General features: G+C 44.9%; 16 protein-coding genes and 6 long non-coding RNA genes across 98 annotated transcripts; 10 read left to right on the top strand and 12 right to left on the bottom strand.

Moving 5' to 3' along the window:
• Nucleotides 1-7,496: 7,496 nt before the first annotated feature.
• Nucleotides 7,497-12,162, bottom strand: LOC111936389 (uncharacterized). The gene is made up of 3 exons (XR_002868127.2): nucleotides 11,988-12,162; nucleotides 9,354-9,528; nucleotides 7,497-8,790 (listed from the first exon to the last, which is right to left on the bottom strand). It is a non-coding gene; the product is annotated as an uncharacterized LOC111936389 (long non-coding RNA).
• A 37-nt stretch (nucleotides 12,163-12,199) lies between these two features.
• IFT81 (intraflagellar transport 81) lies at nucleotides 12,200-49,271 on the top strand. The gene is made up of 18 exons (XM_023937268.2): nucleotides 12,200-12,629; nucleotides 13,514-13,617; nucleotides 14,662-14,842; nucleotides 17,730-17,819; nucleotides 18,868-18,933; nucleotides 19,252-19,362; nucleotides 20,602-20,686; nucleotides 26,736-26,899; nucleotides 29,136-29,231; nucleotides 31,028-31,174; nucleotides 38,569-38,718; nucleotides 39,656-39,784; nucleotides 40,867-40,956; nucleotides 41,887-41,973; nucleotides 43,270-43,341; nucleotides 43,421-43,506; nucleotides 46,921-46,966; nucleotides 47,884-49,271. Exons 1-18 carry the CDS (start codon nucleotides 12,486-12,488, stop codon nucleotides 48,064-48,066), a joined length of 2,031 nt encoding a protein of 676 aa, XP_023793036.1. The 5' UTR covers nucleotides 12,200-12,485; the 3' UTR covers nucleotides 48,067-49,271.
• LOC111936384 (uncharacterized) lies at nucleotides 41,531-79,242 on the bottom strand. 5 transcript variants are annotated; one of them, XR_002868125.2, is made up of 6 exons: nucleotides 78,894-79,238; nucleotides 73,882-74,022; nucleotides 66,160-66,274; nucleotides 59,254-59,385; nucleotides 58,859-58,917; nucleotides 41,531-42,218 (listed from the first exon to the last, which is right to left on the bottom strand). It is a non-coding gene; the product is annotated as an uncharacterized LOC111936384 (long non-coding RNA). The 5 variants fall into 5 exon arrangements; XR_015277632.1 differs by lacking the exon at nucleotides 41,531-42,218 and adding an exon at nucleotides 50,362-52,171 and having other exon boundaries at nucleotides 58,854-58,921; XR_015277633.1 differs by lacking the exon at nucleotides 41,531-42,218 and adding an exon at nucleotides 52,096-52,171 and having other exon boundaries at nucleotides 58,854-58,917; nucleotides 78,894-79,242.
• ATP2A2 (ATPase sarcoplasmic/endoplasmic reticulum Ca2+ transporting 2) lies at nucleotides 79,000-123,700 on the top strand. 2 transcript variants are annotated; one of them, XM_086855362.1, is made up of 21 exons: nucleotides 79,000-80,148; nucleotides 81,233-81,250; nucleotides 81,342-81,424; nucleotides 88,214-88,318; nucleotides 91,679-91,817; nucleotides 102,632-102,712; nucleotides 104,118-104,203; nucleotides 105,152-105,616; nucleotides 107,871-107,959; nucleotides 111,167-111,269; nucleotides 111,770-111,901; nucleotides 111,990-112,112; nucleotides 112,295-112,513; nucleotides 113,279-113,614; nucleotides 113,839-114,059; nucleotides 115,007-115,209; nucleotides 115,386-115,471; nucleotides 115,838-115,971; nucleotides 116,972-117,089; nucleotides 117,204-118,764; nucleotides 122,592-123,700. In XM_086855362.1, the coding sequence occupies exons 1-20, from the start codon at nucleotides 80,031-80,033 to the stop codon at nucleotides 117,474-117,476; spliced, it is 3,132 nt and encodes a 1,043-aa protein (XP_086711488.1). In that variant the 5' UTR covers nucleotides 79,000-80,030; the 3' UTR covers nucleotides 117,477-118,764; nucleotides 122,592-123,700. The 2 variants fall into 2 exon arrangements, with proteins under 2 accessions (XP_086711488.1, XP_023793033.1); XM_023937265.2 differs by having other exon boundaries at nucleotides 79,192-80,148; nucleotides 117,204-117,324.
• Nucleotides 123,701-125,699: 1,999 nt separating this feature from the next.
• Nucleotides 125,700-126,549, bottom strand: LOC147649878 (uncharacterized). Its single transcript, XR_015277634.1, has 3 exons — nucleotides 126,383-126,549; nucleotides 126,012-126,292; nucleotides 125,700-125,875 (listed from the first exon to the last, which is right to left on the bottom strand). It is a non-coding gene; the product is annotated as an uncharacterized LOC147649878 (long non-coding RNA).
• A 1,928-nt stretch (nucleotides 126,550-128,477) lies between these two features.
• Nucleotides 128,478-136,897, bottom strand: ANAPC7 (anaphase promoting complex subunit 7). Of its 2 annotated transcripts, XR_015277624.1 has the most exons (12): nucleotides 136,565-136,848; nucleotides 135,276-135,462; nucleotides 134,687-134,806; nucleotides 133,144-133,255; nucleotides 132,771-132,924; nucleotides 132,522-132,664; nucleotides 132,188-132,305; nucleotides 131,617-131,813; nucleotides 130,734-130,958; nucleotides 130,183-130,333; nucleotides 128,859-129,330; nucleotides 128,478-128,637 (listed from the first exon to the last, which is right to left on the bottom strand). XR_015277624.1 is itself a non-coding variant. In XM_086855378.1 (11 exons), the coding sequence occupies exons 1-11, from the start codon at nucleotides 136,663-136,665 to the stop codon at nucleotides 129,141-129,143; spliced, it is 1,698 nt and encodes a 565-aa protein (XP_086711504.1). In that variant the 5' UTR covers nucleotides 136,666-136,897; the 3' UTR covers nucleotides 128,478-129,140. The 2 variants fall into 2 exon arrangements, 1 of the variants encoding a protein (XP_086711504.1); XM_086855378.1 differs by having other exon boundaries at nucleotides 128,478-129,330; nucleotides 136,565-136,897.
• A 1,218-nt stretch (nucleotides 136,898-138,115) lies between these two features.
• ARPC3 (actin related protein 2/3 complex subunit 3) lies at nucleotides 138,116-142,877 on the bottom strand. Its single transcript, XM_086855398.1, has 7 exons — nucleotides 142,749-142,877; nucleotides 141,583-141,682; nucleotides 140,552-140,628; nucleotides 140,218-140,286; nucleotides 139,818-139,944; nucleotides 139,417-139,511; nucleotides 138,116-138,649 (listed from the first exon to the last, which is right to left on the bottom strand). Exons 1-7 carry the CDS (start codon nucleotides 142,752-142,754, stop codon nucleotides 138,587-138,589), a joined length of 537 nt encoding a protein of 178 aa, XP_086711524.1. The 5' UTR covers nucleotides 142,755-142,877; the 3' UTR covers nucleotides 138,116-138,586.
• Nucleotides 142,878-143,602: 725 nt separating this feature from the next.
• Nucleotides 143,603-147,656, bottom strand: GPN3 (GPN-loop GTPase 3). Of its 2 annotated transcripts, XM_023937262.2 has the most exons (8): nucleotides 147,524-147,656; nucleotides 147,338-147,446; nucleotides 146,461-146,628; nucleotides 145,915-146,039; nucleotides 145,144-145,259; nucleotides 144,752-144,848; nucleotides 144,240-144,368; nucleotides 143,603-143,850 (listed from the first exon to the last, which is right to left on the bottom strand). In XM_023937262.2, the coding sequence occupies exons 1-8, from the start codon at nucleotides 147,569-147,571 to the stop codon at nucleotides 143,788-143,790; spliced, it is 855 nt and encodes a 284-aa protein (XP_023793030.2). In that variant the 5' UTR covers nucleotides 147,572-147,656; the 3' UTR covers nucleotides 143,603-143,787. The 2 variants fall into 2 exon arrangements, with proteins under 2 accessions (XP_023793030.2, XP_023793029.2); XM_023937261.2 differs by lacking the exons at nucleotides 147,338-147,446; nucleotides 147,524-147,656 and having other exon boundaries at nucleotides 146,461-146,902.
• On the top strand, nucleotides 147,570-154,350 carry DENR (density regulated re-initiation and release factor). Of its 3 annotated transcripts, XM_086855391.1 has the most exons (9): nucleotides 147,665-147,989; nucleotides 148,490-148,560; nucleotides 148,911-149,025; nucleotides 149,763-149,782; nucleotides 149,899-149,983; nucleotides 150,604-150,693; nucleotides 152,691-152,807; nucleotides 153,270-153,409; nucleotides 154,058-154,350. In XM_086855391.1, exons 2-9 carry the CDS (start codon nucleotides 148,531-148,533, stop codon nucleotides 154,100-154,102), a joined length of 642 nt encoding a protein of 213 aa, XP_086711517.1. In that variant the 5' UTR covers nucleotides 147,665-147,989; nucleotides 148,490-148,530; the 3' UTR covers nucleotides 154,103-154,350. The 3 variants fall into 3 exon arrangements, with proteins under 3 accessions (XP_086711515.1, XP_086711516.1, XP_086711517.1); XM_086855389.1 differs by lacking the exon at nucleotides 148,490-148,560 and having other exon boundaries at nucleotides 147,570-147,989; XM_086855390.1 differs by lacking the exons at nucleotides 148,490-148,560; nucleotides 148,911-149,025; nucleotides 149,763-149,782 and having other exon boundaries at nucleotides 147,570-147,989.
• On the top strand, nucleotides 153,927-168,930 carry CCDC62 (coiled-coil domain containing 62). Of its 5 annotated transcripts, XM_086855377.1 has the most exons (14): nucleotides 153,954-154,005; nucleotides 154,515-154,717; nucleotides 155,202-155,299; nucleotides 155,545-155,689; nucleotides 155,977-156,169; nucleotides 156,747-156,913; nucleotides 157,190-157,291; nucleotides 157,621-157,792; nucleotides 157,878-157,979; nucleotides 158,906-158,994; nucleotides 159,778-159,878; nucleotides 164,186-164,354; nucleotides 164,959-165,087; nucleotides 168,744-168,930. In XM_086855377.1, the coding sequence occupies exons 4-14, from the start codon at nucleotides 155,654-155,656 to the stop codon at nucleotides 168,771-168,773; spliced, it is 1,290 nt and encodes a 429-aa protein (XP_086711503.1). In that variant the 5' UTR covers nucleotides 153,954-154,005; nucleotides 154,515-154,717; nucleotides 155,202-155,299; nucleotides 155,545-155,653; the 3' UTR covers nucleotides 168,774-168,930. The 5 variants fall into 5 exon arrangements, with proteins under 5 accessions (XP_023793027.1, XP_086711502.1, XP_086711503.1 ...); XM_023937259.2 differs by lacking the exon at nucleotides 155,202-155,299 and having other exon boundaries at nucleotides 153,927-154,005; XM_086855375.1 differs by lacking the exons at nucleotides 164,186-164,354; nucleotides 164,959-165,087; nucleotides 168,744-168,930 and adding an exon at nucleotides 160,467-161,359 and having other exon boundaries at nucleotides 153,955-154,005.
• A 1,958-nt stretch (nucleotides 168,931-170,888) lies between these two features.
• HIP1R (huntingtin interacting protein 1 related) lies at nucleotides 170,889-189,212 on the top strand. The gene is made up of 32 exons (XM_086855373.1): nucleotides 170,889-171,120; nucleotides 176,236-176,299; nucleotides 176,717-176,859; nucleotides 177,169-177,225; nucleotides 177,447-177,527; nucleotides 177,627-177,703; nucleotides 177,993-178,054; nucleotides 179,105-179,245; nucleotides 179,694-179,751; nucleotides 179,842-179,917; nucleotides 180,095-180,232; nucleotides 180,307-180,365; nucleotides 180,431-180,503; nucleotides 180,834-181,017; nucleotides 181,142-181,230; nucleotides 181,830-181,946; nucleotides 182,369-182,470; nucleotides 182,703-182,897; nucleotides 183,097-183,244; nucleotides 183,506-183,592; nucleotides 183,862-183,969; nucleotides 184,254-184,390; nucleotides 184,939-185,049; nucleotides 185,169-185,227; nucleotides 185,378-185,408; nucleotides 185,528-185,590; nucleotides 186,042-186,142; nucleotides 186,800-186,905; nucleotides 187,597-187,720; nucleotides 187,873-187,934; nucleotides 188,042-188,233; nucleotides 188,319-189,212. Exons 1-32 carry the CDS (start codon nucleotides 171,028-171,030, stop codon nucleotides 188,322-188,324), a joined length of 3,144 nt encoding a protein of 1,047 aa, XP_086711499.1. The 5' UTR covers nucleotides 170,889-171,027; the 3' UTR covers nucleotides 188,325-189,212.
• Nucleotides 189,213-194,132: 4,920 nt separating this feature from the next.
• On the bottom strand, nucleotides 194,133-207,160 carry VPS37B (VPS37B subunit of ESCRT-I). The gene is made up of 4 exons (XM_086855393.1): nucleotides 206,989-207,160; nucleotides 199,092-199,263; nucleotides 198,438-198,520; nucleotides 194,133-197,315 (listed from the first exon to the last, which is right to left on the bottom strand). The coding sequence occupies exons 1-4, from the start codon at nucleotides 207,091-207,093 to the stop codon at nucleotides 196,812-196,814; spliced, it is 864 nt and encodes a 287-aa protein (XP_086711519.1). The 5' UTR covers nucleotides 207,094-207,160; the 3' UTR covers nucleotides 194,133-196,811.
• Nucleotides 207,161-207,270: 110 nt separating this feature from the next.
• LOC111936375 (uncharacterized) lies at nucleotides 207,271-213,650 on the top strand. Its single transcript, XR_002868122.2, has 3 exons — nucleotides 207,271-207,591; nucleotides 208,973-209,203; nucleotides 209,895-213,650. It is a non-coding gene; the product is annotated as an uncharacterized LOC111936375 (long non-coding RNA).
• On the bottom strand, nucleotides 212,954-226,476 carry ABCB9 (ATP binding cassette subfamily B member 9). 26 transcript variants are annotated; one of them, XM_086855312.1, is made up of 14 exons: nucleotides 226,351-226,422; nucleotides 225,861-225,905; nucleotides 225,643-225,788; nucleotides 224,183-224,874; nucleotides 223,708-223,822; nucleotides 223,117-223,247; nucleotides 221,890-222,095; nucleotides 221,296-221,493; nucleotides 219,614-219,742; nucleotides 218,287-218,475; nucleotides 217,584-217,757; nucleotides 216,014-216,173; nucleotides 215,787-215,923; nucleotides 212,954-214,705 (listed from the first exon to the last, which is right to left on the bottom strand). In XM_086855312.1, exons 4-14 carry the CDS (start codon nucleotides 224,793-224,795, stop codon nucleotides 214,367-214,369), a joined length of 2,391 nt encoding a protein of 796 aa, XP_086711438.1. In that variant the 5' UTR covers nucleotides 224,796-224,874; nucleotides 225,643-225,788; nucleotides 225,861-225,905; nucleotides 226,351-226,422; the 3' UTR covers nucleotides 212,954-214,366. The 26 variants fall into 26 exon arrangements, 25 of the variants coding, with proteins under 25 accessions (XP_086711438.1, XP_086711432.1, XP_086711439.1 ...); XM_086855306.1 differs by adding an exon at nucleotides 217,433-217,531 and having other exon boundaries at nucleotides 217,641-217,757; nucleotides 225,643-225,905; nucleotides 226,351-226,386; XM_086855313.1 differs by having other exon boundaries at nucleotides 224,183-224,871; nucleotides 226,351-226,386.
• Nucleotides 226,477-233,498: 7,022 nt separating this feature from the next.
• On the top strand, nucleotides 233,499-239,360 carry OGFOD2 (2-oxoglutarate and iron dependent oxygenase domain containing 2). Its single transcript, XM_086855344.1, has 7 exons — nucleotides 233,499-233,902; nucleotides 233,980-234,036; nucleotides 236,033-236,143; nucleotides 236,620-236,719; nucleotides 237,460-237,584; nucleotides 238,028-238,282; nucleotides 238,766-239,360. Exons 1-7 carry the CDS (start codon nucleotides 233,780-233,782, stop codon nucleotides 239,042-239,044), a joined length of 1,050 nt encoding a protein of 349 aa, XP_086711470.1. The 5' UTR covers nucleotides 233,499-233,779; the 3' UTR covers nucleotides 239,045-239,360.
• Nucleotides 234,921-236,137, bottom strand: LOC147649877 (uncharacterized). Its single transcript, XR_015277616.1, has 2 exons — nucleotides 236,031-236,137; nucleotides 234,921-235,825 (listed from the first exon to the last, which is right to left on the bottom strand). It is a non-coding gene; the product is annotated as an uncharacterized LOC147649877 (long non-coding RNA).
• Nucleotides 239,361-240,372: 1,012 nt separating the features above from the next.
• Nucleotides 240,373-245,720, top strand: ARL6IP4 (ARF like GTPase 6 interacting protein 4). Its single transcript, XM_086855343.1, has 6 exons — nucleotides 240,373-240,478; nucleotides 242,023-242,220; nucleotides 242,562-242,894; nucleotides 243,306-243,423; nucleotides 244,530-244,599; nucleotides 244,776-245,720. Exons 2-6 carry the CDS (start codon nucleotides 242,031-242,033, stop codon nucleotides 244,830-244,832), a joined length of 768 nt encoding a protein of 255 aa, XP_086711469.1. The 5' UTR covers nucleotides 240,373-240,478; nucleotides 242,023-242,030; the 3' UTR covers nucleotides 244,833-245,720.
• Nucleotides 245,721-245,781: 61 nt separating this feature from the next.
• PITPNM2 (phosphatidylinositol transfer protein membrane associated 2) lies at nucleotides 245,782-370,175 on the bottom strand. 21 transcript variants are annotated; one of them, XM_086855273.1, is made up of 27 exons: nucleotides 370,050-370,137; nucleotides 354,893-354,992; nucleotides 314,024-314,064; nucleotides 308,522-308,695; nucleotides 293,739-293,953; nucleotides 292,364-292,485; nucleotides 290,810-291,043; nucleotides 284,043-284,366; nucleotides 281,116-281,211; nucleotides 277,864-277,968; nucleotides 276,944-277,014; nucleotides 274,097-274,341; nucleotides 273,449-273,638; nucleotides 272,345-272,464; nucleotides 271,816-272,027; nucleotides 267,723-267,898; nucleotides 267,199-267,369; nucleotides 265,114-265,263; nucleotides 260,444-260,608; nucleotides 256,557-256,705; nucleotides 253,814-253,930; nucleotides 253,049-253,165; nucleotides 252,554-252,702; nucleotides 251,761-251,910; nucleotides 251,500-251,683; nucleotides 250,227-250,355; nucleotides 245,782-249,989 (listed from the first exon to the last, which is right to left on the bottom strand). In XM_086855273.1, exons 4-27 carry the CDS (start codon nucleotides 308,597-308,599, stop codon nucleotides 249,651-249,653), a joined length of 4,008 nt encoding a protein of 1,335 aa, XP_086711399.1. In that variant the 5' UTR covers nucleotides 308,600-308,695; nucleotides 314,024-314,064; nucleotides 354,893-354,992; nucleotides 370,050-370,137; the 3' UTR covers nucleotides 245,782-249,650. The 21 variants fall into 21 exon arrangements, with proteins under 21 accessions (XP_086711399.1, XP_086711397.1, XP_086711402.1 ...); XM_086855271.1 differs by having other exon boundaries at nucleotides 369,474-370,086; XM_086855276.1 differs by lacking the exon at nucleotides 314,024-314,064 and having other exon boundaries at nucleotides 370,050-370,163.
• Nucleotides 370,176-372,037: 1,862 nt separating this feature from the next.
• On the bottom strand, nucleotides 372,038-395,787 carry MPHOSPH9 (M-phase phosphoprotein 9). Of its 15 annotated transcripts, none has more exons than XR_015277610.1 (24): nucleotides 395,451-395,787; nucleotides 392,904-393,036; nucleotides 392,511-392,661; nucleotides 391,236-391,325; nucleotides 387,866-388,347; nucleotides 387,514-387,637; nucleotides 386,784-386,874; nucleotides 385,513-385,619; nucleotides 384,989-385,114; nucleotides 383,770-384,206; nucleotides 383,028-383,186; nucleotides 382,002-382,089; nucleotides 380,955-381,170; nucleotides 380,086-380,133; nucleotides 379,656-379,720; nucleotides 379,118-379,219; nucleotides 377,448-377,585; nucleotides 377,123-377,298; nucleotides 376,240-376,404; nucleotides 375,799-375,915; nucleotides 375,381-375,484; nucleotides 374,367-374,566; nucleotides 373,934-374,002; nucleotides 372,038-373,037 (listed from the first exon to the last, which is right to left on the bottom strand). XR_015277610.1 is itself a non-coding variant. In XM_086855294.1 (24 exons), exons 2-24 carry the CDS (start codon nucleotides 393,008-393,010, stop codon nucleotides 372,936-372,938), a joined length of 3,468 nt encoding a protein of 1,155 aa, XP_086711420.1. In that variant the 5' UTR covers nucleotides 393,011-393,036; nucleotides 395,451-395,787; the 3' UTR covers nucleotides 372,038-372,935. The 15 variants fall into 15 exon arrangements, 13 of the variants coding, with proteins under 13 accessions (XP_086711420.1, XP_086711422.1, XP_086711426.1 ...); XR_015277611.1 differs by lacking the exon at nucleotides 395,451-395,787 and adding an exon at nucleotides 395,113-395,234; XM_086855294.1 differs by having other exon boundaries at nucleotides 375,799-375,919.
• Nucleotides 395,730-399,389, top strand: MTRFR (mitochondrial translation release factor in rescue). 3 transcript variants are annotated; one of them, XM_086855351.1, is made up of 4 exons: nucleotides 395,730-395,852; nucleotides 396,912-397,222; nucleotides 397,912-398,154; nucleotides 399,084-399,389. In XM_086855351.1, the coding sequence occupies exons 2-3, from the start codon at nucleotides 396,947-396,949 to the stop codon at nucleotides 398,122-398,124; spliced, it is 489 nt and encodes a 162-aa protein (XP_086711477.1). In that variant the 5' UTR covers nucleotides 395,730-395,852; nucleotides 396,912-396,946; the 3' UTR covers nucleotides 398,125-398,154; nucleotides 399,084-399,389. The 3 variants fall into 3 exon arrangements, with proteins under 3 accessions (XP_086711477.1, XP_086711479.1, XP_086711478.1); XM_086855353.1 differs by having other exon boundaries at nucleotides 395,849-396,177; XM_086855352.1 differs by lacking the exon at nucleotides 395,730-395,852 and adding an exon at nucleotides 396,040-396,057.
• On the bottom strand, nucleotides 399,336-414,073 carry CDK2AP1 (cyclin dependent kinase 2 associated protein 1). Of its 3 annotated transcripts, none has more exons than XM_086855349.1 (4): nucleotides 413,751-414,073; nucleotides 403,725-403,831; nucleotides 402,900-403,026; nucleotides 399,336-400,196 (listed from the first exon to the last, which is right to left on the bottom strand). In XM_086855349.1, exons 1-4 carry the CDS (start codon nucleotides 413,956-413,958, stop codon nucleotides 400,129-400,131), a joined length of 510 nt encoding a protein of 169 aa, XP_086711475.1. In that variant the 5' UTR covers nucleotides 413,959-414,073; the 3' UTR covers nucleotides 399,336-400,128. The 3 variants fall into 3 exon arrangements, with proteins under 3 accessions (XP_086711475.1, XP_023773858.1, XP_086711476.1); XM_023918090.2 differs by lacking the exon at nucleotides 413,751-414,073 and adding an exon at nucleotides 411,280-411,383; XM_086855350.1 differs by lacking the exon at nucleotides 413,751-414,073 and adding an exon at nucleotides 406,467-406,611.
• Nucleotides 414,070-417,243, top strand: LOC147649876 (uncharacterized). Its single transcript, XR_015277617.1, has 2 exons — nucleotides 414,070-414,193; nucleotides 414,541-417,243. It is a non-coding gene; the product is annotated as an uncharacterized LOC147649876 (long non-coding RNA).
• Nucleotides 417,244-417,635: the final 392 nt, after the last annotated feature.

Genomic DNA, 417,635 nt, shown 5'->3' with positions numbered 1-417,635 from the left:
AACAGGCAAATCATCAGGAAGAGATGAAGTGAACTGACAAAGTGGCAGTGAGGATTTCAGGCAGTACAAAACTATTAAGACCCTTTAGTGTGACTATATATTAGTTAAATGTTTAATTTTTTACAAAACCAGCCGAAACAGAAAGGACCAGGAGAATGAAAGGATAGGAATATGAGTGAATATTCAGAATCACTTTCAGAAGAAGAATGAGTTCATAGGTTAGACCAGAGATGCATAAATGCCTACAATAGTATTTTCCCCCCCTAGATATATAAGATGCTGCAATATGAATATTAACACAATTAATGCATTTTTCAATTGAAGATATAAATACAAGTGGCATAATCTCCCAGCAATATATCTTAAAATGTATGTGGGAAATGGAAATGGCAAACTGCTGGGTTAGCTCAGAAAGAACAAAGCTTCGTTGAAAGGAGTGCAGAACACACCTGTTACATTCCTTCTCACCTTGTTCCTACAAAAATAGAACATGTCTAAATGTAACAAAAATAGAGAACAGAAAAGGTGTTGGAGCACAGATTAATTTACCCTGAATTTGCTGGTCCTTGGAGGTGCTCTGGCCTTACACATCACACAAAGCTGCTCACACAAGTTCAGGGAGAGAAGGGAAGGCCTGCTTGAAGCTAAGATCAAAGGAGGCCAAAGTCACACATTACAGTTCCAATAAGTATGAATGAAATGCCCAAAAATATTACACAAAAATGGTAAAAAATACTTTTCATTGTAATTCCTTGGTTCAAGCTAAAAAGAACAATACAAAGAGAACCCACTGGGCTTTTCAGAAAATGCTTTGTGTCACTGGAATCATCTAAAATGAGCGTGTTTGATCTGGCTGGACCATCAGGCCTTCAATGGTGAGCTATGAAACTCATTCAGTGGCCTCTTTCTAGAGCCTCACAATCCAGGGCTGTACAAAGCTGACAAGGCTGGGGCAGAAAAAAGCTCAGCACCACATTCTTTAGGTGATACATCCTTTGGGTTTCCTTCCTTCAGGGTCATGCTTTGAGGTGACTTCTGGCTTTCTCCAGGGTGCAATCAGACAGCACCAGGTGTTGAAACCAGTTCTGGTTGTGATGCACTGCCCATTTTATTTTCAGCAAAAGCTGCTCATGGTGCTTCTGAGTTGGTTGGCATTTGCAACAGCAGCACCACTTTTGGCAGTCTGGAGAAGAGGCTCCTTGTCTAAGGGTTAGCCCCAGCTCATATTCTTCATTATGATGGTTCTCATGGGGCTTACCAGTACACATTGGCTCAGATTCTTCATTTTCATGTCTCTCATCAGACTGGCTGGTGCAGCAGCACAAAATTTCATAGGGTGGCTCTGCAACAATTCCCAACATAAATCAAAGAAAACATTTGCTGCTTCATCCAACCACAGAGAGAATTTTCAACAGGGATCCTCACCATTGGGTTCTGCACTTGACAGAACACAATAGGGATAATCATGATGGATCAGCAGATCTGGAGGAGGATTGTTTTTCTGTGTTGCCATCACCCACCCCAGCAAAACCGAATCGACACCTCACGAGTTGTTTCAACACCGACGCACTCCTGCGGGCACGCACCCACCACAGGAAAGCAGCAATTTTTAGTTGACTCAAGAAAATGCATCTTCTGGTCACAGAGTGCCCATGCTCTGATAGGTTTAAAATCATGTTATTCTAGACCAAGTCTGAATTCCTGAGCACACTTCAGCATTCAGGACATCAGCATTTTCCATTCTCCGATCAGTAGAGTGTGGCAAGAATCATGGGAGCCTTAACCAACTTCCAGTTTTTTATTCTATCAAAACCTTGACTTTCCTGGTGCACAGCTCACATCAGCTTATGGATCAATAAGCAGTCACAGAGCTGAACAACAAGATCCTTTAAATGTGACAATGAAAAGCAGACAGTGCAGACAAAAATCCTTATATTTAACTGAAAGACCTACTACACCACACAATGACACTAATATCCAAGCTCTGATAACAACACCCATATGCCTTCTGTCTCAGACACACTGTCAGGACTTAAAGGGCTGTATTGTTCTTGACTAGTTTACTTGACTGATCTCTAAGCCCTGTTCACCTTCATTTAAATGAATAATTTGAATAGGAATTTGCTTAGCTGAAGGATCAGTTCCAGGAGCTGCAGATACTCGCAGATCCCTCTGCCATTGCTATTCAAAATTTGTTCTACAGTTGGTTGCCTGTTCAAGTACCAAAAGAGGAAACTGTTTAAGAGGATATGTGTGGTGTAAAAGGCAGCAGCTCAGCCTCCTGCTTGCTACCATCTCCAGGTATTCCAAAGATAGAGACATCTAAAGAAAAATACATTTTTCTCCTTTCTTTTTGGGTTCAGTCCCTGTTGCTCTGGTTTGCCATCTTGATGCCAACAAACCAGCACAGAGCAAGCTTTTAATTGATTCCACTCTCTCCTGCACATCCTACTGGAAGCTAAGTTTGGGAGACTGTGTGGTTCAATCAGAGTTCCTGAGATCACGAGATCGCTTGCTTCCCATTCACCAATATATGATTTGTATTCTCTGAAGGCAGTGAGTCACTCCTTACACCACACTGTGATATGTTCTTCTCTCTTCTCGCTTGCACAGACATGAAATGCCCTTTTTTCTGTGTTGAATGCTTCCAGAGATATGTTTTATGGGCCAGCTTTTAGCCTGCAGGTCAGTCAGGTTTTATTTGAGAGTTTTCCTAACTCTTTCCAGGATGAGAGGTTTTTTTCTAGCCCTCAGGGTAGAGGTTATTTCCCACCTGCCCTTGGTGGTATAGAAAGAAGCCTTCTCTGTGGCAACTTTGTTCTCAGAGCTGACCTGTTCAGAGCTGTCTTAGCTCTGTCTAGAACCTGTGATATACCTGCTCAGTTTGTGAACATGTGAATTTTTTTGTTTGCAGCTTCCAGATATATGTGCTCCTAACTGGGAATTAAGATGAATTCTTAACTCTTTGGATATTACCACCAGCAAAATTTTACCTGTGTAAACTAAACACTTTCACCTTATTTGAATCACACATCTTGTACTATAATGTTGTACTGTAATGATTTTAACCTAATATAAATCAGTATAGCTGAATAAGCAATAGTAGTGATGAGAACATGGGAGAAATAGTTATGTTGAAGGGCCATGTTTCCAAGCTTTCCTTGTTTCCCTTGGTTCCTGGAGGATTAATAAGACTAAAATATTATAGAAACTTTCTATTTGTAACTCAGGCAGATACAATCCTGAATGTACAGCCTTTTTGAGTCAAGAATGCAAATTTACACAACTTTTTCAGAGCACTACTACATACACTTTAGAAAGCATTAAAGGAATGTTTGCACTTACATGGCATAATTAAATTTTGGAAAGTGAATGTTGTGCTTATTGGCACAGTGAAATCTTCAGAACTCCTCAGAACCACAGGCCAAAAAAGAAATATCAAAGTAGCTAACTTCTTTTACTTAAATACATCAGTTAATGTTATGCCACTATACTATTACCTGGGAAGCTGTCAGTGGGAGGAATATGTTGCTAAGAATGACAGGGAGTTAGGTGGCTCAGGAGTGCAAGAAAGATATGAGTGGTTTTCTTAGTTTTGGGTATCAATTGTTCTCTCTTTATTGTACTTGTGTGGGCCAAGCCTAACCCGAGTCTCTAACTGCAGCTGAAATATGAACTCAGAAGGTTTCTGATATAAATCTTGCTATAGAATATGGTGAGAATTCACACTATTTGATAGCTGCTGATTTCTACCCTGTGAATTGGCAGTTTCACTGCTGGTCCCCACAGCCACGTGGTCATCAGCTACTAAAAGGGTAATAATGAGCCAGCTATAAGCTTGATCAGGAGTACTTGAATTTCCATGAGAGCAGGCATTCCAAGGGGGAAACCCAGTCTTCCAAGCAGTCATCCTTGTAAAGAACAGTGCTCCTAAGCTGGAAATACTTTTCCTATCATTGTATTTTGAGCAATGCCTCTGCACCCAAGGTCTGTGATGACAAGCAGCACGTTTAGCTGGATGATATGCAGCTTCCGTGAGGGACTTCCCATGTCTTCTAAACCAAGTTAATGAATAAGACTTAATTGCAAATCAAATCAACCTTTGTGCATGCTACCTGGGAAGGAAAGTCACTGATTAGTTTCACTGTATAACACTCAAGTTATTGATTTTGTGTGTTAATTTTTAAAGAACTAAAAAATAATGAACCTATGAAAGGAAATTGTTGATCATCATCCACTGGGGAGCATCTGGAATCTGAACCAAAAATCTTCTGAAAAAGGTGGTACAAACACCAATCCTTCAGCCAACTAATCCAACAATGGTGCCCTGCCTCAGGGAGAAGTGAACAATCCAAAATAAAAGAACCTTCTTGCCAACATGCAATTGTTCAGCTCCTGCCATAACTAACAGGAAGGAAAAGGAGGTCTCCTGTGTAGTTCATGAGATTTACCTTTGAAAGGAATTTGACCAATGAAGACAATCATGGGTGTAACTAAAGTCCAACATTGCTACCTCAGTATCTCAACCACATGGCAGAGCTTCCTGGGCTCTGACCTTGGTATTGTTCTGGTAGAAAATAAACACTCAGCTTTGTTTTTTAGCGATTCCTCCATTTTTTCTTCCTGCCAATGGAACTTGTGAAGGAACTTTATACATCAGATATTTGGACCAAACCTCTCATCACCAAACCATATTTTTGGTGTCTGTAGTGACCCACTCCTGGCATGTCAGAGGAGGGTTAGGGAACAGGGCAGAATGTATCAAGTGTGCCATGGAATTGAAAGCAAAACTCCCTTTGCAATATCCGAGCAGGAGCCTACACAGGGTGACATTTCAAAATGACTGGCAGTCACTGAAACTTTATAACGAACCCTTAGGATTTCACTAACTCAGGAAGCTCATGCATATCTTTCCCGGATACTGTATGAACAATTACAGCCTTCCTGTTGTTGGACAAAGCCTTTTTCAGATCATAACTCTGTCCACATGAGAAGGGAATGGAATTTGCTCTCGAGTGGTGAAAAACCTCAGCAGAAGGAGCTATAGGAGGCATTGTGGCCACTGGAGAGGACCTGGCAGTGGAAAAACTGCTGTTTCTGCAGAAAACTCCAAATTAGTGAGAAGATGAGATATAAATGTAGAAATTTATATGTATCCTATATTTTATACATATGGGCTTGTAAATGAGCTAATGAAAGTGCTAATTGACCTAGTTTCTTACACATATATTTCAAAGCTGGCTGAGAGGAACTAAAATTCATTACAATTTGCTTCCATAGAGTATTAATTCCATAATTTCAGTTGAAATTAAAGAGTTTATAATTTTTTTTTCATTCTTTAGCTGCTACAGATGAGAAATAGAACATTTTTATCTTGGATATTGTACAGTCATGGGGTTACAACAAAAGATGGCTACGAGGCCCTTCCATCCTACTCTAGGTCACAGCACCATTGTTCCATGGAGTCTTTCTCCTAGAGTTTTCTTATTTCACTGTTTGAGATTGCCAACACTGAGGTTTTCATGATCTATGTGGGGAGGATGAAGAGATTGTTCTTTGGTCTGAGGAAGATCCCCCAACACAAGCCTGCAGCACAAAGCACAGACAATCAATCTACTACACGGGGAAGTGGAAGGAACCTCAGTGTGATAAATGAACCCACAGAGAACTTCCACATCTTCTTTCTTTGCAGAAGAAAACCCCACATTAGGAAACTTTTTTTTTTTTTAAATTACAGTCCCTGATTGAAGCTCTTTTACGTTGATACATTTTCCTTGACATTTGAATTAATGAGCCAAATGTCTCCAGTGAATTCAAGATGAGCCTGTGACACCTAAAGCTGTTTCTATGGCAGCTGCATGATGGTACAAACTGGAGGCTATGACTTCACTGCAGGATCATGCAGCAGGGCAGCTTGGTAGAAGTCAATTATCTGGGTATTATAATGAGTGTCAACAGTACAGCTATGAGGGAAGGAGCTGCTTTACATACATGAGATCTACAAGTGCCTAGGCAGATGGAGTACCTTAAAATTTTATGATGTTGTCAATGTATCTTTCTTTCAACACAAAAAATGTAGGTATCTTTCACTTACTTAGGGAGGTTTTTCATGGATTCCACAGAGAACCCCTGACCTCACAGGATTTTAACAGTTGCATTACAATTCACACATCTGCCTGTTTAAATTCTTGTTAAGAAACAAGCTCTTACTCAAGGGTTTCTTACCACTTGGAGACAGTTTCAACCTGTCCTCCTCAAATGTAAGAGAGGGAACTTGACATTTCAGTTTGTTGCAGCTTTCTATAGGAGGAAGCTGCAGAAGGAACTACCCAAACCATGGTCCTGCCACACCTCATCAATCCTTATTTAGCCCTTTGCTTGGGTCAACAGTGCTTGTCATTGTTTGGGCTGAGGGTGAAGTAATTTCCTTCACAATTTTATATGAAGTTTCATATCTGGGTCTGGTGATAGATTGAGAAATCAAGTGTTCCAGCTAGAAGTTTAATTCAACAGCATGAACCAGTTAAAGGAGGATGTAAAAGCGGGCAGAAAATCTGAATTCTGAATATTGAACTGACATTAACTGCAGACTTGCCTGCATTGGTACAGTGTATTCTGCTGTATCCCAGATCCTGTTGGTTTTGTGAGCTGCTTCCTTCACACTGGTACTCACTGAGCTGTTAACATCATCCTCTCCTGACAGAGTCTGTGAGAAGTGGCTAGACAACTGTGTGGACAAAACAGAAAAACAAATAAGCCCGTAAGAATAAAATGTGTCAGCTTCTTTGTATCATTCTTGAACAAAATGCCCTCCAAGATAAAAGTCAGATGGGCATTTTCAAGTAGGTGAGAAAATTTTTGAGTGAGACACATCAGCTGTATCAAACTCTGCCTTGGTTTCACTTTCACAGCTTTTGGCTTTGAATTGACGTACACAAAAAGAGAATTTCTATTTTCCCATCCTCAATGACACAGACAACATGAGGTGACATCCTGACCCCTCAGATGCCATTTGGGAAACAGAAATTATCTGCAACAGGCCTTGATGTCATCCAAAATCTTTCCCCCACGCTGTGATGCTGTGGACCTAGACTCTGACTTTTTCTGTCACAAATTGTAGTGTCCTGTCCATGTTGTTTTTCTTTAAAAGAGCTTAAAAAACATAGGCTTTAATTTTCCAGAGTGACTATTTTTGTGCCTCATGCTGATTGCTTCAACAACCTTGGCCTAACATTTTCACTTTCTCATGAATTGAATGTGTTAAGGAGGAAGGACACCTCTGTTCTAAAGCTGACAGGAATGTCACCCAGCTCATCTAACTCATAAAAGCACTGTCAAGTTTGAAAAACTATTGTATGTTCAGAAGATACTTTCTACATTACATAAAAGTGATATAAAAGGCTTGCTTTGAAAAACATGCCACAAGCATTTGCACCAGTTCGGGTTAACAACAGACTTTTCTGGATGGAGATAAAATAGAATCTGAAGAACAGAAATACAAAGCAACTGATCAATGTTCCTTTATTTATATCCTCTATTTTGACAGCATTTCAGCCTTTTCCTCCTGGAGAACAGTGCTTTGGGATAACAATGTTGTTGGAAAGTGGCAGTGGGAACCCAGTTCTAAGTAGCAGAAGGTGGGCACAGAACCTTAGCAAGGCCACTTGGATTTCCTGCAGACTTGATCCTTGGTGCGATTGGGATTGGCGTGCGCAATGTCCTGGCCTGCTGCCCTCCATGAACCTCAGCAGACTTTGTTCAGCAAACTTATCACTGAGAACAGCCCTTGCTTGGCAGCACAGAGCAAAATTTGCCCTTTAGAGGCAATCAATTATGGCATATTCCTAAAACATCTTATTGTTCTTGGAATCTGCTGCAAGGGGTGACTCGCCATTTCATCTGACCTTGAACAGGAGGCTCTACAGAGCAGGCTCTAATCTCAGAAACGCTGGTGCAAACCTGAGACTAATCTATGGAGTTATTTTGGATTTTTCAGACAAGAAACAAAACAAGACAGCATGGCAAGAAACAAAACAGTGTTTTCTAAAGGAAGCTTAGTTAACTCTGCCCAACCAACCCCTCCTTGTTAAATAACATGCTATGCCACACTCCCACCTAGGAGTTCCCACAATCACATCCACCTCCAAGGTGGTCTAACACCAGTTCAAGGATCTTGTTTGGTCTTGTTTGCTGCCATAGTAGCAAACCTTAGTACTACCAGGCTTTGCCAGTCTGAAGCAATTCTGGGACAACTGGGGCTAAATGGATGGAAGCCAGCATCAGGCCAACCTCCTCTGGGCCTGATTCTGCACCCCCAACACTTCACACCTGAGCAAAGAAGGTGCAACACTCTTCTGGGCTGGGCAGATGCACACAACGCCCACTCCACAGGGCTGGCAGTGCCAGGCAGGGCACAGGGCAGTGGTGAAGCAGGTTCTGGGGTCATCAGTGGCCACAGACATCTCCAGCTTCTTATCTCATATTGCCTGGGACACCATTCTACGTGGTCTTAGTCTGGTTTTGCATCAGGTGCTGGGATCAAAAAGGAGTGATGAAGTCACTGCTCCTCTCAGCAGAGCCAGTCCATGGTACACACCTTGGCTGTGCCTCTCCTGCTGTGCAGAGTCACACAGAGCTGCAGCTGCTCAGTGTGTTCTGAGCCAACTGTGTGCATCTGGTCCAGGGGGCAGGGAGAGCTGTGAGGCCACCACTGACACTGTACACACAGGAGGTGAGGCTGGAAAGGTGCAGAGCCCTCAAGGTCCAACTTGTAAATCCCAGGCTCAGAGTCTGAAAGACACAAGTTTCAACCAGAATCCATTAGACCCAGACTTAAAGGACCAGGGTCCTCTCTCAAGCAATAGAAGACTCTAATAAATGCATAAAATATACAAACCCTACAACACAGATCTAGTATTTTTCTTCTAATCCTTTAGTACTTTAAATCACAACTGTAGACATGACAAAACATTCAGAACCAGACAGACTTCTTGGCTGATGGTACTGTCTTAAATGCCTCAGCTCACAGGAACAAGCCACATTCTGCACAAACAGGCTTAATTTTTTAAGACATCTGTGATCACTCCTTAGGCTTTAGCTGACCACAGTACAGCTGGAACTGGGAATCAGAAAGAGGCTGGGGATGCATTTAGGAACTAGAATAGCCACAAAGAAATTAATTTTTAATATAACACAGCCAGACCTATGTGTACACACACACAGCACAATATTTATAATAACAGAAACAAACAAACAGGATGGGTCAGATTGCTTGAGCAAAGCAGAAGTATCGTCTCCTCTTCCCAAATGCTCTTGTTTTCACGCTAACATCTTCCATCTGTTTGGGATCTGACCTCAGCAGCCGGCCGGATACGTTCATCCTCTTGTCCATGGTGTTCCCATATAAGGTGATCTCTCTTCAAGCAGGGAGCAGGATTCTCATTTGCTCAGGTTTCGTCCCACTCGGATTTGCTGCTCTCTGTGGTCGAGCTCTGTCACAGCTTTGCTCGGCAGCATCTGCTGCAGTGGCTGTAAAGGGAGGAGAAAGTCAGGAGGGAGCAGTGAAGCTGTGCCTGCAGACCCAGAGAGCTCTGGATTGTTTATTTCTATTCTCCTTCCTCCACAAGTTACCTCTGCAGGATGTCTTTGCAATAAGCAGCTTCCACAAGCCTTTCCCAAGCTAAATAAAAGACAAATTCTATCCAGAGAACTGGATGGAACTGTAGGGCTGAACTCTCACAATTCTCACGTCAAACTTTCCTTCAAAATCTGTATCACTCTCCATGCAAACTAATTTGGGACTGTGGAAAATGCTCCCAGAATTATACAGCAAATACACTGGAACACTGGCCCTCGAGTCTGTAAGACTTGACTCTGATAGCACATCACCCAAACTAAGATAACTTAAGACAAGTTAAGCATAAACAAATCTCAGCTGCTTCCTGTAATATTTACCCAAGGCTGCACTGAGAGTTTATAATCTCTTCCATGTCTGTGAAGATTCTCTTGTGATAAAGAGGTCAAGACACTGAGCTAAGCCTTGACTTTTTTTCTTTAAGGCAGTAGTTTTGAATATTCAGACACCACTGCAGGCTGTAAATACCAAGCAGCAGGGGGACAGCCAGGGACCTGCACATATGGAGAGCACAAAACTGGTGGCAGAAAGGATCATGATAACATAAAACTTAAAGGATGACATGGGAACTCTCTCACTCTCCCCAGGTTGGGAAGTCCTACAAAACTGGACTCCAATGTGTGATTTCGCTCCTTCCTCTGATCACTTGAGCTTTCAAACATGTCAACAAGTTCAGCCAGTCCAGTTCTAACAATGTCTGGTCATGGGAGGTCTCCTTTCCCAGAGTCAGAATAATCAGACTCCATAGGTTTCCATCTCACCATCTCTTCTTCTTACCTTAGCATCATCTAAAGTTTTCATGCCTCCTCTTCCTTAACATTACAGAGACACGAGAGGAGGGGAATGGTCCTTTCCTTTCTGGGAAGGTGTGAGGACTGGGATAGTCTTAACATAAAGCAAAATCTCAGAGCAGCAGCCTCCTATTGCACCCAGCCCAAGATCCCTCACCACACTTGGCTTCCCCTCAGCACTGAGGAAGAAAGGATGTGTATCAGTGTTTACAGAAACAGTGTTTGTCCAGGATTAAGTGATGGGGAACTCACAGGCACCTCCATCAGAAATACCATTCTCATCTGTTCTCTCTGTGTTCTACATGCTCAAAATACTCATCAGAGAAAACAGTAACTGATACCAGGAAAGCATGACAAGGGAAAGCAAATCTCTTCTGGGAACTTGTAGGTAAATATGATTCCTAAAGGTCAGTTTATGTACTGAAAGAACAAAGGAAACATGATCTGGTTTTAAAGTTCAAATCCAGGAGTCAGGAGACTTGGATTATGTTCCTGGCTCTACCACAGCTCTCATGCCCAACAATGAACCACAAGGCACCCACCCATCCCTTTTGTCACTTCATTTAACCAGTTAACAGCTTGGACACCAATCAGTGTCACTTCTCAGCCTTCCTGTGAAGACCACTACATTTTATGAAATTATTGTATGAAGCGTTTTCTGTTTCTCAGAAGGAAAAGAGGAGCTAATCCAAGATAGTCGCAGTGCTTAGAATTGCAAAGTATTACATTTATGCTTGCTACTTACTGAGTCAAATTCTGCAGTGATTTACAACCTGTGCATTTCAATTGGCACCAATTTAACATGACTCACTGCATATTTTAATCCATCATCTGAGGACTCACATGGGATTCTAAGACTATCCAAGAACCTAATTGAAATAGCAGAGAGGCCCCAAAATCCAACTATTTCAGGCCTAAGCATGGCTTTTGAAGGATCTGCGAGAACAAACTTGCAGACTGAGAGATTCCATGAGCAAGTTTGACTTGAATTTATAGTCTGCTTCAGATTGTTTGGTGTTTTTGAAGCTGCTGTCCTTGTTTCAGATTTATGCACTACATACTTATTGCTACTTTGAGGCACGCTGACAACTGATGTTCAGCCTCAAGGACATAAATTTGCCATTTGCCCCAGATGAAGGCTGGGCCCAGGACTGGCTGTTCCTGTTCCACACACATCCTCTGTGCACCTTTCCATTTCAAAGGAATTAGGTAACCATTCACCTGACACGTACATCAGACACACTTGACATCCCTTTGTGCTGTCAAAGGCTGCCAGAAATCTTAATTGGGTAACTGCAGCAATCTGTTTGTACATCTCCTACACATGCGACAACAACCTCCCTCGGAAGGAGCCGCAGAGCCAAGTTTATCCTCCAGAGGCTGAATCTCGGACCTATTTCTGCCACTCCTCGCACTTGTTCTGTGAAGGAGCCCCACGAGAGATCTGCCCTGTGCCGCGTCCGCCTCAGCGCGCCGTCAGCGGCCTCAGCCGCAGCTCCCGGCCTATCGGCGGCGGGAAGGGCACGGGACGGAGCTGCGTTTTCCAGCGGGAAAGGACTGACCGGGGCATGCTGTGGGGACACCGGGAGGGCTCCCAGTGCCGCAGCCGCCTGTGAGGGCAGCGATCCGCCAGAAGAGCCCGATGCCGGTCGCGGTCCCGGTGCAGGTCGCGGTCCCGGTGCCGGTCCCCTCACAGTTCGGCCGCGCCCCCTCACGACCAGGCCACGCCCCCTCATTATTCGAACCCCGCCCTGCCACCCTCGGCCACGCCCTCCAGGCCAGACCACACCCCCCTCGCCTCCCGGCCACGGCCCGGTTCGCGCCGCTCGGCGGTAACGCCGGAAGTGACGCCACTCCCGTGTCCTGGCAACCGTCCCCGCGGTAACGGCGCGCGCGAGGCTCCGGTCGAGGCCTCCCCGCCAGGGCCCGGCCCGGCCCCCCCCGATCCCGCAGCCCCGCCAGGGCCCGGCCTGGTCTGCCCCGATCCCTGCGCTGGGGGTCGGCCGGAGCCGGTCACCGCAGCCCCGGCATCTCTGCAGAGGTTTTCCCGGGACGCAGTTATGGGTGACCAAATGCAGTTCATTGTTGAGAAGCTCAATCAGGAGCCCTTCAGGAAGAACTACAGTTTGATCTCGTTTGACTCCCTGGAGTCGCTGCAGCTGCTGCAGCTGCTCAGTGATGTTCTGGGGGAGATTGACCCGAAGGTAAGGAGGGCACTCAGAGGTGCCCAGATCTCCTGAGGTGGCTTGACACTGGAATTTGCTTTTATTTAGGTCTGGCTCAGTATCATCCTGCGGCGTGTTTGTTTCACCAAAAGAATCTTGTATGAATCTTCCAGGAAATAAATGTGCCTGGCAAGAATCCTTCCTGCCTATACGTCTGAGTGCTCTTGGCAAACCAGCAAATGTTTCTTGGGGCAGGGCGGCAGCATCCCTGTTCCCCAGAGGCTGATGACGATGTTTTTCCTGTGAAATTAAGAATGCAGATCTTGGTTCATACTGACACTTGTGTTCAGTCAAAGTCAGGCTGTGTCTTGCACACACCCAGGGCAGCAGCTGATCAAGAACTGAACCTCACGATTGTGCTGTTGCAATGGAAATTATATCCCGCTCCTTGGAGGCTGCCAAAAGTGTGTGAGATGAGAAGGGACCATTCATGCATCTGGGGTGTGGATTCCTGTTTCTTGGAGTCCCAAGGTTTCCAACTTCCCTGGTAGATGTGGTCAGTGTGACTGCACAGATGAGATCCCATGAGAAGGGAGAAGGTATTCCTGCAGGAAATTGACCTGAATACTCATGTTGCAGGAAAATCTATTAGAGGAAAAGTTTGGTGATTTAAGGGATGTTCTGTACAAAGCATCTCACTATTGGTAAACTAATAAAGTCAATTCTTTCAGTGTTGTCAGATAATTAACATCATTTGGACAAACAAGTTTGTAAAAATAATATAATTGATTATAGTAAATAATATTGCGTTATCCTAATCACTACTAGTTATTAAATCGATTGTTTTATAATAGTTACAATAATTTTTACTATATGAATAATAATAAAGAATAACTACTTATTTAATTTTAAAACCTATTTAGCATGCTGTTGACATTAGAGAGGAGCTGCCAGAACAAACAGCTAAAAGAATGTTGAACCTCCTTGGAATCCTCAAATACAAACCTCCAGGGACTGTGTCAGACCTGTGAGTACCTTTTTGCCTACGAATCATGCTAAAACATCTTTTTTAGCTTATATGGCACCGACCTTTAGTTCGGGTGAGTGCTGCTGCACTGTTCCCATGGATGCTGGGATGGGATCCCAGCTGTGGCTGCTGCTGTGTCTGTGTGGATGTTTTGGGGTTCCAGGTGTGGCTGTTGCTGTGTCCGTGTGGATGTTTTTGGGGTCCCGGGTGTGGCTGTTGCTGTGTCCGTGTGGATGTTTTGGGGTCCCGGGTGTGGCTCCAGGTGGGCTCCCCGCACCTGCCCAGGTGCAGTGGCGGCTCTGGCCGGCAGAGGGCGCCGCACGCCCGGCCCGGTCCTGGTCCCGGTCTCGGTCCCGGTCACCTGTGCCAGGTGAGCCCAAATGTCAAATCCCGCGGTCTCCCCGCCCTGCCGGCATCCTCCAGGGCTCACAGGAAACGAGGAGTTGTCACTGCTGTCTTTATCCTTTCAGTGTGTCACTGTGGTTTTTATCTGACTCAAGGGAGAGGAATTGGGAGCCTGAATTGCAGACTTGCAGCTCAGAATGGGGTGGGTTGGAAGGGACCTAAAGATCATTTGCAGGGACACCTTCCACTATCCCAGATTGCTCAGAGCTCCATCCAACTTGACCTTGGACACTTCCAGGGATCCAGGGGAATCCACAGCTTCTCTGGGCACCCTTTGCCAGAGCCTCCCCACCTTCACAGGGAAGAATTACTTCCTAATATCTAATCCAACCCTGCCTTCTGTCACTGTGAGGCCAATCCCATTGTCCTGGCACATAAAACCCTGGTAAAAAGTTCCTTTCCATCTCTATTTTATGCTCCTTTCAGGTTCTGGAATGTGCAAGTCCCTCAGCCTTTGCTTTTCCAGGCTGATCAAAGTCAATTCTCAGCATCATCATGAGCGTTTTCTCTTCTAACAGCATTACAAAAATCATTAGGCAAGTGGAGAAGGAATGTCAAAACATTGGAGACTTCTTGTTCCAAGCCAGCATTCTTTTGCTTGAGATTTATTGGCATTTTCTCCTGGTTGGTTCCGTACAGGAGTGCTTTTCGCCAAGGGCTGGTTACTGGAAGCAAATCTGTAATTCATCCTGTCTTACATTGGCTTCTTCAGAGGACCAATGAACTCAAGACAAGAGCTTACCTGGCACGTTTCTTAGTGAAACTGGAAGTGCCAGCAGAGTTCCTACAGGATGATACTGTGGCTGACTTCAACAAACAGGTACCATTTCTCATGAATGCAAACATTTTATGTTAATTAAAGTGCCAGTGGGAGGAGGGATAAATGAATCAGGGAGTTAATGCTGGCATACATGTTCAAGTGACTTATATTAAAAGCTTGTTGGAATCAAGGATAAGCAAAGATTCATAATAAAAAGTTGATGTCTTGACCACTTTTCTTCCAATAACCCTGAAATTATGTAATAATAAGTAGCATTGAATTAAAAGGCCTTAAGCCTATTAAGCATTGGGTGCCAAATAATGTTCAGAGCCATGTTGGCTTAGACAGACTTCTAGTTCTTAAGTTTTGAACGGGTTTGGTCTTTTTTTTTCCTATGAAATATGACCTGGGTATTTTTAACTTTATAGAATTACCACTTCAAACAAGCCTGGAAAATGTTATGACCAAAAGTTGATGTCTCTACTAATTGTCCATTAATTGTATTTTTAGTCATGATAGTCCTTTGATAGTATTTCATACCTAATATTTGTAGGAGCCTTACTCCAGTTTTGCTTTAACCATTTATTTTTTTGTGAATAAAGAAAAGATTTCTTTTTCTCCGTGCTGACATTCCTACTTATTATGTTCCCACTTCTTTTGTGAGTATTAAATGTTGATTTTAGATAGTCAGACTGGGTGGGTTTGAAATGTAAAATTTGAAATGAACAAAGTTTTGGGTTTACTATCTGAGGTACATATTTACTTAATTTTTTTTCCAGTTTTCTGTGCCTTTTGTTCTGTAAAACCACAGTGGGTTTGAGTGTTTGTAAGAGGTAACTTGATCTGTTAACTCTGCACCAGCAAAGCTGAACAGTCTGACTGAGGCTTGACTAAGCCTTTTATTTTTTTGTTACCTCTAACAATATTGGATTTATACCTTGAAATAACTCAGTAGAAGTAGCAGAGAGAGAAAGGAATGCATATTGTATGTTTTGTTCAGTATGTCACAGTCTTAATGTGTATAAATATCCACCTCCATAATTTCCATTACGTAAGGTATGTTCCTTTTTGGGATTACAGTAATTGAACCATCTTATTAAACTAATACCCTGCTGATTAATTCAAAACAGAAGCTGGGGTAATAGAATGCCTTACTGCAATATAACATGACAGTGCAAATATTTAGATACTAATGAATTAAACAATTAGCCTGAATTATTTAGATACAGGCTTGCAATGGTGGCTTTTAAGGGAAAATTCAAAAATGAGAGTTTGGGCACCTTATAACACAGTCAGGTTTTGTGGGTGTGTAGAATTAAGCAAAAATGAACTTCTGTAAATTACTTAGAGAAGGTACTCAGCAAACCTGCCACCTTCCCAGCTGTGTTGTGATTTAGACATTGGACTGCCTGCAATATAGAATTTAAGAAATAAGCAACTTCAGGCATTAATCTCTTCGCTCAGGCTTCAGTGATTTGCTCTCAGGTGCCAGAGAATTCTCTTTCCATGCAGGAACCTGGGTCTTTTTCTGGTCATTTGAGTGTGTCCTTTATTTCAGGTGCATGTGGGACACCCAAAGGGAAAAGTGAGAACGTTTTTTTGTTATGATCCATCGAACTCTGCTCTGCCTTGTTTGAATTCTGCCACTGGCCTTGAAATTTCATGTTCCAACAGGGAGAAAGTGTTATGGAACTCCTCTTTTGACAGAGGTAGAGACACACAAAGGAAAACTCTTGGACAGCAGCAGTGGGAATGCAATTGCTCAGAGACCACCTGCTCATTTTCATTTTTGTTAATGGACTTCCAGAGTGCATAAGGGGTATCATGGAAGCCCAGTTGGGTTTTACTCCTGCATTTTGTAACTTGTTCCTCCTCATCCAGCCTGTGCATTCCTTGTCACTCCTTTATTTGCCACTTAATCCAGCTCTTTATGATATTATCTTGTCCTTAGCCATTTTATTGCTATTTTCTTGAATTCCTTCCAGCTTGTCAGTGTGTGGTTGATACTGAAACAACCAGAACTGAGCAGAGCGCTCTGGATGCTGCTTCCCCAGGGTTTTATAGAATGGAGTTGCTGCTTCACTGCTCAAGGCTCTGATACCTTTGTTTGAACTGGCCTTTGCTGTTGCCATTTGGTATTCACCTTTCATATCAACTGCTCTTTCCAGGAAGTAAAAAATTACTTGATACTCTCCTTTTAGATTTTTCCATCTCATTGAAGGGCTGTTTCTGTGGAGATTATCTTTCCTTATACCTCAGCTCGTGTTTCTCTGAGTTGAATCTAAATTTATTTCCTCTCCATATTTCTAAACTCTTGCTGTCCCCTGTTATTTCTCTACCCACACAGACTTTCACACTGCCTCTCAGTTTAAGATTCCTGGTGGGCAAAGTACTGGTGTGGAAGTAGCACACTGTCTCCTTGTCTCTGAGTGCTGAGCTGCATCTATCAATCTCTGGGATGTTCTGAGGGTTATGCAACGTGGCACAGCCATTTCTCACGTGTTCACTCAGTTCTGCTCTTGGGCCCCTGTGGAAACTCAAGCCCCATTCCATCAAAAGTGTTGTCAGAGCAAACTCTTCCTTTTGGGGCTGATACATTTATATATGGGATATACACAGGTGTATACTGAGAGAAAGTAATTTGTTAATTTGTCCTTCTCAAGTGACATCTTATCTTCCTGTTTTGCAAATACACTGTATTGCAAAAGGTAAAAATACTGAGGAAATTGTGAAGTTCTGATTGTCTCTTCAAATGGAAAATGATGCACTGTGATTTTTTTTTAATTTCTGCTTTATAAGTTGACAGGCTTTTGCAATGAGAAAATGCCTTTTTATCCTCACCATATTTCTGTGTCTACATTTACTGCCTTAGTAGTAAAACAGTGTGTTGATCTGAAAATCCTTAGACACAGCACTAATTCTGCACAATTTCCATTTCATTTCACAGTATGAAGAACTCATGGAAGCATTTAAAAACCTACATAAGGAGCACGAGCAGCTCAAAATATCTGGTTTATCAACTGCAGAAATCAGAAGGGTAAACAAACTCCACAATTTTTTATTTAGTGAATTTTTTGCATGTCAGTTCCATGTCTGTTGGCTTTGTGGACAGTGTGAAAGCCGTAGAGGCCTGAGCTGGTGGGCACTGCAGCTGCCTCTTGACACTGCTGTCTGTTGGCAAACACAGAGTCCTTGCTCATGTTTAGAGCTGAGCTTTCTGGAGCAGATTGGGGAACGAGGCTGCCAAGACTCTGTGCAGCATGATTTCCAAATATTAGAACTCCATTTCCTCTGAATGCAGACTGATACAAAGCCTTTTGCTTTCCTGATAACGCCTAATAATTCCAGAGGGTGTTGAATGAATTAAGAGCTTAAGTCAACAGAAATGATGAACCCACATGGCTCAAGTGTTAAGTAGAGATATTTGCTCTGTTTCAGCAAAATAATTAAGCTTGTGTACAGCTTTCCAGTGGACAAGCCAAGCAAATGTTGAGATAAGGTCTACATTTGGAGAATTCATTTTCCTTTCCCTCATAACTATCAATCTGTAGAGCCCTGCTGTTGTAAAATAAAACTCAAGGAGAATAATAATAATCAGATATGTGTTTCAGCACTAGAAAGTGTTTCTTTTAAGACAGTTTTAATACAAAAAGTGGCAGCAGACATCGCTTATAAGCAACTTCATGCAAATTGGTCTGCCAGGAAGCGGGTAATGCCTGTGACATTAAGAACATATGTCAGACTGCATCAGATATTTAATTCACACTGATTCGTTCCTTAGTGGTTTCTGTTTGTTTGTTTTTATTTTAGAGAAATCCACCTGCTTTTATTTTAAATGTTCACATTAATACTCCAGGATGCAGATGAAGAATGTTAGCATAAAGAGAGTGGGAACTGTGGGGGAAGTAAGAGAGAAGAGAGATTGGAATCCTGGATGTTTGATCATAGATCAATAAAATTATAACCGCCTCCATGTATTCAGAGAAGAATTCTGATTTTCATATTAATTTGAAGAGAATTTAGTCCAATTCAATATACATGGGAAATAAATTAATCTTTCTTTATCTGTTTTTCCTGCTTTTTAGGACATTGGTGCAATGGAAGAGGAGAAAGATCAACTGGCCAAAAGAGTAGAGCGTCTTAAGAAAAGGGTAATAAGAGAAGTAACACTCCTACATTTCAGTGTCATAATCCTTGGCCTGCAACTCCAATTTTGGAATGCAAACAAGGATTAAGATAAACACACTGTATGTCTAGGAAGGAATCAAGTAACTAATTGACCTACAGGGAATCTCCCCAGGCGTTGATCCAGAGCTTTTAAGAATCTCGAGTCCAGTACTTTGCTGTCATTTCTGAGTAGTAACGTGTATGGAAGGGAAGTGCTAAGTGGGCTTGTGAGACATATGATCTCTTTAATGTATTTCTCAGCTATCTGACAGCAACATGCACTATTTATCCACTTGCTGTAGGTGGAGACAGTACAAAATCATCAACGGATGCTTGAAATAGCAAGACAGCTTCGCTTAGAGAAAGAGAGAGAAGAATCTCTGGCTCAACAGAAACAAGAACAAAAAAGTCAGGTACCGGCATCACAACATACCTGTTAAAATAAAGAGCTGTCGGTGTTTGTTTGGGAATCATGCATTGAAAATCCATCAGGAACAACAGTAGCTGGGAGAATTTCTCCCAACCCCAGAAAATTAAATCCCATTTAAAAGATCTATGTGCATTTGAAGGGAAGAGGCTTGACCCTGCAAGTTTTGAACACCACAGTGAAGGTACTTGGCTGCCTCAGCTCCCACTGACATCATCCTTTAGCTTTCCCAGGAAATGTTCCATGACTTACTGCTGGAGCACCCGAAGGGAACTCTTCATATTTATGGTAGTGAGCAAATGTTTCCTTGATTTGATCTCTATCTCTATGATCTGCATGAAGATTTCAGGGGCTGAGCAACACAGCAAGTACCTCATCTTTTTCCTGGGTGGGGGCAATATGTATTCAGGAGCAACCTTGGGATTTAGGCCCCTGAATTTGGGGAAAATGATGTCCTGAGAAGCCCTGGGAGCAGTTGATATCCAGGTTTAAGGGTGGGTTTTATTCCTGTCCTGTGTTGTCAAAACGAGATACTTCAGTAGAATCCAGTTCCATTTTGTTACACTGTCTCACCAAATTCTGCAGCCTGAATTTCAACACTATTAAAATGGAAAAAGCCCTCAGATTTCTTATATTGCAGCCTTTGTCTGGAGATCAGTGGGAATCAGTCGCCTCTCAAGCTGTTGGGTCTTTGCTTGAGCCCGAGTAAGATCACAACTAAAATGAATGTGAATTCCAGTAAATTCCAGTTCTTACTACACATCTCTCCAAGTCACAAAAATGCAGATCAGCCGGGGCTTGTTTGGCAGGAAGCTTTCCAGGCTGCTCTCAGGATGGACAGTGGATTGCTGTGACAATGCAGCTGCATTGCAGGATAAGGAGGGTTATCTGCTGCAATCCTGATTCCTGCTGCATTTTGTTGGTGGTGTGATGCTCAAGCCGCTTGTATTTTTGATTGAAAATTGTTGGATGAATTTCTGCCATCAGAGAAAATATTGCTTGGGAGAGCAAGAACTCTTCTCAATTAACAGGAGGGAATATCAAGTAAACACAGGCCAAGTGTTGAAAATTTGGTCTGGCACATTCCCTTGTGAAACAGAAAATCACCAGATGTGAGAGCTGCCATGTTTTGTGTTTGGGGTTCTTTTGGGGCTCTGTTGGTTTAGTTGTTTGCACACAGATTTCCAAGGAATGACCCAGTGTGTGCCCAATTGTCTCTCCAAAGTTGTTCCTCGTGGAGCAGAAGCTGCAGAGAGCCCAGGTCCAGCTGAAGGAGATGAAGCAGGTGGTGGCAGATTCCAAACCAGAAAGTGAGTAGGGCTTTTCCTGTTGCATTCTAGGTTAGTGTGGTGCAAAACATGCCATAGAATGGTGTATAAATTACTTCAAAAATGGTAGAATCTGACTATTTCTCAATTAAATTTAGTAAACCAAGTCATTGCCCTGCTCTTTCAAGAACATTTACTATTTCAGTTGCATCACACAACTGCTTTGGCAGCTCTTCTGAGTTAAAGGATTTTTCTCAGTCACCACCTCATAGCATTGTTATTACTTTATAATTTTACTTTGATTTTTTTAATGATTCTCATCTGCCACTGAACCACAAGTGGAACTAAAGGACTATCTGAACCATCTCACAGGGACTTGCAGTGGATTTTATAACTGTTCCTTTTTTGCAGTAGCTATCAGAGAGTTTATACAGCAAAGCTGTGTCAACAATTCTATTTCAGTTCCTGGGTTTTTTTAAGGCCAATGGAAACTCTATGGGTTCAGTTCACAGAAGCAAAGGTAACATAATAAAAAGCCCAGTAAATATGTCATTTAATCATTGAGATGAAAATAAAGTTAACATATTTAATTTCCTTATCTCCAGTCCTGCTTGCAGGGGAGAAAACAAAAAGTATTTAGATGTTCCCAGTCAAAGCTTGGAGTCATTACTTAAGAAAACTAGTGTTGAAATTTTGCCCAAACAAAGACCTCAGGACTCAGCTTTGTAATTGCTTTCCCCAGTTACAAAGGCACTGCCTGTAGCAGCAATTACAGAATGCCAACTGTGGGTTTTTTTAATAATTGAAATTAGGTGACCACAGTGCACTGAATAAGTTCCATTTATTTTAAAAGCTTTGTTGGTCTGCAAGGTAGCACAATTTATTTCACTTTGAAGATTCCCTTTGGCTGCAGTTTGGAACCTCAGCTGCCTCCTGGTATCACTGTAGCCTTGTCTGCTGACAGTGCAACAGCTGGATTTTCACTGGGAGTCAGATCCTTCCTTTTAAAGGAAAATTCTTGCATTTTTAATACTTCAGGTGCTTTTACTTCCTAAACAAGATAAAATGTTCTGAGTTGTTGCTAATGTAAGCTTTGTTGTTTGTCTTATGGATTTGATTGCTTCACTTTCTAATTAATTTTATATTTAAAGAAATGTAAAGGAACTCTGTAAGGAATGCAACTAGCACATATTCATGAGTATCATTAGCATGCAATTAGCATCATCCTGCTTGAACTGTGCCAGGATAATACGCCTTGTGGTGGGTAGGATTTTAACTCTCAGAAACATCATATTTAGAAGACTTTGTGTTGTATCATTAATTGTTTTGAGCTGCTGCAAAACAGCTGAAAGTGATGCTGTAGGTTCACAGAACACTCCTTCCCTGCTTATTGACTTCAGTCCTTCCCTGTTTATTAACTTCAATTTTTCCCTTTTTAATAACTTGAGTACAACTCAGGATGTTTAACTAGAGAGGGATTTGCTGCTGGTAGCACTAAGTAACTTGAATTTTTGTATTCTGGAGGGGGTTTTTTGTGGTGTTTGTTGTACTGAATATGAACAGTGTTTTTATTAACACTGGCCTCTGGTCTGAATAACCACAACCCAGCTCACACTTGCTCTGCAAGACTAACAGAATTTTGCTTTGAGTGTCTCTGCTGCACAAACAGAAATTGATAACATGGTAATCACTGAATTCTTGGTCTCTGTCCATTTTACAGGACATTACTGGTTACTTTATTGGCAGAAATATGAAGAAGTGAATGAGTAGCTTGAAAATATTGATTAAAAGAATGTGTTAAAACAATTCGTTGATGAACAAAAAATGTGTAATTTATAAATTTCATTATTATGTAGAAATAGATTTAAAACATTGAGAACTTCAGAGATACTTGTCAAAGAGGATTTGTTTTCTACAGATGCCTATTTTCCTTCATTCTTGATGAAAACCTGAAATTTAGGAACCTATTACTTAAATATTACATTTGGTATAGAAAATGAATAGTTTTCTCTTCCATACAATCTTTTCCTAAAATTCCACGTTTAAATTATGTCCTCCAACACTGCAGACCACATTACAATTAAAGTTATAGAAGTACTTGGTAAAGGAAACTGGCTTAGGTGGAACATTATTTCATCTTCAAATGATTTTATTTATTATAAAGTCACTGTCAATTGATGCCAGGTTGTGATAAAGCACCTTTAAGATAATTTGATATCTGTATGAGAATACAAGTCTGGTTGGTGAGATTGATGGTGTTGCTGTAGTTGATTTTTTAAGGTCATTAACTCTTCTACCCCATTTTAAACAAACAAGGCAGCAAAAATTCAATGTGGTCTCTGTTAAAAGAATTAAAAGGAGTTTAGTGGAAGGTTTGGAGAAATGGAATGGGTGTTTTTTTTTGTTTGTTTGGTGTTTACACCAGATTCCTGAAAGAAAATAACAAATGATCACTGGTGAAATAAAAATAGGAAAGTGGGTGAATAATGAGGAGACTGTCGATTCCAAGTGACCATAATCACTTGGGAAGCCAAGCCTGTGCCAGCAGTGTTTTAAGGAATAACCAAATTCCAGGATATTCCTCCAGGAATAATGTATATGCAATGCATTTATGGCATGTGGGGCTCTTTCCTAACAAGTGTCTGAGAAGAATTTGTGGGTCAGGTGTGGGAATGGGAGAGCTGGAGCTCCCACTGCTGTGGATGAGGTGCCTTCCCTGCTTTTATTTCTGGGAGAAAATCCCAGACAAGTGTTTCTTTGCCTCTAGATTTGGCTCTGGCACATCCAGCCCTGCAGCCCCAGGCCAATTCAGCATTCAAGAAGAGCACTGAAAGATCAGAGAGGTTTCAAAGAGCTCTAATGATAATTATAAACATGGAAAGCAGAACTTAAAATCACAAATTCAGGAAGCTTTTTGATATTTCAAAGATATATGGAAGGGATGATTGATCTGCCAGTGTTTGCATGTCCTAGGCCTCTGTTTAAGAGAGGGAAAGTGGAAGTGGTGCTCCTGGAAGCTGTGGAGGAAATAATTTCAGCCCTTTCTTTGTGGCTGCAGAAAGAGAAGGGAAGGATTTGATGCTGGAAGTCTGTCCTAGACTTGGTCATGGCCTTTCCATGTGATATTAAAGAAATTGTTGGCAGAGAGTCTATGAAATGTGTGTCCCTCTCTCTTTTTGTACCCTTTTAAAAACTGAATTCCTGTTGCAAATGGTTCTGGTCCAGGATGCTCAGTTGGCAGCCTGTAGAGGGAAAAGCAGTGGGATTCTGAGCACAAGGTTAATCAAGTTTTAGCTCCATTAACAGAATTATGTAGAGAAAATTGCCTCTCTTCTACATGACTGAGCAAGCACGAATAAACTCTTTCTCCCATCCCTCTCTTTATAATAATCATAAAAAAAAATTGAATGGAAAACATGAGGAGTTGCTCTGAATAGCTCTCCACATGTAAATACGTGGTTGGCAGAAGCTTGCTAAAATAACCTGAGGGCACAGAGCCAGATTTCTGTGCCACTTACGTGTGTAGATTTTGTAACCATAAGTCAATGTTGAAACATTAAAAACAGAATTTATATGTGTAATGGAAAGATCTGAAGTATGCTGGCCTTTTTTTTCTTCTCTAGCCTGGGAATTTGCAAAAGAATGTTTTTCACTGTAATAAAACCCTGAACCAGGAGCTGTCCTGTGTTTTGGTTTTTGAGGTTCTGTTAAGCAGCAAAAGTAGCTCTTAGGTAGTTGCTTCTCCATGTGTTGAGTTATACAGGAGGAAAAATATATCCAGTGTATTCAGGAAAGAAATTCTATTACTCATAAAGGATGTTGACACAGTGTCTTTCCCCATCAAGAAATCAAGTTTTAACTCGTTTTGTTGCTCCATTAGGACTCAGCACAACACAGAACCACTCAGGGTAACAACAGCTCCGAGGTTATTTGAGAAATAAATCAGATTGTGATCAAGGTTATACCCCATGAAGTCAAAAGGTCTCTGCTCTTATCAAAGCTCTTGTGGTTCTTTGCTAAGTTTCTTATCATATCTACAACAAATCATTTAAAGCATGTACATTTTTATCAGAAAACTGGAGTAGCACATTAAATGAAATTTAGGTTATATATGCAGGGGTTTTTTGCTGCTAAAAACCTCAAGAAATTGATTTAATGTAAATATTAATATTTAGTGTCAGAATAATATAATTAATATCACATTGATTTCCACACCAAGGTTCTCAGTTACAAATACCAGGTTGGGAGTGGTGTTCCAGTCAGTTCTGAGGTGATAATTCAGCTCACAGGGTACGTGGGAAGCAGCTTTGCTGCATTTGCAGAAGTGGGAGATTTCTAGTGAGACATTAAAGTGTGGTCCCTCCTGCCCAGCTCTGCCATGGGCTGAGGAAGATGGGGACTGACTTCTCCTGGAGGAAAGAGTGGGAAGTCTCTCCCAGTAAGTCCCAGTGAGTTTTCCAGGGTGCAGCTGCAGTGCCAATGGCTGTTCCACAGGCAGAGTTTTCCCACTCCAAAACTGGTCTGGGGGCTGTTTGTTTTGATAAATGACCCCTCCACGAAGGGGAAAAGGTCCTGTAGTAGTGTTGCTTTCCATAAACACAGAAAGCAACAAACTGGGAAAGTGGAATTCCCACTCCTTTTAGTTTGTGTTGACTCGACTTTGTTGGCAGCGCTGCTTTCCCCAGGGCCTGTTTTTTCTCCCAGCTCCTGAGGTTTTCTCAAGAGCTGATGGCTTATTTCCCTTCTGGCAGCTTTCCTGTCAGAGTGGGCTGGGAGCAGGGCTCAGGAGGATCTCTCAGGACACTGATTTAGAGGTAAATAGCAGCAGAAAAACAGGGGGCCCTTTTCCTGGGCTCTTTCATTTTGTTCTGACCTTTTCCTTTGGCTTCTTAGCCTGAGAACCAAAAGCTGTTTTCATCTACATCCTTTCCCATCTCTGTTTCAGCAGCATCAGCTGCACTTTTCTATCTCTCTGCTCAACTTCTCCCTGCTTGTGTAGTCAATGAAAGAGATGGAGACTGTGAACTTCTTGTTTTTCTTGGTGTTTCATCACAATTCCATCTTCTCCCTGATACAGATTTAACCAAAATCCCAACCCTAGCAAGTTGTTTGAAAACTAAAAAGAACCCTGGATCACCTAGATCATGAAAAATACTCTGAAATATCCATTCCCACTCTCATGTGACATGCAGCTTCCAAATCTTGTAGTCCTTGGCACAGTTGTCTCTGAGGAATTATTGCACTGAACTGCCTGTTGTCAGTGGAGACTGTGCAGTGTAATTTAAATAGATGTTTCCTTTTATTCTGTTGCATTTTTCTATCTGTGAATTGTTCTTATCTGCACACACTTGTGTTTATTTAGAAATGATCTGTTAAGGAGCCTGAATTACTCTGCCTAGAAAGAGCCAAGTCCTCCTAAGCCTGGTAAGGTGTAGGTGCATCAGGCTGGTGTCCAGCAAAGCTTATAAATGGGCTTGTTTTTTTCTATTGGATTGTTATTTTCTGCATTCTCAGTCTATAAACTGTCCTGAGAGTAAATGTTCTTTCAAGAAGCAATCTTTACAGGGAGGCAGTCTGTGTTCCAGCAATGTAAAGGACCCTTAAATTAGGCATATATTAAACCTTGCCCATTTTAAGACCTTTTTAAATGCCAGACAGAAAAAAAAAAAAAAAGTTTTATTTTAAGCATGAATCTCTAAGGATATAATAAATATTAATTAATATTTTTTGACAGATAAAGGTTCAATGGCTGTTTATATCAGCAGTGTCTGTTGAATTGTGCATCTGATTCAGCTGGAGTTTCATGTGAGATGGGTTTTACTTGTTATTAATGAGAAGAATCTCTCAAGGAGCTGATAGTTACATGTTAGAGACAGAGGTGCATAATAAATCCTCTTACATTGTTTAAGATCCAGATTAAAAATTTAAATCAAGTAACTCCCCCTTTCTCTGAGCACCGAAAAGAAGACTCAAATGTTATGCTGTTGTTATTGTAATCAGCTGCTAAATACTTTAATGTGTTGGGGAAATCAAACTTAATTATCTGCTACATTGCTTTTATACACACTCACTGATTTAATTTGTTTTTAAGGTTTAATGAAGAAACTAGAAGAGGAGATAAATTTCAATTCCTACCTGGTAACTGAAAAAATACCCAGAGAGATGGAAAGTAAAAAGACTTCCGTGTATTTCTTACAAAAGGTGGTTGCAGAGCCAGCCATGACTCAAGCTGATCTCACTGCACTGGAAAGTGAGGTGAGGGACCAAGGTCACACTTCATTTGTAGCATGGTCTGAGCTTCCTGGACTCTGCAGTGTTCTTATCCCTGCTTCATACCCTGGAGAAAATGTTTCATTTCCAAAGGAACATCTCTTCAGTTGTAAAACCAAAGGCGTCTCAATCACTAAGTGCAAACTCTGATAAGATTTTTTTGAATACCCACAAAAGAGACACGAATAAACCAACCCCAAACCCAAACATACCCTTAGGTGCTATTGAGGAAATTGTATTAATTCAGCACTGAAGGGCTGATTTTTCTTCTCTTCAGATTTCACTTGTTTGAAACTCTCCCTGCCATCAAGGGGGTTTATCCCAGCACATCCAGAGCTTATGGAGGGAACAGCATTCCCTGAGGGATGTATCCTCACCAGATGATGCCTTAATCCATGTGCAATGGCTCAGAACTCCGCAGTGTTTGGAAGAGCCTTGCATTGTTTGGTTTAGTTTTTAAGAACAAAGAAAATATGGGCACAAAATACTTGATTTACCTTTCCAGGTTTTTTTGATAAGTTAAAAGCAAATAATCTTAGAAAAACCCTTATTTGTCCAATATATCCAGAATGTGCAGAGGGGTTTGTTGCCACAGAAGTAATTTATTTATTAACTCAGTGAAGTTTTCCTAATTGCACAGTCCTAAATAAAAGATTAAATATGAAATACTGTGTCCTAGAAGAATTTAGAGGAATGCTAGTTATTAGTATTTCTATTGATGATAATGATGAAGATTTAGAGCAATGTTAGAAGGAAGAAGAGTAGTCCTACATCCTAAATGTCTTCTCTTACCAGCTGGTGTTTAATACCCCTGGGATTTCCAACTCAGGCTTTGCCATGAAATAGAGATAATGAGGAAACAGAGTATCCATCTTAAGGGATGACAGCATTAATAAATGGCAGATTAGGGCTGAAATAATAAACCAGCTCTGTGATTCAGCCTCTGCTTTCCTAGATTAGTTCCTCTAATCAAAACAATATTTGTGGCTGCAGTTATGTCTTTCAGGCATGCTTGAAACCCTGTTTTGCACATTTCTTTTCCAAGAGTGTTGTTTGGTTTATTGCAATATTTTAAAAAACTTTTAAGTTTTTCTCTCTTTCTCCATGATGTAACCTTTGATTTGTTATGTTTTGGGAGTATCTTCTTCTTGAAGGATAATAAAAACATGTCATACACTTTGCTATTACCGCAGCATGGCCTTAGGCAGCTTTTTATTTTTGACATTGGCTTTTTATTAACTCAGTGCCTTAAAAAGGAGCTGAACTGCACCAAGCATGTTTCCAGCATGCATTTTATAATATAAAACCCAGGAATTTATTCACAGAAGGGAATTCTTATGCCATTTTCAAATTCAAGCCTGTTCTATCATTAATAGAATAGAATTCACAGGAGAGTTGGGTTTTTTTCCCAGGTGTTGGAGTATTTTTAGTCCTATTCAGCAATTTATTTGAGGTTCTCAGTTTTCCAAACACATGGATGTTGCTCCCAGAACATCCAGGGTGATGCCCAGCACTGTCCCTGTGTTCTGGTCTGACTCCCTGGGATTGCAGCACATTTTACACTGCTCCCTTAGCAGCAGCAGAGAATTAAAGGAAGGTTGCTGTGGCTGTGTTTTCCATGGCTGGTGGGAGTCCCAGTGCACTGGGAAAGCTGGAATCTGCACTCTGGTGTGGCTGAGAGCTCCAGAACTTTGGCTGGAATGAAGCTCAGCAGTTTGGGATTAAGGACAGCCAAGTGCATCTTGTGGCAGGAGGAGAAGGCACCACAGAGCTGGAGTACCATGGTCTGTGACTCCACAAAGTGTTGATGAAATCTTTATCACTTAATCTTCATTTGCTTCCCTTTGAACTTCTGTTAAATGGTTGAATGAAAGGGAATTTTAGTTCAAGTCAATAAAATTACATTTTTCACTCAGTATGTGGTAATTTTTTTTTCTATACCAACTCACTGCATTTTCTCTCCACATGCACCAATTTACTTCATTTTCAGGGCAAACATTATGGTCCTGCCTTATCATAAAGGCACAGAACTGGAAATCCAAAAACAGCCTCTTCCTGGCCAGTACTTAATGACTCACAGAGATTTTTGGGTCTGTTTCTCTGCTTAAAAAAAAAAAAAAAAAGGAACTGGCTGGATTGTAAATCTGGGTTTACATTTCAATTCTTGGAGAAGACAAAGACACCAAGCTCTCTTTCCTTATTTTTCCACTCTGTTTTGCAGATAAATGAAGTCAATACACAAATTAATCAGCTTGTTGAGAAAAGGATGATCAAGTATGAGCCAGCTGATAGTAAATTCTCCATGTATCGCCAGCAGGTAAGAAGGAACAAAATGTGTTTTAAGCAGAAGCAGGAGAAAGAAATCAGTCACTGATTGGTTGACATGCTGATTTTTGCCTTTGATTTATCTAGCATCATCAGTAGAAATATGTAATAATGGAGGTCAGAAGGAAAATAAAGAGCTGTTGAACGTATGTATGTTTAGGGCTGAGTCAAACTTGCTTTTAGTCGTGTCAGTTAATATTTTGACTGCTGTCTTTGCATCACAGCAGTTTTGGAAGGAGCATTTTACAGGAGCTATTTTGGTAAAGTTCCAGCTGTGGATGGATTCTTATGAGGCAGCATGAGGGCTGCCTGCTGCAGTTCTGTCCCTTCCTTGTGCCTGACCAAATGACATTTTTCTCTTTTGCATCTCTTAAGAAGAAATTCTTTGATTTCTCATCCTGAGGCTGTAGAATAATCTTGTTATAAAATAGGCTGTCTGGTCCAGTCTTAGTAAATTCCCAAGTTATAAAAAGGATTTATAAACTTGGAGATTTTCAGAGCTTACACAGGAACCCGAGCAATTCCTTTTCCAGGCAACCTGCACCACTGCTAATTTTATGGAAGATCTTCAGCATGATGCTTATGGTGAAGGCTTGACAAATAAAAAGGCTCAAGTAAAATGTATCAGTGGAAGGGGAAAAATGGTGATAGAGTACATAGTGCAGTTCAATTACAGACACAATGTCTGTTTTATTTTGGAAGAGGTGCTCTTCCTGAGAGAAAATCCTGCTCTGGAATGTGCTGGGAGCAAGGAGGATCCACCTCAGGACCTGAGGTTGCTGCTGGGAGCTCAGAGCCTGTGGAGCTCTTTGCTTTCTTCTGCCAGGGCCTGGGTTCTATTTCACAAAATAATCAGCTCTGTTGTCCCCTGGTTTGTCACCACAGACACCTCGTGCAGCAAAGAGCTGAGCTCCCACCCCAGCACAATTCTGTTGGAGATTTATTTAGGGAGAAAGCTGGTCCTCTCAGCTGAGTCTGAGAAAGCTGCTGTGTTTTGGCTTCATTTTTTTGTAAGTTTTCCCTTTCACTTGAAGAAACCAGCCATGCCTCAAATTCCTGCACCTGCATTTAAATGAATGTGTTGTGTTATTTTAGAGTATTTTTCAACAGGATGCTTTGGCAAGAGAAAAATGCTTTTTTTTTTTCCCTTCTTTTTAAATCCTTGAATTAATGGATTCGTATGTTACCAAATCTGTTCTGGTCAAAACTCAGGTACTGTTAAATATTCAGTCTTGTATAAAATATTATTTTTTAAGTGCTGTATCTTCTAGACTAAGAAAAAGAAAATTTAATCTGAAATCTACACTATTTCTGTGTTTTATTGCTTTATTCATCATCTTCTAGCTATTTGCCAAGATTTAGTGGCTCGGTTCTGCTTTAGTGTAACATATTTCTGTAGGTTGGAGTAGGTTGGAGTTATAAAAATCTGTATTATGACATTTGTGAAATCTTGGATAACTTTCCAGTTAAGCCATGTTGGTGTATCTTACATATGCACCAAGAGGGACTAAGCAGAAGAAATGGAGCAGCTAAAATGCCTGCCTTTTTCCTCAATGAAAATGAAAAAATGAGGTGAAGAAATGTAAATCTAAAATGTAAAATATATCATCTTGAATCTGGGCAAAAAGGCTGTGCTGGAAACCTCATCCATACTGGAGAATGTTGGGATGCTGCAGCCAACTTCAATGAGGTTGTGGTTTAACTTGCTGTATATGATTTATATATTTCATCTAAAAATCATTTTTCTCCTGGTTAAACAAGGCAATTTTTACATTAATGATCTTGCAGGCTTCTATAATTTCCCGGAAAAAAGAAGCAAAGGCAGAAGAGCTTCAGGCTGCCAAGGAGGAGATGTCCAGCCTGGAGAGGCAGGTGGAGCAGAGGAGCAGTCAGGCCCACGAGCTGGAAGGCTCCGAAGTCCTGACTGAGGATGAGGTAGGGATTTGTAGCTATTTTCAAATTATTCATTTCTCTTACTCAAATTGTGCCTAATCCATTGCAAGGTATACAAGACCTCAGTGTTATTATTAACATTAAATGTATTAATATTCCAGCCAAAATAATGACAGTATCATCACAGTGATGGGGAACAACTAACCATAAAGGTCAGTAGGATTATAAATAATATAAAAAATCTGTGTCATTATAAAGCACGATACCAGTGTTTATCAGAGATGCAATTAGTCCTGTGGTATTTATTACCCACAAAAGTTTTTTACTTAAAACCCAATTTCTCAGATCCTCCTGAAGTTCAGCTGTGGCACCAACTTTGGCTGGCACAGACAGCGTGGCCCAGGCACAGTGAGATTTGCAGCTGTTTTCAAAGCATCTTTTTCTGCTTCAAGAGTTTGCAAAGAAAAGGAAGCTGGAATTTGGCACTGGTTTGTCAGCAAATTAAATTGACTTTTCTTCAGCCAGTAGTTTTTCCCATTTGGGAAGAATCCTGCTAAGGGAATTTACAGGCAGAGTCACTAAACTAAAGAGAATTTTATCTGCATCAATCGCTGACTTAATATCATTCTCTCACACATTGTCTTTGCACTGCCATCACTTAGCCAGAGGCACACACTCTTTGCTTGCTTGTTCTTTGGTTTTGTGCTTTTTTTCCATACTACTAAATACAGGGAACGCCCTTTTCAGAAGGAACTCCCTTCCTAATCCCATAGGACGTGGCTGCTCCACAAAATCAGTTACTTTTAAAGGAGTCTGAAAGTGTGGATGAAGAGTTCAGGTGGGAGTAATGGCATGGAGATGTGGAAAATGAAGATGTTGGTTTCTCTTCCCATCACACACTGTACCCTTTCCCTTGGTAGCAATAATCAGGAACCCACTGCATTAGATTTCTCTCCACTCCAAGGTTTTCAGCTCCAGTGGGCACATTGCTGGAGCCTTTTGACAAGTTTTTAAGCAAAAATAAAAGCAGAAAGCTGACAATTTGTGTTTCATGACATGTGATGGAAAGAAGTGTTTAATTAATCAACAAGAATGTATTACCAAGACAGCAGCATATGTTTTACATTATCTGCACAGGCACTGTAAGGTAAGAAATAATTGTGCCTATTCTTTAGGAGACAAGAAACTGATCCATAGAAATTTGAGGAGAAGTGGGTAGGAAGGAAACCTCATAACCTTGTAAAAGGCTTATTAATGAAAAACTTAAGTTAATTGTCTGACACAAAGAAATGGCTCGAGACAGAAAAAGGACAAGATCTGTTTTGGACATGACCTGCATTCCTTTTGTTCAAATATGTTCTGCTTTTGATTTTTAAAATATTCTCAAGTCTTCATTTTGCAGAGTGAAGGATAAATGACTGAGCAATTTGGAAAAAAACACTGGCTTAAAATCAGAAGTGTTTGTCTTTTCATAAGAAGCATTTCCTGGTTTGTAGAATACTTTCTGCAAGGAAATGTGTACTGGCAAGGAAGCCAATATATAAATCCATGTCCTGTTCATGTTTATTACTTCCTTAGGTGAAGTGCAGTGGTACTCACAGGCACCAGTGCAAAGCAGTAAAAAGGGTGTTTCCTGTGCCTAAAGACTAGGAAAGGATTTGAATTCTTGATGGTTTTTGATCACTTCTGTTTCAAAGGTTACAGTTTCCTCATCTGGAAGGTGGAGACAGTTACATTTAATTCTTTATAAATGTCTGCTGCCAAAATTACTGCACAGGGCCTAGGTGCTGTAGATTCCATGGCAAATGCACAGAGCCAGTCCTGCCTCAGAGTGGGGGTGTGAGGAGCCAGGGCTGAGATGAGACAAGGCTGGCAGGGAAGAGGTGATGAAGCAAAAGTGGCATGAGCAGGTTCCCCCTCCCCAGTGAAAGTCTGGGTTCCCCAGTCCCAGCCAACCTCCAGCTGCAGGTTTGTTTCTGGTATGTTCTGCTTTAGGATTTGGATTTTCTGGTTCAGTGCTCTGAGCCAATAGCAAAGGAAATGTTGATTAATGTGGTGGTGAGTCAGTGCTGCAATTCATGGGGACAGGAGGAGTTTGTCCATTCAACCTTCACACTGACACCTGTGAGCCTCCTTACACTTTCCTCTTCCAGTCACACGTTTGGCATTTAGTTCCTCCATTTTTAAAAAGGCAAAAAAGAGGGGATTTTAACAAATGGCTTTGCTGTCTTAAATTTAAATGGATTTTTTAATCCTATCAAAGTGCTACAGTTAAATCAAAGCCTTATTTTTCTCCTATACCAAACATTTCTAATATTTGCTGTGTCTCATTTTGCTCTGTCCTATTACATCCCATGGCACTCTCAAGACTTGGCAGTGGAAGAATCAGCACCTTCCTAACTCGTGCCCCCAAACCAGCATTTGGATCTCCACTTGAGGTGGTTTTAGCCCTTCATTCACCAAAAGGTCAGGCCTGGCTTAGGTTTTTTTAGGTGCTGGTGTTTTGCTTTCCTTCATCGTCATGAAAAGCATTCCACTGGGTTTGAGAGGTTGTACACCTGGATAGAACTCAGGAGAAACAGCAGGGAATAAGCAATTCATTTACATCAAACACGAAAAAGCAGGAATAAATTGTCTGCTTCGGGGATTATGAAATCTTTTTAAGTACTTCAATCAAAGTGCAGTGAGCAGGGGGCACAGTTGGCAGCTCCTCACTGCAGCTGTCAGATCCTGAAAATTGGGGAATCACATGTTGACACTTGGAATGCTGGATGGTTCAATTACAAGTGATCCTAGGTAAAGCTGGGATATTTTTAGCCCTTTACACAACCCATTGTACTTTCCAGAGTCCAGCACAGGCCCCCAAGAATGCTGAGTTTCCCAACGATTTGGAGTTGTCTCAGAGCTGTGCTGAGCTGCAGGAGTGGGAATTAGTCTGGTTTTGAGAACAGGGCATGGGAAATCCTCTCACTCTGTGCATGGGTGTGTAAGGCTTGCACACACATTTACTTAAGGAGTTTAATATTTTTTCCGTGCAAATGCTCATCCATGCCTACCTGTCCCTGGGAAAACATTTCCATTTGCAAATAGAGAAAGCAGCCTCAGACCAAAGGTCTTGACACTTTTCCTCAAAAACTGTTGATCCACCTGAGTCTGCCAGATTTTTGCTGTGGGAAATTCCCTGTCACCTGAACCAAACGTATTCAGAGATCAGGGAAATCTCCCAGAGCTGAAAACTCCCTGCCATGGATAAATCCTGGATCTCATTGATCTGTGCATCTTCCCTGAGCACTGACAACGGGTTTTCATTATAAATATTTGGATTGATTCAAAGTATTAGCAATGACTGCTTTAATACTTCTTGCCTGACCAGCAGCAAGCACTCCTGGAAAATGCTAAGGAAGAGTTTTCCTGGCTGAGCTGTGCCATAAGCAGACTGCAGGATACTTTCATTTTATTAGACTGAGGTTCTATTGCTCTTATCTTTTAGAAGCTCGTCCTTCTGTGTCTGAGTTATTAACTCTGTCCAACACTGGTTGTACTAGCTTAAATTTAGAGCCTCTTAAGAAAAAATATGGAAAACCTGTCATGTTCAGGAACTTTCCTTAACTGAATTTTAATACTTTGGACAGTCTGTATCCCATTAATTAGTCTAGTTAGAAATTAAAACATCTGTTCCTCAGCTCTTAATGAAAATAGATATAGTCAGCTAAGATTTTCTGCAGTTATTGTGCTTATGCAAATAATTTTCTTAACTAATTTTTTTATTTGGAACCTTGTTTAGTTATGTGTTTCATAAAAAACCACTTTTTTTTGCAATTAATACTTTATTTTCTGTATTACTTTTGTATGAAGAATATTTTGACTACAATAACACAATCAAATTGCTACATTAATCCAGAAAATACTATTTTAAAAGATTAGACTCCAAAGTGAGTGATTTATCTGGGATTTTTCTTTGGAGAAAACAAGCTTTATCTATATTCTCTTTTAATGGTAATCTTGGAATAAAAACCTTGTGAAGACTTCTCCTGGGGCAAATGTGAGGTTAAAGGAGACGAGGTGAGAAGCTTGTAGTGAAAAGCCAAGGCTGCATAGAGGAGCTGGGCTCTGGTCCCAGTTGTGACCACAGAGGGCACGTGGTCACCAGGCTGGTGTCCTTTCCTGGAGGGGGATAACCTGCCAGGCTCTGGATGCCCCTGGAGAAGCCATTTCAACATCCCTGATTGGATTTTTATTTAGAACCGTAGAAGTAATTCCTTCTCTAAGTGTGGAGAGACTGAATCTGGTGATACCAACCTCTTCCAGATTCTTATAAATGGAGAAGCATAAAGTAGGGGCATTGCTGGATTCTTCCAATAAAAATGGAGCATAATCCAGGAAATCTGCCCAGGGATGGTGCATACCTGTGTTACATGAGAAACCAAAGTCCTGTTTTCATTCACTGTGTTCCATAATCTGCATTCCATGCTTGTTATGTTACAGTCACCCATAAAAATAGCTGAGTGAAAAGGCAGAATCTTTGCTTTCCCTTGGATGTTTTTTGTGTCCCCAGGGGCTCTGACTCGGCTGACATGGGCTCCAGGCTGGTTTGCTTCCACTGCTCCTTTAGTGCCAGCACTTGGTTCTTGTCCAGTCATTTAATCTTTGAAGCTGAAATAACTGCTTGTGTTAAATTGCTTAAGAAACAAAAGCTACTGGTGGACATGGCCTTGACTGGAACATCTCTGCACTGGCAGATCCATGGGAATTCCACAGGATGAGCCTGCTGAGTTTGGACACAGGGAGCAGTTGCCTTGGTCTATGGGAAAATGCTGCTGCTCAGAAGTGGATTCCTTTGGTTACTTAACTTGAAAGTGATGTGGCCAAACAATGTTATTTCTCTGTGAATTATTCAAATTATTGAGAAGACCTTTCACCACAGTAAAATGCAGTGTTTTGTGGCATTGATTTCTCATGTACACACGAGGTGTATAAAGCCTCAGAAGCAATGCTCACGCAGATGAAGACATTGGTATTTTATATTTTCTTTTAATTTTTGGAAACTTATGGAATGACTCCCAGCTTTTAGGCTGAAGAAACCTAATTTTGCTGTAAGATCCCTACAAGCTGCTGATTTAAGTAGAGTCAAATCTAAGAGCTCCAGCTCAGAACTTGGCCCTGGATCTAAAGGAGTCTTCAGTCAGTGAGATTTTGAGGGGCTAATCTGTGCTGCCCTTGGAGTAAATCAGGTCTTTTGAACATTTTGCCAAATTATAGATTGATTTTCTACACAGATGATCACTTTCCTACTGCTGTTTATATCTGTTTTACCTTGTTTGCTCCAATAAAAGCTGTGTGAAAGGTTAAGTTTGCTTTAAAAAGCCAGAGATTGTGCTGACATCCACCTCCTAAAAGGAACAGATTTCAGTTGTCACTGTGAGCAACTTGTAGTTCATTTGGGATGAAATTTGTATTATATAGTCCTAAGATAATCAACTAATAATAGAACAGTGGTGGAATTGGTTCGTTAATCAACAAGATCCTTTGACTTCCATTGTAAAATACATTATGCTTTGAATATTGAATATGCAAATATCCTACCTCCCACTCGAGCTATTTTCAAGACCTGAAAGTGAAGAGAATTATAGTTTGCTTTTTATCCTGGGATACACTGACAGAAGATCGTTCAGATTTGATAGCTCTGTGTGGTCACATATTAAATTTAATCCTTTACCTCATTCTTTATTATATTCCACTGGTCAAATGAAATGTCCCAAGGATCAAGACAGATGACTGTGCTTCCCTTAGATTTTCCTCATTTGATTGGAGAGATTATATTTATACTTTTGTAATCACTTGGAAATCACAGAAAGCTTGGTATTTTCTAAGCAATTAAAGGGGGGAAAAAAGCGCAGTATTTTATATTAATGAAGATGATGTGATTGAATTTGCTATGAAAAGGAATGAATTTGGTGCTACTGTATTAAATGTGCCAGTAATGAACCGGAGAGTGTGACAGGGGCTCAGGTGACCTTGTGTATCCTTGTCCTGGGTAGTAGCAGGATGTAGGATGTTATCCCAAAGCTTCACAGAGGCCAATCTGCATAGAGCACATTGAGTAATTTGTGGGTTTGTTCTTTCACCAAAAACGTTTATAGCTTTTGGCTTTAAAAATAGTTCTGGAGTGTAGCAAGAGAGAGGCAGCTTTGGCCTAGATATTGCACAGGATGGCAGATGAACAGGGTTGATTTCATTGTGGGCATTTTGCCCAGGACACTTTTTATAGAACATACAGTTACTCTGGGGGTTCTTAGCCTGTGGTCACATTGGGGGTTTGGATTTATTCTATAGAAGGAAGAGAGATAATTTCTCAAAAAGCAAAATTAATGTAAATTTTGAAATTTAAGTTATTTATGTTTGAAGCTCAAACCTGTATCAGTGGGAGTGGGATTAATTTTCCTCCTGGGGCTGCCTGGTCTGTGCTCCCTGCACACACTGAACGCCTCCTCATCCAGGAGCATTCTGAAGCCTGTTCTTACATCATTTACTCTCATAAATTTTATTTGCTTTCCATCTCTGGATCTGAATGCATTTTTTGAGCTGTGACTGGCGTTTACCTCGTAGCTCTCATGTAAAATCCAAGAATAAGAGCTGAGACTGCACAACAGATGGAAAACGTTAAAGCACAGAAAAATCTTACCTGTTTGTTTCAACCCCTGGTGCTCGTGTTACAAATTGAACACACACGGGTCTCTGTGTAAATTACCTAAGGCTGTTGAACTGTAAGGATTTTTATTATTTTACTCAATCTTTAAGAAAAATATAAATTCTCCATTGATTTAGATTTTGAGTGAAATAGATACTACATTTCTCTGTTTCTGTGTAAGGACTCTGCTTTTATTTTCCTGGGTTTGAAAACTTAGCCAGCAATACCACCTAGGTCTGCAGGAGTCAAGGAAAGAGAACAATTTTTAACTACTGAGAATATTTTAAAAAAAATAAAAATCTTTTCCCATGTCCTCTTCCCTTCCAATTTTGCTGCTGTCTGTGACCACGTTTTGGCCTGCAGAGCTGGGGCTGTGCAGTGCAGGGCTGGGGCTCTGCTACAAGTGCAAATTACTCTTGCATTAAGTTTTTATTATCCATGACTCCCATAACGTTTTGCAAGGAATATTTACTTTTCCAGCTGTCAGATGGTGGTGAGCAGAAGGGAGTGATATCAGTCCTGCAAATGAGTGAGCTGGAACAGAGAGCAGTGGAGCTGCCTTCCTTGATCTCTCTCAGTGAACGAACGCAGAGCTGAAAATAAATAGACCCTGGGAATCCTGAATTCCAGCCCTCTGTTCTAAACACTGCATTTTCAATGTGCAGGACAAAGAGGATAATTACATTTTATGCTGTGGTAAGGCCCTGCTTTGCTGTAAGTGAAGTGAGTTGCTGCTCTGTCCCCCCAGTTCAAGCAGTACGTGAGCAAGCTCCGGAGCAAGAACACCTTTTACAAAAAGAAGCGCCTGGAAATCGCAGAAATCACGGCCGAGTACGGGATCCTGCAGAGGACTGAGGAGCTCCTGAGGCAGCGCCACGAGGCCATTCAGCAGCAGTTGGTAACCTGAGCTTGTGCTGCTCCCCCTGCCCTGGGACAGCCTCAGCATCACAGGGATGCTGCTGGGGTCGTTCTAATGTGCATCACCCTCAGCTCCTGCTGCCCTTGCTGAAGGAGCCACTGGGGTATAAAAGGTATTTTTGTCTGTTGACTCTGAGGCTGCTGTACTTCGTGTCCATCAGGACTGGCCTGCAGCTTCTTTTTAGACTGAGGGGCCTGACCCTGCTTTTTAAAGTCACTGGTAAATCTGTACAAATGCTGCTTAGGGCAAGGCTGGATGCTTAAATTACTTTTTGATATCCATAGATGTAGTCAGGGCTTAGAGAATGACCAACAGCAAATAGGATCTAAGTTACTGCTGTAAAATATATATGAATAGTATTTAAAGAAAGAGCAGGCAAGAAGGAAACATTCTATCCCCAGGATATTTAGAAGAAAATACGTTTAAATTTAAAACTGGATGAATCTTCCCTAAGCCAGAACAGCAGCAGAAGGATTTCTGCTCTGGATAACTCTAAGCATCCCAAATGCAGGAACACTCTGTGGTATTTTCTTCCAATCCCTGTATTCTCGTTACCAAAATACTTTACAAAATAATTAGCTGCATCTTCTGATCAAGCAGACAGATTTTACACATTGAGCTTCTTCAGAGCCTGACCTCCAGCCCACTTCACTCTGTGGAAACTCTCTGTTCACTTCATTGAGCACTGGATGACCAAATATTGTATTTACAGAGGGTTTTTATTGTCCTGCTGTTCAGGCATGAGATAAAAATCTACTTTTCTAGAAGCTAGATTAATTATAATAAATTGATTAATAAAATAAATTAATTACAGTACTTACCCTTTTCACTTCTTCACAATATTTGGCTCCAAGAAGGAATTTGCTGTTTCTTGGTTAATGGACTCACATTCAGCATTTATTGTTTGCGTCTGCAGCAAGCAATTGAGGAGAAGAAAGGAATCTCTGGATACAGCTACACCCAGGAGGAGCTGGAAAGAGTCTCTGCAGTGAAGAGTGAAATGGATGAAGTGAAAGGGCAGACATTAGACAACATGTCTGAAATGGTGATTTTTGTCTTAAACTATTGCATTTCCTCACTTTGAGTATCTGGCTCCTCAGCATGTAAAACCCAATTTAATGCTTTTGTTTGGGGTTATAATTTTCCTTTAATATGTGTTTATACATATATATATAAATATTTCTAACAAATACATCTGCAAAGATAATCTTGACAAAGTTTACTAAAATGTGCATTTCTTTAAAATCCTACAGATAAACCCTTCTTTTCTCCTCTTCAGAAACTATAAGGATATCAAATATTCTTGTCTTTGATTTTTTACCTTTTTTTGGTTTCTTATTTATTCTTATTTGACACATTATTTGAAAGAGATGAATGGTTTGAATCTGTAATGGAGACTTTTCCTAAAATGTTTGTAAATCACTGGAGTTAAACATTTGTTAAAAAGATATGCTTACAGAGCTAAATAGCTTTTCTTTATAGTCTGATTTTCAATTGCCCTTAGAACTGTCATGTTTTAGTTTACCTTCCCACATAGCCATAGAAGCAAGAAAGAACTTGAATTTCTAATTTAAAAATATGATAAGAGAGCAAAAAATAACAAAATAGCATCTTTTTAACTCATTAGGGCACTTCTAAAATGAAAAGGTGTCACTAAAATAGAATTACTCTCAAACAGAAAGCTGGATGCAATTTGAATTTTCAGTCTAAATATATCAGAGTAACTCAGTTTTAGCATTTTTAAGCTTTATTTAACCCATGCAAGTGTATTTGTTTTCTGAAGGCTTTCTTCCTTTCTCTGAGCCCCCTCTGTGCATCCTCTTCATCTTCCCTACTCCTTCAGCTCTTTGGTGTCTGGCACATGGGCAGTGCCCTGGACTTCTTTGGGATGTTCTCAGTTGGAACAATGGGAGCAGAATTTGCCTCATTTGTGGGCATGATCCCACTGCCAGATGGGCTCTTTCCCTTTCTCAATTAGGCCTGAACTTCAATTGTATAATTAAGGTTTCATCAGACATTTTTTTTTCCCATGTTTTGGCTTACTTCCCTTTTTTTTCACATTCCTAATTACATAAATGTACAATTAGGGTCATAAAGTTAATGAATATTATTTTGTCCCTTTCTCAGGTGAAAAAACTGAACGCTATGGTGGCAGAGAAGAAGGCAAGCCTTGCTCCTGTCATCAAAGAGCTGAGGCAGCTGCGCCAGAACTGCCAGGTTTGTAGAAAAACTCCTCTCTGTCTGTATAAATCGAGTCAAACCCACAAATAAATCCAATTTACAGATCTCTGAAGAGCTCTACAAGGACATGATCAACTCTGAGGGAAAGCTGTAAATAGCAGAATGTGTCAACAGCGTTTGCAGAAGGCAACGTGCTAAAGGTTGGGATTTGTAAAAGCTGACATTGCAGGCACAAAATCAGTCCTTTATAGCAATTTTAAAAATCACTACATCAGGGGAAAATGTGAAAAGTCATAGTTCAAACCCAAAGCAAAGTTAGTTTCAGATTAGTTGCAAAGCTATTTCTGTATCTCAGCACTGGTGATCCCAACCAAAGCTGTCCTTTCTAGTGGATTGCAGGAAACTTCTCATCCAAGTGTTGGCTACATTGATCTAATTCCTGCTTTAGTTTGTGGCACTGACAAATTTGTCCATTTGTTCTCAAAATTTTATAGAGAGCTGGGGAAAAAAAAAAACCTTTTGGTTCTACAGCTGCCATAAGTTGGCTCATTACCATGGAATTAAATAAACTGATGCATTTATCTGTCAATGAAATTTCCAGAAAACCTACTTTTAATGCTTCCATTCAAAGTGTCAGCAGATGAAATCCAGCAAAGGGGTTGATTGTGCACGACTGGAAATCTGGCTTTTCATAGGGAGCACTTATATTGATCCTTTCTTAATGTCTATTTTTATAATTATTTGTTCTTTCTTCTTGCAAACACAGCCTCATTACCCTGGCAGGGTACAGAGGGAGTTTCCTTCTCTCTGATTCCCAGAATGGGAGGGGGTTGGTGGCTTCCCTGTGTAACCACAGCCAGTGAGGCTCATACCCCTGAGTGTGCCAGGGGCTGGGGCTGGTGTGTGAGGGGCCTGAGTGTCACGTGCCAGTCAAAGAAACATTTAGCTTTTGCTCTTTTCACCAAGGAATTAACTCAAGAATGTGATGAGAAGAAAATCCAGTATGACAGCTGTGCGGCCGGCTTGGAGACCAATCGCTCGGAGCTGGAGCAGGTGAGGTGGGGCTGGCTCCTGCAGGTGGAGAAATGCTGTGGTACAGAATTTCCCTGCCCTCCCTCAGGATGTGGAAAGTACAAATCCAGTGAGGGAGTCAGTGTGACCCACAGGTCATGCCTGAAGCTGCTGTGTGGGGTAGGTGCAGTCACACAGGTCCCGAACAGCAGCACACGGACTCAGGGTGTTTCATCCAGCTCTGATCAGCAGGGATCTGCCAGGAATCCTGCTGCCCTGGACAGTGTCTGTTGGGGAAGAATTTGACCATAAAATAAAGATTAATTGATCAAGACAAGTCTTTACATGCAGTTAGCAGTTTCACTGCATTAGCAACAAATTTAATGGATAATTAATGACTGAAACTGGTGGTGAGGAGACTTCATTAAATGGGACTGGCTTGTATTCCTGCTTTGTCTCACTCCATCACTCCTATGAATTTTGGGCTTGGTTTCTCAAGTCCTCACCCTCAAAAGAATATACTGCAAGATAAACAGGGAGTAGTGTGGGTGGATATATAGACAGTTATTTTCCTGCTCTAAAAGTTCCTGTGTAGGGTCCTTCATACTGGATGGACCTGGTATGAAATGGACCTACCAAAGGAACTATTTTACAGCAGCAATCGAGGCTTTTCTTCTTGGCAGACAACTCTTAGTCATTTTCTACCACGTGGTGACAATCACATCCACTGACTGAGCTGGACATGAGCTGAACTGTAGAATTCAGTTTTCCAGCTGATGGTCTGAAAATCACATAGTGACAGAGCTCTGGAATTGCAAATGCTGTGCAGCCTGGAATGTGTACAGGAATTCCATTGGGATCATGAGGTTTTTTGGGAATGGACCATTTAGAGATGGGAGCAAGCCACTGTCTCCAGACTCCTCCATATAATTATTGATTGGTGATTAACATACTGTCGGCATGTCTGTAGCTTCTAGCATGCACTTTGCAGATGTGTTACAGGAAATGCTTTTTCACAGCTGTGCCTGGCACTTCAGATGTGCTGAGGAACAGGAGTCTTGGCAGCACTGATGAAGTGTCTGTTAGAAGTCAGGCATTAATAAAAACCTGTTAACAGCCATTTTGCATCTCTGACTGTGACTGAAACTGCAAATCTAAAACCACTCAGTTGTCTTTCACTCTTTAAAAGAGACTTGTGAGAAGCCCAAATTATATAAACATTTGAGAAATTATCCATTCAGGATTATTATTAACTCTCATGGTTTATATGGCAACACAGGGCATCTCCTGGGAACTTGCAGTCACCATGTCCTTTGGAATTTTACTCTTTTCCCACAGGAAGTGAAAGGGCTTCTTGAGGAGTGTGCCCAGGAAGAGAGCAACTACCGCTACATTAACTGCATGAAAAGGGTGAGAGCACAAATTGTTCAAAATGGCAATTATAATACCTACACCCATCCATCTATTTCAATGGTGTATTTCTTTTCAGAGCCTGGAGATCCAGCTGCAGCGTGCCAAGGAGGAGATGAAGGCCTACGTGTCCCCAGACCCGCAGGAGCGGCGCAGGGCGGTTCGGTGAGCGGGGCAGGGCGCTCCCCTTGGGAGGATTCTCTCCTCTCGGGGTGACTTGAAGGAGATTCACAAACTGAGGCTGAAGTCAGGAATTTTCTCATTGGCATCTGGGCTGGAAGAGTTCACCTGATAAATTTAGAAGCACTATAATAATCTAAAAATAAGCGTCTCGGATTCCAGCCTATACTGCTTTAAATGTACAAGTTCTGTCAGACATGCAGGAGATTTGCACTTCCCATTGGAGATTCTCAGCCCAGGACAGGCTTTAACTGACAGCTCCACACTCTGAGGATGCTTCTGCACCGTCCCATGAACCTCCATCCTCACCCTCAGTTTCACTGACTCCAGTAAAAAGCCACTTCCTTCATCCCATGACTCTTTTCAGGACCCCTCGCCTTTGACTGACAGGGAGAGAAACAGGAAATACTATAAATTGAGCTGCTGATTATTTTTGGTGTAGTTTTCTATTTTAAATAGAATATTTTCCTGCCAAAGATGGAAATGTTTTCTGAGAATGAGATATTTCGGATTCATTATCTGTGCTAAGAAGTCTAAATGTTACCATGTGATAGAGATTTTTTACATTTAACTAAGTGAAACTTAACTAAATATTTTTGTAAAAGTATGCTGTTGAAAATTTTGTGTATGTTTAATCTTCCAATACACCGTAAAAGCTAAAACAAAATTCAGGCAACAGTCAACAAACTGTTTCAAAATTAGGCATCAGGAAAATCCAAAACATTTATAATTTCCAGCTGGTAAAAGTGTCAAAATACCCGGGGTTTATTTTTCATAATTAGTTTTTTGAAGTTTCAGAATATTGTATGAAATGGAAATTCTGTTTTCCAGAAAAGTAAATCTTAGATCCTTATCATCACCAAAATAATCCAGCTGGTGTCAGTGGTTTTACAAGGTGGGCTTTGCTTTCCCACCACAGTATTTCTCAGTCACAAAAACATTTATCAAAACAGTTTTAAAATTTGTGTTTGCTCAGTTTTATGGCCATTGATAGAGAAATGTGTCAAATAATGAGAAAACTCCAGGGATTCTCTCAGGAGAATCCATCAGACTTTTCCTGAAGCCCCTTGCACTGGTAGCAGTGGAGCTGCATCCCCGTGTTCTAGAACAGGAGGCAGAGATCAGCAGGAAGGGAAGGAGCAGAGTAACATCCATCACAGAAACCCCCTGCAAGGATGTGAGGCATGGCAATGTTCAAACACTGTAGTAAAGAGTGTAGGAAAGAAAGAGTAAGCAAAGAATCAAAACTACAAACTTTGGGGAGGGAGAAGAGAAGAACGAGGAGAGAGAAGGTGATGGAGGCTGAGAGGGCTCGTGCTCCATCTCACAAAATAATGAAAGGCTGTAGGAAATAAACATTTGTCTAATGAAGGAAAGATGAAATAGCACAATTAAGCAGAAGGCTGAACAGATCAAACCTTAAAGGCGATGTGAATATTCATGAAGATGAGGAGCAGCGGGGTCAGACAGCGGGAAGTGGGGAGCTCAGGTTGGTTCACTCCAACTCAAATAGTTGGGAATTGAACATCCAAGATGTGGGGATTCACAGAGAGCAGCCATCAGAGCCCAGTGCTGGAATGGAGCATGAGCCCAGCTATGCAATCCCAGGTATTGTGAGGGAATGTGAACAGGCTGTTGCCCCTCTGTGCTGTCCCTGTTTCACTTCCCGACTGTGGAAATTATCCTCCCACAGGGACCAGCCGCAGTCCTGACCTTTCTAAGAGGTCACAGAGCTGTCTCATTTCAATGAGTTACAGCAAAGTTCAATAGAGAGATCTTAGCAAAATATAAAATGAGACGATTACATTTTTCTCTAGACATCCCTGTAGAACCTGAATGTATTTTTCAGCAAGCGCTGGAATGTAAACGGAGTAAAAATGAACCATAAATAGAATTGCACTTTCCTAACAACGTATTGAACAAAAAATGTCTTAATTCAGACCCTTTTTATTGAATATAAACTCTCTGTTCCGTGGAGTCACTTGTTAGGAATGTGAAAAGTTAATTTTCTTTTCTAAAAATAGAAAGTTGTGGGGTTTTTAACAACGTTATTAAGTTACATTCTTTCCAGTCATCATTATAAATAGTAAAGAAAAACTTACTAGGAAAGACATAAAATCTTCTGATGATTACTTTGAAAACTCTACTTTAAAAAAAAAAAAAAGAGGGTGCTCTGGAGGCCAAATGTGTGAGAACATGTGCTGTGTGCCAGGGCAAAGAAGCAGCTTCAGCCTCACCTCCAGTTGGGTGAGGATTGCTGGGGTCAGTGGGACAGCACAGCACCTGGAGCAGCCTCAGCACAGCTCTGATCTGTTCTGGCTGGAATTGTCCAAGAGCAAGAGTTCCTAAAGTGATCCTGCTCCATTCCTGTGGGGGCAGGACCAGCTGGCCCCAGGCCCAAGTGTTCCAGTCAAAGTCCTGGAGTACTTGGGAGAAAGGGAAGGAATAAGGGAGCACGGTGCTTTGGGTCCACACAGCTGCTCTCACACTCCAGGAAACCTTCAGGCTCTGGCATTTCTTTCTGGAAATTAAGATTTCTGTACTCAGAGGCCTTCTACCCTGAGCACTTTGGAAAGCTCTTTAAATGAGCTGGATTATTTTGAATTCCACTAGCTGACTCTCACACCAGAAAAATTGAATAATTACACGCAAAATATAATTGATTTTTTTTTTTTCAAGTGGCTCAGTGCACAGGTTTTTTTCCTATTGTCACATTTCAGAAAAGCCAAAGTCCCTGTGCTGTCTGTGGACAGTGCTGTTGTGGTTTACATGTTTTACTGTCAGGGCTGATGTGGCCACTTGGTACAGACAGAGGTGGCCAGGCAGGGCTTTCTGTGCTGAATGTCAGCATTAACACTTCTCAGCCTGTACTTAGGCCCCAAAATGTGAGGGTTGCTTTCTGGGAGAGGAACATTGTCACTGCACTCACTGGACTTGTGAGGCCTGGGCTGAAATGCCATTATCCCTCATTCCTGGACTTTCCCACTCATTCCAACTCTGGACTCACAGCAGTTAAGGGCTGTGGGTCTGTAAACTCTGACACTCGTACGAGTGAGGCTGTGGCTCCCCTTGGGATGTCAGCAGGATAAATTAATTACAAAAAGGATCAGGATCTCATCTGCATGGTCTCGTTGCTGCCCTCAGGCTGGAAGGAGCAGTGACCATGCCTGCCTCAAAAATGTAAGAGACAGCCAGTATCACTTTTCCCAGCTGCACAGCTGAGACAAAGAGATCTGACCCTTCATATCAAGGGATTCAATGTCCAATGACAAAAACGTTTCCTCTTCTGTCTCATTTATGAACATCCCAATACTTCCATAATTTTCTATGTTTGCATGCTTATTCTGTCCCGTTACATAGAAGCAAATGATGATAAAAAATATTTTATGTTTCTTTTAGAGAACAGTATACACGAATAATTCTTGAACAAGAAAACCTTGGGAAGGTAAGAATGAGGCTTTTACCTTGTACAGCCATTGTACAGTTTGTATTTTTGTGGGACTTATTCCCAAAGGCTGTGGTCAGTCTTTTATAAAAAGCATTGTGCAGCCTACAAAGAAAATTCCATCACTGCTGGCATTGGTAATTAATACCCTGGAAAAGGATCCTGCTCCCTCCTCAGGGCTTGATTTCCTGCAGGGAATAGCACGAGCTGCTGTAAGGGATAGGCAGACAGCTCAATGTGACAGCACACTCCCTGAAAACCATTTGGATAAGACCCTGCAACAGGGGCATAAGGAACTGTGCCAGCTCAGATTTTCTGTTGTATATAAAGCAACCTGTTGAAGACAATAAATTCTGAGCCTGTCACCCTTATCACTGCTGCTAAAGGCCAGGGGATCAGCGGTGTCAGACAAAAGCAGTTGTCCAGTTTTAATCTTGTCTGAAGCTCAGATCAGCAGGGACGAGGCTGGGCTTAGCAAGTCACACCAAACAGCTTTTATTAATTTCCTTTTCTTAGTCAGTCTGAGTGATTTTTACAGGTCTGGGCTGCCTCTGTTAATAATCAGGAGGGAGTTTAATTGTCAGACATTGATTTCATGTGAAAGTATCATGATATGAATCCATTGCCGGTTGCACCTTGGTACTGCAAGAGCTCTGCATGGAAATGATGTCAGATTTTTAGCATAAGTTCTCAAATTGATAAGACTAATATTTAAACAGTTAAAAACCATGGAAATAGTTGTCAATCCATACAAAGATCCAAGTCCCAGGTGTTAATGCCTTTAGCACTTGCAGGGAGTGCTGTCAGTGTGAACAAAACAATTATTTCCATAGCATACAAAAATCTCTGTCATTCCAAGCTGCTTATGTGAGCAACTTCTGTGGTGTAGAAATCTGGTATTTTTGTATTTTTAACAGAAACTACGAGAGAAACAGAAAGTTGTACGGGAAAGTCATGGACTGAATATGAAGCAAATGAAAATGTGGCAGGACTTTGAGCAATTAATGGAATGTAAGAGAGATTGTTTTCTGAAACAACAAAATCAAGCAGCCATTGGTCAGATCATTCAGGAAGGAGGTAAAGATAGGCTTGTGTTATGAATTCTTCCTCCTGATACCCACATGAAGTAGGAGGACTCTTGTTAAATACTGTTGCTTTCATCAGTTCTGCAATTTTTATACATGGTTTGGTTTTGGTGCATAAACAGAGAGAGCAAAGACCCCCTCTGGAAGCTTTTGCTCCACTGTTTCAGTGACAATGTGCCATGGTTGGAAGCTGTTGGGAGGGCTGCACTGGGATGAACCTGCTTGTAAATCCATGTTTTATGAGGCCGGGAATGGCAGGCATCTGTAGGGAGATCAAAGGGAAACAAATCCTTCTGCAGGGTCACAGAAAACTCCCATAATTGCTCTGCCTCTCATTCTCTATCGATAAGGTTACATTTTTGCAGGGCCTGTGACTTGATCTTGTATAATTGTGGCCCTCCTGGCTTGGCCCTGTTGTCCCTATTGTCCTTACCCAGCCAGTGTGGCAGAAGGAGCGGGGCCGCTGTCGGCCTGGCCCCAACGCTCCTGGTCATTCTTTCCTTGCACAGTCAGGCTCAGCTGATTGCCTGGAGAACAATCACTTGGATTCAGAGCTTTTTCCTTTATCTTTTGCTGTTGCTGTTTTTTACAGAAGTTTTTTTCTTGCACATTTACCTCCTTTATATTTTCTGAGTTGCCGGTGTGAAAATGCACAGGGAGCTCAGCTGAAGCTTTCCCCAGGGAGGAGTTTTGAGCTGTTTTGTCTGCACGGTGCAATTCCAAAGGGATTACACACCCAAAGAGGGTCATCCCAGGGCTGAAGGTTATCCATGGGTGTAGATATGGCCCAGAGGTTCTTGCATCTGGCCTGGAGTGCAGCTGTCCCAGCCCTCCGAGGTGCCCCAGGGCTGAGCCAGGGGCACAGGGATGGAGGTGAGGACTGAGTGTCCCTCACATGTCACCATTCCTGTTGAGCAGCTCCTGGGCCCTGTCACAGATCAACAGCACAGAGAGAATTCTGTGGGACCAGAACTCCTGCTGTTCTCCTTTGGCTTACTGGATTCCTAGATAGGTTGGTGGGGTTTTTTATAGTTTTTCCTGCCTGAAGTAGAATGTCTTTTTTCACGATATAAAAAAAGTAATTTTGCTTTCTTTGATACCTAACTATGAGATCTGCTGGTTTCTATATCCAGACAGTATGGTAATTATAGAGTTCCTGGTTTGTCTTTGCATTAAATATATTTGTTAACAGGACTAAAATAAAAGCTGGCAAAACTACATTTTGACTGTATGGTATTCTTCTTTTTTACATTTTTTAGGTGAAAGAAGGAAATTGTTGGTGGCTGGGCCACAGGAAAAATAGGTTCTTTAATGACATTTATTTGAGAAGCTTCCAAAGGGCTCACAGTGTTAGGAGTGAGTCTCAGATCCCCAGATCCCAGGACATCCTCCTGCCAGCCCTCCCACGCTGCCAAATAGCTGGAGGTTTTTCCCAACAGCTGCACACTGACCCTTGCCAGGCCAGGGAGAAGAGCAGGGTGCCCCTGGCACAGGGTGGAAGGAAGGCACAGGCACAGGTAGAGCTGTGCCACCACCTGAGCTGATTGCTGCAGGATTTAGTGAGGCAGGGAAGGAATCTCTGGCAGGGAGAAGCTCAGGAAAGGCCAGGCTGTGTGGGGTGGGCACAGCCATCTCCAGAGACACCTGGGTGCTCTGTGTCTCCTGCCCTGTGCCATCATTCCCACACAGCACCTGCACAGGGCTGCAGAGCTGGAAAAGCCACGACAGTCCCATTCCTGGACTTCCAACGGAGGCGTTTGCTGAAGGCTTGACAGCAATAGTAAAATAACACAGACAAGGAGATGTGAGACGTGGGATAATCACCAAAAATGGACATTTAGGTTACTTAGGAATCAGCCTGTGGTTCAGAGTCACTAGACAGGGCAGGGAGAAAGGAGATTTCATAGACTTGAAGTCAAAATTTTAAACCAAACCTTAGAAATCCTATTTGACTGGACCATTTACACTAAGATGTATGACAGGGATTACCCTGCTGCCCAGGAAAAAGCAATGCCTTGGAAATTCACAGCAATGATGCGGGGTAAGACTGAGTACAATCATTTTCTGGTTTTCTGTTCAGTTACCCTAAAAATAGTTCATCTTTCTTCCTTATAAAAACAGTTTATTGCTAGTTACTCAAAGATGACGTGATTGTTGTTCTGATCTGATTAGTGCTCTGTCATTTGTGCTGCACCAAGAAAGGGCACACAGATTATACACTGCAGCAGCAGCAGCAAAATGACTTTCTGAGATGAAGCAGAAAATCATAATAACTGTTATCAAAGGAAAATTGGAAAAACTCAAACACTATTTTTAGCTTTTTATACAAGTGGACATTTAATAAATGCAGCTTTAATGGATTCTGTTCACTGGCTTTTCTACCTAGTTCAGGATTTGATGGGAGCATTCAAAAATCTTCAAATTTCACAGTTTTATCTTCCTATCTTGCAATAAAAAGCTAACTTCTCAGTTTTTTACTTTGTTATTACTAATAGCCTGGCTGGTTAATAAGATTTAACATCCCATATCGCAAAATATTTGCATTTCTATTGGGAAAGTGTAAATAAATAGAGAATTTAGGTAAACTTGGGGCAGCAGCACTTATCAAATTTGTCCCAGCTGGAACACTGATCTGAGCAGTCACATGAGCAGCAGCTCACTATGTTTCCAAAGGCTTCTTATCCCTATCCAGAACTGAATGAGGAGCCATCCCAGCTATAAAATTACTGTAATATTCTGCAGCTTTGGGGGATTTAGTGCTGTTGATTTCAGCTGTCCTTGGAGCTACAGCAAGATCCACATGGACCCGAGAGATGAAACAGTTCCAGGCATCAGAAACAGGCATGAGAAAGCATGAACATCCACTGTTTTATGGGAACAGCCATTTACCATTGGGGTATCAGATAATTTGGTTTATTTTAGATGTACCATCTTACTTCCATTTGACTTATAATAACTAAAATGGATGTTATGTTCGCTACCCAAATCTAGGATTGCTTATTTTCACCTCTTTACTCTCATGGAGATTACTACTGAGGATGTCACATGCATCTAGGTGCCCACAGTCATGAAGGGTATTGCTATTGTATTTAAATGTCCCAGTTTCCAGAACTTTCTTGGCAAGACTTCCCTACAGTGTGATGCTGCTCTCAGTTACAGAGCACGCTGCAGCAGAGGTGTCCATGATAATGGATCACCTATGGAATCAATGTGGGATCTGTTCTCCAGTGCTTGCTGCTTCAGGAGCTGCACCTTGGATCAGTGTGTGGTGTCTGGGTCAGAGGCAGCTGGGTGCTCTCTCTCTGGTGACTGTCCCCAGAGAGCCATCGATGCAGAGTCCTTTGGGCCAGCCCAGTGCCTGAATCCCTTTGCTGGCAGTGCTTGACCAGCCTGGAGGCAGATGGTGACTGACTGAAGGGACTGGAGTTGTCACCTGCAAGTGTCCCCTGGGGACAAGGGCGAGGGACACTTCTCCATCACCCTGCCTGGGACAAGGGCAGCTCTGGCTTCTCTCTCTGGCCCTGTGTTTGCTCAGAGCTCATCTAAAGCAAATCCCTGTGCCCGGTGTTATCAGTGCTGGCAGGAGGTTCCTGCCGAGGGAACGCCGTTAACCCTTCAGCTGCGGACTGACATTCTCATGGCTGTGCCAGCGTTCCGGTAAGGAAATATTACACGAATCAACAACTTTATCACAAGGTCCCACCTGTCTGGCAACACCCACGTGGGGAGTTGTTTAAAAACAATCAGAATCTGACCTATTTCCAGCTCATTTAAAGAGTTCTTTGAATTCTCAACGTGAATCTAAAGCGGGCTCTCTGAATTCTCAGTGCCTGTCTGCAGCAGCACTTTCACAGTCTCCAAACTCCCGACGTACAATCTGTGTTATTCCACGGGCAGTGGGTGAAAAGGGCATTTTCCACACTTGCCTGCCACCGATTTCCCTGATTCCCGTGGTGGTGTCACCCTGGATGAGCAGTTCTGGGGGCTTGGAGAGGGGGCAAACATGTCCCAAATAATCAGCAGGAACTGGGAGACAAACCTTACTTTCACAAAGCCCTGCCTGGCTTCAGTGGGAGTTTTGCCAAAACAAGGTCTGCTGCATTTAGCTCTGTTCTTCATCCTGACAGAACAAGCAGGAATTAAAGAGCCCATCATCAGATTTATAGCACACTGAAAATAAAAATAACAGTAATTATCTAAAATAATGACTTTCAGCCAACACAAATCAATGTTCCATTGGACATGTTCTAATTTATAACAAAACTTAAATGTTTGTGGAAGATTTTCTCAGCACAAACAATCGAAATAACAAGTCTTGAGCAAAGTGGTTTGATTTCTAGTAGACATTTATGAGAGGCTGTTGCACAAATCCAGTGCTGAAATATTTAGTGTTTATCTTTTTGATTAAAACTGCATTCTTTACTTTGTATTTAAAGGCATTATTTCTGTTTATTATTTAAAAGTGTATTTTTGCCTTTTTTTTGCACTTCCTTTCCACATAGTAACGAAAAACTCCATTTTTGCTAATTAGGATTCACACATCCAGCATTTGTTGAAAGCCAGGAGCTGGAATCCTTTTCCTGCAAATGGATCTACTCAAGCCAATGTCTATTTTCCTGCTTCAGTTCAGTTTCTTGATACACAATAAGATGTCATTTTTAAGCTTCTAAATTTTATTGCATCTGCTCAAGTTCTAAACCCACTCATTTATACAATAAGCACTTAATTAAGTCTGCTCTTGAAATAGGATAAAGCCAAATCCTGCACTTTTTGCTAATACCAGGAAAAATGCAGTTGACAGGAATATGGGAAATGAGATCTTACCAGCTATCAAAGATAAATTCCTTTCTCTCTCCCTACTTATTTTTCCTGGAATGGAATAGGACATATGCTTTGCTCTTTGGGAGCAACAACAACAAAACCATAAAGATTTACATCACATACAAATAATGACCAAATAAGGAAAATAATGAAGGAACCAATCTCCCAAATTCTTTATATATTTTAAAACTTATAATTTAATTTATACTTAAAATGAACTAAAAATCATTAAGATTCTCTGCAATTAAAAATTTTGGGGGGTTAATGTTTGGTGTTTTGAAACTGGATTACTCTTTTTAAAACATCAGTTAAAACTCTAAGGTTATAAAGAATGAATAATTCAGCAGTTTACTTGGTTTACACTACTACAGCATTTTCTGGTGAGTAAACCAGGGTTTAGGCACTTCTTTGCAGTTATAGAAATTTTAGAGCCATTAGTGAAGAATTACCAAGAGCAAAAAGGGCTGATTAATTTGGGATTCTAAAAATGGAAACATTTAAAATTAAAATCATATTAAAATGGTACATTTTGCTTATCAACTGCTATTTAAATGATGCAGTGCCCTAAAGCAGCTTTCTGTGGACTGCAGCATTAAAACCTTGGAGGTTTTATAAAGTATTTATAAAACACTGTCCCCATCTCCTTCATTCCATGCTTAGAGCCTGCCGTGTTTTTATAGCGCGTTAAAAAGCAAACAGAACTATCAGAGCACTGAAAGTCACCCACAGACAACCTGTTCCACGAATATTTTACATTTATTTTACATCTCCTGGCCCTAAGGGATTCTCTCCTTCGTTCTCCCTTCACGTGGGCTCAGCAAGGGAGCCAGTTCATGTTCCTGGGGCAGTGAGGGAAATTGGGCAGTGCCAGCATCATCCTGCCATTAATTCTCCTCCAGAAAACATCTCCCACGGCTCCCAGCCAGGCTCTGACAGCGAGGTGGAGCGTGGCTCACTCACTGTGGGCTCTTGCTGTTGTGTTATTGCTCCCTTTGTGGTTTTTATTTACTACTCTGCACTTCAAGATTTGTATGGGAAATGCACCACTGTAAAATCTCCTACCATGAAGGTTCTTTTCTGTCTCTTGGTTTAATTGAAGTTGATCATAAAACACAAAGAGAGGGAAAGAGGGAACTCATATACTGGAAAAAGCACTATAAATATTTTCCTGGGGTCATGAACACCACCTTGTATCACTTCACCCAGTGTTGTGGAAAGAATTAGACAACCCTTTAATGAGATGTCTAAAAGGTGTTTACAATTCAATCCCAAATTAACATAGCTTTTTTCTTTAAAGAAAACATCCCATCATTCTTAATTTTGTTATTTTGTTATATGTTGTATAATTTTGTTATTTTGTCAAATTTATTTTCAACCTTTGAAAATAGGTCACTGCCAGTAACTTGGCAGTGTCAGACAAATGTTTGACTTTTATTCTGACACTTGCTGAAGAATTTGATTGAAACTATATATGTCTAGATAACACCCAACAAAGTGCCCCTCTTGCGTTTGTTTCAAGATATTTTTGGAAACAACAGAGGCGACCTTGGACAGAGCTGCTTTTCCAATTTAGGAATTCATTTGGTCTAAGAGAGTAAAATTATACTCTTTAATCCTTTAGTGTACCCACAAACAAGACAGTTTAATTTTAAGCTAGGGCAGAATTGTTTTTCTGTACCTTCTTGACAGTGTTGATCTGTTCAGGATAAGAATTAGTTCAGGTAATCAACAGTTACTTTCAAATGTACATATAAATAGTCTCTCATGTATCACATGCCCCTTAAAAATATTGTGTAATCCAGAATCTCAGCAGCCCTTTATGTAACACCTTTGCTCCTCTAGAACCAGTGCCAATAAAAGGTGTTTGCCTTTGTCTTTGCTTAGAATAATGGGATTTCAAGGCAGAGCTCACAGAGACTTGATGTAAAATCTAAATGGGGGCTGGGATGGGGCTGACACCTGTCCCCTCCAGCACAAAGGGCTTTTGTCAGGCTCCCAGGTGAAAAGCCAAGGTCCTCTCTCCCCCAATTGTTCTCTCCAGAGTTGGGTTTGCCAGCTGTGCAATCGTCTCTGCAAGGTTTTATTGCATCTAATCACTAAGGATGTGTTAAATAGTTTGCACTTAATTTTCTATACAATCGATACATTTTAATTCATTTGTATCACTCTGCTACAGACCTCCTGCACTCAGGGACAAAATGGGATTAGTTTGTGGCCATGATAATGCAGTTTCACTGCTGGAAATAAAAGGAGAGCTGACAGAGTAAATGTTCTTGTCATTTATCCTGTACAAGATTTGCTCCCTTCAATATCAATGTTGTCCAGTGTTACCTAATGATCAAATCCAAGGAATAACATGGAAACTAAATCTAGACATGCCAGTGGGATCTATCTGGGATAAGTGGCATATGCTTGGGAGTATATTGTTTATATTAATTTGATCACACTGTGTCAATGCACACTTTTATAGCTCTGTTACACTCTGACTGTGACTGATGGCTCAAGTTCTAACTCCAGAATATCCAGTTCCCTGATTTTATGGCATTGTCATGTAAAGTATTTGTGGACAGCTTAAGAGAAGAGACTCTGATCCTGTGAATTCATGTGACTACATTGGCACATCCACAAATCTGGTTAAAATGAACTATTTGGTGCAGCAACTCCCATCACAGAATCACAAAATAATTGCCAAATACTCCCAGTAAATTCTGTTGGCCATGTAGCCAGATCAACAAGTTGCTGCATTAATGTTACTTTCTGGATGAACAAACATCACTCTGGAAGGGAACAGAAGCAAAAATAAGAATCCAGTCCTGTCTCTGGGCTGTGATCTCAGGGCATGCCCAGGATTCCCAACCTGATGTCCCTGTGAAACCTCCTGGTTCTGATCCTGAATATTGTTGTTCAGGCCCCCAAGCCCCCATCCCAGCCCGAGGTTTGGATTGTTGGAACACAAAGGAATGACATCTCAAACGTCACCGAATTTCCCAGCACACGACTCAGTGTCCTCGCTTGGAGTATCCTCAGCTGACCCTGCCACTGCCTGAGAAGCAATTCAGGAGTGAAATCTCTGGACATTTGAGATGTGAGAATTCATTGAAAAGTGTAATGGAAAGGTCAGAACAGATACAAATAAACAAATATGATACAGACAGATATAAAGTAAATTCCTGAAGGAGCTTTTAATTATATTGCAACAAGGAATTTCAAACTTAAAAAGCATCACAACTCCTTCATGGAGCTAATGGAGTCAACAAAATGAAATGTGAGATTTTTCTCCTACCCTGAGATTTTTTTGTAATGCCAGAGAAGATCAGGAGAAGCCCTGTGTGCATGTGTGCACACAAGGTTGGGCCTCACTTAAAAACCAGAATACAACCTGGAATTTGTGGGCTTGTTCTTTGTACATTTCAGTTTTCAACAAGTGTCTACTTTGTCCTGTAGATGAAACGTTAATTATATAACCTGGCACTGAAATAATTGGGAATTCTATTTTTTCTTAGAGGAAATTAGAGGAAATGAAGCTATTTTTAATATTGTATTATATTATTTGAACATTGTTCAATGTTGTCTTAAAAAATTGTAAAGATGCATGAATGTGAAAGAGTTGCCAGAGAAAAACTGGCTGGCTTGGAGCATGGTAAGGGATTGGGAGAGTTTGGGTTTCTGGTTTATTGCCCCAGCCAGCTCTGGACAAAGCTGCTGTTTCTGCTTGTCTGCCTGCTCCTCAGTGTGCTGGAATTGGCTGGACTAGCCCTCAAATAGAAGAGCAGCAGATTTGTTCCTGAGCACTAAATCTTGTTTTTTCATATGAGAACAACTCCAGGGTAACCTCAGTTAATGAATAACCCAGTCAATGGTGAAAGCTCTTAGTCTGATAAATTTGGCCTTAAACAAAAACTTTTGTTGATACAAGCATATACCACAGGGGAATAAAAACATTTTCCCCATGAGAAATTCATTGTCAAGAGAAAAAAAAGATAATTTAATATTCATATCATTTTATGAAAAAAGAGAAGTCATGTTTAAAAAAACCCCACAATTTTATAATACAAAGTTTAAATTTTCAAGAGAAAACTTAGACTTATCTGGGGAAAAAAAAATACCAAACCCAGGTTCTTTAGTCAATACAAAAAATTAAAACCAATTCAAAATGCTTTAATGGAGATGTTGTACAAGATGTGTAACAAGATGTACATCTGTTACTAAGTAGTTAATTTAGAATCAGATGAACTCCTCATCACAGGCTCAGCAGTGTTTCCAGTATTATATCCCACAAGGAAAGACATGAATACTGGAGTTTCATAATAAAGGAAATTTCTTTGATACAGCAGCTGCATCAGAGCCAATTTCACCTGCAAACACACAGTGCTAATGCAATTTATCTTTGTTTGAAACAATCCTTATGGGTACATCCCGTTTTTATAAAAGGGCATTCAACAAACAGAGAGGTTTGCAATGTTGTGGCTTCCCTGGTGCATAAATATTGAATCCCCAAATACAACATTAGCTAATTAAGTTGGGGGTGATTATTGGCTGGAGGGAAAGAACACATTAAGTGAGCATGGGTTAAGCCTGCCCTCTTACTGCACGTGCTGTGGTTGCTCCCTGAATGCAAGGAGGATGTGGGTTTCCAGGAGATTAAACTCAGCAATAATTCGCACCTGGAATCTAAAAGGAAGCCAAAATAAAAATTGGATGGAGCTTCTTAAATTGCAGGGTGCTGCATAGACTGTGTGGAACTTCAGCCAAAGCTTCCTCAAAACAAGAATCCCTCCAGTAAAATGGCATTGAGAATTCTGCTCTCAGCTGAAGTTTTTCCTTGGCACATACCAACACATTCTATGGAATAGTCAGGAAAACCCAAGAGAAGAGGTGGGACTGTCCTGCTCTGTGGTACCTCAGTCTAAACCAGCCTGGAATTATGGTGACAATGTTTTTTTAAGTGGTGCTGGCAGAACTCTGTGGGACTGCACGGTCAGGCTTATCACAATCTCTTGGTGAAAGATGATTATTAACTCAGTTCAGTTTATGGCCACATAAAAAATAAGAGGGGTGGAGAGCTGCAGGTGAGGAGCTGGGAGCAAGGGACAAGGAGGACAAAGGGCTGGAGCTTCCTAAATTACCCTCTCCCTCAAAGAAAACAACTTTTGCAGAGCTGCACCTCTCTCTGCAGTCCCTGTTGTCCTCACTGTACTTCAGGGACAATATGAAGACAAATTAGAAAAGTAACAACTGTTTTATTAAAAAGCTCCCAAGCCAAGGTGAAATCTTCCCTTCATCAAAACCTGCTCCCCTAATGGATGTTGAGTGATCACAAAGTTAAACAGCAGAAAACAAGACAGAATTTTATCACTTAAGAAATGCCTACCAGGCAATCAGTGCTGGAAGGCAGGAAATTAATACTCATAACTTCTGGTTACTCTGGCAGCAGGGTTGTGCTCCTCTCCTTCGTGTAAGTCTCAGAAAATGAAATACCAAGATACAGAATGATCACCTGGGCTTTTGATTTTCCAGGGAATGCTTTTTCCTGCATCAACTCATTGTCCTCCCCTCTGAGAACGTATGCATCTGTTTAAGTGGAACATATAGTTCTGGCAATGTGTCGCCTACACGATGGGATAAATCAGACTGAGCCTCTTTCCTGATGTAATGTCTTGGACAGATCCCTCCTGAGTTCCTCCACGGGATTTTGGAACAAACAAAGGGAAATCAGACTGCCCTAATTAGTGCACCCCATCATTTACGCTGACTTTGTGACTTTTATTTAATGCCACAATAACTCCCAGACACGCTGTACATGTTCTGTGTATTGATAGGTAATATGAGGTGAAATAAAAGAACAGGGAGAATGCTCACACAAGAAACTGTGGAAAACACCAAAATACTGCAATCCAGTTGTGGGTTATTATGTAATTCAAGTAGACAATATTTTTCAATCTCTTAAGCAATGAAAATTTAAAATATGTAATAAACCCTACCTTACCATGTGTCTTGTTTATGGTCAGTTTAAGGATTGCAGACTGTGCCAGTCTGGTTTGGGCTCTGCCTTTGCAAAATTAAGAGAGAGAAGTTGCAAAGGAAACCTTCCTAACAGTATTTTTCTGAGTAAATGCTTTCATCCTGAGCTTTATTAAAAACACACGTAACTAATGCAAATGCAATAACAACATACCTCACTGCCAGCAGTTTGTGCAACATCATTAAGATATGCATAAAAATGTCATATAAAATCAAGATGTCTGCTTACAGGAAACGTTAAGACTCTCCTTAAGATTAATAGGATGATAATTTCTAGGGGAATAATTCACTCCTGCTCCAAGTATAACCCCTGTGCACTGAATGAACTAACCTCTTTTGAGTCAATCAAGTCACACCTACCTGGGATAAAAGAGTCCGACCCAAATAATCCATAATTAGATCCTCAGCTGCCAACACTATCAATCTCCTGAGGTCTGGGGTGGCCTCAGCTGCCCTCATTCTCCAGCTGCATTTCAGGGAACACAATCCATTCTTGAAAGAAAAGGGAAATTTTTCAGGCATGTGAAATATTAAAATAACGTTGTTGGACATTCATTGTCTTGAAGTATCTTAATTTGTTGCCATTAACATATAATCAGGAACCAGATGATGACCTTGCCAAGCAGAACAGCAATTATGTTATTGCTTATGTAATTGGGGGCTGCTTGCTGCCTTTTATTACACCTTGAAGGGGAATTCAGATGCTGTTCATACAGATTGAAGTTCTTAATATCATGTTCAGTCTGCCAAAATCACTACCCAAAAGTTCAGCTGTGTACATCTTGTACACAAATTCATTTTTAGAAAGCCAAAAAACTGGATCAATACTGAAGTTATAAAATAATTAATTTCCCTATTATTCTCATTTATTGGGTGTTTAACATCTGTTACCTTTCAAGAACATGATATTCTTGGGATAATTCAAATTGATACTCTCTGTTTCTAGCACTATTTTTCCAGTGGTCATTACATAAATGTAGTGGTTACATGTGGCTTTAAAATTCCTCAATGATATAACTTAAAACAAAAATAAATATTTCAATTTTAGCAGCTTATGATGTAATTAAATGAAAAATGTTGCATGCAAAGATTTCAATTTTATATAGAATCCCTTATTCACAGCACAGCCCTTATAACTCTTAAATCTGAAAAAGAAAATCTTACTGCTATCAGGTACAAATAAAACTCATTCCTTTCCAAAACCATCTGGATTAAATCCTTTCAAGCACTAACACACCGGGGCACACAGAATCCTTCCCAAGGATCAGGAGGCCCTCATACAAAGTGCAGGGATTTTTTCCTCATTTCTATGGCATATGTTGTATCAGAAATCACAGTTAAAAGAAATTTCATGCTCAAAATGGAAATCTTTTCTCACATGTAACTCAGCCAAAAATTCCTGTGATGGCAGAATTAAATTTGGAGTTGTTCTCAAATGGTAAGGAAGCTACAATATGGAACAATTACCTTTTTTTAATTCCTAACTACAAAAATTGTTACTTTCTCTGAACATTTATAATCATCTTAAAGACTCATCAGTAGCTGTCAAAGAAGTCCATTGTCTCTGCCCAGAATTTCTTTTGAATTTTTTAGAGGAATTTGCATATGTGCTGATCTAGAAGAAATAATTAATCCCTTTTTTGTGTAAAATGCAATGAGTGCAGCAGATGGGAAGTGATATTCACTTACAAACACATGTAAGCAGCATCTTAACCTCAGCTGGGATTGTTTTTGCCACGACACTGAAAGGTGGACTGCTACCAGAGGGCCACAACAAACACATAAATTAAATTCCAGACTGGTCAGACTAGAGAGAGAGAACAATTTTGGTGATTTCAGTGTCTATCTTCTGCCAATATTTTTATTTTCTTGCTCTAAAAATACCCCTACAGGAAAAAATCTCACTGCATGTAACTTCTTTCTGTTGAGTCATTTGGTTTGTTTATGAATCCTATGTAGAGGTGCAGTTTTCCAAAACACCTCCTGCATACAGAATAACTCCCCTCTGAACAGACTCTCTACCTGAGCATCAGGGAAACAAATAAACCTGTAGCTGAGGACATTTCAAGGACAAGGAAAATTACTGTTGAGAGGAGAATTATCTGATTTGGTTCATGTTTATTTTTACTTATCTTGAGCAATCTGCTCTCCAACAGAAGATGCTTATTTGCAGGGGAGAAAACTGTCACCTTCTTGGACTGGTGCCCAACTGGAGCAACGGTGTCACTAAGGACAAGAAATACACCCTGAGCGTGGATTAACTCATGTAACAGTGACCAGTGTTAGAGAAGCAATGGTTTGTGTCATATATGTCAACTAGTTAAGGATAAATTCTTAATTTCTTCCCATCATGCTTCTTACCCACTAGTCTAAGTCTGCCTTCCACTAATATTCCAGGAGGTGAATATTTCCAAGTAAAATATTCTACATGTGAAACTTTAGCATTAATTATTTCCAAAGAACTTGTGTAGGGAAGCTCTAGGGTACAGCTCTGTTAATTTATTTTACACGTGTTTGCTGCCAAGTTAGGAGGTTTTACAATTTCACAAGAATTCTTCCTTTGAGGAACTGCTTAGAAAAAACTTCTTCAATCCTGTTATCCTGTGATGAAGGAACAACTCCAGGTTGAGGTAAACCTGACTGCAGCAGCCTGGTGACTGCACAGGTTAAGAAGCAGAAAGACCTGTTAAATTTTTTGCTGCAACTGAATCGCAAAGAAAAATGCAAAAGGGAAAAATTAAGGCTCAACCCTTCCATCTGCTTAAGGCTCAACCCTTATTTTTAGTTTATTTCTCATGCAGTGACTTTGTCTTGCAAACTCTTTCATGTGAGGCATTAACTAAGGCTGAGTTACTGGTGTGCCAGTGATGGTATCCAGTAGTTACTGAATATAAACCTGGGTGTTTGTGTGCTCTGAGTCTTTGCCTCAGTAATATCTTTAAATATAATAGTCTCTGCCTGTTGGCTTGTTTTCTCATAGGGAGGGTGACAGAACATTTTGTGTTCTCTTATCTTCAGCAGCAATGAAACAGGAGGAGCTCCACAATGCGAAACCAAATCTACTGCTATTAATACAACATCCCAGCCACAGAGAAGAGATTTGTTTATTTACCAAAGCTAGAGATGCCTCTCTCTGACCTTTCTTGTGCTTGTGTGCTTTAGCTGGGAATAGATTCCTCAGAACTGGGTGCTCTTTTAAAAATATACAGTAAAAAACATACACACAACACCCCCAAAACAGAGCCCAGGCTGCAGCCCAAATTGCATGAAGTGACACACACAGTTTTGGGTAGTTAGAATAAGTCTAACTAGGGCACAGTCCATATTCAGTTTTGATTCCTCTGCTAGAGCACGGAGATCAGTCAGCTCTCCAAAGCCCACTCGTCTTCCTCGCTGCCACTCAGCGACACGTTCTGACTATAACCATACATGGGCCCATTTTCTGTCTGAGGCCCAACAGCTCCCTGCAGCCCCAGAAACCTGCCAGGATGGATCTCCTCCTTCTCTGCATAATTAAAAAGTGCTTCACACTGGAAGGTACTTGGTTAAAAAAAAAAAATCCCAAACAAACCAGGGATTCTTTTTCTGGGATTTGCCCTGCTTTACCTGGGTTTTAAACCAGTGAGAATCATCAGATACACAAATCAAACATTCTTTTAACTGTATTTTTTACAGTTGGTTGTGTTTAGTGAGTGCCTCTACAACTTAAAATAGTATCTGGACGAGTTAAATCTTGCATTAGCACTAGGGATTCAACCTGGTTTAACCTCACAGACTCAGGGGTTTTTTGTTAAGCTGGTGCATCTCTGGTATAGCAAGAGCCAGGAGTTCTCCACAGCTCCCTTTGGTGATCCTTGCTGGACTCCAGCCTTGCTGAAGTTCCCCAGCTTTCAGCTCCTCAGAGGCAGCAGCCCTGCACCACAGCTGGCAAAAAAGAGTGTGGGTTTTGTTCCTCAGCCACTGAGTTCTCCAGCTCAGCACATTAATTCAACTTAACCCTGATTTTGGTACCTGCTCCATGACTGACTGACATTTTTGTCTACGCAGACTAATAATGACTTAGAGAAGCAGATTTGGGAGTAGGAACAGGAAACAAGAAAAGGAACCAGCCCTACGTGTCCTGATTCAGAAGTAATAATCATTAAACAATTTATAAAAGGGAATCAACAGTCATGCCATGTCCTTCTCCAATATTTACGATAGAAGGCAGCACCCAGGCCCGTGGTTTGACAATGCCAGTAAGCTGTAGAATTAGAAAAAAGAGGCAAGAGTCCAGAACATGAACTGTCTTTTCTCTATAACCTCTGGGCAAAATTATCTATAAATAAAACCTTCCAAATATTATTCTCAACCATACAGCAGTCTGGAAGGCCAAAAAACTGTCTTTCATTACTCCAGAGACTACTTCACACTTTTGAAGGAACTGGTTTAGCAGTGATGCATCCCCTCATGCTCTGACCAACTTCACACTTCATTTTTTATCCAAATCTAAGTAACAGGCTTTGGGGACCTTGTCTCTATTCCTTCCTACTCAAGTCTGTTGCCATCTGCCTGATCCCCTCGGTGACTTTATAATACTTCTTTTGTGTCACCACAACTCCTGCTGCCTCTAAGTGAAACTTCCCACACCTATCTGCACTCCCTGCTTTTGCATCTTCACTGTCTGCATCTGCAAGTGCATGAATAAAGGCTTGTTTGTGTGCACAAAATTTACTATGACCACTTTTACAATTCAGGTTCAGGCAGAGAACTCTGTACACACAGCAAAGCTCTTCTCCATGGAAAATTGTCAAAAAGCAGGAATTAGGGGAAAGTTCTGTGAGGAACCTGTGGAAAGGGGTCCCTCACCCTATGTGAGTCACAGCTGGGGTTTCTCCCTGGCAGCTGAGACCGGTGATGTGAGAGGTTAGGCAAGAGTGGGAGCAGATTCCTGTGAGGCTTCACCAGCCAAATTCCTATCTAGCAAAAGGTTGCTACAGCAACTCTGAGCCTCCTGAGATACAGAAATTATTGTGATGGTTGCTGAAATGCCTCCCCACTGCTCTGAGACAGGATAAGGAAAATCCTTCCCTTTGATACAGAGTGGTTGCCCACTGCCACACTTCACATCAGCTCTATACAAGCACCGGGTTTCCTGAACTTGCCCAGGAGCTCATGGCTACTTTTCCCTTTCCTTCATTTACACACAGACATAGAAATAAGAAACCTAAACATCTCACAACAAGAACTACAGTTCCAACACCTTTTTTTCCCATGGAGACCATAAGAGAAAAAACAAATCATATGGCAGAAGTTAATACACTGCTGAGTGGGCTGAACAGAATTTAAAAACCTGTACAAAGCCAAAATATGTATTTTCCAGAGTAGAGTTTGTGGTTTTCAAAAACCACATAGACAGAAAAAAGCATAAACAAACCAAACCAGGACAAAACCCCTCAGAACTTCTCAATGACTCAATGTCAGCAGATTTTTGGCTGCCCCCAGCCTGTGCTTGTTTTCCTCTGGCACCTGTCCCGCTCACAGGTCGTTCAGTCCACTGGACTATGTAATAAATACCAGACAGAGATGATGCTTTAGACAGAACAGGAACACTTGTGACTGAAACAGGTCCTGAATCTAGAATGGGGTGGCCTGAGGACAATGGGGACACAGAAACAGCAAGTGGTGTTAGTGGGAAAATTTTCCCGAAACTTCTCCCATTTCCCTCCTTTTCACTTTTCAGCACACCAGTTTGGTCTAGAAGCCAAAAATGAAAGCAGCAGAATTGCTGATCTGAAGTAGTACCTGTGCTTACCTGAAATAACTGGCTGAGATTTCAAATAATTTCTTTAAAAATAGGAGTCACAACTTTTGTACACCTGCCCATTTTTAAGCTGAGCATTACATTTTGGCCACAACAAAAAAGACCAAATTTCTCTTGGTATAAATCCAGCCAAACCCATGCAGTTACCTCCTGGCTGAATTTGGCCCAGCATGCCTAAAAACCCTTAGGGATGGTTCAATTCCAAGCATTGCACTAATCCAATCTCCTGCAGTTGCTGAATGCTGTGATATTTGATGTCAGCACATGGCATCTGAGACTTTTTGACACAAGCTTGGTGTCATTAATAGAGTATTCCACTGCTTTTTCACTTTTCACCAGGTCTGTAAGCTTTTGGATTAACACTGAAAAGCTTCAGAACAAACCCTTCTTTCAGCGTGAGCAAAATATCCTGTTCAAGTCGGAGAAAATTTTTCTTTTTACTTCTCTCAGTTTAGTGTCTACTGTGAAGATGATTTTCAGAGATCAAGAAAAGCATATAATGTTTAAAACAAAACATTTGTTAACTAAGGATTTCCTGGATATTTCTGCTTTCTTATTTATACTACGTCCTGGACCTTGTGAAATCACTGTTTAACTTTCAGTATTATTTATGGAAGCAAGCCTGTTGCTGTTTCCAGATCTCACAGAGAACTTTCAGTTTGCAGTTTCAGTACCAGGTGCATAGTCCTGGTTCAAATGAATCAACTAAAAAAGCAATATAAAATAAGTACTTAACCCTCTCACATCCTGGCTGGGTTTTCATGGGTAGAATGTTTTTCTACTTCTGAGCTCTCTCATTGGAGTCAGGCTCCTGAGTCTCCAACCTTCCTCTTGTATGACAGTTTGGAATTTGGGAATGCACAGCCTTTTCAGTGCAGCAGAGGTATGAATAGTTTTGGGGCTTTTCTGTAGTGCATAGAGATTTAAAATATTTCCCCCTTGGTTATACATACAAAATACCAAAGCATAGAAAGAGATTCCAGGAAATTAACAAATTTTATGAGGCTTTGCATGCTGCCACTATTGATCAAAGCTTTTCAATCCACAGCAGAAAGAGGCAGACAAGGCATAACGATTCAGTGCACTGGATGTGTGATAAATCATTATCAACTTCTGTGCTGTCAGTGTGACTACTCTGACTTAACAGCCACGAGGGAAAAAATCAGCTTCAAGTGGAACCCTCCTCAGCACGTGGCCCTGGATTTGCAGGCTGTAGCACTATGTGCTGCCCCTCACAGCTGCAGAAACTGAGTGCAAAGTGATTTAAAATGTGAGCAAATCAGATTTTTTTAATTTTTTTTTTTTAACATTTATTTGCATGGGTAGAAGTGACCGTGCAGATGGGAAATTCACGTGGCTGCTCCAAGCAAGGCTGGTAACGGTTGCACAATAAGGACTACAATAAAAAGGATGACAGCAATAATAAGTAACTAATTTAAAACTCTGCTCAGATGCTGTCTTACCTTCCAGTCCTCTTGCTGACACCTGTAGCTGTGTGTCACATGACAGAAGACACATGGAATCATTGCTCAGGCTCCAGCATCACACCAGGGTTGGGTAAATCTGCTCAGGAGGCTCCTAGGATGACACAGAGAGGTTACAGTCTGATGGTGGAAGAAGGATGAAATATTGCTGGTTTACAGTGTTATTGTTTTTCTTTTAAACCTGGGGAAATGCATCCCTAAGTCTTTATTTAAAAGAGAAAATATTAGGACTTCAATATCAAGCACGCAGTGAAATTAGAAAATTTTAGTGTTAGAAAAAGAAGCCAGGAATCTTGTAATTAAAGATTCCTTCAGGGCATATGCATGGAAAGGCAACCTTTATTCTGGCATTTTCTAACTTCAGTGTACTTGCAAATTATGCATATTTTGGCAAAGATTTTGTATCTGTAAAATGTATATATTATATATAGAACTGAATTAATCTCTGATATATTTTTGCCTCATAAATACAGTTTCCTGTTTCCATGCTAGAATCTACAACATTAACATATTCACATGCCAGTTGCTGGATTTATTCTTGATAATCCAAAGGCTGAGACTGGACGTGCTCAGCCTCTCCAAATTTCAGTCTTATCTAGCATTTTTTCTGAGTCACCCAGATAAATTATCTCAATGTCCTGGTAAAGTGACTTCTCTTGTCCAGGGGCTCTGGAGAGCTCCAATTTTTTTTTCACATCTGACATACAATTATAAGTTCAAGTGCTAAGACTGATGAATAGAATTTTTCTTCTTTTTCACTGATTTAATTTTTGAGACTGTAATGTCATAAGAATTTCTAAATAAAAGTAGTTTTAAAAAACAGTGTTAGCAAGAGTGTGGCAAATTTATTTCAGTGTGCAACAAGCCACATAAAGAAAAAGCAACACAACAAATCTGAAAATAATCTTCCTGTAGAATTAATGGGAAAAGTGTAAGAAAGGCTGAAGGAGAGACACACTAATTCATCTTCTTGAAAATCATGAAAGAATGTGACATATTAATTTGTACTTGAACAGAGTATTTCATCCTCCAGAAGGAAAAAAAAAGTTTTCTATAATTTTTTTCCCATAAATTAAATAAATGAGCTAACAAATTATAAAAGAAGAAAAGAACATATTTAACTTTTATTGCACTCAAACTCCGAATTATACACATGGTTCATTTCCATTCATGTCCTCTTTCTGTAATATAAATGTTCTGCAAAAGCAGCAAAACTGCTCTTTGCTGCTGCCTTCAAGTGGAAGTTTCTCTGTGTATTATGCAAACATTTGAGTCCCATTTAATTCAGTGAAAACTGAGGCCTCTGTTGGACCCAGGAGCTGAGCACAGAGTCTTCAGTATTCACCTGCACACCCATCCCATGGCCCTGTTCCCTCTTTGCTGCCTGAGGACGCTTTCAGGAACAAAAAAGGCAGGCAGAGCACGAAGCATCCTCTGACAGGCTCAGAGAACTGATGTGCTCACTGAAAACATCCCAGATGCCAGGAACAAGTTTGGATCAGGAAATCCTGACTGCCTCCAGTGAAGGGTTAATGAAGGATAAGTGTGTGTGATAACATTTGCTGTTTGGTGCTCAAATAGCACTTCCTTATGACAATATGCATTACTTAATCTGCAAAGGTCAATGGATTGCTCTTCAGTTCCTTCCAAATGCCTGTGCAATGAACTTTGTCATTTTTCATACACGTTTCTCAGCAAAGAACTGGTGGTACAGGTTTGAGGCTTAAAATGCCTTTTCAGCTGCAAACAACTTTCACTGCACTGTATTTCCACACTCCCCACACAGCTTTAGAACTGTCAGGTCTAAGCAGAGACTCTCCTGTAGCCTCACTCTCAATTTGCACAGAACCTTGCACAAGCTAAACAATAACAAGTACAATTATTAATTTCCTTTTAATCCTCTTGCAATATAAACGATCAGCCAAAGTATTGAATGTGAAACACAAGTGCAAAGAGATGTAGGAAAACTGAGATAATGTTATCAACCTGCAGTGTGGCCGTGGTTAGCAGCAGTTTGGAGGAGCAACTCACTCTGCAGTAGATCACTTAAAATAAAAGGTGGAAATATTGCAGGTCAACAGCTTGTCCAAACTGTATAAATGCCCAGAGAATGGTATGAATGAGCACAGCCCTAATCCTGGGAGCTAAACCACACAGCTGCTGCTCCCCTTTTCCCCCATGTGGTGCTCCACTGGAACCAGGCGTGCTGGTGTGGATACCCAGAGCCCCAGGTTTGGGATATATTCTGACCCAGTGTGGATGGTTGGAATAGCACTGGAAATCTCCACGCAGCACCAGGACAGCAGGGTTTAACTTAGCAGGTAGTGGAATGCACAAGCACAGCACAGAGACAAGACTGGGGAATTAGGCTGCTGGCAAGTAGCAGCTGAAAGCTGATTGAACACAACAGATTGGGCTTTCAGACTGGACAGATAGGCAGCAGCTATTTAAATGGAGTATTAACAGTTTTGTTCTTAATTATTTCCAAACCTTCCAGCTAATGCAAGCTCAGCACGGCCTGTATTTTGGCCTCAATTAATTATTTGTTGTTTCTGTGTGAATCCAGCTAAAAGAAGGTTGAGTGGTTTGTTGAGAATTTCTGACTCTTTAAAATCATTCTCTTAAGTGCTTGGCTTACTTCTGCAAGCAGCTGTCATGTAAGTAACTGAATCTATGCCTCACAAAAATGATCACTTTCTCCATTTCAAGTGGAATTTCTTTTTGAAATGACACTGCCCTGCTAGCCAACAAATGGTCACCATTCTGCCCAGTGGCAGGTGGAAGGCCATGAAACTCCAGAGCTAAATGTGGAAACTCTACGCCTTCAGAAAAGGGAGATTCCTGTCTTGCCTATCTTGCATCTTACATTTTGGTCTGTGAGGAGCTGACCCTGAGGCATTTCTACATCTGCAACAGCTTTTTCTAGAATTTTCTGGAAGTATTTATTTGGAAATTTTCTCTCAGATCTTTGCATAGTTAGTCATGTGAAAGCCACAATAGCTGGTTTACACCTCAAAGAATAAAGAATTACTAATAAAAATGTCAAACCTCTCCCAAACATCTCTGAAATAAGAAAATGATCTTCCTAAATATGTTTGAACAGACTGCTTTAATGCAGCTATTTCCAAAAGAGGTCTGTTTTCATATCAGTACTTTCTCTATAAATCCTCCTTAATACACATTTTGTATAAAATACCTGGGATCTCTCATCAGTAATGATCCATAATGCAATATGGATCCAGACACACAATAGCACTTGTGACAGATGGGACAGAATGTTCTACATGACATTTATTCAGCTTGTGAGAGGACAGACATATAAACATTATGGCAGCATAAAGTAAAAAAGGTTCATGAAGCCAACACATGGTCCAGCGTACGGAGTGTGACTGACACAAAGCCAACCCATCCCAAAATCTGACACATATTTTCACTGTCATGGTGAATTTATAGCCTGAGATTTTTACATTCTCTTCCTCAAAAAAACCCTAACCCAAAACACCCTTCAATTTCTGCTTTTTATTTCATTGCACTCAGGAGAAAGAGAACGTCCTCTCATTGAATTGAAGTGAGAATGAGTTTAACTGAGCTTCTTTCCTAATCAGAATAATTGAACTGATGCTTCTTTGAGCCAAAACAGTAAAAAAATAAACTACTGGTACTGCTTTGGTGTATAATGGCTTTCAGGCCTCTTGTTTGGATGATTCAGAAGGAATCAAAATGTACAGAAAAAGTAACAAAACCCAGTCTTGTGTCAGCCAGGATCAAACAAAAGGATTAACTGGCAAGTCATGGTTTCCAGTGGCAACCACAGTTTTTCAAGCAAAACTTGTTAGTGGATAGGAGATTAGGGGTTTGATTAAAAAAAAATTGGACATCACATTTAGTAAGAGTTGAGATGAGCTGCATACAAACCATGCCCATGGAAAAGACATCTTTTTCCCATCAGCCAAAATCTGTGTACAGAAAGAAACATAAAAGCAACAGAATTTGTTCATGGCTGCAGCACACCACTTCCAGCATAAAATGGCTATAAATTGCCCCCAATTCCAGTATTTTGAGGCCTTAACAGGTAGCACAAAAACACCCCAAAATTGCCTCAGCATGTCAGAATACTGAATGCTCCAAGTTTTCTCATGGAAGATGAGCATCTCCAGGCTTTGAAGGAATACCTGCCGGATTCCCACAGCTTGGTGATTGGACATTTTTTTTCAAAGTGGTGCTTGCCTTTAAAGGTCAGTTTAATCAGTGGAGATCTCCCAGCTTTGCAGAGCACCAGGGAATTCTGCCCAGCAAATATGAATTAGCAAATCCACTCATCCCTTCCCACAGTTGTCATTAACAGGTGCTGCATGAACAGAGGCCAGAAACAATTCATGTCTTTACCATTCTCAATGAGATTTTTCGTTCGCCTTTCTTCTTAGCTTTTTTTCCTGTGGCATTTGAAATGAGCAGACTCTTGTATCTGCAAGGTAATCAAGCTCCCATTTGGGAACGGTACATGAACTCAACACACTGCCCTGAGGCCCAGGCCTGAAGGAATTTCAAGTGTGCAGAGATGGAATATGCAAAGACAGGAATAGGAGGTGGTTTAACCCGGCAAGCAGCTAAACACCACACAGCCCCTCACTCACACCACTCTACAGCAGATACTGGCAGGAAAATTAACTCTCTCCCAGGTAATACCAGGCCACAGGAACACGGTGACATTGCTCACTGTGAGAAGGAAAGGGCATTTTTGGACTGGGGAAGCAGAGGTGCATGTAAAACGATGTGATTTGGAACAACAGTGCTTCCCTCTCCCTTTGCGCAGGTACAAAGAGCTCCACAAGTGTTGTTCCACTTCAGTGCTGCCACAAACTCCCCAGGTGAAGGCAGCACCAGCCAGTAGCGGAGTAGCAAGAATGCTCCTTGTGTTCTTTCAGTGCTGCAAAATTTCTGGCTGCCACACCTAAATTATTCCTGGAGTACCTGGTGCTCCTCCTCCCACTCCTGCATGGATGACTGAAGCTACAACGTGGTCCTGATTTTGCAGCAAGTCTCAACAAGAACAGTAAACAGTCCACAGCATTCCTGGCACACAGAGCAGATGGGAGCAAGAGTTGTCTTTAAGCAATTGCCATCCACAAAGAACAGAATATACTTTCCAGTTAGGAATTCTGGATAGAAGCTATGAACCCCAGATAGACAGATTGTACTGTACTCTCCATTTCAGCTATAGGTTTTTGAATTTGCAGTCAGAATATGGCAGGACAATGTCTGATAATGCTTTTGCTTTCTCTTTCAATCCAAGCTTCTTTCACGACTCCTTTGAAGGCAACATTATACAAACATATCTGGTGCTGTATGTTCTTTCCATTTCCAGGAAAAAAATGAGAGTATTTAGTTTTTAATTTTATTTAATCATCCTCTGATATCTCATATTTATCTCTATAAATTTATATTTATTTATCACTATATTAAATGAATTTTGTCACTAAATGCCTTTAGTAGGGCAGAGAAACAAAGCACTTTCCCACACTAGCCAGTGTTAGAATTAGAACTGTATTTCTTAAAATTCTAATCCATTGTTGGTTAAGAAAAAAGTCCAAATCTTCATCTACTACACACTTGGGTTCCAAACCTTATTTTGCCCAGTTCAAAGATCCTGTATTATGTTTCCAGCTGACTTTTTCTTAGAGCTATACAGCTGGAGCACAAAAGTGTTCTGAAATGTCCCAACTGAATTTCAAATGAATATCAGAAATAGGCAAGGATATACATGATACATGTGGAATATGTGTCTAGGGAAATCACAGAAGATCCAGTTTCCACTAGTTGGTTATACATAAATTATTTAGGCAGTAAGCCTGTTGATTAGCTGGAGGCAAAGATATCTATTTTAGGTGTACTTATGGTCAGGATTAACTCATGAAACTTGGATGGCATTGCCCATAAAATGGCTAAAATCGTTTCAGCAACCTCATCCAAAAATGACAGTCTCTTTTTATCACTTTTTTTTTTATTTTTTAAATTATTTTTTACTTTTCCTTAACAAATAGGACATGATTTTTGAAAATCATGTGGTAAATGTCTTACAAAACCACACTAGAAACTATTTAGGGTGACAGAAGAAAGAGGACTGGGAGCCAGGAGACCATTTCTATTTCTAGTTCTGCCATAGACTGTGTGACTGTGACTTTGAACCTCAGCTCCCATTTTTGTGAAATGGGGATGACAATCCCTGTTCTCTCAGGGATATTTTATAACATAATTTTCATTTTTTAAGGTTTATAAAATGTTCAAGACCCTTGGTTAGAAGCTGAAAATGCAAATAATTAATCAACAAACAGTAAACACAGTATCAGCACAACTACTATTATTGTTGTTAATAATAATAATAATGTTTGTTAATGTTATTAATATCAAATTATAAGATCACTAGAACTGTTCTGACAAAAAGCCTAAGCTGCAGAGAGAAGGAAAATCATTGTAGCCCACTTCTAAGAACAAGAATGCTGCTGGTAGTGTTTCAATATGGGACTAGAAAAGAATTCTTTAAGTTCTCCATCTGAGAAATTGTAGGTGGTAAAAATGAATATATTTTCAATAATGCTTTGTGACATGGGAGCAGAAGCAGCTTTAAGAGCTTAACAGTATTTTTAAGATATGACTCAGGGGAGGTTTTCTTTTTCTAACAGAACTGGGGGGAGAAAACCACCCAGGAGTTAAACAATCTTTTAGAAACCCAAAACCTTGAAATAGAACAAGAATTGTAGGTCAGGATAATTTGAGTTCACATGCAACAGCATCGACATATAATAAATCTATGCATAAAAAAGCAGAAAGAAGCAGATGTCTTATATTGGAAATACTGAATTCTGACAGATAAACTGTAAGAATTTCTGTTCTGTGAGAGACCAAAACCTACCACAGGTAATTTGGAAGCTTAAACCCCTTTGAAAACCTGTCATTTCTGTGAAATACCTAGATAGATTGTATTAAGTGGTAGAAATGAGGTGAGGAAATGGAGGCATAGGAGATCAATATAACATTTATTCCACTAAAGAAAAACATGTTCAGGTTTGGTTAGAGTCACATTAATAGAGAATGAAGGCAGTCCAGCAGATTTTTTTTTCTCCTGAATAGCCCATGTTAGGAAGCATTTGTGAAAACCTTAGAAAGGTAAGGGAAGGTGACAGACACTCTGTAATTGTACCCACTAATCTTACCACAAAAATATTGCCTTTTAAAAAACAAAACCCATGTGGATTGTGGGTTACACAGATTTCTGAGGGTTCAGATTGGAAGACTTTAACTGGTAAACCAAAAAGAGCATTTGATTTTAATCCCTCATTTTGTTTTATTTCATGACAGAGAGAAAAAGAATCACCTCAAAAGAATTTCATATTGAATAGAATTTTGGAAATTCTATTTAATATACCTCATATCCAATAGAGGAGCTTGTTTGACAGCATATAAGAATTTTATCAGTGTCTGAAAACTGAAGTGTGCTACTTCACAGAATTACTAATAATTACCTCTGAGTTTGGAGGAAATCCTCCACCAGAAACTCAGAAACTTCAGCTTGTGTCATATCACAAAGTGTCACACGTCTAAGAAAAGTGGTAGTCATGTGCCTTTAGTCCCAAACAATGCCTGAAAATGGAGTCATCTCCATGAGTAAGAAAAGCTGTTCAGTCTTACATTATTGCTACTCACCTACATGGAGTGCACCTCCATGTCTTCCTTTCAATCTTGAAAAACCAGGGAGAGCGTGACTTTTCCTTGTGATTCAGCAAATACTTGGAATGGCAGAAGCCCATGCCATGGCAGAACTGTTCATGGCACCGTGCAAGAACTCTGAGAAAAGGGAAATACTCATTGTTGTACAAACACCTTGATTACTGCCTCTCATAGGATCAAAAGATTAAAAAACAAAAGAAGTTTTAAAACCAAGTAATTCAGATGGTTCACTTAAACCGGAATCTTATTGTATAAAGCCTGAGTAACTCCCTTGCTCAGGAATTGGTGGTCCATGATCACCACTAAAGTAATTCCACTTTCTATTGCACTATTAAGTGCACTCTCAAATGAAGCTCTGCAGGTAAATACTGCACATGATCACAGCTATGACACTCTCACCTTGTTACAGAGAAAAAATACAGGGCAATTCTGCAACACCCTACAAAATTACCGTTTTCTAAACATTGTGCTTGGCCATGCAGCCCCCTACAACCTCCCAGCCCCATCTACAGAGAGCAAAACTGAGATCCAGAAGCCCACAAGGAATATTTACACAAGAAAAAAAAAATGGTAGCGAGCTGCCAAATTAATCAGAATTAGACCGTAATTAGATGGAAAAATCAGGTCAGGATGAGATAAGAATTCAAATCACGTGGGCACCAACCAGTGCTTTATTTCTAAAGTTGCTGTGCATTTTTTAAAATAACAGTCCAGCTGATTTCTTTTCCAGGGAACTGACTCACCATCAAAATAAGGAGAAATTATTTTTTCAGACATGTATGATGGACATTGGTTCTGATAAAATGTTTCTCTCTCCTATACACCTAGATCTCCTACTGACACCAGCATGGGATACACAGATTTTTCCAAGCAGAGAAATTGAGATTATTGTGGCAAATACTCCACTGGAGTCGTCAGAGAAGAACCAAATGATCATGAATAGCATATAGAAATAAAATAAGAAATCTACCAAGCCAAACTGTGATCTCTCACAGTTACTGTCACTGAGATCAGACTCTGTCTCGCTGCCTCTTTACACTTCCAAGGCAGCAAGGAGCTGCTTTGTGCAGGAACAGAGATCCAGTTCTAGAAATCTCCCAGCAGCAACACCACCCTTCGTGTTCACAGTCTCTCAGTCTCTGTGGAAGTCAAATTCTACCTGCTGCTGATACAGGAACACACATTGCCTGGGAATAAAAATTATTCAGAATAAACTCAGATTATCTTAATTATCAACATTCAAACTCATATTTTATCACTTATTCCTCTGCTGGGTTTGTGTAACTGTTTCATCTCAGTATTTTTTGCATTTTGCTGTTTAAGCTATAAGCTTCTTAAAGGGGGAGAGGAAAAAAAAACCCCTTTGACATAATACCATGAATTCAAAGAGCAAGCTGACTGGAAAAAATAGTTACTATATTTAAACTGCATTATCCTATGACAGAACTGCAGATTTAAAACCTTTCCACTTTGATACAGCACTTTTGCAGCATTTTAATATGCCTTGGTAGATTTCAACTGGCTGAAACATTTTAATAACTGTAATTTCAGAGGAATAAAATAGTACTGTGGGAGGAAGAAACAATGCCCCCATTTGTCACTCACTAAGACTTGTACTTGAAATCAGCCAGGGTGATGAGAGCAGTGAGTTTGGTGGTCTCAACATAAGCCCCATTAGGCAATCAGCCAGTCTGCAAAAATTATGACATAATTTGGCACAATTAAGCAGAATATTCTCACTTAGTCTATGTTCACTGAAAGAGATCCTATTGCAGGACAGCATTCATGTGTTTTGGCTCAACAACTGGCATTTTATGATGTGCTCTTCCATGCTGAGTTTAGTTCCACTCAAAACTATTAATCTTGTTTGAAAATGGAGCTAGAAAACATATGTGTTTGTGTACAGCAAGAGACAATTCACATTATGACCAGTAACTCTGCTGTGAATCTGCTTTGCAGCAGTAGGGATGACTTAATGTTATTGCAATTTGAAGGAAAGCATCCTGCAGTCCTCTCTCAGGCCAAATTCCCATTTACTTCAATTAGTAAGCATTACAGGAACTGTTTTAATGCTGCTGCCTGATGTGTTGGCTGCTTCTTCTTAATATATTACAGTGAAAAAAAGATAGTAGGCCAAATGTAAGAATATACACTTCCATTACGTGAATGGAATCTCAACAAGGCCAAAACTGCCCCATTCTGTTGTGCTTCTTTCCCAGGTACCACTCTAAGGGGTTCCACTCTACTAGCAAACTGCAAGTTTGCAGCAGCAAAATGAATTGATTTCCTTCCTTAAAAATGGAGAATGTAAAGCTTTCTGCACCTGCCTGGAAGCTTTCATGAGCTTGTTTGCTTCAGGCAGAGCTGAGGTGCTGTCACATTGATGTGGGTCAAAACAGCCATCTTTAGATAACCATCTCCTTTAGATAACCATCTTCTTTAAGAGACAAGACAAATGTCATGGAAAGCCTTATGAATCCTTGCAGAGTGATGGGAAACAACACTGATTTCAACTCACAATTCTAAATTTGTATGATCTCAAGTGATGCCAAATTTAGCAGGTACTGCTTCTGCTGCAGTGTCTACATGGGTATTTGTAGCTCGTTCTGTGCTGTGCTGTCTAGACCATGAATTGTATCTGCAAATGTATTTCAAATCTGTAGCTGTCAGAGAATTTGGAAGGTATCACCTGCAAAGGAATCCTCAGCAGCAGCAGTGGTCCTGCACTTCTAGGGAAAGACAGGGAAATGTGAAGAAAATGCAGAGGTTACTCTGCTCTGGAAGAAAAAGAACTGTAGAACAGTCCTTAATTCAGTCATTCTTCTCTCAAAATTCACTGAGCCATAACAGAACACGTGACAGAAATAAACACAGGCAGAGGTCTGTGCTTCCAGGTTCTTTCCAGATTTTATATAGGGTGGAATAAAGGGGGAAGAATCAAGTCCTCTGTACTGAATGGATGATAAACAACGAATGGGAGCTGTCAAACTCTAGCTGAACTAGTGAACCCCAGAGAATGCCAAGAGTTCTCCAGGATTTGCTAGAATTCAGACTCTGTTTGCCTTCCTAGCAGCATTTCTTCCTGTTAACAAGTTAGATAGAAAGAACACAGTATCTACTTTATTTTACCCTCTGCCAAGTTCTAATTGCATGTGCCATGCCTCTGGTATGCTTAAAATAATTTTCCATAAGGCCTTTAGGAAACAGGCACAAAAAGGAAACCAAGAATGACATAGGAAATACAACACAGGGAGAAATAATTTGAAATGTGAGCTGGGTTTGTTTCTAATATCATTTTGTTTTGAAAATTGTTACAGATGCTTAATTGCAATACTTTAAATTAGTAGGAAAATGAAAGGCAGGACTTTCAAGTCCATTACATGTGCATTTGTATATGAAGGCTAGTAAGTATGCTTGTGTATAAAAATAATGCTTGGAAAATGTATTTTTACAAAAAAAAAAAACTTATATATAATCCAGGTTTTATTAATGTGGTAGAAGGAAAAAAACTGCCCATAGAGATACACTGAACTGTTAGTGAAATACATTAATTCAATTCCATATGGAATTATTGTGGAAATCATGTATTTTTAATGTTGCATATGCATATGTGTACATGTTTTGGGGATGGTGACATCATGGGTTCATACCATATCAAGAAAATTATTAAAACTGCTTAGAAAAATTACAGTAAATTGCATCAGTTATATGCACCTGTCATGTTGACATTCTTCACCTCTGTAACAGGCTAAGTCTATTTAGGTGTAGTGTGAGGTATGAAAAGCAACATAACTGTACTGATGCAACATTTGGCCATGCTGATTAATCCTGCTGATAAGCAAGATGAAATTAATATGGGCATGGCATGGAATAAGTAATTGCTTTACCTGAACTAGGTCATCAGATCTAGCTCAAGAATTTTCATTCAGAACTGCCCTGTGAAGTGTAGGCTGTCAAGTTATCCTTCCTTGGACCTTGGCCATTCACAGAGGAGCCTTTTTGAGCAGTTATACTTTTATTAGGAAGGATACAGGGCCAAACATACCCTAGAACACCATAATTTTAAATGGGTTGTCCCCTCTCCATCCCTTTTCCAGCACAGAGGTAAGACTGAAATATTTCATTCCAGATCAAACATGCAGTTTCTTATATCATGGTGCTGTGGGTGGTTTATAAGTGGTGGAAATGCAGATTGTATGTAAGATCTGCATTTTTGTAAGCCAGCACACATGTAGGGATCAAATTTGGTATTTGCACAGGCAGATGTACACAAGAACATCGCTTGGAACCAACTTTTCAAGGTATTTATGCCGCTCGCTGTGTTGTGCGTGTGTGTTGCAGGTGTATTAATGTCAGTTGGCGCTGATTTCTCTCCAGTTTGTGTACACTGAAGTTCCCATAAATTACCGGGTGGGATTGGATGGATCAGTCAGTTTTCTGTGCTGTCGGTTCCTGTGCCAGAGCCGAGGCACGGTGCTGAGGGAAGCTGGTACCTCACCCCACACCCGCGCTGAAAACACAGCGTGCAGTTTATTCCTCCTCACGTTATCGCCGGGGCTGAGTGTGCTGTCACCGGGACGTGTGCGACGGCAACTGGGGACACTGCTCAGTGCCAGCACAGGGCAGGACCTCTGCGGAGTGACCCCTGCCACAGCCCTGAGGCGCACGGCCCTCACCTCTGCACACTCGTGATGGATGAGGCTCCTGTCGCGACAGAGGCCGCTGCAGCCCCACAGAATCACAGTCTTTAGGGTTGGAAGAGACCCCTGAGGTCACTCAGTCCAACCCTCTGCCAAGGCAAGGTGACACAGGAACGCGCCCAGATGGGTTTGGATGTCTCCAGAGAGGGAGACTCCACGGCCTCCCTGTGAGAGTCTCATCCTCACACTCTGACCGGATGATGCTCCGGTCGTGAAAGAGCGCGCCACCCTCACAGTCATCCTTTGACCGGATGATGCTACTGAGGTGGGGGCCAACCCCACACTCACCCCTGGACTGGATGAGGCTCCTATCACGACATGGCGAGGGCAGTGCCCACAGGACGGCTGCCGCTCCTGTCGCGATACGCGCCGGTGCAGCTCCGCGCCACCCCCCGCGCCAAGACCCCTATGGCGGGCAGCTCCCCTCAGGCGCCCGCTCCCCCTCACGGCGGGCTGAGGCCGGGACAGGGGCGGTTCCCGCCAGGGCAGCAGGGGCGGGAAAGCGGCCACCCCACCTGCGGGGCTGTCCCCGCGTGCAGCGGAAGCGGCGGCACGGCCGCGTGAAGCGCAGCCGCCGCCGGGCCCCGGGCGGGAGCACGGGCGGCAGCACCGCAGCCATCGCCTCCGCCCCGCGGGCGGGGCCGCCGGGATGCCCGCCCCGGGCCCCGGCCCCGCCAATGAGCGGCGTCCACATGCCGCGGCGGCGAGAGAGCACCGGGCGGCCCCCGAGTTACATTAGAGCCGCCGCCGCCGCTGTGCGACCGGAGCGAGCGGAGGCAGCGGCGGGCGCGGGGGAGCCCTAGCCGTGACGGCGACAGCGGCCTGGGCCGGCCGGGGGGGATCAGGCTGCTAGAGAAGGAAGGAAGGGGGCGATCCTGACCTTTCGCGGGCAGCGGAGCAGCTGCGGCTTTTTCTCCCCCGCGTCGTTATCGCCCTCCGTTACCGGGGGCGGCTCGGAGCCGCTGAGGCGAGCGGAGAGGCCGCTCGGCCACCTGGACGCGGCCCATCCCCGCAGGGATCCGCCGCGGCCCCAAGGCGACAGCGGCTCCGGGGGCCCGCGCGCTCCCCGCCCGAAGTCCCTGGTCCCCGCTGGAGAGGCGGCTCGGCTCCCTCGGAGGCGTGAGGGGGGGGTGGGTTTTTTTTTTCTTTTCTTGTTTTTTTTCTAATTTTTTTTTTAGGGCGGCTTTCCCTGTTTTTTTAATTTTTTTTTTAAAAAAATTTTAATTTTTTTCCTGCCCCTCCCGGCCTCCTCCGCGAAGAGGGAGGTGTGCTCGGGCTCCTCTGCTGCGGGAGAGGGTCTATGGTGGTAGCACGGGGGTGGTGAGGGCTGAGGAGGGGTCTCGCCGCCGCCCCCGCCGCTGCTGAGGAGGAGAGGGAGGAGGAAGAGGCGAGGCACGGCACCATTTGCTGCTCCCTGCCCCAGCCATGGAGAACGCGCACACAAAGACTGTGGAGGAAGTTTTGGCTTATTTCGGCGTCAACGAGAGCACCGGGCTCAGCCTCGAGCAAGTGAAGAAGCTGAAGGAGAAATGGGGCTCCAACGGTAGGTGAGGCGGCCCCGCCGCGGGGATGCTGCCGCCGGCGCTCGCCCTCTTCCCCCCCGGCTCCCTTTCCCAGCCCTCTCTCCTCTCCCTCATCCTTGCCGAGGCCCTGTGCGAGGCCTAACGCGTGTGCACTGGCAAAGCCGGCATCTCTTCCAGGACCCGGAATAGGAGCGAGGGAGAGAAGATGGCTGACTTGAACTCCACCTCGTGGGTTTCTTTCAATCCCGAGCTCGCAGGGCTGCTCTGGGGAGGAGGGTGGCACCTCCGTTCCCTTTCACCGTAACGGTGGGAAACCTTCTTCCATTCTGAAATGAAGCGCTTTGGGGTTTAGGATTTGCCTTTTTTTATATATATAATTTTTTTTTCCCTCCCGTCCTGACCTTCATTTTCTCCAGCTTTTTAGCGCCTTTCAGCCCCTTATTTTATATTCTTCTCTCCAGTCGGGACACAAATACACACGATTTTTAAAAAATTCTCACTGCTTGGCTGACCTAGTCCCTTCTGAACTCCCTTGCCGTTGTGTAAAAATTAAAATCTATGATAAGATTACACGGTGGACATGGTTTTTTAGCTTTAACACTGCTTTTATGCCTCTTGGATTACTAAATCTAGTTGCAGGAGCATAAAGGGGAGAGCAGAAATAAGGACATACCATTAAAATGGAGGAAATAATCTGAAATATTTTGAACCAAGTTTGATGGTTTGTGTCTTTTTTTGAAGTGAATGTGGAGGAAAAGCTTGGTTAGAAAGCATTTGAAAAGCGTTTTGAGCCTTTGACCCTTTGTGTGCAGCAACAGCAGAAGTCCCACAGCTGGTTGGAGTGATGACTTGGCTGAATTATAACCTTTGGCACATTCCCGCGAACCTTTATGTGTCTTAAAATGTAAAACTCTCGGGCCCATTCACAGACCCTGGTGAAAAGAGCCGCCTTAGTTGGGCTTTCAGTATGTCTGTCATATCCAACCCAGCTGAGTGTGCAATTCAGGAAGAATATCTGGTGTGGATGCCTGATAATGCTCTAATGTGTTTCTTCGATTATTTCTTTTCTTTGACATGCTTCCTGGAAAAATCTTCTACTGACAGAGCTGCCGGCAGAGGAAGGTGAGCATGGTTATGAAATCTTCTGCTAATTCTTGTTGAGAATTCATTTTTGTAAATGTGCATGACTCAATGGCTTTGTTACATATTGCAGGAAAAACCTTACTCGAGCTTGTGATTGAACAATTTGAAGACTTACTAGTTAGAATTTTGTTGCTGGCCGCTTGCATATCTTTTGTAAGTATGATTTATTTAAATTTTTTTAATTTCCTAGGGTTCTGTATGGTAGTGTGACATACTCCAATGTATATGACCTGTACATACTGAAACTATTCTTTCTTCTCAATAGATGCAAGATTGCTGTCTCTTAAATTAGTTCCTTGTGACGAGGTTTCTGTGTGCTAGCCAACAAAAAAATCAGGGAGTCTTTCATTGCATGAGTCATAAGTACATAACTACACTAGACAGGTATTTTAAAAAGTGCTTCTCATTCAACTCAGTTTGCTTATTCGAGGTGGGATTTCCCAATGCTGCTGTTGGCTTTGAAAACTAACCTTGAGTAAGTAAGCGTTTAACTGGACATTCTTCTTGCCTTTGGGTTAATCTTTATCAAGCTCGATGTATAATCATTGGAAGACATTTTTGGATGCAATGCAGACTGTAAATAGAATCTACATGGCGAATATTCCAGTTGCCTTCCCTTCCTGATAATAGCAAGGTGACAGTTGTTGCTTTTGACAGTGACAAGAACGTTGACGGCTGTGATGGCACCATTGTTGACCAAATTTGGTAACTGACCTTTGGATAGTCAAGTCATTAAATGGACATCTTGCTTTGCATACAGGACTAAAAGAACAAAAATGTTTCTATTTTTTTTCTGAAAAAAGCATGATTGGGCAATCTTCTTACATTATGTGTAAATGTTATGTGCTTGCTGAAAAACTGGGAAACGGAGTGAAGACTCAGCAAAGGAAGGTGAAGGCTGTATTTCTTGGGGAGCTGGACAACAGAAACAAAAGCTTACAGAATATTAAATTGTTTAGGTAGGGAGTAAAAGTTTACAGTAGACTTTGCCCTGGAGTTGTAATTAACAACTTGAAAAAAAGTAAATGCTGCAGCTCTTGGGGGCAGTGGAAATTGTGGTGACTCTTTAGCTAAGGGCAAGCTAATTAGGATGGGCAGAGGAGAATGTGCTCTGGAGCTGTTGTGTGGTGGGGGAAGGGTTGCCCTGCTGCTGCAGTTTAGTGCTGTGCTGGGGATCTGCTCTCCCCACACCAACACCTTCCAGAGGGCTCTTGCTTTGGGTCTGTAATTCACCAGTACCAGCTGAGCAGTTACTGGTGACATCAGTATTGACTATGGAGACAGATGTGCTTCACTCACTCCTCTGTTTCCTGGAGAGGAAATCAGGCTGGCTATTGAAAATTGAATAAACAGTCATTCAAAAGGTTTTGGTTTTTTTTTTTCCCCTTCCTCTTTCCCCTTTTCCTCACAGAGGATGAGAAGGGGATGTCTTTTTGTTCCTGAAAAGTCAGGAGTGTTTCTGTCATCTCATGGGACAAATGACAACACAGAGGTTTGTTAGCCTTCTGTGCCAAAGTACATTAGTTGTGTTTATTATAAATAAGTAAGTGAAAAATCAGACTACCCAAAGTAAAGCTTTGATTGCTGAGTCTGAGTAAGTATGAGACCAGACTGACAGAGGTCATAGAACATACACTGCTGAGTCCTCTTGGAAAACTTGATTAGTAGCTGAATTCAGTTGCTTTTTTCAGTATGGTTAATTTTCCTATCTAATTAAGAGGAGACTGTAGTCTAATGGAGTGTGGGATAGATCTGGGTTCTCTGCTTCTGTGCAGCTGACACAGTACATGACCTTGGGCTACTGCTCTGCCTTTTCTGTCTCCTATTTTGGAGTTATAGAGGCACACCAAATAGGCATTAGAAGATTTTTCTCTGATGAAAAGTAAGAACCTCCTAGATATACTATAGTTTAGGTACTTTAGAAGCTCTTCCCCTTTGTGTTTGTTTCTGGTGGTTTTTTTGCTCAGAAGCTGATCATGTTGTCTGTTTTCCTTAGGTTTTAACACTAGCTGATCATGTCTGTTTTCCTTAGGTTTTAACACTTTTTCTTGACGAAAGCATAATACAGACTTTTGTAATAGCTGTAAAGCACCGTTGGATGTGTTGATACAAGGATTGCATTACTGCAAAAATAGGATGTAATTACATCACCTAATTTCTGGTGTTCTTGACCGGCTGTACAGTGTCAGTTTAGAAAAATTTTGATTCAGGTACGAGAGAGAGGATCTCAAAGTATATAGATAACTTTTTTTTTTGTGTTGAAGGAGTTTTTATGGTGGTTGTGTTGCAATCATAAATCATATTAGTTTATTGCTGTTAGAACTGCCTGCACAGTAACACACATCTGCAGCACTGAGACCTGCATTCAGTTTTGTGCAGGAACATCCCTTCTTATGTAGGGTATAAACTTCTGTTCAGAGTGCTTTTTGTGCCCTCTGCTCCCTCACTGCCTGTCAGGTACGTGTCAGTAAAATAACTCAGAGCAGCAGCTCAGGCTGTTTGCTGGGGTCAGATGCTGTGTGTCTGTGGGCTGTGGATCCTGTGTCCTACATTCCAGGTCATAACTGCTGTAAGAGATGTGCCTGGTTAGTGAAAGCCTTAAGTATGGCTTTTGAAGAGAAACAGTATAAATAATTTCTGATGATGAGTAAATGGATCTGTGAGTAGACTTGTCTCGGTTTTCTGTTGGATCTGTGAAGCCTCTGCAGAAATAAACCATGGAGTGTATTCATGGCTTTTAATTCTTGATGCTTGTGATCTGCAATGTTTACTGAAAAGAACAGCTTGTTTTGCTGTAGAAATGATTTTGACAGGTTGCAAAACGTTAACTGCATCTGATGTAGAATAATTCCTTGGTGAATTTAAACTTTAAGCAGTGGTGTGTGCTGAACTCTGCAGTCTTAGCTCTGCATCACACAGTGGATTTCCTCCTACAAGGTACAACGTAGGCTGTAAACTCTACCAAAACTTGACATATTTGTACAGCATCCTAAGAGCATTCCCTCCCCTCGATTATTCCTTTGATCCCTAAGCTGACTTAGAAGTGAACGTCCTGAGAATGTTTTCTAATAGTGAATATCTGTGCTTAGATTAAAACAATACACTGTACCTTTAGCCCAGAGATTGTAATAGCCTGTAAATTAGCACGAGTGTAACCTACCTCGTGGTAAAAGGTGAGCGAAGGTCCTCTTGGAGGAAGTAGGATGTGTCAATAACATTGTTGCAGGCTTTGCCCTGAAATTACCCCAAAAGCTACCTGTTAAGGTCAGCAGCAGTGAGTGTGTGGCACAAGATAAGGATTGCTGTAGAATGTGACACTGCTTTTAGCTAAACTTAGATTGCTCATTAGCATGAGGGTAGGGGTGATAAAAATGTGAGAAATCACTGTGATTGCATTTTATGTTGTAAAAATTAAATTGTGGGTGACAGGTATCTTTTTTTTTTTTTTCTCCTCTTACTGCTATAATATATTTATTTTCAGAAATACAGAGTAACATTTGATGGGTGCTTACAATTTGTGAACTCGATAAAATTCTTAATTTTGTGCTTATACATGTGGTCAAGATGTGCTGGTTTGTGTTTTATTTTTTCCCCTGACCTTGTGTTGCAGACAAAAATCTCTACTGAACCATGGAACTAGAATTGGGAGGTTTTTCTTTAATGTTACCTGGTGTTCAGTATAACTGGTATGGATGGAACAGGACTACTGAAATAGTTTGCATCTGCTTATTTTTAAGTTAATTGGTGTTAAAAAGAGAAATCACTATTAGAAGGGTTTATGAGCAGTATTTGATACTCTGTCCAAAATACATTAAAACTGAAATCCCGTTATCCTGTGAGAAGAAAACTCCTAAAAGCAGTCCATGTGTTTTGTATGACCTGCTTTAATTAATCCAGGGCTTCTTTCTTTTGGGATGAGATCTTACCTCTCCCAGCTTGCTTCTAAGTTTCTACTGTCGAAGTGAAAACCAAACAAAAATCCCTGTTCGGTTGCTGACAACAAAGTGTTTGCTTTTCCTATGTCAGTGGTGAGCGGGTACAGCCTGCTGGGCAGCACAATTCTGTCTCCAAACTCCCATTCTCCAATTCTGTTGTTGTTACTTAATGATACGTAATCATTTGAGGTAACTTGTCTCCATAACTTCCCTGACAATAGAGATACTTCACTTACAGAAATGGAAAAAGCTGTAAGGGCACTTCTGCTCTTTTAGCCGCTTCCATCAGTGCTCACCTCATTGCTGGCTGACTTTGGCATTGTACCTCTGTCCCCTTTTTACAATCAACCAAGTGCTGTCTGCCTGTCATTTTGCATCTTTTGCCTCAGAGTCCTGTAGGTCCACCCCATTAGGCTTTGTTTAAAATAGGCTCTGCAGGCCATAGCTCTGGCAGCCCTAAAGCAAATATGCTGAATGAAAGTTGTCCTTTAAGCTGCTTATGTTGGCTGTTGATACGGGGCTTTCATGTCTTGCTATTATTTCCCTTACATTTTTAGGCTTGCATTTCTCTTGAGCAATTATCTTATTCTTTTTTTTCCTACTCTTTCTTAAATACATGGTGACTTTACCTACTGACAGTAGTGCCTGACCAGAGCTTTGGAGATCAATGACCTGGAAATTAAGCTGTTCTACATGTGAGTCTTAAAGTGATTAGGGCTGAAACATGGTGGGGCCCTTCTGAGTAGAAATTGAAAAAAAAAAAGATCTCTCACTGTAAAGCTCTCCAGGGTCTTAAAAGTGTGCTAGTGGAAACTTTCTGACAAGGACTCAGTGACTTGGACAAGAATTGTCTAGTCTTTACCAGGCCTCAGCATATGGTCTGTTGTTACTAAAAATGCAAAGTTAAATATTTGTTATTGCTTGTTCTACTTCCTCTTTGTTTTTCTTGGCTTTGTTTTGGTTTTTTTTTTTACTTCAGGCTGCTATCAAATATTAAACCTGATCTGTTACAGAATGTGTTGTGTATCACAAATATCACAAATGAAGTGTTAATATAGCTGTAGTCTGCTATAGCAAAACCAAGAACTCATAATGCATCTGATTATTTTATGACTATGTTTACTAAATTGTTCTAGAACTAGAGCTTGGATTGTTCCACTGATAGTAATTGTGTAGAAACTTCTGGAGAGAGAAATGGGTATTGCTGGCTTGCAGGGTTAACTAGATACTTCACTTTAGTCTTGTCACAGATTGATAATTTCACCAAAAAAACCAGCAGCGATGATTTAAACCATCAGACTATACTCTCAGGATCTCTAATTTGAGTTCTTGAAATAATAGCTTATTGAAAGAGAAGATCCTTTGAAAACTTAATTTTGGCTCTCCTTGACATACTTGGATCTTGCTGTCCTTGCAGCTCCTTCTCTTACCTCTGGAAGTTGTGGCCTTTCTCAATGTTATTTTGCAACACACATGGTCTTAAATTGGACAAGATTTTGGTTTAACGTCCATGTAAAGCAGATGTTTTATTCCAGTTAACCTTGTAGGTGCCTGTTCAGATAAGCACATCGCAACATAATTGAATTTATTTGCTTTGTTTGGAAGAAAAGTGGGCTCTACAGAATTCCAATAAAGAAAAGGAGGGAAGAAACAGATTCTGATGATGGCCTGTGACATTGTGTACGCTGAGAGACCTGGAAATGCCCTGTTGGCCTCTCCATGGGCACAGGGATGTGTGTGGGGTGAGCACAGGCAGCAGGACAAATGGCAGGAGCTGCTCCAGGGACTGGAGGGCACCAAGGTGTGGAGAGATGCCAACTAAATCTGTTCTGCAGGGGCATCACACAGACCCTCCAAGTGTTGTGTTGCCAGTTGGAATGTTGCAGTTGTATTAATCACAACCTGAATCTTACAAGTTTATCCCTTTGTAATAAAAATTTGTTGTTGCATTGGATTTGCTTGACAGTCTGTTTTCTGCTTGAGGCTTTCGTGCTGCTGCTCCTTCCTTTTGACATCCTGGAGTGTCTCTCAATTGAGCAATAGCTCGGAGCAGCATGTTGGTGGAGTCATGGGCTTGCTTTAGTAACAGTTTGCTCGCTGCAGTCTTCTAGTGATTCAGAGTGCTGTTGCCTGACTACCAGCCCTAATTATCTCAACACGTTGTTCCTATTTACTGTCACTTTCCAGGCTTCCTGTTGCTCAACATGTTGACAAAAATGCTCTTCCTCTCTGGTCACGTTAACTTGACTTTTCATCAGTGACTCCAGCACTCTGCAGAGGCTCTGACAGGTTCAAGTCAAGTGAATGACAGATGCCTACAACTGGAGTACACTTTTAAAACAAATGAATTAAAATAAAATCTACGTGGAACCTTTTATGCAAGCCCTCAAGTTTGATTTACCTTTTAAAAGCCAATTTTGTGTTTTATCAGCTACTTAGTTTACAATCCAGCTTCAGATAGAGCTATACCATTCGCTTGGATGCTTCAGTATGACACCACTTGTATCTAAATAAGTAGATGCTTATTTTTTTGTATCTACTCACAGGAAACTTGTAAAGGTGTTTCTATTTGTGTGGCTAAGTAACTGGTAAAGGGCAATTACCTTTCTTAAAATTCAGATTCTGGCAAGGTTTTAGTGTTTTAAGTAGTCAAACTAATCTGTGTCCTGTTTTATACAGTAATGAAATATTTTTTTTCATTGTCGTGACTGTTGTCACGACTTCTGCTTTCACTTCTGAAGCAACAGTAGCAATTGTTTCCCAGATAAATAGCTTAAATCTTTAAAAGAAGAGCGGCCTCTAAGATGAACTTTGTACTACTTTAGTAAAGATTCTTTTTCTCCTTTTCCATTGCGTTTTGCCAACTCATTCATGAATTACAAAACTACAAACTTGGTAGATTGAGGGGTTTCCAAAACTGCTGAAGTCTAAGCAGTTGAAACTTAGCAGGAATAAAGTTTACAAGATGTCTATAAATCAGGAATTTAAATTACTTTTTCTCTTGCAGGTCCTGGCCTGGTTTGAAGAAGGTGAAGAAACAATCACAGCGTTTGTAGAGCCTTTTGTAATCTTACTTATATTAGTAGCCAATGCAATTGTGGGAGTTTGGCAGGTATGCAGACACTTTTAGAGTATCAAATCACAAATGTTTTGGGGTTTTATGGTTTAAGAGGAAGGCCTGTAGTGTTGGGTGTTCTTACAGAGCATATAGGATGTGTTGCTAACTTCAGATTCCTGAGAGTCAGCAAACCATAAAGCTTCTCAACAGAAAGTGTTGACTTAAAGGTAAAATGAAAGCTTCAGAAGTGTTGCCAGAAAGGCAAAATGCCCATCAGTGTGTTTGGCCACACGCTGCTGAACACATGAACGAGACAGGCCAGAATAAAACCCTGAATTCAAGCAGTAAATCAGGCCTTGCAAAGCTGAGAACAATTGGAGTGGTTTGCTTGGGTTTTTTTCCCTGACTAAGGAACAAAGGATGGAGCACTTGTAACCTTGTTTCTTGTCTGTTTCCTCTTGAGACAACTGTTGTGTTTTAGTAAATCATTAATACAGTATTAATTCTCCCTGTTCAATCTCTATAGTACCTATTAAGGGTACAGCCAAAGACTGCAAGTCTGTCAGAAGGCACAAGTTTCTTCTGAAAACATCTAAATACCATAAAACTTTTCCTACTCTGTCAGCTGTGACATTAATTTGATGCCTTTTTATAAATCATATAGACAGTAGTATCATAACATAAAATAACACTTCATGAGATGCCAAAACAAGAATGTTCATATCACTTCAGTTTGTTAATTTGATCACTTTAGACAGTGGATGTTTTGTTGGAGGGGTTTTTTTCTGCAGATAAAAAAAAGTTCTAGGATTTTTATGGTAAGTTCCTTGTATGATTGGTTGGTTTTGTTGGGTTTTTTCCTAAGGGAGGGTGCTAACATGACATAATTACTTGTTCTCTTAGTGCATGAGGCTTCATGCTTTAAAAAAATAGCAAATTGGTCAAAATAACAAAAATTAAGAGGAGGTGTCCTGTTAATAGGTTACAACATATTAAAGAGGACCCTGCCTGCTGGAAGAAGTGGCATTGCTGCACATTCCTGTGCTCTGCTTTGTGCTATCCCAAGTGAGCTGGGCTAAAGAGTGTTCCTCAAAATTCAGTTTTTAGCAGGATCCAACTTGTTGCCCAACCTGTGGAGCAGGTGTGCGGGGAAGAGATAATGTCGGTCAAGGGGTGACAGCATTGCCCCCTTAAATGACATTTTATATTCAAGTCTTCATAAAGTAGTTGTGCAAGAGTTAAACATTAACTTGAAACTCTTGAGTTGCAGTTCTGCAGGTACTAATTTTAAGCATGAAATGGAAGGTAAAGCTGTCTGTAGAGTTTGAGGATTTTTCTCATGTAGTTGTTTCCCTGTTTAGGAAATAATCAGGGTTTTTTTCAGATGTCACAGTGTGCAAAGAGCACCTCTATGTGTATTTCCACATGCATGGAACCTCTTTGTGAAAGAGAGTTGCTGCACAGATGAAGTGACTCATTCCCTTGTTCTAATGGGTATGGAAAATCAGCCCCACAGTACACAGTCTCCACCCATAAATGTATCTGTTCCTACAGGTACCAGATGTGAGCACTGAGTCACAGCCACGTCTCTGCCGCCCTCAACCTTTCCTCTCATGTGCACCTTTCCCCAGGAGCCACCTGCCAGTGCTTCAGTGCCTGCAGGATAGTCTGGCCATAACTTCAGGCAAACTGCAGCAAAGGATTCAGTCTAGCACGCTGAGCTGGCTGAATGAGCTGAATCACAGAATTGTTGAGGGTGAAAAAGATCTTTAAGATCATTGAGTCACACAGCACTGTCAAGGCCACCATGAAACCATGTCCCTGAGGGCCACATGTGCATCTTTAGATACCTGCAGGCATGGTGATTCACCCACTTTCCCGAGCAGCATGTTTGGATGCTTGACAACCATTTCTGTGAAGAAATTGCTGCTAATATCCCTTCTGAATTTGTCCTGGTGCAACTTGGAGGTTTATTCTTGTTCTGTTCCTTTTCCTGAGAATGACAAGGTGCCCCCTGAGGCCCCTTTTCTCCAGGCTGAGCCTCCCCCAGCTCCCTCAGGTGTTCCTGGTGCTCCAGACCCTTCTCCAGCCCTGCTTCTCCATCCCCTGTGCTGGGCACTGCTCTGATCTTACTGGCTGCACTATTTCTGCTCCAAGCCATGTGCCATTGTCCTTGGCCACCTGGGTCATCATGTTGAATTATTATTTCTCCTTTTTGAAGGAAAAGTTCTGTTGAGGTAACCTTCCTTTTGTGTGACTTCAAGGTTTTGCCTCACGGTGACTCATAGTCCACAGAAAAATAATGTTGGTGTTCTAGTGCTGAGGAGCAGAATTAAATCACCTGGTGGAATATGAGGCTGGTATTACTTGCAGCTTTATGGTTCTGTGCTGGTATCTGTGCCATGTCAATGTTAGTTCCTTAAGGTAGTTTTGGTAACAGTCATTTTCAGCTGCACTCTTGGAAGGAACTAGTGAGTTCCTCAACATTTGAATTTCTGATGGTTTTGTTTCTGCTTTGACATGCAAAGAGGAATTTTTTATTATCTGGAAAGGCTGATGTATATTTGAAGGGCAGATGTTCCAAAAATTCTGTGCACTCTACCATTATCTATAATTATCAGGGCTAAATGACGTTTGTTCTTGTCAATAGGCAGGCAAATGGAAAATAAGTTCTTTCTCCAAGAGCTGGAGAAGGAGTGCTGATAAGCTGCTGGTTTCTACAGTTGTTCTTCATCCAGGTGGCATCACAACACTGATACCAATCTCTGCTAGTGCTCAGTGAGAGGAGTGCAGCTGAGATAGGAAAGCTGTTGTGTCAGTGGAAATCAAAAGGTTTTTTCTGTGTGGGGATTCATCCAAGTTTTTAAATTGCTTAGAGGTTCTGGGGAAGTTTCTAGTTAATTTCACTTCAGCATGACTTGATTTGCTGGAGTAAAGTTGATAATAAGTTGGTTTTATCATAACTTGATCCTTGATATGTGTCAGTAAATGAAATTCAGCAGTGCTGGTCCACTCCAGGCTGAGTGTAAGCTGTTCCAGCCAAGGTACAGCCACCACCTACATCCACAAATCTTTATTCTGCTTAGGGTTTTTTAATGTCAAAAAGCATTCATATGTGACATGGAGCTCTGTGTGGCCTCCCTGAAACAACACAGTGGATAGTCTTGATGGAAAATGCTGCAGGGTTTAAATAAACAATTTCTGTGTTCTAAAGGCTCACAAACACCTGAATTACACTCTAATGATTTCCAGTCAGCAACCTCATAAAGGGAGGGGACACAAAATGTTCTGTATGAAGAAATATAGCTGAGCTGAGTCTGTAGCATTCATATGATAATGCTTTTGCAAAATCAGATCTAACAGGCTTATTTTCCTTGAGGGCTTTCAAAATTACACATTTTTGCTGTCTTTTAGGAAAGAAATGCTGAAAATGCTATTGAAGCCCTTAAAGAATATGAACCAGAGATGGGCAAAGTGTATAGACAGGACCGAAAAAGTGTCCAGAGGATTAAAGCAAGAGACATTGTCCCAGGTGACATCGTGGAAGTGGCAGGTAAGACCCACTTATGTGGTGCATACATGCATTAGCATATTAATGTAAAATTGTTGTGGGGCTTTGTCTTAACGATTTGAGGCCCTGGGGGGAGTTTTCAAAGACTCCTAAGTATATGCTTCACTTAAGAACAATCTCGTTCCTGTTCATCTGTAATTACCTTAAATGTGCATTTGTACGGAGGGGATTGTTTTTCGAATTGCCACTTAGTTTAATTGGTAGGTCTGAAAAAGCAAAGCATCTTAATTGAAGTTGTGGTTTTAACACTTGTCACAAATTTAAAATTTTGTTTTCTAGTGTCTGATTTCAGAGTGTCTTAAAACTTGTCTGCTTTTCTATCACAAAGTAGATGAATGTTCCTGGTTTTTAAATGTCTTCAGTTTCCATAGGTTTGGGAGTACAGAGATTTTTTTTTTTTTTTGGTCATGCTCTGTTATTTCATCTGAATGTGTTTCTCCAGTTTTTAGACTTGTAGTAGCAGTGCCTTTGAACTTCTCTTCACAAATGTCTTCTGTCATCTCAGAAAGTATGACTGGCACATGACTTCACCATTTTCTGATCTCTCATAATTCTTTATTGCTACTTTTGACAATTTGCTGCATAGTTCTCAAGTACATGAGCTATGCAGAGTAGAGCTTCCTGTTTCTCTTGGGTAAGCTTTTGAAGTGCCAGTCTTAAAAGCCTGGTCTTTTGCCTAGAGCTTTCTAATATCTTAGGTTTGCTCTAAAAGGGGTGTCTTTGTTTGGAAGGAGTGCAAAAATAGAAGGGTAATGTTACTTCTAGCTAAAACTCCCATCATTTTGGTGATAATTCCATAGTAATAACTTTTTCTAAACTGGGCTTGACTGTTCCTTCCCAGATAAAACTAGGTGGCTCTTGCTGAGTGTCAGGAGTGTTGCATACTCAGATTTTGTAGGTCGTTATCAGCTGTTAACTTAGTGATTTTTCCTTTGGGAACAATGCAGGATGTACATTAAACTTACTTTGCGCTCATGTCACTTTGATTTTAGAGGTGGTAGCTGTCTCAAGAGGAGATAAATATATACCCTTAAACTTGACTATCCTTCTGTTTTAATTAGCAGGCAAAGAGAGTGTGCACTCAGAATGAAGTTGGTGTTGGCTGCTTGCCCAGCTTTTCATTCCTTGAGAAACTTTAACGTTGGCTGAGCTCTGTCTCAAGCCCCTGTTTTGTGTACAGGGTGATTCAGCTACAAGTCCAAATGCAAGGCAGTGGTAGTGAAATGAAGGGTGAACTGTGATGCCTTGTCACTGGCTGTGCTCTGTGCCTCACTGCTCCTGCTCTGCATGGCCAGAGCTGTGTGCTCTGCAAGGGAGGGGGTGTTTCTGCTGTGGTTGCCTCCTTTTGAGGCAAACAGAACTGTATCAATTACAGACTCTGCAGTAGATGTCTGGGCCAAATCCTTATCCTATTTTTAAATGTCAGCAATGGAATGGTGGTTTTGGAAGGAGTTTTCATCATGGGAATACACTCGGGTTGTGTTTTTTGTACTTTAAAGCAGAATTGCTAGAATTGTGAGGTGATGACTGTGTGTTTTGCACTGGTTTGGGGTATCACTGAGGAGAAATGCTGGGTTTTGATGCTCTGGCAGGTGTCTAGAGCACAGAACGCTTTCTCCTTGATTCACTGCTGTTTTAGAAGAGGTACAGATTGTGTTTTCATCTTCAAATTTAGCTTTGCCTTTATTCTGTATGAGAACACCTGGGGGATGTGTGGGCTTTCACTTACCTGCTGTATATTGTCAGTACCAATAAAATCAATTATTCTGTGTAAAAGGCCTGTGTCTGAGGGAGAAAAACAAACTGGGTAAAACCAATGTGCCTGTAACACCAGGCTGCTTTTAACAAGCATGGTGTCCTCTTTATCATAGGGTTACTATTGCATTATTTTAAAATCTGCTTATAGAACAATGACTGAGTAATTGATATGTGGAATTGATTTTTGTTCTTTTAAATAAGGACAAGCTTAAGCCAGTATGCTCATGAAGAAACACAAAAAATATCCAAGTTTTATGACTATCCTTTAAGATGGGTGGTCTGGCTTGCTGATGGACTGTAGAAGCTTTTCTGGGTAAAATACTCACTTAAATTTGTGGATCAAACAATATACTTAAATTATCTTCACTTGAAGCTGCAGTTGATTATAAGTCATGTGGGTGTTTAATAGAGAAATCAGTGCTTCAGTGTAACACAGCTTCTGACACTGAAATAATAAATTCTTGTAGCTAGACAATGATGAAGTTAAAATTGCAATCAAACTGAGAAAAGCCACAGAGCAAGTAGAGAAGAGCCAATAAAAGCATCGTGTCCCAACGTTGGTGTCAAGACCTGGAGGTGAGAGAGACTCTGTGCATGCCTGTGCCTCAAGTGCAGGAGGACTGCGATGGCCTTTGACATGGTGTTTGCAAAAAGATGGCCATGTAGGGAAGTGACAGAGCCCTTCATGCTGGGATACATATCTGGCAGTGGAATTCCTGGCAAAGTGCCAATGACATTTGTGTGTCCAGGCAAATATCTTTCAACCAAGTGGATAAATAACCAGGTGATTGGTTTCTCCCCGGTGCTGATAACTACTAGCAAACAAATTTCTACAAGTCATCCCTTGCAAAATAGCTATATTTAATGCTGTAACAGCTTTGCTAGTTTGAAATAGCTGTGTTTGGGTCTGACACAGAGAACTTCATTGTAGGAATTGTTAGATTGCTATCAACACATGCAGGCATGAATTTCTTAACTGCATGTTGTTAGGGAGACTTTCCTCCATGTTCCCTTCAGCAGAGATGGTGGAGAAGGTACTGTACAATGAACAGGAGCTGTTTGGGATGTTGGGGTCACAGATTTGGGATGTGTGCCTTAAATTTGCTTGCAGACCTGTGGTGGGCATGGTTCTCAGAGCTGTAGTGTGTGATGATTACTAAGCTACAGAGTTTTTCTTAGAATTGATGAAGTGACAAACATCCAGATGCTGTCCTTGCATGGCTTTTCAGTTTGCCTGCCTTTAAATGGATTATCATGTTGTTGTAGAAGCTGGAGTTAATTGGATGGTACACTCTAAACTTGTTACCAGGGGCTATCTAAATAGATTAGATACACTTTGGTTTAGTTGAGTTTTTTGTTTGCTGGTTTAAACTGACATTTTAAAGAGAAATTTGGAAGAGCGTGGCCCTGCTTCTTACAATTTTTGTATGAAGTTCAGCCTGAAAAATTGCAGTAAACTGGTGAATGATGTATTTTCTTTTTTTATAGAAGCACGTTTGGGAACAGAAATGACCTTTGTTCACATCCTCTGTATTTTCCTGTCTAAAATTTTCTGGAGTAGATACAGTGTATCTGAGTTTCTGTAATTTAATAAATGAAAGTTCAGTAGTTGCAGTCAGTAAATTACCAAAGCACAGCCACAGTAGTTCCTCTTTTCCCTGAATTTCTGAGGAATGGTTGTTGTCATCTATTACTGTATCTGTAAGTACTCAACATGTTAAAAATATACACAGTATTGCCAGAACCTGTTGCTTATTAAATTAGTGTATATTTAGAAAACTTAGTTTTATACCTGGCACAGAGTAGGCAAGAACTACTTTGAGGCTTTTAATTTCAACTGCAGAGCACTTCAGGACTCTTGGGTGCCTTGTAATAAAAAAAAAAAGATGAATTTTGGGATGAAGAAGGTCAGGAAAGAAGATTCTTGATGCGAATTATGTCAAACTCCCATGTGGTTGTGAAGAGCTCCAGGTTCTCCCTGGTAGTACAGCTAAAAACATGAATGTTACAGGTCTTATTTCAAAATATCTGGGTACTTGTACCTGTGTTACTTTTCTAGCAATTGGGATTGATTTTCAGAATCAATGCTGGAGATGGAGGTTTCCTTTCCTGGGAAAGTATTGAGATTGGAAAAAATAAGGAAAAGGATGGAGCAGGCTTAAGCCCAGAACAGAGACCTGCTGGAGGCTGTCCTAAAGCAAACTGCTGAGAGCTTCTCTTGATGGGGAAAAAGAATTGACTGCAAATTTTGTGGGTGTTTCCTTACCAGGTGCAAACTGGGTTTTAAAGCACATGTTTTGCTTTTTTTCCCCTAAAGTACTACTTTTGAACCAGAAAAGACAGGAAAGTAGGATCAGTGGTTAATAAATGCATGTTTGAGTAGTGCATAAATCTATAAGCTTCAGTGAACATTTTGGCCAAAACATCAGAGGCAGTTTGGGGATAACCAGGCACAGTCCAAACTCCATTCCATACTTCAGTGGAGTCTGGAGTTATGTGGGGTTCAACTCAGGGCACAGCTTAAACTTGTATCACTTTTAACATACATTTGAAATATTGCAAAACACATTTTCAATTTATTCCCCAATTCTTGGAGCATTTTCCTTCAGAGTTAACAAACTGTTGGGTAAAAATAGCAAAACTAATTCTGGTTTCGTTGCTCAAAAATTGAGAACATACCTGATATTCTATACTCTGACAGAACTGATACTGAGTGGGTTTTATTATAATCACAAATAGTACTGAACAAAAAGCTTGAACATCAAGATAATGTTCAGTTATTACTGTGTTACCCTGGCAAAGGAAGCTTTTTTTTTTTTTTTTCCTAAGGCTAAAGAAAACTTGCACTTGAAACTTTGCTGCACTTCCAGAATTCTGACTCTTGGTTCTTCTGTTACCCAAATGCCCATAACTTGGAAACAGGACTTCAGCTTTGGTAGGAAGGAGTTGTTGTTCTCTACCTGACCTGGCTTAAGTTGAAGCTTAACTTATCAGTCTGTTCTTTCTGGTAATAGATATTTTTATAGGCTGATCACAAGAGTATTCCATCTACTAGGCAGTGGTATAAATAGATACACTAATTAAAAGCTAAAACTAGACAAATGTGGTTTAGAAATGAGTGCAGATTTAGAAGCAGGGTCTCTGTCCATCAGCACATCTTATCTAATGTTCTGGTGCCCTCTTCAGAGAGAATGACTGGTCTGTTTTTGAGAATGAAAAGAAACAATTTAAGAAAAATTTGGGTCTTATGTGCTGTGTAACATAGTATCTCATTTATCTCAACCCTCAGTTTTGACCTGGAAATATTTTGCCCCCAGAAAGCAAAGCTTTTTCTATCCTTTTGGCTTTCCTTGATAAGAAGACAATACATATGTGTTGTTTAAAATTTTTTAACCTCTACCTTGAGCAGTTCCTGGGTTAGGATACTCAGATATTGCATACACTGCACAATAAGCTCTGGGGATATTTTGTGTCTGCCCAGAATGCAGAAGGTGGATGATAGAGGCTGTTTCATGCATGTTGTCTAATTCAAAGAATGAATTTAAATGCATTGTTCTGTCACCTTGTTGAAAGCAAGTGCTGTTTTACTGCTATGGTTACAACTGCTGGATCTTTGCTAGTGTAATCTGTCTTGTTGGAAAATAAATTTTACCTTCCTGGTTTGGAGTGGTAACTCAGGCTTAAAATTTGGTTCATAATCCCTGTTCTAATTTTGACACTTTGACATTCTTGGCCTTGTATGAAAGTGTAGAAAGAACTCAATTATGTTCCTGCTTTGTAGAGCTTCTGATTTTTGGTACCATTTTATTATGCCCTGTTCAGGAAGTGTTAAATACTTCAAACGTGTTACTATAGAAGAAAAATTACATTTCTGATGGGCTAAGGAAATCAAGCACAATAGGAAGATGAGGTTGTCTTTGTACAAGGTGGGAAGAGGAGCTAAGCTGAGTTTGTGTTAGGGAAGTTTAATACAAAAGCCAGTTGTGCTGGAAAAGCTCTACCTCTAAATAAAAGCAAACCATTCTGCTCAGGTGTGGGATTTAAATATTAGTGTCCCCAGCAATACTCAATTCAACAGTCAGAAAATCCTCAGTTCTTTTTGATTGAAGTGTGTAGCATCCCTTATCTGTTATTTTAAATCTAATGATTTCAGTTCTTTATGATTCAGTTCTAATGAATTGAGTTCTTCAATTCTTCGTGTAGGAAGTTTCACTTGCTTCAGTTTATTAGTAAATCCACAATGGTGTGTCCTCCAATAATATCTCACTAGGAAAAGTGGTTTAAATAACTGTACCAGTAATATGTCATGTTAAACCAAAAGATAGTTGCTAACACTTAAGTGTTCTGGCAAAAGAATTAACACTTACTTCTTTTCCTTCAGATGGTAAAACCCCGTGTATTTTCACTCAAATGTTTTAACAGCAGTGTGGGAGGTTATATCTGCTAAACTTGATAGGATTTCTACTCTAGAAATACTAGATTAAAATGCTGAAATTAAAGCATCCCAATAAAGCAGGAACCTTAATATATTGACTTTTTTTTCCCTCTCTCTTTGATGGTTTATGGCAATTGATTTGGGGGTGCTTTTACTCAGTTTTAGGAACTGTTTGTGTTCAAAAACTATTCAACTATAGAATAATTGGAGCTGTACTGATAACCTTTATAACAAAATTCCAGTTTCAAAACCCAGCATGCTGATAGCACATCCAGGGTGACTCTGGCTTTAGTTAATGATAAACATAAATAAGAAAGTGTGAGGTACATATTGTATATACTGACTTTTACAGGAAGAATTACTTTGATTTGCTGTGATCACAAAGAGGGGTTTTTTGCAAACAGATCACTTTCTTTACTAAGAAGAGAAATTGTTCTTGTAACACATTAAGATAAAAAAAGAAGCAAAACTTTTCAGCTTTTATAATGTACCTGCCTGTAAACCTGAACAAGTCTCCAGGGGTCAGAGTTAACAGAGCTGATACTGGTGTTCAAAGTACACATTTCAAGCAGTAGTTTTGTTCTGAGGATTGTTCCATAGCATAATGGCTTTTGGGGTACAGTTCATGTTGCTTTCTGAGCCCCCTGTCACCAGCAGTTTTGTTTAGAAAATCTGGAATATGGATCTCAATAAACTATATTGAGATATGGTCTAATAATTTAAGACTTGAAAGATGAATATGGTCCTGTTTAGTCTAAGGTTCTTTGTTAATACCCAGAAGTAACTAAAAATACAAGGGACTGAAATCCTCTCAGTTTTAATAGTTATTTTCCTTCCACCTTCATTGTTCATAGAATATGTCCCCCATCACTTCTGCCCATCTTCCTGGGCTGCTTAAAGCAGAGACTGCCATAGCCTGCAAAATTAATATTGTATTTTGGCAGTAGAGGTCTCCCAGGGAGTGTCTCAAAACATTGTCTGACAGAATTCTGAAAAGAAATATTTAATTTTATTGCTATGCTGGAAAGTGGTCAAGTGTTGAAAGGGGCATCAGTGCTCAAATGAAACACCCAGGTAATGAGTTGATCATTTCACTGCAGGACTTGGTCAGTGCCAAGGATAAAATTTGGTCTTGGCTTGCTGATACATTCTGTACTTGAAGCTGATTTGGGACAAATCTGTGGAGAAGCAGGGTTGGACTGTGTAAAATTCAGATATATATGTCAGTGATTGTTCATATGGAGGGAATTTGACCCAGAGCACTGGGATCAGGAAGATAAGGGCTGGGAAGCACTGAGCTTGAGAAGAAAGTCTGGAGCATCAGTGGGAATTTTGGAAGTTAGCATTGCTGGTTAGGTGGCTGGAGAACCCAGTATGTGGAAGTACTAAATTATCCCTGTTTTCAGTGAAAAAAAAGTGACTTCTTTAAAGCAACTGACATAAAGTTTAAATTTATATTGCAACAAACTACTGCTCCAGTTTCTCCCAAGGAGTAGAAATTGTAAATTGTCTGTTTCAGCGTAGACTCACGCACAGTTAAATAAAATGGATATTTATCTTTTTTAACCCCCTGTTGTGACCAGGTTGTTTTTAAACAGACTCATTTATTGTGTGCTGAAGCTCAGTATTAAAATTCTAAAATTCTGCATGAACAAAAGGATTCTGTGGGTAAAGCAGTAATGATTCAAACCAGACCTTTCTCTCACTCCTCCAAACAGCAGTCAGTGCTGTAGGTAGTGGGGCTGTTTTAATCAGTAGTTATGTGTTTGACTGCATTATGTTTCAGAACACGTACCTGGGCAGTTTTGAAAGCAGCTTATTTTATTTCTTCAGAGCTGTTGTGAAAGTCAAGGGACTATTTAGGATTAAAAACTTCAGTTGAAATAACGGATGAAAATATTTCTGCAACTGACTTTTTATTTTAGATGTCAGACTATGGAATTATATCATTTACTGTAGCAGCTTTGTGCTGAGCAACACAAGCACATAATCACTTTCTCATTTCTTTCAAGCCTTGGTTATTCCATTGGTTCTGTGGACTGAATTATATGAATTTTAAAAAGCCTCCCAAAAAACAACAACAACCCCCCATTTTTTTTCCTGTTTTAAGGTATATGTTAAAAAAAGCCTTCTCTGTGTAGATGTGATCTGTAGTACACTATTCACCGAATTTTCCTGTGGTTCCTCTCTGTCATAGGATGACTTCCCATTTATATTCAGATTCAGTTGTGTTCTTGAGAGTATATTCAACACTATAAATGACTTAGTCTCATAGTTGTTATTTTGCAAAGAACTGTTTAAAATGTCCCTGTAATTGACCCTGATGTACAGCTCTCCTGCCTATTGGAAATGCCTTGAATATTTTACTACAGCCTTTTACTCATCAGAGAGGATGAGTGAATAATGTGTCTTACCTTAAATCATTGAGATAAATTTATAAAGCTTCACTGTCATAATAAATTTCACACTTCACTTCTGGTGATTCAGATTGATAACAGCAGTAGTAGTTTTCATGGAAATACCGATGTTGAATATCAGCAGTTTGTAAGAGGGGTCTCTCCAAGCATTTTAAGTCCTGTGAATATTGAGTTTGAACAACTTGGAGCAGTTCAGAAGGAGAAAATCACTTGGGATTTTTGCCATATGTTCCGTCCAGTTGCTTGGAGGTTTTAAGATTGTTTTTTTTAACAGCTTCTTTCTTATGTTCTGCATCTTTAGCAGTGTTGCCAGATGTGGTGGATGTAGTCTGGCTGTAGTTTTGCAGCGCTCTGAAGATGTTTGTGCAGGTTGCCAGACCTCTGAGCACACTGCTCTCAGGGCTTGGCCTGTCCAGCCATATCTGAAAAGCAGCTGCTACTGTGTGTCTGCAAATAACCCTCCTCAGGACAGGACCAGGAAAGCAATTGAATAGTTTTGCCTTTTTTGGCCTAGATCACCATTTGTCTATAGCTATTTTCTCTTGCTGCTCAAGGGCATTGTGGCTTAAATTAGTATTCACATGGTATAATGACACATTTGTGGCTGCTTTTTTGTCCCTTCATATACACATGCTCACAAAAACACACATCTAACTCTACAGGCAAAACTATACAAACTTTTGCTGGTTTTAGTGGTTGGAGTTGTTTTGAACTTACAGAAAGTCACATGGTGCAAGTTTTCCTAATGTTTGAAGTAGCACTGCGTTCTCCTCTTCAGGGTTTTGTTCCACAGGTTTCCACTCCAGGGTGTGAGGGGTTGGATGAGCCAGGGCTGTGACACCACTGTAGAGTTTTTCATTATATTATTCCTTAATGTGCATTATTGCTGCTGATTGCATAAGCAGTTCCTGCAGGAATTGCAGCTTATTTTAATTTCACTGCAGGGACACAGATTCCACCTACTGAAAAGATCAGCTGTCTTTTAGTTAGTTATTCTCCCTTTATTTCTTTGCATTATTTTATAATAATATAGCTGACACTTGAATGCTCACAGTGTTAAACTACATTAGGAGTATTCAATCATGTGTTAATTAGCAATATTGACATGCAGAATGTAGAACCCCTCCCTGTGAATCAGAAATGTGCCTCATTAATAAGCTTTAGCAAGTAAATTTACATGAAGCCATTTATTTGCAGTAGGCACAAAATGGTAGAGCTTTAGTTTTTTTCTTAAAAACTAGGAAAAGCTGGGTGAGAGGAAGTAGGAAGAGAGAAGAATTAATATTGGGATGTTAGGGATGTTGGAGCTCAGCTGACAACTGGATTTATCACTCTGCCATGCTTAGGAGTGTGGTGTTAACTTATATCATCTGCTGCCTTGGCGTCTCAAACACTTGTTAGTGGATGTTTTGTTATTTGTGGGCTGTTTGTTTTATTATTATTTTTTTTTCTTCAGTGTTTTTTGCGAAGTAGAAATGTGCATGATGGGATAAACACAACAGAGATCTGTGAAAATTGTAACTGGGATATGGATTGTGGTTATTTAATAGAGCAGCATTACTGGAAAATAAAGCTACTGTGTGATCTGAGGTTAACTTCCAACTCTGAAACATCTGGCAGAATTCAAAGTATAACATTACAAGAGCATATTTGCAGAAGCACGTTATTCTCACAATTGGTGCCAAAGAAAAGGAAAATACAACTTCTCTTAGTTTTCTAAATAAATAGATGTGGATAATGTGATCTTTGGAGAGCACAGGACTCACTTTGGGCATAGAGAAAACAACAAAAAGACTCTTCAGGACCAGTTGTTCTGAAAAGGAAACTCATTTCACCTTAGCTACGGGTTTTGACTGTTTATAAATATGTCCTCTGAAATTGATATCTTGCTCTTGAGAATGTTTTCCCTTTGCTTTCAAGTGGCCATGTGGTTAGAAAAACAATCCAGTGATTTACAGCTTCTTTCTTGGAGGTTAGGTAGGGGCAAGTCTAAATAGCCAAAATGTATTGGATGCTCAGAAAATGGGAATATTGGAAGTCACAAAAGCAGCAATAAGCTGCTGGTGATCTCAGTAATCTGTGTAGTTACTGGAAAGTTATTTTTCTGGCTGATGGAGGTAAGGGGCACTTGGTCAGTGTTCACTCAAACAGCCAAATTCTGACTTTGTCTTGTCATTTCTTTGTAGTTGGAGACAAGGTTCCTGCTGATATAAGAATTACTTCTATCAAATCTACAACTCTAAGGGTAGACCAGTCAATTCTCACAGGTACAGTTTCTGTGACTTTCATGTAATTATGTGCATAATTGAAAGTGCCTTTTCACCATTTGTTTGCAGTGATCCATTAGAAACAAGCCTGCAGCTATTGAAGTTCTCTGCATTCAAGTGCAGTAAATTTCTGATCTGGTAACTTCTGGAGTGGCTGAATGTGTTGCTTCATCATTGGCTTTGTTTTCCCTTTAGTGGGATGAACATTCTTACTAAATCTTGTAATGCTTTTTTGGTCTTCCCCTTCCCCCAACAGACAATTAGTGGGAAATCAAAATTAAGAAAAAAAAAAAAAAAATTTCTCTTCTAGTTCATGGAGTCTTCTAGGTTTGAACATCGTGTCACCACTCCAATATGAAAGTATGTAAATCTTATAAATGTCTTCTGCACCAGGAGAGAACAACTTTTGCAATGCTGGCAGCTTTTTTAGCTGCTGCTGCTAAAGACTCAGTGCACTCAAGCCTTATTTGCTCAAATTCTGTGCACACACATTCGTGTGTTTTCTGGTACCAGTCTTCAAATGCAGGAGCTATTTTTAGAGCCCTTTTCAGATTTGTTGAAAACAAAACAAAGTAGCAGCACTTCTGAATATAGGAAAGAAGCTGGGAATCAACCAAGCATGCTACAACAGTTTTCTTTCAGCTGGAACATGGAGATCTGTCTGCCTGTTTTGGTAGCATAAATTAATGTTAACTAGCTCTGAATTTTAAAACAGTAAAGTATTCTTAGGAAGACTAATTTTCATCCTTGAATCTGTCTTGAAACAGGCTCCAGAGTTTTTCTCACCACAGATCCTGCATAGCATGAGACTGATCAAGCTTTACTTATATTTAGCGTAGGAAAACGGATGTGCTCCATGCCCGTAAAGCTGTGGGAATAAGTAGAAATATCCCATCAGAATTCTGTAAAAAGGGACTATTCCTTGTCTGTATTTAAGTGACAGAATTCTTATTTTAAAGGAAGCCTTCGCTGTTTTCAGACAAGTTGATGCTTAAGTCTCCAGTCTGATAAAATATAGGACTGAGATGCTGCTCAACAAAATCCTTTTAAAAGGAGGAAGCTTTGGCTCCCTGGAGCTTACACAGTGTAGCTCAGTGCCTGAAGCTGAGAGCACCACCTTGTGAAATCTGGTGTAGTAATGAACATCTGCTTTTAAAGAAGAGGAACCTTGCTATACCTCTGTGATATGCTTGTAGAAACTGATGCAGAATTTTTGCTAAAAGCCAGACATTTGGTTTTCTTGACCAACTGAAATATTTCCTGTTTCACTTAAGCAATTAAATAAAAATCATTTCAGGAAAGAATTTTGACATCTTAAAAATTCGGTGCTGAAGATTATAACTTTTTGATTCCCTCAGGATTCCAGATACAAAATCTCTTCTTAAGACTATCATCTTTATTTTAGGTGAATCTGTGTCTGTTATTAAGCACACGGACCCTGTGCCTGATCCTCGTGCTGTGAATCAAGACAAGAAGAACATGCTCTTTTCTGTAAGTAATTTGTTTTGAGGTTTTCAAAACATTTACAAAATAACACCAAAGCTGATAAAAATGTGCAAAACTTAGGGTCTTCCCCCAAAAACTGCCTGACTTTGCTGTGTTCTCTGTATACATCTCTATGTGTGTCTCCATACACATTGAGCTAAATGCATTAAAAATTACAATTAATTACAATTTTAATAAAAGCTATCCTGGATGAAACCAGTCTCTGTGAGGAAAATTATTTTTATCCTTCACAAGGAAGTCTTGGAGGGTGGAGCACACACACTTTTGGTGTTTTTGCAATAATTTTCTAAATAGTTCTTCAGCATGATAAGAGCCCACACAAATTGTGTTGTTGTGTACCTAAAATTGAGAACCAGCTTTTTCTGTATAGGAAAGAAACAGTTTGTTCAAATTTATTTGAAGGAAGGATTAAATATTTTTCAGATAAGCAAATAACTTTTTGCTGGCAGGTAAATTTAATTTTACTGTTCCTTTCCATGTTAAATATGATCACACAGGCAGCCCCAGAGAACACATCTATTACTCATAGTAAGTAACATTAAATCTGACAAAATAGAGCCCTAATTAAAAAAAAAGAGGTAAAACACATCGAGTATTCCAGTTGAAATACATACTGCTTGCTCAGCAGCTGGGTTTGGCTGTGCTGCTTGTGAGAGATCAATACTGACTCGTTTGCAGCCTGTTCTGGGAGCAGAAATTCCACCCTGGAGTGTTCCCTTACAGACACAGGCAGTGTAATCCTTTTCCTTTTTACCCTTTTCCATATCCTGGCTGAAACACAGTCTGAACTTGTGTGAGGTGGTTTGGTTTGAGGGGTTTTTGTACTGTTTTGTTTTGGTTTTTCTTTTTTGTTAAATTAATACCAAACAAAATACCACAGAACCTGTTTGTAGATTGACTCCCAAGTTTTTCCTGTCTCCTCTTTTACCTCAGGGTACAAACATTGCTGCTGGTAAGGCCATGGGGGTGGTTATTGCAACAGGGGTAAACACTGAAATCGGGAAGATCCGTGACGAGATGGTGGCGACCGAGCAGGAGAGAACCCCCCTGCAGCAGAAGCTGGATGAGTTTGGGGAGCAGCTGTCCAAAGTCATCTCCCTGATCTGCATCGCCGTGTGGATCATCAACATCGGCCACTTCAACGACCCCGTGCACGGCGGCTCCTGGATCCGCGGCGCCATCTACTACTTCAAAATCGCCGTGGCCCTGGCCGTGGCCGCCATCCCCGAGGGCCTGCCCGCCGTCATCACCACCTGCCTGGCACTGGGGACACGCAGGATGGCCAAGAAGAACGCCATCGTGAGGAGCCTCCCCTCCGTGGAGACCTTGGGCTGCACCTCCGTGATCTGTTCGGACAAGACGGGGACGCTGACCACGAACCAGATGTCTGTGTGCAGGGTACGTCCCACCAGCTGCCTCTGCTGCTCCTTTTCTTCTCTCCAGCAGTCAGCACTGCTCAAATTCTCCTGATCCTGGCTCTTTAGGTTCTTCCAGCATCAAAATCCTGCTTTATTTTCCTAAGATAAGCCTACACTTTGAATTCTGTTTTCCCACTGTGTCGTCTCGAAGGCTTTTGTCTCTTTCCTTATTTAGTCATGGCCAAAAGTAGCTGTACCCACACTTATGGGGTGAAAGTTGTTTGTAAGCAGCTTTCCATTGACTTGTCTGTGAGCTTTTCAGGTTACTGGTAACTCTTGGGTGTGATTTATGCCTTTTTTTAGAAAGTTACACTGTAGAACAGGCTGTGTGTAAGTGTCAAACACTTGCCTCTTCAGTTGAGAAAGACAGTGGTGGGGAAACTGAGAAAAGGAGATTTACTGCAGTAACTTTGGTAGCCAAAGGTGTTTTCACTCCTGAGTGGCTCCACCTTTATTTGGTTGTGTTCCCTTCAGTGGCTTTGCTGGTCTGATGGGGATCACTGCAGTGTTTTCAGTGTGCAACACTGACTAATCTGGCAGTGTGAGGTGCAGTTGACCTTGTCACCAGTATTGCCAGAGTCCTCTTCAATGCTGGTGTATTTTTAGGTAGGCATGAGCTCTGTGCCTCTCTTCCCTTCCCCCCAGTACTCTGTCTAATATTGGCTAATTTGGGACTTTCATGGCTGGTCACTTAACATAATGCATGTTCAGTTGCCAATTTGTGCTTCTGTGTAGGGATTTAATGGAGAAAACACTGAATTTTCCTGTTTAATAACTTTAGATGTTCAGTGGCACAGCAACTCCAACATGAAATGTCCAGAGCCTCATTACATTGGGTTAGAATTCCAAATGTGTGCATGTTGAGCACTGCACACCAGTGATGAAAGTTTGTAAGCCCTAAGCACTTTGTTCTCATGTGATTGATGGCTTTTTCTTCCTAATTGTTGGTTGACTTGTTCTACTTCCTTAAGTATCGTAGTATTTATACCTAAGAGACACAAAGCAGCTGCTCATCAGTATTCCAGAGGAGGTTACTTGCAGTAGAGTTGCATAACTGCCCTAGTCTTTGCAGGGATTTTTTCATCCTGCAGATGCCAAAAGCAGGAGGTTTCCTGGTTAACTCATCATTTAAGTTGTGTTTATTTAAAAGCTCAAAATACTCTGCTCCTTATTTAGAGGGCTAAATGTTTTAGATCTTGTCCAGCACAACTTGGTTGCTTGTTAAGCTCTGACAACTGCAGAAGAACATGAATTGCAGTTTGCAAAAATGTAGCAAAATTCTAATACCTGTGAGAATGAGTTTATTTTATTGGCCTGCGTCGTGATGTGACAAAATGGCCTGTGCTAACAGTCAATCAGAAGTTTCATTAGGATACACCACCAATTAGTGAGAAATTATCTTCTCCAGTCATACTCCAGCAAGCCAGGAGGGTAAGACAGCTTCAGGCACTGTGGTTTTTATCTCCATCCTCTCAGATGTGATTCTGCCTGCAGCTCTCCTAGAAAGGAGACAAAGGGAAGACTGAGTTGCAGATCTTAGAAGTACAACTGCATCCTTCAGATTGGAGTTTGAATTTGGAAATATCATTTCACCAGTGTTAGAAGAGCACTTGAGTTGGCTGGTTGGTTTAAACTCCCAGGGTGTGATAAAGTGACTTGTAACTGGAAGCCAGGACAGGAAACACTTTCACTTGCGGCTGGTATTAAGAGAAACTGTCCATAGTCTGGCTCTTGCTAAAACCTCACCTCTTAGATCTCAGCTTCTCCTATTTGTAGATGCTTTTATTTTGATTTTGGGAGAAATTGTCAGTGTCCAAGCTGACAGTGTCCAGCTGAGCTGCTTTTGGGTGTTTCAAAGCAGAGAATTAATTGATTATTTGTGTTGCATGAGAGTTAATTTGCAGGTGTGAAGCTTAGGAAGAGGTTGGATCTGGTAAGGATTGTCAGGTGGTGTGTCAATGGTCTTCCCAGCTGCAGTGGTGTACACAGTTCCTGTGGTTTTCAGCTGTTTTCCAAAGAGATCTGTAGGCAGAAGGGCTGTTCCCTGTACTTTGTGCTTCAGTGTATGGAGCTGTTCAAACATATGTGGGATCGAAGTGCACAGAATCAGGTCTTGCTTGCTTTGTTTATTCAGACTGAACTTGCCTCTTGTACCTGCTTGCTTAAGGCCTGTTTAAATCTCTTGCATTAATTATTGTTCAAAGATAGTAACACTTCTAACTCTCTAATTTCAGATGTTTATCCTGGACAGAGTAGAAGGAGACAGCTGCTCTCTGAATGAATTTACTGTAACTGGTTCAACATATGCTCCCATGGGAGAAGTGTAAGTGTTCTGTTCAAGTTAAATATTTGTCTGTTTATGCTTTCACTATTACTTTAGTCTAGAAAAGGGATACATGTAATATTCAGTACTGATTGTTAATAAATGAAAGGTCAGCTAGTGGGAATGCACACTGAAGGGCTGGGGAAAAAGTAATTAACAGGAAAACAAAGATAAATTGTAGAAAAGTAAACTTCCATAAAATTGAACAGAGTCTCCAGTATTGCAATGTTCCCTTGATAATATAAAAATTAATTAGGGGTAGAGAGGATGATTTATTTTAGCTAATCTCAGTCCAGTAAGATTTCAGTATCTCAGTGCTTCTAAGTTTACTTTATTTATTTAAAAACTGGGTAAATCTGAAGAGGTGAGCATTTGCTAATCTGTGAGCTCAGTGTTTCCAATTTCCCTGCCTCGGAGAAGGGGGAAGTTGTTTTGCTGAGGCATCTTCTGAATGTGTTTGAGTTACCCCTTAAAGTGACTGTAAATTCCTGGCCCTCAGTAGTTTATTGGTGCATCTGTACTTGAGTTGGTGTGTGTTTGTCCCAGCCTTTGCTGTTTGAGCTGCTGTTAAACCCAGTCCTTTAGGAAAGGAATGAGGTTTGGTTTACTTTAGCAGCTGCAAGTCTCTACTAGTGAGGTAAGAGGTTCATCCTGAAAACTTCAGGAATTTTTAGGACTCTGCTTCTTGAAGAAAAGCCTCTTTCTACTGAGTTGTTACAGCTCCTTTTACTTGGTCAGTCCTCCATGTGTTTTATAATCTTATCAATGCAGTTTTACTTGCAGAGTAGAATTCTGATATGGATGAAGTAGAATTTAATTTCAGTTGTTGTAAACATCTCAGCCTTGTGCGGTTTCACTCGTGTGCCTCTGACTCCTGCAATCTTGCCCATCTCAGTAGTGATTCTCTGTTTAATTTCCATAGCTGTTAAGACCCTGGTGTTCCCAGCAGCAGGAAATCTTAATTCCCCAGTTCTCTTTTTTGTTTCAAAGCTAATTGCTGTCAAAAGCTTATGCTTTCATTTCAGGAGGCAGCATTTGCTTAGACAAGGTGACTCCAGACCTTGCAAAATTCCCAGCTATTGCACTTTAGCTGGGCTCACAAGAGCTCCAGATAAACAAAATAATAAAATAGAGTGGGGTGACAGATGTGGGAGTAATGAGACAGACAACAATGTTTGTTAATGTGCTGTTTTCACTTGCTTCAAGTTGAGGGAATGTGAACAAGTGTGTTAAACTCGCTGCATTTGGGGACACAAAGGATTCCAAGAGAGGGAAATTGCCTCAGGAAGGCTCTTACTGGAGCATAGGGAAATTCAGCTCAACTCCAACCCTTAGAGCTGGTTTATTTTCTTCATTTATGGACAGCTTTTAAAGCAGTGGCTTTGGAGGGATTTTAGGTAAGGTGGCTGACTTCACCTTGGATTGCAAACTCTCACTGAAAATGAAGTCTGGGGGGATTGAGAGGCCATTAATCCATTGCAGTGCACCAGAGCAGGGCCTGCTCCAGATATGAACCATTTCTGACAGGTCTTACTTGGTACTTCAGACACTGTTGGCTTCCTCAGCCTATTCAATTTCATAACCATTATGTGTTTTTGCACTAAATCAGTAATTTTTCACTTACTGTTAAAATTTATGATACCTAACTCTCCCCTAAGATTTATTCAGAATACAAAACCACAGAAATTTCTTACTAAAAGCCTCCCAAATTTCATGCTGATTTATTTTCCAGGGATATTGGGAGATTGTCAAAGTTTGGAGTAGTTTTGCCATGTCTCAGCACACTCAGGCTTACTGCAAACTGAGAGCACAAAGCCAATAATAATTAAGACCTGCAGCAAAAGCTGGCAAATTGCATCTGACCTTCAAATGAGTTCATCTTGAAAAACCTGAAGGTGTAAGGAAAAAAAAATTGCTTTATCCAGAACTGATCCCAGCACCTTAGATTCTGCATTTTTTCTTCAGAAACTGTTGATAAGGAGCACAAAAATAAGGGTTATAGAAAACACACTCTGGTATAACAAGTTCTGGATATTGCAATATCCAATATGCTGATGTTCTTTGAGTTCAGAACAGGTGAAAACAGGAAGTTTTGGGTGGGATAGATGAGGTGACAGCCTGAGAGCTGGACTTTAAAGCCACATCTTATGGCTGTAGGATTATATGCCAAATGAAACATTAAAAACCTCCTTGTTTCCTTAAGATTCATTTTGTTCTCATCTGTGTTACACAACGCTGGAATTGGTTTGCAGTACCACAACTGAACAAAAGCTTACATAATGGGACATGTCATTGTCTGTGTTGTGAATTCTTACAGAGTAATGATCCACATCTTTCCACCACCAGACCTTTTTCTTTCTCTTCCTTCAGAGCTTTAATAAAAGATGTTATGTATTAGCTCTGCCTTGCTAATTTTGCTTAAGGGGGAAAATAACGGTATTGAACACTGTCTTGGTTCTTTTGTGCTTGCTGTAGAAATATGGGAATGTTCCAGAAAAGGAATCAATTCACTGTTTCTAAGTGTGAAAGCAGAGAAGTTGTTTCTTACTTGTGATGTCAAAATGTTGCTTTACTTCAGGAAAATGTACCTTCCCCCTCTCTGAAGCCTTGAGATATTTATTGGTCATTAAGTGTGTATCACTGCTGGGAAGGGTAATGTCTTTTCTAGTGGAGTTAGTCTCCTGAAATGACTTCACTTCCCATGGCTTTAGGAGGCTCACATATAATACATGTCAACTGTTAGAAAATTAAAGAGGAAAATCTGCTTTAATTGCCAGCCCAGTGAGTGCACTTCATGCATTGCAGTAAAGCTGCAGAAAATGCAGCAGGAAGGAAGCTGAGCTCCTCAGGTATCCAGCAATATCCCTCTCCTGCTTGGATCTGCCTTCTGAGCCCTGCACATGTTCAAACAGGGCCTTCCTGTGCCTCATCACCAAGCCCTTCTGCAGGCTGCTGGGTGACTGTCACTGCAGGAAGTGAGGTTTTGTCACAGTGATTTCATCAATGATCTCATTCCATTCATGATTCTGATCCAAACTTCACAGCTCCCCTTTATCAATCCTGCTCTTCCCAACAACTTCTGTAGTTCCAAGCCCATAACTAATGAGCATTGTACTAAATGGAAATGCAGTAAAGAGGATAAAGAAAATATGAGATGCTAATACTAAATAACTAACTTCAGTCTCCCCCTTTTCTTCCTCTGGAAAGGCATAAAGATGACAAACTCATTAAATGTAGCCAGTATGATGGTCTTGTGGAACTTGCAACAATCTGTGCACTCTGCAATGATTCCTCTTTGGATTACAATGAAGTAAGTTTGTATCCTGGAACAGAGGAGAGTGTGGGAATGAGGATAAACGTTCTCATCTGTCTGTGTAATACCTTTCAGTGGTAAATCCCCTCCTAGTCAAGGGGGGAGAGTATTCAGGCCCTCTGAAGATTAATTCTGAGAATTACTTGTTGAATACTGAGAACTAAATCCAGCAGCAGGTGTAATCTGTAATTTGGAGTTATCCTGATGCTGCTTTCTTGCTTTTTCTCGCTGCCTTATGGTTGCTACCAAATCTCAAAATGTCTTAAATGCTTGATGATCAAATACTGACACCTCTCTGCTGCTCTTGAGGGTAAAGGCTTCAAATTCCTACAAATCAAACTCCTCAAAGCTGCTCTTTTAAAATGTTTTTACATTAAATCTTGTAAAGCTTTTTTTTTTTGGGGGGGGGGGGGGCGTGACACTTGAGCTTTTGTCTCTGGTAGGTTCCAGGTGAGGTTTAAACTCCTGTGCTTTTGTTTGCTTTGTGTTAACTCAAGGCTAAGGGAGTTTATGAAAAGGTTGGTGAAGCCACAGAGACGGCTCTTACGTGTCTGGTTGAGAAAATGAACGTGTTTGACACAGACCTGAAGGGACTTTCTAGAATCGAACGTGCCAACGCCTGCAACTCGGTGAGTCCCCTTTTACTGGCTTTGTTTGGGGAGACACCTCTGTAGTGTGTATCACCTAAATGCATTTTATGGTTCTTGTTTCAATAAGGTGATAAAACAACTCATGAAGAAAGAATTCACTCTGGAATTCTCAAGAGACAGGAAGTCGATGTCTGTCTATTGTACTCCCAACAAACCGAGCCGCACGTCCATGAGCAAGATGTTTGTTAAGGTCAGTCCCTCACTGCAGAGTGAGGTGGTGGAATGGCTGCAAAGTAGCACCATACTTAAAAATTATGGTGTAACTAACAACAGCTTTGAGTGGGAGGAAGGACTTGGTAATTGGAGCAAATGTTGTAATGGGGAAAGGATTTATTAAGCTAAATGACTTCATTTTTTTTTTTGCCTCTGCAGGGTGCTCCTGAAGGTGTGATTGACAGATGTACACATGTCCGTGTTGGAAATGCTAAAATACCTTTAACCTCAGGAATTAAGCAAAAAATAATGTCTGTTATTAGGGAATGGGGAACTGGCAGAGACACATTGCGTTGCTTGGCTCTGGCAACCCATGACAATCCTCCCAAAAAAGAGGAAATGAATCTGGAGGACTCCTCAAATTTCATTAACTATGAGGTAAGATCAGTAGCGCTTCTGCCTCTCCCAAACTGGAGAATGGTGCCTTCTTATGTTTGATTATTCCTTGAGGTAGTTAGATCTGAGAATTTTCTTTCTGGGTATTTTTGATGTCTGACACAACAGTTCCCCACTTCATGAAGGGAATGCTCAGTCTAAGAAGAGACTGTGTTTTAGAATAAACTGTTGATGGCAGGTAGACAGGTTGCTGTTACTTGGCTAAAAGCACAAGAAAAAATCAGTTAAACTGTCCAAAAATTGCATTGTGGTTTCAGCTTTCATGGTTTTTCATGGTTTTTCAGTTTGGCATTGCTCAACTGCAAAACCTTTTTAGGGATTTTGTGATGGAACATACCTGCTCTGGGAGTCAGGTTCACTTCCCTGCCTCTGTGCTGTCAGCTGCAAGGGCTCAGTCCATGATTATCATCTTAGCTGCTCTGTAATTTTCCAATGAAATCTGTATCTGGTATTTAGGAGGAAGGTAATGACAGTTGCACGAGTTTTTGGCTTGTGCTCTCTCTGCTCCTGGCACTGATGATAAAAATTAAAGACTCAATGCTTGCAGGTTGAATTTTCAAGGCTGGCAAGTAGAGCACATTTTAACTGATAAAATCAGTGCATTTGAAGCAAAATTTGGTAAGGCAGGACAAGGAATGATCCCAAATGTCACAACACAGATGTAACATGCAAGGAAAACAATTATTTCACTGCTGCCACAGGAGAAACCTGCAGGATCTTGCACTAAAACTCTCTATCTTGTTTCAGACCAACCTGACATTTGTGGGCTGCGTGGGAATGCTGGATCCCCCGAGGATTGAAGTAGCATCATCCATAAAGCTGTGCAGACAGGCTGGCATCAGGGTCATTATGATCACTGGTGACAACAAGGGCACGGCCGTGGCCATTTGCCGCCGCATCGGGATCTTTGTGGAGGATGAGGATGTGTCCACCAAAGCCTTCACGGGCAGGGAGTTTGATGAGCTGTCCCTGGCTGCTCAGAGAGATGCCTGTCACCATGCCCGCTGCTTTGCCCGGGTAGAGCCTTCCCACAAATCCAAAATCGTGGAGTTTCTTCAGTCTTTTGATGAGATCACAGCCATGGTAAGTGATGGTTACTTGGTTAGAAAGTCAAAGGATGTTTAAAACTTAATTAGGCCTTCTCAGAATAATTCCCCATTGTGGAAAATATTTGCTTCCCTGTTTCCTTGTGCTTAGTGAGTTCTAAGGATCCAAAACCACACCCAGTGCAAAATTCCTTTCTGGATCTGTATGTTAATGCCCACCTTATTTACTGATTCATTTCCAACCCTGAATTCTCATTTTAGACTGGGGATGGTGTCAATGATGCCCCTGCACTGAAGAAAGCAGAAATTGGGATTGCCATGGGTTCTGGTACTGCAGTGGCCAAAACTGCTTCTGAAATGGTTCTAGCAGATGACAATTTCTCCACAATTGTGGCTGCTGTGGAAGAAGGACGTGCAATTTATAACAACATGAAACAGTTCATCCGATACCTGATCTCCTCCAATGTTGGGGAAGTTGTTTGGTAGGTTTAAATTTATTTTTTCTTAGAGCTAGAGTAGTGGTGATGGAGTCTTCCAGTATTTCTCACTAAAAACCACAGGAGGAGGTTCTCCAGGTAATGGATCTCTGTTTCTGGCCTGTCTTTAGTGAAGAATTGTAGCTTGCCACAAAAGTTGCACGTTGTGTTTTTTAGAATACTTTAGCTCAGTAGGTAATGCTTTTCAATTATTTCTATGATTGGAATAATTCTTTAGAGAAGGAAAACCAAAACCTTAATCAAACAGTAGGAGATCTGGGAATTTCAGATAACATTGTCCCAGGCACAGATGTTTGTTTAACCTCAGGTTCCAGGAACATGTCTGGTGTTCTCTGGGAGGAGCGGTGGTGACCCAGCACCACAGAATGCATTGCAGGTGACAAAATGTAAAGATAGATCTCCTCACAGTCCTTACATCAAAGCAGACATTTCCCAGAGTGGGATAAAGCACAGCAATTGTCTTGCCTTGTTTCTTGTCAGCTTTAAGGCTGTCCTTTATATGGCTCTCGCTGCAGCCCCTATTTCTGTTGTATTTATTTATACAGGCTTGGAAAGTTAAAGGCTCAATGAACTTCTGCAGGGACTAGCAGTAATCTAGGGAAATGAAGTGTAGTTATTTGAGCCAAAATGTGTCTTTCAGAAAGTGGTTTGCAAGCCTTTATCCATGTATATATTTAACTATACAGACAAGTAGACTGGAGAAAAAATAACCTTCATGTCAATTTTTGAAGTTATCAGAAGAAGACAATGCTTCAAAGCTTGCATGCCAGTGGTTAGTCTTTGCTCCTGGATATGTGTTTAGTTTTCTGATTGTGAATATCAGCTTGTGATCTTAAGTGGGTAAGAGAGAGAACAGCAGCGCTGCTGCAGGTTTAGGCTTAAACATTACTGACACTGAAGAATGAGCTTTTAACTGGTGGCTTTCTTTGTAGTATCTTCTTGACTGCTGCCCTGGGTTTTCCTGAAGCTCTAATTCCTGTTCAGCTGCTGTGGGTAAACCTTGTGACGGATGGTCTCCCTGCCACTGCCCTGGGCTTTAACCCTCCTGATCTCGATATCATGAATAAGCCACCGCGCAACCCCAAAGAGCCCCTGATCAGTGGGTGGCTCTTCTTCCGTTACCTGGCTATTGGATGTAAGTACTGATGGGTTTTTGGGGTTTTTTTTTTTTTGCTTATATAAACTAAAACATGAATTACCTATTTTTTTTTCAGTACTGGAAGTCTCGAGGCCGAAGTTCAAGTGTGGCAAGTGATGTCTTGTCTTGCGTACAGTTCACAGCGCTGAGAAAAGCTCTTTGTTTTCTTGCAGGTTACGTTGGTGCTGCCACAGTGGGTGCTGCTGCTTGGTGGTTTATTGCTGCTGATGGTGGTCCAAAAGTTTCCTTTTACCAGCTGGTATTTGCTCAGTTTAATGTCTTTGGGGGGAGAGGGGAGGTTCCTTCTGCTTTCATTCTTGAATTGACTGTACAAACCCAGTAGGTATGGGGAATTTATATAATTAAACATTTTCAGACTTGTTCCTGTAAAACTTGATCAGGATTAATTAGCCTTGATAGCAAAGCTCAGAGGTGGGATACCTGAGCTTCTGATAACTTGAAGGACAAATTGTAAGTGAAAGCCTAAAGAGGATTTTCCTAAAGCATACAAAAGTTTGTAAGCACTGGTTTTTGGAGTCATAGTAAGAACTTTTTTCCTAGTTGCCTATTTTACCATTGAAAAGTTAAGAAGCCGTGGAAGTGAGTTGATTCTGTTGTGTTGCAGAGCCACTTTCTGCAGTGCAAGGAGGACAATCCAGACTTCTACGGGGTGGACTGCGTGGTGTTCGAGTCCCCGTACCCGATGACAATGGCTCTCTCTGTGCTCGTCACCATAGAGATGTGCAATGCTCTCAACAGGTTCGTACGTCCCAACAGGAAAGCCAAACCTTTGCAGAGCTTATCCAAAATCCTGCCTTTTTGTGCAATTTGATCCTTGGTGAACAGCTCAGCTAATGAAGAGTGAGTCACGTTTCCCTTCCGAGTTCTGGTAGTGCAAACAAACTGACTCTTAGATAACATTGGAGATCTCTTATCATAAGGTGTATTTTTAAGTCTGCCAATTCACTCTGGTATTTTACTAAGCACAAGCAACTGAAATATTTTCCATTATTTTTAATCTAAGCTTAATCAATCAGATTAGCCCTACTATGTTGGTATAAAGTGATATCAAGGAGAACTAAAATAAGAATGCTGAAGATATGGAAAATAGTTTTTTCCTGCCCTAAGGGAGCGTGGGTTTAGCCAATTAATATTAGATTATAAATGGAAACCACTAAATAGCACAATGTCAAGGGTATTTTTCTTCAAATAGCTTAGAGGTCAGTTAATTTAAAAACAAATAAACTTGAAATACAAGTGCACTGAGGTAGTCCTACATAAAGATACTGCTCTACATCTGCTGCTCTGGATCCCAGCCTCTTCTCCAGCACAGCCTAAATGCAGATGGAATCAAGAGCCAGCATTAAGAAGGTACAAGTTCTTGTCCCTCTCTGTCTTTCAGTGAGCTCCAGCAGAAGTGGGTGCACTTGGGGCCCTGGTAGACTTGAGGATTCTTTCTCTCTTAGGCTGCTACGTCCACACTTCCCTTTCCCTCCCATGGAGAGGATTTTGGGGTCATAGTGAGAAGAATAGATTAGGTCAGGAATGAGCAGAACACTCGGGACTTTCAAGAATAGACTTGAGGCAGATGGAGACTGCTTTGCTAAGCTGACTTCCAGGCCAGTTTGAAGTTGCAGCATCCAGACCGTGTCCTGGACTGTTTCCTGCCTGGGATCCCCATGCTGTGCCAGGCTGCTTTGTGGCTCTCAGAGCTTCCTGTTGGTGTTAGAGTCACACATGAGTTGTGTTTCTATTGCAGCCTGTCAGAAAACCAGTCCCTGATGAGGATGCCTCCGTGGGAGAACATCTGGCTGGTGGGGGCCATTTGCTTGTCCATGTCCCTCCACTTCCTTATCCTTTATGTGGAACCACTGCCAGTAAGTGCTCGTGCCTTACCCCCACCCCTGAACTTCCAGACTGAGCAAAACCTTGTGTGGGGCTCGAGGCCAGAGCTGGAGAGGGAGCTTGGTAACTCCTGGCTTTTCTTTCAGATTATCTTCCAGATCACACCTCTGAACGTGACGCAGTGGCTGATGGTATTGAAAATCTCCCTCCCTGTCATTCTGCTGGATGAAACACTTAAATATGTGGCCCGTAACTACCTGGAACCTGGTAAAGATGATAGTGTGCGGCCTGCCACCAAACCCTGTGCTCTGTCAGCATGCACCGAAGGAGTTTCCTGGCCGTTTGTGTTCATTACTATGCCCCTGGTTATCTGGCTTTACAGCACAGACACTAACTTTAGTGATATGTTCTGGTCTTGACTGACACGGTGACGAGTTTTACATTCAAAGGAGAAAAAAAAAAAAAAGTTTAACTTAATTTTTTTATTGTTTAGAGCAACTGTCTATTTCTGCTGAATTTTCACATGAACATATTTGCCGGTGATGGAGGTTTCATAATCTAGATTTTGGTTTTTTGCTTTTTCTGACTTCAGTGGGGGCAATATATTCCTCTTTTATACACAGTTAAAGTGTCCATTGACATGTACAGAGAACTAACACTATTTTATGCAAATATTTTTTTGTAGATGAAAAGCATGTACAGTGTTCTGTTCAATAGTCTATTCATCATGTAAAAAAAAAAGTAAATTTTTTTTGAGCCAGCGGACACTATCAAACTAAATTGGCAGCAGATTTTAGGGAATGAATGTGTGTTGTCTAAAACTAAAAAAGCATGTACCTGTTTGTCTTCTGCATGATCATCCAAACTTAATTTGTCATAAAGTCAGGTTTTGTTCACAAGCAGAACTTTCTGCACTGGGTAGAGAGTCCTGCTCCCTGGGTCAGGATTTCTTCTCGGTCCCCTCTTCCCTCACTCTCGGTTCTTGACTGTCCTTGTTTACACCACTTTCTGTATGAGGTATGCCTGATCTCGCTCGTGCAGAAATTACCATTCCAGGTGCAGCCTGCTGGGGTTCTTCCATACTCTCCACACACATAGGGTTGGGTTTTTTTTAAGGATTATTTATTTGTCTATTGTATTTTATTGTAACAGACCTTACTTTGCCAGTGTTGCCCATTATGCAGGGATAGGGAGGGCTACTTCTGTCTCCTTAAATCTAAAGCCTTTTTAATACACACACAATCTGTTTCAATTCAAAAGAGGGTTTAAGTTGGGGTTTAATACCTTTTTTACACGTCAGAGCCTTTCTTTTTCTTTCTTTTTTTTTTTTTTCCCCCCCTTTAAGATCAAAATTTGCAATGAGACCTGAAGAAATAACTTGCACTGCATAGCTAGAAATTGGATTTCCTACACTTAGGGCACTAATGCTCAGTTGTATACATGGAGTTACTCTGCTGGCCTGTTGTTAGCCTGACTTGAAGTAACAAGCTCGTGTGTGTTTTTTGTAAAATCTGTAAATAGCACATGACCAAATTGAACATATTGTATAGAACTATTTTTATTTTAATGTGGCACTAACCACCTTCATTATTACGGTAAATGTTAAAGCATGTTTTCAAAATCAGTCCTGTATCAACAATGTGTAAGTCATTAACAGTCCTAACTGTGGTGTTTTTCTCCAATGCCTTCCAACTTTCATCGACTAAAGTGAGTATTTTTCTTCCATTTCACCCTGCCAGTGGTGACTTGCTGTAAAATAGCATATGCTGTATACATGTTGAAGAATAAATAGTAATTTCCTTCATTCCCATGCTGTGTTTTGTCAAACTCTGCTGTGCTACATTATTATCACCACTTTAGACTCTTGTTTTGTGGTCTGAAGCTCAAATTACCGATTCCAAAGGCAAAGCACTTGCTTTTGGTTTAGTGTATTTTAGGGTCTTGTTTTATAGCACCTGGGAGCCTTAGTGCCCCAAGGTCTTACAGCTTTTGGTCTTAAGTTTGAGATAAAATCAGACAAATCTGTAACTTAAGACCCTGACAGCTGTTACCGTGAATGTTTAGTGTCCAAAACTCTCCGGTACTCATGGTCAGGTGCTGCTTTACTCCAAAGCTTTTCCCTGCTCTGAAACAGGGGCTGCCCCTCAGAGCTGAGCACCCTTCCCTGCTCCCTGCAGTGCTCCAAGGGCAGGTGCTGCTCTTGGCAAAACCAGCTCATTGTTTGTTACTTGCCATCTGAGAAGGCAAAAGAACAGTCTCAGCTTAACAGGGCAGGCTTTGAAACTTGTCCTGGGGTCAGTGTGTCTGTAGAGCAGCAGGTGCTGTTATCTTGTGCTGGCTCAGTCTGCTTTAGTAACCAAATTCAGCTTTGTGATCCCTCTTAGAGGGGAAGGATAGTTCCAGGCTATGTTCTCTTGGTGCCAGCTGGAATCCAGTGAGCACACATAATTCTCTAGGTTTAAGCTCTCAAGTGGAGAGGTGCTCCCTCAGAACACAGAGGCTCTGTCAGAAATTCCACTGCATTGTGATGCTTTGTTTATAGAGACTTTGACTTGAGTCGATGCTGAAGTGGCTCAGAGGAGTTGACCTGATGTTGTAGCAGGTGTGTTGCCAAACTGTGAGCATTCAAATCCCCTCAAATGCCCTTTTTTAGTGTGGAAGATCTAAACTAAGGTTTTGCATTCCACAAAACCACTGGCCTGCACTGGCCTTTTGCTGTACAATAACAAATGAACAGCCTGAAACTCATCCCTGTTCCTTGGAACAAAAAATAATAGTTCCTGTGATGTAGGACTCCTTGAGATCAAAGTGTGTACCAGTGTGTTACTTGCTGGAAACAAATTAGCAGCTTAGTTCTGTGTGCTCCCACTGCTGTTGAGAGACATTTCCAGGGCAGGAGTGCCACTGAATCCTTGAACACGGGTTCTGCTGAACCTCAGAGCACCATGTGGTGGCCTTTTTAAAGCCACATGTCTGGCTGCCACCATGAATAATTCTGCTTCTTGTACAATCCTAGTCCTGTCTTTTATGCCAAATGATCCTGCTATACACCCCTTTTCCCCCTCTCTTAAGAACCTGAAGGGGAAAATGACTGTCAGTAAGTAGAATTCAGAATATTCAGAATTCAGCACCTTCTCTGTTGGATCTGTCAGTGTTGAAGGTGAATCTTGCTTCTTCTCATGGATTTCCATAGAGATCTGGGAGCTTGTTCGTGCCACTGTCTCAGAGGCACTTGGGGTAGGGCCTTGTGTTCCTTGGACTTTGCCTTGAAATCTGGATGAGTGGTGGGCAAATGGAGATTTTGGGATCCATCCCTAGAGGCTCCTGGGCTTAGAGAAACAGTCAGGTTTTACAAGGTGCTCCTACAGAGCCCAAGCAATCTTCACCTGCCCTGTTTTTCTTCTATTTCTCTCACTCTTGTGCACGTTTCCCTGCAGAAATGGAGCCTCAGCGTTCCCCAAGATTGCAGATCCTGGGTTGGATGGCAGCTGTGCTGTGCTTTCAGGACTTCTGTTTCCCCAGTGCTGTAAATCCCACCCTTAGCTGGTTGGGATTGGCCAAATGTTCAGACCTACCATGAGCTTCCCTCCTGGGTGGTGAAGCATCCTGCCCTGGAATCACATCCTTGTGATCCTGGAGCAGCTGGAGTGCTGGGTCTGGGCTGCAGCCCTGGCAGCTGAGCAGCCTGGGGGAGGCTGCAGGAGGAGCCTAAGGAGCTGAGGGCTTTTCTGTCAGAAAAGTACAGAACTGCACTGCAAAGTTTGTAATTTCTGCAGGAAATGTCTGAACTAAAGTGTTTATCCTTAGCTGTATAGATCCTGTCATCTTCTGGCCTCAGTCTTTTCAGCTGGGGAAGCCAGGAAGGGAGGACTTTTCAGGGCAGACTCATTTGCCAACATCTCAAAGTCAAAACTCATTTGTTTGGTCCCAAATACTTCCTCTCCAACCTCCCCAGTGCTGGGGTTGAAGAAGGTAACTTCTATTGAACCATGTTAGCTCAGAGAACGCACAAACAGCAGCCCTTGTTCAAGCAGGACTAACTCAGAATTCCCCAGGCTTGATGTCCCACTCCATTCTTACAGAATAACTTCACATTTTTTGTTTCTCTTTGCTCCCATCTCACCGAGCTTTTTCATCTCTGCTACTTTCTGGATTCCTTGGTGCCCTCACACATCACTGCTTATTCTCTACTGTGAGAGGGGTGTGTAAGACCAGGATCAATCGTGTGATTGATGCTGCCTTATGCTGGGAACACCAGGAAAGATATTGGCTTGTGCTGGGAACCCACTGGGGTTTGGAATGAGAGCAGCTCCTCCTGAATCCTGTGTTTTGTAGCAAGGAGGATGCTCAGGCAGCTGCAGTCACGCATTGAATTTTTAGACAGGAGCTTTTGTCTTTGCAGTGCCTTGGGCTCTCTCTGCTTTCACGTGTGAGCAATCCAGAGTGCTGAGCTACACAACGAGCTGCTCCTTCTTGCTGGCATCCGAGCAATAAAAATAGTTCATACTTGGTTTCCCAAAACGTTACTGCAAATAAATGAGTATGAAAGAGGCTGCAGAAAAACATTTCTAGCGGTCTGTCAATGTGCTCCGAGGCTGGTGTTGGTAGAGAGGCTGTTGGGGAGGTTCCTGGTACGAAACAGTTTTTACTCTGATGATAGAATGCAGTACAGCAGTGCCGGCCCGAGACACAGCTCGAGCCCAGAGTTCATGGTACACAGCCCAAGGGAGCTGAATTTGCTCAGATGAAGGGAGGTAAAACCGATACAGAGTCGTCTGTCTCTTGCACCTGTCTTGTTTACTTTTTTGCACTTCTAACCATTAACTGTTTCCCTAATCTCTGCTAATTACATCCTTAATTGCATTAATATGCATTTTCAAATCTTAGCAGGAGAGCCCAAATTTTAGTGTTGAAGCAGTGTTTGGAAGAGCTTCCCTGGAGCTGTAGGGACTCAGAGCAGTCTCTCCAGACACGAGGCTGACCTTGTGCTGTGGTAGGGGTGAAGTACAGCAGGAGCTTTAGGACGTTGTACTCTACCCTTTGCCTACACATTAATCCGTGTACTTTAATGACTTCTTCAAAGCTTTCCTACTGCTTCCCAGAACAAGCTGCCTGACTTGGAAAAGGGACATTGTTAGGTCACTTTGGGACCAAACTTGCCATAATGCCTCGACTGAAAAGTAACAAGCGCGTAGTACGGAACTTGAAAGTAAAAATTCCAAAGAAGTGAGAATTGTCTGTTGTCACTGGTCAGGCAGAGAAAGGCAAAAGCTAATTAAATGTGTCTTGTTTTTCACCACAGTCTTGAGTAGGAAGTGCTGGCTCTGCTGATAATCAACAGAGCTGAGCCTTAATCCAGAGGATTCTGAGCTTCCAGAACAAAGTAACCTGAGAGTGTCCCTTCAATGACAGAGCAGCCAGTTACCAAACTTAACATTCTTCTTCTGTCACTGTTGATCTTAGTCTTGCTTGTATAATGATACTTAGCATTCATCCTTTCATTAACTGGTGCCTTTTCTTTCTTTCCTTTTCAGCAATACTGGAGTAATCGCTTCCTAAACAATTTTGCAGAAATGTAAGGTTGTTTTGTTGCGTGCATGTGTTTTTAGCAACACATCTACCAAAACTTCTGCATGTATCGTGTAAAGATTCTTTGCTTTCCCTAAAAACAAAACTCATTGTGTTCTCTGTGGAAGAAATGTGTGGTACCATTAGGACTTCATGATACAGATGTACAAACGTGCAATATAGCTTACCAAGTCGGAACTCTCTCCAGAGAAGTTGGGTTTCTGTGCTGCATGGAGAAGAGTTTGGTTATCCTTGAACAAGAATTGCGGAGCTGTCAGCCAATTTCCATATTCCTGTATGTAAAATGCCAGTTTATACAATGTACAATATCAGATAATGCATGCCTTGGGTTGTAGACTGATCTCTCTCTGTATTGTATCATCCAAACATCCTACTTCAACAGCTTCTGTACAATGCTCTCCTATTTATAAATCCATGGAAACGATTACAGATGAATGTTAAACCGTAAGCCTCCACTTCATAACGTTGGATTTTTTTATCATCTGTGCAAATCAACCTCTTTTGCACTGTAATGTAACTTATTTAAATCTAAGGCAGTAAGACAGATGTTGGTGCAATACAAAATATCGTGATGCATTTATCTAAAAAGCAACAACGACGTAGCCAGTTCCCACAGCTGCATGTGTGACCTTTAGAAGTTGTAAATAAGATCAATTGTCTATTGACATGCTGACAGTAAGGAGCATCACACCTAGTTTCATTTGTATCAGGTAAATAAATTTATTCTACAATACGTACTCGGCGTGTTATTTGATGCACTTTGTTTCCTGCAGGTCCGTGCGTGGGCACTGCAGCGCGCTCTTATTTTAATGCCAAGATGTCACTTTTTAGCACCAACACCACCATTGCAATCTTTCCTCCTAGAACTATGCAGATGCAGCTGCTCTCCTCGGCAGTATTGACCTCCTCGCTGGTGTGATTTCCTCTGTCCAGGGGCTTGTGTGTGTGTTTAAGGGACACTGTCAAGTACTTTGATCACTCAGTTTTTTTAAAATGCTCCATTGTTTGTAAAATCCCTCTGAGAAACGTAAAATAAACAATTCTTTCCCAACTACATCTTTATTATTTTTTTTTTTTTGTCCTTTTCTGTTTTCTAAATTGCCCCAGCCTAAAGTAGCTCCTGATCTCTTCCTTTTCCATAGGCAAAAGGAAGATGAGCTAAATGTGTTTGCTCCAAACCACACCACGAGCATCCTGCTTGGCAGTTTGGGCTCACTCCCTTCCCCAAACCCAGGCTGCTGCTGGGCAAGGCTAAAGCACTCCCAGGGTAAAAGCTGGAATTTCCAAGTGTCCTGTAATGCTCTGCTCCAAAGCCCAAACACCACATTTTGTTTGGAGTAAGAGACAACTTAGGAATGTGTTTTACATTAAATGTAATGCCTCTTATCCTCCAGCCCCTGATAGCAGCACCCTGCTGGCAAACAGCCTTATCCAAATGAGGTGACACATCTGAGGCCCTTCAAACGCAACAGCGTGAGGTTTAAAAATACGAGGGTCGAATTCCGTGGTCCGGCAGCTCTATAGGATGGTGGAGGCTGCATTAAAGCATCGGGCTGAGCTGCTGGTGGCTGCTTCCTACTATGGTATGGCTGTGCTGGGCAGGCTGAGCTCTGCTGCTCGCCCCGGGGCTGTCAGAGCTCCCTTATCCACCCGATTGAGAGCCGGGCCTTGGCACACAGGGCCAGCGCTGTCAGCACCGCTCCCCCAGCACAGCTCCGGCACATCCCAGCTCGGACCGCAGCCCTTGGGCCAGGACAGGCGGGGGAAGCGCCCCATGAGCAGCTCTTGCCTTTGACAGCCTCAGCCTGGCTGGGAAAAGGGAGGTTTTTCAGCAATCCCCACCAGTGTTGTACCAACGCACCCGTGTGGAGCTCGCTCCAGCCCGGCTGCTCTCCTGCCCCTTTCTTCTGCATGTGGGAATTGTCCCCAGCAGCGCTGCCAAAAGGAGAGCTCGGCCATGATGGGAACTCGTTATTCAGCAGCCGGTGCCAGCAGCTCCCGAGCAAACTCACACCAACTCACACCTTTCTTTTTAACATTTCTTTAAATGAGGATCTGCAAGTTTAAGCAGAACGAGTCCCCCAGCTGGAGTACAGCCATGTGAGGAGAACGTGATGCTCAGTGGGTTGCCAAGGTGCTCAGTGCAAGAATATGTGCTAAGAAGTGCTGAAATAAACAACTTCATCTTCCCCCTCCTCCTGCTCTTCTCCCTGCAAACCCCCAGCTCTAAAGCACCACATGGATGAGCCCACTGACAGCACAGAGCAAAGAAACCACTCCCCACAGCTCAAGTTATGAGGCATTATGGACATATTACATTAAACTCTAAATACAGAGGGCAGAAAATCCCTATTTTTACCTGGTGGTGAATTTGAGTATGATTAGAGCCCACATCCACCCCCAGGAGAGTGGGAGAGAAAAGTGAGAAGCTCTGAGCACCTGAACAGGTCTTCTAAAAGATTTTACCCCAACAATTTACCCACATGGAAGTGCAGAGAAGACTTTGGACATCAATTTATCAGGCTCCAGAGTTTTACCTCATACCCCAAACTATCACCCTATTTGCCACATCACTGTTTTGGGAGGTCATCATCTGATCTCCAAACTCACAGTTCTTGGCTCCTCTGGAAGCTCTTGGAAAGGGAGCCTTGTACAGAGTAAACATCCACTGGGGACCCACACCCCAGACTTTGCAAAGCAAAGGCCAGGCTTGGGCCCGTGAGTGAAAACAGAGATTATTCTTTCTATTTTGTTGTTCCATCAAGTGATAGCCATGGACTAGCCAAAGGACTTCCCTTAATATATAAATTGTTACTCTGAAGTTCCCCAGGTAAACATTTTATTCTTTCCCCAAGTTGTTTGCACCAAAATAACTGTATTTTATTATCTATTTCCTTCCCAAACAGCCAGTCTTATAGACATATCCTTGCCTCCTCTTGGCCAGCTTCCAAAGGACATTTTAACCAACTAAGGCTAGTTTGAAATCATAGGTTCATACTGAGTTTAAGTTTTCCTAAGGTCACTGAATTTAAGACCCACAGAGACTGCAGATCTGGGTTTTTAAAGTATATTTGGTTGTGGTATGTTTGTGTAACTTGAAATGACAGTGGCAGACACGGCCTTTGAGATTTCCTTACCACTGAGATCTAAATGAGGGAATAAAGTTTGCTGAATCAGAAATCCTGCCTGCTTCTGCCCTGGATGGATCAGTTTCCACATCACTGAGCTCCTGAAAAGCAAGGAGGGAAGAATCACCACACAAAGAGGCTTAATGAGGAAGACAGTTACTGAAAGGGGGGGAAAAAAAAGTCCTAGTTAATCAAAAATCTCTCTGTAATTAGCAGCAGCAGAAAAAGAAGCAGCACCTAGTTCAGTAGAGAACACCAATATTGGCCAGCAGTCCTCAGTCCCTCCCTTATTTCTGCTTCACAATTCCAGAATTCCCATGATCTAGAAATCTTCAGAATTAGAAACACTGCCAGTATTGCAGGTGTTATCAGGACATGATAGGAGTAAATTCATTATTTAGGTAATTTCTAGCCACGCCATGAATGTGTGCTACTTTTAGACTCTGGTAAATTCAGCCTTTTAGACCTTAGAAGTCCATGTACAGTTTGAAAATATTCTGTCCCTCTCCCATCACTTCCTGTCAAAGTAGGAAAGAATTAAATGTTAGTATTGAAATATATGATTTAAATGCAAGGATTTCAGGCAAACAGGGGCACTCTGCCCTTACCCAGCCCCAGATCAGCACCTCAGACACACCAACACTTTACAGTACAACTGGATGGAGATTTCTTGCCTCATGTCCAAACTGTTTCACTTCCACCACTGATCTAACACAGCCTGAACTTCGGTTCTTGGCTTTGTGATCTTTTCTTCTCAGGTGCAGAGCATGTGACTGAGGGAGGGAATGAGGTCAGCTGCTTATTAAGGGCTAATTGTTATATTCCCTGCACTAAGTGCCTGTAACTGCATTGGAGAGTACCAGACCTCTGCAGAACCAGAGATCACATTCTAAAATTAAAGCAGTAATGAAGGCTCATTAATAGGCAAGCAGAATCCCTCTAGAATTCTGAAGTGAGGGCCAAATATATCTCTCTACACAATCTCAACATGCATGGCACCTCAAAGTTCCACAGGCAGTGATCTCAGCAAAGATCACACACAGCTGTGTAACTCCAACACATCAGGTACTCACCAGGCTTCATCTGCAGACTCACAGCTTCTCATTTTCAGTAAGGAACCAAGTTCTCAGAAAACCAAAGCTGTGAGGATACAAATCACTTTTGACAGCCATCTCAAGGTGTTCTGAGCTGTGCCTGGACTTGTTTGCTCAAGCTGCACCTAAGGACTCATCTTGAAGTAGTTTTAGTTTCCTGTCTGTTCTAAAAGCAGAGATTATCACATTATCTACAAACACACTACAGAATGGTTTCAACAGAACTGTGGCTCTCCAGTTTCCTCTTCTATGTAAATACTTCAGAGAAATGTGTAAAGCCAGTGGTTTCCACCTGAAATTAATGACCTATGCAAAGGTACCATTAGAATAAAAACACATCACATACCTCCTACATATATTCCTCATCACAATTAAATGTATCCTGTCTTTAGTTTAGTAACACAAACAACTCAATTTTCATCCACAGCAGAAGTCTGGAATACAACTAGAAAGCTAATGCAGCTACCCAGCTTTCAGCTGCAGAATATGTCTGGTGAATGCTGAGTGTGAGGAGAAAGCAAAGTTCTTTTATATAAAAACAGATGCTTTGAATATGCTTGCACGTTTTTTCTGTTACGAGACACGTGATGAGCTGAAATCCATTCACTGCATCCCACAGCAACGGCAAAGACACGAACAGGACGAGGCCTCTCATCTGCCAAAAAGTCATTAATGAAATATTTGCTCTCCCTCAGATGCACACATTTGGTGGGAAGAGCAGGAGCAGCTGATGCCAAATCCAACTGCCAGGACAGCTCTGCTCTGCTGTTCTTCCCCTATCACCTTCAAATAACCATAACTCAGTATTTTGGAACTCTAAAGCCCACAGAATTCCAGAGAGAAAAGACAAGCAGCTGCTTTCTTTTCTTAAATGGATGAACTATTGGACTCCTCCTCTGTAAGCCATGACATACCAGAACATTTCCAAAACAGACAATAATCTGCCTCTTTTGTTGTGCATTTTTGATACAACATCACAAAGGGATATTTTACCCTTATCTACCTGTCAGGGAGAAGCTTCTTTTCCATGTCATGTATTTTTAACAGCCACTCTTCCTTGCAGCTGTTACTCAAAACTATTTTTTTTTTAGCTTTCTAAAAGCTCTGTGCTCTCCAGCATACCTGTGGTAACAAAATAAATACAAAAGGAATTAAACTCTTGATATAAAGATTAAAAAAGCATGTTTTGGTAAAGACTAAGGAAATCAGAACTGTAAGAAAAATAAGTAATTCCTCTTCCCACACATCAAGCCCACAGAACTGAAACAGTTTCTAGATTACCCAAAGCAGTTCACCCTTGAAATGCTGATGGTGGGAATTTGTATGTGAAGCAATTTTGCTTCCAAAGGTGAGGGGGAAAGACATGAATTCAAAAATTACCTGACAAAACCAGGAAGTATATAAACGTGGAAAAAACAGGACAATATGTGTATTTACATAATTTAACATTTCTCCAGCAGTGCAAGGGAAGAGGAATGAATTCTTTTTATAGCATTTTAAATGTCAGTGCTGTACACAGAATGTAAAGTGCTTTGAGTCATTGCTGCAAAACCTTCCAGGAACATACTGAAATAAAACTGCATTTTAAAATAAATGCTCATGTACAGACTTTAAGTGATTGCAGGGTTTAATAAGGGTTGAAGAAATGACTTTAATTCTCCACCACTGGCTCAATTCTGTACACAGAGAAATCAGTCAGCTACAAAAGGTGTCCTGCAAGTCCAAGTTGCCTTTGTCCCAGATTTATTCTGGACAGCACAGGTAATGCCCTAGAAAAAGACAAATTAATTCAACAAACCCAGCAAAAGAAAAGTTCTGCTTTCAGCCACACTCAAGTAGCTCCCCCAGACTCAAATGGCTGCATACAAATGAGCAAGACCTTTCCCACGAAGGAGTACAAACCACTGTATTTACAACTTGCCCAAGCACACTTAGCCCTGGACAGAACTCAGACATTGTTTTCATCATGAACAGCAGGCTCATTACACACCTCAGGTTCTGATGGTTTTAGTCTTAGCAGGAAGTTTTCCAAATTAAAGTTGTGAATAACCTTGGATGCAGTTAGTCCCTTACACTTAATAAATAAGAAGCACCAAGAATCTCCAGAGTATTGAGATGCACAGAACTATTAATTGGTTTCAGAGTCTATTAAAAAACAAAAACAAACAAAAAAAAAGTCCTTTGTTACTGAAAATAAAGCATAGTTTCTGTTCTTCTAAGAAGAGTGGCCCTAGTGATGTGTTCAAGTGCCAAAACAAGCAGCAGGAGGCTTTTACTGCATCCCAAACCACTGTTCTTGATCTGCCCACTGAGCTGCTTCACTGTCACTGCCTTCCAAGTCCCCCTCTTCTCCACTTCCTTCCATGTCATCCACATCTTCTTCCTGGGTGGCATCTGTTGGACTTTCCTCTTTTTCCATTTTCTGCAATCCCTCCAGTGACTTCTGGTCGTTTGGATCCAAACTGAAGAAAGGAAATAAAATAAAATCATTGTCTGGAAACTTTTTTTTTCTCTTTGTGGCCTCCGTGTAAAGAGTAACAATAAAATCTCATCCTGTTGTCTGCACTTCCTGTTTAACATCATCAGGAAGCTTATTTTAGATGATGATGCAACTTCCCCTTGAGCTGCTGTAACACTGAGTCTTAAATCTCTTTATAAAACAGTTCTGATCCCCAAGAACACATTTATCTAAACATCCCACTCTTCCAGAAAACTTAGTCACCTCTCCCAACAATACTAATTATAAAGTAACATGAAAGCAGTAAAAATTTAAATGACTCTGACTAAATATAATCTATGCAGGCAAAAAGCAGCTGACCCATTTAAGCTATGCAAGTTTGCAGCGGACATAATGTGCTGGATTTTAAGGCAAAGATGTTGCAATCAAAACATCAGAATATTTAACAAAGTAACACCCTAAAATAGCACTTAGATTATGTTAAATTGAATCATACTACTTAAATTTATCAAACAGCTCATTTTTATATGCACCTTCTAGTGTATGGATCCTAAAGTCTGACTATAAGATAATTAATAACTATAAATAATTCCATGCCTTAATCCTTTTGTTAAGTCAAGGAATCACAAGCCTTGTGATTAATACAGTCCCTACATTTTGCACTTCTCAGTTCCAAGTCTTAAGATCAACCAATTCATGAACAGGGTGTCATTTGTGTTGTTCTGCTTGTTTTGAGGGAGAATGATACAAAGCCACCTCTGATTCTGATCCTAATCAATTAACAGCTCATCTTTTTACTCAGTAAAACTGATGATTGGTTCTTATAAACCTCCTGCAGTCTGGGGCTGTGCTTTACCTCAGGGCTATGCTGTACTGGTCCATGGCTTCCTGGTACTCGTTGACAGCCACCAGGAAGTCCCCCAGGATGCGGTGCAGCACACAGTCACTCTGGTTGGCCAGGGCATTCCTCAGCAGGGCAATCCCATCTTCATACTTCTGCTCTCTACCTGTTCACAGGCAAAACTACTGTTTTCATCAATAGTTGAGATAAATCTATAAAAAGACAGAGTGTTCACAGTCTTCCCAACACAAGGCTATTCGTCCCTCTAGACCTGTCAGCAAGGGGGGGACAGCAGCGCTCTCCTTGCAAGAAGAGCTCTAAACAATGATGTTTTGTTGCAATAGCTGTTACATTCACAATTACATCTGCTTTGAAGTCAAAACGTTTTGTTTGCAATTGCTTTAAGTGTAATATCAGCTGCTGGATGCAATTAATTCCTGTGGTTTTTCCTGATAAACCCCTGGACTGTATCATCACTGTTACATCCTCCACATCCATGTGGCTCCAGAACACCCTTCCATGTACCAGGGCACCTTTAAACAAACATGGGGGGAAAAGGAACTTACTGAGGAGTTCTGCTTTCTTTACCACAGCTTTAATGTAGTCAGGTCTTTGTGTGAGAGCTTTATCCAGCAATGTTTTTGCTTTTTCCTGCGTGACTGGGTCCTCCAGGCAGACTGTGGCCAGCAGGGTGAGGGTCTGGGCATTTGCCCCCAGGGTTTTGTAGACGTTGTTTGCCATCACCATGGCTTCACGGATGCTGTTGGATGCCAGGTAACACTCGATGAGACCTGGTGATGTCAGAGGGAAACACTTCAGGGTTTGAATCAGCACCACAGGCACTCACCCCTCCACTATTATTTGCACTTAGTAGCACTCAGGTACTGAACAGCTCATGCTCCAATAAGCAAATACAAATTGCAATTGAGAAAGTGAATCTATGCATGTCAACATACTCATTGTACAGATAATTGACTCGATGTTTATTAATGGTCAGGCACTGAAAAAAAACCCAACCCTAAGTACACCTAATCTACAACACTGTTGTCCAGTTCCAATACTGAGATAATCAATACTTCAACTGGACTCTTCACTACTTGAAGCTGCTGTTGAAATCAACAAGATTAAAAAATTTAAAATATGACAAAACAAAGCTCCCAGCAGAAGTAACCATCAGTTAACATCATCACAAAAAGTGATCTGCTCAAAACACCCGTTTGTTTACATCCATACTAAACAAAACCAAGAAAAACTCATTTTGAAAATCATTCTTACAAATCCACGCCTTCTCTCGCATCCCTCTCCTGATCACATCGTAGATTTTTAGGGTAATAATTATTTCCTAGAAAGCCAACAGGAGGAAAGAACTGCTGTCCACTCCCTTGCCTCATCACCAGCACCACAGCAGCCCTGACAGAGAGCAGCTGTGAGCAGCTGCCCAGGGCTCACCCTCGTAGCAGTCGAGGCGGCAGGGCGCGAGCCGGATGGCCTCACGGAAGTGGATGATGGCCTCCTGCACCCGGCCCATGTTGCGCAGAGCAGCTCCCTTCAGCAGCAGGGCTTGGACGCTGTTGCTGTTCAGCTGGATTGCTTTGGCTCCCAAGTATAAGGCACGGGAGTATCGTTTGCTGTAGAAACTGTGACACCTAGAGAAAAAGGAGAGGGATTGTAAACATGCACTGCCTGCGGTGCCTGGAAAAACCATGGAAAAACTATGGGGGTTTTGAACTACTTGCATTTGAAGTTAAGAGAAAAATTTCTTCAGGAATTTTAAAAAAACCCAGTATAAATATTAAAACTGTTACTATTTAATGTATTGTTGGTATTGCACAGGTGTGTAACTAATAGATTTAATGTACAGAAAATAAACACGATAGATATTTGCAGAGAGCTAATACAAGTTACCCACGAATGGAAAAGCACCTTCTGAACAAAACAAGCTGAACCCACTGTGCCAGCTGTAACCCACCACATCCAGCAAATGGAGAGCTGAGGTGAGAAAAGAAAGAAAACAACTCACCCAGATACCACCCAGGGCTCTGCATGTTGGTCAGAAATATTGAAGAGCCGGCAGCCCAAGTTCTCCACATCCTCCAGCCGACCCTCGCGTGCCAATAAATAACCATAAACATCCATTCCTAAAGAGACACGTTGGAGGATCAATCCTCAAGAAATGGAAAGATCATTCACAAGAAAAAAAAGCCACAAAAACCACAAACACCTACTTTAAACTGCAACTACCTGGAAGGGTTTAAGACATGCAGCTTCTGAATGTCAATTCTGAACTGAAAGCTGGGTAAACAATATACAATATTCCACTGCATGTAGCTGTTACCTTCTCAGGATTTACTCACCTTTTATTAGGTAAGGATCCAGCATTTGTGCTTGTTCAAATTTTAGGATAGAGTTTTTATTATCTCCAGCTCTGAAGTACAGATCTGCTAAGCTCCCCAGCAAGTCCACATTATCCCTCAGCAATGATTTCTTCTCTAAAGAGCTTAAAGGGGAAAAAAATGCCCATTATTTATAAATGACATTTTGAAAATCATTATATATAAGAATTTATATATGATTTGACTGCACCACACTCTTTCAACTCTTACCAAATGGTGTTTATTGCTCTGGTGTTGTCTCCAGTATGCACAAAGGCGTATGCCTTGATCCACACAGAGAGCCAATCCAAGTTGGGAATGCTCTGGATTATGTTGATGGTCATGGAGGCCACTTCTGCTCCCTTCACCGACAGCGAGAGCAAACCTGTTTGGAGGGTTCATACATCAATCTCAGCCAAAACTGCTTTTGATACAAATTGTCTAGGAGCAGAAATTCTGACCCTTGACAAGCACAAACAGCTGGTTACAGGGCTTGTTACAATTTCTGGGTATGATGTGGGTATGACATGCAAATGCAAGACAGTTACAGAAGTGTAAAGTGTAATTAAAATTCTAGCAGTGCTCACAGAGTGCAGACACCCACCTAGGATGGCATCCAGGGCCAAGGGGCACTGCCTCAGCACCTCTTTGTAGCTCGTCACCGAGGAGCGCTCCTGACCTGCTTTCTTGTAGAGATTTGCCAGCATCATATTGATCTGCAGACAACAGAAATGTGGGACAGTCGAGTGTGAGGAAAGAGAAAGAATCACTAAGAAAGGTCACAACTCTGTCTTCAAGCCTGCCTGCCTCTGCTCTGGGCAGAAGACAACCTGCATTTCTCAGAACGCTCTAAGGTACAATACAGTACAAAATGAAATCTGTGGCTTCTTTCTGAGTATAGAAATAAAATCAGCATTCTTTTGTACGTGCACAGTGCACCTTGAAATCTGTGTTTTGCATCAAGGAAGTCAAAAGATGGGCAAGTGGCGCTAGTGGACACAAATTATGAAGCAAGGGTTCTTACTGCAAGCAGCCAAGCTTTTATTTTGGGGTTTTCAACTCTTTTTATAAGGTGTTCCAATACAGGTTAACCTGATTGGTACAAGGAACAACATCTCTCTCATCCCATTGGTAGGACAAGAGAAAAACACTTTCAGAACATCTGTGTCATTCCTTTGAGAACTAAAATCTTATTTATACAACAGCCCTTGAGAGAGAAAAATTTCCCAAAAGTCTTTCCCTTGGGAAATAGATCAGCCACAGAGAGCCTGAAACTCTCTCAGGTTCAGAAAATCATGTCCACAGGCAAGTGCTCATACACAATGCCAACCAAGCAGGATCTGTATATCCATTAATCAGTCCCTTCCAGGAATCCCTCTCTATCCATGGAAGCATTTGAACTAGCTTAGCAAGGCAGAGAAAGTTTCCATTCAGCCTCTGAATGAAGCCAGCATTGCCCAAAGAACAAGAAATTATCTGAGCTCCTCACAACGTAAGTAGCTGGTTTCTGCTGCAATACTTTCATTTCATTTCATGGTCTGTATAGGCAAAAAGTTTGCTTTTCTCAATCTTTTCTTCTTTTTCTGTTCTGCAAGTTGGTCAGAACACTCTGACATTAACTGGAGTTTAAGCCATGTACACTTTTAGGACAATTTAACATGAAACACAGTTGGCTGATCTGATGTGTTAATCTTTTAAGCCCTTCTGAGTAACAGAGCCAGCGAGCAAAGACTCCACAGATTTGGCACTGCAGACCACAAAGGGATCTAAATATTTAACATTATCTAAACTGTTGTTGAACAGGATTAAAAGATTTTAAAAGATGGAGCACCAGCAAACCTACTTGCCAAAGTCTCCAGCCTTTCAAGGACTTGGCATTGCTCCAGCTACACAAGAAGTTAATAAAGATGCACAAAACATTTAACTCCTTTTATTCTTTTCTTTAAATTCTTTCTAACAGAGTAAATAAAAAAAAAAATATACTGATTTTAAAGAAAAGGGTCCAAATCAGCTAATTTAAAATTAGGAAATGTTACCAAACAATATTTAACTAATGAAAAAGACATAATGCCATTAAACCTATATTTATGTTCTGCCCTAAAGGAACACTGACCAAGAACCTGTGATAAAAATCTGCCAGAATTCACCTTTGGAGTTCTCTGCCTGGAAGGAATCCCATCAAGAATAGCAATGGCATCTTTATCTTGCTTCAGCATTGTGTAACATTCTGCCATTTTGTATTTCACCTCAATTTCTGATGGTAAACACTGAAACAAAAAAAGAAAATATGATGTTGATTAAATCAGGTATTGCTTTTAATTAAGTTTCCTCATAAATATTTATAATGTGTTGGAAAATATCTCGTGCACGTAAGTTATTAACACAACTCACTGCTAGCTCATATTGTTCCTGTCTTCAAATTAAAAGTATGAAGTACATATACAGAAAAAATTCATGCTGGAGACCATTTTAAGTTTTGCATTAGAAAACACCACAGATATTATCAAACTGATTAGCCTTAAATGTCAGGTTTATTTGACATGATAAATGCACATTCTAAGGTGGTTAAAATACATGTAAAGGTGATGTTCATGGATGTGGTTAGTGATGGATTTGGCAGATTCTGTCTTAAGGATCTCTTCCAGCCTCAGTGACTCCGTGAATACTGAGTCAGCAACATTTATTGGAAGGGGGAACATGATCACTTGATGCAGGACATTATCAATTCTTAAATACCTGGCTTTGGGGTGTTGATGCAGCATTCCCAGTAGAAGGTCTGACTTTGGAGGTTTTACTTAAGGCTTTTTTCTGCTGTAAGGCCATGGTGTACTTGCTGACAGCATTTCTGTATTCCTTGTCATGGAAGAGGGAGTCTGCATGATAGACAAGGAGCTGGTATTTCTGAGAAGGAGAGAACAGTTCCCTAGGAGAAATGCAGACAGAAAGGCTGAGATCAGATGGCTGCACAAGAATCAAAACCTTACGGATCCAAAGTACTTGTAACTTTGATTTGTCTGGCTTCAACTTGCAACTGCTGCAGCTTCTTTACTGCACTGGAAGGACCATTGAGTAACAGCACTGACTCCTCACACAGGGGTTATCTCACCAATTTCTTTTATCCATAAACAAACAAATCCAATAGCCACTCCTGACACCTCATCAGCACAGCAGCTCAGTGTTTGGCTGCTTGGCCACTGCCCCCATCCTTTCTGTAACAAGCCACAGGCTGTCAATGTCCCTGACACTGCATCAACTTTCTCCTAGGATTCATTCACCTTTTGTTAGGTAAGGAACAGTTTCCTGTTCAAACTTCAGAACAGTGTATTGTTTGAATGGACTCCAGTTTAAAAGGCAGCCTAGCTCCTTGTACAGCTGTTGTGGTTCTAATCCCTATTCCAACATTATATAGACCCCTTTTAGAACATTCTTAGTACGTGTGCAGAACAAATGACCTGTGGCCTTCCAGGACCTGAAGGGAGCCAACAAAGAGCATGGAGAGAGACAATTTTACAAGGGCCTGCAGTGCCAGGACAAGGGGGAATGGCTTCACACTGACAGAGGGCAGGTTCAGATTGGATTCTGGGGAAAAATCTGTGAGGGAGGTGAGACCTTACCACAGGATGCCCAGAGAAGCTGTGGCTGCCCCTGGATCCCTGGAAGTGTCCAAGGCCAGGCTGGACGGGACTTGGAGCACCCTGGGATAGGGGAAAGTGCCCCTGCCCATGGCAGGAGGGGTGAAACAAAACGATCTCCAAGGTCCCTTTGGTGATTCTGTGATTCTCTGCTAGGACACCCATTTCGGAGCGGGCACCCCAAAGGGACGCTGATGCTGATACGGGAACAGAGGTGGGCTCCATCCCTGGTAGGGACAGGGCAGGGGCAGAGGACAGGACAGGAGAGGACAGGGACAGAGCAGGACAGAGCAGGACAGGGACAGAGCAGGACAGGGACAGGGCAGGGACACCCCAAAAGCGGCCCCGCTCCCCCCACACTCGGCGCGCGCCCCCTGCCGGCGGGGCACTCACGGGTTGTTGCCGCTCATGGTGAGGAGCAGCCCGCTGAGCAGCCGCACGTTCGAGTGCAGCCCGGCGGCCGCCATCTCCCGCACGTGCTCCACCACACTCATGCTGCCGGCGGGGACGGGACGGGGCGGGGGGGAGGGGGGAACGGGGACCGGGAGTGACCCCGAGCGAGGCACTGGGCACGGAGCTGCCGCCGCCAGCCACTCCAAAATGGCGCCACCGAGGGGTCCTTGCGCTCCGCCGCCTGCAGGCGGCCGAGGCAGTGCCCGCGCGCGCGGCCCGACAGGCGCGCGAAGGGCAGCCCGCGCCGAGGACCCCCCGCGGCGGCGGGAAAGGGCCTGAGGGGTCGGCGGGGTCCGGGCGCCGCTGTGAGGGAATCCGCACCCGTGTATGGGGATGCGCACCCCTGTGTGTGCTCAGGTGCAAAACACACACACACACAGTGCCTCCACAGCTCCCGAGTCCGCCCCTTGGTCTTCTGCTTCCGATGGTTGCTTCAGCTAAATGTGACTGTGGTCTCTGAGATAACGACGCTCCTGCCTATAAAAATTGGTAACGGAGGAGAAAGACTTTTCAAAACCTACATTTATTCTAGGAAATGCCTTACTAGGCCTACCATTAACTACAAGGATAGACTGAGAGATGAATTATAAACTTTATTTTCCCACCTTTATTACAAAAATATTTTAAAACATAGCTATACTATTCCTAAAAATGGAATCACTGAGAACTTTCAGTTTGGATATGCCATGACTGCTATTTGGGAGAGCTCTCAGCAGACAAATACACCAGGCAGCAAAACATCACCGGCACTGGGCTTCAGGTAACACTAAAAGCGTGTTGGTGCTGTGTAGTGACTGTGACACAAGTCCTGCCATGAAGGAACTAAACCTGAATAAACTAAAAGTGGATTTGTGTTTTTCCAGAGATCATGAGAAGAGCCGCTTTTTTACCAGTTTGTGAGTGTTTGAATGCACCATCACAAGGGCAGCCACAGACCCAGCTGTGTGGGATCTGCCTGTGTTACCCTGTAAAGGCATTTTGGAAGCACAGCTCTGCGGAGATGAACTGTTCAATAAGCAGGTAAATGGCTGCAAACTGCAGACCCTGTATTAATCCCAGTTTTCAGTGAGAATGATTCACATCCTAGTGATTAAGTTACACAGTAATCATGGAACCACAGAATGCTTTGGGTTGGAAGGGACCTTAAAAATCATCTCATTCCACGCATGGGCAGAGACAACTTCCACTGTCCCAGGGTGCTCCAAGCCCCTTCCAGCCTGGCCTTGGACACTTCCAGGGATCCAGGGGCAGCCACAGCTTCTCTGGGCATCCTGTGGTAAGGTCTCACTTCCCTCACAGATTTTTCCCCAGAATCCAATCTGAACCTGCCCTCTGTCAGTGTGAAGCCATTCCCCCTTGTCCTGGCACCGCAGGCTCTTGTTAGCTCCCTTCAAGTCCTGGAAGGCCACAGTTAGGTCACCCCAAACAACCAAAACAAAACCTCATAGATCTCTTTGAAGGCTGTCCATAAGACACACAGTAGTTACCACGTTAATTACAAGCAAATTTTATTGAAAACAAGGTAAAAATCACTGCACTGGACAACACAGCGTGAGAGGTCTGTTTTCCCTGGACACACGACACCCAGACTCCAGCCAGCAGAGCAATGACACAGCTCCCCTGCCCCACAACCAAGCCCATTTCTTCTCTTAAATACAAGCCCTGTTTTAAATGCTGTAGCCACGATTACAAAGCAGCTTGCATCTGAAACAGCACGTTAGAAATCACTTATTAAGCACCAGCTTAATAATATTTGCTTACACAACTTAACTGTTTGCTCTCTCTCCCTCCCTCTAATCACTCATTGACAGGTTTGGTTTTTTTCTGCTTTTTTTTGTTGTTTTTTTTTTTTTTTTACTTCATAACCACTTCATTCTTCCTTGGTACAAAATGTATCCAAAACAAAGGCAAAAGACTTGAACATCTTGCTGTGGAAATGTTTAAAGTTGTTGCCACTTTGCTTCACTGCCCAGGGCCTGAGAGACTTTTGTTCATGAATTGCCTCTTCACAAAGCAGATCCACCACTGCAGAAGGAAGTAGAGAGTCAGAAAATCTGCAGAAGTGGTTTCCATTGACTTTAAAGTATTCAATCTCTGACACACAACAAATATTAAGCCTCCCATTTTACACATAGTTTCTACTGGAATTGAGGTGAACAAGACAACAGGAATGGACACAATGAGTTCATATTACAGGACTTTGAATTAAAATGAAAAATTCTACTTTCTCTTATTTTACTTTTATTATATTTTATCCCAATACAGTCATTAATGAGGGATGCATCAGGAAGCAATGCCTTTGAAACTAAATTAGCCTAAGTAATTTTGACATTAAATGCAGTCACATTTGCACATGAAACATGTGAACACTCAGGAGGTGACTCATTCATTGATTAGCGATTTTTTCAATCTGGATATGAGGCAAAACAATCGACTTCAAAGCAGCTCTCAAATCAGAGCTGCCTGGGAAGTGAAACAGCACCTCTCGTGCTTGTGAGCTCCATTTGCAACCTCAGCCAAGAGCAGATGTGCAGTGCTTTGAAGAGCTGAACCAGACACCTCTTATTACTTCCCTGCTTTTGAAAGTAACCCAAACTGGCATTCACTGTCACATCACATTAGATTAAATTTATTGATAACTTGCAGCTGCTATTTCACCGTAAAATCAGACAGGCTTGGCTGAAGTTACCCACCCCTGACCCTCACCCCATCATCTCAGTTCTCTCCACACGTGGCTGAAAAAACACCCCCAACCTCTCATTAATTCTGTGGTGATGCCACTGAACTCTTACCTTGCTTGGCTTGTCACTCTGAGGATCAAACACTTTGTCACAAAGGCGAAGGCCGGTTTCTTGCCTCAGCTGCTGCAGGTAGGCTCTCATCACCTCTGAAAGCAGCACAGCAAAACCAGGGTAAACTGGGCAGCACCAACTCAAACTGGATTTAACAGGGAGGCATCAGACATCACTGCTTAAAGCAGACAGGGAGTTTCACATCTGCAGGGACTCCCTGCTGGCTGAGTTGATTTTCCCAATTTATGGAACCAGGGGAATCCTCAAGGTCAGAAAATCCAACTTGTGCTGCCTTCAGAAGGCAGACTGCAGATTTAGAACATTTAGTTTTAGCAGTAATTTTTCTAACTGCAGCCACAAAAGTGCAGTTAATAAAGTGTGAGGCCCTGGGTCAGCCTTACCTTCCTCCTGCTTGTTGGCAGGTTTGGCATAAATGGCGTTAAGTGGAAAGCCTGGCTCCCCTGGGATTGGGAAGTTAGTGATTCCTAGTGTGTACATTTCCTTCTCTCCCTGGCCTTTGGAGTTACACTGGAAGAACCAGGCAAACAATGGGTTAGCAGTTATGAACAAAAGCTGACACAGCATCAGACCCAAATATTTTACAAATCTGGAACATCAAAACTCATCAAGAAGATCAAAACAGCACATCCACGGCCTTGGAGTCTTTGAAGCTCTGACAACTGGGACTGGGGTGAACAGGATTATTTGTTCCCCTGTAAGGAGAATATCAGGCAATCCTTTCCTTAGAACAATCCTCAGAACAGACTGTTTCCCACTTGCACAGAAATTCGGTTTTCTTACCTTTTGCAGCTTTTTCAGGCACTCAGAAATGTAGAGGGTCACATAGATGAGGGTTCTGTCAGCCTCATTCTGCGAAACAAGAGCAGGAACTCTTAGATTACAGGACTTTGTGGAACCGATAAATTCTTAAACAGGAATGAATTTAAGCCATTTTGGGCTATAGTTTCCCCATGAGAGAGAGAGAATTGCAATTCATGACATTTACCCAGCTTTAAAGATTAAGTGTAAGGGGAGTTTTTGTGATCTTCTAGAATTACTTCCCTGAAAATAAATTTATAATCACAGCACCACCTCTCCAAAGAACTAGAATATGCTCAGTATCTCAAAAAATTACCTTAATTTCATAATTTTTGAAGAAAACATTAGCTTTGAAGTAGTAGATGGCTTCATCTATAATATCTGTGTCCTTAGCTAATAAAAAAGAGATACAGAGTTAAGTAATGAACTTACACTACATTTGTCATAACTCACTGAAATACATAAGGATTATTGCAAAAGCAAAACCATGGTATTTAAAAAAAGCAGAAGTTAGCACCACATAACAGAAAACTTCTGAAACACCACGAGTTCAGACTGTATGTAATATTTAAGCTTCTCCCTTCTCCTTCCCCTGTGACAAAACAGCAGCAATTCAGCAGTTCCCCACTTTTCTACCACTTTTGAGTAACTCATCACAGTTTCAACATCATGAAATGATAGGAAAAAATGTTTTTGAAGAAAGCACACCAGCACAATCACTCAGATTCCATTACCCTCTTCAAATAAAGGAGGGGAGCAGAACACAGTGACAATCTGACTTTTGCTACCATCCAAGACTGCTTACATCCAGAAACACTTCCTTTACATTTCCCTTTTCGAACCCATTCCGGGGAATGCCACGCCTGGGGAGTTCATGTGTTGTAGGGGAATCTGTACCTGGCTGCCTGAGGGCCCTGCTGTGGTGCCTGGAATTTTATTTCAGTTCTTGAAGCACCACACCCTGAAGTGCTGCTGTCACCCCGAGCAGCCGAGTGTCGCCAGCCGCAGCCCAAAGCGCGAGTTCTCTGTAGCTAAACCTCACTTCCTCTGACACAGAGGCCTCACACCAGCACAGCCTCCTCAAAACCCTGCTCAGGAGCACAGGGAGACACTGGGGGAAGCACCAGAACAGCAAACAGAGGCTTGGATTACTGAAACTCTTAATTCAGCAGAACACAGAGCACAATTATCTGTGCACAATTATCTGTGCACAATTATTTTCTACGATTTGCACGACTGAAGTAGTTGAAAACTTTCCACCTCTCTAAACTCTTGCTGGGGCTGGCTTAGAGCAACCCCTGAGATGATGAGCTATATCCAGTGATTCAGAGATTATTATAAACTTACTTTCTCGAGGTGCTGGGCCTTTGAACTGGCTTCTGATGGGTAACAGTGCCATGTTCCCAATTAGCTTGGTGTCTGAATCCATTAAAGTGGAGTGGTAAGCCTAGAGGCAGGGAGAGCTGGTTATTGATCCTACTGAAAATAGACATTTCCATATCCAAATCACGTGTCCCCCCGTGTCTTCATCAAACAGGAGTCACAGTCTCATTCATTATGATGCTTCCAGCATTTTTTCCTTGCACAAACAATTGCTATTTTCCATTTAGGTCCAGGTTTTGGTTCCATTCTGGTGAATGCCAGGAAAGCAGCACCACTGCCATCACTTGCAGTCGCAGTGGTGGGAGATGGGATAAAATCCACTGTTATTGGTCTGCAGGCACAGTTCATTCCCAGGCTGCCTGGCCCCATCCTGCCAGCACCAAGGGGTGACAGCCCTCCCCACCTGCCTGAGTTTTGGGGCATTGCACTGGAAGTTAGTTGATCATTAAAAAATATGTCATTTATTTCCGTGTCTGGCTATTAATACTGGATAATTATAAATAAAGCCAGGATTAATGCAGTTTTAAAAACCCAACAAAATTGATTTAAGTGAAAAATAAACCAGATTCCTGCATTTAACAAATTCTTGTTAAATAACACTAATAAATAAACGCTAGGTGAGTTTAGTTTTATGCACTTTCCAAACGTTTCCTGGGTGCTGTGCCAGGCCACTGGGAATCCCTCATCTCACAACCCACCTTTTGTGGGGGGCAGAGGAGGATGTGACTGGGGGAGGCTGGGCGTAAAAAGCAGTTTATTTCACTGTAGGGACGGTGGTGTGAACAAAGCCAGAGCAAAGCCCTGCTGTGACCTCCCTCTCCCCCGCTGATACCAGGGCTCGCACCCTCCCGGCTGCGGGTGGATCCCCAGCAGAGGGAGGAGGAAGGGGAAGAGGAGGGCGCTGGCTTTGCAGCAGCCTCCCTTTAAGAGCCGTTCCCCGCTCTCAGCAGCGCTCCCCGCAGCTACAGCCCCTCTTTTTCCCCGCAGTGCCCGCGGTCAGACCCCGCAGCAGAGCCCCCTTCCCGGCCCGGGATCGCGGCCGCCGCCCCGGCCCGGCCCCGCCGCCCCGCGCCCTCCTGCCCGCGCTGCCGCCGCCGGGGCCGCGCAGCGCCGGCCGCGGAGCCGCTCACCGGCATCTCGAAGGGCAGGAGGCGGCTCGGCTGGGCCGGGCCGGAGGGGAGCGGGGCGAACCGGGCGGCAAAGCGGGCACAGAGCTTCCTCCTCCGCCTACGCTGCAGGAAATGAGGCAGCGGCAGAGGCGGTGCGAGGAGGGGAAGCGGGAGCCGTGCACCGCCCCGGAGGCAGCGCACCGGGAGGGGATCCCGGGAGGCAGCGCTGTGCCCGGGCACTGCCCGGACGGGGAAGGGGCCAGGGGGAGCACCGCTCTACCAGGGCACTGTCAGTACCGGAGGGGACCCCGGGAGGCAGCGGGGAAGGGGTTCCAGGATGCTTCACTCGCAGCTGGTTTTCTCTCCTGTGCGTTTCCAGCACAGCCCAGCCAGCGGCACGGGGCACTTCGTGTAAGGAAGCACAGGAGGTGTCCAAACGTGTTGTGTTCAGAGGAATAGAATATTTTAAGGTGCACATTCCAATTGCTACCAAGCCATTACCTTCCCTGTGACCCAGCGTTGCTGAATTTATCCCCTGGTAGCTGACTCTCGGGATGAGTCAGGGAAACAAAAATGGAGAGGTTTGGAAGGTGAATCACAATAACACAACTGCAGGGCTGGGGTTTTTCCTTTCAACACACCCTAATCACGGCTCGTCCCAATGGCAGTCTGGAGGTGAATTAAATCACAGTAGTTCCCCAACTTGTGAATGGTTTAATTCAGCCAGATCAAGACCTGCCACATACAGATTTTTCTGAGCCCTCTACCTCTAGATATGCAGGACTTGCTGGTCTGTTGAACCTCTTGCCCAGTTCTGGCTCTGCTTTTTTGTATGTACTAACACTGGTCTATGAACGTTATAACACACACAGGCATAATAATAAAAGAATTGTTTATTAAAGTAGTTACAAGGTCATGTAACTCACTCTCCACTATAAATATTAGTTATTTTACAGATAAAACATCAAGTGTGTTTGTGTAGAAGTTCAGGTTTTTTTTTTTTTTAGTTTTTATTTTTTACCAAAAGTGAAGTATTTTTCCTCCCAATTTGAACATGTTTTTACTCATCCACACGATCTTGAAAGTATTCATCCACAATAGCAGATTTATCTTCTTCACACTCCTGTCAAAAAAACCCCAGAAAATGTAAGCTTGCCTGGGTTGAACACAGGAATCATCAGGGGACTTTGAACAGTCATACAGGAAAAAAATCTTAGTGATCTCAGTGGTCCTTTCTAACATTTGAAGGTTTAAACTCTGTTAATTTTGAAAACCAAAGCAATACTTTTAAACAACCATTTGAGCAATCTGGATATGCAAGATGATGTTAAATAATTTCACTTTTATAACTAAATGAAGATGATAGAAGCATTGTCACTGAAAGACTAAATATGGCTTATTTTGAACAATACTAAGACAATAATTCATTAGCAAAGCAAAGAACATATTTATATTACAACTCATATTATGGATACTTTCTAATTTTTCATCTTCTCACCAACAATCTCTTACCTTTGGTTCTTTAAATTCCAGATCTTCTCCATACTGAATGGTGAAGTCTATGTGCTGCAGAACAATGTTTATACTTTCCTCATCAGAGCGATCCAAAGGCAGGAATCGAACCATACCATAATCATCAATCTATGGAAGGATTCAAAGGATGTTGGTAGGGAAATGCAGAAAGTTCATTCTCAACCACAGCACTCTAAGCCACTTCCTTAAACCACACTTGTCTGAACCTCTAAAATACCATTCTGCAGTCACACTGCAAACCAATGGCAATTCCCCACTCACAATGCCTGGCTACCAGTCCCAAGTTCTATACAGTTGCAATAGCCAATTCCCAAAACTGCCAACAGAAAAGAATTCAAATAAAATGTATTTGCTATAATCCAGATACCAAGAGTATCATATCAGTATCATCAAGAATCTCATGCTAATCTAAAAAAATAAAAAAACTGAGTTAAAAGAGGCAAAAAGTGATAGTGAATTTTAGGGTACCAGCCCAAGAGCAATATACCTACCAGTCCACATATAGATTTGGTCAGTTTTTTAAACCTTTTACTTTTCAATATATTTGTAGAATCTTCAATCATAGAATACATATCTGGATCCAAGTACCTGGAGAAACAAAGTCACCATCAACACTGAAAGTCTGTCATTCAGAATGACAGAAAATATCTAAGATAATTACTTACAGAAAAATCCAGAGATCAGTACAAACATGGAGCTATCGACTCTGACTAAACTAAGCATCCTACCCAGGTGTTTAAGGACTATTGTTTGAAATAAACAAAATCCATCTTCTCCCATTCCAAAAGAGTATGTTTTAATTGTGGGAAATATTAGACTGAACTTTCAGTGAACTTTGCATTAGTGTATTATACTACAGAGTAAATAATTTTTTGGAGCTTACTTTTCTATTTCCTTTTTGGCTTTCTTGCTCAGCAAATCCATTTTGGTCATGACGTTAATTTGTGGAATCTCCAAAGATATCATTGCACTGAGAGCTGCCAGGACTCCAGAAATAAACTTGAAGAGGATGAAAAATAATGTATTAAAGTACAGAAAAACACAACACAAACACACAGGACACTCAACCACAGGCCAAATCTGGTAATGAATATATGGAACATGGACACAAAGCCATATGAGGAATCATTCTCTCTGTTGGAAAAAGGAGGCTCCAAGTACTCTCTCAATCTCTGGAGCCTCAAATATGGATCTGCCACTGAAAAGGACATTAAGAAAAGCCAAACCGTTCTTGGCATAGTTACTGCTAATGGGGAAAGTGACCTGCTTGTTCTTGGGATCTAAGAAAGCTCTTGTGGAGAAGAATTTAGGTTGGAAGGGACTTGTGGAAGTTGTCTGGCCCCTACAGCTGCTCAAAGAGGGGCACTGCCAGGTCAGACCAGGCTGCTCTGGGGTTTGCCCAGTCAAGCTTTGACTCCATGAACACTCACTGCTCATCCCCTCTGTGCCTGTCCCAGTCTGACCACTCTCACAGTGTCTTCACATCCATCTGGGATTGTCCTTGCTGCTGTCCTGTGTCTGAGGCAGCTGATGACAGCAACCAGATCTCCCTGGACTCGGCAATTTTTCCTCTGGGCAAACCCAGCTCCCTGAATGGCTCAGACTTGTTGTTCTTTATAAAAATGAACTTTAGCAACAGATTTCAAATGGATACCTTGAAAGATTCCACCATAAACTGAGAATCCACAAGGAAAACTCCACAGACACGGAATTCCCACTGCTGCAGCTGCTCCACCAACTGTTTCATCACTGGCAGGTGCGTGTAGAGTTCGATCTGACCTGGGATACACTCAGGATATTAACAGGTAGGAATGTGAAGCAAATAGGAACACTCCACAGTTTTATGCAGACATGGGAATTGCATTTAAATAAAAACTGATAAGGAAAGCACCCTCTTTTCAGGCAGCTCTGGCTGTGTTTGGGCTAAGTGGAAAAGAAATAAAAGGGGGCTTTTCCTCCTTTGGTCTCCAGTTAGTGTTAGTTTGCAGTTTCCACAGCTCATGATTCTACCAAACATCTGTGCAGTCACCCACATCAGCCCAGGACCGAGTTCATTCCTGAGACACCTGAAAGTGACTCTGACAACAATCAATAGCTCAACAAAATGGGAATTATCACCACCACCTACAACCAGATTTTCCAATTTGCAAATTTTCCAATGCTTATGAAGAACGATACCAAAACACTGGTGTGTGTTTACCTGGGCAATCGAACAAAACATAGTCATCCTCCACGTGCCCGAGGCTCTCCTCCAGCCAGCTGAAGTTATTGGCAAAGTATTCCATGCAAAACACCAAGCCACCATTGGGGCCAAACCTCAAGGACTCATCTTCCATGACATCGTCCACTTCTATCAGCTCGCGGATGTCTGCGACAACACAAACGTCACCAAAGCCAGGAAATGAACTCTGCAGTTTGGCAGCTGAGAAAACCAACACGACTTTACAGCAGTGCCGGCTGCAGGGGGATCTCCCAGGTACAGCCAGCAGCCAAACTGAACAGGTTATGCTCATGGAACCTACACAAATTCCTTCATTTCCGGAATTAATATATGCTAAATACTTCCCCAGACTTATCTGGGGGATGTCTTTTGAGGGTTCCTGGTGATTGTCTGGGAAACATCTCATTCCCCAGATCTTCATGGTCCTGGATCTTTTAATGGATCTCTTCTCCTGAGAGCATCTCAGCTATGTGGCCAGGTCAAGATGCACTTTTCCTATCATCTTTGTTCAGACACGAACACAGTTGTTGCTCTCAAAACTGAGGCATCTGCCAGTACATATGAATCACTTTTGAAGGTAAATACAGGGATTAAGCACAGGAAAACAGTCACTGATGCAGGGAGCTATCCCGGTACTGCATTAATCCCTGACATAGCCACTAAGCAGTACTTGGTACCCAACTGGAATTATTCACTGATATAAGGATCACACACTATTTTCTTGAAACGATTTTCAGACATCTTCCCCTACCGCTGCATGGGCTCCGTTTTAGGGCAATAGAACCTGTCCGGTTGTACACCCACAGCGCGGTTGGAGCCCGGCGGTGCCCGGGGCTGTCCGGGGGCCGCCGCTCACCTGCCATGACGGGGTAGCTGAAGAGCTCGGCCGCCGGGTCCAGGTTCACCACCTGCACGGCGCGGCCCAGCGCCTCGCAGTGCTGCACCATGGTGGAGCAGTACGTGCTCTGCAAGGCACACACGGCCGTCAGGAGCCGTCTGGAGGCTCCTGCCGCCCCTCGTTCCCCGCCGTTTCCCCGCTCACCTTCCCGCTGCCCGCCGGGCCCATCACCAGTTGCGCGTACCGGGGCATGGCTGCGGCGGCCCGGCGGGAAGTGGCCGCTGCGGCTCGCCGTAGTTCGGCTGAACACGTGACGGCTCAGCGCGTGGTCCTGCCCGCCGCGGTACGGCGAGCCGGCGGGGTCAAACCGTGCACGCCCCTCTCGCGAGACGGCGGCGCTGGGGCGGGCGCACGTGCGCGCGCGGTGAGGGACCGGGACCCGCCGCGGCCCGAGGGGCCTCCGGTAACACCGACACCGCCCCCGGGTCCCCCCGCCCCGCTCCGCTCCTGCCTGGCGGCTCCCACACCCGCCCGCTTCCTCTCCTCCGGAGCCGCGGCGCCGCCGCCCCTCGCAGCGATCCCCCCCGGTGCTTGTACCGAGCATCCTCCCGGCGCCCTCCTTTCCGTCAGCCCCGGCACCGCCCCGCCCTGCGAGCCCGCCCTTCCTCAGGTACCCGAACCGCGTCCCCTCGGCTCCCCCCATCCCCTCAGCTCTGCCTCCACAAACCCCCCAGCTCCCTCCGTGTCCGTGATTCCCCCGTGCCTGATGTCCTAGCACCCTTCCCCCGGCACACCCTCGCTTTTTCCTCCTGACCGCCCAGCAACCCCCCCGCGTCTATTTGGGGTCTTCATGAGCGCCTCAACATCCTCACCCGCACTGTGCCCGTCTACCGCCTGTCCTTGTCTACCTTCAACCCACCACCTCTGGAATTTTCCCTCAGCATTCCTCACTGCTCAGCATAGCTCGTACAACATCCGAAGCTCCCTCATACGTATCCTGTTTGTACCCATCGTCCTGGGGGATTTCTTGTGTGTTCCAGACTCTTTCCTTGTTGACTCCTGTCTAAGTCCTTTGCTTGAAAATGTGTGTGTGTAAACCACTATTAAATCCATTAGTGGCTTGAGTTTGCTTTCCTTTTTTTATGCTGTGGTTTTTGTTTTTTTCCCCAGTGTTCTTGGATCAGACTGTGACTCTTCAGGCACTGATTTAAATGACCCTTTCCTTTGCTAATATGCGAGAGGTACCTGTGCCCCAACCTTTCGTGTGCCACTGATTTAACATGATACTTCACAATGTCCTTAGCCCAGTGTGTTCTGTGATTCCATGCAGGTTTCTGAAAGGTCTTTCTTCATTTTGTGGCACTTTGGCTTCTTTCCCCTTATGTGCTAGAATTCCAGTACTGCTTGGTGTCCTTTGTAGCAGTTTTCCCCATGTTTTCATTATTTTTGACTCCCATTTTCTTCTCCATGATCTCTCACGCTCTTTTGACACTCGCACCTTTTTCCTCTGGCATTCTTGTTGAGTTGGGAGGGATGTGACTGACTTAAACCCAGCCCTTGGGTCCTGATTCTCTCACCCTGTGACCTCCAGGCTTGTGACATGGCCACAGATGTGGCTGAGCCGGTGGTCCCTGACTGCAGAGGGGACGGCAGGAGCGGTGCCAGGTCAGACGCCGATTACCCCCTACGGGTCCTCTACTGTGGAGGCAAGTCCTGGGAGCTTCCTGGGTGTGAAAGGAGTGGGAGCACACATCTCTTCCTGCAGGAAGCCACTAAAGCCATCAGCACAGAAAAAAAGCCTCTGAGCATTAGTATGATAGCAAGAAATGGAATACATTAAATTGCTGTACTGTGTTTAGAAGCATTCTTTACTCATTCCATTTGTAGATATGTGGCTGAAATTTAAAAGGAAGTGGATAATCTTGACAGGTGTGTTTTTAGATAGGAATGTCATTTTGCTTCAGGCTGGAATACATTTGCAGGGCAGTAGGAAACAGCCCTGTTGTGTGTGAAAGTCTGCACGGTTGGTTTGGGTGTCCCCTCTTTGGGAAATTGGAGCTCTTGGAGAAAGGAAAGCTGACCAAACCACCTGGTACTTTGTTCAGTGTCTCTTTTGCCTCAGGTAGAAGTGGTGTTTTGTTCTGTAGCTTTTCCCAACCTTGGGCATCTCCTTCCCTTCCCTGGCAGCTCTTGCTGTGATGGTTTTATCCTAATGCAGAGCGTGTGAGCACAGGTCTAGTGAGAGAGGAATTAAAATGTAGAGTGGCAACAACAAAGAAATGTTTTTGAGTCAGTTTGTGGTTATAACCAGAAGTTATATAAGAACTCATCCCTGACTTTAAATCACCATTTGGAATTTAATTACTAACCCTGTAAGTAAAAAGGTAAAAAGTAAAAAATTCCTTTTGTAATCTGTTCTTTCTTTTCCCCCTTCTTTCTCCAGTCTGTTCATTGCCAACAGAGGTGAGTTAGTTTTTTGTTGTCCAAATTTCCTTGTATGCTATTATGCCCTATTTTGGTGTATCTGTGATGTATTTTGTCATTCCTCCACTAACAACATTCATATGGCTTTTCTCCAGTACTGTGAATACATGCCTGATGTGACTAAATGCAGACAATGGTTAGAAAAGAATTTTCCAGATGAGTTTGCAAAACTTACAGTAGGTAAGAGTCTTTTCTATTTTCTAACTGATATATGTCCTTGGACGTATTTAGAAATATATGACCTTGCCCATTTCTTATCTCTTTCCTTTTCCTGCTGTATCATGTGAAAGTTAATGCTTTGGATGCTGAGAAATAGGTTTAACAATGTCAGAAAATGCTACATCATCACTGTGTAGTTTAATTAATAATATTTGGACTTTTTTATGGTTCCTGCCATAAATAGTTATCCATGCACTTGTTTTCTATCTGAGTTAGTTTATTGGATTTTATGTCTGTCCAGTCTACAGTGGATGAGGAAAAGTCATTAATTATGTGGAACTTACTTGTTTGCACTTGGAATTTCAATATTAACATTATCATAAATTTCTGTCTCTCTGTGCAAGAGCCTTTATTGAAATTGTCACTGTAGCTTTGAGCTGAGGCTTTTCTGAAGTCTAATGTGCATAAATACTGTAATGAAAATGTAAAATGCATCAGTCAAAAGGCTGATGCACCTCAGCATAGTTTACTGATTTAGCAAAACATCACTGTACCTTCCTTTATGTTCCTTTAAGGCTGTGGATGTTTGACCACTGATTTTGGGATTTTTTTTCTCCTCTCTCCTTTCTGCTGCATTTAAGAAAATTCACCTAAACAGGAAGCTGGGGTTGGAGAAGGCCAAGGAAATGTGGGAGGAGGAGAAGAAGAGGAGAAGAAGAAGCAAAAGAGAGGCAAGGTCTAAATAGATGATTGTGGTACTGATTTAAAAACTGTGTGGGGCATCCCTTTCTCAGCACAAATTCCTTGCCTTTTGGTGGTTAGCTCTGCACAGAACATTGGAATATCTTCCTCCTTGTGTTCTGTGCCAATGGAAATGTTAGAGAGGAGGGACAGGCAGGGAAAGGTGACCTGCATCCTGTGCCCCATTGTTCCTGTCACCGCTGGCACGTTCAGGGAGCGATTCCTCCGGACCTGAAATCAGCTGGCGTTTCTCCCGGAATGCTCTGCCCTGTTGAGCAGCACTTTATGGGCTGCTTGCAGAGTGGAACAAAGGCTGCTTCCCTCTGTTAATGCCTCATAACTCTGCTTTTGCCTTTATTCCTTCCACTACTCTGAATTCACGGAATAGGATTTGGTTTTATGCTTTTAAATCTATAACCTGTGTCTCCATTAGCAGCTGTGTCTCTTCCCAGCAGTATGAATGAAAAACATTTTCAAAACCCAACTTTGGAAGATATAAATTTATGTGGAACAATTTAAACATACTTTTATCTTTGATCATTGGAGCTCTTTCTGCTGAATCAATTAACATATTTTCCACCATAAATCAGAGTGCTGGAGCTGTTAATATGCATTTACTTGTGCAGTGTCAGTTGTGTGCAATGCTCCAGAAATTATGGTTAATACCCAGTAAGGTTCATATTTTATGCCACATATATTTTTACTTTATTTCTGGTATCTTGGTAACCAGTTTAATTTACCTTCTCAGCAGGCAATGACTAGTGACAACAGTAATTCATGTTCTGTAACTTGGATGCTTTCCCCAGAGATTTCAGGACATTTATTTCAACATTAATTTGTTTTGAGGGGTGGTGTGATTAGTTTTCAGTCTGGTTTTTAGTTCTAAAATAATAGTGTTTAAAATATTTAGTGTTTTTCTCCTAGAATCTAAAGTTTCATGAAAATTTACAGTATAGTGTTAAGTAGGATGGTGTAAGAGTGTGAAGGAAAACTGGCATAAACTTCCTAAAACACTGCGGAAACTCACTGAAGAAAATTTAAGGCAGAAATTTACTGTCTTAAAATTTTCAGACACGAGTATCAGACACCAATTTATAATAAAAAAGAACTGAAAGTGCTGCATGTTAGAAACAAAAACAGTCACAGGGATTGGTTTACTTGTCATAAATTCTTTAGATTTTCATACTGAGAAGGCTCAGAAACATGAAACTTTGGTTACCCTGGAATAATTTGAGGACTGTACACGAAATTAGCCGAGATCTTAATCTGGCTTGAAGAATCCTAATGAGTGGAATGTATCTTTTGCATGTTTTACTCCAAATCAGCAATGCCTGACATGGGGAGTGTTCCCACAGGCTGGCCTAGGAGCAGGCAGTGGAAAGGTGGTGTTAAATGATGTGGAATTGGGCTGCTGTGACTGGCTGCTGTCAGAGCTCTGGGGTTTGCTGCTGGCTCACATATCCCTGTCTGGTTCACTGGGGGGTCATGCACAGGTGTCCAGAACTTGATCTGCTCTTTAACTCAGCAGCCTGAGGAAAGCAAGACCTTGTGGTCTCAGGAAATGGGCATGAGCAGCTTGCTTTGCCTCAGACACAAACCCTGAGGATGTTAAAAGAGTTGTGGAAAATATCAAAAATTTATTTCTAGGACTATGCCTAAAGAACGATGTAAATGTAGAGCAAACACAGTGATGGTAAAGTGTGGGGAAAAGCCCTTTTTTTGCTGATTGTAGTGGGGGTCTGCTGTGCAGCTCGTGCTTGAATGCACATTTGACATGTATATATTGTTATTTCCCATAATACTGGACTTTGATGACATCTTTCTTAAATAATAGTAAACCTCAGACAATGTGCAAAATACATTTTACCAGCAGTGTTGGGGAGGTAACAGTTTCTTTGTTTATAGGGGCAAAATCTTGTATGCTTTTTCCTTTGATGAACTATGACATAATTTAATTATTCATGTAACCTTATGCTCTGCTTTAAAGGTGGAAGAGGTCAGATAAAACAGAAGAAGAAGACTGTACCACAGAAAGTTACAATAGCTAAAATTCCCAGAGCAAAGAAAAAATACGTCACCAGAGTGTGTGGTCTTGCCACATTTGGTGAGTTTGGGTTTTCCTGGTATTGGATGTGCCTGCCTTTAACCTCATGATATTTCTTCTGGTTGTGTTCCACTGGGGAATCTGCTTCCAGCTGTGAGATGAAAGTCCCAAGGTGCTTTTAGCACTTCTAAAGCATGTCAAAGGTACACTGACTTCCCACAGGGATAAATTATTAAGGTGCTTTTATTGCCATGATTTTTCAAACAAAGAGGGCTGCAGGCTTTTTTAAACAGAACATATAGAGGACATTCAGCAATTTCTGCCCTTGAATCATTTGTAGATCTGTAGAGTCAGATATTTTGGGTGTAAACAACAGACTTGGCTTTCAATGGAAACTCTAGAAAAGCTTCAACTGAAAAGTGTCACTACTTTTTCAAGTCAAAACAAGATTTTGGCTTTAATCTTGAGAAAATATCTTTCTGACAACAACTCTACTTAACTTGTCCATTTTCCCCTTGGCAGAAATCGATCTTAAGGAAGCACAAAGGTTTTTTGCTCAGAAATTTTCCTGCGGTGCCTCAGTAACAGGAGAAGATGAAATCATCATTCAGGGGGACTTTACAGATGACATTATCGATGTAATCCAGGAGAAGTGGCCTGAGGTAATAAACCCTTCTTTCTGTCAGGAGGACACACACTTTTCCACACCAGCCTGTGACTTTCCAATGATTTTGGAAAAGGGTTTCATCTTTGGCAGCACAGATTGGTGCACAAAAATAAAAGAGCAGTTGTTGCATTCCCACCCTGCAGAGGGGAAGGCATGTCAGAATAAATCCAGCTGTCAAATATCTGTGGCTTCTTTGTGACCATTTCTTAACAGTGAGTGTCTGTGTATTCTTACACTGCCATCCTGTTTTTCAGCACCTCTTAAAATATTGCAAAATTAAAACAAACAAAGAAGCCCCAAGCCCCACACATTTGTGCTTCAGAAGAGATCAGCTAGTGTGGGTTGGACTGAAATTTAAGGCTGAGTGCTGTAATTGCAAGGGCTTTCTCTGACTCTCCCTTGTCCTGGTATTTCCCAAGTGGAATTCTTTTGGTTTAACTCCATAGGCCTGTCTTTATTCCCAGCCCTGCAGGCTCAGCTGTGTCCTGTTAGCACATGTCACTCACACAGGATTTACAGCTGGGGATCTGGAATGGTGCTGCTCGCTTCTCCCACTCTTCACTACATTTACAGGGGTGCACACTGAAGGAGGCATGTACAAATTAAATACTTAATTTGCTGTGTTTTGGCTTTTTCTCCCTAGGTGGATGATGACAGCATTGAAGATCTTGGAGAAGTCAAGAAGTGATAGTGGAAGACTACCTTTATTTAATTATATGGTTATAAATGATAGAGCAAAAGTGAGGCTTCTAAATCCATTTGCTCTGCAGTGAAACTGTGGAGAACCTGTATCCTTGGCATTCTCACTGTTCTGTATAGGCTGCTGGTTTTTTTTTGTTTTGGGTTTTTTTTTGTGATATTTGCCAAAGTTAAATTGGGGTTCTACCATGCCTACGCATGAAGTAGATTTAAATAAAATTACTGTTCCTCACTGAATAGTTTCTGAAGTTTTTTACATCTACTTTCCTCTACCTATCTTAAAGGAAAACAAGAATTTAAAGCATTAAAAGTTTATGTTTCATCTGCTGTCCTTTCTGCTGAGCTTAAATGAATAAGGCATGTGGCTGATGTTAGCACTTTCACCTCTCATTTACCTGCAGAGAATTTTAGAAATCAGAATGGAGCAAACATTCTAAAGATTTGTTAGCAATGGAAGAAAAATGAATCCTGAAGTGGTCATTCTACATCCTTGCCAACTGAATTATTTTATCAAGTGGAAACACGGAGAAATATGTGAATATGACTTAGAAATTTATTCTATTTTCATAATTCCAAAGATCTCCTAATCCTGCTGGGCTTCTAGGTGAGGCAATATTGCTGCTCATTCAAGAATGGTAGTAATGAATACAAATTAATAGCACTGTTCCACAGTCCATGTCAGCAGGTGGGGTGCCAGGTCTGCTGTCTGTACTCCCACAAACAGCCTCGAGCATTGATTTGATGATTTTTGTTTCACTGTTCCATTTAATAACAATAAATGCTCCCTGGTGGCAGAGTCCTGGAAGTGATCTGCTCCTGTCACTGCAGAGCCTCGGTGAGCTGAAAGCCAAGGGGTTGATGTGTCAGACGCTCTGTGCTCTTCCTGTAAAGTTGCTTTTTTCAGTGATTTCTATTTATAAATCATGAGTGTATCTGAGAGATAACTTCATCCCTATCGTTGGAAATACTGTATCCCAAGAGCTGCCTGCATCTCTATAGTCCTCCCGTGTAATGCTGGACGGGGAAGTTGCCTCCAACCCTTAACATCCGTATTAACAACGTTATTAATTATCACATTTTTATTGCAGCTCCAGCCCCGCAGCAGAGCCCCGGGGTGAGGCGGGATTCGAACCCGCGGTCCCTTCGCTGCGGGGGGCGGAGCTTCCTCCAACGGCGGGCGGTGCCGGTGGGTCGGGGGCGGCCGGGGGTAACGGGGGGTGACGGGCGGGGGCGGCGGGCAGGGAAAGGCCCTGCTTAGGGCCCTTAGGAAGGGCCCTTAGGAAGGGCTTCCCCAGCCGGGCGGGACAGCGGGAGAGCCGTGCGGGCCTGCCCGGGCACGGGGGCCGCTCCCCGGGGGTGGTGCCTCAGGGCTCCGCCTCAGGCCCGCGGAGGCCGCCCCCACCCGACTGAAGGCCGACTGTGCTCCCTCAGGGTCGGCGGTAACGGGGGAGCAGCGGTGGAGCCTCCATGCCGAACGTGACATCCTCGAAGGGTTCCCGCTTCCACTAATGCTTGGCAGAGCTCTAGCCCCAGGTCCCCTATGAGTTCATCACTGCTGCGTTCTGGTTCGCCCCAGGTAAAACATGAAAGTGCCGTTAGCAATCGGATCTGTTTTCGGTAGGAGGGTGCTCGTGGTGCTGCTGAGGGCTTGAGTCATGGCCCACAGGTGGTAGGTACCCACTTGTTCTGCAAAGGGCTTCAGTCAAGGGCCACAGGTGGTGCCACGAGCATAAGGAACTTCTTGGAATGGTTTCTATTTATAATATAAACATAGGTCAACTAAAAATAAACCCTTCGAGTTTATTATGAGAGAATTTGTCACTTCCTTGTGTTGAAACGCATTCCGTGTCTCACCTTTTGTAGGCATTTAGCCCCAGTCACAAGAACAGCATCATCAGGAGGCAGAGACAGGAACTCAAGCTTTTAATTGCAGAACTGAAAGATCGTGACAGGGAGCTCAATGACATGGTGGCAGTGCATGAGAGACACATCCAGGCCTGGGAAGATGATCGCCAAAGAATACTGACTTTAGCAGAACGATGCAGCTTATTAACTAGTAAGTGTTGTGATGTAAAGAATGAGATCTTGGTCTTGTATGTTCAAGTGCTTCAACCCCTCAATAACAGTTTTACATCATATAAAGAACCATTTCCTACCCTTCAGCCTCAAATTTTATTGTCTTTCTCTGAGATCTAAACTTCCACACTGGTGCTGAAGTGATCTGATCTTGAAGGGGGTGTGATGATCAGATAACTCTTTCTCGTCTGAATGTGTAAATTTCTTCTGTGAATTCTTTCAAAAACTATCTGATTAAATAAATGTGAGAAAAGAGAAAAATTCACAACCTGCTGGCGAGTTACAGAGCCTTGTTCTGCTGCACAGCTCGGAACAAACACAAACCACCCAGCAAAACACCTGGTGGCTCTGAACAGTCTCAGTGCAGAGCTCACCACGCAGTTCCTGTTCCATCTGACCTGGATAGCCAGGGAATCCTCCTTCAGAGTGTGCAGCATAAGCATCCATGTCTGAATTGTGTGCTTTTAAAACGCTGGGTTAAGTTATTTCTGAGATTTAAGAAATCGCGTGACAGCCTCTGAGCTGTTTTCTCACATATAACTTTATCTCTTTTTCAGGTGAGCTGAATGAGAGAAATGCAGTTATAAAATCACTGACCAAAAAGTTAAAGTTATTAGAATCCCAGCATAATGACAGTAAGATAACACTTGAAAACACACAAAAGAAATATCAAGAGCTCACTCAGAAAATAACAGATTCATCTGTTCACTGCCAGGCTTTGGAGGTAGGGGTTGAGTAATGGTCTGGTTTTGTAGTCCATGCATTTACGGGATGCCTGTGATGAACTGTAACATTCCAAAACTGATACATGCAGGGTGTTAAGACCCTTGATCACAAGTAAATTGAGGAACAATTTTTACTCCAGTCCTCTTTTCTCCAGTTTGTTCAGGATCCCACATTGGCATTCACAATGTTTAAATAACGTGGACACATTTACTGGGAAAAAAATAATAACTTTGAATCACTGAAGTAATAGCTGACACTTACTTCTGTTCACTAGGAGAAAAATCAGAGTCTCCACTGCTCAATTTTGGAACTGTCTGCTAAGACAGACCAGCTGCAAGCGAGGGAACAGGAGCTTCTCAATATGCTTCAGCTGAAGGTAACATCTCTAACATCTGTCAGCTCATGGGCACTAAATGTGGTCAAACTGCAGTGCAGCTGTTGGTGACTGTGCCACAAGGCTTCTGTCACTGGTGATCTCACTCATGGTTAATTCTTAGGCTTGTTTGAGAAGGGAAGAGTGGTCAGCAATAAACTGGTTTGTTTTCATAAACAAGCTTGTCTCCAAGATTTAATTCGGTGGTTTTCCTCAAAAGCTCAGAAGGAAATCTGTGGATCACTTTAACTACTGCAGAAGGATGTACTGTTGTTTTGTCAAAACCCATCCATGATATAAAAAATAAGAATTCATTGTGTTCCCTATTTCAGGACAAGGCCTTACTTGAAACAACTGATCAGATGAATGAGGTTGCATCTAAATTTAAAACACTGGAGAGTGTGATGCGTACATCAAAGCTGGAGGAATTCAGTCGCAATAGAGAACAGCAAGACCTCAGGCTGACACTGAGCGACGTCGTGTTTCAAATAAATAAGATGAGAGGTGAGTGTTTCTGCTGGGCACCTGATTCAGTGTAGGCCAGCACCATTCCTGTTCACTCTGGGAAATGCTACATTTCATTTTACAGATGTCCTCTCTGAAAAGATGAAAGAAAGCAGCAAGCACCAGGAAGAAATCAGTCACCTGAAACAAGAAAATGGCTGCTTGAGGAGTGAGCTGGTACTGGCAGGTGAGGGTGGGCCTTTCATGCCTTGGCTTTCAACAGCTCAGAGACTTCTGGGCAGCAGTTCACTGATGTCTGTGAAGGAGACAGCTTGTTACCTGCCTTCCTTGCAGTTTAATAAAAGTGTATCCCTTGTGTGCCATTCTTTTATGGAAGCAATATCTGGGGCTTCTGCAGGGACGCTTTATAAAATCTTGTGAAAGCACAAAGTTCACCAAAGTGATTACAATGGGGAGGAGTAAGTGGCTCGGGGGATTCTCTCCTGAAAATGTTGAGACTCTCTCTTCTCTGTTGCTTTCTTTCAGTGATGGGTTTGGTTTAGGCTGGTTTAATATTCAGCCCTTGGTAAACTACATATTGCTCTCCATAATAACTCTGGTTTTGGGTGGAAGAACATCTGGTGCTGCAGTGGATAGGAAAGGTCACTGCAAAATTCTTGGGGACAGCCACAGAAACCTTGAAAGATTAAGTGGCCAAAGGCATCCTCTGCTGTGAGATAATTTCTTTCCTATAATTTTTAGTCTGCTATTGCCTTTGCCATATATTGATGCCATGTCTCACTATTTTAAAACCAACAGAATTGAGAATTGTTTTGCTGCACTTCCCTCTATGTGCATGAGTTAGAATTAATTAATTGAATTTCCTTTATGCTTTTCTCTCTTTTCCCCTTTCCATTTTCTCTTTTCCTTTCTGAAAATGTTAAATGAATCAGTCAGTGAAGCACAGTATCACTGATAGTAAAATGAAGCCAGGTGCTGAGGAAAAGTCCAAGGAAAATACTTGATTTTTTTTGCTTTCTTGTGCATTTTGTGCTCTTTTTTTAATCTGGAGGATAAACAGATGACCTTAAGAAAATGCACAGCATTAACAATGCACTTGCTTTGTGTCCATTCACCTGAAGTAATAAAAATAATTATTATCTTTTGAAACAGTGGAGGAAGCACAGAGGAAGGATCAACTTTATCAGTTTACCAAGTCTAAGCAAGCACGGATTGAAAAAGAATTGTCCAGTTTACGACAGGTACAGCCCTGACTGTGTTTCTGCTCTGAGGTTAGAGAAACATTTTCAGTAACATCAGACCTGTGTGGAACAGTGTAATAAAGTTAGATCTAGATATTATTGATTAAGGAAAAAAAAAAAATCTGTTTGTGCTTTGCTGGGATCCCTGTAGAATTTTGATTTATTTCATTTGGGGTTAAGCTGAAATGCCCATGGTGATTCCAGGTTGGGAAGTCACGTGCAGGGCAGCAGGATTGGGATTGCACACCTGTCCAAGGTGAACTCAGCAGAATAAGGGACACAGTGTCCTGGCAAATCTGGTTTTTGTGACCTGTGTGTTCACCTGCACTCAGCTGAGGCTCTCAATACATGTTCCATATTTTTAATTGCAAATAATTGGTGGGTAGTTCCCTTCTCCATTAGCCTCACAAAAAATCCCCTGCAGTGAAAGCCAAATCCCATGGTCATCATCCATGTCCTGTAATTCTGTAGCTGTGAACAACATAATAACAACATGCATTAAATATCAGGTAACAGTACTGATATTTTATTTATTGTTCAGTGTGGTTCAATCTTAGAAGAAGAATCTTCTGATAGAAATCCTGTTTATTGCTGCAAAATGTTATTTTCCTAAATGCATGCAGAGAGGTCCTCTTAGATTTGAAGGTGTTTGTCAATAGTTTGACTATAGGCATTGGTTTTTAAAAACATTTTGAGGATGTTTTTGGAAGAAAAGCACTGTGAGCACTATGATGATGTTCCTGCACCCAGACATTCACTGATGTCACTCACTGCCTCTGACAGGTCTGTGTAAAACAGCAGCGGGACTTACACTTCCTTCATGTCAACTTGGATAGCTCTCAGGAGTCCAGGCAAAAGCATGAAAAGGCAGCAAGAAGAAGGAGGTAAAGACACTTTTAATTTATTTTTTTTTTCTTAAATAGTTTGTTTTCAATGAGAAATTTCACTGTTCAGCCCTAACTAACATCCTAACAGGGGTGTGTCTGAGTCAGGATGGCTTTGCTCGACCACAAAAATGCAGTGAAGCTGTCAAGTACCTTGTGTTTTATTTGGTCAGGAGAGAGCACGAACATCAGTCACAGACCAAGTGGTGCAGGCCAGACAGCTCATGATTTTTTTAGAAAGTGAGCTAGTCTGGTGGTAGGGGTGTTAACCTGGCTCCCTACTACTTTTTTTTAAAAAGCAAAGTTTATTTTAGGAAGTAAACTTAGAGAATTGGTGCACACCCTGGAGGTTCAGACAGAATCGCCACACTGTATAAAACACGAGGGAGCTCTCAGACTGGTTTTGAAAAGTAACAGCCAAATCTGGGCAGATTTTCTGTGGGGTTTTGGCAGGATACAGCTGCCTGGTGGTGTGTGAGCTGCTGCAGAGCCATGGCAGCAGCTGGTGTTCTGCAGAGCTTTAGGAGTGCACTTGGGGATGCTCTTTACCTGCAGTGTTTCTGACTTGTTTTTGTCGTGCCATTGTAGCACAGGGGCCACATTCTCTGCCTCTGAAGGCCCCAGCGAGACAGACAAGGGTAGGACTGAGGGCAGCCACGGGATGTGCGAGGAGTGTGGAACTGCACCAGTTCCAGCAAGTAGGGTAAAACCCACCCCTGAGATGTGTGAAGTAGATAATAATAGACAGTTACTGAATGCTTCAGACTTGGAGGAAACTACCTCAGCGTTCTTAAACCCGTGTCAAAAAGTTGTGAAAGGCTTGGCCGTCCCTGCGGAAGGAGGAGAAAAGCAGGATGTTGCATCAAGCTTTGATGAGCTAGACAGTGAAAAATTTTGTGAGGCAAGGCCATTGAGAAACAGGGAAATTGGAGAGAAAGGAGTGAAAAGCAGAGACCGAAAAACCTTTGAGGTGTCTTTGCCTTCATATGATCATTGGCTTAACATCAAATCTCGTGTAGATTTGCAAAGCACTATGATCCAGAACAGCACCACGTCTGACCAAACTGATAATGGAAACAAAACCTGGGAAGAGAGATCTGACACTGAGTCAGATAGCAGAGAGACTTCTGTGACTTGCAAGTCTGATTCTGATTCCTGTATTAATAAGTTCATCGTCAATAAACAGTGGAAGCCACTATCAGATCTGGAATGGCTGGAGATTTTCAAACCCAAAAAGAGAGATGGAAATATGTGCTGTGGAAAAGATTACAGCTGTTTCAAGACTGCACAAGAGATGAAATGTACCTCCTCAAAAAAGTTATGAGCTTGTTGCTTTTAAGAAATAAGCATAGACTTACATAGAAATTTAGGTGTGTAAGCTCTCAGTATTATCTCAAGCTATGTTGAAAGTAAATGCTGTTTTAAATTTAGTCTATTAAGCTGAAAAGTAACAATTTAAAATAAAAATAGCTCTTAAAGTATCATGATTCTATTTTTATGCATTTTTTTTTTCTCCTCTCTTATCCCCAAGAGCTGTGTGGGCAGGAGAAGCTGCCATACCATATAACTTAGCCAAATAAACTAGTTGGGAAAATCCTATGGGTTTTTGAAATCTCAGGTGTTTCTTGTAACTCTGACGGATCAAATACGTTCTGACCAGAGCTGGACTTGTACAGTGATGTGAGGCAAGAAACAGATCCAGGTTTTGTGTGATGCTTTAGTGACTGTGTTATTTCAATTGAGAAATCACACCTTGGCTGGGCAAGAATGTAGGACACAGCTCTGAGCACAGGCTGCTGCCTCTGTCAGGGCAAGAAATGAGATGGCAAGATATAAAGGACAGCAATCTGTCCACTCTCCAGTTCGTGGGACTCTATCCTTCTGCTTGTGCTGTGGGAGGAAAAGGACATGTGGTTGGGGACAAGCAGGATGAGGTTTCTAGTGCTGAAAAGTGTCACAAGAAGGCTCAGGTGCCCCAGTGATGTTGAAATGTGTCTGAGATAAAAACCTGCTCTGCATTTACAGAAGTGGCTTTGTGCCTGCATAAGCAAAGACATTCAGAGCTGGACTTGCTGTGGATTTGTTCTATTTCCTTTCAAAAAACAGATTTACCAGCTCTATTTTAGAAGGATTTCTGAAGTTTCACAGCAATTTCATAGCTGCTTTTTAGCCAGAGGAGAGGAGCCTTCCAGCTGGTGGTTTGACAAGCACAGTAAATGAACAGCTGTTTAAACCTGCTCACAGTGTTTGCCAGCAAGCCTGCCCAGCATCCAAACAGATTCATGTTATGGAATGGAAAGATCTGATGTATGGATGCTTTCATTCTGTGTGGCTTTTGAAACAGAAATATTGTAGAAACGGTTGCTGCAGTGAGACAGACCTCTTCAGAAACAAGGTGAATGGGCAGCCACTGAAAGAGAACGCTGGTCTGGCACATTCCCACGTGCTTTAGCTGAGCTTCACACGCCGTGTGGGCTCTCTCTAGCTTCCACTGCCTATAAATCACTGAAAAGTCTCCACTCCCCTTCTGTGTAGCCTGGCCTTTCTTATCAACTCCCCCAGCAGCACCAATGACACACTGCCATCCCTCCAAATCCCTTTTGAGGCTGGATCACGAAAGCTGCTTTCACTTTTTGTCTTGCCCTATTTGTCTTGTCCTTGAGTGAATTTGAAGGGAAAAGGAACAAATTCAACCTGGGCAGTGCAGCTAGAACAGATCTCCACTTAGGGGGGGGCTGTGCTATCCATTTGGGATTTGCTGCTGAGCTCTCCAGTTTTCTTGATGCCCACATTTGGTCCTGGGGCCCTGCTAATTGGAGATGGATTGACTCAGTGCAAATCCCTGACTGTCTGCTCCTCTCCAGCCTCTGCTGACTCGGATTTGCCAGGCAATAAATCCTCATCCGTAAATGGGAGGAAGGCAGGAGCAGTGCTTCTGTGAAGGGATTAATGGCAGAGACCAAACACAACATTCCTCCTCCTTGAATCTGGATCCTCCAGTTTTCCATTGCTGCTTTCAGAGTGCTGATGATGTAGTTTGTGTTTAGGGAAGGGTGCTGGCACCTCCCTGTCAGCCCAGCAAATATTTTTGCCATGAGTTCCTGAGTTCTGGAACAGCCAACAAGGAGGCTGTTAACAGTCAAATACCTTCCCCAATGGCAGAGGGGATTGTGAAATCCCAGAGTGCAGGAAGCATTTCTGTGTGCTCTGACTTGGTGAGTTCATTTATGTTGAGCCAACGTTTTGCTGCCTTTGGATTTTTATCTCAATTCTCATTTTACAGATGGAGCATCAGCAGGTACTTGTTGATTCTGCGTGGGCTGGACTAAGCCACTCATTCCTGAGCCATTTCCCTGCCTCAAAATCAAACCTGTGTGTTTTCCAGGACAGGCCCTGCTCATCTCATCTCCTCACACCTCTGTTCCAGGCACCTTGTTCCCTCACATCTCCACAGAACCTTTCCTTGTCAGAAACACAGACATGAGCTTTTCCTCTCTTAAAAGAGAGCTTGTTTTATCCCAGTGTTTTATGGGAGAACTGAAATGGGACACAGCAGACACTCATGAGCTGGCAACTCTCATGAGGGCTTTTTCCTAGATTGAATGTCAGTTAAAAATTTTTAACCTATTTTTAACAGTCTTGCCAAGCATGGAATGCATTGTCACACCAAAATAAGTATCTAAAGAATATCTAATGAAATGTCATAAATTCAAATTGCTTTAAAATACACATAATTTTTTATTATTTGCCAGTCCAGGCAGGGCTAGCACTCTGCTTCTGTTCTGTTCAGAAGCTGATGAATGTGGTTTGCTCCTGTATTTAAAAACAAACAAACCCAAGCCTCTTTGGGAAAGCTTTCCTGTGATCTCTGAATTGAGAGAATGACTGTAAAACACAGTGAAATTCACTTGAATGGTACATCTACAAATATTAATTTGCCTCAAGGTTGATTAGAACCAAAAAGGGATTTGGGTGTGAGAGGGGAGCAAGTAGCAGAATATTGGGAAGAACAAAATATTGCCTTTTGTGTGCTCTTTTGCAAGGTTAAATACACACTCAAGCACATGGTCATGGAGCTGGTTGAGACTGGTTGAATGTCAAACCCTCGTCCTCAGAGGATGAAACTGATCTAGGGAAGCTGTTAAACACGGGAATGCTCTGAGGAACAGCCTAATCTCCCAAGCTTCTTGGTTTCCTTGGCTCAGGGCCCACAGTTATTTATGTTGTGCCACAATTTTCCCTTGAAAAGTTTAAAAAGAAGATGGTGATGCTCTTTCTGCCTATGTCTTAATTTTTTTTTTTAACAGTGAAGGACACATGGATCTGAATTCCCTCCGCTTGGATTCTCCTCTCTTGACATCCACTCAGAAGAGCAATGTGACTCAAAGTTCTGGGAAATTCTCTGATGAAGACTCTCCTCTGGACATCAGTGACTTGGCAGTAACTAAACCAACAAACAGATACTACATGAACACAGTCAGTATCTTATTGCACAATGTCCTTGACTGATTTTAAGGGAAATCATGGGGAATTATGACTGATGGTAGGAATTCAAATGTCTCCTGGCATGGAAGAACTGGGGACTCAAATGATGAGACAGCAGGCTTATGGCAAAGATGATAACTTTTTTTATTTTTTGTTAAATAATTTTTTGTTGCCTCAGTATATCTTGGACAGCATAAGTATAAATGAGTTTTTAAAAAATAAATAATATTTTGGAATGAAAAGCTTAAGGAAAATAGATGCTGGCTAATTGGTAATTATATATCTGAGCACACGTGGATGCAGTTATCAGAAGCTATTGGACATTGTTTCTTTCCTTTTCTACTTGGTCTTCCCTCTTTCTCATGTCTATTCTCCCCTTTTTCCCTGAAGTACCTCTCTTGTGAGTGCTCCATATACCTGCATGTGGAAATCTGCTAGAAATGGCACTGTTTATCAGAAACACCAGCAGTTAGAGAGTCTGTTACTTTGCAAACATTTCAAACTCAAAATGCTGATTCTTGGTGCATTGTAATTCTTTGAAATCCTCCAAAAGAAGATCCTTCCATAACTTTGGCTCCCTCTCTGTGTCCTGCAGGACACCAGTTCCCTGTTCTGGAAGCTGGAGCGCTCCTTGGCCCAGTCCCGACAGATGCTTGCTGATCTGGAGCTCAGCCTTCTCCACACAAGCCCTTCCTGCATCCCCAACACCAAAAACATGAATAAGGTACAGATTGCTCTCCCAGGACAGGGTGAGGTGTTCAGGAATACTGTTTGGGAATGTCCTTTCCCTTATCCTTGGCTTGAACTGCATTAGCAAAGCATGAGGAGGATATTGGTTATGAAGAGACCATTCCTGCATGCCTCAGTGCTTTAATTTTTTATGGGATTCTGTTTGACTGCTCAAGGTCATGACAGGATTTGACTCCTGCATGTGTCTGAACAGATGGAAGGCAGAAGTCATTTTGGGGCGAGCTGCAGGAGGTCTAACAAAAAATGAACACTGGTTCTTTCTCACTTGAATCAAATGAGATGATTTCTCAGGCTCAGCACACACTCACTGCTCTGCTGTCCCACAGACTCGCAGTCAGAACTGGTTTATTATTATATTCATGGGCAGGAGGGCAGTATGGGGAATAGGTAGTATATAGGATACTTTTGGTGTGAATTTAAACCAGAAGCTCAGTTTAAATAAATCCAGAGTTCTTGTGGGTTAGTAGTTTTAGCTCCTTCATTGCAGGGTCAGAGAATATATTCAGTGGTCAAAGAAAAGAACCTGTATGTAGCTGTCATAGCAGTTTATTTTATGAGCACAAGTGCTGATAAAGTTCCTGTTGAATACTTGGGCAGTAGAAGTAACCAGAGAAAGGGTCACTTGTTTGGTGAATAAATATCCATAAGAACTTCCACCTTGTTTGACAAGGACATTGTACCTTTTGTCCCAGAAATGAGCACACTTGTGCCGGTGTGTATCCCAAAGGGAGGATTTAGGCTCCTGGTTTCAGAGCAGTGCTGAACCCTCATCTTCATCCTCACACGTATCACCTCCCTCTAAAAAGTTGCACTCCTTTTAGCCTTAGATGAACTTGACCAGAACAACGTTGCTGTAAGGAACAGACAAAGCCATTTTTATAACATTCAGAACCATAAACCCTTCGCTGTGCTGGGCCTGAGTGTAAATGTTGTGTGCCAGCGTTTGCATAAACTGAAAGGATATTTTGTTCAGAAGCTCCTCTGCAGGATTTCATTCAGTGGCAAAGACAGCAGCAGTTTAGTCTTTTGCAAGGACTCCTGAGTAGGAGGATTCCTGAAAAGCTCCCTGCACACAGTGCTTGCTTGTGGCTCTTGCCCAGCCCCATCAGCTGTCTGGCTCCTACTCACTGCTTGGCACGTCACAGCTCGGCTTCTCCGGCTGCCCGTGACTCTGCTTTAGAAGCTGATGCTGCATTTTTGAGCTTGGAAATTGGCTTTTCCTTCAGCACGGGTGCTTTGGTGGATAGAAAATGAAGCAAACCCGTGTGTAGTGGCGGGAGCAGATCCTGAGCCACATCTGTGGAACTTTGATCTACTTTCAGAGCAGTTCTGGGCAAAAACTCGTCAAGCGTGTTTGAGTTAATCTATGCAGGCCAGCTAACCTGTGCTTAAATCCAAGCTTACCTGGGGCTGTTTTAAACTGAGCTTTAGAACGTAATAAATATGAGATACAGCCTTTAGAATTTAATCAGGGGGAGTTGCTAAGTGTTGGATTCTGTGACCTGCTTGCAGGGGGAGGAGAAGGGGGAATTAAGAAGTGTACCCCTGCTGCTCACCAGCTTGAACCTGGCAGCTCTGGAAATTTTATTCTCCGAGTCCTTTGATTTCCACGTAGTGTTTTTACATTACAATAGAAACAACAGAACTTGCAGGAACTCTTCACAGAAGCCAGTTATCTGCTGCAGAAGAAAGAGATGCTAAGCTTCCTTTTTTTTCTTTGTGATGTTCCCTCAGCATGAAGGTGTTTTCAGTTTGATCTTTTTTTGTTTGCTTCCCTCTTTATAAATGCATCTGCAACATGAATACACTTTATGGATTTTTGAGATGGGCCTGGCACAGGATTCTGAGTGCATTTCCAATAAAACTTTTGTGAGTACTGTAACAGCAAACAGATATTAAGTCAGCAAATAGTTCCTTTAGTCAAATAATTAAACTTTTCTCAAGCATGTTCCTCATCCTCAGGGCAGTCAGATTTCACAGCTTCATTCCCCAGTACCTGCACTCTCCTTATTGTAGTTAAAACCCTTCTGTGTGTTACAGATAACACCATCAAGGATGTGAATGTTGTTGAATGAGAGATTGGGAAGCTTTTCCCAGTGCCAAGGGCTGTTTTAGGATACTGTTCCTGGGCTCAGAGCCCCAAAAGTAGAATGTATTGAATAGAGCTGTTTCAGAATATCCAAAGCAGCCTTGCCTACAGCAGATTGGTTTTTATTTTTTGAATCAGGAAATTTCTCACTCTCTGATTATTTGTTCTCCTATTGTGGATTGGATGTTTGCAATAGGCACCACCTTGTCTGGTTCTGAGGACAAAAGAGTAACCAGATATGGTTAAAATCCTGAACACCACATGAAACTGAATAAGAACCAGCAACAATGAGGAGAAAAACTGGCCAAAAAAAAAAAAAAATCTTCCAGTGCTGACACAACCCAAGCTGGTGCTCGGTTCTCTCCTGGGTATTCCAGCTGCAGTCCCTGGGCTGTTCGTGGAGCAGAACCCACCATGCCCTGGAGAGTCAGGCTGGTTTGCAGCACCCTGGTGTTGTGCTGGTTCTGCAGGAAGCCTGGAGACACTGAGTCTTCTCTCAGAGCCCCTCGGGTGTGCAGAGTGCAGCTGATGGGGCACTTGGAGGAGATGGATGCTGAATAGCTGGAATGCCAAACCTTCCTCTGCTGTAATGTTCCTGTGCACAGAGAGAGCTCTTCCTTTCCTAAAAAGAGCCCTGAGGTAAAAGCAGCCAGAGGTTTTATAGGTTGAAGCCAGCACTGTGACTTGCATCCTGAAACCACTGATGTTACAAAGCTTCAGGAGTAAATCCCCAAAAGTGCTGAGCCCCGTGCTGAGGCAGCAGAGTGGGGAGAGCACGCTGAGCCTACTGAAATAATCACATTTGCCTCAAGTGAGAAAGAGCCAGTGAAACAAACACACCACAATCCACTGTAGATCCACAACAAGAAGGAGTGGCTCTCCAAGTCACTGGCTAATGCATAATTCTCATTTTCTTTCTGTGTTAAAAGGCACTGAATTACTGTGATCAGTTAGATCTGGAGCAGTGCAGGTCCAGAAATAAGTAAACATTTGTGCAGTCTCATATAGAAAAGTGATTGAATTGATTCTGGTTGTGTTTGTTTGGCTTTAAATTGCTTTGAAACTCATTTGAGGGCAGGTGCACTGACAAACATCAGGGCAATTTCCTCCCTAGCTGCCAGTGATTTGGCCACTCTCATCAGTCAGTTGTTTTGCCTCTAGAGAGAGGTTGGGTGGGGGGGAGTTGCAGAACTCAGGAGGAAAGCAGTGAGTAAAAGGCTATATTCAGTTTTGGACACAGCACCATATGCCACTGCTCATAAATGGTGACTCAGTGGCTGGCCTGGGGCACAAAGATCACTCCTTTCCTCAAAGCCAACTGGAAAGGTTTTATTTCCCAACACCCTGGTGGTAGCCCTGAGACTGTTGCCTTTCTGTGAAGTACCTTGTTTACCTTTTCCTCTTTATATTTTTTACTCTGTGTTCTTGCTCTGTTTGCAGTGTGAAAGTGTGTGTAGGAAATTCACATAAGTGTGGTTGCTTCAGATGTTTCAGAGGAAATATTCCTGCTTTTTAATAAAAATCTTTTCCATTTTCTGCAGAGGAAGAAGTTGTTTCCAGCACCGAGGTAATTCTGAGGACCGAAGATCATCGACCCAGCAGCTACAATGGAAAGTTACCTCATTTTTTTTCCATCCTCCTGAGTGTTTGAAAGACTCATAAGTGGCAAGAAGAAGTGACTCTGCAGGAATGTATTTTATCTTGAAATAAAACACAGAATTACGCCAAGATTAACAAAGCTATTTTTATAGCTGAGAGCTCAGGTTAAACACTAGCTTGTTTTTTAAGAATCTGAAGTGTGTAATTCTTACAACATAGGAACTATTTTTCTTCTTTTTATTTTTTTTTATGGTGGCTCAGAAATATTTATAGAGTATGACACAGCCAAGCATTCTCCTTTTTTTTTCCTTTTTTAGCATATTGTTTTTGTTCTGGATTTCTTGCCTTGTAGAGAAAGAGATGAATAATGTTTATAGGAAGTTCCCAATTAGTGTTGTAAGCAGGAATTGCCTCCAATGTTGCTGAAATGGGAGAGCTGTCACCCACAAGATGGGCAGAACAACTTTCCACACTCAGGAGCTGATTCTTACAACAAAAGTTTATGGCATCAGGTGGGTATGGCCTCTCTTGGCACTGCAGAGGTAGCCAAGTATGATGTGACCTCTTTTTTAGCATTTAAACTGGATTGATCTTTGGTGATTGGGCAAGATGTGCTGTTATCACAATTTGAACTTACTTTTTAACTAAGAGCTCAAATGAGCTAATAAAGCTGATACTTTGCTGTGTCTCTCTTGCCCATTTAACACATTTAGCACTTGATTCCAGACACTTCTCAGCACAGATACAAGTGGGCTACTCAGCCCTGTGTAGGTTGGGAGCACTTTGGGACAGCAGTGCCTCTCCCACAGCCCTGTGCCAGTGTTTTTCCTGCTCTGGAGCAGCCAAGGGTGGGAGTTTCTGCTCCATCCACTGCCACCAATTATTGCTGAGAAACACAACACTCCACAGATTCCCCTTGTTAACTCTTTCATTTTCTGCTTTCTCTTTAATTACTCCAGTGACAGCCTTTCCTGCAGGTATTAATGGCCCCAGAATTAGGTGGCCAGTTCTGACAAGAGCTGCTGTTCTCCAGACTCTTTCCCTGCCTGCTCACCAGCATTACCCACAGAGGGAAGCTCAGCTGCTCCAGCACTTTCCAAGTTTCCTCAAGCCTTTACCAAGCATTTATTCCTCTACCTGCACAGAACCTTCTCAGGCTCCATCCTCACAATCTCCTGCTCTGGATATGACAAGAATTCCCCCTTAAAAAGCAATTCTAACGATGCTCACCCTGAAGCTGTTCCAGCAGCTACACAGAGAAATTGGTGCAACTTCCAAGCAGCAGCTGTGTTTAAATGTGTTTGAGATTATTTGGATGAACTCAGTGAGTTTAAACCCCTTGAGAGTTTAAAATGATGACTTTAAAATCAATATAGAAAACTGAGCTGGAGCGATGCATCGAGGACCTGAAGAGCCCTAGGATTTTGTGTCGGGGCTGCCCTGGGTTTGTGGAATGGGAATTAAGGGAATAACTGGGTTAATTTATTCACCACTAAGTGACTTAAAACCCAACTGCATTATTGACCACACTCTGATGTTGAAATGGAAACGCTTCAAACTCGGTGCCTTATTTCTGGAAGCAGATCAAATACTCCAGGGAGCTTTTTGCTATTGTATCCTTGGACTGAATTATTATTTAAAGACAACAAAGCTTCTGTTCAGCCGCGGCCTTTCCGCAGGGTGGATACGAGCTCCGGTCATTGACTTTGGTAACGGGAATTGGTGTTGGAGCTCCGCGGCCCAGAACGAGCTGCAGGTGCGGTGGGAGAGGGGTGAAGACGGGCGCTGAGAAGGGACGGTGGTGCTGGCGCTGACCGCCGTTCCTGGTGTTTCCTGAGCTGGGGAATCACCTTGGTGCCTGGTGCTACGGAACGTGTCCCCTTCTCCGTGTCCCCTCTCTGTGTCCCCCTCTCCGTGTCCCCCTTCTCCGTGTCCCCTTCTCCGTGTCCCCCTTCTCCGTGTCCCCTTCTCCGTGTCCCCTCTCTGTGTCCCCTTCTCCGTGTCCCCCTTCTCCGTGTCCCCTCTCCGTGTCCCCCCCGGGGCTGCTGCGCGGTCCCAGCTGCAGTTCCGAGCGCAGCCGCCAGGGGCGCGGCGGAGGCGCGGCGCAGTGCAGGGGCGGGGGGCGGGCGGCGCCGGCCGCTCCTGCCCGGAGCGCGGATACCGGAGCGCGGATACCGGAGCGCGGATACCGGAGCGGGGAGCGCGGATACCGGAGCGCGGCCCACCATGAACAGCATCAAGAGCGTGCCGGCGCGGGTGCTGAGCCGCCGCGGCGGCCACAGCCTGGAGGCGGAGCGGGAGCAGTTCGACAAGAGCCAGGCAAGGACGGCGGGAGGGGGCCGCGGGACCGGCCGCGGTTACGGTCCCGGTTCCGGTTTTAGTCCTGGTGCTGCTCCCGGCTGGGGAACGGGGCGGGCCGGCCCTTTCCGCGGGGCATCGCCTCGGGGCGCGCTGAGCGCGGGGGCTTCTCGGGCGATGCGATGGGACGGGATGGGGGGCGCGGGTCCCCGCCGGGCTCCGGGGAAGCCCCGGTAGAGCAGCGCGGCCGCCGTCCCTCTGCCCGCGGCCGCCCGTCCGTCCCCGGTGCCGGCGCCGCGCACTCCCCCGCCCCCACCTGCGCCGCCGCTTCCTCCCGGCGCGGCCGCGGGACGGTCCCGCTGGGGCTCCCGCCCGGGGCCCCGGTCCCGGCCCCGCCGTGCGCCGCCACCGCCCGGGCCCGGGCCCCGCGCTGCTCCCCCCGCACCTCCCGGGCCTTAGCGCAGGTAAACACGGCCGGCAGCACGCTGGGAAAGTTTTACGGTGTCGGCGGGAGCGCGGCCGAGCCCGGGGCTCCACGGCAGCCCCGCGCCCCCGGGAATGGGCATCTCCGCATCCCTGCCCAGCCCCGGCCCCGACGACACCGGGAATGTTTCGCACCGGGGCTGGATTCACCCCTGCCCCGCGGCTCCGGGAGCGGGGTGCTTGAACCCACGGAGGTGGCGGAGTGGAAACAAAGCCCAAAGGCGTTTGTGCCCCATCGTGTCCCGCTTGGCCGGGGTGTCCGCAGTCCTGTGGCCCCCACGGGGTGGGCAGTGGTCGGGCACCCATGGGGCTGGCATGGGGCTGGTGGGAAATGAAGTACTCAGCGTGGGCAGAGAGATGGAGACAGTGACGGGCTCGCCGCTGCCCCAGCAAAAATAACAGTGCCCTCCCGGCACGCCTCCTGTGACACCTCTGGTTTTGCAGGCTGTGCATTCATCGTAGATGTTTTTCCCTTTGCCCCTTTGCTTTGCGGTTCCTTCCTCAGCCTCTGGGCTGGTTTGGCCTCGGAGAGCGCCAGGGAAGGCAGGTGGAAATTTCAGGCCTCGCAGGGTCACCGTGCCGGGTAGGAAACGGAGCTTGTTGGGTTTGGGGAGAACACGAGAAAACCGGCAATTCCGGTTCCCTCTGGACGCGTCTCCTTCAATCGTCCCACCGGGCACCGCTGATAAACCATCGTTCGTGTGCCCGGGCAGGAGCAGAGCCCTCCTTCCCCCTCCCTTCCAGGGCATTTTGGGCTTTTCACTGGGACTTGTGCTCTGGAAATCTGCGCAGTCACAGGGATGCTGTGAGCGGAGATGTGGACAGGGCAAAGAGGTGGTTGCTCTCTGTTAGAGCTTTTTGCTCTCTGACCCCAGGCTCGCTGGCTGATGGCCACGTTCACTGCCCAGAACTGACCTTTCCAGCAACTGCTAAAAACTGTCCTAAAGGAGATTTATTCTGGTGTGTTTCTTGTAGTGGTGCTTCAGTGAGAGCAGAACTGTTCAGTGTCAGAACATGGGTATTGATCTGCCTTTTACCTCTAATTATAGCAGCTGCCCAGCCGGCCGCCGGTCGCCTCTGTGCCACAGGGGTGCTGCTGGCATGTCCCCTCCTCATCTCTGTGCCACAGGGGTGCTGCTGGCATGTCCCCTCCTCATCTCTGTGCCACAGGGGTGCTGCTGGCATGTCTGTCCCCTCCTCATCTCTGTGCCACAGGAGTGCTGCTGGCATGTCCCCTCCTCATCTCTGTGCCACAGGAGTGCTGCTGGCATGTCCCCTCCTCATCTCTGTGCCACAGGGGTGCTGCTGGCATGTCCCCTCCTCATATCTGTGCCACAGGAGTGCTGCTGGCATGTCCCCTCCTCATCTCTGTGCCACAGGAGTGCTGCTGGCATGTCCCTTCCTCATCTCTGTGCCACAGGGGTGCTGCTGGCATGTCTGTCCCCTCCTCATCTCTGTGCCACAGGGGTGCTGCTGGCACGTCCCCTCTGCTGCCTGAGGACTCTGTACCAGAATCCAGAGCCCCATCACCTTTTCTCCTGTGAGGGCCTGGGTGATGCCTGTGGTTACAGACAGGAGTTGCTGACCCTGCTGTGATCCCAGGCCCTTGTGGGTGACATGAAGATCACCTGCTTTCCCTGGAAATGCTTTTCCATGTCTTGTGTCAGGGTGATGTAGATGTCCCCCTCGGAGAAGCCGTGCGTGGGAAGTAGGAAATCACCATCCCACAGCAGGCGCTTGCTTGGCAGCCTGGCAGGAGGAAAAACTTGTCTTTTTCTGCTGCCACTTTTTGCTTTTCTTAAACAAAAGGTTAAAAAGCCAATGAGCTCTGGAACCTGCAGGTTTGCATTGTGTGTGACTGCCAAATGGTGTTTTCCTGGTGTAATTTGGGAAGGAGCAGCGTTAGGAAGGGAGCTCTGGAGTTCATAGCTCAGCTGTTCTGACAGCTCTCGTGCTGCCTGGCCAGGGAGGTTTCCTGCTGCCAAAAAAATCTCTCCTGCTGTGGCATCATGCTGGGACCTGACATCCACCTGGCCAGGTGGGGATTGGGACCCTGTGGAATGCCGGGGCTCTGGGCAGCTGTGGGCAGGATGATCAGCCTTAATTAAAAGCAGCCTGGAACAAAAGGGTGGATGTAAACTGTGCTCCTTCATTTGGGTGCTTTGATCCTGGCTTTAGTCAGCGGCTTGGTACGTGCGGGCTGTGAGCAAAGCACTGGGGCTGCAGCCCTGCGGGCTCCCACAGCCCACGGCCCGGCAGGTTCTGGGGTTGGCTCCTCTCCCTGCTGCCTCTCAGTGATGGGGAACAGTCCACAGGTTGCATTAAAGTTTTGGCCAGGCTGGTTGTGCACCTGCAGTGACAGCCAGGTCCTGGCCATCTCCGGACGTGCCAGTGGTGTCCCAAGAGGTTGGGTCAAGGGTGAATCTCCCCATTTTGGAGCCATCCTCCACAGCCTGGCTTTGCCAGGCAGCCAGCAGGAACATCCTGACAGCCAGCGGGTCCCAGGCTGTAGCACTGCCCCGTGCCCATCCCTGGTGCCACCATCCCGTTTTCCTGGATCTCCTGGCCAGCCTGGTGCTTGGAGGCAGTGAAAGCACACCTGGGCTGGCAGCTCTGAGGGGTTGGCACTGGTTTGGTGCCACTGTGGTTGATTTGGGACCGTGCTGGACGCAGTGTCTCATGTGGTGCTGTGGGTGGGCTGGGTCCAGTCCTTGTGCTGGACATGAAATGGCTCAGTGAAACCCCTGCACTGAATCACTAAGGATGAAACCAACCTCTCCAGCAGCTCCTGGGCTGAATTTTGGCTGATCAGGCTGTCAGTGAGACTAAGGGCAATAAATGCAATAAAACCACCACTGCCAGTGGGAATTACAGTTCTGTTTTGGGACAGACCAGCAGGGTCCCAGCCCACTGAGCAGCTGAAGGCCTGTCCCTGGGGACAGGGGACAACATTTGCTTTCCTGGGGGCCTGCCTGTCTCAGACTTTGACCTTTCTGGCTGTGCCTCCTCGGGTTCCATAGATGGGTTGGGATGAGCACGATGGGCTGGGACAGGCCTGTCTTAGGGCAGGCAGCAAAAGTCCCAGTTTGGGAGATGTGTCTACCCTGCTCCCTCTACAGAAAACACCTCAGTAAAGATGCATTAACTCCTTCAGCAGCTCTTCACTGCAGGATGCCTTTCCAAACCCTTCCTTGCCTCTGCTTGGTTGCTCCCTGGTCCATGATAAACCATCCTTTCTGTCAGTATCCCGTGGGAGGTGCTGGCATCCCTGAGGACCTGTGGCACATCTCTCTGGCCAAGCTGCCATCGAGGAGCCTCTGCCAGCTCCAGGCTTTGTGGTGGCTGTGAAGGCATTTGGGAGAGGCAGCTGTGCTGCAAGTGCCTGTTCCCGGGCACTCCAGGCTCGTTAACCTTTGGGGATAAGAGGATTACAGCAAGTCACCGGCTTAACTCTGCTGCTGCTTTACGGCCCCACATGGCGGGGTAACACCGGGACTCTCCTGGTGCAGGAAAGGCAAAGCTCTCCCCAGCAGCAGGCCTTAGCCTTTTGGGACAGGTTCACTCTTTGGGATGATTCAGTTTTGTTGCTGTCATGGTCAGTTTGGGGATAGCTGTTCTAGGCTCTCTTGGGTGCATGGACACCTTAGACATTGCCCCTTCAGTGTCGGGTTCCTCCTGCATAAGTCAGGAGCACTTGATAACTCAGCATCAGGTTCTTCCTCCTACAGGAAAGCACCTCATTTCAGGTGTCCCTGGACAAGCAGACATGTGGAATCAGTTGCTTTCCTGGGCAGGTAGATAGGATTTTTATAAGGTTTTATGGCTGTGGAGCTGCAGGGAGGGACTGAGTTCCTCTTCCGGCAGGAGTGCTGGCAGCGGGGCTGCTTCCTGCCTTCCCAGCTGGGACATTTTTCCTCTGCTGGTGACAGAGAGCTCATGGACACAGGCACAGCCCAAGTGCTCCTGTGAGGGTGAAGCAGCTCAGTCTGAGGAGGAGGAAGATCCTCATCAAAGACACAACTTGGATTTGCAGCCCATCAACATGTGGGAGATGCAACTGACTCCAGTCTGGGGTCATGCTTTGGAGGAAATTCCTAATTTAAAGTGTGCTGTGATCAAACATATCAAAATATAGATAATCCTCCTCTGATAATCACATTGCTCTGGATTTTTGCTCCATCAAGATGGGCATTGAGGTTGCCACTCCCTCCTTGCTTGGGGGCTGCTTTTCCCCACGTGCTGTTTGTGCGCAGCAGCATCCTCAAAAGAACCCAAAGCACTCCCCCGTGGTTCAAAGGCTCCTTGTGATTACACAAACAACCCTGGAATTTGGCATCTCACTGTTGTGCTTTAATGTTGCTCGGGCACAGCGCTGAGTTCAGGCTGCAAAAATGCAAAAATTGGTTTCCTGGGACAGGGACAGCCGGGAGCACCAGCAGCAGTGGACAGATCCTGCTGGGGATGGGGGGTTTAATGGATGCTTTGTTTGTGCATGAAAAGGCCTATTCTGGTGTGTTACAAATGACTTGGAGGTGACAAATGTGTTCTGAAATTCAGGGTATCCCCCAAAAGCACCAGCACTGCACTTTGGGGTGTCGGGGTGGCCATGGGGGTCACACCATGTCTGACAGGCACTCTCCCCTCCTCTTGCAGGCCATCAGCATCAGCAAAGCCATAAACACACAGGAAGCACCAGTGAAGGAGAAACATGCCCGCCGTATCCTTTCCCTTGGCTCCCAGGACAGCACGGAGGAGTTTGGGGTGTGGGGGTGTCACCCCCTGATGCTGGAGCCACAGGAGATTCGGGAGACAAAGATCCACACAGAGCTTGTTTTGGGGGCTGGCATCACATTGGTTGAGCCATCAGTGAAAAGGCAAACGAGCAGTGCAGTAAAATTGCATTTCTTTGGCAGTAAAATGCAGAGGGCCCATCGTGCCCTCGGCAGGGGGAGGCACACCCAAAAATGACAAATGAGGGTCTTACCTGGGGGTTTTACTGGGGGGGGGTGCAGCATTGTGCTGGTGATCCCTGTGCTCCCCTTTGCAATGAAAGGTGACAAAGAGCAGTCCCCAGCCCAGCCTGTCCCCTGCTCCTTGTGTACCCACGGTGTGTTGGCCTTGATTGGGCTGGAAGGGATCATCCTGGGGACACACCACGAGAAGGGAGCGTTCACCTTCTGGTCCTATGCCATCGGGCTGCCCCTGCCCAGCAGTGCCATCCTCAGCTGGAAGTTCTGCCACGTCCTGCACAAGGTCCTGCGTGACGGCCACCCCAACGTGAGTGTCCCCTCTGCAGTGTCCCTCCTGCTTCATGGGCAGGGGGAAATCTCTAGCTCTTGCCAACATCCCTCTGCACAGAGAGTGGGATCCCTTCCCTACCCCAACCTTTCCCAGGCTGTGGGGCACTGTTGTCTCGCATCTTTGAAACTTCCCCAAGCAAACCCCTGACCTTTGGGTGCCACGGGAAGGCTGGAACTTCTCCCAGAGCTGGAGTGGCGTAGTAAGGGGCTGGATCCCTCCTCTTCTCCAGCATCAGGGCAGGCAGCCAGCCCCACTGTGCCACATCCTTCCCTTTTTTATCCACAGGTTCTCCAGGACTGTCAGAGGTACCGCAGCAACATCCGAGAGACGGGGGACCTGTGGGTGAGTGGGGCGGAGTGGAGGTTTGGAGATGGCTCTGAGGAACACGGTGGGCACAGAGAGGGTGAAGCACTACCTGAAATAACCTCCTGTCTCTTTGGGTGATGGTTGTGTGCATGGTGAAGCCACAGGGCTGGTGCAGGTCACTGGCCCCCGTGGGATCTGCTGGATCTGGTTATGGTTCTGGATCTGGATTCCCCCTGTCTCCCCTCGTGTCTCTGCAGGGCCATTTGCACGACAGGTACGGGCAGCTGGTGAGCATCTACACACGGCTCCTGCTCACCAAGATCTCCTTCCATGTCAAGGTGAGACCCTCTGCCAGCTCATTCACCAGAATGAGGGAATGTGCCACACCAGCAAGAATATTAGCAGCAACTGATGGCTTTCTCCTTTCTTTTCCAAAGCATCCCGAGTTCCCCCCGGGCCTTGAAGTGTCAGATGAGGTGCTGGAAAAGACTGCAGGGACAGATGTGAACAACATGTGAGTGTCCTGGTGGGGCCCAGTGCCCAGGGTGTGGTCACCAGCTCCATGACCCCCAGCTGGACAAAACCACTCCAGGATGGGGCAGTCACCAGGATTCTGTGAACTGCTTGGATGGTGCCCAATTCCTCCTGCCCCCACAGAGCACTGTGGGGTGTAAATGCAGGGAGAAAAAGCCCCAAATTCTTTGTCAGAGCCTTTGCTGTCATGAGGACTCTCAGTGAATGCGAGCAGCTGGAGCAAAGATGTCTCTGCTGTCAAGTGATGGAGTTTTGGTTTGTTTTGGCAGCTTCCAGCTGACGGTCGAGCTGTTTGACTACCTGGACTGTGAGCTGAAGCTGTCAGAGTCAGGTGAGGAGGCGGCAGGGGCAGGTCCCTCCCGCTCGCCCTGGGGCTCTTGAGCAATAGTTTCGCTCTTTGGTCGGGAATGGAGTTCCGGGAGGCCGAGGTTGGAGGCTCAGGTCCCTCCTCCTCCTCCCAAGAGATTTCTGAGGTGGTTTCTTAGCTGGATTCCCCTGTTGAAGCTCTGTAGAGGCAGTTGTAGGAAAATATTTAGAGTGACTGCTTTGAACCCACCTGAGCAAGGCAGAGTGTTGTTTTCAGAGCAGAACTGCTCTGAAATATATATTTATTTTTTTTATGTACAACCACATTAATCATATTTATTAGGCAAATCCCTTCTGTCCCTCTGAAGCAGAGGATGGGGCTGTACTTCTTTTTAAAGACTCATTTCCCCTTGTTGAAACGCCTCCAGGGAGGGCTGGAGGCCCCTGCTCATGTCTGTCACCTCCTTAGGAATTTTTAGATGGCTTAGAGAGGTGGCAGCTTCTTCCTCTGTCGAGAGTCAGGAGCACAGAGCTGTCCTGGAAAACAGGGCACAGCGGGAGAGACCGTGCTCCCGGCTCCCAACAGCCTCCTGCTTCTCCTCCTGACCCAGTTATACAGAGAATTTATATTCATAAATACTTTAAAGCTGAGCAGGGAAGAAGCCAGGGTGGATATGCTGCCTGGATCCCTGCCAAGGGAAGGGATCTGTTTCCGAGCAGGGGCAGGCGAGGCTGCGGTGCCGCCAGGCTCGTCCCCTGCCCTGGGATCCTCTCCCAGATCCTTGCATGATTAAATAGAATGGAGCAAAACCTCTCACTTTCCCCAGCTGTGTTGTGCAGCAGCAGCATGAGAGCAGCGTCCTGGCGTTAAATCCCTCTTTATTTGGGGTTGGGGTGTCCATGGCAGAGCTGAGCACTTTCCCTGTGCCAGCGTGGTCCCTCTGGGTGTTTGTACTGCTCAGAGTGGGGCTGTTCTGAGCTCAGGGCAGCAGCCCTGGCATTTCCCTGTGCCCCACATCCGCCGTGGTTAATGATCAAGCGGTGTGGGCGGCTCTGCAAACACAGCTCCCCTCAGTTTTCAGGCAGCTCAACACCTCCATGGCCGTGTCGCAGATGTCGGCGGTGCAGTGCCGCCTGGCCCCCCTCATCCAGGTCATCCAGGACTGCAGCCACCTCTACCACTACTCCGTCAAGTTAATGTTCAAGCTGCACTCCTGTGAGTCCCGGGGATGTGCTCTGTGCTGGTGTTTGCCAGGGTGGGCTTCTGGGTCTGGGGATGAGGCTGGTGTGGATTGCAGCATCCATCGCCGTGTCCGTGTGTCCCAGCTGGGCTCTAGGGGCCTGCTCCATCCCACACAGACATTCCAGATAAAGGAATTAGAAGGACTTGTTCTTGATTAATTCAAACCCACGTGCCCTGGCCTGCCAGCCCCTGCATGGGATCACTGGGCAGCACAGTGCCAGCAGCCTCATGTGGGTATTTTGGAGTTCCCACACCCACATCTCCCTGTGCTGGGGGTGGAAACACCCCACTCCTGACCTTACCCTTCACATCTCACTCCCTCCCGGCTTTTACCCTGCTGGCTTTTGCAGTGGTGGGGGTCTGGGGGCACATGAACACACGTGCAGCCCCAGATCAGTCACAGCTGTCCCTCCTCACCCAGGTCTGCCAGCTGACACCCTGCAGGGCCACCGGGACCGCTTCCACGAGCAGTTCCGCAGGTAACTGGGGCCCAGGTGGGGTGGTGGGGTCCCCTCCTCCCTTCTTCCAAGCCCCCTCTCATCTCCCCTTTGTCTTTCCCACCTCTCCAGCCTTAAAAACTTCTTTAAGAAGGCATCTGACATGCTGTATTTCAAGCGGCTCATCCAGATCCCTCGGCTGCCGGAGGTATGGCAGGATTTGCTGTGGTGCTCTGGAGAGCTTGTGGGTGCCTCCCTGAATGACTTTGGGGTCTGGGGACACTGCAGAGGGACCCAGGGCTGGCTCCCTCCCTTCCCTTGGTACTCTGCCTCTTGCAGTTCCTGAACCCCCCTGCAAGGCTGCAACAACTTCTTGTCCCTGCAGAGCCCCCCAAACTTCCTGCGGGCGTCGGCGCTGGCCGAGCACGTGAAGCCAGTGGTCGTCATCCCCGAGGAAGCCCCCGAGGACGAGGAGCCAGAGAACCTCATTGAGATCAGCACAACTTCCACCACAGAGCCACAGGTGGGTGCCTGGGGCTGGCAGGGAGGGCAGGCTCCCGTGTCCTGGCTCAGCTCAGCACCCTCTGTCCTCCCCAGATCACCTCGGATCTGTTTGAGCAAACCTTCGGGCCGCCCAACGGCGTTTGGGATGACAGGTATGGGGGGGCCAGCAGGGGCCAGTGGCTGCTGCCACGTGGGACCAACCTGCCTTTGTCCACAGGGATGCACAGATCGAGAGCCTGAATAAGGAGGTGGAAACTCTCCGTGCAGAGATGAAGAAGATTAAATTGGAGGTAAAGCCCGGCTGGGGTGGGAGAACGGGGGGGGGGGGGGGTTTGGTGCTGTGTTGTGGAAACCCTGAAGGGATGCAGCATGAGCAGGGTCCTGCCATCCAGTGTTGTGTTTTGGGACCTCTCCCAGTGCCAGGATGTGATTCCTGATGGGGTGGAGGCATGTGAGACCTGTCCCTTGCTGTCACGATGTTATCAGCAGGGACAGAGTGACTGCAGGGGTAAAGGGGAGAGCTTTCCTGTGCATCCCACGGCTGCTTTGCCCAAAGGGGGCTCCTGGATGGGGGTGCTGGGGAGGGCAGGGCCGTGCCCCAGTGCCCTGTGACCCTGCAGGCGCAGCACTACATCACCCAGCTGAAGGCACAGGTGAACAGCCTGGAGGGAGAGGTGGAGGAGCAGCGCAAGCAGAAGCAGAAGGCGCTGGTGGACAACGAGCAGCTGCGGGACGAGCTGGAGAGGCTGCAGAGGGTGAAGCAGGACAGTGACAGGTCACAGCGCCTCTGTGCTGAGGCCGAGAGTAGGTGTCCTGGGGTGTCCTGGGGTGTCCTGGGGTGTCCTGTGGTGTCCTGGGGTGTCCTGGGGTGCCTGTGGTGCTCATGGGCTGCCCTTGCTGTGGTCCCTGAGGGTCTCCCTCCCTGCAGAGAAAGCCAGTGCCACTGAGATCCGCTACACGAAGCTGAAGGAGAAGCACAGCGAGCTCATCAACACCCACGCCGAGCTCCTGAGGAAGGTAACGCTGCTGCCTCTGCAGGCAGGGCCTGACACTGAGGGCAATGGCCTGGAATTAAATCCCTCCCTTTTGGGGTTGGGGTATCCAAGGCAGAGCTGAACACCCTTTCCCTCTTCTATCATGGTCCCTTTGGGTGTTTCTGTTGTTGTTTTTTGGGGTGTTTTTCCTGTTGCTTGGTCTGTTTCTGCTGGTTTCTGTGTCCAGTGGGATATCACTTGTACCAGCAGTCATGGGATGCTTGGCTCCAGTCCTGGAAAGGGGCTCTTGAGGGATGTGCTGGTGGTGGGGATCCTGTGTCTCAGTTGTGCCACTCACCTGTTTTGTTCTTTGGGTGTTTTGATCTTGCTTTTGTCCCTTTGTCCCTCTGCCGCCACTGGTGTGGTTTGTGCCTGCCCAGTCCCCCTGTGCTGCTCCCGTCCCCCTCTGAGCACCAGGCAGGGGGCACCCCTTGAATCCATGTCCACTGTCAGCCAGCATTTGGATGCTGTGAGGAAAGGCATCTTGGAGCTATCCCTCAGCCAGAATTGGGTTGGAATGAGTGTGGGGACAGTGAGGTTCCTCCTTGGAACCTCACCTTGGAGCCCCATGTCCCTCCACAGAACGCTGACACCGCCAAGCAGCTGACAGTCACGCAGCAGAGCCAGGAGGAGGTGGCACGTGTCAAGGAGCAGCTGGCATTTCAGGTGGAGCAGGTCAAGCGAGAGGCTGAGATGAAGGTGAGCTCTGGATCCTTCCCTGCCAGCACTGAGCCCTCCCCAGCCTGTTTGGGAGCAAGGGAAAGGGGTGTTTGTTGCTGTTGGGCCCTGATTCCAAGCAAGAGTTGCCCTGGTTCCTCAGGAAGGTGTTAATACATGACTCCTCCCAAATATATCACTCTTCCCATTCCCTCTTGCCCAAATCTGCCTTTTCTTCCTCCAAGAAAATGCCACAATGCAAATTGATGGGTTTGAGTGCTTTCATTGTCTGGGGGCTGCTCCCAAAGTTCCTGGTGTGGGAAAAGGACCCCTTCCAGGAGACACCCCCTGCCCAAGACCCCGAGAGCCCCTCCCTGCACAACATGGCTGGGTTCATTCCCTCCATCCCGGCTGGTGCTGGGGCGTGGAGGGGGCTGAGCCCTGGGCACGGTGTGTGGGCACAGCTGGAGGACCAGAGCCTGCAGATGGAGCAGCTGAGGCAGGAGCTGGAGGCCCGTCGGGACGAGCTGGAGCAGGCGCAGCGCTCGCTCAGCCAGGCCAAGCAGGTACGGGGCTGGGGAGGGGCAGCACGAGCCCAGGTCCCATCAAACCCTGTCCCAGGGTGATGGGACCTGCCAGCACTGCCCAGCCACAGCTTCAGCAGCAGCCCAAGAGCTGTCCCAGCGCTGAGTGTGGGCCCAGCCCGTCAGTGTCACGAGCCTGGCACGTCCTCCTGCGTGTCTGTTGGGCTCCCAGCAGTGACAGGGCAGTGACAGGGTGTCCTGGCACCCATGGCAGGCAGGTGTGGAGCTCAGCGCCCAGGTGGATGCTCTGCACGCCGAGAAGGAGGTGCTGAGGCGGTCAGTGAGCGAGAAGGAGTGTGAGCTGCTGTCCACACGTGGCCTCATCGAGGAGAAGGAGCTGCAGCTGAGCCAGGAGGCAGACAAGGCCACGAGGGAGATCCGAGAGCTCCAGGGCAGGCTCCTGGAGAAGGTACAGTGCTGTGTGAAGAGCTTGCTGCCCCTCTGCTCACCGGGGTGAGGTGTTTGGGGGTGCCAGCCGATGCAGCCAGTGGGATTTCGCTTGTACCTGCAGCCATGGGATGGTTGGGTCTAATCCTGGAAAGGGCCTCTCGAGGGATACACTGCTGATGGGGATGCTGTGCCACTCACCTGTTCCTCCTGCCCCACAGAGCACCCAGGAGCAGAGCCTGCAGCAGAAGCTGCTGGAGGAGCAGTTTGCAGTCCTGCAGGAGACAGTGAGAGAAGCCCAGGGCATTCTCCGTGACGCCATGGCCAAGCTGGACGACCCCCTGCACCTCCGCTGCACCAGCTCCCCAGGTATGTCCTGCTCATCCAGGGCCTGACACACACCGTGCCTTCTCCCTCCTGGACAGACCACGTTGCATCTCAGCTCTCCCATGGCATTTTTTCCATCGTGCTTGAAGCAGTTGAGGTCGGATTTGCCAGGATGAATTTTTAGCTGTCATCCTCAGCACTGTTTTGCTCAGATTTTAGTGCTGTTCCCCTTGTGGAGTGAGCACTGGTGCAGTCACCCAGCAGCCTGGCCGTGCTAAGGAAATGAAATGCAATTCCTTGCAGATTACCTGCTGAGCCGGGCGCAGGCGGCGCTGGAGTCCACGGATGCCCTGGAGAAGGGGCACGCGCAGTACGTGGCCTCCATGGCAGGTACCTGGGGCTGGGGACTGGCATTGCTCCCAGCTTGCTCGTGTTCCCACACACCCAGCAGCCCCTGGTGGCCTCGGGCAAGCGGCAGTGCCCTGGTGACAGAGGGACACAGACGGGGCCGGGGGTTCCCGTGTGCTCCCGGGCTGGAGGGGTCAATCCCAACATCTTGTGCTGATCCTTGAGTGCCTTCAGGGATGAGCTGCAGCCCCCAGGACCTGGCAGGGGGTGCCCTGGGCTGGCAGCTCCTGACCCTGTGCTGTCTGTGGCAGATGCTGCGGGGCTGGTGGGGGCTCTGGCCCTCTTTGCTCACCTGACGGCCGACACCATCGTCAACGGCAGCGCCACGTCCCACCTGGCCCCCACCGACCACGCTGACCGTGAGTGCAGGAATGCAGGGGGAACTGGGGGGGATTTTCTCATGGGCCTTTTCTTTAGGGAGGCCATGCCAAAGCCTCCTGTGCCAGGGGCAGATTTGACCAAGGACAGCACATTCCCCATGCTCCCCTTCCTGAAGTGCCCCTCCCTGGGCCACTTTGCTCCTGGAAACTCATTTGTAATCTCCTAGAAGACATTTGCTGGATGCTGCTGGTGCTCAGCTGTGGATGAGGGGAGGAGGAAGATGAGGGTGGGCAGGGCTGGCACCAAGCTGTGCTCTCCACAGGGCTGACAGAGACGTGCCGGGAGTGTGGCCAGCGGAGCCTGCAGTACCTGGATGAGCTGAAGGACAGGCAGAGGCTGGGCAGGGCCCAGCTGGGGGACGTGCAGGGGGCACTGCGAGAGGTCCTGCAGCTGGCCCAGGTAGGAGATGAAGCCCAGCACAGCCACCTTCCCACTCGTGGCTGGCAGGGTGGGTCCCAAGGGACACTTTGGGGTGGTTTATCCCCCATACCCACAAGTCCTGCTGCTTTCCTTGAGCCATCTCAGCTTCTGAGCACTGAGACCCTTCCTGGTGGTGTGCAGAGCTGGTCACCCTCAGCTCAGCTGAACTCTTTCAGCCCAGTAACCCCTGTGGAAGGAAACTTCCCATCTTTCAAATTTTCCTCCTCGTGAAGCCCCTATTAGTCTTTTCCTTTACACCACTGTTCCACTCTCCAGAGCCCTATGGAGCTGAAACTGCTCCTGTGATGGAGTTTTGTCACCTTGATTTGGGGCATTTCTTATCTCTGAGGTCCCTGTGCCATGATTGCTGCAGGTTGGTGGCACGTGTGCCTTCACCTTTGCAGGCTGCAGGATTATTTGGTGGGGGCAGGAAGGAATTTGATATCTTGGTTTGTAGTTATTCCTTATAAATATTCCCTTCTGTTTCTCTGCCTAAAACCCCCTCATGCCTGCTGCCTCCTCTGCAGGAGCTGAGACCCAAGAGCCTGGACATCAAGCAGGAGGAGCTGGGGGACATGGTTGAGAAGGAGATGGCCTCCACCTCGGAGGCGATCGAGGATGCTGTCAGGAGGATAGAGGTGAGACAGAGCTGCAGGATGGGCCATTCTGGGGCCTTGGGGTGGCAGAGTGTCCATCACTCCTCCACCTTTCTCACCCTAACATGGCATCCCACTCTTCCTCGTGTGTTTTCCAACAGGAGATGATGAGCCAGGCCAGGAATGAGAGCTCTGGGGTTAAGCTGGAAGTGAATGAACGGTGAGTTTTGGGGAGGGACTTGTGACAGGTCTGTGCCCTGCTGGGGTGTGCTCTGCTCCAGAACAGGCTGGCTGGTCTCGAGAAAAGCCCCATTTTCTGGAGCCAAAACTTCCCTGGATGCTGAACACTTTTGCTCTTGCTTTCCTCCAGGATTCTGAACTCCTGCACGGATCTAATGAAGGTCAGTGCTGCAGAAACCCATCTGGGGTGCACAGAACTGTAACCTCCCACCAGCAGCAGCATCAATCCTCCTCTATAGGACCCCCATCAAACCCCAAAACCTGTTTTCCTTCATTCCAGGCTATCAGACTTCTTGTAACAACATCTACAAACCTGCAGAAGGAGATAGTGGAAAGTGGCCGGGTAAGTCCTTACACTCATCTTTTTGTACTGACATCAAATACAGGAGAATTTCCCCCAAATTTCAGAAACACTCTGGATTCATGTTAGCAGCACTCTGGCTGTCCCAGTTGCTGGAGGTGGGCTGCTCAGCCCTGTGCTCTCTTGCACAAATTGCTGCCACCCTTGCAAAGCCTTGTCCATCTAAAGATGATGGCCCAAACTTGTGTGTGTTAAACCAAACCCAGTTTAAATTTGTGGGCTTGGGACTCTGATGGTTTTTTTGGTGATAAGTATTTAAGCAGGTCTGTAAGAGCAGCATGAAGAGCACAGAAATGCTCTCACTCCCTTGATTTATGGCTTTATATATTAATTTTCATACTGTTACACTTTATAAGGCTATTTAATATGGATTTATATGTTGTTGTATATTAGACACAAGTTAATCCAGGCCATAATATTCTCCTAACAACAGGGGGCAGCAACAACTCAGGAGTTTTACGCCAAGAACTCTCGCTGGACCGAAGGGCTGATCTCTGCCTCCAAGGCCGTGGGCTGGGGAGCCACACAGCTCGTGTAGGTACCCCCAGGCCAGGAACTTCCCCTGGGACACGGCCCCATGGGCTGCACCCAGGGCTGCCTCCTTCCTCCCTGTCACCCAGCATCCAAAATTCCCCCTGCTGAATTGCTAATTCCTCGTGGAGCATCACTGCTGGCTCCTTATGGAGATCCTTGCTGGCTTTTTCTGGCCCCTCAGTTTGGTTCGTTGCTGATTCCTCACGGGGCATCGTAGCCTGGGTTGGGACACCCAGCTGGGGATGGCAGTTCCTCCCTGTCTGCAAAATGTGAAATCAAAGCCCCCCTGCCCCGTGTGCTCAGATGGTTGTGGATGGGGTGGTTGGGGTTGGGGCAGGGTGTTCCCTGTGCCACTGCAGGAAATGTGGGGGGATCTTTTGGGCAAAGCTTTAAAAATCTCATCCATTATGAAAACAAAATCCTGCCTCTGTCCAAATCGCCTGGATCATGGCTTTGAGTAATTGCTCTGTGAATGAGCTTTAATAACAGCTGGACTCCAAGATCTCAGAGATCTTTTCCAACTATAACAATTCCATGACTCTGTAATTACAAAGCTGCTGGATCCAGATGCTGCTTTCTGAGGGTATTAGCAGGAGATAAATAATCTGCTCTTGCTCTGTTGTGTCTGACACAATCTCCCTTTGGCCCCCACCGCAGGGAGTCTGCGGACAGGGTTGTCCTGCACACGGGGAAATACGAGGAACTGATCGTCTGCTCCCACGAAATCGCTGCCAGCACAGCCCAGCTGGTGGCTGCCTCCAAGGTGGGTGTCCCAGCAGCATCCTCTGCATCTCCTCACGCTGTCCCACGGTGTTCCCATCCTCTCTGCCAATCCTGCAGCCCCCCAGAGCAGGGAGAAGGGAAGCCCTTGCTATTTTCCCGTCTGTGGTTTTAATCCATGTGTTGATTATTCCCACACCCGAGGCTTGCCTTGGAAATGAAGATGTGTAAAACCTCCCATCTTCCTCCTGTCAAGCTGGTTATGTAAAAAAAAAATGTTAATAACTACCAAGAATTCCAGAAAAGCACCTGCAGGAGCTGGAATTGAGGATGGGAGACTTCGGTCCTTGCCACGTTTCCTCGGGTGTGGGTGGAAGTGAGGGGTGGAGCACACAAAGGTGCAGGTGTGGGGGAAGGGGGTCCACAGGGATTTTTACACCAGATGGTTTTAAAATTAAGGAGCACAGCTAAAAAAGCTGTGTCTTCACTGCTTGAGTGCTTTGCTCAGGTGGGAGCAGAGCTGGTTTGGTGCCCTGGGGCTGAAGGGCTTTGCAGGGATCACCTTGTCTGGCCATGATGGGATCACTGAGGATAAACCTTCCCATCTGCCCATCCATCCATCCATCCTTTCCACTCCCAGGTTCTCGTGCCCAAAAGCTCTTTGCCTCTGCCTGGGGCTCACTGGAGCTCCATGGAGGGGTCGTGGTGGGCACCCAAAGCCAATTCCTTTGCAGGTGAAGGCTGAGAAGAGCAGCAGGAACCTGGCCAGGCTCCAGGAGTGCTCACGCAACGTCAACGAGATGGCAGCAAACGTGGTGGCTTCAACCAAGTCGGGGCAAGAGCAGATAGAGGAGAAAGGTGAGGTTTTTTGAAAGGAAAAGGTAGAAAAACCCAACCCAAATCCCTTCCAGGCCTGGGGAACAGCCCGTGGTGTCCATGCAGCACTGTTTTGGCACATGAGGGTCCTCTGTGAGGGCTGCACTCAGCGGAGGCCCCGCTTCCCTCCACAGACACCATGGACTTCTCGGGCATGTCCCTCATCAAGCTGAAGAAGGAGGAGATGGAGACACAGGTAGGGAGGGCCCTGAGGCGGATTCAGCGCGGCTGCAGACAGACCCTGCCCCGCCCTGGGGGTCTCTGTGCCTCCAGCACAGCCCCCAGGATGGGATTTGGGCGCAGGTGAAGGTGCTGGAGCTGGAGAAGCGGCTGGAGGGCGAGCGGGTCCGTCTGGGCGAGCTGAGGAAGCAGCACTACGTCCTGGCCGGGGGCTGCGAGGACGCTCCGGAGGACGGGGAGGCCAGGCCGGCGCCGGCGCCGCGACGAGGGATCCTCAAGAAGCCTCCCATTGCCCAGAAACCCGGCCTGGGGCAGGTGGGGCCTGGCTGGGGTGCAGCTGGGCAGGGGGGCAGATCTTGGCACGAGTTCTGACCTCTGGCTTTGTCCCCTTCTCCTGCAGCCCTAGCGAGCCCCCGGCCCCACACGTCACGTTGCCTTCGCGCTGCTGTGCCTTCACGCGCGGGGTCTCCTCAGCGCCCGGCCTGGAAACAATCCCAAACTGGATGTTTTTTAAGGAATATATTTTATTTTTATTTTTGTTTTCCTCTTTTGTTGGAGCTGTAGAGAGGCGGCGCTCCTGCGCTCCCCGGGCACTGCTGAGTGCTCTCCTCCTCCTTTCTCCTTTTCCTCCTCCTCTTTCTCTTCCTTCTTCTCCTCTTCCTCCTCCTCTTTTTCCTCCTCCTCCTCACCTGCCAACCGGCTCTCCCGGTTTAATTTAATTTGGGTTTGTTTGGGTTAATTTTTTTTTTTTAAAGGACTTTCTCAGCACTAGAAGTTTTCAGTAAATGTAGCTGTACTGTACTGCTCAGACCCTTTCCAAGAACTGTGAACTGGTTTTACAGTAAGAAACTGGTGGGCTTTTCTTGCAAGCGTTTTTTTTAAATTCCCCTTTTTCCAGCCTGAGGAATATTTGACTTCATTTTGGCACGGGATCAGCCCTCAGCAGGAAGGGAAACGTTTGCCTTCCCCAGCACATGGAGCAGGGCTTTTGTTAGGGAAAAGTAGTTCCTGACACACACTGGCAATACAAACATTTTTATTTTTTTTTTTCCTTTTCTATTTTTTATTACTACAGCAATGTCAAGGGATCAGTTGCATTATGTTTTATATTTAAGATAATTAGCAGAATTAAATCTAACCGTGGCCTATGGGAGCCAGGGGCTAGAGAAGTCTGCAGCAATAAGGAATTACTGATGTGGAGAGATGTGGGGGCAGAATCAAAATCCTGTCAGCTGTGTCTTCCCTTGGAACAACTGCCAGGATGTAGATTATTAAAGGAGCAATATTTAAAATACTTTTGTGTTGCTTTGTTGTTGGGAAGGGAGGTGATGACAGGCCCAGGACCATGATAGGGCTCAGGGAACTGAGCTGTGGGGCAGAGAGAAGCAGTAAATTAGCTAAATGTGCATAAATATATCTACATAAATATATATATAGAGTCCTCTCTATGTATGTGTAGCCATATGTATCTATGGTTCTGCATGTGCCTATATATATATATATATATATATATATATATATATACACATTTTTGCATATTTTATATACCTATACTGTTATGCACTATATAAAAAATGTAATATATAGGAGATAATTATATTTTATAATTATTATAGAGAGGTAATATATTTATAATATTAGTTAATTATATATATTTATAATATATATTAGTATATATTATATACATGTTATATATTATAGATCATATATTTTATATATATATAATAGGCAGCTGTATTTGATACAGAATATCATAAGGGTGATAAGACTGAACTCTAAATGCTTCACGGTGACCACAGCTGCCTTGAGTTTCAGTGGTGACTTGTGAGGGTCCTTGTCATGTTTGGTAACATTTACACCCATCCCTTGTTACCCCTCAGCCCCAATTACAATCAAATTTCATAAAAGCCACAGTAGAACCCAGGGCTTTCCACCTGTGACTGCCAAGAGGCTGCAGAGCAATCACCAGGAATTACACGTGGCTGTATCTCAGGTAAACACATTTACAGGGTATTTCATTGTTTATTTTAGTTGTGTAGCAGTCTGGTCTGAGGTTACACATCACAAAAGTGACTTTACAGGTTTATGGGCAGTGGCTCAAGTGCTCATTCCCCAGCAGGGCTCTGACCCTGCAGCTTCTGCTCAGATCTCTCCAGCCTGGAGGTTTCTTCCCTGCTCAGCCTTTCCGGAGCCCTGGCAGAGGCTTCACAGCCCTGTCCCGCTGCCACATCGGGTGACAATGACACAGCAGTGGCTGGGGCCACCTCCCTGCTCAGTTTCGTTTCTCTCAGAGCCCTTTTCTCTCAAGGAAATGCTTTCTGCAGGAGCTCAAGGGCTATTTATAGACAGTGATAAAGATATATTTGCTGGGAGACTGACGTCACCCGACCACTCACACCATCACATTTCACCACGGAAATACTGATTAATCAAGAATGAAAACTTCTAAACTCTCACTACCCTAAGTCTAGCCACAGTCCTACTTAAAGGATTGATTATATTTAAAAGAATTAAAAAATAAAATGTGGCTTTGAGATTGATGCTGTGGCTAAATGTAACTTCTTCACCCCCACTGCTGTCACACTCTGAAACCATCCAGGCCAGCATAATCGAAAGTCTCAAAAAGTAGCAGCACAAATAAAAACAAGCTCTATAAACCACTTGAAATGTAACCTAAGTTATTTTTTTGTACAAAAAATTATTCTTACTGTCCAGTCTAGTTTTTTTTTTTCTTCAGTCCTGCATTTTTTTTGGAAAGTGTTTGCTATTTGTAGCTGACAAAAATATCAGAATGACAAACTGTGTGTCTGCAAAGGTTTATTTTGAGACTCCATCAAGACATCCTGTTGTGCAGGATCCAATTTGTTAATGGCTTTCAAATGCCATTATTGTGGCTGTGGAGAGGAAGACGTTTCCCTCAATATGATCCCAAGAACAAATTTTACTCTGTACCTGTAAGAGCAGCAAGGAAAATAACCAAGTTGTGAAATATTCCACCTTCTTCTCCCTTCCACCAAGGTGAGTAGAATTAATTTTTTCTTGAAGCAGCTTTCCAGCAGGCTGTTACCACAGCCCTCCTCTGGCTCACTGAGTAGCCAAACCTCCTGTGGCCACAGATGAGTTTGAACACCAGCACATGAATCAGCTGCAGCTCAGAAACAGAGAGCAAAGCTGGCAAAACACAAGTGTCAGATCACTGGGGGGGAAAAGTGCATTGAAATAAAGCTCACAAATAGAAAACAGGCTGCTACAGGCTCTAGGAAGTCAGGTAAAGAAACCAAACCACAAAATGTCTGTAAAAGTATGTTTTTAAGAGCCCTTGAAGCCATGAAAAGCTGCCACTCCTTTGCAAGAAAAGTTATTTTTCTGCTGTGCCCCAACCAGGCAGGAATTACATGAGTTTGGGCAGCACAGTGTTTAGGGATGGTATTTCCTGAATGACTGGGGTAAACCAGAAGCAGCAGCTTAATCCAATCACTTAACAAATGCTTCATGGGCATGCAAGTTTAAATAAATACCAAAAAAAATACAAAGTTGGTCTGGATTGCCCTCATATGTGAGACAACACACCCCAGGCCAAAAGGCATTTCCACATTTCTCCTGGAGCCCCTTTGTCACCTCCCATCCTCTGTGCCTGGCTCCCTTCAGGACTGACAAACCCCTCAGAAATCAGCTCATCCCCAGCAGAGGCTGCTACAATAATGGGCAGTTTTAAATGCAAGGTGTGGGATGATGTGGTGAGAAGAAAACGTTTTTAGCTTTGAAGGAAAAAATAATTCCCACTCATCACCTACGGGAGTGCAGAAAAAGCACCTTGGAGCGGTTTGGAAATAATAAGCAGTGTTAAAAAAATCAGCTTTTAGCTTACAGCAGGATCCAGGGTATGCACTGGCCCATTTCCCAGCCTCAGCAGCCTGGGATTTGTCCTGCAGGTAGAGGTAAAAATGGAGAGTGAGGCTGAGAGCCCAGCCCAGGCTGCCCAGGGACAAGGTGTCCTGGGGCACAGCCTCAGCAGGGCACCTCTAAAACTTCAGACCCAAAATCTCTGAAAAACCCTCAAGTAACACACCCATTTTCTGGTGACCGAGCCTCAGAGAGGTGAAGAGGCAAACCTGTGAGAGCCTGGCGTGAGGATGATTAATTAATTAACCCCAGGGGACTCAGATTACAGGAGCAAGGGCGAGGGAAGGACCTGCCCAGCCTCCAAAGCCACCTCCAGGGAAGGGACAAGCCAAGGCCACACGGACACCGCAGGTCCCCGACACAGCACCTTCTATTGTGGCTTTTTTTGTTTCCAACACCCAAGTGCCCTCTGAGTCCCCTCCCTGGCAAGGTCTCACCTAGCAGGTGACACCTCTGGGAACAATCCCAGCCAGAACCTCCTGGGGCACCAAGCACAGGGAAGAAGCACCAGAACCCCAGGTTCAAGCTACAAAACACAGCAAAATCTTAGAAGAGCGGAGCTGAAGAGCTGCAGCTTTTACATAACACCTTCCCCTGCCCTCGCCCACCTGCACTGAGTCAGCACAGCAGGTTCTCCTCATCTGCACTTTCCCTTTTCTGCAGAAGGTTATCCCATCTCTGCAGCCACCACAAACGGATCGGATCAAGAAACAATTAAAAAGGGATTTTCTTCCCTAATCAGTTATTCTGCACTAGGATTTCTGTTTCACATCGCTCCTAAAGCGACAGATATCACAGCAAATTTCATCAGGTCTTTTCTGCCCTCTGACTCATATTCCTAAATAACTCTGGTTGACTCATTTCTCCTAACTTGGCTGAAATCTAAGATTTTCCTCTCTTTAAAAATAATAAAAAAAAAGCTTTCTCCCTTCAGCTTTTGCAGGTGATTCTGAACATTCCCAGTAGCTAATTGTAGGAAATGAGAAGAAAAGCAAAGGGGTTTTTACCTGCCAGACAGCCCATCTGTACCTCACTGCCCTGATTACAACATGTAAAATCTGCTGTGAGCAAAGCCATCCTGTACCAGCTCCATACAAAATGGACTCGTTCTATCCAGTCACTAAAAACACAGACAACAGATTTACCATGAATAATTAAAGCATTTTTCAATTTTATGTTCTACATCCCACAACAAGTGTTGATGTTGCTACAGAAAAAAAACCATCATTAGGGTTGAAAATCATTAATATAACTGCACCACAACTGTAGGGAGCCACAAGGGGACAGGACACCAAGAGATATGCTATTTTATTTAAAATCAGAACACAGTAGATAACAGAAAGACTTATTATGCAAACAAATCCACTGTATGTTTCACAACTTGCTTGGCATATAAAATTGCCCCTTATTAAGACAGTTCAGGATCACACAGAGGAACTGTTCAGGCACAGGATGACTCTGCCCCCTCTGAACTCCACGTCTGCCACGCAGCTCCACGTGAGGGTGAAAGAATTGTCAGCCTGAGCTCTGTATCTACGTTGTGATTCCAGTTTGAGAGGGCAGAGAAGTCCCAAGAGAGGTGGAGACTGAGGCTGTGGAGGTTGGGGCAGTAACTGGGGACGATCACCTCGACCAGGCAGTGCCCAGGTGCCTCCTGGCATGGCAGGGCAGCTCCTGATCCCTCCAGTGGTACAGAGGTGACCTGGCCGGATCAGCTGTGCTGCAACAACTGACTCCACCTTCTCTGGGAGGCAGCCCTGAGTGCACTGAGACCCAGAACTGCTCCAAGTCCCAGCTCACAGAACCGCTACAAAAGACTGGCACAAAGAATGCCGCCCAAAGAGAGCATTTCCAATGCTACCAACACTCTAAAGCCGTGTTACACATTGTATTTAAAGGATTTTTCTCCACTCCAATTGCTTTGGGGAAGTATATGCTATTTGTAGCAGATATCAAAAATCCTTTTTTTATATATATATATATATATTTTAATTTTTTTTGGCAAGCATCGTGAGCCACCCCCTCTCAAGTCTCAGCTTGCCTATGGCATTTTAATCTCACTATTTTATAAACAGTGCAAATTAGTACAATTCTAAACATCCTAGCCAGAGCAGAATTCACTTATTAGCTATAAGAGAACAGGAGAAGCTGTTGAAGGGCAACAGGTTGAAAGCACTGACACAGCTCTTGCCAGGTTAGTGTTTTGTCAAGTTTGTTGCTGAAAGGATTGAACAGCTTCCCACAGTCATTCTTCTCCTTTACCCTTAAACATCACCAGCAGTCAAGTAAATATTTACAGTTTGTGTGCACACACACACACACACACAAAATTAATGGCAAAACGTTTTCCATGAGCAGCTGGACTTCAGTTATGAGCTTGCAATAACTGAAACATCACATTAGTTACATCAGCTACGTTCAAACTTACCCATCAGTGAAGGCAACTATAAGCTTACAAATAGCAGATACAGCTGTTTTCTTCTGAAGTATGAGGGTCAGTTTTTGTGAAAGTCAGTGCTCTCAAAGAGCCCTTAAATTAGAGTTAAGCAATGGCCATTCAAATGATAAAAATGCTAATATCCTAGAATTACAATCACAAGTAGTGATCCTAAGGCACATCAGCCACATGCATATGCAATAATGCATTGTTTTGCTTTCAGACAAAAAAAAATTGCATTAGGTTTGTCTGTATTTAGTGTGCACAAGAGGTTGTTTTTAGATAAAAGTATCCCTGAAAGGTCATTGTTATCACAAAAGTTACCAAAAGACAGAAGATTTAACAAGTAGTAAAAATATTTTTGGACTACTAATACCAATAAAGTCTGATACATAAAATGCAGTGCAAATTCACAATACACTTATCTATCACCCCCATCACTTCTGAGAATTTCTAACCCTCAGAAAAAAAGTTGGCACCTGATAAGTGTAAAATATACCTGGTTGTTTTTACGAAATCTTAGTAAAACTGATTTTGGGAGTGTTTTAGAGTTTTTGTGTAGCAGGCTCAAAGTATGAATTTCTGTATTCAGACTCCACCCTGGTAGCCCCCACCCACTTTAATTCTTTCTAGGACACAAACCATTTCTACAGCAGACTCATGTTTAGCATCCAGATACAACAGCTGCCATCCAAATACCAGCACTAACAGCACAGCAAAGTTACTTTGAAACAAGTCATAATTAACCATGCTTATACAAAGCTTCAGTGAGAAAATAATACCAAGAAAAGATATCACACTATTTAAAAAAAAAAAAAAAAAACAAAACAACAACCACATCCTGTACCATCACTAGATTACAGAAAAAAACACACTTTGCAAACAAATCCAATGCACATTGCTTTACAAAATCCCCCATCTATAAAAACTTGCCAGACTAACGCTGGGGAATTGGTTCAGATGCCAGTAACACTGACCAACTTTCTGCCCTTTGTCTGCAGAAGGCAAAACAAGCCAAATGACCATATTAATATTTTCAGAATTGAGAGCTTCCTGTTATGATCTTAATTTCAGATTAGTATTTGCTAACCACCACACTCCAGAGGAAATGATTAAGGGACAATCCAGGTCTTACATAAAGAAAAATAAAATAGATATCCTATTCTGACTGATGTTTGTAGTACTTCCAAACAATGCAGTGCATTCCAGGACAATGATACCAAAAGGCTCTGAAATAACCAGGGGCTCTGACAGATTCTGGACTGATTGGTAACAAATTCACAGACACATTCTGTGCAAACAACAAGTGTTAAAATTTGCCTCCTCCAGTGCTGGATTAAAATACCAGCATGTGTCTGCACCTTAGGCTTCAAGAGTCTCATGGAGAGTGAAATCTGAGCTGCCCTAAAAAGCCTCTCCCATCCAGGGGCAGAAGTCAAGAACCGTAAGATGCAAACAGCCACCATGGATTTCAAAAGGCTTTTCTTTTTTGCCTACTTGCAGAGAAACATTAACTGCAAATTCCAGATAGATACACAAGCCCCAAACTGCATAACTAAATGAAATGGGAAAGTTAAAAATAGTTCTCCCAAGCGAGAGACAGAGATAAGGGATAAAAAGAAATTGTGGAAATTCAAGTGGGCAATTACATGTGAAAATCCAGTATATGATTAAGAAAATACCCTGCCTAGATTCCTGGAATCACATGGTATCAAAAGCTAAGCACCTGTGTAAAAAAAATCATTCCTGTATCCAAGGTGTGGAAAAGGAGAAAAAAAACAACCATTAGAAAGAGTCTTAACAGGCAAGGAAATAAAACTGCCTGGTAAAGTGTCTATAAAACCCTAAACTGGCTCTACAAACAGTTTAGTTTCATTTCAAGAGACCAGGACTTTGAGGGTATCAAGCTACTTAGGAGTGGGAGTAGTGCCTACTTTTGATTACACACTAAGGTAACAACTGAAATGCAAAATTGAAACTCTTGTCCTTTTCCCCATCTAAAACCCCCCAAGGTGTTCTGACAGGAGCTTCAGCTCAGTGAGCTCTGAAAACGTCGTGCACCTGGCCCTGGATGCAAAAGGATGCTGAGGGGGGTCCTGTGCACACCCCAGCAGTCAGATAAGGTTGTTACCATCCCAACACTGTCACAGACACCGAATTCCTCAGAGAGACAACCAGCTCCCCGTTTGCCACACACACATCCAGCTGCCAGGGGAATACATCAGAACACAGGAGGATGCTGATTTACCATCACTAAGGAATTCAGAGCGTGACTCGGTTCGTAACATCAGCAAACCCACAGCCGGTGCCTTCCCAATTTGATGGATTTACAGAATTTAGACCTTATCACCTTCCTAGGAAACACTTGTCCTCACTGACCTTTGCAAACAAACATCACCACATTTAGCAAAGCAATTGCAAACCTCTGTGCCACAGCTCTGCCTTTGTGCTCCATTGTGCAAAGAACAGAGGCTTCCCACTGCCCACAGCAAGTCTCTGATGGGGGAAAAGGAAATATAAGCACCAATACATAAGTCAGGCGCACCCAAATATTTACTGGAGGATAAAGCCAGGATGTGGTGGAAGGCGAGGTGGTCTTTGGGGAAGAGGAGGAGGGTAGGGTGGTACAAACTGAGCTGGGTATCCCGGCTGTGCCGTTTGACTCGTGGGCTGAGCTGCTCCCGGCCGAGGCGGGAGAGGAGGGTACGGAGCACCTGGGTAAGAAAGAGCTGGTCCTGAACTCATGGCTGCAGTGAAGGGAGTGGGGAATCGTCCTGCTGGGCCCGAGGGGGGCGGCGGGGGTGGGATCCGCCGGGGCACCACCGAGGGAGGAGGGTTTGCATCCGCCTTGTAGGGATCTGCAGGGGCTGCTGCGGGCTCGGGTGGCCTCGGCTGCGCCGCCAGCTGAGCCTGAGGAAGTCTCTGTCCCTTCAGCACCATTTCCTGCAGCTTCTCGATCTTCACCCGGCGCAGGTGAGCCAGTTTCCGCTTGCTCTGGTACTCGTCGATGAAGGAATCCAGTGGTATTTCACCATCAAGGAACTTTTCTGCCATGTTCTGTCAAATACAGAACATTCTCTTAGGAAACAGCCTACTGCAACAGAATCTAAATGGCTCGCATCCCAAAAATAGCATCATTTTGCCTGTGATTTTCCAGCTGGCATATGGAAGATGACTGGCATACCAAAGAATTCTGAGGGGAACTTTCAGTTAGTTATTACTCAGAAGCACTGAGAGTTAAATATCACCTTTGCATAAATTTATACTGAAGTAACAGCAGTAAAAACATCTGAATCTTGCTCTGAGCATTCCTCTGATCAGCAGAGATGAGAACAAACCAAGTCCAGCAGCTTTCCAGATTGCCAGCTAAGCTGAATTACAGCTCAGTGCTCCTTGAATGCCAACAGAAACACTGAGCTCTGTGAGACTCAGCACAGAGATTATTGCTAAGTCAGGTTTAAGACTCAGCCTTACTTGTGGCTTTGGGTAAATGATGTTCAATAATTGAGAGATGAACAAACAAAGTTACTAAATTCAGCTTGTCCTCAGAATGTCTTTTTACAATCACAACTAAGGGCTAATAAACAATTTTTTTTCCTCCTGATTAATTCCAGAAAATGCCTGCATGCAAATCAGCAAACAAAACCAAACACTCCCATTTATCCTGAAGTCACACCACCCTTCAAGCACTTGTGTTACAGCAAGTGGTGACCACTGGCAACCTGCACAGACACATTTGAAATCACAATGGAATATCTCACCAGAAACAATGGAGGAAAAGCAGCACAGGCACAGTTTTTTTATTAGGCTACTAATTGACATTTATTATGAAGTAATACATATACCAGGCAAACCCCATTAAAAAAAGATTCCACATTTTTAAACTCTACAAGTTTGAGGTCAAAGCCAAGGAGCTAAGAGGGTTTGCCTGTCTTCTAAAAAGGAGCACTTTCTCTCTTGAACTTCAGAGATGTTAAGAGTAAAAAATTACTCAGATAAAAAAAGAAATAAAATTGCTGGAATCAAACAGCTGTTCCCTGAAGTTCAAAGCAGAGACAAGACCATATTCTTAAAACCACCCCTTAATCTGTCACATGCTCAACTCAGCACTGCAGCCACGGACACTGGAAGGTTCTGGTAATGGGTGGAAGTGGCAGAATTGGGGCGCTCTGTCATTACCTCTGTGTCCTCCTCAATCTTCGCCCCCTCGGTCTGCAGCAGTGCCAGCAGGGTCTCCAGGGAAGCATTGCTGGATTGTCTGTCTGCAAAGGCACAGGAAGGACAGAAGATGACAGCTGGCTGTGACTTCAAACTACACAACACCCTCTAAGGCACATCTGCACAACCAGCAGACTCTGCAGTTCTGCACAGGATGATCACAAGAAGAAATCTATCACAAAGTTCAGGACGAAATTTAATTCCAGTTATATATTTGTAATATTGAAAGCACTTCAAGAAAGTGCAATATCAGATGTAAAATGTAATTCAGTATGAATGTTAAATGCAATATTCCATTTGATTTATAAATAGTCACTGAAAATTCAAAGTGTTTTGCTCTTTAGCAAAGTAAATGAAGTTGATAATGTAGAGAAGAGTAGGTCAAGAATAGGTAGGTAACAAGAAGAATCCACAGTATCTGTTACTAGATGTGACAGTCACTTAATAAATCATCAGAAGTGTGATCTATTTCAGCACTACACAAGAATGACATTTCACTTTGTACCCTAATTCACACAGCTAAAAATGAGACACCAAAAACCAAACAACAAACAGGCAACAGATTTACATTCACTTAGAAAACAGCAAATCATAATTGTCAACAGCCAGCGTTACCTAGTTTTGTTTTCTTTATCTGGTATGCTTCAAAAAGAACTTGCAGCTCTTGGTATTTCTCAGTCAAATTTGATTTCAGAGACTCCAACTTTGGCTGGTACAGGAGATTTCCTTCTGCCAGACTGCGGTTGCTGGCAAGAGTCATGTCCTTGCTGTGCTGAACATTTTGGGCCTGGATATAAATTTAATAAAAAAAAAGTGTGTGAAATGACAGTGAAATTATTAAGCAAGACAAAATGAGAACGTGAAAGCTTTTAAATAAACAACAAAAGTAAGCCCTATGTAAGAATTAGTGCTGTGGCACTGGACCTTGAACTGATGAACAAATGAAGAAACACTGACAGATAAAGCGACAGCTCTTGAAAAAACCTGAATTCCAGCAGTGAGATACAATAAGTGCAGGAGAATATCATCCCTTATCCTGTTAAAATGTAAAAAATAAGGATTGCATCGTGACTGTTCCTTCTCCAGAATATTTTTCCCCAACTGTGTTACACCAATCATGGATTAATGCCAAAACCTTCATTTTTTTCAGTTTAATCCTTCTGCTTTAACAGTTCCTAAATAGCCTAAAGAAAAAGTGACAATTCTCACACACCCAAGATTCAGCCAGATTCCAGTTTGCTCACACATGCACAGGATTTTATCAGGAAAGCCTTCAGGAGCTCTGGGAGAGACGAGTGTTTGGAGAAGTCTGCCCTGGGTGTCACATTAGATTCATTAAAATATTCAGACATCAAAAGGAAAAAAAAAGAAACAAACAAACAAAAAAACAACCAAGGGATTTGATTTCACATTCTCAGGCTGAATCAACAAGTGGAATAGTCCTCCCAGGGCACAACAGACTAATTCTACTGAGCTGCTTTCAAAAGCAACAGAAGTTTGGTACATTTTGGTGCCCTCCTCCATCCATGTGTCCCTTCTAGTCCAGGTTGTCCCTGGTCAGCTGCAGCTGCTCCCACTTACAGCCCCTGCAGTCCCTGAAAACACAAGCACAGACCTTGCTCCTGCCACGCTTCTGGGTGAACACAGAGCCACACCTCAGAAACAGGAAAAGAAGAAATCCCAAATCAGCTGTTTAAATGCCCCAGAAAAGGTCAGCATCAAAATTCAGGTGTTTTTCCAAGCACAGCAACTGTCTTTGAGAGCAATTACTTCATTTTGAAATATTTAGATGCTATATTTAATGTCCTAAATTCAAAAGTAGCTTGGTGTTACTCAAACACACCTTTGTCCCCAGATATTGCTCTTCAAGAACCAAAGCTTTACTCTGACCTTGTTCTTGCCAAATCACTTAAAAACCCAACAATAACTGCCAAAGATAATGCAGAGTCCTAAATTCTACATCAATCCAAATTTCACTCCAAATTGTGAAATTCAGAAATTACACTTTCAATATTGTTTTGTCTTTTCAAGCCTAAATAAGCATCCAGCCCTATGCATGTGTTCAGTGTGGATCCTTTCCAAGAATAAAAAGAAAATCCTCTTCTTACATTTGAATCTAATGCAAAATAATTTAAATTAAACTGGTTTCCCTTTGTTTATTCTCATATGAAACCATCCTGTTGGATTGTTGCTTTCAGAAAGCTGAAGTCCCCCTATTTTACTTTTTTTTAAAACCATTATGAAGGGAACTAAAATACACAGGATTTAACAGCTTAATTAGTGGCATCCAACTCTTACCAACCTCCTGCCATCACCACAAGCCTTGTTACTTGCTGGCTCCTGAACTGCCAGCCAAATAAAATTGTGTGCAAAAAGACTGATGGGTTCTGGTGCCTCTTTCACCGTTTTAATGAGCTCACTACTTCCTCACAGCAAATTCAGTATTTTCACTGCTTGGGAGGCTGATATTCTCATTTCAAAGCAGGTGCACAGTCAGTCAGGAGAGACCAGTTTAATGAGTGAACTTTGATCTCTCTTTTAGGATGAAGAAGATGTACATTTACTCAGGGCCGAAAAAAAGCCAGAGGACACAAACCTAGAAACCTTTCAAGAGCACAAATACTCAGAAAAGGAAGCTTTTACTAAAATCATATATAGCAAAGAGGAGAAGGCAGAACTCCAGATAAGCAGAATAAGGAAAGGCTTCCTAAAGTCAGTCAAAAGTGAGACTTTTGTGATGTTGTCCTTGCCTTAAGTGTCAGGATATTTTTCAACAGGACAGGCAGGAGGAAGAAGCAACAAAATCCTAATTTTTTATAATGATCTGCTGGATAACTTTACTTTTAAATAATTTTAAATGTGTGAAGATGAGTAGATACCACTATGACACGATGTACTTGACTCGTAAAAATAAGAAAAACGTGACTAATATGACCTGCCTACATCTAAGGCAGAGTAACATCCTGTTCTTTGCATCTGATATTTAATAATTATGGACTAGACTAAACTTTAGCAAAAGTCTTAAAGACACTTGTGTAAAACTGAAAAAAGTATTTGTAATTATGCTTTAAGTTATAGTGCTTGAAATTACACAGGAGTTAATAACTGAAACCTTTTCCATATCAGAGCATTTCTGAGAAACATGTATTTTTTGTAACAGAAGTTGATCAAAAATGGTAATTGACACTTAATGATGAATTAAAATGTCACTCCTGAAGCCTTCACTTCCAGCATTGGTCTGTGTCAAATTCCTTTCAACAATGCACACTTGTAGAGATGAGAAACTTGAATCTCACCCAAAACCATGGAAAGAACCAGTTCCTCTGATACAAAGCAAACTTAGGAAAGATGTTTAATGAAAGTTAAGGAGGAGCTGGTGAAGACCCATCCACTTGTTTCAGGACACTGAAATATTTCACATCACTGAAAGAGTTTTGAAGTCTGTGAATTCTACTTCCCAACAAACAGAACAGATATAATCCCAGAGTGATGCAAATTGAATAGTCACGATTTATAAATCAGGATAATCTCTGTCACTGATGTTCTGGTCTGTGTAAAAACTTTACAGCAAACTGTTCCACTACACTTGGATTTTAATTTGAGGAATCAGAAAGCAAACACTGTAAAGTTTGCCTAAAGAGCACTGTAGAAAAGCTTTCAAAAAAATGAGTAATTTAAAACTACAAAAGAACCAGCTGCAAAATCATCCAAAGGTCAAATGCACAGTCCAGCATGAGCAGTCTATTAAGATTATCAGTGCAGCACAAAGAATGCTTTCAGCATCCATTCACAGCTTTCCACAAGCCCAAGACAAAAGCTGAGGAAGGAATAAATGCAACAAAAGGTATTTTGTTGTGACATGTGACAAAAACGTGCATTAGCAGGGAACTGCTCCTGCACTGGTTGTTCACCTGCCCACTGGAAGTGCAAGGAAAAAAAGTTATTTAGAGATAAAAAGAGCATGGGACTCCAGCAGAATTCCTTACAAGACTCTTGAGGTCATGAGCACTTCTACAGGCAGGAAACATTAATCTGAAACCAGATGAAAATACCAGTCAGAATCATGAGACACAATGAGACAGGACAATATTAAGGAGAATATATGACTTTTTTTCTTTTCCCCTTTAACTGCTAAGCTCCCACTATGAATTCTGAATGGGACAAACGGGGCAACCATCCTGAGCTGCTTAAAAGGGGATTTTCATGGTACAAGGATTGCTCACTCCTGAGCAGACCACTCAACACCAAAGTGTGCTGCAAGAAAATGAAGCCATGGACACACAGAGCTTATTAAAAACAAAAGTCATGGTTTATGCAGCACTTCAAAATTTAAGCTGCTTAAAAAAAAATGAATTTCTTTAATGGGCATAATTTGAATAATTTTACTCAAGGATTTATTTAATGAGCATTTCCAAGAGCAGGCAGCAGCAACTGCTTTGGGAATTTAGAGTCTACTTTTTTATGAACTGCAGCTTTGTTTCATCCCACTTTTAAAAATGGAAAAAAAAAAAAAAAGCTGGATAAAATTAAACCAGAACTAGTACTAGCTTAGCAACATTCATACTATAAATGTTGATCCCTTACTCCAAAATAATAGTTTGCAGCAAGAGTTATTTGTGTAAAACATCTCTGAGAAGCGCCTCTCTGGTTCATCCAAAAACACATTCCCAGAGAGCTGCCTCTTGAGAAACTGAGCAATCCTGACTACCCACAAAGTCCATCAAGAGCTGCTATAATTATAATCTTGCTCTGGCCAGCACCACAGCGAGGATTCTCTTGGTACCTTTGAGAAAAAGTCTCTTAAGGAGCTATAAATAAAAAGCAGCTTTGTGTGGCACCGTTTTAATTGCTTTATACATAGGACACATCTGTGTCAGTTATAGATTTCTCCAGCCTTTATCATGCCCACATTCTCTTTCACTTAAACCTACTTGTAAATTAAGAATAAAATATGCAGTAACACCGTGGAAGTATAAAGATGCACATTTGGAGTGTCAAATTAACCCCTGAAACAGGAGCTGACAGGTGCAGAGTAGGAGAAGAGACTTTTTTTACAGAAGATTTAGGAGTGCTTTTCATCAAGGACTCGTGAATAATAATACACCCCCTAACAACATCTGTTCTGTAATAAATATTAAAACATACTGCAAAGTAATTAGATTGGCTAAATTTAGCTCCTCTGATTACTTAAAAGTGACAAAATAAAGCTTAGAAGGTAAGCTGCAGTTCCTAGACATTTCTTGCAGAGGCAAGACACTCAGCACTGCAATTTGCACTCATCAGACACAGACAGGTTACTCATTTGATTCTCAGTTAGAAGAGAAAAACCTGTACTTGTCACCAAGTCTAATTCCTAACTTTGCAACTAAATTTCATGTTTGGCCAACAAGAACATGACCACTTGCACAATGTGGTTTTAGAACAGGAGTAGGAATCCAAGAAATCTGGGCATGAATGCACATAGTTTAACTTGGACTTTCTGCCCTGCACGATCTTTCCAATCAGCTTTTGAGAAAAGGACCATGCTCAAAAAATTCCTTTTGTGCTTGCCAGTGTACTCTGAAATGCTGGAATGAGAAGAAGGCAATACATTTCTGACTTCTTGATTTCACATAATTAAGGTATTGAAAAGCAAGTAATTTTTGGCCATGGAACCTTAGCAGTTGCATACAATACTGCACTGTTACAGTTATCTCTCCAGGAGATAAAAAAGACAATTCACATTCACAGGGAAATTCATCAAATCATCACCAGTGTCAGGTCACAAATTCTCTCATCTGTGCTTTTTAGAGTTATCTCACTGAGACTGACTTTTATAAATAAATTACTTTTATGACCCTGCCATGGCAGGGGGTTTGAAACTAAATGATCTTTCAGGTCCCTTCCAACCCAACCCATCCTGTTTCATGAAGATGAATGCTCTACATGCACTACAGAGATCAACCTGAAAGGATGATATATAAAAAAAAACCCTCCTCAGTTTCAAAAGACCGGGAGTACCAGACAAGGAGCTTCCTTCCTCTTTCTCACAGACAAGATGTTGGTTGTTGAAGCCCTGCAAGCCCAGAGGCTGCAGACCCAAGCTCAGAGACAGGAAAAGCAGCAGTTCAGCTCTGATGCCGCCGTGTCACACACCTGGGGACATGTGTGCAGGACATTCTGCAAACACATCACCACCCCCTGGGCACACACAGACACTCATACACACACCCCCACAAATCCTGCTCAAATGCCACGCAGGAATACATTCCCTGCAAGGCTGGAAGAGCTTATTTTTAGCTGTTAGCAAGAAAGCCAAGTGGTTTTTCCAAATCCTCCTCCTTTCTGAACAAAACATTGGGGTTTGAGCTGGGTTTCCCCTGCAACAAGGAGAACAAAGGGTTTTTTCTATTATGGAATAATCAGCTTTAACCAACTTCACCACTGAAAATACAAGTGACCTCTGAGAAGTGACTCAGGAATCGTGATTTAATTGGCATGTCACAGTAAAACTAGGAATTTAAGGACTTTGGAACAACCCTACAACCTGGGTACAACTGGATGAACTGACAGCCAGGCAGCAGTGAAGTCACCATGGTGCCTCCTTAATATTCAGGACTTCCCTCTTTCCCTCATCCTGCCACACACTTCCCAGTGAAAACTCAGATCTCAGCAGCACATGCAATATACAATTCAGTGAAGGCAAAAACAGAATGAGGAAGAAATATTCAAGCATGGCCAATTCCTTCCAAGATGGGTAAACACATTTCTAGTTGAACAGACTCCAGTAAAAGCCTCCACATCCAATAAAAGAGGATTATAGCAGACAGCAGCACAGCCGTGTTTCCACACAGTCTGAGCACCTTCAAACCTGGCCACACTTTCCAAACACCACAAAATATTCCCTCGGGCCTGGAGAACTTTACTCTACAATTTTAAAGCCTTAAGATGCCAACGAAAGAGGAGAAAACCTGAGGGTCAAATGAAGAATATGGGCTGACTGTGTAATGATTGAGGATCTTTTCTACCGAGGTCATGAGGTTTTCTATCACATCTGACCTACAGTCTTAAGTTCACACTGACAAATAAATAATAATAAAGAGCCACCAAGGCAAGCCTTGTGCTCGTGCCCTCATCAGTCACAGTGGAGCCAGCAGCACTGCACCCGTTCACATCTTTATGAAGTTAAGCCCATTATAACCCTCTGAGTTTCCTTAAATAGTTTTTATTCAGCAGGGTGCTCCTGCCCCCAGCAAACCACGGGGCCTTCAAGATCTCTCTGCATGTTCTACTTTCCACAGCACCGGCTGTTTCTTCTAAGTTCTCAAAATATAATCTCACATTTAAAGTTATTATGGCTGCCCCACTCTCAGAAATCTATTGGCACAAAGTTTAAAATCCAAATTGTCGCATAGTACAGCAAATAAATTCCCCAGGACACCTCATCAACTCAGCCCCAGCCTTCAGTGGGCCTCTCCATGTATAATACTTCGACAATTTGGCTCGAGGTGATCCAGAACAATTTCCTCAGAAGGGCCAGAACTTCAGTTTGAGGGAACACAATTACAACTGATTTCACTTAATAAAGTAAGCTTCTTTCTCAAGAACACGTTGCCACTGTTTTTCTTCTCCTGAGGCTTTTGTCCTCTAATTTAAGAAAACAAAAAAAAACCCCCAAATAAATACAGGACCCAGAGAAGTAGAGCACATTTTTTTCTTTTAAAGTTTTCATACATGTGGGTTTATCTTCTTCACTCTTATCTGCCTAAGAGTGAGATTCTTTCAGGCACATACGTGGCCAAATAAACCCACAACAGTCTCGTATCTGAACTGTAACACCCAGTGTCCACTGGCACATAGAAAAACCAGTTAAAGACAACCACAGCCAGAGGAAGAAAACAGGCTCCTACTTTGTTTTAAGAATCACAGATCCCAAAAGCACGACTTAGAGCCTGATGCACTGACAAAGACACTTCAAACAGGCAAAACAAGCAGCAGAAAAGCCTGACAGCCCTCGCTGCGCCCAGCATACCAACCGGGGCACACAGAAATCTCTTTCACATTGTTTTGAATTCACCCTGGCAAAATCCTTCACCACGGCCAAGGCACAAAACAAGGGCTGTGCGAACGGAAAAGCTGATCCCACCTCCGGGCCGTCAGCGTCTCCTAATTCAGTGGCTGAATTAATTTAATTTAGCGTTTTCAGCCCGCCGAGCCTTGACCCCTCCTGTGGCACCCAGCGGGCACCGATCCCCCCGCCGCGGGCCGGGGAACAAAAGGCCGGGAGGGCCGGGACGAGGGCCGGGGGCGGCAGGGAAGGGGGAAGCGAGGGAAGGACCGGCAGCGCTTCCCGCAGCCCCGGGGGCTCCTCACGCACCGGCAGCTCCACGGCAGGGCCGAGAGCGGCCGGCGGCTCCGGGGACCGGAGAGTCATTAACCCCCCCCCAACCCCGAGCCGCGCCGGCGACCCCGCGGGCTGAGGGGGGCGGCACGAATAGAGGCCGCGGCCGGGGAGTATGAGGCAGCCCCTCACCTCTTCCATCTCGCGGGCCATGTCCTGGAGCTGCTTCTCGTCGTCCAGCAGCGCGCTGAGCTCCTGCAGGCTCAGCGCCTCCAGGCGCCGCGCGTCCAGCGCCATCCCGGCCCCGCTCCCGGCCCCGCTCCCGTTCGCGCCCCGCTCCCGGACCGGAAGTACCGCCGCGGTCTCGCCCCGGCCCGGCGGGCACCGCCCTCAGCGCCCCCTGCCGGGGGGGGCGTGTCGGGGCGTACCACGGGGGCCGCGCGGCGGGAGGGGGGCGCTGCTGGACGGAACCAAAGGGGCCTGGGGAGGGGGGGCCGCGGTGGCTGAGGGGAGCCCCTGGGATGGGGGGGTGAAGCTCCTGTGAGGGGTCCGTGGGTGAAGCTCCTGTGAGGGGTCCGTGGGTGAAGCCCCTCCATGGGCAGAGCCCCGCACAGAGCGAGCTTTGTGTGCTGCGCTCACGTGAGGCACTCGGGGCCCTCGGAATCCCCGAGGGATCGGTCATTGAGGTTGGAAAAGACCTCTGAGGTCATCGCGTCCGGCTTGTGACCGATCACCAGCTTCTCCACCAGACCACAGCGCTGAGGTGCCACGTCCAGTCTTTCCTTACACATACAGGTATGGGGACTCCACCACGTCCCTGGGCAACCCTTTCCAATGTTTTATCACCCTTTCAGTTAACAAATTCCTCCTGGTGTCCAGCCTGAACCTCCCCTGGCCCAGCCTTCTGGTGCTGTCCCAGTTCCATGGCAGCAGAGCCCGATCCCCGGCTGTCCCCTCCTGTCAGGGAGCTGTGCAGAGCCACAAGGGCCCCTGAGCCTCCTTTTCTCCAGCCTGAGCCCCTTTCCCAGCTCCCTCAGCCTCTCCTGGTGCTCCAGCCCCTTCCCCAGCTCCGTTCCCTTCCCCGGACACGCTCCTCAATGTTCTCCCTGAATGGAGAGCCCAGAAGTGGACACAGGGCTCCAGGTGTGGCCCCGGAGCGGCTGCTGAGACACTCGGACAGGTCCCTGGGATGGCTCGGACCCTGCCCTGGGTCTTGCCGGACAGAGATGAGCTCTCAGGGAGCCTTCCCAGCCCCGCCAGCACAGAGCCTGGAAGTGCCGTAGCCACTCGTGGCCTCCTTTTGTTTAGAACAACACAGCTGTAAATTCGGAAGGAAAATCAGTAGATTTAACTGGTGTTTCCTTACCCAGGTTGGGACTTGGCTGGAGTAAATCTCAAAAGAGTGATTGCATTATTGTTCTCAAGCCTAGGCTGTATACTTATTTAGGTTAAAAATAGCTAAAAATCATATCTGGCTAAGCTTTGGTGCTAGGTCATTTCATTCATCTCTAAGCACTTTCTTCTTCAACAGTGAAGGTCAATAAATAATCTGTCAAAGATGTGTTTCACAGTAAATTTAAATACTTTTGAAAGGCAATGTAGTAAAAACTGTGTCAATTAAAACACCATATATTTTGTTCTTCTGATTTTTATCAGTCATGTCACCAACACTGGAGTAGGCAGTGTGTGGTAACCCTTAGGAGCAGCAGCTCCCCAATTACTGCTGCTGTTAGCAGAGCTGATAAAGGCAATTATGCCTGGAAACAATTAATTGTGTTAACAGAGCCTAAGTTATATGCATCACTTGGCATGCACCACCTTCCTGGCCTGCTTTTTTCCCTACGTGGGTGTGGGTGTGTGTATTATTTCCGTGTGTGTAACTCTGGAGAGAGAACCAGGAGCCAAGGGAGCAGGGGAGGGAATGGCCACGTGGTCCTTGTCCTTTGGAGTTGATATTTTTGATGTAACTGGGGGGGTGGAAAAAAATCCATATAGTGAACAAATACAGTTCTGAGGCAATGAAGTTGCAGTCACACTCAGGAAGTGACCCAGCAGCTCCTGGCAGGACATTGTGATGACGTGACAGCTTTATGGTTGTTCTTTTGTCCTATAACTAAACTTGGCTCCCCACACCTCTCACCCTCCCTGAAGCCCTTTTTGTCATTATTATCCACAGGGAATAATGACCAGCAAGGTGACCCTGCTAGAGGAAGCCTTCCAGGCCTTCTGGCTGCTCGGTGCAAAGGCACTCCACAAGCCTGGGTGCGCTCAGAGGGAGGTGAGGGCGCAATGTTTGCGCAGCAGGAAGCTGAGCCAGGGTGGGGAGAAGGTGTTTAGTGATACAGGCATGCAGCAGGTATCACAGCACTCACCCACCCCTGCACACCTGCCCTCTGCTCTGTGCCAGGTGAGTCAGCAGCCGTGCCCTGGGCACTGACAGGGGTTTGCACAGTCACTACAGCCCTGCCTTGTTCTTTAAAACCAGTAGATAGTCGTCCTGCCAACGCAGTTCCACGTACCCTGTATTTGCACATGCCCATCAAACAGAGTTACAGGTTAAGCTGTCAATCTGCACATGCAAACACACGTATGGATATACACACATACAAACAGAGGAGTTAGTCGAGGGATTAGGAGAAGCCCTTTCTTCACAAGAACATTGGTAATTTGAACTTCATACCCAAACTAAATAAATGGTTTGGGGGCAGCATGGTTTAGAAGAGTCTGACTCAGCTTCGTGTTGTAAATCTAGTTTTACCACTGCCTTGCTGTGTGATCCTGACCGGAGTTCTCAGATCCCCTCAACCGTGGTGCCCCTAAAAAGGGGGATAATGAGAACTGCTCGGTCACAGGTGACAACATAACTCATTTGTGCTCAAGTACAGCATGCATTGAAAACACTACTTCTCCCTGTGTCAGTAATTTGGATTCTGGTGATGGTAGAGAGGAGTCTGCATTAAACATCTGGGTTGCTTCGGAGTACTTTGGTCAGAACCTGCTTGTAATTGAGTTCTCCAGTTGTCCAGAAAAGCAGCAGAGGCTGAAACACAAGATAGAAGTCAACTGCTTCTGTGTAATTATATTTTCTATTTGGACAGGTAGGAGGGTGCCTTCCCATTCTGCAGTCCTTGTGGAAGATACAGGTTTAGTGACAGCACATCACTCGGACAGGATATGAAGGATTGCAGATAAACCAGGATTTTGGGCTACAGGGTTTATCAAATATTGCAGTGCTGCAGGCTGGGATTTATCGTCTCCCCAGGCTCGGTTCCTGTTTGCCTTTGCTGAAATCCTTCTGAAGGGTGACAGCATTCAAGTACATTAGAACTGTAAGCAGGCAAAGTACAGAAGTCAGGATTTCTTATTACAGGAGAATTGGAATAAAAAAATTCGTGAAGATTATGGGGGAAACCATGTAATGATGAATAAGAAGTCAGGCTCCAGTCTTGGGGAGAGCTGGCATCCAGACTAGTTTAAATAAGATGTTAATGTATTTTCTTTTCTATTTAAACTTGATCTTGACTTTTCTTCTGCTACCTCATATCCTTTTATGGTCAGTTGCACTGTACTCATGCATATTTATTAGATTTACACATATTTTGCAAGTCACCTTCACATCTTATTTTCTTTTCCCGGACAAACTGGTTGGTTATGTACACACTAAATTTGCAAATCTCATCTCTGGTGTCCATTAACCCCTGTTAGTCTGGTTGCTCAATGTGCAGATAAGTTTTGGGGCTTATTTGCAATTTAACTTCCTTCTGCATATTAAGCACAGCCAATATACTTCTGTTTAGTTTTCACAACCCAGATTCCTTCACACATGGAAATGACCTGCAGATTCAGCATCCTGGCATTGAAACAGCTGTTCTGTTGGAGAGATCAGTGCCCCTGCTGTCTGAGAGAGAGCAGGAATTAGGTGTTTGTAAGGTACTCCTTCCTTTCAGGGAGCTGCAGGTGTGAGAAGGTTTATTTACCTGCACATATTTTCCTTGCCTTAAGCTCACAGTGAAGCTGGAATAGAAGAGGCAGATATTATTTTTCCTCCCCAGACTAAACCACATCTCTGAACCCGACTAGAAGCACTTTCTGTTTGCTTGTGGCACTTCCAGACCTGCTGAAGGCCTAGAAAGTGCAGCCACTGAAACACACAGAGTTGGTTACTGAGGCAGAGGTTGGTGTGGCAGGAGACAAGTTGTTGGAATAAACACAGCTGTGTTTTTTCCATCGTTGTGTGCTCATTTTCTGGGTCAGGCAGCCACAGACCCTGGCTGTGCAAAGGTGCAGGGTAAACCCCTGTCCCTTGGGGAAGTGCTGGAACTGTAGGATCTACTCTGGGATTTCACCTTGGATGGGGTTCACTGTTGTTTAAATCAAATAAAGCTGTGGTTATCCCTATTACAGGGAATGGTTAGAGCTTATTAATAGTGAGGCAAACAACCTGCTATGGGATATACAGTCAACTTTGCAGTCAGTTGTGCTTTCAAATGCTTAATTGCTTACAGTTCTGCCAGGACAGTCTTCAGTGCCCCCAGGTTAAGATTTCAGATCAATCCCTCAGAGTTCCCTGTGAGGACTTTTCCCTTTGAAGAAAAGGAACTTTTATCTCCATCACTCTGTGTTCTTGAACTGATTTTGTTCATGTTCCCCTGTAAATGTCAACTCTAGGCAAAGTCACAGCCACAAAATACTGTAGTCCAGGTTTTCAGAGGGAACAGTGGCCTTGTTTCCAGGAGAATATCCTGAAACACAGACTGCCCACAGGCAGCCAGGCCCGAGGGATTGGGCAGCTCCAGGAAGCAGCTCGTGTTCCAGCCCTGGAGCAGTTCCCACTGCTGCTTTGGGTGAAGCACAGCTTTAGTGCCAGGCTCAGTCTGGCCAATGGGCACGTCTGACCCTGATTTTCACTTCAAAAAGAAGCCATAGTTGGAATGATTTAGAACGGTAGGATTTTCTGTACAGTCCCAAGGTTTGTGCAGGCAAAAATATCTGCATTAGATTAATTCTGTTGGATCCCTGATGGTGTGTGGAGCTCGCACCCATGTTCCAGGGCATAAGAAAACCCTCATGGCTTTAGCACACAAGCAGTGCTGCTTGTCACATGCCAACAGCACAACAAAAGGGCCCGTTCAAGCCACAAGATGAGAGGCTTAGGGGAAAAGTAGCCTTGAGTTATCTGGATGCAGAAGAGAGAATTCAGCACCTGTGGCAATGAACAAAGTCAAGCCCTGTTATCAGCTTGGACTGGTGCCACCAGCAGAGACAATCTGCTGTTCCCAGTGTGCCATTTCACTGGAAATGAAGCTATTTGGACCTAACAATGCTGGGATTATCATCACAGCAGCCTTGGGAAACACAGTTCCCTTCCTGAAATTCAGTGTAATTTCTGCAATAAAACTAATCTGATTGCACCCTCCAGTTCCCTTTTTGCAGCCCTGCCTAGGAGGAACACGCAGGACACAAATTCTCTTTCCTGGCATCACATGTACTAGTGATCATTGTCCTACCACTACTTCACAGGGTGAGCTGGCTTCCTTAGTTCCCAGGTAAACCAATTTGGGTTTTCCCCTAGTTATTTTATTAAGCAGAAATTAATTCCACTTCTATGAATTGGTGGCCACATTCTGCTCTCAGATACTGATAAAAATGCAGAATTAATCACTTGCCTGTCAGCATTGGGTGGAACCCCCAACCTCCTCATACCCATAGTGCAAATTTTCATCAAGCAGGAACTCCTGGCCATTTACTGAAGGGGTGATTGAGGAGTTCAGAGCACCACACAGGTTCCCTAAGTGGAGGGAGGGAAAACAAAAAGAGATCTTGTTCTTCTTCTGAGGCACAGATTGTTATCATATCACAAAAGCCAGCAGCTGAAAAGATTCCAGTCAGGAAGCACCGTGCTTTGAGAACAGGTTAGACTGCCTGTCCTTCCCTGGGAGACTGACACCCAACAGGATCCGGGATGGAAATGAGTTATCCCCACTGCTGGGCTCACAGCCATTATCAGATGCTGAAGTGTTTTACATACCTCCTTCTCTGTGGGCTCCTCTTGTCATTCCCCAGAACATGTGCAAGAGCAGCTGCATTCAGCTGTGGTCTCTGGTCAGATGTTACCTTGAAAACCCAGAAAGCAAAAAACACCCCCATCCAGAGCGGCTTGACATTGAGTGGCAGAGGTAGTATTTTATTTTTTTTGAGCATCCCTCCTCAAGGACACTAAATTTAGAGTTTGTAAAACATCACTAAATGAAAACAAAACATTGCCAATAACAAAAATGCAAACCTGCTGGAAAGGAAAATGCAGCAGCATTCAAGTATCAGAAAACATGAGAGCTAAAGTGCTTGAGAGAATTTCTTAACTATGCAGAGTCTGAAGTCAGTGTTCCCCTAAAAATGCTATTTTTAAAACAGCACCTGCCTGGCTGCATAGGATTTTTCACCAGTCTATAGCAGGATAACACTAATAAGCCTGAGCCATTACCCCACAGGCTAGGAGCAACACATTTCTTTCTATCCCTCATACTAAAATAAATTATAGTCAAAGAAACACATTATAAAGTTCAGGCAGCTGAAGTTGGACTTCAAGGAAGGTGACAGAACAGATTTCCCATGCAGTGAAGTCGCTAGTGTGGCCTGAAGCTGAACAAAGCTTTGGTGGGGTTTATAAAGTGCTGTCTTTTAGTGTTTTATGCCTGTCTTTAGTAGTGGTTTTTTTTCACACCAGCACCGGGGTTGTGAGTTAAAAAAAATTCTGAAATAACAGACCAATTCTCAGTGGATGCTGGAGCCAGACAGACATTGCACAGTGCACACAAATAACATTAAAAAACTACAAACAAATCAAACCAAAAAAACCCCAAGCCCCAAAACCTAACCCAGTTATGGTAAAACATTTCATCCTTAAAAACAAACGCCCACCAAGCACCAAGAGCAAATCAGAAATAACATCTGCCTCTCGGTCTCCTGGCTTGTCCCAGCAAGGATGGATACTACATGACACAAGCTCAGCAGCAATGGTTGAGAGCCTGAGCCTGCAGGCAACTCAGTGCAAAACTCTCCCAGCATTCAGCTCCATGGGAGTGATCCAGTTTTCACCAAAGCCAATGGGAACTCCCTACAGGCTTCAGCCAACTTTGGATTAGCCCCATAGATTGACAGAGGGAGCAGGACCTTATTTTACAGTCACCATTTTTTCTATCCAGCCACAAAAGCCACCCCCTGAAATTCCTGGAGGGGTTTTCAACCTTCCCCTCCACGCATGCATTTGACATCCATTACAGTTAATAGCAGTTACACATGCAGCTCGATGGGAGAAAAGTCCCGGTCGAGAGGAGTTACTGGTAGTAAGAAAAGAAACCCAGTAGAAATGCTGAGAATTGCTAAAGACCCAGCTCCCTCGAGTGAATCCCTGTTTTGCCAGCCGGCAGGTGCCCGCAGGCCCGTCCTGCAGGAAGCTCTATGGTGTGTGTTTGGGTGTGCAGGGTGTGTGACGTGGGGCGAGCCAGCGGTGCCGTTCTGCCACCTCCGTCCCAGCGTCCAGGGAGCGTCCGAGCGCCGGCCGTGGCCGCCCTCACTTGGGAGCGGCGTTGGTGAAATCGTCCTGTGCCGCGGCCGGCAGGGAATGGTCTATCCTGAACTCCTCCTCCAGCCCGCCGGGCGCCCTGGCCGAATCCCCCCGGGCTGCAGGCTGGACACTGTCCGTGCCGCCCCCCTCCAGCCCCAGGATTTGTCTCTGCACCAGCTTGGAATAAAGGCCTCCTTCTTCCATCAGCTCCTTGTGCGAGCCCTGCTGCACCACGCGGCCCTTGTCCAGCACAATGATGTTGTGTGCCCTCTCCACAGTGCTCAGCCTGTGAGCTATGACAAGCACCGTGTGGTTCTGCAAGTCGCCGTAAATCGCCTGCTGAATCTGCGGGGAGAAAAGGCGTTAGTGCCCTGGCACTGGGAGAGCAGCGGCTTTGTGCTCTGTGTCCAGAAACCTCTGGACAGGAGATGTGCTCTCCTCTGGCTCCCTGCAGCGCTACCAGCACCAGCATGTCCAGCCCAGCTCCCAGCCCAAAGACCATCTCAGCCCAGCCAGGTGAGCTATGAACACAGGTCTGATCCTGCAAGCTGGGGACTTGTCACAGCTGGGGCCCCAATTTGGAGGCCATGTGGTGCTGGCAGAGACTGCAGGGAGCCGACACCTGGTTGAACACAGCTGCTCAGAAAAGCAGAGTTCTTTCCTGAGTGTATCAAGACAAGGCAAGACAGGTTTTTTTCCCAGTCAAGAGACAATAGCACTGACGTCTAAAGGCAGGCAGGTGGCCATCAGGCACATGTCACATTGACACCCCTGGGTAGCCAAAACCAGCCCTGGGCTGCCATCAGGTACCACACATGTGACTGAGGACCTGTGAGGCAGCAAGCTGCTCCAAGGTCAGACACTTGCGCTGCCCCAGCAGGATTTGTCCTCTGGAACTGGAGGCACATCCTGAAATCCCAGCCTTTAACAGCCTTTCCCTTGTGTCATTGCATGAGGGAGGCCAAACTGATGCTGGTACATCACATCCCAGACAGATAAACCAGTTCACAGGATGCTCAAGGCTTTTCCTGCAAGTGTGGCTTCCTTGGTGCCTTGGCTGGGATTTGAGCTCAGGCAGTCCTACCCTCCTTGCTGCAGCCTCATTTTATAGGGTCCTCTTCTGTATCCTGTCCTAAAAGGCTGCACAGAATCTCTGTATGTCAATTAACACTCTCCACACTGCAAAAAATCAGCAAAGATCCCTTCCTCATCAGGTTTGTCAGGCATTGGTTGCTGTGAGCATGGAATTATTCCTTTCCTGCTGGCTATAAGAGCATTGGAAGCAAATTCCTGCCACAGAATTAGCGCTTTACTCAACCCTCTGATGGCACCATGTCAAGAGCAGGTTTATCCCCTGGCTGGACACTGAGGCTACAGTCTGTCCTTCAAACCCTCTTTGGCCCAAACACCCAGGTCACCCACTCACCGCGTGCTCGCTTTCTGCATCCAGCGCGCTCGTGGCTTCATCCAGGATGAGGATGGGAGGGGCTCGGATCAAGGCCCTGGCAATGGCCACTCTCTGCTTCTGCCCACCAGACAGCTGAGCTCCTTTTTCACCTGCCTCTGTTGGGTCAAGGGAGAGAGGAAGGGGTCAAAATAGAAACCAAGAGCTGCCAGGAAGTGCAGCTGCCAGGCCCAGCAGCGGGTGGGTACCTGTGTGGTAGCCATCCTGTAGCTCGGTGATGAAGTTGTGGGCATTGGCCTTTTGGGCAGCCTGAACCACTGACTCGAAGGAGGCAGAAGTTAAGCCATAGGAAATATTATCTGCAATGGAGCGGGCGAACAGCACGGGCTCCTGGCTCACCAGGGAGATCTGCAGGAAACAAGGGAGAGCAGGGATCAGGAGCAGAAGATGCACTGCACGATATCTCAGACCATTGATATTTGTTCCTGCTGAGTAAGGACCAAGATCAAGATACAGAAATATCATTAACCAAGACATAGAAGTGCTCAAGGTGAGCTCCCAGTGAGGATGCCAACATCACAGTGCCCAGTTTGCATCTTCTGTTGGAAAGCCATTTTGCAGGAAAGAAACCCGATGCAATGCTGGCACGTTGGCTTCTGGGATGGGCTTCCCCCTCCCAAAGCCTGCTGTGGTTTTGCTCCAGATCTGTTATTCCCATCACTGTTTGCTTTTCCCAGAATGGAAAATCAGTTGCTGGGATAAGTCAGGCTGGAGAGACCCTCTCCCAGGCCCTTGCTGATTTTCCTTTCAAGGCCAGTAATCACACTTGGGCCGTGTGAATGAGCCCTCTTGCATCTTTTAATCCCAAATGAGCAAGTTAGGGATGTAACTGCTGCAATTCCTTAATTGCTTAGCAACAGTCTCCCTGTCCTGCCTTACAGCCATGGCTGTTCACTGTCACGTTCAGCTGCTTTATCAAACCCTTGATATTGGCATAAATCAAACCTTTCAAACTATTACTCAGAATTTTGCATGAGAGAGCCAGGGAGACACGGTCATATTTTAATTGACTTCTTACCATGCTCCTAACACCACACCAGGCTTTCTAAACTGAAAGACTTGCTTGGCCTTTGATTTTTGCTCCGTACGGGCAGGGAATGTAAATTAGTCACAGTGACTTTGGCTTTCCAGCCTGTCTCTGATCAATTGTTTTCAGGTTTTCCTGCTGGCTGCTGAGGCCATTTGCTCTGGGGGCAAACAAAGGAGGCAGTTACTTGCAGAGATGAAGGCTGATCTGTGCTGACACACAGATGAGAGCTGAGGGGCCTGCACCCCTCTCCTAGGCAAAGCACCAGCCCCCTTCTGGTGTTCCAGCTGCTGCCTGAGGATCCTGAGAGATTTAACTCCCCATTAGCTGGGAATTACTGTAAGATCTTAAGGTAGAAATTGCTGAAGGAATGCAAAACTCTTTTTCCAAACCAAATTTAGATGATAATTAAGCTAACAGCCAAAAACATATTTCTACTGTGTTAGCCAAAAAATACCAAACAAAACATGGTTTTTCTTCTGTTTTTGGAAGGCTTCGCCTTCCCCTTGAAACCACCCTCCATCCCTTTCCCTTCCACCCCCACGAATTATCCAAATTAATTTCTTGGACCACTTCCAACCTCCAGCTTTCTGGACATTTCTGAAGCTGCCAGATCAAATCCAAAGCAACGTGCAGCAGTGCCATGCATCCCCTCTGAGCCCTGCAGGTGGTAACTGGGCTAAGCAGAACACAGGGATCACAACCAGAAGACACGTATCAGTCGCTCGTACCACGGAGTGCAGGTACTTGTGATCGTACATGTTAATGGGACGCCCATCCAGCAGCACCTGCCCATCCTGCAGAGGGTAGAAGTTCTCCAGGATGTTGACACAGGAGCTCTTCCCACTCCCTGAAGGACCCACCAGCGCTGTCACTTTGCCGGGGTGCAGGGTGAAGGACACGTTCTGCAACATGGACGGGAGAGCGTGCTCAGCTCCAGGCTTTTCTCAATGTCCTGGGACACTACACAAGAGAAGTAGCCAGAATCTGGCCAGAGTGACACCTTTGCCTTGGTGATGTGCCACATCAGCCATTTCTCCTGGCTCTGAGGAAGCAAAAAGCCTCCAAATTGCTTCAGATTTGCCTGCTGATGTAGCAGGTCCTCTAAAAAGCAAGCTGACCTCTTTGCTACTTCCCCCTGCCTCATGATCCCAGCCCCTCTCCCACGGAAACAGTCTGAGGCAGCTTGGCACAAAGCCCTGTACCACGCTGACATGTTTAATGCCTGAGCGGGGAACAAGGGTTTTATTAATAAATCTCATTCCTTGTAAGGAAGGCCAGCCCTAAACACCCGCTGCTCCTTTTAATCTGTTTTCCAGCACGCACTGAGCCTGCCATTGCACATCTCTGCCGGGCAGCTGCCACTCCCCACGGGCTGGGGTTTGGTTCTGGCAGCACGTGGTGCTGGGAGTGCGCAGTGCCCACAGGGCTCACCTGGAGAACCTGCGTTGCGGAGCGAGTGCGGTAGGAAAAGGTCACATTCCTGAACTCCACCTTCCCATCCACGTGATCTGGGGCCAGGGATCCGTCGTGCACCATCGTGGGCTTGCGGTCAATGAATTCAAAGACCTTCTCAGCAGCTCCCACTCCCTGCATGAGGCCGCTGTACACGGAGCCGATGGACTGGAAGGGAGGAGGCAGCAGTGAGATCCTCCCAAGTGATGGAGAAATCAGCCAGCACCACTTGTAAGGACAATGGCTGAAGCATTCCGGGTCTCCCATCACCTGACATTGACTGCAGTCATCAGACAAAGGAAAAGAAAACTCTTCCTCTTCTGTTGGGTATGGACAACCCAGGGAAAGGGTGTTTTTCAATATTAAATCCAGAGTTGCAGAACAGTTTGTACTGTAACTGTCCCTCCCAGCAGGAGGGTAAAAAAAAACCCCAAACCAAACTAAATCCACACCAAAACCACAGCCTGGAAACCCCACCAGAGCCTGCAGTCATCTGAACAGATGGTGAGAGCTGGGCAAGCTGCCTCTAGCGCTGCTCTGCCCCTGCACAGAGGCTGAAGCACCACCAAAACCACACTTGGCTGTGAGGAAACCTCGACTGGATTATTCCTGCCTGGATTAGCCAAGTTTATGCCTCTGCAAGGGGAAGGTAGCCCTGGGTGGGCTTTACCATCCCACCCACAATCCCATCTTGCTAATGTGCTGCCAAGGCAGCAGCTTGCAGCCTATTCCAGGGAAAGGAAAAAAGAAATATATATAATTAAGTTTTTAATGAAGCCTGAAATTTAACAGGCAGCTTTGTAATCCCTTCATTCTTCACGCCAGGAAATGTGCTTGGCAGGCTGCCAGGGCTCTGCCCTTCAGCAAGGCCAGCCTGACCCCTCTGGTCCCAGTTGCCTTTTTGGGGGACAAGCTGCTTCAGGAACATGAAAGTTGTGAGACCACAGCAGGGGAGGAACGGGGAGCAGTGGGGAGAATCCCCCCTCTGGCAGTGCCACAGCACCAAAGAAATGTGTCATGGGAAAGTCAGCACTGGATCTATGTCTGCAAGTGCCCTGGGACCTTCTGGGAGATAAACACCCTCTTGAAACGTGTCAGAGTGTGGGGAGGCTCTGGTACAGGTTGCCCAGAGAAGCTGTGGCTGCCCCATCCATAGAAGTGTCCAAGGCCAGGTTGGATGAGGCTTAGAGCAACCTGGGAAGGTGTGGAAGGTGTCCCTGCCCATGGCAGGGAGTTGGAATGAGATGGTCTTTAAGGTCCCTTCCAAACCAACCCATTCTGGGATTCCCTGCTAAAACGGACTCACCTCCATGCAGTCTCCCAAGACAAACTCATAAATGATGAAGGATATCAGGTTTCCACTCGTCATTTGCCCAGAGATCACGAGGTGCCCACCGTAGTAAAGGATGCTGACCTGGACCACCAGCAGAGTCAGCTGAAAACAAGAAAACACCCCAGAATCAGCAAGGACAAAGGATATTTTGGTGCCTTTGTCATTACTCTCACAACAGCCCAAGCTTCATGTGCTGACATTTATTCTTTGAGCCCTGAGCTGAGAATCTCTGACAGTGCAGCTGACAGCCCTAGGAGCAAGCATGGAAATGAGAAAAACAACTCAAGTACATGGGCTGATTTAAGGAGCTGGGCAGATATCTTACAACAAAACAAGTCCCAAGGGACAACAGCCAAGGAGGCAGAATTTATCTGAAATAACAGAACATCTCATGAACTTCTCTCTAAGATCCTCAAGCATAATAAACTGTGTTCAAATTATCCAAGACATGCAGTCACCTCACCACTAAAATAAACTTTCTGTTCTATGAGTGTGACACATTTTAATTTAGAACACAAAATCAAGCCAGGAGTTAATGCAGAATATCCTCCTTGCCTGTACAAGTCCCTGAAGCATAACCCCAGCTGTCGTCTGAAGTCAGTGGGGGGGGGTACCACCTACTCTAGAAAGGAGACAGATCAGCTCTGATGTGACAAATACCAGCCCCTTTTATTCAGCTGGTTTTGTTCCACGCTGCCTAGGTGCTCCAAAAAGGAACGATGCCCTGGAGCCCTGTGGGACCAGAAGAGGCTGTAAATTTACACAGACAAAAATATAGAGGAAAAAAATGCATCCTCTACAGCTCTGCCATGCTCTGATCTTAAGCTCCTGCATTCCTTCCAAGAAAGACTCTACCAAGGCTGAGCTTTATCCATTGTCCTTTTTCTATGTGAGCCCTGCAGGAGCAGTTTTTGAGGGCTTTTGCCTTCTTAGATTAGTCAAGACCTGTGTCAACCCAGTTCATTCTCCAGCTTCACCTGGGAGCCCAAAAACAATGCTAATAATGCTTCCATTTTGTCTGCAGATTTGGGAAGCCATAAAGTCTCTCAGAGCTGCACGAAGGCACCATAACTCACAGACCCTTCACCAGCGACTGCCTCGATCCCTGAACGTGCAGGGACAAGGGCAGCCTCACGTGAGGGTTTTGCCGACACTGGAGAAGTCCCAAACCATCTGGTGTTAAACGATGAAAAAGCATTTTTGCAGGGGGGAAATAAAAAAATCCCAAAGCCAAAGCCCAGAAGCCTCCCCCTGCCACCACCCACACGCAGAAAATCTCCGTTCCTGAGCAGAAGCTCAACCAACGCCGCGGCTGTTCCCAGCCGGAGCCCCGGAGCGGAGCTGGCACAGGCACGCACTGCAGCACCACGCAGGCATGGGCTGCTCCACGACCTTGAGCTCTTATCAATTATTGCCCCATTTGCAGGGGAAAACAGACGGTTCCACAGAATGACACAACGCTGCCTCGCGGCGGAACGGGATGTATTTTTTGACGGATGAAAATAACAAATGATCAAGAGCCCTGGGATTACTGGCAGCAGACAGCAAGGCTGGGCTCACCCCACAGAGTTCCCTGGAAGTGGAGGAGAACCACATGTGCTTTGGGATCTGGAGAGCTTTCCCTGCCCATCCCAGCCCCAGGGCCATCCACCTACCCCGCTGGACCAGACGTAGTAGGTGTAAGCCATGGCCTCCCGTTTGTTGAGCTTGTACACCTGCTGCAGCTTCTGCCAGTACACGTTGGCCTCCGTCTCCTCGTTGGCGAAGCTGCGGACGGTCTTCATGGCCGAGATGGTCTCCTCAGCCGTGTTGTTGGCCTTGGCCAGAGCGCTCTGCACGTCCTTGGAGAGCTTCTGCAGAGAGCAGAGGGAGGCAGAGGGAGCTCAGCAGGTGCCAGACTGCCCATGGCACATCTCCCCACTCGCCCTGGGCTCTGAGACCCCACCAAGTGACTCCAAAGCGGGAGGAGAGATGGCACAAGGACAGGCAGATGCATACAGGACATTCCACAGCCCAGCCACTTCTTCTGTCAGACCTGAGATGCTTCCACTCGTGGGCATGAAGCAAGGTAAGAGCCCAGGCTACCTGTCTGCCCACACAGGTTTAGTGTGACCGACCTGCTTCCACTGCTGGCAGCAAAACCCTCCAGCACCACTCCAGCATCACTCCCACCGGCTCCAAGGCCACCCACAAGCTCCTTGGTGGCTTCACAGGAAGACCAGCCCAGCACTGTGTCTGCTCCTGCCTACCTGGTAGTACTTCCCATAGACATCAGACACCAGCATGATGATGGGGAAGCCCATGAAGGTGACCAGGGAGAGCTTCCAGGAGAGGCTGAACATAAAGAAGATCACACCCGTGGCCTTCACCACGTTGCGCAGGAAGATGTTGATGTTCTGGGAGACCAGGTCGCTCACGATGGTCGTGTCCGAAGTCAGGCGGGAGATGACGTCCCCTGCAGCAACGAGGGATCAGGGAAGGGGAGAGCAGGGACGTGTCACCATGGCAGGTCACTGTCTAACTGTGTCCCACATCCCAGGGGCCAGATGGAGCTCCCCATCCAACCAGCTGGGGGTCTGAAGGGTGGCATGGAAGGGGGGCAACTCTCCACCGCTGTGGATGCAAAGCAAAACAGAGGAGCTTGGATTGCTGCATGCACGAGGAGCAGGAGGTGGCACCTGAAGGCAGAAGCTACATCCCTGGGTCACCAAGGGTGGCTGTGGGACAGCAGAGGGGACTGTGGCAGCATCCTGTGCTGGAGGGCAGCTCACAGGCCACACACAGTCCACAGCCTGGAGCTGACCCAAGAGACCTGAGGACATGGGTCCAGCTACCAAGGGATGAAGCTCTGGCGGTGCCTTTTGGTGGAGCTGAGTTTTACAGCCAGCAAACATCACATTGAACTCCTAAAGCCTTGGCCTGTGTTTGAGCCCAGCTGAATTCCCATGCTTTTGTGCAAGTCCAGGGTTACCCATATCCCACTTCTGCTGTCCTCAGCTACCAAGGCACTGTGCAGTGACTGCTAAATACAGCAACAGCCTCAAAACTAAAAATACCACTGAGACAAAATTAAATGTGTGAAAGTTACACCAGAGTGGCACGGCCTGGGACCGGGACTGGGACAGGACTGAACTTCAAGCAGGGAAAGCAACAAGCACATCCAGCAAGCCTCACACATCTGAGGTGTCAGGGAAAGGAGCAGAGCTGGAGAGCAGCCCACCAGTAGGCTCTGATGGGAGGAAGGAAATGGGAGTTTTGGGGGTGGGACTTCTGGATGCCAGACTGATGGGTGGCAATGGGACATTCCCATGCTGGGAGGCCACAGAAAGGGAAAACCTTTCTGCCTCTATTTCTAACCACGAGCATGTGGGCACCACCTCTGGCTGCCCCCCGTATGACAGCAGAGCAAGCCAAGGGGAAAAAATCTGGGATGGGATAGAGGGGTTAGAACAAATCCAGGGGAGAGAGGAACCAACCTGTGCGATTCTCATCAAAAAAACTCATCTCCTGAGACACCAGCGACCTGAAGAGGCAGTTGCGAAGGCGGATGTTCAGTCTTGCAAAGATGAGCGTAAAAACGCCGCCCCGGATACCTGCGGCAAATGAGCTAATTGCAGATAAGAAACGTTATAGAGCCATGGACACAAAACCCTCTCAGCAACACAAACACCCCCACGCCGGGCCAAGGGCCTGGGCAGTGCTGACACCACTTATCACCAGCCCACACCTCTCCTGGGTGCCACCAGCACAGTGGTGGCTGGTCCTAATCACAGTAGTCACAAGCTTTGGGAGGGAACACAGCACTGCTGGAACAGCATGCCCCAGGGAACCCATTCCCTGTGTTCATTCCTGCTCCCCCACCTCCAGCAGATGGACATGAAGGGCTACACAAAGGCCTCGTGACTGCCAGATGCCTCTCTGCATCGTGACAGCGCAGAGAATTCACAGCACATCCCTGGGGTGTGGCAGAGAGCTGGTGGAGTGAGTGCCTGTGCCTACCATCACCACGAGCTCCTGTGGGAAAACCCCAAACTCCTTGCCAGGGCCAAATCCAGCCCCTGGATTACCTTCCTATGGCAAGCAGCGACATGACCAGCACTGCCGTGGAGAAGCGATCCATGCTCTTCTGCACCACGATGCCATCGATGGCCAGCCCCGTGTAGTAGGGCAGGAAGGTCTCTCCTGCAGGACAAGCACAGGACATGGAGGTTCAGCCCCACTGCATGGGACTTGCACAGGACCTGTATTCCCAACTGTGACAGCCTGTGGACAACCCCATCCCCGCCACAGAGATACTTGGCCATCACACAGTACACCCTGCAAGTGTGGCACGTGGGGATGTTGCACTCCCAGTGTGTTTTATCTCCTGTTGCATTTGGTTTTGCCCCATTGCATTTTTCACCCACCCCATGCAGCACATGCCACCCAGCACCCCCCAGAAAAAGCCATCCTAAGGTTCTTCCAAGCCCCAGCACCATGGTTCCCCCGTCCCTCCTGGCAAGGATGGGAGCACACCACGGCCCTCCTGGTCCCTTCACTCACCCAAGGCAGCCACGAGGAGGAAGAAGGAGGCGATGCCCAGGAAGAAGGCGTCCGGCTTGGTGTAGGACAGCAGTTTATGGATGGTGGGACCTGCTGCCTCCTCCCTCTTGTCCCTCGAGGTGCCCCCATCACAGCTCTCCTCCACCTCGGCACGGGACTCGGAGCCAGGCCCCAGCGCCTCGCGGGAGGAGGTGACACAAGCCAGCAGCTGCCACAGCCCAAAGGTGGCCGCCAGCGCCACGTAGGTCCAGGCAAAGAGCCCCCAGAACCAGGGGTCCCTGATGGTCTTCCGCACCTCCGAGTAGAGCAGCAGCTTCACCATCATGTAGATGCCCATGAGGAGGCAGACGACGGCGATGAAGGTCCGCGATGCCCTGAGGCGCCGGGGGCCGTAGGCCGTGTTGGTGGCCACGCCGATGGCAGCACCCAGCAGCACACAGCTGCGGTACAGGCAGCCCCCCCAGATGTCCAGCAGCGAGTTGAAGATGTTGAAGTGCCGCAGGTCCTGCAGGACATTCCGGCCGCCCTGGCCATGGGTGTAGAGCAGCGTGGTGACCACCACATCAGCCCCGCTGAGCGCCAGCGTGCTGGCCACCGCCTTCCAAGCGCGCATCCTCGTCACCGGGCTGGGAGTCACTGACGTGGTGAGGGGAAGCCCTAACACAGGAAGGATGTGCTCATGTCGGCCTCTGCTGTGAGGTGAGAAGAAGGAGATGGGGTTATTTACCCCAGGGAGGAGGCAGGGAAAGGGAAGCAGGATGGGGCGACAACTGTGCCAGCTTCGTACCAACCCATCGCAATGCCACACACCACTACCTGCACCTCCTTGCCCTCCCACACATGGCCCAAGGTGTTTCATTAAATGAGCAGCACAGAAAAACTTCCCTCCCAGATGCCTTCACCCATCCTGAATCCCAAAGCAGAAGTCTGCACATCCAATGGGAATCTTCGTCCCCACTTGCTGTGGCGGCTGCTGAGTGCAGCCACGACACCCGTGCAGCCACGTGTCCTGCCCTACAGAGCCGTGTAAACTTGGACAGTCATGATCCCAGAGTCCCTGCCCACCTTTCCCAAGACAAAGCTGAAACCAAGCAGTCAAAACTGTAGGAAAGCAGACAGGGGAGCAGATTAGTTCTATAATGGAACCCCCTCATCAAAATAAGACTAAACCATAGGTACTGCAGCTTGTCACACCTTACTGTCCCCAGCCCTCTTGGATATTAATTCAGGGTAACCCACTAAACCCGCTGTTTAGTCAGCGTGCAGTTCAATGACACAACAAAAATCCCGAGAGGAAATTAAAAAGGGGTTGGAATTCCAGAGCTTCGTCCCGTGGGAGATGAAGGCTCCGGGACGGGGGGGACGCTGCCTTTGCTGTGGCCCGGGGTTGTGTCCGGCAGGTTCGGAAGGGACACGGGAAAGGGCAGAAAGCTCGACTTGCTCTAAGCCGAGCCGCTCACCTGCTCCGGTGCCATGCCCTGAGGAGCCACGCGTTGGCAAGAGGGAGGTACCCGATCCCGAAATTTGTGCTGGGTCAGCAGCTGGTGACGGTGCACAGTGCGGGCGGCACCGAGCAAGGGGTGCCGTGTGCCGGCCACACTCCGGCCTGCGAGAGCGCAGCCCCCCAAAACCAAACCACCGGGACGAAGGGCAGCCCTTGGCACCGGACAGGCTGCGCCCTCGGGCGAGAGCTGCTCTGCGGCCGGGCAAGTGGGATAAAAAGCTAAAAAGCGGAGGAAAACGAGGCAGAGGCTGCAATTTGGGGAAGCACGGGGGTTTACGGGGTGGGTGGGGAAGGAGGGATGGAGGCCAAGCAGAGCAGCGGGGCCAGGGAGGAGCAGGACACGCTTCCCAGGGTGCTCGCTGCTGCCATCCGCTGCAAAGCTGCGCGGATCCGGCCCATGGAGGAGGAGGAGAAAGAAGAGAAGGAGGAGGAGTAGGAGGCAGCCACCGCAGCTCCCCACCACCCGCAGCAACGTCCCCAAACCCCCGAGCTGGAACCGCCCAAGGTCCCCACTCGCATCCAGCCTTCCCCGCGCAGGAGAACGTCCCGAGGCGAGGTGAGAGACACCCGGGAAGGGCCGTGCCCGCCGTACCCCGGCCGAAAACACACACACAGCTCCCCCCTTCCGAGCGGCTCAGCCTCGGCCCGCCCGGACGGCTCTTACCGGCGGCGGCTCGGGGATCGGCGGCTCAGCCCGCTCGGACCGGCGGCGGCGCGTCCCGGGAACAAGGTCGCTGCTGGGCGTGGCTCTGCCGTGGCCACGCCCCCGACCACGCCCCTCCTGCGGCGCGCGCCCGGCCCCGCCCACGGCCGGACCGGCCAGCGGCACCGGGGACCCCCCAAATTCGGGGCTCGAGCTGGGGGTCCCCGGTCCCCCCGCTCCGCCCAGTCCCGGTAAACCTCGCCCCGACGCGGCAAAGGCGGTCCCGGAGTTTTCCCCACTTTAGAAGGTTTTTTATCCTCTCCAAATGTACATGTTCTTAATTTTTAAAGATTATTTTATTGGTTCTATGTAATTAGTGCAGTAAAGAGGTAAAATACAACACAGGAATTGGCTCAAAAGCAACCGGGATAAGAACTCGAAATAATATTTTAAGTTAACCCTTAAAGAGGGGTTAGGTGGGGGTTTAATTAACCCCTAACACAGAGGGATCCACTTTGAAGAAATCCAGCTTGTAAATTACTTTCACCTTCACCTCCCACTCCAACTCTTAAGGAATGGAAGGGCTCAGCCTCTTCCCTGGACAGCAACCATGCATCCAGGTGAGCGATACAGGTGACAAAGGGGCAGGGCAGTGCCATTATCCCAAGGTTTCCCTGCGTTTTTAGAGTGCTGGGCTTAAAAACACCCCTGTGACCCTCACTAGCATTGGCACAGATGTCAGAATTCCTGAAGTTCACACCATTTCTGGAGAGAACAGAATGGTGATGTTACAAAAGACAAATTCATTTTTCTCTGCCTGGATAACCAAAACCAAAAATACCACATTCTGTTGTTGATTTTATTTCTGCTAGTAAGTGCTTAAAACAAAACAACAAAACAAAACAAAAACAAAAAAAATCTCTCACTGCAAGATCTTCCCACATCCACCAGGAACACAGTCACACCTGGAGCGACTATTCCTGGCTCAGGCTCACAGCAGGGACACTTTTAAGCTGCAGGAAACATTGTCCATGGCTAAGCCGGGTCTGGTTTCTGCTTCACTTCCATCTGCACACAGATCCCTCCAGGGCTTTGGTGCAATCACTCCCAAAGGGCAACTTCCAAGCCACAGTCAAGGTGGAGCTTTTTTGGCAGGACCGAGTCTCTCCCTGCCAAACCTAAACGAGGATGGTGCCACCTCCCTCGGTCTGAGGGATGATCCAAGGGCAAACCCGGACCAGGAAGGGACTGAACAGACCCCCTTGTCTGAACCTTCCCCTTCCTTTCTCCCAGGACAGAGCAGGCACATCTGTACCCTGCACTCCCACACAGCTGGGCCACAAACCTCAGGGACAGCGCGTGCTGTCCCCGGCGCCGCAGGACCCCCGGAACACCCCAGGGTTAACTGGTTTTCTTCCCGCCAGCCATGCTCTGCTCAGGGGGCAGCACCGTCTCGATCTGGAACGACACAAACTGGCCCTTCTTCAGCTTCTTCAGGGAGCTGGCAGTGCTGCCCCCAAACACGTTGTCCTCCACTTTGAAGGCCAGAGAGGGCAGGCCCCGAGTTTTCCTTTTCACACCCTTCTGCTCCCGCTTGCAGGCCCTGGTCATGTTGGAGATCACCTGCCAGGAGAACGGAGGGGTTGGGCCTCCAAGGTGTCACTCAGGAATCAGCCCAGCTCTGACACAAGCTCAGTGAATCCCAGAATCCTTAGGGTTGGAAGGGACCTCTGGAGATCTGGAGCAGGTGACACGGGAACACGTCCAGGTGGGTTTGGAATGTCTCCACAGAGGGAGAATCCAAAACCTCCCTGGGAAGATCCAGTGCTCTTCCACTCTTAATGGAAAGAGGCTCTTCCTCATGTTGAGGTGGAACTTCTTGTGGTTTAGTTTATGGCCATTCCTCCTCATCCTGTCACTGGGCAGCACCAAGAAGAGCCTGACACCCCTCAGAGATATTTCTAGGGATTGATGATATCCCTTCTCAGTCTTCTCCAGACTGAGCAGGCCCAGCTCCCACGGTCTCTCCTCATAAGAGAGGCTGAGAGTGAGTGAGAGCTGGCAGTGTCAAAGCTGGATGCACCTGGGGCAAGGGAGGGACTCAGCAGAGGCTTCCCAGACTTGCTCTCACCAGCCCAAACCAGCAGGAGACCTTGCAATGTGAAATTGCAATTCCACAGCTGTACTCAGAGCTGTCAGTACTCCATCAGTAGAGGGCAGAAGGGGATCTTGGCTGGAGTGCCACAAAGCCCAGGGAAGCTTTGTCACCTCCTGCTCATTACAGCCCCAATCCCTGTCTGGATGCAGGACAGAGCTGGTGATCCCAACAGCAGAGGTTCCCTTAGGGACAGGACAGAGCTCTCACTGCTGCATTTCACAAAGGGGAGCTGAGTTAGTGAGCCTGAGCTGCCAAAGGGATCAGGTCCTACATATCCAGCTCCCAGGCCCTCCTCCCTCCTGTCCCATACTCCTCCTGTCATTCTCTGGCATGAACCACAGTCCAGGTGAGATCAGAGAGAGAACCACAGAACCCTGACTGGGTGTAAGAAATGACTGAGCAAACAAAGCACTCGAGCCCTGTCTGTGGTTTTTTGGCACACAGCTCACCAAGCACTTCACAGGGACACTGAGGTCATTTTTCAAGTGAGGGAACCAAGGAACAGAGAGACAAAATGAGCTGCTCAAGGTCACCCAGCACATCAGAGACAGACAGGAGCTGCACGCTGACTTTGCTCCTCAAGCCCATCTCCCTGCCCACTGAGTCACTGCTCCTCACAGCAGCCCCAACCTCTTCCATTTTGAGGCAGGGTTACTTTAAACTTTTGTAGTTACACAGCATCTCCCTGAAGGCTTCTTGTCCCTGCCTAAAATCATCCCTTGGCTGATTTGGGATGCAGATTACAAGGCAGGGAGCTGGGCAGGCTGGGACACAGCTCTCATTAGCCTGATGGGGTAAGTCAGTCCCTCATGTTTCATCACCCACCTCTGAGCAGCACCACCAGCCCTTCCCTGTGGTGCTGGCCCAGAGGGTCCAGCTCTGCTCCTGCTGCCCTTGGCACACACTGAGGTGCCACCTCTCCTCTCAGGCCAGCCTTGGACTTAACTGCAAAATGATTTCAAGGCACCACAAGACTTACAATCTCCTTCACCACGTTCTGCTGCTCCTGCACCGTGGCTGTGAACGGCGGGAGGCTCTCAGCCTTACCGGAGCCAGCTCCCTGCTCTTTGGAGTCCTTGACAAAATCTACCTGCAAGGCACAGATTCAGGGGTTACTCTGCAACTACAGCAGTGCCAAAGCTCCTGCAAGGCTCCCCTGGGCCGGGCAGTTACCTCTGAGGACAGGCACACGTATCTGTTGAACATGAGGAAGAAGGGGCTGTACTTGGTGGCGGAGTTGATGGAGGTGCGGAATTCGAAGAGCACGGGGTCCAGGTGCGCGTCCCACTCGCTGGGCTTCTCGTTCACCACGCTGCAGATGGAGTCTCTGAGCACCTCAGCACTGCCATCACCAGGGCTGGGGGGATCTGCAGGGTCTGTGGGTGTGAGGAGCTGGGAGATGTTCCAGCGCTCGCACAGGTGCCGGCTGACCTGGGGGAACACGGAGATCACGACGCGTCAGCCCCACAGCAGCCTCCAAGGCACCGTCCCCGCCGTGCCAAGAGAGGCTGTGAGGCAGAAAACGCTCCCCCAGAAAAGTTAAACCTGGGAAAATGTTTTGCAACAACTTCTGTGCTTGAAGCTTTCCACAGCACTGGGAAGATGGGCTAATCCCAGGGTAGGGCTGCAATTTCATGCACATGGTCTTTCCTTCTAAGCAGAGAGGACTTGCACCACTGATCCACAACCTGAAATCCCTGCCAAGGTGAAAGCACTGGCAAATCAGCTCCCACTCCCAACAGGAGTGGGGCAGGGATAAGGCAGCATCAGCTCCTCGCCCCCGCTACACAGCACATCACAACTCTGCCTTCAGGACCTGCTGCTCAGAAAGCACTGCCCAAAAAACCTACTGAAGGTCCCACTGCCCAAAAAGCCTGCTGAAGGTCCCATTGCCCAAAAAGCCTGCTGAAGGTCATGCTGCTTCCCCCTGAACTACCCCACACCAGACCTACCTCCTCGCAGAAGTCCCAGCTCTGACTGGTGTAAATGTTCTTGGAGGCACCAAACCTGGGCAAGAAGAGGACACACAACTGGTTTTACTCCATCAGCTGAGGCAGAGCCCAAGGAGCTCCATCTCTATGGATGCAAATGGGATAGGAAGGGGACAGAACCCTCTAGTGGAGCTGCTGCTAATGAGGCTGCCATGACCTCATGTCCCCAAGAGCAGAGAGAGGTCTGCAGGTCCCTCTGTTCCAAACCAGCCAAGCCTGTTCGCTTTTGAATGATGAGGCAGCAGGAGAAACGAGAGGAGCTTCTTGCTCTGAATTCAAATCTCCACTGGCCCCACGTGTTTTCCACACGGACGATGTCACATGGTGACACAAACACTTTCTAGGAGAAATCCGGGAATGGCTTTAAAGCTTCTGCAGAGAACTGGGACACAGCTCCCCTGGCCTCGGGCTACTCAGAGAAACATTCCTGCCTCTTTCTCCTCTGTCCAGAACAGGAGGATCTTCCCAAGGACATGCAGCTGAGAGGCACTGCATGGTCTCCCTTGTAGAAGGGAGAGTTCCTGCTCTCAGAGGAAAACATCCTGAGGACACCGGGTATTTCTGCAACACACCCCAGCACTCCCCATGGCACTGCAGAGGTGCAATATAACCAACAGCAGAGGAGCCCACCTGTAAAAAACAGTAGCCAAGGCTTTAGCCACGGAGAAAGGATCTTTCTTCTGCAGAGGAGCAGCCTCCACCCACTTGGTGAAGTAGTCAGTCACAAGCAGGACGTGTGTGTTGCTCTGGCTCGTCTCGGGAAAAGGCCCTGCGTAAACAACCATCAAAAAAAAAAAATAAAATCAATGTGATGCCGTCATAGCCTCCAAACGGGGAAAGTTAAAAACCCAGCCGCTGCAGAAGTGACCACGACTCTCTTCTGCAATGTCATTCGGCCAGAACATTTTTGGTGACCTTTGTCAGCAAAAATACACCCATCAGAGCTTCAGTTCTGGGAAAGAAGGCACGCCCAGCTCTCACTGTGTGCGGACAGGGAACCGAGCCAAGCCCAGGGGATCAGGTTGCACCCTGGGCGGCTGCTGTGGCTTCCTTGGCACCTCCTCAGAGGCAGCTTTCCCTCGGTGCGTGTGGCAGCAGGTCTGCCACGCTCCCGACTGGCAGGGAGGAGCCCCCAGAGCCACTTGAGACACTCACTCACCGTGGATGTCTAATCCCAGCACTTCCCAGGGGGATTCCACCCTGACGGGCCTGGCTTTCCGCGTCACGTTCTTGTTGTGCTCCGCGTTCTGGCACGTTTCACACATCTTGATCTGGAGAGGGAAAAAAGGGATCAAAGGACTTGGGAACGTGCTGACGGATCCTGTCAGACTCAGACTGCACAGGCTGCGGAGGGGTGAGACACACAGCAGGGCTGAGCAGTTTCCTTTCTCCCAGTAAAAACAAGGAGGTGCAGGAAAAAAAAAAGAGGACAAAACACAACAGGCTGACGCATCTCACCTTTCACAAGGCTCACCTGACAACTTTCTCTGACACAATAACCAATTTTCTCAATGTGGCCTACAGCTAAGCTATTTCTCACCCTGTTTCCAGGCAAATATTTATTGTATTTTAACCTCCTATTGCTGGTTAGAGAAATCCTCAGCCCTAGGATGCTGGAGGAGCTCAGACCATGCAATGCAAGCACATTCCCTAAGCCACAGTGTTGCAGAGTGCTGCTGCAGGGAACTGCCAGCAATGAAACAGATGAGGCAAAGCAGCTGAGGAGACACTGAGATCTTCCTCTTGCTGATAGTTTAGGGAATCAGGCAGCTCTGGAAGGAATCCAAACTGCCCAAAGTTAAACTCAGCAACTTGTCTGAAACAATCCCACATTGACCAAAAAACTGCCCTGCACGAGGAGGCTTCCTGACACTCAGGGGAAGACATCCAGCCTATCCAGCTGCCTGGGGACGTTCCAAGATCCACCTGCAGAGTAACTCAGTGAGTGCCTTCCCAGCACAGGCACGGGGAATGACATCATCCCTGCACCAGGGCTCTTGTGGCTGCTGCCTCGGGACTGCTGCCAGCAGCGGTGTCACGGACACGGTCACTGCTCTCCACTTACCCAGTCCACAACATCCTTCACGATGCCCAGCCAGTAGTACCGGCTCTGGATGCGGTGCACGGTCTTTTTCTGGCCCAGGTGGTTCCCGATTTCGGTGAAATGGCTTTCCAGGAAGACCTGACGCCTCCGCTCGGGATCCACGATCACCTCGCGCTTCTCCTCCTTCTTGGGGCCCACGTAGTAGAGGCAGCCGCCTGCGGGTGCCAGAGGTTTGTCTCCAACAACAGCCTCTCACAGCTGCTCACCTCCAGAAAAAGGGTGATTTTCCACATGGGAAACGCAGCTGAGACACAGCTCCGGGAGCTGCTGCTGCTGCAGCCTCGGGAGCTCCTGCCGTCCCTGGAGAAGCTGCTAAACCGGAATCACCCCCACGCACGCCCACGGAGCTTTTCTGCACCCAGGACTGTGTGAAATCCTCCGCTACAACAAAGCCACCGTGGTCCCCAGGGGCAGCGCTGGAGCGCCGGTGCCACCCCGGGCTGCCCCGCTCGGTGCCCCTGAAGCGATGCCAGGGCGCGGGGCTGGCCGGGCAGCGCTGGCGGCGATGGCGCTGCCCAGAAGCCACATCCCCTCCCCACATCCCCCGTGTCTGCGGGGCCGGCACCCTCCGGCTTCCCCCCACAGGCCGCCCCCGGGCCGGGCCGCGGCCCAGGGCAGCCCGACACCGCCGCGCCGCCCCCCGGGTCCCCACCGTCCACGACGAACTTCTGGGCGTAGCGCTTCAGGTTCTTCCTCTTGATGGAGCAGAAGCTGGGCGGGAAGCAGCCCTCGGCCAGCAGCCGATAGATGTCCTCGAACTTGCTGCCGTGGCCGCAGGGCTCGGCGGCCACCACCACCTCCCGCTCGGCCTCCGGCAGCGCCGCGTCCATGGCCGGGCCGGGCCGGGCCGGGGCCGCGCTGACCCCGCCGCGCGCGCACCCGGAGCGCGCCCCCGCAGCCCGCGCGCGCCCCCGCCAGGGATTCTCAGGGACCGTCTGCAAATAAGGTCGGGCCGGCCGCTGCCGCTCCGAGCAGACCCGGCCCGGCCGTGAGGGCTGCGGGGCAGCGGCCTCGCTGCGGGACCGGGCCGCGGTGACGTCACGGAGATGACAAAAACAAGCGCAAAACCGGGGAGAACGGGCGAGTTCCGCCGCTTTCCGTTTTTTGCCCCGGTTGGGAATTTGCCGATGCGCCCTCCCGCGGACGGAAACGGAGCCCTTTGAGGGAAGGACCGAGGCGCGTTCGCCGGCAGGAAACATGTCCGCGGGCCGGCCGTTCCGCGGGTGCGCCTGCTTTTTCACCGACAACATCTTCGTGGGGCGGTTCGGGCTCCACGTGCGGTACCGGGACGGGCCGCAGCTCCGCCGGGACCACGGGCGGGTACCGCGGGGGCGGGCGGGGCCGGGGGCAGCGGGCCGTGCCGGCGGCCGCGGCGGTGACGGGCCCGTGTGTTGCAGGCGCTGAGGGAGCGCGGCTGCCGGAGCGAGGAGCAGTTCCGGGAGGTGCTGAGGGAGGTGAGCAGCGGGAGCCCCTCACGGCCACCGGGCACTCACAGAGCCGCGGGATGGGTTCTGTTGGACCTTAAAACTCATTCAGTGCCACCCCTGCCCTGGGCAGGGACATTCCCCTGTCCCAGGCTGCTCCCAGCCCCTCCAGCCCGGCCTTGGGCACTGCCAGGGATCCAGGGGCAGTCACGGCCTCTCTGCCAGGGCATTATCCCCCTCACGGGGAGGATTTTTTTCCCTAAATCCCTTCTAACCCTGCCCTCTGTCAGTGTGAAGCCATTCTTTGTGTCCTGGTACTCCATCCCTTGGAAATTGTCTCTCTCCATCGTTTTTGTTGGTCCCTTCAGGCCTTGCGAGGCCACAGTGAGGTCACCCCAAAGCTTCTCCTCTCCAGGTGAACAAGCCCAGCTCTCTGGGCAGCCCTGGTTCCCCTCAGGGATCCCCTCACCAGGGGTCAGTCCCGAAGGGAGTTTGGGGCCTGCTGGAGCCCCCCAGACCCGGGGAGCAGCTCCCGGCACCGCGTCCCGATCCACCCCGGTGCCGGGCAGAATCCAGAGGGAAGAATTCCCCGCGGGCGCCCATCGGCGAGGTGTTTATTCAGCCAACACCCTGCAATTAAATGCTGTCATTCAACACATCCCAGCGGCCTCTGAGCCGCTCCCTCCTTGGATTTACTCCGCTGGGTGCCCTCGTTTGTCTTTCCTTATCCCTTCTTCTCCCAAACATTTTTAAAGGCAGTCTGAGATGGGGTCCTACAGAAATTCACCCTTCATCACAGAATCTCTGCTTTTTTTCCAGGCTGGGGACAGGGATCTGTCACTCACCAGCTCCAATGTTGCTAAGGGGACAGACATTTTAGGAATTCTTGGCAGAATGATGGTGGCAGTAAATCATACTGTTAATTAAAGCTTTATTAACTGGATATTATGATTCATACAGCACAGAATTTATGAGTAGGACAGCCCAGGATTTTCCCAGGCAGAATCAATGGAGCACAACAAGCAATGTAATTTATAAAACAGCCTCACTTAGGATTTCAAGATCCCAATCTTGGTTTTAATTTATAATCACCTTAGATCCAAACCACTTTCTAATCATCCGGGCTCTCTGCAGATCTGCTCACATCTTCATACAAGGTTTGCTGTATCAACATAAACATTATAAAGGAGACCTAGAAATTACATAAACAAATGGGAGTCACTCAGTGCTGGGAGGAGGCAGATGACAGTGGCTGTCCCTGGCTGTGGGAGGTCACAGCTCTCCCTGTCCAGCAGCAATTCCAGCCCCAGTTTCCCACTTAGAACTCGATCCTGATTTTCTGGGCAGTGCTGGGTTACAGATCCCTGCCCTGTGACCCAGTGCCCAGGGACCTTGGGGCTGGGAGGGAGGGGAAGAAGAAGGAAGCTGAGAAATCTGATTTGTCTGCTTGGTTCCCAAGACCTTCAGGACCTGATACTGAGGACAAGGGAATGAACACAGGAGCTGCTTGGTCCCAGGAAGGGCTGCTCACTCACTCCTCAGCAAGGACTGTTACAAATTAATCTCGTGAGGGGGAATTAAACAGGGAAGAGCTGCCTGGATCAGCTGATTGCTCTGAAAGGGCAGCTTAGCCTGTCTCTACCACACTTAGCAGTAATCCCTTCATGACAGGACTTGTCTTGCTCCCAGCAAATGTCTGTATTTTGGACAATGCCTCTATTGTCAGATTCAGGAGGTGTCAGAATGCCTGAAAGGGCTGAAACCTCACAGCTCCACTTGACACTTCCACAGCAAAGTCCTCAGTTACTTTTTAAGCCATCTGTAAAGAGAACATAAACTCCTCTCAGACATTTGGCTTTCCAGATCTTTACTGGACTTTTCTTGACCACAGAAAAACAAAGCAAACACTCTGTCCCCCAGAGGTGCCCCCAAACAAAAATAATCGGTTTAAAGCAATGAGCAGATTCCCAGAGCTGTTTTACTCAGCCCTGTTGATTTCTGACAGTGTTCTGTTGTTTACTCACAGATTGAGGCAGAAGTGCAGAGAAGAAAAGAGTTAATCCATCAGTCAGTGGAACGCAGAGCCATCATCTCCAAGTGCTACAAACCAAAACACCCAGAGGTGTACACCCTGCAGGTACACAGAAGGTTTGGAATCTCTTTTGCACCCCCCAAAAAAATTACCTGATAATTTTATTTTTGAAGTTTATTTCCCCCTCTCCTCGGGACTGCACAGTGCTAAAGCTGCACTGAATTAAAACACAGGGGTAGCATATGAAAACTGGATTTAAAACTTTAAAAACACGACAGCACAGCGTGTTCTCCGGGCAAGATTCCTGGTGTTCCAGCCAGAAAAGGCTCTTTCCTGTCATGCCTAGGATAAATCTGGCCAGTTACTCCTAGAAAACCGTGCACTAAAGCAAGCAGGAACTTCCCTACCCCACTGGTAAAACACCAGTGACATTCTGCATTTCCTGCCGTGGAATTAACTCGGGTGTGACTCAGCCTTGCTCCCTAGGGACTGTGTATTTCCCTGGGAGTCCATTTCCCTCTCGGGCTGTGCAGGCTGATTGTGTTCCTGTGTGTTCTTCCCATCCTTCCCCTGGAATCCAGGATTCCTTCCTGGCCCCAGAGTTTCTGGAAATCGTGAGGTTCTGCACATCTCCAGGTGCTGATCTCCAGGGCCTCCTGAGCTACCTCGAGTCCTTCTCAGGTAAAGAAAACAACACCTCAGTCCCACAGATCCCCCTGGTGACAGCTGTTCCCAAGCCCTGTCTGGAACAGCTCTGCTCTGACACAAGCTGAGGCACACAGGATGTTATTCTCTGCCTGAGGAGGGTCTCTGGAGAGGCAGCAGTTCTGCTCTGAGATCAGAGGCTCTTTTCTGCTTTCCCATCCCAGCCTACTGATGTCTCACCAGAGGCTCCAGGGCTGGGGTTTTGGTTGTACCACAGCTCACCAGGGAGCCTGCTGAAGGAGCTTGGTTTTCCTTCCCTGAGTGCTTTGCCATTGCAGACAGCCCCTGTTGGTTAGTCTGGGCTGAAATAGCTTCAGACTAGATTTCAGCCTTTGAAAAAGAGAGCTGGGTTTTCAGCTTCCCTGGAGGCTGCTGTGAAGCTCTCTGCTTACCTGAAATGCTGCCAAGATGCAGAGGGAAAGAGGCAGAGTTGCCTCCTTTCCTCAAGGCAAAGACACCAATGTCTGTGTGCAGAGCTCCTGGATTTATCCAGGGCACCGGTTCCAGACACAGCCTTCTGCTCTGGAAATGAGGGACCAGCATGAAAAACACCAAATACACCCCAGAGCTGAGCCCAGGAAATGGTGCCAGCCCTCTGAGCAGTCTGAGCACAAAGTGGGTGCTGTGCCCTCACTGACACCAGCACAGTGCAGCTGGACAGGCAGCCAGGAAAACTGGGAGTTCCCCAGCAAACTCTGTCTCCCCTCTGCTGGCAGATAAGAGGATCTACCGACTCCCAGTGTTCACAGAGGAGTTCTGCCAAGCCTTTGTGGATGAGCTGGAGAACTTTGAGCAGTCGGATATGCCTAAAGGCAGGCCCAACACCATGAACAACTACGGGGTAGGACTCATCTCCTTCTTTAGGGGTGGTGTTCCCTGTGCTCACCTCCTCACGCCTCACTCCCTCCAGTTCCAAAGTGCCTCTCGTTTTACATGGAGCAGTTTGAGTTCAGTGCCCCCGTGGAGTGACAGGGTTGAGGGAATGTTGCAGGGACAAAAGAAAGTGGGAATGCAGGGGAAGGAGTTGGTATCTCAGAGCAAAGAGCACCTTGTGCTTAAGCAAAACAAATTTAAATCAAGGACACAGTTTCTAAAGAAACTTTTGATCCTATTACTCCGTGTTTCCCCCCATCCCTGTGCACCTTGATCCTCCTTCCTTTTCCCTGTAGCCAAGCCTTTGCTCCAAAGTGATCTGAGCCAGCAGCAGGGCTGGAGGAGGACAGCAGCTCTGAGGAGCAGCAGCTGTGGCTGCTGAGCTCTTTCCCCCTGCTCTCCTCGGCGCAGGTTTTGCTGAATGAGCTGGGCATGGACGAGCCTTTCCTGACGCCGCTGCGGGAGCGGCTCCTGCCCATCACGGCCCTGCTGTACCCGGAGCTGGGAGGGGCCTGCCTGGACAGCCACAAAGCTTTCGTGGTCAAGTACTCCCTGCACGAGGACCTGGACCTCAGCTCGCACTATGACAACGCTGAAGTCACCCTGAATGTTTCCCTGGGGAAAGAATTCACAGAAGGAAATTTGTACTTCGGGGATTTCAACCAGGTACTGAGCATGTCCCACTCGCCTCTCCCTCCTCAGCCCCCAGCATCCACTCTGTTCTGAAAAAAAACATTATTCACCTCTGACAGTCAAACCTGCTCTGTCATTCCCCATTTTTGCAAGGCTTGGTTATACAGGATCCTCTTCAGCTGCAATATTTCAATACCAATATTCAGTATTTTAAAGAGAGGACAGATGCAGCTTTGCAGTAAAGTGCAGTGAAACAAAGCACCCCCTCTTTCCACATCTGAAACTGAGCAGGGAGGTGCTGAGGGAGAGATTTATTTCAGATGTGGCTTCAACCTAAATCTCTAGCACCTGTTTTCAGGGCAAGAGAGGGGCAGAAGCTCCCATACAGCTTCAACTCTATGGGAGCTTTGAACTTTCATTTCAGCTGTTGCTCCCTGGGTGCTGTGGGGGAAAGAGGTGACAAATTTCAACAATTTGAGGGACTTCATGGCATGACACGGAATCCCTCTGTTCCAGGATCCCACCCCAGTGCCCAAATACATCGAGGTGGAGCACGTTGGAGGCCGGGGGCTGCTGCACCGAGGGGGGCAGATCCACGGGGCCCTACCCATCGCCTCCGGGCAGCGCTGGAACCTCATCATGTGGATGAGATCCTCGGCCATCCGAAACCAGCTCTGCCCCATGTGCCGCAGGAAACCCGAGCTGGTGGAGGCCGAGGGCTTTGGGGATGGCTTCACAGAACCCCTGGAGGAGGAGGAGGTGCCACAGACTGTGAATCTCTGTGCCTTGGGGTAGTGGGGGGAGGATTTCCCCACTCCAAATTGCCCAAAGCACTGTTCTGACCTCCCAGGCTGCACCCCTGGGCTCTGCTGGGTGCAAGGAGCAGCTCTCACCTCGGGAAGGGATGCTGAGCCAATTGAGGGCTCAGCTGGGGCTGGAGGACTCTAAGACACACAAACTCCAACTCTGATTCCCTGCAGGAGCTCTGTCAATAATTCCAAGTGCACAGGGGGAAAAACCCAAAGCTCCTTGGCCTCTCTGCCAACAGCAGCACCCCAGGTCCCACTGGAAATGGGGAAGATTGGTAGAATAAACCATTTCTCTGCTGTTCCTGGGGCCTCCTGTCCTCTGCCACAGGGAGGGGAAGAGCTTTGTGTGGCTGAGGGGCTGGGAAGGATCTGCTCAGGAATGAGATCCAGGTGATTCACAGTGAGCTGTTGGGAATGGCAGGGAATTCTCATCACTGGATGTCTGTCTAAGCCAGGCTCAGAAAAATCCACCAGGAGCAAAAGAGGGAGCACTGATCACTCCAGGATGGCTGAGACACGTCCCAAGGCTTCTTGGCAGCAGAAACTTCCCTTTCAAAGGTTTTGTGAACTTTATTAAGCAGAGACAGAGCTCAGGGAGCCACCTGCAGCAGGGCAAAACTTCCCAGGACAAGATGTACATTTAACTCCCTTTGCTTTAGTTACATGAACAAGTGAAAATATAAAATAACCCTGCCAGCCTGGAGGCAGCAGCAGATGAGGCCTGGGGCTTAATTTGGCACCAAGATCCCCCACGAACTGATGGATCAGAAGGGTCCAGTGCTTTTCCCTCCTTCCTTCCAGCTGGCTGAAAGCATGAGATTCTTCCATCTACTAAACAAATTAAGGAAGCCAATTATTGTCTGATTTGGTGTCTGCATTTGCCATCCTGGAAAACAAACTCGATATATTGGATAGATGCTGCTGCATTTACAAGGAAGGGGCTTTTCCCTTTATCTGTTGAGTGCAGTAATCACAGCCCATGGCTGATCACATCGGTAATTGTGGAGGGCTGAACGTGAGCGGGTGCAGCTCGCACAAAAGGTATTTATTGCGGCTCTTCCAGCGGACCCGCTGGATTTTGGCTGGGGCTGCCATTGGCACAGGGCGCTGATGAGCTTCTCATTAGCAAAGCTCATTAAAATTACACCGGAGGAAGGAAACCGGCGGATGTATCTGAGCGAGGAGCCGCTATCAAGAAACGCCGACTCGAAGCCTTTATCTCGCTCACTGGCGAACGTGAGCGCTCCCAATCCGCCCGAATTCACCCCAAAAACTGAGCTCGGTGGGGGCGAGGCGGCCCCCGGAACCAAAGAGCGCGGTCCGGCTGCCGCCCGGCCCCGCGCGCGGCGGACGGAGGCGGGAGGCGGCCAGCGCGGTCCCGGCGGCGGGAGGCCCGCTCGGGGCGGCGGGGCCCGGCCCGGTGAGTCCCCGCTCCCTCCCGCTCCCCTCACCTGCGGCGGGGCCGGCCTGGCCCGGCCCGGGACACCGGAGAAAGGCGGGCCGGGGGAGCCACAGGCCCGAGCGTTGCGGCGGCCCCGGGGGGGCTGATAAAGAGCTGCGCACTTAAAGGGGCCGCGCCTGGAGCCGCGCGCGTAGAACGCCTCGTGCTGAGCTCTTAAAGGGCCAGCACACCTTTTGCTAAGCTTTTAAAGGGCCAGCACACCTTTTGCTGAGCTCTTAAAGGGCCAGCACACCTTTTGCTGAGCTCTTAAAGGGCCAGCGCACCCCGCCCGTGCAGGGGTGAGGGCAGGGACAGCCCCTGCAGCTGCCCAGGGCAGAGCTGGGCGGGCAGGAGGAGTCGCTGAGGTGTCAGGGTGGGGCTGAGAGCTCGGCCTGGGGCAGGGCCAGCCTGGGATGCTGCTGGGATGGGTTTGGGATTCATCACCCCCAGCTCCAGACCATTTGTCCTGCTGCTGTGGTTGTATAAAAGTGGGTTTTTTTTCCTGCTGCCACAGCCAGAAGGGAAAGATCGAGTCCCAAACGCTGTCCCCAGCCAGGCCCTGGTGCAAGGGGCAGCTGCTGGGTGTGTGCATGGAGGACTCTCATGCTCTGAAACCTCCCTGCGTGCATAATGGTTGTGAGTGGTTTTGTTGGGGTTTTTTTTCTGATTGAAATTTCCCTATGGAAATCAATCAAAGATCTGATTCACTTGGGAGCAAATCCAAGTTGCTGCCTGGGATTGTCGAGGTGGTAAACAAACAATTCATTAAATTGGAAGGTGGCTGTGAGAAAGCATTTCCCAGCTCCTGCCCTGCCCCCGGTGCCAGTTTGTTTTTTAAATTAACGAGAGCACGGATCACACTGGCCTGGGGCTGCTGGCATCCCTGGGGCTGATGGACGGGGGTGCCAGCTCAGTGCAGCATCTGTTTTCTAAGAGTAAATTGGAATATTAAAAATTCATTCTTCCCCTTGGCTGGTGCCTGCTCCCAGCGTTTGAAGTGACGGCGTGATTGACTCGGGGAGGACGTTTTGTTCTGCTGGCTGTGGCTGCAGCATCCATCACCCTCTGCCCATGTCTGGCTGTGCTGCAGCATCTCCTGGTGCCCACCCACGGGCACAGCCCTGCTGCACAAACAGCCTCAGGCCCCTCTGTGCCCACCCCATCCTCCGGGGACGAACAGCAGCAGCACAGGGAGAACCTGCTGGAAGGTTGTCCCCTGCTTGGGGACAGTTGTCTGAGGCAGGTGAGGGCTGCTGGGGACGGCAGTGCTGTCCCTGTGCCAGCTCCCTGCCATGGTGGGGGTGGTGAAGTTCCACGTGGCAATTTTGGGAGAGCCCTCACCATCGTGGTGGGAGCAGGGACAGAGTTTGACAGGAGCAGGGGCAGATTTTGACAGGAGCAGGGGCAGAGTTTGACAAGGAGCAGGTTTTCCAGGGCTGTTGGCTCAGATTGGAGTGAAGGATTTTGGGGCTGCTGGGCAGGGTTGGTCCCCCCGTGGCTCTGATGTGACCCCTCCCCTCCAGGAGCTGCCATGGCCCACAGCCGCTCTCGGAAGCGATCGCGGAGCAGGAGCAAAAGCGATTCCCGGAGCAGGCGGGAGAGGAAGGAGAAGAAAAGGAGGAAGAGCAGCAAGGACTCGCAGCGGAGCAGCAGCTCTCCACCAAGGAAGAGGATCTCTGGCTCTCACGGACACAAATCGAGCTTGGCAGCAGCCAGGGAAGGTGGGGGAAGGCCCTGAGCCTGTGCTTTCACCACATTACCCTAGGGCAGGTGCACAGAGAGGGCTCGGGGGGGAGAAGGGGATCCCTGGGTTTAGCTGGTGTCTGTCACTTTGTCCTGCACTTGATGCCCACTTTGGTCTCGTTCTGACAAGTGCAGAGCCCTCAGTCCCTCCGTGAGCTGGTCTGGCACCACAGAGCGCCCTGGGTTGGACTCTGTGCTCTGTGGGCACAGAGGGGAATTCCAGGCAGGAAAGAAACCAGGCTGGGAGGGGGGATAAACCAACATCTCTGCTGCTGCAGGGCCAGGGCTGCTCCACACACCCTCTTCTTGTGTATTGCAGAAAAGAAGAAGGAAGGAAAGGACAAAAAGAAGAGGAAGGCCAGTACCTCTTCCTCTGGGACATCTTCGTCCACCAGCTCTTCCTCATCTTCCTCCAGCTCCTCTTCCGATGACTCCAGTGACAGTGACTCCAAAATGAAGAAGAGTCAAGACAGCAAAAAAAAGCGAGTGAAACAGAAAGACAAAAAGAAGAGGAAGAAGAAGAAAAAAATAAAGAAGAAATCCAAAAAGAAGGCAAAGGAGAGAGCTAAGGAGGAGAAAGCCAAGGCAGAAGAGGCGCCTGGCCCCTCACTGGAGCAGTGGCAGAAGGAATCAGTGGTGGACTCTGGGCCAGGTAAGGATGCTCTTTCCCTCCTGCTGGAGCCCGTGCACACGGGAGCTGCGCTGTCCCCAGGTGACTGAGGGAAGCAGGGCTGTGGACAGGGAGGAGCCCCAGGCTCTCCTCCCTCCTATGTACAGTGCCCACCTTTGAGCCACTCTCAGAGATTGGTTTGTGAAGTGTTAGGGTGTAGCTTATAGATGTGACTGGGGAAGAAAGATGCCAAATGGAATGACACAGTCAGCAGTAACATCCTGGCGAAAGCTGGTCCTGGCTCTGGGATGTGGAGTGTCCCTTGCTTTGCTTGGTTTGTCACTGTACCCCAAATCCTGCTGGGAATTGGGTGTGGAATGTTGTCCGTGGGCTGAAGCCCTGGTGCTGTGCCCCTTTCCTGGAGCTCAGCTCTGACTGAGCACTGCATTCCAGCTCTGACAGATGAACAGAAATCCCGGATCCAGGCTATGAAGCCAATGACAAAGGAGGAGTGGGACGCGAGGCAGAGCGTCATAAGGAGAGTGGTGGATCCCGAAACAGGGAGAACCAGGTATGACCTGGGGAAAAGGGAGAGGGGTTGTCCATTCCCATCCATGCTGAGTGGGCTGGAGGCCTGGCCACGGCACTGCAGCACCACAGCTGGAGCCAGGCCCCCTTGAGCAGCAAAGGCTGGAGCCAACCCCTCACAGGCCTGGTGTGACTTGCCCAGAAAGTGACACAATGACACCATATCATTGAAATGTGCTGGAGCTCCACACAAAGGACACTGGGCTGTGTCCCAGTATCCCACTGCTGCATCCACTTACCTTCAGCTCCAAAGCCCTGGGCCCTGGTTAACACCCAGGTGGGAATGAGGAGCATGTGCCCTGTGGGGTTACAGACAGCGATCAAACCCAAGTTCATTTAGCTGCCAAATAGAAATGACCCAGTTTTTAATAAACTGCATCTTCTCAGCAAGCAGAAAATGTCATGCTGAAGAGAATTGGGTATGACAAGTCCAGTCTTAAAATAGAAGGCAGCCTGCAGGGCTCAGGGAGGTGTGGAACAAAGGTCGGTTCCCTGTAAGGCACGTAATGAAGACAATTAAATTTCTGTTCATGTTTGGAGGTGTGAGCCGCCTCCAACACTGCTTGGAATTTACTCAGCAAGATGCTCCCTGGCCTGGCTGCATTTCAGGCCCAAACTGGCTCCTGTTCCTGAATGGCTTTGCAGTTTCCTGGGGCAGTCAGGACCACACCTGAACTCGACTGAAAAAAAAACCAAGAAGTTTTGCATGGGTTGGGGCACTGTGGGTTGTAGGGTGACAGGGGATGCTTTTCTCAGGAATGTTTTCCTGTGCCAGGGTGACTGACTGCACACAGCAGGCAGTGCCCACAGCCTGGGGCAGGGCCAGCTGGCCCTCAGTTCTCAGGGGAGCACTCCTGTCCTTGCTGCAGTGTGGTGACATTAATCCCACAATGGCAATGCTGTGCTGTTGAAGCTTGATACAAAAACAAAGTCACAAAATACAGTGTCAGGGGTGGGTCAGCTCTGGCCTTGCCAGGAGGTGCATCAGCCCAGCACCTGCAGGTGCCCTCGGGGTGGGGGACAGCAGCTTTGCAGCTGCAGGAACTTGCCAGTACCCTCATGGCTTCTGGGGCTGTGCTTGACTTGCAGGCTCATTAAGGGGGATGGGGAAGTCCTGGAAGAAATCGTCAGCAAGGAGAGACACAAGGAGATTAACAAGGTAGTGGGACCTGCATGGGGTGGCTGGGCACAGCCAGGGAGCTGCTGCACCCAGAGGGGTTGTGTTTCCACCCTGGGGACAAGCTGAGCCCTGGCAGCTCCACCAGGGCCCCGGGGTGGTGCTGGAGGTGCTGCAGCCCTGGGCAGGGAGTGCTGTGAGTGCCGTTTCCCCTGCAGCAAGCCACTCGTGGGGATGGGCTGGCCTTCCAGGTGAGGACGGGGATGCTGCAGTGAGGGCAGGCACCAGCCAGCCCAGGGGCCCGTCCTGCTGCCCCTGCCAGCCCGGGGGAGCCTCTGCCTCTGGAGCACGCAGACAGCACCGTGTCAAGATGTTCCCCAGGGGCCCTTTCCAGCTGCTCTGTAAGTTACTGACTGGGAAGGAGAGCGACTTTAGGGCTTCACCTCCCAGTAACAGCTTCTCCCCTCCCTGTCCCAGCTCAGGCCAGTGTGGCTGTAATGTACCTGAGCCATTTGCCCCAGTGCTCCTCTGGATGCTGGAGGAGCTCAGCAGCACCCAGGGGACAGACACCCTCAGGGTGCTCTGGGCTTTGGGGGGCAGGAGCCAATGCTGTGGCCAGGACAGGGTGTGTACCAGGGCCACAAAGCACACAGCTGGCTTCCACTTCTTCCCTTCAGGGGCTGCCCATGGCCCTTTCCTTGCTGGATCTGGCTCACGGGCCCTTTGCACTCACTGACCCTGCTCAGAGTGGTGTGGCTGTGGCTCTGCTCAGACTGCAGCTCCCCTGAGAGCCTCCCTCCACTCCACTGCGCCCCTGGGGCTTCTCCCAGCCTTCCTGCAGCTTCACCTCCTCGGGCAGGGGAGCGCTGACCTGGCACACCGCACTGTGCAGGTGTGCTTTGTGGAGGGGTGGCTTTGCCTTGCTCCTGCATGCAGCTCATGTCCCTTCCCCACAGCACAGGCCCCAGGCAGCGCTGGGGCTCTGGGCTTCTCAGGGCCCAGGGCTGCTCTGAAGCAAACACAGCAGCCTTTTCCCTTGCTGGAAACTGTAAAAAACAGAAGGACAAATGGGTTAAAGGACAAATGGGTCCTGCAGGATCTCTGCAGAGGGTTTCCACGTTCTGTTCATGGCTGTAACCCCATTAAACTGGCACCTGCTCACATTTTATGACTTGTCCATTTCTAGAGTATTCCCCCACCCCCCCCAAAAAAGCAGACAGAGAAGAGCCTTCCCATTTCTTTAATCTGTGTAACTCACAATGATACTGTACACGAAGCACACCAGGCATTGGAACGATGCACTAACAGCAAGGAGGAGAAGGAAGTTGTACAGAAGGTTTGCCACACACAAGCGAGTCATCGGCACTGCACACGCGGGGCGTACCCGGCGCCCTCGGGCATCCCCCCGCTGGCTCCCCACACACAGCTGGTACCCCTAGAGCAATTTTTTATAAATAAAATATAACTAACATTGTTGGAATATAAAATTGACAGTCGAGGGTATCAACAGGCAGAGGGAGGGGACCGTAAGGCTTCTAGAACTAATAGGAAATGCAGCAAACAGTGGCGATACCTGAAGAAGGGGCTGCTACAGCAAGCACGGCGGCTGCTGGGCGGGCGGGAGGGTGGTGGTGGTGACCCTTTGGCTGATTTCTGCTCTGGGCTCGTGCCCCCAACACTGTAAACGGTTTTTGGTATTAGGATTTCGCCTCATCTGACAGAGTGATCTGAGCAAACCCAGGGAAACGACTCGGAGGGAATGCACGGGCTCCTCACTGGTTTTTTAAAAGACTTTAAAGGGACAGCATCAGGTAGAAAGTCTGGCCTAAGGGTGCAGTAATATAAAAAGCTGCTTTTCATAAAAAATCTGAGCTCAGCAGCAGAGTTTGATTCCCATGGAAACGGAAAAGCAACCCCAAAGCCCGAGGCTGTGTTGTGCTGATGTGCAGAACAGGACGTGGGCTGGCGCCGAGGGCCGCCCAGACAACGGCCGAGGGAGGAGGACAAGAAACTTCCCATTCTCTCCTTTCAAAGCAAACAAGTTACTCGTAACAAGGATAAATTAGGTCTTTACCCTGACAGCGCCCCTTTAGTAAGGATGGAATATACATTCATCTTTCCCTCACCACGTCCAGACGGATCCTCTTCCATACACGTGGAAAGGCATCGGGTCACATGCATTGCTCTCCAAAACAGCTCGGGACAAACAGGTTATAAACACAGAGTTAAACTATTGCTATTGTTCTGTGAGTGCTCATCTCTGCTTCAGAGGGATGAGTGCCAGATGGGGGCGGCTGAGGATTGAGCGATGGAGACGGGGATGGACTGAGTCCGTGAAGAAAAACTTAGTGGCATTATTTCCTGGTAACTACACCCACCTCCCGGGGTATTATTGCAGCAATAAAGGTCCTGCTCTACAATCGCTTCTCCGTGTTGGATCCGTACAATGGCAACGGATGGGGGGCCAGGGAAAGGACCCGGGCAAGGTTCAAGAAGCTCAACAGAGGATGAGGACGGAGGTGCTGTGATTGTCAGGCTAACTGGTTAGGAGCTGTTTAAAACATGGAGTGATGGAGAGGGTGAGTATCATATTGCACTTCTGCATTCATTGACAGTTACATTAAACTTGGTCCATAAAATAATTGCTTTGTACATAATGCCTGAAACAAAAAGCTACATTTTTAAAATATTAATAAACCCTGAAGGTTCCAGTCCCTCCAGACATTTTTTTTTTCCTCTACATAAATAAATAACTTTCAATTTTATATATCCACTTTTTATGTTGAACATTTACATTCGCCTCTGTTTTACACTATCTACACATAAGAAAATGTGAACATCTCGTCAACACTGGAAAATGTACAGATCATGCCTCGGTTCTGGACTTGGAGGAAAGGTGAATTTTGCAAAGGCCATATCCAAATTTGCAGAAATTATTTAGTGATGTGGTTTGGTGACTTCACAGGATCGATTGTGGCTTGGCTTCCTGCTCAGATGGCATCTGTTTGATAGAACATTCGGCTAGCAAAAAGCTGGGACAAATTCACATTGTTTACAAACCCAGTAAAAGCTCTGGATGTACATTCAGAGAGAGCCAAGCTGAGTCAGCAGAAAGGGAAGTCAGTTTCTGGTAACAAAAAGTCATCAGGTACATTCTGTAATTGGATAATTACCAAAGAGAAGTGGTTTATACGTTTTGCAGTCGGGTCTGAGCGCTCCAGGGGCTCGGATGCCGGCGGCAGCTCCGCACTGTCCCTGCTCTGCCTCGGCCTGGACCCTCCACACCACGAACACAGGAGTTGGATGAGTTGGGTTTGTCTACCATGGCCCAGAGGCAGTGAGCAGAGCAGCGTTCACAGTGCTGTGTATCTCAGTGCGGCCGTCCTGCACCGTTCTTATTGAAACTGGTAAGAAAATGAAGCAGCCAGTCTAAAAAATTCTCTGTTATAAATAAGATCCTCGTAAGTAGAAAGTGATACAAAGACAGGAAGGTGTGGTGGGGAAAGCAGGGTTACACACAGTCGGGGAGCTCGGTAGGACTATAAAATCTCCACATCAAGAAGCCAACTGGAGTCTGTAATGGGCACCCCGGAGCCCCCCGTGTGGTGCTCCTCGCCCCAGGAGGTGTGTGCAAGGAGGGAACCTTCGCTGGCCCGGGGAGGGACAGGACTGAGGGGCTTTTTGGCAAGCCCTGGCTCCAGGCACTGTTCCCTGTCCCTGTGTGGTGTCACTGGGGTGCCAGCCCTCTGCCACGCGCCCGCCGGCTCGCTCCAGCAGCACAAACCCAGTGTCTCAGGCACATCCACTGAGAAACACACCAGAAAAATTAAGATATGGCCTTTTCTTAAGGTTGCCTGACATTGTTGGCACACTTCCTTACAGTCTCCTTACTGCTGGAAAAACTTCTGCACAGATTGTTTGTTTTTTTTTAAATATATACATATATATATGTGTGTGTGTATATAATGTATAGATATCCACACACACCCTGGCTTAGCAATATTTCATTGTCATGCACTACAAACACTGGTGTAGCTACATGAGATGGTAACAGGTTTCCATTCTAAAAATCATCAGTGCAAAAAACAATGAGGTTTTACAGTTCAGTAACTATAGGTAAAAGAAGCGAGTCTAGTTCCCATGAAAGCTGCTACTGAACTTGGAGAGAACCTGGGAAGAAGAAAGGTCTCAGAGGTGGGTGTTGAGAGTCAGACCCTGCATTTGGATGAGAAGAACTGCAATGCAATCCAGCTGCTGAGTGGCTTCAGCTGCTTCCAAATATATGGTGGTTACTTGTTGGAAATAATACATAGTGAGACTACTCGGAGACTTTAACAGCAAATTAAGTGTCTGAGGTCTGTAACAGCTCAAACAAAATAGCTTGTATTCCTCTTTTAATAGGTGAACACATTAAATTCCATCGGCTTCTAAAAGGTCTCTAAAAAATAACAGTAATAACAATAATGACCCCGCTGTCTTGGGCACGAATCTGCCGACATTCTGCCTCTGCCAACAGCATGGATGCAGCTTTAGTTTTGCACTGCACCAGCTCCTCGGGGAAAGTGGCTGCACGTGGAGCTCTCTGTCCAGGAAAAGCTCTCGGTCGCTCTGCCTGGCACAGCCCACGGCAAATCCCCAGCTGGGGCCGGGGGAGCGGCGCATTACCCGACCCCAGAGCCCCCAGTCTGACTCCTGGGACAGCCCAGAACAGCTCCCCCAGCCTCATGCCCTGTCCCTGCGGCTCTGAGGACAGCACTCGGTCACCGTGTCGGAGCGATGGCTAACAAGGCGAGGAGGCACGTATTTACAGTCACTGACCCTGGATGAGAGAAGGAGGCAGGAGAGAGCGCCGTCCTGATCTGGAGACTTCCCCCCGATTTCCAGCTGTTCCTCGGGCTCACGCCACACAAACCTGACGCTCCCGCTGCAAGGCCTGCACGTTCTGTGTGGGAAACATCCCGTCTCTTCCCAGAACACCGTGTTATTAGAGTAGCACCATATTTACCCTTCCAGCCCGAAACACTGGCCTCGTCCCTCTTTCCTTTTGTTTTCTCCTCCGGTGGCTGCAGCTGACAATCCTGGCTCTGGCCTGGCTACTTCTGCCCCAAGAGGCCGGACTCCAGGCGGGACGCGGCGCTGCGGCCCCAGCAGCCCGTGGCGATGCTCATGCTCCTTTGGCTGCGCTCCCTGTCCCTGTCCTTGTCGCTGTCCGACTGGCTCTGGGTGCGCTCGGGCCGGTGGCCGGCGCCGCTGGCCGAGGGCTGGGCGGAGATGGTCCGCAGCAGGTGGTTCCTCTTGCGCAGGAACTCGGCCTGGCTGGGCAGCCTGAAGCTGCCCTTGCGCAGCGCCATGCGCGTGGTGTTCTTGGCGGGGCGCGCGCGGTGGTTGTACTCCAGCTGGGCCAGGTGGGCTGCGTAGCCCTCCGTGATGAACTGTGGGGCGAGGGCAGCGTTAGAGAGGTGGGACACGTTTCCCTCAGAGCCACTGGCAGCCAGGGACGTTCGCTCTGCCGGCTTCTCTAGGGTGACCGGCCACGGAAATACTCAGACCCATTTTGTGGCCCTGCTACCTGGGACAGTCCCTGCCCTGCTGGCCAACACTAGCTCAGTCACCACACCCGTGATGACCAAATTCCCACCTCCCTCCCACGGGAAGTCCTCGTGTCCTACCTGACACTGGCTCTGCAGCTTCTTGGTGGGTCGACCAACGATGTAGATGTGTGTGGGCGGGAGGCTGATGGAGCTGTACACGGAGATGTCCTTGGTGGATCCGTACGCCGCGTGGATCCTCATGTGCAGCTGGGGGACAGAAACAGCACAGGGTCACAACACACAGGCACCCCATGCTGCTCAGCACGATGGCCTTTGGGTTTTCCAATAGCATTTGTGGGAATGTCAGGTCACTGGAACTAATTCAAATTCCCAGCTGGATAATGAACCACCCAGGGAAGCGCTAATTAACAGAGCTGGGGATGTTTACAGGCCATGACAAGAGGAGTGACAGCGATACAAGAGCAGATCTCCACTTGCTCATCCACAGCCTTCCCTTGAGGTCTGCAGGGGGCAAGGATGCTGCACACTTCCCTGCTGTCACCTGGGGGGAGAGGAGCTGCAAACCTGTGCAGGAATCATTAGCCAGGAATGTTCCCCTCCACAGCCAAGCTGCTGTTACCTGCTGGCCAGAGGGAGAAGGGACAGGCAGCAAAACCTGCTGCTTTTCAGGCATACCTCTGCCTCTACTTCAAGCAGAGAGCATCTCCTGGACAACCCCTTCTGTAGCAGGCTGGAGCAGGGGCTGGGAAGAGAATTTCTGACCCTGGTCCCAAACTTGTGGAGGACAAGAGAGCAACTGAGGGCCAGCTGCTCCCTCCACTGCCACTCAGACCAAAAAAGGGAACCCAAGAAAGTTAAGGACAGGCTTTTCCTGCTAATAAAACAGGGCAAGTGCTTGGGATACTGGCAGATCCTTCACCTGCCAGACACAAAACACTTCGTTGTATTTGGAGCTTCCCTGAGGCTCTGGGCTGAGCAACATCAGGGCCTCCCAAGGGTCAAATGCCTGGAAGATCTCTGTGGAGTCTCCCAGCGAAGCCATTTCTGCAGCAGCTCAATCCCCTCTCAGTCCTGCTGTCTCCAGCACAGGCAGCCAAAAAGTCACCAAGCAGGAGAAAAAAGTGCCCGTGGGGGGAAGGGAGGCTCTACTGCCTCTGTTCCATTAGGGGTTTGAGGAGCAGTGATGAAATGGAACAGTGCAGAGCAGAGGCAACACAATTTAACAGCACAGACACTTTTGTAGAGCAATAAGGGGATGAAAATAAAATGAACAGATTCATCTTCCACTGCAGGTCACATTGCTGCCAAGAGACTGCTGCTGACAGTGGAGGTTGGACGAGGAGCAATCTAAACCCGTGCCACGATGCTATTTCAGCGGAGCCAGGCTTACGTCGGTGATGAGGGATTTCAGGAAGTTGGCCTTGTGCCGCAGCGGGTCGTGAACGAGCCCATCGCAGAAGGACACGATCCCGTGGGGGAAGTTGTGCTGTGCTAACCATGCCACCACCCTCTGCTTCTGCATGTCAGGGCGGCCCGTGACATAGATAATGAGGTAGCCAAGGTCTTGCCAGTGCCTGGAAGGAAAGGCACAGGTCAGTGGATTGCAGAGCAAGGCCAATGTCAGATCCACTGCCCCGGGCCCCACCCTGACCTTACAACGTCCACGGCCCCGGCGCGGACTTTGGGGTCGCTGCCCATGATGGACACGCTGGCTGCGAAGGAGCCGTCGATGCTGAACACCACAAACTCCGTCCCCTTCGGCAGCACCGTGATGTAGCTGTCAGCAAACGTGTGGTCACCCCTGAGGGAAGGGATGCAGGTGCTTAGAGGCATCAAAATATCCAGAAGGCATCACCAAGACCTGCGGAGCACCACGAGCCCAAAGCAGCTCCCACATCTGACCCAAAGGCTGCAATAGTAATGCCACCCTTGGTTAGAGCAGCGACAGGCACTGTCTGAGGGTCTCTGTGTTCAAGTGGGGATGGATTAGCACTCCTTGGCAGCAGAGACTCGAGAGTTACCCCCAGAAAACCATTGCTGGGTTCACCACCCTCCCTTCCTCCCCCTCCCAGAGCCCAACACCAGCAAATGGAGCTGAGCAGGAGCCCCTGGGCTGTGAATCATCACGAGTACAAAAACCTGTCCCTCAAGGACAAGTTTATGGTCTTTAAAATATGCTCAGTCGTGCAGTTTTGCAGATGGCCATGAGGCCCTGTGGTGCAGAAGACCTGCTCCTGCAGTGGGAGCTCAATTCCCGTGCTGGTGGTGATGCAGGAGCCAGAATAAAATGTGGGTTTTCCCCTCACAGCTGCAGAGTACGAATGGCTTTGTCTCAGTTGCTGGCTTTGTTCCTGTTGCTGAACCCACCCAGCAACAGGAGGGATGATGTTCTACAGCCATCCAATTCCTCTCTGCTCCTCCTGCAAGCCCCAGGCCCCTCTCACCTGACCACCATCTTGACGGGGTAGACGCCAATGCCCAGGCGCCGCTCCTCGGGGATGACGTAGGAAATCCTGCCACTGCTGTTGCTGATCTCCGTGTCAAAGTACACCCACTCCCCCGACGGTGGCTGGGTCATGATGTGGATGTCCACCTGGGGACAGTGAGGCTGTGTCACACCCAGCAGGACAGGCCAAGCACTGGGACATCCCCCCAGGGCCCCCTTGGGTGGCAGCGGGGCTGGTCCTGCTCCCACCCTCTGCACTTCAGGGATCTGAGCTGGGCAGCACCCGAACATCAGGGGCTGGAATGGAACCTCGGTGGTGAGACCTCCTGACAAATCATATTCCTGGTGGAAGGCACCCACAAGTCTGAGCAGGAGAACCTGGCCAGGACATAAGGGCAGCAAACCCCAGCAGGAACCAAGGGAGAACTGACCAGCGCTGCCTCTGTCCCACCACTGTCACCACATGGTGACAACCCCCCAGCACACACGGTACCTTCTCTCCTGTGAGGGTGACCATGTCTAATGGACCATACATGAACCTCCCAGTTAAGGTCTGGGGCCCATCCTCATTAGCAATGGTGTCGTTGATCCTGTGGTTGGCTGTGACATTCTGCACGAGGCAAGAGGGGAGGAGGAAAAAAAATAAACAGTTTTCAGCAGTGGATAACCTCACAGGGAAATGCCAAATATAACTGGACAAATTGGAGCATGGGTTTCTCTGTGCCATTTCCCCCCTCCACTCCACCCTCAGCTCTGGGAAAGAATCTGACCTGTGGCAGAGGTGAAGCTCTGTGCCCTGAACTCATGGGTGGATTGGAATGCTTTGAGAGCCAATTTCCATGGCAGGTTGTATGTGCAATTCTGAAACTCTCTATTAACTCTCACACTTCGGAATTAAGAGGAAATACACACAGCTGCCAGAGAAATCTGCTGATCTTGTTTCAGTTCTAGCACAGAATTGCCCTCTCAGAAAGTGAAGACTTTGCTGGGAGCAAAGGGCATTTACTGAGATGAGAACTGGTATTATTGGAGGTTGAAAGATGCTCCATTCTGACTCGTTCCCTACCCACAGCCAATGTTTCCTGTTTTAGAGACTCAAGGTCAAGAGAAGACCTTGCTGACACACACATCTTTAGGGCTGCTCTTTTACAAGCACCCAGGTAGGATATAACCATTAAAACAGCCCAGCAGTGCAACACAACCTTCTGCCTGTGCCATGCCCTCAGAGCAGCCTGTGCAGCCCCAAAACCCCCCTTACCCGGAGCTTCACGTTCGTCCTCTTGCGGAGCCACTTCTCACGGGGCTTGGACGGGGTGAAGACAGACACCTCCTTCCCATCCAGCTCCAAAACACTCGAGTTCTCGTGTCTCATCACCTGCAGGAGGACAGATCCAGCCATCAGCCCTCTCCTCCTGCCTGGCTGTTCTGCATCTCCTGCGCCAGTGGTGAGGAAGGGCAATGCCTGGAGAGATGACCCTGAGTTTGCTGCTGGGTGTTTGGCTTGTCAGCTCGCAGGTTTGACAGGACAAGTGGCCTTTTCTGCACTGGCAAAGCCTGTGGCCAGCACTGACTTAATCCTGGCTGGGATGCAGGTTTTTTGGACTGTCAGGAGGTACCAAACTGACTCAAACACAGCAGGATGAGCTCCCCACTAAGAGACCTGCCCTTCCTGCAGGGATTCATTATCTCTTCCCACAGTCTGCAAGGGACCACGAGCCTTCCCCCATTCCATAACAGATCCAGCACCAGCTGCTCTGACTGGCCACATGCTGACAGATGCCATTCCTTCAGCTCATTTCTAATTCCTACTGAAATTTCCACCTCTTGTCCCATGGCTTCTGCTCCTCTCACTGATTTCACCCCTGTGGAGGCACACGGGGTCTGGCTTGGCTGCATGTGGGGCAGAGCCCAGGCTGTCTGTCCATCCTGGCCCCAAATCCAAGGCTGACAGAACTCCAGGACTTGGTGCTGGTGGGATGTCACTGCCAACCACCCAGTTCTGCAGGACAATTCCTGCCTGTCACCAGGCCATGGACAGAGATGGGAGGCAGAAACATAAAGAGGGTTAAATCCTACCTAGGTTGCTCTTAACCTCTAGAATGGAAAAGGAAGAATAACACCCAAAGGCTGGGGGACACCTCAAAGACTCACAGCACTGCAGGACTGGGAGGTGACACTGCACACAGAACTCCAAAACTGCCAGCAGACTTTAGTGACCAAAAAATTAAGAAGCCTCCTAAATGTGGGCTCTTTTACAAGGTCCTGAACATTCTCTGTGAGGTCAGCAGCTCTCCAGCTGAGCTTGGCTGACACAGGCCAGCTCTCTGCAGAACTGAAGCTGGTTTTCATCCAGGGAAATTGAAAAAGGACCCCAGGGAGGATGAGCTTGCTGGGGTGGGAGCTCATGGAAATCCAATGTAAACAAAATAACAAATTTTACTGAAAATTATTTAAATCAGGAATGTATTCTGAATCCTATCTGGGCTTGTTTTAACAAGATTTTATCTTTGGAGACTAAAACTATTCAACAGCTTCTTTTTACATTTTGTCCAGAGATGACTTTCAAAGGCCATTAGAATCAAGTCCTTATTAGGGGAAGCAGTTGTGTGGTACTGGCAAAGGACAGCAAGAAGACAAAAGATGAGAAAATCCCTGGTCTCAAGGCAAAGAGGAGTGAACAGACAGGCACTGGGCAAGGAGGTGCCAGACTACCCAGGCAGCCACCAGCAGGTTTAGAATGGATGGAGAGGTACCTCCAGGTACCCAAGCCACGAGGTTTGAAACACCACACAGTGCTACAGAGCCAGGTTTGGGCTGAGTAACTGGCTATTTCCCAAGTGGAACATTTTGTGTATGAGACTGTCATGACTCTTCTCCCTCATGCACAGTGAGAGCTCTCTCTTCTTTCCAGCCCTGTTAGGCTGGGTTTGATGTGGGACCATCCAGCCAGGAGTGTTCAGGCAGAGCCTGGGAAGAGAAGGGTCTCACTGGATTATCAGCACTGCTCAGCTGCCACCGGTGCTGTTGTTTATGGTTCTCACACTGCTTGGAAGATAACACTGAAAAGAAAGTTTGCCAACAGAATCATAAATAACAGAGCTGCAGCAGAGGAGGCTGGAGGAGAACGGGGAGGGTTTAACAGCTGAGCTAACACAAAGCAAACCCAGTGCTGAAGTGGGCAACACAAACCACAGAGTTGCTTTGAGTTTTGTTTTTTCCAGCTCCATGCTCTAAGTGTTGTTCCCTGGGGAGTTCATATTTTTTAAGCCAAATAACTCCCCCTCATCCCCAAGGAACTGAAGGGAAAATATTTCTTTTAGGGAAAAACACATTTTAGACAGTAAATTTGAATTTTAGGCCAAATATAGGTTGATAAAATCCGAGGTGTCAGACTCCAGACACCAGCAATCCCCATTCTCCTGGCCCTAGAACTGTTTTGTGCTGCAGGAATGAGAACTAAATCCCAATGAGTTCCTAGAGGAGACAACAATAACTTAGAAATGCAAAATGGAGAACTGCATTCTGCCTATGAATTCATGCTGAATTAATATAAAACCTCCCCTTCGGTTTTATTGTATCTGGTGCTGGTTTAATTTATCCTTTGAGAAGTTTCAGTTTCAGACTTGAGATCTGACCTGGCACACACAGAGCACAGATCACTTCAAGAAACACTGACCTTTGCCACCATGGATCTGAAAGGAAACTGCCCTGGGCTCTCTCCATGTATCCCCAGTGAGCCCATCTGAAACCTGCTCTGATGATAAACCCAGCCCCAAACCAAGCAGGTGTGACAGCACATCCATGAAGTTCGGATGTGTGCAGCTCCACCAACACCACAGGTGAGTTCAAAAAAAAGAAGGGAAGAAAAATGGATCTGCAGGGGCAAAGGGTATTTTTTCACCTCTATGCATCAACAAACCTTATGGAAGGCACACTGGGAAAAACAAAGAGCCCAAAGCATTTTTCACCCAAGGGAGATCAGAGAGAGAGGATGACTGTACCTGTCTGAGCAGGAAGGAGACGACATCCGTGGACTCCCAGTAGCTGGCGTGGAAGAGGTGAGGCAGAGCCACCGTCGGGAAAGCTGTCAGGGCATCGGGGCAGTACAGGGCGTAGTCGATCCGTTTGGTTCCCCACCACTTGGCAGCAACTACAGAAGCAAAACACTCCTTCAGACAAAAGGGCTTCACAAAAGGGAATTCAGGGCTCTGGCTCCTTGCTCCAGGTATGCCAGGTGGCTGCTCCCTGGCTGGTCCCGCTGCTCTGGGGGAACAACCGAGCCAGGGCTCGGTGTTTGCTCACACCAAGGGAGGAACACACGGCCAGCAGCAGGGAGCTCTCCCTTGTTTAAGCAAAGAGGAAGGCACTGGAGGACAGGTTAATTTGCTGTTAGTCCAGACCCCAGGGAAGGGGCTCAAGGCTCCTGTTCAATGAGCCAAAATACAAAGACAGCAACGCATCTCCCTGGAGCTGTGGGAGGAAGGATGGGTGCACTCTGCCCACCTCCGGCCCTGCTTCCAACTCCTTCAGCTTTCACCAGGGAATTGCATCCAGGTATTTGCCACACTAAAGAGGACTGAATACTGGGAATCCACAGGATGCTAAAAGGCACCACAGGCAGGGAATATGGCACGTGCTGATGGGACTGGTAGTCCCCAAAAGATCCTTATTGCCCTCCTGGGCTACCATGGTACAGGCAGCCGAGAAGTGCAGCCCAGCCTTCCCAGGGGCACAGCCTCTGTGGTGGACAACAAAAGTACCTGGGAGTATTGAGACTTCATTGCATGGGGGGACAAAAAAACCACACTGGGATTTTGTGGGGGACAAGAATACAAACAAAACAGACAAGATTCTCCCTCAGGGAGCCAACAACTCACACACAAGTGTCTGGCAGCCACCCTTCACCCCGGGACACCCCCACACCTCAGCTGCCCTGAACTCTGCCCACACACACGTCCTGCCCCAACCCCTGGAAATGAGAAGGTCTCAGTCCAAAGCCTCAGACCCCAAAGCCATGGGCTGCTTTCCCAGCAGCAAGGAGTTCTCAATGCCTGTGCCCTCCAGCCCAGAAAAGCAGCCAAGGAAAGAAAAGATGGAGATCAAGAGAGCAGCAGAAGAATTTTGTTTGTGTTTGCATGCAGGATTCAAGCTGGGCCTTTGACAAGGGCTTCCTCAAGCTTGGTTTGTCTCTGTGACAATGCTCCCTTTTTAAGGACTTCCAGGAAAGCTGGCAGGTTTAATCCAACACACCCCTCTGCAAAGGGAAATCGGGCTGGTGACGAGCACAGATGCTGAACTGAAAAGATGGATCCAGCAGCTCCTTCCAGAGACATGCACTGAGTTCCCACCACAGCAAATGCAGAGGGATGTGGATTCAGCACAGGTGCCTGGCCACCCTCATCCTGATAGTCCCTGCTTTTCTGAAGAGCCATGGGAAGGAGGAGCAAGGTTTGACAGATCAGTGTGGCTTTTCCAGAGCTCACAGGCTGCGAGGACCTCCTCCTCCACTTCTGATTCCCTGCCTTCCAAACTGACAGCTCCTGGTCATGTCCCAACTTTCATTCCTCATGCAAGGCCCCAGCTTGGGTAATTTCAGATTCTTTACAGGAAGCAGACAGGATTGACTCTTCCATGCTCAAAAGACAGCGGTGGAGGCAGAAGCGTTGTCCCCTCAGCTCTGCCCAGAAGAATTGCTGCTCCTGCCAAGTTGTTAGCGGTGTTATGATGGATCTTCAGGGTAAAGTGACAGAAATACTTGTTAAGATGCAATCAGAAGCTGCAAGTGCTTCAGTGAAAGCGCAGAGGTTTGTTGTGAAGTTCTGTGACTATCAAATGAGAGAGGAGGCTGACAGGAGTGGATCTCTCCAGAATACCTGTCTTGATGTCCAGGTCTGGTATCCGAAGAGCACAGCCTGCAGCCCGGCTCCGTGGCCCTTTGAGCTTCCTTCCCCTGGCAGGGATTTCGTGTTTATGCTGCCTACGCCTCCTGAACGAGGTTTGGGTAGGGGATTTGTGAGGGAGGGCAAGTTGGGACAGAAGGCTAAACCCCCTACAATGATTAAGGTGGTGTTTGGTTTCTAAAAGGAAAAATAAAATATATAAAAAAAAAAGCAGAAATCACTTATTATTATGGCACACACTGATTTCATCCTCCACAAACTCACGGTACCAGGGGAGCTACACCCTAGGGAGGCTCCTGGAAGGGAGCTGTGGTTTTGCACTGTCCCTCCAACCTTCCTCCAGCTCTCCCTGGGGATAAGCATGGATCACATCCAGCCCTCAGTGCCACGGCTCCACGTTACCACCACACCAACGAGGCTGAGAGCAAGAGCAGCAAAGACCGAGCCGGAGCTCGAGGGATACTCAGAGTAGAGGGAAGACTCTTCCCCCCGATCTCAGGCTTTGATGGCTGTGTGGAGGAATAAATTACACAAAGCAGAAGCTGCACAAGGTGGGAGAGCACAGGGAAAGCACAGGTGAGTGTTGTGTGACCTGACCCTGCTGTAGCTCGGGACAAGATCTCTCCATGGGACACACTGGCCTTGGGGCATCACCCCAGCAAAAACCTCCCCATGAACCACCATGGAGTGCCAGCCCTGCAGCTCCCCATGGGTGGGAAAGCAGCACAAAACAAACACCTTCTCCCTCAGGAGCTGCTCCCAAGCAGATTCCTATTTAGCAGTGCTTGGCAGGATGTCAGGACAAGTAAAAGGACGCACGCGGGGAGCGCGGTGTCGGCTCTCAGATACACTTTGAGCAGAAAAACCTCATTTGTCAGAGAAAGTATTTCAGTCCTGCTGCTGAGTGTTGCCTCAAACAGGGCAGGAGGTTACAGCAGCCCCCACAGACCTTCAACAACTCATACCTGCCTCCAGGAGCATTATTAACCTCAGCAATTAATTAAGGAGTGAGTAATTCACAACCCGTGCCAGGAATATATCTGTAAATTTTTGGGACCTTCTGAGAATAGAGTTTGGGCTGAAGATTTTCTCATATGCATTGGTGGTTTGTGGGGTTTTTTGGTGTGGGGCTTTTTTGGTGTGTGATTTTTTTTAAAAAAAGGTTTTTTTTAGTTTTTGTTTTGGTTTTTTTTTGAGTTTTCAGCCTTTTTTTTGGTCTGAGTTACCAGAGGTCCATGAGGACACAGAATTCATCTCATACCTGAGCTGAAACAAAGAAGGGGCCAAGCCAATTATAAAGTATGTTCTTCTATACTTAAAAGAGTCTGTTCTCCGCTGTATATGTTAGGAAGTTACACAGGTCTTGGGAAAAATAATAAATAAAAAATCCCTTTTACTCCTCATTTGGCTCTGGGAAATGGGTTGTAACTGACTGGGAGCTGCCCTGTGGGCTGCAGAAGAGCTGAATTTCTAATGCAAAGTAATAAATGTTCTGTTCTGAACCAATCTGTCCTCACCTTTCAGTGGTACAGAGGTGTTTACTCATCCCTGGTTTTGTGGGTCACGTTTGAGGGATCTGCATCAAGCCACATCCTGCATCACCCATCTGCTGTCAAGTGCTGATCCCAACCAGTTCTGCATGACTTACCACAGCAGCACAGAAATCCCTCTGGATTAACCCTCACCTCACACAACAGCCAAAGGGTGCTCAGAGCCAGCAATTATTACAATTATTATCTTTGTTGGAACGATTCATCACCAGCAAGGTCCAACATGCATAACACAGCCGTGGTCCCTGCGTGGCCAGCAAATCCATCACCTGTTCTTCCAGGGGATGTGATAACCCACGGCACTGAGTGTGCAAAGGGAGAATAATTCCAAGCTTTTGGTTATGAACGGGAAGCACCCCCCGGACAGACGGACGGACAGAAGCTGCTCGGCCCGGAGCGTGGTGTGAGAGCGGAGCCTCGGAGGGGTGCAGCACTTACTGTTGGCTATGTTGGAAGCAGTGTAACTGTCTGCCATTCCTGAGACCTGGCTGGCAATGCTGATCTCACTGGCTCTCCGGAAGCCCCTGAACTGAGGGGCTGAAATGGGGGTGGACAGGGACGCGTTTTCCATGAAGACGGCACCATGAGACTGAACAACATCTGCTACAAAGTTGAAACAGGGAAATCAAAATATTAGACCAACAGACAGAGGCTGGGCAAGATGAACTCGGGGTGGGGAGGAAGGAGGCAAACAAAGCTGGTAGGTGCAAAAACCTTTCAGAGCTGATTGGAATGAAACAGAAACACCCCACATTTCATTGGAGCTCTGGTTTGAAAAGAAAGCAAACAGCACAGCAGGCAGAGACATGTGGCTGGAGGAGCAGTCTTTGATTGAGAGAAGCAAAGTAAGTAGCTCAAAAACCAGATCCAAAGAAAAACCCCCGCAGACTTATTCAAGCAGCAATAACAAGCATGTGTCATACATACAGATGTGGATATACACAATTTTATATATTCACATCGAGACAAAATAACCAAGGTAAGGAAAACAACAAAAAAACAACCTTAGAAAGGGATGTTTGTTTTCTTGAGATATTTAAATTTAAATGAATGTCTCCAAGATAGAAGCATTATTAAAAAGCTAAAAGCAAGAAAACATCTTCATGCCTGGCAGGGACTAAATTTGGACTTGTATTTTACTGCTGAAGGATACAGCCAACACTCATCAATCTGGAGAAAAGGCTACTGAAGGGAGTCTGGTGTTGAGCACTTGTATCTCCCATCAGAGTCAGCAGATCAGGGAGCACTCAGGCTCTATGAAAACTGAGCTTTTTTGGTACAACATGCAGGTCTGGATTTTTAAATCCCAACCTGAGGTTTTACCGAGTTAGGCCAAACCCTTTAGTGCATAAATACGGAAAGGAGGGTTTAAAATCATGCTCACAAGAATCTTATATATGGATGGGAGGAAAAAGGACCTCAAATGCTCAGAAGCAGCAAAATGAGGGATGCTGAAAGTCACACTAAACTCCCTGCATTTCAATTTTCTCTCTGTAACAGTGCCAAGAGCATCCACCCCTGTGTGGATGCTATGAGGCTGAATTAAGTGGGATATCCCAAGCTCCTGCAGGGCAGAGGTTTGTAATGCCAACACCTGATGCTCACAGCAGGCAGCACCAGTGTGGCAGTAACATGCAAAAGCAAAGCAATTCACAATGGTTTTTAAAGTTGCCCATCCCTGCTGCACTTGAAGAGCAGCACCTGAATTTATTCCCAGGTATCAGACAGGAGATACCCCAAGGAATGTGAGCACATTACTCCCACACATTGACATCCTCCACCTATTCCAGCCTGTTTACATATCCCTGGATTTAATCCCAGCACATGGCTGACACAGGGCGTTGTTTTAGCAACTGGTTTATTTTAATACCAATCTTTTCTTGCTTGGGGCTACTGATTTTCTCCCTCCAATCCCTCAGTTCGCAGCAGCGGCGTCTGTGCCCACACAAATCCTGCTGCAGCTGAGGGAGAGGGAATGTATGAAGCAGAAAATGTGTGGCTAAGTGTCAGTAAAAGAGTTCTGTTCTCTGCAGGGAAAATCAGGCCACAAGCTGCTCTGTGTAAAAGCTTTGTGGACTGTGAGATCTGAGCCTTAGCAGGAGCCTGACCTGATGATGAGCTGCACACACAGCCCACGTTGTGCCTGAAAGGCCATTAGCAGCATCACTTTCACAGCACTTTCCCCCTATTTCCAGCTTGCCCCGAGCTGCTGGCTGTCAGGGCTGTGACCAGGATCCACAACACAGCTGGTCCCACCAGGCCAGTGCTGTTTTCTGACTGCACAAACACCAGCATGAGCAAGAAGAGGCAGTCCAAGAGGAAAACAGGAGCTGCACTGAGCCCCACAAAGATCTCAAGGGAAAAGGGTCTCATTCCCTTTGCTGGGACTTTGATTGGCTTTGACTCCATTAGTCCATCTTCACTTAGCTCTGTCTGAACTTCAGCTCCTTTTTGAGCTTTATTCACTCAGAGAGTGAATAAAGGAAGAAACAGTGAGATTTTAGGCTTGCTCTTTTTTAGCCAATCTTGTTTTCCTGGGCCTGACCAGGGATTGTGGAATATAATGAGTTTGCAACAAAAGCACCCAACCTCAGCAGCCCTTCCAGCCCCATCCTGGTGTCACCAGAGGAACAATTCCCACTCCTGCTAAAGCCTGATGTGTTTCAGCATTACTGAACCGTTCAGTTCAGCACTGCCTGCGTTGGTGGCAGGAATCTGCTCTGCAGGGGACAAGGTGCCACCCGACAGCAGCGCTCCCCTGCTCCTGCCCACTCAGGTTGCTCTTGTGCTTCTCCCTTTCCCCAGGCTACACACCCTCTGTCCCTGAGAAAGGGCAGTTTCTAAGAAAAATCAAGGCCAGGAAAAGGCAGGGTGGGAAATGTGGAGAAAAATCTGTTTTATGCATTACAACCCACTCAGAAAAGCTTCCTCCACACCAAAGCTGCAGTGACAGCAACTTGCAAAGAAAATCCTGAGACCTGACTCGCAGAAAAAACCCACAAACCTAACAACATATTTCCTGAATTTGTGTATTCTCTGCATCATGTCTCTTGTGCAGCAACTCTGACACCAAAGGGGCTTTCTTGGGGATTTTGGTGACCAGGGTGGGATGTCACAGATGCTGCCACACTGGCACAGACAGCCAGGTGTTCCTAACTGGAGCTATGGGAAGCCTCCTGCACTCCAGAGGAGCATCCCCAGGCACAACTCAGGTCCTGACAGCCAAGGGGAGGCCAGAGTGAAGCCAGAAGGTCCAGCAGCAGGAGCTGTATCAAGATTGGCTGCTCCTGTGTCACTCAGCAAGGACAGATGTGCCCTTGTTTACTGCACTTGGCACTGGGACTCAGGGCTGACTCAGGGCAAGGAACAGGAGCTTGGCTGGAGCAATGCCCCGAGCACCCTCCCAGCAATGCCCCTTCTGCTGCTGGAACCACATCATGGCACAGCCCATGCCATGGCCCAAGGTTTAATTGCACTTCCAGGGGAGTGGACATGGGAAGCCAAATCACATTCTTTGTTTTGGAATACCTATGAATATTTAATACTCCTTTTGGTACTCTTTCTTTTTGAACTCATTTATCAATGTTCTTGTAAGAGAACATCCCTGAGCCATCCTCTCAGGTAAGTCCTTGGGGTACCTGAATGACAGATTTTGATATGTGCTATTTGGAGACTGAGCTATTGCACCAAAGTGGGAAATACTGAAAGCAAACAAAAAGTATGTACAGTTCAATAAAAACAAGAATATTAAAAACCATAGAAAAGCCAGGCAGCTGCTCAGCACAGGCCAGGCCCTGGAGTCACCTGTCAGTGCTGGGCACTCTGCAGCCACTGCCCTGAGAGAAAGAGCAACACATTTCTGCTGTCCACAAGTTTTGGTGATTTTGGAAATCCCCTGCAGTCCAGTGGCCAATTCAGCACTTGTTACACTCACATCAAGAACTGCTTGGACACACTGTGCTCTTGTCCCACAGTGTAAAAAGCAGAGAATCATAGAATGCTGTAATGGTTTGTTGGAAGGCTCCTTAAAGACCATCTAATTCCATCCCCTGCCATGGGCAAGGGATGTTTCTACAAGCTCTGTCCTGACCACAGGCAGCATCAGCTCACAGTGAAATGGCATTTCATCAGGGACCTCCAAAGTGATTAATTAATAGTACCAAATCCTTTCCCTCTGCTTTATCACAGAACCTCACAGCACAGCCAACAGGGCAACTGCACACCCAAAAATCCTCTCCACCTCCAGGGGACAGAGGGAGAGACCACCCAGAAACTCGGCAGTGTTGCCGTCCTGTATGAGCACATAACAGCCCAAACTGCTCAAGGACAGTGAGGGTCAGCTTGTTAAAGACAAACAGGGCAGCAGAACCCAGCTCTCAATGCAAAACACTGAGAAAGGAATGAGAATGGGCAAGTGAGACACGCAGGGAAGGAAAAAAAACAAAACAAAGGCAAATCTCATCAAAATTGCAGATGTAGCACCAGCCACAATCAGAATAAATGAGGCCATGCAGCACTGATGATGGAAAATGAGGCAAAACAAATGCATCAAACTTTGCATTTAAGGCAGGAGACAAGAAATTAATTTAAATTAACCAACACACAGAGCCACCCTGGGGTCTGAAAGCCTCAGTGCTGTGTTCAGCAGAGCCACAACGAGTGTCCAAACGTGAAATGCTCAAAGGGACAAAAACTGGTGTGACATGGACATCAACTGGACTTCTGGGCATGGTGATTTGTGGCTGCTGGGGAGCTGCACACTGCAGCACACCCTTGGTGAATCCTGCCCTTGGTGAGTGCCACACGAGCAGCACCACCAGGGACTGTCTCTGCCACAGCCTCTCTCCAGCAGCAAGGAGCAAACCAGTCCGTGCATGGCAGCAGCTCCTTCCCAGCATCAACACCAGAACGGGACAGAGTTTCCAACCCCAAGCCCCTTTTCCACAGTGGCTCTCCCAGAGCCAGGTGTGATCCCCAGAGGTTGTTTTGTGTGGCACAGCCTGAGACACAGCACCAAGATTTCAACTCCAGGAGGTAACAGTGTGATCTCCAAAAAAGGACCCCAAGAACCCAACACCACAGACAATACGGAAGTGTAGATTACACACACTCAGCACAACCAGCACTTTTATTGGAAACATCTTGCCAATTCAGTACGGGAACGGGGATACTTGTTTCCATGAAGCTGTCCTGGTGCTGGAGAGCACCCAGAGGGCTACTTTCCATGAGGAGGATGGGATTGTTCTGGATTGTCTCAACTAGAAGCAGATGGGGAAAAAAAAAACATAACAGAAGGACAAAGAACAACAGACATGCGGCCACAAAGTGTTAAACATACAAACAGTTACACCCCAGCACTTAATTATGAGTCTTCAATGAACAGACAACCTTCAAATAGAGTAAAAGAAACAAAACAGGGGTGATTTCCAAACAGACCAACATCAGAGATTAACTGGGAGCAGAGGAGAACACAACGATGGCATTTCAACAACAAAAGGGAGGCACCTTCACCCCCTTCTAAGCCAAATCCATAAATACACAACACATCCAGAGAACTCTTTTTTTACTATGAGTGGAAAAAAATATGCTGTAAGGGAAGAATCAGACTCACAGCCTACACAGTGCAAAGCACAGGAGTAAGCAGGGATGTGAGTTTGATTTTACTCTGCAAGTTCACTGAAATGAAACAGGGACCAGAATTTAGTACAGATGGGAAAATGGGGGAAAAAACAGCCCAAGAGGCTTTCTGAATTGTGGACTCCCAAAAAAAGCTACCTGCATGAGGAGATGTGCACAAGCAATGTTACACAAGGCTTTGTACAAAACCAATTATAACTGAGCACCTGAATTTTACATGATCAGCAAAACATACAGCTTAATTATAGCGGCAATTAACTTTTGTGGAGAGCCCTCCAGTGAACACTAACTTCAGGAGCAGCTTGGTGAATCATGGTTAGTCCTTCTGGGTAATGTGTCCATCACAACAGGGACCCTAATGAAAGGAATGGCCTGTTATTTTCTGATAAGCAAATGAAGGGACTTTGTCTTACAGGAAAAGAGAATTCAAAGTTGTTTTTTGTCCATTTTATTCATCAAGGCAGAGCAGTATCTCTTAAAATAACAAGGCTCAGACCTGGAGGTTTTGCAATCACTCTGCCCTTCTCATAGGAGAGCTAATTGGTGTTTAACCTCACTGCATAGCAAGTGTCTCTCCAAACACAGCCAACTCAGAGGTCCAGGGAGGCTCTAATATTCCTGCTGCTGTCCAGAATGACAACCAGAACACAGGTTTAGTGTCAGTGGGACCTCTACCTCTGGGTTCAGTGAGAACAGAGGCTTTGGAATATATTTAAGAGAAAGAAGGTAAGATATTTAGCTGTAATTTTTGTGTAATAAGCCCCTTGCAGCTGATACCTAGAATACACCCATAAAGCAAATTGCTCTTCAAGTTGCTATAGATTCCCTGAGCTGTTGTAACTGGCCTGGGTACAAATGCAGTTGTGGGTGGATCCATTTTTAAAAAGTGTTGCAGCAAGATCTTGGCTAAATTTGACAAGTGAGTGGGGCCTGCAGAAAGCATTTTATTCACTTCATTAAACATGGGGTTTAATTTGTGCCCATTTAACAAATCAGACCTCTGGATTGAGCAATTACAATGCTGGAAGACACTGACACATGTAAAAGGCCACTTCTTTAGATTTTCAACTTTAAAATGATGCAGAGGATCGCTAGAATTAGCCAGCTCTAGATATACTTTTCTTTTTCATTTAGTCCTGCATGACTCAAATATTAAACAAATGAGATGCAAACAAGTAAATCATCTCATCATCTCACTGTAGACTCTGCTTCCTCCAGTCTTCTCTGGCCCTCCAAGTCCTAAATTCTGCCAACTCCATTGTATTTCATTCACTCTCAATCACAAGCACCAGTCTGGGTGTAAAACAGAGGCCTTGTCAGAGAGGTCACCACCTCATGACCCTCAGCAGCTGGAGGCCCTTGTGTGACAAACAGAGGGCACACAGCACACAAGGCACTTATTTCACTGGAAAAAAATTCTTTTTCTGGTAAATCAGGAACAGGGCTAATGCTACAGGGCCAGTTTTCTTTCTCACCATTTCCAATTGCGTTGATAACTTCATGTAAAATGTGGCTGTAACCTTTTAAACAGCTAATGTGGATCCAGAGGGACTTACCCAAAACAGCTGAGTTGCCATCGCCCAGCGGGAACCTCTGGTACCGGGGGATATTGAAGGGGGGTAAAAGGTAAAACTTCCTCTCCAAAAGAGGCTCGAGGCGTGAAGCAGATGGGTCTGCAGGGTGGAACAGGTTATAGACCTGCTGACAAGCTGGTCTGAGCTGAAAGACTAAAAAGACAAAGAAAAAAAAAAATCCCTCAAGTATCAAAATATTACTTGTTAGAATATTCTAAATATTTGTCTCTGAAAAGGACAACTGTCAGGTTACAAAATTGCAGAAGATTTATCATCTCCTGGTTCAGTCAACTGAAACAATTCATTACATTTACAGACTCGAGAATTGCCCAGCACCTTCCCTCTTTGGAAATGGTGTAATCAGTGGTGCATGGAGCACACGGAGATCTGCTTCTTTATGGCACAATAAATATCATACAGAAATGTTTGGGTTTAACCAGACTCCTCAAGTGCAGCAGGAGGTGCTTACACCACCCTCCAAGGGAGCAGTTTGCACCAGGACTTACTGTCAAGAGCTGGAATTACAGTTTTCCTCAGTGCAAGCACCAGACCCAAGGGAGAACCAAAGAGGAAGAAGTCGGTGATCTCAAAGTCAAATTTCCCAATATTTCCTCCATCCAACATCGTGGAGCTGCTGGATCGCCTGGATGTGGGGTCATTTCTCAGGACACTAGAATGTAAACTGGGACAAGAACAGAAAATTAAGTCTGAACTTTAGTCTCACTGTGTTTTCATAATTAAAGCCTGGATTAGTGATTGACAGTGGTTATAATTTCTATCTTTTCAGTGCAGGAATTGTGCTAATCAACCCACAGTGACCCCACTGCACTGGCATCGTTTAAATGCACAAATCCAAGCTTCAGGTGAGCTCATTTACACACCATCTCCTCAAAATATTTTTTCTTTAAGGAGTCAAAACCGTGGTTGCTGCTACTATATACAACATGTCCAGCTTTTCCTCCCCCTCTCAGGTGTCAAATCTGTTTGCAAAATTCCGCCTCTGTGTTGTGTAATGCACAGGTTTTACACAAAGATTTAAATTCATATTTTCCTTGGACACTGAAGAAGAAGCAGCAGAAATGCTCAGGTGAATATCCTGGGAATCCACCCCCACATAGGGAGTGTTGCTTCTTTGCAGTCTGTATCTGAGAAAGTGAAATGACAGATGTGTAACACTGATAACCTGGTTCACACAAGGATTTCTGAGATGCTTCTATTCCCACCCAAAAGCATGAAACTGCAAATTCCTTTCCTTTCCTGCTCTCCACCTTGTACAGATTCCAGTGGCAGCTGTGGTGGGATATCTCATTATAATTAGAAGCAGAGGGTTGAAGGCAGTACCAGCAGTGCCTTAAGAGGGTGTTTGCAAACTCTTTAAAAAGCACCAGAACAGGTTCTATAAATCATGTAGGAGAAATGGATACCAGAAGAGTTGGGTTGGATAAAGAGTTTAGTGCCCTGGAGTCAGGAACAATGCAAATCCAAGAGTCTCCTGCCAAAACCCCAGGTGGTGGCCAGTACTTGCCACATCCTCATGTGCAACAGCTCTGGCTCATCAAGGCCACTTCTGAGGGCAGTGCCAGCGCAGCACTGCTGAGACCCCAAAACAGGGCTGCTCCCCCCATCCTCAGCACCAGAGCAGCTGCTCCCAGGCCCCTCAGACACAGCCACAGCCTGGGAGCAGCTGCAAACGCTCCCACTTTTGGGGAAGAAAAGCGGGTTTCACATAGACTTTGCTTTCCTGCCACGGCAAATAACGAAGGCATCATGGCAGAGACAGCTCCTGTGCTGAACACCATTCCCAAAGGATGCTGAGCCTCCGCCTGCTCCCGCTGCGCTGTCGTGTTCCCTCTGGAGCTGCGCACACGCACGGCTCTGCTCTCCCGCTTCCCAGCCAGGGAATGATGAGTTACTTATGCCAGACACACACACACATCACGGGGAGTCAAAACAGTGGTGTCAAAAGCAGGAGGAATGGGAGGTTACAGTGACAGCTTCAACGAGCCTGTTCCTGTTTCTGTGATGCAAACGAGCCTGTCTGAGATCAGAGTGTGGAGCTGCACAGCCCTGGAACAGCTCTGAGAACAAGGAGCTACAATTGCTTTAGCTAACAAGATGCAACGCAGAGTTTGCTGTGTGTGAGGAATACAAAGTCATTTAGAACGCGCTCGGTTTCGCCGAAGGCAGGGTGACATCGACGGGATTCCAACAAAGGCACCAGAGGAAAAGCTATCCCGATGGCAGGATGGGTGCAGGGGGTGTTTGGTGTATTCCATGCAGCTTCCCACAGCATCTCTCTGTGGGGAAGGGAAGAAGCAGAGCAGGCACAGCACGGAACAATTGGAGCATCTTCACTCCTTTTGCCAGGAACTTGGTATCGTCTTTGCAGCCATCAAAAGAAACGAGAGCCAAGGGGAACTCTGGATTTGTCATGCTCCAAGCAACCTACAGTGCCCTGTTCTCCCTTTAAAGAGCAGCAGATGTACTGTGTGCATTAATTAAACAAGAGCTTATGGATTTCAGAAGCAAATCAACTCATTTACAATAATGCAAGTACGGCACAGCCAGAAATAATGTAGTTGTGCAGAAGGACTGAATTTAAAAATAAATGTGTGATTGTAATCTCCAGATGCTGCTCTGGCTTGCTGGGCATTATCCCAGAGAAGTGGGTAGGTCTGATACATGAATAAAAATGAGTGTCTTTGGCACGGGCTGAAATCTGCAGTGGGCACGGACAGAAAGGTCCCTGTGTGCCAGGCTGCCCGTCTGCCGAGCCCTGGAGGCAAACTTGGCTCTGTTCTGCCAACCTCCTGCTCGAAGCCACGTCACACCAGGGCTTGGTTTTTGCATGGAAAAATCATTCCTTGATGGCAGAGGCCAACAGGGCATTCTGCTGGTGCTGGCTGGGAGAACAAAGTCCAGGGCTGGGCGTGGGAGCAATGTCCTGCTGACATGCAGGAGGGGACAAGTGAATCCCCCTGCTTCAGAGATGAGGTGAATCCCTGTTCCCCAGCCTCCCTGCACCAGGGATGAGGTGAATCCCTGCTCCCCAGCCTCCCTGCACCAGAGATGAGTGAGAGACACTCAGAGAGCTCCTACTTCAGCTTCAACTTGCCCCTTCTTTCCTGAGGGAATCCTGGTCTTGAGTTCTGGGAAGAGATTAACTTGTAGCCCAAGGTCTAAACACATGAAACTCTTAAGAAGTAAAGATGCACCAATCTGTCACCCCACTGAATCCTGACAGCTCTTGCCAGGGATTCACAAGTGCTGCATGTTGGGTGCAGGCAGAGCCCTTCAGAGATGGAACAGGAAGGACCAGCAAAAAGCTATTTGGAACAACAAAATGAGCAATCCATTATCCACATCAGGCCCAGCACTTATTCTAAAATAGGTGTAAAAATGCATCAAGATGCCAGCCTGATTTCCTTAACTGAGTCTGTGCCCCTGAGGTCAGTAACAAGGAGGAGAATCAGCACATTTTTGCACAACTCATATTTTCCCTGTAATACAGGAGGCTGTTTTAAGGAGGCAGGAACAAGAGCCTGATTGCTTTTTATTAACCTGCTGGAAATAGCCAAGAACCTTATTGTGGATTTTGTAAATGCAGCTGTCTTTCTGAATATCCTATCTCTGTCCACCGACAACATTCACTTCGATACCTTCCCTCTCCCATAAATCATTTACAAAAGAGCCCTGACATGGCAAGACAACACAAATCCCTGTGCTAAAACAATGACTCCAAGCAGTGATGGAGGGGGAGAAATGCAGGGGAAGCCTTCAGCTCAGCACAGGGCAAAAGGAGCAGCCTTGGACACAGCTGCAATGCAGGTAGTGAGGTTTGCTGTGGGGGACACTGCTCCCTGGTTCCTGGGACATGAGAGAAGAAGGATTAAGAGCATATTTATTGCAGTTCCTCCAGGCCTGCATGAGAAAAAGGTCTGGGCTGTCCAGAAGATTCAGTCAGAAAAATCCTCTGGGTTTACAGAAATAATCCCTAAATGACCAGTGGCCATGGACAGACTGCTGTGAAAATTCTGTGGGTTATGTTAACAGACACATTTCTTGAATGTCCATATGAAAAAGCTTAGAAATGTGATATTGGGGGTTTCAACAGTGAGTAACAAATTTGGAACATGTCCTTGGTGCAATGAAGCAGCCCAGAAGGGGACAGAATAACTCAAAATCAGGTTTCAGAGATGCTTTAAAATTAATACAACGCTGGGTTCCCAGTTCTGCTTTGCTCAGTTCCCTCAGACAATTTCTCCATTTGCTTTCTGACCTCCATCCCACACTTGGAGCAGAGCAGACCAGCAGTTCCTGACTGCTTTGCCTGTCACACAACAGCTCAAAGGGCTTCCTGCCACTGCAACACTGATGCAGGAGAGAAGCTGGATTCTCCCAGTGCCACTCAGTAAGAAAGCTGTTAATTTATTTTTTTTTGCATATACAACACACTGAAATCAATAACTGTCTAATCTAAATTGTTTTCCTCCACCTTGCTTATCATAGGCTGACAAAGCAACACTCAGGTTCCACAGCTACACCACCCTTAGCTCCAGGACACTGCTGGATCTGTTCCTTCCAAATCTTAAATCTTACCTTGAAAGAAAGGCTTGATGCTGCTTTATTGTGTCCAGCTCATAGGTGGATGAATCACTCCTTTTTCGTGGCAGCTGCTTCTTTGGATCTTCTCCATTGCTACGAGGAATATCGATGTTGCTCCTGCTGAGGTGTCTGCTGGCTTCCAGATTAGAGCCACTGGAACAGTGGCTGTTGTTCACCGTTATTCCAGGAGACAGAAGGTCGGTATCCTGGGATTTCAAATGTATGGATTTAGCTGAATTAAGAATACACCCACATTTTAACACCTCCCTCCTATCCTCCTTTCCCCATTTACCCCAAGATCCAGTAGAGGCCGATACAGAATCTCAGGCCCAATCACTCCCTGAAGTGTGGGTGATGCTTCACACCAGAGGGTGAAACATCCCTGTTTAGAGCAAACACACCCAAACTGACACCCATATGCACCTTAAGACATGTCTGCCATTGATGAGGAACAGAGTCTTTGTTGTTTCAGGAGATCCCTACTACAAACAGGGTGTGTGGGGCAAGTGGGAGCCAGCATTACCTGGACACTCACAACGCTCCCTCGCCGACTGCTGTTCTGGCTCTCGGACACAGTCTGATTGCTGTAGCATAAGGCATCAAATGCCAGGATCCCTCCAACACAATCCCCTACCAAGCAGACCTGAGACAGGAAACAGATGCAGAGAAAGACAGGGAGGATGAACAAAAAGGAAATTTAAAAAAAGCCCCTTGACTTCAGTTCAGAACTAGCAGTTGGACAGAGCACTGGATTACAGCTGGACAAGCTGGAGTAACAGGATACCCAGTGCCTTCATCAGTGAAACTGTTCAGCCAGTGAAATCCATCACTGCCTGCAGACTCCCATTCTCTCACACGGCTCAGGTGTCCTGGCTGTCCCCACCAGCCAACTGGAGCGACAGGACAGCACACAGAGCCCTGATCCTGGTGCTAACTCCAGAAACCAAGCTGGATCCCCCTTGCCAGCTGCCTGTGCTACCTCAGGGAAGCTTCTGCTTGTTTGTATCCCAAGGGGATAACAGTGTCCTGCCTCCAGGGGAATGAGCAGACAGGCACTATAAAGCACCAGGATCCCTGGGCAGGAGAGGGCTGGCTGGGAAGAAGCTCAGGGTGGATAAACCACATGACAGCAGTGCAGTGTGACAGCTTCTCCAATGTCTCTGCCCTTGTGGGGCCCAGGAGTCACTTTGCTCAGAGGTGTGAGGCCCTCAAAAAATAAACCCATGGGTGTGACAGCTCCAGCACGAGCTGCTGAAGGTCCTTTAAAGCCAGGAACGCTTAAACAGCCTTGGTTTGCAACAGGGACAAGATCATGTTTAGTAACAAAGGCAGCTTTCCTGCTCGGGCAAGGTGTGTCACGCTGAAACCTGATTAACTTCACAGCTTTGGAGCTTCATTTCTGAACACAAGCTCAGACTTTGCTTCAAATCCCAAAGGTTCAGGACAGAGCACAAGCAATAATCTCCTTCTCAGAAAGAAAGAAATGGAAAGCACAACACATCCTTACTGCAGCCCAACACTGTCATGTTTCCATCCCTCCTGAGAGATTTAAGGCAAAGAGAATTTCACGAGGAAATTGCTTCACTCGTTCTTCCCGTGGCTGTGGCCTGAGCAGCCCCTGGCTCACCTGGCCGTTGAAGGAGGTGCCCTCCTGGGATTTGATGAACTCACTGTAGGCCTGGTTGGCTCTGACAATGACAGTGGCCACAGCTTCTTGGTACTGTGGGGAGGACGTGGCAAGCAGGGGGAGCGCAGCGAGGGGAATGTGATCCTGGCTGTTGGACAGGCAGCCCTCGTCGTAACTGTACGGGCTGAGGCTGGAGAGGGCAAGAGACAGTGGGAATATGGGGAAAACAACTTGCAGGCAGTACAGTCAAGTGTTGTCGTTCATAAAAAAAAGCCTCAAGTCAGGAAGGCCATTTATTCCTCTGTGAATGGGTGAGAGCTTAATAAATCTTTCCCTCCCATCAAACATAAATCTTCAAGGACAACATACTTATAGCGACAGAACAACCCCCAGACAAGGAATTAAATCCCTAGTATTTATTGGATTAATTAGAATAAATCAATCTCAGAACTTGTGCTGCATGATTACTGTATTCACTGCAGCTAAGTATGAAATCAAGATTTAATGTCTGGCTGGTACATTAAAAAATGCATTCCCAAAGCATGGTCAGAGCTCTCAATGCTACATGCAGAACATCTCAGGGAAACAAACAAAACAAAACAAAGCCCCCAAAAACCTCCACTCCATGATAAAACAGCATCAACTCACCTGGACACCAGGGAAAACGCTTCAGAGCAGATGGCTGGGCAAGGGACAAGTTTGATGGCAATGTGTCCCAGAGCAGCTGGGTAATGCACCCTCATCACCGTGTCAAACACGGTCGTGATGGTGTTGACATCCCCTTGCTTGGAGCTCTGGTCACCACTTCCTGAGTCCAGGATGTTCCCTCCATGGAGGACCAAGAGGAGGACATGGATTTTACTTGGCTGCATTAATGGCTGCACTGATTCATCCTAGTGGGGATGGAAGAGAGCGCACAGAAACAATTTTTTCAAAGGGGTGTGACTTATGCTTAATTTATGGCAAAGGCATTAAATACACCATAGTACAATGCTGAGAACCTGAGTACTCTTTCCAGGTCTCTTATTGTACATGCACAAATGCACACACAGCCTCAGTCTGACTTGACAGGAGCAGAAGGAATGCTAAAAGTCAAACAAAAAAAAAAAAAAAAAACCTGCATAAAATTGTATCCAGGTAAAACATGGCAGCAGTAAAGACATACTTGTGTATATTAAGGTGGAAAAATACAGAAATAAGAGACGGGTGTTGCTTTTTGTGGGGTGCTGAGCTCAGCTGCAGCAGTTGGCAGTGAAACACATTCAGCAAAATTAAGAAATGAGATCAAAACGGGTCACAAGTGGCAAGTTACTGAGAAGTTGTGGGAAGATCAGTCACTGCATGTTTGCCTAACACAAAAGTTATAAATAAGACTTCAGATTTGCTTAAACTTTGCAAGAGAGGAACTGAAAAGAAAAAAAGTTCAGGACCCCATAACCCAAGGAATGGTCAGCATGTGGCTGGGAGATTGCTGCATGAGCACAGTGAGGGATTTTAATTTGCCTGTCCAGGTGATTTGCTTATTGTGTTGAACCAATTCTTTGCCTAAACAGACAGGCTGTGATCTGGGGGAAGGAGGGAATTGTATCCTTATCAGGAGGGCTGTAAACCCAGTCCTGATGCCCCAGGCAGGTACAAGAGCATTCATGTGCACAAATTATAACACAACAGAGCAGTAACTATTTTCAATATCTATTTGCTACCAGGTCTTTCTGTGTTTACAGCTCCCACATGGACTTAAATTTTCCATCCCACACCTGTGAGATCTGTGCAAACCCTTCTGTACCTTACTCCTGTGCTAGCAGAGACAACATCTGAGAACATCCTGAGCAACTCCCTGCTGCCAGTGAGAGGGGGAAAGGAAAGGGTGGAGGGCAGCAGTGTTTTCCATTTGGCAAATTGTTCTAATTCCAGCATCTTCAGTCACCTGTTGTCCTTTGAGCAGTGACTGAGCCCCTGACAGACCTACTGGTGGGAGGAAAGCATGCCCAGGCACACATTAGCAGCCTAACAACCAGATCACATTTTTGCCAGATAATGTTAAAGCTTGTCTTACTACACAGCCCACCAGAAGTACTAAAATTCTCATCCAAGTCTGTAATAACGATTTTTCCAGACCTCCTGCATAAGAATGACCTTGAATTATTTAGCACCATTCCACTGTACTCATGCCTGCTCTTTAAACCTTCTCTGACTCCAACTTTAGCACCTGCACAGTGAACCTTTCCCTAGGTGGAAGCCCTCAAAGCATCTCAGCACCTCTTCTGCTTCCAGACAAGTGTTTTAAGTGTTCATTTGGAGAACAACATGAGTCACCAAGCTCAGGTCATGCAGAAGTTTATCAGCAGTCATTTGGAGGCACCTTTCAGTTCATTACCCTCTGCTCAGAAAAGAAGTGGGGAACTGCTGATTAGTTTATGGGTGGCGGTAACTACTTAGAACTTCCTTGTAAGATCTGCAGCCTCTTAAAAGACCTAAATCCAGAACCACCTTCAGGAGAGGGAAGTTTTTAACCTGAAAATCACTGCAATTGGTGGCACAGGAATTTCATACTATTTTAGCAGACAGCTTGTGAACAACTACAAATAACTGTCTTTTTCATCTTGCTTTGAAGTCTGTTCTTTTTCTAAAATGAAGGCAGAAAACAGGAGGGGGTTGAGTTTGCACAGCCCTCTAAGGAAGACAAGTTTCCCACACCATCTTGAGCTCCAAGAGAAATCTTAGGGCTGTGACTTGCTTATTTTGAGGTGGCCAGAGCTGTTTTGCTCCCAGACACCCACTCTCCTCATGGCCCTTGAGCTCTCAGTCTATTATGGAAAAGCCAAACCACTACAAACTTAGAGCCTGGCACAAACAGTAATTCCAAAACTCATGATCTTTGATGGACCACTCAGACACAATGGAGGCACTCTGCAAAGCAGCTGCAGCACTTCTGGAGCACAGACAGGCAGCTGCTGAAGGGCAGGATGAGAACAGCCAGCCCAGGCTGTCTCACCAGGACTCTGAACTGCAGAAGTCTAGAAAGCTGGGCTGGGTCAGTGTGCTGTTACTTATTTATTATTTTGCCCAGAGTACTGACACTATAACTGGTTTCCAAACAAGACCCTGAGCAGCTCCATGCTGTGGGCTGCAGCTGAGTGCTGTCCTTTACACTCTGGTGCTGCAAGAACGTGTTCTCCCACTCCCACACTTGCTCATCTGGCATTGCAGGATAGCTCTACCCAGCCTTGAGCAGCTCTGATCCCCACAGGATTACCAGTTTTTTCCAGCTGGACACCTGATGCTGCCTGCAAACCACACAGCATTTTCTATATGATGTTCAAAAGATGGGTGAAAACTCCCTTAAATCTGAATTACAGAAGGACACACAGAGGTGTTACTGGGGCTCAGTAGCACATGGAGACAAGACACTGCTCACAGCAAAGAGACCCATTTATCCCACACAGAGACATTCCAGCAACAAAGGATCTCATTAGAAGGAGCCAAAGCACTCACCTCAATGATGCTGAGCCTCTCCACGCTGGAGCCAACTTGGTACTCTGCTGATGTCTCCTGGTACAAGTCACCTGGAAGCACAGAGGTGTAAAAATGTCAGCGCTGCCAGATGTTATTTGGCAAAGACATTCTTCCACAAAGACACTGCTTGTTCCAATGCCTCACATCTCCTTCATTATTTCATCAAATCATCCTCTCCCTCCTTCCTGCCTCCTTCCACCTGAGAAGCCTGGGTCATTTATTTTCCAGCAAGTTCTCATAACTTGGGTAAGAGTTGAGGACATTAGTGAGCTCTTCTCTCATTACAATGATCTGGTACCGCTGCTTTATTAAGGATGGCAACAATGGGAAATCCCTGCACGACTGTCAGAAATGATTGGTTTGTGGGAAAATAAAAGGAATTCCTTGAACTATGCTGGGGAGTAGAGATCTGATGTATTCCTACATCTGTGCCTACACAGCCTGACTTTGTAGAAAAAGCCTGAGTGTCACCTTCCACCGTGAATCGCTCTGGCTGAGGAGCTACGGTTTCCTTTCACCATTTCATAATGATGAGCAGAAAATAAAACTGAGGCAGATACAGTCAGGAACAAAGGATGGAGCAAAAGGAAAGAAGAGCCAGGAGAAATTCAAGTCATTTGAGACAGAGCTGAGATATTTCATCATTATATGAGAGAATCCTGGCTGTCACACAAAGGAGCCAAACCAATGTGGAAAATAAGAGAGAATCAAAAGCTATTCCAGCTCCCACCGAGCAAATCTTTTCCAGCAGCACTGGGCAGTCACTTTTACACTCTGTATCAGCTTCTCCCTTTGTCAGATGGGGATAACAAGTTTTACCTTGTTCACAATGAGGCTGTGACAATTGCCTGGAAATACTGTAAAATAGCACATGCAGTTTGTACTTGGAAAAGAATTACCCTGGACATCATCGCATTCGGGGGTTTCAATTTTATCCATCAGATCGTTGGAACTCCATTTGGTTATTTCTTTCGGGAACATTTCCTCATTGTCAGACAAGTCCTCTTTAATAAAACAGATTTTTTGAGAGTTACAAACACAAAAATATGTATACAGAAAAAAGCAAAACCCAGAATTTTAAATAAAACCCACAACTCTGTGCAATCTATACACATTTGGATAGCTTAAGTCAAAATAAACCATATACTTTACCAGCTTTTGTTATATAGAAACCAAAACACCTTTTGAAAAGTAAACAAAATGTTTTAGCTGCACGAGTTAAACAAACAAACTCTTAAAACATGGAAAGAAGTGATCTGGATTTTTAATGCTACCATCTACGGTACCATGGTTGGCCTTTGCCTTGCCACTCTCTCTGATGGGGTTAAAGCAAGCAGAATGTTCCAGCACAGGAGAGGACAAAGCAAGGATTCCCACTGGGATCCTGTTTGAGAGCTGTGGCATTTCTCTGGGGGAAGAAGGAACAAGGATCACTGTTGCTCAAAGGATCAAACACTGAAAAAGGCAGCAGCAATGAAGGGAGTGTGAACTCCCCAGGCTGATTTCCTCAAGACAGGAGACACAGAGCATGGATCTGCTTTTTCCTTCCTACCTCAGTATCTTCCAAATCCCCAGGCTCAGTTCAACTATAGTCAATAAAGAATAAAGGTCCCAAAACATGTGATGTTCTTAGAAGTGTAATTAAAAGGAGGAGACATACAAAGGGGAGCTCTCCTTTCTCATTCTTTTTTTTTTCCCATTGAGGATGTATCTTTTGCTGCTATGATGGTTAAGTGCTTTCTAATTTATTTATACCTCTGTGCTTAGTATGTCTTTCCTGAAAATTCTGGGCTTGTAAATTTAATAAAGATTTATAAATGTAGTAACAGCAGTAATTACAAATGTCTTGAAGATCAAAAAGCTGTAATCTTCAGAGTCCCAGACCAGGATTTCCCCTTTTTTTATTGCTGTACAGTTACTAAGAAAATAATTAGCTGGAAGAATCCCACAATGAGGACCAAAAAAAGATTATGAAATATATTAATCTTTTCGGGAAATCTGAGCAATAGCTTAAAAAAAATATTGTATGAAGGGCACTAAGTGAAGACCCAAGCAAAGCTCGATTATTTTTAGGAGTTTCTATTTCAACTTTGACCATAAAAAGAGAGCAACCTGGAAATTTTGCACCAGCATGCCATTTCCTTTTTCAGCCATGGAAAAAATTTGAGTAAATCCCAATTTCCCTGTACACAGGAGTGTGGAGCTGCCTGTCCAGAGCAAGTGGAAAGCACAGGCCTGTAACACGCGTGCTCACAGAGAATTAAGAGGATGACTGCACTCAAAGCTCCTCTAGCACCTTAATCTAAATATTAAACTTAATTCCTTGAGAGGTCTAATTACAGCCCTTACTGCTGCTCAAGTGATCCCTGAATGGGATATTACTCCCATTATTAGCATTTATTACAGGATAGATATTGGATATTACTGTATTTGTCACTATCTTTACCAGTGAATGAGGGTGAGTGGGAAGCTGGAGACAAGGAATCTTCTTGGGCTCAGGTTACGCCCACTGCACTGCGAGGGAATGTGTGTGTGTGTGTATGGGAAGCACTTCTGAGGAACTCTGCTGGCTGTTGACTCACATCCTGAGCCCTGCCAGTTCCCATGGTACCGACCCCGGCGGGATGAGCTGCAAGCAGAGCCTAATCCCTGCTCAGAGACCTGGGGTCTCTGCGGGCCAAGGGGCACCAAGCGGTCCCTCCTGAGGATGGGGCTCTGTTCAGCTGCACACACACACCGAGGCTTTGACTCATGAGCCAAAATCCCACCAGATTTAGGCAGACTTTTCAACCCAACCGTGCCAACTGCAGAGGACAAACTGTGCGTACACAGAGACTCACAAGAGAGCAGCTGCTTTTACTCTTAGCAACCTCCTACAAGTATTGCAACAGAGGTGCACAAGGCTCATTTTTGCTAATTCCCCTTCCCAGGCCTGTTAGGAGCATGCCAGGGATTCCCCAGGGCCTTGGATCCCAGGCAGAGCCATCCCCATCTCAGTTTTATTACTGAGTAATTAAAAAGGCAAAAAGCGCGTGGATAGCGACGGTGCCGTTCAGATGACTCACTCCTCTTCCCCTCTATGCACATTGCTCCAATAAATCCCTCACATACTTGTTGTAAATGCTATGTAAGTTAATAAACAGAGACACTTTAAGTTGGTCCTTCCCCTTCCCGGCAGGAGACACACATCTATCCCAGCTTACACATGTCCTGGCCATTCCAGCTGCTGTTGTGCAGGTCACACCAACACAGCCCTTTCCACCCTACAGTTGGACATCCATGCCTAAACACTCATGGGACAATTCTTCTGGAACCCAATACTATCGATTTTTGGAGGTTGAACTTCAGCTGAGCATCAGCAAAATCCTGCTTTGCAAAACTGGGGTGTCATCTTCTAACAACTGCATTTCCCAAGTTCACCAGCAAATATTGCACCTCTCACTTCCATCAGACCAGCTGGGAGGAGAGTCCATCTGTTGTCAATAGAGACAGAGCCCTTCAGGCTTAAATTTGCATTAAATACAATATATAAAATGAGTGTAGTGGAACAAAGCTTCTTCACATACACATGCACAGAGGGAAAAAATACAAAGGTGTTCTCTTAATACAGAAAATCAAATTATTTTGAGAATTCTGGAATCAACACAGATTCATTTTGGCACCTGAAGTACCTTGCTGCATTCGCTGTTGTATTTCTTGGAATGGGAGAATGAGGAGTTAATAAAGTCAAATTTGGGTCTCTTGAGGCCCAGACAGGACAATTAATCATACCTCTTACTGATTAAAAAACAAATTAGAAAAATAATCAGTCACAGTGAATCATTAGGACACACCCACAGCCCAGTTAGTACTGCTGGATTTCACACACACTCATTTGTACCAAATAAAATACAGCCCTCGGGGCTGAGACTGTTCAAGATTCCCTCAAACAAGCTCAGCCTGCACCTGAAATGGTGCTGCATTAATGCAAGAGTCTGCTGGGTGATGCTGGAAGAAGCTGCACCGAAGCTGCACATCGTGGTTAGAAAGGAAAAGACTTCAAAGCAAAAAAGTCTCGCTTCCTTCCCTGCTCACCCCCCACCCTTCATGCCTTCCGTTCTCTTACCCCACCATTTCAGGGAACAAACGATGGTGATTTAGGCTCCACATACCATGTGCATCAAAGAATTCATCATCTGAGCTGTCATCTGAATCCCTGGCAATGCTCTGCATCCTCCACTCGGAGATACTATGGCGCGAGGGACTTGCTGGAAAAAACAAAAAAGCTTTATGCGAAACGCTACATCGACAAGACGGAGAGTTCCCAACATGATCTTTGCTGGAGGAAGAATCATGTGTTCTCTAAGAAAATTCACTGCTGCAATATTAAAAAACACAAAACCCCGATGATGCTGGTGTGATGTCAGTGTACCGCTTTACAGATCCTGTTTGTTTACTGTTGGTAGAACCTGCCAGCAAGATGCTACATTAAAGCAAAGCTGCTTGGATCACTCTTCTGCTATTTTGAATGGCAGCTATTTATAATTGTTAGTAGGACGTGCAAAATCAGCTGGGTTTTAAAGTTTGCAATTAGGAAGGAAGCAGGCTGATTGGAAGCTCTCTCCGTGCCTCTCATCAGCACACAAGCCATGCCTCTGCTTCGCTAACTTTCGGGTGGGTAGCTCAGCAGAGCAGCCTGGAGAGGAATAATCTGTTTTCTGGAAGGAAATTGCTTCCACACAAATTGGATTAGAGATCTATTTAAACTTTAAACTTGAATGATTTAAACAACATGCTATCTGACTACTTCAAAGGGAGCTGTCAGAGCCGCGGTCCTGACCGAGCAAGGAGAAACCCCAAAGTCCTTTTAGTGCTGTTTGCTCTCCTGCTCTCACACCTACCCGCTCCCTTTCACTTTCCCCTCCAGAGTTCTCTGAGCTAAATATAAACACATTATGGCTTCTTCTTTTCTTTTTTTTCAGATATAATTTAGCAACCATCCAGCCTGAGCTCTTCTCGGCTGAAGTTGTCTCAAAACAGCCGCCTGCTGAAGGGAGCACTGTCCAGAAAACGATGGGAGAGAGGGTTTGTCCCCTGGTGCCTGTCACACAGAGCACACAAAGCACTCACAGCTGCCACCTAACCCAGCAACAACCTGAGGAGACTGACAAGTCCTCATTTAGCATATACAAGAGCCTGAAAGGCTCCGGTTACTGTGACAGCCGCACGAGCCGTTTCGTGCTATTGTTCCAACAGAGTTGAATATATAAGTAAAATTCTTCTAATCTCCCACCCGGCTGTCACATGGAACGAGGATGGAGACCCTGTGCAGAGTCATGTAATTGCAGCTCAGCAGCCCCCAGCACCCCACCGCCCACCCCTCGGGAGCAGCCAGAGAGGAGGTGGCAGAGCAGAGCTAATTCACGCTGGAGTGACGTCAAGGCACTCGCATAATAGTTGCTAAAAATAGAGAACTTAATAACATATGGGAGGGCAACGAGGGTCCTGCCATCACCAGAGGTCTTGCTCAGGTGGTGGAGGAAAGGAAAATCTTTTGGAAAAAAGGCATTTTTTTCAGCTGGAGGTGGCGGTGCGTCGCGACAGCCCTCCTTGCTTCCATATGGTAATGTGCTGCCAGCATGAAGGAGGATTAAAATATCTGTGTGACGTACTTCCCAGCACATCACAATTAATTTCTTTCATTACTTTTCCTTGTAAAATCTGAGACATTCTGCCGTTGAAAAGAAATTCATGCTTTGCTCCCAGTGAAAACCTTCAAGTGAAACCCTGAGAGGTCTGAAAACTCGAGCTCCCAGCGAACGTGCCAGCAGTGGAAGAGGGGGTTTGTGCAAAGAGCAGAATGGGAGATGGGTACATCAATATAAAATCCTGGTGCAGGCAAAGTAGCCAGCATTTTTATCTTTATGCAGTGATTTGTGAAGCATCTGGTAGGTTCTTCCCTGGGGCTCGCTCGAGTGAGTCATCGCAAGGTAAAACTACTGCTCGTCTCTCATTCACCCCGCGATGAAATCAGTGATGGAGTGGGAAATAAAAATGGAGACTCAACTCCCAATATTTAGTGCATATGATAGATGGAGAAGCTTCACTCACCCAGATGTTCCCTTCCACCGTCACTGGAAGAAATGCTGCCCCTTGGGGTTTTCATGATTTGTTTTCCCTCCCTCTTGCAGTGAGAGCTGCTATTTCCCTGCTTCCAGAAGCACTTGGCTAAACAGAGAGGGAACTGCTGAGGGTTTGAACCTCGTGGCTGTAACTTACTGGGGATTCACCCCTTTGTACGGAACAGTCCAAAGAAGGGAAGTACAGCAAAATGAGCTGAGTCCCAAGGGGGAGGAGAATAACAAAATCCAAGACTCAAAGCTGAATCCTTCCAGGGTATCCACAGCAGAGCTTTAACATCAAAATCCTGAAAGCTTCCTGAATGGTGTTTCAAAGGGAATGCAGACATGATCCACAGTCCCACCTAATCCCAGGGAGAGGTTTTGTCTCCAAACAGCTACTGCAAATCATCACCAGGGGAAGGCAGCAGCTCCCACACACCCTTGGGGGTTCCTGCCTTAATCTCCCCATTCAGATGTTCCACTGTGTGCAGCCCCATGGAGCCAAACCCCCCTCCTGAAATGACAGATACGTGGTGGCACAGAACCCTGGCCAAGGAGCACAGGTACCTGCTGTGACACAGGTACCAAGGATGAGCAGATATCCAGAAGGGAACACCATGGAAGGGCCTTAGAAAGCCATCAGTGGCTCCTGGGTAACAAGGACTAACTCTGTGCTCCCAGCCAGCTCCTGCCTGCTCCTCTACAGTGTTTTTACAGATTCTGTGCTTTTGACATTGGCAACAACTCTGCCATGTGACACTGAGTCACAGTTATGGGATAACTAGAAACCTTCCCAAACCCAAAACAGGTCAGAAGACTGAGCCTGCAGCACCAGCAGAGAATGCCTCTGAGCTAACAGGACTCATAGGACTAATACACATTGTCCCAAAGGCACCTGCTACAAGGAGACATGGTCCAACCTCCCAAAAGCCCAACATCCATGAATTCAGAAGAGTAAGTCATTGGCAGCATCTTACCTCCTCTCTTTGAAGACCGTGAGGACTTGGAGGAGGTGGACCACTGCTTGGTGAGAGACCTGCCGGAGGCCGCGTCGCTGTTCGCAGAGGCGTCCTCGGTGTCTGCAGGTGACCCCGTGCTGGGCTCCACCTCCTTCTCCCCAGGAGTGTCCTTGACACTGTGCTGCTCTGTGTCATTCTCACCACAGAACTGGGCCATCTTCTGGGCCAGCATCAACTGGGCCTCCTTCTCCAGCTGCCGGATGTCCTCAATGGTGAGCCCGTACCACTCGTCCTGCCAGCACCAGGCCTGGCGGTGGGCCCGGACCATGACCTTCCGCAGGCCTGCAAAGCCAAAACGTCCCTGTCACCAGAGCACAAAGTGCAGGAACCAAGGTGCTCCCCTCCCAAAGCCTCACTACACCATGGCAGGGACAGCACAGTGACATCCAACCCACAGTGCAGGACCTTCACACAGTCAGGGTGACAAGCTGGTCACTTCATGTACTTTATCCCTCAATTCTTCCTAACCAACCATGCACTGAAAACAGCCAGTCTTCTGTCACTGCCTTCAACTTGGAAAGGGATTTCCTAGTTTTGCATGGAAGATTTTGTCTGCTTGCTCCACCAAGGAGGAGCCATGCATGGACCACAGTTTCAGCTCCCTAAAGTTCTAGGAAGTTGTAACATTTGGATCCTGTCTTCAAAGTGAAATATATTACCAGGATTAAAAAAAAAAAAAAAAAAAAAAAAGAAAAAGAAAAAAGAAGAAAACTACTGAATTTTTTTTTTTAATCCTGGAGAGTTTCAAGTCATTCCTCGATGAATGCTCCACAGCCCTCCCCAGTTGTTACAAAAGCACATCCCACACCATTCTCTCCCTTGGAAACCCGTTTTCTGCACCTGGTTTCTATGTATCTGTAAAACAGCATCACAAATGGGAGCTTCTGAGATAATGGCATAGAAAGCAAAGTAAGGGAGGGAAAAAGATGCTTTATTTTGCAGATACCATCTGTCTTCTGATGCAGGAGAAAAATGGAGTGGGTAAAGCCAATTTAAAATATTTCTGTGTATCACATATCTGAAAGGAACAATAGCCTCAGTATCAACACATGATGCACCCTGACCAGGCAACAGAGACTCTTCTCAAGACTCACTCATCACACCCCCAAGAATCTTAAAACATAAAAGTCACTCAGGATTTTCACCAATATTATTCCTTAAAAGCTCACAATAGGTTAAAACTCCAAACTGTTATTTATTCCTGATGGGATCACACAGCAGTAATGATGCTTTTAAAGCTTCTGTAAATACTGACTAACCGATCCACAGGAGTTTTCTGATGATACACAATCAATTAATATTGCCCCCTCTTTAATTACTAGGAAACTGAGGCAGAGATGGGTTGAAGGACAAGCCAAAAGCACCAGTGGGATTTTCTGTCAGTGGGATTAAAAGAGCAATCAACATTAGAATCATTTCAATTTTGGGAGCTGCAGATAGAGCTCTCTAAGCACCACCATGAGGAAAGACTTCCCTCATAAACCACTTTCCATCTCCAGGAGCACAGCCAAAGGGGGATGGTCCCAACATGTGCAGGGTTTCTAAGGTGCTTCCAGCAACACAGACTTCCCTGCTGTACAGAAAACCTCAGATCTCACTACTGTCACAGTTGCTGTGATGTTCAGCCTAAAGACCCAGTTTGTTTTCAGCAATCACTCTTTGTTGGTTTTTTTCCTAAACATACAAAAAGCGTATTTTTGTATGTTTATCACCTTCCAGGTCTGAGTATTTTATTGTCTGTTCTGCTCTTTGGTCAGTCCTTAATGCCACCAGTCATCCCAAGCCAGGCTATCAGGAGGAAATGGCCACTGAGATCAGCAGCTAATGCCACAGAGCAGCTCAACCTGAACTTCATTTACACAGTAAGATTAAATCTATCAATATTTGATGCATTTTGCTGACTGACTTTCAGAAGGGAGAGGCAAGTTTGAGCCAGCAGAGTGTGACCTTATGGGGGCAGAATGACAGCCTTCAGCACCTTAATTCTGTTCAACCTGAGTCGAGAGATTCAGAGTTATTTCCTCTGCCAGATTACTTTTTGCAGAACTACAGAAGAATGTTTTAGCCTCTTCACCTCCTGTTATGATTGACAACCAGAGAGCTTAAAAACCAAGATTAAATTTGCATCACACCCACACTGAAAGCCAAGAAAACATTTCTCTCGCTGTCCCAAACACCACACCACCCTTTGTACTTCCACACCCACAGTGTCCACTTCTACCTTGCTTGGAACACCTTGAAAACAGACTGTGATCAGACACAGAAGTGAATGTTGCTCTTATCCCATGGCTTCCCCCGTTCAAGGGCTCAGCAGGCTCCACTCCTGCTCCTGAATCCAGCCTTGATGTGTGAGTGCCCCAACTCCTCAGAAATTCTCTGTGTAGAGTCACAGATGCCACCCACCACATATCTGTGTTTTAATGGACTAACATCACAGGGAACAGAAAAACCACTTGGGGGTAAAAAAAAAAGTCTCTTGAAGTTCCTCTCTGCCTTCTTAGATCTCAAAAATCACCTGCACTCCTTCCTGCCAACCCACAGACCTCCCCATGTACCCTGCTCACATCCCTTTGATTAGACATCCCAAACCACCCCTTCCTTAAAGCTTTGCTCCTTTGAAAATAGGATGGCACTACAGGGTGTCACAGCTGCTGTGCCTCTACCCCTCCAGGTTAGTTAAGAAGTCCAAAAAACAGATTACTTTTCCAGCATTTGGCCTTCACCTGGGATGTGCCAGCAGTGCTGCATTTCTCTTTCTTAAACACAAGGAGAAAACGTAGGGGAGAATGAAGCTGTGGAAAAATAAAAGTCATGGCTTGCAGAAAAGGTTTCGGTGCCAGGGAAAAGAACTTGAGGGGCTCCTCTGTGCACAGCAGTGGGTCCTGAATTCCTGCCCAGCCACCCAGCAGGGATCCAGGGAACACAAGTGTCCCATACAGCTACAGGGAGCCAGGATCCAGCTACAAATGACTGACCTCACCTGTCCAGACACTGCTGCTCTCCCTGTGCAATGCAAAGCAAAAAAACCAAGTCTCAAAGCATTTTTGTATCAAAACCTCAGAGAAAAAAAAAAGTTTTTTATTGGAAAGCGAAAAGGAGGGGAGACACCAGACCCAGGAAAGAGCATAATTGGGAAAAAACTCTCTTTGTAGCAGATGCCCATGAGGAGACTGCTGAGGGAAATCTGTGGCTCAGCTGGCTTTCCTTTTTTCCCCCTGGAAGGAGAGAAGGTGTAAAGGTGTCCTGCTCAGCCAGAGAAGTCTCTGTCCCACACTGCCCCAGCCGCAGCACAGTTTGCTGTGCCAGCAGGTTTCCCCACTCCATCAACATGCTCCAAGCTTATCTGACACCTCTTCCCCAGAATCAGAGGAAAACCCCCCAGCCTCATCAAGCAGCTCACTGAAGTCACCCAGAAGAAATGGGAAGAGGTTTTTTGACAAGGATGCAGGTACCAGCTGGTTATCAGTCATTAAGCAGACTATCATTTCTCCAGAGTGCAATGCTTTGCTTAAAAAACAAACAAACAATAACATCACACATGCACAAATGTGCAGGCTGAGTTCAGAGCACCCGTCATCATGTGTTGATTTAATTATTGTAACATTTCCCACTGTGCTGTGCAGAAAGATCATCTGTGAAGAGCTGAGCAGGGTGCAAACATTTAAATCATTTGATTTCTAGCTCACCATCTCAACAACTCAGAGGCTGGCTGAATCCATGAGGTGCTGACTCCTGCTAATGATTTGTGGTGCTGGACTCCACCATAAAAAAGGAAGTGTAAATGACCATTAGAGAAGCCAAGGCAGAGAGGAAGTTCATGTGAATTTAAAAAGCTTTGGTCTGTAGTTCTGGGCTTGTTTTTCAATGTGAAATAAAAATAGTAAATTTAATAAGAACTCAATGGAAATAGATCACAAAGCCCACCAACAAATTCTGCCCCAAATGCCCTCAATATCCAAATGAAGCAGTTGAAATTAATTAAAATACCCATTGCCTCTGTACCCAGAAGCAACCTCCCAAGTAATTTTATAATGCACTGTGTCACAATTTCCTGTCAGCAAATACAGGATGCCTGATTGTCCATGTGCAATACTACTTCCCTGACAGTCCCAAGAGACCCCATAACCTTGTCAGCACAATCCAACCAAAGGCCACCTGCAGTCCCACCTGTTTGATTCCCTTGCTCAGAGCCCTCTCAAAGAAAAGCCTGTGGTCACATCCACATCATGCCAACAGCAACCTGCCTCCCCTTGGAAAGATAAAACTCTGCCTTTGGGATCCAGTGGGCAATGGATGAACTGAGTCATTTGAGAGCTTTGGTGAAGCCAAAGTTCTGCAAAAGAGCTTTCAGAAACCACCTCACCACTGTGCAGCAATTTGGGCATATTTAGCCTAGGACACAGTGGCTTAGACAAAGCTCCAGTTACTGGGATGGAACACACTTTGCCACAGTATATAATTAATAACCCATACACAGTCAACACACTTGTTTAACAACAAAAGACTCAGAGCCCACATGCACCATTAGGAAGCAAGTGGGAGCAGAACATTATGCAGTGCCAGTCCAATTAAACTTAAAATCTATGGGAAAGGAGTAAAAAAGCATACAAATATTACAGCCAAGTAGACTAATAGCCCACAATCACAATTTTAGTCTGTGTCTCAGGCTGTCAAAGCACTGAGTAACTGTCCAATTAGTCATGGGAAAGAATGGCTGCTGCACTCAGAACGAGTGAGAACGTTTCAACACCGTCCCCCAGAGTTCCTCCCTCTGTGCTCAGCAGCCCTTCCACATTGCACAAACCATCCATCACTTACCTCAGACCTCCTCTTTTTTCAACCCATTCTCTAATTTTAGTTTGCTCCACTAAGCATTGCTCCCCACTGGGCAGAGTTTGGATCCTGCTGTTTGTTTCCTTGCTGGCTTGGTGACTCTGCACAGGGTGGGCTAATTCCCCAAGAGATAAATTTGCTCCAGTTGGGAACAGAGGAACAAGGAGGAAAACGCCAAGGAAGAAGGGGCTGACCCACCACCACATCTCTGGCTCCTGGGAGCTTGGCCCACCATCAGGTACACAACCCATAAAGGTCTTCATCTGCTTTTGGCCATCAGCTGAGAGCCCCACATGGGAGCCTGCATCTAAGCCTGGTCAGTCCTGTTGTAACCACATCTTTCCAGCTTAAACATCCTCACACATTGCTGGCTTTGGTACAAATGCTGTGGCACTTTGCCCATTCGTGGCTTCCTCACAACTATCCCAGAGCAGGGGGAGGCCACAAAGCTCCTGCAGATACCCCAAGCTTTTACTTTCACTTTTTACTCACTCTACTTTGTCTTGCCTAAAAGACTTTCCCGATTTTATGCATCTTAACTACTTCGAAAAACACTATTTGCCATCTTTACAACAGGCTGGAAAAGCTTTTGAAAGGCAGACAATGAGCTGGCTCTGCTCTCTGCAAAGCCTCAATCAAGAGGGAAATGGCAGGCAATCTTTCACGGAATACAAAAGCAATGTTTCTAAGGGACCACGGTTAATCTATGCCAAACACCTCTGAACAACTGGAAGAGTCACATGCTCCTTTTTCATTTAACAGATACAATGGAGATGTTATTCTGCCTCTGTGTTTTCAAGCATACACTAAATTAACCCGTGTCCCCGAAACACCAAGGGAGTTCAGTGCAGAGAGGCACTTGTAACACAGTCTACAGCTGGAAAAACTTCCATCCCTGACTAAAGAAAAGCAAAGGCACTGTAAGAAAACCTGTGAGCATTCAGAGAGAGGTGCACACTATTCTCCACTGCTCTATCAGTGTTTTTCACATTAGCTCTCAGGAGCACAATGTGACTGCAAAGAGCTTGAAAATTACTTATGCTAGAATCAGGCACTTCATGAAGACTTGAACATCAAAAGCAGAGTTGTAGAGGTCATGCAGGAGGATTTACAGTGCACAGGAAGGTGGTAGCATCCTCTACACAGTCTTTTTTTGACATTTTCTTTGCCAATTGACAGCCAGAGCTCTGCCCTTTCAGATGGGAATGCTCCTCTAAAACATCATCTAGGTTTTCTACTTGGTCACAGATCCTGTCATTTGTGTCAAGGCTCAGAAACTGTATCAGATGTTTTATAGATTTCCTGCAAAGAACAAATTACCACCAGAACTGCCAGCACCTGTACTGTCTCCACTTAGTTACTCCCAGACACATCCAATTCCTCCTTAAAAGCCCTGACCTAAGAACGATGCATCCATCAAAGAAGGACATTTACTCACAACTCAGAGCCACACAGAGCCCCATCAGTCCTGTCACAAGGCAGGTAGAAACTAGGGATGCTCCAGGGAGTGGTTTTCTGGAACCACTCAGGACACTGAAGGGAAGCTTATTTCTTTAGGCAGCCCTTCAGGATGGATTGTGGCCACAATAAAGAAGACTGACAGAGTTTAAAGATGATCTGGCAAGTTTATCTTAAAGAAAAAATTTTTAAAAGGGAGAATGCAAGATCTTGCCTACACAGGACTTGAAACCTTTCCAGTGGGTACACGTGGTTTGGATTTGTACATACCATGATTATAAGTGACAGAATAATAGGATTTTTTCTGAGCTGACCCACAAAGTCATCAGATCTGAGAATCTCTTGGGATGTGATGCATTTCACAGACCTCACCTTCATGTTTCAATTCAGTGCAAACATTAAGGAGTGAACTCTGCAAGACCAGAAATGCTCACCAACATCGTGGATAAAGCGCTCGATTTTCGACTGCATCCCCCAGTATCTGAACTCCACTTTACACAGTTTATATGCACACATGATGGGATATTTCCCAGGGTTGTTCTTGTACTCTTGAATCCAATCTTCTGAGAGGGGCCCTCTTTTAGTCTTCACTGATTTATACAGCTTTGGATCCTCCTCAGCTTTGTACTCATGGGGAGGGATAGGATCTTTAACAATATCAATAGGATCTATAGAAGAGAATAAAAACAGTTAGACATTTCCTTTTCCTGAGCAAAACAAGAAAACATCATTTTTTCATGAGTTATTTCTGTTTTAGGAAGTACCAGAAGCATTACAGCAATTTAGTTTCTTTTTCCTTACACTTAAGTAACTGATATTTAAATTGTTTATACACTTCTGCTGGGCAGAGATCAGCTCTGCCAGAGGAATGAGCACACACAGTTCCAGCAAACAGGGTTTGCTCCAAATAGATGTTTTTGCCCACAGTAACTGCAGATCCACAGCACTCTGGCAGCTCTGCACACTCTTGTCTATCCAGCTCCACACATATCTTTGCATATTCCACCTTCCAGCTTTTCTAATATCACTCACAGCACTGCAGCTGTCTCAGCCAAGACAGTTAAATACACCTGCCCTGCTATGGAATAGACATTGCCCATGGAACATCTCATCTTTGGGTCCATCAGAGGAGTGGACTGGGAACTCCTCAGCTGCTATTGTTAGACCAGATGTACTGTGGAAAGCAGAAAGTTGAACTAAAGTCCTAATTAACAATCCAACAATGGAGAAGTGGAAACTGCAGCGGGAGTGGAGTGAATTAATGTATTTTAAACACCTGCAACCCCCAGAACTCAGCAGAAGCATCTGAAGTTTGGATTGAAGGGCAGGCTCACACTTCCCAAGAAGTGACACTCTCTGTGCAGTGGTGGAACTTGAGTCTGCTCAGCAGTGAAAACCTGGTCAGACAGGCCTAGGAATGAGGACAGTTGAAGTGAAGTACGAAAGTACTTTATTGAAATACTTTTGCCTTTTCTCATGAATTCCTTACATTAATTCAATCTTCTAAAGACAGCTGTGAAGTGAGTGTTAACCTGCATGAGGGCAGGACTAAAAGGAGAGGGAACAAAAATTAAATGCACCTTCATGCTTCAAAAGTGCAGATAGGAATCATTTTCATATACATGAAGGAGCCACACAAATAAGCAGCAATATTTTCACAATCATACAGCTTTTTTTTTCTCTTCTATGGTTATTTCTACTTATTACCCCCAAAATCATTAGCTGTCTTACTCCTCCTGGGAGCTGCATAAATAAAATGGAAAAGCATCAGCTTAAATTTACAGATGGAAGATTCAAATTATTTTCATGGGATTTACATCAAGTCTAGAAGAGAATTCTGGTATCCTCACCCTACTTGATGTAACCCTACTTGCAGTGACACTGACAGGGGTGCAGGTGTGTTGTGTTTAGGGAGGATGGACAGGCAGATGGACACACCAAGAAAAAAAAGACAAAACAGGAAAAAGTAGAGGAAAAAGGTTATTTACCTAAAATGGTTTGTCTTTTTTCTGCAGCAGAGAGGTTGAACACGTTGTTATGGTCTCCTGGATCAGTTTTGTAGTACGTCTCAATATCAATAGAGAACTTCTCCACAAAAGGACACGTGTACCTGGGAGCCAGAACAACACAGCTTAGAGTAAATCAGCCTCAAATCCCAGCCAGCCTTCACTCCTGTTTTCCTTCAGATAAGCTTAAAATACCAGCTAGAGATTGTTCTTTAATAACTTCTTAAGACAGGAGCTCACCAGTTTTCAGCAAGGAGATAAATTTTGGGTCCACTATATTAAAAAGTTGTGACACAGATACTAATACAAGGACACCCTGGAAATGCACCTGTGCAAGGAGAAAAGCAAATCCCTTGCCTGGAACCTATGGCAGAATAAAATATGAACAAGTTCTGTGCAGCACAGGTTTCCTGGCCAACTGATTGACTCAGAGGCATTTCAAGAAAAGAGATAAAAATTGACTGGAAGTGAACTTTAATCACTTAAAAGTGAGGCAGCTCCATTATATTCAGTCACTGGCAACAGCCCAAATGCAGACACCAACTCCCCACCTTCCCAGGACTGATGTTACTTGCAGTGACCAGCTAAAATAGAACCAAAAAATTTTCTAGATTTTTCATAAAAATCAAAATACACATTAAAGCCTTTTTATCATTTTATTATTGTCTATTATTTATTATTATTATTATCCAAGATGACAAGAAATATCACATTTGTAAATCTGAAAAAGAGCAAATGCTCTAAACTGGAGTAACTGGCACAAAGGTTATTTATTCCAGGGTATCTGAAGTCCTCCCTGACAAAATCAGATGAAATGAGGAGGTCCCAGAGGGCTCCACAGAGCCTCTGGCTCTCTTCCCTCCTCAGGGTGAAAACCATAGGATGTAGGTTTGTTATTTTCTAGTTAAATGACAGACAGTTCCCAGAAAAGAAGTGCTGTGATTATTTATTTATTTATTAGGATTTTTCTTTCCCCTGTACAAATGCATCCTGTCTTCCCTGACAGGATTCAGCATGACATCTGTCCCAGCACTGTGCACATTTATCATTTCCCTGAGCTTGCAGAGATCTGCAATGTTAAGCAGAACACATAGTGCAGGGTACAAGACTAAATAAAAACCATTGATTCCCCAAGCTTTGACAGACAGAACAGTTCCACATTTTACAGCAAGGAGCCACAAATTCTCTGGCAGGTGTGCAGTCAGCCCAGGCAAACTCCTGAGAACAGGAATTTTAGGACTTGCCCTCGGTTGCTCTGAAGGTTATTACTGGAGAGGGAAATGCCACTGCCAGAGAGTGACATCAAGCCCTCTCTTTAACACAGGAGAACAGCTGTGGACATTTTGCCCAGGTTTACCTTGTCCTTGTGTAAGGATAAGCATTCCAGGATTCCTCCTCGACACGCAGAGCTGCCTTGGGCAGTATGGAGCGGAACCAGCTGGGGATGTGCATCCCGATGTGGTAAACCTTGTGAGTGTACTGCCCACTGCCCCCCGGGCCATCCACGTAGGGCCTGTTCTCCAGGATCTCCACTCCGCTGCCTTCCCCACATGTCTCCTCTCTGCTTTTTTTCTGAAAGGGGAAATAGATCACAAATACATCACAAAAATGTTCATTTTCCAGGGCATCATACACAGACCGGGCTCTCAAAGCACCTGGACACTGGGGATGGTTTCCAGGAATCCTTTTGAGCACCCCAGCACTAAGATTACCAAACCTAGAGATTAAAAAGGCAAAATTTAGAGACTCATCTGGCCAACATAGAGATTTGATTTATTCAGGACCCTGTGACAATTTCCATTTGGATGCTCAGTATGAACAGAGATGTAATGACACCTCAACTCCTGTTCCTGGAACAGGTAACACATCACACCCCACGCCTTGGCTCCAGCTCTGAACCACCCAACAGCACAAAATCCTTTAGCACCAGCAGATGACACAGCCAAGGGGAGTTTGTCCAAGCTGGCACATGCCCATGCTGATGTTAAGAAGAATCACACACACTCCTGGTGCAGCAGCATCCCAGGCTGGACACCAGGAAGGATTTCTTCACTGGAAGAGTGGTCAGGCATTGGAGCCACCAGCCCTGGAGGCATTCAAGAAACGACTGCATGTGGCACTCTGTGCCCTGGTTGAGTTGACAAGCTGGGAATTGGTCACAGGTTGGACTCGATGATCTCAGAGGTCTTTTCCAACCTCAATGATTCTGTGATCACAGTGATAAAGACTGTTCTGTGACCTACACCCACAGGATTTGGGGGTTTGTTGCATGTGATCTGGCCCAGCAGCAGCTCTCCAAGAACAGCTTGGAGACTTTGCTCTGCTAATTAAGATATTTAGAAGAAACAACCCAAGTTTGCCAGAATGATCACTGCACCCCCTGGCAGCCTCCACATTTTGGCTTATTTGTAGGTCTGTCCTTCAGTGAGAAACCTGGCAAAAATTCCCTCAATAAAAAAATACTAATTTCAGTGCTTCTAAGATGAGCTAGAGGGAAACCAAATATTTATTAATTTCTCACACATTTCAGCAGATTGGATGATGTATAACCTTCATCATTTCCAAACAACAGATTCATTCTGTTAGCATTTTCAGATTATTGTTTGTATTTTAGAGCACAGTACTTTGGAAATTAAAGGGAGAAAAAAGGAGTTTTATACAAAGAATCAACTGTGAAATGTAACACAATAACAACTCCTCATTTTTGGCATATAAACAATTCAAAGGATAACATGGTTTAACAGAAAATTATTAATAAGATGCAAGAGATCAACTTCTTATCTTTTGAGGACAGGATGTTAAGCCAACAGAGCTGTTCAGAAGTAAATAGCCTTGTTTATAAAGAGCTCTCAAGTGATTTTAAATTTAAACAGCCATAACTGACAAACCTAAATAACTGACAATCTAAAAACCACTTTCTCCTGCCCCACAAACTACAACAGAAAAAAACCCAGAAAAACAGAAAAGTACTTTTTTACAGTTTGTTTCTATCACTCAGCTGGCAGTTCATTAAAGCACACATCCTCTTCTAACAAACTACTTTCTTTCAGTTCTTATATAAGCACTGACCAAGTCCTGTACAAATATTTATGACAATAACATTAAATAATCTTGATGACCCCAAAATCTGGTTAATTCAAAGGTCTCAGAAAAGGCAGTAACCCAGCCAGCACAGTGAAAGTGTCAGACAGAATAACTGCACAGCATCTGCTCTGAACAGTTCATACAAATTATAGAGTTTTATTATATGGCAGAAGCACATGGAAGTCATAAACAGAGGAAAGATGAGTTTTCTTCATGCCAATTTATTCAAAACTCCCTTCTAGATTGCACAGTTTCAGCAATTCCTGTCAATTCTGCAAGTCCTCATTTGGGACCAAAATCCTCTGAGGGGTTTTACTCACTAACACTACCATTCCCCATTTCACTTTTCCCTGTTCAGCTGGTTTTAACAAAAACTTCCCTGCATGGAGATGAGCTGCCTGGTTCTCACCCAACAGCTGGAACTCTGGAGAACTCACAAAAATGGTCATTTTTTTGCTGTACATGAATAATTCCATCAGCAGATTCTCCACACAACCTGGAGCTGGTGAGGCTCTGATGGCAGGAGATGCAAGGGTGGCACAGTGTCATTGTCCCAAAACATGGGGAGAGAAGGAAGGAAGGGAAAACCAAATTCACTGAGACTCTGTGAAAGTCAGTTCACGTCCTACTTCTGAATTGTGGTTATTTTATTCACTTCTATGCAGCTGCAGCAGACTGCAAACCCTGAGACTGCAAACCCAACTCCTATTCTGGGAGCAGGGTGTGCTTCCTCCTCCAGCCTTTCCAGATGACCAACTCCAGCCCACGGCTTTTGTCACCCAGTTACAAACCTTAAGCAAATTTTGTCCCTTCACATGCCTCCTACTTGTCACTTATCTACGTAAGATGTGACAAGGGCAGCAAGAACATTTTCTCAGATGAATGTGAAATAAGAGCTGTAGCTCTGCTGACAAAAAAAAAAAAAAATTTAAAAAAAAAATCAAAGATTATATCCCAAACTATCTTTAGAGCCAGGACTTTTAAGTCAGACCAAATTTATACTCATAACACACCACACTGCTGGGAAGGATAGTATGATCAAAGAGAAACTCCCCAGGATAAACCCACACAAAGCTGCTTCCCAGCCCTCCAGGCTCTCACACTCAGCAGTTGTTGAGAAGACAACGAGCTGCAGGGAAGTAAGGAAGGGCCAAGAGTCAGGAGAGATGGTGAACAGTGCAATTACTGACCAGTCAGAAAGACAAAGAGAAAATATAATAAAAATAAAGAGTTCAGCCCCATGCACTTGAGAGACCAGGATGGTACTCTGGGCATAAGTAGTGCTGTGAAAGTGAAGCACTTGTAGGAGTGAAGAGCAATTTGCTCTGCAGCCATGCAGCCTCTTCATGCCTACTGTGCCTGAGCTACAGCCTGGAGAGGGCTGGTTACAAGGAAGTGGTCTGTAAACAACAATTAAAAAATAACCCTCAATTAAAAAACATTTGGCTTGAGAAGTGTGTGGCAGGCCCTCTCCAAGGGATATCTGCTGGAGATGTGCAGGCACTTGAGGGTCAGTCTCAGAGGTTTCTGCCTCAGAGAAAAGTAGAGACTTTATTTAGCAGATTACCTGGGTCACTGCTACTCACTACTGACACAGCATCTTCCCCCTCTATAAATATCTGAGGAATGGTCCCCAACCAAATCAAAGAGTAGCTAACAGCCTTTATATGCAGTTTATCTAACCCATAATCACAGTGAACCATCTTATATTGTATTACAAGAGGAAATCCAGTCATCCCTTTTCCATGTCCCTCTCTCCTGCTGATGACACTCCATGTTCTGCACCACCCCATCAATAGCTTTTCAGGACAGATGGTGACACAGATCCCTTCTAGCTAAAGTAATAGCATTAAATTACTCATAACAGGGAACCCAGAGAAGCAGATGCACCATGATTAGCAAGAATGCCAGTTACTTAAAGGCTTCTATTAAAATAAATCTCTTGGCACAGCAGCATAGCATGGGACACAGCACATGACCTCAGCACAACAATCACAGATGAATAATTCCCATGAATATCACTTAACCACTGGGCCAGCCTAATCCCATTTATCATCTGCCATTCTCAACAGCAAACAGCTGTAAACAGAGCTTTCCACAGGCAGGTTCATCAGTTGTCAGATCTTCCATCTCCTTTCCCAGTTAGAAAAGTGTCTCCCCACCAGGGCACACCTTGCAAAGCCTCAGTCCAGCACACGACCAGGCCCAGGGGAACTGAACCAGGTGACTCAATGCAATTTGTTTTTCTAATGGGACACAGCTCCATAAAGGAACGATGGTTGATGGCAACAGAAACTTCCACATCCCCAAGGTGTCTTAACACAGCTGAAGGAACAGAATTCCCAGAATGGGAATGCATAATGCTGGATCAAACAGTTTGGATGTGGCTTATTGGATCAGCTGGAGAAACACACAAGTCAGGCTCTGTAAATTAAGATTGCCTTGTAAAGTTTTGCTTTTGGGCAGTCAGAAGAAAAACAGCCCCATCAACCAATCAGAACACCAAGCAGAATATCAGTCTAATCCAGAGTCCTCCCTGTGTTCCTGCCCTGGAATCCAGCACAGGCTGCTCACAGGCTCAGGTCCACAAGCAGAGAATCTCTGCAAAGCCAACAGCAGCACTGCAAACAGCTCAGCTGGTTTAGCTTGTCCTGAAGTTGTCTGTTTTTATTGTAACTACTTTGAGCACTGCAATGGTCCTGCAGAGAAAGTAAGGACAGGGTAGGCTGCATGGTGATAATGGGTGATCTGGGCATGTTCTAGCTTTCAAAAACTGATTGCAACTACACTCTCACCTTGTTCACCACTGATTATTGCTTACAGTACAACCTCCCAGTCCAAGTGAGACAGTGATTACAAAAGGTTGGGATGCTTTAGCTTCCTGATGTTGTTCTTACTTCCCTTCAGCAGTGCAGTCCCAGTGCCACAGGACTCAAGAGAGTTCTGATTTGAGATTACTCCGATTATGAAGAATGACAGCATCATGCTTAACAGACTTATCATCCATGGGTAAGGGAGATACAAATCATTGTCTGGAAACAATAATCAGAAGATTTTTTGGGGTGTGTTTTTTTCCCCCTCCAGCTCCCATTTGGAAAGGGGGTATTTTGATAGTCTGACAAAACTCTTCAGGGAGAATGCATTAAAATAACACTGAACTCCCAGGATTTTTTTTAGCCCACTTAGACACAGACAGGGATAAGAGAAGTTTCCAGCCAGCTGATGGTTTCAGTTAACAAGGGCAGCAAAGACATCTCTGTAACCACAGAACAAGAACATGACAGCAAATATCCCCAGAGGACCCTGCTAACATACTTGCTCATATTGTTGTGGCAAGGGAGGCTGAGAAAACATTCTCTATGACCAATTACTATTTTTTTATTGTTTTGGATGCTAAGGCTACCAAAAACACCAATTAAGTCCCCAGAAACAGACCCTTCCTTTGGGAACCAGAGAAAGCATGAAGTGCCTCACACAATCCATCAGACCACAGAAATGCCTGAAGCTTCTTGGTAAGATGACTCCTGCCATCACTGGAGAGTTCTTAAGACCTGTTTTCACTAACCAGACCTGTTTTGTTCACTTTTAGAAAGGAAATGTAAAGGCACCTAAGGTATAAACAAAATTTAGGCTGGGGGAGAGGAACAAACTCTTTGCTCTCAATCTCTTCCATACGCTAAGGGAAAAATATTCCAAACTATCTCCAGTTGAACATTATTTGAGCTGAGGGATATTTCACTCTTACAACTGGTTTTTCAAAGCGGTGTCTTCTTCCCACCACCAAGAGCCTTCCTTGCTATGCTCCAGTAGCTGCCCACCAGGCATCCTCAGTCCCACCTGCAGGTACCAGGGACTGAGGAGCACCAGTGTAGTGTGACTGGGGCTTTGCACGTGGTAAACTTGAACAGAAAAGCTGGGAGAGGTTATGACAAAAGCAGCCTGTTAGTGTCAGCCATGTAATTTGGCTTATTGTGGCAGTGTCAGCAGTCAAATACTACAGCACAAAACATGACAACACATTCCAGCCACAGCTGCCAGAATTAAACAGCACCTAAAACCAAAAAGTCAGTGATGAGCACATTGGGAAACACCAAAAGGTCCTGGAAGTAATGCTTGGTTTATTCTCCATGGGGTTTCCCAGCACAGGATTGCTGCACATGGTATCATGTCCAGGGAGGGTGTGCCTGCTCAGGGTGTATCCACTCTGCCTCCAGCCGCCTGTGCTGCGGAGTGACTCAGCTCCGGGTTCTGTTAACCACTCCTTCACAAGCATTTGAGCTGACATCTAATTCATTACCAGCAATCTGCTTTCACCACCAGCAACCTTCTGCCTGCTGATGCAGATATCTGATAGACCAGGCCCCATTCATGGTCACTATTTACTGCAGGTAATCAAAACCTACATCTTTGACTATAAAAACAAAATGCTGAGTTATCCTAAAAGTACCACAGTTTCATACTTTACAACTTGTTCCTTTCTTTTTTTTATGTGTGTGTCAAAGACCTGAAACACTCAGTTAAAGTCACAGCACCATAAGCAGGGCAATACTTGAGCAAAAAGCTTTGTTCAGAATGAGAGAAGGGAGCAGAGGAGACAGAGCTATTCCACTCTCAGAGAAGCCAAGATGCAAAACTTCTCATCACATCAAAACCAACATAATTTTATCAGTGCACAATGTTCTAAAAGCAAACAGGAAGTTACAGGAACTAAATTAAAAATAAAAATCATGCTTACTGTTAGTTATGCAGGAGAGTGCTGAAGCACAACAGCACACACAACTTCTGGCTGTCAAAGGCTTTGGTGCCCCAGTCAGAACAGCCGAGTCCCCCCACATTAAAGATCATGGAATCAACAAAAGAGCACCATTTCAAGAAGGAGAAAGTAACCTGAAGACACAGAGCTGCTGGCAGAGCTACATCCAGCACTCAGATCTTTGTATCCCCTAACCATTTGTGACAGCGCTCTTTGCTGGGCTGGAGTAGGGACCTTTATCAAAATATAGCAAAACAGTCATCAAACAGGGAAGCTTCTCTATTCCTGTGTTGCAGGAGTTGAGAACAATCTTAATTAGAAAGACAATCTTAAAGGTAGGCAGTGAACTTTTAATACTGGGAACCCTGTTATCCCAGGGATGATTTTAACAAACTTTTGAGCCTGCACTTTGTACAGTCCAATCAGAAACAATTACATCGAGTTGGACTGGCAGTCCCTCAACCACAGAACTGCTGGAGGACAGCAAGGGACTTGTGAGTTTTGCTCTTGTCCCCCAAAGCAAGGCTCATTCTGTCTCACTGTGCACAGAAAAGTCAATGGGAAAACAAGTCCAACCTCAACAGAATTCCCCACTCTCCCCATAGCACCACTCCTGCCCTTCCAGCAGCTGCGGGCACCACAGGACCCAGTTTTTGTTTCCACCATGAGCACCAGGTTATGCATGCAGGATGTTTCCATGCCAATGGGAGGGGCTGCACCAGCGATCCCCTGGCTTTAGTTTGGGCCATCCTCACTCCAGCTTCAGCTGCACCGAATCCTTGCTGGGAACAGCAAACCAGTGATGTCACCAGTAACCATGGTGCCCACAGCTGAGCCTCCCCTGCGCCCTTTGGGCTCTAACATGCATCCTTCACACGTGACAATTACTTTAATCCAATTAGTGCTGTTAAAAAAAAAAACAAAAACACAAAAAAAAAGCATGAAGGGCCATGTCAATACTTATTTGGGGAAGAAAGGTTAGTTTGAGTCAACAAGATAATGATCAGAACATGAGGCTTTACAACAGCACTTTGAGCCTCATTGCTCCAAACACACAGGAATGACCTGAAACCCTGGGGAGATGGGATAGAAATCTGTTCCTCATCAACAGCTTCATTAATAAAGGCAAAAGAGCAGCTGTTTTAAACATTCCCCCTGCAGGTTTGATCAAGGGCTGGGCATGATGCAGTGCTTCATCCCAGCCAGGCACTATCCTGTCCCCAAACACTGATGCCTCACCAGCTGCACATAATCTTGATCACAATCATAAAGTAGTTACCCTCTGTGTTCCCAATCCAGCACTGATCAGCTGCAGCTTCCAGGAGAATTCCCTTTTGGGTCCCTCCCAGCTCTGCAGGGAGATGCCACCTGATCGCTCCTGCCTGTGCCAGGGATTTTGAGGGAATCTTCCCTCAAGTTTACCAAGCAAGAATTTGGACTACCAGGCAGGCCTGTAAGCACTCTGAGTGCTGCCTCCAAGGGGACATCCAGCACAAGGAGATGTCACCCAAGCAGGGTCTTTCTGTCAGAGAGAGGACGTGTGGAGCTGCACAAGCAAAGCTGGGCATACAAGAGGACCTGAGGAAGGGATGTCTCTTACCCAGGCATGTGTACATTACCTGCACTGCACCTGCAGCACCTTCAGCACCAGCACTCCTGCCTGCTTTTCTTGTAACGAAACACATTTTTACTTTTAAAAAAGCCCTAAAAGCTGAAGGCAGGCTGGGCTGTCAGGCTCCTGCAAGGCAGAGCAGAAACATGCACAGCATCACTTTGTACGAGTGTTGTAGGCACTGCATTATTTAGAATCAGGGCTAGATATTAATGAAGCTGCTTGTACAAAAACAGGATATTTTGGGGGCAATCAATTGTGCAGGGTCATAAAAAATTTACAGCATTAAGAGAACCTTTCTCATGGCCACTCATTAATCACTTTTCCTTACAAAGACGCCCAGTCATACTCCTTTAGAGTCAGGGCTGGATGTGCCAGAGGCACATGAATTAGGGATCACTTTATTATGGAGATACCTCAAACTTGTTTACCCCACATGGCCCATCTTTCAAAATGTCTACTACACTTCCAGCTCAGTATTTCATCTACTCTAAGCATTTCCTTCCCTGTCTTTAAACTGATTTTTCACTGCATTAACTATTCCATGGACACTGTCTGTGAGAATTACTGTCCCTGGTCTAAAGGGAGGCAAAGCAGGCTGCCCATTGCTATATTGTGAGTCAGAGACAAAATTTCAGTTCAGGGTGCTCTGGATCAAGTCTAATCCTCTGACTACATCCCTTACACTTTAGGAACCCAATGTAATTGTTCACTAACAATAGGCTGTGTGCTAAAATACTGCAGGACTAGCTTAAAGAAATCCCCATAGTCTTCCTAATACTTAATTCATTACTTGCCTTCAGGTATTTGAAAAAGGGAGAACCTAATCCCTTATCAAGATTTTTGTCCTTCTTTCATAAGAATAAAAAAATACAGAAGGAAAAATGGTTTTTGGCAGCAAAAAAGTAGCACTGGCAGTGTATTAAAAATCTGTGTTTAGAATTGTTTGTGTTGTAACATTATCTCAGCTTCATTCACCTTTGTTAAGAGAAAGAGAGCACATGAACTGTCAAGGCAACATCAAGTTCACTACCCTAAAATCAATCTTTTTTGGAATATGACATGGAATCCCAGACAATGTAAGAATTCAAGGATAAGGACTACAAAACCAGGGGAAAAAGTAGATGTAGAAAAACTGTTTGCTCCTTCTGTATGTTTTCCCAAAATGATAACCTGTATGGGTGTCACTGTCACCTGTGTAAATGAGACCCCCAAGTCTGGTATCACCCAACGTAACTGCACCACCCCTGTCCTCAAAACTTAACCATCTGCAAGTGCCTTACTCTCCTCCTCCAGAAGGATGCAAATCCTCATCATCATAAAGAACAGGTTATGAGAACCAGAGGAAGAAGAGAGATTAGAGAAGCCACAGCTTTTAACACTCCAGCACAGAAATGGGGGGAAAACCGATCTTTGCTTTCAAACCAGTCTTTGCTTTTAGACTTGTGAGCCTTCCAGGGTCTCTGGAGCCGTCAGCAGCATCACCTGCTTTAAAACTGAAGCATAAATGTCTGTCTGTGCAGATGGCCAAGGCATCTGCATGCAGAACAAAAATAATCAGCCATCCAGTTCTTCAGTGTCCAGAGATGAAGGGTTAGTTTGCTTTCCCTCACTCAATCAATCCTTCACCATCTGCTGAGCCTGCTGGCAACTGCCAAGCAGAGCTGAGGGTTTAAGGGACACGACTTTTGCACCTGGATATCACAACAGGGCCTCAAGAATTACTGCCAGCACCAAGCAGAGTCTTAAGTCTGTTCTCAAAGGTACTTCCTGAGAGCTACATGGAAATGAAGGGGAAAATAGGACAGTGCAGGTGTTTGGAAACTGAGATGATGGACAAACCATGAGCCTCCAGGAAAGAGGAGAGTGACTCAGGATACTCCATCAGCAGTCTGGACAGGAGAGTACAGCACAGCAGATGCTTGGAACATGCTTTGATTTTTCAGGGAAAGCAATAAATGCAAAGCCCTGGAGGACAGTAGAGGAGAGGCTCATGTTAAAACATGAGAGAAGCCCTCAATTCCCAGGATCCTGCCTGAGCTCAGCAGGCAGTGTTGAGCAGATGGGTTATCTTCCATGCAGTGCCTCAAACAGGGCCAGAGGCCCTTCCCAGTCATGGACCCTCAAAGTGATGAATGACAAAGCATTAACACTATTAACTCGAAAGGATGACACTGCATCTTAAAATAAGTCTCATCCTCAAAAGGTAATCACTAGGTCCAGCAGAAGAATATTTTTAAAGCACACTATCATTGGAGGAAGGTCACAAATACCCAGAGAAATCTGTGTAGACAAAATGAGGACCAGAGTTATTTACAACAGACAAGAAAGCTGCGCACGCTGATATAAAAATAAGTTTTAATAACAAGAGGAATTCTCTCATCTTATGAAAGGGTCAGAAGGGCAGCGGTCTCTCGGAATCTCATGGCATATGGAAGCACAGTAATGAACGTTATTAAGATGATAAAAGGACTGACCTTTGGCAAATAACATCCTGACAAACGCATTCAGGGCTCGTATTCCAAGCTTTTATGAAACAGAGACTTTCCATTAATGTGTGCCTTGTTTCTGGGGTGAGGAGGAGGAGGTATACAGAAAGGAAGGTTCCCTGAACACACAAGGAAAGGATGCCAGGGTTCCACAAAAGGATTGCTGCTGAGAGAAAAATATGCAGGATTCAAGGAGGGGAAGAATTAAGAGACCCTTTAATAAGATCTCTCTAATGTGGAACACAGATCCCTTTGTCCCCAACAGGATTCACCTCACAGAGTCTGAAATAACACACACGCCTCAGATGTGATGTGCAGAGTCTGAGAAGACATCCAGGACAGAGTATTTGGCTCAAAACTTCTGCAGGAAGAAACAAATCCCTACAGACAGTTACAGTTGCTCCCTCTAGAAATGGTTTGTGTTTCACAGAACTCATTCCAGTGCTCATCTCCAGTTCCTCTCTGCTCACTTTAGGACAGCAGCCTGCAGCTTCCCCAGATCAAACCACTCCCAGTCCCATGCACAACTCTCCAGGCTGAGTTAATTGAGAAACTCTCACCCTTGGAAGCTGGACTGGCTTTTAAATGTGCACACAGATTTCAGGGAAAAGTTACATTAATAGAGGTACAAAGAGTGATTTCACTGTTTTGAAATATTTTGCCTGTTTTATGCACCAGAATAAAAACAGGTCACAGCAGGAAGGAAGACTGCTGGTTCTTAGCTCAGATATAAAAATGAGTATGTTTTAATTTGGACCTCAAAAGATACAAAACCTTAGCAATGATGCAAAAAAGGCCTTGTGCCTATGGAAAAGCTAAACCAAACTGCTCTGGAGCAGGGGCTCCCAACCTGGAGAGGCTGACAACGCTGCGTGAGAGGTTTCCCGTGGAAGGATATTGAAAGTCTGAAATTTAATAGAGGAAAAACAATTCAGTTCAGATCTGCTAGGCTTCAAGAAAGTCGAGGGTACATTAAGTTCTTGCTGTAATGTAGAATTAACTTATTTAGGGGAAGAATTTAAGTGCTGCTTAAAGTACTGAAACCACTGACTGTAGATAATATTTCAGAAGCCAGCAGAAAGCAACTTAGGAGACTTTTTGCTCTCTTGCCTCAAATTAAAAAAAAAAAAATTAAAAAGCAAAGCAGCAGGCCACTCATCTCAGTTTTCACAGCTTTATACACCAGCCTGCAGAACTTGTAGTTATAAGAGGAATTACAGAGCAACATGGGCATGCACACAATGATTTATTGCACGTCTCGCCTGCCCAGTGGCGCAGAGAAGCAAGAGAGATGTGGATTACATACTGCACAATTTTAATTCTCCCATCCAGTAAACACAGCAAATATAAGTACAGCCTGTTCCCATTTAATGGAAGGATCCTTTGATATTTGGGCATGATGCTGCTTACAACAAATCTGGTAGAAAGTTTTGTTGAGACATCTAAGACTAAGAAGGGACTGTTCTCTCATGAAAACAGATGATTGATCCTTCCACTGCAAAGCAAAAATCTACATGAAAATGCCTTTGAAAAGTGATGTCAGTACTACAGATTGTGTCTGACCATCCCTGCCCACATGGCTTTGAGGCACCACTTCCATCACAGGGCTTGGGGGAGAAGGGCCTTTTGGAAAACCTCCATTTGGACAATGCTGAAATCTAGGAAAATGTATACTTAAGCAAAAAACAAACAAAAAAAAAAAAACCCAACCAGCTTTGTACCAACTGGTTTGGAATTTAACGGGAATTTAACGGGAATTTTCACTCATGGGCTCAAAGGTAAATGAGTGATCAACTTCAGTTATGTGGTTGATGCTCCTTAAAACCCTTGAGGAGCAATCATGCTATCTCCTTTTCCACTGCTGGAGAAGTGCTTCTCACAGGACCAGGCTGCCTGGTGCCTCCAGCAATAACACCACCACTCCGTACATGACAAATGTCTTAGAAATTAACCTTTTGCTTTTAAGAATCTCTCTTCTTCCCAAGAAGAGGGAACTACTTCAAGACATTCTGTTCTACATTTCAGCCACAGATTTCTCCGAAATGCCTCTCCACTGCTGTTCTGCACGGATATCTCAGCTTGCTCCCATAAGGGGCTCAACAGACAGAATTTACTTCTCCTGTGGCCTCTTCCCGTGTTTCAGAGGAAAAATAAAAGGACAGACATGAAGCACTTTCTTATTCTCTGAAAAGGACAAAGTCACGCTGCCTACTGCTCCTACCCCAGTGCCTGCCTCAAAGACAAAACAACCCCATTTTTAAATCAAACTGCAGAAAGCATTTGATATCCTGGTCTAGGAAAAGCTCACATTGAGGCCTGCAGGAATCTTTCCACCAATTTCAGGAACAATTGAAGCAATTTGCTACCAAACTATGAACTCTACCCTAAGTGGTCTTTGTTTTGTTATTGCTTTTTTTATTTTTTTCAAACTTGAGCTGAAACTAGCATTCCCATGGAACAGCACAGCTCACTTTTCTCCTTGTGCTACTTGGACAAGTAACACAGCAAAGCCCCTTGCTTGTCATGCCCTCCTCCAGCTCCCCCACACCTTGGGCTACATAAAGCGTTTCCAGCTTAGCCCCCTGCTCCAGGACAGTGGAGGGAGATCAGAAACCTGACTTGACACCTGATCTCAGAGGAAACCTTACTCTGCTGCCTCTCAATGCAGTAGAAAATTAAAGCAGGGCCGGATGGCAATTTGGAGATGCAGCTTCTCAAGCTGGTGAACTTCCCCTTGCATGAGCCCCTCTTGGCTTCTTGTGTCCTTTTGATGTTAAGATATGGCCAAAATCCCTGTCAAGTGACAAAGAAGAACCCAGTGCTCTGTACTGAGGAAATTAAAATTAGCAAATTTAACTTCTGAGATCAAAAAGCTAAAATCCACTTCCCTGACCAAATCCTCCAGAATTCCCAGGAGGCCCCACAGACACTCCCCAATTAAGGATTCATCCTCTGTTTAATCAGGTGGGCTCCTCCTTGCTAATCCACTCTCCCCTACGCTCTGCTGCTCGCTGACAAATTCTGCACAGATAATACTCTGCTGCCATCCACCAGCTCTTCATGCAAAGCAGCTGAGACAAATTAGGAAGACATGCTTGTTAACAAAATAATTACACCAATATTCAAAGCAGCTACAGCATCAGAAAAAGGTACAGAAAAATGAAGCCACCTAAGAAAAATATTTAGCTATTTATGCTTGTTTAAAATTTAGGTTAAAAACACAGAGATGACAGAATTGTGTCAGAAAACAGAATTTGGCCATTATTACTACAAAATACCACACATTCTTGTAACAGTCAAGGCATGAATCCTTAAGGAACACAGCAGGGTGATCAGGAGAGAAATGGGGGAGTTGTGCTTTTGCTTTGGTTTGTGGGATTCGCTTTTCCTCATTGTTTTAGGTTTTAAGCTAAAGCAGATTTTTCTAGCACCGCTTCATCCCACTTCAAAAAGCAGAGTTCTCCTGCAAACTCAATATTAGATGTGTGTTTTGCTGGATGAGCAAAATTACATTTTATTTAAAGTGTGGGACAATGAAATAACACTTCAGATTCATTTCCTTTTATAACTGCTCCTGGTTGGATTTCAAACACTGGGAGAATATGGGCACAGAGGATTTCAGTTACAAAAATCCAACATTTTAATTAACTGCTTTAGTGCAGACAGGGAATTCCACAAAATTCCCATCAGTATCCAGAAGCCTATTAAAATAATCTACATTTTATGCCTAAACTGATTAGTATCTGTTTCACTGTGGTGTATAAGCACAGATATATTACATTTAATTCTTTCCCTCCCTTAATTCCAAGTTACACCTTTGGTTTACCCACTCAAATTTACATTAGACTGTTGCTTCCCAAGAAAATAACAGAATTTGGTTTGCAACCTAAATTGGCACGACCAGTAAGCTGGGAAGCAGTGGATATTTATGCCTTGTAGATCCCTTCCATAGGTACCCACACACTTGGGCTGAGTGTTTCCACAGGAACAGGAATTTTTGTTTCCCCAGGCAGGTCACACAGAGGTTCTCCAATTTAAGGAGAAGAGGAAGCAAGTCAGAAATTGAAGTTTGTGTTACTTTCCCAGCTACTCTTTTATAAGCAAACAGCAAAACCCAAATTTATAACTTCCAGTCCTGCATCAATTGTCCCCCACCCCAGAGAGAACCCCCAGAGCCCTGCAGGGAGCAGAATGTTCCTGACCTGTATCATGTAGAGCTGGGCGATGCGATATTCTTCCACGCTCATCGGAAGAGGAATACGATATTCCTTTATGAGCATTTTGGATATAAAAATCTCTTGTCCGCTCAGAAACACAATCCAAAAGCTTTTAGTAAAGGCTCCTTAAATAATGGCAAGGAAATGCATCGAGGATCCCTGAAACAGACAGAAAGGAGGGGGGAGGAAAGACACAAATGGTTATTTTCCATTCTTATGGCACAACATCCTACTTAGAAAAAAAAAACCAATAGGCAAACATTAGTTTTTGTAATAGCTATAAGCTTAATAGCCGAGAAAAGAATCCCTGAAGTGCTACCAGACCTTTGATATCAAATTGAACAGAATCTTTCAGAAGAATTTTGATTTGCTTCAGGGGATACCATCAAAGCTATTACCCTCCTGACCTTTGCCGTCATATCAATCAGACTTTCATATGCAACAGCATCTCCACGGAAGAGATGTGACAAAAGCTCCAAATGAACAGGCAGATCTGCTGCTGCCCACAGTCTCCATTGTCAGCAGCACACCAGAAATGCATCCTCTCAAAAGCATCAGGTTTTATCCTCTCAAATTCATTTAGCAGCAAGAAAAGGCAATAATTTGACTTCCTCAGCCGTCAGTAACAACATGATGAAGAAAGATCTTTGGATTCTAAGAATAAAGACAGCAGAAATGTACTTTTCTTCCCTGCTTTATTCTGAATTACAGTCTTGGTAAGACCCCTTCTTTTTGCATCTCCAAAACAGTCTGCTGGCAAGATCCTCCTGTCACTTCTGTCAATGTCAGGCTCATTTTTACACTCCCACTGCATGAGAATACAGTCAAAGATCAAACTGCAACAGAGAAAAATCCCATCACACCCGACCTCAAGGCACTGTAACAGAATTACTGGTTAAGAATTCAGGGAACACAGCATTTACTACACCACAGGTCAAAGCAGGAACTTTTCAAATACCTTTAATACCCCCTATGGACTGTGGATAAAGACAATAACTGTATTTAAGTTAGGGGGAAATAAAAGGAAGGTAAGGTAAAGAGGACACAAGAAGCAAAGTCTGTTGTTAGCTCAAGTCAGCCTTGGCAGGATCTGGTGATGACTCTCACAGCACACAAACCATTCACTTGGTTCCTTCTTATCACCAAAATCCACCTTTCTGCTGCACCTGCTTATTGGACATCTTCAAAGAGAGCTGCTGGAGCCAAACCAACCCCAAACCCTGTGGCTGGTGAAAACAACCAACAGAATAAACCCAACCAATTTATCTTGTGGATTAAACCATGATAGGGGAACCAGGAAACCGCTCCACTATCAACAGCCCTTAGTGCCAGTCGGTGTTTGCACAACACTTCACCAACCTTTTACGAGGTTTAGAGAGGTTCAAACACATGCCCATGGTCACAGAGCAACCAGGGACAACATTCAGTATTTATAACCCAGGTTTACTGTGCCACCTCTGCCAGGGCTGCCCCAGTGCCGAGCACACACGGGGACAGTGCCCAGGGGACACCCAGCCCCGTGCCACGGTGCTCCCAGCTCACCTCTCTTTGACTGCCACATTTCTGATCTGGCACTAAAGCAAATCCACCCCAGACCGACTCTTCTGGAATAGTGAACTGGCTGGTGCTGCATCATCTAAACAATTTATTTCCAAATTCAATTCTCTGCCGCGTTTTATTGCTGTCAGAGCAATCTGAGCGCGTGGAGGGGAGATAAAAAAGTCTCTGCTATGGCAAAGCCTGTAGAGAATAATTCTGGGAAGACTCCCTACACTGCAGAGCTCTGCACAGAAGTGTGTGCATCCACACACACGTGCAGGATTTCCTCCATCAAACTAATCCTCCAGAACAGGTGAAGGTAATCTCATTAAGTGGTTTTTAATTAGTGTCATGGCAAAGAACAACAGTTACCACCACAGGATGGATCTCAAGGGCCAGACCTGCAATGGTGCAACTCCAGGATCCCAGTTCTTGGAGCTAATGGCAGTGGGAGACTCAGCTATGCAACTTGAGCGGTTTGTTGTGCTTTAGAGACACTTGAAAATTAGATTTAAAAGCTTCTCCCCTTGTTCCCCAAATGTTCTGAAAGTGATTCTACTCCATCATCAGAACATCGGTTACATCTGCCCTTACTGCTTGCTAAAAACAGGACATACCTATCGATTGGAAGAGATGAATAAAACAAAAAACAGAACCTAAAAAGCAGTAAAATGGCAAGAAACCAGTATCAACATGGAAAAAATGTGTTTATAATAAAGTGCCAGTCAGGTAATAATTCAGATGGCTGAGACACAAGAGGGTTTATTTTATTACAGACTAAAAATCCCAACATTTTGGCCTCAAGCAGGCACAGCAGCAGCCTTGGCATGCGGAGCCTGTCTGGTCACAGCACTGGCTCCTGCTCCAGCTTCCTGCTCAGCTTTTACAGGAGCTGAGGGCTCAGTGTGAAGTTCCCTTTGGGTTTCTCTTTCCCTGTGGTCAATGATTAAAAAGCACTGTTTGGGCTCAGCCAACAGCACTGCAGGCAGCAGCAGACCCTGAAGAAGGCACAAAGAGAACAATCCTGACTTGTTTGTCTGTTTTTTAACCAGACCTGCAAAAAAAAGGTAAAATATCAAGCTAATTTTACTGTTTGGATTGTCTTTGAGTTGGAAATAACCTGTTCTTATCCTTTCAAGAGCAGTGGAGTCTAGGTATTAAACCATGAAATAAAAACATGGTATTTCACCAAATTCAGATCCAGAGGAACACCATTCCAGATGGCACAGATGTGACAAAATGGCCCTTCCAGACAGCTCACTGAGTGACTTCCTTCCAAAATCCTGGGATTTTATAGAGAATCAAAGACCACTCACTGTATTGTCCAAACAAAACACAGAAGTTCATCTGCAGAAATGATGGGAAAGAGGAAAAAGTGTTTCTGGAAGCAGGGGAGCTCAAAACCCCAGCAATGCCCATGGCACTTGCCTACATCCAGCCCACTGCTACAGCCAGAGGTGTTTGAGATGCTCCAGGTGCTGGGAATAGCAAACAGACAGTGTTTCACCACTGGATTTTGGCTACACCAAGCTGGACTTTCCATGGATTTGTCAAACCCCTGTGTGGCTGCACAACTGGAAGATCCAGAGGCTGTTTGCAAACCTCAGCCTGCAGCCAGCTTCCCAGCAAGAGGAAAACAGCGGTGACGCAGGACATTTCCAGACTCGCTGCCATTCCTGCTATAGCCAAGTGGCACATTTGTACAGCCCGTTATTCAATTTATACCCAGAGCTGTAGTAACTGTGAGAGCCAGGCACATCATTTTATACCTCAATTATTTTAAAATCAGGTTCTCAAAGCATCACAATTATGCTGCAGAGTCAATATCCTGCTGTGATGAGTCAGGTCCACCTCTGAGCCATTGCTCCAGGCAATGTCTGAAGGCTCACGCACAGCCTGCTGCATTTACTTCCAATTTTAACAGTCTCCCTCACAACAACAAACTCCCTAAAAAAAGTGTCCATGCTTTAAAATCAGGGGAGGATTATCTGGATCTGCAGATAAGATCCAGCACACTAAAAAAGACACAGCAGAATCTTTCCATTTAACCCATGAACTTGGCATTCACTTCGGGAGTGTCAGGGCAGCCTCCCTGGTACTGAAGGAGGTAGCAAAGGGCTGATAACAGTGGACAGCTTGTAATTAAGGAATAAATGTGTAAGTGTGTGAAGGGTGGTTAAACTGTGCTACTGGTGTGTTGGAGGCCAAATCCCAGCCAGGCTTCCCAGGCTGGCCCTGAGGGGAGACACTGAGTGTGACAGAAATCCCAGCTCCTGGACAGGCTCAGGTAAGAGAACCACTCATGCCATGGGTTCAGGCTACAAAAGGGCTGCTATGACTCTTCCCAGCATTCATCTCAATGACTAATTTTTGACCAGCTCATGTTTTCCATACTCAGGCTGCTGAGCAGAGGCTTTTCAGGGCTGCAGTGAACAACGCCCCAGCAGCAGAAACCCACCTCAGGCCACGGCTGCTGCATCCCTTTTTCAACAGAGAAGAAAAGGCCCCAGACACAGAGAACAACTATAATGAGCTTTTTCCAGCCTCACACAGGAGGTTCATTTTATGCCATTATAAAGTTAAAAAGAAAGCTCATCATGGAGGGTCACACAGCAGCTGGTAGCAGAAGCAGGTCCCAGCCCCAGGTCTCAGGTTCTGATCACCCCCTGCCTGCTCAAGGCTGTGGTCTCTGTAGAAGCTGAGAAAAGTCTCCCCCATGAAAAAGCACGCTTGTGAGCTAAGGATTGGTATCTTTGACTCAGCTGTTGAGCAATTTTCCTTGCGATATTTTCACATCACCAAGAAATTTAAGATAATGAACAGAAACAACTGTAAGAAAACCAAGCGAAAACTGTAACAGCAAAAGGATGAGCGAAGGCATTACCTGGAGACCTCACCTACCTCCCTAAAGACCTTCCTGAGGTTCTCTACATCGCCTTTATCCCCCAAGAAGATACTTCCTTGAAGAAAGCGATAGCAAAGAGATGTCAGCACTGACCCCAAGCGGATCAAACACTTGGACTTTGGGAAGCAACACCAGGCTTAGCAGCTCGGCCACCTTCCCTCTCCTGCAGAGCTCCCTGGAGGAGGACACAGCGCTCTCCCATGACTGGAAGCGCTGCATACTTACTGTGCTTGGATTTATTTATGCCTTTAGAAGCTGCAGCATAAATGGGAAATAGATACCCAGGGCCTAAGTCAGCAGTTTTCAAAGGCAGCCTCACGCTCACACCTTGATTAATGCGGCAGTTTCCCTCCTGGCCCAGAGCAGTCTTGCTCAGCTTTATCTGTCCAGAGTGGCACTGCTGCAAAGACCATGTCCCTTGTCACTCTGATCCTGCTGGTCCACAGTGTCCCTGCCTCTCAGAAGCTTTCCACAAGTATCTACAGGTTGTCAAACCTTGTGCAGCCCTCACTCACCAGCCTTGCCTGCCCAACCCTCTCCAGGAGCTGTGACACACAGAGCCTGAGATCCAGCACAGGGACCAGCACAGCTTGGCAACTGTCCTGCCCACATCCCACTGCCAGCTCCATGGGAAGGAGCACAGGACAGAGAGGAACTTCTTGATTTGTGAGCACACTCTAGGCTGGAGCGTGTCACTGCAAATCTCTCATGACTGACCACTACTCTGTAAAGGTCAGGGGAAAACACAATTAATGAGGCTTTTCCAAGCAGATGAATAATGAGTGCTCGTATTTTACCATTCCCTTCTCTCCCATCCTTGCCCAACCCCACCAAAGTGATCTCTCCAGTGGAACTGATTCAAGACACACCTACACTGAAAGGTTAAAAAGCCTCAACATTTCTATTTAGTAGCTTTATGGCCACAAAACACTCATCACAACTCTCAAAACTGTCACACACACACACACACGAGCACTAAACTGAAGAGACAGAACGAGCTTTTGAAAATCAGCAGTTTTCAATTTTCATAGTGTGGCTCGTACCTGCTCACTGACAGCTAAGCAGATTTAAAAACTCATCAAGCCTGGGGAGAAAAAGAAAAAATAGATCAAAAGTTAAAGCTCCTTAAAAGTGCACAGTTCACATGCTCTCAGCTCCAAGGCCACTGTGTCAGTGCCTGACTCTCGGCGGGGTCGTTCATCTTAATCGCCCATCTCATCTGTCACATCTTCAGAGAAGAATTACCATGCAGATGTTTGCACATCCGAGTTTCATGACTGAGCTTAGATCCCATCTGACAGTGAATCAGCAGCTGATGAACAAGTGCCCACACTGCAAAACTGCAGCAATCCTTCCAATGCTGGAGCAGCTGGAGCTCCCCGTGAGGCTGGCACTGCCTGCAACATAGCCAGGGGACAGGGAAGGGGAGAGGAGGACAAGGAAAACACGAGCATTTGTGGAAATCAGCTTGTCCCAGGTGTAGAGCAAGCTCCAGAGCTCTCAGAGGCAGCAGCACAGCGAGGGGCTGAGGACAAACACTGCTTGGTAAGACAGGGTGAACAAGTCGCATTTACAGTACTTGATCTTTTTTTCCATTATTAGATACAATTTGACGTCACTTATAGAATTTAAGAGCTCATTGTAAAGCAGACGTTTATTACAACTGAAGGATGGAAGCAGTCCAAATGCAATATAGCGACACTGGAGCTATTAAATCTTGTTATAGTTCACTGGGCAGCCAAACACTGGCTTGAAGCAACTTGAGGAGAAGGGGAGGGGGGAAAGTAACACCACAGCAAAGTGTGCACAACACCCACCACCTTTTCTGCTTAAAATGTTCTCAGATATTGTGCTGGTTTATTGTACTTTCCATTCCTATTACAGCTTTAACACCTGGGAGAGGAAAAACTGACTCCCTTCCTTCTGCTTTGTAAGTGATGCTGTGGTGCAAAGCCAGCCAGCCCTCCCCATGCAGACACCGACTCCAGGGGGATCAGGTGAAGTCCATCAGCTGAACTTTGGATGGAAAATTAACATTTCAAGTCCTGCCGTGCCTGGAGGTTATGCAATAATGAACTAATAAAGAAGCCATTAAAAGAACTAATAAGCACACTCAAGCCACAGATGAGTTCAGAGGGAAAGACAAACCAGCCCCTAATCCTTTTGCTGATAGTGGGGATAAAGATGAATATTAAAAAGAACGCTGACATTTAAGTGTAAACGTTTCCAAGTAGTCTGCATGAGGAGAGCAGCCACAAACCCCAGTGTCTTGTGGCCAGGCTGCAGAGCCTGGTGAGCTGAAGGAACTGAGCAGACCCTGCTTTTAATGGGGATGCTCTTAGTCCAAGACTCAGCATTATCCACTGGAAACAGGCCAACATTACACGCACAGATACATAAATATAGATGTGTAATATGTATTTTATATATAGACACGTATATATAGACACACATATATATACACACACACGGGGAAACAAAAATAAAAGCAGCACTGACAGTGTGGTAAGTACAGCATGTTGGCTGAAAACTGACTGAAAATTGCTGGCAGCTCATTAAACTACTGTAAAGAAAAATCTATGGAATGCCCCAGGCAAACAGCATGGACAGAATTTTTCTTTGGTTGGTGGCACATCCATTAGTCTGAAGGGCCACTGGCATGCATCAGCCTGCACACTGTGGGCAGCAGTGGCAGGGAGATGGGAGGCAGGCCAAGTTTAAAAACAAACCCATCTAATTTCTCAGGTAGCCTCCCTGGGAGGTTACTGCATTTACAGCTGTGGGTACAACAATCCCTCTTCCTGACAGAACTCAGGAGGGGGAGCACAAGGGAGCTTGGTGCAGTTCCCACCAGCTGGTCAAGGCTTCACTCTTATTAAGTAGTAAAATCCCAACCACAAATCCATCCAGGCTCTTAATGTCCATGTCCACACCACCCCTGTTCTCTTTCTCTCCATCAGTAGCTGCACTGGAAATCACAGTTTTCTATTAAAACATCAAGAGCAGAAAGTCATGAAAACTCCCACTCTTTCATCTTGCCAGTCACTAAGCATGAAAGTAAGAAACTGAGAGCAGGAAGGCTGCAGTCCAAAGCTCGATGTATTTCCTGTGACTCTCATTCCTACCCCTCCGCACAAGGCACTTGAAATCCACTCAGTCCCAAACCCATCACAGCCATATCCCCCTCCCCTGGAATGGCAACCACAGCACTCATTCCCCATTTTACAGCTTATTCATGGGTCTTTATGTTCATCTTTTCCAACCTACAGTCCATTTCAGGCTATTTCTCAATGTTAATTTGAATTTTTATTTCCCAATACTTGCAGATCCATTAAACTTGCTTTTGGGACACAAAAACGGAATTTTGGATTTTGAGTCAACATTGGACAGACCTTGGATTGCTTCTTCAGTAACTCCCTATTCAAACTGAAAAGGGCCATCAACAGCTACTCCACTTTTTCAGTAGTTACAGTCCTGATGGAAATAACATTTTATTCCCTCACTTAAGCAAATATCATGTGGAACAGGAAATGAGCATTCAAAGCTGGTTTAAAAAGACTATTTCATGGAGGAAAACACTGTACCACTGCAAAGGCAGTGTTAGAGCACTGTAATACTTCACACTGGTTTCATTAGGCTGAGACTTGTCTTGCCTAAAGGCAAAATGGGGATAAAGAAAATAAGTCCCACTCCATCAGAAGAAACTTGTAATGACACCTAAAATTCTTACATGGGGAACAAGACAGACACAGCAGTGAAGGCTGATGAATAATGGTGCAATTGAGGTGGAAAGTACAGGGCCATTTTGCACAAGAGCAGTAAATGTTTAACATCTCTGTCGCGTCTTTCATCCGTAACACCAACAGATTAACAAGGTTTCTGTGGCTGGGTAATTTCTTTGGAGTTTTGATCTTGGAAATAATTACACTAAATATTTCATAAGTGCCTTTGAAAGTTTTTTGTTTTTTTTTTTTTTAATAAAGAAAAAAGAATCACTTGCTGCTCTTGGATTGCAGCAGGGTAATCAAAGTGCACAGCTAATCAATAACCACTTTCAGTTCATTATTCAGCACATTTTGGGCTGATGTTTTTTCTTCCCCTCTACCATTCCACATCCCACATATAGAGTGATGGTGCATTTTTAAACCATCACATCTTACTGCTTTTGCAAATCATCCTCAATGCTAACCACAACATGGAACACCCAGCCTCTAAATACCACCCACATCATTTAGAGGGTTCTGCGGTGTTTCCAGCTGAGCAGATCCTGGGTGTTTCCAGCTGAGGCAGAGGAGGCTGAAGTGCCAGACCAGTTCCATTTCTTTAGCTGGGGTATCAAATTGCTGGGTAATTTCTGTCCCTCATTCCTCTTTGAGAAGTCTAAAGAAGGACAGAGCTTTGTCAGCCACTTAGCTCGAGTGCTCTGGGACAGCTCCAGATTCTTCTCTGGGGAGCTGCTGATGGGACCAGAGCCTTGGCTTTGCCCCAGATCCAGATGTTGCCCTGGGGCCACAGCTGCACCTCCACAACACCCAGGGCCTCTGCACATGCTCCCAAACCAGGATGCAATGGCCAGTTCAGGCAAGGAGAGACCTCAGGGACACTGACAGGTGTTATCCACATCCCCAGTTCTCACCTCCTCCGGGAAAACACAACATCCTCCTTCCCCACTCTGCAAGAAATACAACCCAAAGGACACACTATGAACATTTAAAATATAGCTGAACCTGGAAACTGAATTCAGGACTTAAAAAATACTAATAAATGATGAATTCACCTAAGCCAAGGACAGGAGTGGTACCTAAGGAGACAAATGCAGGTACTGGCAAGACAAATGGAAACAACATTCTCTGAGTCACCCACCCAGAGCAGAGCCACAGGAGCAGGAGTGCCTGGCTGGGGCCCAGCTGTGCTCCTTGCAGCAGCTCCTGGTGCTTGAAGGATGCATTAAAGCTCTGCCCTGGCCTCAGGGACAACCACCATTATCCCTCATTTGCAGGGAAATTGAGACATAAGGACAAAAATTACCTGGTCCAATATCCAAGAAAGAATCAGTGAGAAAGCAGATTCAAGATTGGATCCAACTGATTCCACAAAATATTTTTTTTTTAAACAGAGAAGGGAGTGGGGTAGCTCAAGCAAATTCAGTTTTCCTGATAACTGGCACAATTCCACAAGAAAAAATTGTGATGAATTTTTTTTCTTCTTACCAATTGCCTTTCAAGATATCAGCAATTTCTGCAGAAAATAAAACAATTCCTGAAAATACCAAATTTCCCCAAGAGCCCAGAGGTTCTCAGCACACATCTCACCCCATCTCCTGTCACCCCCAAATAAGCCCTTTTCCTGCTGGAAAGCACATGGGAGCTTCAAGAACTTTTCTCTTTTGTTGAAATCTTGGCAGGTGCAGGTTTGGTCGATGCAGTAACTCGAATGAAGACTGGCAGAGCTGCCCAGACAGCCTGTGACACTCAGACCCGCATGGCCACAACCAAGCACTCACCCTCCCCCTTCTAGAAGGGCTACAGACCTCCTGTTTCTACAAATGACAAGGAAAGAAACTACTCAAGATCAAAAAATGCTCAAACTCTCACAACAGCATCCCCAAAACCCCATACAAATAATCCTTGCTGGGGAAAATATTCTCAGATGTAATTAAGTGGTGCCCTGAACCCAATTTTTGCATTAATATCTTGGACATCACAAACCAAACTCACTTTTCAGCTGTCAAATCCTTGACAGGAAAAGGAAACAAAGCTGACAAAACTTTGAAGCAAATCTTTTGGCCTTTAATTCTGACCTGTTGCTGAACCCCTCCCACTGCCACTGGTTTCAGAAAGCCAAGATCTGGCTTCATTCAGAATTCTCTCCAGGAAACAATTCTCTTTTCTACAGAAAATTTCTGGATGTATCAAAGCATTTAAAAGCCATAGAGCACATATTGTGGTTTCAGCCTGACAAAGCAAGCAGAGAGCTTTCCCAAGAGTGGAATTCTCCTGTTCCTTGAGGACTCGTGTGTGGTTTTATTCCTCAAATTAAATGGGATTTCAACCACCTCCTCCAGCTACAAATTAAAGTTTCACAAGTCCATCAGGGTGTCCTGCAACAAGGTGTCACACTGTACTTGTGGGCCAAAAGAAAGCAATTTACTGTAAATTAAAACAAAAGGAACAAAATCTGTTTCCTGATTCCCCAAGATCCATTCAAATAAACTTTCCTTTGTTCCCCAACAAATATCCAAATTGTTTCAGGAATGTTCTTTTTTGAAGTGTCCCTTACAAAACAGTGTTACAAAAGAAAGCTTACTAAGGTTTCAGGCACAAAATTTTCCTTTTCATGAGATGCACCATGGGATGGAAACCTTGTTCCAGCCTGACAGCAGCTGAGGAAGCAAAGCAGGGAGCAGAAAGTGTCCAACCCCCTGGGTTCAGATTTCAGGGATGGCTCTGACAGAGTGGTGCAGTTCCCTGTCCTGGCTTTCCAGCTCCTGCCATGGCCTGGCCAGCTGTTTCACACCTTGGGAATTTCTCCATCCTGGCTGACCCAGCTCTGTCAGCTCTCGGATTGCAGGAGTGCTGCACAGCCCCACATGCCCTTCGCTAAAGGGCATTACAGTATTTATATCTGACATAAATCTGCTTTGTAAACAGTGACCTGATTCAGGAGCTGGGCTTTCTTAGACAGCCACATCCAGAGCACATGTGTCTGCTGGTCCTGAGGGACACCCTCTGAAAAACCTCAGAACCTCAGAGAAGTCAAAACCACCCAAAGCTGGAGGGTTTGGCATATCCACAACAAAATGTGACACAGGAGCCAAAGGACTTCAACATTCCAGCTTGATCACAACATGGCACGAAGAAAAGGACAATTAGTCTGTGCAAAAAAAAGCTTCCTGCAGCCTACAAGTAATGCAATATCTGAGGGACATTAAAGTTTGGACAGTTTAGTCCAAAATTCACTGCAAATGCTGGCTCACAGTCAAAACAATCAGGAGCTGAACTGAAAATAATACCAAAGTTCTCACTCCAGGCACCAGATTCGGTTTTCTCATCTCATTTCTATTCTTCTGTTTGCTGCCAATTCAAAGAACTGTGACCAAAAAAATCAGCCCATTAGTCTTGTTATTAGAAGTGTTAAGCTCTTATTTACGAAGCTAAGTGTTAGCCACTGAGTCCATAAATTACAGCTAGAGTACATAAGGAAGCAGTCATGACATAACCCCAATTCAATCTGAACCAGGCCACCACAGTCAAAGAAGTGTTTCTCAAAATGTTAATTAATTTTTAAAAGAATGGATTAAAGGGGGTTCTCAATTAAAAGAATACTTTAAGGAGACAAGCTAGAGAGGATTGTCCACTTTATTAATACAGCAATTTAACAGCTATTCAACATGTAATAACTTCTCATTAAAAGTCAACCCTCCCCCTTCTCCAGCAGATTAGCCACCCATTTGTCAGACACAATACAGCTTCATTAGCCTAAAAGTTCCATTTCTGCTCTTCCACAGATTTGCTTTTATTTTGCTTCTGTCAGTAAGCAAAAATCCTGAATGACAGCAAAGTCCAGAAATCAATAACACAAACAGTGCCTTGCTCCTCCACAGGTTCCAGAGGGTGTTGGAAGCAGCATTCCCAGCAATGCCAGCAGTGACAGCACACACAGTCAACTCCTGCAAGAGCCAGGTAGGAACCTTGGGATCAACCTAAACAACACTGCCCAAACACACAGAGGTTCATCCATGAGCTGTACCTTGCCTAGAAGGGCTCACAAATGATATCTTTTCACCAAGGATTACCCACCAGCACCCCACAGCCTGCTTGGAATTGGAATGTGTCATTGAAAAGAGGATATACAGCAATTCTACCAGAAGCTTCCCACTGCAACCTTGAGTTTTTGGGTTAAGCATTGTCATCATGTGGAACACACAAGCAGACACCTCCTTCTGGCTGGGTGTTCAGCCAGTGCTGAGGCTCCACAGACCTGCCCAGGTGGGAACTCACACAGGGACAGCAGGGACAAGTCCTGGGGCTGGGCAGCAGCAGCACACAGTTCTCAACACCTCTGAGAAACGTGCACCCAGGTGTCCTGGAGACACAGCAAAGCTCCTGTAAGGGCAGCCTGCAGCTCAAGGAGATCCCTGTGATTGCAGTGGGAAAGTTGGAGCACTGAGTGGAGAAGCTCCACACCAGAGCAGAACAGCAGCAGCCCCGTGCTCCGTGTCAGCCTCGCTGCTGCAGCCACAGCCGGATTCTGCATGGATTTCACTGCAGGATCAGAGCTCTAGGAAGCCCTTCTTAAAAGGTAACAGAAACTGAAAGAGGTTACAGCTAAGGCTAATACCATCCAAAAGCTAAAGCAAACAAAAACATCCCAGTCTAAGATTTATCTGCAGACACCATTCTTAAGACAATTAACAGACACATGTCCAGGCTTCAATAAAAAGGGACACCTTTCCTGCAGCTCCTGCAATTTTCAGGAATGAAGCCAGACATCAGAAGAGCAGGAAGTTCAGGATATATACAGCATTAGTTTCCAAGAGAATATTTATCATGTCACGTGAGACCAGCATTTTTAGCCAACTTGAGAGAAAATAGACAAGCTGCAAAGCTGCCCTAAAAATACCAGTCACGATAATTACAAAGAAGAAAAGCAATGGCAATACTAACAATCCATACTTTTAGTGACAAGCTGCTAACAATTTCTTTTAATTACACAAACCACTGCCAGAAGATTATCTCAGCTGCTCAGGTGTGCAATTCATGTTTTAAAAAAAAAGGAAAAAGCATCAATAATTATGTAAATCCAGGACCTCATCCTCCCTGTTCTCCCAGTAAAACACAAGCTTTTGCCAAGAACCAACTGCCCCTCCTTCCTCAGGACAGCACTATTCAGCTTCAGCATTTTTAGTAAAATTGATAAAGAGCAAAACAATCCAAGACATAATAAGAGCTTAATTTATCATAGTCTAGAGGTGGAGAGGGAAGAGCCTGGCTGACAGGAGCCACTCTGGTGCCTCCCTGGCCACATGTTGGTGGCTGTGGCTCTTCCCAAGGCACAAACCAGCAGCAGCTCCTGTAATCAGTAACTGCAGGGCTTGAAGGAGTCAACAGTTGTAACAGAAGATTTATTTTTGTCGCTAAAATCAGCGAGGATGACTCACAATAGGCGAGGGAGCCTCGTTGATGAGTTTCATTTTATACAGTCACTTTTCACCTTTGATTCTCAAAAATACCGAGTGACAATAACGACAATAGAGTATAATAGTCTTAATTAGCTAATGGGAGAGAAAACTTCAAAGTTCCACGCTAACCAGAATTGTTACTTCTAAAAATGCAATGCGGTTGATCCCTGTGTATCTCTGAAATTAGAAGAGAAAGAAGAATGACCATTTCTCTTCTGCACATTCAGCAACAACATCCCAACAGCCCCATCAGGAGAAAGAACACGAGCAAGAGCTGTTCAGAGACCTGGCTTCAGGATGATTTACTGCTAAATACATTAGAAGCATCTCCCACTGACAAAATAAATAGGTCTGACTGTATCAAAAACCAAGCAAATCATTGCCTTCTCAAGCACAGGTTAATGCATTTTTCCCCAGCAATGATAAAGAGGACAAAAGGACAATGGCAAGCTTTGAAAATGACTTGCCAACTAAGTGATGGCTCAATAATTATGTTTTGGAAAATTTTCTTTTTATTTCACACCACTGAAACCACTATCAAAGCTACTGAAAGCACCAGCAACTAAGAGAAGCTAATGTGAAACTTGCTCTCTTGACTTGACCAAAGCAAAGCGCTGTGCAGGAGAAGGGACTTGGTAAAGTCAAATTTAGGACAACCACTACCGCTCTTTAAAGCACCAAAGTTGGTTGGAATCTTTATTTAGGACTAAAGTCCAGTAGCTTTCCTCTGAATAGGGGATCACATGGAAGCTATTTTCTTTGTGGAGGTTATTTTGAGCTGAAAATATTTTCCAGTTCCATGCTGACAGACAGATTATAACTACACTGTTTTGCAGAATAATGGACAAGTTTTTGAAGCCTGTCACAGGGGAAAGTAGAGAAGGCAGCGTTTTTCTCTTTACTGTATTTATTCCTGCAGGAGTTTACTCTTTCAAAATAAGGTCATGTGCTCCTTTAGCACAAAAGGACCCGACTGAGCAGACCCCAGCTATTTGTCCCAGGCAAGATGAGATGATCAGATTAGCCAAACAGTTACAAATTGCACACATCTGAAGGAGAAGGAAGTAATTTTCTCATATTCCTCTCCCTGGCAAGATTTCCAAAACAGCAGTGTCAGCCTCCCTAACACTTCCCAGTGCTGAGCTCCTCCAGCGTTCAGGGACAAATTCCTCTGGAAGCCCCAGGTCAGCTTGTCACATTTATTGGAGAAAATGGTTTGCTAAGATGATGTGGTAAAAGCCTGCATTAATACCTCCAGCTCCATCTACACCTCCAGCAATGTTCCCTAAGAGTTTTCCTGTGATTGGCTACAAAAACCCTCCTGGGAGAGGCTCCTCCACTCTCCCCACCCAAACCAGTATGCACTGGGCGCAGCACAAGGGGTGATCCCAGGACAAGGACACAGGGGATGATTTACTGTGTTCCTGTTGCATCTTTCACCCTGAGTGGCCCAGCACCTTTTCCTGCAGAAATGCTGCCAGAGCAAGAGCAAGGTGAGCACCCAGGCAAAAAACTGTGGAGCATAAAGAGGTTTTCAAAACAGAGAAAACACCCAAGTGTGGCAACTGTCTCCAAAATCCCACCTGAATCCCTTGTTCAGGGTTTGGGGTGCCCTAGGAGTGAAGCTTAAGTTATCACATTCTAAAAAGGGAAGGAGATTAATTAACTAAATTCCTTTATACCTTTGGAGTTCATTTCTTACACCCAAAGATACTCAACACAATCTGCACTAAACAGGCTCTTGAAGAAGCTCCCTGAGCCAGTGCAGCAAATGAGCACAAAGTTACCAGCAAGTCCAACCCTCTTCCAGCTCTTCAGCTTGCAGGTGACTGACAGCATTTCCAGATCAAAAGCCTTGTACAACACGGAACCATCCGCCAGGCAACACCAGACTTTTTGCAGTGAACCGTAAATTGCTCATTTGCGGGAACACAAGGTGCTTCGTTTTCCTCCCTGAGACATCACTAATCCTGTATGCAGGGCTAAAATATCTCTGCTGCCCAGCCTGGTGTTGTCAGTGCTGAGAAATACTGGAAACCAGAGTGCTTTGATTCACACTAAGGACAGCTGAAAGAAATGTCAGCAGTTTTTATTTTTAAATGCATGGAGCGCTGTGCCCAGGGCTAGGAACACTCCCAGTTCCCTCAGATGTTTTAGCACATACCAGTTCCATTGAAAAAGGTGGTGGAGACAAACCTTTCACTCAATAGTGCCCTTCTTGGGGTCAGCCACAGAAATCCCTCTCCTCCTTCATTCCCCAAACCAACTTTCCACGTCTGGGACAGCTCCCAGCTTGCATCAGAGCCCAGGGGACTGGGGATGGTAAAGATCCTCCCTCAAGCTTGTGTGGAAATAATGATTTGTGCAGCTTTTTGACTTAATTGTTTCATCTCCAGAGGATGGAGAAATCATCTCTGACTGACATCCCTGTAAGTGGCACCCCCAGTTAATGTCAAACATCCTCTGCCCCTGTCCTGCAGCACAGAACGAGCACCAAAAAAATACCCAAAAGTTAAGCAATACAGAGACAGACTGTGCTGCATTTGGGAGGGTTACACACACCACCCAAACTTGTGACATTCCCATAGAAACCACAGTGGGAAAAGAGAAAAGCCTCAAAAAAAAAACCTGACAAGATAAAACACACATGGTGAAATCTGTAATTCTGGTGAAAAAAATCTCCATGTGCAAGTTCCTCCCCAGCAGCTCAGGCAGGGCTAACACAGGTAACACCCAAATGATGCCAATAAAGCTTTTTTTTCAATCCCTCAGGCTGCCTGATGGGAATAACCACACATTCCCAGTAGTGGTATTTCAGAAGACAAAGCTGTTTGGTATCAGAAGCAACTTTTTCCCTGTTACTTATGAGCCAGTTCTTGTCGTTAAGTGTCACTACAAACAAAGGGATTTTCTAAACTTTTCCTTAGAATGTAAAGCCTTTTAGAACATACATTTTCCTCAGGAGCAGGACCAGTTAAGCAAGTAGATATTGGGATGTGCAAGGTAAGTAATTGATTTTTTTCAGTCAAATACACATCCCTGTAGGAAAAAAAACTCCAAGAAAAAACCCCCACATTATTACCAAGAGCACACAAGTTCAGCTAATTGGCCACTTTCAGGAAAAAAAGAAAAAAATTTAAAAACTTAAATGTTCTATCACACACACACACTTCCCTACTTCAGACAAGTCTTTCTGTGTGACATCAGAAAAAGGAAAAAGAAGAAAAGGGAAGAAAAAGACAGGAATGCTTAGCAATGGCTTTTCTACTGCTCGGGGTGCTCTGCTCATGCTCTGGAAATATTCCGGTCATATTCCAGTGCTTGGCAGCTCCACCAGGAAAGGCACCAACGTGCATGGAAGGAGGTTGTTTGTTACAAACTGAATCATTCCCTGATGCATCTCCAGACAGGGGAATAACATCCACAGCGTGCCTGGTGCTAAGCTCAGTTGACTGCACACCCCTGAGCTCTACCACAAAAGCCAGAAATCAAATCCAATCCCAAATCCAGGAGGTTTGGAAGTGAATCTGGACACCAAGACTCTTCTGCTCATCCAAGTCTCCATCCCAGCAGGAATTCCACATGAATCTCACTCTCCTGGGAACCCAATGCTCCTGTTTTTTCCCAAAAACTTTACCAGCAGCATCTTTTATGCAGAGCACATGATTTTCTGCTTAAGAAAGATAAAAAACAGGATTGCTTTTTGGGTCTTGAGAAATACTTTGGTCTGACAGATGGCTTTTTTTCTGGAATTAGTTTCTAAATATATACTCTACCTACCACGCCATCAAAGGCAGGGCTAAAGACACTAACCAGTCAATGCATTAAACAGTTTATCCTGTTAGAGGTTTTACAGCTACTTAATAATGAGTTTTGGTAACCATTGCCTGTATGTGTTTATTACTGTAAAACAGTCTTTAAAAAATATATATAATCTGTAATAGCATAACCTTTCCCTTCAGCTGCATAAAAATGCTGTACTCCAATCAATATCATCTGTAGCAAGAAACTAAAAAAAGATCAGCAGAAGCCATAAAGCACAGTAAATTACGTTCAGGGAACAGCTCTACTGCCACCATATTTTATAGAAATTCTATTTAATATTCACACATAGAAAAAAATTAGATATACAGGGGAAAAAAAGCAGATCTGGACAGGAGATAAAGCAAGTAAGTTGTGTTGTCTGACAAGTGGGATAAGAAAAGCAGAAGGGTAGACTGAATCTGACCTTTAAGGGTCAGTCACATTTTCCATGTGCTGCTAAAGATCTCTCCCCAGGGGGAGGACGGGACAGCAAGAGAATCAATTCATACAAAAACCCATCAGTGTTTACATCAAGTAACCAGTGAGAAAATATTATTTTATGAATCAGAGCAAATCTCCCATTACTTATCTGTACAAGAGGAAAGTTTAGCATCGCCCTGCCAATATTTTGGTGTTTGAAGGTTTTACACATCTCAGAGTCTGAAAACAGCCAGGCCTTTCCATCACACAAAATAACAAGCATTCCTCCCACTCCGAATCCAGAGGCACTGAAGGGCACCACAGCAGCTGAGTTCACAGAGCACCAGAAGAGCACAAGCATTCTTTAGCCAATAACAACAAAATTCAAAACAAAGCTACAAATATAAACTCAACCCGCACTGTGAGCCCACTGCTTAGGGAACAAGTTATTGCTCTTTATCTTTACTGACCTTCCTGAGCAAAAATTCATGAAGAGATGCTGACACAAGGAATCAAAGTTGCTGCCACCTTAGCACCTGGACACAGGAGCCTGGCTTATACATATAGGCTTATACCCCAGATCCCCCACCAGCAGCATCTCCAACCAGTAAGGAATCAGGTGTTTATTAAGAATAGCTGGGTATCCAAAACAAACAGGTTGAAAATGTGGATAAACTTAGTACATCTTAAGGGGAAAAAAATAAATAAAAAAGGTGCAAACCCCCCTGCTTTTTCTGCTTGTTCCTTTCACAAAAGCTTGGAACATCTGCAGGAACTGCCTCTCCAAGTCTATCCCAGGGTTTACTTACTATTTATTCCCAGACAAATTTCAAACCAGCAGCCCTTGGCAGAGCTGTCTGAGGTGACCCTGTGGCTGCCCCACCTCCGGCTGCGTTCCCAAACATTCCCAGGCTGCAGGTCCTGTGAAAGGTGCCAGCACCAGCCCTCCTCCTCCTCTGCAAATGCTGCTTATCTCACCTACAGCCAAGATTTCTTTCTTTTCTGGTCTAAGGCTACTTCCAATCAGAGTCGGGAAGATGAAAGGAAAGCAGACACAGAGGCATGGCTGGAAGTAGAAGTAATTAGGATGTTGGAAACCAAATCAAAACAGAAGATACAGCTTTTAAGAAGTCCTCCTCTATTAATCTCAGGCTGAGAGAGGGATAAAAATGGTTCTATTCCAATGATGATCTTTGAAGAAAAATCTCAGAATTTGGCACAAGGAGAAAAGGTAACTCTCAAACTGGAGAATTAAGCAGTACTTACATTTATTCTCATTTCTTTAGCTAAGCCAGGTACAATTACCTCCAATGCATGCTTCCATGCACAACTCAAAAATCAGGAATATCCCTCATCTAAGTCTAAAAGAGGAACTTGAGACACCATAGCCAGGTGATGCTCCCCATAAAGAGAAAACACAGCAATACTGTCATTTTATCTGAAAAGCTAGTGATTTAGGGTTGTTGTTTTTCCAGGGATTTTTGTTTAATGGCACACTTTTTTCTTTCTACCTTTCTGCCAGCTTCCCTAGAAGAAAACAAAACAAACCTCTATGACTAATCCATTGCCTTGCCAGCTGACAGAAACCACGGTGTTACCACATTTCAAATAAAATTACAATTTTAAGGGGAAAATGTAGAAGCGCATTCTGGTCCTTTGCCTTCCCCCTCATCCCCGAGCCATTACCCTGCACTGACATCCTTCATGAGCCAGGGCTGGAGCTGTTCCCTTCGCTTGAGGGAAGCCTCAACACTTCAATGATGCCCTGACCAGACAGAAAATCCACGTCAGGACAGAGAGGGAACTGCTTCTGCCACCCACAACTGGTGTGAGAAGTTGCCATGGAGGAAAGGGAACTGCTCAAGTGTCTTGAGGTACCGTGAGACACTACAGCCAAATCAGAGGGAATACATAAGCAAATGGATTCAAGTGCTCCCACAAACCTGAAGCTTCCAGACAAGAAATTACCAGTAATTACTAATAATATAATTTTCATGCAACACTCATCAGCATGAACCAGTTCTGTCCTCACAACAAAGAGGAACAACAAAAGCCACAAACAGTTACTGAATTAGCTTATTAAGATCTCTGGGATTTTTTTGAACCTTCCTAACAATCAAAATTGGTCTGAATGCACAAACATAATTACAATAAAAAGCCCTAGATGTCTTCTGGACACGGCAGCATCAGATCCAACATCATATTGCAGAGACCTCACACTGAGGAATCTCTTCTAAGGGATGAAGGCTGCTCCTCTGGAGTCACTGCCCATCCTGCTCCTTCACAGGAAGGACTGCAGCACAGGAGGAATTTCAGAAGCTGCTCCTCCAGTTTCAAACATGCTCCTCTTTAAAAGAGTACACACTTACCAAATGCCAGGGGTGGCCAAGCAGACTGTCCAGGGCATAGCACAGTGAAACAAACAAACAAACAAACACACCTAGCAGCAAAAAAAGAGAGCCCAAAGGCTGCAGCTGATTTTCCTGCTGTGCCTGTCGCTATTTCCCATCAAATCACAGCCCTGTAAGGCAGAAAGCCCAACCTCGATCAGATGCTCTCCTGGTTAAGAGCCAGACACAGGCAATGTGACCTGTGCACCAAAGCAGACCCGTTTACATCAAAAATTTAACCTCTGGGATGAAAAGATCAGGAGGCCCCTCCTGATGGTGAAAAAGAACCAATCACTTCATCAGTGAGGTGGTCCCAAAGGGAAGAGAGGCACAGCAGGACAGAGCAGGCTTCGTCCAGCTCTGCAGAGCCCTCCCCACTGCCTGGAGCCAGAGCCAGGGCACCTGGAGGGAAGAGGAGCCCTTTGGAGGTTGCTGTGCCCAGCCAGCAGGAGCAGAGCCAGAGCAGGACAGGGCTCATTCCAGAGGCATTTTTAGCACAAAGAAGGGAAGAGTGCAGCAGCTCTCCTGTACTACTGCATCCACCCAGTTTCCAGAATTTCCAACTCTGTAATGATAGGGTTCCTGGAAGAGCACTTCTAACTGGATTAGAGGACATCTCGTGAGCACGCCCTTGGCAGCACCATGACCATGGTGTGGAAAGACTCCTGAGTGCGTGATCCAGGCCCTCAGTAACTCAGTTACAGCCCCTTTTTAGCAGAGGTGAGGGGCAGGTGTTTTAAAAGCAGCTTATTCTTAGGTTTGCTATGTGTTTGAGGGGTTTTTAACATTTTTTTCCTTTGTTCCTTCTTTATAATAGTAAAAAAAATTGCTGGTTTTACTCCAGTCCCAATATTAGTTGTGCTGCTGAGAAAGCTCATGTAGCAGAGCAAAACTCAACTCAATTAAAGATGAAACATGGACTTGGTTTTCTTTTGAGCCGGAAGGACAGAGACTCTCAAGAAGCTTCACCCTACATTAACCAGATTTGGCATTGCCAGACACACTTGCTCAGGGAATTTTTATGGAGTGGAAGAAGAGTTTTTCCACAATGACAAATATTTTATACAGCTGTCCAAATGAAAACACCCATTTGACAGGAGATTCAGCCCATCCTTGGATTCATTCATGCTCTGAACCATGCCCTTAAAAGGAGAGCATGTTATTCTTTTGCATTAAGCAAAGCTGTGTTAAAATGTTTGTTTCTGATGGAACAGGGAGACAGACACCAGGAGGAAGCAAGCTGTGTCTGAAGAGCAGAATTCCTGGCAGATGGGTCAAGAGCAGCAGCTGTGTTCACAGAAAACACACACGTCTTTACATACTTGGGGCTGCCATGTGGAAAACATCACAAGAGATGGTTCACAACGAGGGGAAAAGGGACCGTTTTTGACAGCAGGTATCAGGATGCTGCTCTCCTGAGCCTCTGCAGTGGATGCTGCAGATGATGGCTCATCGGGCAGGGAAAAGGTCAACATTAATAATGGAGCTGCACCAGTTCGTGACAGTCCCAGAAATATCATGAAGAGATACTGATCTTTACTGCAGTGTAATCACCACACACATGAGAACAGCCCCACCTGCCCAAGACTAAGATGAGCCACCAGAGCTCCTAGTCAGGCTTGAATTTCCTTGGCAGCACCCTGTCCCTGTGCACACCAGGAGCACATTTCTCCCACTACCTACACAAGAGATGTGCAAAGGGAGAACCAAAACGTGACACATTCTGGCCTCTGTCCTTGCTGTGAAGCAAATCCTTCTGCAGGGATGACCAAGGAAGACTGAGCCAGAGCAGCCAGAGCCCAATGAGACTGAAATCAGAGTTCACACTTAACAGACAAATGACTCGATTTTAGAGTGCTCATTACACACCACTTTGTGCAGCCAATTCAAAAAGCAGCTCCACATCTTCTCTGCGAGTCAGGCAAAAGGCTGCTGCTGGATTTACTAAACTGTGTCATGGAAAGAGCTACAGATGCCTTATCATTGCTGAAATGTTACAGAGATAAGGTCCATGTGTCAGCTGCCTCCTGGAAACACAGCTAAGGGCACTTTATGCTTATTCTGCACTGAAACCAGTGTATCAAATCTTTTATGCTAATAGTAGTTCCAGACACCCAGCAGAAAATGAGCATCGACATTACCACCACATACTTTGAATTGCCCTGGCCTCAGCAGACTCTCTCTAGCCCTTCTTTCAAGATGTTTTAAGTGGATTATTTTCCCCAAGAAGGGCCAGGGAGACACAGAAATTGTTACAAGCAGGAGTAATGAGTTTAGCAAATCCCTTATGCCAGTTACGCTTAAACTGCTGCCCTAAACGCACTAGGTAGTAACAGTAATTAAATAAGCAACAACATGGTGCTCCCAGGATTTTTTCCACTGAAGGGCTGGAAAGCACTTGAAGCCTTTGTCATGAAAGCATGTGGGTGCAGCTTTGTTCTCTGCTCCTGGTGAGGATGGAGAGGCAGCTCTCCATTTCCAGAGGAGCACTCCACAGGTTAACAGCACTCTTGTTTTCTCCTTTATAGCTCAGGGATAGAGAGGAACACGAAGTGTAATGTGAACATCTGGTGAACACACACAGGAGGGCTGCAGTAAGAGGAAAAATCATTGTTTCTGTTGCAGGTGCCCTCAGCACCATTTCAAAAAAACCCATCCTGCTAAGATCAGAAGAAGTCATGAGATCCTCTGGGTGCTGAACTTGATTCTTCATGGCAAATCCCACAACAGAAACACACCCTCAACCTCAGGGAGGCCAGCAACCAAAGAAAAGCTGTTTCCTTCATCACATATTCCACAGAGTCATCTCCTCCCAATTGTTATTCTGAGGATTTGGTCCTTCAACTCTCTGCTATTTATGCACATTGTTAATCTGAGTGCACCACGTACTCCGAGCATTCACGAGTCTACAGATAGGACTTGCTCTATTCATAAATAGCAGAGCTCCAACAGGGAAAGATCCCAGGATTAGTCAGAGCTATTGAGAGAAGGGAAATTAGACAGCAGGTACAGAGAGAAAGCCCGAGTGTGTGTGATACATATTTAAATGACACTGACATTTCTTCAAAGCCTTACTGGGTTTTTCATAGGTTGGGCTCTTTGGGATATTTTTGGTTGATTTTTTTTTTTTTTTGGAAGGCTGCAGTTGTAAAGGTAAAATTCTTACAAAAAAATGATCAAGCAGCTGTTATTGTCACAGTGGGAGAGGTTGAATACCATATGATTAATACCCAAGCTTACTGTGGAACAACAAGAAAGTACAGCTAAAAGGAGGAGGGAAGTCAAACTAGGAAAAAAAAAAAAAACAAACCAAAATCACTCACACAATCCATACAGTTCAGACACTGAGCATTTTGTCACAAGGGACAGAACAAAATCCCCAGAGCTGAGGAGGGACCTGTGTGACATGCTCACACCCAGGAGCAATGCCCATTTTGCTCTGTGCTCAAAGGGAAACGTGAGGGAGTTCACGCATCCTTGAGAGCTGGGTCTGGCTGAAGGCTGGAAAACACATAGCTCCTGCTAATAAATCCCTTAATTTATTAAGATAATTTCTCATCACTGAAGAGAGAGAAAAGCCATACCCCTGGAAACCACACTCAGTGAACACAGTGACTAATAAATACAAAGCCAACTCAAGAAATGTATGTTGTTATATATTCTTAACTTCTTACTTCATTAGCTAAACTGTAAATTTGCATATTTTTCCTCTTTTGTCAAGATTTTTTCCCCCCTCCCCAAAACTGACATAGCTTCATTGCTGTTCCAAGGATTCTTCCCCCTCCTCAGTCTGAGAATTAACTTGTCACTTAAAGCCCCAACCTGTGAAAACACATATGGACAGAGCTTTCCTGATCTCAAACGCAGGTAATTAACACAGTTCTCTTTTGTGCTGCTTCAGGAGAAAAAACAGGGGAGAAAACCAAACACAAGACCTTTAGAGAAACACTTTTTTTGCTCCACCAACCACCTGGACTAAAACCAAGCCCTGCCAATCCTCCCTCTATTGGTGAAAGCCAAGCCATCCACCTGCAGCATCTCACTGCACCAAAGCGACTTTTCTTCCAAAAGCACCCACTCTGCATTTTCATCCTCTGCTGCACATGGACACAAGAGCCTCTCTTCAGGCTAAAAAACACATAAAGTAGTTACAGGTTGAAGAAGATGCAGGAACAGCAAAATAAAGCTAGCATTTCTGACATTATTGTGCTGGTGAGTCACCAATTCGTTCTTGTTTGTCAGCTCCTGTAAGGGCCAAGATCTTCAGAGGCAGCTGAGGCCAGCTGAGGTGGCAGCCAGGCTTGGGCCCAAATGCCTTCTCCCCCTTTAACTGCTGGCTGCCAACAAAAGCAAGAAGGGATCAGAGACAAACTTCAAATGACACCATCCCCCCTCCCTCTCCAGCCTCTCTCCCAACTGCAAACTCCAGTAGCATTTCAGCCAAGTTCAACACTGCCCATCAGCTCTGTCCCTTTGAGGAAGCGGCTCTTCCATCACAAAAAAACCCCAAGGTTTACTTTCTGTCCCTGCAGTTTTACAGACTCAAATGACCTCTGGCAGCACAGCCAGGAGCTCTCTCCACAGGTGGCAGGACAGACAGATGCCCAGACCCCATGGAACAACAGCAGAAAGCACCATCCCAGCGACACAGAACAACCCAGGCGATTCAGAACACAGCTTGTCTCAAGCTGAGGCACAAGTGGTTCTGGGAATTTTTTGTTTGCATAGTTTGTACTTCGTTAAGATCCCGTTGGCTGGGATGCAGAGGGGAAAATCAAGGATGTATTTGTATTAATGGCAGGGACCACATAATAATTTGCTGTCTCTATACCCAAGACTCACACATATCACTTGTACTGAACACTTGCTTTACTTCCTTTATTCTTTCTTCCCAGTTTTTCTCTCTCATGGCAGCCCACTGTGTCTTTCATACACTTTCACCTTCTCCCCTACCACGAGCTCTGCGTGAACAAGGTTCTGCAGAACAGCAAAATCTGTCTCCTGCTGGAACTAGCCAGATCTGACTCTTTTGCCTAAGAAAACAGTGTCCAAGTATAATAGTAACCCTCCACAGCTCAGAGCTAGGAAAGCTGATGATCAATAATACCAAAAAACCCAAGTCAGCAGGGACCAAGAGTCAAGTTTCTAATCTCTAAAAACAGTTACCACAAAGTCCTGTTGCTTTGCAAACTTAAATCCATTTTAAAAGAACCACTACAAGGAGAATGGAGCTTGTTCAGTGGGCAACAGAGTTTTCTCAAGTGGGAACAGAGGTAAATTGCTCAGAAGAGTAGCAGCCCTTTGATGTTTAAGTGACCTAATGCTTTTGGAAAACCAAGCTTGGTCACATTGGTGATCCACTATTCTATAGAAAAATTGTGGTTCTGGTGCTTAAAATCTTGTGGTTTGAGGAAAATTCAGATATAGGATAGGAGCAATGAAATCTCAGAGTGAGCAGCTTGAGTTTCCTTTGCTAATCACCAAAAGCCACTGTTGGCAGGGAGCATGACAGGCTTATCCAGTGGCTTCCATAAAAGATTGCTCACTTGTGCACATTTTGAAAGGGCAACCCTTTCTGCCTTGCATCTCTTTCACTGTTATATTTAAATACATTAATATTTTAAACTTCTAAAAGCACAAGCAATTTATCTCTTCTTTAAAAATAAATAAGGTGGGGAATGTGATCGTATTTAGAAAGCAGTACCTCCTATCTGCTTTCATGTAGATAGAAACATATTTCAATACCCCTAAAGAACACAGGAGGTCAGTCCAAAGTCAAAAGGAATCAGCAATTTTGGATGCCCAAAGTGACACCTTCTTTTAAAAGAAGCAGTTTTAAGAGATAAGCCTGCAACCACCTACTAATCTCCTGAAAACAGAGAGGAACAAACAGACTTCCATCACTTCAGAGAAATAGTACCTTCCACATTTGACAACAAAAAAGATAAATAATAATAATAATAATGATGATGATGATAATAATTTGAAAAAAAAAAAAAGAGACAGGAGACAGACAGACATCTGGGTTATGTTCTAAATGTAATTAGAAGCCTGACAACAGGACAGAATAATGCCAAACAAATTACAAGCAATGTGTTTTCATTCACAGGGTGACAAGTCAACAGGCAGGCAGTTAATTTTAAGACTGATTATGTACCAACTCCTTAAATAACATAAACACACTCACCTCCACGGAAAGCAACAGGGAGTCCAAACACACCATCGATCTCCCTGTGGGCAGGGCTGAGTATCTCAGCTGTGTCTGGGAAATGATGAGCGTGGATTTTAGGGGTGGTTGTTTGTTTTACAAGGTGTTGGCATTGCTCAGTGGGTGCCCCAGCCCAAGTACCTCGGATCCCAGCCCTGCTGAGCACCCTCAGCTCTCAGACACAGACACATGGAAGTGCACATATAAAATGACACTCCTGAGGTCCTGCCTGAGGTGATCACACGTGGGAGGAAAAGCTGTGTGGTTCCTAAGAAGGGTTTTTCACGTTAGATGATTCCTCACCCAGGTTCTCCAGCGCTCCAGGACAGCACAGTGTGCAGGCAGGGAAGGGCTTGGCCATCTGAGCTCAGGTGCACTTCAGGGGCTGAGACACATCCCTTACCCACTCAGGGGCTCTCAGCTGTCTGGTTTGGGCAAACTGTGGCATGTTCTTACAAGAAAGCTGTGGCTTTCCTTCCCAACCTGTCCAGGCAGCTCCTGGAGGTTTTCCAGCCTGGACTTGCATCCCTTCTCCAAGAGACCCATTCTGCCTCCCACAACAGCACCTGCAGGGCCCAATTTACACAAAGCTTCAACTTTCCGAGGCACTTTAAAAACAAAACAAAACAACTCCGAAAATCCTTATCGACCAAGTAGCAAAGGCAGAAGATGTGCAGCCTGGGGAGAAAGCAATTGCAAAGAGCAGCTCTTCATTTTCCTGCAGCAATAAGAACCACCTATTTGTTTGAGTGATGGTGGCTTCATGAGAACACCAGTGCAGAGCCAAGCGACGACAGCTCTGACGTAAATAGGGGGAAAAAGCAAACAGAGTCAGTGCAAAGCACAGAGGCAGCAGTGGGACACGATGGTGGAGACGCCAGGCTGCAAGGAGAAACAACGTAGCAAGGCAGGATGACAGATGAAAAAAAAAGGTTACAAAAGCAGAACAGACTAGAAAGGCATTTATAGGATAATAATCCTTGCCTGTGTTTCTAATTATATCTGTAATAGTTAATAGCTGAAAGGATTTTAGAAGGCAAATTTACTTCTTGTCCTCTGTGCCATTTTCTGGCAGCATTTGCCCCAAATGGCTGAAGATGAACGGTTGGTTTCAACACCTATTGATGTGTGTGTGTGTGCATAGATGGGGTGAAACACTGCCCAGAAAACTCTGCAAGAGAGAGGTGAACTGGTTAAATCCCCTCACTGGGGCAGGGACAAACTGGGCAGCCCCTGTCAGTGGAAATGAAGACTCAGCAGCTGCAGTAATGCCAGGAACCTTTTGAGGAACATTTTAACAAACTAGAAAATGGTCAAACAGCACCAGGCTGTAAGTTAGACATTGACACCAAATGCTCTGAATAAATAAATACATGCACAGTTGTGGAAGGGCTGTGCTGGAGGCTGGTGAAACTGACTGGAACAATGACAACCCAACAGAACCTGCCTGGAGAGCAGAGTTAATCCTGTTAAATTTCTCTGGACTATTCCAGTGTTTCTTTTGAGCTTCACATTACCTGAGTAACATATCTACAAGCTTACAGCTGTGAACAAATTCATTGAAATTAGACCTCTGAAGCATGAACTGCCCCAAACTACCCAAATTTGAAACAAAGAGGAAATAACAGGTATTAGATTAAGTAGGTAAAGACACATCCATTTTAATTGTGGAGCTATACAGTGTAGAGTACTCTGGAGAGGGAAAAATACTTAGCCTATCTCCTTGGGAGTAGTAATGCTTAGGTTTAATCTGTAGTGTTGTCACTCTACAGAGATGAGGCACACAGAGAATTTTTATGCCACGTGTCAGACTTCAAGAATTCAACCCAAATTCCAGAACACCTGTAACAACAGTCAGTCAGGACAAACATCGTAACTGGAAGCACCTTCAGTTTGAAAATACACAGATATGATAACTGCAGTGCATTCTGAGAATTAATGCTGCTATCCAAAGGGAAAGGGAATGTCTCAGCCCTCGCTCTCTGCTGCGTGATTCAGGAGCTTGGAACATTTGCTGACACCTGAATCTCTCTGATTAGCGTCTTCCACCCAAAATTAAGGGAAGGGAAAGACTTTTGGAAAAGAAAAATTACGCAGAGATGTTGTTGTAACAGCTCTGAATATTTCCAGTAATACTTCAGATGCTGCAGTGAGAGATCTTACCCAACAGCTTTTGGAAACAAGGCAGTGATATTTACCATCATCACCTTCCCCAGCTCAGTATGCTGAAAGCACAGGGAGAGGAAAACCACACAGCCTTGGAATAGTTAAGTGTTGGGATGGAGGGGGCTGGGGGGATTAGTTTGGGAGGAGGTTTTCTGCTCTTTTTGTTTAATTATTTGTAACTGAATCAAACCGGAAAAGCATCCCAAGAGCAGAGCCCTCGCAAACCACCCTGGACAGCAAAGATAAACACACCTCAGAAAAGTTAAAAACCATGAGCAGACATTCTTGACATCTCTGACATCTTTTAAGTATCAGCTGAAGGGGCTGAATCCCAGACTGACCCAGGACTCCCCACAATGCTGATGTGGAGGCCCCCATCCTGCCTGCCCTGGGAGGTTTGGTGCACCAAGGATATTCCTGCTCCTGGGAAGGGCTCTTTTAACTGGTGCCTTCCAATCAAAGCTTAGGAGCAAAGAGCCTCGCTGCTCTCTAGAATCACAAAAACCGGGGCAGCCACAGCTTCTCTGGGCAATCTATTCCAAGAAACAGCCAAAAGTCAGAGCCCAGACTGAGGCCAAGTAAGTGAGAGCCAGTTCAGAGCTGGCATGGAGTGGCTGGAGGCACCCACAGCTGCTTCCCACAGCTGCTGTAAAAACCATCAGCGCTACCGTGTTGCACCTGCAATTATTTTAAGCAATAAGCTTTGGAAAAACACTAAGTAACATTCATTCCTCCTTTCTCATAACAGTACAAGTTGTACTGAGCCTTCCTGTTGCTAAAGAAATATTCCATTTAAGAAAGCAGCTCACGATCAGTTTAACAACCAAGCAAACAATGCCTTCGTGTTGCTATGCCTGTTAGCCTTTGATTTACAGCCCTGTTGGTCAGTTTTGTTTTTGAAATTAAGATGCTTGTATGCTGAAGGGTAACAGAGTTCACGCCATTAAATTAACATCTGCTATAACTAATGTGCTACACGAGAGTCAAAGAACATTTACAAAGCACTAAAAACAGGTGAGTGAGCATTAAACAGCCTTTTGCTGAATAACTTAAAAGATAAAAAGACCATAAACATCTGAAAACAAAGCTCTTTTTTTTTTGCAGGCATTTTTGGTAGAAGAGTCAGCTCCAAACAATTTGCTTTGTGGTGGCTGTCAGGGGAGTCCCAAGTGAGATTGTCTGTGCTGGGGAACAGCTGATGTGGAAAACAGGGACAGACAATTTGTTGACCCCATCTGCAGGTTATTATAACACTGACTGATCTCCCAAAGCAATTATCATTAATAAGAAGTTTCCAAGACCAGTCTTTTTCCTTCCCTCACACCCCAGAGGAATATCTACATGAGATTCCTGGAGACCAATCCTTCCCTCTCTCCCTCTTATTTACTTTTTTTTTTTTTCCTTATCATGGGAGAATCAAGCTCAGTAATTTCTGATGCCATATAGTTAACAGAAGAACACAATCAGCAGGTGCTATGGCATTACTTCCCTGTATGAATTCCCCCTACATGCTCTGCACAAAGGTTGTGGGATTTTTTTATTTACGTGAATCTGCGAAGCTCACTGCTATCCCAGTCACTGCTGCACCATTTTAAAAAGGCAAAGGAAATAAAAGGCATAAACTACCTTCTAAAACAAGCACTTTTTTTGGTGAAGTCTTCAGTGAAGAAATATAAAACACAATTGCAACAAGAGCTCAAATTGCTGCTTTAGACTCTAATGGCTTCATAACAGTAATTAAGGCTTCTTCCTGACTTCATAACTATGCCATAATGCATTTATCAAAAGCACATTACCACAATGGACACATTCACTCTTTCTGCAATATTTCGACAGCTCCCTTTGGACACTATCAGTAAATAAAATCTTATGTGGGCCAATTAAAGAAAGCATAAATCCAAATTCTCTGTGGCTATCTTGTTTTGAATGCACTGCTCTGTCAAGTCTTTTTAATGGGAAACGGGTAAGTGCTTTGAATCCAGGAAAAAACTTCCTCCCCAGAGCAGCTCTGGGATGCAGAGTCTTTCTTAAGAGCCACAGGAAGGAAGGAGAGGAGTGTTTCTTGGAGCTGTGTTTTTATCACAGGAGGAGGAGAGGTTTTGACAGCAGAGAGACTATTGTCAAGTACATTTGGACACACGACAAGTCTCTGCCTTGACAAATTGGACTGGGAGTCCTTCCACAGTCAAAGTGCACAACGTGCAATGCAGAGCCATTTCTCCACTTCACTGAAGAGCAGAAGGGAATTACAGAGCTCTTTTCCCCTTGCTCCCATCCAATTGGCTCCAACAGGCTGCAGCGAGCCCGGCGCTCTGCAGGGACACATCCACAGCTGTGAGCAGCCTCCCACCAGCCCCTGCCCCACGCAGACCCCTCTGTTTGGCTGTGGGAACACAAATCCCCACTGCGGGAGGAGCAGCACATGTGCGAAGCTCACACTGTGTAATGAGTGCTACCCAAAGTGCAAATGCAAGTGGGTGAATATTGGCATGAACCCTGCAGAGAGAAGCTAAAATTAGGGTTTGCAATATGGAAATCTGTAATATCCTCTGCACCTGGGTAGCTCAGTGTATTCCATCCCAAATGCTTTAACTAAAGGGAGGGTAAAAGGGGCAAGATGCAAAATACACATGACCTTCCCTCACCATTTTTATCACCAAAAGAGGTTTCTGGATTAGACATCCTGCAGCAACAGCTCAAAAGATTTTACAGTGGAGATAATTAGGAACACATCACCCTTTCTTTGATCACATGAAAGATTATTTTAAACCAAACAGGAACACAGCTCCTGCAACGATCCTCAGTCTTTGCCATACACTTCTCTCTCTTATCTCTTCACTGCTACAGTGGGGAAAGATTGGCAGGTGCTTTAAACATAGAATTATGAGGTCAGTATTCAAGCCAGAAGTAACATACCCCACTTTACACAACAAGGGATGCCGAGTGCTCAGTTAATCCATGTTGTTTACTCCTTTGGTGTAGAAGGTTTTACACATAAATTCTGACTGCTCCTTAGCAAAGGCAGAGCTGTGGGCAGTAACCTGAGCAGGGCTCTTCAGAGCACAGTTCTGCCACCCCCTAATTTTAGTATCCTTTGCAAAAATCACAGAATTTCTCTAACAGCATCAGCAAGCCAGGCAAAGCAGCCAAGCAGCACACAAAGGAGCTCCTGGGTTTTTGTCTCTGGGCTGCTGGGGGTAAAAAGGGAGATTTGTCAAGAAACCTTCTAAAAAAACCCTGGGGGTGAAAGGAGAGGCCTGGAACAGGCTACAGTAAATGAAAAGCATAATTCAAATGCTGACATGTACTTCACAAAGCTGTTCATTCAACTACATGGGAAGGAACAGCACCAACCGCAATTTAAAGTAGAAAAAAGGAGAAATAAAAAAAAGATAATAAAAAAAAAAACTTAGGTACAGCATTACACAGAAGCTGTTCCCAAGGCTTCCATCCAGAAACAGACTACCAAGCTTTCATTCAATAAGGTACTGCCACAACAAAATTACCTCCTGGGCACTAATGGTCTCTTAGTTATAAACAACCTCTTTAAATAAAGGGGAAAGAAAAAATGTACATTATAAAGGAATTTGCAACACATTCCCTTCAATAAATCCTTCATCCATTCAGTGCTTCCCAACAGGAGCTGGTCTACCAACTATCATCACCAGTAATTCTCTCCCACCAGGAGGAAAGTAAAATAAAAAATTCAGACTATAAAAATATCTCTTTTATCATAGAAGAAAGTTATTATGAGCCTCCATGCTGCCTGGCTGATGCCTGTGCACACTGATGGTTCCCTCTTTCTCCAGTAATTGCTGGCAGAGGGAGAAAGGAACAAATGCTGACCATGTGAGGTGCCTCCAGAGACTCCAGGTAATCATACTCATTCCATTTCATTTATAGTAACAAGTATTTTATTTATTTGATTTTATTTACACCAAGAAGAATAGGTCCAAAGGTTCTTGGCAAAAGTATCCTGTTAGGGCAGCTGGGTAAGTTGGCATCATATCGTGCCAGGTATTCCCCTTCTGAACCACCTACCCTTGGCATATGCCTGAAAAAGGGAAAAAAATATTCCTCTCTATTTCCCAGAGCTCCTGACAGTTCCTACCTGCTTGGTTTGTCCTCTGCCAGCTCTGTATCACTGCCAGCTCCAGATTTCTTGGCCAGTGGCCTGCTCTGGAAAAAGCCTCTCTTTGGGGCAGCCAAGGCTGAGTCAGAATAGAGGGACTGGAACCTGGGATGAGGCCTGCAGGACACAGTGCAAGAAATTCTCCTGCAGGCCCCCACCCAGAGCTCCAACACCCTTGGTTTCCAGATTTCCCCAGCCCAGCACACATGCCAGAGCCAAGCGTGGATGTGCCAGCTCTCCCCAGGGCTGCTCACACGTTCCAAGTCCAGGCAGTGGCAGAGCAGGACAGCACATCCCTGACCTCAGCATGGCAAAGCCTCCCAGCTATGACCCCCCCTGCCAGAAGAGTCCAGCAGGTCAAGGGATGAGCCCAAGGGAAGGAGCTCTGCCAACCCACAGTCCCCTCTGCAGGGCTCTTCCATCAACCACAGAATGCCAGGAGAACAAACAGCTCGGGAGAGACGTGGTTTGGACTAAGCTGGACTGGTCAAATCTGTCTCCCCAGGCCTGGGCAAAGAGCTGCTGTGGAAGGCAAAAAGATACATTTACCTTAAGCAAAGTCCAGCCAGAGAAATGGGCAATTTTGTCCTGCAAATGCACAAGCTTATTGCTCATAAAAGGTTTACATTGGCTGGAGGAACCTACACTAATGAAGTTTTATCACTCCCTATACTGAGTCCTCAAGGGAGTCCCAGAAAAGCTTTCCAGGCAGCCACAAAAGTCTGGGATTGTGCTGCATCCCATCTGAAGGAAAAACAAATCCTACTGCTAATCTAAAACACCAAGCAGATATTCAGGATATATTCAGCCCCAACCAGAAAAAGAAAAAAAAAAAAGGGAAAAAAAAAATCACCCACGCTTGTAAGCTGGTCACACCCTTAAGCTCTCCAGAGAAGTTTTACAGCTTGTAAAACCCTCATGATTCATTTGGAAAGAAACCACAGTCCATGCTGCAGCCACAGCAGTATAAGCTTTCACCAGGGGAAGAGATGCCTCAATCCACTGGACTCCAAGGGCTACCTAAGGAGCACTAATACATGTCAGGGACTTGCTACGAACACCAAAAAAGGTAAAAAAGAGAAGGTTTCTGCCCCATATCCACAAGAATTTATGCTGAGAAAAGCAGGTTATTTGTATAAGAGCTTTGTTTTCAGCATCACCACTCAGCTATCCATTATCAGCCCCAAAACAACAGGGCACAGGAGACTAATGAACAGCATGAGCAGGAAATACAGAGATGTGAAGCAAGATTTAGAGAACAAATGGTTCAGGCACTCTTGTATTTTACAGAAGGTCATTCACTGCACCTTTATACTTCATTTATCAAATTAGATCTGAATTGGTGCAGTCATCCTGATTCAAGAAACCATCACGCATCTTTTCCCTTCAAAAGGGGAAATAAACACCTTATCTCTAAAGCACTTTCCATCAGAGGATCTCTGAGTCCTTCCCTGGCACTTTGCCTCAAAAACCACCCAGGCAGAGCTGCCTCCCTTACAACGGCCTTCAAAGGTGCAAAGAGCTCAAGTGTTTTGCCTGTTCTGGCTCAGGGCACATCTCAGATCCACATCCCCTCCCCTGAGATGCACCTGACTGAGCCAATTATCCACGTGCTGCCCATAACCAGTGGGATTTTATAGTCTCTATTTTTCTAGTGCTTTCTTTGTCATCATAAACATGCCAGTATTTGCTCACAAGTTGTTCCATTAAAAACAAATATGCTGCCACTCCATGGCTGTGGAATTTGCTGCAGAAAATCATTCAGAGAAGAGCCCTCCCTTGCCAGCCACCTGCATCACCTCCCCCTTTAACTCTAACCCAGAGGCATGTTACAATTACATTATTCCAAGTAAATAAAATTATTTACCCCTGTTCCAAGACATAAAACAACCACATTATTATGGCCATTGCCACTGTGATTTAGTAATTTAAACAAAAGACACACACAATGATAAGAACATAGTAAGTAGCACAGCACTTCATTACAGCTGGAACCAGTATTTATGACCCCTGAAAGAAAAGATGGTCCTGCAAATTATATGCCCAAACCCACCACTTCAAAGTTACAACTTAATCATATAATTCTCAGCACAGAGGTTTTGAACACACTGATGATCTTTTGTTTATTTCCAGGGTGAAGAAAAGCCCTGAGAGACAATAAATCGTTTAAGGTATCAGGGGAAGCGGCTTACTTACGAAACAGGATTTGCAATGCAAAAAGTGAACCATGAAGCACCACCTTCACACTCTGCACCCTTCCTCAGGCTGCTGCTGAAGGACTGTCTCTCCAACTGCCCCTGCCTCCCCCAGAGCAGGTCAGGGACAGGGACAGCCACCCAGGGCCATAGGAAAGGGTTCACGTGCTCTCAGAGCTGAGAGAGGAGCTGAGATGCAGGGCAGTCACTGGAGAGCTGCAAGTGCTTTGAGAGCTCCTGAGCAGGCTGCACAGAGAAGTTAATCTGGTAAAAATGCTTTGGACGTGTAGCCACAGCCCAGGTTCAGCTCTCTGCCAAGACTGAGGACAATACATTATTAAGTAAAGTTAAATTATATCCACAAACATATATTTCTAGCTGAGGCTTATAACCACATCTCTGTAGATTTGTTTGTTCATGTAGTGGTCCTGTTACGAAATGAGTTTCATGATCACTTTCATAGCCCAAAACACACATTTATCTGGTATTAAATTTACTTCTGTTTTGTTTCCATAGGAATTTTGCTGGTTCCATGCCAATTAATTTATGTCAGAAGTAGACAACACTTCACAAAGGACCCTCTAATCACTGGCTATTAAGGGTGGGCTGCAATATGGTTTCTGTGTAACACTGGTCAGAGTATTTTCAAAAGGCAAAGCCCAGTTTTAAAAAAGAAGTTATTATCTCCCCACCAAATGAGTATGGAAATTAAGAAGCACTTAATTATTACATTTGCGATGCTCTGAATTAGGCAAGATTGATTTCCAACAAGTATCATTCCCCGTAGAGAAAGGGGAATCTGGCAACTTGTAATATATAGACCACATTTTGTGTCTTTAAGGGAAATTTTGCAGGAAGAATGAGTCAGCAGCAGACAAGCAGCCAGGTCTCTACAGCCAACCAACAACCACAACATGGGCCTCAGTGGGGAAAGCCTCACACCCTCAAAGAGCCAAGTATAAGACAGCCCCACTGACAGGCTGCCCACTCTTCCCAGTAAACTGATGGCCACAGAAGACATGCAAGTAGCTCTGAAGACTTTATCTCCTCCTATTCTCTTTCATGTACATCAACCATACGCTCAAGCAAGGAGTACAGGCTCCATTCCAGACAAAAAGCCAAAATTCAATTAACGACACCAATCTTTAAAAGGCAGCTGAGACTGCAGGAATGGCTCATTCAGGAAATTTTTCTTTCTGAGAGCTTCCATGAACTGTAATAATGCAACTATTGCAGGCATTTATTTATTAATACAGAAAGATTTATTTATGAGAGATCTGCAATCAGCTTACTCTCCGAAAGCTCGATGTAGTTTAGCCCCTGGCCAGAGTTACTCCTCTGCTTTGGCATCAGGAAGCAGCACCCCAGAGCTCAGGGCTGGCTGGGAATAGCCCAGGTAACACCTCAGCAAAAGCAGCAGGCACCCTGCACTCCCCCAAGCTCCACTTTGATGCCAGGCACTGATACTGGAAAGAGGCAGATTCCACAGGCAGGGAAAGCTGGCAAGTGCAACAGTCAGGGTGTGTGTGATGGCATGGGTGGAAGGAGAAGAAGAATTGACACTTTTCCTTAAATCAGCACAGCAGGGAGGATCATGAAAGGTTGGTAGAGGAGTTACCAGATCCTGCTCTTGTGCAAAAGGAAGGCCAGTGTCAGATGGTCACAGCACAGATGATGCAGCAGCAGCACATCTGGGTCTCTGCTGGGCAGAATATCCCCTGAGCTACCAGCAACACAAGTTTGGCAACACTGCAGCCACTTGATTTAAGATAAATGTGATAGTAAATTAATATATTTATTTGCAGTACAGGCAAGCTTATATTAAAAGAAAGGGAATGGCACAGGGAGCTATTTCAATTCGTAAGAGGCAGCTATTAAGACAGCACTAAGATGTGAGGAAGGAAGCTTTCCACTGGTTTTGCTACTTTCTCCCATCATGATTTCAAAGTTTGAGTAGTCAACAGAAGCATATTTCAGGTCTTAAAGGAAGCAGATCCCCACAGTGCCTGGACTCTCTCTGCTACAAGAGAAATTCAAATGAAAGTGTTGCCCTGTTCCCAAGTATCAGGATCCTTCAGCTTCTCCTTTAATCACCACTGAACAGCCATGGTGATAACAAGAGGAGTAAGTACAGCTGTCTGGAGAGATGGCATCCCACAAAATTAAACACAAGCTTTGCCAACACGGAGCCAGAGCAGAAATAAGAACAAGCGCAGCTTTTCTACCAACAGGAGCTCAGGATCACAAAACTGCTTCCTGCTGCTCCACCTCCTGAACTTCCTGCCACCCTGCCCAGGGAATATGCTTTTTCCCTGATCATGACCTGCAGAACAGCCATCCACCCAGACATGAGCACTAAGAATGCCCCAGCAAAGTCACAGTGCTGGGACAGTCCCTCCCCTCAGGGTTATCAGGAATCCAGCACTGCTGTACCCACCATGATCTTGAGAAGGGACGCCCTCCGTGCCCTCCTGCCTCTGGCTCCTCATGACAAAATCACTGCTACTGGGCCAAAACTGAGCAACCGTTCCCTGAGAACACAGGGAAGGAGAGAACTGCTCATCACTGTCCCTGACACAACACAGATGACGTTTTGGTCATTAAGCATACATGGAAACAAGAATTTGAGCTGTTAATGTTTGTCATTGCTCTCCCATGGAACCCCAAGGGACACAGCCAGGTGCTCAAAGCAATGGGCACCACAGGCCATAAGGGTAATGCGAAACTAAAGACAGAGGGCTCAAGGAGTTTATTTCACATACAGAGAAAACTCCAAGAAGTGACAAGAAACAGTATTTTCAAGTCCATCTGAAAGTAAGGCATCAGACAATTGCCCAGGATACAGCTGCCAGCTGTTGATGTCACAAGACTTGTACTATCTCTGCCACATGTTCTTACCCAGGGGTCTCACACTGAGGCAGGAGGGCTCCCTGCTGTCCACACAGCTGCCCCTCTGCTGAACACGTCCTCAGCTCCACAAACCACAGGGACACCTTTGGCTGTTGCTGACAAGGCCACAGAAGGGTCACGAGTGCTCATGCAATCCTGGAGAACTGAGCTGCTGGGCAGGACCCTTGAGGGTGCAGGGGATCCCCTGAACCACTCAGCCAGGAACATCTCTGCCCACATCCTCCCTTTCCATTTCACGTGGTAGTTCCTCACTGGCACAGCTGCTGATTAAAGCTTGCACTGACATCTGAAGACTCAAAGGCAAATTAAAATAACCCTACACTTCTTAATCCGATTCATGCTTTTTTAATGACTGGAGTTCCTATCATGTGGAAAGCATCTCTTGCAGGAAACTACTTTGACCACTGCTGTTCATAAAAGTAAAGACTTGCTAATGCTCTCCAAACTTCCCACAGAAGTATTTATATAGCACCCCTCTATTTTTTTCCCCAACAATAATCTAATTCATGTGACTCTTATCTTAACTATGAAACAGCACATTAAATCCAGGATCACAGCTCATTTAGATAAATGGAATTGGGCACATCCAGCGAGTCATTCCTGCTGTGACATTTCTACTATTGACAGAGTTATTTCCAGGCCCAGCGTGGGCAGCGAACTGGGAGGACTCTCACCCTTCAGCACAGTCACTGCCCCTCGCTGAGAGCGCACAGAAGAGCCAGATTCTCTCAAGGGACTTTACCTGGGTCTAGTCACATGTTAATAAACATTCTGGCAGCATTTCCCAGAAATAACCTTCAACTGTTACCTAGAAACATAATCCATCAAAATAAACCTCAAAATAGTAAGAAACGAAAAGAACTTTTATTGGTAGGCTGCATTCTAGCTATATATACAAAAGAATTAATGGACAAACTAGAGTCATTGATCAAGGGGATAGCTCAAATTAATTTCAAGGTTATTTTCTTTGTTCTTTTATAAACACAAACGGTGTTTTTAGAAAGTTTCCTTTACCTCACTCCTTCCTATCATCTGTGAGCTCTTAGGAATAGAGCTGAACCTCATGGGCCTCTACAGGACTTGAGAGTACCCAGTGGAACCCAAGCACTTAGCAGGTGATGAGCTGAAGTGAGTCTAGAGCTTAACAGTTAAATCATCCAGAATAGATTAAAATTTCCCATCTAATAAATTGAAAGTTCTGCTTCAGCACTGAACAGTTCCCCTTCTCCCTACAGCTCAATCCCCACACTCCTTTTTAATCTGAATAAATACAGATGGTATTTGCCTCCCCCTCTTTTTCTTTCTATTTTTTTAATAAACTGCTGGGTTGATGCAGGAACCACAGTCAAAGGATTTTCTTTAGGTACTCAGAGCACTCCTGATCTGCATATTGATTTCAACTCATAACTCTTCACAAACAAAAGAGGTACAGGAGTCTGTCAGTGCATGTGCTGGTGAATCCTTCCCTCCCCTCACAGCCCCTGCACAGGGATTAACACACAGAACACACTGCCTCAGTAGGAACTGGAATTTCCTGGAGTTCCCACTCGAGGCTGTGAAGCTGAGATAGCATCACAAGCGGCCCTGAGCCACTCTGAGTGCTGGGGTTCAGCCAGGTTATCTCCCTGATAACCTCCTACAGCCTGGGGATGTGTGTGCAGCGTGACATCCACGTGCTGACGTTCCAGAGGACGAACGGGAAACCAGACTTGGCTGTAGCTCATCATTTCCCAGCACTGCCTGAGTGCCACAGAGAGGGAGATGGGTTTGCTTTACAGGGATATGTGTGCTCTGACTGCATCCATAACAACGAGCAACTGCCCATTTACAGCTCCCCTCCTTCCTGAAAAACTGTATTTTCAACCAGATGACACGTTTCTGATTATTAAAAAAGATCTCTGTACACCCCAGAAATTAATCATTTCTCTACTCTGCTAAAACTCATGACAATGTAGCCTTGGCTCAGGAAAATTAACTGCTATAGGTCAGTCACAAAGATATGCAATTTAAAATTTTCATACATTCTTTTACTCAGACAGAATCCTCTCTTCAACCCTTCTCTGTAATCATCAAGGTTTTATTGGATCTGGCATAAATATTCAATCCATGCTGCTGCTCATCAGTCTGGTTAGAGAGAGATGGTGGGGGTTCACTTCAAGTCCCAGGGCAGGTTCTTTTCTCACCCATCAAATTTTGCCTTTAACCTCAGTAAAAGCATGGTTAGATCCTAAACAGGTCCACCCACAATGACATAGGGGAGCTTGCAATGGATGAAGAAGACAACACAAGGAAAGAGAACCTCCAAGCAAGATAGTTTAATCAGACAAGAATGTATTCAATGCAATAAAATAAGCTAATCATCTTTATCTGCATTACATCAAATATCTTTCAATTCCAAAAATTGTTAAGGCTGCAGAGTTTTCAGCTACCTTTTCCCGTTTCCTCTAGGATTAATGCTCTTAGAAGTCCCCTGCCAGCTGCTGCATGGCCTCTTTGGATATCATGAATTAAATTCTTGGGTTTTCTTACGTTTTCCACCATTAGAAGGACATTTATCAGGTTAAGCCCAGATTGCTTTCCCTGTCTTACCAGCAGAGTTTTGGATGACTAATCAAAGGGCTGAATATATTTTAAAGATTTAATTCTCCCTTCACTATTTATACTAGTCAATGTCACTTTGACACTATTCTGGCTTTTCACTGCAAAAAACTTTCCAACTCAAATTCCCTTAGAACGAACATGCTCTCATAAGCAGACAAGTGCCATTTGCTCCATCTTGCCCTCCCCCAAGTTAGCTTCAGCTGTCACCAAAAACACAGTAAGCATTTTCCTCCTTGGGAACTATGTGTTCTTGCAGTTATATTCAGTGGACCAGAAGAGTCTGGCATGGGAAAAAGAACTATCTGATTTCTTGGACTCACTGCAAGAGAACCTGTCTTGGCCAGACACAGTTATAACCACCAAGGATTCAGTTAAATTAAAGATACTCCAGGCAATGAATACTGGCTGTACAAAAAGTGATCAGGCATTCACCCACCTCAGATACAGCTCTGGGGCTCTGACTGCTCTCTAAAGGGTGTTTCTTCCTGCAGTTATAAATAACAGTGAGCAAAACACCCATTTTGTATGTTAGCCTGAAGATTTTCAGAGTTACCACCTATGAATTGCCACCACTATTTTAGTAAACAGAAAGCAGCCAACAGCTCTTGAGAACCTTTCACATTTTCACCTTTCTGTTTCCAGTGTGCTCAGATCTGAAAGCATGTTTTTCAGCTGAATTCAGACTCAGCACTTAAGGTTATATCTACTATTTTCACCATGATTCATGTTGCCTTTTTTAATCTACATAACCTAAAATTTATATTTTCTATGGCCAGTTATAAGGAAATATGCCCTGAAAAAGCAGCTGCACCTTAGACCTACCTTGAGATACTGAACCTTTCAGTGCTCCTGTATGCCAGGAACTGCCACATTCAGATGGCTGATCCTTGTGTGCCAATACCCAGACATCACAGAGGATATGAGGAAAAGGTACAAAAATACAAAACACACCCAAATCATCTTCTTAAAAACCTGCTCAGGGCAAGAGTTTTTCCCAGATAATTCTACATTTCCATCTTCTGCCTCACCATGTGCAAAGCCCAGTCCTCAGGCACAGACAGCTCCCACAACTTCCAAGCAAGTGAGGTTTCCACCCAGACCTGCCTCTGCCTTAAGTGCCCTTCTCTCACTTCATTAATTGCCCCTTTCCATCACTCTGTCGTGACATGGTAAAAGCACATCTAGAACACATCTGCAGCCTTCTGCCCCTCCAGAAAGGGCCAGGATCTCACTGGAACATCAAGGGTAATGGTATTGAATGTCAGGGTGAGTTGCAGCACATCTGCTCTATGCTGTGCTCAGGACAACCTTCTCCACAGAGCTTTTCCAGGAGGGGTTGTTCATCAGGTCTTATTTTTAAAGAATCTGGGCCAAGTCATCCCTGCTGTAGCTTTAATGACGTCAATGAGCTACAGCAGGGGTGAAATTGGGCCATTATTTTTTATGTCCATATGTCCTGTGCCTATTAAAATAAAAAAACCCGTGAAACAAGATCAAGGAAGAAAAGTTACTGAATCAAAAGACTACCAGGTGCAGAGATTAACATCTAGATGTGGAATGTTCCTCTTTTGTTCCTGCTGTACATTATAAATATAACAGTTTATGGAAAAAGAAACACTTTTGTAGTGTCAAGGTACAACATGAGTTCAGCAGTGACAAATTATATTCACATTTTGTATCCTGTTTTGATAAAAAAGCCAACAGAAAAAATCATTACCAGGAAAAGATCTCTTCAGAACTCCACAAAAGTGAGCGACACAGTTGCCAGTAAGTGTTAGTGTCTCCTCTCTAAGCCAATACTCATCACACTCAGCACTTCACCACCAAAGAGTAAAGCCCAGTGGACCTCATCCTGAGCTCATTTCTTAGTAAATCCAAAACATGATTATACAAATACCAAAAGAGAAAAATGCGATAAGGTTAAACCTAAACAGTGTTTTCTGTGAGTAAGCAAAGCCTCAAACGCCAACACGAGAAGGGACTCAGCTGAGGAGCCCAAGCCTGCAGATGTGGGACACCAGCTGTGAACAGCAGCAGTACCAGCCACGATTCTGTGGGGATTTGCAGAAGGATGAACTGCAGTATTAATCTTGAGGAAATGTGCAAACAGGTTTCCCACCCCCCAGCCCACGGGGTACTGCGAACATGGCTCCCGTTCACCCGACCACAGCCAGCGAGACCTACAACCAGAATTTCACAGCTCCACACTTAACTGACATTTAAGAGTATGAGTAACCATATTCAGAGGGATACAGGTAAAATTACTCACCCACATGCCTATAGAGTCAGGCTGATGCACCTTTTAAGGCAGACAGAAACAGACCAGATCACAGGAGCTGGTGTTCAGGGCCTCAGCTTTGTAGATAACTTTTATTTCAAAGCTTTATAGAAAACTCCATTGAAATCTTTGACCCTAATTATCCAAGTCACAGCTTCAGTCAAAGACTAAGTCCTGTCTGCAAAGGCCTTTTTTCCAACTACTTCCCCTTTGCATTAATGAGCTTTTTTTCCCACAATAAGCTACAACAGTTTGAGGTTTTGTTTTTGTTTTTATTTTTATTCCTCTCCTCCCTCCTCCTCTCCCATTCCAGCACTGGAATCAAAATAACTTGAGATGGAAAACGTGTGACCTCCCAAGCCTTTATTTACAGTATCACAAACCACAAGGGAAGGTTCTGTCCAAGTTTTCCAGCTGGAATGGGAACAGCAGGGGAAAAAAGGAGCCCTCATTTTTGCAGCTGTGATATTTAACACATCACAGGGGAGAAGGGTGGGAAGGAGGCAGCAGAATTAAAAGCCAGTAATGATGCCATGGAAATATCAGATGAAGCATCTCAGCCACACAGGCAAGTTCACATGATGACATCTTCTCTCCTTAGAAATAAACAGAGCTTTGTACATGCAAATGTAACTGCAAAACCAGCCTGACACACATCTAATGGCTTTACTTTTTCACTTCTACATTAAACCAGATTGTAAAATACAGAAACTCTTTGGACACCACCTAAGTTTGTATTAGTGCTGTAATCATCTCTCTTCATGTCACCATCCCCCAAAATTACAACAAAGACTTTGTAAAAATATAGAAGCCTAGCAGCAACAGAATCTTCCTCAGATATTTAAACAGCACAGAAAAACAAACACAAATGAAGGAGGTTTAGATCTATAGAAAGTTACTTGCAGCAGGAAACTGTCAGTTAGTTTGTGGTTACAACCACAGCAGCATCACAACCCTTTCCTCCCAGTTAAAGACGTATGTCCAAACAGTTCCTCGTGTCTCGTGTTTCTATTGTAAAAGGAGGAAAACCACAAAAATACAAACTCACTCCTGTTTCCATGAGAAATTTCAGTGCCAGATGATACAGGAGACTCTGCAGATCACTTCTTTTTGAAAAGGGACCCTTCTGTACCTTTCCAAACATCTGTGTCCTGTCAGGTCTAAATGGGTTTACCTGTAACTCTCTCCCACCTTTATAAGATCCCATTCCCCTTTCCCCACCTCTCAGCAGCTCCCCCTTATCCCTGCCTGGCACAGTAACAAGTGCCACTCTAACCCACAACCTTTACACACTGAGATGGGGGAATGTCACAATTGTGCTGCTCCATTATACCACCAGACAGGGTTCCCCTCCTTGCCAGTACAAAAGCAGCCATCACCCAGTTCCCTGGAGTGTTATCCCCTTGATCTAACTCATTACAGTGAGTTTTTCAATGCAGTTGATGAAGGATCCAGCATGAAGACAGATTTCCTTCTCATTTAGTCAGTTCCCACAAACTCACTCCTTAAAAGGGGTTCAATTCTCATGTTGTGGGTCCCCCACTAAGTCCTCTGGTAAGTACAAGGTGCAGAAAAAGTAAGGTTCAAGCCCAATTTGTGTCCATATAAAAGGACATAAGGCTCTGGAAGGAGAAAAGCTGGTCACATCACACAGCCAGGGGTGGAAAATCACAGCCCAGCATGGCACAGGCACAAGGACAGGTGCTGAGGCAAGGCAGGGAGTGCTGGAAGGACATCAGAAGGAGGCAACTGCAAAGCAAAGCTGTGCTTCCTTTTGACAGAACACGACACATTCCTTCCTTTGCTTAGAGGGGACGTCACTTCCCCAGTGCACGAGTCCCCTGTCCCCAGCCTGTCTCACATCTTCTCAGGCACCCTTGGATTCAACCTCATCTACCTTCCCCTCTTATTATCCTCCTGCCCAATGTCAGCCTCTGCCTCTTCTTACAGACAGAAACACTCATCCCATCCAGGCTTCTGCAGCTACAGCAACAGTGGAAGCACAAAAAGGCAGCACAGTGTACCTGGACAGCTGGAAATGAGGATGCTGAGGGACAGAGCAGCAGGTATTACCAACACTTTCTGTCTCCTCCTCACACTGCACTCCCCCCTGGCTCCCTGCCTGGGTCCCACAGCTCCCAACATCACCGGCACACACGGCTCACGTCCGCACACACATCCCTTGGGCTCTGCTCACAGCAGGGATTGAGGACGCTTCCCTAGATTTTGAAATAGATCTATGCAAAATCCTCCCAAGGATGACTTGCAGAGGAGCATTCTCTCAACATTTTCATTCTGTCCAGCAGTTTGAATTGAAAGCCTCCTGGTTCTGAAAAACAAAGGGCTGCACAGCAATATTGGCAGAACAGAGGGGGAAATTACCCGGTGCCTACAGCGTTTTCCTGGACATGGCAGTTCAGCTTTTTGTCTCCATGAGCACTGCATTCCCTGACAAGGTTTAAAACCCATTTCTCTCCCTACATTCCCTACCTGCCAACTCACAGACGTTACTCCTCTCTGGTGACGCAAGAGCAGGGATTCATTTTCCTGTGAAGACCGTTCTGGAGGCAATTTTCCCTCACCTACCCAGAGAATTAATGACCACTTGGGCACCTCATCAGCCCTGTAAAATCCTTCAGGCAAGCAAAATGAGTGGAGCCTCAGCCTTGGGGCAAAGCAAACCCTAAGCTCTGCCAAGGATTGCATTTCTTCTCTGCTGTTACTGCTAATTTGGAGAAAAATGCTCCCTGTACAAGAGGCTGTGGGGGAGCGTGTGACCTAAAACAGGAGGCAAAGCTCTTGGGATGTTCCCCCTCAGCACAGCAGCACAAACTCATGGCAATCAATGCCTCTCTGAGCATAAACTCCTCTGTTAAAGCTGCTGCTGGCAGATGTTGATCCCAGAGAGATGCGGACACGGCTCCTTTGGAGCTGTAGTGGGCAGGCAGGAGCTGCCAGGCTGTGTCCTGAGGAAATCAGGTATTCCACAGAGGGAGAACAGCCTACCCAGCCTGACACTGGGCTCTGCTAATCCCAAAGAGAGGCTCCAGGAAGGAAATCGACCTGGAAACTGGTAATCACTGGGAGCCAATTTCCTGACAGGAGACAATTAAGGTATTCAAATCACCCCTAGTTTTCAACAATTTCTGATAAAGATAGTGCATGTTAATACAGAGCTGGTGTCACTGCAGCCTCAGTGTAGCTGCTGTGACCTCGAGGAATAAACCCAGAGAGACTGAAAACAAATTTCAGTCTGGTGAATAGTTATTTATTTGAAAGATTTTAAGCAGAAGAAGATGTTGACTAAGCAGATAAAACCAAGGAGTGCGGTGAGCTTTCATTCAAAAGAAGTTTATTACCAATGCACACATCTATGCAATTTAAGCCAACCATGTCCTTTGACTGCCAAGCCCTCCTCAAAGAGCTCCTGCAGCCATTCTCCAGCCTCCATTTTATCATGTTTTCCCCAAGCATTTATTCAAGTGGAACCCAAGCTAAGGCTAATCCCCTCTCACCAGCAGCGAGTTAGTATCCCTCAGATAAATTACCATTCTCCCTAGTAACATCTAAATGTTTTTTTCTAACCCAGAAAAAGAACAGCCATCCAGCTGAAATGTCAGAACCTACCTTCTGCAAAAAATCTCTCTAGATGCTTCTGAATGCAGGAGGGAGCAAAGACAGCATTGCTGAAAAAGGATGTCACTGTTGGTCCACATGTGTCAACATCCTAGAAAAAGACAGAACACAGTTGCTGAACTGCCATGCCCATGGGAAATCAAGAGCAAGAATAAAGCTGCATTATTTTTTTCAGTTCCACCATGCTAATGGCTCCTATGCAAACAACATAAAGCTACAACATTTTATAATTGCACATCAGAGTTTCTCTGCAGACATCCCTCCGGTATGTCAGAAATTCAATACGTGATAGTAGGCGGCAATGAGCACCTCAGGGATTTAAAGTGTGTTCCAAACCATGAGTCATCGTCATCTCTAACTCATGGAAATTAAGAAGGAAAAAAAAAGAGAAGAAAAAACACATGCGTTGCACTGACCACTCTCACGTGCTCCCTCTGTACAACACTTCCCCTCAAAGCATTTCCTTTCTAAACTCAGAGCTCGGTGACTTCCACAGGGGAGACATCACCACAGAGAAATCCAGCACATCACAGATTCTTCCAGGGTGCCCCCAGAACCCAGGCAGGGTCCCACATTTGAGGGTGGAAGCAGAGCTGGAGCTGCCCTTGTAATCCCCACAGATCCTTCCACAGCTGGAGGAGCAAGGAGACAGCAGCTCCCACAGGGAATGAAGGGCTGGTGAACCAGCAGCACACAGGAGGGCAAATCCAGGTCGGGAAAGCCCAGGCACCTCATTTATACTCCTACTCCAGCCACCTGCTCTCCCCCAAGGCTGATTTTTGTCAGAGGGCTGAGGGCAGAAGGAACCTGCCTGCAGAGCAAGTTCTTGCTTTGCCTGTCATTCCAAGCAGCCCCATTGCCTTTCTAAGAGATTCCTTTGGGCAGCCTTGTCTTCACCTCCAACCACTGCACTGGTTCCAATGCTGCTTTTAAAGCAGCTGGGTTGCACTTTAGGGCACACTTGTGCTCTCCACTCCCCTCTCTACTGATGATTTCCCCAGTTATATCCACATTCGTTTAGGTCTCCTTTAATGTCTTGGCTTATCTTTGTTTCTCTGTCCTCCAAGCAGCAGCCAGAGCAGAGTCAGCACTGGTCTAATGGTGATAGAGCAGGACACGTCACCCATGGACCCCCAAAACCCACATGCTCACATTAAAATTGTCTCTATCTCACTCAATTCTCCATCAGCAGAAATATCCCTTTCAGGTCAGGAAGGGCACAGTCCTTCCCAGCTCTCCTTCCCAGCAGCAGGAGCTCTGTTGTGCACCAGAATGTGCAAATCTGGGCTCACAAGCACACAAATAAAAGCACATCTCCTTGCTGGGACTTGGATCCAAACCTCAACACAAGCACCTGCCACCAAAGTGTTACACAATAAATAAATAAAACATCAATATACTCTGTTTCCTCCCCTAAAGAACCTGAAAACAGAAAAAACCATCAATATCTTTAGCTGCAAACACTGATTCTGTTAACATAAATTTATGTCTTGCCAACAGCTTAAAAAAAAAAAAACAGTAACTGATCTTCACTCCTGTAACTTCTTGCACAGCAATTTAAAGAAATATAATAGTGCTTGCACAGGTCAGATTCATCCTGGAGGAAGAGCAAATGCGAGTAACATTTCAGGACCATTAATCTCAGAAATCTCACCAAGAGCAAGCAGCCAGACAGCTTAAAAATATATTTAGTCCACAAATGCTTATTAACGTCATTTGCTGATTCACAGCTGAGCCAGGCACATAGAGCCCAAATGCCACTTCTGCTTTCCCAGGCTGGGTGGTAATAAATAATAATAATAATAATAATAATAATAATAATAATAATAATGTTGAAAGTGTTTGGCATCAAGTTGCTTAACCTATCTCAAAAACCTTCTGTGATGCAACTTTTAGATTGGATCTGTCAGAACTGGAAACCACAGGTCCAATCTGTGGCCCTGTGGTTTAGGATCCAATCACAATTTATCTGAAACTGAATCTTAGTTTTCTTTTCTTTCATTGACTATTGATCTTGCCGACAACATTAATACAGTCAAGACCAGGAGATAAATAAAATTAACTCTTCAGGATTGCAACAAAATTAACACCAAAAATCACTACTTTTAAAATTGTATCTTCTTTGTAACTGAAGAAATAATATTCAATGATTTGATACCTGTGCCAGTATTGTGTGTGTGTCCTTTGGGGCAGAATTAACCCACTAAATTCTTAAGGAATGCTTTAAATAAAAATTCTTCTCATAGATGGAAATGTAAAGTGTTTCTTCCCCTACTGTTCTATACAATATGATGATGCAAAGCCCAAACGACTTTCTCTCTACAGCAACTATTCAAATCTGTATGATGGAAATATATTTAAATATAACATTTTAATCTTGCTTTGCCTTTGAATTTTAAATGCCTTTTCATGAAAGCAAGTATTTCATTAGTCCTTTTAGCCATTCTACCGTTATTTGCAAGTAAACAAGAATCCTCACATTACCTTTCCCTTTTAAAAGGACTCATTATAGCTATGTAGTTAACTCAGTACACATCCAGTCTGATTGAGCCTCACCAATTTTCAAAAGTTACACAATAATTCATTCCTCAAGCACACTGGGATTTTTCCACATCCATTCTTTCCCCATTTTCTACAAGCAAGACAAGTCTCTCTAGGTGCTGGTTATCCTCCCAAAAGAACCATTCACTACAGCCCACTATTGTAAATAAATTGTAAATAAATTGTAAATAAATTGTAAATAAATTGTAACTCAGAATTAGCAGGGCCTGGACACAGGGCTACAAAGGGTTTCAGAGCTTGGCTAAGGCCAATCTCAAAGCCCCCCAGGGCACCTGCAAGCCTGGAAGGGCAGCCACAAAGCCTCCTCCAGTTAAGGAAAATCAATCTTCCTACCTCCTTTATTATTTTTTATTCTGGGGTTGGGTTTTTTTTTTCCCTGTGTCGTAGGTTAGGGAAGGATGACAAAAGTTCTTCTTTTCAGTGACAGTAAGTCTGTAGCAATTGTTCCAAGCAGAAAAACTGAGTTCTCTGCACACTTGCTAATGGTACTGCAATCAAAAGTGATTAAAAGCAAAAACATTTCTGTACAAGAGAAAGTGAAAGTGTTGCCTCTGGGAAAACAGAAACATTGGCATTTTCTCTGCAGCAAATACTAAAAGTAATAGATAATTAATGTAGCCTAGGACATTATGACGTTTATGAAACTTGTTTTCTGGAATAATCATAAACAATTCACCTTGACTGTATTCCCATGTCATCACTTTTTAAAGTCACTGCAGTTTGCAGAGGCCTTGCCGATGCTATTCTTAATTTACTTATTTTTAGGTGTGAGAACAGATTACCAAGGCAAAATTTAAACTTAAAAATTGTCAGATTTTCATCCTCTTCTATAATCATTAACCCTGTCTGCATTCCAGAAACATTTTCTGCTAAATGGAAATCAAGTACACAGTTAAAACTGCTTCTGCTTTCAAATTAAACTCCCGAAGTGTGGGAGGATTCTGCATTGTTAAACAAGGGGCACATTTGTCCAAACCACCAGGAAAAGGCAACGCAACAAAAACACAGAAATGTGAGTTAATGCAAGAGCTCCCAAAAGGCTGCAATGACATTTTTATTATGGCTGATTTGCAAAGAGGAATGTTACAAACTCAAAAGGTTTTCAGGGAAGCATCTCCCCAGGGAAGCCTCTGGGCACTGGAACAGCCCAGAACCGAATCAAAGACCACGTTTGGTTCTGGAGCAGCAGGACAGCTCAGCGGCACCTGAGGCACAGGAAATCAGACCACAGCTATTAATAGACAGATTCACATGTAAATATCTTTTGCAAAGAGGCAGAGGTGCCACATGGCTCGTTTTTAGCACCAATGTTGAAAACACCACATTGCATTAACTGAACTGGCATTTACCTTTCCATGGAGGATGATTAATTAATTATAAGATGCTTTCTGCTGGCTTCTGAAGGCTTCTCTGCTGAACTGATGTGCTGCACTTCACTTTCCAGTCCTTCCAGGAGGCAGCATCGCTGCCACCACTAAATCACTTTATCCTGGTGGGATGGGCAGAGCTCCCACCTCACCATTACCTGGACAGACACACCTGGTGATAACCCCAAACCACAACTCACCAGCCTTGGGCAATAAAAAGGCTTCTGCAAAGGCAGAGGCACTGACAGCACCATCTTGCAGGGAGAAATGAACCAGCACAACTGTTCCTCAAGACCACCACAGCTGGTGTAGCTCAGCTTCCTGCTCTTGCCCAATCTGCATTAATAAATTCTAATCCCTAACGAGTGTCAGCCGTGGTCAAACACCACATGCCCATGGTTTGGAAGCATTAGTTTCAGACCACAGAGAGTCTCCAGAGCCCTTTATCCTCAGAAAAGGTGGTTTCTGTTCTCCTACCAGCCACCCTAAAGTGCTAAGGGGATATAAGTGAGCAACTAAATATCAACAGACCACCGGGAAATAAATTCAAAATCCTGAAGAACTCTAATGGGAGGAACAGGCTCCAGAACGTGCCAGGAAATTAATCAACATGCAAGAGAAATGCAGCAGTTAACTGGAAAATACGAACAGCTTGGAAAGGCACCGAGACCGTTTTTCCCTCTCGGATGTTTGTAGCATCTGGACCCTCGGAGTGCCCCGGGGTTACATTCCCAAAGGAGCACGAGGTCCTGGCTGCACTGTAAGCAGCCAGACCCAAGGGAAAGGGAGGGAAAACAAACAGAAAAATGCTTCCAGAAGCTGCCTGGGCTCTGGACTCTGCTGCAGCTATAATGAGTTTTTCATTTGCCAAGAGCCTTCTCCCTCCTTCCTTAGAAGTAATTAATCCTTTCTTAAAAGTCTTTATTCCCTTATATGAAATGGGACGTGTTACAACCCATTGCTCTGATCAACTGCAAGAAAAGAAATTTAAAAAAACCCCAAACCCTACATTCTATAGTAGAACTTACAAGATTTTTAGGAACCTCACAGCAGCCTATGTAAAACAGAAAGTCACATTTAATATCACCCAAAGGTGGCAACCTGTTCCCCACACACATCACCTTCCCAAAGCTCCCTCCTGCCTCCAGGATGGGATACTAGGAACCATCACCAGCAGCCCCTGCTGGCACTGGGATTGCTTTGGGGTGGGTAGATCTTAAAAAGCAGCTTTCAAAAGAGTCAAGCTTCAGACTCCCCTCTGAGAGCAGTAAAACCAAGGGGATTTTTTTTTTTTTAAAAGAGGAGGAAGAAAAAAAAAAGAAAAGAAAAAGCCTCTGGGTGGGTTCAGCACCTGTGTATGCCAGAGGCACTTCATGTTTTATTCATGAGAATGCTATCACCCCCGTGAAGGTTTCTAAGTGACTCAGCCAGACAGGGTCTCTACAACCAGCTTCCAGGAGGATCTTTTGTGGGGAAAAAAATTAAATTAATTAATCTGTTTGATTGATATTACGTTCCAGTCATTTCTAGTCAGGTATATTTCAAGCAGAGAACTCTATGTCAACTTCCACCTTGCCCCTTCCCATATAAATGTAGCAATTAGCACAGAAAAATTAGTCAATTATGCAGTATTTCACCTTAAATAAAGCAACTCAAGAAATAAAACACCATTTAATTGGTAGCTGACAGCCAGGAAAGGAACACAGTCGCTGAGTAACGTGTTTAAAGAGGATCTGAAATCCATTCCTAGCCCTTGATGGAAGCCTGTCCTTGTCAATGAAATCCACAATCCATAATAATGCTCAGTATTGTGCTTTCATCCTCCGTTTTATCAGAGCTCATCTGCTGATCAATGAGGAGTCCCACAGAATAACACTCTGAATTTCAATGTCAACACAGCAGTACTGTGGTAATGATCGAAAATATTTACATATTGCCTCATTGATCGTGGGGTGTTCTCTTCCAACCATCTGGCTACTGGGCACTCATCTTTTTTATTATTTTATTTTATTTTTTAGGCCTTTACAATTATTTCAAGCAGGTTATCTTGACAGCTAACTTCCAGCATTCCGCCTGAATCAGGTTTGCCTGTTATTTTTAACCCAGGACATCAGCAACACCATTAATCAATTTCATCCCATCTCAGCGAATGGGAAAATAATTTTCTGAACAAGGACAAACCCCCCAAAACCCCAGCAAACACCTGCTCTGTGATGTGCCAATTCAGCTACAAGGTCTCGTTTTTAATGTGACTCAAGGGTGTCACCATCTCAACAACGGATGAGTCAAATGGAAATATGTCCCTGACTCTGCTCCCGCTGCCAGCCTCGAGGAAAGACAGGCTGCCAGGGTTGTTTTTCCCACCTCCAGACGGAATATCCCTTGGTCTCTGCAGTGCAGGGCCCTGGGCACACAGCACAGGCCTGGGGTGATGCTCCCTTAGGAACTGCTCAGGTCCTGGTGGTTCAGACCAGGGGCTGCCAAGGACTGCAGGAATAAAAACCAGCACCAGCCAATCTGCTTTCCCTTCTCCCAGCTGAGCCTGTGCACCCCGAGACTCCCCAGCCACCCCACTGTCCCCATGGTGATGGATTTGCTGCACCCTCTGCCCCCCTGCGGGTCCAGAGATCCACCTGGAGCCAGAAACTGTGGGGAGAAATTGGGATTTAGCCTCAAGAAAACCCAAACAAAAGCAAAAAGCACCTTGCTGCAAGGTGCTCTGAGCACCAAGGTGCTGCAGCCCCCAGCACAGCACAACCAGTTTCCACTCAACTCTTGTCTTGCTGGGCACAGGCTTCCATGTAAAAATGAATTTTTAAAAAACCTGGAAAAGCTTATCCATGTGCATTCTCCTAGGAAGCTTAAGAGCAAGTTAAAATAAAATATGCAGGAAAGACTAACATCTACAAGATCTACAAGGCTGCTGCAAGATACCTCAGCAGGGAACTTGCTGGGAATATTAAAAAGGTGGTTCTCAAACAGTTGTCAAACTGATTTCAAGGAGGTTTTTAGTGGCTCCAAATCTGTTTATAATCAGAAACTGACACTCATGGCTGCTGCTACCATAAACTTGATTTAGGAAAAATGGGAGGTCTGAAAGCCAAATTATACTCAATCTTTAAACCAGGAATTAAAATCCTCACTCAATGCTGTTTAGCTGATGATTTTGGTAACAATGTTTAAGACAAAGCATCACCTTTTTTTTTCAGTTCTACTTTGCTAACAAGGAATGCAACACAAATTCTATCAGCAAAATGACATTCAGACAACAAAAGACAGAGCAGGGAGGGGGAAAGTACTCTGACATATCTGCCTTTGATAATACAGATGCTCCATTAGACAGTGAAATAAATCTCCCCTTTATGTCAAGCTCCTTTTGCTGCTGGGGCACCTGAACAAAAGAACAGGCAGGAAGATAGAAAGCTCTTTCCTCTCCATCCTCTCTGCCCAGATGCTTGCAGACATGATGCAGAAGGTCTGACCTAAAGATACCCAAGTGCCCACCCCCAGCAAGTCAAACCATCATCCCCTGCTCTAAACAAAAGGATAAATGAAAACTGGGAAGCCAGGGCAACACACAAAAGCTGAAGCAGAGTTTAATTCTTCAACCAGGCTTATCCAAATATGCTCTTTCTTCTCACAGTGGCAGTGTGCTAGATAAAGGTGCCCCTCTGAAAAACTTATTTATAGGCATTAAATGTAAGCAAAAGAGAGCATTAAATTTTTTTTGGTCCCAATAGAAACAGTTGTGCCCAGGCTAAACACATTTTTGAGGATATCTGATGGAAGATGTTTACTGTTTGTTGAAGTTAAAACACTAAAACATGGAACCATGTTTTACAATCCAGAGACAGGTTAGACAAACAAGGAGTCCCGTGAGTCTGGATAAATGATCCTTAAAAACAAGGGAGGGAGAACAAAACGGGCTATGTGTTCATCAGTTCATTTGGTGGATCAGAAGCCTAAAAGCCTCATGTCTAGCCTGCTCGAGAAATTCACAAGGAAACAAGGAAAGCAAAACAAAACCAGAGACAGAAAACTCAGGAATTTTAGTGTCTTTTCTGCTGGATTGTGCCTGGAACAGTTCTTATGTCTGCTCTTGGTTTACCCTTGTTTAGACAGAAATGATCCTCCACCTTTGCTTGTGAAGAGCACAGAGAATGTTACTGAGGAAATGGGATGGCAGAGAAAAAGCAAGCAAGAGGCCTTCCTCCCCCTCCTGCTCTTTTCCACCAAATATCTCCGAGTTATTTACACCCTCGTATCCCAAACTCCCCCTCCAGTTTCACAGCTTGCAGTTTACTCTGCATTCTGGTGGAGACAACACGTGTTTAGCTTCAGCATGTTTAGGCTGGAACACTCTCTGAACGTGAGGCCGGGTCACAGAGCCCACAGAGGGAAGGATTTCCAGATGCAGAGACAGGATAGAAAATAAGAGCCAGAAACACAAGGCTCCACCACCCTGGAGAAATCAACCTGCTCCGTGGAGGAGACAACTTAAACAGCTTGGCAACGCCTACAGCTGGTGCTCAACCTCAGATCCAGTGAAAAGATGTAAATATTTAGATTTCAATTTCATCTGATATGATAAATATAAAATCTCTATTTCCTTCTTTAAAAAAAAGGCAACATTAAAATAGGTAAGCCACCCACATAGAGAAAGTGACTCTACCGTGTTTGTACCTTTGGAAGGTTATTTAAGTTATGGTATTGATCTTGAAACAAATTAAAAGTGAAACTATTCCCACTGAGTTGTCCTCTGATATATATAAAACATAATTACACCACGTTTATATATAAATGCATATGTGAAATTGTTTTTCTGTTCCTTCCAAACATGTAGTGGCTGATGGTAGCCTGTTATTTTTTTCACCTCTTCAGAAATGCCCACAGCCCTCCAGGTTTTGCTGTGGATAACTCTGACACATTTTGAGACACAAAATGATCCAAACCAAACTCCTTATGAATACCTGTACAAAACACAAGTAAAGCTGAACTCCTGTTTACCACGGCTGTACTAGAAAAACCTGAAATCCTCCCGCCATAACCTTCTAAAGCACATTATGGAATTAAGGCCCCTCTACACATCCAGAGTTAAGTCATGCAAATACCAAACTTCTTTGGAGCTGGAGATAACACGGCCTCGCCCCTGCAGTGCCCAGATACCTCGGCATGCTGATGTGATTACACACTCCCACCCTCCAAATTGGTTATCAAGCCATTAAAATACCTTCCCGGGTCACTGCTCTGAGGGTTAAGCCTGAATTAGTATCCCGAAGCTCCCTGATCGTTATGTAAGTCCCAGCAATCCAAACAAATCAGAGTTTGCTTCCCTGCCCATTACAGGAATCCCTGTCCAACGATGAATTACAAATCTTTCAGCAGTTCATTCACTATTTTCTTCCCCGAGTCCTCACCAGCTGTGCCTTCCCAGCCCACAGCAAATCACCTCTGTTCCACTAATGGATTTTCTGGACCGCAGTTCCCTGCCCCCACCACGAGACCATAGAATCTGGTGGAAAACCCCCGAGTAGAAATCCCAGTGTCTGTCTCTGACTGGAGACTGAGCTGTTTAAAGAAAGTCATGAGCGACAAATCACTTTTCCTCACCACATCGAGGGACTCTCCAATTCACCTAATCCCACCTGTTTTCCTGCCAAGGAGAGTTTTAAAGTTCGTGCCCACATCTCAGCACTCACCAACCTCAGCTGTCCAAACACACAAAGCCAGGACTGTAAAAGCTGTGCAGAGTCCTCGCTATCCAAGGTACTCAGTACTCAGCCTTGGGTTGTTTCTGTGGGAAAACAACTTGAGGTCCGCAGGGGTGCAGATTTCTGGATGTTGTAGGTTGTCAAATCTGTCTGAGCAAGATTTTCCTGGCTGTTTAAAGCCAGGGAGGGGAAAAAAACAAAACAAAACCAAAGATTTGGAATTCTCAGCCACTACCTGGGTCAGGAGAAGCCAAAAATCATCCGGTGCTGCTGTTGGGAGACGGCGACTCTGCTGTGGGTGCCCCTGCTCCTATCAGCACTCCTTCCTCAGCCGAGGTGTGTGCTTTGTCCCTGCCCTCGCTGGCACCCTGGGCACACTCAGGGTGCTGGCAGGTGTGTCCCTGCCCAGGACAATGATCTCTGCAGCCCTGCCAGGCCCCCACCCTTCACTGACCCAGCCGCCAAACCCAAGGGTCCTGCTCATCCTCCTCACCACCCCTGGCACAGGGAAGCCCAGAGGCAGGAAGGCACTGTTTTCCCTCCCATTTCCCTCCTGGATGGCCTCTCCCTGCAAAGCCAGCACCTCCTCAGATGTGGCCAAGCTCCCCAGGGCAGGTTTTAGCCCTGTGCCAACTGGATTTTTTTCCCTGCACCCAGATTTGCCCAAAATTTTTATTATAAATATAAATATTTATAAATATTTATCTCCACTTGCCTGAGCAAGCTCTTATTTCTTCTCTCCTCTGAAGCCTGATCCTGTGTCACACACTCAGGAAGAACTGCAGGAAGGGGAAGCAGCTCTGTCTCCAGATCCTGCCATCCCTCAGGAGGTCCCCTGCACCTCCCCCCGCCCTCTTTCAAAATGAAAGATACCTTTTTCCAACTGGTTTCTAAGTTCTCCAGCGGGATTTACTGAAGCATTTTGCTGTGAGCTTCTAAGAATTATTTTTTTAATTAAAACCAAAAATTAAAACCATCATCCAGTCACACCAGCAAACTCTCTTTCCTACAGAAAATGCACAGGCCCAACTTCGGGAGCTCTGTCTATTGACTTGGCATCGTGCTGATTAGAACTCCCTGTAGTGACAGGATCTGGGCCAGCCCCTAGGCTAGATTGTTTTCTTCTTACATTAAGAACATCCAAATATCATCCATTACTTTGTTCATTTAAATTTTCCTGGGACTCTTGGCATGGACACCACAATTAGAGAAGCCACATTCCCTTTCAGTTTTGTGGGTGAGCTCAGACAGACTCTGCCCCTGTACAATCTTGTGGCACTTGGATTTCCTCCAACACCCAGGAAATAAAGTTATAAATAAAAAGTGTTTTATTTATTCCCTCCCCGCCCCCCCCATTAATTATTCCATTTCTAGTCACACTGAAAACTACAGAACATTTTTGTTTATAAGATGCTTTCGAGCTCAGAATTAAATTTAAGCATATTTTACCAATTTCGGGAGATAAACAGAAATATTAATTGCATCATACCCTACGTCAGCCAATTTTAAAATTAAATGAGAAAGCATCTTCACCACTTAGAGAAATTGGCTGTTTAGAAAACCATGGGTTGCTTTTTCCTTCTAAGAAAATAAAAATAAAGCAAAGAGACACATCGATGCCTGTTTCTAACCTGCCTCTTATTTGAGTCTCTACTAAGAGGAAGCCTAAAAGAAAAACACCTTAAAAGAAGAAATGTTTCTCTAGGGATCCTGCTGGTCCTGGAACAGGACATTATGGTGAATATGCATGAAAGGCATGAGTCAAACTGTACTCAGGAGCAAGCATCAGCTTTCACTTGCCATTTTCCGAAGCCTTCCACTCGGGCTGCCAAGACAGCAACTGAATGACAAGAGTTTTATTTGAATGCAGAGGGGAGATTAATGCTTCTTAGGACTAATTGGAAGAACCTTCTTTAAATTAGCTCACTTGAAGGATGTGCTGCTTCTCTCTTTGGCCAGCTCACAGAAGCAGTAACAATTTGTGAATCAAAAGAGAGTATTTAAATTTAAAGCCTTTTAGCCCCATTGTCAGTTTTAAGTTTTGAAAATTTCTATTAGGGGGGAAAAAAAATCAGGACAAGGTCTTTCCAAACTGGTTGCTGTCAAGTAAAATGAGAAGTTAGATAAAACTCCCACGTGCCAGATGGTAAATCACAATAAATGCTCAGGCTGTTAGATGCACAACAAGCGACAAAGCATTGACACACACCATCAGCAGCAAACCCAAAATAGAAAAGATATTTTAATAAGAAGTTGTCATTTGGGGAAAAGATCCTCGTGAAGCTCATCAGAATCAAAAGTCATACACTGAGGGCTTCTTATTTTCCTCATCACTTCACATAAGCTTGAGAACAGCCAACAGTTTCAGGTGACTTACATTAAGCTCAGGGCTATAGTCAGCAAGAGCCTTGGAGTTCACTATTTAGGCTCCACTTCTGACCCCTTCTGCCAAGTTCTTAAAAAAAATACTGTTAAAGGATATCAGGGAATTGTTTACTCCAACCATTATGGTTTCCCAAACAGAGATGCAAGAAAAAGTTTTATTAAGAAGATAAACGGCTGCTACTGAACACGGTTTAGATGGCAACAAAAGCATCTAAGGGCCATAAAGGGAATAGTAAGGGAATTAAAAAGCATTTTTATGCATGAAGATGGCTAACATCTGTACGTTCATTAAAGTGGTATCAACTATGCTTTTAATTAAAAGTTAGTGACAGAAACTTAAATATGATTAATGAAGCCCAGCAGCCTACCAGAAGTCTGCTCCATCAAAAGCAGCACAAGCTGCATTCCCAGCCCCAGATGCTGATTTCTTCCCCTCAGAGATGCTGCCACAACCAGAACACACTGCAAGGACCACAAAGCAGAAATCCTGAGACAAACAACAAGACAGGACAAGTCTGCAACAGTGCTTTCATGCCTGGCTATCCTTTATTCTGTATATCCCGAGGAGGCGTTTCAATTACCGAGCAGCCCGCGGCCAAAACAAGGAGCTGGTTACCTGTCAGAATAACCAAGCACTCAGAGATCCATCAGCCATGGGAGGCACCAGGTCTGCCACAGGAAAAGAGGGAAAAGGGCTGCCCTACAAACAGCAAGCAATCTCCTTTTCAACAGTGCTGGGAGGAAGACCCCTCACCCAGAAGCCGGTGCTGAACTCTCTAAAGCAGTCAGTCGTCTTGTGTTACTCGGGAGCACAACGCAGTCATGACAAAAATAAACCACGATAAAAATACAGCACGAGCAAAAAGATGTGGGCACAGAGCAGGAATCGGTGCCATAGGGGGACAAGGAGTCCTACAGCCACTGATATTCTCACATGCACTCAGACATCCGCCTGTTTGAGCCCTGATGTCCACAAGGACTGATCTATTGCCACTGTCCTGTTCAGAGCTGAGCACTCACAGATTATGTCTTTGAAGACTGAAGACGCTTCCTGACATCCAATTTTCACTCAGCAGCTTCCAGACACACAGAACAAAGAGAAGATGGAACCTCTCACTTTACAGCAGGTACCAACACATGAAGAAACTTTTTTTTTTCTTAAATACATAGTTTAAATAAACTTCACCTAAGTCACGGCATTTAAACATGCAATGTGACAGGACTGACTTGCGTACTGAGCAGGGCGCTCCTCTGAGGGGCTCCCTGAATGATGCTCCCAGCCCTAGGCTGAGCACTTCAGTGCACTCTGTGCTTCTGCTTCTTCAGTGGAGCAGGAGAGGATGGAGAGGAGGTGAAGGAAGGGATTTAAACGCTCCCACAGCGGGGCAAAAATCTGGAGCTGTTCACGCTGTAGCCGTGGGGCAGCAGCACGCTCCAGGATGGAGCCCAGGGCTGTTCGGGAACCCTTCTGTCAAGGGATGGGGAAGCCAGGAGAAAGCACTGCCAGGCCCAGCAAAAAAACCAATCCCCTCTTGCAGCCCGTCATCCAGCTACGGAATGGGCATTCTGCTCTTTCCAAAGGGAAGAATCTCTCCCTCTCACTAGGAAAAGCACCGCCTAAGGAGCACGGCCAGCTCCCAGTCACCACCCAGCAGTGCCCTGACATAGGGAGGTCTCGAGCCCCGAAAGCTCACAGGGCTGTCCCTCAGCTATAATGAGACCAGCGGCATTTATTCTTTGAAGCTGCTGTGGGTTTCAGCCTCTTCTCCCACAGGGATGGGAGGCATCCCCGGGCAGCACCTTCATACCCTCCCCATGCCAGGCCCCGTCCGAGGGGCTCCTGGGCCACCGCACGACAAAACCTCCACCGGGGGCCTCTGCCAGAGCCGAATTCTGCTGAAATTCAAGGCTCGGAGATGCGGTACCCGAGGAAGGAGGTCAGGAGCTCTCCCGGGGGCTGGCTCCGGCCTCGAGCCATGACCGCCCCGAACGCTCCGGATGCCGCTACCCGGCGCTGAGGGTGCTCCGTCCGTCCGCTCGTCCCCGGCTGTCCCCGCGGGCACAGAGCGGTGTCTGCCGTCCGCAACCCGGCAGCGCAGGGAGAGCCCGACACCGGCTGTGCCACACGCCGGACCTCGGCAGCGCGGGGCTGCGGTCCCGTGTCCCTGGCGCGCGGTGAGGGGCGCCGCTATGGCCGCAGGGCCCTCCCGGTCACCGACTGCTCCATCGGGAAACTTTTACCACCGCATACCGGCCGAGGAGGGCCAGCCTGGCCCCGCTCAGGCCGCGGCAGCCTCCAGGTGCCGGCCGGGACCCGCCGCGGCCCGCGGGGGCCGTTCCGCGGTCCCGGGAGGGGCCCCCGCGCCGCACCGGCCCCTCCGCGGAGCTGCAGCCGCCCCGCGGGCCCGGCCACCCCAGCTCAGCTCCCCTCAGGCCCGCCTCGGTTCCCGCCCCTGCCTCGGCACGGCCGGGCCGGCCCGGGGGCCGCCAGGTGTTGGTGCTCGTCCCGCCGCCCCCCGCCCGCCCTCAGCGCCCCCCGGCACGCACCGGCTGCTCCCGGCCGCGGCTCCCGCTGCTGCTGCTGCTGGTGCTGCTGCTGCCGATGCCGCCGCGGCTCGGCGGCTGCCGTTGCTTACCGGTCGCTGCCTACCGGCATGCCCGCGCACCGCTGGCATAATCCCCGGCGCGGGCGGGCCGGGCGCGGGCAGCTCCTCGCCCGCCGGCGCTGCCGCGGCGCGGGGACGGCGGAGGCGGGGGGAAGGCGAGGCGAGGCGGGCGGGCCGCCGCAGCTGAGGGGGAGGAGGGAACGGGGAAGGCGAAGAACCCCTCACCAGCACTGCCCCTGCCCTACTGTGGCACGGCGGCCGCGCAGATTTATCCGCCCGCCTAGCCGAGCCGAGCCGAGCCCCGCGCACCGGCAGCACCGGGAGCCGCCACTTCCTTCCCCGCTCCGCTCCGCGCCCCCTCAGCGGGCGGGGTGAGGGCGCCCCCTGCCGGCTGCGGCGGGAAGCGCGGGAAAGCGGGGCCGCCTCGCCGGGCGGGGAAGGCGCGGAGAAAGAGCGGGGAAAGAGCGGAGAAAGAGCGGGGAAAGAGCGGGGAAAGAGCGGAGAAAGAGCTGGGTACCCCGGGATGATCCTGCCTTCCTCCGTTCGCCGCCCCCGCTGGCTCGTTGGCCGCTCGCTGCCGGTACCGGTGGAAGGTAACGGCGCTCACCGAGCCCCAGCCCGCGCTCTGCCCTCACCTGCCCCCAGAGCCGCGCTGGAGACTCCTCGGACTTTACTCTCTGCAAATCTTAGTGAAGGGAAAAAAAAAAAAACTCTCCAAAAGCTCAGCGATAGTTTATTTAATTCAGAAACCTCAGAAAAAGACCCTGCGATGAAATTTACAGTGGCCTTTTAAACCTTCGTTAATTTCCTGCGGTTGTTTTTCATTCAGGATGCATCATCACAGCGCTTCTTCCCTCTCTGCAAAGGCAAAATACTCGCAGTTTGTTTTATAACTGCTCCCTGCATTGCCACACTAAGTTGTAGTCCACATTACAGCTTTGTGTGAGGCAGACTATGCCTAAACCTTCAGTGCTACAACTTTTAAAATTTGCTTTCTAGAGACGTGAACAAACAGAAATTTTATTTGCCAAAGTTTAAATTTCAGAGCTGGAGGAGTTGAAAATGTTTATTATCATAGAGAAAACTATGCATGGGAGTGTCTTGCAAGGGCAGACTGAGGCAGAGGAGAGCCTGGGGCTCCAGGCAGGACCTTGTAGATCTGGAAAGGCGATAAATGCCAACATAGCTGGGAGGTGTCAGGTGAGAACACAAGAGGAAGATGACTGAAGTCCTCCTCAGAGGAAACAAAAGCTTCTCTGGTTATCTGGCAATCCTTATGTATCCTCCAAGAGAGAACAAGGCAATTTTCTGGTGTGGAGGGGGAAGTCGAAAGGGGATTAAAAAACAGAAGGACAAGGTCCAGCGAAGGGCAGGGCCAGCACGCTCCTGGTTCCCACAGTAAATGTTCCCTGTGTCCCACTTTTTGGTGCTTCGGCTCTGATTTTCAGGAGCGCTGAGCATTCAGGCCTCCCACTGATTTAATCTGGAACTGCAGAGCTGCCCCTCTGATGAATCAGACCAAAGGCACCACACGGAACAGGTCACACAGACATTTGACAAGAGTGGCCGAGAAGTTTACTAAAAGCAACACTTTTCTTTTTTTTTTCCCCCCCCCTTCAGTGTTACAATAGAACAGAAATAGCCTAAAGAGCTCCAACAGATGGAGGAGGACTTTTGATTAAAAAAAATAAATTCTGACTCACAATTCAGTTTTCTGGATGTAATAGAAAAGAGTCCATGAATATGAATAGTGCTGGAGAGAATGGAGTAGAGATGAAGGGAGGTTACAGTGAAAGAGCTGAGCTGATTTACCTACTTGCCTCTCATGTCTGTCAGGAAAATTCTTTGGTTTTGCTGTAGCACTGATGAAAGGAAACAAGACCATTACTGGACTCGTGAAAATCCCGCTGGCTGACTGATATTTCTGAAGAAAGCTTTAGAATTCTACCTGTTTATAACAAAATAGTGGGAAAACTGCAGCTGAATAGAGCTAAGCAGGGAAGTAAAGAATCTTTTTTTCCCCCTCCACCCTTTCTAAGTAAAAATTACCAGTGAGAACGTGGAATGCCATCAGAATTTTTCTATCTCTTTGTGGAGACTGGAAATAGATTGGAGCAAGTCCTCTCCAAGCATTCAGACCCAATTTCTGCATTTTAGAGTAAAGGGAAAAAATGAGAAACTCCCATCCTTGACTTCTCCCTGCTCTGATCTTGCACTGAAGCATCCACAGGGCAGAAGGGGTTGCAAAAATCTGCAGAATTTTTGAAAACACCATGCATGGATTGGACAGCTCTTCATCAAATCTTAAACCACAGCACTCTAATTTTAGAATCAGACCTTCTCAAGCTTCCTTTATGACAGCTATTCTGGCCCTATAATCACATCATTGGTGGCTAAACATCTTGAACAAGGACAGAATTTGAAACACACAATATGATTAAAACCTACATTATGGCTGATGTAATATCCCAGAGCCTATTACTGTACTTGGGCAGGAGGAAAGAATCTAATTAAACATTTATTTAATATTAAAATACAAACCAAAATATCAATGTTGGACAGTAATGCAACAATATATCAACTGGCAAATACGTATTTTTTTTCACCAAGAAAAATTGGTTTATGCTCACAAATACAAATGAAATGTACACGAACAGAACACTGGCACAAAACCCAGTCTGGCACGTGGAACCAGGGACTTCAGGTAAGGAGTTCCAGTCCTGGAGTGTCAGCTGGAGTTGAGTTGTTCACTGGGAGACAGGAGGCTGCTGCCAGGTGAATCCTGGTACTCACAGTATCAAAACACCCCTCACTGTCACTGCTGGGAGACATTGGATAAATCAGAGAGGGATTTTCCTGCCCCAGACAGCCACAGTGCAAGTATTGCTCACAGTTCTGTCACACAATGAGAAATATCCATGTTAAAGGTTTAAATTAAAAGGATTTACCACAGAACAGTGGTTCTCTTTAATACAGGTAACTCATGTTGCTTTTTGTATTAAAGTTCAAAATCTCCTCTTGGCTAATATTTACATCACACCATAAATATTTATAAAATGGTGGAGGAAAACCAAGTGCAAAAGGGTAACACTACCATTTTTTTCTGAAAACAAGCTGCCTTTTGGTTTCTTATTATAAATTGAATATCACTATTTAAAAATAATTAATATTTCTAAAAATATTACAATACAGGGTAAACATTGATTTCCCAGGTGTAACAAAAATACATTTAAAATAGAGGTGGCTGTTTGAAGTACAAAATATTGCTGTTTGTAAAGGGTAACATGGTTGCAAAACTACTTTTCAGGGTTTATAAAAATACAAAACAATTTGCATTTACTGAGTGCATCATTATATATTAGTGCAAAAAAAAAAAAGTATATTTGCAGTCAAGAGAGAACTGTCAAAGATTCGCAGAGGTTCTTAAAACATGAAATCTTTTCAGAGTCATTCGTATTAACCCCAAATCTCTATTAATTCGTTCCAAACGATCTTCCAGGGCTTCCTAAAAGGAAGAGTTAAAAGAAAGAACAAAAAGCATTAATAATATGTCACAAAATCCAATGATCCTCCTAAAATTAGGAAACTGCTATCATTCCTATATTCCTGCTATCCTTTTTGAGGCCTAAGGAGCATTGTTATCACCCCAAACCAGAGGCAGACCTACAAACTTGTCATGTTATTTTTATGTATTTGGTGTCTTTTTTAACAGGTGACTTACAAAACTCCACGAGAGAAACCTGACAAGAATTAGGACAGGCTGATAATTAGGGAGGCACATTTAGGAAACTGCTGATCACTGTAGTGAGTGGCATTATTGATTTCCTGGAATGTACTTTTAATTTCAAATTGATAAATTGATAACACAGCCTGGGATTACAGTTTAGGAAATGCTGGTTGAAGGCTTAGCAGAGACCTCTAAAAGACAACTTTGAGACTTGTTTTTATTAAAAGTCTGCAGAGTTTTCCACAGAAAGCACTTCCCTGTATTCCACCTAAACCAGTCATTTTCACCCTCTTACTTTCTGCTTTGTACTTTCAAGGAGAAAAAATCCAACCAAACAAAAACTAAACTTTGCAATTTCTCCTACAGCACAACATCCTCTCTGCAGCTTCAGGGATCTATTTCATAGTCACTGCATTTTGTTAATGCATTGCCTTTATCTCCCTCTCAGTGTTAGCACAAGAAGAGATAATTCTTGCAGTGATTTAGCAAAATGCATACTATGTACAAAAAATAGAAGATATTAAACAATATAAAAGCATAACATAAAAACAAAACAAAAATATAAAAATTCCCACAGTAATCACACTTACTACCCAGAGGATCTTTCCTCTACATTATGTATTCTCAGCTGTGGAAGAACAAAAGAGAACAGTAATAGAGAGAAGCTTTTTCACCTGATTTAGTCTCGCTTGCAAGGTCATTCTTCCACCAGAACAAGGGATTCGGCTCAGTGCAGCTTCAATCTAATAAGAGAAAACACTTCAGCTGTAAATTAGTTTCAAGAGCCAGTAAGAGCCTTCCTAACTCCTCCTACAGAAAGAGAGGTGAGGTGTATGGATTACAGACACATGTAGAGTTTTGTTCTTTAACACCACAATACTGTGCCAACTCCCACCCACACTGTGTTTGTTACAGTGACTCTCCTTTAATGAATTAAGGGACAGGGAAGGACTGCAAGCAGAGCAGGGAAGGATAATGGCACATTCCTGACGTGACACTGAAGTCGTGGATGAATTTCAGCCATGCATTCCATGGATAAATGGCTCCATCCCTCACCTCTCACACAATTACAATTTGTCACAACTTGAAAACAAAAATAATCTTTGCCTGTTGCTTTTCGTGAGTCAGCTCATCAAAAAGCCTCTCTGTTTCAGCCAGAGTTGTAATCCTTGATGAGTACTTGAAGTCTTCCTCACAAGGTGATTGCGCTGCCTCGTATCTCTGGCTCCTCTCCTCCCAAGCTGCCGCTTTCTTCATTCCATTACTGACAGATTCAGTGCTGTGTCTGACACCTGAATGCTGCCTTCCTATCAACAGAACAGGGGTCTTTTTATTTGTTCTGTAAGTATCTGGGAAATTGTTACACAGGACAGAAAAAGAAACTAATGACAGCACAAGCAGTGTGGTTTTGGCAGTGCATGAACTGAGGAGAGGGACGAGCAAAGCCTCAGTCACTCGCCTTGAACAGCTTCCCAAAGGAATGCAGAATATTTGTATGGGTCATCTTTCAAGTGATCTTTGAAACACAGCATATTTTTTTGGTTAAAAACCAGATTCCTGTGTTGTACTAATTAGGAATTACTTTTACTGGTACATTTCTAAGTATCACCAAGCTGACATGCAAACACCAGTCTAAATCAGAGCATGGACAAAACCAAAAAGCAGAACATTGTGACAAGGATTACAGGGGCGAGGAAAGATCAATCATTTCAAAAAATCTGAAACAACTGGTTTTATTAGTTACTCTTTGCTGTCCATAATGCAATGTTTAGCAATAGAATTACATTAGTATGACTCAGTGTGTACATCTTAATGTAGACCCCACTAAGATATGCATTGGATAATGGAGTTAAGCACAGGGAAATGTATTGCCCTTCTTTCTCAATTTAATTATTTTTCTTGTTCCACTGTGTCTGTGCACACACACACATATACATAAAAATAAAATATTGTATGAATATGATTTCTCTGTCTGCAGGAATAAGGCAAGATTTAGAGGATTTGTAAAACCTGGACTTCACACAGTAAAGAGTCAGCTTTCTAGTTAAGCAGCTACTACCACTGTGGAAAGAATTGTGGTATAAAAATAAAGAACAATTTCCCCCCACTTTGACAGATTACCTTCTAGATCCTCTAGTGAGTGAAACTGGAGCCTTTTCCTTGGATTATTGTGCTGTAAAGTAGAAGTAGCACCGGTTTCCAGGTCATCTAGAAGTATATCAAATCTACAGAGCAGGAAGCACACAGCAATTACTTGTCAGCCATCATGTATCAAGCAATACATTATTTTCTACTTTTTCACTTTTTGGTTGAATAAGCAATTTTTTTTTAAGAAGACAGCAAGTCTTCTAAATCCTGTTTAATCATTCTAGATTTTCCTCCCCAGATTTTAAAAAGCATAACTTAGCTTCATATTCAGAAATCTTAACAATGATTTTCAAGGACATTTAATGAACAAGAAACAGCAGCATTAAACCAGGATAAATATCCTGCTGCTCTAAAAACGATCAGAACACAACTGTATTCACCAGACTCATACCTTGTCACTGTGTTTTCATTTCTGCTGAGCAAATGGCTAAATCCAGGAGAGAAGTTTTCTTTTGGAGATCGTTTTGGGCTGTACGTCACAGACACTGGTGCCAACATTATCTCTCTTCTTGCTGCAAAAGACAAAGTATGTTTATCTACCTCAAACTCCCCAGTGCAGTACCTCCCACTCATGTGCTTACAGCTTAAAAGAATGCTCTTCAAAGCTGTCTACATGTTTATCTAAATTAGATGAGAAGTGCATCACAACATGGAAAAAGGAAAATAAACTTAGAACTCTCACATATTCTGTGATTACAGACATGTTGGTTTTTTTCAGACTGTCAGAACAACACAGAAATCCTGTCCCTATTTTTCCATCTTCTAGAGCAGCCTCTCATGATTTGATTCTACTTTTTGAGTAACACAAAGCAAAGCTGAGAAAAGCACTGACTGGGTGTGCTGGATTTCCTGTTTGCAGGAGGAAGGGACGATGACCTCTGGCCAGAGGGGGAGCTGAACCGTTTGGGTCTGTGCTGGTCCTTCCCTTTCTCTGGAGATCGGTTTGTAACCAAAGAAGTTTCAACAAACCCAACAGTCTGACGTCGAGCTGATGGTTCTAATGAAAAGAAAAATGTTGTTATATTAATTAATGTTTTTCAACACAAGAGCTCACAAATACTCCCCTGAACTGAGCTTTTTCTCCCTCACATCCAACATATTTGTGCTGTTTTGCTCAAGTCTCTCTTCCTACTCATGGAACAGAGTTTAACTCATTAAAAAGGATCTTTGCAGTGTGTGAGGAAGAAATGATGCTGAGTAACACTGTTTAATAGAGAAACAGTGGAAGTCAGGACAAAAGCATCTTTTGGGAAAGGCTGAAGGATCTGCCTGAGGCCCAGAATATAAGCTTTTAAGAAAGACTCAGTGTTTTCTCTAAACCAGCGTTGTTACAACAGCTCAGGGCAGTCCCACTTCCTCAATTCCATTCCCATACAACACCATGGAAACTAAAATGGATGTACAGCAGCCAGAGCTTTGTTAGGACTCCATTAACTGTTTATAAATACTGAGATATTCTTAGAAAAGGGGACATTAACTAGTCTTCAGCTTGAGACCTAACAACAACCTCTGCATTCCCCCTATTCTAAACAAATCACTCAGATATCTAACTTTGAATTTTCTTAGGAGAACCCCACAAGTTTGTATGCTAAAATCATTTTTATCCCATCACTGAAGCCTGGTGGATTTGAATGCTGAGAATACCAAAGCCAAAAGACATGCAAACAAAGAAAAGCCAGTAAAGACATGTTCAGGAATATAAAAATAAGAGTTACTAGCTGGTGTGTCTTCTTTTTCTGTCTGTGTGCCCCAATCTTTAAATATTTTTCCTTCTTCAAGTTCTTTAAAGGCTTTTATAATTGGTGCTTCTGACATCTCATTTTCTTTCTTGTCTATTGTGTTTGTTGAAGAATCTTCCTGTGAGGAGTCTTTCTCAGGAGGAGAATGGTGCCTTAAAGAATGTGAGGTGGTGGAAGGAAAAAAAAGAAGATCAATCTTTTTATTTTATTTCATATACCCAAACATGAACAGAATAAAAAAAAAAAATGGAGAAATTCAGCTCAGATTTTAGTTTAGCTCAGATTTCAGAAACCAACTCACCTAGAAGGAATATAGGTTTCTTCCAGCCTGTTGTCTTTGGGTCTTTCCTGGTTCTCCAAAGGCTGCCCAGTGAAGATGGAATATTCAGCTCCTGGTATCAACCACTTTCGCCTGCTGACATCTGGAGTTCCTAACTTGCTGTGGGAATAAAAAGCTTCAAAATTATGAAAGGCTTTTGAGTTTGGAGGTTTTTTGTTTGTTTCTGTTTTGTTTTTGTTTTTTTTTAAGAAGAACTTGTGATTTATTCCAGTAAACAGAGAGAAATATACAATAAATTTGTAAATACTGTGAAAAAAATATCTGCTTTTTAAAACATGCTTGCAAAGTAAAAATAGAATATTTGGGGGGGAAAATATCATATGTTAAGGTTTCAGTCTAAATTACACAATATGCTCAGAATGCAGAGCTCCACAAAGATCTTCCTGTAATTTAATACTGCTTGCTCAGACCCAGGTTTGGGTTGCATGTAGATCTCATCTAATTAAATGAAAACATTTGGTGATTACTGCAGTAGTTCAGAGCATCTGATCCCAGCTTTCCTTTGGACAACAATTATTAGAAAAATGAACAAAAAACAAGAAAAAGCCAGCACTGATGACCCAAGAGTGATAAATATCAACTAACAAGCATCAATTAGTACATCATTATCTTGAGATATCAACAGAAAAATGTGATTTCTATACCAGGAAAGCAGATAATTAGGAAAAAAGAGTCTTGTTTACCCAAGCTATGAACTATAGGCACTATTCTGTAAATCTATCCTGCTGGGCATTCAATTGGAGTGAGGCTTTCCTTGAGCCTCTGGGATCAGTTAGGGACAGATTAACTTCTAAATCCATCTTGGCTCTTACATCCCTCCTTCCCTGATGAATATGGTCTGCCATGTCCAGGCCTTCTTTTTTCTGTTCATTGTTGAGGGGTCTGGTCCATAAATATTAAATCTGTCCCTTTAATATATTAATAAATAAATTATTTCTGTCTTTGTAATTATCAGAATTCAAATCTCCCCAAGATATTCCTGTTCAATACATCCAAATGGACATCCCCAAATCATATTAATTGTCATTTTGGGATCCACAGCATCAGTGCTGAAATGGGAGAGACACTGAACAGGCCATAACTGAGTAATAAAAACCAGAGGGGGACAAAGCTTTTCAGGCCTTTAAAACATAAAAAAAAAAATCCTCAGATAAAGAAAACCAACTTGATATTCAGCTTTAATATCTTTAACATAAATTCCCAATTCAAACCAGAGTGTTCATTCTAACTGAACTTCCACTCCACTCTACTCTCAGGTTACCTGCACAAACTACATTTAGAACCATACTAAGCAAGAATCAGCTTTTTAAACCAATTGCACACAAAGAAAACCTCCAATGTCTAACTGGACTATCCCAAGATCTTTGTGGAGTATGGGAATTCAGCTGAGCAGTTGAGACCTAGCAAACACTCACTTGGGAAGAGCAGGGACAGTTTGCCAAGTCAGAGATACATTAGCCAGAGTGTTTATTTGGGTTTAATAATTTCTTGGCACATCCAATTTCAGGATGACGTCACATGTGTTTAATCCAGCTCAGCCCATGGACTGACCTCATCTTGATCCATTTTTAGCCAAAACATGTTAAAAGCTATTTCAAAACACATTGTTTTCATGTTTGAATGTTACTTACTTGGCACAAGAGGTTCTTAAATGGTTTTCACTTATATGGCGAAGTTTTAGTGCATTTTCATGTTCCACCTGCTTGAGCTGAGCTTCAAGTTTTAAAATTGTCCTGAAAAAGATGCATTAGGAGATGGTTTAAATGGCATAAAAGAAACATCACATTTCTTAAGAGTTTTGCTCATTTTTATTCAAATATTCTGGATGAAGAAGGAGAACGAGAGCAACTGCTGCATTTCTGTCTCCATGCATCTCTATCTAAATATGGATATAAATATGTATTTGAATTTGAAATTAAATAAATCAGCTAATCTGGCCAGAAAGACAGGACCAGGCAACACTGCTGTGGAAGCAGAGGAAACAGAAAAAACATGCATATCCTAAATTAATGAGATTTTCAGTTTGTAACAGTAGCACGAAGCAACATTAAATGCTTCATAAAACATAATTAAACTTGAAAGATCTACAGCCCTCACACTCTGGGAGTAGATGTTTAGGCCACAGTTTGTATTTCATATTGTTAAAACAATATTAAGTTTCACAGTTACCTTTTCAAATCAGAAATCTCCATGTTTGCATCAAGTAATTTGTTTTCAGTTGTATTTAATGTATCCTACAAGGACACAAAGAAAAATGTAAAAAGCTCAGAAACTACAGAAGTGCATTAAATAAAACCCAAGTAACCCCACATCAGTCTTGAAAACAATACATCAATTACACCTTCCTATTTCAAAGGATCCATTAAATTTCTTCAGCTTTGGATTTGCAGTATTTTTGATGTCTATGACTGGAAAATAACAGATTCCAGTTTCCTTCCTTTTCCCTCCAGGACTCTGAAGAAGGAATTTATCAGTAAAGATAAATATGGATCTTTCTGCTTGAGCTTTTTCAAAATATTTCAGTTAATTCAGCTAATCCCATTGAATGTTATCACAAAGTTTGCAAGTTTGGGTTTTTAATTATCCACTGTGTGCTTACCTTTACTCTTTCATGTTCTTTTCCAAGGGACTCGTATTCTCCTAAAAGCTAAAGCAAAACAAAAGAACACCAACCCACAGTGAGACCACAGTCAATTAACAGTTTTGTTGGCTGCTGTAAAATCATCTCAACAGCTTGGCTAACACATGCAGAAGCACTACAGGGGATACAAAATGTACTTTAATAGTATTTGTTAAGTTCTTTTTATCATATTCTAATTGGAACAAAAAGTTATAGACAGGACAAGAGGAGACAGAGCTACTTATAGAATGTATTTCTAATTTTCAGATTATGTGTCTCTAAAGAAACTGAATGAATGAACCAGTAAAATTCCTCAGTGTCACTTTAAAAGTGACTTTGTCCTTTGAAATTTCAATTGTAAAAAGAAGTTAAAGCATGAAGTAGCTTTTCCAGATAATATCTATTCTGCCAGTCCATTTAAACATTCCATAAAGCTCTTCCTGAAGAATCAGAGGAACAAGTCATTTGATTCAGTCTAAAATCATACACAATGAACAGTTTGAGCAAGTTGGGATGAGGTATGAAAAGTTTAGTCCATCTCCAACAAGCTTAAGAGAGGAAAAATTACTTTCTAAAATAATTTCACATAGTATCTTCAATTTAGAGTCATAAAATTCCTGAGACAGACTCCTGCAAGAGTTACCACATCAAGCAAACTCTTGCTACCTTAAATAATTGTTTTTAAATATCTTTTATGTCCACAGTGCCCCCCAACACCTAGCCTAGTAAGGAGTCAGCTGAGGAATTTCTGTTTTCTTGTTGTGCCTCAAGACTTTCCAGTTGTAAACTCAGAGCATTTTTCACACCTGGGACTTGCTGTCAACACCGTCGTCCATTTTTCTACTCACATTTTGAAACATTTTGTTTTCTTCCTGGAGCCTTGTGTTTTTATTGTCAGTTAACTTGTAAGCCTTCTCAAAAGCCTCCTCCAGCTCCCTGAGCCTCGATTTCAGGCGGCTGATGGTGTTGTCCTTCTCCTTGTGGCTTGTGCGCATTTCCTCCAGCCGCTCCTGCAGGACTTTGGAATTGTCACTGATGGCATAGAAACGGTCTCTCCAATCTGCCTGGAGGACAGAAAACATTCTTTTGAATGATTAAAACATTCTTATTCCCTGGCAGATTATTCATTTCAGTTCAAAGAATTAGCTTAAATTCACCTGCACAGAAAACGAGGGTACACCTGCACGTGAACTAAATATGATTTTTGCTGATTTGACTTGGAAAGAATGAAAATGAAGATTAAAGCCATCAAAAACATATTTATTTTATAGGATTTTAAATATCTAAAGGTGAGGCCTCCAATCCATCTGATTGACTTACTTCCCAGCACACAAAAATGTCAAAAGAAGGTGGAATTAGTCTCTGCAGGTGTCTAACTCTGATGACAAAATGTTCAACTTCCATGACAGAGTGTCCTGGTTTCTGATTAACAATTGCAGCTGTGCATTAATTTATGCACAAGCAAACAGATCTGGCCTAGCTATAAAAACTGCAAATATAATTAGAGTATTTTTGCCCCAGCATAAGTGAGATTTCTTTATTGCAGTTCTAATAAGAAAGTAATTAAAACAAAATAAAGAAATTAAAAAAAAAAATAAAGAGAAACGTGAAAATCACATCACAGTATTTCACTCTTAGAACTTTGTTTGATCCCTGCTAACCTGGAAAAGAGTTCATGAGCAAAAGTGATGATGATTCAAGTAGGGAATCCTAAGAAACTCAGGTAGGAAAGTCCCTGTGCAACATGTGGGCTGATATTATATATTAAGGGAAAGGTTGAAAGGTTAAAAATAAAAAGAGCTAAGTATGGAAATACTGATCAGCTTATTAACGAAAAAGTTCATTCTTTTACCCTTTTACTTAAAAAACAACTTGATTTAAGAACACATACTTACCATTTGCTTTTCTAGCAGATTATTCTTATTTTCAAGGGCTTTTATGCGAGCACTTGCTTCATTCAGAGCTGCATCTAACTGGTCACACCTGTTTAAAACACAGAGATTACACCGACCTCTTGAAATTTTCAAGTAATAAATCTACATTTTATAGCCTTTTTTCCTCCCTCAACCATCCCCACGAATTTTGGTGCCCAGCCTGTGACCTCCTCCCACATTTTTCAGCCCCTGCAGTGTCTCTGCTCAGAAGGGCTGTGGTGGCCTGGGGTGAGAAGGAAACTGGGAATACACAAATTTTGTGCAGTATTTCAGCGGTCTAAATTTGAAATATGAGTTTTAACTGGCAATAATTATACAGAAATCACATCAATATTCTCTGTCCAGCGAACACTCAAGCTGTAGATAATGGAATGCACAGCTGGGGCACACAGACTCCAGGGTAAAGTCACCACTGAACTCGGGACTGGTCCCGTGTCACCTGTGCTTGTGACATGGAAGGTACAGGAGGATGATGTTCACCAGCATGACAGGAGAGCACAATCTTCCAACACAGATCATTCCATCACAAACTGCTCAGTACCTCTGCCTGCCAGCCATTCCTGAGGAAAGCTTGCACTGGCTCCACAAAAAAAACAGGTCAAAGAAGAACTGTGGTCCAAATACCACATTTACTGCCTGACAATAGTGAACTGATTTCATGAACCATGGAACAGTGCGAAGTGGAAGGGACCTTAAAGCTCATCCAGTTCCAACTCCTCTGCCATGAGCAGGGACATCTTCCACAAGATAAAGCAGCTCAGGGCCCTGTCTAAGCCCTTAAGCAGGGATGGGGCAGCCACAACTTAGCAACTGCATTAAATAATGTAAAATTTATACTTAACAGGGAAATATTAATATCATAGATGCATTAAATCTTCAGAACTGAAGAGGGACATAAACTGTTCAAGATATTTCAAACAAGGATACTCAGTCTTTAAAATATAAAGAGCACCACGTAAAGAGAAAGACAAGAAGGACAAACAGCACCTGTCAGCAAGGCTTTGATTGATTTTCTTCAGGTCCTCAGATGCAGCAGTTCTATGGCTTGACTCCAGCTGCTGTTTTAAGCTCTGTATCTCAGAGTCATAGTAAGCTCGTAGATCAGCGATGTGTCGAGCGTGTTTTTCCCTCAGGTTCTGCCTAATCCTATTTTCAATATAAGAATTTTAAAAAATTCCAGCTATCCACATGGCCATGCACTGCTGGATTCATTTGCACATCATGAACTCAGCATATAAATGTCTCTTACAAAACTCTACTTGCATTCAAGCTAAAGCTTTGTCATCTAAGGCAGAGAAGTCTTCACATTAATAGAGGTAGATATTCTGATTATTATATACAAATAATATATACAAACACAATATAAAGCTTTACTTTTTTACAAGCCCTCATATATGGAATATATGCCCTGTCTGCCTGTCCATGTGCAAATCATCAGAACTCCAACAGTGAATGGAGGATATTTATTTTTCCTAAGCACAGTAAATTCTGTGCTTCTCCACATTTGATTCTAAGGAGGAAAATACAACCACACCACCACCCCCAAAACTTTCAAATTCTCTACCTAAATGAACTCCCTCACACAGCCTATGAGGGAAGGATGTATTTTTATGCATAAAAATACATGACCAGGAGAACTCACATATTTTGTTTGGTTTCCTACTGTTTTTTCATTCCAATTCATGAAAGTACCAAACTTTTGACTTTTAAAGAAGAAAAAATTACTTACTTCGACATTACCACAGGATCTTCAACAGATGCCACTGAAAGGCTGTAATCTGGCAAACTGTTGTCAGCACACTGAGTAACAGAAGATGGAGTTAGAGTCAGTGTTTCTTCCTCCTCAGTGTTGACTGAATTATCATTGTCAGCATCCCTGTATGTCACTGGGAAGGGAGAGCTGGCCCTGTTTTCACTCTGGAATGGGTGATTTCTCCACAGGTCCAAGTGCACAGCTCTGCTGCTGGCAGGGTGTGTTGGAGAATCATCTAACTGAGATGAGGGACTTGTCTGTGAAAAAGAGTCTGTGTCACAATGACTTGGAAATTCGGGCTCTGCCATCGAGTCTGGAGAAAAGGGAGTAGAGTCCTCAGGAGTATTGAAAAAACGGCGTCCCTGGGTCTGCTGGCCTGGTTTCATATGCAGGGTTGGGTCCAATGTCAAGATCTAGGAAATTAGTTACAATGCTAAAAAAATTGTGATTTAACTCCATTTACAAGAACAAATTTTATCTAAAGACATCAGTAAACCATATAACATACTGCAGATATTATACTGAATATGATTACAATCTTTTGGAAGTGACAAATAAAATTAAGGCAGCTGTAACACTGAAATGACAATACATATTCCCATCAATTACAACTTGAGTTTCTCAGTTTCCATTAATAAAGGACATATCCAAGATCTGTAGCCTCCTAGAAAACCTCTGAAATTTCAGTTATGCAACCTGAAGGACTGTTTGTGTATCGAAACAATAACTTTGCAGGGTTACAAAAGCACTTCAATTACCTAAACAACACAGTCACACAGCAGCCACCATTACTGGGTTATGTACAGAACTGAGAGCTGTATAAAAAAATAGATAGGATAAAGAATCATTTCCACAACCTGTGTCTGTTCTGTTTCATGGGTGGAACGAACTTGTCTTGTGGGAAGCACTGGGAGAGCCCTGCCACTGCAGTTCCACGTGCAGCTCAGCAGCTGCAGCCTCAGCAGCAGCGGATCCGTCCCTGCAGCATCCTCAAGGTTGTGCAGCAGAGGTGCTTCTCTGCTCAGGCTGTTCTTAGAGGTTCCTTCAAGCTGGATCCTTTCCTAAACTGCTTCATCCCACGGCTGCTCAAACTGCTGTTCCAGCAAAACACTGGAGGTGGCAGCAGGGGCCAAGCCTTGTGAAACCAGCCCAACACACCCTCAACTGATAGGTGACGTAAAGAAATTAATGTTACCTCTGGTGGGTGACTTGGCTGGGAAGAAGGCATAAAACTCTGGTTTGGCATCTGCTTGTTTTCTCTTTGTCTTTTATGATAAATGTCCTTCAGTGATGATAACTTCCTTTCATCAGCAGAAGACAACTTCAACAGGCAAAATTGCTACATTACTTTTTCTGAACACAATCCTCCACCCCCAACAGAGATAAGGAAATTCTGGAGTGGATTTAGCTAAGAAAGCAGCTCAGAACAGGCAGCTTTATTCAATGCACCCAGCTAAAAAAGGGTTTTGAACAAGACACATACACCTTTAACATATTACTAAGTCACTTCTCATCTCCTATACACAGCTTCTTTTGAATGACAAAAGGTCAGTAAATTCCAAGTGAGGTTAGTGGGGTACAGGAATAGTGAAGAGCCAGGGTATGAGAGACTGGGATAACAGAAGAGTTTTCCCACAGAGAATGTAACTACTGGAGGGCTGGTTCCATCACAGGCAAACAGCAAAGACCTGACAACTTTTAAACATGTACAAAGTTTACCTGAACTGGTGATACTTTTGTGGAGAAAACATCTGGTAACTCACTTCTGAAATTCTCTGGTAAAGTGTGATACATCTCCTTTTCATCTAACTTCCAGTATGAAAGTCCTGATAAGAAAAAATGCCAAAAGAAAATTAAGATTACCAATTTCAAGTTCACAGCTATAGAACAGGAATCCAAAATCCATTAGTAAAATGTTATTTTGTCAGTAACAACAATGCTGTATTAGTTATTTGGAAGAATGTCATTAGAGCATTTGTTACCGGGCCAGGAGTTACAAAAATCTCAATGCAAAGCACAGGCAACATCATCAGTCTCACATCACACAGCACCAGCAACAAAAGCTATAAAGCAGTTAAAACATACAGATTTGGTGTTTAAGGAGCAAAATCTTCATTTACCACAGTTATATTTCTAATGATTCCAGTATAGCACTTAAATCTGGTACCACCCAAGGAATAATCCAGATATTACAAACTCTCCAGTTTGTGCAGCATTCTGTAGCATGCAAAGACAAACTACCAGGACTAAGAGGGATGGCACAAGAGGAACAGACACAGCCTCAATCCCACTTCAATTTCTTAAATGTGTCCCTCTCTCAGTGGCTTGTGAAGAAGCAATAATTATACACAGTTTGCAGGGCTGCATCTCTGTGCCCCTGTTTGTTACTGAAATGAATTCACCCTGTTATGATCAAAATATGTGAATTAGTTGTCTAGCTTTGATAAAAAAAACCCAGAAACCAAAATCCCCAAACCCACCAACAACCACCCCTCACATTCACCCCCAAAACACAAAAAAAGCAACCCTCCCCCCAAAATTAAAGAATCACCACGTTACACACTGCCTTATTTTATTCTTGACTATTCACACAATTAAATAATTGTGCCCTTGGCTTAAAAGAATTCTGCCTCTATTACCATGAACTCCTGTAATTACCATACCCTTGATGCTAATATTTGATATCCTACCATGATATTAACAGTAATTCCATTATGAAACAGTTTTAAACACAAAGTTTGACTTTGAAATACTGAGAAATTTGGAAAAAAATCCCAACTGCTGCATGTCCTACATCTGCCAGCAGTGATACACAGGAGCTGCCATCAGTTTGAAAACAGGAGCAAGAAGCAGAATTAATGCTATAGCAAAGCTTATCAGTGTTTAAATCCTCCTCACCTCCATGAAGTTATTGGAGATGCATTCCAGTAAGAGTTTTAAAAATGAGAATTCAAAAGAAAGGGAATTGAAGTACAAGAAATTAACTATACCTGAAGCTTCTGACACTATGGAATTCGGACTTTCCTTGGGTTGATTGAGGTAAAAAGTGTATGGTGGCAAAGCAGCATCAGTAAGGTTTGTCTAAAATTACAATGGAAAAACAAATTCAGAAGGAAAATCACAAGGCAAGGAAAAAAAAAAGGTATAATATTTAAAAATTGCATGTAAATGTTATTAGTCTTTTTAAACAAAGAGATCAAATACAATTATACAGCATGATCCAAACCTACAGAATTTATATTGAGGGTAATCATAGCCAAAAGTGGAACTAAGCTAAGCCACATAATGAAACTGATATTTCCTAAGACATGTGCCTATGTTTTTGTCCTGAGCAAAGTGGTTAATGCCTTAACACACAAAGAATCCTGTGTGCCAGAAGAGGCATCACCAGCTGACATCAAAGATCCTTCAAAAATTACAAGGCCTGAAGCCTCAGCTGAGAGTGTGGCCATTATCTCTACAAGGAGAGAACATGTGCCACTCAGGGAGGTGTTTAGACAAAAATTAGGTAATGAATAAAATAAGCCAAAATAGTTCTGTGCCTAAGTATAGAACGATCCAAGAAGTAAACTTTGCCCACATGAACTTTAAATAAGTGAATGGGAACTTAAATGCTTAAAATATGACAATATATGCTGAATGAGAACACGCTGCAACTCTGAAAAAAATACCAGTTACAAGAATAGCATTAGAAAAACAATGAAATAAAAAGAGACTTACATTCTCAAGTGGTAATCTCTTCACTCTCTCGCTTTCTTGCATAGAGTTCACACATACTTCATCTGCAGTTACTCTTTTTGGTTGGGTTTGTTTCAACTTTTGTGCCCACGATGTTAAAGATTTACTAGATGGTAAGAAACACACATATACACCTTAATGTATTTCCCCTAAATAAATCTAAAACAGCTAAACACTGGAGATGCATCATTCAGAAACATCAGCTACATAAATATATTTGTCTAATAAGCAGCAGAACATCAAGAGGTTCCATTCAACTCAGACACGTTCCCAGCTTTTACTGAATGAGGATTGTCTATAATAAATTAATATCTTTGGAAAGTTTATCACTTACCCGGGTTTTTTCCCACTTTGATGATCTTCATCAGCTTTATGTTCAAACCCAGTTGGAAAAACTAAAACATCACTCCTTCCCAACGAACGATTTTCCTCTGGCTTGTTTGCTAAAAGTTCTCTTTTATCTGGAATGCTGTCTGCATCCCTCTGCAGCCCTGCTCCGTGGGCAGTTTGCTCCGTGGTGCAGTCTGTGCCCCTGCTGGGCTGGGCAGGGCTCAGCTCGGAGGTGGAGAGGGAGCCGTAGCCGCTGTTCATCGAGGCCTCGCTGCCTGCACATTCCTGCTGCACCTCGGAGGCCTCGGGCTGGCTCTCCCCTTCGCTGGATCTCAGCTGGCTCACGAGGCTCTCCTGCTCCTCAAACGCCTCCGAGCGCATCCCCATGGGGAGGGAGGGAAAGGTGGCCGGGAGCTGGGTGGGCAGAGCCCGGCTCCAGGTGCTGCTCTGAAACCTCACCAGCTGCTTTATCTCATCCTGAATCAGCTGCACGGGGGGAAAAAGGCACAATTCCCGTCACACCCTGCCATAAATCACGCTCCTATTTTGATGCATCTTCGATTCATGTTATTAGTGGGAGATTTAGAGTATTTATTCCTTATAACTCCAAGTTTTCATGTGCAGACATCTCATGCATAAAGTAGATAAATACATACTGTGGCATAACAGTAAAATGTCCATGGGAACAATCCTTAATTCCATGCAGTGAATTACGAGTCGCAGTAGTCATTTATTCATGTAAAAAACATGCATGAATGTATTCCCTAATTGCCCTCAAATACAGTTACCTACCAACCAGCTAAAGAAATACAAAGTATCCAGGTGTTTGGCTAAATTCAGGTCTGAAACACTTTTTCACTTGGATATATAATCTTTTTAAAGATTGCAAGGATGCTTTAATGGAAGTATTAACCATTACTCTATTATGAGAATAGGAATAATGTACCTCTGCAAGATTATTGCATAAAACTCAACTTTAAAAAACCCAATTTAGGTATTATGCTGTTAGGTTCATATGGTCCAAAGTTCTACCTTTTGTTTGTTTTGGTGTCTGATAGAATGGAGCAAACCCATAACTGGATCATTAGATTTAACAGGTCACTTACTCTTCAGTCTACAATGTCTGACAAGACTTATTTCAGCATATTAGGAAATTCATTTTTTTAAGTTCTAAGGTTTACAGTTGTGCACTGCCAATCCTGAAACAGCTCTGAGAAATAATTAATGCTTCTGCTAAGGGCTGTGAAGAGATTTCACATTTGTGCCCGTGGCCAGCACTTCTTCAGAGCTCAACTGAGAGCTGCAGGAGCACACAACTCTTGCACATGACAAGACACAGCATAGAATTGTTTTCAAGAATATATTTCAAACTAATTCCCTCAGGAAAGAAAGAAGAAAAAAACTTGCAGTAATTTTAAGCACATGGAACTCATGTTTTTTCACGGAACTACAGTACATTACTCACATGTGAATAGTAACTGGAGAGCACAAATTGAACAAAAAAGATTTATTCTCTCAAAGTAAGAAATAAAAAAGAAGACTTAATTTCAGAGGAACCTACATGTAATTCTAGTCAGGATCAAGCCTCAGATTTTTTTATTAACTTGCAATAGAACAAACAATTGAATTTCAGTTCAGCCTTTCTCTGCCAAAAATAACAAACAAAAAACTTGGGATGAAGTTTCCTTCCACTATTAAGTTTTGTGTTCTGCTAATGATTTCAATCATGATTGCAGCAATCTTTTGTAATTTAATTCTGTGATCCAACTGTCAGGAAGGTAGGGAAGGGAGCACAGAAGGGAAAGAACAGAGCTGGAGTAGGGGAGAAAGAAGATCAGATTCACTGCTGACATTTAATCTTTGTCATTAATACCCTGTGCAGGAAAAGTGAAAGGCTCCTATTCCAATAAAACTGCATTTTCACTTCTTTTTGCATAGTCACAAATAACTGCAAGAGATTAAAAAAGTGGGGGAAAAAAGATGTGCTTTCTACAGTCTTGGGATTGTAATTTTGTTTTTAAAATCTCTTTGACAAAGAGATTTTAAAATGGGATGATCCATAGCTGGTGACAGCTTGTCCCTGGCACAGTTATCTTTTATTGTATAGATCACATAAGCCAAGGGCTGACCCCACTCATTCCAAAATGAACTCAAGATCTTTTTAACCCCTACTCTCACATGGATGGAGATTTTTATAAGCACAGCTGGTCTTGACACCCAGCATGGAGCAAACCTTAACTCAGAGCCATGTCGGCGCTGATGCAGCACCTTGCTTTTCTACCACAAAAAGCAGATTGTTTTTGTGTTATTTTATTACTCTCACTAGAATGTGTTGAGTTGCTTGTGCTTTCACTAGGTGTAAGTTTGGAATAGCTCCATCTGTTTTATTTAATGCATTCACACAACTCAGTTACAGCTGTTGATTTTGTGTTTAGTGTGGCAAGCCCTGCAGTGAGTACATCCCTGCTGACACCACACCCTCAGCTCTTCCAGAGGTAGCCTTTCCTATTAAAAAAAAATACAAAAACCATCAAAGCCAACACGATGGATTAGTAAAGACTATGATCAGCAACAAGTGAATCAAACCACTACAGAAAGAGGAAGGAAAAACAAGGGTAAGGAAACATGAAAATAACAAGATGGGAGGGAGGGGAGGAAGGTGGGAAGGTGAGGCAGGAGAAACAGGAGATAGGATAAAAGGACAGTACCTCTTGGTAATTCAGTTCAGGAACTGTTGATTACTACTAGTGTGGAGGGCATCAGGAAAGGGAAGGGAAAAACAGCAACCAAAATGATGAAGATATTAAGCGTTATATATTTATAGTATTTCTGTCTGTTATATATACATTTCTTCTGTTCTAATGGATAAACAGCAAAAATAAGAACCTTCACATGGGTTATTTTTCATTCTTAGAAAGGAAAACTGTTCAACTGAAGGTGAAATAGGTGTTCAGCTATTACAGTGATGATTTTCCTGAGCTATATACACTCTGGATGAGGGGATGATAAGTTATATGACTTTTTTTTTAATGAAAATAAAGCTATATTGTCTCAAAATTACTAATTATACATTCTAACAGTTAATAAAAACCTTGTACCTATAGAATCCCCTTATCATATGAGCAAATGTTAACCAAATGTTCGTGAAAACAAAATAATTGAAAACAAATAATCCACAAATCACTCCTAAAATGGTTCCTAACAGTTACTCTGTTAATTAGCTAAGGCTGTCTCAAATATGCATCCTTTAAACAGCACTCCAGTCATCTACTTCCATTAACTGCCTCTCTGCATTGTTTTGGAGGAGTGTGGGGTTGGAGAGAGGAAAAAAAATCATTCAGCCTCATCTAGCTCCATGAACAGTCATTACTTACTTGGATTTGATGGTGGAACTGCTCTTGCTGGGCATTTATTTGTTCCTGGCATTGTTTTTCTACCAGTCTCAGTAGCTGTAGCCACCTTGCCTATTAAACCACAAAGTAAAATGATTAAAGCACAGAAATTTTGTACCTCTTACCTTTTTCTCTGGCTACAAATAGTTTTGCAATCCTATCCTTGGGTGCTGATATAACACAAAGTTGAGTAACAGCATTCAGCCCCCACCATGCCAATCAGTGGAAACTAAAAGTAGGAACAGCTGCCAGCAAAGAACAGTCAAGTTTTGGAAAGGTTGATTCCAGTTTCATTAATCATAGGCAATTCTAAAATTGAGAATTAAACACCCTTCTGTCCATCTACTTTAGTAGGAAATGCCTCCCCTCAACAATCCAGCTAAAGGCCATGACACATTAATTATGTCATGGAAACTAAGAGATAATTTTTTTAAAAAATCAAATATACAGCATTCCTGAAACATGGCAAAATCTGATGTTTAAAAAATATTTTATGTTTATGGAGCCTAGTGCTTGAAGCACAGGACACGGGACACAGACATCAATATTCTGTTCCTGGAGGTGTTAAAGAGAACCCAAATTAAGCATCTGTCAACACACATTTGGATGGATCCCAGCCAGGAAGCTCAAAAATCTGCAAGAACAAGCCCATGGTGTGGAAAACTGATGTTCCTTCTGATGGCTACAAATAATGATAAAATTTAAAATACAAAAGGACAAAAAAATGTCCAAAAAAGCGTTTAGGAGAATTAGTTCATTGAAAGCACATCATTATTTTTTTACAGGTTTAAATCTGGAAACAAACTACACATCTTTACAAATGGATTGTATAAATAAGTCAAGCAAAATAGAACCACTTTTAGAAAAAACACCTTCTAATTTCTAGGATCACTTCAGACCAGTTTGATGTGATACAGTTTTAATGGTTTAAATTTTTCAGTTCACAAACTTGCTATCTTTATTGTAACTTGAGGAAAAAATGTTCAGATCCATATTATAAAACACCAAGATAGAAAGCCAAATTACTGTAAATCACTAAGATAAAATTGCAGTAAAATCCAGCCAGGTGATTAGTTTATTGCAAAAGGATATGTCCCATCATTAACAATAAACACAGATCTTGCTGTTGAATTGTATCATTAGATTTGTCTTCCAAAATGCAAATATTAATAATATTTGTAACAATTATTAATACATTAATAATAAGTATTAATACATTAATACCACTTTTTTAAAATAAACTTTAATATCAAGTACCTCACAGTTCCTCACAATTTCCGAGTCAGCATGGCCAATGTTCTGGATATCTTGCATAAAGGAGGCAAGCAGCTCAACAGAACCAGGCTTTAATGAGGACCTGGTATTCCCTGAGTAACCAGAAACTCCATTGGGATTGGATGAAGGACTTCTAGTGAAACATGAGGAAAAACAGTTCAATTATTTATTGTGTCAGGTGTGCAACACAGTGGCCCAAACAATACACTGCATATGCCAGTCTGCCTCAAGAGAATGATACACTCAGTTTACATTAGGGCTCTCCTCATGTTGAAATAAAATTTCACCTTAATACCAATATTATTGTGAAGGCATGGTAAGTAAGCAGAACCAAAATAATAGAAGTATTTGTTAGTGATTCCTTCAGCACGTTACCTGTTAGAATTCAAGTTACAGCCAGAGCCGTGGGTGTTTCTGACATCAGAGTCTGCAGAGGATGAAGGGGTTTCTTGTACAGAATTCACCACATTGCTGTTTTCCATATCTTAGTCCCAAATATGACATTACCCTGAAAACAGAGAGAAATAAGCATCACTCTCTTTCTTTAAAGAAACATTTGACTTCATCACGTGAAGAAACAGAATTGGAACTGAAGTTGTGTCAGCCAAACCAGCTCAGAATGTGCAAATATTCCAGAACCAGGCTCCCTCCCTTCTCCTGTGCCACCCCTGCAAACAGGTGCTGCTCAGTCAGCCTCGTGCCTGCAGGGCCTCCCACAAGTCCAAGAGATTCCTAAGACATCCAGACTGGGCTGTAAAGGACATCTGAATGCAAAACATTCCAGGTAAAACCATGTTGTTTGGGTCTGATGGGTTGTTTTCTTTTTAAATCTGAGGCTCCACACACCATATGCAAGGTGTGAAATCTCCTATTATAGATGCATTTAGATGTGATTGAGGATCTGAACCTTCACTGGAAGAAACACACTCACCAAAAATTATAGAACTGAGACCAACTGAGTTAGACTGGGGTCGACCAATTCTGCCATTTCCATGTGTAATATTTAGCTTGCTTCTTTCACAGATCACTTGTTTCATTGCTATTATGTAACATTAATTCAGAAAGCTTTGAAATTGCTTTGAGCTACATTTCTGACCAATTAATAAAACAACAAAAAAAAGAGTCAAAAGGGAATCCCACGGTGGTTGGAAACAGTAGCTAGTTAACTAAAAACATCATAAATAAATAAATACACAATAGTTGGGCCACAGTCTTACAGCACTCAAAGTAGACTGACTGGAGAGAGACTAAAATATTCTTCCAGTTTGCATTCTTTCACTAAGAAAACCCTTGAAATACATTAATTAATCAGTTCTTATATAGGGTTTATTTCAGCATGTTCTACACCCTGGTGAATTCAGCCTGTGTTCTAAAACCGAAGCAAAAACTTATGATCGTTCCATGGATGGAAAGCAAAAAGAGACATTAAGAAATATCATCTTGATAGTCTGATAATGCCAAGAATAAATTCCTGCTGCCTTAAAGAAGCACAGCACCTCCAAAGCATGACCATTCCTTTTTACAGGGCTTACCAAGACATGCTGATGGGTTTTACAGATTCAAGTTTTCATTATTTGCAAATTCTTGGAGATGTATCTCTAACAGTTTCAGAAATATAAAATATTTTCACCAGAAGGAAACTAATGGACAACTGCCCTATTTTCCCCTGTTTTACTGGAGCCTGCTTGGCTTTAGCAGAAATGGTTTTGGGTACTCACTCACTATCTCCTCTGGGTAGGGCTGAAAATGCTAGAATTGGAAGGAAGTTATCACAGACACACACATCCCTCTGGCAGAGCTTCTTGGGATAAAGAAAAGAAGAAGAAAAACACGTCTTTCTTCTTTTTCTAGAGGTCAGAAGCCTACAAAACTTGGAGGTTATCAGGCGCTAAGGTGACAGCTAAAGCTGAGGATGGGAGTGTCACCGGAGCAGTGGATGGGGGCTGCATCAGTCACCCCCGGATCCCCAGGATGGAATCATGGGTGGCCTATCTCAGCAGCACAGCAAATGGGTGGGACTTAGCTGTGACACAGGCTCGTTTCATAACCCCATTAGAAGTCTGTTCTCGATAAAAAACATCTTCGTGAGCTGTAACTGTGCTGCGGGAGCGCTGTCACCCATCGATCCCACAGCACAGCGCGGTCCTTATACGGCCACGTAGCTGCAGAAAGGGGCACGGTTGGGAAAAAAAAAACAAGCTGCGAGGTGTTTTTAACTCAGAAATAGCGGCGCTGATTTCGATGCGAACGCGGGCGCCAGTGCAAACACAGAGCCCGTGAGGTTCTGCATCGCTTCCTGAGCCAGACCCGATTCCTTCCGATCCCTCGCAGACCCCTAAGCGGTGACAGGGTGCCTCGGGTCCCCCCCCGCCGCCAGGCCCCCATCTCCCCACGGACCTTGAGGGACCCCCAAAAGGCACAGCGAGTCCCGGCGCTGCAACGCCCCAAGCTGTCCTCAGGAGCCGCCCGGGCCCCACGGGCTCAGCCCCCGCAGGGACCCTTCTCGCCACGTCTGCGCCCTCGGGGACGCCTCCCGTCGGTCTGTAACGCCCTCCCCGGCTCCGTGTGCGTCCCGCCCGCTTACAAGTGCGGCGCTGCCCGCGCTGTCCCCCAGGCCCCTCACAGGTCACCCCTCACTCGGCGCGGCCCCGTCCCTTCACCAGCGCCCCCCAGCGGCTCCGCCCCCCCCACCCCGCCGCTCAGGCTAAGCCCCGCCCCCGACCCTTCATTGGGCGGCCGCTCCTCGCGCTCCGCGATGTTGACAGCGCCGCCGCCTCCGATTGGCTGCAGCGCCCGCCACTCTGCGGGGAAAGGGGCGGCGCGCTGGGGGCAGCCTCGCGGCTCCGGCACCGGCTGCTGGGACCCGGCCAAGCGCAGCGGCGCTGCCCCCGCCGGCTCCCCGTGGGCCCGCTCGGTTCGTACCCGCATCGCTAGGAGCCCACGGCGCCCGACAGCCGCCTCCTCCCCCGGCCGTGAGGCGACGAACAGGCGCGGCCCTGCGCCGTCCGCCCGGCGAGCGGCGAGCGAGAGTTTCGAACGTGGGGACGGGGGTAGAGGGCGCTCCGCACCGAGCCCGGCCCCGTGATTGGCCGCCTCGAGCGCGCGCCAGCCCGCGCCTCCCGCGCTGATTCGCTGCGCGGCAAAGCCCGCGCGCCGCCGCCAGAGGATTGGCGCGCGCCGCCGCGCCGTCCACCGGAACAGCCGATTGGAGGGCGAGCGTAATCCCCGCCTCGCGCAGCGATTGGCTGATCCGCGTGCCAATCAGCTCGGCAGCTCCGCCCTCCCCGCGGGGTGCGCATGCGCGGTGCGGGAGGGCCGGCGGAGGTGAGCGGGGCCGGCGGGGGCCGGGCGGGACCGGAGGGGTCGGGCCGGGGTCCAGGCTCGGTTCTCGGTTTCTCCTGAGCCGCTCCGCCCCGCTGGGAGCCGCGCTCCGAGCCTGACCCCAGCCCGCAACGCTGCCGCCAGCCGGGGGGGACCGCGGCGGGGCGCAGCACTGAGGGACACTGAGGGACACTGAGTAAATCCTCCGGTATCTTCTGTGTTTCCTCCTGCTTTAGAGCTGTAGCGAACAGCAGGAACAGATTGAGTGGGATCGTGATTTTTTTAACCTTATCAAGAGTTTTCAGTCCTGTTTTCAAAACGGGCTTCTGTAAGTGGGTAGATCTGTATGAAACCTGTTAAATAAAGGCTCGTTCAGAACTAGCCAGAAGTGCTGCTCGGTTTTCTGCATGTATTCTTAATTTTAAAATGTTATTAACTAATGTAGCGGCTGCCAATGAAAGTTTTATTTATTTATTAATTTCAACAGTTGTATTAAAATTTTCTGTTTATTTTCAAGTGGCACTTCTTCACACACTGAAGTATTTTGAGTCAAATAAAGTATTTCAAGCATAACAGCATGTACTGTTTTAATTGCTTACCTAATGCCTTGCTGAAGACTGACACTTGACAGGAGCAGGAGCTGGCATTCCTCATGATCCATGAGGAAAATGCACACTTCCAGGCATACCTTTGTGCCTTTGTTAATTCCTTGACCTGGGAAAAATCAGATTCCCAGTGATACTGTCCGGATCAGACTGTAAGACTGAAATAATCTCTTTTCCCTCTGTTGTTTTGGGTTTTTCTTTTTACATGTTTAGGATTTTCCAAGTGTTGGTAGGAGCATTCTTTTATTTTTTGTTTTCTAGATCCCTTTCAAAATATTTAAGAAACATAATCACATTGAGAACCAAAATTCTATTCAGCTTGGCAAATATTTCAAGGCAAATGCCTGTGAAACCAGTTTCAGATAATGTGGAAATACTGCTCAGTATGTGCAGCTGCAGTAACTCACTTTAAAACAAGGATTCTCATGGTAAACTCCACTCTCCCGTTCCATTCCAGGTTTCATTCCAGAGAAGCCGTGTCCTCGTTTCTGTATGAATGTTCCAAGTTTATTTCATTTTGCATTCTTGCTGAGAGGGGTGCAAACACCATCATGGGCACGGTGGATTTTGAGGAAGCAGCAGCTCTCTCTGCCCAGCCTTCCCTTGCTTCAGGCAGCAAGAAAAAGGAACTCTTTGAATCTCCTTGAACTAAGTGAGGCAGAATTAGAAGAACAGTTTGTAAGAGGTGATGGTCCAGGAGGTCAAGCCACAAATAAGACAAACAACTGTGTTGTCCTGAAGCATATTCCGTCTGGGATTGTAGTGAAGGTAATTGTGTTTTATTTTATTGAGTCACAAATTGCATCAGGACTTCCAAGTCTCCTTTCAGAATAAAGCATAATCACAGTGCAGGTGGCATGGAGGAGAAGTTTATATATATATATATTGTAAAGAATCAAGAAGCAGTCTTGGCTGTCAGCAGATAAATAAACTTGGGGTCAGAGCTGCTTTTCCTGGCTTTGCCACCCAGTTACAGTTTTGTAGTTTTCAATTAAGTGAATCTTCATTGTAGCTGCTGTTTGGTGGCAGCTGTCACATTCCCATCCCTCACATGAGTTAGAATCTCTTCCTTAGCAAGTTGATCACACTCACTCTGCAGATCCTTTTTTAAGCAGTTCTCTTACCTACTTCTTGTGGATTAATACCTTGAAATTAATCTTTGCTTCCTGTCACAAGGGGAAGACACAGTTAAGTTAAACTCAAGCAGCTTTCCAAGGTAAGATGGGAAGCATTAAAGATTAATGCAAAAGCCACTCTGATGAGTTACAGTAGCAAATAATTATTAAAATATATCATCTGGATTTAAAAGTTGCAGCTGTTATTGGTGGGAGGATGCTCTTGGCTTGGGGAGGAGGGGACTTTCTTTACTGCAATGGTAGGAATATATAGACTGAAAAGGAAAGCTAAAGAATAAACAGGTTCATGTTTCAGTAAAAATGTCCTTTGTATTTCTTCAGTGTCATCAGACAAGATCAGTGGAGAAGAACCGAAAGATTGCCAGAGAAATCCTTCAGGAAAAAGTTGACCTTTTCTACAAAGGTGAAGACAGTGATGTTTTTAAAGAGAAGAAAGCAGTAGAGAAGCAAAAGCAGGAGAAAAAAAGAAGAGCAAAGGAAAACCTGGAAAGGAAAAAGCTTTTCAAAGAGATGCAGCAATTGGATAAGGAATAAACATGTGAAATACTGACTTGCCCTAGCAGGGTAAGAGAATTGTTTGTCATTAGACCCAAAGAGTTTTCCAACTAACAAATGGTGCAGGGCTTCATAAGCACAGCTGAAACCCCGGTGCTGACCTGCTGTTCCTGTAAAGCTGAGGAGATAAAAGCACTCATGTACTCCTGCTTCTCCCTGCCATCGTCTCATTAATCACATTTAGCAATCAGTTTTGCTGCCAAGTTCAGGAGATAAAAGAATCCTTGTTAAAGAGGAGCTATAAGCTTTCCACCATTGTTAGCACAGACCAAAAAAAATCAATATATTTCCTTCTCTGCTGGTGACACCTTGGGCTGCTTCATGGGAGCTCCAGCATGTGAGAACAGCACTAAAAAGTTCTCAGTTCCCATCCTTACTGAGGCATAGTGAGTGCCTGAGTGACATAAATCCTCCACAAACTGTGCCCAGGTTTGGATGCTGGTTGTGATGGTGTGAACTGAGCTGCTGATGGAAGAGGCACCAGTCACTGGTTCAGATCTGTCAGCATTTGTGAACAAATGCTCTGTCCTGCTCAGCTCTGAATAAAGTTTAACCAGCAGTTTTCCAGACCTTACCTGGAGTGCTGCTGAGCACTGGGGCACTGGGAGGGCCCTCCAGTTCAGGGGTAAAATTGAGACATTACAGATAAAAAATGACTTGTGTTGGAAGCTGCCTCCCAAGGCAACAGAGTCCAGTTCATCCAAGCTGTGAATTAATTAATTAGAGTTGTTTATTATGTTTATGCTGTGCCTCAGCTCAGCTCGGCCATGTTGGTGCCTTCGCTCATTTTGACAGTTTCCCATTTTACAGGAACAAATGCAGCTGCTTTTCCTTTATCACCATTACTCCAAAGCCACTCCTCAAGTACGTTTTTCCTGTTTTTATCCTGTTAACAACTCCAGCAGCTTAACCAGAACTTCTCTTTCGTTTTTGGACAGCACCCTCACTAGTTGCCACCATGTTTTGGCCTTCAACAAAGACCCAAAGCCAGAGCATGGATTTTGAAGGCAACAGAGACTTCTAGAACTTCACCTCCTTGTCCCAGAGACCAGCTGTACCCTGTGCCATGGATGGAGTGCTCCAGCAATCTGCAGTCCCCTTCCCTTGTCCTTTCCTAAACTTTTATCTGTTGACAGTTCTTGCTCCTGGAGTGTGATTAAAGTGACTGTACATAGTTTTAATACAAACTGTTAATGAAAATAAGCTTTATTACGTCAAGTAATAAATACATACAAAGATGCAAATAACAGTTTTAGTAATTTATCCAGAATGTTCCTTTTTCTTTTTTTTTCTTTTTTTCTTTTTTGCAAACTTTAAACTGAAATCTCCAGCCTTAATGTAGAAATTAGCTTTCTGGGACCTTGTTATTATTTAATAGGTTTCCCTATTTTCCATATAGCTCATGCACTTTAAGTGGACTTCAAAGCACTAACAGTCATGCAAATGTTTATGCAAAATGAACAAAAAAAAGGAAAAATAAGAGAAGGGGGAGGTTATTTCTAAGCAGGGTCTATGCTGTATGACAAATTGTGACTTAGCAGACTACTAGGTACAGCATGCTATTCTGCATTTATTAAAAAAAAATCCTTAGAGCTTATGTCAAACTTTGAAAGATTGACATTTTGGGGATAAGTGAACATAGTCAAAGGAAAAAAAAAACAGAATGAGGCTGTGGCTGGATAAGAAAAGAACTGAAATATAGCCTGGGAGAGAAAGAGCATTCCTCTGCATGCACATCAGTTTCCATGTTTTAGAAACATTTTAGGGAGTTTTAACGTCTTTAGAAAATGCAAACCCTCAGTAAGTTGAAAAATCCTTGTTTGTTCTTTTTTTTTTCATTCTTAACTGTACATTTTTGCAAGGGCAAAACAAGAACGGTAAAACATTCAAAATAAAGGAGTTTGAATGTTTCAAGAGTCAAAAAGCATAAGTGTTACATTTTCTTCATGGAGAGATGGAAAACCTTGCAGCTGAAGCAGTGGGCTAGGATCTTGCATTTCGTTCCGTCTCGGCCAGGCATTCCCGAACTAATCCTCTAGCATGGATAATGCCTGCAAAAGAATTGGAAGTGTTTTAAATCATCCCATTCAGGCCACACTTGCAGTGACAGTCCACAGAAAGGTTTATGTATTTCTGTCCCCAGTTGCCAAGGCTACCGCAGAAGGCCTCAGCAAAGGGGGACAGCCCTCGCTTCCCAAACATCAGTTGCCACTAAACAACTCTGCTTTCCCAAACTTGCATTATAAATTGAAAAGGGACTAAAGTAGGAATTAGAACACAGTAAGATTTGTAAGTCTCCAGTGGCAGGTAGATCTTAATGTGCAGTGTGGGCCTCCTTAAAATCAAAGATTTAAGAGGGGAAAAAAAAAAAATCTTACCTACCAGTGGGTTATTTTGCTAGTGGAGTGAAACAAATTACAAAGTTATTTGGGAAGTCATTTTAGCAAGCTCTTAATGCCTTGGGATAGTTCTCCTCTGGGTGGGTACATCAAAATCCAAACCATCATAATACTTTTCAAAGACAACTTGTGTCTCTCATATGAAAACAAGAGGGTTTTTTTTTTAATGGTGTGTGCAGAAAGTTACCTCCTAACACTGGCTCAGCTCCCAGAGTAAATCACCACCACTTTATGTGCTGCCATGTCTACTCTCATCTGATAATGTGGAATTTTCCACTACAAGTCCTGTTGCCTTGAGTTCCAGCAATCTGGACCTTGGTTCATAATTCTGGAACTAAATGTAGATTCAGGCTCACAGAGCTGCTGAAAGAACAGAGCTTGAGATAGATGCTGAAATGAGAGACAGACAGATTTTTCTACAACAAAGGTTTATATTTTGCTGACTAGGCAAGACAGAAGGTGATTTCTCTGCTCCATCATGCTCCTTAACAAGGTGAAGAAAGGGCAGTAAGGCAAGAGATGGGGGTTAATCTCTAGAGATAATGGCTTCTGTTTCTAGAAGGCTGCTAGCCCAGATCACAGCAGCAGCCTACTGACCTGGGAGGACTTGAGTGCAAGAGTGATGAGTGCAGAGGGTTAAACTGCCACGGACCAGGAGAGCTGCAGCTGTGGGATGCAGAAACATGAGCTCAGAGCAGTTTGTTAGACCTGGATCTGGTGGCAGGATGCCCAGTTCATGCAGCAGAACTACTCTGAATAATGTAGAATACTGGGAATTTGGCCAGTTTTAGAGGTCAGTAGCCTCTGTGCACAGGAGCGGGCAGAGCTGGGACAGGGACTTTATTCAGGGATAACCTCCATGGCCATGGAGGCAGCAGTCACATGTTACCCTCAATCACTTCTGCTCTCACACTTGCACATGCTCCTTCAGCCATCAGGCTCCCAAAATGGAAAGAGAGGCACCTCTGTGACCAAAAGATGGCAGCAAAAAGTATTTATTTAGGATTTTGTGTAACACTGGCAAGTCACAGTGGCAGCATTGTATCTCAAACCTACGTTATTGCAAGAGGCAGCAAAGCAACTTTTTTGCTCACCAAACTAAACCATCCAGTCCAGACAATGTCTGCATCTCTCCCGGTCTCTCTCAAGCTGTCCCCATTAGCCTGTTGCCATTCATGATCTATTAATTCTGACTCAGGCAATGCAATAAAGAGAGACTCCAGCAACATTGATTTTAGCTGGGCCAGATTCCACTTACCACTCATCAGCAGACTTTATTGCATCCTTTCCCAGAACAGCTACTAGTCATTTTATTGCATGTCATGGCAGATATATTACTCTTCCATAATGGTTGAGCCTTAAATAAAGGTTTGTAGTCTGGGGTAAGTGTAAGGGGGATTTGCAAGGTGCTGAAGTTAGTCTGTTACAATAACATTCCCTTTCTGGGTTGAATGCGTGAGCCAATCTCAGCACAAGGACCTCAGGAAGGCAGGAAAAAGTAAGCATGTCATGCTAGAGAAGGAGAGGACTGTCAGTACAACTGTTGTCTGTGGCCTTTCAGAGTCATTTCAGGAGCTGGAGCAGGGGAATGTCCCACTGCTCCTTCAGAAATATCCCTGCACGTCCCCTGCAGAGGACAATGTCAGGCTGATGTCAGCAGTGGGGCATGCAGGGGTTTCTTTTACACTGCAAGGAAAGGGCGTTTATTACCTCTTTTAGCTGACAAAGCAAAGCTGGAGACACTCATCAGACAGCCCTAAAAGCTGCTCTGTCCCTTACTAGTGGACTTTTAATGGCATACACTTGACAGGACCTAACAGAGCCTAAGCAGCCCCACTCTCCTCTCTCCGCAGAGTTCTGTCTGTGTTTGACATCTCAGCCTGAACCCCCAACACCTTTTCGGGGTTTTTTTGTAGCTCTTTTCTCCACCAGCCTCAGTGAGAACTACCACAATGTTGTATTTCTTTAGGCAAAACACACTTCACTGAAGATTCTTGGGCCAATTAGTTTGGTGATGTGTATGAAATGCAACCAATGCTTGGCTGTGGATTTTGGTGAGATGAAAGGGAATTGAAAGGGCAAGTAAATCACCAGGAGCCTGAAAGGATGTATCCAGGTTCTACAATAAGGTTTGAATTATTAACTGAAACTCCCTGTATGCACAAGAAACACATTTTGTCAGTGTTTACTGCTAAGACAGAGCATCCCAAGGTTTCAGCTGCTGGTTAATGCTCCCACTTTCAAGAGGAGCCCAAGCTCTTCTTTTCAAAAGAAACAGTTGTCATTAAGCTGTATACAAGTAGTGCACAAAGTGGATGGGAAACGATTCTTTTTTAAAATAAGTTTAAATGTTACCTCTTTTTAGCCTCTCCATCGCACTTTTACTCCCAGCATATGTAGGTCTAATCTCTTTTCCTAATTCTTCTATGATAGCTAGGAGTTCTGCATATTTGCTCTGTGGTACTTGACTGCTGCTGGTGCCCTGTAGTTGAAAGTAGATTAATTTCAGTCAAATACTGTAAAAACAAAACAATTACAAGAAACAGCAAGTGGAAGTTTATGGAAGACTACAAATAATTCTGTAGGTCTGTAAATTACTAAAAGAACAAAATTTCAGGATTATTATATAAACATGATTTTTTTTTTAATTGCTGCTGCTGTTGGACACACTGGTACATGCCCTTCAAAAATTGGAATCAACTGTGAGGATGAAGCTGCAAGCCTTGGGCTTTGGGTGAAGCAGAAGTTAAAACAGTCCTGCAAAACTGGCAAACTGGGAACTGCTTATTTAACCCTGTTTCTGGTTTTTCAATGTTTTGGTGTATATTTTGTGGAGAAGTTAGCCAGGTAGGGAGACAGAGCAGATAAAACTGTACAGAAATATTGGGTTTTTAACAGATAACTTTAAAATATATAAGTGCTCTTACAGAACATAATGCAAGACATTTCTCTGTGACTCAGACAGGATGGGACTAGCAGTTAATTAGGAACCAACCTCACTCAGCACTCAGCTTAGCCTAATTTGATCCCCAGACATGTGCGAGGAAACAGTCTGCCATTTGGGTTTGATTTCAGACCTTGGTGGGAGGGAGGAACACCTCAGATTACAGGCTACAATCCCTGCTACTATGCAAACATAGGGTCAGTGATCTGATTAAAGGAAAATAAGCAGAGCTGTACCTGCATCCCTTGTGTATAGCCTAGAGATGGGGGGCCGTAGTCGTTTATGAGCTGTCTGTATTGTGCCGATGTTGCCATACTTGTGGAGGGAGAGTGAACACTCCCAGCTGCAGAGAGAAAAGGAAAAAAAAACCACCAAAAACTGTTATTATCTAAAGATTAATTAGTCTGTTACACTGGGACATATTTTAATCACTTGTTCCTAAAGCTGTGACCTCTCACCTTTGTCTAAGATCACTAATGACATTTCTGAGCGCCGCTGCTAGGAAGAGAATGGCTGAATTAATGCTTCTCTAGTGCTTGATGAACACTTGGAAATAGCACAGCCTGCAGCATTATCAGTGCAAATTGTTTGCCTAAAAGTGAAGCAGAGTGCAGCATGACAGGTTGTTCTGCCTAGACAAACTGTAAGTATTAAGGAGCCCTATTTTTGCATATATACATTCCACACAGATGAGTGTAATGTGCTGTGCTATTTTTACTTTTTCAGTGCAAGTTATCTGAAAGTAATTTTGCAACTCAAAGTGTCATCACATGGTCAAAGCAAGTTACCCTCAGTACTATTTTCAGCCAATGCCAAAACTATTCCTATTCCTAGGGAACAGTCAAGTTGAGGTACATCAGATCTGCTGCTCATTGTGTGATATGGGAGGCGAGGAGTGCTACCATTATTCCTCTTTGTGTGATATCAAACATTTTTAGCCAGTCAAATTGTGTTGTATAAGCAGATCAAAGGGAAAATAACATCACTTTGTGTTATGGTTACTTTTTCTAAAGTTATAAAAGATTATATTCACATCTAATGAGTTTTGAGTCAGTTACGAGCTCCAGAAACAGACTCTAATGTCATTGCTGACAAACTGCTCCAGAAATGAGCAATCAAAACACTTTCTCCCTCTTGTCCCACAATGGTAAAAATTTAGGTTTGAGAAACAACTGCTAGATTTTTATTTTTTTTTAAGGAGCTTAATTATACTGCCCACTTCACAACTGTGCTAAAAAACCTGCTGGTTATGCACTTGGGAGCAAGGGAGCATCACACCACTGAACTTCTTCACTCTTGCAGCTCAAGTGCCCTTGCATCCATGGATGCTGCTGTCTTTGCCTGTAGGCACAGACACAGACTGCCTGCTGTCTGGAAATATCTCCCCCCTTACAAACTCCTTTGCTGAAAATTCCCAACTGTCTTTCATATGAGGAACAGATCTCATTTACCAGCCTTCATTTAAATCTAAATTAAACTGATGCTAAAAGTCACTGGGGCTCAGAACTATGTAAATCCCTAGCTTTGTTTTAAAGTTGCAAATTATTTCATTCCTATTTTCCCCTCTCTATAAAAAGAAAGGGCCAGCAGTTACTTTGTAAAAAGCTCTGGTGAACATAGTGGAGCAGACTCCTTGTCCCCACATGGGAAGTCTCTTTCCACTTCAGAGTTATCACAGGATGTTGTTCATCATGAGAAGAGAGCATGCTCTCAACTTTTACTAGTTAACCAGGTGTGAAATCCCAAAAAGGCAAATTGGGCTAGTCACTGGGTCACCTTAAAAAAAACAAGGTTTCTCTTTGTCTTTAACAAAGCTGCTAAATTTTATGTCATTACAACTTGCAATTTAATCACTGAGGTTTCACATGGAGCTAATTTTGCTTACACATAGTAAACCTCCCCCCCAAAAACAACACACCCATAGAGTAAGGGCACTGTAGGAACAGCCCAGTTGTCAGCTACTCTCTCAATTAGTTCTTCACATTATCAGCTCAAAATACACACACAAGTGCAAGATTTCTCTGTGTGGAACTCAGTATTTCAAGTCCAGACGACTGAATTTCCACAATTACTAAACGTGACACAACAGCAAACCGCGTCTTTTTTCCAAGGACTTCAAAATGCTTCAAAAACATTAACGAGCCCCTTGTGCTGCAAGGTAAGAAGGTTTAATTACCTCAATTAAGCAGAGAAAGGCTTAAGTGATTTTTCCTCATGTACAATAAAACAAAAGGCCCATCCTGCTAAGACTTGTCTCTGAACTGTTGTTGCAAGCAGCCACATACATGAGCTGGGAGCTCCAAACTGGACGTGAATAAGGCAAGGACCAGGCTCAAGAATCCTGCTCTACCCACTGAGCAAAACTGAACTGCAGCCCATGCAAAACTTAGAGCAACTTATTGATCCCATATGGCTCGATGACAACATATTGGTTAAGGATATCAGGAACTGGTGGGCATTGGAACAGGCTCCCCAAGGGAGTGGTCACAGCACGAGGCCTGCGTTCAGGAAACATTTGGATAATGCTCTCAGGCACGTGGAGTGAGGCTCAGGGTGTCCTGAATGTTGGACACGATGGTTCTGATGGGTCCCTTCCAACTCAGCATATTCTATGATATCACAGCACAGACAATTTAGCGATTGTTTCACATTCTGTTAATTTAAGCAATGACACTCACTTGGCCCGCCGGAGATAACGCAGCAGGGCACGTCTAGATAGGAGAGAAAAACTCCTAGAAACGTGAGCTGCCAGGACAAAGCAGAGAGTTGGATCTGGATCCAAGAAAAGTTTCACAGGCGTGGAAACAGCGTGGGAGCTTGACCCCAGCCGTGGGTCGGTGGCACGGAGGGACAAAGCGGGCAGGGATGCGCGGAGGCGGCAGAGCGGGTGCGGCAGAACCGCGCCGCAGACACTAGAGGCCATCGCTGAGAGCCGGGCCCTGCCAAGTGACAGAGCGTGGTAACCATGGTGAGTTTACCCGTTTCTTTGCAGTCTGCATCAAAAATGTAATAAGACATAATGCCATGCGCCGACCACTTTATCAGCAGCAGCAGCAGGCCCGGAGAACAAAGGAAAGGATTTGGCTTGGCCGCGGTACCAGCCTCCATACATCCGTGTCAGAAGTTGTGCCAGTCAAACTCAGCTGGAGGGGGGGAAAAAAGAAAAATCCTTGGTTTCACCTCAATTTAAAATGAGGCTATCATGAAAATGAAATTATTTGGGGGGGGTGGGTATTAGTATCTCACAGGGCAACAAACCTTGAGCTTTTTGACCCATCACTTTGTGTGTTAATCTCAAGGAGAAGCACTGGGTCTTTTTTGACTATTACTCAATTAACCCAAAATTCATCTGCATGTCTGAACAGCCTGTGTATCTTGGATTTAAAAAAAATAATAATAACCACCAGATATTGCTATTATAGTTAGAAATTAGGCCAGGAAGTCTCACAGTCAATACCCAGTCAAAAATCGGTGTGATGATTAGGTATTCACTAGAGAGAAAAAAGGAGGGGGGATCTAAATTGAGGCTTGCTCTCTAACGTTAAAATGACAATGGAGACAGTTAAGAGCTGACAGAATCGAAAAGGGAGTGTGCTTGGTACTGAATTTCAGTGGCACCCTGTATCACATCCCAAATTGTCTTAGTGCCTGCTGTTGCTTAAAACCTAAATTACTATACAAACCTTCCTCCCTTTACTTTCCCAATTAAATGCACACAAAACCTTGTAGACCCCCACTTATTCTAGTGCAAACAATGTCTTTTATTTCTGTATTCAAGCAGAAGACTGCCACAAGCATTTTTCCTCACAAAAATATAGTGATTTCCTTGTTAATTAATATTAATCTTTATTAATTATGGGGGGGTACAGCAAACAGAAATGAGATTGTGGTATCAAAGTCTCTTCCTTCCAGCAGTCTCTCTCAGCCCAAATTAACACCCTGAGAGACAAAGGATCTCAAACCAATCTTTGTTTGCCTAAACTCCTGCTGACCAGGAACCTTCTCATTAATTCCTGATAGGTTTGTAGGGATCCCTTCAGCTCCAAGCCTGAGTAATCATGACCAATTTGCTGCTTCAAGTTCTAATTCTTAATTTTATTACTGCTGCTTGCTGGAAAAATAACTGGGAAGGCAAAAATAACTCACTGAGCACCATGAAGGAAGCAGCAGGAGCAGGAACATTTGGGTACACTCACCTGATCCACTTTGGCAGATGCCAAGACATCTACACATCTCAGCTGCCCCCCTGTTCCACAGGCAGCAAAGGAAAACCAGGAACAGTCACACAACTCACTCAGTTATTCGTGTAGGACTGACTTAGACAAGCCAAGGGCCAAACCCACTGGATATGTGTTTCCCAATCCCACTGGATATGTGTTTCCCAATCCCACTGGATATGTGTTTCCCAAACCCACTGGATATGTGCTTCCCAAACCCACTGGATATGTGTTTCTCTACTGTCCTGTACTTTGTAAGGTTCTATAAAACCACAAAGGCAAACCCCTGCCATTTCACAGACTCTTTCCATGCAGAAACACAAGAGCATGTAAGAAGAGATACCTGTAGCCTGGACTTTATCCAAGGTATGTGCTGCAGTCTGTGGAATCCCAACTGCTCTCCCTCTGTTTCACAGACCCTTCAAGCTGAGGCTGCTTGAAACATCAAGGCTGGTGCCATTTCAATGGCTCATGGTCACCACCTCTCCAAAGCCAGGGTTACTGCCTCTGCCACACTCTGCAGGACCTCCTCATGGAGTCCTGACCATATGGGATACCAGACAACAAGGCTGGAACATTTTAACTGAGGGAACACTAATTATTCTGTCCTAAACTAGGCAACTTTGCAAGAAAACACATGAGAAATGCTCCTGAAGCTGCTTTGCCAACACTCACCGTGAGGCATCCTCAAGCACCAGGGGAAAGGTAATAACAGCTTCACCCAGCACAGCTATTTCTGCAGCGAGGAGCTGAACACAGCTGTAGTGTTTTGGCTGACTACAAGAATATTTTATTCCTTAGCCCTCTACACACTTTGGTTTGAGTTCAACAAGAACTCCTTGCCATCCATGGGACACCCCATGCATGTCTACACAAGCAGATCCACTGCACAGCCAAGCCACACACTGAATTCTAACAGCAGTTGCCAACCCAGAGCTCAAACAGAGCCCCCGTTTCCCCCAGCCTTCCCATAAATTTTTAAATTTAAAAAATGGACCCTGCTTGCATTTGCACAAACCATTCCTTATAGCACTGGCTGTAAAAATTGTATTTTCACCCACTATTTCTCCTTTGAACAACCCTTGTGAAAAGAACAGACCTTTCTTTGAATAAAACTATTTCCTTTAAAAAAAATGCAGTGCACAGACACATAAATATGTTCTCAAGAACTAGGACATTCTTTATCGTAACAGCCAGAGGCCTTGCTCTTTTGATCTGTCACACTCTGGGCCTTTCCTCTAGTACTCTCATGCTATTTAATCTTTCCATGTGGATAACGGTCATGGTTTATGTCTCCTCTTCCTACCCTCCTGTCTCTTTTTGTATCAGAAAAACAAAAGCCAGTCCCTTGACTCCCCACCATTCTTCTTCTCTTGCTTAAGCTATTCCTACACTAGCAAGTTATTTGGCACCACAAGGAACAGATCAAGAGATGAAAGCATTTGGTGTGTACACCACATGTAGCTGGCCTGAGGGGGTATGGCTTAAGGTTAGATTTTAGTCTGGTCCCCCAGACTAGGAGGGGTATGCTTCAAAGCTGTGCCATCTTTGGTTTGGATCCTTGTGTTCCCATGGCAAGGGATGGAGCTTCTAGACCACTTTTATCCAAAAGGAATCCAGTTAGGGTGAAGCCAATTCACTCTGCAGCAAAACCAAGGTGCTGGGTGGGGACCATGCGGAGATTCGCTGACTGTGAAAACCACATCACTGTTCTCAAGCAAAACACTCAGGTAGGCAATGCCAAAAATACCTGTTTTCTAAATGTCCAAACAAGTCCACTTGAAAATTGCTAATTCTGAATGTTTAGCAAGCTTCTTTTTACATCATGCTTAACTTCATGTGGACTTCAAGAGGTCAGGGATCCAGAAAATTTCAGTCTGAACTGGAAAGGGGAGCTTATTTCCTAGAAATTATCCCCCCTGCTAAGGCACAAACACTTTGCTCTCTGCTCTGCCTACAAAGAGTATTCTTTCCAGTACTCCCACTCCAAAAACAACCTCTCAATATGGTCAACAATATCAAACAGAAGCTGTCTCTGTAAAGGGCGACAAGCAAGCCATGTGCTCGAGCAAGTCGGCACTGCAGTGCTGAGAACATAAGGACCGGCCTCGTGTGCTGGTATCATTTCTCAGGACTGAATGGAACTGGTCTCTCCAGTTGCCAGCTACAGCATCAGACAGGGAAACTGTTTTCATTTCACGTCCCAGTGAGGATTTGCACTTTTCACAAGAAACCCGTGGTTGCCGCGAGGTGTGGCAGGTGCACTGAGAGCCCCTTTGGTCCTCAGCTACAGCAGCACTTGTTGTACAGCCACCGCTTGTTCATGTGACACAGCTCCTTCCCTTGTCATTGTCAGCTGGAATTGGTGTTTCCAGACACTACAGATGACAGTTTTTAAACTTTGTTACACGAACAGGATTTTGCCTCAAAACCTGACATTTCTGCAAGAATGAGAATGAAGGTAGAAGAAAATCCTAAGCTGCTTCTGCTAGCTTCTCTATCTTGCAACACATTTTCTCTGACCTGTGCTTAGTCTAAACAATATAGGAATGCTGGTGAGTATCCACTGAGCCAGAAAACACAAGGAAACATGGTGAAAAACAAACTACAGACCCATTCACAGCTGGTGTTAAGTGTCTAGTTCAGCTTAAGTCAATGGAGATGCTCTACTTCACCTCAGCTCAGCAGCTGGTCCCTTATGGAGAAATAGTCAAACAATATGAAACACAAGACAGATGAGGAGGAAGCAGTACTTCCCAGGAATCAGTAGGATAAGCACGACAAGACAAACAAATCAAAACATGGTTGTTAGAAAAGGTAACAGAGGTTCCCCTGGGACACTGCAGGGTGGTTAGGTGAGGCTGGGAAGGTAGAGCAGCTCCCTAATAGAGCACCTTTTTACAGCCCAGGCAGAGAAGGTGCTTGTGCAGGAGATTAAATGGGGCTCCCCAAGCACAGGCAGCTTGGAATTGAAAGCATGGGGTACTACATGCAGGAACCAAATTCCCTGAGCACAGGCTCTCCAGGGAATGGGCAGACAAAATTCAGACAAAACACTGCAACCTGGGGCCACCTGGGGCCAAGTGTCAGCACTGACCTGGGCAATAGGGAAGAGGAGCAGGCACTGAACTCTGCTGTGACAACACATTCTCCTTCCCTCAGCCTGGTGTAAGGCAGAGGAGTCAGCACCCAGATGCTTCCAGCATCCTGAGTCACTTGTGGAGCAGCTGCATTTTCCTCACCCGCAGTCATCCCCAGATCTGCCAACAACCCACGGAGGTTTCCTCCCCGTATTTCCTCCCCCACATACAGCTCCTCTCCCTCTGGACTTCAGTCCAGGATTGATTCCCAAAACATGCTCCCATGCAAGAACAGAGCCCAGGCACCCACCAACCACAACCGCTTCATCTCACTGATGTGCAGTTCAAGTATCATTTTGCAGAGTGGCTACTCTCAGCCTCAACTTGAGAGGAGTTTGCTCTGCAGCAAGGACACAGCTCCAAGAGCTGAGTCGACACTGCCTTCCCAAATACTCCTGCACCAGAAGCCCTGCACTGCAGGGAAGCAGCATTACCTCCCAGAGGAAAATCCCTGTGAGATCCACAGCTGCCCAGAGCCCTCCGTCGGCCGAGACCAAAATATTCAGCATTCATACAGAGAGGCTTCTGCAGGGCTGATTTCAGGCCAAAAGGGACAGATTTCCTGTTTTCCTCTCCTCTGCAGGACGGTGGGGGGGATGAGGGGGGTCCTTCACCCCAGGTTTGGAAGCAAACCTAGAATTTATCCTCCTGGCTGGGGGGCATTTAATTTAGGCACAATAGAGAAGCAATCTCCTCCAAATCAGAATTAAGCTCCAGAAAGGAGGGGGCCATTTGCAGTCATATCACTCTGAATGCGATATGTGCAACTGCAAGGACTGCTTTGTCTAAGTCCCTTGGCCTTAGGCCACGGTGCTGGCAATACCACTAGCTAGAGGAAGAGCTGGTGCGTGAGGATAATGGCAGAAGACAGGGAGGGAAGAGAGAGCCCATTTTGGATTCAGAGGAGGACGTTCTTTCATTGAAAAGATTCTGGGGGTGTTGAGGATGATCCGAACTCAGAAGAGAGGACAACTTAGACAAGAATAGTTCCAACATGACAGCAAACTGCTGCTAACTTGCCGATACAAGGGGAAAAGGAGGGTGGGAGAGAAGGGGAAGATAAAACTGCATGAAAGAATCCAAAGCCCTGATCGCAGCCGGAGCGTTGGGAAGCACAGACACGGCAGCGAGAGGGCTGGAGACAGAAACTTCACCGCTCGGCTCGCATTGTGCGCGGCATGTCTGAGCCGGGATTTTGCAGTCCCTGCTCGCAGAGCAGCCAGACTCGGATCCCCTCCACTGCATGACCTAATCCCCACCCCTCACCCACCATCGCAAAATACCACCTTTGTTTTCCCTGCAATTTTACGGCTGTTCCGGAGAGCAAGGCACAGGTTCTCGTGGGAGCCGGCAGGAGCACGGTTTCCCTTGCTGGGCTTTGTTTTGTTTCTTTTTTTTTTTTTCCTTTTTTTTTTTTCCCCTCCGGTGACACTTCTGCTTTTTGTCAGAAATCCTCGGCACATCCCCTGCTCCCCGATCCCTCTGCAGAGCAGCACTCGAGCCCACGGTGCTCCCCACACACCACCCCGGCTCCCCGAGCCTTTGCACCCTCGCAGCCCCACCGAGCTCAGCTCCACGCAGGATCGAGGTGGCACAGCCACCTCGGCTCATCCACCAGCTGCTGACGAGTCCTTGCAGTAAAATATGATTGTTGCTCTCCTGCTAGAACAGAGATGCATCCCGGAGATCCCTTTCGCTCCTCAGCCTCCCAGGATTACAAGCACTAACGGTGCTGTAAAAATCACCCAGGCACATTTCCCTCCCTCCTAAACCCAACTCCAAAACTTTTTCTCAGGGGAAAAAAATAAAAATCAGCCTGATTTGTGGCTGTCTGATGCCAGTCCTTCCGGCTGGGCTGCGGGAATGAGAGTCGGTAATACGATTTTTTTAAGTCAGAACCAACTTCTCCATTTTGGTGCTGTTTAATCGGAGCCGACGAGCACAGATTAGCGAGATCCCCTCCAAATATCCCACAGCCAAGCAATCGCTGCTGCGGCTTTGTTCAGGCTGCACCGATTCGCACACGGAGACCCGATGCACAGCAGCACCGCAGCACCGGCAAAAACCCGCCGGCTGATGCCTTGGGAAATCGGGAAGAGAAAAACGGGGAAACGTAGTTCAAAAAAAGAAAAAAAAAAAAAAAAAAAAAAGAAAGAAAGAAAAAAGAAAAAGGAAAAAAAAAAACCGCAAAAAGTTAACGCTGTCAAGGAAACTTTTTAAAGAGGAAAGTTGGAAGGACTTCTGTACAAATCCAAGGATGAGGAGTGATTTTTAAAAAGGAGTTTTTTAAGAAATAGTGGAATCCCTGTGCGCCCCCCCTCACCCATCCATCCCCAAAAAATCTCCGGCAAGCGGAGAGGGCTCCTCCGCTCGGGATGCGGAGGAGACTCCGGCGGGGTAGCGCTGACCCAGGGTCGCCCCGAGGCGCTGGCGGAGCCTCCTCCGGCGGAGGTCCGGGGCTCCCCTCCGGCCCGCGGAGCGCGGCCCGGGGCGGCCCCGCCGCCGGAGGAGGCGTGAGGCGAGGCGAGGCGCGGGGCGAGCGGCCGCACTTGCGGCGTCCCGCCAGCAGCGGTCCTCGCTGAGGCGCCGCCGGAATATTCCTGATCCAGATCAATCAGCCGCCCCGGGGAGCCGAGCATGGAGGAAACCCGGCGGCCGGAGCCCCGGAGCGGCGGCGGCGGCGGCGCGGGGCCGGGCGGGCGCGGTGCCCGGCGCGGGGGCGGCGCGGAGCGGGGCTGGCGGCGCCGGCCGGCGGGCGGGCGGGCGCGGGTAATGGCGGCGCGGAGCCGCTGCCCCGCCATACCGGACTGGGCACAAACTCGAGTCCGGGGCTTCCCCCAGGTGCCGGTGCGGCACCCGCCGCTCGCCTCCCAAACTTGCCACCCAGTTGCCGCTGCGGACTTACCCGGGTTGAGGGGAGTCCCGGGGATGTGGGCGTTCAAGTTGGGCTTGTAAGACATTCCCAGAGACATGGCCAGCGGGAGGAGGAGAAGCGTCCTGAAATTCAGCGAAGCGTCTCCGTGTCTCCCAGACACTTTGGGTTGTTTACAGCAGTAGCAGCACCGGCAAATATGGCCGTCAGTTATATTGACACCCACAATGCAATATATCATCCATACATCATGAGGAGACGAGGATCCAAAAACTTTGGGGGAGAGCCGGCAGCCACCCGCCGCGGCCGCCCGGCGCCCCGCGCACGGCGGCGCGGAGGGCGGGGGCGCGGCGGGCGGGGGCGCGGCGGGGGTGCGCGGCCATCCCCTCACAGACAATGGAGCTCCCCTCAGGGACCGCCGGCAGGGAGCGGGGCGGGCGGGCGGCGGCGGCGGCGCGGAGCCCGGCGGCGGAGCGGTGAGGAGGGGCGGGGAGGGGGGTGCTGTTTTAATTAACTTCGGAAAGTTTTGGCACAAGTTGCGGGTTTGGCCGGGCCGTGCCCGCGGCGGGCGGCGGCCCCTGTCAGCCCCGGGAGTCCCTCAGGGAGGCCCGCGCGCCGCCGCCTTCCCGCCTCCCCCTCACCTCAGAGCGGGCGTTCACCCCGCGTTCATTCCCCGTCTCCCCCCGCCAATACCTGTTGATAATTTTAAAATAAAAGATTTTTTTTTCCTCACCCACACCCCCTAGATGCCGCCAAGGAAAAAAAAAAAAAAAAAAAAACTGCCCTTTTTTTATTCCCTTTTTTATTTTTTCCAAACCACTAGTTCTCTCCGCTTGAAGGTGGAAGGTTAATGTGGATTGCAGCTTCTGAGGGACTAAAAAAAATATGAATCTCGTTGGCAACTGACACATTTTCTACTTGCAAGCAGCAGTAAAACTTGCCCACCAAAATTTAAAAAAAAAAAAATCAGGTTAAATGATGAAGTTTTCCAGCATGTGTCTGCCATCAGAACTCGTCCTTTTCACTGCAAGATGTTCAGGTTTGCTCATTCTGTATCAAATACACTCGAATATTGTTCAGTTGCTCCAGATTTATCCCAACAAAACTGCTTGGGATGTGGACGATCTCTCTGTAGGTGCACAGCTCAGCCTGAGACCCACCAGATCAGACCCCCATGTATATTTTACCAGCAACCACTCTGAGATCTGGTAGTTTTATTGCATAAAGTCTATCCATGGCTTCATACTGCTCTTAATGCCAGTGACAGCAAACACAGAGAGCCCGATGCTGCTGCTTGGAAATCAGGGGCACATTCTTTGTCAGTGACAGTGATTCAGGCCCAGAGTGGACTGCCCTGCAGAGGGAAGCAGGTAACACCTCCATCACAGAGACACGGAAACAGTCACGGAGCAATCAGATGATTTCCTCTGCATAAAGGAGAATTGAGGGAGAATGGGAAAAGAGAAGCAGCCTTTGAGCCCCCAGCTCATGCCCTACTGACTGTACACTGCATGAAAGAAACATCTGAAAATTCTGACTGGTACCACATGAAACACAGTTGTATTTTATTTCCAGACCAAGTGCTTGACTCCGGCAATCCCGGCAAATTTCAGTCTGGCACTGACTGTCCTTACAACTGGTCCGTGCTCAGGTCTGTGAGAGAGGGGTCCTGAGAGCCCCAGGCACAGAATTACACGCTCAGTGACAGTAGTTTCACACTGGTACTTGTGATTACAACTGTGTCATTCTTCTTAGAGTCCTGAAAGAGTGCACTGCTAAACCCTCACCGTGTGAGTGAGAACTCTGCAAACCTGAAGCTCCACTTCCAGATTTGTAAATAGCAGCCTTTCTGCTGAATCCTGGAAGGCCAGCAAAGTCCTGCACACCGCTCTGGGATTTTCCATCGTGTGGTTGTTTACAGTCACACCAAGTGAGTGGGAAATGGGAGCATTCCGAGCTTGCCGTGTTTTTCACGGCTTTACACCAACTCTACGAAACTGTGCTCAGAGCAACACCGTGAAGAACAAGATCCCCTGTGTTCTGCTTGGGTTTTATAACGACAGCTTCAAAATATACAGTATTCCAAGGGGGAGGCAGAAAAAAGTCCTATAAAGATTAATCTTTCTTCAGCACAAGGCACTGCAAGCTTTGGAGCAAATTGTGAGGGCCAGGCTCGATGAGATGGTCAGGCTTGTAGGGCAGCATCATTTATCCTGTAAGAGGAACCCATCAGTATCAGATCTGGATATCTGATGTTTGCTCTGCAGTTTTCTGGGCACAGGTAGCAGTGGTGGCACAAGATACAAGACCCTGGTAAAGGACAAATTTACTGCTTAGCCTCAGACTCCTATTTAAGCTTCAGATGACTTTACTCTTGGTTTTTTGGCACTCACTGCAGGGTAGGAAGTACCTGCAAGTTCTTCCCATCTGCCATGTGCTCTGAGGGTTCACTGCAGTTCTGAACCAGGTGTGGCCACAAGAACAAAACCACCATCGTGCTCAGGCCCTGGGCTGACTGTTCAGCGTGGTGACCACAGAGTCGAGCTCCCTTGGAGGGGCTGCCTGTGGTTTCACCTTGTCTGATGTCCCAAGCTGGGCTGTGCTGCCGGAGTTGTGCTCTGCACACACAAACTGTGCCTCGAGTGTGGCAGCTCCAGCTCCCAGGCTATGTGCAGCAAGCTGCAGGTCCCTGCTCTGCAGCCTGATGGCTCGGTCGTGTTCACTGACAGCAAAAGCAGCTCTTCATCACCAAGTGGCCAAGTCACAGAGCAGGAAATACAGCAGAGCCATTTTATCACACAGGTGACATTTGCAAGCCTTCTGCACGCTAAGACGTAACTTAAAAGTAAATGTGAGCTGCTGCTTTCCAGCAAGGGAGGATGGACAGACGTGCATGTCTGTCTCTTCAGTCACCACGAGAAGCACTGGTGATGAATTTTCCAGGTACAGCTGCCTCTTCTCAGTTGTGTAATATCTGCAACATTCACTCTGTCCCCCTCCCCTTTCTTGTCTTGGTATTTTCACTGTTCCCTCTCCTGGTTTGACTTCCTCACCTCTGCTCCTCCCAAACCACTGGGAATACTGAGCAGCCAGTCTTTCCACAGAGTTTGCCTCCAGCCCCTGCTTAGCCAGAGCTCTGACTGATCTGAAGGAGGTTTTCCCTTTCCAAAGCTCTGCGGGGTGGGTGCCATGGCCCTCGGGCGAGGGTGTAAGGAATACACATGCAAAGTGGGATGTTGGAAGGTGTTGGCAGCTCTGCCACAGAGCCAGGGGCCTTGGGCCATGCTGTTAAACAAACTTGTTTGTCCCCTTTTATCTGGAAACAAAACGAAATAGTAATCACAGAGCTCTGCTGTAACACTCGTGGGGATCTGCAAATGAAGAGCACAAACTAAGCTTGTTCCTTATCACCTTGGGTTAAATCAACAATGAGAAGAATTAAAGATGGCACAGCAAGACCCTCTTTTTTCCTGGCATGTCTTTGACGTGTGTAAAACATTAAATTTGCGCATTAATTTCAATGTAATTAATTGTTGTCAGGCTTAATGAATTGAGTGACTTGGGGATATTCTAACTGTCCTTTACCCACCACAGAGTCCCACGTAGCAGCAAGGGGAAAGAGGTGGGAAGTTTGTTCCTTTTCCTAGAGGGAGTTTATATTCAAATACTTATCCCCACATTTCTGGTGATCCAGTATCATACACAAAATAACTGCAAATGCACCTGCAAGTCTCTGAGCACCAATTTAATCTTCAAGTCTCCAAACTGCTCTGGTGCTACAACTAAAATGATCAACCAAAATTAAAAGCCTCTGCTAGGCCTAGACTGAAAATTAAGCCTTTTAAGTCTTGGGTAAAGGCAAGGTTTTACCTCTGTGGAAAGCACAAGTGGTAGGGGCAAATGAGTGTCAGCTTTAGC

Source organism: Cyanistes caeruleus, chromosome 18 (assembly GCF_971803275.1).
Source record: "Cyanistes caeruleus chromosome 18, bCyaCae1.hap1.1, whole genome shotgun sequence".
In the NCBI taxonomy this organism is placed as follows: domain Eukaryota; kingdom Metazoa; phylum Chordata; class Aves; order Passeriformes; family Paridae; genus Cyanistes; species Cyanistes caeruleus.
The sequence above is the reverse complement of the archived record's forward strand: the minus strand, read 5'-3'. Positions and strand labels throughout refer to the sequence as shown.

Excerpts from the sequence above, each read along its gene's own strand:
- ARL6IP4 (XM_086855343.1), top strand. The coding sequence starts at position 242,031 with ATGGCCCACAGCCGCTCTCGGAAGCGATCGCGGAGCAGGAGCAAAAGC. Across the intron at positions 242,895-243,305 it reads AGTGGTGGACTCTGGGCCAG|CTCTGACAGATGAACAGAAA; the intron begins GTAAGGATGCTC and ends ACTGCATTCCAG. Across the intron at positions 244,600-244,775 it reads GACACAAGGAGATTAACAAG|CAAGCCACTCGTGGGGATGG; the intron begins GTAGTGGGACCT and ends TTTCCCCTGCAG.
- HIP1R (XM_086855373.1), top strand. The coding sequence starts at position 171,028 with ATGAACAGCATCAAGAGCGTGCCGGCGCGGGTGCTGAGCCGCCGCGGC. Across the intron at positions 180,504-180,833 it reads TGAAGAAGATTAAATTGGAG|GCGCAGCACTACATCACCCA; the intron begins GTAAAGCCCGGC and ends GTGACCCTGCAG. Across the intron at positions 182,471-182,702 it reads CGCTCAGCCAGGCCAAGCAG|GCAGGTGTGGAGCTCAGCGC; the intron begins GTACGGGGCTGG and ends CACCCATGGCAG.
- CDK2AP1 (XM_086855349.1), bottom strand. The coding sequence starts at position 413,958 with ATGATATATTGCATTGTGGGTGTCAATATAACTGACGGCCATATTTGC. Across the intron at positions 403,027-403,724 it reads GCTATACACAAGGGATGCAG|GGCACCAGCAGCAGTCAAGT; the intron begins GTACAGCTCTGC and ends TTTCAACTACAG. Across the intron at positions 400,197-402,899 it reads GATGGAGAGGCTAAAAAGAG|GCATTATCCATGCTAGAGGA; the intron begins GTAACATTTAAA and ends ATTCTTTTGCAG.
- CCDC62 (XM_086855376.1), top strand. The coding sequence starts at position 155,654 with ATGAGTTCATCACTGCTGCGTTCTGGTTCGCCCCAG. Across the intron at positions 156,170-156,746 it reads ACGATGCAGCTTATTAACTA|GTGAGCTGAATGAGAGAAAT; the intron begins GTAAGTGTTGTG and ends TCTCTTTTTCAG. Across the intron at positions 158,995-159,777 it reads AATTGTCCAGTTTACGACAG|GTCTGTGTAAAACAGCAGCG; the intron begins GTACAGCCCTGA and ends TGCCTCTGACAG.
- ANAPC7 (XM_086855378.1), bottom strand. The coding sequence starts at position 136,665 with ATGAGTGTGGTGGAGCACGTGCGGGAGATGGCGGCCGCCGGGCTGCAC. Across the intron at positions 132,925-133,143 it reads GGCCCTGGATGCCATCCTAG|GTTTGCTCTCGCTGTCGGTG; the intron begins GTGGGTGTCTGC and ends CCCTCCAAACAG. Across the intron at positions 131,814-132,187 it reads GAGCCCTGGGTGGTATCTGG|GTGTCACAGTTTCTACAGCA; the intron begins GTGAGTTGTTTT and ends CTTTTTCTCTAG.
- MPHOSPH9 (XM_086855294.1), bottom strand. The coding sequence starts at position 393,010 with ATGGAAAACAGCAATGTGGTGAATTCTGTACAAGAAACCCCTTCATCC. Across the intron at positions 388,348-391,235 it reads AGTTCCACCATCAAATCCAA|CTGATTCAGGATGAGATAAA; the intron begins GTAAGTAATGAC and ends CCCCCCGTGCAG. Across the intron at positions 373,038-373,933 it reads TGCAAGCGAGACTAAATCAG|GAAGCCCTGGAAGATCGTTT; the intron begins GTGAAAAAGCTT and ends TCTTCCTTTTAG.
- ABCB9 (XM_023937252.2), bottom strand. The coding sequence starts at position 225,041 with ATGAAACACCTTGGGCCATGTGTGGGAGGGCAAGGAGGTGCAGGTAGT. Across the intron at positions 218,476-219,613 it reads TCTTGGGAGACTGCATGGAG|TCCATCGGCTCCGTGTACAG; the intron begins GTGAGTCCGTTT and ends CCTCCCTTCCAG. Across the intron at positions 214,706-215,786 it reads ATGCAGAAAGCGAGCACGCG|ATTCAGCAGGCGATTTACGG; the intron begins GTGAGTGGGTGA and ends TTCTCCCCGCAG.
- ARPC3 (XM_086855398.1), bottom strand. Across the intron at positions 140,287-140,551 it reads TCAAAAATTATGAAATTAAG|AATGAGGCTGACAGAACCCT; the intron begins GTAATTTTTTGA and ends CTTGTTTCGCAG. Across the intron at positions 139,945-140,217 it reads GCCTGAAAAAGCTGCAAAAG|TGTAACTCCAAAGGCCAGGG; the intron begins GTAAGAAAACCG and ends TGGTTCTTCCAG.
- GPN3 (XM_023937261.2), bottom strand. The coding sequence starts at position 146,902 with ATGAAGATCTGGGGAATGAGATGTTTCCCAGACAATCACCAGGAACCC. Across the intron at positions 146,040-146,460 it reads TGTTTTGTTCGATTGCCCAG|GTCAGATCGAACTCTACACG; the intron begins GTAAACACACAC and ends AGTGTATCCCAG. Across the intron at positions 145,260-145,914 it reads TTATGGTGGAATCTTTCAAG|TTTATTTCTGGAGTCCTGGC; the intron begins GTATCCATTTGA and ends ATCCTCTTCAAG.
- MTRFR (XM_086855351.1), top strand. The coding sequence starts at position 396,947 with ATGAATGTTCCAAGTTTATTTCATTTTGCATTCTTGCTGAGAGGGGTG. Across the intron at positions 397,223-397,911 it reads CGTCTGGGATTGTAGTGAAG|TGTCATCAGACAAGATCAGT; the intron begins GTAATTGTGTTT and ends GTATTTCTTCAG.
- OGFOD2 (XM_086855344.1), top strand. The coding sequence starts at position 233,780 with ATGTCCGCGGGCCGGCCGTTCCGCGGGTGCGCCTGCTTTTTCACCGAC. Across the intron at positions 233,903-233,979 it reads TCCGCCGGGACCACGGGCGG|GCGCTGAGGGAGCGCGGCTG; the intron begins GTACCGCGGGGG and ends CGTGTGTTGCAG. Across the intron at positions 236,144-236,619 it reads CAGAGGTGTACACCCTGCAG|GATTCCTTCCTGGCCCCAGA; the intron begins GTACACAGAAGG and ends CCTGGAATCCAG.
- ATP2A2 (XM_086855362.1), top strand. The coding sequence starts at position 80,031 with ATGGAGAACGCGCACACAAAGACTGTGGAGGAAGTTTTGGCTTATTTC. Across the intron at positions 104,204-105,151 it reads AGAAGAACATGCTCTTTTCT|GGTACAAACATTGCTGCTGG; the intron begins GTAAGTAATTTG and ends CTTTTACCTCAG. Across the intron at positions 107,960-111,166 it reads TATGCTCCCATGGGAGAAGT|GCATAAAGATGACAAACTCA; the intron begins GTAAGTGTTCTG and ends TCCTCTGGAAAG.
- PITPNM2 (XM_086855276.1), bottom strand. The coding sequence starts at position 308,599 with ATGCTCATAAAGGAATATCGTATTCCTCTTCCGATGAGCGTGGAAGAA. Across the intron at positions 274,342-276,943 it reads AGAGGCTCAGCATCATTGAG|GATGAATCAGTGCAGCCATT; the intron begins GTGAGTGCTTTG and ends CATCCCCACTAG. Across the intron at positions 253,166-253,813 it reads GGACGAACGTGAAGCTCCGG|AATGTCACAGCCAACCACAG; the intron begins GTAAGGGGGGTT and ends TGCCTCGTGCAG.
- IFT81 (XM_023937268.2), top strand. The coding sequence starts at position 12,486 with ATGGGTGACCAAATGCAGTTCATTGTTGAGAAGCTCAATCAGGAGCCC. Across the intron at positions 38,719-39,655 it reads AGGCCATTCAGCAGCAGTTG|CAAGCAATTGAGGAGAAGAA; the intron begins GTAACCTGAGCT and ends TTGCGTCTGCAG. Across the intron at positions 43,342-43,420 it reads ACATTAACTGCATGAAAAGG|AGCCTGGAGATCCAGCTGCA; the intron begins GTGAGAGCACAA and ends ATTTCTTTTCAG.
- DENR (XM_086855389.1), top strand. The coding sequence starts at position 147,570 with ATGGCTGCGGCGGCCCGGCGGGAAGTGGCCGCTGCGGCTCGCCGTAGT. Across the intron at positions 152,808-153,269 it reads GTGTGGTCTTGCCACATTTG|AAATCGATCTTAAGGAAGCA; the intron begins GTGAGTTTGGGT and ends TCCCCTTGGCAG. Across the intron at positions 153,410-154,057 it reads TCCAGGAGAAGTGGCCTGAG|GTGGATGATGACAGCATTGA; the intron begins GTAATAAACCCT and ends TTTTCTCCCTAG.
- VPS37B (XM_086855393.1), bottom strand. The coding sequence starts at position 207,093 with ATGGCGCTGGACGCGCGGCGCCTGGAGGCGCTGAGCCTGCAGGAGCTC. Across the intron at positions 199,264-206,988 it reads TGGCCCGCGAGATGGAAGAG|GCCCAAAATGTTCAGCACAG; the intron begins GTGAGGGGCTGC and ends ATTTATATCCAG. Across the intron at positions 198,521-199,091 it reads GATAAAGAAAACAAAACTAG|ACAGACAATCCAGCAATGCT; the intron begins GTAACGCTGGCT and ends GTGCCTTTGCAG.